At 37.3% G+C, this 576,716-nt stretch overlaps 7 protein-coding genes and 1 long non-coding RNA gene across 43 annotated transcripts in view; 4 read left to right on the top strand and 4 right to left on the bottom strand.

Moving 5' to 3' along the window:
• The window catches only part of MAP9 (microtubule associated protein 9), a 23,882-nt gene extending 14,446 nt beyond the window's left edge, over positions 1-9,436 (bottom strand). The window contains exons 1-5 of one of the 3 annotated variants that reach the window (XM_083836411.1): positions 8,023-9,436; positions 7,404-7,500; positions 5,692-6,129; positions 3,320-3,522; positions 2,824-2,935 (exon numbers count right to left, since the gene is read on the bottom strand). In XM_083836411.1, the coding sequence (XP_083692537.1) occupies positions 2,824-2,935; positions 3,320-3,522; positions 5,692-6,129; positions 7,404-7,500; positions 8,023-8,424 (1,252 nt within the window). In that variant the 5' untranslated portion in view covers positions 8,425-9,436. The remainder of the gene's footprint in view (positions 1-2,823; positions 2,936-3,319; positions 3,523-5,691; positions 6,130-7,403; positions 7,501-8,022) is intronic. The other 2 variants (XM_083836410.1, XM_083836412.1) reach the window with 2 other exon arrangements.
• Positions 9,437-30,093: 20,657 nt separating this feature from the next.
• Positions 30,094-58,559, bottom strand: LOC310899649. Of its 2 annotated transcripts, XR_014584449.1 has the most exons (4): positions 58,265-58,559; positions 57,289-57,325; positions 34,554-34,712; positions 30,094-30,673 (listed from the first exon to the last, which is right to left on the bottom strand). It is a non-coding gene; the product is annotated as an uncharacterized lncRNA (long non-coding RNA). The 2 variants fall into 2 exon arrangements; XR_014584450.1 differs by lacking the exon at positions 57,289-57,325.
• Positions 58,560-122,842: 64,283 nt separating this feature from the next.
• GUCY1A1 (guanylate cyclase 1 soluble subunit alpha 1) lies at positions 122,843-160,136 on the top strand. Of its 8 annotated transcripts, none has more exons than XM_083833192.1 (10): positions 122,897-122,998; positions 124,638-124,778; positions 143,781-144,192; positions 146,886-146,947; positions 148,174-148,232; positions 149,302-150,011; positions 151,211-151,696; positions 152,207-152,350; positions 154,402-154,556; positions 156,793-160,136. In XM_083833192.1, the coding sequence occupies exons 3-10, from the start codon at positions 143,944-143,946 to the stop codon at positions 156,992-156,994; spliced, it is 2,067 nt and encodes a 688-aa protein (XP_083689318.1). In that variant the 5' UTR covers positions 122,897-122,998; positions 124,638-124,778; positions 143,781-143,943; the 3' UTR covers positions 156,995-160,136. The 8 variants fall into 8 exon arrangements, with proteins under 8 accessions (XP_083689316.1, XP_083689318.1, XP_083689322.1 ...); XM_083833191.1 differs by lacking the exon at positions 124,638-124,778 and adding an exon at positions 141,656-141,731 and having other exon boundaries at positions 122,927-122,998; XM_083833190.1 differs by lacking the exon at positions 124,638-124,778 and having other exon boundaries at positions 122,843-122,998.
• Positions 160,137-165,130: 4,994 nt separating this feature from the next.
• Positions 165,131-207,439, top strand: GUCY1B1 (guanylate cyclase 1 soluble subunit beta 1). Of its 3 annotated transcripts, XR_014583775.1 has the most exons (15): positions 165,131-165,576; positions 165,821-165,894; positions 180,032-180,132; positions 180,910-181,028; positions 185,950-186,147; positions 195,203-195,433; positions 196,910-197,026; positions 197,862-197,995; positions 198,806-199,003; positions 199,596-199,833; positions 200,701-200,841; positions 202,015-202,169; positions 202,761-202,887; positions 206,111-206,199; positions 206,518-207,439. XR_014583775.1 is itself a non-coding variant. In XM_083834413.1 (14 exons), exons 1-14 carry the CDS (start codon positions 165,574-165,576, stop codon positions 206,539-206,541), a joined length of 1,860 nt encoding a protein of 619 aa, XP_083690539.1. In that variant the 5' UTR covers positions 165,131-165,573; the 3' UTR covers positions 206,542-207,439. The 3 variants fall into 3 exon arrangements, 2 of the variants coding, with proteins under 2 accessions (XP_083690539.1, XP_083690538.1); XM_083834413.1 differs by lacking the exon at positions 206,111-206,199; XM_083834412.1 differs by having other exon boundaries at positions 165,134-165,576; positions 206,111-207,439.
• Positions 207,440-218,877: 11,438 nt separating this feature from the next.
• TDO2 (tryptophan 2,3-dioxygenase) lies at positions 218,878-263,120 on the top strand. Of its 5 annotated transcripts, none has more exons than XM_083834415.1 (13): positions 218,878-219,048; positions 225,618-225,728; positions 250,609-250,714; positions 251,837-251,927; positions 252,781-252,851; positions 254,666-254,793; positions 256,482-256,668; positions 257,930-258,037; positions 258,990-259,101; positions 259,225-259,282; positions 259,784-259,863; positions 260,988-261,078; positions 262,310-263,120. In XM_083834415.1, the coding sequence occupies exons 3-13, from the start codon at positions 250,667-250,669 to the stop codon at positions 262,461-262,463; spliced, it is 1,128 nt and encodes a 375-aa protein (XP_083690541.1). In that variant the 5' UTR covers positions 218,878-219,048; positions 225,618-225,728; positions 250,609-250,666; the 3' UTR covers positions 262,464-263,120. The 5 variants fall into 5 exon arrangements, with proteins under 5 accessions (XP_083690541.1, XP_083690542.1, XP_083690543.1 ...); XM_083834416.1 differs by lacking the exon at positions 218,878-219,048 and adding an exon at positions 223,627-223,995; XM_083834417.1 differs by lacking the exon at positions 218,878-219,048 and having other exon boundaries at positions 225,600-225,728.
• Positions 226,050-241,365, bottom strand: ASIC5 (acid sensing ion channel subunit family member 5; the record flags this gene model as incomplete). The annotated part of the gene is made up of 10 exons (XM_083835803.1): positions 226,050-228,172; positions 228,796-228,887; positions 231,331-231,499; positions 232,888-232,944; positions 233,613-233,760; positions 234,326-234,475; positions 235,417-235,536; positions 236,206-236,437; positions 238,374-238,680; positions 241,326-241,365. 10 exons carry the CDS (start codon positions 241,363-241,365, stop codon positions 227,973-227,975), a joined length of 1,515 nt encoding a protein of 504 aa, XP_083691929.1. The 3' UTR covers positions 226,050-227,972.
• Positions 263,121-263,180: 60 nt separating the features above from the next.
• CTSO (cathepsin O) lies at positions 263,181-274,914 on the bottom strand. Its single transcript, XM_083834419.1, has 8 exons — positions 274,620-274,914; positions 273,521-273,626; positions 272,380-272,513; positions 271,035-271,202; positions 269,452-269,573; positions 266,177-266,340; positions 265,639-265,731; positions 263,181-265,113 (listed from the first exon to the last, which is right to left on the bottom strand). Exons 1-8 carry the CDS (start codon positions 274,770-274,772, stop codon positions 265,079-265,081), a joined length of 975 nt encoding a protein of 324 aa, XP_083690545.1. The 5' UTR covers positions 274,773-274,914; the 3' UTR covers positions 263,181-265,078.
• A 187-nt stretch (positions 274,915-275,101) lies between these two features.
• Positions 275,102-558,876, top strand: LOC310898849 (uncharacterized protein). Of its 20 annotated transcripts, none has more exons than XR_014583776.1 (10): positions 275,102-275,651; positions 289,869-290,061; positions 470,088-470,180; positions 530,217-530,299; positions 531,043-531,194; positions 531,481-531,573; positions 532,644-532,714; positions 532,932-533,109; positions 536,081-540,999; positions 551,859-558,876. XR_014583776.1 is itself a non-coding variant. In XM_083834420.1 (6 exons), the coding sequence occupies exons 2-6, from the start codon at positions 289,962-289,964 to the stop codon at positions 480,662-480,664; spliced, it is 339 nt and encodes a 112-aa protein (XP_083690546.1). In that variant the 5' UTR covers positions 275,514-275,651; positions 289,869-289,961; the 3' UTR covers positions 480,665-481,561. The 20 variants fall into 20 exon arrangements, 1 of the variants encoding a protein (XP_083690546.1); XR_014583779.1 differs by lacking the exons at positions 275,102-275,651; positions 289,869-290,061; positions 470,088-470,180 and adding an exon at positions 476,516-477,344 and having other exon boundaries at positions 536,081-536,580; positions 538,657-538,744; positions 540,152-540,999; XR_014583777.1 differs by lacking the exons at positions 275,102-275,651; positions 289,869-290,061; positions 470,088-470,180 and adding exons at positions 476,516-477,199; positions 477,280-477,344.
• Positions 558,877-576,716: the final 17,840 nt, after the last annotated feature.

Genomic DNA, 576,716 nt, shown 5'->3' with positions numbered 1-576,716 from the left:
ATTTGTTTATGAAACATATTACTGAATTTCACATAGGATAATGTGTTTACTATATACAACCAAAGTTTTAACAAGTATAAGAGCATGATAACAGCAAAACTTCCCAGCTGCCTCTCCACGTGAACTTGGCTATAGAGCAGAAACCAAAAGCAAGAGCCATTCCGATCACAGCAGGAACTCTTCACATCTAGAGAAGTCTACACTACTACTAAAGTCTGTATGACAATCTGCATAAAGAAAAAAAGAATCTGTGTGTTGTTTTATGGGAGTGTGGGATGCACAAGGAAATAATGGAAAGATTATTTCTCACCTCAGTGGTGAGGATTTAAGCAAAATGTCACATCAATTTAAATGCATGCCTAAATGGTGAAATTGCCAGTTAGGAAGCACTTTTTCAATAATACTTAAAAACGTTTTTATCAGATCTGAACAGACATTAACAGAGATCTAAACTTTTCAAATAATTAAGATACAAACCAGGAATATCTATGATAAATTCTAAGTTACAGTCTTCTGATGAAAAGAAGTAAGTTTTGGATGACAGTAACTCCAAGTTAACTGAAGAAAGAACTACTGACGCTGACAATGTAAGAAATTTAATCACAGTGATGAAGGTAGGTTCCAGGTGACAAAGAAAATTCTGAATTCGTATGAACCATTTTCTATCTTCTGTTGATATGTAACCTTTCATTTTTGACTTTAAGCTTATTACTAAGCTAGTATAACAACCGTATACAAGCTGTAGACATCAGAAACTATACAAGTGTAGTTAAGTTGCAGCAGTTGGTGTGCAGGACACTGTAGACAGCTGATTTACTTTAGATTTCTGACTATTTTGTAGCATGAGCTTCATCACTGAATTTCATGTATAAGTCAGTTTAGCTCTGTTTGCAAAACAGATACAGAATATTAACTGTAATGAAAAAAGCCACGTAAAACCCATAAGCATTGTTGTAGTTTCCTCCTTAATAGTTCTAGCTATACAAATTTTATTGGTCTGCTTGGAATCTTTACACTTGCACACTTTAGCATCAAATTGAAACACTTATTTTCCAGTCCCTTTTCCACCACTTGACACCAGCACCTTATCATTCTTCTCCATTTATGCTGTCCCTCCTCATGGAGAATCTACACATTCCAGTACACTGATGCTCATATCCTTTTCCCCATACAAATTTCTCCTTAAATATTGTTCTAGTAACAATGCTCAATGTACCAGCAAAACAAAAAAGAACTAAAATTAAACACAGTATCACAGTATCACAGTATCACAGATTTCTAGGTTGGAAGAGACCTCAAGATCATCGAGTCCAACCTCCGACCTAACACTAAGTACTCCACTAAACCATATCGCTAAGCTCTACATCTAAACGTCTTTTAAAGACCTCCAGGGATGGTGACTCCACCACCTCCCTGGGCAGCCCATTCCAATGCTTAATAGCCCTTTCGGTAAAGAAGTACTTCCTAACATCCAACCTAAAACTCCCCTGTCGCAACTTTCGCCCATTCCCCCTCGTCCTGTCACCATGCACGTGGGAGAACAGACCAACCCCCACCTCTCTACAGCCTCCTTTAAGGTAACTGTAGAGAGCGATAAGGTCGCCCCTGAGCCTCCTCTTCTCCAGGCTGAACAAGCCCAGCTCCCTCAGCCGCTCCTCGTAAGACTTGTTCTCCAGACCCCTCACCAGCTTGGTTGCCCTTCTCTGGACTCGCTCGAGCACGTCCATGTCCTTCCTGTAGCGAGGGGCCCAAAACTGAACACAGTACTCAAGGTGCGGCCTCACCAGAGCCGAGTACAGGGGCACAATCACTTCCCTAGACCTGCTGGCCACACTGCTTCTTATGCAGGCCAGGATGCTGTTGGCCTTCTTGGCCACCTGGGCACACTGCTGGCTCATATTCAGCCGACTATCAACCAATACTCCCAGGTCCTTCTCGGCCAGGCAGCTTTCCAGCCACTCATCTCCCAGCCTGTAGCTCTGCTTGGGGTTGTTGCGCCCCAGGTGCAGGACCCGGCACTTGGCCTTGTTGAACTTCAGATCTAAGTATATTTGCTATTCACTACCCAGTATGCTGTGCCTGATTTTTCAACTTCTGTTCACCTTCCTATACTCAGTTCTTCAAGCCAAGTCCTAACTTTGATCTCATTAGGCTGCAGCCCAGTGCACAGACATAACATAGGCCATGCCAACAGCATTTCCCTCACTGCATCCAACAGGCTATGTTACCTACCCGCTGGAGTCTTACAAAGTACTCCCAAGCATGATAACCTTAACCAATATGAAAGGTGTTTAACAGCCCATTCCAGTGCTTTTCAACTTGGGTCCATTCATTTTTTGTAACACAGATTTTTTGTCTAACAAAGGAGACTAAGAAATGCCCCCAAAATTGAAAAACAATACCAGCCTGAAGAAGAGAAAGGCTCATCCTGGTCACGTTGATGGCAAAGAGGAAATGAAATTAAAATGACTTGTTTTAAGTCTCAAGGATGCTTAGGCAATGATGCCGACACTTGACTCAAGTCAAAAGTGCAAATTCACTTCTCAGACTTCGATCTGTTCCTCTCCAATCCTAGGACATTTCCAGGACCCAATTTCTAACTACTTGGGTTGATACTGCACTTAGACATAATGGCAAGAATGAGGCTGGGCCTTTCTTAGAAGCAGAATACAAGGAGACATGAGGGCAAGAGAAAGATACTAAGAGAATGTAAAGGAGGAAATTAAGAAAACCATTGATTTTAAGAAGACTTGAACTGGAACCTTAGATGTTACCAAGGTGTAAATTATGACATTTATCTGGCTGTACATATCTAAGTTCTACCTTGTGAAAGTGGTGTTTCTCCACACATCAGTAAATTGGAGTCTCCAGATCTTTCATTGTGGGACGTAAAATTAATGGTAAATGGTGGTGAAATACTTTCTAGCCATGGACCCTTAGATCAGAAAGTGGCAAATAAACAAGTGAGCAATTCATAACAAATCAGAACTATTTAACTTGAGTTTATAATACACTGACAAAATGTTTCTTCAGAACTCTCCAAGTATAATTACTGTCTCACATTCAGAGAAATAAAACCCATGAACCCATTTCTGAACAGCTGCAAAACATAACAAAATCCTGTTTCTAGTTAGAAAGAAAATGAGTAATATTCTCTTATATGCCCCTCAATAGCATTTCTAGAATGCTATTGGAAATTGTATTTTCCCCCACTCCTATATTTCCTACAAAAAATTTTGACAGCTAGTAAGTTACTTTTTAAAGTTTCCAATGTAAATGGTAAAAAATAAACACATATACTCTTCATTCTCGGTCTTACTTCAGGACCACGGCTTTCGGCAAGCACTTTTTTCTCAGATGAGGCTCTGGTATTCAGAGAAGTTAGGGATGATGGTGCTGAAAACGAAGACAATCCACTTCTACGAGTTATTTTTTCTTCTGACCTACTAAACTCACTGTCTTTCATGGGGCCGCTTTTTCTCCAGACACTTCTTGGTTGAGGTGATGCTTTGTAACAGCCACCTAATGAAGGAATGCTGATATTCTCAGATGAAAATGAGTATTATAGTTTAGGTTATGTCTAATTAAAGACATTTTAGTCTGGAACACTATTTTGTCAAGTTAGATTCAACTATTTTCAGTTAAACAAGCTATTTAAATAGTATATCTGTCTTAACACGGGACTAAATACAAGCAGCTATATAAGGAATTACTGACATTTCAGAAAGTTTAATGGAAGTTATAAAGCTTCTAACAATTTCGTAGACAGACAATCTAGAAACTTATTTTTTCCATTTATCATTCTCTCTATGTATATATTGAAACTACATGCAAGAACTTATCTGCAGTCAGAGACAATTTAAAAGTTTTCATAAACATAAAAGAGAGCATGTATCTAACAGCACTGTTGTAAGAAACTTTTTGTTATTCTGCTTAACTCTCTTTATCTACTAGAGAAGATATGAAGGGAAGACTGCTTCTCTCCATATGGTGCAGAGCAGAAAAACCCTGGGTAGAAGAAGACATCATGAGAAATGTGGTCAGAGGAGGGCCCACAGTATACATCCACCTTCTTCAGTGATGTCTCCGATCCTTTCCTAAGTCAGTCACTGAGCAGCAGATCTACTTTGCAATGGTTTCTCAGAGATTTCTATCCTTTGGCTCCTAAACTTCCTCCAATTTTCCTCGCATTTTCTCCCCCCTACCCTGCCACTGACAAGATCAACAGCTTTCTACCTGCCTTTTGCTTGATGTATGTTGAGACACATGGAAATACATATCTAATTCTGCAGACTGACATGGAAGTATTACCTATTAAGTCCTTGTTCATATACATCACAGGAAATGAGAGAATCACCATGGCCATTCAGCACATTCAGCAGTGTAAAGCCTAATTGTACAGTTACTGTGAAGTTCAGAGAGCTGAGAGGTCACAACAATATTCTTACAAGTGACTTATGGCATGCAAAAACCGTCAGTGCACACTAACATCAAACGAGCAGACAAAGCTGGTAAGTCTTTGGTTGGTGGACTCCTCTGTTGGCTAGGGATCTATTTATCTAATATGAGTAAGTTCACAACAGTTGACTGTTGAAGACAATGTACTAGCATTTACATGAGGAAAATGTTTTTTCTCCAACGTTTTTTCTGCCCATGTAAAAACTACACAGGCTTTCTGGCCATGAAAGAAAAACATCTAGAGTGCCTAGCTGCACATTCAAGTATCTGGCACTTCGGTGCCATCATGTGGAAAGAAAAAAAGTAGCAGATACCACTAATTATGCTTTACCAATTTCAAAGTTGTCATCTTCCATCACAGGTAATGACCAGCCATAAATTCCTCTTGAAATAAAACCAAAAAACTAATAATGGAAACAGAGCACAGGAAAAATTCTTCCCATACTGGCAAGTAGGTAAAAAACATGAAGTCTTTCAACTTTTAAAATTTTTAAAAGTACATACAGCCAACTAGCAGAATTCTAAGTTTCGCTTTGCATGTTATAAAATAAATTAGCTCTTATAATGAAACACTGAAGTCCTCTTTATGTCACTAAACTTTTTTTTTGAATATGCATCCAAAGTAGCTCAGTATCTACAAAGCAAAGAACATTTTAAGTCCTAGCTTTGTGATGATAAGAAGTCTACCATCCATAACATTTTGGTTATGGCTCATTCTGACATTCTATTACACAACAGCAGCATGAAGTCTCAGCATCATGACTTCAACACTGTATTTGCGAACACTGTGTTCTAACTTCATTGACCGTGGAGAGGGAAGGCCTGTTTAATGACCTTTCCATTAATGGATGGGTGGATGCCGTGGACATTGTGTAAATATGGCTCTCTGTGTTATGCATACATGGAGGAGACGAAGCTTTAGCCCTCCCACACCTTCCATGCAGATGTACTGATGGAAAAGTAAACTTTAAGCACCCAAACAGTTGGTTTCCAGCTCCTGAAAGGAAAAGACAGATAGGAACCTCTTGATACTTGACCCACAGTGGTTCAGATTCCCATCCAAGCAGGTTATCAAAACATGTATTATTAGAAGAACATTAAATAAATACATCAAAAGTCAAAACAACTGAAAATATACTTAACACAGAAAATAACCCTAACAACAACACATTTAAAATAATATAATATGGCTAAGCAAGCAACAGCAACAATATTCAAGTACTTTCTTTTCACCTGATGCTGACGTATTTCTTGTTTTGTGCACCCTTGGCTTTGGTATTGGCTTCTTTTCCTTTTGATCCAGCGTAACAGCCTTTCTTTCTTTCTTTAGTTCAGGCATAGGCAAATCATTGCAGTGGTCAATCTCACTCATAGGACATTGTAATTCAGCAGCTGAATGCTCTTCATTATTTTTTCTGTCATTGTCTTCATTTTTACTTTCCAAACAGCACACTTCATTTATTCTGTCATCTTGTATGTTTTCACTTTCTGAAAGTGTTTTTTGCTGAAGCTTCCTTTCATGAAAGGATAAAGTCAAGTCATCAGCACCTTCATTTTCTAAGTCAGCTGCTTTTTGTGATGTACCGTCATCTGAGAGAGGACTCTCAAAAGCAACAGATTTCTTAGTGCTGTCAGCATCTGAACTGCTTTTACGACATTCCTCCACAATACCTGAAAACCGTATATTTCAGTATATTAGCAGCTTTTGAGACAAATGGAAAAATACAGGACACAGAAACTATATCTTCTATGATTTAAATGTGTTTTTCATATAACTCTCTTCCGACTTAAATCTCTAAGCAGTTCCCTTTCTGCACCTCTGATCTCCCCAAACCACCAAACTGGATCCTTTTTCTATATCCTTTCCTGTCATCTGTTTTTGTGGGCCCAATCTGAAGAAAAAACTTCAAATCTTCAATGGTTAATTCTTATCTGTCACGCAATTTAAATCCCTTCCAAAAAACGGCATCTCCAATGTTGTAAGAAGCAGAAGCAAGTCAACACAATAAAGCTATACATGTGCAGTTACTAGACCCCATCATCCACTTCTTTTCTCTGTACTTCAGTCCCATCTGAAATCAACTAGAAGATACTTAAATGAATATACTTTCCGCTCCAAAGTTAAGGTTCACACTTTTTTAAAAATGTTTATCTTTCTGTAGACTGTTATTACTAATTTACTTTACTTCAGATTCAAATACTCAAGACAGATGACAAAAAATGCCATGATAGTTGAGTACAATATTTAATCCACGAGGAGCTTCTTTATAAAGCTTGTCTCCACAGGGAAATCAAAGCATCCCACCAACTTTTAAAAGATGCTTCAGAAGTGAATGAAAACACAAGTATTACACATAGGTAGTCCTTTTAGAAACAGATTACAATATTTAAGATTCATATTTCTCTTAATATGCAGCACCATATCAGGAATTCACCACATCAGTCACTAGGTCAGCCTAATTAATCTAAACATAAACATTACCAAATATCAAATGCATCCCGGCCCTGGAAAAATTGCCAGACCAAACCTGTTGCTGGCTTGCCTACACTGCCAGGCAAGCATGCTCTGCAGCGCATCTTGCATCTCTGATTGTCCTGTCTGGTAAAACAATAAAGCAGCATTATGGCTTTCTCTCTGACCATGTCAACTTTTATTCACGGTAGTGTGCACTGTCTCATCCAGGTGCAGATCTAAAAACTTGGCTTAGGTGTTTCACAGCTATAAGAAACAGCACATACTGTGTCTAGTGTAGCATGTCGGCAACACCCCTAATTTTGCTGGGAACACAGCTCCTAATTTTGTAGGGGAGGACTAAGTGATTTAGAAGTTGACACAACATGAATCTTGGAACATTCATGCACATTGACTCACAAAGATTCCTTGTGATCTTCTAATGAGTTAAGAACAGAAAAGACGCAGGCAAAATTTTTTAATTCTGTCTTACCGTTTAATATGGCAACTTCTTCACTCTCAAAGTCATCTGAGTAAACAGCTGTTTGTTCCCTTGCTGCATTAGCAGAAATTGCTTCTTGTAGCTCACCCTGAAATGGTATTGCAAATAACTTTCATACAGAAGTTTCACTTCTTCAAATTCAGCACTAATCCCCTCCTCCAACACATGCATAAGTAAAACTGTGCAACAGAGATTACCCCATTTAACTTTAAATTCCTAAGAAGGGTAAGTAAAACACTGTTTTCACTCTATCCTCATTCTCCCCATTTTTAAGTGCTCGATACGTGGAGGTATTTTTAACAATGTGGCCAGCTGAGGGCAGCCTTTGTACATGAACTACATCTCCCATTTTCACTCGCGAATTTCACCTGCAAAACCCCTCGGCAAGACGGGGCAGTGCTATGGCCACTCCTCCGCGGCAGGGGAACGGAGGCGCGGAGAGACCCCCCCCCCCGACTTGCCTAAAACCCTAACTGTGGCTTGGGGGAGGGGAAATCAGAGGAGACGGCAGCAGAAGAAGGAGCCGATCCCGAGCTTTGCGGTACCCCCCGATGCCCAAACAGCCGCCTTCTTCTGCAGACCCGACCTGCTCCCGGGGCCTGCCGCTCACCTGCGCCGCGCCTCTCCGCGCCCCCGCCCGCCTGCCGCCGCCTTGTCCCGGCATGGCGGCCGCCTGCCGCCCCTGCGCCTTGCAGCGTCCCGCCTGGCTGCGGGCCCGGGCCGCGGGCTGCCTTCGGCCGCCCCGCACGGCCGGCTGCTCCCGCACGGCCGGCCCCGCCGCCCGTATTGCCCGTCGCTTGGCGACGCCGCCGCGCAACCACGAGCGGACAAAGGGCGGGCGGGGTGCCCGGGTGGGACCGCGGGGCCGCCGCCCCGCTGCAGGCCGCGGGCTCCGGCTGAGGAGGGCGGCAGGCCCCGGAGGTTGTTTACACCGCCGAGCGCCCTCCTTGCCCGAGGCCCTGCCTTCATTTGCTGGTGCCCTTCTGCTTGGGATTTTTATTTTCCCCATCATCGTACTCTCACTTCTGTACCACAAGAATAAAATACTGTAAAAAGACCCTTAATGCTTTTCCTGAAGGAGTTTCTCTAGTGCTGGCCACCCCGCATGGTGTCCCTGCAGTTAAAAAAAGAGAAACGTTTCCCAGTTTTGTGCTGCCTTTCCCTCAGCGTGTATGTATCCGTGTACAAGGTCAGACGCTTCAGTACCTAGGTGTTTAAACATCAGTTTTCCATAACTACTTAGGCTGGAGATAGGGCACAGCAGTGGATACATCTATGCATCAAAATTTGGGCTGAAAACTGACTTCATCTGTGCTTTGCAGAATATATTAGGGTTTGAGAACCCATGCCTATACCCTACGTGTAACCCACATACCTGTTACTATGAGGTGGATACACGTACTCCACTCGGTTCATGCCACCACAGTAAGACTGGAGGGACACATTTTCATCCACCCCATTCTCAGAGGCAGGTGGCTGTCCAAAATTTTCCAGCATGGATTCAAGTGGACAGCTCTTTCTGTAAGGAACAAACTCACTGTAGCGCTTTCTGAAAAAAATAAAATCATAGAACCCATGCATTAGTTTGAATGAAACCCTAGAGATGAAGGAACAATAGTGACATCAAAGTAAATTACCTGGTGCTCACGTCTCCCGATACTCTGATTCTTATTTCCCAAAAGGTGCTTGTGCAACACACCAACAAATAGCAACCTGCAGCTGACCAGGTGCTTTGCCAAGCAGCACATGTCCTGCTGAGCCGACCGTCGTCTGTAATCTGTATGAGCAATTCAGGGATGCAGGCAATCAAACGCCAGGATGCTCTGGGAATATTGATCTCATGCATCAAAAGAAAATTGCCAGCTTCAGGACCACATACGGATATGGAATATTCTTCCTTCAGTTTAAATGGGTTGTGTTATCTGCCTTTCTAAAATAAGTGGAGTTTTTGTCTTTCCAGTGTTTCAGTTGTCTTAGCAATAATAAAGGACTTTTGACATGCTCTGTGCACTTGTATTATATTTGCATATATTAATCTTCCCCAAAATGCACTGCACTTTCCAATGTTGTACAGAGGAAAATATCTCTGACAGAAACCATGAGAGAGTATGTAGGGCAGACTAAAGCTTTAGGACTTCTTTTACCTCCTGTTTATTTTTGAGAATTACATTTTAAAAGCAGTGCAGATATGCGAAGGCCACAACACATTGAGGGGAAAGAGGCCCCACATTCTAAAGAGCAACCTTAGCTTTAAACTAGCAAATAATTATGGATCATTATTTGAATTTGTGTACCATCTGTGAGCAGCAGTTTATTTTTATTTCTTTATGACCAGCTAATGCTTGGTCTGCTGACTGACTATTCATGTATTTCATTGAGACTTACTTGATGCGCAATATTTTTTTCTTCTTAAATTTGAGTCTGTGCTGTGCTATCTCTCCATGGAAGTTGAAATTGGACATGTTTAGAATGTAAAAGTAATAAAGAAGAAATGTATATATTCTTTCTCTGTAATAATGTTAGCAGTTGGTGTTGAAGGCTGAATTATGTAATATTACAAACATCTGAGATGGTGATTTTATTAGACTCCAGAAGGTGGCAGCAAAATGTTTTAAGATTAAAAAAAAAGGTTTATTTTTGACATGCCCACTTTATTATAGTTTCTTTTACTTTACTGTTGATGTGTATGGGATTTTTAGAAAGGCATTGCATTCATTTAGATCATTTTTCCAGCCTTGCACACTCTATATAGAAGGAAGATTTGGTTTAATTATGTTATTTATATAAGTGAGACAATGGAGCCTAATATCAACAGTATTATTAAATATTAAATGCATGGAGTTGGTAGGATGTGAAAACAAAGATCAATGCTGTCAGCAATAAAGAACTCAAAATGCATGAAGATGTTTTTGTCAGAACACACGAACATCAGGTCTGCATCTTACATCTTACAGTCTTATCTCGGGCAAAAAGCCCATTGACACCTACTGAAGGCTTATTGAAAACAAAAATCATAAGATTTTATGGGCTGAAAATTATCAGTCTTTTTTTTTTAATTAATAATTGCTGAATAAATCACAAATATAAATTTGACAAAGAAATGCACACTTGAAGGTGAAGTTGCTCTTTCTCTCACACATGTACATGGAGCACTGAGAAAAACACTCTAAATAATCCCTGCAATTATATTAATTTCACTAAAATAAATGTAGAAGTAGCATTTAATTCTGTTGCCCAAATATATGTTAGTCTCTGCGCTGTCCAGAAGGTTGAAAAATAACCATTTTAAGACAAACAATCAAAAAATGTTACAGTGGCAAGCATCACAATACAATGTAATTCTAGTCTGAAAAAAAAAAAAGAACTTTATGTACAGAAAGCATTTGGGTATGGTGAATTTTTCAGATGGTTAGCTCATATGCACATCTATTGCTGTATGCCATATTTTGAAGAGCTATGTCTGTCTGGCCAAAATACACCATCCTTTTTCTGGTTGTCTGAAAGTAAAACCAGAAGTATAACCAACCTTATCTTATGCCTTTAGGCTAGGTCTGCTGGAGAAGAAGATCTGCAAGTCACCAAGCATTGACATAGCAGAGCTGGGTTTGACCTTTGCTACCTCAGAAGATGAGAGCAGAGTCACTGGGTTGGGAAAACATTCTGCATAGTTTGAGCTCAGAAAAAGCTGCATAATTTCATAGGCAAGTTTGCAGCACATGCTATCACAGCCACTCTGAGGCCCAAAGTTGCCCAAAACAGCTTAAAACAGTTCTGGAGTAACTGCAAAAGCAGTCAGCAGAGCAGAGGAATGTGCAACGGCACTTCAGCCTTTTGTTCTCTTCATCAGTATTATTTTGAGTAAATGTCATTCTTTCTCAGGGAACAGTCTATTCAAAACATGACATTACCAATCTAACTGGAAAGTATTTGACAACTCACCTTAATTAACTTAACTCATACTGGCAGTCTTTTACAAGTATCCCTGGATTATTGCACAGTTACTTCTGCCAGAGTGGAAGGACTTGGGCTGTTCTTATAAAAACACTTTTTTGTACCTCTCAGACACTTCTGGGAAGACAGACTCAGATATATTCCATAGCTGTCTGATTCCTTCCTTCCTTCCTTCCTTCCTTCCTTCCTTCCTTCCTTCCTTCCTTCCTTCCTTCCTTCCTTCCTTCCTTCCTTCCTTCCTTTCTTCCTTGCTTTCAACTGCTTAAACTAATGCTCAGTTTGAAGAGCTAAGCTGATACAAGTCAGGAAATACCATAAGTGACAATCTTAATGTCCCCAACCTTCCTTTTGAATTTGTACAATGATATAGTCTTTAATTATGTAATGGAAAATAAATATTGACTTTTTATGGTAAATTTTTATGGTAAAACCTTATTTCATGGTAAAAATATACATTTATTCTTTTTTATTATTATTATTTTTCTTAAAAGAAACTGTCATTCTTTACTTATTAGCACAGCAGCTTGGTCCCCCACAACATAAATGAAAAGAGTTGTATTCCAATAGATTACAAAATACTATGGTTTTCATCACATCTGGGACCATGAGAAAGAAGAGCTATCAGATTGAAACATCAGCTTAAAATTTAGCTTGACCTTTTCTTCATCATTTATTATTTTACTGGAACTGTATTCAATGATTTCCTACTATGTTTCCAGAAGAGAACAGCTAAAGTTTGTAATGCATTCTTAATGCATTGAACGTAGTAATATCTGTAAAATGCGCTGCTATGGAAATCAGGTAGGAAATCCACTTTGTCATCAAATTCATGCTCTCACTTTTATATCTTGATCCTGATTTGCAAGTAGTTAAAGAAAATTCTGTCAGGATAAGGAGGTATGCCAGCTTCACTTGGTAGATTATTGGTCTCAGGCATATTATCTTCAAACCTGAATTTGATAAATTTGATATATATAGGAGTAAGCATAGATGTCTTCAAAACTGGGGCAAAAGAAAGGTGGTTAAAGCAAATAAATTCAGGACAAATTAATTTATATAGCAGTATGTAGAGGCACAAGTTTTTTTGAGTGGTTAATTTAGTCCTGAGCATTAGACTTAGAAGCAGCAGATGGAGGCAGACATCAAGAGAAAAAAAAAAACACAAACAAAATAAAACAAAAAGTGTCCTTTCTCTTTTAAAGTTATTTTAAGCTTTTTTTTTTTTTTTTTTTTTAATAGTACTTGATGTGATTTTAAGGAAACACAAACGGAACACAGAGAAATGAGACACAGCTGTCTTGCTGTCTTCTTGTTGGGCTTGGTCATGCTAACAGACAGTGAACTTTTCAAACAGACAAAGCTCGTATGTGTTACTGACAGCAGATCAGACTTCCTGTAAGGGGAGTCAGAACATGCAAACCTTTTCACGTCAAGTGGAGTCATTTTGTGTGCAAATGACTCAAGCTACTGTTATCTTTTGTATCTAGATAAATTCTCCTTTTAAAGCCTTGCAGATGTGAGCTCTGGTTAAATAAACACCTTTGATAGCAACCTCACAGGCTTGTAGTTTCACTAAACATCTCTCACTCCTGAAGCATCTCGATGTCTAATGCTGTATTAATGCTGACAAGAAAATCCAACAGCTGTTAAGTGCTGAGCAGCAACTCGGGCCTTTAATGTTATGGCACATTTCACAGTGAGAGGAAGAAGGTTTGTCAGATTATCACCTGCACATTTGAGAAGTGTCAGGACTCCAGCTGTTTCCACCCGCAGGGTCACCAGAGATGGGTACACAGGACCTTGGGTTAAAGACTTGGACAATGTTCCGCAGCCTTGCAGCCCCAAGGGACGAGAAGTCTGACATCATTAAAATTAATCAGAGACAATAGATGCAGTAAAAGGCCAAATTTAATTGCTTTGTGGTCAGAAGGATCGACCGACTAATTCTCACTGACAATAATAATGTCTGCTCCTGCTCTTTATGTCTATAGTCCTCACTTGATGCCTTTTAGTTTGCAGTGCTGTTATGGTTCACTAGGGCAGGAAGATTTAAAGGAAAATAATGCTGCCAGGTCTGACTTTGCTACCATTCCCTAATGACGACAGAGCTTCACAGTGCAAGTAGTTTGGGCAAGTAAAGTTGTGTGATTAATATACTTGAGGAAGTGTAGGAAAGCTAAGGCCCATTAGGAGCACAATGACTGTATTACCTTGCTTATGCTTTTTAAATTTGTAACCAATATAGGGGAATAACTTTTTATCTTTGGAACACCTTGGTTTGTCTTTCAGTATGCTTATATGAACCTCATTGGTACAGTGTCTGAGGACTTCTTAGTTTTAAAGGGAGTTACTGATTCTCCCTGCTAGATTGCTGAGAGAAGGGATTATTATTCCCATTTTATGTATGTAGAGATAAGATTCAGGAGCTACACTAGCGACCCAAAGGAATGCAAAAATTTTATGGCGTTGCAATTTTGACAGGTTTCTATCATCTTGTTTTTTCACTCAGTTAGGCCCCTAATCAGGGAAGAAAATTCAGACATTGTAGGTGATGGCTTGTACCTACCAGAGGCAGTGCTGTACAAGAAGCAGAAGGATCTGCAGAGCTTCAGTGGTGTGTTTCACTGCTTGATAGAAGATTGAAGCACTTGCAAACAGCCTCCTTTTGTGTGTGTGTGGTTTTGTTTGTTTGTTTTGTTTGTTTGTTTGTTTAGTAAAGGAGCTGTTGAAAGACATTTTTTCTGCATATACTACAGACAACATATGTATTTATGAAAATGTAGTAGAGAAAGCTACTTCAGCCCCTCTCCTGAAGAAATACTACAGACAAATGTAGTGTCTTGTTGGACATTTCCTATTTTCTATTTAGCACATAAATGGGTCGATCATGGAACATCTTGTAGATTGGACCCCTGGCTTCCTTAGCTGCAGGTGCACTGTCCTCAGTTGCACCTTTAGAGGAGAGCCATTTGAAGGGAGGGCTCTCACATACCCTTTCCCTTTTCTAGGCCAGCCAACACATGCACGATGTTAGCCTCAGGGACTGCAGGCTGAGCTCTGCAATGGTGACACCAGAGAGACCTGCAAAATAGAAGCTTCAGATTTTGTGTAGTTCCTATGAAGACCATGATACTTTATGATATTTCTCTTGCAGATTAAGAATTATATCGACTTCCCCTATCATTAATATTGTTGTGTACTTTTATGTCATTTCTACAAGGGTTATGGAAAGAACATTTCATTCAGACTTGTTAAAGGAAAGCGTTGATTATCCCTAGCACTTGGAAACAAACAATCCAAGTCAGTAATCTGGAACATTAAATTAAACCCTGTATTTGCAAAAGAAGCTTAACAGTTCATCTTTTCTTGTTCTCCATGTTTCCTTCCTTCCGTCTGGTGAGTTATTTTATAGTCCCTGTAACCGATTTGAAATTTTGCAGCTGCTGAGATTAGTCAGCTTCAGTTTAACAGCAGACGTCCTCAGTACTAATCTGTCCTTCAAGTGAGCTTTCTTTCCATTTCCTATTTATTTTCCAAATTGGTTAGCCATCACTTGGGGGGATTATCAAAAGCTGCTGTAAGACTGGTTGGGTCTCCATGCTAGGGCTCTGCAGCCTGCTAAGTCAGAGGAGAAAGCTGAACAGGAGTCAGGAATAGGTATGCCAAGAAGATCTGTTCTATATGTCTGAGGTACGTGGAAATGTTTCTGGGTACAAATCCAGCACACTGAAGCATTACAGATAAAGATTATTACTTTAAAATGATATTCTAAAACTGAATGCTGTATCTGGAAGACCATTTGTAATGTGAGCTTATTCACCATTTTTAATATCTTGGTTTCCGTGCTTGTGCTTTTAAAGTGACAGTGGCTGATGCTGAAGCTACATTTTCCTGAGGATAAAATTTACTCCTTAAAACAAGTGGTTTAAAAACTACTTGCTACCTGTCAGTAAGCCCATACATACACACACACATTCATGCTACAGCATCTATCTAACTGACTGACTGCCCACCTATTTACTTAATCGTTGGGCTCTCTGTGTTGACAATAGACCCTGGGATACTTCAAGAAAAGAACCAGCATGATCCTTTTCATTTTTTGCCTATGAATTATCCATAGGATGGCAACTGCACTTCACACCAATGATATTTTCTGAAGCTTTATAGCTCTATAACCTTGACAAGCTTCAGATGCAATATTAACAGGCAGCATCAACGAAACAGAAATTATTTACCCAGCTGCTGAGAATCTATCCCTGATAGTAGAGCTGTGAACTGTGAAAGCCATTTAATGACAAAATACAGCTGGGAACTGCATTTTGGCTTGTATCAAAACATTATTTTTCCTGTAGAAGAAGAATAATGGTAAGCAGATCAAGACGAGGTAGTAATCGCATGCTGATCTTTTTATGCAATGTTTCATAAAAAAAATCTTTTTGCTAATGATGTGAGAGACCCATTTGCACTGCATTGAGTTGCTAAATGGATTGTGCAGTGCTTTTCCTAGACAAGATTGTTGCCTCTTTCTCTTTGGGTTTTCTACTGCTGATTTTGTTCAAATACAGTTATTTACCCCATAATTCAAATGAAACATGCCAGCTGTACCACCAGATCATCTGGGGAAATGCTGTGCAACTCAGGCACTGCCAGTAAGAAACACAACTCACTTCACACTGTCTTTTGAGCAGCGGCAGCACTGACAGATGCTGTTGGCTTACTGCACCAGAGTACCTATTACAGGTCTAATGGGATTTCCTCTAATACTATCTGCTTACTTTTCATGTCTCATTTTCTCTCCAAAATCACCAAGGGACCCTTGGAAATCAGTGGGGACCTATCAAAAACAAGCTTTTTCCTTCTGACTTCTTTTTCTAATTTGTGTGGCCAGCCACTGGAAGAAGGCTCTTAGGAAAGTCCTGTTTTTTTTCTCTTTTTCCTCATAATCCAGCCAACACCCAGCTCATTCAAAACAGGAAAAATCTCCAGCAATATTATGTCCATTATACGTGCTTAAACAAACTGAATTCAATGCAATAAAAGGCAGTGGTTTTAATATATGTTAATCCATGCATTTGAGATATATAAAGCATTCAGTGGTGGCCTAATTCTGCACTACTGGTTTTAGCAGCAAGACTATAATGATCTGTAAAGGGGTAGAGCTTGGGTACTGAGGATTTTTTTAATTCTTTACCACTGTATTAATCTCAGTGAGGACATAATCATCAGGTATCAAGTTCCAGTCTTTTATCTGTGGTTTAGTACGGTGTAATGAGGGGCTTTAGCCAGGTTTGGATGTAGCACAGCAAAGCTGCTAAGTGAGCTCAGACAGGTGCTCCACAGTCAAATGGCACAGTTACACAATTCAGTGCCTCCTCTGCCGTCTTAGCTAGCTTTAATCTTACCTAATACGGGTAAAAAGACTGATGAAATCAGGACTGCAGAGACTTCTCTATGCATTGTATAAATCCTGTTGATAACTGCATATGTATTTAGCAGCTGACCTCTGCTATGTTGGAAGCTAAGCTGGCTAGAGAAATTTATCCTGTGTAGCAGTCAAATGCAACATGTAGAAAAAAATCCAGCTCGAGAAAATTTTTTAGATTCACATTTAAATCGGTGGAGTAAAGCTCCTGAGTATGATTGAGAGTAGGGCCAGTGGGATGGGGTGATTGTTTTGTATTTTTTTTGGCTTGGAGCTAACTGCATTAGTTTGAGAAAAGCTGGAGTAATTCTGCAATGTCTTGTAATGAGAATTATTCCTCAACGGTACTATACCACTCTACTTACTCCTCAGAGATAATATCCAAGAAGGCAGAAATAAAGCTAAAGAACAAAGTAGGAAGAATTAGGATTATAGGTGAGCTCCAGTTCTTCAAACTGACAAGAAGAAAAGTAACCGACCCCAATTTCATTTTCATGTGGTGTCTTTCCTTCCCTGTAATAACAGTGGTGTAATGTAGAACATTATGTAGAATTTCATGAGTTCAAAGTCATTGGTGAATGATATTTACAAACAACCAGTTTATTGTTTGTTGTTACAACAGCAAGTAAATTCTACCTTCCTTTTAAAATAGGGAAAGTGAGCATTATAGTCCTGCATAAAGCAAAGTGAGCATAAAGTCCTGCATTAAAAAAATTGAAAAAATTTAAATTTATATCTCACAATAAAGTATTTAGTCTCCACAGAGATCTGGATGGTTTTGGATGTTAGGGTGGATTTCCATTTCTGCCTGAAAATGCTTGCTGCTGGCAAACAGGAAAAAAAAAATTACACTATTTTTTCCAAGTGGATTAAACATGCAAGATGGTAGCCAATGTGACTGCTTAAATTAATCCATCAGTTTGAATGTTTAAATAGTCTGCTAATCAACGTGGCTTGGGCATAAGTAGGTAACTGCACCATTTCTCAGTTCTTGGGTGTGCAGTGGGAATACAGGCTTTTTTCATAGTTTCAATCACATGGAAACTTTAGTGTTATCTTCTGGGAAAGTTCTGTTTGGAAGTCTGTTTGCATGCCTTTTTCTCTGTCTTTGTTTTTCTCTCTTACATACACACACACACACACATAATCATGCATATATTTATATATTATTTCTATCTGTGATGTTAATGTGTACAGATTACTGAATGAACATTATACTATACATATAATATACATGATATAATAATATGTATTAGTCTCTGTATTTGAGTTCATATATCCAGTGCCGAAATTATATGCCATATTGACAGGTTTTACACAGATGCAGTGAGTGGGATTTCACATAGCATTATGTACTGAACAAATGCTCTCCTTGAAGTTTGTAAGAGTTTTACCACTGACTTCTACATGTGGAGATTTAGCCCACGGCTATGAATTCTTGTGAAGTGTATATTCCTTCTGGATTACATCTCATTATCCTAAGTTAAGCAACTGTACTTCCATTTGGTACAGTTTCTTTATGAAACAAGAGGCTATGCTAACAGACCTATAGATGTTAATTTGCAGATGTGAAAATTTAGAAGTGCAAAGTTTGATTTATTTCCTTGCTTAGTGCTATGTTCTATAATTAGCTTTGGCTTGCTTTCACATGGGACAAAAAACATAACATGGTCCACAGGGAATCATCCAAGTGTGCCGAACTTGGATGTAGTACATAAATCCCTTTAAATTTCATTTTTTTCTTCCATGCTCTTTATTACTTTGTAACTCTCACTTACTTGAAAAGATTTGCAATGTTAGAATATATTTTTGAAGGGTAGAAACTTATACTTAGAATCTAGGTTTCAGATATCTGGATTCTTTCTTATTTCTTTTAATGGAGTGAGAAAAGATATAATGATGTGCGAAAGGCTCTTGTGATGTCTGCAGTGTCTAAAGTCATATTGAGGCCATGATGAATACACACAGTATATTAAGGAGGGCAGATGGAATACACACACTTCTAAGGGTCAACATTTTGGCAGACATAAACACTGTCATATGCTGAGGAGAATCAAGTTTAAGTTGTGTGTATTCTTCTATCCGTAATTTTTGTGGCAACTGCCTATGTAAACATTCTTCCAGGATCTGGGATGAAGTGTTTGAATAAAGTATAATACCTTTTTCTTTTTTTTCTTTTTTTTTTTTTTTTTTCCCTGTAGGTCTCTAGGTATGAATCTGGATGATAATCCAGATTAAGAAAGGAATCAAATTGTAGAACCTCAGTCCTGCACATGAAAGGGACCACTAAGTGTCATAAAACTGCTATAAAAACATATGCAGGGTCCAACCAAACATTCCTGTTTTTATTAACTATGCTAACAGTGTATTTCCAAAGTTGTCCCTAGAAAACAGAGATCCCAGTTACTGGAATAACCTGTAAGCACTGAACAGTGTTCTGATTTTTTTCTGATATTTAGCAAAGGTTTTGGAACTAAAAACATAACTGAAGGATCTTTTCATCAGTTTTCCAAATAGCTTATAATAAAGGAAGGTACTGACAGGTACATCCTCTCTGCTGACTATCACGGTACTAATTGGCTGTGGTCCACAGAAAAACCGTGTTTATTCAGTTCCTAATTGCTTCGATGTTTTCTGTTTTAAATAGGGACTGTGGATCAGAACTGCATTCCTTCTGGAAGACAAGGTGCAGCTGATGCACAGGAACTGCATCTGCATTAAATAATAGGACCTTTGTACTAATCAGTAAACTCCGGAAACATGCTGTTTTAGTGGCTTTTAGCAAGTTTGGGCATCTGCTCCTACAACGCAGGATGTCAGAGTGTATTACTGAGCTCACGTGACCCTAAGGATGGAGAATTTGCCTTTACAAACAACTTTTTCCACTGTTGCTTTGTTGTTCCATGCAGGGTTTTAGGTCTTTCAGCCAGCCATATCCTTCCCAAGATTTTTTTCTTATGAAGAGTTTGTCATGAGGCTTTGCTTTTCATCTGGGAACTGAACTTCAGAGAGAGCTTGAAGAGGTCATGCCATAGTAGAATTAATCAGAGACATTTGACTAGATGCTGTTGCCTTTCCAAATTCGTGATAAGTTTGTAACATTTTTTTTTCAAATCAAATCCCTTGACACTCTTTAGAGCTCTTTCATTAGTGAAACATCCACAAAAAGCCCTCCTCAAATTTTAAAGGTAAATATTTTTGGTAATCAACTTTCTTGCCACACAAGGTAATCACCGTGCAGTATATTTATAAGTTGTATTTCTCTCCAGAATGCCATTCTCAGAAATACATGCTGGGTACGAGGAGTGGAAAAACCCACAATGCAAGGTTTAGGAAAGCAGTCACACTTCTTGCTGACCACCCACAGAAAGCAAAGAGAAGCTTAGTCCTTAAAATTTTTATTGAAAGCAAGGTGATTCAGGCACATCTCCCATTAATTTTCTGCTACCTCAGAAAGTAATTTAACTATTGCAATTTTAACAATGCATAGCTGGATTTCAACATCTCTCCAGCAAACTGGTTGCAAACAGAAGACAGAAATGCCTGACAGGGCTGAAAACTCAGGAGAAAAAAAAAAAAAAAAACAAAACACTTTTTTTGAACCTCTTTGAAACTTTTCTTGTGAAGAAATGTTATATTAATGTGACCATGAACAGAGCTGCAGTGTAAAATTACATATGAATATGGGAAACAGATTTTTTTTCTCTTTCAAGATATAAATTCTTCTACGTACTGCAGATACAGGAAATTGCATATTTCTCTTCCTCAGTTGTGATCTATCCTAGTTTATTTTGCTTTAATCCAAGAATAATAGCATCTAAACCATTTCACATGGAATGCAAGGAGGTGAAGCTCTAATGGCTGTGAGATACTTACCGAGCATTTCTAATCCCTGATTGGAAGCAAATCACTAAATCATGGCAGTGAAAAATGCTGATATTTTATTTTTATGCTTTGAAAACACTTCCACCCTTAGCATATATATATTTTTGGCATGTGGTAAACAGCTATTTTGTGTACCCTGAACACAAAATATTTAAAGACATACTACTAAGCTTTGTTTTCATTCATACTGCTGAAACAACCTTTGTAACTTCATATGAACAACTTGTCATCTGGTCCCAAATTCTTTTCTAAGAGCTAAATGCTATTCCTTATCAACACAGTCATCCGGACTGCTATTGATCAACTTGCAATTAATCATAGAATATCCCGAGTTGGAAGAGACCCACAAGGATCATTGAGTCCAACACTATTAAGCAGTAATGTGTTGCTCTGCTGTCCTCAGGACAGCCTGAGAAATCCCTTCCTGTCTTCCAGCCGCTCCAGGAAGGAAAGCTTACCAGCTGGACTGTACCTGTCCTGTGAGTTATCATCCAACCTCAGAGGGACAGCTGGGAGGAAAAGAGTGCTGGCAGGAGTTTGGACTATGACCTACTGAGGTCCTTTCTACTCTAAATTATTGGATTATGCTACCTGTTTCGATGTTGCATGAATATGATGACATTGATCACCTTGAGGCTTTTTGCAATGCAGCATAGTGTGAGATCAAAGTTGGAGCCAGAAACAATTATTATTTCTACAACAAAAGATGTCTCCTTTTTCTCCACTAACTCTCCACTAATGCCACTAAAAAGTAAGGCTGTTTCTGCTATCCGTTCACTTTGAAGGTGATCCCATTGAAGTGAGCAGAAAAATTGTGGAAGAAATGAACACTGGCATAAGCAAGAATGACTATGGAATCTGGCCCAACAGCTTTTTGAAACTGTGGTTCTTTTTCATATATAAATATATGCAAATGATTCCTATTTTCTACGTGTGTATTCAACATTCATAAGTATTTGTTGAATAACTTTTTCAGAAAAAATCAGACTGTAGATGGCTAGCAAACTAGTCATATCAGTTGCTTGCTATTTATAGCATATGAGTGGTCAGTCATATAAGAAGGGACAGATTCTGCTCCACAGAAGAATGTGTTTATATTTGCTCTGGTACTATTGCTGATGGTGGAAGTTAGGTAACTACAGGTAACTCCATACTTCCAGAATTAACATTACCCTGATAATATATATATAAAATCTGAGTATGTAACATTTTTAGAAATATCTCACCAACAACAAATAATGGCATCTTCTGAAATAATGGCCAATTAATCTCTTTGATTATATTAACAGAGTGTGTCTTGATTACTTTTCGATTTATATAACCAGCTCTTTTAAGCATTTCCAATGCCATTTCACAGAAAATAAGATCAACATTTCCTTGTGCATTTAGACACTGCCCCATAAACTCAACATCTGGAACTCTTTATAATAAAACTATTTAATACCGTTGTCCTCCAAAAAGACACACAATTTATGTCATAACTGCAATGGGTGTTGTTACTGTAATCTTCTTACTGCGTTTATGGATCACAGAATAAGTAGTGGACAATTCTAAGTACGTCAGCTTCTTCAGCCAACAAATTTATGAGAAACTCAAAACAATTAAGGACACTGTAATCTCTTGGGAGAACATTAAAAAAAAAAGCCAGTAGATAGAATACTGTTAATATAATTGCAAAATGTTTAAAGCCCATTCAACTGCCAGTTTCCAAGATCTGTTTATATCAACAGTATCTCTGTGGTTGCTTTTTTTTTTTTTTTTTTTTTGACTGGTACCATGGCTTTCTTATGGTTTTTGCTACTTGCTGTAGATTACACTATGAAGGCAATCAGGGACAAAGTTTAAAACCCCTCTTGTCTGTTTTTCACTCCTAACATTTCACTATTTCACACATAACATGATTGTGAAGATCGATGCAACCTTTCAGTACTTGAAGGGGATTTGTAAAAAATTTAGATTAGAGGTTAGGAGGAAATTCTTCACTCAGAGAGTGGTGAGGCACTGGCACAGGTTGCCCAGAGAAGCTGTGGATGCCCCATCCCCAGAGGTGTTCAAGGCCAGGTTCAAGGCAACCTGATCTAGTGGGTGGTGTCCCTGTCCGTGGTACGGGGGTTGGAACTAGATGATCTCTGAGGTCCCTTCCAGCCCAAGCCGTTCTATGATTCTGTGATGTTGTCTCTTCCTTCCTTCCTTCCTTCCTCCCTTCCTCCCTCCCTTCCTCTCTCCCTCCCTCCCTCCCTCCCTCCCTCCCTCCCTCCCTCCCTCCCTCCCTCCCTCCCTCCCTTCCTTCCTTCCTTCCTTCCTTCCTTCCTTCCTTCCTTCCTTCCTTCCTTCCTTCCTTCCTTCCTTCCTTCCTTCCCTCCTTCCTTCTTTCCTTCCTTCCTGTCTTTCTAATCTTCTGCTCTTTCTCTGTTTTTCAGGCTACTCTTTACAATTCTCTCTTACGCAGAAAATGTAAGAGAGGAGTTAGATATATAAATACCAGTTACGAAAAAGTAGACAGGAGTCTTTCTGAATATAGAAGTAATGTGGAAGTTAAGCCTGTCCCTTCCACCAAAGCTAAGAGTGAATCAAACTCTCAAAGTGTGAGTGAGACTATGTATCTGTGTGGGTTTTGTAGGGGAAAAGAAGAATTTTGGGGAGGGGACCAGGGTTGAAGATGGTGTCTTTTTTCTCTCCTGACAAAATAATGCAGCAAGGGCATGTGCAAGCATGGAAGTGGTGTTTGCTCCCATGCTACACATATAGCCTTTGTGAATGAAACTCATTAAAAGCTCAGTTCTGTTCCTCAGTGGACAAATAGCATGCTACATTTCATTGTTGGATTCTCACCTGCTGATGGACGTGTTTGTTAATAACCTTGAGAGTGGGTCTAAAACCCACATGTGTATAGATTACAGCCCGTGGAATCACAGAACCATTTTTGCAGAGCTGATGGATGTATGTAGCTATTTCTGCAGCCCATTGGATGTAAAAAACATTAAGTCTACTTAGTTACTTGCTTCAATAAATAAAAAGTGTGCTTGACTTTTAATAGTTCCACAATAAATTAAATAGTGTTATCTGATTTGGAATAGCTCCTGGTTTGTGACAGGCAGCATATAGGTGCTTGGGCCATTTATTTGTATTGTTTTTTTGTTTTATGTTTTTTAATGCCAAAAGGCTATTGGAGACATGTTGGGAAAAATAGGGAAGAAAATCTATTTATTTCCAGTAAAAAAAAAAAAATGAGATCACAGGTGTGTAATGGCTGGTTTCATTGCAAAACTATCAGTTTCACTGTATTTGTATCAGCTTAAGTAAAAATGTACCAGTTGGAAAAAATTAAATCAGCATGAATCATACATCCAAAAGATCACTGATCTAAAAATATATAAACCAAGAAAAAGATAAAAATGATGTATGCAAACTAAAATTACCAAATAAAAATTAAAATCCTTCTAAACATTCTAAACTACATTAATAAATTTGAAAGTAATGTGGAAAGAGGCAAAAAGCTACCCTGTGATGTCGCTTTCATTACATGGAACAGAGCTAAGGAGATAAAAGAAATTCATGCAGAGCCCAGAAGAAGATTAAGCTTCTTTATCTCGCTGTGGGAGGAGGGGGGGAGCATACATACAGGTAGTATTTTGTATAAGGAGAAGAGGGAAGAACTCCAAATGACTACGTTTTAATGGTGCACTTCTATCTTTTAATGTACTGATGCATAACAGAAGATACCCATGTGAATACTAAGGATCATAAAGTTCCCCATTGTCAGTCCAAATTACAAAGCTAGCAAGTAAAACCAAGTCCCTCTTCTTAACAAAGTTCCAAATATAAATTTTGAAAGGAAATAAAAACAAGCTCTGCTGGTACCTTGTTGTCATAGCATGATACTTAACATGAATGAAAAGATAAAGCATAAGTGGTAAGAATGAAAATAGAGTGCAGCTACTTTTGAAGTCAGAGCTCTGTTAGAAAAGCCTAGAGCTGATTTGATTCAAAAGTAGATTGTACAATGATTTGTCAAAATTGTTTTGTGTGTGTGTGTATGCCAGAAGGTTTGAAAGGATACTAATTAGCCTTTCCTTGTCCGGTGATAAAATCTCAGTGCAACATCATACACTGGTAGAAGCACCTTTGCAGACTGGTGTGCCACTTGCTGGCCAGGGAAAGGTTGGATGCATTGCCACACAGGGAAATGACATGTGTATTGTCTCATATGACTTTTCCTAGGGAATATGGCTCATATTTAATTTTACCAGCAAACAGCCCCCTCATTCTTTTCTTAGCTATTCAATTACAGTAAAAGGGCCAGATGGGCTCACACTAAGCTGTTGTAAATAATATAGTTCCACTAAATTCAGGGGAATAAGACCGACTTGCACTCATAGAGGATCTGGCCCAAAATATTCACAGAAAGCTTTGAAATGTTTTCTTCTGTCTGCCAGGTATCTTGGTTCTGCTTTAAAATTTCATGTATGTACCCCTCTCTCTGCCTATCTCTTAGGATTTTGTAATTCCATGGTGTGGGGGCACCTCTTTTGAAAAATCCCTTCTTAAATGCAAAGTTCCCAATGAGCTTAATGTGTTTTTCTTCTTTCCTGGAGTATCCATTTCTGCTTAAAGTCAGGTGGTATCCTTCTTTTTCTGGTAAGTTTATTAACTTTATGATTTTGCTTATGTTTATTTTTACAGGTTTTCCAAAGAGAGCTAGGAGGGCAAATAGAAGGAGGAGCCATTGCCATAAATGCTCTTTGGAGTGATAGAGATGAAGAAAGTTTGCACTGTTTTGTAAAGATGGACAAACTCCAAGTTTATTTAATTTCCCTGGACAGTGCTTTTCACTGCCTCATCTCCCTGACTGTGGGCTATCTAACACACTTGTAAATCAAGATAAGACCAGGTGGTGAATCACTGCACCAGCAAGCAAGAAGAAAATAGGAGCAGAAGGCCAAGCAGTGGATGACTGCATTAGAAGGAGGCACAAGCATTGTGTTGTTACATCAGGAAATGGAATGGAGAAGCTATAGGAGGGCATAAGCAGAATAGAATAGTACTGTGAGATTATCAAAGGCTCGGTTCAGCATATGCTTCAGTGAGGTTGTGGCAGACACATATTTGGTAAAGACTGGTACATTCAGAATAACAAGGGCTGTGTAATTTAAGGGAACATGAATGTCAATTAATCAATCAGAATAGTCCAAACTGTTTTAAGAAACAAAGCCAATTATCCTAATTATGTAAAAACTTATGTGTTATTGTTGCTGTTTGTTGATACAGCTATCATTGGCAGGATTCCTCCCTCAAGTGTTTTTCTGAACAACATTCCCAAACTGACACATTTTATTGTGGGCACTATCATGTAAAACAAATAAAAATGTTGATGTGCTAACTATTTCCAGTATTTATTGCACTGTTTCTAAACCGTGGGAGACCAGTGTTGACGTGATTGTTTTTCTACTATATCTAGCTTTTGCAAAAATAAAATAAAGAAATACTTGAAATATTCAGGTTTTTATGTCACAAAATGTCTTCCTAATACAAAGAACAGCATTAGAGGATCAGTCGTAATCTGCAGCATGGCAAATAAACACATTTTGTGTTTGTACTTTAGGATTGTGACTTTCTGCAATGATTTTTTTTTTTTTTTTGTAACAATGTCTCAGGCTTTGATTGCACAGAAAAGTTTTTTGGCTAAGGTTTTTGCTGGTTAAACCAGCTTCCTGTCTTCAAAATAGAATGACCTTCACAAGCAAGATAATTCTTCAGCCAGCAAAGACAAGAAACAACATTTTCAGTTGCACAGTTGGATGAAGGACAAAAGATAATCTTATGCTTCCCTCCAAAACTAACCATTCTGGCTACCAAAACACTTTCAGACATGTTTGGATGGCACTAGGGAGAGAAGACAGTCTTTCTGACTGGAAATGATTAGATCATCTGAGAGAGGAAAGGGGACATGAACCCTTCAGAAAACCAGGATGACTTCAAAACATGTATCTGGGCTGGGCAATGCTGTCCAGGATCCATGGTAAGAATACTTTCATGTTACATTCAGGTCATGAAAAGTGTAACCATAAGCACCAGTCAGTGGTCATATCCATCTAAATCTGTTTTAATAGCCTGGTGCCAGTATTTTTACCGTGACCCCAGGAGTCCTCTTTCCTGCCACAAACACCTCTCAGAAAGGCTCTCGGGAGTTCCTTCAGGTTTATTGTGGCTTGACCTGTGGAAACAGCTCTAAAAAATTCTAGAAATTTGACCTATTCCAAATTTTCACCAAAGTGTTTTGCATTTTTTTCTCCCACACTTGACATTTTATTCAATGTGCATAAGTGCTTTTTTAAGAAAAGCTGAAAGTACAAAAAAAGATATATTAGAAGAATGATGAAAATTGCAGGAGGTCTAGGAAGTGTATAGCAGGACTTCCATGGATGAGAAAAATTGCTGGAAGGCCTGTGGGGAAACAAAATTGGATGTGCCAGAAGAAACTTCACACCCATCTTAGTGTAGCTAAGTTTAAGCAAATAAAGTATTACAGTCCAAGTTCATAAACTGTAAAGTGTATGTCTGTTTTCACATTGCTTATCATGATTTGATATAACTTTGTTTTCAAATCATGATCTAGGTAATGAGTATGAAAATCATATTTATACATATTTCCAGGTTCTAACAGTCCCTCTACCATTTTCATAAAAGGCATTTACATGTTATGAAAAATCAAATTAAAGCCAACTATGCAAACAACTACACAAAGGCAGCATGCTGTGCAGTTCTGACTGACTGTTAAAGGGAACTTTACAGCCTTGTTTAGCTCTTCTGATTGTGCCAGGTTATTCAAAATCAGCAGCCCTTAAACTTCGTTCCTCCATCCAGCTAATTCTTGATCCTCAAATAAAGAAAATATAGCGCACAGTAGCAATAACAAGAATACTTACTCATTACATCTTAGGCTAGCCATGAGTTGCTATCAGGATTTTTCAGTCTGTTTGGTACACATTCAACAGCTTTGTTGTCCCTGTTCAGTAAAAAGGCAAATTGTTCTCTACTGCTACTCATGGTATAGTTTAATTAACCAAGGAAACAGATGGCCATCTAAGATAAGCACTGTCTCTTTAAATGCAAAAATCATGCAAAAATGCATATCCTGGAGTTGTATTCCTATTGGTTTTGTTGGAAAAGATTTTTAAGGCTACAGCATCATACGCCTTCTCCACCTACTGAACACTGTTCATGAAGCATTTGCATTGCACAAATGCGGCTGCTATGGTAGAAGACTATGAAGTCCCAAGCAGACAAGACACTGAGTAATAGTGAGCAACGTTTTGTTGTCTCCTTCAGTATAAAATATAATGAACATCAAATGAAATTAATTACCTGTTCAAAGCAAACTCAGTAATGTAGTTCCATAGGCAACTTCTCAAAAAAAGTTGTTGAACATCTTACCACAGGTTGTTGTGGATACTAAAATTTTAGAGGGTTTCAAAAAGCAACTGGAGAAATTACTGGAAAAGGGATGAATCAAAACATATGAAATACAATATGAAAGCTTAAGACCTGGGAAGTCCTGAGGGTGGGAGGATATTCTGGAGTGGGGCTACCAGATGCCCAGTCTGCTCTTTTCTCTCAGATTCTGTTGCTGGTCACTGTCAGAGAAAAAGTATGAGGCTAGTTAGACCTCTTGTCTGCGGCAGTGTAGCTGTTGCTATGTTCCTATGTACTCAAAGGCATGATGTTGCGAATCAGACTGGATTATGCACCACACTTTTTGTGCCTTCCAAAACGTCCCATCATTTCAAATCTGCCTGTTCCTGTTTGTTGCCACAGTTCCAGCATACCTGACTGGCAATCTCTTTCTATGCTGGGCTATCCAGCCCCAAACTCATTAACCTTTGGGTAATAATCTTGGCCAGGTAGAGAAAAATTTTGGATATGAAAAAAGAGGAAGGCTGTGCATCCATACATCTGAGAGCATATTTTGCTATGCTGGAGCACTCTGAGCCCATGTACCAGGGCTAAAGGAGGGATTATAATCCCTGTAAAATCTCTGGCCCCTCTTGTCCCTAGTGAATCAGCATCTGGGCCATGGGCTAGCAAGGGAACAATCTCTACAGTGTCTCAGTGCCGGAGGACTTTTCAAGCTTCATGAATTTGGGTGCCACTGGTGATTTTCCTGGATTTGTACCATGGTATAATGTGGCATACTTTTCAGTGTTTTCTTCCTTCCTTTTTGTTGTGCACAGTTGGTCAGAAAATGTCTAGGACACCCAGACTTTTTCATGCACTACTATCATCAGCCAGTTCACCTGGTGTCAATGGCAGCTCCATGGGCTACCTCTGGCAGTAGAGACTCTGTGGGGAGTTTTTGTCTGTAAGCAGACTCTATTATGCTACTTATCTCTCTGGGGCCCCATTTCTGATTGAGTGATTGAACAGGGAGATGAAAAGGCATTATGAAGAATCTAAAACAGTAATGTGAATGTCAAAGCATGGGAGAAACATTGTGGGCTGGAAGAAAATTAATTAAGAGATTTCAAACCTGAGCTCCTTGATGATATCTCACAATGCACTTCAAGGTGTTCCCAAGAAACTGTGCTGAGAAAAGTTGTAGGGGTCAATAGAAAGTGTGCATACCATATATTTTGCCAAAACAGATTTTCAAGGGGAGGACACTTGGCACTAGCAAAGGCAGTTCAGCAAGTACGTATCTGTCCTTCCAAAGCAGTGCGAACAAGCTGCAATCACACGAAAGTACTGCCAGCAGAACTTTCTGATGTAAGCATGACCTCAGCCCTCTGCAGAAAGAAACCCAGGCTAATATTTGTGTGCCAAAATGTAATGTCTCTCTTGTAACCATGCAGCCATGATTGCTGTGAGTTAGATGTTGACTTGACTTTTCATACAATCCTGAGAACAGTGCATACAAGTCAGCTATAATTAAGCTATACAAGCTATAATCATGGCTTCTTGCACATAATATTTTGATATTTTGGAGGAAGTTACCTCGACCTTTTTATTCCTCCTCATTTGCCTCCTCAAGAAAGGGATAGTTTTTGTTTGACTTCAGTAATGCTCTGGTCATTTATTAAAAAGTTGTCATATGTTCATACGACTTCTATTACATTTGATAAAAATGTACAATATTTCATTGTGCAGTTTATTGTGAACCTTGCTGTTTTTCAAGAATCATTGTAGTTATAAACATAATTTCCTCCTTTCTGTGTGAGAAGAACCGTAGTCTGCATTCTTTCCATTAAGCAACAGTTTACCATGAGTCACAGATACTGTACAATACACATGGCACCAAGTCTTTTTGTCTGATTAGGTAAGATTAAGGTGGAAAACCTTTTAATCAAGATGAGTACTAAATTTGTACTGAGATAGTATTTTGTGATCAGTGGAGATCTCATGTACCCTCTCCTGTGGATAGGGGCAGTGACACGTCTTTGCCACTAGCTGACGTGCATGTCACTTGTGTTGCCAGCAGCAACATTCATGTGTTGATCCTAATGAATTGCAACATGTATTGTTAATTATTCTGACATGCATTCTTTCTGCCGTTTTTCTTTCGGACAGATGTTGTGTGTAGCATTAGGAAAGTACCAGCCAAATACATTGCTGTGTTGCTGTTTTCAAAGAAAGTTGTTCCACTGGATATATACTGAAAAGCAGTTTTGAGTTAGGAACGCAGCTTCAGCTCTATATTAGGATAAGCATCCCATCACAATTCTTTTGGGGTAACTTTGGAATGTACAATATGGTAACGTGGAAATGACACACTGAAAATCAATTTATGAAAACAGAGGGCTGGTATCACAGTGATGCAAATACATACCAGACAAATTACTTCATTTTTATTAAACAAGGCTACAGATGAAGTCAAAATAGTAAAGACACACATTTGAAAAAGTGAGGGAGCAGTTACCGCAGGCAGTGGGAGGTCATCAGTCTGTTGGTGTGTGATCAAACAAATTTAATCAGCAACCCATCTCCTTTGGCAAGTAGAACTGAAATTCTGCTTAAAAAAATACATAAAAATATAATCAGCATGGCTGATTAGGGAATTTCATGTAAAATGATGACTTTCCATTTTCCCACTAAATGGAACACATATGATAATATTAGGCCTGACTTTCGTACTGTATCTCTTTCAGAGTGTCACTGGGAATTGGTTTTCCTGACTGGAACAAGAGACAGTTCTACCGAAATTCAGAAGCCACTGCCTTTGACAGGCTTCGGTCTTCCTGGTCAATACCCATAAAGTACATGGCTCTGCAGGCTAGCTAAAAGATGAACTGAAACTGAGAACATTTGTGTTTTATGTAAATTATAGCAACAGATAATATCCTCTTCAGCATATACTGTTGCCTGGTGGGTAGGAAGTGTACATCTTTGAATAATAATAAAAAAAAAATCAGAACATTACAACAGAAAGCAAACTGTAGTCTTTTTTTTTTTTGTCACATTTCCTCTATTTTTTTCTGCAAACCTAGAAATACTGCACAAAAGAATAGTCTGTCTTTTTTTTTCAGCTGCTGCTTTTGCTAAAATTGATGTTATTTTTCACAGTTGTTTCAAGTCACTCTGTACTTTAAAGGTTTTCTCTTGCTGTCCTGTGCAACAACATATGGAATTATAGCCTCACAGAGAATATTTAGCAAAGAAAGGTACCATGACTATAAATCCCAACAATCAGATTTCTGCACAGATGGATATCTAGCTTTGTATATCATCTTTGAAACCAGGATCAGCTCTTCTCTGATATACTGTTCATGACATGAATAGCTAATACATGAATAATAGATTCCAAAGGATAGCATAAGTAAATCTCCTCCCCAAGCAGACATAAAAACAAACCCAAAATTGAGCTGCAATATTCCTGATTAAAATTAGTTCTCTAAATCCTTTTAGAAATCTTTTAAATACACCAGCTATTTGCTGGATATACTTTTATTTAAAGAGATACATGAGTACGTAACTCAACCACTGAAATCAGATGGAAAATAAGAGCTACTACTTTTTTTCTCCTTCACTTGCCTGCTGTGGTTCATAGTGTTTTAGAAAAATACAAAGCCTGTCAGTAGGGAAATTAATATTGGACACCACTAATCCCAACAATGCAGGGACATTCTATTGTTGCCTGCTATAGTACCTGTGTTTTCAGTGTCTGTTAATTATTTTTACATCAAAGTAGCAAAAACATTGGTGAAACTTTGGTGAAACTATGCTAGCAGTTTACTTGTGGTATTCAAGCCCATGACTTATAGTAGCAATGGGTTTGCTTAGAAAATAACAATTATGTCATGGAAAAATTCTGAAGTTATAAAATTGTGGAGGGTTCTCCATTATGGAGGTCATGGAGTAAGAGGGGAGATACCCAACTCAGTGTAACCAAGAGATGGGTAGGACAATCAGCTGAGAAATAAGACAGTCTCAAGCCACTCTTTTGCCTGACACAAAGAAACAATTTAAAGCTTTTAGGAACATTCTTGATTAGTCAAAGGATGGATACATACTCTGGTCAAAATTTGAACCTGGATGTGAGAGTGTCCAAGTGAAATTTTAATCAGACCAATAATTATCATAAAATGCTTTGATGCTGCTGAAACAGTAATTTTTACACATTTTGTGTGTGTGTGTGTGTGTGCATTTTCCAGAGTAGCCATACTACAGAAAATTTGAACTGCCTGTTGTAGATTGTAAAAGTCTGTGATACTCTTCCAAACTGTGAGCATTTTTTGCTAAGGAAAGCCTTTAGCTTATTTAAAATGTAAGTAATGTCTCTTGGCTAGACTTTTCTCTTTGATGCTTTTAGGCTTATAGCATTAGACAAAATGAATCAGATTATTTCTCACAGCTCTGTACCTCTTTATAAAGGTCAGTGTTTTGTTATTGAAAATGCTGGAAAAAAGATATATGTGACATTTTATGCTATTGATTTGTTTATAATGGTGTTGTACCATAGTGGCCTCCAGTGCTTTAATTTCCTTACTAGCCTGTTTGTAGTGCTCCTGTCAAGGTGGGAAAGAATGTTTTTTATGTCTTCTTGTGTTTCTCTGTCCTTCTGTCTGTTTTTTACCACTTTTTATCTCTGGACTTGGGTTTTCTGCATGCAGGACAGACCATCGGGTACGCAGTTAGTAGGTCTATAGCCCTTTTTACTTTCTCTCTTGTGCCTCAGAGACTTTAGCACCACATCAGCTATATTATTATCCAGTGCACGCTTACTGTGGAGAGATAAGAAGCTGAAAATAATTTTGAAATTAAATATTCATTGACTTGAAGGTTAATTTGACTAGGAGTGCATGTGTGTAGGAGTAGTATGCTTGCAAGCTCTATAGTAAGTAGGTTTCAAATTATATAAGTGACAGGCTCATTTCAGAGTTATAACATTTCATCTTGGGGACCGACAATGGAAATGGAAATGAGTATATGAAAAAACTGTCCTTGTGTCTCTCTTATACTAGTTATAATGAAGCTAATCTGTATTTACATAATGTACCTAGGATCAGGGAGAGGCTTTTCTTGATTTGGTCCTTAGCACCTAAGGTGTTCCTAAGCACATGGAATAAATGGCTGAATTTTGGGCTGTTTAACTTGCATGGTAAAGCTAAAAGTTCTGTCAGCAAGAAAGCAGGATGGTGCATTCATGAGTTATTCACATTGCTTATCATTTAGAATTTTCACTGCAGGATAGAAAGCTGCCTTCATGGGAAATCTAGAACAATATTCTGAATGCAAGTTAGGAATGAAAAACATTTTTAACAGTATGTGGAGGTTCTAGACTCAGAAATGGGAAAGAAAAGCAAAAATGTCAAAAACCCAATACCACGTGTTTCTGGATGAACAAAAAGAGGAAAACTTCCATGAGGAAAAAGCTAAAAAAAAAAATCAAAACAAACAAACAAACAAAAACAAAAAAACAGAGTTCCAAAAGGCCTAAATAAACCTCAAAATTTTTATCTCAGCCCTGCTGGAGACCCTTGTGAGTTAGAGATTGAGACACAGTTAGTAGTTTTCCCAGCCTGTTCTTGGGCTGGAAGACCATTCAGAATCTTTTTTAATTAGATCACTACTGCTGGTCTAAGGGTGTTGGAATTTTTTTTCCATTCCTCTGCACTATCTTTTAGCATATTTACAAACTGTGGGCAGAAGGAAAATTAAAAATAGATCTAACACTGAAATATGTTGGTTACTTTCAGCTTGGAGCTGTCTTTTTTGTTTATAATTTCATTTTATAGGCTATGCAATCTTGTGTTCATCTTGCAAACTTGTATTTTCACGACTGACACATCTGACACACAATGCACTCATCCCTAGAAGTCATTGCTTACTTTAAAATACTGCTTTTATAAGTGTGTATGGTGTTGTCTCCATTTCTTCCCAGAACCTACCTAAGGCTGCTAAATGCATGCTTTGTACATTGCCCTGTTATGTGGTGCTTGGATCAATTAAAGGCTGATGTTCTTTCAGTAGATAGTTCTCATATATTTCTCATGTTGAAGGTTCTTTTACACATTTCTGAGGTTTCTTTTTTTTTTTAAAAAAAATTGAGCAAAATATCAGCCTTTTGAAAATTATTTCTCATGTATTATATAAATTGAGCATTTGTAGTATGTCCTCTGAAATAAATATTTGAACTGAGCTTCATAAAATCTTAAGTTTCTGCCAAGATGTTAACAGTGAAGTCTGCTTCTGACTTCCTCACAGTGACTGAGTCTGTTTTCTTGTACACAGATACATGCATAAAACTTTTCCCCAATTTATTAATTAAACATGCACGGCACTCTTTTATAAGTGAATCTTTAATAAGAATTCATAAAGTATAAAGGAATTAAAATTACAATTAACTTGAAGAATGTAAATTAAAATGAAAGTTAACAAGCTACACTTACACTGGAGAAGAACTGTGCCCTTCCATTTGCCTTGGTGGTATTGCTCTCAGGATTAAGTATGATAACATGACTTTTTCCCATTCTTCTTAACTCTGGTTTTACCACTATTCAGTGCAGGATCAGGCCCAGTATGAATTTCAGATCGTCACCTTCCTAGTTCTGAGGAAAACACAAAGTTGAGGACAACAAATAAATGAAAACTATTCTCCAGAGCAAAAGTCAAGAGAATAATCACTGTTTTAAGAAACTAAAAATAAAGCAAAATGGAGACTGTCTCTGTTTAAAATGCAAAGACACAAGGCTTGTTTTAAGAAGATCACTGAATAGTGACCAGTTTATGCTGTAGTACAGAAATACAAGAGAAAAGTGATTTTGTAGGCTAGCAAGCACCAATTAGTATCAATTTTTGTCTTTCAGACAAATAGTTCATTATATTAAAGAATTTTGTAGAATAAGGGCCAAGAAGGGAGAGAGCTTAGAACGTAGTAGACAAAGTTTGTCTAAACGGTTTATTGCTACCAGGCAGAAGTGAACATTCCCCACGCCCTAATCAGACACATTTTGTTCTGCCTCCATCCCAAAAATAAATAAATAAAAATTAGGAAACCTATATGACCACATGAGAGCATGTGATTGTAATTCTGAGTTGAAGCTAATAAATGCAGAGGAGCTTGACAGACTGGACATGCTAACACACACACTGCCACAGTGTTCCCTGTTGCAGAAGTAAGGCTGCTGGCAGCTGCGTCGAGCTCCATTGCAAGAATGTGCCCATTTATCACTGTGCAAATGGCACACCCAGGAGAAGGCAGTTCTCACTCCATGGGAAGTTCAAGTAATGTCTAAAATTAATACACAAAGCTGATAGAATACTACCACCATTACTACTTGCACTTTGAATTCATACTCAAACCAAGTACAGAATGCAATGAAAGCATTCTGAAAGAACAAAGGTAGTGAAGGAAACACATCATCATTTGCTGCTTTCAGACAGCACCAGGTGGCTTGAAGAACAGTACTAGAATTCAAAGAAAGTTTAAAACTAACACAGATACGAACGATGTGTTAGTCTGAGTTTCTGTATAGTCCAGTTCTTGCTCTGCTTGGAATGAGAATGAATAAGCCAGATGCAGAGAATAAATCACAGAACCATAGAATATGCAAGTTGGAAGGGACCCACAAGGATCATCGAGTCCAATTCCTGGGTCCTGAAAAGACCACGCCCCTCCCCCCCCCCCCCCCCCCCATCACTTCTTGTGTCTGAGAGCGTTGTCCAAATACTTCTTGAACCAGCAGGCTCGGACCCTGTCCCAGTGCCCGACCATCTTCTTGGTGCAGAACCTTTTCCTAACACCCAGCCTGACCCTCCCCTGTCCCAGCTCCATGCTGTTCCCTCGGGTCCTGTTGCTGGTCACCAGAGAGAAGAGATCAGCAAATGGTGTGCAAACAAACAAAAGGACAAGAGATCATGTTTTTATGTTGGGTAACAATGGAGTGAAAGATCTTTATGTTTTTATGTCTGGTCCTTTATTTTTTGCATATTTTTTTTCCAACTTGCTCCAGCATCATTTGAAAACACGATGTTTTTGTCTCTTTGCTGCTTGCTTTGCATCTCTGGGTCAGAGATGCTATTTGAAAAGGTCAATTAGTTTCCTTCTATCATTGTTGTTTACAGTGAGAGAACCACTCTGTGATAAATTCTCTTTCATTGCTGCAGAATCTGCAGCCAGAATATTCTACTGTCTCTGTTCCACTGAATGAAGAGGTTAAAAAATTGTTAGCCTCATCTCTTCCACAGCAAATTATCTCACTATCAATTTAAAGCAGATTCTTTGTCTCCATTATGAAATATTTATTTAGAATAGTACATTGATATTGCATTGAAAGAGTATGCTTTTTATTTTTTTTCCAAGTGGTAGAAGTGAACAGAATATTTATCTTTATCCCTTAGATGAAGATGAAGGACTTAATAGTTCTGGCTATTGCAAAGAATGCTCCTACCCGTCGTATGTATAAATAGACCTACACCCCCCAAATCCCTTGTGAGAGTGAAAAAACTCCACCCAAACCCAGGAACCTTAATGTGCCTTTTCTCTCACTCGACTATTACTGATGAAAATAGAACCTTTTAAACCTGTAATGAAAATACATTTCCTATCCACGAGTTTCAAAAGTTCTGTTCCATATCAGAAACAAACGCTCTTTAGATGTGAAAGGATACTTTTAGGTTAAGATTCCAAGTTACATGCAGAAAATATTGTAATATGAAAATGAATAGACCTAAAAAAATCACAACTTTTCTCCTCCCAACCACCCATTAGAAAAGCAGAAACAAGTTTGCGAAGTTCTTAAACAAGTACTTTGTGTTTATATTTGGCACTGAAAAACCAATCTAGACATGCTTTCACAGACACATACCTGCAAACAGATACCTAAATCTGAAGAGATCTGCTTGTTAAATGGTGAAAATTCATGCTTTATAAAACCTTTGATAGGCATTCGGCACTTTTACTCAGTACTTTTTAATTACATGCCCTTTTCTATTAAAATTTTAGTTAAAATTGCAAGGTTTACACGCAAAGTGTATGAAACTTAACAAGAAAGGATATCCTTGATGTTCAGAAAGTGTAGAATATAGTCTGCAGAATATAGTCTATTTGGTTTGATTAGACTCCAGAGATCTTCATATGCAATTTCAAAGCTACGAGGATGGATTTTCAAAGAAAATGTATGCTAAATGACATTAAAGAAAGTGAAGGAACCACTGGTGAGTGAGGATAAAGAAGAAATAGATGGAAAAGTTTTCATTGAGAGTGAGATTAAAAGGCGTTTTTGGATGAGTCTGGGTGAGAGAAATCGTGTGTATGTCAGAGGAGGGAGAACTAAAGCAGAGCATGTTCTTTTCTTGCAAATCCCTTTATAAATTTGCAAACTGGTTAAAGAAATATGCCTTCTAAGAAGTAATTAATATCTTTTATTAACATCACATCTCAGAACGAGACAGTAATTTTGTTTGAAACTCTCTGCCAGAAGATAAATTAGCATGATTGAACTGGGAAATGTGAAAGCCATAATTCACATGCTTTATTCAGGTAATTATTTAAATTATAGAAAAGCCAAAAAGGAGGGACTTACATTTTAATATACCACAGAACAATCAGGTGTCAGAAAAGTATGCAAAACCCGAAAAGAAAAGAAAGGAAAAGAAATATCTACAAATTAACAATTTTGAGCTCTTTCCCTGAAGATAAAAAGTGCTATATATAATCTGTAGGCTACTAGTGATGCAGACTGTTAAATGCTGGCAAAAGGTGGTGGAAAATTTCAGCCCTTATAATCTTTTCTATTTTCTTGTCACGTTCAAGACAATTTTTAACAGAGATGATTAAAAGTCATCACTGAAATTAATTTAAAAAGCCTTTTTGATTTAGAATGCAAAGAGAGGAAACTTTCAAAGTATCTAAACAAACTGTAATCTACAAAAACACATTTCTTTAGAAATTATGAAGTTGTACCTGAAAAAAAAAAAAAAAAAAAGGTGGAAATTAAATTGAGTGTGGAATTCCAAAGTTTGTAGCTTGCTATATCCCATTAGACTGATTTATCCATTTTTTACTCTTTAAGTACTGAAATGCTCTTTTAAAGATGTTGCCAAAGTGCTTGGAGAAAGAAAACTCAAATGGAAACTAAAATGGCAATGAAAAATGGAAATACAAAGGGACAGAAAACTCAGAAAATTATGTTACTGAGTTTTACTGAGTTAAATAAGGTTGACATAGAATTTTTCTGTACAAGTTTGTATTATACTTAAAAAGGATAAGACTTTACTTAAAGCCTTAATCTATTGAAGACAGTTATTCATTATTTTTCTTGTTTATTCTTTAAAACATTAATTTTTATTGTTTTTTTTTTCTTTTTACCACTATTGCAATAATAAAAATTAATCAAAACTGCAAGAGTCAATGCAGATGAGTTTCCCTGTGTGCTTGTGGTAGTGTAGTAAATTCAAGTTCTTCAGGGCTGTGGCCAGTAGAACAGTATGGTGAAATCCTCCCAATTTCATTTGCTCCACATGTACAGTGTTACAATTCTACACTTATCCCTGTACAAGAGAAATAAGATTCAGGCCCATAAAAGAGAGCGAGAAGACTTTTATGAAAGCTTTCTTAATCGCTGCAAGTGTATGGAACAATACCTTTATAAGATTACCATTATCCTCATCTTGTTTTACATAGTTAATCATTTCACAGTTGTCAGAGCAGTATTCAGTTGATTTAAAAATCCATTTGCAATATATTTCTATATAATAATAGCAATTTTATGTAATAATAGCAATCTGTGTTAAGGTCTGTCTAATATGATATGAATTTAGTGCTATCATATGTATACTGAGTTTTAAAATATTGTAAATGTTTAATGGAGTTCAGACTTCATCTCCAGCTAAAGTTTCCAGACATAGGGCACGAACAAAGAGAGGGAAGGTTGGGCAATCATTCCTGCGAGTTCTCTCTCAAGTGGCATTATGGTCAAAGCAAGGTCTGGGGCAAGAGCCCTATCCTGGGCAAGATGTCAAAGACAAATGAAGCATTTCTTCACCCCTCCCTTCCTCCCTCCTTCCCAAGGGCTCTTGTTGGAACCTTCTTTTTTTCTGTACCCGTTTTGGTACCCAAAGCCCAGCTAATAGATTCAACTGAATGACTGGCTCCTGCTTTCTATGGCTGCAACTCTCAGCCAGTTTTAAAGGACACTGTTGAATTGCCCACTCTGGTTAGGCTTAACAGCTGGCTCTAAACAAATACATTTACGCACTGCATCTGATGTGCTTCTTTTTGGCAGACATCTCAAACATGCATAAACGTAACTGCAGTAAATGTTTTGATAAGCTTAGTAGCTTCGGTAGCTATTTGATTTTTGAATGTATAAATGAGCACAATGAATGCAGCGATCACAAGAATATTATGGAAGCAGAGTCCATCTAGTTGCTAAACAAGCACATACAGGGATGAGGTTGTTTACAGTTTGGAACCCCTACTTGCCACAACAGTGTCCAGTGCCGAAATCCTATTATTTAATTATCTCTTCTGAGATACACAGTTTCATACTGTTACGTGTGAGTGTGTGTAATGGCTGTTGGTCTGCTCACAAGGTTACAAGAAGGCTCTCTATTCTAAAAAGGCTCAAAATCTATATTAAAGAAAATTTATAGAACAACGTCATGGAACATAAAAACATTTGCTTTCTCAGTAATGTCCAGAATGTTTGCCAATTTACCAGCTAAAGTGAAAACTAACAGACAATATATGTAACAGTAAAGATGAAGAAATTGTTGGATTACATGTAGAAGTGTCTTTACATATAATTCTATATTGAGTCAAACATTATTATTATTATTATTATTATTATTATTATTATTACTACTACTACTACTATTACTACCACCAGGCTTTTTTTTACCAGTTGTAATTTTGATTCTGAATGCTAAAAAAAAATCTCTAAGTTAAAGGCACAGATTGAATGCTGCAGACATCGGTAAAAAAATAAAAGTAATCTCTTTACTTGTACAGTGGGAGAGGAGAGAGAAAGGACTATGAGAATAAAGTATATGGTGATGGAGATGAATCAAGATTTACTTTCTGAAATTTTTATGGAAATGAAAGAATAGGCTTGCAGTAGAAGCTAAATGAAAACTCAATTAGTAATTAGTCTTTTGTACAGAAAATAAATAGGAGACAATGGTGACAGCCACAATAAAAAAAAAAAAAAGAATAATTTTGAGGACACCTGACAATAGTCTGGTGCTTTCAAAGCCCTGCCTTAGACAGGAACACAATTTGGTGCATGAGGAGTTTGAAAATCATACACAAAAATTATACTGCTAGCAAAAAATGGACTAGTGAGTCTCCGTCATTCTAAAGTCATATGCCATTAAAAAGAATAGGAAAAAATGATGTAAAAAGATTTATGCTAGGGATGTGTCTGTGTTGTGCCTGGCAGCATCATGCAGAACTGCTTAGGCTGGGAACCAGCACAGTCACATTAGGGGGGCTTTTTGCTCCAGCTCTTGCATCGGAGCATAGCTGGTTAGCTCAGACCCCTGGCTGATGATGTCCAGAGCTTCCAGGACTGGATCCTTTTGGATGGCACTGCATAATGTCCCATGGATGTAATCAGCATTTTCATAATATTCTGCCATGGACAGCAAAAATGTTAGAGATATATAACAAAATTTGTGCAAGTACTTTGCATTGCCGTGAAGCCTTGGTTGAAGATACGTAATTGAAGCGAGACTAAAAAGGTATTTCTGTGCTGGTCAGTCTGTGAAATGGAAGTGGGGTAACTCTATCACTTAGGAATTTCACTCACATGACTAGATAGCATGTAACCTGCCAGAGGGATAACAGAGAATATTTTTGCTTTGAATGAGGGTTGGCTTCCCTTTGTGTTCTAACTTTGCATCCCATCTGCCAGAGATGTCTTTCAGGTTCTTTAATTTAGCTAGAATCACATGAAATAATCTCACTGCATTCAGATGGATTTTTTTTTTCCAGTAGGCAAATGTACAATTTTTAGTTAGTCAAAAAAATCTTTTTTTTTCTTTTTTTCTTTTTTTTTTTTTTCTTTTCCAAAATTCTAGACCAAACCAAAAGACAAGGAAGCTGATAGGCAAATAATTTCATGACAAATAAACAGCTTCAACATTTTTTTTGGTGACATTTAAAAAGCATAAATAAAACTGAAAAAAGGGAGTGTTACTTATCTAACCCTGGAGCAGAAAGGGAACCAAAATGACTAAGGGGTTATCAATGAATTCATGTGTGTGTGTGTGCACATATATTGAATTTGCTCTTAAGAGAGCTTTTGCATTTCACTGACAAGTGCCACCAAGGTGATGGCACCATGGTAGCTTTGGCAGAGCGAGGCAACGTGGAGATTAGCACTGTCGAATATAGAGAGAGTACATCAATCACACCTCCTTTCTATTGAAAATGAGGATGCCAGTTCAAAAGAAAGGCAGAGTGTGCTTTAGCACCTTTCCCCCTTTAATCCCCTCAGAATACAGCTCCTAACATAGCCAGCAGCCTCACCAGTGGGTGGTTATTTCACTGCCTGCAGCTACAGGCTGTGCTGTGACTGTATGGGCCACAGGACACATCTTGCTGGAGTTGAGCGAGCTGTAATCCAGATACCAGAGCAGGGGGCTACAGCATGTGAGGGATCTGAAGGGAGCTAGATTTGAAGGGAGCCCACCAGAAGCCCCATGGAATTGCTCATGTAGCTAAAACGGTACGATTTAAGTGGGCTATGCCTATATGAGTAACTAGAACAAGCCGTGCCTGCTTGTGGGCCCTGGGGGTGAGTGTCAGAGCATAGCTCATGTCCTTGCAGCCATGCTCTCTTCATTTCCCAAAATAGAGAGACCAGGACTACAGCACCAACTGGGAGCCTTTGCTGGCCTTTGCTGCCCCCAGGCTATTCCCAGGAAGAGCACTAATTGGCATTGACCAGAACTGGGCTAGGGGGCACGACAGAAACAGGAACACACTGGGCAGTCACATGCCAGCTTGTGGGTCCATGGATTTAACTCCTTTAAGTAACTTCCGTGCACGCGGCCGTGCATACTAGTAACTGAATTTGCTAAACTAAAGCTGTCCTGTATGTTCTTCACTCAACCTTTCCTAGTAGGCTGAATAAGGTACAATCTAGTGTATAAGCAAGACACTAGCTGAGATTAAAATAGTATTCACATAATTGGATCCCAGCTGTAAACACCATAATATCAGGTTTTGCACTTCTCTGTCCTGCTGTGTTTGTTATAAGGGAAGGGAAATCTAAATCATTTCTCTGTGTTTATGAATTCCCAATGTGTATTAACATTCAGTGCAATAAACTGGAAAATGCCAAGTGCTATTTTAAAGCTTCTTTTTCCAGACACGCTGTGCTTCATATTTGGTCCTTTTTCTTGCAGGCTCTATAGCCACAGAAAGAATAGTGAAGACATCAGGATGAATAATGCACTTAATTTAGAGTGATTTTGTAATCTTTTGCAAGGAGATTTCTAAAATCTTATTATGTTAAAGAGAGTTATTTCAGTTTTTTACTTTAGGGTAAAAAAATGCGTTTCCCTATCTTTTAAAATGTTTTCTCTATCTTTTTTTTTTTTTCCCTACAAACTAATGGTAATGTGCAATGTTTTTAGTTTCTGGGGCTGGGGTGGGGAAGAGCAAAACTTTTTATTTATAGAGGCTTATAAGAGGATCCGATTCACTCTCCAGAAATCAATTATTTGGTACAAATAATAGTGTGTTCTTTACCTGCGTCACTGAGAATCATTGCACTGCTCACATGGGAACAGATCCAAGTTTATACTAAAAATCGCCCAGAACCCTGGGATAAACAGAGGTCTGGATGTGGTGACCAGTAATACAACAATGCTGGTTGGAGACTTAGTGGGAAGAATGTAGAAAGAGGAAAGTTGAATGCCACCAATTCTTTGGAGATGACAAAATGATAGGGAAAAGAACCTGGCATTACTCCTCAGGATCTCTTTGAATGCAGGCAATCACCACTGCCAGTGGCAAATTCCCAGATTCACACACTCCAGTGTTGGCTGATTAGGAGTGGAAATAGCATGCTCAGAAATATCATCTATTTGAGGAAAGAGTGGTTAATAATACTACAGCTAAGATATGAACTTTACAGGCAGGGGTAGGGACAATTCTCCAGCTGTACAGAAATTAGTTGTACCATGGGATCAAGGTGCCAATGGGCTTGTCAGCTTGTATTTGCTTTGTTTTGCTATATATAGTATTAAAACTCTAGTTCAAGGGGATGAACTAGTGGTCAAAGCATCAGGCTGGAGTGGGTTTGCACGTCTCTCCTTTTTCCCTGTTACCCAAGTTATATGCAGTCCTATTTGCTGGTTCCTGTTCTCAGCCATGCTGCCAAATTCTCCTTCTACAGTTACACCCGCCCAAGCACAGTTAGTGCAGTCAGTGCAGTTTCTCAGGCTTTACAACAGGGTAACTGACTCAGTCTGAATTATCTCAAAAATAACATGCGAGAGTCAAGGAAAAGCAAAGGCTCAGAAACCGCACTGCTGTTTTCTATTAGAGACTTATGGAAAAGTTGAGGAGGAGAAGCAGAAACTATTCGTTCTTTGTTAAATAACATAGGATAACTTCCTCCACCAGTCCTCTATGTCTTTACTTCTGTATCACTCAAATAGCAAAGATTTGGGTTAGGAATAGAGAGTGAGTTGGGATACACAGCCAAAGTGGGTTTTGTCTCATCAGCATAGCTTAATAAAGCAAGTTTTAATTTCTCCATTTATTTTCCTAGCACTTTGCAGAATCCAAATCTTCACACACACACACAGGCATATATATGTATGAACTGCCACCCAAGACACTTGTGAACTGCCAATTCTTTTGAATTACTGGGAAGGATTACATCCCATGGACAGAAATAGATAGGACAACCACAAAGTGTTTCTAAAGCATTAGAACAGTATTCCATGGCTTCTGCTAATGGCAGAGCATGATGTCCACTAGAATGCGAGGGAGAAGCATAAGATGCACAGATACTCAGGGTCTAGCCACAGATGTGCAAAAATCATAGTCTGATGCATACTGTTTCGCAAAGACATTCATTTTGCACATTAGCAACTCTGACTAACCCAGTAGACAAGTCCCAGAGAGCTATTTACACTACAGCTAGCACAGTTACTAAAAACATTTGGAAATGTACTACAGTACATTACAATTACATCCTAATGTAAGTAAATCCTTGAGAACAGCTGACCCAGATATCTAAGATAATTTGAGCATGTCACCCACTTACTAGTCCACACAAGTATGCCAGAAGCCAAACACCTTTGAAAGTTTTCAACTTAGAGGATTTAAATGTATCCAATGCAAACACTCTTTAAACTATACTGAAATTGAAAAACCAATAATAATGCCCTGGAAAAAAAAAAAAAAAAAAGAGCTTCGTATGACTAAAGGAAAGAATTACCCAATGGAGCCAGGTCAATCTAAACTTTAACTTATAGTTCAAATGCTGATTGTTCACCATAATAGGAAAGCTGTGCCAAAGAAACAACTGACTAAAGGAAAAAATCTGGTAGCTTTTATAAGTGAATTAAGAGTGCATGTGTAATATGAAGTGACAGGAATTTATGATTAATAACAAAATGATCCTTGTGAAATTTGTAGGCTGTCCAAACACACTGTGCTCTAAAAACATATGGACAGTGAATAACTTAAAGGACAAAAAAATGCATTATCAATATTCTGAGGCAAAAAAATATTTCTTCTTACTTCTTTTCCCATAGTCAGAAACATAACTATTGAAAACATCCTCCTTTTTTTTTTAAAAAAAAAAAAGGGGGGGGGATGGGGGCGGGGGGAGTAGCTGAGACTTGTAAAATGTATTTAAACCTTAGGCAGGCTTATCAACAGAGCTCTGCTAGTTGATAGAACTATCTGCACATACCATCAGTAAAGACTGAGGCTTATATCCCTATTGCTGGAAATGACTACAAGAATGATTGAGAGGGTATCAAGCATGCATAACGTATATATATAGATGGTCAAGCAGCTTAGCTACCGACTTCACTATGAGCCCTGTTCTTGGCTCTTCCACACTACATAAATATTACAATGTTTTTATTGTTATTATTATTTTTATTAATAAACCAGCTAGCTTTCTTGAAACCAAAACAAATCCACCGAACACCACCACAGAAGGTTTTGTACCTTTATATGTCCTCCTAATATATATCTATATATGTATATATATACACGCACTCAGTTTCATGATAGAAAAATATTAGTGTGATGGACTGAGCAGTCATATTACAAACATGGAAGTGAAAAAAAATAAAATAAAACAAAAACTACAAAAAGTTAGAATTATGCCCTAGAACACGAGGAGCAGCACATGCAGGGTCAGGGGACCCAGGGCCTAGTGCTGCAGGACCAAGCCACATGACAAATTCAAGGTATGGATTGTACAGGCTTCCAGTTTCCATATTCTCACCTTCTCATAAATAATTTTACAGCTGCTGAGTCTTGAAACCATAACTTGAAAGAGGCCTATTCCCACTTTTTTTGATCACAGTAAGATTGACTTGAAAAGAGATGTGCTTGGGTCCAATATTTTCTTGAATACATGATGTCTGTTGGAATGGTTTATAAGAAAAGATACTTCAGTGAAAACATAACTAACAATCTCTTCTGAGTTCTGGGAGAATTTGGAAGTTTATCCAACCCTCTGATTTGGGTGTCTGCTATGAAGTTGTATTTTTCTGCTGAAGGAAATGATGTTTATTTTATATTGTTACAGCCAGGAAAACCACTAAGCATGGTTTGTACATTTTCAAAGAGTGCCACAGATTTTTAACACCACAGCATAAATATTCTTTGAAATATAACAGAGTATGCCTAACAAAGGGAGACAAAACAGAAAGGAGGAAAACTCGGAAGTCATTCTTTATACAAACTAAATTCTTTGTAGGAAAATATGCTCTTTCTCACTCTTCTCTAGAGTAAATATTTCAGAGGCAAAAAAGCTTTCAATAATGAATTTCTTGTGCTGCTGAATATCTTTCTGGGGAGTTGGGAAGGAAAGAAGAAAAATTATAATTTGGTGAATTCATTCTCTGTTGATTATGATTAAAATTCCAGACTTTTAATGAAGTTGAAAACCCACAAAAGAGAAGGGAAAACTGATGTCACATTTATGCATAGGAAGGCTGGATAGAAAACAACAAGAAAAATGCAACTGCAAGAATTCTTCAAAAGAGTAAGAGACTTGCTTTTCCTTTGTTAATACGTAAATATCCCTGGGATATACTCCCTTGCTCCAACAACAACTGCAATAATTGCTACATCTTCTCTAGGCTTTTCATTGGTGCTCTGAGAATTCTGCAGATTCTGCCTTTAATGTATTTTTTTTTTCTGAGCATTGTGAATAGGGACATCCTGCTGCAGTAACACTTCCTTGCACTGTTTTCAGTACTAGGACCAGAGATAACCATTTTAATTGAGTCTGTACCTCATTGTCTCTGCACGCACACAAAAAGTGGGATTTCAGATGTGCTTATAGGACTTTACAGCATCCGTTCCGTTATTATTTTTTATTTTGTTGTGGTGGAAATTTCCGCCCATACTTAGAAGTGTTACCCTTACTTCTTCATCTTGAGCACTTCTACAGAGCAGGTGCCATCCAGGCAGCAGTCACTGATGCCCCTGTGGTAGACCTTAGAAGCCATTTCACATCACACTGCAACACTGTGCAACACTACAGGACCAGATCATGTGGAGAATGCTTCATCTATCACTCATCACTTAACTGCAGCAGTTGTTGGAAATATCAACAAAGCAATGAAAAGAGTATGATTTATAGATTATACTGGAGTGGCTTTGAATTCTGTACTGTCTGAACTGTAACAGGCAGAATTCAGTAGGCATCTGTTAAAAGAATACACTTGAATCTTAAACTCATTATCAACATACTTTTTTTTTTTTTTCAATAAAGTAAATAGAAAGATTTAGCAAGTAGTGAAAACCAAAGACATTCCTAGGAAATCACCAAAAAGTTCTTACAGATGGAGTTTAAATAATTATCAGTGCACAGAACTCGAAGCTGTTTTATGAAACACTCAATTTGGTAGGTAATTGCACATTCTTCTCAGCATTCAGAAACATAAATGGAATTTGCAGGTAGGTAGTGCAGGAGAGCAAATGAATGATAAAAGACAACCAGTTCATCTGCAAAAACACAAGCAGATAAATGGTCCTTACAGAAGAAGACAAATGTTCTTTAGTCTTTATAGCCTAGCATGTTAAGCATCATTTGCTGCTGTCAGTATAAAGCTCGTTTCTGAAGCAGCGATATCTATTGTAAGCTGTTCTCATTTGCAGTTGAAGCAAAGAACTCACAATGGCATTTCAGGTTCTTTTCCCATCCTTTCTCATCCTACACCTTCTAAAATGAGTTTATCTCACCATATTTTCTCCAAGACATCTCAGAAACTGTTTATTCAGATTTATTTATTTTTAGTATCTGAAGGTGGTTTTAAATCTGAAAATGCAGAAGGCCACCAGAACAAAATTATAAAAATAACTACAGGTTTCAGGCTATGACACACTTCAAAACCATTGGCCTGTTCACTGTAGGTTTTGAAGCCTTCCTAAGGTTGCTGCTGAAAAAAAAAAAAAAAAAAAAGTGCTTTTGAATACCATCTGAAGACCCGGGATCAGTATGCATTGAAAGGGCTCTTTGTGGGAGGGTTGGCCTCAGCCAGAAGACAAGCACCCACCAGGCTTCTTGCTCACTCAGGGATGAGAAAACTCACGTGTTAAAATAAACACAGGGAAGTCACTTACCAAGTACTGCCATAGGTATAACAGACTGGAGATGAGGAATTGAACTTAATGTATTGCCAGTTAGCATAAACATTGAATTACTGATTCAAGTAATGAGAGGGAAAAAAAAAAAAAAAAGAAAAAAAATAGTATAATATTTTAATTTAATATATAATATATAATATTCTCCAAAATAAGAATGACTCCAGAGAAGAGTTGCAAGGATGATCAGAGGGCTGGAGTACCTCTCCTATGAAGACAGGCTGAGGGAATTTGGGTTGTTCAACCTGGAGAAGAGAAGGCTTTGAGGAAACCTTATTGCAGCCTTCCAGTGCCTAACGGGGGCCTACAGGAAGGCTGGGGAGGGACTCTTGGTCAGGGACTGTAGTGATAGAACAAGGCGTAATGGCCTTAATCTAAAAGAGGGTAGATTTAGATCAGATATTCAGAAGAAGTCCTCTACTATGAGGGTGGTGAGGCACTGGCACAGGTTGCCCAGAGAAGCTGTGGATGCTCCATCCCTGGAGGTGTTCAAGGCCAGGCTGGATGGGGCTTTGAGCAACCTGGTCTGGTGGGAGGTGTCCCTGCCCATGGCAGGAGGGGTTGGAACCAAATGGTCTTTAAGGTCGCTTCCAACCCAAACCATTCTATGATTTTATGATTTTTTTTTTTAATACTGCACACTGTAATTCAATTTGAGATAAGGACAAAATTAATTATGAGTATAGAACAGACTTCTAAAACTATTTTTCATATGATCAATATTCTTGAGAAAGAGGTGATGGCTTAAGAGGAGGAAAATATGAAGGCAATAGAAATCTCTGTAGTCTTGCCATGTTCAGCCACTGCTGAAAGTTACATATCTTTTGGGTTATGAGAACATCCATACACTGTTTTGCATGCCAACTATTTGAAGTGCTGAACTAAAGTGATGGCAATTTTAATAATAATAATGTAATTGCACTTTGAGTAATTGTACATATTGTATTGAATTCAAAAGCTTTGACTTTGACTTACAGCAGCATCAGAAAATGTTTTGATTCTACTAAGCACAGTATGAAGACTTTCATCAGCCTACAGCCTTCAGGCACATAGGTCTCTATCCAAAAATAGATTAGCTACTTCTACTAAATGGAGAACACCTAAATCAAAACTCTAAAGTTTATTTGCCTGCTACGTATATTGTACAGCATACTGAGTACTGTAATTAGTCATCCCTTCCCAGTGGTAATTGATGGAAAAAAAGTTTAGACTTCAGGAATGGTGTGTCTCTCTTCAAAACCTATCAATCATTTTTAAAATTTGCATATTATATAAAACATTTTGCATGCTTAGAGTCTGTTAAATCTTATTGCTACATCTAGCCTGAGGACCAGAATTCACTGGCATTTTAGTTATCTAAGAGGATTTAAAGTTTATATGTGAAGTTGCTAACTTTATTAACAGCTATATCATTCTTACTATGCTTGTGCTGTTTCCTTCATTTAAGGAACTGACCATCAGAGTTAAGTGAGTCAGTACCATCTGTGTTAAGTAACATTTGATAAGGCAGATTTCCCCAGGCAAACATGTTGATTTTGTGCTCATTATTTTATACAGTTCTAAATCTTTATACAGGTAAATTTCATAAAAGATATGCTATATGAAAACCTAAAGCAAACAACTGGCTTACAGTTTTATTTCTGCAGATACAAACACTTTTACTGCTGCTTTGCAACTGTTGATTAGTAATGTATTCATGTTTGCTTTTGAACAGTGCAAAGCATAAGTATAGTTTAGGGCTGTCATGATCATATAGGTAGCATTGGCTTCTGGTGACTGCAGCAAATTAGAAAGGATGCTATGGCAAAAAACAAAGACTGTGTTAACTTTAATCCTAGAAGTGTGGAAAAGTTGAAGGTAAGGTTTTCCTGTAATGGTACAGTTCAAATCAGTGGACTAATAAGTGCTTTCATATGAAATTTTGGCCTTTATCAATCTGTCCATATACGTGTTACTATAAGAACACACACACAAAAGGTGCCTGGAATGAAACAGCCTGAAAATGTCTTTGTTTCTATTTATCTGGGAACTTGAAAGGGCTGGTTAATGAACAACAAAGAGCCTTGTTAATTATTGATCACAACATTAGTAATGTGTGTGCATGATGGCAAAAACAATATACAACATAGTGCAATACTAAAAGGGGAATTTTTAAAAAACAAAATAAACAATCTTTAACTTTCTCAGAGAAGTTGCTGTTGACAATTTATTGGTTTTACAATAAGCCCCTGCACATAATGGGCAAAAATTACACGTAATGTAACACAAACAAAAAGCTGTGCCACATGGATTATTTGTGCAGAATGATGTTGAAACCACTGAGATTAACTAGCAAAATTAACAGTCTATTTTTCAACTTCTGTCAGTGTTGGGAGTCTCAAACTAGAGCACCAGTCTCATAATATTCCAGTATCAGGAGATTACCTCATATCAGGAGACTGCCTCAATACCCTTCCTTTTTCACCACCACGGCCAGCATTCTGCAGCTGCATTAGACATACTGTATGAACTTCGTGGATATGTGTGGCATAGCAAAAGGAAAGTCTGTCCCACACAGGACAGGAAATCCCACTGACAACCTCAACGAATTGTACTGTTATGTTGTGCCACAGGACAGGTGTATAAAAGAAAATGCAGTGTGTCATGTAGATCTCATGCACTTTCCCTAAATGAGACTTGGGAGCCATCATCACAGGAAACTTTGGAGCTGGTATAGTGCACCACCCTTTCTGGGTTATCAGGACTTGGTATTTGTCTTTCTCGTACCCTTTCCAGGCATCTGTTTAGACACTACCTTATGTCATGAAGATCTACACAGAAAATTATACCATAGTGCTAGCAAGAAGATATCCTAAATAGCTAGTCATAAAACAAGGTCTATGCAGTGAAGGCTTTCTCATTGCATTCAAAATAAATCCAGCAATATGTTTGCAGCCATACAAGATGCAGTCTTCTTCCAGAAGGAAGATTTTAAATGGGGCAGCGATGTTTCCACTATTTTGCTATAAAAAACAGTAAGCCAGAGGGGAGATGGCTTGAACCTGACACTGAGCAACTTGCAGTAAATATTGAGAATATTATTTCATATCTTTCATTAAAGAAATATTTCTAGTCTTACTGTAGATATTGTTGCTATGGTTTCCTTTGTTGAAATACGTCTGTCTCCATGTTGCCTATTGCTGAGGCTACCTCATATGATAGGGAAATGAAAGGAGATGCAGGTTTGAAATCTTCATCCTCCAGAACAGGAGAAACTATGGTCTCCTTCTATAAGCTTCTACAGAATAACGGCCTCAAATATACTACCAGGTAGTCTGAAAGGGTGATGCAGGGCATATGCCAGATTTGCAATGGAATGTCTTGTAAGTACACAAGCTTAGCTCTGAACAAGTTGGTTCATTTATATAGCACAAAAAGTGCATCTCTGTAATAAAATGTGGTACTACACAGAGACTTTTCAGCATGGTTCATGCCAGTTAGCACACATTCCAGGAACAGTATTGTCTGTTGTTCTGCTTGGGCAGTCTCTTTGTCCTAATCCAAAGTAGCTTTCAGTAATCTAATGCATTCTGTGATACTGGCTTCTGTCCTGGAAGGAGCAGGACTGTGTCACTATGGCTCTGCACCATCACAAGTAAACTCAGCCCCAGACTACTCTTGCTTTACTGCTTTCAGCACACAAATCAGTTTCTGTGGAGTCCCTTGGGTAGCCTCACTGTAATCCTTGGAGCAGTTTTGAATGTGCCCATTGACCATAAATTACGAGAGCAAAACAAAGCCTGCACTGGGACTGTCCTTCATTAAAATGATAGTTGTAGAGAACAGAACATTGTTCAAGATTCAGGATTTCAGTGTCTCTTCCAAAAAGGTACAAGGCTGCTTCTGTCTTTGTTGCACATTTGCATGCTGCAGGAACAGAGATACTTGATACCAAGACACAAGGGCTTACAGGTCTGAGGGATGCTATCCCTAAATGAGCAACACTCCTGAAAGAGGATAGAATGGCTGTGAACACACTTCAGCTGAGCGAGACTCACTTGCAAAATAAGTTCAAGCTGTGGGGAAAAAAAAAATGAGAGAAGAGAAAGAAGACCAACCAATGTATTTAATTCCCAGTGACTCTCCTGCTCACCTCCTCTGTTGTCACACTCACTGCTGAGAACAATGCAAGAGGCAGGTCTCCCTCACAGAGCTCCACAAGGACTGACCTTAGCATTTACTCTGTTATCCTCACCGTGAACGCTGCATAACAGTCCAGCATAGCACATAAAGTGCAACTCTCCGATTCAGCTTAACCCTTTGAGGAGATGCTCTTTGTACTCTTTCTGCCTTGTATAGTCAAATAGACCTATCTTTTGCAATATGTGAGAGTTTTCATTTCAATCTCTTGCTCTTTATTTTCCATGCAGCACTGACCTAGGGATGTTCCATGCAGCAGAGTCACACAGATCAAACAATTCAGCCATGTTTATTTATACAGCCAGACTAATCATTACAACCTTCTGATGGTCACCATGTGTCTGGCAAGCTTCAGTTGCGGTGTTCTGGGAAGCTGCAGCCTTGCTTTCTCCCATGTATTCCCCTATGCAGCACTGAATGAGAGAGGCAGCACTGGGAGACAATGAAAATTGAGCTTTGCTACCTACATATTATAACAGCTGAACTTTTGCTCCTTCCTTATCCTTCCTGTCCACATCCTGCAAATCCAGCAACTGCTTGAGAATGTTCTTTATACAGAGTATAAACTGAGGTGAAACATTTGTAAGAGCTAGTGCTGCATGCATTTTCACATGAACTATCGCACTTAGAAACAAATGCTATTTAAAGTGAATTGTCCCAGGAGTCTCCCTCAGTTAGCACAATGCACTTTCCCAGAAGGGGTTCAATTTCAGGTCTTGAACTTGTCCCACGCTCCCAGACCTTCTGGGCCAAAGAGTGTGGCAGAGTCATTAAACCCAAGCCCTAGATGGGAGCTGGTGCTCTGATAGCTCGGTTTTGAGCCATTCAAAAAACAAAGTTTGTATATCCAAGAGGGAAATCAGACTTGGCCTTCCTCAACCAAAAGCCATCCCCCTGCCACACCAACAAGGGGAAGTGGTGCTCTGATCACTCCTGGGAATGAGAACAACAGTCCTTTTCACTTGTTTCTTCCCCAAAGAAAGCCCCCAAGTAGCGCCATAATTACAAAATGGGAGAGATTTTAAAGTGTAAACTGAAATCCACGAGGATTTTTTATATCTATATTGATGTTTACATGAGAGATATTTCCTTGCTATGATGCCATAAAACAAGCTAAAACCTGAAGGACTTCAATAGGAACCTGGCTTAAATTTTGTGATACTAAAACTCTGCCTTTTGTGAAGAGTGCCCATTGACTTTGTCCTGTCATTGATAGGGGCTGAAGTCAATAGGGAATATGAGGGACATAAAGGGGTTAATCAATACCTTGCAGGAGAAGTTTCTTTATTTTGCATATTCTCTTCTTTTCTCCTGATTTCTAAAGTTATTTGGCAAAAAAAGCAGATGACTTAACAGCAGTCTGTTTCCTCTCCAATCAATGAGGCTGTGCTGATTTACAGCATTTCTGGGGGAACCCATGATGGTAGCAACAGTCTAACATCTGTAATTATCTGCTGCAATCTCAAGAAAACTTCTTCTGAAAGATTTTCATTCTGGCTTTAAAAGCATTGTTACAATTTTTCTATATTCAGGAATGTCATGCATTAGCTATTAATGAGGGTTAAGAAGATGTACAGTTAAGGAAGAAGATCTTACAGTAGCTCAGTTTTGATATTATCAGCTTCAACATATGAGTTTTCAACATGTAAGACAGCAGTCATGGTTTCTCAGGAAAAACTTTTGTTGATGTTCTGGAGGAAGAGGACATAATCACCTTCAACATCAGCTTTCCCATATCATCTCCACCATAGAGACCTTATTTGTCTCCACCATAGATAATATTATTGTCTCCACTGGAGTTTCTTAAACATCCACTAAAAAAGAATGGAATCTGGATGTTTAACACCATCTGGGAATCTCAGAACACGAACCAGGGTAAAACTTGATATAATGGGGCTTTCAGATAATTTAAGATAATTGATATGGAAAAGGGCATGGCATACTTTTCTAAATACTCTTGATGGTCAAGAATAAGTAAAGACAGAGAAAATAAATTGGAACATGCTTTTGAACTCACCAGTGGCACTTTAGGGACTTAGCAAAAGCATACAAAGCCACCATATTGTTTGGGGAATCAAGCATCAAGCTGAGCAAGAGGGAGAGAAGGGTAGGAGGGAGGGAGGAACAAGAAGGGTGGAAAAGAGGCAAGCACCACAACATGGATTTTGCTTAAGGACTCAGTGTGCTACTGGCATTTCCTCACTGAGGCTGCAAAGATGCTATGCAGAGATGTTAACACAGAGGCTTTGCTTAAGCAAAAGAGGTACAGCAATACAGCAATAAAATGAACCGTATCATGGATTTGAGTATAAATCAGCAGCTGTAGCACAGAAATGGCTTGACCTGACTGATGATTACCATCAGAAGATAACCAGGGAGTGCTCATCTTTGGGCTGCAGAAAGGCCCACTGATGCTCACCTCAACCACCAGGCTGTCAGGATGATGTGCTCAAGGGAAGAAGTCCTGTATTGAAGGAGATGTATGCTCTATGGTAGGACAGAACTTTGTGAAAGGTCATTGCCCAATAATATGCAGAGTGTGGATATTTCACCATCCACTTATTTCTATTGATACTACCCTGTTTTAAGCTTCCTAAAAAGGCTTTTCTGGTTTCACATTCATAGTGGATGGCTGTGGTTGAGGACTGTACTGCTCAATGAGGATACCCAGAGAACAGCTAATTATTACCATGCACACCTAGCAGAATTTCCATTTCATTTGTTCCATTTTTTCATGTATGTTACAAGCACTTGAATAAGGAAAAGATTTAATTTTAAGCTCAGCCAGACAGACTCCTGAAAAATCAACTTTAAGACTAGAAGGCACCTTAATACTCTCAGAGGCTGATCTGCATGCAAGTGGTAGGCTTGATAGACAGTAGATATCTGTATTTTCTGCTTCTAGCAGATATTCAAGGTTAATACAAGAAATACTTCAAGAAAAGGAGAATCATTACTTAAGATCTTTTGGAAGATAAATGCAATAGCCACATTAACATCTCTTTAGGAGAATTCCTATGTATTTTGTCTAGAGTGTCTGTTGCAGCAGACAGCTACTGATTGCAATCGTTCGTGTATTAGCGCATATAGACTGGCAATTTAATTTGTGCACAGCACTGGGCATTTCAGTAGCTAGTTATTTGCATTTAGTAAACTGAGGAGTAGTTTGTGAATAAATGAGTGATTATTATTTTTTAAGTCTGGGAGTAATACTCCCTACTTATAAATTTACCCATGAATTCCAACATTTTTACACAGTGCTAGAGTTTGCAATGTCATTGTTAGTAATTTTGAAGTTAATGTCAAAGACTTGATCTCTGGTGGAAGGCCTCATGTATATGTCTCATCTTATAACGGAGAATGGCCCTGAGACCCTGGTACCAGCCCTGACAGTGAGAGCAGAACTGCTACATGCAACTAAGCAAAGGCTGTTTAGCTTTACTGAGACAGAGAGTATAGCTACTGTGCTTCAAGTTCCTGGATCATGCTTCAAGGCAGTGCATTTCTTTGTGGAGAAACTGTCATGAGCAAGCATATTTAATGCTTACTTAATGCTTTTTTTTTTTCTTTTCTTTTTTATTGTCCTGTTGACGTGTACCCTGAAGTTTATGTTCTCCAGAGGAAGACAATCCTCAGGGTATAAGACAACCCTCAAGGTATAGGCAGGCTGGAATTAGATTGAAATGGTAGGGTGGGTGGGGTGGGTAGAACTGTGTTTTATAATCTTTCAGCAGATTGAGAAGTTTCCACAATACTATTTTAAACAATTAAATTTCATTCAAATATTCACTTAACAGAGACTTTGTGGGCTAACACTCAGACAAAACCTTAGTTGGTACATGAAGACAGAAGAACGTGCAAAAAAGGTTGTGCCTTTTCAGATTTCTCAAAGGTTAGCAATAGTCAACAGTAACTTATGCTGCTCAGAACTTCATTTCACAGCCTCTAGTCGAGTTATTTTAATCTCTTCAAATCTTTGATAACATTTAACGCTAAAAATGCTTACATTCTTAATATAGTGTATCTTCAGAATATGAAATTAGATAGGAGTTAAACTGGGCTCTTGGTATAAGAAATCGGTTCTTTCTGATTTCACTGGTACTTAAACTTCAGGAGACAGATCTCAGGGTGTATATTCCAGTATTTAATTCATCCCTTGGGTCCCAGTTATGCCGTGATGTACATGCAACATAATTCTACTGAATCAGTATTCCTACTCTGCTCCCCATCTCTAGCTACCAGTTAATGCTGTGCATGTTCTTACAACACATCTACCACAAGGCTATGCAAACCCTCCTGTTAATCATACTAGAGATGGTGTATGATCCTGGTGGGCAAGAGAAATGAAGCAATGAACACAAATCCTAACACCAAGATCTTGCTTACAACTTAAGGCCCCATTTTTACACATAGCTGCTGACAGCATATGTATATGCTGAAGGGCACAATGCAATTCTCACTACATAAAAGCAAGCAGGAGAGATTGGTGTAAGAGTAATTGTGTTTTCCACAGCCATCTCCCTAGTGGCCCCTTTGTTTTGAAAGTATTCACATAAGAGATTCAGTTAAGTTTAAAGTGCTTTCAATTGAGATGTTTAAAATTAAATGTTTCACCTTCTCGCAGACAAGTGACACTTATCAGCACTATGCCATCTGAAAGATGCCAGCTGCCCTTTTAGTAAAGCAGCAAGATTGGAATAGCAAACAAACCAGTTCTCCTGCCAAATTCCTTTTACTCTTACTTTATCACTAGGAGACATAGCAGAGAGTGAACGGTATTTTTTCTGTTTCAGGAGAACCTTGATTTTTATCCACATATTTAAATTAAGAAAAATAATTTAAAAAATGAGAAAAAAAAAAAGCTTTGTATCTCTGCCAACATGTGACACTATTGCTGCAGAGTCATGAAAAAATTATGCATTATGTATTGGTTAAGAAAGTCATCCTTTCCTAAGACCCAAAAGGCAAAATTTCACTTAAACATTGATTCAAAATAAAAATATCACAGAGACTTGTCCCCAGGATGGTACATTACACAAGCATGTAGAATGACGGAAGGAAGAAAGGTCACATTAAAGAGAATGCAAGATGTATTTAATCTGGTCAAACAGCTGAGCTCTTCAGGGCAGTAACTGTCTACTTACGTGTCTATGTAGTGCCTTACACAGCAAAGCTCTTACCCTAGAAGAGCAACAATACTCAGGATTATGGGAGTTACAAGAAAGACCGAGGTCCATATTTGATTTTCATTGGTACAGCTGATTCTCTCTGACCTTCACGTACAGCCTAGTAGGACAATTGCCAGCCTTATTCGCATTTTTCTACTGATAACTCCAGCTTCATATTTGAGAGCTGGCACTGTCATTTTTTCATCACCAGATTGAACCTAAATAAAATTTCATAGATTCCATCTGTTAGTGTATCTTTAGGCTTTAATATCTTATATCTAGCATAGTCCAACTATGTTGAAATATTCACCTCATAACTGTTGGCAGCTCTAAGCAAGTCAGGTGTTGGAGTTTATTTGATTAAACAGAGAGAAAAAAACACAACTTCTAATGAGAAGCTTAACTGAGCTTTCTTCACCTCTTTCTTATTTCACTATTAAGCTCAAAGACAAAGAACGTCTCTGCAAAGTACTCTGTATTTCCTTGTCTAAATTGCACATGATATGGTGGCTTAATATTTGATCCTTAAAGACAGTTTTCCTACTCTTATGTCACTCAGCATGCAGGTGTTTTAGAAAGAAATACACAGAGAACATTAGCCTTTTAATATTAACCTCTCTCACAGAGAAGTAATTCAGGAATAGCTTCACATGTACATGTCTCACCAGTGAAGAATTCGTGTTAGTAAGATAAGAAAATGACTGCAATGCCAAATCTGTCCAAATTGTTGTCCTTGCCTTTAATAGGCTGTATGAGGTAGGTCATGCAAAATTCAACCCAGAATCCTTACATGATTATCTGTACAGAGCCAGTGATACTCCAGAGGCTTTATCATAATCCACGTATGGTTTCAAATGCATTTCTTTCTGACAAACTTCAAACAGATTTAATTATAACAATGAGAACAGTACAAGACTTGTAAGGAGACAGTGTCAGTAAAGGTTTTACTCACCAAACATACTAGATATTTTTCTGTGTTTTCTGCCAGAATAGCTCAATACTTTGTAATGTTATTTGGCTTTCAGTTTAAAACCAAACAAAAAGGCTGCTTGTAATTCTCTTCAAAACGCATGCAAATACTGCTTTGCCCTTCTGTTTTGCCTCTCAGATCAAGAGCATCTGCAAACATTTTATAAGTATTTTTCCAACCCCCTTGGAGGCTAGCTAATTAAATTGCATGTCTTTGGAGACACATGTGGAAACAGACTACAAGATTAAATAATGTGCATCATTTAGAAATGTTGGTTGCTGTAAGCCTAGTCCAACATTCTTGTCTGCTGTTTGACACCCTGGCTGTTCGCTGGGTGCAGTACCTAACAGTGCTTTTTGGAAAAAGCAGCCCTTTTTTTTTCAGAAAATGTAATCTCCAAACTGAGTTCCAGTGACTGAATTATATTATATATATCTTATAACTAAAGCATATCCAATTTTACTCCAACTTTACAAGTCTGTCATCTTATAGGAACCTGCTTTGGATTTACAAAATGGAATGAATTTGGTCCAGCAAAATCCCTTCTCTGCCAAGCACAGGGAGCAGCAGTGTCAAACTAGTCTCTGCTGGCAGGGAGCAGCTCACACTGCCTCAGGTGCCTTCCCCAGCACTGTGGGGAAGCCAAAGTCCTGTACCACTGGTGGCATTCAGTGGAGGAAGCCCCTTGTGTTTCCTGTTGCAGTGACGTTTAGATGGCTTTTGGCTTGTGCTAGCTCGCTCACAGCCCCTGACGGAGCAATTGGTGTCTCTGTTCTGCTAACAGAGATGAACCCAGGACCCTGGTAACAAAATAGTCCTTGCCAGTTTTGCTACACATGGAGGAAAGCAGAATCATCCTGCACAGAGATAGCAACCCTGTATTTTTTTGTGGCAACCAGAACTATTCTAAGCACAGAAGCTGTCAGATTGCAAATATTTGGATGAGGCATTACAAGAAATATGATGTGAAAGAATTCTACTGCCTTCTGATTAACACAGTATCTATCACCATCCAAACTCTAGCGTGAGGCCAGGCACCAGTTTGTCATTGTATTAATCATTTTTATGTCTCAGCTCCAGTCAGAGAAAAAGGAGTTAAATAACTCAGTTTACAACTACTAAAAATAAACTTGCAGACTTGCTGGATTCCTACACATTAAAATGTAAACAACTGTCAGCTCTTTTGAAAAAGCTAGTTTTGCCCTGCCTCTGACTTCCCCGGGAGAATTTCTGTGTTGTTTTTTTTTTTAAAGTTTTATGCTGAGGATTTGTTTCCATAATTGGGACTGGCCAGTTTTCTCTACAGCAAAATGAAAACTAAACTCTTTCCAATTTAAACAATTGCTACTAGAACCACGGCACACAGACCATGTAGAGAATGGTGTGAGCTGCTTCAGCAGGGATTGCAGCCAATCGTTTTTAAATTTGGGTGCCTCAAGAGGGGCAGCTAAATCCATATTTAGACACCTAGTTTAGAATTGTCTGGTCTGGCTTCACTACCCAGCACCCACAGATCCTAGGGATGTCTTCAGCTGTCTGTCAAATCGAGGTTATTTGAAAGTAAAGTATTTTGCATCTTGTTTAGGGGCCTAAATTAAGAACCATTTCTGGCATTAAAAATAAATAAAAATCTCAGGCCAACAGTTTAAATGCTTTGTTCAAAATGTTCTTCTTATGTTACTTGCTTTCTGAAACTACATTAGACTTAGTGCATTAAAGCACGTGCTCTTTGCTTTAGGGCATATTTGTGGTGTTCTGGAGCTTCAGAGCTGTAGGTGTTTTAGAGCACTTTCATGGTGCAAGTCTCCTGAAAGCTCTGAGACTGCTTGGTGCAAAGGTAGAAGACCTGGGGTAAGTAGACAGATAAAATGTAATCCAAAGTTTTATTGATATATTGCACTTCACTTTGGGCTCGGACCATTTAATCAGAGCGTGCCCAAATCATTGTGTAATAATAATACCACAGTTAGCTAGTCAAAATGCTCGTTTGACTAATATATACATCCTCATTATTTAAGTTGGTTTGGAGGACCCCTTTCTTAGTACAGCCTTTCTGCATGGCTTAGATTGCAGAAATTGCATCTTTCTGTCATGGATAAAAGTTATGTTATAGAATGTTCATACGCCTACTTTTTCAGGTCTGGGAAGTAATGGGTTACAGTGTACTGCACTGACTTAGATAAATGGATTGGATGCGTGAAAGAATAGTGCTAAATAGCCAAAGTAAAGGGAGAAATTATTTTTCTTCCCTTACTTTAAGGAGAGGAAAAAAGCAACAGAATGGATTGATATAAGGTTAGATTATGCCTTAATAAGCAACATAGACCATCCTCATATCCTAATGTAACATCAGCTGAGACGACTGTCGGTTCTGTGAAAGCCTTCCAGTAGTGGCTCTATCAGGTCCCCAGGGAATCTCTTCTAGAGCTTCCTTGCCCTTAGAAAGATATTACTGCTATTAACCAGCTTGCAGACAGAAGCGTATTTATTTTTGGCCTACGAAGACATGGATAACAAGTGTTCCCTACCTCTATATGACAGACTCATTTGAAAACTTATGTCCCCACTAAGCAATCTTTTTATTTAAAACAGTATGACTTCGATCTTTTCCTGTAAATCATATCTCCTGACTTCTGATCTTTCTTCTTGCTCTCACCTGAGGACTTTTCAATCAGTATGCAAGTTTGCTCCCAAGCTGTCTTCTGGAGTAAATCAAATTATTCCCCTGAGATGTAACTGGGTATGGCTGGTGGGACAGTTCCCCCTTAGAACCGCTTCCTAAAGGCAGATTAGACGAGACATGAGACTTCATCAACTTCAGCTCCTGCACCTTCCTTGCAGTTCCCCAGCACTACTCACCAGTCCCAGTCAAACAGTAATACCTTAGTGTAGGCAATGTGTACCTCTAATGCTGTCATAAAAACATGGTTCTGCAAGGCTTCAGAACAACCCCTTAGTTATTTCAGGCATTGTGAGCTGAAATTAATTCAAACACTAACAAAATGAAGGTTTCCCAACACAGAAAGATTATAATGCAATATACATATGTATATGTATATACATACATATATATACACGTAAGTTAATTGAGGAAAAACTAGGGCAAAATAATAATTATTATTATGTCCTCCATTTTCAAGACTTCCAAAATCCAGACTGTGGTTCAAACACCATGTTTCATCTCTGACTGTTAATTTTCTCAGGATCCTCAGTGTCCTTGGTATCCACTTTCCTTAATGCTACTCTGGGAGAAAATGAGGCTATCAGTTCTTGCACCTTCTGCACTTGTCTTTAAAGAATTCATAATTCTCATCTGTTTCACTTGCACTTCGTCTTCTGAGATAGGGATGATAATAGGTCTTTAGTCCAAAAGAATATTATGCCATCGTGATTGAGGGAAAGGGTTAACCTGAACCTGTACATAGTTTGGGAATGGCCTCACAAGAATTACCGATTCTCTCATTCAATGTCTCCTCATTCAAGCCTTAGAAAAGATGGTGAGCAACTTTTGACGCTTTTGTAATGTGCTCTTCTCTGCACAGTGGTATGACAGTTGTCTCTTTTCCCAGCAGGGTGGATGTGATCATCATACTGAATCTTTATTAAAGCTTAGATCCTTTTCTGTACTTCTGTGACATCCACTGGATCCTCTTCTAAAAAGTTGTCTTGCCCTTACCAACACCATCTAATACTGAGGAGGCTTCAAGTGAGAAGTTAGCAACTGTGGCTAGAAGTTCAGCCATTTCACATTCATGCTCCTGCAGAGCTTGGGCACACGCCAGCCACTCCTGGTGGTTTGAGTATCCTGTCACTTTGTCCTATAATCCAGTCCATTGACATTTCAGTTTGCTACAGATTCTCTAAATACCTCGTCCAACAAGAGTGTGGAAACTTCACTTTAAGTTTGTCCATGGCAAATGCCTTAATGCTTTGCTTATCTGTTGGCTCTAATGCTTCTCTGGCAAGCTTTCTGCTCCTGATGTGTTTGAAAAAGAATTTATCATTGCTTTTTACATCTTTGCAAGTTTTTTTCCTCAAAATCTGCTTTAGCATACTTCCCACATTTAACCTACCAATACTTGTGGCTTTTTCAGATAATCTCAGCTGGACAGGACTTCAGCTTTATGAAGGCATCCTTCTTGCTCTTAATAACTTCCCTTTATCTCCAGTTTAGCTATGTTATTTTTTTTCTTTTAGGATAGACAGCATGCATCTGATGAGAGCTTCCGATATTCTGTCTTCAAATAGCCTCTATGATACCTACAAAAATTTCATGCTTTGGACTACCCCTATAACTAAAAGCTAGAATAATTCTGATTTAATCCCAAGAGAGTCCATCATCCCAAATGGTAGTTTCTTTCATGTTTGATGCTTTTCTTCCCCTTTATTTTTTTCTCTAAAAAAAGCTTCCCATAACATTTTTGATCTTAAGTATTAGCAGCTGGCTTCCACTTTGGTTTATATGAAGTTTGTATTCCCTTCTTGTACAGCATATCTTTGCTTCTGAAGTTTTTTCTTTCTTTTTATTTTTATTTTTTCTAGTTCCCAGTAAACCCGACCCCCCTACTTCATTTTCTCAGCCATGCATTGAAGCTTTTTTTTTCTGCCTTCATGTGGCCCTGAGGCAGGAAGATTTCAGAAACCACTACTCTGAACATCTTGGCCTCTGTAAGCAAGCTTAATAATGTTAACTTCTGTTCCAGAATCTCTCTCCTATCCCACTGCTTGTCTGAAAATGCAGAGATTAAATCTTCCAGTTTACATACAATTTCACTTAACTGCAAGCCAGGATATATGTGTTGAGGAGATTAAAGAAATGTGCTTGCAGGCTTCTTCAATTCTTTTTATTTGCTGAGCATATTTTGATAAATAAATTGCTTCAGCTCAAGGGAATTAGCTAAGGAATCCATCTCCACTTTTTAAGCAGGATATTGCATTTTATAGATTATAGTGTTTCTGTATGTGTCATTATTTTGCTAGAATTGGGTTTTAAATCTAAGACAATTTAGAGAAAATAGCACAGTAGCACTTATATGGGGTTACATCCGCACAAACAAATGATTGAAGCAAAAATTGTTCTTACAGCCAAACACAATTCTGTCATATTGTACAAAATACTGTTGGACAATGTTCATTTCCATTAAAATTATTTTGCAGTAACTACATCTATTTTTTTATTTTGGAATTAGAAGCAAGGTCATTATAAATTATCTTGGTGTTCTATGTCTCAGTCATAGTTATGTAGGTATAGTTTAAAGTTATTAATTCAATGTTTTTCCTTTTATTTTTATATTTTCTTTGAAGTTTTAATTTATTTTTCTTCCGTTTAGTACTAACTGCTTTCACTTCTGAAGCTTAGGTAAGATGTAAAAATAATACTACAGGTAAACAGCCCTAAACATTTTTTTAGAAGAGGGAAAATGATGAGATCAAATATACTTTTCATATATACTTACAGTTGATATGGACACAAACATGTTTTTTAAATGTATATAGATAGAACAATACACTGGTGATGAGTATTCCAGAAATTTCCAGCAGTTTTGCTTTACTATGCTCTTACTATTTATTCCAGGCAATGTTTCTCATTCTGAGCTTTTCATATAAGTTTCATGCTCTTTCAAATTTCCATTGAGTTTGTCATCTTTATGGTTCACAGGCTCCAGGAAAAAGAGAGAGAAAACCTAAAAAAAATAGTTCTATCTGAAAAAAGGAGAAAAGACATACCAAGAATCACTAAACAATTACATGCTTTCTGTCAAAATCCTCCCACTATGCCAAGGAGTAAAGCCCCTTAGATACATCTCAAAAGATTATAATTTTGAAAAATGCCTTGGTTCAGGCTAGTCATCCACAAACTTTTTTTTTTTTTTTTAAGATGAAGATCTATTAAACTTCCAAATTTGTTTAGGAAATCCTCTTTGATGATTTTGGTAATATACAGTTCTATATTTGGCTCCAAAATAAATAGCTTGATCAAATCTTCTTTTCTAGAGAGCATAAACAGGAAGAGAGGGAAGGGAAAATTCCTTGCAGATTTCTTTGTTGTGTTTCTTCCAAGTTCTCCAAGGAGCTGGACAAAGCTTTGATCCAGTTCACTGTTTCAACAAGACATACGGCATATGCATCCCCAAATCCACAGATCCTGGAAAATGTCCAAAGTTAGCATCATATTCACACAGGTCATGCAGCAATGCCCCGTTTCATTGCTGCTTCCTAGCACCACAGCTGTGACAGAATCTTAGCTCGGAGGCACCTCCCAGTTCTTCTTGTTCATGAGAATTTACCAGCAAAGAGGGATCAATGTCAGCTCCAGTGAAAATCAGCATCTTTATCACAAGCACCAGTTTCACCTAAACCTGTTAGGATCAAGCAATGGGAACTCTTCCTGGCAACAACAAACCCTTGTTAAGGTGCATAAGGCTTCTCTTGTCAATTAGAGTTGATTCAGTGGATGCAGACAGCAATGATAAACATCCATCTGTGCTTCTAAATGAGGTTTCCCAGGTTCAAATGCTCATCAACATAAGTAATTGTATCCACCCAAGAAATCAACAAGAAAATCAGTTGAATGCACTCAAGAGAATAGGTTCATATCTGGCATAAACTCGGGACTGAAGCTCTACCTGCTCATTTTTTGTCAGTTCAGGTTTTGTCCCTCCACAAAAGAAGAGTTAACCCCAATACTTTGCAAGTACTTTTTATGAGCATTCGGTCCCTTACAATATTAAGGAAAAAGATATTTACAGATGTTTTATTGCTTTTGGTATGCTGCAAATGTTTCGATCATCCTGTTTTCTGCAAAATTTAAATGCTCTGTAGAGGAGGAATCAAAGCGCTTTCTTGAAAAATAATGATTTTGTGAAGCAGTTTTTCTATTTGTGTTTTCTTTTGTGCAGCTGCTACAGACAACCTCAAATTTATGCCATTTTTAAAATTCAAAATGAAACTCGAAGCTCCAACATGTTAAACTTTTGAATCTCAAACAAAAAAAACCACAAACCAACCAACCAAAAAAAATCCAACAAGGCAATCTTAACAGAAATTGTTTAGACTAACTGAGAGCAGCCCAGAGGGCACAATGAGTCTCCAGTTGGCTGGACATCTCTGGAAAGAGAAAGGAGAAAAGTTGTTTGTCTCTTTGAAATTTACTGCCAGAACAGACCAAGTAGACTTAAGAACAGAATTCAGAATTTTCGGAGAGATTTTGGCAGGCTGCTCTGAACCACTTTATTATGCTACTGTAGTCAAGTATAGCGCTATCATTTCTGCGGAGCAGGCTTTTTCTTCCACTCTCCTTGGGTTTTTCCACCCAAACATGACAAAGATAATAGCAGTAAAATAGGGTAATTATTCATGTAGGTAATATCCTAGTAAAGCAGGATAGACCACAGAAAGCATGAACAGAAAGTATAGAACATTGGAAATAATCATAACACAAGTTCATAATGAAAAGCTACTTCTGGACAAAGAATGGCTAGCGCATTTATGATAATGCAGCATTAGCAAGGAATGCACTCCAACAAAAATTAACTCTGAAGAAAAATAAAGTATTCTAAAGCCATTAATCCACCCAACTTCTCAGTGACACTACAGTTTTCCTCTCATTTCTTGGAATTCTACTTCTGACATTAGAAATGAAAAGTCAAATGGCTTCCACCTGAAGCACAAGTACTGAGCTTCTATGAACAGTTGCAGATTATAGAACTACAGAAAGGGCCCTAACCTCATGCTAGTCTACTGCACCCTCTCTGGGGAGGTTCAAATTCCCAAACTTACAAGGAACATTTAATTGTAAGAAGGTAGAGAAGAATTTGTATTTCTACTTCAAAATGTCCTTGAATTACCCTAAGCAATTTTGCACATGCTTGTCTATTTATTTCCAATCATGGAAATTAGTTAACAGATTGTATAGCCATGTAAATATATATATATTCTGGATTTTTAAATACTTTTGTTCCACAAAATGACACCGTGAATTGTGATTTATGCTTGTATTGAAGTTAAGCTGGATCAGGCTTTGGGAAAAGTAAAAAAAAATAGTTCCTCTAAAATCTGCATAAATTACATGAACGTTATACTAATGCAATAATATAAATAGGTGATATTTTGTCCGATTCTACATAAACACATCCCTCTCATATTTTTACCTAGATAAAATGACTTTACAACTCTAATATTATCAGAGTAAGTATCTAATTTTATTTTAGAAATGACTGCAGTCAATGAAGCTATAATATTTTCTACTAAATAATCAGACAAAAATGTCTATATGCAAGCCAAACCCCATAATATTTCATAATTATCTTAAGAGATAATTGAGACAAATTTAAAACAGAATGTAACCTTCCTGTCTTCTCCACCTGCTGCAGAAGTTTGTGGAATGCTTTTTTCTTTTTTTAATACTCAGGTGTAACTTCCACTTAATGGTTTTCCTTATTTGTTCAGAAAACATGCAAATATATGCTATCATTAGATTCTTATCTATCTGAAATTAAATATTTGAGGGACAATTAGAAATTCAATAAAACTAACAAATAACATACTTATTTATATCTTAATCATCAACTAGTTTGCATCACTTTGGTTGACTGTATATATTCAAACTTTCAGCAGCTATAACGGTATTACCTTTGCAGGACGCATAATGAAACCATGTATCATCTGCAAGCCACAGTCATTTCTGTATGCATGCCAAAAAAGAACTGTCCATGGAAAACAGTGAGAAAATCCTGGCTATCTTTTCCTTTCAAGACAAATTCATCAGGATGACTGTCCCATAAGCAGACCAAAGAGTAGCAGAAGAGAATGAGAATCACGTCAATTCAGTATATACAGTGGGATCAACCATGATTGTTGGCAGGTCTTTCAGGGAAATGAGCAGCAAGCAGCCCTCACTCAAAATACAGTCTGTCGTAAAGTCATTAGGGAGCCTCAGGAGAAACTGATGAGCAAGACAAGTATGAGACAAGTGCAAAAGTCTTATATACAGTTAAAAGATGGGCTTGTTTTGAGAGAAAATGATCTTTTTGGAGAAGCTGAAAATAAAGTTACTTCTATTTTTATGACTTTGAGTAGCCTCATTGCTTTAAATGAGAGCAAAATACATGTTCTGAAACATTACATTCTCCATCTTAATCTAGTTTGTACCTGGAAAGTCACTCTGTATTTAATCTTCCTAATAACATTTTATGTAGGAGTTTATATTTGACTTAAAATTCGCTGCCTGTACTACCCACACAAAATGAGTTACTGATGATCATTTTAGTCTTTAGATAAGGTTTGGAAAAGTAAGAGAAAAGTTTCATAATGTATTAACCTTCACATCTTGACTGAAGTAGGAGTCCCATGGAAATGAATAATTTGCAGTTCCTGGCTCTTTCAGATGCACAAAAATACCCCGTATTCCAGAGCTTCAAAAATCTCTATTTGATATAAACTAATACTCATTTTTCTTCCAAAGCCCATTTGCCAGTAAGGTAAGGGAGTTAAAGTATGGCTATACTTATTTGCATGCATATGTCAGGAAGAGTAATATGTCAAAAACAGGTCTACGTTCTGAGAACAACAAAGGACGAAGAAACTAAAATGAAAGGGAGACAGACCTCAGAGAGCACAAGCAATATCTAAAACATTTTTACATTCCACTTTACTCTAGTCCTCTAAAGCTGAAAGCACGCACCCGCATTTCACATAAGACACTGTTTCAGTGGTCAGAGATTTGTTGGTTTTTGTTGGTTTCAAATAAAAATGATGAAGATTCACATGCAGATGCTGATTTTTCAGTTAGTTACATCAAGACCCAGATAACCCATATGTTTGGATCTATCCATTTATGTGAGCAGGAGTACTGTGCTCTAACCAGAGGCCAGAATTTGACTTCTACTCTTCATAGAGTTTTGACAACTCAGATTTTTCTTGGCTTTCAAATAAGCAAAAACTGATTTGCCTTTCCAACTTCTCCTTGCTGCTTTAGAAACACACAGAAGATATGTCTGTATTTTAAAGCACAAATAAAAATGAGAGCACAGAATTTGAAGTGGCCCTTTGGCACATCAATAAATCCTGTCTAACCAAAATAGTTCATCTGTCCCTTCACTCCCATTCAGTGAAAAAAGCCAGTGTGATCTTTGCAGCTGCTACTTTTCAAGACAGCATCTCAGAGTAAAACATCCATCAATATGTCCTGCAACTTTTAAGTGTTCTGAAGCATTGTAAAAGAACAAATCACACAGTAATAAATATGTCATACCTTATTTGGAGCAGAGGTTTGTGAATACACATGGCTATTGTTTTTTAAGGAATCCTGAAACCACTTTCTACTGCTGCTTTTCTTTCCTATGGTTTGAAAATTAGTACACAGACCTCAAGCAGAATTTGCTTTTTTCTTCTTTATTACCATCAGAAAAACTAAGAAAAAAGCTCCCTTTTGTCATCATATGCAAATGGCAGAGACATATAATCTTGATAGCAATAACTTTAAGAAAAAAGATTCAGATATTTAATAGTTAATTGAAACAAATTCTTATTCAGTTGCATATTTTCAGCAAGAAAAAATAATGCAAGTCTACGAAGCTTCCTAATCCCTGTGGCCTCACATTAAAAAAATACAAAATCCAGAAACCAACAGAAATTTTATTTTAAAACAATGGAAAATTTTAAGTAATAATGTTGCTAGTTTCCTTTTTACCTCAGTACTGAATCATATCATAGACAGTGACTTCAAGTGTCCTGAATGACAGACACTAAGTGCGATATTGAACAAGTCACATTTTCTTTATGCCCCAGTTCCTTCTCCACAATAATGTGATAGAAACACGCCTTTTTTCTCACAGGGAGGTTATCAAAGAAATATGTTAAAAACTGAGTGATTCCCAAAATGACCACTCTCATTATGTGACCAAATATGACACTTGGCAATATAAATATATTTGCCTCTGTTATAGGCAAGTTTATTTGCTCTAATGGAAGGTTTTCTCTTGAACATGTTTCTTATTCTCCTGTCTGTTTAATATTCTGTTTGAGTTCTCATGAGACAGTTATTACAATGCTACATTAATACCATCCAAAAGTATAGTCTTTAGCATCCTATCAGAGGTGTAATTTTCCCTATTGTGGTAGTTTGGGTGGGAAGGTTCGGATAATTTCATGAGCCTCCCATTTGGTGTGCTCATCTAGGGAACAGCCCCAGAAATCCTAGTTCCATATACCAGTTCCATACTCAACATAAGTAAACAGATCCTGTGAAAAGTCACTGCTGCGAATGACCAAAAGGTGAAGTTTGTCACATCAGTTGGGGCAGTGTATTGAGGACAATTGCTTACAGCTGAGCTAGACAGCTATCACACAGGGGCAGCAAAGGGAGAAAGTGCTTATAAGGTTTGCTCGCATATTGTTCTGTCATTGACTGAACTAACTATAAATTGCTAGGTTTTTCTCTCTCTTTGTTTTAAAAGGAGTAAACCAAAGCAAAACAGCACAGAATCTCAGTTAAATTCTGCAAGTCACTGTAGCTAAACTTGAATCCTGCATATATGAGAAATAGCCTTTCTTTCAGGAATAGGTGAAGAAATATAGCTATTTCATCAATGGCTGTATCAGCAGGCAGAAACAACAGAACAGTACTGGAGCAGAGACCCTTAAGTGGTCTGGGAAAAAATATTTTCTGTTTTCATGCCTTTTTAAAAAGTAGTTCTACTTTAGCCTTTGTCCATTTTCTGACATCAGCTAATTACTGGCACAGCCTTGAGATAGTACTGCTTATGCCTGATATGACAGTGAAAGCTTTTCTCTAAGCATCTAAAGATTATGTGCCACGCTATTCACAGTCTCTTGACCTCATCACAGAAATACCAAGTAGATTGCTGGAAGAAAAGGATTCACTAGGGATGAGAGTTTATAAAAAACTAGCTTTCCTACTATTGCAGACGCAGAGGGGCTACAATCCAAACAGAGTTGATGAAGACATCTCTGTAGGATCCCACCTTCCTCTCATTTCTCCAATAGTCCTCAATTCTTGAATTAGGGTATTCTGTAAAGACTTCAGAAAACAACAGGTACAAGAAGTTTAAAGCTCTTTTCATGTTTCCACTTATAAAAATTTTACACAGCTGGAAGATAATCCCACATTTTTCCCTGTGGAAATTTTTCCCTGTGGACATTTTTCCATAGTAAAAGGAAGAGTGAATTTCATCTGAGATTCTCCAACATACTGATCATGTGCAAATCAGGCAAGTGTGGCTAATAGGAGTGCACCTGAAGAATCTCTTCAAAATTATGGTGTAAGAATTTACAGTTATTCCACTCCCAAATTCCATGCTGCCAAATGACAAGAAAAAATCAGGTCAACTATCAATCATTCTGCCTACTCCTTCTTCCAGCTAACCAACCAGTGCTACAGAATTATACTACTTATATTGGTGTATACCTTTTTTTTTTTTTTTTTTCCTTTTTTTCTTTTCGGTCTGCATTTAAACAGCTGAAATAGCAGAGAAATGTGATATCCCTCCTCTGTCCTTGTATTTATGTAGGAAAGGTAAAATTCCCTCATCTGCTAAAATAACGTTCTATACACATCCATACTGTGGGTAGACACATGACAGTCTTTCCCCATCAGACACACTGTATAATGAGTTTACTCAGTTCAAACCGAGTGAAAAGTTTTCTGAAAATAGAAAAAGTAGTAATGAGGACAGGGTTTAGTTAGAAAAATGAATCCCTGATCATAAAGCTCACTAGTTACTATTGCTTTGAATCAGCAAGTAAAGGTTGCACAGTTGGTGTCTCTGCTAGCATGTACCAGGGTAACTAATAAAAAAGGAATAATAGCTGTTCTTAACACTAGAAATTTGGATATATGAAAGAAATTATTGGGTTATAAACACGATTGAAATGCAAGAGCTAAATTCTGGTCACACTCCAATTAGTAGAACTGGAAAACTGAGAATCAAAGCTCATGAGAGTCATTTAATTTTTATTTGAAAACCTAGAGGCTCTTATCTCTAACAGGTTTACTAGTAAAAGAGAATGCATTATGTTTTGTGTAAAAGAACAGAATGAGCCCATTACTTTTTAAATCTATATTTTTAAATTATTTTAAAATAGGAAAAAATCAATCTCTAATTTGTCAGCCCTTTTAATATTAACATGTGCTAGGCAGTGACATTGTTTCTATGGCAGTGTTTCTTGGGTTTTGAGTGTTGCTTTTTAAATTATTTTTAATGAACCTTCCTGTGCAAGTTTAATCTAGATAACTATTACTACTTTAATGGGATGCTTCTGCCAGACAAAGCATACTCTTTGTTGAACCTGCAATATACAATTTAGAAAGAGCACAAATTACAAGAAGCAGATGTATGGCACAGCCAATGACAGTTTTGACAAAAGTAATCTAATATCACACTTTATAGTTAGATAACAGATAAATGTTCAAATATCACAGAAAAATAAGAAGAAATATTTACATCCTTTAAATCATTTGGTTGCTCAACCAGTTAGAAATTAAAATTAGAAACTGATGGCTAAAAAGAAATCCTAAAGGAAAAGACTAGGAGAAATTCCTGTTTGAATGGAGATTAGGGAATAACCCCCTGACATTGCAGCAGTAATTATGGCTTCCATCATATAGGCTGAAGAGAGATTAAAAGTCACCTCTGTTGATATAAAATAGTCAAGAGCAGAAGCAGACCCTCCATGCAATATTATGAAACAGTTTATTATCCTTAACTGGGGTGTACAATGTCAGGATGACCTATTGATTGCTTGTTATGGGTTTTTGAGGATAAGCTCTTATCAGAGCTAATATTTTTTGTCTTATCAAAACCTTCTCAATGACATACATCCACCATAATTTCTACAACTTCTGATTGTGAACACAGAGCCAAGCATGGTGTTCTCCTCACTCCTGCAATATACATGGAAATCTAGTCAGGTACTTTTCTACATTACCCTGCTGTAGAAGTCTGGTTCTGAAGCAGAGCTGTCAGCAATGTCACTTTATTCCTGACTACATTAAGATGCAAGTTCAGGACACATCCATGGGAGGATGCTGCATTATAAATATGAGCATAGATTTTTATTGTTCACAGCTGCCTTCCACTCCTTTAAAAAATTATCTCACTGCCCTAAATGTTCAACGTAATAGCTAAGAAATGGAGACCAAATTGGTCTTCGGTTTAATAATGAATCTGCAAGTGGAGGAAATAGATTGTCTGCAGTTTCTGATTATTATTTTTTAAATAGAAAAAAATCTTGTAATTCATTTGTGTAAATATCCCCATGGAGTCACTGCATCAAACTTCTTGACTACTTAAAGCTGCTATTCTTTTATTACTGTAAAGCATCCTGATGTTGTCTGCCTGATGTTTTTTGGCAGAAATCTGGTAAACAGCTGTAGCTCAATTAAATGAGTTTTAATAGAAAGCTGAGTTATTTTATTCATAATATTAGTGTTCTGTGCATTTATTAAACTGTCCTGCTTTCTTTCTTTGTGTTGATTAAATAGAAGTCAAACTGTTAAAAGAATCATTTAAGGATATTAGGGTGAATTCTCTGTTGACACAAACTGGCATAGTACCAGGTTTGGCCCAATGTTTTCAGTACAGCAGCAGAAATAGAGTAATCAGACCTTGTAGCCTAGGTAGCTTATAATCATCAAGCATAAACATGAACAACTAATCAGCAGACTGAGGAACTGAAGTGTCTTTGGTCTGTTTCTTTTGCTTTTTGCAATTCTACTGAGTTTAATTTATTTCTGAAAGCACATGGCTACTGGAGAAGAAATTCTAGGAAAAGGCATTTATAAACAGTGTATTGTGGCCAAAAATATCCTTAGAATGAAGAAATATTTGAGCTCTAGCAATAGAAAAGCTGTCAACAAATAAAAAATATTAGGTTTATCCTGTCAATGGCAATATGGCTTAGATCTGATTGACCTGTGCTGTCAGATGTCAAAGATGTTGGTGGCATTTGTGCATTTAATAAAAGCACCTATTCCCTTGTCCTTTGAAAGTCTGATTTTATCCTTGCGTATTGTGGACATCTCACTGGAAATTACACACTCCTGCAGGTTCAGATCAGTCTAGGCTTTCACTGAAGGCAAGAAAAATCACCCTGGAAATTTTTGAGCAGCCAAGGGAGTTTATGAAAGCTCATAACGGGCAAAAAACAAGACAAGTTTCTGGCAATCTTCTCTCTTCCCATGTTATATAGCCCCTGCTACATCTTAAGCATCTAAAAGGGAGACACCACCTTTCAGACTGAATATTCTGCCAGTGCTATTTTTGAATGCAAAATGATCACTCTCAAGCACAGGAGCACAGAGAGAGGTGCTGCCTTCCACAGAAACAACCAAATGCCCCATGAGGTTCTTCAAGCACTGTGGGCCAGGCTGACTGAGCAGCTTCTGGCCCCTGTGAGTCAGCAGCTCCTGAATGCTGAGGAACCATGGTCCTACTCAAGGACAAGGTAACATCTTGCTCCCATGCAGGACTAAGAAAATATGAAAGCTTGTTGTCATTTTCCAGGGAACATTTCCAAACTCTGGATTCTACTTATGTTGGAGCTGTTGGCAGCTAGAGCTGGTGAAGCTGTTAGCACCTAAGGCAATGGCTACAGAAACAGGGAACCTCTAAAAAGCAGATGAGTAGAAACATCCTGTAATGCTGCTAAGACTCCGTCTGTGCTTTGGGAATTTTTGATAAAATGAACAAGATAATAATTAAGGATAATAATTAAGGTAATCTCCAAGTACTCGGACACTTCCAACACAATGATGTTAAAGTCTTTTTTATGTTAGAAAGCTTTTAAATTTTTTTTTTGCTTTTTAACTTGAAACCAAGTGAAACATTTTAAAATGATGAAACCAGTTTGCTTTTAAAAAGTAAATGGGAAGAATTTCCCAGCTATATCTAAGGCAACCTTCTACGCTTTTTGTTATGTGATCGTACTCTTGCATGCAATGTGAAAGTAGGGACTAAGCCTTTGGAGCAAGAAATGGAACAAGACTTTTCATGGTTTCTGCTATGCATATCCCTCTGATATCCCTCTGAGCAGAATAAAGCAACTGAGTTTTCAGCACAAGGCACTTGCTCTTCTAGCTGGAGTCAAACTCCTAAGCACAAGCAGGAAATGGGAACAAGGAATACATTATGAGAAGAAATTTAACAGCTTTAGGCCCTTGCACTGAAACTGTTTAGAGATGTACAAAAAGGGTGGGAAATTGAAACTATGTTATGGGGGATTTCTTTACTGAAAGGGCAAGCAAAAGGTAGTGTAACTCCCAAGACTGGTTAGGTATAAATTTATGTGGCTGCTTTCCATAGTTTATTAGCTTCAGCAATGGATGCAGACATTTTGCTCTGCCTTTCATACAGAAATGAAATATATTGACTGTATATTTTGAAGCAGAGGAGGTAAAGGAATGGAGCCAGATAGGAGTTTGCCTGACCTAACAAAGAAACAACCTTGCAATTTTGCAGCTTCGCTGATGGGTGGTTGGTGCATAGCATGACATGCATCAAGACTAGGAAGCTTCGTCTTGCTATTAGGAGACGAATCAATTGACCAGACTGGGCTGAAGGTCAGCTCTACCATGCATCCCGGGGTCCTTTACCATTATTTGTCTGCAAAAGCAGTAGGCTGACCTGCACTGTGGCATCCTTCCAGTCTGCATGCTTTTTCACAGAAAGCAGGGCATACAGAACTGGGAAGAAAAAGATGGCTCCCCCATGACAGAATGCCACTTTCGATATGGGGTTGAAACACAAATGAAGTATGTATCAGAGAAAAAAGTAAAATACTCCTAGGTCCTGAAAGTTTGGTATAACTGTAGGAAAGTTCAGATTAAAAAATAAAAAGAAAAAAAAGGGAGGGCAAACTAAAGGGGGAAGGAAAGTTGCATACTGTTCCACCTGCTGTCTTTTGATGAATCATAAAAATCTCGTTCAGTGAGGAGGGGGAAGTCTGAGAGGGTCGTAGTGACAGGGAAAGTAATAAGTCTAAGACTGTCACAGAAGATATCTATTACCCTTGAAACCCAAGACTGTTTTGCATGAATAATGGACATGAAAACAAGCATAGAGTTAAAAAAAGTCTGTTTACGGGTTTCCAAAATGCTCTGAATTATGAAAGACTAAAAGAACTGTACGTGAACACAAAGGCATCACAATATATTTGTTTTGGTGAGCTGACATATTTAGTTGAACTTGTGTTTTTACCACTTTTTTTCTTCACTGTGAGCATCTGTATGATTCTATGGTTGTTCCATAGATGGATCTACTGACAATACAAAATGGAATAGCTTTGGAGTAGTAAAGACAAGGAATTGTCTTTGAACTGCCTTTGTATGGTCTGCCTGCAATCTAATTTTTAGCACTGACTCCCAAATTTTCTTTGGACATTATTGTAAGAGATCAGACTAATAGGCATGCTAGATCTAAGAAATTTTTATTTGTTGTTAGTTCATATTTTTATCAGTATGCTCTTATACACAAACTGTATCCCAATTTTTGAAATGTTTTTCTCTTTCAAAGCTAGGGCTGTCATTGTTAAAGAATCTAGCCAGAAAAATAGCATTATAATAGTGATTAAAACTCTATTGGTAATATATTTTCTGTTACTACTACCAGGACCATCAAAGCACTTACACAGTACGTGAACAATTCCAAGAATAACCTAGATGCCACTGGAAACAGGATATGGGACTATGGTGAAGTAGCTGTGGCCCTGCCTTATGGCCCTACCGGAAACAATATGACTTTGTTGCTGTACATTTGAAATACAATGACTATATAATTTGCATGGAACAAACTTCATTAGCTTAGGTGATGCTCTTATAACTCTTCATCTCAGCGTTCATATAAATCGGATCTCCCCTAGGTTTTTAGAGACTTTGAACGAGTACTATTGACATACTTCTAAATAGTTCACATACTTGCTTAATTATTGATGCCTGTCCACTTGGTGTTTATTTGCAAGAAGAATATTGGCATCATGGAATTAAACTCAAAATCAGATTAGGTTTGATGTCTGTGTCAACAAAACACAACTAATAAAAAAACAAGTCAAACATAACTGGCTTCTAAGGGTGACCAGGACCATAGCCTGAACAAAGACTGAATGAAACAGAACAACTTAGGACTTTAAAGGAAATGAATATTTGCTGCATGGTTCACATTGTTTTGAAAGCCACCGATTTTTCAAGTTCTCTAAGAACTGTTTTTTTTTGAGATCATTTCAGAATATGTTTACAAAGATAAAATACCTCCCAATTTTTCCTTAGATGAAATAGTATTTGTTTCACAGGGCAACCTGATCACAATAATGGCTTGCTCTTACTTCTCAAGAGCATGTTTATAAGGAAAAGTGAAGAGAATTAATTTTGCAGTTAACCTTCAGTTTCCCACAAATACCTGACTAGGAATTTGTATACAGAGCAGATGCAGTTAATTAATGAAAAATGTAATGTTAAGGCAGTTTATTTTAGCTGGTGCAAGTTTGTCTGTAAACATTTATTAGTTTTGTTGCATCTCTCTTTACAAAAATGCTAACAAACTTCTCTTGCATCCCAGAGACAAACAACATCACACCATGTACTTACTAATTGTGTACAAACACAGAAGATCCAATTACAAACAGTCTGCTCTTGTGACTGGTTTCTGGCAGCTCACAAAACACAGAACATACTGAAATCCACTACCACTCCCAAAAACTATTTAAAAGTTGAGCATTTAACCCTAATGTTTAAATATCTAAGTTTATTTTAGCTTTAGCTTGCAGCTCTCCTAGGCACCTAGCTCTTCTCCTTGTGTCTGGAGCTAAATGAGGCCCTCTGGTTCCCCTATACAGCATGCGGGGCACTAGTTATCCGAGAAAGATGCAATTATGTACACTCACCTTCAGCAGTCTTTCTGGCTAGAATGAGAGTCCCAGATTCCACCCCCTCCATCCCAAAGGCTGTGAGGACAGTTTACTTGGAGGTGGTACTGCAGGTCTCTCACCTAGCTGTTACCCTTTGAAAGGCCTCACCAGGCCCTCCATACTGCAGAAATAAAAGAGCCTTCCCACAACGTGCCAGAAGAACTCCTCAGTTAATGTAGTAGATTATTCACAGATGAAACTCTACTTTTCCTTCTAAATTTTAGCTTGCTAGAGTTAGATATATTAGATATTATTTATAAAGTTACAAATTTTAGGAAGCGACAACTGGTAGAACCTTTTCTACCCTCAGGCATTCAGAGGGCAGGAAATGCCCAAAATTATCGCATATGTCAGAATGGAGGCCTACCTACCCTCTTCTTGTTCACAGCCCTTCAAAGTTCATTAAAAAAATAAAATAAAATCAAGACTTATAGGTCAATCAAACATTCTTGATAATCAAGCATTTTGTTGCAGATTTTACAAGGTGTCTGGCTCCTGCATGTGCAAAGAGATGCCTTGCACTTTCATTAGAATCACAGAAGTTATGAGTAAACCTGGGTGCTCCATCAAGCACCAGATGCAGGGCCCACATGCATGCCTTGAGATGCACAGGGTGTGGGAGATGTGAGATTGGGTTTGTGCTACTACTCCTTTCCTTTACTTGACCCTCTTTCATGTCTGGGTTTTCTCAAGAAAAAGACAAGCCACAATGGGTGCTAAAGGTTCAATCTACAATTAAAGTCACTGAAGTCAGGGAAATTCTGGTAGTACTGCATTTTTTGGAGAACCTCTGTTTGCTTCTGAAAGATGTAAAGCATTTAGAAACTGCATATTGTTATCCTGATAATGTAAGAGTATCTAGAAAAGGAGATTAGTGTCTATAAAAAATATCTAATAATCTCCTATTTCTATAATGATTTGCAAACATCTGGTCCATGTATGTACCTAATGGATTTGATCAGCAGTGAGATCCACATGAGTAGCAGCTTTCAGCAAGTCCTCCTTCATTCAGGTGTACTTTTACTTGCCCTTTGTCCTGGTTCCAGTTAGGACAGAGTTAATTTTTCCTCATAGTAGCTGGTAGGGTGCTATGTTTTGGATTAGGATGAGAAGAGCGCTGATAACATGCTGATGTTTTAATTGTTGCAGAGCAGTGTTTACACCAGGCCAAGGACTTTTCGGCTTCTCGCTCTGTCCTGCCAGCGAGCAGGCTGGGGGTGCAGCAGGAGCTGGGAGGGGACAGACCCAGGACAGCTGACCCAAACTGGCCAAAGGGGTATTCCATACCATCTGACGTCATGCTAAACAAGATATAGGGGTGGCTGGCCGGGGTGGGGGGCCGGCTGCTCGGGGATAGGCTGGGCATCGGTCAGCGGGTGGTGAGCAATTGCATTGTGCATCACTTGTTTCTTACACATTATTATTATTAATACTATTATCATTATCACTATTATTATTATTGTTATTATTATATTCCTGTCTTAATAAACTGTCTTTATCTCAACTCACAGGCTTCACTTTCCCGTTTCTCTCCCCCATCCCAGAGAGGGAGAGGGGAGGGTGAGCGAACAACTGTGTGGTGTTTAGCTGCCAGCCGGGTTAAACCACAACACCCTTGCAAGATGGGTGTACATATTCAAGTATTTTCAGTCAATGAGCATATGCTCCCGGTTATTCCCACTTGTCTTGGTTTGGTTTCTTCCCCTTATGAGGCTGGACCTGAAGGCATACTCAAGAAGAGCACCTAACCCACTTCAGCCACCAATCAGAGTTCAATCCAAAGGGCCAAAATGTAATAAGATCAAAATAAAGTCCCTTGAAATTTCTCTAGCATAAGAGTTGGGTTTCCAGCAACAACTCTTTCACCCTTTCTTCCTTCTGGACCCACATTACTTGATAATATGGACATTAACTTTAGGTTCACTGAAGAATGTAAGGGGCTAACACCCATTAAAAACAAACTCACTTTTATTTGACAAATGTTTTGCTGAAGAAATCAAAGTAACTACTCTGCAGAGAAGTATTAAGCAACATTTATGTAGTGGATCAAATTTGAGAGTCAATTGTACTATTCTATCATCTCCTTAATTGCTCTTTACAGTATCACAGTATCACAGATTTCTCTAGGTTGGAAGAGACCTCAAGATCATCGAGTCCAACCTCCGACCTAACACTAAGTACTCCACTAAACCATATCGCTAAGCTCTACATCTAAACGTCTTTTAAAGACCTCCAGGGATGGTGACTCCACCACCTCCCTGGGCAGCCCATTCCAATGCTTAATAACCCTTTCGGTAAAGAAGTACTTCCTAACATCCAACCTAAAACTCCCCTGTCGCAACTTTCGCCCATTCCCCCTCGTCCTGTCACCAGGCATGTAGGAGAACAGACCAACCCCCACCTCTTTACAGCCTCCTTTAAGGTAACTGTAGAGAGCGATAAGGTCGCCCCTGAGCCTCCTCTTCTCCAGGCTGAACAAGCCCAGCTCCCTCAGCCGCTCCTCGTAAGACTTGTACTCCAGACCCCTCACCAGTTTGGTCGCCCTTCTCTGGACTCGCTCGAGCACGTCCATGTGCTTCCTGCAGCGAGGGGCCCAAAACTGAACACAGTACTCGAGGTGCGGCCTCACCAGAGCCGAGTACAGGGGCACAATCACTTCCCTAGACCTGCTGGCCACACTGCTTCTTAGGCAGGCCAGGATGCTGTTGGCCTTCTTGGCCACCTGGGCACACTGCTGGCTCATATTCAGCCAACTATCAACCAATACTCCCAGGTCCCTCTCGGCCAGGCAGCTTTCCAGCCACTCATCTCCCAGCCTGTAGCTCTGCTTGGGGTTGTTGCGCCCCAGGTGCAGGACCCGGCACTTGGCCTTGTTGAACTTCAGTTGACCTCAGTTGACAATACAGTTGACCTCAGCCCATCGGTACAGCCTATCCAGATCCTCCTGCAGAGCCTTCCTGCCCTCGAGCAGATCGACACACGCACTTAGCTTGGTGTCATCTGCAAACTTACTGAGGGTGCACTGGACGCCCTCATCCAGATCATCGATAAAGATATTAAAGAGGACCGGCCCCAGTACCGAGCCCTGGGGGACACCACTAGTGACCGGCCTCCAACCAGATTTGACTCCATTCACCACAACTCTCTGGGCCCGGCTATCCAGCCAGTTTCTAACCCAGCGAAGCGTACGCCAGTCCAAGCCCCGAGCAGCCAGTTTCTTGAGGAGAATGTTGTGGGGAACTGTGTCAAAAGCCTTACTGAGGTCAAGGTAAACCACATCCACAGCCTTTCCCTCATCCACCAAGCGCGTCACTTGGTCATAGAAGGAGATCAGGTTCGTCAAGCAGGACCTGCCTTTCATAAACCCATGCTGACTGGGCCTGATCGCCTGCTTGCCCTGCAAGTGCCGCGTGATGACCCTCAAGATAATCTGCTCCATGAGCTTTCCTGGCACTGAGGTCAAACTGACAGGCCTATAGTTCCCCGGGTCTGCCCTGCGGCCCTTCTTATAGATGGGCGTCACATTGGCTAGCCGCCAGTCAACTGGGACCTCCCCCGATAGCCAGGACTGCCGATAAATGATGGAAAGCGGCTCGGCCAGCTCCTCCGCCAGTTCTTTCAGTACCCTCGGGTGCATCCCATCCGGCCCCATCGACTTGCGCACATCCAAGCTCCGTAGCAGGTCACCAACCATTTCCTCATGGATAGCGAAGGCCACATCCTGCTCCCCATCCCCTTCCACCAGCTCAAGGCACTGGGTATCCAGAGAACAACCGGTATTGCCGCTAAAGACTGAGGCAAAGGTGGCATTAAGCACCTCAGCCTTTTCCTCATCCTTAGTAACTAGGTTTCCCCTCGCATCCAGTAAAGGATGGAGATTCTCCTTAGTCCTCCGTTTCGCCTTTGAAGGTAGTTACACTAAAACTCATATCTGTACTCCTCTGTGGAGAGACTGTACTTCCCTATAGCACATGAATGGTAAATATGGGTTTCATTCAAAGTCAAATAAAGGAATGTATAAGCAGATGTGGAATAAAGTGATTTTCCTATTTTGCCATTGATCTCAGATGCTAAACAAAAACTCAGAGTTACTATCCAAGACGAATTACACAAGGATTTGTAGTTTCACTTGAGAGGAAGCACACAACACGGGCCTCATGCCTTTGTCCTCCTCCACCTCCTCCAGGACAACTCATTATGACACAGAAGCAGCCTTGTGGCTGCATCGCCTCCGCATCACATTGCAATAGCCTCTGCATTCATTCTCTGTAAAAGGATTAATAAACATACCTGTTAACTACACAGAAGGAATTTACTTCTCAGATTAATTTGGTACATGAAGGAAACACTTTCTGAAAGATTTGAAGCAAAACTAATGCCTATCACCAATTTACAGAGAAACAGGGTGCTGCAGCTAAAATGCAGCAGCAACAAATCAGTCCATCACTACTACCTTTGTGACAGCCCTAAAATGCAAGACATTCATGGCATGGTGACACCAGGGATGGCACAGTTGACCTCAGTGTGCCTGAAAGTCATCATATCCTCATGCTGTGTAAGAAAAAAAATATTTGCAACATATGCTATCAGAAGTGCTGGCTAACTTCAGGAGAGCAATACAAATCTTCACCCAGCTTAAGGAATCTGAGTTCAAGGAAACATTTTAGCTCTACATGTAACAGCTTGCCCACACCACAGCAGTTTCTGAAATGCTCCAGAGATAAAATGCTATTTATTCAAAGTCATGGAAAAGTTCAGCTCCATGCTATATCTTGTTTATACTTTTTCACTTACAAAGTGTTCTCAAATGAAAAATGTACTTCCTAATCAAAGACACATACTTAAAAATGTATCTCCTAAACTACCAAAGCCTGGACTAGAAGTCCTCATGCTTCCTATATAGCAAAGGTCAAATGATCCACACCTGGCAGATTTCACTTAACAAGGGTGGAGCCAAGAGACCTTGTGGAATAGGCTCATCTACTTGGCTTCAGTCTTTTAAGGTCAATCGCTCCGTATCACTAATAGAAATAACCCAACAAGGGGCTTAGTGGTTAGAGTTGACCTAATGAATTAACTACAAAAGGTGCACAAGGGTCATATTTCTGTTAGTCATTCTGTGAGGAAAATTAGTACAGAGCCTGTTAAAATAAACAAATGAAAGAAAGAAAGAAAGAAAGAAAGAACGAAAGAAGGAAAGAAAGAAAGAAAGAAAGAAAGAAAGATAATGACCTTAAAGGCAAAATTGCTATCATAGATTTTTATCTGTCTAGTCAGGACAGATAAAGAATATAGCAATCAGAATTACTTTTCCTGACATTCATGTTGTTTAAATTTGCTTTTCTGAGATCTCTTCTTTATGTAGGACTTTTCAAAATCTAGCCCCGTGACCTCTGACTACACTATTTACTTTGGCTGTGTATAAACTACCATGTATAAATGCCAGGATCTGGATCCTCACTCACTATTCAGGTCAAGGACTGGGCTGAAGGTTTGGGCTTTAATTTGGTTACATGCCTACATTGCTGTTTCCTGGCAGGTCGTGGGAAGAAGATTGGCTGGCTTGGGGGAGCTTATGTACACGTGGCTTTTAGGCTGCAGCCAAAGTGTTCCTCTAGATCTGGAAGTCTGAAGAGGGTTGCAGTCTCCAAGCTCAGATACAACCACATATGAGTCTGGCGCAACTGATTTTTGTGTTCCTTGCACTAGCTGCTTCTTCACCTCCTCTTCAGAGACAAGGAGACGTGTCTCTTTCATGCTCCTTCATTAGTAAACAAACCAGGATAGATTAAAGCCTCTTTCTTCAAGTCAGTAAGATACTGGGCTACAAAGATGGTGAAGGGCCTAGAGGGGAAGACGTATGAGGAGCGGCTGAGGTCACTTGGCCTGTTCAGCCTGGAAAAGAGGAAGCTGAGGGGAGAGGGAGACCTCATCGTGGTCTACAACTTCCTCACGAGGGGGAGTGGAGGGGCAGGCACCGATCTATTCTCTTTAGACACCAGTGATAGGACCCACAGGAATGGTGTCAAGCTGAGGCAGGGGAGGTTTAGGCTAGACATCAGGAAGAGGTTCTTCACTGAGGAGGTGGTCGCACACTGGAACAGGCTCCCCAGGGAAGTAGTCACTGCACCAAGCCTGTCGAAGTTTAAGAAGCGTTTGTACTGTGCACTTAGTCACATGGTCTGAATTTTTGGGTGGACCTGTGTGGTGCCAGAAGTTGGACTCAATGATCCTTATGGGTCCCTTTCAACTCGGGATATTCTGTGATTCTATGATTCTATGAAGAACTAATTGAAAATACATCCATTTTAGTTCTCCATACTGAAAGTACCTCTAAATCCCATAGTGTTTATAAACTCACTTTTGAGCTCCTGAATTCACCTTATGTGTCCTTCTACTATGGGCCACTACCCTAAAAAAAATAGTTTGATTTTGTAAAGCCTCAGATGACAACATTCTTTGACATATGAATAATTGGGTCAATGTAGATGAAAGCTCCTCTTGAGTACGACATTGAAGATCATCTCTTGATCTCTTTATATTCCAATTTACCATATTAGAGAATGATTTTTTCCTGCCCAGACAGCAGCAAAGCAATTAACTGAAAAACAAATGTGCTATCAAATTAATATAAATGTCAACTTGGGAAATCTGAGTTAGTGGTTGCTCTAGACTAGACTAGACCTTTCATAAATAAATAAATATAAAAGACTTTTTCAGGATATTCTCTTTGGAAAAAAAAAATCATTTTCAAATGCCCTGTGCAAGTGCTTGTGCTTTGTTTACAGTGTCAATCTGAGAACAATATAACAATAGCCCTAATAAACTGCATTGATCCAAAGCCTATCACACGAAGGTGAAGACTTGCCTGAGGCTTGTGTGCCAGGCCTAGCTGAAAGTAGTTCTAAACTCAATATTTTATTTCCATATCCTTATCTGTAGTTTTTTCCAAATGTGAGATTGTATCGATTTGTCTTTTCTTTTTTTTTCCTTAAAAAGTTCCTATTGTTTGTATATAAGGTTGCTAGTATTTGGAAAGGGTTTAAACTATTTAAAACACCATGTTGTTGGCCACACAAAACATTCTGGCTGTCCTATAGCAAGCTACAAGAAAGAACAACTAGTGCAAGTTTCCCTTTTTATAGAGCAGCCAGTGGTATTTTGTTGCACAGAATAGAAGGTGCTCAGATCTGGGATAGAAAAAATTCCTGTCTGCCAAGATTATCTCCTATCCTTCATTAAATGTCATGTAGTCCACAATGGCAGCAATAAAAACAAGAGTTCATATTTAACATACCTAGCTAAAATGTCTTTATAAATGAATATAATATGCTTACTAACACTGTACATGCTCTTCTACTACATTATTTATTCTCTGTGCAAACTTACTACTTTCGTCAGTTTGAATAAGGTATGCTATAGGTCAGCTATTAATACTTGGATATGGTGACTTGGGTACAGAAAAGTAACTTTAAGTAGGAATAAGAAAATTGTTGTTTATAACAATGTCTTAAACAGAATTCTGACTGCCAAAGGAACAGATACTTCATCATGTATTCTGGAGATTCTGGAGATGACAGTAAGAATTCCACAGTACAGGGTCCTCTCTAGCAAAAGAGAAATACATGACCACATCCAATATTCATCTTAATGTACACTGCAATTATTCTCCTCTCTTTTCTGTCTCAACTTCCTCCATGTTTCTGCAGAGACTTTGTTCTATTCATGTAGCAAGAATAGTAGGATTTTTTTTCGTATTGATGGAACGTCATCTCCATTCACCTCTACATTTTTCTTTCTTCCTGAATATTATTTTATTTCTAGTATCTATAAAAGAGCATTGGTATCTATGAAAGAGTGTTGGTATTTTCTATAATTTTCATTTCAGATCTTGAGACAGAAGTTTACGACTCTCCAATAAGAAATCAGAAGCAGAAAAGTTGGTGATTTAGTCAGATAAGATTCAGCCTTTTCATCAGTTTCACTAGCAATCATTTTTTCCATCAGCCTCGACTTTACAACTTTCCTGTGGATTTCTGCATTTACCATGAGCTACAATAAAAGTGTGAAAGAAACATGGGAACATAGGTCCATAAGCATTTGTGTGTTTAACTGATTAAAAAAAAAAAATCAGGCAAATAAATCCTTTTCACATTGCTCACATTGCTCTGCCCAAATTTTTAAGCTAGCATTGACAAGAATCAAGGCTTTCACATTAAATCTGCTTTTCATAAGCTTCGAATACCTTCCATCCTGTCAAAGACAGCAACTTGCATTTTTCAATGAATTTCATTATGCTGAATATATAACTTGTTAAAATGCCAATATTCTGCTCAAGTTTGGCAGCAATACAGTGCAATTACTTTTGTAAAGGAAGTATAGACTGAACTCCCTTCATGTTAGTACAAAGATGTGCACATGCTGTGCCTGCATAACATTTACGAGGTGATAGTCTACTGAACTCAGGGGATATTGGACCAAATCTAAAAGGATTCATTCAATCTGAAGACAAGTTGTAGCTTTCCCATTTTAGACTCTTTAAGATTTGTCCATGAAGCAGATTGACTGCTGATAAAGTGTTTTGTAAAGACCATGTTCTCTCATGGTGGTCACGGGCATGCTTGTTTCTATTGACAGATAAAATTGACATCTATTTTTACTTACATGTAAAGATAAAAGATACTTCCTTGCCTTCTTTTCAGTGTAAAACCCCCACAAAGTACAGTTGTAAAGTGTGAGTTTTCTATTGATAATCATTTTAGAACAGGTACCCCTCGAAGACAGTAAAATGATGCCATTTTTGAAACACATTTTCAGTTACATTCTCCAATATTGACACCTTCTTCACCCCTTTTTCCTTTCCTTTCCTTTCCTTTCCTTTCCTTTCCTTTCCTTTCCTTTCCTTTCCTTTCCTTTCCTTTCCTTTCCTTTCCTTTCCTTTCCTTTCCTTTCCTTTCCTTTCCTTTCCTTTCCTTTCCTTTCCTTTCCTTTCCTTTCCTTTCCTTTCCTTTCCTTTCCTTTCCTTTCCTTTCCTTTCCTTTCCTTTCCTTTCCTTTCCTTTCCTTTCCTTTCCTTTCCTTTCCTTTCCTTTCCTTTCCTTCCCATCTCCCATCTCCCATCTCCCATCTCCCATCTCCCATCTCCCATCTCCCATCTCCCATCTCCCACTGAATATGAATGGAAAGGAATACTAAGGTGATAAGTAAGGAGAAGATTCATGGAGTGAGACAAAATCTGAAGACTTTCTTAAAGAAACAGGTATATCAAATGATCATGCAGGCACCCTGGGAGTAAATCAATAGACTCAGACTGAAATTCAGTAACATAGGAGGATGCTTTAGCAGGGATCTGAAGAGTGAGAAGTGCATTGTCATATCTGTAGCCAAGCCTCACTCAGGAGAATCAGAGTTACTATCAAAACTACCTGCACCTGTAACACACCTTCCTCATATCTGATTGCTGGTCTCAGACACCACAGAATAAAAGAAATGTGGAAGCCTAGATCCCAGTTCTGTTTTCAGAGCAATTATTGCTGTTGGCAACTCTGACAGAGAAGGAATGACTCAGAGTGAATCAATATGTCCACAAGCAAAAGCAGAGTGTTTACAGCTAAAACAGGACACAGTTACAGTTGCATAAGTACATCTATGGTACAGTCATAATACAGAAACCTGAATATACACCAAACTGTTTCCTTCTCCCTGTCCTCCATATCATCTCTATGTACTTGTGACATGAGGAATTATATCTGGATTGCTGTTAATGAAAGTGCCTGAGCCACTTGCATGTATTTGGACTCAAACTGACAGCTTGTATCTTTTCTTCATTTAGATCTTTGCATAGAGACCATGTGCACTGTCAGCAGGCTATTTTGTCCAAATAATATTCAAATAACATTCAAAAGACTTGGGTGTACACCAGATAAGTATCTGTGGAACATAAGCAAATGTGACTTTATATGCAGGTCAACTCTAATCTTCATTTGCCGGGCAAAGGACCTGTGTTTAATTCATCTCTGGAAGGACTCTTCCGATGAAGAGATGACACTTCATGTGTCACACATCTCTGTCCTGTGGCTTCTTTGTTGTTACCATATAAAATGGCCGAATATTTCCAGAGTATATTAAAACAAATGAGTTCTGAATTAAAGGAGCCCTAGAAGTCAGGTTCAATGTCCTCTAACAGGAGCTTTGTCTTTAAGACCTGTTGTGCAAAGCACTTACATCTCTTCATCCATGTGGTAAGGACGCAGCTTGTTCACTGATCCCCCCACTTTGATTTATAGCTGAATTCTTCCATACAGACAAAACAGTAGAGTCATTCCTGTCCAGATTAATTGGACAGAGACCTTGATTTAGAAGGATTTTGTTTGTTTGTTTGTTAAAATTTAAACAAGATTATTAGTTAATTTTGCCAGTGGACAAAAAGTTGCAGAACTATGGAATGGAAGGCTTATTTTGTATTTTCATATATTTATATTTTGCTATAGCATAATTTTATTTCCTATAGCAGGGAGAGGTTTCAAAAGACCATTGAATTTATCTCTAGCTGTCCAGAAAATTCAGAAAAAGTCTCAAAACAAAGGTTTATTGAAAAAAACTAAAAGTTAAAATAGAATATAGAGCACATTTTTTAATTAGTATGATAAATTTTTGATGATATGAAACAAAATAGCCCTGTGTTTTCATCCAGCTATTTTCATCATCTGGCAGCAATTTGTAATATAAAATTTACAGCATAACTCATACACTTTTGAAAGGGGACATTTTTTGATACTCAAAGGTGCTTCATACATATTTAGTTCATACAGGAGTGCACTTTTAAAGTAAATCTCCTAATTGCTTCCCCTTACTGTTCATATCACAGAAGAGGCTTGGAGGACCTGACTGGGTTCCTGCTAGATGAAACCAAAGCAGAAGATGTACCCTAGAAACCACCTACTGGGCTCTCACCACATCTGGCCATTCAGGCCACAGAATCTTGTCTGAAGCAAACCCCCTTGAGAGTTGTATTGTATGGTCACTAAGGGCTTGATGCCAGGAAGTCCTGTTACACCACAAGATTAGCTAATGTGAGTGTAGTCTAGGTGCATTCCCCACTTAAATACAAATGTTTTTACAGGTGTTTTTTCTCCTGCAGTGGACAAAAGAATTCGTTGTCCATATTTAGACACCAAAAATTCCACAATGAGTACATGTGTGATCCAGCATCAAAAACAAAGGAGCTGCTACTTGAGATACTATAGGACTGCATTAGCGCACCATTGTGCCCAGACTAATTAATCTTGCTTTTCAGAGGACTGCCCAGCCTAAGTAGCACACACTACTGACACCACTTCCTTCCTTCCAGGACCTACCAGCTTAGCATCATGTTTAGCAGCAGAAATGCAGCTTCCGCAAAGCCCTGTGTGACTGAATGTGATCACAAAGATTCACCAAAACAGGGGATAAGAAAGCACCTGGCAACTCTGGAGATGGTCACATCACATTGTAAAATAAATAAATAAATAAAAATCGTTGCAGACTGTTCCACAGACAACCTCTTCAAAGTGTATTATTTATACCTGCTTTTTCAGTTCTTTGAGGTGAACCTGCATAACTCAATCACCACAAGTCTGATGTGACAAAAAGACTAGTCCCACCCAGCAATAGAAATGCTAAATAACGCTTCCCTAAAGGCACCAGATAAGGAGAGCCAGACCTCCTTCCAGCCACTGTAAGATGCGTTGACACTCCTCCTCTGCAATAACGTTCATGAATAAATTAGGACAGGGCTAAATTAGTCTACAGCAGCCTGTTAATCATTCCATGGCCAATGTGGGGTTTGTATTCCCCATCAGAGAATGTTTTCCACTTGAGTTTCATGCCTTTATTATGATGCTGCCAAACTCTGGACAACCTACTTTGTAAAGACACCGTCAGTCTTTTCTGCAGTTAGTTGCAGCCCTCTCTATACACCCTCAATGAATCAACACCTAGCAAATTCAGGATAAAAGAAAACATATATATTTTTAATCTGCTTCCTAGATCAGATAATCATTTCTCATTTCTCATTGTGAGATGGACTGTTATCAAGATCTGTGAACAGGTACTTTCTTACTAGAAAACCTGTTTCTTCCATGTAGAGTATTCCATATTTTAAACTTTGAATTATATTACTGAGTTTAGTTTAAAAATAAGGAAAAAGAATTCCAGATATTTCTTCCACCTTGTCTTTGTAATTCTGGTGACTTAACGTCTAAGTAACAATGGGGACACTTTAAAATGTTATGTTTTGTCCTCATTACAGAAGTACAAGTATGAACCTCTTTTTCTGCAATGCACAGTTTCCACAGTGACCGTGTAGTATCATCTGTTGTTTGTCATATGATGGTGCAAGACACCCACTTCTTGCTGATGTCAAAACAAAAAATGAAAATTGAGAAATCCTGGCATGCATTGGTAGATATTTTTAAATATAGATATGAAAATACATATCACTGACACTGATTTGGTTATGTGTAATTCTTTGATACTCTGACAAAAAATGTCACAGATAGATGTATAGCCTGTTCATCAGAGTCAAGAGTCATAGGAGAAGTATATGCCTTCTCCTATGAACTTCATTAAGAATGTTTGCACAAGCAATGGAAGAAGTACTAGGCATATTCCCATTACCCCATTTCCAAGCTGTGTCCTCAGGAAATATTATCACCGTAATCCTGGCAGGAGATAATAACCCCATGCAGATGGAGGTCAATCTGTCCTACCCTGTAGCAAAGAGTCACTAATGAGCTCCATCACCCCAAAGTTCCCAGATATACTTCAGTAACTTTCTTTGCAAATCTATCCTCAACTTCTTTCTCTGTAAATAAAAATCATTTATTTTGCCCAAAACAAAGAAAAATGAATGTTAGTATGGGTGAAATCTGCTTAATTTTTTTCCACACAGCCTGGCAACATGGCATGCTCATAGCCAATGCAACTTACTATATCTGCCTCTCTTCTTTCTCACTGAGAACTGTTACTCTGCTTGTGTGTACATGCAACTTTTCCTATCTATTGTGTTCAGAACCTGTTTTTTTGAGTGGAACCAATACCATTCCTTTATACATTTAAAGAGAATCTCCTGCCTCTGGCTAACAGTTTTGCTTGACTGAAAACATTACATTTTAACTAGCAAATACTCATGGGATTCATATTTCCAGATATATTTGATTAATAACCAAGAGAATAAGTCTCATATTTGATCCTTGTTCACAGGAACTATACACAGGGGCAGACAGTGTCAGTCTTACATGAAAGAGTTGACAGCTGTTGCTAGGGGGCTGGATTTAGTCGTGACTCTCTTTGACCCAGTGCCTCACATTGTAGTTCAAACAATGCACTAGGAGTGCAGCAGTCTAACCAACTTGTGCATGTAAAATAGCCAATTTTGTATTCTTGCCTCAGAAGAGGCATACTATTTGCTTTTGGATCTATTATCTGCTAGGTTGGGGGGGCAGTTAAGTCAAAAATAACTGTAAGGAAATTAAAATGCTATGTTGCTCTGCCAGCAACTTCTATTATTACATCTAATTATCGTGAGAACCTTTCTCGGTTCTCAACAGTATTTTTTTTTCACTTAAATACCTTGTCATAATAGCTGCCATCAACACTCTTCTTTGATTCAACTACAGTTATTTTAAATTTCCCAAATGACACTTGCAACTTTCTTGAGGCAAGTTTTACAGTGATATATCCATTGCACTGCTCTGTCAAAGTCAGAGCAAAATCTGACTCCCTCTTTTTCTTTTTCTTTTTTTTTTCTTTCTTTTTTTTTTTTCCTGAAACTGATTGTATGGAAATGTTTTGTGCTTTTGTTATGGTAGGACATTCATATTCTAACACTAGACTTAGATATGAAATCAGCAAAGGAAATGCATGTCTTAACACATAATTACTTAATTGCTAGTGCTGTATATTCGTTATTGCATATTACCCTGTCTTTTTGAGTTCCTTGTATAGTAAAATGAAAGTTATGAAATAATGGAGAATTATGTCACAGAAAATGTAGGTATAAATTATGGGTGCTCTGTGCTGTTTTAATAAAGAATATTTTCTTTTACCTATTGAGTTCTGTTAATGAGGCAGTACCCTTCAAAGAAATTATAAATATTTTCCATAAGTGCCCCAATGAATCATAAGATTAAACTTTTTCTTTTTATATATAAGCATGAATCTCACTTCATGCATAACAAATCACTGTGTTGTTTTCTTTTGTTCTATTAATAATTCATTTGATATGTTCGTTTCCAAATATAAAGCTACATGAATTTTCACATATATAGTTAACAGTCATCCTGAAATCCCAGCGCTAAACAATAGGAACAAGGAGAAATGCATGGACGTTAGCTAGTTAAATCTGAGTCTTGGTAAGCCGTTTCATTTATATACCTGGTTTACTGTAATATAGAATCTTTTTACTTGGTCACCTGAATAGCAAATGCTTGTAATCAGTCAACAGCACAGCTGTAGTAAATTTTGGTTGAGGCTAAGTAGATGTCAAATGAAGGCTTTAAGGGTTCAAGCGTCAGATAAATATATTAGATTTCATTCCTGAGCTAAGCTTAGCTAAAAGAAGAACCTGACTGTATAAACAATATTAATCAACCACTCCTACACTGGTAAAAGAGAAGTATCTCGACACCTCATATATGAGCAGACTTTTAGAAATACTCGGATGATTTCTAGTTGGTTTTGGATGATCTACATTGCTTTTTACTGTAGCCTCAGTGAACAGGATCTTTGTTTGAAAATCCATGCTCCAGAAAGAAACAGAAGAAAATTTCAGAAAATTTTCATTTGTATTTTCCATAAGGACTGAAAAGAGTTATACACATGTCTGATATCCTCAAGTGTGATCACCAGTTCTGGGTTTCTCTGGTGATACATCTCTGGATTTGCCTAACTAGCTCAGCAGGTTGATTACATGTATGGTTCTTTGTTTTATCCTCAGCTCTTGCACATATACTGATTACCACAGTCTCCCAGGAGCTTATGGAAGTAAATAGTTCTTAATATAACTGAGTCTTGATACTTTAATTAAGAAATGGACGGTCATAAAAGCAGCACATCAGACATGTTGCAGATCAACTCCAGAAGGAGCTTTGAGCTTTTTTACTTTGAGAAGTTCCTATATTTTCTTCCATATGATTTCAATAGAGTTGCTCAGACTATTGCCGGAAAAAAAAATGTTTACAGTAAGAGAGATAACAACAGGTAATAAATAATATGTTCTTTATGTGTCAGTGCACTGTTGTTGAAGGAGGAGTGTCCCATCTTCACAGTGCTTCCAGGAAGACTAAATGCTGTCACAATGGGCCCCTCATGTCTCTGGTCTGTAGATTCTTCCCCCCCTAGCTAGTCCTCAAGTTTTCAGATATAATAACAAATTAGCTACAAAATATGCAGACCAATAATGACAGCTGTACTGCGTAAGTAATTGGATTTTATATTTCCATAATTTCTTTCTAGTCATGTCTGTAAGAACTGTTTAAGCCTGACTCTTTCCAGAAACATCCTAAAATACAGATTTTAGTATTTAGAGTGGTTTTTTTTTTTTAAGACATAATTTTTTACCTTTTCATGATACAGAGTACAACCAGTACTTGAAACTAAATTCACTGTCTGCCATTATTTTCAGGTTTGTTCCATTGCAGATGCTAACAAAGGACCAAAATGATGACACCAGTTTCAGAAAATGGCAGTTCATGTACTGTAAAACTAACAAAAAAAAATGCAGTGTATATTAACCTCCCAGGTACTTACTGAATTTGTCAGGTGATGTCAACACATACTGAGTTATTTGCTGTCACTAGTCAAATGTTGTCATTACCTAACTAAGCCACAACCCCATAAGCAGACAAGGTGAAGTCAAAGCATGGTCTTCTTCCATGGTTCATAGTCATCTGTGCTGACTCTCCTATGCACCCTGACACTCAAAGGAAAAAGGAAACTGCCTTGGATTTATGGAAGAAAGACATAGTTCAGCCAGGGATGTCAGCCTAGAGGGAAAAAACAACAACAACAACAACAACAACAACCACCAGAACAAAACAAAACAAAACAAAACAAAACAAACAAACAACCAAACAGGGACATTGCCTTCCAAAATACAAAATCTGTGGGCACCATTGCAGACCTCCTCCCCCCTTCACCACTAAAAGTACTGAAATGACACTTGAAATACAGTATACCAATTCAAGTCAAACAACATGATAGGAAATGCATTATTTTGATATTTCTCATGAAAAAAAAATGAAAGATGTCAGAAAAAATCAGTCTTTCTGAAGACATTTTCAATGTTGTGCTCTCTGGGTCCTCTTAAGAAGTATTACATAGAACTGCTCAACTTTATTTTAAATGAACAGGAGTTAGATTTTGACTTACATTGTTTATGTACCTGATTGAACAGGAATGTATACAAACATACTTAGCCTGTCAGAGGTGACAATGTTCACCTCAGCCAAACGAGCCTCTCCTGTCAAAGGTAATTCCCTTTCAATAACCAGTTTATGGGTGATTCATTTTTCTTTCTGAGTCGTGTATACTTAGAACAGTCAGAAGAAGGGATCAGGAACAGAAATGTGGCAAGTCAAGAGTGCTGCTGAATTTTATGTTAATATTTTTAAATTTCCCGTGTTTAAGTAAACTCTTAACAGGTAAATTTTAAAATACTTGATGAAAATGAAAATCATTGACTTGATACCAGAAAAGAAGCTAATTTTCTGGGGTCACTGTGGAGAAGTCATTACAACATTAATAATTACTGAACATGGATTTGAGGATTCTTAAGGTCAGCCATATCTGTTAGTATAAGTAAAGATAAACAAGTAACTGGGCCTGGGGTCTTCTGACACAAGCCAGATGTTGACAAAAGTTAAGAATAAGCCCCAAGTATTGCCCTTGTTCTTGCAACCCTAAGTTGCCCCCTAACCTGGATAGTGGCAGATTCTGGATTCCTTGCCCAGCTATACCTTGCCAGCTGTATTTTCTTGTTTATGGTACAAGCAAATTACATTAATCATAGAAGTCCTATTTCTTAGTGCCAACACAGTATTCATTAACAATATTCCCAGAAGATCTGCCAATATATCTATTTTTTTTTTCATTTCTGTCCCTCAAGTCTGCTATGCAATTAGTCAATGTAATTAAAGACTGCAAATCATAGGAAAAATGTTTGGAAAGTATATCATTAATTAAGTTCAAATGATTTGAACACATTGCCACTAATGTGCTACAGTGTTTCTGTCACAGATTTTTAGTAATCTATAGCAAATTTTCTATTAATCTATTAAGTATCATAGCTTGTCTCAGACCCGTAGTGTATGCATTCCACTTAAGCTGGGAGGTACTCCATAGCTGTACTCAGGCTTTGTCAGGAGTTCCTGTGTGGGCACAGGAACACACCTGGGGATATTAAAATGTTCAAAATATGCATACATTATGCATGGAAATGAGTAAATGCACTGGTTTCTCTACCAGGTCATGTTAGGTTTTTTAAAACAATAAAAATAAAAATCATTGTATGGGTAAATTCTTTCTTGTAATCTTGTAATCTCCTAAAATGCAGGAGAATTGTTGAATTAAAAAAAAAAAAGTCTTAAGCTCACTGGTATTTTTAGATATTTGTCACACAGCATGAAGGATTTCAAAAGTTTGACCCTTCAGAGCCCCCACCATCTACGCAAACGTGCAACCCAGTTTTTCAGTTCACAGAAAACAACATTTTTCTCCTCTGTTTTACTTGGCTTGAATTTTAATTGGAACTTCTCTTTCCCACAGTGTACTTTGAAATGACAAAGAAAAAGATCAAGAGTTTTCTTAATGGATGACGGAGTTAGCAGTAAAGGTCTGTGACTTGCTAATTTTCAGTCAGTAACCTCTTCAATAGCGAATATGCTAACTCATTATTTTGCTCTTCACATTTGAAAATGCATTTGCAACGTGCCCTCAGGAAGTATGGCCTGGCCTATCTGCTCGCCATGCATTAAAGGAGGCGCAAGCACAGCCACCTAAGCTTTAGTGCAGCACATCCAGTCAGCCCCTGCAGAAGAGGACGGGGGCACGCACTGTATCACAGCAACTTGCAAAATCTATTTGTCATCAGCTACATGGATTTCAAAACAAACCAGAAAAATGTTCTAAACACATAATGAAAAAGCAGGCTTTGCACAGTTACTTGAATGTCTTATATGTGAAGCTATGATTAGTTTATAAAATAAACTATTCTGATGGAAAGTAGTGACATAGTTCATGTTTAAAGCTTGCAGTAAGAGTAGCAAGTAGTAAGACAGCATGAAAGACCTCATGTTTAGTTTAACTAATCTGTTAGGGTTTGATGCAAAGTGGTGCATCTCCTAAGGGGAGGAAAAAAAAAAAAAGGCAAAATAAGGGAAAGACAACTTGCAAAGAAGAATCTGACTGTATCTTCACTGAGCAGCGCTCCCCACTCTTCAACGTTGGGAAAGGATTCAACCACAACTTCTGTTTTCTAGCACTGCTCTGGATATCATGTACTTCTAGCACTGTAGCTGCAGCACAATTAAAATACTTTATCCTTCTCATCATAACTAAATGGACTTGGACTATCAGCTAGCTATTATCCTACAGGAAATGTTCTCTGACTTGATCATTGCTGAATGAATCTACAATGCAGATAATTGATTATGCCTGTACATCAGTATCAATTGTGGTTATGACCATTTTAATTTACTTAGCAAACAGTAATATAAAATCTTGGCAGGTACTATAATCTGTATTTTCCAAGCTGCTGTCAGACAGTCTGATAAGAGTAACACTATGGTTTGCTAGAGTTAGCAGCCAAGTTGATACTTATGCACATGAGATAGAAAGCCAGTCTTGTGGGAATATATGTGCTGTACCCAGAGAAGCATTTTAGTATGTGTTTATCTTTGAATACAAGAGCAACCTCATTACTTCTGTGAGCTGACTCAGATGTTTAATAACAAGTACATGTTGAACAAGTTGGCAGAACTGAAATCATAATGCTTTGCACTTCGCAAGGCTGATCCCAAAGGGCCTTTCATTTCAGAAAATCTGATTACTGATCATACTGCAAGGTCAGCCATTCACTACTGTCGCACGTTCAGTACCAGTCAGCTGTACAGAATATATCAAAAAGTCCTTAGCATAAAGCTTTGCATTTAGATTATTGAATAATTTGTTGAAACAGACTAGACAGAAGTACTATAAACTTTGAGCCAAATTGTACCATTATAAGTTTACATACAGCTTCCAATGACTTCATATCTGCTGACTGCAGGGTAGCCACATGCTTCTGTCTGAAAACAGAATTTGGCTCTATGACAACTTAAAAACAGAAAGAAGCCTTTCAAACCAGTTGGTAGATAAATACTTTGTACCAAAGGCCTTTGTATTTCAACCAAAATGAATCACCACTCTCTCTTTTTAGACAATACCTTTTCAAATCAAGTCAGAATTACGAAAACCACAAAATCACACATTTGTATTATTATTTTTTTTCCCAAAATGAGACCAATTCTGTGACCTAAAAATCTATTTTCAGCTAGATAGGAATTAATTATATTTATAGGGCACATAGCTAATTCATCCCTTCTGGTAGCAGAAGGTCTGTCAATGGAATTGAGACATTATAGCAACTGTTTAAATGTTTCATATATTACAGATGGGAAGAGCTCATTTAGAATATCACATCTGATTACTAACTACACTATTTACACTAATTAGTATAATTATACACAAACTAATAACTAAAGAGGGGCCAGTCAGAATTTCCCTTCTTGCAGTTTGTGTCTGTTATCTCACCTCCTTTGGCTATGCACGCTGTGAAGATTCTGGTTCCATATTCTCTATAGTCTTCCATGAGATACTAAAACACCAGCAAACCTCCCTTGATCATCTCATTCACCAGCTGCACATCAATGTACTTTTTAAATGTCCTGGACAGTTTGCACCCTGCTATGCTGCCCTTCCATCACACCTTGTGGTTCCTGAGAACCAGAGCCTGCAGCCATTATGCTTCTTTCAGTAGCTTAAAGAAGGCCTTTGCCACAGTTTGTTTGGGTAGTCTGTAGCAGAAGCCTACCATGGCATGCACAAGTTGGAGACCTCACTGATCCTGACAGGTATACTCCCAGCTGTCCCCTTGCTCAGTCCATTGCAGAGCTCTTGCATGCACAAACTGCTCCTGTGTGCAGCAGGAGCCCTCTTCCTGCTCCCCCAGCTTGGCTTTCCTAAGGGCACTGTATCATTCCCTGCAGTACTGCTGTGATGTGAGCTATTCCACCACTGTGACCTCAACGGCACACATCAGCAAAAGTGCATGAACCTCTAACTTGTCATGTTTGCTTCCCATGAAGTATGGGCCTGTGTATAGGCACTTGAGATGGGCCACGGTCATAAAAGCCAAACCCCTGCATTTGACACCCGCCATGAAAGTATGTCCAATCTTATTCAACTTTCTCCTCTCTGGTGGCAGGACAAAAAACACCAGTGGGACTCCAAAGCCCCACAGTCACTCCCGATATGTCTGTTATCTTCCTTAGCAGGTTGTTGGTGATCACATGGGTAATTGTCCCCATGAGATGGCCTTGGCAATTTCTGTGCAACATCCTCACTCTGGGCCTGTGGCAAGCAACAGACTTCTTGGGATTACTAGCATAGGGGTAAATCGACTCATATAAAAGGAGCAGCATGTATTCAAGATAAGGGTCTATATTAGTTTTATCTACAAATTCTGGTTTAGGATATCCTAGCTCTTTTATACAACGTCACACTGGCACTAGATTAGATACCAGCAGCAATAGTAGCAGCATTTGCATTGAGGCTAATCCAATTGGCTTTTAATGCACAAATCCTATGATGAAAAGCAGTACGTATGAATCCCAGCAGAATTCTTCTCTAATGTGGTTTTATTACTCCCAGTATTCAATCTTCTCCATTTATTCATAACTCTGGCAATTCTGCATTGTACTGCAATGTGCAGTATAGACATAATCATCAGCTAAGCCAACTGTATTCCCTGTGACTAGAACCTGAAGAGCTTCCTTCTGTTACCAGATGGCATAGTTTCTGTCTCATGACACTGAAGTGAACTTACAGTGTTTAATGCTAAGGAAAAAAGCATGCTACTTCCATTTTGAAAACTGTTTGCTATCTGTTTTCTTAGCACAGATAGTACTTCTGACAGCCCATTTTATAATTAATCCTGACATCTTTGACGGTCTGTCTCTACATGGGGAAACGGTGTTTTCTTGCTATACTGACATTTCACATCCCACTGAGTTCAGAACAAAGGTGGTTCTGCTGCGTTGCTTGAATGCTAAGCTTTGAGTAAGAGATGACAAGGTGAATGTGTCTTTGATTAGGTGGATCCATTTTTAAGACATGATTGATATATAATATTTGCATCAGATTCATACTGAAGAAGTCCTGTCCCATTAAAATGTGCAGTATTTCTCGGAGAGATACATTTAAAAGTAAGTATGCTCTGCCATTGGTAAGCTAACATTCTGTTCTAGGTAACAGTGTTAGCTTTCTTATAAACAGTACAAGACAAATAGAATTTTTTCTACTTTACCCGTATCCAGAGCATGTTATTTTGCTTCAAACTATCAAAAATCAATCTCAGAACCTTTACCACAGGGGAGGCTACAGCCTGAAATATAATAATACCTGAAAATCGGAGGCTTTATTTGTGCCCTCTTCTACTTCTGCATGCTTCCTCTACATGAGGGCATCAGAAGAGTGTAGAATATAGCTACCTGTACTTGTTTGGGACAGAGGACTGAGTAAGATGCAGAACCAGTTCTTTGGCTTTACTCCAGCCAAGGGCAATTCAACACAAGCTGACCTGAAGCTTTAAAGTTTCTGTGCTTTATCATATAATACAAAATGAAAGTTACGTTGTCTGTACCACAACACAGATAACTAAATTAATTTATAATCCTTTTTCCACAGTTCTGCTGGAATAGTCAAAGGGTTTTGGTAGATGATAGAGGTTTAATTTTATTCCTTTGAAGCCATGCTTATTTGTTGATGTTGTACAGTAATCAGCTAGAGTAGGTGTTTGGAATTCAGCTTTAATTATATTTTTGGTTCATTTAAATGATACTGCAGCAGACATTGTGTAGCTTGTAGGATCAGCTTAATTACAGAAACTCAGTACCTTTTTTAAAGTTAGGAAATCTAATAGCTTAATATGAAACACAAAATGTTCCTAAATGATATTAAAGATCATGCTCCATATATTTTACATTTTAGGGCAAAATTTGCACATGCAAAACCTGCACCACAGCAATAACAGACACCAGTGTATCTGCCTTGAAAACTATAATCAGGCTTTTTGATCTATTTATTTAATGTTATGTCACAGCATAAATAGAAAGTGGGATCATCAAGTTGTAAAGGGGCAATCTTAATTTCAAGTCGTTGAATAAAGAGTCCTGCATATTCTGATTATTGCTATCATGTCACTTATTAGTAAGGCATATTAGTGTATGGCAGTATTAAGCAGATCTGCTGAAAGTATCTGTAAGCAAAACAGATTGGACATGTCCATTTGCACTGTGTTGAATAAATTTAGTTTTGTATATAGTTTTTTTTTTTAGATTTTCAAGAGATTTTCTTATATTGCAGCACTATATCAACTAGCAGACTGAAAGAGCTATGTAAGGATAGAGACTCCAGAAAAAGACCTTGCTGCAAATATTTTTGTAACTTTTTGAGATGCATGTCTCATACTGATGGTCCAAAAATACATGGCAAGAGTGCACCACCCACACTGCAGCACTTCTCATGTGCCAGGGAGTGGAAAAGAGAAGCATTAACTTTCTTCATTCTGCCCATTTTGAGTAACTGGCATCTTGTTTGTGCAATTGTAAACAGCAGGAGCTTTACCCTGCTATGGGATATTGGATTCTTTCATTTGGTAATACAGGGTTTATTTATAACCTGGAATACATCGATTAGATGATTTTCCACACACAAATGCATATTCGCACACATTCATAAATTACTTATGGTATAAATAAATAAGAAAAATGGGTAAACTTTATGAATCAACTGACTGTATTGATCCTGTAGTACAGTACAAAGCAAGAACAACAGCTGCTAGACTTGCATGGTTGTTTTAATTTACTTTTGAAAGTAAAGACAAGAAAGTTTTGCTTTATGAGTTCTCTCATTAATGAATAAGCTGGTTGCCATACAAAGGTAAGATTCAATTTTGGGAGGAAGGACCTCTGCAAATCACGTGCCAAATAGATCTATGTACATAGTGAGTCACACTATGAATGATCAACACTGAAACTGCATGTTGTCACTGCAAGAAACCTTTCCAGTACTGTTTAGTGAATAATGATTTGAATGCACTACAGCATGAAGAATAATAGTGTATGTGTCCTCCTGCTGTAACCATGAAGGGATACAAAAACTCATCTTTAATATGGTGAAGACAGGAAGCTACAATCAAGCATTTTTCCATTCATATTACACTGATTGTCATTCATAACCTGCCATTTTCCAGTCCTGTTAAAAACTTTGCTTAAAAGAAGACAATTTCCATTTAGAAACAAGATGCCCAGAAACCCCCAACCTCTGTTTGTATGAAAAATACTCAACACTTCAAAGAGCCCGGCCTAATGCTTCCCATGTTCTCTAAAAGCTGAAGAAGAGTGAAGCAACATGCTTTCTGTTCTCCAGATTTGCTGGTTTATCTTGCTTTATATTATTGTCTGAGAGATACAGAATAATCTAGACATACTAAACTAGTTGCTTTAAAAATACAGCATATATAAAGCCTACACATAAGTATCTCTCTCTCTCTATATATATAGTAAGTATACCTACTATAATGACACACTTTTGCTGAACACTTAAAAAAATTTTTGGAAACAGACTTAAGTATGTATTTCTGAAGCGTGAAGGGCTAGAAACCTAATTATATTTAGCAGCTATCATGCAAAATAAATAAATAAACAAAAAAAATATAAATTAATCCAAACAGTATGTTCATGGAGATTTTGATCATCCTATGTACTGATAGTAGCCCAATCATGGGTTACTTATCCTCCACATGTTTTCCGAAAATAAGTAAGTACATTAAAATTCTGAAGTGCTCAAACGTGGTAAAAGAAACAGCAGAGAATCAAAGGGAGGGAAACAAAGAAAAGCACAAAAGAGTACCAGGAGAAATAGAGAGAGAAAAAGAGAGAAAGAGATAAAATTATCAAATACAGCTAGCAATAAATTAATTGCACCTGTCAATGGTAGGAAATGATCAGAAATAAGAATTCACCTGAGGAGGTCAATAAAGGAGAACAGTAGCTAAAAGGTTTCTTCCAATGTGCTACAACCCAGAAACTTACCCTAATCTTTCCCTTACACAGGGAAGTCTACCCCATTAAATAAATCGTTCAGTATATTTTTCACAATAAATCTAGGTACTAGGTCTAAATGGCATAGAGGATCTTTTCTAAGGCAGATAGCTCTTAAGCTGAGATTTAACACACTTCAGTAATTTTCTGAAATTCCAGACTGTGCTCTCTAGTTTTGTGAACCCTGATAAAAATCAGATGCTTACATATAGATTTTTTTATAAATTCCTATATATCAGTTTTTATCATAAGTTTGCTGTTCTGCAGTTTCTACTACCGTTTTTCTTTGTTATCCAGCTTTAATCAACAAGGCTCAGTTTGTAGATATATCACATTTTGTTAAAATGGTTGATTCCTAAATTATGGCAAATGGTTTCTGCAACATCTTTCAAATCTGTACTAAGCTGCTGAAGATTCACGTGTTAATGAAAAAAGCATGAACATTCATGACAGGTTTTCAGACTGAAGCAAATATTACCAAAATAAACAAAACACAATGTGCTCACAATTAATTAGTTAAACCAGTGCAATTTTGTTTCTCATGAACAGAAATTTGAATGAATACAAAGAAAAATAATTTAATTATAAATATACTTGCAGTTGAACATAATGGTGCCATCAATTTTTTAGCAGACTCCACATTACAGTCCATGGGGGATCTGTTAAAATATTGATAGCAGGATATGGCCCATTATGAGGACACACAATGTGTTCTATTTTAAACAGAGAATTAATGAAGATTTGTTTGAGGAGGATGTAAGAAGAATAACTGTAAGCTTTATTTCAGTATATTGCTGGAGCATATAAGGATATCTGAACTATTGTCTTTTTTCCTCATACATACACATTATTTATAGAAAAAAAAAAGAAAAAAGGAACAGTGTGAGCTAGAATATTTCTATTGTGTAATATATATCATAATTTTCTTATGTAATAAAAATGAGACTCCCTAAATCAACTGGAGTACTCAAAGGTGCGGAATATTTTCTTAATTTTCTGCTGTCATCTCATCCAGATTTACCACAATGGCAAATGTTTCCATTGTTCTGAAGGAAAACAAACAAACAAACAAAAAACACAAAACCCCTTCACAGGCACAGCCACTAATATAATATTTCATATATTTGTCCTTCTCTTCCTGCTTTCTTAGAAAGAATTGTGGTACCTTTTATGAATGTTTTCTAGCTAATGCTTTCCAAATGCTCAAAAGAGGAGGACAATATTACACTGGTGGCATGTCAGTCTTTGGGATTTTTATGTGATTATCTTCGCTCATTTTACAATTTGTTCCCACATAAAAAAAAATCATTTTCTCTCTATTTTTTTCTTCTGCTGGGGTGAAGGGAAAGAAGCACAAGTATAAAGAGGAACTGGAGGGTAATGAAGCCCGTCGAGCCAGCACATTCCTCAGGATCCAATAGTTCAGACTGACAATCTCCAACTCTGTTTCCTGTACACTGTATTTTGGAAACAAGGGGAATTTATCACCACCTAGACAGGGATCTTGAAAACTGATGATCAAATCCTTTATCTTCAGGTTTCGCAGATTAAATAAAGTGTTAGTTTACGTAACTTATCGTTACTTATTTTAGCTAACACAATGATATATGAAGATAAGCTATGTGAAGACAGCTGGCTGATAATGACAAGATTTTGACTGAAGCAGGCTTTTGGCTTTCCCAGTTGGTGAGGCTGGGATATCTCTCAGAGCAGTGATTAGGAGTTCATAGCTCCCCTGGCCCCCCTGAAGGGATAGAAATCTGGCATGTCTGTCACAGCCGCCAAGCCCGATTTGATGCTGGGAATAATTTACATCTGGTCCACTATGCATATAAAATTAGAATTGATAGATCTTGGAAACACATGTGGCACCTGTACAAATGCCAAACCAGTTCATTAAAATTGGTGGGATAATGCTTAAATAATCATCAAACTAATCAGATCTGACTGAGCTTTCAAAGAAATGTTCCTGAATCCCTAAAATCTAAAGTTATCTCTGCTTGTGTCTCCTTTTCCTCCATCTTTTACCTGTGTTGTCTAAGTCTAAGTAGTATGTAGAGGTTTGATCCTGGTCTGATCCCCAGCAAGGCTAGGGTTACAACCTTGAATTACAAAGGTGGAAAATGAATAAGCTCCAGTTGAATGTAAATTTGTACCAAACTGAAACCAGCAAACTCAAACAGACAGTGTCATCCAGTGGGGCCAACAGTCATTCACACTGATGGCATTATATTAGTATCTGGTGGTGGCAGGATGTCCCTTCCTTTTACAAAAGAGGTCAAGAAGTCAAGCATTAGATCCTGAGGATTTTTTCTTCAGCAGCTGCATCAATGAATGCAGTTTTCTAAATCTATACTTCTGTGTCTTTTTTCACTATTCTTTTTTAAAGCCTTAATAAAATTTCTTAGTCCTCGTTTGTATGGGATGTTACACATAGAAGCTTCTTGAAAACTGAAACAAAGACCAAGCTTCTGTGAGGGAAAAAGTCATACCTGCTCTGGTGTGGCCACATAAAGAAATGGGCAGAGAAAGCATCTTTTTGATTTGTCTGAGACCCTATGACTGCATCTAAAATGTGGGTAGAATCACCCTGAAGTGTGCCTTGTTTCCCGTCATGTAGATCAGGGATGTGTTGGAGCATACTACAACCTCCCTTGCCAACAGTGAAAGCAGCAGGTGATGAAGGAAATAGTGAATCCTAAGTCTCAACTTGGAGTGTTTTCATGACATAAGAAGGATGCTTCTTTGATGTGGGGGTCCACAGATGTGCCATTTGTCACCTGTCAGACTGAAAGCAAGTTTGGCAGTACACATGAGACTAATCTGCAGGAGAGAGTACATAACCAGGGAATGTATGTACAGATGTATCAAATACGCAAATGAAAATAATAATCATGATATATGAAAGAAATGGATGACAGCATTTTGGCTGCAGAAAACTCTCCATTCTTTGACAACAGGGTTGCTAAGTTGCTAAGTTTTCTCCAGGTTCAGATAGCTTCACTGATGAAGTGGATTTCCACCAGTGTAACAGCTGTCACATAAATACTAGCCAGACAAGCCATATTTTACTTACTCACAACGGTGAGTCCATTGACATGGAATCATAGAATCACAGAATGGCTCGGGTTGGAAGGGACCTCAAAGGTGATCTAGTTCCAACCCCCCTGCCATAGGTAGGGACGCCACCCACCAGACCAGGTTGCTCAGGGCCTCATCTAACCTGTCTTGAACACCTCCAGGGATGGGGCATCCACAATCACTCTGGGGAACCTGTTCCATTGCCTCACCACCCTCTGAGTGAAGAATTTACTCCTAACCTCTAATCCAAATCTCCCCTCTTTTAGTTTAAAACCATTCACCATCACAGAGTCATAGAATATCCTGAGTTGGAAGGGACCCACAAGGATCATCAAAGCCAACTCCTGGCTCCACACAATACCACGCCAAAATCAAAGCATACTTTTAAGAGCTTTGTCCAAACGCTTCTTGAACTCCATCAGGCTTGGTGCCATGACCAGTTCCCTGGGGAACCCATCCCAGTGCCCGACCACCCTCTGGGTGCAGAACCTTTCCCTAGCACCCAGCCTGACCCTCCCCTGTCCCAGCTCCATGCCGTTCCCTCGGGTCCTGTCACTGTCCCCAGAGAGCAGAGCTCAGCGCCTGCCCCTCTGCTCCCCTCATGAGGAAGCTGCAGGCAGCCATGAGGCCTCCCCTCAGCCTGCTCTTGTTCAGCCTTTGGGCTAGACAAACCAAGTGACCTCAGCCCCTCCTCATACACCTTCCCCTCTAGACTCTCTGCCATCCTTGTAGCCCTGACCAAAGCATTGTTCACCTCTTGAACTCTGACCATACACACAGCTTTGCTCATGCACTAAGCAGGAAAAGCAATAAAGGTATTGAAACCTGTGGCATGCAGAGAGCCAGAACAAGAATTGCAACCAGCTTAAAGGAGAGCTGATTATTGTAGTGCAGTTTAATGCCAGGATGTTTTTGGTGCAAGTGTTTCAGCCCTCTGAATCAGAATATAAATTCGGTATCAGTAAATCACTAGTGAATTTATTATCCAGGTAAATCTCAAAAACCTACAGGACAGAAACTACACAGCCTCCCTGGACAACCTTGATGATTACCCTTATGGTGAAACTGTTCCTTTGTCATTGTTCTGCTTACGAAGTTGTCTTCTCATACTGTCCTGGTTCCAGTTAGGACAGAGTTAATTTTCCTCATAGTAGCTGGTAGGGTGCTATGTTTTGGATTAGGATGAGAAGAGCGCTGATAACATGCTGATGTTTTAATTGTTGCAGAGCAGTGTTTACACCAGGCCAAGGACTTTTCGGCTTCTCGCTCTGTCCTGCCAGCGAGCAGGCTGGGGGTGCAGCAGGAGCTGGGAGGGGACAGACCCAGGACAGCTGACCCAAACTGGCCAAAGGGGTATTCCATACCATCTGACGTCATGCTAAACAAGATATAGGGGTGGCTGGCCGGGGTGGGGGGCCGGCTGCTCGGGGATAGGCTGGGCATCGGTCAGCGGGTGGTGAGCAATTGCGTTGTGCATCACTTGTTTTCTTACACATTATTATTATTAATACTATTATCATTATCACTATTATTATTATTATTGTTATTATTATATTCCTGTCTTAATAAACTGTCTTTATCTCAACTCACCGGCTTCACTTTCCCATTTCTCTCCCCCATCCCAGAGAGGGAGAGGGGAGGGTGAGCGAACGGCTGTGTGGTGTTTAGCTGCCAGCCGGATTAAACCACAACACATACTTAGGGAGAAAGTTCTAGCACATTAGCCATTCCTCACGAAGGTTCTTTGGCTTCAGAAAATACACATTGCCACATCTTGTATTTAAGGAGATGGTATAAAGACTGTATTTCCCCTTAGATTTTCTGTGAGCAATTTTATCCTTAAATTGAATAAAATCAAGAAGACATGAACTAGCTACATTTTAGCTACAATAGAACTATGTATTTTATATTTATTTAGAACTGTGTATTTTAGCTACAGTGCAATCATTTAGTATCTGTAAGTTGTGAATGCTTTACAGAAGTGCCCTTCTTTGGCTGAAGAGGCATACAAACATAATCACACTGTGTGTTAAAAACAGGCCTCCTGCAGCTCTGCATCAAGCAACGTGATGAGGATATTCTCTATGTGTTATGTCCCGTTTTGTGTTAGAGCAACATGAAAGGGGGATTTTATGAATTCTGAGGGAATTCAGGGAGGGAAGAACAAACAAAGACCGGTAGAAAGAGGAAAGGTAAATTTCATAAAGCCTTGTCTTCGACACCTAATCAGATCTACAGGATTTATAGGCTCATGTTTCTATACCCCTCAACATTCCTACAATCATCAAAATGCAAATTAAATACTTTAACAATAAATCAGAAAGGACGAAATGAATATAATGAAGTTTTGATTGCACAAATATAACTAATTGCACAAGTCAGCATAACAGAACATATCAAACAGACAAAATCACTCATTTTCAATTGCGCTGTGAAAGAAAGCTAATTTCTCTATCATTTGCAGACCTTTTTTTTTTTTTCTTACACAACATTTGAGGCAAAAGGCTAGAAAGACCTATTGCATAAACACATATGCACTGTTTAAAATAAAAATGCCAAGGGTTTGCTATGAAATTAGATACTAGCTGGGTTTTAGAAAGAAACGCCATGTACTACGGCTTGCCACGTTAGACTGGCAGTTCCTTCCTGTTAGCACACAGTCTAGGTGTTTTATTAGAATTGCTGTAACAACTGTGAAAATACTTCTTCGATGACGTGAAGTTAGAAATAAAATTGAAAACTGCAATTGTTAAAGAAAGGTACCGGGATCAAAGGGAGATAAAGTATCAAGCTTTTTTTTTTTATTATTTTTAACAAGTTGTCTTTTTAAGGAAAGTATGTGATAGAAGAGCTGTGGTGCTAATAGATACACAGAAAAAAAATAATTCTAATTTGTCTTACAACTTTAATTCCTGCCAGCAACAGAATTACGCAGAAATGCAATACAGTGGTTTTGGTTGGATGCTCTCTAATTAGGGTGAGATATATTGAAGTACAGAGGTTCCCAAATTGCAGATCCAGAGGCTTTCTTTCCCTTTCAGGAAAATGCAGACAGTTTATGAGTCCCACCCCTGCAGAACTGGATGCATGCCTAACAGGGTGTTACAAGTTAGTCTTGTCTACAAGAGCAGGTACAGAGATCATGGGCCTTTGGCAGTCTGTGCTTCTCATTTCAGTAGTTAAATTTTAAAAACATAAAACCAGTGAATGAATCTTTTATGTATGTCAACCATCTATCACAGGAGTAGTGCTGCTGAAGTCAGTGAAGAATAGCATTCATTAAGGATAAAACAACAATAGCAGATGTTGAATTTACAGGTTGATATCTTTGCTTTAACTGTACATGTCATGACTGTTCTTTAACCTAATATTTCAATACCGTAAAGAGAAATTTTTACTTTAATTTCTTAGGCTAGTCCCTTTTGGACATAATGATAATATTAGGTGAGCTGTGGAACTAGTCCATGAGCATTATCCCTTTCTATCTACCAGAAATTTATCTTTTTTCCAAAAGTCTGATGAATAGTGCTCAGATGTCCTCCCTGGTATGAGAACTAACTGGTAGGAAAGTGGCCTGAACATTTCTGAACTGGAGCTTTACTGTCTTCCATGACATAAAACTAACCAGCCAAGATTAGCATCTAGTTATGACATGTTATGACTCAGCAAGTACTATAGCTGTAAATACCCAGAAATGCACCTCAGGAATATCAAAGTACTTCACATATACAATCCACGTAACAAAATATTGAGCAATCCAAACACAAGTACTTAAAATACAGTTCAAATAATTACCACTACACATGATAAACTCAGTGGTTTGTCGTATAAACATTAGGGACTGCAGAAGTAAAAATATTTCCCTCAAGAAAACAAATAAATTAATTGTTCTGTTATCATTGAGGGAAAGGAAAGCTAAATAGCTTTAGCTGGTGCCTGTTAAACCCTTGTGTAAATAAAGTTATGTTCAATCTTGTGAAATACTCCTTTAAATAAATAAGTAAATAAATAAATAAAATAAAAAAACAGCTCACTCATTATGATCATTACAGTTTGCATATTCATTCTCATCCATAAAAGAAATGCAAATATTGCTCCAGGTCTATGCATATCAAACTAGGGCACAATGAATCACCTTTCAGAATACAGAAATATTATGGAAACAATTGTTTAATTCAAAACCTGAGGTACAGTATGCTGTATTGTGGTGCAATATCATACAATGCCATCATGTTGTATCTTACTTCTTTAGGGGAAACAATAGAGAAGAACAACAGTCTTTCACTCAAATGAAGCAATGAAGTAATCATAGCAAGAAATGCCAGGACTCTTCAATGTCTTTCTTATACTTACAGTTTACTTTTGGCACAATCTTCAGCAAGGATTCCTCTAATCATCACAGTAAGGAATAGCTTCTCCCAGAACAAAGGTAGACTTCCCATTGAATGTAATCGAATATTCCCCAAATTGTCCCTTGTGTGCAGACTGCAAGTTTTTGCATGGATCAGAATATCACAAACTATAATGTAGGAACCACTGTGGCTCCACAGAGTACTTGCTGTTGTTTGCAGAAATTCAGCTGACTTAATGATTTTACCTACACCTTTTTTTTCTAATGGCTGAGTTGCATCACAAGACATCCGGAAATGCACAGAGTACTTTCCTAAAGCTGATCTGCTATGGAGACAACTGCTGTTTTTGCCACATGATCCTAAAGCAGATGCAATGGGAAAAAAAGATATCTGTTGGAGGAGCAGCATGCGGAATTTATAAAGTAAGGACTGGTTCATCCACATAAAAGGCCAATAATGAACATCTGGTGACATTTCCTCTGGTGGAAAGCCTTGGTGGAAAGCCTTCCTCTGAAGGAGGAAGCCTTGAGAGGTCTAAAGCATGGGAGGGCAGGACAGGAAGAGACTAGTCATGAATAAGGTATTAAGATCAAACTGATCTGCTGCAAAGATAGGATTTGCCCCAGATTCACAACTGCATTTCCTAAACTTTCATAACACCATTGAGTGTATTTCCCTAATTGTGTTTAAAAAGTAGCTTAACCATGCTCTCTCTGTTCAGAAGGTTACAGCTAGAGCTGTTTGAACAAACAAGAAGTTCAGTGGCCATAAAACTGTATTGATGATCCATTTTTCAAAACCATTTCAAAAGAGATGTCTACCTATGTGTTTAACTACACCAGAAAGTACAAATAGGAAAAATTCCCTCTGCACATAGTTTTTATTTTTAACCTATGTTTGCTTTCCTCTTTCTGTGAAATTTTGTACGACTTTTCTGCCAGTAATATTTTACAGGGTCATTGGAGGAGACCAAAGAGCAGAACTAATAATATTCATAAATATTTCTTACTTTCCCTCCCTTTCACATTCTCCATTTTCTGTCTGTTTGATTTCTCCTTCTGCTGCTTTTAATAAGTCTGTGTCCTTTTAACTTCAGTCAAGGCTCTGACACTGTATTTTACTGGTATACCACTAATAATAAAGATTATACAGGTCAAAAACATCTATTATTTGCACAAACATAAGTCATGACATTAGGTGATCAGTAATCTCAATAAAACTTAATGTTCGTTATAAGCAACACACAGAAATTATCTTAAATTTCAGACATTGGCAGGCACATGCCCTTTAAACCATAACTTGTTAAACTTTCAGTGTGTTTTGATGATTGTTTTTCTTTTAGCCTGCAGTTCTGGATTCAAAAGGTTACATCTAGATTCTCACTTTTTATTTGAAAACCAAAAGGCAATATGAGTAATTTAAGAAAATTTAACATGCTATTTAAAATATTTTTCTTGCTAAGCTAACATAATAATTATTTGAAATTTAAATCCCATGTATTAATGCATGGGGTCAGAAATACTAAAAGACAATAATGTACATGATGGTTACAGGAATTAGCTCTTCTAATTCTTTAGAAGCTTCAAGGAAGGGCACAAAATTTGGACTTTACTGAAGTCTTCATTGGTGATAATCTTGTGTTGAATACCTTTACCAACACATTCTATAAATAGCGCGTTAAATTCCATATTTGTGAATAGACCTAGTAATTCAGTGGCTAAATATTCAGGGCCACAAGTCATAAAACAGTTCAACACCGAATACGTATCACTTAAAGAAGTTGCAGAGGGTTCCTCCCAGTTGTGTGCTCTGTTCATCTTGATGTGCCTTTTGTTAATATTCATGAAAAATCCTTCTTCATTGTGCTAAGCTGAATATTTTGTGCAGTGCTCTCCTAAACACAGATGTGAATATGTGAGGCACAAAAGAGTACTGCCACCCTAGATACTGAAGAAAAAAAATCTTTTTTTTTTTTTTTGTTCATGACTAAAAGCCTTTATCTCTCTTTCAATAGTCTTTTTGAAATTGCATAACAAGTTTTCGAATAGGCCCCATCAATTCTTCAATTCAATTAATATATTAAATTGTCTATCTCAAAAAGTCATATATTTCCCATAGAAGAGGAAAATTACATTTTTAAAATGTACTTTTCTGCTGGACTTATTTTTTTAAAGTAGGAAAAATAATCCAATCCCAACTGTACAATTTATGCCAACAGAGCATGGAAAAATATATTCACTGAACCACAACCAAAGTTAATAAACTAATTCATCATTCCAAGACTCAGGTGAGAGATTTTTTAGACAAGAGGCATGGAAGCTGCATGTGAACAGAGTAAGCCTGCAAGCTTTGTGGATGCTGACCTCATCTGCCTTTTGCCCTGAAATACATTTTTGTGTAGTTTCAAAAATATCTGTAGAAATTGATATATTCCTACTAAAATATGCTATGCGCCCTTGAGAATTTAATTCCATGTTGTCCCTTTTTTGCTTGAAAGCCTGTTGAAAGCATACTATTTGTATAAGTATATATGTCACATTTGATATGTTTCAATTATATACTTTGAGAAATTTATTTGCATTTATTTTAGTCCTTCTCCCACTGGCTACAGTGAACTGCTTCAAGTTCTGTCCCTACTTTGATCTTATCAGATCAAAGACAACAAAATACTATTCTTCTAAGTTTCTGATGGGTTTCATTCAGAGCATAGATAAAACTGACTGCTTGATTTAAAACATAAAAAACATTTTACAAACAATCAAAAAATCCACACAACACATACATACTAATATGGTGTTTATGCTGAATATCAGTTTATGACACATCCTGTAGTAATCACTGCAAAAATAGTGTTGGCAACCTTGTTTAGTATCTAAAACAGCACAGGATAACATAGAAAACTGTGCTTACAAAGCAAGTCTGCACAGACAGGGATGAACAGGTTTTTACTTTTTACTTTTGAGAACTGGTTGGTTTCTTCATTTGCCATTTGTTTGTGAAGTCTCCCCTGTAATATGAGGAATGGAAGCCCTGTAATATTTCTCACACACAGGGCTACCCATTTTCCCTTCCCCTTGGTCAGGGGCTCTCCTGATATTTTATAAAATTGGAAATAAGAAGACGAGGGAAATTTTTTAAGTCTTCTGTGAGCTAGGATTTTTAGTGGTTTCTTTTCTTTTCTTTGTTTCTTTTTTTTTCCATTGTACCTTAGAATCAATTTTTTTTAGTTCTTTCTGAATTTAAAGTAACAAGTAAACAAGCAAGTAGCAAGGAATTCCATAATATAAACCTTGGCTATTTGGTGTCCTCTGACTGATACTCTTCAGGTATAGCAAGAAGTACAATAGAAAACACAACAGTCTGTTGTATCTTGCTGCATACCTATACATCACTTAGGAAACTATTATTGATAAGACTCTTTCCATACTCCGTAAACACAGAAAGTTCACAGTGATGGACAAAGATCCTCTTGTATGCTCCTACTATATTGTATCCTACTGAACATGGGATCCTACACTAAGTCACTCTTAAAGTTGACAAAACTCCCTGGGTAAAAAAACAAAAACAAAAACAAAACAAAACAACATGTTAATACAACGGTCAGTTTAATGCAAACTGACAGTTTAACAGAAACATGGGAGACTGGATATCTTTTATTATTATTATTATTTTCCCCCAATCAGCCTTTTCCAGAATGATGCTGTTTAAAAGTAAATAAATAAAAATAGAACTTTTATATTTTGACTCAAACACAGCACACTGTTTCATCCAATTTAGTTCATCACCAATGGCTATTGACTTTTTCATTTCAATGTCTCAAGTGCTCAGTCCTTCCAGGAGTAATATAGTCCAGAAGTCATAGGATAATTCAGAATATATATATTTTTCTCCCCATATTCATTAAGATCTAAATTTAAAATATAGCTAGTTTCTTACTTCCTTCCACTTTTTTTTTTTTTTTTTTCTGGGCATCTACCATCTTTTACACCTTTACCTTAAATTCATTCAGCTGTGATTTTTTTCTTTCAACTATGCTCTTATGTGATTACCACCTGGTATTCTGTACATGAATAAGTCAGTGTCATGCCTGGACCCAAGGCAGGAAGTCCATTTGTGTGCTTTCAGATTCCTGCTTAGACCATCAGTCATTTCAGCTGCTGCTTTACAGACCCATACCCTCACAGAGAAGTAGATAAAAAACTGCACACCATAGTCTCATCAAGTCATCTATTTCAGAAGATTCCCTTACAAGGATTTCTGCAACAGGACACCATCAGCTGTTATCTAGAACTGTTAGAGAGATATTAAAAAGAGACTGTTTTGCATAGTAAATGTCAAAACCACCTGGGACAGCAGCAGGTTATACGCTGAGGTGATAAATGTAACTGAAAAAGAATTAAAGCAGATGGATGAAACTTGACCCCTGCTTAGAATGTCTTAAGCACATCAATTGTCTTATCTTGAGATCTCTATAATACTATGAGCTCCACGATAACAATCTGATTTACAGAATCACAGAATCACAGAATCGTCTAGGTTGGAAGAGACCTCCAAGATCACTGAGTCCAACCTCTGACCTAACACTAACAAGTCCTCCACTAAACCATATCACTAAGCTCAACATCTAAACGTCTTTTAAAGACCTCCAGGGATGGTGACTCAACCACTTCCCTTGGCAGCCCATTCCAATGTCTAACAACCCTTTCAGTAAAGAATTTCTTCCTAATATCCAACCTAAACCTCCCCTGGCACAACTTTAGCCCATTCCCCCTCGTCCTGTCACCAGGCACCTGGGAGAATAGACCAACCCCCACCTCACTACAGCCTCCTTTAAGGTATCTATAGAGAACGATAAGGTCACCCCTGAGCCTCCTCTTCTCCAGGCTGAACAATCCCAGCTCCCTCAGCCTCTCCTCGTAAGACTTGTTCTCCAGACCCCTCACCAGCTTCGTTGCCCCTCTCTGGACTCACTTGAGCACCTCCATGTCCTTCTTGTAGCGAGAGGCCCAAAACTGAACACAGTACTCGAGGTGCGGCCACACCAGAGCTGAGTACAGGGGGACAATCACTTCCCTAGACTTGCTGGCCACACTGCTTCTTATACAAGCCAGGATGCTAAAGAAAGGAAAAATGCAATAACATCTCAGTTTTGATAAATACAAAATTGAGGCTACTAAGAAAAAAAATGGTTATAGTAAATTTTCTGGGTTTTAGCTCATTCCTGAAAGCAGCATGCAGATAATTTTTAACCCATGAACATTTCGAAGTAGTTATATAATCCATTCACTGTGGACTTGCTCAAAAATTGGATTGACTATCTGTACAGGTGAGCAAAGGAACAAAACAGACTACTGGAATTTTACACAATATGAAAGGGAGAGCAGACTTTGTCAGGCTTTTTCTTAGAGTAGGAAAGGATTGGAAATATATTATTTAAATGATAATCTGATTCTAGATGTGTTTCCACCACAGACAAGTAAGTACCATCTAGTAGGCTGGTTTGTAAAGTTACCAAGTTCAATCTTACATTAAGTAGGAAAACTCAGACAGTAATTACAAAGAACTTAAAAATGCAAGCAAATAGATACCAGACCAGATAGTCTATGCTTAGTTTGTACTATTACTATAATGGTATTTAGATAGTGCCTTGCTAGATGAAAAATCCATAACTTTGTAAACAACTTAGTCCATGGTGGTGCTGCGTATGATAGCTATACCGTGGGCTCATTTCCTTAGTAGGAGGATCAGCAATCTTTCCAGCCTTGGCTGCCTATTCAGACTTCTAAACCCACCATAAACATAACAAACTCTTACATAAGACCTGAAAGAAAGTCTTTTCATCCTCCACATTTTTAATTTAAAAAAAAAATCAAAAAAAAAAATTTAAATTCAGCTTTGAGGTAAAAGAGCTGCAGTTCTGTTACAAGAACTGGCACAAGGTGATCCTGTTGGCAACATTTGGGTGTACAAGAGGAAAGTGAACTTTGGTGCATGTGCATTTGTAAGACTATTTATGTGCTTTGGATTTTCCTGCTTGCTAATGTGCAGTATATAATTTGAAAATACTGCAAATATAATAAAATGTACTTTTCACCCTGCTTCATAAATATTTTAACCTAAAGAGCTACTTCAAGAAAATCAAGTTAAACCTCATGATATCAAATCAGTACAAGGGAGGTGATGAGGCTAAGCACAGGTGTATATGATCTTTACTAGTTGAAGAATAACTTTCAGTCTGCTGACTGAAGGTTTTCTGTTTATTTTTTTTTCTTTTACTTCAGTTCTAAGGATGCATGATTCAGTTGTGCAAAATTGCTCTAACATACAGCTCTAACTTTCAGGACTTTTTCTATATCAAGCCAGTTATCATAAGACTGACAACATCAAAATGCACTTTTGAAGCTTTATCATGTGGAATTACCTTGCTCAGCTATGTATCTGCTTCACTTGATTAGAAGCAAACATCTTTGTTCACTCAACCCTTCACTATGAGGATTTCAAAACTGCTTGAGATGTACAGACTGTAGTTTAAACTGAGCTATTTGTTTCATCTTTATTTACCTGAATTTTAATATCAAATTAAATTATGCTTATATAGTACTACTTTACTGCTCTATTTTCTCTTTCTGGGCATTACAGAGATGTTATTACTGTGTGAAGAGCATGATCTTTACTTGTTTCCTCACTCCAGCACATCACTGCACTCACCAATACACCATGGCCCATATTTCTCCCACAAAACTTCTTAAAGTTGACCAGCTAGTCCTACTCTCCATACTCTTATCATTTCTATTCGAAACCGTTGAAACTTCTGAAAAAGACTTTTTACCTGAAGAAATTTCAGTCTTGAACCTATTCAGATAACAAAAAGCTGAACAAGAGAATAGGTTATAAAGTCTATTCTACCTTTGAAAAACTAGCATGCACCCTTCTCTGTGCTTTAAGCCTTGTCTTAGAGCAGTGCCTACACTGCAGATCTCATCTTCACCCTGCATGTTTTGGAGGTAATCATACTGCAGAACTGTTTAGCCTCTGAAAATGATGAAATATTCTGCCATCAAAATCCAAGATCAGTCAAGGAAATTAGAAATATTATCTGAGTTTGATGAAAATGAGATGTATGAGAGATATATACTATCCGCATACTGATGCAGCTTAGATCAGTCACATAAGTCCTCCATAAGAGGACTCCATAGATCCTCCATAAGTCTATAGACAGCATAGTTAAGGCAATGAAACCCGAGGGTCAGTAGAACACTCATTAAGGCTGAATATCAAAGGATAAATTAAAATGTGTGGGTCTTTCAGATCATGTCTTTTATTTTCTTCTTACTGGAATTTCTCTACATTGCCTTTGTAAGCAGCACTTTGGAGAGTGCACACTTAGGCAGGGCAGGGACATGTTTTTGCTGCTGACCATCTTGTAGCAAGTGCACTGGTACCTGGTGTAAAGTAGAAGTGGAAATTTTTGTGGAACAGCTAATGTGTATTGCGTTTGAAATTCAGAGGCAAAAGTATGAAATCATCCAAGTGATTCTGCTCTTTTGTTACTATTCACATTATTTTATTCTTCTTACCTATACTTTTATCTGTTACCAGGTAGTTCTGGCTTTTCAGAATGTGTTTTTTTCTCTCTTCCTTATTCTGGTTCTAGTCATTATATTAAGTCAATTTCAGATTTCCTTCTTTTGTTGTCTTATTATCATATTTAATTATTCAAAACTGAGAGCATAAGTGTTACTTTGTACTGATTTACACAAAGAATCTACTCACAGACTTATTCCATGGAAAGGTCTGCAGAACAAAAGGAGTGTCAGGCTCATTATAGGACAATGTGCACTGCAAAGAACTAATTCTTTTGATGAATACAACTGTGAGGTGAAGGGAAAATGACAAATTTTCATGCCTAACATAAAAAGGAAGGTTTCTGCAGAGATGTGGGACATGTTAAAAATGATTTTATGAAGTTTTAGAATGAAGGAAAGAATCACATTTGAAAAAAAAAAAAAAGTTCATTTTATTTTGTAGAAAATCAAAGCTCAGCATACTTAATGTGCCAAATTCAGGTGATAATATGCTTTCATCTGTAGTCAGTCTTGAAGTAATTAGTATGTGCTTGTCTGAAGAGCAGCCTTGTTCTTACCCTTTCAGTGCTCAGCCGCACAATGCACTGGGCTTCAGAAAGAATATTGGAATACCTTTTTCCTGGTGTCATTTCATAGGAAGTGTTCTGCTGCTGCGTTAGCAGGAGGCAGTTTCTTTGTCAGCTCTCTTAGCCACTCTAAAACTAAACCACTCTGTTTAACTGGGCAGGTGGGAACTTTTCTTGATGAATTAGAAAGACAACTGCAATCAGTTCCTTGCAGTACGATAAGCCTATTCAAACATTTCTAGCATTCAGTATCAAGTGCTGAGAGATGGATTCTGCTGATGATAATACCTTTGTTCTATAAGTAGTCCATTCATTTTAACTCCATGTGAACCAAGCTAAGAGGATTCAAACTAAAATGAGGAAATTCAGGAGCAAAATCAGAAAACAAGAAACACTGCCTTTTTTACAGTGGGTCAGTAGGAGTTTTGCCATGATACATAATTGGAATAAGAGAGAAACCTTTACCTATACAAACCAGTGTTTGCAAAACTGAGATCAACCAAATTTTATCCCTTTCTCAATGAAGATTATTCAGTACTGTGTTCCATTTTCTTTTGACACAAAAGGATCTCTGGAATGAAATCTCTGTAACTACTCATGATAGTTTGCTACAAAAGCAAAAGTGGATCCAGATGTTTGCAAAACAGTATCCAGAACAGAAGCTTCATGACTTTGCTTGAGAATGTTTTCATGAGTGATTTTAGCTGTAGAAAAATGAGATATTGTGCATATAGGAGGTTGGATCTTAGCATATATTTGTAACCTCACAGCAGCCAAACATATAAAAAATGACTGGAACCCATTGTACTTGGCACAATGCAAACAGACTCTCCTTAAAAAAGAGCGAATGAGTAATTTTTATAACAATGTAATTATGCAACTTTATCTAATTTAGAAGATTAGAGATTGAAATACTGAATGAGAACTACTGTTGTGCACAAGAATAATACTTGATCTGATTTTCAATAATGCTAAGACAGCAGATAAAACAAGCACCTCAGATGTGATTGCCAACTTGTGCACAGGATTTTCTTCTTACATCAGTTCGACAGCTGAATTAAATTGATATTCAGAATTCCTGTTACCTACGAGAATCAATTCACTAACCTGAAGATAAAATGTGAGACAGGCTAAAACTTATTGCAGCATAAATGCACTTTATGGCATTTGATCTCTGCAGTCCTAACTCCCGGAGCTCTGTGCTCCCTATGGGAACACCCTGCAGCTCTTTTCCTGCCTGCCTGCCTAAGCTTTCTTTTCATGTAAATCAAGGCACAACAGAAAAAAAATGCATCTGCAGAGCTCCTTCAAGACAAAGTCGGGGTGTTATCAGGGCATGCACCTGGAACTGGGAGCTGAAGAATGATTTTGGATCACACAGCATAGGCATAGCCAGTGTTTAGTACAATGCATGACAAAGATTTCATAACAAGTCACTTGGGACAGGAAGGATTCAATAACAATTTAAATAAGAGGAGGATGCAAAGAGTTTGCAACTACCCAAGCTGGAACTTGTATTTTAAGTTGAAATCTTCTTAAGTATGACTTCAGAAGTGAAAGAAACTTATCCTCTGGCCAAGTGTCACAGCTTCCCTGCCTAAAAGGAGATATTAATAATTGATCAGTACAAAGCATTACATTCATCTTCTGAATGAAAATAAGAATATTGGGCAAGAAAGCAAATCTGTCTGGCAGGGTAACTTCCAATGAAGAAGGCTGGGAATCCTATTTCTCTGTTGCTACTGTTAGAGCCATTTTAGTATTTCTGTGACTCTTTGTGCTAAGTCATCTTAAGAACGTCACAAAATTGTATTTCTACACAGTATACAGGCATATTGTCAGAGGACACACAGTAAGTCTAGCCAGTCCTTCAGGAAACAGTTTACCAAGAAAACTTGCAACAGTAACAAAAAATCCTTTCTGTCCTGGAAATCATATGTTCCAGGACAGCTTGCTTGCATGTGTACAGTCTATGAAAGAATGTGGAACCTATGCTTTTATTTGTTCATTGACACAAAACCTTTCTTTATGGAAGAATTGAAGCTCTCTTTGCAACAAACTTCCTTTGGTGAAAAAGTAGACGTTACTCCTAATAAATACTCAGATCTGACTGACCAAAGCTGTGTAACAGTAAGAATATGACACGTAGTCTTTGAAAAGAACAAAAATAAGTGGGAGTCTTTCAGGGGAAAAGGGCGAAGGAAAAGACATTTTAACATTGGTGCCATTTTGAAATGCAGTGTACATTCAGACAGCAAGACACATGTTCCTGGTAAAGGTATTTATGAGCCTTAAGGATAAGTAATTTCTAACTGAGATGAATTAACATTGTCCAAAAAGGGATAAATTGAACTACATGTGTATAAATCACTGGAATCTCCTCTGAATTTGATATAATTTCAGTAAGAGGTCTGGTAGACCCCTTCAGGCCCATCACAGGTAGTATGTTTCCCACAGTGTTTTCAACTCACTATAGCAAGAACTAGAAAGGAATAAAAGAATTCTAACCAGGTGGCAGAGGTGTCCAACACCCATAGTTAATCTGAGTTTGGATGTATTTTAGGTAGTGCAAAACTATAACTCTCCAATTTACAGCACACCTTTTGGCACTTGGGTTGATTTTAGAAGGGTCTTAAAAAGATACAGCGCATGAGCTTTTTTTTTTTTTGCCTTTTTTTTTTTTAAGATTTTTGTACTCTCATCTGCCTTGAGGAATAATTGAATAATTGTCATTTCTTGATCTGTAAAACTTAATGTGATTACAAGTGCCATGGATCAAGTGACTGTCACCTTTCTGTGTCATGTGCACCTCCTCTGCACTAGAATGAAAAGCTATTATGTTCCTTGTGTGAGTCTCCAATATTTGTCACTGAATGGCAATGCTGGAAATGTGGGGGGTGGAGCATAAATTGCAGTTGCAAACTAGAAACACTTTGGGGGGGGGAAAAAGTTACAATGGTAAACGCTATAGTTTAGGAACAATTAAGTTTGCCCATGCCTTGAAAAAAGACACAGAGTATAGCCATATCACTCTCAAGTTCAGTAATTTAGAAAGTAGAGGTGAACTGAGCCAGGGAGCCCATGAAGAACCTGATCAACCAATTTGGATTCAAAAGCTGAAAACCAAAGTGTTCTTAGTAGTGTATCCACATTAATAAAATTTTTGGATAAATAATGGACCACTGACTGAAATGGACATCTGAAATATAATTTGGGCTGCAATAAACTTTGTATGGGCTGCATTAGGAAGAGCACTGCCATCAGCTGGGGGGAGGTGATGCTTCCTCTCTACTCAGCACTGGTGAAACACATCTGGAGCACTGGATCCACTCCAGAGGTGCCTTCCGACCCAAGCCTTTCTGCAGTTCTGTAATCTGCCAGTATCTCCAGTCCCACAGGGCTGCTGCCTGAAGCCATCAAGGCTGAGCCATCAGTTGCTCAGCATCCAGCTCTGGGCTGCAGCTTTCTGTATGTGCACTCAATCAGTGTCAGAAATTGCAGTTGCCATGGGGGAGATGATAAATTTGAGAGGCACTTCTTCGAAGACATATGATTTTGAGAACTTGATTTAAATACAGCAGATGCCAGTAAATGGCAGTTTAGGAGTGCTAATTATGCTCTGAATTATGATTCCCTTATATTTGATTTTACATACGTCTTAGCATCATTACAGCAAATCTTGACATTTTATTGGTTGAAAACAGACCTTTAATTTAAAGAAACTGAAGAAAATGCAGCCATTTTAAAGTATAACATAAACGTTTCTTGATGGAAGCTTTTTTTTTTTGAGATCTTATGAAATAAATTTATCTAATCTAATTTTGCTTGAAGAACTAATTTTCAATGGTTAAAGAAAAAAGAATACTGCCGTATATGAATATTTCAATTAATGTAATTTGAAATATCATTTTCTTCTTCCAAATCCTCACTGCAAAGGTCTTACTCATAAGCCTTCTCTTTGTCTTTTAGTGCAAGTTTGCAAATCATTACTAGTGCACATATAGCGAATGATGTGACAGGGATGAGTAGCCTCTTTTCGAGAGCTCTGGGAGACCTCTGAGTGCTGACGATCCAGTTATTTGGAACCAATGCCCAAATCCACCCTTGTCCCCTAGCATTAGTCTGTTACTCTGGGCACAACAGGTTCACACTGTAGTGATCATCAGCTCTAAATTTTTGTTGCACATGCTGGAATAGGCATTCTCTGTGCAACAGAAGCTCTTGCTCCTTTTTGGTAGAGAATCCTTACAACAGAATCAATCATATCAGGGCTTACAGAAAAAGCTGGTTCCCCGAGGTCAGAAAAATGAGACTGAACAGGAAGAGTGAGGGTAGTTTGTAAATGAGGGCAAACATTGGCAAGACCACACCTTGCTGTGAGACTAGTCTTTGTTTCTGGAGGCAAGAGACTCTATCAATGCACTATTTATTAATTCAGTAATTTTATCAGGTACAGTATGTCCCAGTCTATTTAGCACTCAATTAAGCTTCACATTGCCCATCAATAACTGCAGAAATGGCAACAAAATGGGCTTTGGCAGATTATTTTCAGCTGAGTGACTGGTGGTTGGAGGAATTCATCAGTTGCTTTACTCTAGCTGTCAGGTTTGTCTTCTGTCAACACAGCAGGGAGGGAGGAATGGTGTGAAGCAGACATTTATGAAAACATTTTTCAGTTCTGATAGTCAAGAAGGCAACAAATCACAAATCACTCACACTCTGCGATTTGATATCTCTCTCGTGTAAAGTTGATCTGTTCAAAACCACTCAGATATGCTGGTTTTCTTTTGGTTGGTTTCAACTCTGTCTTCAGTACTAGCTTGTTAAGTTACAAGACATTATACCCTTTCTTTTCATATCATGTATGCGAACACTATACGGTGTATGGTGCTCCCACAAACTCATCCTTGAGCACACAACAGCTGTATTTCTTGGTGAAATCTTCTGTTTGCTTCCATGTGACTTCACAGGGCAACTAATCCTACTGTGAGGTCTGTCAGTGTTAATTGCCCAAGTCCAGCAAAATAACTATTTCTGACCTAGGGCTTCCAAAAGCAATCCGGTGTTTTCACAGAGAAAATACTCCATTTACGAAGATTTAAAAATTGTAGAGACGTCATTCTGTTTCGTTGATGATATTCAAGAATTAAGATTGTTCAAAAACGGTCTTAATGATTTGGGTAGCTCTATAAAAAGTATTTTCTGAATTTGAAGTGTATCTCGAGATTAACTTGGCACTCCAATGTTGTGAAATCGTTTGAATTCTTCTTCTTTCCTGTGCTTATTTTTGTTTGGAAAGGTATTGTTTCCCTTCCGTCATTGCTGAGCTACTGGCTGTAGTAGTCAGATAGCTACAGTAAAAACGTATGTATCATGGAACGCATAACGATGTAGGGTATCCCCAGCACCAAGTAAATGAAGGCTGTGGTGGCAAAAGTGCAAAGGGAACAAACACGGTAGCACCCGAGTGCCACGCTGGGGAGCGTTCAGAAAGATTCTGGTCTGGGAAAGGCACCAACAGCCTGGTCGCTGCCCACGCGGGACCGGCAGCCGGGAGCCGCGGCCCGGAGCAAGCCGTGCTCCTGCGCCCGGGCGGCTCGGGGCGGCGGGGGCCGCGCACCCCCTCCCCGGTCCCCCGCCGCGGCTCGGGGCCCGGGGCTCGGGGCCGCCCGTGCGGGCCCTGATTGGGTCTGCGGGGAGGCCCCTCCCGCCCGGCCTCCGCCCGCCCGCCCGGGCGGCCCCGCCGCCGCGCCGCGCCCGCTCCCCAAATACACCTTGGCGGCGCCGGGGAGCGGCAGCGGCCCCGCGGCATGGTGAGTGAGGGAGCGGTGAGTGCCCGCGGGGACCCTGGACAGCGCTGGGACGGGGCGAGCAGCGGGGAGCTGGGGCAGCGGGGGCTGAGCGCCGGGAGCCAGGGGGCGCGGGGTGCCCCCGCTCAGCACCCGCTCAGCACCCGCTCAGCACCCCCGGCCCCGCGGCGCTGCGGTGCTGGCGGCTCGGGTGGCGGTGCGGGGCGGTGCGGGGCGGGGGGCTTGCCGGGGGCTGGAGCCGCCAGGGGCACTCGGGCGGCCTTTGTGCGTGGTGAGGCTCTCCAAGAATTTGCCAGCTGATAGTGCCCGTCGAGCTACTTGAAACCATTCAGGCTACTTTCGTTGCCTTACAATTAGGCAAGGTTTCTTATCTTGTTCTCAGAGTAATTCATGTCGCTGCACTTCATGAATTAGCCACAAGCCTCATACTTAATCACATGCTTAATGCTCTAACAATAACTTCACTTTTGCATTTATTTCATTTTCTGGCATTGCATTCCTTATGATTGGCAATTCATTTTTGCAGTCGATTTTCACAGCTTAACTCTTTTTTCAGATTTTTTTCTCTTTTTCTTTTCTTTTTTTCTTCTTTCCTTCTCAAAACTGTAGGCTCGTAATTCCTTGTCTGCATGGCTAGAGCTAGCTGTGTCTGTGGCTCAAATCCAGGGAACATTATTAGCCTAGGCCTAGTGGAGTTCCTTTATAAAATCATCTCTGTGTATAAACATTTGAGACACTTGAAAAGTTTTTGTTTCTAATGTAAAGGAGCACTTTTATACATCTTATGTACTCTATCAAGCTTGATCCAATGCTACTCCTAAAATGGCTGTATTTTTAGAGCTGGTCGCTTACTCTGTGTGTGTAGTGAAATGGCTTATTTATGCATGAAGGATGAATTAAGAGGAAAAGGAAAAAGTCCTAAGCAAAGATGTAGCATTGGTAAAATGAGTACTGCAGTGCAATGAAGTGGTTTATAATGCTGTATTGAGCCCATCCAGTTTCACTGGGCTGCAGTTTACAATATGCTGCATATGAGATGGTCTAAAAAGAAACAGTAAGACTTTTGATAGTTGAGATACTAGTAGGGGAAAATAAATTTTTATTCACTTTTTTTCATGGTGAAGTCTCTAGTCAGACTCTAGTAACAGAAAAAATGTAATGAGCAGTTTCTCATAAATGTGAATTGTAACAAAACAAGTGCAAATGTTCAACTGTCTTTGTTAGTAGAATAAAGTGTTTTACTTGTTTGGAAATGGCCTAATTGTATAGCTTTTCCTAAAGCAAAAATCCCAGTAGAGCCACTCCCTTTTCTTGTAGTTATGCTAAGATGATTTGTTTCCAAATTACAGAAAGTAGGAGCAAGGAAACATGCACTTTAAATCACATAAATAGGTCTATTGCTTTTCTAGCGTTAAGAACAAAAGGTGATGACAGTCCATGCTAGAAAGAGATTCCAGTAACAGACTATTTTGTGTAATTAATCAGAGAACAGGTGATTGAAGCAACCAGAGAATATGTGCAAATGTGTTAGAAATGCATGGGATGTTCTCTTCATTGTAGGGAAGTTTCTTGCTTGGATTGCATTGCTTTGGAGAACTACGTATGGCCATACATTCATAGCTCTTATGACTTTTCTCTTTAGTTTGCCAACAGCAAGACCCTTAAATGAACTAGATGATTTTAAGGAAGCATGAGGAATACTGTAACAGTGACTTTACACTCCACGTTCTCAGAAGAGAAAAGCAATTGCTGATATCATGCTGACCCAAAGCATCCAGGAAAAGTAAGGAAGGAGAAAGGAAATCACATCTTGAGATCTCTTGTTTTTGTTTGTTTTGTGGAATTATGTAGCCTACAGCTACTATGAGTCATGACAGTGCAAGATCATGAGGCAAACATTGCAGGAGAAACAAAGGAATGTAGTTCTACAGTGGTTTTTATCCTTTTTTTTTTTTTGGATGTAATCAATAAAATCGCTCACCATCCTTTCTCCCACTGGTTCAGTTGCTGTCTGACTATTCAGATAGATTATTCAATTGAGGTTTTGATGCAAAAAAACTTTAAAAATGAGAAGTCAAGGTTAGTATTTGTATTGTGTCCATAGAAATAAGTACTAAAATGTTATATATTTATCTTATTCTGATTGATGTTTATTTAAAAATGTCTTTAACCATTATATGACAGTCTGTTTCAAAACAGATCCCATAGTGAAATCAAAACATAAATAAGAGTTTATAATAAAATATAATACTCAAAATATCGGTAATAGTCAAAACCTGGCTATGCCATGTACTAAAAGGTAAAATATCACAGCCATTATGAAGATGAATGCTATGTTTGAAATTTTAAAATAATGATGAGAAGCAAAGCAAGCAATCCAAGCACTCAAGGTAGATTTTGTACCAAATACAGCTATTTTCCTTTTAACTGAAATGAGTTGTTACACCAAGAGATGTTGTAAATTAAATATTTTTTTTAAAAAACAATATCAAGCTCCTCTGTAATCCAGAGAAACAGATACAAAATTCTAAGTTTTCAGAAAGGAAATATGTATTGGAAGGTATTTAGTCATATTTTCTTTCTACTCTGTAGACAAGCATCAGGTTTGCATTTTTTATAAAAGCTTATTTATTGAAGAAAACTTCTATGTAGGTTTTAAAGAGTGTTTTAAAATAGCTATTGGAAATGACAGGATATGTTTTAAGGATTTATTTATTTAATGATATCTAGAGATTGTTATATTTGACCTTGCCTGTTGTATTAGCAAATGGAAATTAAGCTATTCAGGACTTTAATTAGACTTTCTTTGCTGGAGTTCCTTGTGCATTCTGTACAATTTCATTTTTTAAGATCTTTATGTGTTTATTGCAATTCATTGCATTTATTTAGAGGTCGTGGTCTTCTATGACCAGTGGTACCAGTGGTAGAGAATCAAGTCTCTCATTGGATAGGTACGATATTTTAAAATCAGTATTCAAGTATAAGCCTTTGTTCAAGAAAGCAACACTGTTCAGGACAGGGTACTAATATATATTTGAATTTAAAATTCCAATAGTACTTACGTGCATGCATCAATGAGCTAAGGCTAGGGCTTTCAGTTAGGGGTAAAACCACTGATTTTTTTTTTTTATTTTGTAATAAAGACAGGAAAATTTGCTAAGGACAACAGGGTTTTTTATTATTATTAGGGTTTTGCTTATTGATTACTATAAACGAAATGAAAAGACCACGTTAATATACCTAATGAAGCCTTTTACTTGTAACACAAGTATAGATTGCCACTCATTTGGTAACATGTTCTTCCAGTTTTTAGGTTGTCTTACTCAGGTGATGCCACTCTTAGATCGGTGCTAGTGTATCCTAGTTATTTTAACTCCTCATTTATGCCCTATGTCTCATACTGTATCCTTTGTTTTTGTAGATGTGGAGTTTAGATCAATCTGATGTCTACTATTTTAGTTTAGTTTAGTTTAGTTTGTTAAGGAGGGCAAGTTCCACTGCTGTCAGTTGTTATGCTGCTTCATGACATTAAATCAGAGCACAGATATTCTATAGGGATTAGTTTTGCTTCACTATGGAGAGATTTCATCAAGTCCTGTTCATTGTGGCAGACCCCAAGTAGATTTGAGGTTTAGGGCTTCCACAGACAGACCTTTGACCTTTAGAATAATCTCACCCTACCAGAGAACAGTGTTTTGTGACATTCACTTGCATTTATTTTTCATTCATATTTCTTATGATATGATATGATAGTTTTGTTAGGTGGAATTAATGCTTCTGCTAAGATTACAGCTTTCACATCTAACTGCAGAGTATTCTAACTAACATTCTTATTTTATTGAAATGTCCCCTTCCATAGTTCAGAGTCTGTTAGGCACCTTCCCTGCTTCTTGAACCTGGCAGTATTACCATTATTTTTGATTTCATGATTCTTAATTTCACTGCTCTAACTAAATTAGTTCAGTTGTGTTACTTAGAGCTAAGCTGTGAATTGATTTTTCTCCTTGCATATTCATTCTAGAAGTAGCTCTTTCAAGAGAATGGTGCCCTGCTAGTAGTATTCAAACAAGCCAGCGCCTGATGCAAGCCAGCACCAGTAGGGTGATTTCCCACAGGCAACTCACTGAGCCTAGATAATAAGCAAGTAGTGACCTTATCTATTATTTCTGAGAGGGCACTTTTTTCATGAGACCCCCTATGACTGTATCTTGCGCTTGTGTGTTTCTGCCTGAATGTGTAGCAAATGCTACAAATACTGTCCCTGCTTGAGTGCCAAAGAGACTTTTTCCTCTGCCATAAGACAAGGCGAAAAATGCCTGAAGAATTGCACCCCAGCATGGGCCTATGGTGCCCAGAGCTCTCTGAAACTCTCTTTAGGGACTGTTTGCCTATGACTTGCACTTTACGCATGGCTATGCCCATTGATTGTTTCAGCTAAGTCCATATAGAAAATAGGTCAGCCATGCAGTGGCTCAGGAAGAGAGCTTTAATTGTGTGGATTGTAATCTAGAAAGCAGGGTGTGCTCATCATCATGGAAGAGGCTGGAGACAGTTCCAAAGATTTTATCAAGCATTGTGGAATCTAGCCCTTAGACAGCTATTTGTATTACAGTTACAGGGAATATCCCATGCAAGTCATCCAGCTGTTTCAGTGTGAGTAAAATTTTCTTGCTATAAGGCAATGTGCTCAAATCATTTAATTTTTTCCACAAATGGAAATTGAAACAAACGTGTATTAATGAATTAAATCTCTTCCTTAGCCCCGTTCTAAGGTATTCAGAATGAAAATAAAACATTCTTTTCAGAAACTGTATTTTGTGGGAATCCTCCTGGTAGTCTTAGTGCAGCATAATTCTAGAATGTCACAGATTCCAGAGGATGCGATAAAACATGGTTTCTGCAATGACGCATACAGGGGTTGCTGCTAAACTTTCCACTTTTAATCAACAACAGCATGGTAGTTTTTGAGATCCCAAGAACGTTTTTTTCTATGGTATATTAAATGGGAATATGTTGTACAGTGGCAACTGCCTTTCTAATGCTCACCAAAGTAAACGTGTTTAATTTCATTTTAACCTTGCATTTCACTTGGCGCTTGATACAGATGGAAACTGACAAAAGCTGTTCAGGGAGAGCTGATTTCCCTCTTCGGCAAATGCAGAAACCCTTCACACACGAAAGAGCATTAGTAAAAGGCAATTGCAGAACACCTCAGCAAGATTTCCAGTTTGTTGCTTGGAAAAATTGGGTTTTTGCATTTCCTGGTAATTACTTGTATGATTTGAAGACAGAAGACAATACACTCAGTTGCTTTCTTGTTGATAGGGAGGGGTATCTGCTTATACTAATAGCTGTGTGGCTCCGTAGTCTTGACTGCAGGCACTCTGGAGCCTAAAATACTTATTACAGTTGCTGTTTTAAATAGCACTGCTAAAAATGGCAAAATTTCCATGTCTTCGGAGAAAGCATGCATCAATCTAACTTTTAATTCCCCCCCTTTTTTTTTATTTTTGCCTAAATTGTCTTCATAGTTACCCATTTGCACTAGTAAGCTGAGAGTACGAAACCATTGGCCTCTTGTTGAGGAAAAAATATTCAGGGAACTGAAAACCTGTTCAGATTGTGGTGCAAATAACCATTAATCCACAAAGCATGTTTAAAGGTAGGATTTTAGACATTCACAAGGGAAGAATGGTATGAAGAGAAGGATAGTCTTGGGGCTTAAGAAACTTAACAAGGCTTTTGGTGAATATGGTACCAAATTTTCCCCTCAAAATGTCCAGGAAATCAAGACAGGAATAATTACAATTAATTGTAGATTGAATTAAATGCTTATTTTGATGCAGTTGAAGTTAAAGCTTCCCAAATGTGTTGCATGATATTAATAAAACCAGCCAAGAGGAAATGCCTTTCTTATAAGCAATTGCAAGGCCTTCTGAAATGAGAAAATGAAGTTAACCCTGGTGTGTGTTAGGCACAAAGTTATACGATGAGGATACATTCCTTGTTCTGCTTTTATATATAGCACCTGCATGCTTCTATGAATCTATCTGCAAAAACTATTTGAATTTCACTTGTAGGAATGTGCAAGTGTTTCTTTCCCATATTTATTCTAAAATCTGTATGCAAATAGAAGTAAGGTCAAATCTTACCAATGATTTTTGCAAATCACTCAGATCTAATGATCTTCTATCCCAAAAAACTTGTGCAACTCTGTTCAAGAGATCTGGATTTACTTCTTAGTTCAGCTGCAGTCTTTCTTTTGTGATCTGCAGCATGCCTCATTTCCCACTTCTAAAAGAGGCATAGTAACACTTCCTTTCATATCCAGTTTTTCTGTCTTAGCTATTCAGAGGGCAACCCCTTCAAGTCAAATATCATCTTTTACTATATATCTGTATATGGTCCTGATCTTAATTTGGGCCTTCTGGGAAGTTAAAATAAACAAATAATACACCTAGCAACAGTGATAGAGAAAAAACAGCAACTCCAGCAGGACACAAGATGACATTGGCATAATTTCTCAGTTGAGAAACCTGCCCAAAGATAAACTCATCAGACAGAAGGTTAAATAACGGTATTTCAGTGTAAGCAAAGGCTCCATAAAAATTTTCATATGTTGATCAAGCATCAGTCTCACTAACTGAATGGTATTCTACTTGATTGCTGAAATGTAATGCAGTAGTTCCTTTCCCAGACAAAACAATGTTTGGTTGTGTGGTGGAAATGAAATACTATAGAGTAGATGCATCTTTGAGTCATGGGTTAGGTATGGCTTTCAAAACGTTTTAATAGGCTCATGAGGCAGAGACTATGTATATAGTTTGACACTGAAAATCTACAGCTGATCTGAAAATTAGCATTAGCTTAGATCAGCTCTGCACTTACTCTGTATGTCATGTGCTCCAGATCCGCAAGAGATGCGGCATGATAGTCAAGTATATGTGGGAAAAGGTTGTTGACCATATCAATGGTAAATTTTAGAACCAATGGAGTCACAGCTTAGAGTTTAAAATATGCAAGTATACCATGCTTGAGATAATGGTGGGCATCGTGACAGAAAAAATATTATTCTCATAGAAGAGTAGAGTCTGGCACTAGGAAGCAAGAGTAAAAACTGTTTTATCTGTTGATTAATATAGTATATGAAATATGATTTAATAATATCTTCCAGTTTCTCTTTGAAAATGATTTCCAGTTCTACACAATAAGTTTTAAGCAAAAATATATTTAAACGATAAAGAGGAATTAAAAGGTAGAAGTATCTTTTCAAGTAGGATTTGAATTGGTGAAAAGGGAGGAGTACTGAAGGAATACAGGATTATGATCTACATGTAGCAAAAGCTAGAAAAGAACATCCATCTTTGCCCATGCTTTGGGAACATTTTCATTAGCAAAAATTGAAATAGGGAAAAAATGAGATAAACTAAAATGAGAACAGTACTGCCAGAAAAGCAGCAAAAGGGCTTGATATATTAAAAAAAATACAGTTAGACTTTATTGCAGTTGCTGCAATGTACTGTGTTCTAAATGGCCGGTCTATCTAACAGTGGAATAAATATACAGGAATTTTTATGCTCGCTGGTTTGTCTCCCTACTGTCACTCTACAAACATGGAAAACACTCATAATCTTTAGTCAAATATTAATAAATTAATTCAGATATTTATTCCTAACTTAGATTTGGTAATCTAGCTTTTAGCAAAGAAGCTACATTAGTTAGCAATGTGCTTCTTTTGTCAGTTTGAAATATAACGGGCAGTACAGTATTTAGATGCTAGTTACAAACAGAGTTGAAAGCTCAGAGCAAAGGTTTACAACATAAATATGTTGCAAGAACTTCAATCCTTTATTGCCACTGGATACTTGGAAAGTTAGTGTGTTTGTCTCATTGGAAACTACCTGGCACAAATATTTAAAACATATATTTTGAATTTTCAGCATCACCTAAGTTGTAAAGAGAAATACCAAAAGTTTCTGACTTCATGGAAAGGAAGACTATATATATACAGTGGAGAAAACTTTCTTTCCTCCCCATTTTTTACCTGCTGAGAGCACAAACTCTGCAAGATTCATGGTGTTTCCAGGTGCTCCAAAATACCAAGATAGTTGATCTTGGCAGGAAATTCTTCATGAATTCTTCACAAAAGGTGTACTACCTCTCTTCATCCTTAACCTTAGGTCTCTGGTTATGTCCTCTAGAAACTCATGCCTATCATTCCCTCCCTTTGCCCGAACTATACACATGGTCTCTCTTTTCATTGTGAAATATCATATCCCTAGAAAAATAGGGAACTTCCTGTGTAGCATCATCTTTCTGTACATATAGACAAACACCTAGGTGGAAATTATTACTTGTTATGGGATTTCAGTTATCAAGAACTCAGTTAACAATAAATTTAACCTTCCAGTCACAGGAGCATTTATTTTCAATATAATAATAATTCAAAATCTATTTGAAGTACTAATCTGAGTACATATGGACTTGCTAGGGCTAGAATTTGATTTTTGGTTTATTTTTATGTTTTTATCCCACAGTTCACTGTCCCCTCTCCCTGTCCTTACACGTCTGAAACAACTGAATTGTTTTCTCTGCTGTCTTAGAGCTACTATTCAGAGTACCAGTATGCAACATTGCAAGTTGGAGACATCCTATTATCTGGCCCCTGCATAACCCTCATAAAAGTTTATTTTAAAATTGTTTTTGCCTTGAACTTCAGCTTACACCTGACCTTGTATAAAAACTTAGGAGAGTCTGTGACAGCTTGCTGAACCACTTAAGCAGATCTTTGTATAGAGATGTGCTTATTATTCCAATCTCCCCTGTGGTAAGATTTTTGAAATTAATGTGGTTCCTTAATATAATGAAAAAGCAGGTGTTTGGGGGTGGCGTGCCTATTTTAAAGGTTTAGAAAATAGTAAATACTGAGTGGGTGTTCTTTAACATTTTAGTGAGAAATAGTACTCGAAAGACTTTTGATGTGGGACTTCAAGTGTTTCTTACAATATCTATGTAGTTTATCTATCATTGCAGAAGCTGAAGTGCTGAGACAAAGGTGTTTAACAATTACACTTGATATTAGTATTGGTTCATAATTAAATAAATCTGAGATGACCCTGTTACCTCAGTAAAGGCAATGCAGCCCAGGTCCTCTATAGTCCTTGCCTGCTACTTCAGGGTTCAGATTAAGGCCTTCAAGAATGACTGGCACATTGTATCTGTTGGTCAGTTGTCATTTCCACATTCCTATGTGGTGCTACTTCTCTTTACCTGACGCTCTCATTTGGAGCATTAGCCTCTAAAGCAAGACTCTGTTCCTTGTTTATTTTGCCTGAGGACTGAAACCCAAAGACTCCCAGCACCGAAGCATAAATTACCATACTTTAAACTATGAACTGGGTGAAGTTACAGTTTCCTACCTTCTGTGGTGCCACAGTGGGAGGAAGGTGTGGCTTGCAATTATTGGTAATTGCTAACAGTAGCGCAGTCTCATGCTGCCTCACTAGGTTGGAGGTCTCAGCCTTTAAGGAAGCCAGGTAAGTAGTATTTCTGTCTTGGTGTCTCAGATGTGTGTGCAGCACTAAATGGTGTCTCAGAAGGCCTGATGGAGAAAAGAAAGATTCCTTATAGACATACAAAAGAAAAGTGAAATAAATACCTTTACAAAATAAAATGTAAAACTATGAAATCTTAAATCAGCTAAAATGTGTAACTTGCCTTTAACTCACAAACCAATGCCATTTAAAACAAAATACTAGAAAATAACATATGAAATGTCAAGTCTAGAAAATTCTTCCTTCTTTTTAACACCAGGTTACCACATTAAGCAGTGCAGGAAAACAAGGTATGTCACTCCCTGCCTCCCATTAGACGATAGTGAGACAAAACACTGAAAGTAGAACTTCAATCTTTGGAGCCAAATCAGGGTGATAAACTTGTATCCTTCTGTATATGATTCTGCATCTGAGAATAATATACAACCAACAAAGTTGGTTGAAACACAAACTGTAACAACAACAACATCCCCTAAAATCTAAAATATTGCGGAAAAGTTCATTGATATTATCATTTCAACATTTTCTAATGGCTTTACTGAAGACTACAGACAAATGATTTGCATAAATACCCAGTGTACTTCAGTGAATTTGTAGTGCAGAAAAAGCAATATATCAGTAAGAGAACAGTCTATGCCTTTGCAAATTGTTCTGTTCTGTCGCCTATGTTTTCCTTCTTTCTTACAGATTTTTAATCCTCATGTCCTTCTATAGGCTCCCTTCTCTACTTTCTTGAGTTTTTTTCTTCCTTGTTCCTTTTCCTGTTTTTATCTCCCTTCTCTCCTTTTTCTCCTTCACATAATAAAGAATGGCAGATATTGTAAAATAATGTTATGATAAATGAAAAAGACTATGCTATCTGAGAAATGGAGCAGAGCTTTGATCTTTCAGACTTCAGTAAGTATGCAGTGAAGTTAATATTGCAGATAATGCAGTTAAACAGGTTGTGAGATCAGGAACCATGGTCTGTTGTAGGTGCTCTTCATAGAATAACTCTAGGAAACTTACGCTATGGTTCATACTGTGCACAATGCTCAGGTTCTGCATCACAGAAGCTGTTTTGTTTGGATAACAAACATATTGTTTGGTAAGAGTTCTTCATGTGATTCTTGCCTATGAAAAATCTATGTCCTCTGGTGAAATCATCTCCCTTGATTTATAGAAAAATTATCTGCATTTTCCAAATGGGAGAAAGACCTAAGAACCTTGCCCAGAAAGTCATGAGAGTTTGTGGGAAAAGTAGCATGAGAATCCTTATGGTTAAAATACGTTTAATTTATTTCCAAAATTAAATGTTGAATTTGTATACGAATTTAAAAGCCAGTGATTGGTACATCCTGACCAGAGATTCTCCACTGTATTCTTTGTTAACCCTTTCTTGGATTTCCATTCCTACAAATCTCTTAATCTGCTTTGTTTCCCTTGGCAGCACCCTTTTCTCTGTATTTCTCCAGGTCTGGTTCGGGGAAACATACTTGCTCAGGACAGAGTCTTGCCACAGATACCAGTCAATTTCAGTGGAACATTTTAAGCCAAGCATATTTTTCTGTGCTATTTCAAAAATGCTGGAAGGTAGATACTATTTGTATTTTTGTGGGATTAAATACTCAAATTTGATATTGCTACAAGAAGCTGAATTTCAATGGCTAATGTACTTGAATTGGTATATTGCATGGTTTGGGACATGCTAAATGTTTCTAAATGCATCTGTTATAACTGGGAGAGCAACACTGACTGAGGTTTCTCTCATTTGACAGCACTTTGGATATAAGGAGAGATCTTTTCTCTGTTCTTTAGAGCTACTGAACATTTAGAAATTAACGTACCATGTGTGGAAGCCCAATATTTCACAAAACATCTCACTTTTACTTTGTTTTATTATTTTAATGAAAAAAGAAGCCATTTTATATAAAATATAAATTCACGTTTATCACATATTTATATATTCACTTATCTATCTTTCCCTGCTTTAAATGTGTATCTGCTGCATTTTCCAAAGGAGTATTAGAAACCAACTAAGCAACTCAACAGTGAAATTGGTATTGTAATGTATTCCTAGAGGATTCAGTCTCACAAGATGTGCTGATATCCTTTGGAACTGTGCTTTACAAAGGTAAGATTCACTGCCTTTGTGCACTCAAATCTTTTCTAAAAATAGCACATTGTCTGAAAAGTGACAGACCAATCAGTGAAATAAAAAATGAAGGTACTCATCTGCAGTGTGCATGGCCAAATCAGCTATTTAAAATATTTTAATCGCATTTTGTAGCAGAAAACATCTGTAACCATTTAACTGAAAAGGAAGGTGCCTTCTGGTCCAGCCCTGCAGGTACCATGAAAGAGAACAATTAGGGAAGTGGCTGATTTTTCCTCTTCTTCAGAGCTGCTTTCTTTGCCTCGGGCTCTAGCTAAAGCAGTGTCAGTAGTTGCATGATGGCTGTGAAAAAACGTGGTTGAATACAGTTCTTCACTTGAAGAGCTATATTTTATTTTATTTTTTTGGTTTCCTATCTGAAAAATTACAAGGCCATGACTTTGCTGCTGCAGAAAAAAACATCTTCACTAATTAGAAGTTTCCACTGTTAGCTTCCCAGGTATAGTATTTAACTTTTCCAGAATCTTAAATGAGATCAGTTCTGCATTTACTATCACATCCACACATCTACATGCAAATCAGTATTTCTGTGACAATAGTGGCAGAACTGGTAGGGTCTAATCCTATTCCTACTATATACAGAAGTTGTTATTGACTTCAGTGCGAGCTGGCATGAGTGCTTAACTATGAATAAGTATGAAAGGCATTTGTCAGTGATTTTCAGTGTGAAAATGATCTTGCAGATGTTGTAAGCACAAGTTGCAGGTGGCAAATATTAAGTTTAAAAACTCTGTGCTTGAAATCTACTGATGAAGCACTTTGCTTTCCACAGATCTAATTTTCAAACAATTCTCCAAGATCTGTAGAGTAGAGAGAAATCTTACATACTCCAAAATCTCTAAAATTTAATTTAAAACCGTGAACACATAGGGAATGTTTGCACTGTCATAAGACACAATAGTCAGTGTTTTATATTCCTCTATGACAATTCCAGTATCTTTGGGAAAAGAGTAACAATAATGGTGTTATATGTGCCAGTTGTGTAAACAGTTATGCATCTTCAACTTCAATTGGATGAATACAATCATGTAAAGTCTTGGCAAGATAAGTATCTCTGAAGAAGCAGTAGAATTATTTTGTCATCTCTAGAGATGCTTTACAGTTAATACAGACCATGGTTCTCAAAGGAGAAGTAACTTCATGCATTAGAAATTTGGCACTTCTAATAAGTTTGTTTCATTTATTATGGAAGATGTAGCAGTCCTGGATAAATCATGAATACTAGCTAAAGATTTCAGTGAAAAACACCCAAATTTATTAGATTTCATTTTTATTGCAGAAGATTACAATTGTTTCCTTTTTATTTATTTTCTTTGCTCCTAAAAAGTCTTTCCAATCTATGAGCTAAACAAAAAAAACAGAGTTTGGAGACACTCAAAGTTACAGGTCTACTAAAATGAGTAAATCTATATGTATTGGTGAGTTTGAGAGATTCATCTCTAAGTATGTGTTTCAAAAGAATTTGTAGCCACAACAATTGCCAACTACTTCATGTTCTAGAGCCACGGTGCTTCACCTTTTGTAAATTCTAATTTACATTCCACTGACTATGGGCAAGACTTTGATCTTTGCATTTAATTTAACTCCTCCTAATTGCCATGAACACTGTATGTCTGCAGGACAAGCTTTAATTCTTGAAGTGACAGAAAGAGTTCTGAAGACACAAATTTGATTATTTGCTTTCTTATGACACTCATTAAAATTTTGTGCTTTCATGGACTGCAAGTGAAGATTAAAGGGAAATGCCATATTTAAAATATACTCCTTTAGAAGTGTGAGAACAATTTTTGGAAATTCAGATATTTTTGGTATTGCTTGTCCTCACTGCAGCACTTCTGTTTCATTTGCTTCCCTCTTTGCATACTTCTGGTGTAATCAATTATGTCAGTCCAATATTGGGAGTACTCAGAAAAATTAAATAATCTGTTGCGGATACACACAACAGGTTGTACTGTTTGTGAATTATATCTAGCTCTGCCTCAGAACTAACGCGTGACTAACATGAGCAAAGTTAGGAGTTCCCCCAGAGTAAGGCGGCGGTGGTTTCCATGGGTAGTATAGTATCTCCACTCCAAGCCACTTAGCTGGTGGTACTACCCATGCCTCAGACCAGCAGTGAGGTTGAGAGGACATGCCACAACCAGGAACTGCTGTTTCTGCCTGAGAGCGTGATGGGGGAGCTGAGAATCAGGTGCACAGAGACTGCCTGCTGGGCTTGCTGTGGAGTGTTTTCACAGATAGGCTTTGACTAACAGGAAGAGAATATTTTTCCCACGCTATCTTCTCAGCATGCCTCCCTGTAATTTGGTCCTAGCATAGGAAAAATATTTATGAATGAATGTGCATGTGATACTTAAAATGACAAATATACATTTTATAAGCAACATTTGGGAATCAGTCCTTCCTTTAGTTACATGCCAAAACATGGGGGCAGTAATTAGGGTTCCCCCTGTGCCTTTAATTGAAACCAGAGATGTAGCTGCAACATAACTTTCACATCTGGAGTCTGGGCCTCTCCCAGGACTATATTTGGATCCAGGGATTTGCTGCAAACCACTGGAGGGAAATGAGTCAGTCTCAAAATCAGTATCAGAAATCCAGTGATACTTTAAAACTAGGGGTTTTGCCTGTCTCCAGGAATACTGGTTTCTATGCCAAGGTACAGAGCTTGATGTTCTCCTACAAATGTTAATATTTTAAACTAGAATAAATGTATGTCTCATGATGACCTTAACGTGAGATGCATTAAGAGTTTTGAGGTTTACTTTTGTATTTCCTGAACGTTATTTTCTGCTGATTAAAATGGGGACAAAGGGATGATTCAACATTCTTACTTCATTCATCTCCTAGCTTGGTACCTGTCTAGTTTTGCAGCAGATCACGCTCTGCAAGACATGTAGCACAGAGAAAACACTTGATAGCATTTTTCTGTTTCTTAAAACATTCCATGAAGAAAAAAGGTGAATAAATTCCACATGATATGGGGAGAAAGTCTTCCTTGTAAACAAGGTATAGATTTTTTTAGTTTGTCCTAAACAGTTATACAGGACAGAGACTGTGATAAGTTACCACACTGAATTTGGATTTAGCAAAATGTTTGGGTTGTTAAACCAAAAGTTGATGACTATAACTTGTCTAATCTTATCATAACTGCATTACTACTTTGTACATAGCTTAGTAATCACTGGGATTCCACTAGATAGTTTGGTATGTGCAGTGGTATCTCCTTCCTATCAAAATCAAGCATGCTATGATTTATAGAAGAGTTGTGAGTATATGTCTCTTAGAAATAGCCCCAAAGAGAGCTAAATCTGGCAATCAGGCTACTGGAACTAGGCTTGCATAGCACACAAAGGCAATCAGTGCTTTGGAGTGAAAAATAACACTTCTCTAAAGTGGTCTGTGGTACAGATAGATCAGAATTGGGATGACTTGTCAGAAAGAAGAGTGAATGTTTAGGGGAAGAAGCAGAAAAATTAATGACTGACAAAGCATCTTTCTTGCTACAGATAGAGCAGAATTTGAGATCACTGGTATCCAAGAAATTACTAGATTCAGCAAAGTATTGTGGAGTCCAGTTTCAAATACCATGTCTCATCTCACCTGATCTACTCAGAGGAAAACAATCTTGTCATCAGTTATTGCCTTTGTTGAAGTAGCCAAACTGTGCCTAGAACAAGCCTAGAATTCTGCTGAATAAAAAGGTTACTACTTTGTAGTCCAAGTGAAGCCTGGGCAATAGTATCTAAACAAGGGTGTTAATGATTTAGGACTGAATAATCACCTACATTTGGAGTTCCCTAGAGCTCAAGGCCTTGGTTTTGCAGTTTTCTTTTTACAGTTACATTCTTTATGTAACCTGTTCTTATTGACATTTTAATTGTGTTGTTACTGCAAATTTAGAAATCCTATCCCTGCTATGCACTTCACCTAATATGCACGCATGATACGTTTTTTTAATTATTCTTGCGTAATGTCACAGTTGTCCTCAGGTAGGTTAGCAAATGTTAGCAAAACCCTGTTAAAGGACCAAGTTACTGGAAAGGAGTAAATGAGGCATCCTCAAATTTCAGTGGAAGGGTTAGTCTCTTACTGGGGAGATGCAGGAAAACATCTCACTCCTCTTTATGAGGATAAACCTCTTCCAAGATGTCCTCTACCTAGGTAATCAACTGGCAGTTTTCTGTTTGGTATGACTTACTACTGCTCAGAAATTCGAAAACAGATTTGCCTGTCTCCTCTGGTTACTTAGATATTATGCTCCCTAAAGCAGCAATATCGAAACAAATTAATGATTTGAAGGTGTGTGCTCTCTGAATGTGTTCAAGTTTAGTGAAGCAGCCAGAGTAAGTTAGCTTATTTACTTGTAAAGGATTTAACAAGATTAATGAATACTTACTTTGACTTCTTAAAATATTAACTTATATTTTGATGCAGACTTGATCAATTTTCTCTGAGGATTTTAGAAGCCTCCTTAAAATCTTTGGAAATGGACAAATCACCAAGGCTTTGATTCCGCTGCTACACACCACTTTAGATAGAAAAAGTAAAGTGCATATATTGCGCTTCAGATTTGTAAGACTAAATGACAGCATTTAGTTTTTTTTCCCCTGAGTTTGTTTGCTGACAAGAGCTGAATCCACAATGAGGTATTTCTGATAGGGTAATGGGTACTACTAACCTGTCTTGCTAGGAGCTGACTGTGTTTTGCCTGTGCATAAAGTAACAGATCCTGCCTTGCTTTGTGCAGAGTCCTACTGGCAAGGTGTAAAAGGCAGTGATTTCTGAATCCCACAGGAATTAGAGCTCAGTAGGAATTGCAAGTCTAGATTTTACATAAAGGCAAGATAGAAGTTAACAACTATTTCTGTTGAGGCAATAACTTCCAGACCACACTAAGCTCCTTCAAGCGCTGCAATCACTCTTGTGCTGCAGAAAGTTAGATCCAGTTAGTAATATATTTTGACTGATGCAAAGCAAACTAGAAGTTGGTTTTTTTTTTTAATTGTTGCTTAACATGTAGCAGTTCACCTAAAGTATGTCTGATTAAAAAAAGTAACACAATAGCACATAACAGATTCTGCCCTACTCTAAGCAAAGGACTCAGCTTACATGAAGAAAAAAGTATGTAATGTTACTTCTAATTTTTCACCCACGTCTGCAAGTTAAGATTTTAAAACAACTTTAGCTACTGTTAGCAAGTGGCATTGCTTAATTCTTATAAATGGCTATGTTAATATTAGGGAGTTTTACTGTATGATTGATTCATTGCACTTTATTTCATGCTATTGTCAAGGAAATGCTTCTGAATATTTTCCTCTGCTAAAACAACTAGTACAAACAAGCATACAGGAAGGCATTTTGGCTGTAAGACAAGTACAGATGTAAATATACAATGAAATGTTTGCACAGAGCATTTTGAGAACTGTTAAATTATTCTACTGCTATGACTATACTATGTAAAGTCATCTTAGTTTTTCTGAGTGGCACAATGCCATGTTCTATTCAGTCAGACATTAAATAAATTCATTGCTTGTAGTTTAATCTCACCACAGATTATTTAATTTTAATTTTCAGTTTGTTTCCAAAGGTAAATAAGACAGCAATTAATACAGCAGAGATGGAGAATTCACACTAAACACTGCAGCTCCCCTGGGATAAGCTCTCACAAAGCATGTTTGGAGAGAAATCAAAACCAGAAACTTTTTCCATGTTTCCTCAATTTTCTTTTTTTTCTTTTTTTTTTTTTTTTTTTTGTTATGGTCAGAAAGTGTCCTTAAATATTATCAACAATGGAAAGGCTGGAGTTCATTATTGTTGAAACACATCTGCAAATGTTTGATTTAACCTGTGATATGTGCCCCATCTCATCTTTCTCATAGTTTTTTAAAGTTCATTATACTGCTGGAATTCCTTCTGTAAACTCTACAGTGGTGATTCACTGCCCTTCTCCTTTCAGACACTTAAACCCCCTGTCCAATTACTGTTTGAGTGAGGCAGGTTTTCCTAGAACTTAACAGACTTTCCTTTTCTGAATTTTAGTTATATTAAGTGCATGGTACACTTAAGATACCAAATGGAAACTCGATGTTTCAATTAAGAAAGACTTAGTATATGTATGGTTTTTATTTTCAGTACCTGAATCCTCTGAAGTTGTGATGTAATTAGGTTTCCACTCTGTTTCTTTAAAGATGTGATTTAGGGGGTCTTGTCATTGCAGGTACAGAATCTTAACGTAATCACTGCTTTAAACTTGCTATGCCTAATAAGCTGATATTGGTTTGAACTGGGGTACATGCTATCAAAGGTTCATCCCCCTTGTTCCTAGGAAAATAAGGATAGTTACAAAGTATTTCTGCAGAAGCATTCTTTAGGAACTGTGTCATAATTATTTGGAATTTAAAGATCTGCACATGAAAAATATTATTTTTGTACAACAGTGTTATTACTAGAAACGTCACAGATCTCATTTTACATTCTTGCAAATGCATGATAGTTTTGATATAAACAGCACTTGGCAGGAGCACAACTTCACGTTCAGAGGAAGGGCACAGATTCTAGCGCCCACCGGGGAAGAGGAGGCTAAGAGTGTGGGTGTCCTGCAGCACCAAGGACGGTAGACTGCATCCCAGAAAGAAGCTGTGGATACAGCAGACACATGCCCAGCAGCTCTGCCAACTCAGGGATTTTTTTGCCAGTGCCCACTTTGCCCTTGAGTAAGTTCTGGCCTGCGATCATCTTCTGACCTGACAGGGTGGGACCTGATTCCCACTGTGCAGCTTCTGGCCGCTCCAGGTTTTCCAGGTGTAAAATAATGGCAATAAGTTCCTTCACTGAGCTGATTCTACCTGCCCGGATATTTTTTGTACTGCATTGAATGTAACTTAATTAAAATACAATATCCTACAATGGAAGTGAACCCCAATGTGATTCCAGATTACTGTCTTCTAGAAACAAAGGAATAATTCTGCCAGCTGGGGGAGGGGAAGGGTTGGACACAACTGAAAACTACTGATCATTGCTGAAGGTCAGTCACTACCTTTGTTCTTAGTTTAGTGCAAACGTGCTAAAGATTTGTTGGTATCTAATTTAACCATTAACTCAGTCTCACGTTCTCCACAGACAGAGAACCTTTCTCTTTTTTTAATAGCAACACATAAATGAAGTATGGCATTAACTGGGAGATGCTTTAGTGTTTCATTATACTTAAACATATTTCAACAAAAAATATATTTCAGAAATTTTCTTCCAAAATTTTACTACACTTGATTTAAGAAAAGTTTTAGTAGTTATTTTGTAAATTCAAGATTTATCTTGACATTTAAGGCCCAAATTCAGTAAAGCATGTATGTATGTAAGATCCATCACAGCCATAAATCTATCTTTGACAATGCTTCACATATATACTTACATTACTATTTTTCTTAACAGTTTTAGTACACAGATTCAGTACACAGTCCAATTAAGTACAAAAAAGATGCATTTTTTTCTGCTTTCCTTTTTTACTAAAGCAATGAGGTTATATAATGGCTCCTGAAGAAAAATATTTACATATATATGTAAATACTTATAAAGAAAACTAACACGTAAACACGCATACAGACAGTGTGATTCTTGCTTAGAATTTTTCAGTGTCTCATCTGCTACACAAAAGTATGCAGCAATAAAAAATAAAGTATTACTGATACCCATGCAGTAAAAACAAATAATTTTCTGTATAAAAACTGAAATCAGAAATACAGAATCTTACTTAAACATTCTTTAGCCTCTTGTTCTTAGCATTGCGTTTACCGATTCTTAAACTAATAGTTTAATAATTTTGATAGATATCCCCTAGAAGCTGACCTGACACCATCAGTATTAAAGCATACTTTAAAAGGCCTTTTCTGCCAATGCTTTTTTTTTTTTTTTTTTCCTCTCTCTATTCCAGCAGGAGGTCCAGCCAAAGTGGCTTCTGCCTGTTTCTCCTCTTATCCCTGCCACTTGTGCTGGCTCTGCAGCATACCCCTGCTGTGCCATTCATACCCCTGTTTCAAAAGAAGCAGTTGATAACCTGGATCAGAGAACTAGTTATTTTTAAACCCTGGTGCAATTGTTATGTGACCCTAAAAGCCCTTTGGGTGTCTCAGAGGGAGGAAAAAGCAATGTGGTGCATAGGCTGATTAAAGCCACAGTGCCTCTGAAAGAAAGCGTTATTGTACTACATCTCTAGAGAGAGAAATGTAACACTTCAGCTGCTTCAAGAGTTGCCGGAAGGTCTCAAGGATTACCTTGTTAGAGTATTACATGAAGATGAGGGGATCTGATTCAATGAGATACAGTCAATAGAAAATGTAGCCCTTTAGGGAAGAGCCTTTTCAGATTAAGTCTTACTGAAATATATGTAACAAAAAGGGAACGATTACTAAAATGAAATGTTCAATTCTGTTCTTAATGTGATGTTTGAAAGACATCACCTGTAAAAGCATAAAATCCCTTGGTGTTTTCCAAGTAACTACATCAGTTATGTGGTCAAGTTCCCATGATGTCAGCTGTCACCAGTCAGTGGCTTTTACAAGAGGCATTAATCCGTGGTCTTGGATGGTCTTCAGTTCCAGCAGTGAAAGTGTCAACTTTATTCACGCAGTTCTCTGTTACAAAAAGGATACCTTGAGCATCAATTAAATTGAGATTTAAGTGTCCATTACAAATCAGTTCCGTTGTGCCACATCAGGTAGTTTTAATAGCTGCTTGTGAAGAACTAAGAAGGTTTTCTTATTAAAATTCAGCTCTTTACTCTTTCAGGAGCCTCATCCATCACTATGACCCAAGTTGTATCATTTCCTCTGCCTTAATCACCAGAGCCTCAGTTCAGCCAAGCACTTAACCACGCACACCACTTGAAGCATTATCCGAAGCATTCAAATCAGTAGAGATTACATGCTTAAAATGTCACATGAGCAAAGCTTAAGTGCTCTCCTGAGCAAGGCCCTAGAAAAGCCATTATTTTAAATGGTAAAAATGGAACATTATGAGAATTTAAAGGAGAAAATGAAATAACGTTTTGTTGTGTGCTTTTATTTTTCTTGTTTTGTAGGGGCGCATATTTGTTCCCGTGATGATTTTTAACTACCAATAATCTTCCACAGTGGTTGCCTCATCTAATATTCTGGCATCTTCTTCTCTTGTTAGTAAACAAAAGAGATCTATTAAACACAAAGCCAAGTACTCTTAATCTCCAGAGAGAGACTTTGTACAGTATGTTCTGTACAAAACTGAAAGACTTGAAGATCACAGGGGAATGTCCTTTCTCCTTACTGACTCAAACTCACATTACTGATGAACATGAGAAGGACTGCACAGAAAATAGCTCTAGAGCAGCTCTGCCCATCTGCAAAGAAGTCCATGAAAAAGATGCTCAGGGAGACCTTCCACAGAGGAAAACGAGCAGAAGTAGAGTGTACCTGCACACATTAACTGAAAGCATCTGCAAACTAATCTTTCCTGAGGTAAACAGATAATATGTATTAATACTAGCATTTCATTATACATATTAAAAATGCATTTGATGTAAGCCTTTTGAAAGCTGTTTTGACTTCAGAGTTTGTATTCTTATTTAGCTCAGCATAGTTTAAACCCTCATTTCATCCTTTTCCACTCCTTTTGTATACAATTTTGTCACAATGAGTTTTGTCCACTCTTACAACATCTCTTCCATTGTATTTCCCTGTATTTTTAGCCTTGCATTTGCAACCTTCCACTGATCATTTCTTCTTATAAACATGCATTTCCATAGCATTTTATTTTACTTAGCGATACAGTTGGAGAAACTCTGCCATGTCACCTAATTACATGAATTACATGAATTATAGGAATTACATGGTTACCTCGTCAATTCACCTAATTGAATCCATACTAAGTACATTATTCATTATCACAAAAAAAACAACAACACTGTTTTCATCTGCTATGATACTGACCTCTGCTATATTATTTTTAAAAATATTACTGTCTGTGTTTCATGCAAAGGAAAATCCTAAAGCATGTATTCAAACAAATAATTCAAACAAAGCAAACAGAACTCGTCTTAAGTGAGCTGTACCATAGCTAACTGATATAAATGTATGATGACTACAGAACTTGACACCTAGTTCCAGTGTCCCCACAGCAGAAACCATGTCTTACTCCCTGCCCTGGAGAGACTGAACAGAATAGCTGTGCAACTGGGAAATGCAATGATCATATTGAAACACTGAACTAATTAATATCTATTAGTTAAAATGAAGAAAATCCTGCAGCAGTTCTACAGAGGAATTCTTACATCTCTTCTCAACTCTACTGAAAACAGGCACAGTACATTCACAGCAGTTTGCTTGAGTGAAGATGAATACCAGGGCTTATTTCTGTATAAAGAATCACAACTTTAAAGTGCAGCTGTGTAACATTCTGTACTTGGGCTTGCCTCAAATTCGGAGGAAGGCGTGAATGAACTGACTGATATATATTGGGACTATACAGTGAATGGCCTTCTCTGGATGCTCATTAATTACAATCCAGTTAGGGACAATCAGTGTACCTTAATAAATGTGCTGGAGTTTTTTGAATCTATTTGCACATCTATTTTTGCAACTTATCCATCTCTTATTCTTTTGCTAAAACTCTACATTATCCATTTTTTATAGATGACTTTTTTCTTCTGCTGCACTTACATAGAAGAAATTCATCTGTTTAAACTGATCTTTACTTTAAATGTGTAGAGGAAAGGACTTCCAAGGCAAAAATGAACTGACAAAGTACCCTTCATATAGTGTCATGATTGCTGTTTTAAGTCAGATTGGCTGTAGTCTTCTATTTCATCGAATTTTATTTTTAATATAGTTGTTGATGGGATTTTTAATGAAATTTTTCTTTTCTTTAAAGAGTGGTATATGTGTATGCACCTGCCTATTATATAAATATGATAGGCTAGTTCCTCAGCTATGACAAAAGGCTGGCAAAGTTCAATTTAGATTTTTGCTTGGAAACAGTCTCCAGAAGATACTGCCACTCTTTTATTGGATATTTTATTCTGGAGTGAAAACTTTCCTTTTAAAAAACAAACAAACAAACAAAGTAAAAGATACAGTGGAAAAACTAATTTCCCCAGGGAATGAAAACCAAAGAAAAGCCAGACCAAATCAAGCATAACATACAAATTCTAACATGGCAGTGCAGTACTATTCTATGACCCTGTCTCTGTTGAAGATTGGGTTTCAAATGATTGGAGACTACATACAGAAGACAGCTCCTCAGGTCACAAAGCAGTTGTAATACGCATTTGGGAAGTATTGTATCTGCTTCAATTAGAAACTACAGAAAGGATACGGAAGGAAAGGATTGATGGAAAATGAGGTAAATCTTCATGGTACTCTAAAGGTTCTTTATTACGAAAAATCTTTACAAAGGTTATCTACAGTGAATAGATTTTCATCTGGGGGATACTTGGGCTTGCAGAATACCTAGCCAAAATCCTTCTTTTTCTACAAATATATATCATATAACATCATCTTGAAATGTTATAGTCTTGAAAACAGAAAAGGAGGTAATCTGAAACACAGAATGTTATATTGATCTTTAATGTCTGCTTTGAAACTGTTACCTCTAGCAATTTCAATGTTGACACTTTTGAAAATTGCCCTGAAAAAAAAATCTACTATTCCAAGAAAAGTTAATATTTAGAAGAACCACTTTTTAATATCTTTTGCTGGGGATATAATGCAGAATGTGGTAGTGTTTTGTTTTGTTTTTCTTTTTCTTTTTCTTTTGTCAGGAGAATAAATTTTATATTTAACAAAGTAGTTCTGAATTGAGGGGTAATTCTCTTTTGGGGGTGGTGGGTTATGATAGAAAGTTGGGTTAGTTATTTCTCAGTAGCACTGTCTTTATTATCCTCTGACAACTTGGAGGTAAAGTACATCACTATTTTAAATGCCCAACTACAGGTACACATCAGCTAAGGGGGCTTAATTACAGTGGTACTGGAGCTGAAGACATCAACATAAACTAAACCCCAAACACAGAAATAGCATGGTCTTTCTAATGATACCACCTTGAAAAAAGATGTTCAAGGACAGCAAAGTAATTCTCCTTATAAAAATGTTATTCTTCTGATTAAATTTTCAGCAATGATATTTTAATCAATGTAGATTTTTTTCTTCCCCAGTTTGAAAGGCTAAATCTTGCACTTCAAAGAACACTAGCAAAACACAGAATAAAAGAAACCAGGTATGTATGCGTAATGGGTTTGCAACTGCATTGTGCACCAGAAATGTTTTGCTGAGAATTCTTAACAACTAGGGTGGTGACTGGGAGTCAGGAATTCTGGAATCTGTGTTCTATTACCTTGTTAAATTGGTGTGTGACATTTCATGCAATGTAAGTTAGCTTGATGGGCAAAATAAGCCATTTGTGCGGGGAAATATTGCTTAAAATAAGCAGGTGTTTTGGAGGAACTTGGAGACTACTCAGACATAGATGGACAGGTGAATATGGTTGCCTTATTTCACAACAATCGTATGGCCTTCTAATAGTAAATAAAACACTGATATTTCTATGACCCTGGGGAAAGAATTTTAAATGGAAGTGATTAGTATTACACAAAAAAAAGTTGGCTTTTGATACAGTGAATGATCATAGTCTAGATAGCTGAACAGATGTGTATTGCAAATGCGAACTGAAATGAATAATTACGTATTGTTTCATGCAGTATTAGTTTGAAACAAAAAAATAGTATTCTATTCTGAATGGTGTACTAAGACAAATCTAAAGCAAATCTAAACATCTGTATTGCTGCTTTTGCATATATATTTATTTAAAATATTTCAATTAAGGAAATTCAGAAAATCTCTATCAATGGCTAACTGTTTATGTAGAAGTTCATCTAAGCTACATCTCATCATTTTGCATCTGACATTCAGGGTGATATTTTTTGACCTCACAGAACTCAGAGAGCTGCCATCCTGTATCACAGAAACCTGGATTACTACCTATGAATAAGTAATTCTAAAGTAATGAATTATTCTATAAAAACAGAAATACCTTCTCACATCTTTTCTATTTAATGGAACGTAAAATGCTTGAATGTATATTCCAGTTATATTATACATGAATATGAAATATAGTTACAACTTCAAGTAACAAAATATAAACCAAACTAAAAATAGGGTTGTTGCAACGTAAGAGATTTTAATCAATGACAGCCTACAACATTTGGCCTCAATCCATAATCTGAGCTCAGACCACTAAAACTTTAATTTATCTCAAATGCACAGGATAATCTAAGATCCCACCAAAACCCTATTTTGAATGAAAGAAAAACTGCCTATTTGATCAGCAAAACTTGGTCTTTACTGAGTAAAGACAGGCTAGATATAACTTCTGTTGCCTATTATTTTTACCGTGTTTATCTTGATTTTTCAGGGGTTTTATTTATATTTTTATGATCTTTACAGAAAAACTGGGGATAGAGAAGATTTTGAAAAAATAATCAGTGATCATGCTGATGCAGCAGGTAATGTAAGCTTGTTTAATAACACATCTATATTGCACATACATAGATTATATAAAGCTGATGTAACTATAAAGTAATGCATGAATATATAAAATAGTCTTGCTACTAAGAAATAATTTCCTCGTCATCATGGCTTGGGTGATGCTGACATCACAGATACTAAACTGCATCTGTGCAACTAACAGCTCGAGTCAAGATTTGAGTTAAAGAGTTTCTCAAGTCTGAGATGTCATAGATTCATACACTGCTAAGATAACAACATATAGGGAGTTGTAAGATATGTTCAGTAATACATGACAGTGTTATACTGAAAAAATGTTTGATCCTTTACATCTTCTGGAGGATTCTAGTCTGTGGGAAGAGAACTGCTTTAATTTGCAATAGGAGAACTCTATGGCCACATCTATAGTAGTAAATTAACATTTCCAGAAACTGAAACTTGGTCTTCTGTACACTTAAGCTGTTAAGCTGGTCCTGGCACACGGTTGGCCTGTGACAGATAACGGTTTTCCAAATGATTCCCAGTAACAGTTGGGGAGTTGGGACATACTCAACAATCAGTTTGCGTGCAGCTATCCCATTAAAATGAATTTGCTACAAAGATGTGAGCCGTTCTGTGCCAGTTGGTCTCAGTGCCCTGGAATATTCCTAAGGTCATTTAATTTATTGGATCAAGCATAGTACTTATATCTGCATGTGTGCACAGAGACGATTTTATTTTGACTCTTATTTTGTTTTATAAAATTATTTTAGTTCTTTATATCAAGCTAAGGGAACTGGGTTAAGTCCTGTGCCAAAATGTGCATTCATTCTGTCTACACCCCCTACCGCACAGCACTGAATCTTGGATCATTCCAAACTACAGCCTATTGTCTCCATGTTTTCCAGGCACCAGGCAGTACAACTTTAAATGGTCACAACAGGACCTAAGAGAGAAAGTCCTCAGTTGTCTGTGATGGGTCAAGGAAGGAAATTGCTAATTTGATTTGATCTAGGATGAAAAAAGTGGAGATCAGCCTGAGATTCAGCATGATGAATGCAGTTCTGACTAAAATGTGATTGCATGCAGGTGTGCCTGTGGAGTCTCTACGGGAATCTCTTGGTGAAGAGCTATTCAAAATATGCTATGAAGAGGATGAACACATACTAGGAGTTATTGGAGGAACCCTGAAGGACTTCTTGAACAGTTTCACTACTCTGCTGAAGCAAAGTGGCCACAACCAAGAAGCAGGAAAAAAGGACAGACTTGAAGAAGCCTCCATATTATGCCTGGAGAAAGATCAGGACTTCTTAAATGTGTATTACTTCTTTCCCAAGAAAGTCACAAGTCTTATTTTATCTGGCATTATTAAAGCAGCAGCTCATATTTTGTATGAAACTGAGGTGGAAATCATGCTCATGCCTCCTTGTTTCCATAATGACTGCACTGAGTTTGTTAATCAGCCTTATTTGCTTTACTCTATACAAGTCAAAAGTGCAAAACCTTCTTTATCTCCATGTAAACCACAGTCTTCACTTGTGATTCCTGCCTCTGTGTTCTGTAAGATTTTTCCGTTTCATTTTATGTTTGACAAGGACATGTCTGTTCTACAAGTTGGAAATGGGATAAGAAGACTTTTGACCAGGAGAGAATTTCAAGCTAAGCCTAATTTTGAAGAGTATTTTGAAATTCTTACCCCTAAAATAAGCTGCACTTTTAGTGGAATAATGACAATGCTAAATATGCAGTTTACTGTACGAGTGAGAAGATGGGATAATACTGATATGAAATCATCCATGGTAAGAGACTTTTTAATACAATGGCTTCAGTGAGGAATTTGTTTTCTTCTTTTGGGAGATGCAAGACAGTTAAAATAGCCACCAAACAAAATTATGTTGTATTTTTCATTGTCTACCTTTCAACATCTAATACACATAAATAATAATGATCTATGGTGAGGGCACTGTAATGTAATTCAGATTCTGAAACCAATATTCAGTCAAAATTCTCCATTAAAACTTTTTTTACAAGAGTAAAATCTGACTGTTGACATGATTTTATTAAAAAATGAGTAATTTGAAATATGGAGATAAACTCGGTGAATTGAGATAAAATCAGCGGCATGTCCTGCTGCTGAGAATAAGAGCATCACCAATACAGAGACAGTGGCAGGGGAAGCTTAACCTAAGTGCAATTGAGTCACCTAGAAACAACAATTCTAGGATTTGGGGAAAGGAATAGACATTTCCTGTGCTCATTGAGCCTTTGCTTTCTTCAGGATTTTGTATCTTTGATATTCAGATATCTGAACTGATGCAGTCACTACCATGAAATATCCTTTTTTTTTTTTTTTTTTCAAAAAAAATGGTGATTCAAAGCAATGTTAGGGAGAGCTCTGCAGCACCTTGCACATTACACAACTGAATATGGAAGAGACATAAAAACAGCACTTCACACAAAATACTGTGCTTTTTCAGGTCATTAAAGTGGGATATTTCTGGCATTTTTGCTTTTTAATTTTAAATTGCAGTGAGTACTGAACATCCTCTAATAAAACTGAAACAGTTGTTCTCGCTTTATCTTACAGAGAATGAAGTGCATGAACCAAACATGGTTTTGCTAACCAATTGTTAGCAGAAATTCATTGACCACTGTAATCAATAACATCTTAACCAGTAGATAAAAATGCACAAAGTTCTTCTTTTGATTTTCTTTTCTCCCTAAGATAAAATTGATACTTACTAATACCCAAACATAATTAGCGGTTTGGCCTTAAGCTGTGGTTTAACTTTTGCACCAGAAGGCTTAAGTAAAATAAGCTGAACTTATGATTTAGCTCTATGATTTTGTATTCCATGTTTTCTCTTTAGCAACTGAATGAAAATGTGAGGACTGTGGGCCACTCTGATTCGCCTGTGGTTCAGCAAAATGTATGTCTTGTTTCTAAGCACTTGCCATGCAAGTTGTGCATGAATCCTTGTTTCTTTAACTGTTTCAGGTAATGGATCTTAAAGGCCAAATGATCTATATTCTTGAATCCAGTGCCATCCTATTCTTGGGATCCCCATGTGTGGATAGGCTAGAAGATTTTACAGGACGTGGATTATACCTCTCAGATATTCCTATTCACAATGCACTGAGAGATGTTGTTCTGATTGGAGAACAAGCCAGAGCTCAGGATGGACTGAAAAAGAGGTTAGGAAAGCTAAAAGCAACCCTTGAGCAGGCCCATCAAGCACTTGAAGAGGAAAAGAAGAAGACCGTAGATCTTCTGTTTTCTATTTTTCCTGGAGAGGTTGCTCAGCAGCTGTGGCAGGGACAAGTTGTGCAAGCCAAGAAATTTAATAATGTCACAATGCTTTTCTCTGACATTGTTGGATTCACTGCCATCTGTTCTCAGTGCTCACCTATGCAGGTTATCACCATGCTTAATGAGCTTTATACTCGCTTTGATTACCAATGTGGAGAGCTAGATGTCTATAAGGTACACAATTTATTGTTCTTCTGTGGGGTTCTGTGGCAGGAAAGGAAATTATTAGTAAATGGGACAGAGGATAATGGAAGTCCAAAAAATATTTTGTCCTACACCTTCATTTTATGAAAGATTTAAAATCAATCACAAAACAATGAAAAGTATATCAACAGCATCAGCCATGCATGCAGCCAAGTGAGAAACCCATCAAAACCTAAGCGGTCATTTTAAAAATTAATTTCAGCTACAGTGCTGTGAATCTGGGGTAAATAGGTCTGTAATGTAGCTACAAGTGCCTGACAACAGCTGAGTAAGGAAAGGTATTCTAGCATTGTGCCTAGCAATAAATACAAGTTGTATATTTTTTTTCCTTTTGAATGACACTGCAGGATTTGCCCAGAACCATTTAGCAGGACAAATAAATCTCAGTCAAACTGTTAGGTAAAATTCCTGCTGAAACCACAGGCTATTCTTTTATATGTCAAGCAGTATAACACTAAGGAACAAATATACCTGTTTCAGGTTGAGACTATTGGAGATGCCTACTGTGTTGCTGGAGGTTTACACAAAGAAAGTGAAACCCATGCTGTTCAAATAGCATTGATGGCCCTGAAGATGATGGAGCTGTCAGATGAGGTGGTGTCTCCCCATGGAGAGCCTATCAAGGTCATATATTTTATTGTATTTTATATGGTAAAAATGGAAATTTTTGGTTGTCTAGTTGGTTTCAGGGTTTTTGTGTCAAGGAAATTTCACATTAACTCAAACAAGGTGTGGGATCAAGGGTGCATGGCTGGAGAAACTGATCGTTTTAGTTCTATGAATGAGAGTTTTGTGGAGAGTTAAAGATGAAACGGAAATCTGAAAATTAACCCCAAAAGCTTAAATGCAGTGAAATCAATAGGTGCACACTGATAAGCTGCTGGTTTTGTCTCAGTAGCAATAGATTTGTAAGTGGCGTGAAATATTCTGTTATCATTTTCTAATTAGGAGACGAATCCCTCAGAATTAGAACCAATGAGAACATCAAAGTCTTTTGAGGCAACAGGTATAAACATGAATAATCAAATACATGTTCTAAATGCAGCAATCCACATATCTTTAATGGATTCTGTTGCTGTTTGTGTTTTACAGTCAGATACTGAACCAATACCATAAGAATGGCAAGACAACTGTCCGATTCAGTGGTAGTTACATTTATGGCCTCCTTTCAATGAGGACATAAGCATGTACTGAACTTTCCACATAGGTTCACCTCTCACTGGGAAAAAAAAAAAAAAAAGAAAAAAAGGAGAAAGATCAGTGCACATGACAAATGATGTGGGCCTTCTCCATTAAGTTCAAACGTCCTGGAATGTGGTCTATTATTTTTAATACTGGTGTCTCAATTCATTATGTCTTTCATTTGCTCATTTTTAACATTTGTCTGTTCATTTATTACTTTAGAAAACTTCAAACTTCTTTGATTATAGATTAAGGAATGTTTGTATTCCAAAAGCAAGAAAGTGATTATTAAGAGGATAACATGTTCCACATTTATCATACATTTATATAACAGCAGTGTTATAAATACCATTCTTTTTGTATTTCACAATATCAAATTAAACTAGGGTTAAAAATATAGAAACATCTTGTCAATATTATCACGTTTATAATTTCCACACAATTGCTACTTCTATGGTTTTGAATGAGCAATGTTGTTACATTCAAAAAGTAATTTTAAAATAGAGAGAAAAAATGTATAAAAATTCGAGAAGCTTCTTAGAAGAAAACAGAATCTTTCTATTTCTAATGAAAGCATGCATCTATTTTAATGAAATGCTTCATGACTGTTTTGCAAAGCAACAAGTATGTCATGGTATACTGTCATTTTCTATATGAATTGTCAAAGAAAAGACGTGACTGCAAACTGCTTATTTTAAATCAGACTTCTGTGTCAATGTACATATATGAGCCATCTTTGCTGTGGGGGTGGATTTTGCTTTTGTTGCCAGATTTTTTGCTTTCTCACTCAAAACTAGAAATTGTAACTTCTTCATAAATGATATGGTATTCGGTGGGTATATAAAGAATAGCACACATAGTAGATATGCAAGTTTCCCAACATCAGCCATTGCTGTGTTAGAGTGCTATGCTGAAGAAAACATGTCTACATATGTATAATGACCATAAAATACACTTAAAAAAAAAAAAAAGGAACATAGAAATCAGTACCAGCTAAGCAAAACTCAAAAATCTGAGTACAAGTTGTAAAGAAGAGGTATCAAAATGTTTCCACTGCTGTATAATTTCATTAATTAGCCGAATTATGTACTCTGAGATTGGGATTTACTCTAAGTGGTACATTGTAAATACAATTCAACTGAAACTACAGCATATACATATTTTCTTCACTGTTCCCTAAGTCTTATCTTCCGACCATAACAGAAAAGTAAGTGTGATTCAGTAACTGTCACCAGTCTAACACTGTGCCATGCAGTCCCTCCCAGGAAAATATTCAAGTGTCGTAGCGTCTCCTGATGATGTTTATACATTGAGGTAAACTTGGGCTAGCACAGGCAGTAATGAACAGAATACAGACATCTTAAGGAGGCTTTACCAACTGAATTTGTATTACCAGCTCATAATCTATTTATTTAAAAGGAAAAATGTATAAAACTGACTTTAACCATTTCATTAATTTTATTTAATGCTGTTTTCTATCTTTTTATTTGAAGATGCGTATTGGCCTTCATTCTGGATCTGTCTTTGCTGGAGTTGTGGGGGTTAAAATGCCTCGTTATTGTCTCTTTGGAAATAATGTAACTCTTGCCAACAAGTTTGAATCTTGCAGTGTACCTAGAAAAATAAATGTCAGCCCAACAACTTACAGGTACAGTGCCTTACAATGTACATCTGTAAAATGTCCACCTGAAGTAGTTAATGTGAAATTTATTCATTATCTTGCTGATCTTTTTTTTTTTTCCCTCTGAAGTGCTGCTGTTTATTTTCTTTTTTTTTTTTCCTTTTTATCTGACTGCTCATGATCGCACCGTGGTTATTTTTATTCCGAATGCAACCAGCAGCAAGAAAAAGGGTGAAACAGAACAGCTGATATTTATTTTTCAGTTGTTACATTTAAAATAAATGGAGGATCAGGGCCAATTTTGCTTCTTGCCCTGAAGCTAAAGAAAAATCTCTTGAATTTTTACTTCTCTCAAATAGTTGTCTCCTCCTTGAGCTATGTATCTTTCAGTGTAAACTGGATGCCAAGTTTATGCAGGTGCCCTTGAAAATAACCACTTAGCTGAACAATTGTTAAGCATCACCTTATGCATCTCCATTCTCTTTTGATTAGGGTAGTTGAATGAATAGATTGCAATGAATCAACCAAGCCAGTGTTTAGTTTATACCTGTCTTAATCCCAGCTAAGTTTGAACCTTAGTATGTAATCTAGCCTGTACTATTTATTATCCATTCAAATCAGACATTTTTAGGGTATTTGTTGTCATGCAGTTAGCAAGCTCTGCCATGGAAAATACAGCATCTTTCCTTTGTACCCTTCATACTCCCAACCTCTCTTTGTATTACTGTTTGTAATACTTCGTATTATCTGTTTAGTTGTATTTTAAAATTACCTTACAAATATGTTTGTGGCCAAGTAATAGTGTTTTATAAGTTTGAATTTGGTGGTAGTAACAGTTCAGACCGTTACTCACTCCAGGTCCAGGTCTGAATTTTATGCCACTTAAATTGATACACATTATTGTTTCTTCCAGAGCGGCCAAAAATTTTAAAAAGTGAACTACACAGAGTGAATTCAGTAATAGGAAGTAATATTGCTGGATGGGTAAAATAACCAGAAATATGGATATAAAATCTTTTTTTCCTTTTAAGGAAGCACTACTGCCTTCACTGCAGCCTGGACAGTCAGCTATTCCTACTCAGCTTGTACCCACTGCTGCACATCTGATCTTGTGGCAAGGTCCTGCAGCCAGTGTTAGAGAATTTGGCATGTGATACTCTGACATCCCCTGCAGCACCTGCTATGTGACTTACAGGGTGCCAAACTATAGATTATCTTTTATAGGTGATTTTGATACATGTGTTAGAGGCATCTGAGTACACAGCATGTAACCTGCTTTTGGATCACGTACTCTAAAGAGCTATAGTGTATGTTAGAAGAACAGTGGTGGCCAACAGTGATTTCTTCCATGTGCATATGGCATAACATTTTGAATCATACTAGCTATAGCCTTCTCTTAAATCATTAGACAGTTTTTCCACACAAGATTTGTTTATATTCTGAGGCATACTCTGCATGGCTGTGTATTCATTTCAAGAGAATATCTGAAATGAGTACACTGTTGAAAAAAATAAATAATTGTTTGGATGCCTAGAAAACAGGCAATTTAGTTAAAGGATAAACTATTGTTATTATTCTCATGGTATGTTTTTTCTTTCGCCTGCATGAATGATGTGTTAACATATTTTGTGTTCAATGTTTTTACTTTCTGATTTGTACATGAATTATAAACACATATTGATAACATTATGGCACCTTGCACAGCTCCTATATGTAAAAGCATTTGTCTAGAACATGAGGAACCAGTTTACAATATTTATCTCTAAAAAGTAGTGATCTGTATTTCAGATATAAAAGACTACTATGTTTAGTGGACCTATGTGTGAAAAAGCAAAATTCTTAGAAATAGTAAGAGGATCTGAATAGTTTAGTTAATAAGCTTTTCAGTATTTCATTAGCTGTAACTAATTATGCTACCAGTCTCATGCTAAGGTGAGCTAGCTCTCAGTACTAGACCATTTTTGCAAATACAACAAATATATCACCTACATTCAAAGCACTGACAGGACAAAAAAAAAAAAAAAAAAAAAAAAAAAAAAAAAAAAAAAGAGGCAATGTTCCTGTTTGCAGTGGTGCATGAATTAACAGGTTATCAACGTTACCAAACAGTTTTTTTAATATTTTCAGTAAATAACATTTAAATATAAAATTAAATTCTGCCCTGCTTTATAAAGAATACACAAAGAATTATTGAATGTCTATGCATGTAGTAACAATTTGTGACTAATTCATTTTTAACCAAGATGATTCATTTTTGTTATAGGTTGTTAAAGGAATATCCAGGTTTTGTGTTCACACCTCGCTCAAGAGAAGAACTTCCTCCAAATTTTCCCAGTGATATCCCTGGAATTTGCTATTTTCTGGATGCTTATATTCAAGGAACAAGCTCACTGACTTGGTTTCAAAAGAGAGATTTGGGAGATGGCAATGCCAATTTTTTGGGTGAGGAAACAGGAATAGACTAAATTGTCTACGACATTCACAAGTGTATAGAATAAATTTATAAATATTCTTTTTTTTTTTTTTGTATAAATTGAAGATTTTAAAAAAATGTATGAAACATGAAAGCACTTTAGATTGTTAACACCTGAAAGCCAGTATTAAAATTTCAGGAAGTATGTCACTGAGTACTTTTTACTTTTCCTTTGGATAGGGAACATAGTCACTAAAGTAATATTGCAATTTTACTGTTCAAAATGCTACTAAAAATACATTTTCCTTGTGGTGGTTTGTAAGTGCTACATAACAACCCTCTCAGTTCTATCTGTGCTGAGAATTCTAGACGTATTGTATATGCAGTGTGCCAGGAAACATAATGTGCAAGTGATGCAGCCACATGCCGTGTTGTGAGCTGGTGCTTATCAATGACTATTAAAAATATATTTTCTTAGTGATTCCATAAGAAAATTATCCATAAAAATGCTGTCACTGCTATCACATACTCCTTCCAGTGCATCCTTTGGGCCCCATCCTAGTAGCTGCTGACCATCTTCTAACACTTGCTGGAGTCAATGTGTTGAGTGTGCTCAGCATCTTCTGGATCAGGCTGTTAATTGTAGCTAATACACATATAAATAGCAGAGTTTGCTGCTTACTGTTTCCTGAACTTTATTTTGTGTATAAAATGAACATAGATTAAAACACTGTATAATCACATACTAAGTCTCTGTAATCATCAAACAGTATTTTAGTTCTTGGGGTTTTTAAAATACTTTATAAAAAATATCAACTTGCTATTATGTATTAGAGCAATAAATGTTTTTTTTTGTTGTTGTCATTTAAATTTGAAAAGTTTTAAAAGGAGTGTAATAAAATGTGCTCTGGAGTGTTTACTTAGAAAGGAAATTTCTAGTCAGACTGTATAACATGGAACAGAAACACACCGTTTTAAAGCCATGATCCTTGTTCAAGGAGAGCAGTATAGATATGACATGTTACCTGGAACGCCTATGCTACACTCGCTTTATAGTTGTCAGGGGGATCTACAGATGAACAGAAGTGCTTTAAAACATATCAACACATATATTAGTATTTCTACGGTACAAGCTTTTCTATAGTGGATGGTGGAGCATGAGTGGAGAACTCACAAGGGTCTGCCTCTGGAACTGGCAGAATAGAGTTAGTTACTGAGTCCTGAGTTTGGGATTCTGCCTTTGTAACTATCAGATTCATCTGCGCAGAAATTTCTCTGTGTTGTACAGATTGGTCCCAACTGCAGGCTGGAGAACTGCATTGTTTACACACATAAAAGTATTCCCAGTAGTACCAAATACTATTTGTTATTACTCTAACCTCTTAAACTCTTGGGTTTTGGCATATCAAACCATAAAAGTCTTTCTCCAAGATACGTGCTGCTGAATCAAGATTTTGCTCTCTGAATATTTACAGGACACAATTTTATTAGGCAAAGGTGCCATGCTGTTATTTTTCTGAATGTGACTGTTTCATTCTGAAGCTATTGTTCTTATCCTACTCCTTTGCAGTAGAAACTTGTACAGAACAGGTACCATCAGAACTTTGAGAAAAGTCATTATAAGAGACTAGCTTTATGAACATTTAAGAAGTGTATTTTAATTCATGTTTCCTGTGAGCATCATTTGAACAAAACTTGAAACATGGAATCCTGCTATTCCTTGAGATGTCCTATATCCATCCAAGATGTTCAGAAACTCTGACTCAAAAAAGGAACCTGAAAAGCTATATGTACATGATACACACACACACACACACATATATGCACATTTGTAATATTTTTAACAGCAGTGTTTCAAGAAAACAAGAACTCTGCAAATCTTGGTGACTGATCTTTGCAATATTATTTTCTTAGGAAAATTCTATTCTATTGACATAAATACCCCAAGACTAGTAGCAGTCCCATAAGGATTCTCCTAGATATAAAAATGATGAGAATTATACTACTGACTCATGATATTGACCCAGTAATAACCGAAGTCAGTAAGAATCTATCCATCTCTATGTCATTTACTGAAGATTAAAAACCACATAGACTTTTAAACAAAAAGGATTTCTTTTCTTTTTTTTTTTAAAAAAAAGGAATGGGAGGGGGATGCAGTTATATAGGATGTTCATCCTGGAAGTTCCTGACCCCTTCCTATGCGTCTCTCTGTAAAATAAAATGTGCCCTAGGCCAAAGTTTTTACTACAGATCAAATTCACCCTCCAGTGTTACTTTTTATAACTCTCTCTTTTGTAACACACAGTAGGCTACATTATCAGCTAAGATAAAATTGCTGTAGAACTCCTTTTTATTTCACTGACTTTTTTTTGCTGATGAAGTCAAAACATTCTTTTGTCTACTTCAGCCCTAATTCAGAGAAGTATCCTGATTAGTTGCTTAAGCATAGACATAAAGCTATATGCTTTCATGTCAGTGAGATAAACAGGATTTGTGCACATATTTAAGAAAATGATCTGGGAAGGTACTTTAATATGTACTTGTGTCCATACCTGCTCTGAAAAAAACAACAACAACAACAACAAAAAACAACACAAGTCTACGTTTATTTTTAAGTGTAACTGTTAAGAATTTAGGTCTCACTGAAGCTGTTCTTCTGTTTAAGTTTTTTGTTGAATGAATATATTTTTAATAAGGGACAATTATTTTCAGCTAGTCTTTTCACTTAAATTAAATCTAATGGAATTAAAAGAATCAGAAAATCGATAAGCAAATTGTTGAGATAATTAAAAGGAAGGCAATTTAATTGATACAATACTGGGAGATTTTGCAAGGAAATCAAACAATTGTTTTTAAGCTGATGTCTTGTATACTATTACGTTGTCTGAAACTGTGAAGTCTTCAGAGACTATACAATGCTTTTGATATAAAAATGCACATTTTAGTATTATGTACAGAAACTGATGTGATGTCATTCTGATTCTGATGTGATTTTTTATTTTGCTAGTACATCAGATGTGGGACTGATTCCTGTTCACATTTACGCTGTGTGATGGAAGATACGGTTTTGTCACACTGTAATTCCTTAGGCAAAAAGTTGTAAATAGTCCTTGGAATAAATAAGAAATAGTTCCTCTGAATCTAACAGTGATATAGCTAAAGTAAAAGATAGAACAAAATATATATATATATATATAAATCCACTACTCTTCTTTCATTCAGGCAAGACCTGATCTGATATCAGGGAAATGTTGGAAATTTTTTTCTCATTGCTGGTGTCAGAGGAAGTGCAATTAGCGTAGAGTGGTGTTTTCTTTCTCTGTGAACTACTGTACAAAAACAAACCAAATGAATTCACAGAAACTGACAAAACATTGCAGTGCACAGATAACTGAGCCCCAGGCCAGATCTACTTCTTCCTGTGAACTCATACTAAGGAAAAATTCAGACCTCCTCAAACCCAGTTTACTTCTCCCATCACTTTCTTTTGCATTCTCTGCAGAAAGAGAGTATTTCCAGCTGTAAGCTGAAAGCCATTAGAATTAAGGGAAATTTCTCTTGAATCTTGGCAAAGGGACCTTCTTTCAAACCCCACCCATCCTATAACCCAGCAGCTACTCTAACTGCTACCATTTTTTTGTGTGTCTGGTCATTGTTCTGAAAAACCAGTGGAAGGGCAGTTTTTGTTTCCTGGAATAGCAATAATTTTTGTGGCTATTTGCCATACAGCATACAAGAGACTATGTTGCTTTCAAAGGCATGCTTCAGTTCATCCGAATTCAGTTCAGCATGAACCAAAATGAACTTCTCTGAAATGAAAGCTAGGACTTTCTTTTCTACTTCTGAAGTCTGCAAGATATGTGCTACAACAGACTTTAGAGGCCTCTTAAATCATGTCTGGTGGTATGGCTGCTCACAACTGCATAGGAAGGAAATGAATCAGATATAAACCTTTTCCTTTTTTTTTTTTTTTCCTTAAATTATTTTCCCAGTCCAAATTGCATGAGTTCACTGGCAGTCCTTTTCTGTAAAGGGAGAGAGTAAAACCCAGAGTCCTACATTACTCAGCAGCACTCTGATACAGAAGCACCAATAAAAGGCAGGAGAAAATCAGTGGTTCTGAAACCTCTGCTTCATCCAGATGCAATAGTTTAAAGATATGTTTTCTCCTGAGCACAAGCAGTAGGATCTGAATGTTAAATATGCAGCTAGGCTGGAATATGAACCTGGAGAGCCACTCAAAAAAATAGTAAACTGGAAGAATCTAAAACCAAGTAAACAACCTTATAAAATTGCATGTCTTGAGCTTCAGTGGATTTTTGATGCTGACAGTAAAGTCGAGCCAGCTGTTTCCTAACCTAAATGGAAATGAGGACATACATTTAGTAATGTCCCAAGTATGCGCAAAGGGGCAGATCAAGTAATAGAGAGTTCCACTCTTCTATATTTTTTACCCCAAACTAAACCTGCAAAGAAATATCAAGGACTGTAACTTCCCAGGAACTTCGGACTACAAGTCTATGAAAATAAGCAGGAGTCTTTCCACTGATTGTAGGAGGTGTTAGGAAAGAATTGGTTAAATATGATTACTTTGCTCTGCATTGCTAACATGATATTCCTCTTACAGGAGGATGGAACAGAGCCTGCAAAGTTTCTCAAATCTACACAGATTATTGTATTGACATATTGAGGGTAGTTTCAGTTATAGCTTGTAAATACCAGAATTAGAAAACAAACAAAATGGTGTATTGCTACATTAAAAATAACTAGTCTTGTTGAAGGGATCTTAAAAAAATGCATGCCTGTTTCTGCACCTTAAAAGCATATTATGACAATCCCAAATTTCAAGTCTCAGACCATTATGATTTGAAATAGAAAAATAAAAAATACCCATAATTCAGTTTGATGTTAGTAAAATAGCTTCGCTAAATGAAATCCAACAATACCATATAAAGCACCATTTTTATTAGGGTTTATATTAACAATATAAACTTTAAGAGCAAAGTCCAAAATTAAAAAATGTAACTTATTAAAATGCTTTGTTTTATAGTGGTTGTGTATTAATACAAACCACACTGAACTGAGTGTAAAAGTTCTTGGCTTTTTATCCCAAGTAGTTATCCCAAAATTATTGTCTCAGCAGTTGTCCTCTCATACAGCATAAAAGGATCTTATGTTACTTTTTCCTTCCACAGACCTCAGCAATTCCCAGATGAAGTTAGTATCTCACATCAGGAAAAACCACGCATATCAACACTTAAAAAGTACAGCAGTTGTTTTTTCTCCTGTAATCTGAGACTGCAACTCTTTTGGCTTTCTGATGGCCAATGCAGGAAACTCCTGAGAAGTATGCAAGGGTTCAGGGGGACACAAAGGGGAGAAGTTGCCTTGTGGGATTTCAGTTATAGGAAACTTTCTAGAAAGCATTTCACGCCATCATTCCATCCCACGCACATCCCCGCTGTGGCTAGTTCCACAGCTACTCTCCTGCTCTTGAACACTAAAAAGCAGCTGGGCAGCAAGTCATGAACCCAGTGCATGATGGTACCCAAATTGGAATGAGACTGCATGCTATAGAGAATGAGCTGCAGGCTTTATGGAAGTGCAGCTGATACAGCCTAAATGGTTGTGTGAAATGCCAAACTCCGGTGACCAAATGCCTAGTGACTGACGGGGCTGGGCTTTGAAACACAGCCTGGGGTTAACAGCTTAGAGTCTGACATGTACATAGTGTGTCTTGTTGACTTAAAGCCTGTCTGTCCTTCCACCGAAACCAAATGTTGTCTAAGACCTACCAGATAATCTTGATTCAGCTAACACCTCAAAGGAAGGTTGGCCCCTCTCAGCAAATCACGTGGTTGAATTCTTTAATTCAGCATTGTCCAAACCTTTAAAATGGGAACCCTGTTTTAGAAAAGAAAATTAATCACTGTGTGCTTCAACACTGCCTATGCTGTTGAGTCTACCACTTTTCAGTTTACATTTAACAAATCTACATCACCTCTGATGCCAGAACACTTGCATGTAAAGCTTAATCCCAAGAACAGCCTGCAATGCAACCTACAAGCCTGAACCAAACCAAAAGAATTGTATAGAGCGATTTTGAATTTTGCTGATATCAGCACTTTTAAAAAAGTGTCATGCTTGTATGCAAAATTGCCAGGATAATCTACATTCTGAAAACCATATTCAAAAAGAATTTGATGTAATTTCTCTAGTACCTTTTTATAAGCATAGGGGCTTACCCCATATACAGAATAAAGAAGTGAATTTCCTTGAAAGTTTAAAAGAATTGGGATGTTGTTATTACTGATTCTTAATCCACTCTTGTCCCTGCCTTATCCTATTCCAGTACACATCCATCCCCTGCCCAGGACTTCAGAAAAGCAAAGCTTATAAAGATAGAGCAGGATGTGTTTTCCTGTTTTCCCCAAACTTAGTTCCTACCAAACAGGAAAAGTAGACAGCAATCAGAAGTACCCAAATCCTAGTTAACTGGTAAGAAGCTGACCCCTCCTAAGCCTTTTACCCAATTACAGCAGCATGATTTATCACATGATGTCTAATGCAAAAAGAGATTTACATGCCTTCAGATTTTGCTTGTTTTCTACAAAGATATCTTCAACCAATAGTTTGCTTGTTTTTTTTCCGACAATTTTCTTTCCTCCTTTCAAAATTAGCATATTCTGTGCATGGTTTTAACTGGTTATATTGAAACATTCATTCTTGGTCATCATTCAAAATAAAAGCAACCAGAAGTGGCTTTCGCAGTAGACGTGGACTGTGTTAAACTAAGTAGAATTGATTATGCCTGCTTGATGCAAATGCAGGGTGTCCCTCTACTGTTCTTGGAATGCCAACTGAAAAAAGGTTTGCCAACTTTCTGATGTCCATCCATCCATAATTTCTCTCCTCACTTACTAAGAATTTTAACAGATCTTAACACAGATTCAGAAGTTCACCAAGCACTACATGAGATTTCAGAAGATTTTCAATGTTATAATTTTTTTACTTATGTGGCAATTCAAACACATACTCCATTTTTTCATAAAGTATGTCAAGAGCTTAATCAATTTTTAAAGTTACTTTGCTTTATCTTACTAAGGTCTAAACTTTTACAATTTTACTTACATCTAGAATCCATACAGATCCTTACAGCTGGATCTATGAGCATCTGTGGCCCTTCTGGCTTCATGTAGCAAGGTCTCTGCCCAAGAGTTACTACAGCAGTAGCCCATCAAGTATTCGTCCTATAGTCCTCCCAGAAATCTTATTATGTCCTGAATATTCTTTCATTCTTTTTAAATAAGCAAAAAGAATTATAAGTCTCCTTAGGATTTTTATTCCATACACCAATTCTTTAGATGGTATAAAGGGCTTTAAATGTTTTTTACAAGTGCTGCACTACCTCTCTTGTTCCACATAGATTATCACATGTGATGACTGTGTTATTTCTGAAGTCTCCTTGGCATGTTGTCAGCAATCCTCTATTCAAATTTCAGTTGTAAGGGTCATAACTTACTTGGAGATCCCTTTGAAAATCTCTGTTTAGTAGGTTATAACATTGTAACAACACTGTACAGTAATGTCTCTTTCACATTAGCTACTGACAAGGACTTGTCAACGCACACCAAAATGTATTGAAAGCACTTATTACTGTGTTTTTAATTTCATTAACCTTTGAAAATTAACACACAGAAACAGAAGTATCTGCAATCGTCTTGCTCTTCTGGTTTTCCACTCTTCAGGGGGCATTTATCTGGCCAAAAGCTGTGATTGCATGTGGATATGAAACAATTCAGGAACCATTTCTATTCCTGCAAAAGCAACCACTGCAAAGGGCATTGACACCAAAGCATACACTGCCCTCCGTGTACCTGCCTAATCACTGTGATTTTGCCAGGCACTTTGACAATCTTCAGACTGTCAGGTGAGTCCTAACAACTCCAGTTGGAGAAAAGCATTTGGAAAATCCCTTTTGATGTGCAGGAAACTCTAGGGCAGTTGTTTGGATGCTTCTCTGCTGGGAAGAGCAATGGGGAAAAAATTAAATGGATGCACGTATTTCACAGGCATCACGTCAGCAACAACGCGGTTTTCCTCTCACGCAACGCACCCCGAACAGAAGGGGGACGTGGCACAAAAACTCCCCTGCCCTCTGCAGGGGTACTCTGGCCATTCTGCCTTCCGTGGCCGAGGCTTTTCGGGGCCCGTCCCTCCATCCCCGTCCCACAGAGGCCGGCCGGGAGCGGAGGAGGAGGAGGAGGAGCCGCCGAGCTGTCGGGCAGCGGGCCGCCTCACGCCGCGAGCCCCGCAGCTCCCCGCTGGAGAAGGCGGCCGCGCCTCCAACCCCCTCGCGGCGGCCGTTAGCCGTGAGGCGACCGTTTGCACGGGGCGGCCGTTAGGCGCGAGGCGACCGTCAGCCGAGGCCCTCGCGCCCAGCCCCCTCCTCCCCGCCGCATCCCCCCTTCCCTCCACGGCCCGTAGTCCCGCCTCCGCCTCCCATTGGCGGACAGCGCGCCGGCCGCGCTCCCCATTGGCTATGGCGGCTGCCACTCGGGGCGGTGGCGGCCGGGGGAGGCGGTGAGGGCACCGGGGCCGCTCTTCGGCAGCGGCAGCGGCGGCACCATGGTGAGCTCCGGCGGCTGCGCTCCCTGCCCGGCGCTGACGGGGCCGGGCCGGGCCGGCGGCGGGGAGGGGAGAGGCTGGAGCAGCTTGGCAGGGGAGTCAGGCCTCCGCCTTTTATATTTTGGGGGGGTTTTGGGGTGGGGGCGATGAGGGGAGGGGGGCGGTGAGGAGGGGGGGGCGGCGGGGGGCTCCCGGGGGCTCCCCAGGCCGCCTCCTGACCGTGCCGCCACCTCGCCCTGCCCCGCAGTACGGCTTCGTCAATCACGCCCTGGAGCTGCTGGTCATCCGCAACTACGGCCCCGCCGTCTGGGAGGACATCAAGTAAGTGTGTGGATGGGGGGCGTGGGGTGTGTACATGGGGTGTGGATGGGGGTGTGGGCGTGTGTCCGGCTCTGGGCCCTCCGTCCCGGGGGCCTGGGCCCGGCAGCGCCCGCTGTGCCGCCCGGTGCGGCGCTCCGGTAGCGGCAGGTGAGGGTTAGCCTCCTGCTGCCGGGAGGCAGCTGCCCGCAGCGCCGAGAGCAGTCCGCATCTCTCCACCTCTCGTCCCGCTCGGGGCCTTTCTCAGCGCTGCAAAGACCCGCCTCGTTGCACCTTTACTACTCTCCAAGAGCCGCAGCGGAGATGAAACTGATCCCTGCGCTTCTCTCGAATGTGTAAAGTCTGGGATAGAAGTAAAGAGCAGGCGAAACATCCCAGAAACCACGGAAACCCTTCCTTGAGTCAGCTGAATCATTTAACACTTATTTTTCTTTGCGTTTGTGGAGGGATTGAAATACATTTTTTGTCTAATAAACTCTATCTACAATTAATGTGAGATTTTGATAACATACTACACTTGAATTAGAAATGTCACTGCATACAGGAACTGTAACTTCATGTACACATAAGAGTGATTTTTGTGTTTCTTCTCTTGAACCTGCTTTCTTGTATCCAACCCTTGCATGTCTGGCAATGACTGTCTCCATTTAAAACTTCTGATGAATTGTGGGATTGCAAGAAATATATGAAATGCATAGTGCCAACAACATTCTGTTTGCCATAAATATGGTAGTTCTGATACATAGCCACAAGTATAAGAAATGTATTAAAAAAAGACATAAATGCTTACAGAGTTGTAAGCTTTGTAAGGCTTCAGGCTGCTCTGTAGTTAGAAGAGATGGTTTAATATGGTCTCTTGATATTGTATGTTTTAAGGGAGAAGGAGATTATCCAACTTAGAGAAAGCAGTCTTCTTTCAACAGGCCAGCTTCTATACTACCCTATCCCATTTATTTTGGGTCAGTTTTAATAATTGCTCTAATACAATTTTTTGAGTTAAAGGGCTGCCCTTGAATGTGAAGTTATTGTGACCATGATGCTTTTTTTCTTGAATTCATTCATTAAAAATGGGGTAATCTTACCAGAGAATCACAGAAATGTTGACTTGAAGGGACCTCTGGAGGTCATCTAGTCCAGCCTGTGTTCTAGCCAGGACTGTTACCAGCACTGTATCAGGGCTCGGCTGTGACTTTGTCTAGCTGAGTCTTTAACATCACCAGAGATGGATAGTCCACAGTTCCAGTTCAGCAATCACTGTTCCAGTGATCCAAGACAGTTAATCTCTAAATTACACGTTGCAAATACAGTTCTATGGATTGCATAGATGAGTCTTCAGTGAATACCATACAGTTTTGGGCTGCAAGTTAAGTAAGCTATGTAAGTTTATTTTTCTTGCACACCTTAACTAAACACAACGATCTATTTTGAATTCTTATGCCTTGATACTGAGTTTATATGACATGTGCAAGTTAAGAGACTTAGTAAGAAAAAGAAACATGTTAGTGGTACATCAATTGTTTTCCATGAAAATTATAATAAAATAAGTATAAAATGTACTAAAGAATGTTCACTTTTTCCTGGCATATCATCTTTAGCAACATGCCTTTGAGTCCCCTTTTGTCCAGATCACCCGCTCAGCAGAACTTGTACAGGAAAGGAATCCATCATAGAAGATAAAAAGTCTTCTCCTCTAATAAGGATCGTGCTGCAGACTGTCAGGACCCCCAGCCATAATTCCTGATGCAGCCTACCTATAAGATTTTTGTACATACCTACTAGAGTACCAGAGATCAACTGAAGCCTATGATCAGTAATACTCATTTAACGTTTTGGAAAAAATTAATAAAAAGATATGAAATGTTTGGCTAAAGGTCAGCTGTGAAAATTCAGGAAGCTGCTACATCCTGTTTCTGTCTTTCAGCTGGGAAACATTTTTGTACTGTTGCAGCCCAACAGCTAGGCTCTGCTATTAACTCCCAGAGAAGATGGCTTTCTGGAAGGAAACAATACCATAACACCACCCAAACAGAAGAGTGGAACATGATCTGCAAGAAAGAGCCAATATATTTTTATATGCAACAACTGCTGTAGCTCCTTATGCAAAAGGAGTTTGCAACTGGATTTTTATTCATCAGGATTTGTCTTAAGAGTTAGTATATTCTAGAGTTGATAAACCAGCGAAGAAACCCTTATAAATCTCCTGGAACAGGTTATAGTGGTTGCGCTGCTTTAGGGGATGGTACAGGGTCCTCTGCTAGCCATTGAAAGGTCCACTGAAAGGATCTGCTATTTTAGGACCTTTCAGTTCCTCTGTTACACTGACGGAGATGTTTTTAGGTTAGACGTTTGATGCTCTTGTGAAAGTGTTTTTTTTGTTGCCATCATTTGTTGTTAATTGAATCAGAATGATGATTTCATTGTACTTCAGTCCTTGGAAGGAGAGACCTGGAATACATGTAGAAATGCTCTGATCAGCACTCCACCAGTCCTGCAGTCATTTTCTTAGCAAATAAACTGTTACTTAGAATGATTAACCACATTCTTGCTGAGAAGACACTTCTGATTTGTCCCTTCCCTGCTTGAGAACCTGTCTCAAACTCCTTATTTTGTCATTGTCACATCTAGAGAGCTATTTCAGATTGTTTGGCAATTACAGTGTCCCTAAAAGATAGTTTTCAAGATTCCTTTGGCATTAGATATCTTTATTTCTCCTGCAGCCAACACAAATGCTAGCTAACGTAAAATTGTCAGGCCTGACCACTCTCACATACATGCAGTTTTGTGCTCATGTCTGATCAAGGCCAAATTTGTGCTGCTGGGCAATCCTGCAGTGTGTGAATGTGATGGTAAGTAGTGGGCACAGAATTACTGTCTATATACCTGTCCAAAACAAAATAGATTACCACATCAAAACCAAAACAGCAATAACTACAACAACAACAAAAAACACAAAGGAAAGCAAAGCAAACCAACCAAACAGAAACACACAAAAAGGCTTTTTTGTTTGTTTGTTTTGTTTTGTTTTTGGTGGATATATTTAAACAATTGTGTGGTAACATTTTTAAAAGGGACTTATGCTATGATAAAATGTGAGCTCCTTTGCAACAGATGCTACATGTAGCTGAGCAGCACAGCCAGTACATGTGAAAATCTGAGCACTCTGTTCAGCAGCTCTAAAGGCTTAAGTGTGTAAAAAACTGAAGTATTAACAGTGATGTCTTCTTGAAACAGCTCCAGGGTGGTATGTGGGAGCTAGGGCACTGCTGTCTGCTGGGAATATGTACATAGTAGCTTTTCCTGTGTTTCCCTGTGTATCACTTCACTCTGTGTTTGATTAAATGAATACAGGATTTTCCCACAGGCTCCTAAATCTAAATTTAGGCCAGGTTAGATGCTCAAACTGTGACAATTTCAGATATATTGCCAAGAATAGGAACGAGAACTTGAATGTCATATTAAGAAACACATTCAAACGCTTCATCGCAACAGTGTAAAATAAATCAGTGTTTTTCCCATAGAGGTACATGAAAGGTCTAACAGATAGTTTTTGAGAAATGAAATGGTACAGTCACTCAACTGTAGTCTCCATCTTCCTTCTGTTTCTCTGTTAGAAGTCCCCGCAAAACGTGTAGCCTGCGAGCATAGAAAAACTAGAGCAGAAGTTAAAAACTCTGTTGCAAAAACTAAACATCTAGAGGTAAAACCATTTTTAATTGATTCTAGAAAAGAACATCTGTGTTGAAACTTTCACAGTAGCAAAATACTCATGTTGTGCCCCGAGAGCCACGTATTCTTTGCCAGATGAACCTTAGTCCGGGATGTAGAAAGCAAGAAGTAGTATTATTTTCCTGGTGCTCAGTGCTTAGTGTGGGACCAAAGCATCATCCTGCCCTTTTGCCTCATCCTGCCTCATTTGCCCTTTTGTGGATCAGTCTGGCATGTGCTGTCCACACCTGCTCTTAAATGCCAATGCTCAAGGTCTGAGTAGCCTGCTGGGTAACACTAACTTCCCATGGATTCAGGGGCTGGAAGTGTGCACCAAGGAAGATCTAAAGGCAATCACTTTTCCTTTGAGGAAGGAAAGCTTTGTTGTCCTCCCCCAGACTTTATCCATTATCAGCTACCAAGCATCTAGCCTAGTTCACTCATCAGAATTTGTTTTCCGTAACTATCCTGTTATGGTTAAAACAGTGAAACACAGGGGGCTGGGTAATTATCATGCTATAATTATCCTGGTATAACGTAAGCAGAGAGCTTCTCTCCTCAGATTCAACTTGGGTTCAGCTTAGTGTGGTAGAAAAAACTGATCAATTTAAGGGAGTGAAATAGATGGTAGGGCTGGCATTTTCCTTTAGGAAAGGGTACGGACACAGCTTGATGTCAGTAAGGGGTAGCATAGATCAGACTAGTTACTGTAGGCTTTGCAGTAAAAAGTAGATGATTTAAGAATACATGTTTATTGGATAAATTTTCAATGGCATTCCTAGCAGGTGTAATGGTGTTGTTACAAGTTGGCTAATTAAGTCAAGAGAGGTAGATGGTTTTGTTTATTTATACATGTAAAATTGCCCTCCAGTAACTTTCATTAGAGTTTGGGTACTTATGAACTTATGAACTCATTGACAGAATGTGATATTCTCATTAAGTTTATGTGCAGTTATATTCCAGTATAGTAAATAATAAAAAGTCAAATAATATAAAAAGAGAAAATCTACTCAACTGTGCCTTTAAGAATTTGTATTACTTTTTTTTTTTTTTAACAGGGGAGAGAATTGGATTTGGTTTAAACTCACATTGTTCCCTGGGAATTTCTAGTATAACAAAAACTAGATTTTTATGTTTCCTATACAAACAAACAAACTAAAAGAACTTCTTTTGCAGCTGGAAAATAAAGTGACTATACTTCAGTATATAGACTAATGTCTTTATACTGAATTTAGAATGTTACCTTGCCAAAGATAATTTTCTCTGCTTATGTCTATGGCAAAATACAGTTTTTGTTTGTGGCAAATCCTGTAAAAATCGAAGTTTTTGCCTATTACTGTTGCTTAGCAAAATGTTTAGATGTAATAATAGTTTATAGTGTACCAGTTTGCCTTTTCAGATATTATTGACAAAAGCTACAATGAAAGACTTGTGACAAGTTACAACAGTAAGCTCTTAAGAGGTGCTGGAATTGAGATGGATTGCGGATCTGATGCTGGTGACGTGTGAAGTCCATGAAAGCTGTGCTTTGACCATAAAAAGTACAGAGTATCGTGAAAAAACAGGTTCACCTGTCTCAAACTGGGCATTCAAGATTAATGAAACCTTTTGTTCATTTATTGTTACCATTACATGTATTTTTTGATCTGTGGTTTTGTCATCCATTTAAAACAGAAATTATATAATTGGTCTCACTAACCTGTTCATTAATACTTCTCCATGCAAGTATAGGGATATATAGAAAGACAGGCTTCTTGGGAAGGAACAATTCTGTCTTCAGAGCTGGATTATAAAACTATGCTGTATATCAAGCCTGATGTTATATATTGACCAATGGGATAAAATATTGAATAGTTGTGTACTGTCTGTGTAGAGCCTGTCCTCAATACTGAAAGATTCAGTAGCCTTGGGGAAAAGATTTTAGGTGTGATGGGTAGGTTGCATCATGTAGGCTCGGGGAGAGACAGGGAAATGTAGTAAGGAGCAAACTTCACCAAGGTTGCTATAAGCAGTACTTGAGCTCATCTTTCCAGCTTGCGCAAAGCAACAAAAAGAAGCTCATCACATGCTTCTGGCTCTTTATGAGACATTTGTTTTATTTCTTATAGTAATTTCAGAAAATGTTGTGTTCTCTAAGATTTCAGCTAATTTCCATATATAGGCCAATATAAATAGAAAAAAAAAGGCATGTAAATGTACTAGAAATAATGTAAAACTGTACCATAGTCTGTATCAATCTGTACTGTGTTAACAGCATCACTTCTGCTAGGGGAGAAGGTAGGTTAATCATCAGCTTAGAATGTAAAGTTTCTGGAGAAACTATACTTCCCTTTATAGATACATAGGCATAGAAATACTTATGTGTACAGGTATATACGCGCGTGCGTGTGTGCATATCACATCTACATAACCACAATGTGGCCTGGGCAATAAAAATGCAGATTAAATAGGCAAAATCAAAGACCTGTACAAAGTATGAGATATGGTATTTCAGTTAGGTATCATGTTGTTGAAGCATGGGATAGTCGTTCCATTTTTTTTTTTTGTGGTATTTCTCAACAAGAGCTGATTTGCATAAGAAGCTTGGTGCCAAACTCCTTTTAGACATCTGAGTGTAGATTTGGATGTGCCTAGGACTTCAATTATTTTATTTTATTTTATTTTATTTTATTTTATTTTATTTTATTTTATTTTATTTTAATCTTAATGCCTTTGGGATCACTCCCAGGTTGCTGGCTTTTCTGTTCCTTTCCTATGTACTTCTCTTGGCAGGAACTGTAGAAGAAGTCCAGGTGCCTATCAAGCCGGTTTTGGATTTTACCACATAGACATGTAGAACTATATTGCAGCGCTGATAATCAGTCCTGTGTGAATCAACTCTCTTGCTTTGTTGAGCTGCAGGACCTTGCTCAGTATTTGCCCTTCCCAGCCCACAACTAATTTATTACAAGGAATGTTTGCTTTACACTTTACCCAAAGTTACTGATTCCTTCATGCTTAAAGACATTACAGGCATACTGTGTTAATTATCTTAAGTGCCTTTTCACCATGAACACTAATGAAAAAATAGACTCTTCACTAGAGCTTTATATATGGGAGTCCATACTTTTTCTGGGTTGCGTAGAACCGAGTTATAATTAATTGCAGTGGTCTGTGAAAAGCCAGGAAAATCGATTTTTTCCTGCCTCCATTAGCATTGTGTCTACCCAGTACTGAAGATGGAGTGTTCCCTTTGATCAATCTCATAATAATTAAAAAAAAAATACAGGTTAAGTATAAATAGAGGTCAGAAAGACAATTTGGAAAGCCATTAGTGGTGAAAGGAAAATAGATTGATTATTTTAATCCATTACACCTCTTAATGTTAGTAAGTGTTTATCCAGAAAGTGGCTGCTCCTTCAGTTCCTCACAGCAGAAGGACCTGTTTGGAGGTCAGGATTTTAAACTGTGTGGATGACAAATTCTTTAATTCATTTGAGAAAGACCTGGCTAAAAAGAAATAGTGCCATGGTTTGCAGCATGGTGTGACTGTGCTTGCAGTATCTCTCAGGTACTTTTTAGATTTCCCAGAACTGGGAAGTACTTTTAGATCTGTCAGGATACCAGGTGTTATAAACATATCAGTCACTCTTATAAACGAAATGATTAAAAGAAATACCATTCCTTGGTATGGTAAATACCATTCCTTTTAGTCCACTTATGTAAAAGGAAGCAAAATAATACTAGCTTTGTGTTTTTAATAATATTTTTAGTATTTGGATTAGTAACAAAGAACTTGCTCATTTGTTAACTGTATCTTCTAGGATAATCTTGTTTTGAAAACCTACATTAAACACTCTCATCTCCAGCTTGTAAAACTGGGAAATAGCTCAGAGCACTGAAGTCTATAAATACACCTATTTACTTTACCCAGAATGTCATTTTCCTGGACAGATTCCCATTTTTTTCTAATCTTGTAACTTAATATAATTTATGTTTTTCCCAGCTGGGTGTTTAAAATATCTCTAGACCATCCATAGCACGTACAAGTCTTCTTTTTTTACAAGTTTTCTTTTTTTTTTTTTTTTTCTGTGAGGAGTGGGAAGCTTGGATCAATATTTTAAATACTTTTAGTAAAGCATCTTTGTGAAATACATGAAAAAAGATTAATAGTGTTTTGAAAACACAAACCATGTGTGAAGGAATACAATAAGCAGTGATTTTGCCATCCTAATGTAAGAGGGATGCAAGGATGATGATTCGGATTTCACTGATATCATCTTTAGTTCTGACACGTAATTCTGCTTAATAATGTTGCTGTTGGAACTGAATTAAGCTTGACATGCTCCTATCAGTGAGATCAGAATCATGCTGGGTTTCTAAGTGCAGTAGTGTTATTTTGTCAAGAAGATTGTTTTGACTGGTTTCTTCAATTTAACAAGCACTTTTTCCATCCTTGGTACACCAAGAATAGTTAAGCACAATGGTGGCAAAAGTCCCAACAGAAACAACGCCTAGCATGGAAGGAGTCATAGAGGTGGTCTTGGAAGTCGCTGTTGTGGCGTGTTCAAGGTGACACACCCATGGCATGCACTTAAGACCACAGTTTTGATAGGAAGAGGTCCAGTTGTACTTTTGGTACACTAGATGATCTGTTAAAGTGATACCAACAGCTTCTAAATAGTATAGCTGTCACGGATAAGCTTGTGTATCTTGAGGATACAAAGAATTGTTCCACCTAGTCTCCAATCATCTAATTTTCCTGTTTGTAACCATTACATTTTCTCAACATTTACTGCGTGCAAAGTTCTATGACGAGAAGGGTTCTTCTGTAGAAAAAAATGTTTTTTTTTATTGTTGTTGTGTTTTTTGTTGTTACTGTTGTTTTTTAATTCCAGCCTTACGACTGACTACAGAGATAAAATAACCAAGTGCTACATAACCAAAAATAATAAAGTTCTGAAAGCTGCAACCTTCTACTTGATTATGATTTATTACAATTGCTTTTAAATGCTACAATCTGACCGCAAAACTACATTAAAATCCACTTTGTGGAGGATGTACTACATAAGTAAGAAAAACATGTATACAGGACCAACCTGTCATGGCATCTTGTCCAACTGTGTTGCCTGTAAAATCTCTTAAGATGGCAAAAGGAAATCCTTGAAACATCAAAAGAGAGAAAGTATTTCCCATATGTTTCCAGGACCTTAAAGATCAACATTCATAGCAAGCCTTTTCCCATGCATACAAATTAGGAATCTCTGTGCTAAGAAAAAATGGGTCTTTTCCAGACCACATTTCATTGAGGTTTACAGTGTGAAGTCTGAGGGTGAAATAAAAATGTGTGCAACCTGTGGTCTAAAAATCCATAGTACAAGATCTGTTATCATTTTAAGAGTGGTTTTTGTCTGAATGTTTGTTAGCACTTAAGATTTCATTCATCTTTGTGAATTATTAACACTACCTTTGAACGTGAGTAGTGTGTTTTCAAATACTAAACTAGCTTCACAATGGAAAAGATTTTCAAAGGGCCCATTGTACACCTTTAACACTATTTTGTGCTTCTAGACCAACGGCAATTTGGGGGTGTTAGCATGACCAATAGCGGAAGGGCTGCTTTTAGGACTTGATCCTGCTTTGATCACCTTGGTAGGAATTTTTCCATTGATTTGGATGATGTCAAGGTCAAACCCGTACGTGAGAAATGTCCTCTGTGTTACTGTTATTTTCCATGGTGCAATGGTTAAGGTTATTTTTCCCCAAGTAAACTTCCACAGATTAACCTGGATAATTTAAACATTCGGGAGGAAAACATTTTAGAAAAAGTCCTGGCTGGAATCTTTGTTTGCCACAGTTGGGATAGCTCTGTGTAATCATTCAAAATTAGCCTAGAGTGAATAAAAAGGACTGCCAGACCACAGCAGTTAGGACAGGCATAACAAAGGATGCAAGTTTTGAACCATGAAATAGCACATCCTGTGTGCTGACAGCAGGAGTCTGTTCAGGCAAGAGCATCAGTCTCCTGGGATTTTTTTAAATTTTTAAACATAAACTTACTGGGGAGCAAAACACACCCTTCTTTTGTTTCTAGAAATGTAAATGAGAAATTAATTGTAAATCATGTTCTATTTGTCTTAGAAGTTGTTTTGAAAGCAAGGGCATATGAAAGTTAAAAGTTTGCTACTGTAGTGCTGCTGCTTCACTAAAGAATTAACCAGAGCTGGAACTGGGAATTTGCCAGAACTTGTTGCTTTTGGTTCATTTCCAGTCAAGCCCTTAAGAAAGTCACCACATGTTATTGCTGTTAATACCTTTGTGATCAAACACCAGGGTCTGCAGAAAACATCTGTTAAAAAAAATGAGAATAATGATTGCAGCAAAACATTTCAAGAGAAGTGCCACAGTTTTTCATAAAGCTGTGGATGATGACGTTTTTTATGAAATATAGTCAGCCAAATGTAAATTCTGTGCATTGAAGGAGGCCATGTTATATTCCAGTTCTAATCCCAGCTCAGGAACCATCTGTCAGCCAGGAGAGAGAAGCTGTTCAGATGAGAGCAGTTGCAGCCTTCTGGTATTTTAAGGTTCAGACACCCAGGCTTATATAGTCACATCTTGTTCCACACAGGCAGGTTTGTTTTCATACATGATACTCATAGGTCGTGGAGTAAAAACAGTTAAAACTGGAAGAATTGCTGGTTTCTTCATATCACCCGTCTTGTAGAAGCAGCTCCTTACTGTAAATGCAGACAGGTTTGATAGAGCAGGTAGGGGTCAGGCAATTAGGTGAGAAAACTGCAGCCGTGAGGAAATAACTTGGGCATTGCCCATTCACCTAAATGATTCACCTGTTTCCTGGGCTGCTGGTGTTAACATTGTGGTCAGCCTCTGGTGCTCATACCTCTGACGCTCTGCTCTCAAAGAAGTTTACTAGAGGACCTGCAATTCGATACATTTGCTGAAGGACAAATGCCTCGGTGGAAATAAAAGTGTTTTCACATTGCATTGGTCATTTTGGATAAACTTACAGCAGCATTTCCTCATCACCTGTAGCCTTAAGGATAATCATGTGTTTCAGAGAGAAGGGTTTCCCAAAGTTCTCATTGATGTCAGATTACCAAGAGAAACAGAAAGGCTTCAGAAACCGCAGTTTGTTTCACTGGAGGCAGGGGAAAAGGCTTCAGCCAACTTCACTGAACTGCCTGTCGTGTCCTCAGCAGCTCTGTCTACCTACATGTTGTTCGGTATGCACAGCAGCTTCTGTGACCAGGGGAGGAAGAGACTGGGAAATCCATCCAGCAGAAAAATAACCCAGTAAAACAAATACTTAGCTGAATTACAAGTCAGTTCTGCATTGAGCTAAATGATTGGGATGTACCAGCACAGCAGGGCTGAGAAGTATGGAGAAGGAATCATAGCGGGAAAAAAAAAAAAAACTTGATTCTATTATTTTTCAAGCACTGGTTTTAGAAAAAAGCTGTTTGTCTTTTGACAGAGGTTTACATCAGACATTGTCAGGGGATTTACCATAACTGTAGGACAAACAAAGATTTTTTGACCACACAGTTTTGAGTGAGGAATGTAGTCCCCTGCTAGAGCAAATATTTACTTCAGCAAATTCTCTAGAAAGAAAAAATTTCCCAAAAGGAGGTTGGCTTTTTTATGGGCCACAATTTTTTAATATCTTTCTGTGTCTTTTTAAAATAAAAATTACTAAAAAGCAGGGCATTATTTTTTCTCTTGGATGATTAGACTGCAGTACAAACAGCAGTTTCTTTGCCTGTACTGCTGGAATGCCCATCAAGACTGCTGATACTGAGGGAGAGTGAAGCCTTGGAACTTGCAGTTTCTTCCCAGAAAATTATGTCCAATGCAGACATAATTGCTAATGAACTTTTTTTGTTTAACTTTACCAATAACGTTATTTTAATAGGAAATACATACTAAGGCTACAAAGAAGATGGCTGCTGAGTGATGCAAAGCATGTAGAGAAGAGTGGAGAAAACCCAAAGTAGCTGAATAATATAAATGGGGTATGCATTTAAATAACCAGTGCTAATTTTAAAAAGAGATGGCTCAGAGAAGCTGTAGGCATTGAAGACAAACTTTGATGAAATACAGTGAAGCTAATTAAGAAAGTAAGCATGGCTTGGCACTGAGAAAGAAGCAGGAAAAGTTCCAGTCAATGTAATTGGAAGGAACTAACCATTTTGAAAGAGATACCAGAGTGATCAAACTCGTTCAATTTTTTTTAATACAGAAAATTCTCACACACAAAAGCTGTGTCTAGTGGCTTGTGCAAGTATGCAGTATTTCTGAGGATGTTCATTGCTTTTCCAGATGTGTGTGTAATCCTTTGTGGTTTGGCTGAGAACTGAGAGACTAAGAGAAAGCACAGCGTGTATCAGGGATGTGGGAAAGTTTGTGCACCCTTTGCAAACTTCCTTCTAAACCATATTTGACTTCCAGTTACATACCATTTTATGAGAATCAAAGAATCAAGATGATTTTCTTTTCTCATGTGATTTCAGTTCAGTTCTTAGGAAGTGTAAACACCTTCTTGTCACTGACGGACCTCATATGCTTCAGGATGTTTACCATTAAAAAAACTAGTTATTCTGCTGCTTAGGAAAAGATGGAATATATGGCATAGGAGCTGTTTTCAGGAATCAGTGAGACTTGATATCCTGCAGGCTGATCTGAAGTTTTCAGAGAATGACTGGGGAGGAGGACCAGAAGTACTTTTTTGGAGTATGAAAAAAAGAGTTGTAGGGGACTGTGTGTACACAAACAATTTCTGCTTGATTTTTATAAAAACACTATTTCTTAACGAATAAATTATTGCAATTGGTTACTCATAAAAAATAATACTGTGCTTTTTATTTTTACATATTGTGACAAAACTCTTGCAGCCAGTTTTGCTCTGCTTAATGCTGTCTATTCTTTCATTCCATTTGGGAAGCTCCCAGAGAGTGTAATAAAATAAATAAATAAATAAATAAAAAACACGTTAAGTTTATTAATGTTTTCCATGTCATTTAATAACAAGTGATGTTCCTTTTATATCTATTCCATAGGATGTTTACTTTCATCTAAAGGCTATATAGCCTTGTGAAACTTGTAAAACTTGTGAAACTTGAGAACTTGGGAAAGTTGCTTAGCTTGTTTTTAGCTCATTATGCCTATTCATAGAATGGGTATAAAAAGGCGTATGTCATGTAGATGGTATGAGAGCTCATTAATTAATAAAAAAAAGTCAACATATTTTAAATATAATACCAGTGTAGTATAATTTTTGGTCAGTGGTAAGAATATGATGAGCGTGATTAAAGAAAGTGGAAGAGGAAGAAGAAAATAAAGGATTCCAGACTTCCATTGATAAGTGGGCAGATGGTCAAAGACTGATGATTACTAACTGGAGGGTTAAATGACAAGTAATTTCATTTAGGTCAATAGAATAATATCACATGAGATTGGAATCAGGCCTTATCAACAGTACCATTTGTCATCTAGCAGTTTTAACATGAAACAGAGTACTTAATCCTCAGGCCTCTCTTCCCATTGAGTAACACAGAGAATGTTTCTGTATTTGTATGGATGGATATTTCCAGTACAACTGTAAATACTTGAATTGTTGTATAGGCATTATTAGTTTGTATTATTTTATTTTAAAAAGAAAATATGCTAGCTTTAGAAAATCAGAAGCTAAATGTCAAAGAGTTTTGTTCTAATGATGCATGAAATATGGTGGTAGAGATGGAAGATTTTGTTGTAAAAGGGGATACAGAATTTTAGATAGTAGGTTTAGAATCTAGTTTTTAAAGGTTTATAATCCTAATGATTGTTAGAAGTTTTGAGCCATTAGAATATTTGCTCTTATGCAGTATGTTTCAACCTTATCTCAAGACAAGTTTCTGTCCTTCTCTGGTAGGAGCCCTTCATTACTACAGTACTAGTAAGTAATTTTTCCCCATGGTTGTCTTTCATTTTTCTATTAGAGAAATAATTAGGGTACAGTGGTGAGTTGATGATTGTCTTAAATTCATATGACATATACCTTGTTTTTATTAAAAAAAAAATTAATCATCTGTCTTTTTGAAAATTTTTCTAATTCTGGTTTATTAGATATTTCCCTTTTTAAACTACAAATTCTATCTTTAATTAGTTCAGCAGCTTCTTTGTGAGGCTCTGTGCTGAAAAATCTTATTTATTTTCTTCCAGCTAATTATTATTTTCAGAGTACAAATGATCATAAGAGAATGGTGTTGTACTTATCCTGTATTTATCCTGAGGTATGGATCAGATGTATTTCTAATTTTCTACAAGTAATTTCTTAAAGGTATAACCTACGGACTTACCTTATTTAAAGACTAATACCAAACAATATGTAATTGATTTATAGATTTGGTGCTTCTCCCTCAACCAAAAATATTTTGTTATATTTTCTTTTTAGGAAGGAGGCACAGCTAGATGAGGAAGGACAGTTTCTTGTCAGAATAATATATGATGATTCCAAAACCTATGACCTGGTTGCAGCTGCAAGCAAGGTCCTTAGTAAGTAATATGGAAATGTTCTTTGCACACTTATCACATGTATGATTAAAAATAAATAAATCCATGTAGCAGAGAGACACAGGATTTAACAAAGAAGAAATGGAAACATGGTAATGGTCAGAGAGAAAACTAAAAAATCTCGGAAGAAAGGATTTGATCTCTGCATCTTTGATCTCTCTGCTGAACTAGCATGCCCAGTTACAGAAGTGTTTATGGCATGTCATATTTCATATCTATCATTAACTGGGGTAGCATGTTTTCAATCATTCCAACAATGGTCTGTAGTTTAAAAGGCAGAATTATGCCCATCATTTTTATTTTATCTGCAGACCCAAATGCAGTATGAATTTGTTCTGAAAGAGTAATTAGCCAAGAACTCAAAAGACAACGATGACTAGTAGTCATGTTGAATTGGAGCAGCTGATGTGGTTTCACACTATTGTAACCCAGAAGTAACTCCCCTGAGGCGAACATTGACGATTATTTGCAAACAGTGTTTCCTTATCTGTATCAAAATCTAAAACACTACAGATACACGGAATGCACAATGCCCCAAAACCATAAAGGTAATCAGTAAATTGTACTGAAATTCCCGTACTGAATACACATTCCTGGGTATGTGGACCCTGAATCTTGTTGTCCCCATATTCTTGGCCTGCTGGGTCTGGGTAGAGTTTAGGTACTGTCTTTCTTATTTACGAATATGAGACTAAAGTAGTAAGCAAAGTGCATGAAATGCAATATTTGAACTAAGTCACATCTTCTTGTTTTAACTAGATCTAAACGCTGGGGAAATTCTTCAAATGTTTGGGAAGATGTTTTTTGTGTTTTGTCAAGAATCTGGTTATGATACAATTCTACGTGTCCTGGGCTCAAATGTCAGAGAATTTTTGCAGGTAAGATTTTTACACCTAATTATTTCAAATACATTGGACCAGGCAGAAGTATGGTCTAGCCAACAGGTTAGAATAGGATTTGGAGATAAAATGCCATAATCTGGTATTATCTTCCAGTTACTTGTGGAGAGGTATATGACAAATGTTGGTATTTGTGTTCTATAGATCTTTTCACTACTCAGAAGTTCTGGCATTGCTGTTCTGTTTCCCTCTTGGTTAATATATTCTTCGGTTACCTGATATTTCAGTCCTATTTCAGTACCTGATTTCAGAGTACTATTTTTCTCTTTAAACAATCATCTTTGACTGTTTAGTTACATGAAAAGGGAATGAGAAGGCAGGTAAGCTGGATTTGCAGAGGCATTCATAAATCTAAAAATTAATTTGAAACTGCAAGTAAAAGTTTTGAACAGGAGTTTTCTAGGTAACAGAAGTATGGAGTACAAGAGGCATGAAAACCCCGCACCAAATTGTCTGTGCATATTAATTAAAAAGGCTTTACGTTGTTTATATTAACAGAGAATGTGGTCTTCAGATTTGCAGGATATTTCTTATCCCAAGTGCTCTTTGACTAATTACAGATACTTGTTATTTCTAATTGTACACTATGTACAGAGTGAAGATCATACACAGCTTATCTCTTAAGACAGAGATTTTATTTTCTCCGTGAACTGAGGGTGGGATAGAGTAGCAGTGTTTAAGCCCATTTTTGTGCTTCCCTAACTTAGGAACAGTTTGAAAGTGTGCTATAAAATAAAACAAACTGAACGTAATTTTTCAGTAGCACGGAAGAAGTGTAATGACTTCTCTAAAGTGTGATTTCCAAGCGTAGAAAAAAGGGGTTTCCCTTTCTTGTCACTTCAACATTGTTCATTTCAAAAACAGTTTGAATTTATGGTTTGTGATATATGTCACTCTTGCGGAGAGGTGCATGCTGTATCGGGTTTAAAAACACTGAACTGATTAAGGTTTCACGGGAGATTGTCCAATTGTTGTGTCAAACCTTTATCAATTTTCACTAGAAATTTAGCAGCTTCTTGTCATCTTTGTCCTTAAAAATCTCTCCAGTAATAACAAGTGAAAAGAGCAGAAAGCACGTTTTGCTGAATTACTGGAATGTTTACTTGTATACCTCAGTACCTGCCCTACAATCTGGATTATTGCAGAGCATCCTAAATTTATTCAACCCAGAATTCTGTTGCAAATCCCATGGACTGTAATTGCTGGGCAGACAGTCAGGTTATATGTATGCTCCCACTGATGCCTACCAAGTGTGTGGTCTGTGTACCATTGTCTGTCTGTGGGAAAGGATATCCTTTATATTTTATAGCCTCATTCACAGGCTTCCCTCAAAGCAAGCATTCAGATCAATGTAATTTTTAAAGATGTACTGAAGCTGTGATTAGGGTTGAGAAAGAATAGGAGAGGATAAAAAAAAAAGATGTAGCTGGTCTATTCCTCCATCACTTTGGGTACACACTGGTGGGCTAGTCCTTTCGTCTTCCTCTCATCCCCTTTTCCATCCAGTATACTTCTGTTTCTATTCCTTACTGTGAATAATGGTGGACATGTTTGTAGGACACACCAAACCTCTGTAAAAGTGTGAACAGCATACATTTATATTCTTCTAATGACAGTATTTTAGGCCTTTCTGTTTGCATTTCAATGCTAAAAGATGACATTAGCTATTATGTACTTCTGTAAATTCTATCAAGACTAATATATTAATAGCTGTGCCAACAATGTACTTTTTAGCTTTTAATTATGATGGAAAATCAACATTATCTGTGATTTATTGTTTTTGCAGCTTCCAGCAGTCAGATTAGGTCAGGAAGCTCATTTATATGCTTACAAAAATAGGTTTGATTGGACTTGATGTGCCGAGATTTTGTCAGATTCTTAAAATACATAATACAGTTCCAAAAGGTGCTTCTTGAGACCTGTACAGAGCCCAGGAATGTGTGAAATAATAGAGAGCTGCTGGTTTTTTAAGCGTGTGAAAATAAATCTCATATTTATATTCTATTTCCCTTGACATCTCTGAGAGAATTTAGTTTATTCGTAGATGAAACACAGATACTTCAGGCTTCAAGAAAGAGGAAGAAGACAGCACAACCAAATCTAATATTTATACTTCCTATGAAAAACACAGGGCTGGAAAAATTGCAAATCATATTGAAAGGAGACACTGTGCCAAAGAGAAGTGGTGTGAAAAGAGATACCTCCTAAGAAACCCAAAGTGTGCTTTTGTTATGTTCAGTAGCTTTCTGCTGAAAGAAAATGAAACACTGGAGTAGTGGTTAGTTCTGTCTCATTTAGGAGATCATTTACTTGGCTATTTAATTGTTCATAATTGCAGTGCAATAAATTTAACGGGACTAATTGCTCTTTTAAAACACTTTCCAGATGCTCTGTACAGCACAGAGCTGAACAGTGTATCTTTGTATTTCAGGTGCCAGTCGTAACTTTGCTGTTTTCAGACAGGCCAGGGCCTGCCTTAGTGTTGCTGGTCCGTGTTCATTCCTGCTTGGAGATCACTTTGTGTTTCACCATGGAGATGATCACTGCTCTCTAGAGCTCTAGAATTAGTGTCTCTGGTCGCAGCACAAGCTCTGGCATAAATCTGAGTAACCTGGGAGCCAAGATTTCAGGGAGAGTACTTAACCTGTTATTATGTGTACCTGACCACTCCTCTGGCCCACAGCAGGTGAACAAACTAGAAAAAAGATGCATTTGTTCTTCTAGAAGCTGCAATGTCAATTTAGAATTGCTCAAACAGAAGAAAGGAGTAGTTGTTAGAGGTGACAATGATAAGATGTCTAAATGACAGGATCTGGGAGCAATTTCAGCTCCTGGGTCTTGATGCACATCTCTACTGAGTCTTGACTCCGGTGGAGCAAAGATCTGGATGCAATAAGCTCTTTGCTCAGCCCATAATCTGCATGCACAGGGAGAAAACACACTGGGGACTCAAAAGCAGCTGCAGCGCGTTCTGGGCAAGTCCTGTACTCCAGCTGTTTTGACAGTCGAGACTAAAGGGCAAATCATGTGGATTCACCTCTGATGTTGCTTGGACAAAGCCAGTAATGAGGTATTAGGGAAACAAAGTGGTCTTTCACAATTAGGCCACTGCCATTTGTTAGCAACACTTGTGCCAGACTTAAATGTTAATCATTAGACAACCATATTATAAAAATTCTCTGCTTTACTCCTTTTGAGATTCTTCAGGTGTTGATGACTGTATAACTGGATAGTGCACCCTCTGTTTCCGTATATCTCCGTAAGAATCTTTTTTCTAAAAGGTCAGTATATCCCAGCTGTTTCTGAGGCATGTATACTGAAAGAACAGTTCTGCACACAATTAAGGAGATTCAGGAGCACTCCCTTGAAGTCAGCTCTCTCATGTTTTCATCCACGCTCTTTCAAAGCAGTCTCTTCCAATTTCATTGTCTTGAACTCTGTGAAGATCTTAACAGCATTTGCCTTCAAGCCCATTGCAGCTTTTTGCAATTGAATGCCCACTAACAGCTGGAATGAATTGACTCTCAGAATGTTGCCTTTTCAAGGTTTAATTTGGAGGTGTTGATAGAGCAACAAAAACATGAATTTGAAACAAATTAAAAAAACGAAGGAGGAAGTTCCAGGCTGAGTGCCTGCTATGGAATTCATTTCTAAGAGCCTCATTTCCTCTGGAGGCCTCCCAGGAGAAGAGGCAGATGCTTGAGCGCTTCACAGCTCACATGAAATCAAGTTCAGTATGCTTCCACAAATCTAATGATTGACAGATGGTCATGAAAGGTAGAGAATGGCCCAGCCAGCACACGGAAAGTATTTTCACCTCACTTCTTGTGCAAAACAACATGCAAAACCTGATGATAGCAGTTGCTTGTGGTGTGGGGGGAAGTACATTTTAAATATACGGTAATGTTCTGGACTTAGGATGTATACATTGCATACATTTTACAAGAGGTAAATAATTATGTGGGTAGCAACATTAATCAGCACTCCAGATTGCTCTTTCTGTATTAAACATTATACAGTAAACAGCAAGCTGGAGCCTTGATAATTGCTTCCTAATCAAAGTCAGAGCTAGCATTGTATTCTTAGTGTGATTTTGATCTTGTTCTCTTTTTTATTATCTCATTAGATATGCCTGTCAATTTCTCATTTTAACTTTCCTGCCCAGATAACAATTTCTCTTGTGAAAATTTAAAGTTAAGTACATAAGATGTCCAGGGTATCAGCTAAAAATATAAAAGACCTTTTCTCTTTCTTGAATAGTGTTTTCTGAAACATTTTTGTAGTAGCTATGTGTTCTGTGTTGTTTTTTTTTTCCCCCCCTTATTCCCAAAGTCTGTATTTGAGATCAGTCTTTTTAATCATTTAAAACTTTACTTTGAAGTTTGAGACTTTGTCAGGTCCTGTAAGCTTGGGTTGACTGTTATGATGATAGAGCTAGCATGTTGTTTCATTGACAATATGGAGAAAGATTCATGCTTATTCAGACACACTTATTTGTATTTGACACCTGAATCTGAAGGGGAGATTATAGAGACAAGAATCTGGAAGGGATGCAAATGGATGAGCTACAGGTTTGAGAAACATATACAAGGTCTTTAATCACCAAATGTTTTGAAATACAGCATAACTGAGCATAAATTCTTACTACCTAGAGTAATTTTTATAGTGCTAGTTTTGATGTCATTCATGTCCAAACATTTCCACAGTAGATGGAAAGAACTTTGCAAGCTACCTGAAAAGCCTGCTGAGGGCTGTTTTAGAAATAGTAAGGCAAATGTGCAGGGAGTGTGACCAGTATGAGAAAGGGAATCATGGAATAGATTAGACAAGATATGTATTTATTTTCTTTAAAACTAAGAAGTATATGCCTTATAATTATGTTTTTAATTTCTTCTTCTAGAACCTGGATGCTCTGCATGACCATCTTGCTACTATTTACCCAGGTATGCGAGCCCCTTCCTTCAGATGCACTGATGCAGAGAAGGGGAAAGGACTCATTCTGCATTACTATTCAGAAAGAGAAGGTCTACAGGATATTGTCATTGGAATCATCAAAACAGTAGCTCAGCAGATCCATGGCACAGAAATAGATATGAAGGTAATGTTTGAAGGGTTGTACACATTGAATGTTTATGTCATTAGGATGCAATCAAGACAAGTGAAGTGATGGCAAACAATCGTTGTTGCTGTCCTTTGTTAGATTATGGCTTTACTACTGACTCAGGAAGAGCCACTGTCATTTGGGTTGCTTTAAGGATGGGTCGGTCACATGCTGAGAAGGCCAGCATTTAATGTGCAAGCAGACCTACTCGAGAACAGTTCAGAACAAATTCCCATTGTTCAAAGAAGAAGGTGATGTACAGAAACTTGGTACTGGTTTATTAGGGTTGCTCTTTCCACATTCCTAAATTCTTTATCTGTATGTAAACTGTGAGGCTGATGTGCATTGGTGATACCTGGCTGGAGAGCAGTCTTCTTCTCGGCATTCATGCCAGGTCCTTAGCAGAACCAAGATACGTTTGTGTGTCTGGGTTTGTGGGTTCCATTGAATGGGAATGTGACTGGATATGCACCTACAGCCCCAGAAGAGGAAAAATGTTCCTTAGTCATAGTAAACTGTATAGTTTACATAATATTATGCATGCTAAGTTACTTGTGAAATGGAAAAAGAAACTTCTGCTTTGAGTCCGTACAGAGTAACAGAAAAATTTAACTGATCAGTCTAACAGTGTAAAATCAGGGTTTGATCTAACATGCAGTTAGCCTCAGATACATCAGGGGGAAAATGGCAACATAAAAACTTGTTGGTGTTAGCAATACTGCAGTTCATACCAAATATTTTACATCAAGTACAGAAGAATATAAGCAGGTACAGCAAGCTTTTTTCTTTTTTTTTTTTATTAAAAAAACTATTCCCTAACCATACTACCTTTCTAGCACGGTTTCACTACTCTAGCTGAAGTAATACTTTATTTTAGCATTAATTTGGCTAAAGTCTAAAAACAAAAACTTCAGTGTAACGTTCATTCAGTCATTGCTATAAAATATGATTGATTGTTTGCTTGCTTTCATAAGAGATTTAAAAATGACCCAGTGACAAAGGTAATTACTGCTCCTATATTGGAGTATAAACTCCAATATGAACTCCAATATAAAGAGTAAACTCTTAGGTTTCCTGTTATAAGCTATCTCAGGTTTATAATGAATGGCTTTTTCCATATTGCAGTGGTGATATACTTGATGTCCTTTGTTTAAATTCTGCTTGGTAGAAATCCATATTTAAAACTTTTACAGCAAGTGTTAGTACTCAGATAGGTAAGGGTGCAACAGATCACAAAAGTCCTCCTCTTTGGTCCCTGTTTATTCAGTGTTAAGACAGACTAGGAGGACCATGTTGGAAAGTTGGCTGCAAGAATGCTGAAGCTGTTGCTTGACAAACATTTCTTTTGGTGGCGCAGGCAACTTACACAGTCCCCCCTTTTCTTCCTGCTCGAGCTTGTCCTAGGACAGCTTTTTCTGATGTGTCTCTCCAGCTGTTGTGGAGCTATAAAATAAACTAGATGGAGGAAGTGAGCTAGGTTCAAAATAACATTTGTTTTTCTGGGTTATTTTTACCCATATCTGTTCACTTATGTTGTTTGGTGTTCTATCACAGAGAGTTCTGCCAGCATAGTCAAAGGGTTATGCAGAGACAAAAGTGATCACTGGGAAAGAGGAGAAATCCAGGTTGTGCAAAGCAGCTACCAGAACAAAAGTCTGATAAATTGTGTCCTCAGTCTGAATGTTACTTTATTGAGAAGATTGTATTGGACAATACCAATATCCATATAGGACTTCTCACAAGTAATAAATGTCCCAAAGAAGTTTAAATATTGTTTCTAAATTTTACTTTTCATTTTTATTTGTTTTTGTTAGGCTTTTCTGGAGATCTTATTGTTGTGCTGTAATTAAATAGAATTGTGACAATATTGGTCAAATCCATTGTAAGTGAACACAAAGTTTCATTTAAATCCAAACTGTTCTTCCAGACTCTCTGAGCCAAAGGCATATAGGCCCATAAAATTGGTATTACCTCTTAACTGAAAAAGTGCACATTGTCTCGTATTTTATTATGTCAGTTACCCTGATTTTTCTCATTGCTGTTAAAAAATTATGTCCCTGTTAGAATATTATCTCAGCCCTGAACTTTTCATCTTTGCCAGTTAATAAAACCTAGCTTTTGACACCTTTAATGACACCAAATAGTGCTTTAATCTGCAGGTAATCACAAACTTCAGTGGTACCTAAGCAGAGAATAAACAGGTACTATGTTTCTGCGGGGTGACAGCACCAAAATTTGCAATTAATCCACACAGACAATAAAAGTCTCTCCCTGTTACACCACAGGTCAGCTATTAATCATTAATGTTACCGAATGAGGATTTTAAACTAAAGTTTGTCATTGTGGTACCTGGCTAGTTTTACACCATTCTAAAAATGGGAACAGGAGAAAAAAAAACATTTTCTTTCATCTCAATCCCTTGCTCCATAATTTAGTAATTATGCATTTCTGACTGTTAGTAACACATTGTTTAAATAGCACAGCACAGAGGAACAATGCAGTTGCTTTTTATCCCCTCAGTTTTTATAGACCAACCAGTGCCACCTTTTCTGTAAATTATTTCAGTTTGGACTTTAGCTAGATTTTTGCATGAAGAAGAATGTATTTTGGCATCTATTTATTTATTTATTTATTTTGAACTGATTCAGCCTTAATACTCAGCCCTAAGTTTCTGATTTTGTTATGGGAGTTACCTTCCTACTTGCAAGAACAGAGCTGAGATTCCCAAGTTATCCTTCCAAATCTCTTTATTCAAACATTTATATTACAATCCAATATGCGACTGTTTTAGTAAGATCTGTAGTTCTCTTTATATTAGTATAAAGTCCATATCTGCGACATGATGTTTAATACTTTGTTATCCACTTTTATCCTCCAACTGTTCAGAACAATTGCTCACGTAAATCTTCTTGAGATAGTGCAGGCTTCTAAGTTTACGTTTACATAAAATTTTGCTTGAAGTTGTCTTTCATGTTACAGTTGCTGTGAAGTTGGCAGAAAATCTTAATTGTTTACAATATTTTTTTTTTATTTCATTAAGCGTTTAGATTTTGTTTCATGCATTGCACAGAATCACAAAATGGCTGAGGTTGGAAGAGACCTCTGGATTTCATCTTGTCCAACCCTTGCTCAAGCAGGACCACCCAGAGCAGGGTGCCCAGGACCACATCCAGGTAGCTTTTGAAGATCTCCAAGGAGGAGACTCCACCACCTCTTTGGGCAGCCTGTGCCAGTGCTCAGTCACATTTATATGTATGTTCTTGTGGTATACAGTAGGGCTTTCTTTTTCCAGAACAGCGTCCTTCAGGAAAAATGCCTTTTAACACCTGAGACGTGTATGATGAAGGCAAGGAAAAAAGAAAGGTCTGAGTTTGTCTCTGTTAAACTCTGTTAGCCCTGAAAGGGATTTTTTTTTTTTAATTTGAATTCACAATTCCAGCTGAATAGTTCAGGAAAGCCTTGGTTGACATTAATCAACTGATTAGTTCAAATCCAATTTGCCTTATCTTCCCTGATGTTGTAATCCATTTTAGCTAAATAGAATTAAGATTATTTTTTTTTCAGCAAATACTGTCCTAAGAATTGTTCCTGACTTTGAGAACACACTAAAAATATTTAACTTCTGCCAGTCTCAGTATGAGAACTAAAAATCGTCATGCTGCTGGTTACTAGCTTTGGCATAAGATCTCTGTAAGCAGCCTTCTGGCTGTGCCTTCTCTTGCTTTGCTTGTCAGAGGTTGTTTGTATATAAATGAGGGTGACCTATAAAGGTGAAGTCAGGACAGAGATTCTCTCAGGGCTACAAATGGTACAGGACAATGAAGTGTTGTAAAATCCTACAAAGCCAAAAAAATCTGTTGGGAAAACAGCATGCTGCAGCTCTGTTAGTATCTGAGAGTGGATTATCAAAATCTGTCTTTCGGACTGTCAGGGAAGATGGTTTACAGTATCAAATGAAAAAGTGCCGGAGGAGATCCTTGACAAGATCCCAGGAGGGCCAACTGTACCCTGCATCAGGGGAGCATCAGGCACGACATGGCTAGCTGGTTGAGGGAAGGGGTTGTCCTGCTCTGCTCTGTGCTGGTGCAGCCTCACCTCGAGCACTGTGCAGTTTTGGGCACCACAGTATAAAAAGAACATAAAGCTATTACAGAGCATCCAAAGGAGGGCAACAAGGATGGTGAAGTGTCTAGAGAGCAAAATGTATGAGGAGCAGCTGAGGCGACACTGCTTGTTCAGCCCAGAGCAGAGCAGGCTGAGGGGAGGCCTCATGGCGGCCTGCAGCTCCCTCACGAGGGGAGCGGAGGGGCAGGCGCTGAGCTCTGCTGTCTGGGGACAGCGACAGGACCCGAGGGAACGGCATGGAGCTGGGACAGGGGAGGGTCAGGCTGGGGGTTAGGAAAAGGTTCTTCACCAAGAGGGTGGTTGGGCACTGGAATAAGCTCTGCAGGGCTGTTGTCACGGCACTGAGCCTGAGGGAGTTCAGGAAGCATTTGCACAATGCTCTCAGACACAGGGTCTGATTTTTTATTTTATTTTTTTTGTGTGGTCCTTTGGGAACCCAGGAGTTGGACTTGATGATCCTTGTGGGTTTCTTCCAACTCGGAAATTCTATGATTCTAAGATGGTAATTTCTGACTGTCTTATATAATGGCAATCCAAAAAACAAAGCCAGAGTGTGACCAGCTGGGGATCTGGCCTAAAAAACTACTTAGGAACTTGTCACGGAGGACAGTCAGTACTGAGCTTGTACATTAAAAGGTTAGCTGTGTATGAAGATGAGGTGATCATGGAGCACAATCGGCCTCTGACCCAAGGACAGCTGGAAACTTCAGGAGCTTCATACTCAGAGGTTCAGTGCAGTGAGACAGTCTCCGCCTTGAAACCAGCTGCCAGACATCCCTTCAGTTTTAGCCGTGGGTGTGCAAAGCTAACGATGGTACCACTTGGACACTGAACCACCCTGGAAGAGCTGCAGTGAAATTTGTCAAGTAGCATTGCACGGTCAGTTTTGATCAAAAGAGATCAAGAATGTCATCCTGTATTCAGTTTTAAATGGCAAAAAAAAAAAAATGACTATATATTCATCTTCACAATGCAAAGGAAAAAGATCCTTGTCTAAGGACATTCTTGTTTGTCACTGATGCTGAGATCTGAGTATATCTCGGGGACCCGCTTTTACCTATAGAAATGAGTCTTGTCTTGCAGGTACATTAGAGAAGGCTTAACAGACAGCATGTGTTTGTTATACATGCTGTATCACAGTGATACTGTTTGATTTAATATCTTGTGTGAAGCTCACCGAATATATTAAACCATAGAGGCATGTTTAAAATAATTGTTCTCTAAATTGTTCCTCCCTGAATATTGGTCTGACTTTTCACTTGGCTAAGTAAGAGCAAATGTTGAAAATATATTTTCTGAAAAGCACAGGTGGGTAACCAGTTAGATGTTATATATTCTCTTTGAAACCAAGAGAGTGATTTTCCCTTCAGTTTTTAACTGCAGTTACTATGGTGATTGAGCTCTTAGACGTGGTGAGCTGATGTCACTTCAGCTAAGACCACAGAGGGAGGCAAAAGAATTAGACTTAATTCCTGTCTTTGTCACTTCTGTCACTGAACTTTCATTTGTCAAGCATTTAATTGAGGCTTCCTCAACAATATTAAAATGATGTTGAAATTCTGTGGCTTGCAAACTTTGCTTGCAGAATGAGACAATAGAAGAGTTCTATCCTCGTTAAGCTTACTTCAGAGTAGCTAGAGCAGGTCTTTATGCCAAGTAGGTATCTGGCCAATTAGGTTGGACCCGTATGTACAAGGGTGAAAAGACAGACTGTAACATATTATGTTAATTGCCAGAAGTGCTGATTTTAAATTTGCTGACAAGTAAAAGCTCAGGGCATTGTAGGAAAATTGAGTAGGACTTAGTTACTGTGAATGTCACTGTAATTCAAGAATGCACTTGGACAATGTGGTCTCTCTAAGCAGACAGCCCATGTTATTCAGTGTTACCTTCATTACTTTCTTTAGGATGGATTTCATCTCTAGGACAGGAAATATATATATATGTATATATATAATGATATATCAATATATATCATTTTGAAGATTGATTTTTTTCTGTATCTGAAATGCCTCAGAAAAAGGGAAGTTGCAAGTTGTTTGAGGTGGGTGAGATCACACGACAGGAAGATTAGCTAGTGCATAAATTAAATGAGCAGGAAAGACATCATGAAATTACATATCCAATAGGGAGTTATTTGAGGATGATTCAGTAGCTTTCTTAGCCTGTAGAGGAATATGACTGTAGCTTCTGTTAATAAGGATCTGTGCATGGAGGATCAGAACCAAATTCAATAAATCCGCCATGTCCACAGCGTATCAGGCTTACCACTAGTGTGCAGCTGGTGCTCTGGCTGTTTTGTAGGTCTGACACATTTCCATGTGTTTTGCCTGTAGTGCATCTGCTGCACTATCATGATGCGCTAGTACAGCCAGCATTTCTAGATGCCCTGGAGTCTAGTCAAAAATAGTGTTGCAAATGAAGTTGAAGATGCTGGGGAAATTTGCAGCTTTATACTGTTACTGACACAGTTCTTATCTATAAAGATAAGGAAAATAGCACAATGTGCATGATGACTGACTTAATCACCGTGAAAGTCTGTAGTAACCGCAGAGGATCATAGCTCAAACATACCTAGACATGTCTTGAAGCATGTAGCAGGTCTAGTTTAATGCTGTTTCTTTTTTAAATAACACTTGAGTTTTGTTTATTGATGCATCATTCATTCTAATAAAAAATGGGAAGCTATGATAAACCCTTACAGTGCTGCATGGTAGCAGGAAAAAACCTGTAAGTACAGGTGTAGCATGGTAACAGAGTATGCAGTGACTAAGATGGTCATTAGGTGGTAATATTAATATCTCTGAATATTATCTGCTGTTATTATGAACATTTCCTTAAAAATATTCAATCTTTAAAAATGAATTTTATGACTGCTTTGGTGAATGAAGAAGCTTTTCATCCAAAGTACTGTTTTGTTTTGTTTTGTTTTGTTTTGTTTTATTTTGTTTTATTCACCTCTGTTAAGAGCAACTCTTTGAAGTAAGATCCAAGACTGGAAATCATATGGAAGCATAGATGAATTCTAGTGATAATTCTACATAATTTGAAAAAGGTTACTGTGTATAATCTCAGCTATCCTTTGGCCACAATAATAGTAAAGGTTAATAATACAACAAAACCTGTGGGAGCGTACATGAGTGAACATGGAATATAAGAACTGAGACACTAACTGCATTTTATCAATCCTCAGTATGGCCACAGTCCCTCACAATTATTTGAATAAGGATTTATATGAAGAGGAATACATGGAAGACCTTTAAACCATAAATTCAAAAGAAAACTAGGTTTCCATCTCCTGTGTTCCGTTTTACTAGATGAATCCACATAATTTGTTTTCCTCAAATGACCACCACATACTTTTCCTGTGTGGTTCACCTCTTATTAACTAGTAATTTCCCACTTCTCTTTGCTATGCATTGTCACATGGATTACCAACAGTTTTTAAAGGAAATTGGGTTTTATCATCATTAGCATTTGAACTTGTTCTTACATCCAGCTTTAGGTACCTACCTGAGCCAGTAAATTCTGATCTTTTCTAAGTTGTATACACAATAGAAAGAGAAGACTAATGCACCAGATTATATAGAGCACCTCCATCAGACTCCTGCTCCAAACTGTCCTCAAGAAAAGCCTCTCTTTCCTTTAAATGTATAGTCAAATAGGAGATCTAGGAGCACCACCTTCTTAAATTAAGCATCATTTAGAAATAAAATACTATTATGTTGTTTTATGCTGCTGCGTGCAAATAGGAACAAATAAAGTATCATCACACCCCAAACCACCAACTAACCAGTTGTGGAGGGGAAATGTTTTAATAGTCTAAACATCACTGTTTGCACAATCTGTGTTTTGTTTTCATATTTTAACTGTTAGTCTCTGTGGCTAGATATGTAAAGGGCAAAATCAGGATGCATTAGAGATTTTAAGAAGCCTTTTTTTGCTTCAGTGGCTGTTAGGATCAGGCTCTGTGAAAACAGAACCAAGAGCAACATGTTCCAAAAAGTTGCTGCTGAACAATACTGTGTAAATAGAGTTGTTCTGTTCCAGTCATTAAATCTAATTAGGCTTGAGAAGAGGTGAATTTGGCCTCTCAGGGTAAATTATGTTATTCTATTAATTATTAGCTTTAATGATACTATAACATATGACTCTCCCTGCAAACAAAATAATCCCTATTAATTTTGTATTTTTCACCAACTTTCAGTAAAATTACTAAAGTATTACTGCTGTATTCAAGACATTTATTTGACATTTCACTGATGCAGAATAACCAGTCATCTATGATTTCATTTAATACGGAATACGACTCTGAGAAGATTGTAATTGCTTTTCGTTTTATCTGTTGGGTGTGATCTTGAACTCATCACCGTTTGCTTGGATAAGAACTGCACGTTCAAACCTTTGCTCCATTTACCTCTCTTCTGGCTGACTGTGACATGCCCACCCTCTGATCAAGCACTGTTTGCTGTTGTTTTATAGGCCTTGCAAGCAGCTTTCATTAAAATAAGGATTCGAGTGGTTTGTGTAATTCAAGACTTCACACAGATCCACTCAAGGAGAGGGGAGAGTCCTGTTGTGAGGCACATACCAATAAAAGCAAGCATAACCTGAGCCTGAATCCCTGATTTCAAGATGTAAATTTCACTCATCACATATATATTATATTTGAAGGATCGTCAGTATGTTGTTCATGTGAAGAACAACTGTTGCTAAGCAAAGACACAATTCCTCCCCTGGAATTATAAATACTTCTTGAAATCAGAAATACTTACTAGAACACAGAATTTTTAAAGACACAGTTACCATTCTTGAATTTGTCTTTCTGGTCTAAACGTATCCCTGTCTTCATAGTAGCATTCCAGTTAATAATGAATAGAAGGGTTTTCAGTTTTTCATCTTTTCCTTCATTACTTTTTTTTTCTAGGTTATTCAACAGAGAAATGAGGAATGTGACCACATTCAATTTTTAATTGAAGAGAAAGAGTCTAAAGAAGAGGACTACTATGAAGACCTTGACAGATTTGAAGAAAATGGTACCCAAGAATCTCGCATCAGTCCCTATACTTTCTGCAAGGCCTTTCCTTTCCACATAATATTTGACAGAGATCTGGTGGTCACACAGTGTGGCAATGCTATATACAGAGTCCTTCCACAGGTTAGATGATTCTGTTACATAGTCATAGAGATGCCTTATGATAGATGTTACACAGCTGTTGTTTATTTATTTATTTATTTTAAAAGATGAATAAAACAGGTTTAGGATTCTCTGTCTAAACAGCATTTCCATTTAAGCGTATAACACTTACTGCACTGTGCTCCTGTTGTTTGAAAAAAGAATATGAAATAGCCCTTAACCTGCAACAATTCTGTTCCTTAAAGATCATGTCTATAGTGTGCAGTAACAGACCAGAGAGTAAGCTCAAACAGAGAATACCTGATCACCCACACAGCTCAGGTGTTAGCTTGATACCTTCTTTTTTTTAATTTTATTTTTATTTTTTACTTTTCACTAGCCTGCTCCAAGATATATTTGTTACATAAGTGTTAGATTAACGGGTGGACTTAAGACAGCATGACTTGTTGGCCTGTGGTTTAGGAAATAGTCTTGCACATACTTCTCTATAATGTAGCAGCAGGTACATAGTCTGTATATATTACTTCACAAAAATGCCTTGATATATACTTGAGGTGTGTGATGCACAAAAATGGAAGAGCTTAATAACAAAGTTATATACTTTCTTAGCTTGTGCATTATAAGCATCAATATTAGCTGAGGTGTGCCAAACTATGATTGTGATATAAATCTGTGTTCTGAACTGAATGCAGCTGCTGCGATTTCCTCTGGTTATTTGAAATAGAGGAGCATTCAAAGGCCCATTTAATATTATGTATTCTGTATATGAATAGGATAACTCAGTTCTTGCCTGAAAGGACAGAGCTTCTAAAAATAAGCAGTAGGAAAAAATAGGAAGAAATGATATGATAGAAAGAAACAAAAGGAAAAGAATGAAAAAAACAAATGGCCTTTATAGTTATGTGGACATACTATGTTGTATATGAATCATAGCCATATTTTTTAAATGTAATTTTACATTATTTACTTTTTCCTGCTATTGGCTTGTGGTGATGTCTTCCTGGATTTTGTGGAATGATTTGAAAGAAGAGCTTTGAAAATTTTTCTAAAGGTTGTTCATGGAACAGCTATAACTATTTAGCCTGCTGAGGATGGCCATTGGAATCCTTGCTACCAGATGACACTCTAGAGAATATGGATTATCATTGAAAAAGGAGTTACAGGGAGGATACTTAAGAGGAAAACACTGAAGAGGTTTTTTTATACTTTACTGTAGAATGGGGGCAGTTTGTCACATAATTAATGTGAAATAGCGTAACACAAATTTACACGGTTATCTTGCAGGCTAGAGTTGTACTTTGAATTCTAACATACTTTTGTTGTAAAATCCTTAATTTGAAAACCTTGTGTTCTAATGGAGAAATATATAAAGTACATATTCTCTTCTGTTCAGTATTGTCATCTAAGCTAATTGAATATAATTACTCCATGTATACTTTTATTGTAAAACATTTCATTTTTTCTTTCTTTTTTTTTTTTTTCCCCTTTACGTTTTAGCTGCAGCCAGGAAATTGCAGTCTGTTGTCAGTTTTCTCCTTGGTCCGGCCTCATATTGATATTAGTTTTCATGGGATTCTCTCACATATCAATACAGTCTTTGTACTGAGGACCAAGGTAATTAGAGAATATTCACCTGGCTTTTATATAAGTAAGTATGCTTTGGAGAGATAAGAAGTGCTGAAAAAGCAGAAGCGTTCAGAAAATATTCTTTGAACAGTAGTAAGCTCAATCCCTTTTGAGTCTTGAGACAAGAAAAAGTGTCAGGTCTGAATTCATGTTTAGTAGTTAGGTTAAATGCTTTATAGGAATGGTGAAGTACACTTACTTCATGCCTGATGCTTTCTTTGCAAGGGGCCAACCCCACATACGGCATTGTACGAAAGTAAATGTAGAAAGGTAATTACATGCACTTTTGCTTCTTAACAATATGGGAGACAAATATGAAATATGTTATTGCTTGAGCCCATACATTCCTATACATTTCTGTACCCTTTTCTCTAGGGAGGGGAGGAGAGGAGGCAGCAATGTGAAGCAATGCAGCATGTAGAGTAGAGCCTACTATGCTAAAGAGCCTGTTTATTTATAGAAAACTGTACCTGAGAGAAACCAACAAGATTTCTTAAGAGATTCTCCCAGGCACAATTAGAACTTCACAGAATAGGCAATTCTTGTTTCAAACCATTGTGAAGAAATCACACAGAAGAAAACAAGAAGTTACAAACATGAAGATAAAGATACCATGTTTTATAACTTAGAAGTAGAAAATCATAGTATTAAAGTAAGGATAGTGTATTGTGCTCAAATGATAATTGGGTTTTAACGTTGGGTGTAACTTTTTTAGACATTCTGACAGCCTTCCTTGTGAAAGCACTTACATATATGTTGTGATAAGTAACACACGTGCCAATGCCGTTATATAATAATTGTGACTTTTTTTTTTTATCACCAGGAGGGGCTGTTAGATGTAGAGAAATTGGAGTGTGAAGATGAGTTGACTGGCACAGAAATCAGTTGCTTACGCCTGAAAGGGCAAATGATCTACTTGCCTGAAGCAGACAGCATTCTCTTTCTTTGTTCACCAAGGTACTTTAAACCATAAGAGTTCTGTAATATTGATTTTCATTTTACAATTACTAATTTTATGAGCACTTATGAGAGTAGTTCTACGGAGATGAATTGGCTCAAGTATTGATTTAATTGAATTTGGTTTATACTGAAAGAGGAGGGAGCATTTAAACATCAGAAGTTAGCTGATTATTAAATAATTCAATATAAACATTGGGATGCTCTGTCTTAGTTTGAACAAGTGAGAATATCTCATGATTCAGTGATTTTTGGCAAGTCTTGCCCTTTATTTCTTATTCTGGGAAAGCTGAGATGTCACTATGATTTAGTTTCCTATGAGGATTCTTTTTTTTTTTTTTTTTCAGAAGCTTTAATTTAAAAGAGCAGTGATGTTTATAAAAAGAGTGGTTGGGACTGGGAATTGAATGGAGGGCTTTATCTAAAAGTTTATTGACGTAGTATGCCAGATTACCTCATTAATCTCACGTGTAAAAGTGAAACAGAGAGTGGATGAAGACAGGAAGAGTAGAGGCTACCTTAACATAATCTCACTTTTATTTGTTCACTGAAGACTGTGCATTTCATATGTTCATGGAACTCCTCAGTAAGAATTCTATATTTAAATTAAAAAATCAAGAGACATGTTTTAACACAAGTGAACACAAGGTAATTTGTAGATGGAATAATTTATACATTTCATCAGAATTTTAGAAACATAATCTTTTTTTTTTCTATTATTCCACAATCTCTGCTGTTCATCTGAAGTTTAAATGCTCCTTTGGCAAACTTAATTGTACCCATATTATTATCTGTTTTTCCACATTGCAGTGTGATGAACTTGGATGATTTAACCAGAAGAGGGTTGTATCTGAGTGATATTCCATTGCATGATGCTACCCGTGATCTGGTTCTTTTGGGAGAGCAGTTCAGAGAGGAATATAAGCTGACTCAAGAGCTTGAGATCCTCACTGACAGACTGCAGCACACACTGCGTGCACTGGAAGATGAAAAGAAAAAGACAGACACGTAAGAACAAAATCCTGATTTTGATCTGAAACAGTCACAGCAATGTATTATTTATAGGTACCTTCTTCACAAAATAAAAGAATCTGGGAAGGAATGTAAAAGATATGCAGCGCCAGTAATTTTGGAGTCAAGAAAGAGCATTTCATTTTAATTCCTGATGGGGTTTTCCTTAATTCAGATTGTCAGATGTCTTCTGCAACGTAGGCTGTAGCTCACACAGGTTTTTTGATGGCTCCTTCCTTTATATGGACAGTTATGAGAAGTGAACTGGCAATCCTTTTGGCTTTACTAATTAACCTAAAATAGCAGTTTTGCAAGCTTTCTTACCTGCCATTGCTGTAGCGAGGTGAATCTGATGAATGCCCAAAATGTTACTATTTGACAGAGTTCTGTAGACCACTTACTTTATCTTTCTGTACCACCACGCTGACGGGTTAGTAGATATAGCAGAAATGCTTAAGCAGTAAGTAGAAATGATCCAAGACACTACTAATGGATCATGTCAGAAGAATTAATAATGTCTGCAATATGTAAAGTCCTTTCTTAAATTTCTTTCTTTTTTGCTTTTGCCTTTCTTTCCTTACTCATTTAGGTTACTGTACTCTGTTCTACCACCATCAGTGGCAAATGAACTGAGACACAAACGTCCTGTTCCAGCTAAGCGGTATGACAATGTCACCATTCTCTTTAGTGGCATTGTTGGATTCAATGCTTTCTGTAGTAAACATGCCTCTGGAGAGGGAGCCATGAAGATTGTTAATCTTTTAAATGATCTTTACACAAGATTTGATATTCTAACTGATTCACGAAGGAATCCATTTGTTTACAAGGTAAGCGGAAAATTTTCAAGTAATTTAAACTGCGACTTTTCAATAATTTACTGTAATGTCTCTCTTTTCCATCCTTTGGACTTCAGGCTTTTGAAAAAAGTAGTTTTATTTGAACGGTGTTGCCTGATACTACATAGCTAAAGAAGAGTATGTTGTTTATCTCTAATTGTGTGAAGGAACATAAAGGGCATGGTTTCGAGCAGTGTTTCTGCACAGTCACCCATTGGGTGGATATATCATTTTCCTTCCACATTTAGCAAATATAAACACTTAAGTAAGCAGTTTGTTGTTCTGCTGACCCCGTGCTTTAAGTCATATACCTGGGTCTCCTGGTTGTAAATTATAACCTATTACTTGGTTATTCAATGTGAATTTCATTCCTTTGGTAGCAATGAGGTATAGTTGCAGATATAGCTGTTACGAGATAGAAAAGTAGATATGTACGTCTCATATATGTATGTACGTGTGTATGCTTGTGTGTTATATTTATAAAATCCATCGCTAGTTTTTTCTAGAAATAAGTTTTATGTCCTATACCAAGTAAATCGAGTGTGTGAGTCAAAATAAACATGGCACTCAGTTTCTACACAAATTCTAGAAGACCCGAAAAGAGAGGCTGAAGTTCACATAATCGGTGTTATTTTAATTTGTTAATACACTAAATGTTTATCAATACAATAAATGCTTATCAATAACAAGAAGAGGTCATTAGAATTAGGATGATTTGAGTGAATTCGAAGGGAAAATATTTGAAAGGACAAGCCGCCTTGAAGGAAGTACTACATCCATTCTAGTACTCTAAAGTCCACAGTAAGTATTTTGAACTCAAGTAATTGAACAATGCATGTCTTCCCTATTGCACAATAGGTGGAAACAGTTGGGGACAAGTATATGACAGTGAGTGGTCTACCAGAGCCTTGCATTCATCATGCACGATCTATCTGTCACCTGGCATTGGATATGATGGAAATAGCAGGCCAAGTTCAAGTAGATGGTGAGCCTGTACAGGTTAGTAAATGTGTGGGCTTGAATGAAGAGCCTGTTCTTTGATACGATGATAATGCTTTGAAATATCATAATGCTAAAGTCTGTGTCTAATAAAGTCTAATATCATAATGCTAAAGTCTGTGTAAACTTTATTCTGAGACAGATTTCTACAAATAATATGAAGAGTCACATGTAGATGTAGTATGTATAGTTCCTCAGACCTTAAAATTACACTTAGCCATTTAAAGAACTAAATTAGGTCCACGTCATGTGTGTTTGTTTTCTGATCTTTTTAATCTAATCAACAAATTTGCATCAAATACAATTAGTTGAGTCTTCTTCATCTCAATGAACAGAACAATAGTATCCCTTGTTGACATTTTCAGTTGTGCTTGAGATTCTCTTGTCAGCATGGGAAAATAATTGCATTATAAATAGAAAAGTATGGTTCCATAGGCAGTTACAGCTATGATTCTAACAATAATGTATATTAGTGGAAGTTCAGTCATTATGGGACTTTTAAAGGTGTTGGTGCATTAATATAGGATTGATGAGGGTGCATTGACCAGTTAATGACCTGTCCTCATCAAAAAGCTCTGAGGGCAAAATAAATAATGAGTTTGATAGATATTTCTATTTATATGAAGCCTGATGCTCTAACACTTAGCTTAGGTTTGTGTTTTTCACTTTTTCAGTGGGCAAGGAAGTGAGAAGGTTTGATTTGGGGGCTTTACAGTAACCATAATGTGCTATAAGAATGAGTTTCTTCAAACCCCTGTCCTTGAGCTTTTAAGTGCAAAATACCATATTTCCTCTGAGAAACAGTCTTTTTCTTGGCCTAAACCATCCATTTCTGCATCTTTGAGAGCTCATTAAACACACACCTGCAGAGTATGCCACTCTCTCCACTTATTTTTATTTCACAGTATGTAATAGCAATATGGCATGGTGCATGTTGGAAAAATATGATGTTTGTTCTTTCTTGTGGAAGGCAGAGACATAACAATACAATAATAAAATAATAAATAAGAGACAAAATGACACAAAATACAAAACTTTGAAGAAGCTGGAATTGTCCACTGGGGAAAAAAAAAAGCTAGTTAATAGAAATGGCATAATACCTGTATTTAGTTGGAAGCAGCAGATTAGCCACACTGATTTTAAATATTCAACCATTATTTTTTCTCTCTAAAGATAACAATAGGAATCCATACTGGTGAGGTAGTCACAGGTGTCATAGGCCAAAGGATGCCACGTTACTGCCTCTTTGGAAATACAGTCAATCTAACAAGCAGAACAGAAACTACTGGAGAAAAAGGAAAGATCAATGTCTCTGAGTATACATACAGGTAAGTGAGTAACCATTTTTACTGTTGTTGACATTTTAAAGCACTTTTTCCATGTAACATCAAACTGTCTTCAGAATTGATAGTGATGGGAACCTATCAAAACATTAGAATCACAGAATCATAGAATGGGTTGGGTTGGAAGGGATCTTAAAGATCACCTACCTAATTCCAACCCCCTGCCATGGGCAGGGACATGTCCCACCAGGCCAAGTTGCTCAGAGCCCCCATCCAATCTGTCGTTAAACTCCTCCTGGGATGGGGAATCCACAGCTTCTCTGGGCAACCTGTTCTAGTGCCTCACCACCCTCATAGTAGAGGACTTCTTCTTAATATCTAATCTAAATCCATCCTTTCTTAGTTTAAAATTATTCCTCCTTATCATCTTGCATTATTTAAGTGCATGAGTTCATATGAAACCACTGCAGAGTGTATTATGATACAACATTATTTGTATGCAAATATAATAATGATCTGAAGATAGACTTAACTGTTTTGTTAAGTTGCTCACGTATCTGTATGTGTAATATTTTATATAGTGCATGGCATGTGTGCATAGTACATAGATTTACATATTTTCTCTTTCAATTTCAGGTGTCTTATGTCACCAGAAAATTCAGATCCTCAGTTCCACCTGGAATATAGGGGTCCAGTTTCTATGAAGGGTAAAAAAGAACCAATGCAGGTTTGGTTTTTGTCCAGAAAGAGTACAGAGACAGAGGTATGACTAACCAAAGTGTATTTTTTTTTTTAAACAAGGTATAAATATGAAAAATTTAATCTAAACCACTGAGATCCATTTGCATTTGCAAAATAAATGTTCCCTGGAAGAAATGAACAGTTTTGTACACACTTTCATTAATGCATTTATTATCTTGACAGCAGATTAAAGGCCGTGATTATTTGCCTTCGGAGTTTGTGCAATCCCTGAAAGAATACTTTCATATTTTAAAAAGTCCTTGAGGGAATGCCAAGCGTTTAAATATTTATCTCTCTCTCTCTTACGGATTTCTCCACTGTACTAGATTTTGCAATATAATGTCCGTTTCTGTTTAGCTGACATGTCTGGTTATCAGCACTTCAAAATTTACCATTTTATTTCTTACAGTGAGTGAATAAATGTGCCTTCAAATATTTAGGCAACAGTACAGCAACTACTTGCAGGCAAATTTGCACCTGATGTGTGTGGTGTTCTGTTAATCTCAGATGGATCTGCTTGCTTGGACAGAGACTGTTGTGTAATAGAGGTCTTACTTTAAAAATATACAGGGTGAAAAATATGTCTTCTGAATGACATATGAAACTAAATCCTGCTGTCAAAATGACATAGTGTAAAGCTCTTCAAGCACTAAGTGGTCTTTGAGCTTATATGTCTAGTTCAGAAGTTTGGGCACATAGTAACCAAAATCTTATTAAAGGACAATGAGATTTAGACTCATAAGTGGGCTACAAACTTAGACACGTAATCAGGTTACTGTGGGCCAGTTGATTTGCCATAGCTGAGCAGGTGCATACATTCCACCCATTGCAAACGGGGAAAAGTGGGTAAAAGTAATACACATAGCTTGAAATTTGTCCTGAAGTAATACAAAAAGAAAGGGTTCTAAGCTAATGTATTTAATCTTAAAAATACCAGACTAAAATAATGCAAGTCATCAGTTACCTTTACTGAACTGAAAAGTCACAGAGAATTAATTGTACTTTTGAATTCTCATGTGCTTCTGAAAATGAAATTTAGGCTGCTAAACCATTTGGGATCTTTAGGAAATCGGCTCTAACTTTAATACCACTGCAACCCAAGTATATGTATATTGACTTTTTAATGATAACTCCCAATATTAACCCCTCAGTATTAAAATTCAGGGGAAAGCCTGTACTTTAACTCCACTGAATTCTGTATTTTAGTAAATATTACTTGTAATAATATTCTGGGCACCACTTTTGATAGTACTTTTATGATTTTGTTCTATATCAAGGTTAACTGTAATTTCACATGGCTACCATTTTTCAAATCCATACTTGTATATGCAATATATTTTAATTAAACACCTTAGACTTTTTTCTGCATTAAAAAAATATGTCCTATCATTTGTATCAGGGAATATTGTAATTTGAAATGTAAAACTTCAGATGAGTACTGAGTCAAGGTTGTGTTTTCTATGTTTCAATCTCACATGACTTTAAGTTTAGGTTCAGGAAGTTTATAATTTTAAATATTGCCATTTCCTTTTAGAGATCTTGTATAATATCTGACAGCAGCCCTGCGAGGTACCTGCTGTTACCATTATCTAATAATTCAGCTTTGTAGAGGGGGATATAGGGGCAGAAATAAACCTGACAGAAAACTGCTGTCAGGAGCACTTAAGAGTCACAGCTTAAGCACACTTGAAAAGTCTCTCTTGATTTTTGTTAGTTTCAGTTATACATATAATTATCATACACAGAAGGACTTCCCCCATCACAGGTATCTCTTTTATGTTGTAGTAAGTTTCAGAGAATACGAAAGTAGAAAGATAATTCATGTGGTGAATGAAACTGATAATCATTTTGTCAGAGGTGACTTTGAAAGAAGATCATTCTCTAATGGTCTTTTCATTCTTTTTCACTCCCTGCACCATTTCATCTGTCCACACACAAAAAGATGCTCTAAGATTTCCTACTTTAAGATTTCCAAACTGTTGTTATTTCTGGCACTTTATAGTCTGTATATAATAGTTGTAATCCAAAAGCAGAAATCAGATAACCAACTTTTTATGTGGTATTACCTTAGAGTAATTGCTTTGCAAAGGTACAGTTTTGATTTTCTTTTCTGATACTCCATCTGACGTTTCAAACATATACACATGCTTATGTTTATTATCATGTGTAGTGTGATTAATTTCAGCGGGGGCCATTCATAACGATTAATACTGCATATTAACATATATTTGGGATCTACATGTTATATATATTTCTTGAATGGTCACTCCAGAATATTGCAGGAACTGATTTAAAGAAGTAAACCTGAAAATATTTTTAAGTCATCCTGAAGATATTTCTGCTGATAATTCTTTTACTGTGAAGTTTTCTACCTCCAATATCTTTAAATCTAGGTTTGAGTCATATTAGTGATGTGTTCCCCTCTTCATTATATACCTAAGGGATTGATTAGCTCAGCATTCACAAATCTGTTAGCATATTTTACCCGGAAGCCTAGTAATTGATATATGGTGGGGGAAGAGGACAAAATGGTTACAGCTGGCATAGAGGTATGAAACCAAGGTCTAAAATATGCCATATCTTCACTGAGCCTGTAGAACATGATAGGGTTGGAGCAACTCATCATACTTCAGACTTGATTACCAAGTTGGCATCTCTATAGTGAATGAGCAGCATTTATTTCTGGGAAAGATCTGTTTTACAAGAATCACTGTCTGTTCGGAATGCTGCTCCTTTACATTATTCCCAGTTAAGTTATCTCTTCCATAATACCATTCCAGCAAAATTTAGAATTGTATCAGAAATGTACATAGAACCAAAGCAACTCTGACTACTTACTTGTCTGCTTGCTTGCATGAACAGAGGTTCAACTGCAGCTTCTCTCATGAGAAATTGACTTATAAAACATAAAGCTTGCAGAGAACCTCAGATGTCTGACTGCAATTTCCATCATTCCCCTCTTCCAAATATGTTTTTCTCCCACGTCCCCACATTACTAATTGGAACAAGTTAAAGTATCTCAGAGCTAGTAGTTCATCAGGGAATGTAGGAACTACTACGTTCTTACATACAACAAACATGTACGAAAGAAACGCTTTTGTTAACTATGCTCTGTTCTATTATTTTTATTATTTACTAATACTGGTTGCAAGTTGTCAAACATATTTTGTCACTGCATTGATCCACTATGTTGTTGCTTCAAAGAAAATCCCTTACTTTTCAAATTCTACTTGCATGCACTCAAGGAAACAAAGCAAGATGCTTTCTGAGCTGAGGGAAGAGGAAAAGGATGCTGAACAGGGTGCAATACTGTCTCCAAATAGAGGGCCAGGCAGTAAGGATGAGTTTATGGATGTTACTTCACTTTGTATCTCCCATTGCCATGTGCAGTAACATTGTCTTTTGCCCTAGTCCTGAAATCATATTCATCATTTTCCTCCAGGCTTGCTTGCTACTTTTTCCTTAGTGTTTGGTATTGTTATATCTCTGCTATGGGCATGTATTTCAAGCTTTCTTTTTTCTTTTTAATATGCGTTTTTGCATGTCAGTTATGTGGCCCTTCCTATCACCGAATAAAAATTTCATAATATGCACGCCACAAATAACCACTTCAGTCTGATGCTTCATACCATCTTCATCTCCATCTTTGCAGTACAGTGGTTGCAAAAATCAGTGACATTTCTGGAAAGATGGGAAGCATTTCAATTGTTTGGCAGAACGAAGAACCTAAAGAACTATTTGTAAAACTAATACATAAAGCACCATTATGAAAACTATTCTATAAAACTTGTTTATCAGATTTACTTCTGCTATTACCATGCTTCCTGTTCATTTTGTGAATAACACTTGATGCACTGTTAAAACTTGGTTAGAAAAAGGTACCTCTTTTGATGTCATCCTGCATTTTGGCTTTGTAGACACTAAGTAAACATTGTCTATGTTGAAAGGAGGCAGTTGTTTGTCTGACACTGCCATTTGAAGCATGTGCTGATGTACTTTTACTGAAACGCTGTTCTCTTGCAATGTATTTTGCATTGTTTTATATTAACTAAATTAAGTTGTCATGTTAATAATAGTTTGCTGGACAATTTTAGGCCACTGATAGTGCTCTAATTCTTTTCTGATAGAGCTCCCAGAATTGACAGGCATACTGCTAGGACATGATTGTCATGGTTGCCTTTTGTTTTGGTCTCTAATTTTTAGAAAAAAATTTATATTACTCCTTGGGAGAACCTGATGGTATTCTTGGCATCATGGCATAATTAAAAGATATATAGCTTGTAAGGGGACATAGTATCTTTTATTTTACCAGCTGATACATTTGGTAAAATTGGACAAGGTTTCAGATGTGTTAGACCTTCCGTAACTTCAATGTATGGTGCATTTTTGCGTGAATAATATCCATTCTTATCTGTTTGACATTTCTGAATATTTGCATTATAAAATAGGATAGTGCAATTACTTTGTGTATAAAAATTGTCTATCTACTATACTTTATGAGCACAGAATATATATGTATAAATGTTTCATGTTAATGTGCAAAATAAATTGCAATAAATTATTTTTTCCACTGATTTTAGAAATCTTGGGGTTTTCTTTTTAATGAAAATTGCTTTTTAGTGTTGCAGTTGATACAGAACAAGCATGTTCTCCATTCTGTAATTCCAAGTTCATGTTTAAGTAATTTCTCAAGTCATTGTTCCAATGTGTACATATGTTTAAGAGTCTCCCATGTTCAGGTTTGTGGATAACATCCTCAGGTTAAAGTGGTGTTAAAAATGTGTAGATTAGTGCTCCAAAAATAGTAGAAGAGATCACAGAAATACCTACATGGTATTTCCTTTGCAAAGTCTTCAGGTAAATGCTGCACTCAACAGCTAAAAATAAAATTGCTTAAACATTTATCTCAGATAACTTTGGGTATTTAGTTCCTTAGTGTGTGCTCTCTTGCCTCTTTGATTTAAATATAGTGATTTGCTTTTTCAATAGAGGCTCTCTAATTGAAACGTGAGGTAAAATAATTTAAAGTCTGTTTCAAAATCTGTTTCATTTACAAATACATCTGCTTTATCTTAGTATTGTTTTGTTAAAAAAAAAGTTGAAACAAGAAGAAAAGTGAAAGCAGCAATGAAACTACAAATTACAGAATGCTTAGCTGTTTCTAATCTTCTGGATCAAATGCTTTTCTTTGAATTCATATATGCAAAAGAATTTGGTTTTCTGTGGTTTTACTAACTAAGGCTGGCTGTGCAGAGGACTCTGCTAATATGTCTTAAAGTTGGTGCTGCAGTTGACTTGAGAAGTCTGACTGTTGCTAGTGTTTCTTGGATAATGTATGCACTTTTATCTATTATGGGGCTTGAAAACAGCGAAAGGACTCTCACTGGCTTTAGTAAATTTTGAAGCAATCTTATTAAGCACATACTCTCAATCCTTGGAAGCTATATTATAAAGGCTCACAATGAATGAAGCCATTTGATAACATGGCCTATATTTGCTGATCTTTTCATTGACCTTCCCCATGCAGAGTTCCATCAAAACTAGATTTTTATTATTATTATTTACAGGGCTAGGCAAATATATCTCTGTACTTTTTAGCAAAAATATTAACAATTCTAACATATTAAGAGGAATGTCTTATTATCATATATTACTTTTTAATCACCATTACACTTCTCTCAGGCTGTGTTTGGATTGAGATGTTACAGCTCATGAGCCTTATGCAGTTGATTTTTATTTATATTTACATGCCATAAAATAGAATCTGTAAATTTTCAGTGGGAACAAATTCTGGAAACATAACTTTGTGTTTGTTAACTTAGGGGGAAAACAGAATAATAAGCAATGATTAAGATACTCGTTTGAATATATGTTCTTATCACAACATTTATTCTTGTATTTTTTACTTACAAAAATAAATCATACCACTGTGTACAAGGAACTAAAAAGACTTTATAAATAAGCATAGTTTGAAAATTAGCTTGAACCTTTAATTGACAGGAGGGGTGGCATACTGCTGTTTTTAACTCTTAGGTATGTTTCTGAAAAGTTAGACAGACCAAGTAATAATAAGCTACATAAGCAGAACTCCAGCTTCTTGAGCATGGGTCTTTCAAATTTTGCCTTCTTGGCAAACACATCTACAGATGCCATAATCAGGCTATTGATGGCAAGAGTGAACAAGTCAGCAGATAGAGCAGAAGACAACGTTAGGATGGCAGCTCTCATTTTTCTGACTGATTGGTATCAAAAGCTATTACGCAGCTCATACACAGTTCTTTTTCTTCACGTATGCAACAGCAGCTTCGCTATAATGATCCCAGAGATACAAAGTCTCTGCCTTGCACCAGAATTAAATGATATAAAAAAAGGATGCATTATTCATGAAAGTGGTGGCCTTTTCATTATTACTGTGATTTCTGTTGGGACCATTCGCTACCTTCAGCTGAGTGCACACTTAAATTTTGCAGGATCTAGGCAGTTTTTGTTCACTAAGTCACTAGACAGCAATATGTCTTAGAGTTGGGTACAGTAATAAAAACTATTGCCCAAAGGAGTTTTAATTCACCCTTCCCTATCTGCTGCTATTGGGCTGCTATTTTTTGTGGGTTTATTTTTAGAGGAACCTCACATTTTTATTACCTCACAAAGGCATCATTGGCAGCAATGGTTTACTAGCACCCAATATGTTCATTTAGCTCTTTTTTATATACGTGTACACACGCGCACACACACACACACACAAAATCCCTCAGGAAGGAGACCTGAAGACAAAAGTACAAAAAAACAGTTAGGGTATGTGAGTTTTTTTTCATGACTTGTTTACAGTGTTTAATGTAGGTTGGAGTACATCTGACAAGTTCATGTTTAAAAGACAATCATCTACATACGAAGGAAATAGGAAACAATAAGGTAGCATTTGATATGAATAGGGGCTGGCTGGAGCTGAAGACCCCAGAGCATTTTCTATTAACAAAACTCCTGTAAAATCTAAAGCTAGTAAACATTTGAGTGTGCTGCAGCCAAGCTGTACACTGCATTAGACACTTTTGTACTCTGAAACCTTGATAGCCTTATCAATAACACCCATCTCCGTGGAGCCAGAGCATGGTCTGAGGCATCCGTATCCTGATGTGTTTTTAATTCACCATGGTGACAGGTCAACAGTAGACATACGTTGTCACAAAATCAGGGCATTTTCAGAGCCATCATGAAAAAAAAGGAAAGGAAAAGGAATAGGAAAGGGAAAGGGAAAAGGCTTATGGACTATAGTAAGATAATTTTGCCACTGTGTTGGCTCCAAGCAAAGGGATGTTCCTAGACTTTCAGTCCTTATTTACCGGAGTGCCATGGTCACACAGAGGAACCGTGTTACTGTTTTTCAATAAATGTTCCTCTTCACTGCTTGCTGACATGATCCTCTCTTTTCTGTGGGAGAGGCTGAAACTGTTGTCATTTCATGCACCTACCTGACGATGAGAGGCGGACAAGGAATAAGCCAGTAAACAGAGCAGTGCTGATCTAACTGTAAAAACAAATGAACAAACAAACAAGCAAAAGTCGTTCCATTCCACAATCTATAACCACACATACAAGGCACTATTTTTTTCTCTATTGTTCTTAAGAGCTCTGGCCAGCTTTGGGTGACAATTGTGGAAAAACAGCAACAATACATGCTGTCTCCACCAAATCACTCATTGTTTATTATTAGCAGGAAAAGGGTAATGTTCATTATCATCATAATGGTCAATGGGTCCTTCTGCCAATGTGACTGGTTTGGAGATAAAGATGACTAGGAATATAAGAACAATTTTTTGATTATTATTCTGGGATAAAAAGAAAACAAGCTCTCTGTTACAGAGGTTTGTTCCGGATGTAAACTCTGCAGTGGTTACCAGATACCAGTCAGATTGACATGACCTTTGTTATTTTTTTTCCCCAGAAATTATTAGGGAGATTTCAATCTAGATAAAGGACCTAGTGCGAGTTTTAGGCTACAGTACAGTTATATTCTTTGGGGAAGTGATTTTGTGTCATGAGTGTATATGAATTCACAGCAGTTAGCCAATGCTAGCACACATTTATTTTTATCTGTTTACGTGCAGGACACCACTGGCATGAAACCTGTACATTTTTTATATTGCAGATTCTCAGGATCATTCTAGCCTTCCAAAACTGATTTTACACTTTGATAAATATGGTATTCTGTCTGGAGCTCAAGCAAGGGACTTGTGATTGAAATGACAGAATTTAGCTGAGTGCAGACAAAAGACTGAAAATATACATAGTTCCTCACAGCTGTTAATCGTAATCCCAAACTGGAAAACAATTAATAGTCCTCGAGGCTTTGTTTAAAAATAAACAAACAAACAACAACAACAAAACCCACACAAACTACACAGCCATAGTTTCCAGATGAAAAATAAAACCAAGTTCAGCGTTACGGGCTTCAGCCCTTACGTCAAAACATGCATAATGAAAAATGAATTGTGAAACTAGCTTCATAAATCTCACTGATATGTGATGTACTAAATGTGAAGAAACACACATTTCTAACAAGTCCTGAACACTGGGTGTAAGCCTCCTAGAAAGAAAAGAAAGGTTATGTCGTGTTATTTTCAGATATTTTGTGCAAATCAACTTAATGAATGGCAGTTTTCATAGGGAAAGAGTTCAGAAGCAATCTCATTCTCAACAAAAAGCTTGTATAAAGAGGTCCAAGGGTAAGTACTCTTTTTTCTTCAGAGGGTATAGTGAATCATTCAGAGATTTAACAGCCTGTACAAGAAACCAAAGCCTTGCCTTCTGTCACATATAGCAGAAATTGTGGGCATTTATGTAAAGATAAGGTAAAAGACTTGCCCCAAAAGAGAGGATACATGCCATTTCACAGAGCCTTCCTTTGCCGTATCATCCTATCCCTCAGGTTATATATCAACAGATAGATAGACGGACAGACAGATAGATAGATAGATAGATAGGTAGATATAGCTTTAACTTCTGCAGAGGCTATCTTGCATCTATATAGCTTTAACTTCTGCAGAGGCTATCTTGCATCTTTCCTTGCTGCTTGGCCTGTGTAAGGGAGAAAGACAATACTCATGAGACCTGTAAAACAAGTACTGCAGTACTACAGTAACCCAGCGAAGGCATTTAAGTGGGGTCTGGGACTGCCCCTGCAGGCCCTCTTTTCTGGTTAATGTAAAATGTATGAGTAATCTTGGGAGCACAATTATTGACAGGAAAGGATACCACTAGGGACAGGAGGGGAACAACTGAACTCCAACTAGAATTCCAAAAGAAGGCTCTTGGATTACGAAGAAACATTTTTTTTTGTCACCTATGGCTCATACCACAGATATCCCAACCAAATTTAAGGTTCAGTGTACATACATTGCGAATCTGGAGATCATAGTATTTTCTTAAGCTTTAATTAATTGATGTTTTATCATGGAAATGCCAAGAAAAAGGCAGCATTTATTTATGTAAAACTTGTCCAAGGACAAGTTTCTTGCTTACTCGAATTACTGGGCATGAGTCATTTTCCCAGTGTGGTATCTGTGGGTAAATGTTGACTTGTATTTTCAGTTGGAAAACACAGCACTACAGCTGGAGGCAGTCTCCTCTGTCTCTTGCATTCCCAGGTATGTCCCATTTTAACTATGACACTTCCTTATCTTTGGATGACATTTTTGCTGGCACTACCAGCACTGCAAAACATTGCTCTCTCACAGAGTACTGTAGCCTGTGAAAAATATCCAGACTGAACCCAACACTTTAAAAAGCCACTGATTCCTTTTCTCATTGCACTTTCTTCCTTTCTGGCTAAAAACTCTTTAGTTTTAGTTTTAAAAACTCACCAGGCTAAAAACTCTTTAACAAATTGTTCAGAAAGAAGCTGCAAAATGACGAGCTGCTGCCCCATCGGGAGACCAGGCCGCAGTCAGCCAGTCAGCCTGACTGGTAGCTCCTCACTGGCACGGCTGCTGGTCCCCAGGTTTTTGTTCCTTCCTGCCTAATGGCAGAGCCTGTTCTCTGTCAGGTGACGTCATGGTTAATTGAATGCTGCAGAGCACTAATATTTTCTCCCCCTGTTGCTACAATAATACTAGGCAATCTATACAGAACACTGTGACCCTCTCGAAGGAAACAAAAAGCATGCCGTGCTAGACTGCACTGTCCAGTTTTAAGGGCTCTTTGTAGCTGGGAGGACAAAGCCACAGCTGCCGCTCCGCACGTGATGCTGCTCGTAGCCCTCAGGTCTAGACCCCCAGACACAGTGGCAGAGACACACTGTAGGGGCATTTGTGTCCTCCGGTGTGAGAGCAAGGACTTACTTCTCCTCCTTCCCTAATATATTTTTAGACATAACAAGATGGTGCCCTGGACAAAAAACAACAGAAGAAGTGCACCTGTATGTCCCACTATAGTACCACCCGAGTAAAGTACTCTCCATCTGAAAACCTCTTGTCATCCTTTGTAAAAGGATGACAAGAAGTTGGAGGAACACACTTTACAAAAGGAAATTGTACTTTTTCTAAATAGAAACATAAATGGTGGGCAATGAGATGGGCTGCTGAACAGGAATTCATGCTTGTCTCACTAACACTGTCAGGGACATTTTGGTAAGACATTTGCTCAACTCACCTGGTATCACTGCATGTATAATGTCTTTAGTGATTTGACAAGAGTGGAAGGAATGATGTGCAGTTCTCCAGTTTTTACCATAGACTGTAGTAGTAGCGCTGACATGTCAGTGTTGAAGAGCTCACTGAAGGAAAAAAAAAAGTGGGTGAGTTGCAAGATCCCATTCATCAGGTATGGCACCACAATTAAGACTAACAAAATTCTAACTACATTTATCTCAGTCTACAAAAATATGTAGGCAGAGCTGACCTTAGGATCCCACACCTGGCCTGTGACTCCAACAAGGGAAACAGCCGGGTATAGGCCTCTGTTCACAGATCTGTGAACCAGCTGCTCCTTTTTTGTTCCCTAACATTTACCTAGAAGTGTCATTTTTGTTGGGCAGCAACTCAAAACTGATTAAAGTATAACAGGCTGTAAACATTGGGAAAAATTAACAGTAGGCCTCGCTCTGCCCAGCACAAGAGGAGTTAACAGCCTCAAACAAGTGGTCCTGGAACAGCAGCAGGCCCAGGGTGGAAAGGGAGCTGTCTGAAAAAGAAATGTGTTTGTCTGGTGTTTTTTTAAATTGAAGTCTGTAAGAGAAGATGCTGTGAACTGGATAGTTTGATCCTATTGTGTTTTAATGTTTATCATCTGCTTATACGTGATTGGGAGATAAAGCTTTCCCTGGAAACGAGGAGCTCACTGAGTGGGGCTGTGTGTTAGGCCCTGAGTCACTTTGTGCTCACTAGGTCGTGTTGTGAACACACAAACATTTCACACTGCGAGGGGGTTTCTTTCTGCGTCCTTCTTGGCTGGTGGCCATAGTCTGAGGCCGTCACCTCTGCCGAGAGCAGGGCCTGCAGTCCCATTTAGCTTTCCTCCATAAAGCCTCTCTTGGAAAAAGGAGAAAGGAGGTGCTGGATCATGCCAACCTACCAAGTGCTTATCTTCGAGCTGTTGACCTCCGTGGGAGTCGATGACGTGCACAGATGCCACACCGTGTCACTTCCCTTTTTGAAGGAGGACAAGGACCCTGGAGGCTTGGTGAGCAGGTGGTGAGTGAGGCCCTTGGGAGGTGGCCTGATGCTGGCGGGCATTTCCATCCCATCCGTGGGATGCCTGATTTGCAATCATGAGCAGAGACTCTGCTGCCAAACGGGGAAGGGCAAAGATCTCTCTGGCAGCAGGACTGTGCAGCTCCAGGCTTTAGTCAAACCCTCACGTTGTCACCATGCTGGCAAAAGGGTCTAGAGAAGCCGCTAGGGGGCCAAGGGGCTTACAGCGGGTACCGCTGTAGTGAAGGCTTGCTTTTGTAGTAGTCTTGCTTTTGGTTGGAGGCAGCAGGATTTTGCAGATACTTGTTAGGGAAGAAGACCAAGGTCCTGGTCACCTTGCCAGTTCTTATTGTTTTTATGCTAGACTAGGGATAATACTGAGGAAAGCAAATCTGAGATGGATGGAGGTTCTCCATCTCCATGAGCGTACAGAGGGAGAAAGAGGGGCGTTAGGTGTTTGGTCAGCTTTACCCTTCCCCACAATTGCAGAGGGGTGTCCCTTCCTAGGAGGGCTCAGGAGAAGGCCCAGATAAGACTTTTAGTCAAATAACTCTTCTCAAAAGGAAGTTTTCCTCTGAAAATAGGTTGTGCATTATTGCCCAAGGGATAGCGAAGCCCTTTGTGAAGACTAAGAAAATGCTATGTACTGGGGCCTGATTTAATACTGGCAAAAGTCAGTAAATCTAGAGGCATAACTAGCAGGCAGGCAGCACTCCTGCCTAAAAGGTGAGGAATTAATCACTGACTAAACAGGCACCTTTCTGCACCCGTTTGTGTACTGTACAATTTTGCGTGTGGTCTAAGCATCTGACATGACAAACATGGAAGTGCTCCAAATATCAGAGGTGGTAAAAGCGCTGGTTAGAAGTGAACTCCTGATTGTTTTTCAATAGCTTGTGGTCCAATGGTTATGATACGCCAATGTATAAGGGCGAGCTGTAGTGCTATTTTTGGCAGTAGAGCACATTAAAAAAAGAAAGCCTCAGAGGTGTTTAAAAAAGAAGAATGTAACGCACTCCAGAACGTTGTTGTGTTCCTTCTCAAGAAGGATAGCTTCTCACTGTGGTATGTTCTTAAAACAGAATCTGTAAGGCTCCTCTGGGCTTGATGTAACCAAGGCTGTGATTATCAGCAGTAAGAGCTGATTTCTGATTTAAGGAGATCACTGTAGACATTGCCTTGGGCTCTTGCCTAGAAATGCGCTGGTGTTTAAAGGCCTGTTTTTCCTCAAATGCAAATGTGAATCAAATGGCTAGTATTATCTTTATTATTAGAAGAAAAGAGAACTCCAACAGGGTAAATAAATAGGATAACACAAATAACTCCTAACCTAGAATGAAAATGCTGTTTCATCTTACCCTCCAGAGGAGTAACAGTGAGTCCATCTTTTTCCTTATTTTCTGGTAATCTTTTCTCACAATTTAGGATTCCTGTCTGGTTGATTGAGGTGAGACTTGCAAACAGAAGAGGTAGTATGGAATAGTTTGATTTCTTTAGCTGTGCCATGGTCAGGGTGCTGTTGGCTCTGCTTCATTCTGCTCCCTACATTGCTCAGGGAGCTGCTCTGTCTACTGCCAACAGCTTGGCTAAACACCTTTCATGCCTGCTGCTTGATCCTTTTTGTTTATTCACCTTTTCACAATCAGAAGATACCATAATGCCCTCACTCCCTCTTAGTGTTCCCTTTTCCTTAAAAACCTGGGACAGGGAACACGGGGATTTGTAGTACAAAATGAACTTACTGATGGGGCATTTTCCAGAAACGCTTCTGAGATGTTCTTCCTGACAGAAAGATAAAATCTATTGCATTGGGAGTTACGATGAGGAGAAAGCTACTCAAAAGCTAACAGTCAGAATTAATTATGTTCATGACAATACTGAACAGTTACAAAATGATTGTCCTATGGCATACAGACTGTAAAATCTAAAGTCAACACCTGTTGGAAAAACTTGCATTCCTGAGATACTGAACTCTCCTCCTAAGCAAGACCATGAAAATAATTGCCTCTTCGTTTGTTCAATGGAGGAAGAGAAAAACCAGTTTTGTTAAACAGGGAAATATTTATATTCAAAAGCATTTTCTTCCTTCAATGCATAATAATCTGTCACGGTACAGAATTACATATATTATTTTCCATTTCTCAATTTACAAGGCTGAAAAGAGAGGCTATCTGGACAAAAGTGCTGGTTTAATCATCAGATCTCTACCTCTGTAAGAGGTTTTACTTCAACTTTCGCCTGAACCATATTTCCTAGGGAAATGGTCCCTAAGCCGTGCTGCATACCTGTTGAAGAACACTCTCCATCCTTTTAGTTAAAAGTTGTTCTGCTTCCTCTGAGGTACTGGTTGAAACAGAAGACAGAAGACTAGACTGGCTGGCTAGACCCATTTTGGACACTAGCCACCTCAGAGGGGGCTTGATTCCCATGATCGTTCACTCCTGGGCCTCTTGTCCAACTCCTGTGCCCAAGAGAGTCTCTCCCAGCAACCACTCTCTGAATCCAGGCCTTAAAAGTGCTTTTCAGCTGAAATCAACAAATACCTTGGGGTCAACTGAATTGCTTCTTTGGCTTTACTTTTACTAAGTTGTGAATTCCCTTCTTACCCCTGCCTGCCCCTGCAACCCCCAAGAAAATCACAAACATTTCCATTCCTGACTTCTAACCTTCCTTTGGACTTTGGGTGTCAGTTAAATGTTTGTGGTTGGTGTTCAAGGCATTGAATACTGGCAGTATTCATGTTATTTGAAAACCATACATCTTGTAGTTCATTACATTTTAGTTTAGGAAAACACAAAACAGATGTTTTATCTCTGATGGATATGCTGATACTTTGCATTGTAGCAGCTGTCTCGTGTGAAAGGATGTGACATAACCTAGCATTTTAAATGAGCATAACATATTCCAGTATCTAAATATGAAATGAGTAAAAGGTCATTGATCTTTAACTTTTTTTTTTTTTTTTTTTGGTGAGGATTCTGTAATAGTACTGTTATGTAGTAATGTCAATTCAAGGTAAATGAGTTAAACTTTTCCTGAGCAGCAGCATAAATTATTCCTTTAACTACCTTTACAGGAAGCTTAGCTTCCAGCTCAATAAAATAAAATAAAATAAAATGCCATAGATGAAACGAAAACATGTTACAAAGCAATTGCTTAAAGAGAAGACTTGTAAGCCAAAGTTAATATGCTAGCACAAGTTACTAAACATTTCATTTGATGTATATTTTTTTACAGATTTTTTGTGTAATTTCTGCTTGCATACTGGCCAGTTTATTGCCCTTATGAACCTGGAGAATTCTTTTAGCAACCACATTGCTGCAAGACAATGTGATATTAAGGCATTACCATGATGAGTTTTATCTGTTCTGTTAATGCAATTAGTTGACTGAAATAGCTCGTTAGCACTTCAAGAATGGCTTCTTTTGTGAAGTGCTCACTTTTCTGGTAGGACTTTCCAGCTTCTGCTGAAAATATTCATCCACAGCATCACTCCCAGTGCAGAGTAGTCCATTTTACAGTTCTGTGCCTCATTTTCATTTTGAACACTGTACTCAAAGTGAAGTTTTGACCTCTAGTGAAAGTACAGAAAAAGTTCTAGTAAGACAATTGGTACTGAAGTTGTCTCTGAATTGGAGACAGGATTGAAAATACTTAAAACAAACAAACAAACAAAAGTAAAAACTAATATTCTTTGTATCCAGGCTGTTTCTTGTACTTGGAATGTGCTAAAAGCCCCTAAGTCTATTGTTTCTGTTGTATTCTACAGTTCTTACATCTTAAAAATACTTCATAATCTTTAACGATGAGGATTTGCATAAACTGGCTGGAGTGATGCTATGGAGTCTTAACTTCTTTCCCCCTTCTGTTTCTGTAAAAATTCCCTTTCCCTTCCATTCATCTCAACAACACAGATTTGAACTTTTGGTCACTTTTATCAAAATTGTTTTACTTGCTCCCTGTACTTGAAAACATCCATAAGTCATCAGTAGCAGGGTCAGCTTGGAACATCTCCTGCTCCTAAAGAAAAAACACATGCTGGAAAACTCCTTGCCTGTGAAAAGATACCAAAAAGCAGCTTTCTTCTGGCTGCCATGCAAACAGTTAATTCTATCGCCACATAAATTGGTGCAACAAAATGTAGAAGCAATCAGGAAATAAGGACCTAAGCTGGAAATTGCTCAGAGAGGAGGAACAGACATGATGGTTTCTGACTGTTAGGGTCTCTTTCACATCCTTTTTATTGTCTGGGCACTTCCGTGAACGGCAGCTTGTGGGATGCATCTGCCTTGCCCTGCAACAGAGTGAGTGTGGCTTTTTGTATGCAGAGGACCTGGGCGAGGGAGGTGTAAGGGGGCATGGAAGGTGCTGGAAGGTCTGGTCCTTGCTGAGAACTTTCTCCCCTTTGGCACCCAGAGAAACAGCACAAAACAACATCGCTGAATTTTCATTTCAGTAAGAAAAGGAGGGACAGAAATCAGGCACTAGCTGATTCTGTAAGTGTGGCCATTTTGTGTTGTGTCTGCAAGTCACCTTGCATCTGTTGTCTGTTCTGCTGTCCTTCATGTTCCTTAGGCCAAATATTTCTCTGTTTATAGGTTTTCATTTTAATTAGCAGGTGCTGAATGTGCTTTATTTCATTAATCTGCTGTTAGTAATACAGTTAGAATATGTGCTGTAAATCCCTTCCTCTTGAAGCTTTCTCAGCAGGACAACAGTTCTGTCCTGCTGGCTGGCTGCTGCAGAATCTTGAAAACTAACCCTTGCCCTTTTTCAGCTGATTATTTGAAGGACAAGACCCTTTGCATAAGCTAATGTTTATAAATCCAGCTAGGAAGACTGAAAAAGTAGTCAGATTTTATCCTTGATGTAATGTGTAGAATTCGGCCAGCTTTAGCCACTATTTTTTTGTTAATGAAATCTATGTTGATAGATGACTTCTACATATTTTCTTTATAGGGCACCTTAGAGCTGGTATTGAATTAATATAAATGACTGATCAATTTGTGGAGGATTTTATGTGCTTTGTTCTAGCGAGGGGCCAATGTCAGAATTATGCAGTTGAATATTTGTCAACTTGAAGCTGTGAGAGTGTGATGAAAACTCCCATACGGGTAAATTCACTGAGCCTAGCTCCAGTGCTGAGTGCACACACACTAGCAGGTTCTGGGTTTAGAAGGTGTCTTTCCAAGTTGGTGTTATGAAAGACACAGAAGTTAAGAAAGAAGCCAGATGTTTAGGGAACTCTTTACCAAGGATCTGCTTGGATCCTTAGCCCTCTCATTGGAAATATCACAATAAGTACTCTATCCCTCTGTTGAAAGCTACCCTTTTCCCCAAAGAGATCGTTTCCCATATTTATCACATCTTTGGTATTAAAAGAAGTGATTAATTTGTTTACAGTATTCGTGACTTCCAGATAGAACTTTTTGCTGTAATTTTCTTATCCGCTTATTGTACTGAAAACCTTTTATGGGATGTGCACGAACTGGCAATGACACCTAGAGAGAATTTGGTTATGTATCAGCAGTAAAGAATGAATAGATCGTCTCTGGATTTAGGTATAAATCTCATATTAGATATTAGATTTAGGTGTAAATCTCATAGCCTGGTGTTTGCATAGCCTGGTCTGCTCATTGGTTGGGCCATTTATTTTGTATTAAAACACCTGAGCTTTCTTTGCACGCAGGCGGGAATAGGTAATATGAAAGTGGGGCTACATAGGGAAGGGCTGTCTGACCATCTAAGGTGACATCCCAAAATATTTTGACACTTTGGATTCAGTGCTTTGAGTTGAGAGACAGAGCAGATATTTTATCTTTTTCTAAGAGTGCAGGACCTTTTGAGCAGGGTCCGCATCTTTTGAAGTACTTTAGAAAATGAATCATAGAATCATAGTATGTCCTGACTTGGAAGGGACCCACAAGAATCACCAAGTCCAGCTCCTGGCTCCTCAAAGGACCAGCCAAAAATCATACCATATGTCTGAGAGCGTTGTCCAAATGATTCTTGAACACCCAACCACAGTCTGGGTGCAGAACCTTTCCCTAGCACCCAGCCAGACCCTCCCATGTCCCAGCTCCATGCCGTTTCCTCGGGTCCTTTCGCTGTCCCCAGAGAGCAGAGCTCAGCGCCTGCCCCTCTGCTCCCCTCGTGAGGGAGCTGCAGGCCGCCATGAGGCCTCCCCTTGGCCTGCTCTGCTCTGGGCTGAACAAACCAAGGGACCTCAGCTGCTCCTCATACGTCTTGTCTTCTAGAACCTTTGCCATCTTTGTAGCCCTCCTTTGGAAACTCTCTGATAGTTTTACACCCTTCTTGTATGGTGGTATCCAAAACTGCACACAGTGCTGGAAGTGAGGCTGCACCAGCACAGAGCAGAGCAGGACAACCCCTTCCCTCAACCAGCTAGCCATGTCGTGCCTGATGCACCCCACGGTACGGTTGGCCCTCCTGGGCCGCTGCTGACTCCTACTCAACTTGCCATCAACCAGAACTCCCAGATCCCTTTCCACAGGGCTGCTCTCCAGCCTCTCTTGCCCCTGTCTATACATATAGCCACGGTTGCCCTGTCACAGGTGCAGAACCTGGCACTTGCTCTTGTTAAATTTCACGTAGTTGATGACTGCCCAGCCCTCTAATTTGTCAAGATCTCTCTGCAAGGCCTCACTCCTCGTCAGAGTCAACAGCTCCTTCCAATTTAGTGTCATCTGCAAACTCACTTACGCATTTTTGTCCTGCATCTGGATAATTTATAAAAACACTAAAAAGAACTGGCTCCCGAATGGAGCCCTGGGGAGCGCAACTAGTGACTGGCCACCAGCCAGATGTAACCCCATTTACTATAAATATGGTGCTGTGCTTCATGATGTTGCTTTGTTTCCTTCTGTTTTTTGTTTTTTTTTTTTTATTTATTTCCCCCTTTTTTTTGAATTATGGAGGCCTCTTTACTGTTTGCTAGATTTTCTTGTTTCAACAGTGAACAGCTTCTTACAATTAGTCTTAAAGCAGACATTTTGTGATGTTTCTTTAGTTGAATATTTTTGTTTTCTCATATCTGGTTTGTTTCAGGTGAGGCACTGTTTGCTATTTTCTTCATACTTTTCTGAGAAGTTTGAACTAAAATAACCTAAAAAGCTTCAAATGGAAGCTTTCAGACTGCAGGAAAGGATCAAGATGCAGTGCAGCCCTTCCAGACTAAAGCATGCACAATCTATAAGTGAACTGTAGTTCACATGGGCATGACCTGAAGTTGTTTGTTGTTTTTAGGGTGGAAAATTTCCACTGAGCTAACCAGATCAAGTCTATAACAATTTCTGTGGCTAGAAAAGTTAAGGGTCTATAAAAGGTTGCAAGCACAGCAGACAAGTTGACCAATAGCCAAATCTTCCAGGGCACATTCTCTTAGCCTGGAGTAGTAGTAGGCTTTCTAAGCGTGTTCTTTGGCAGCCTCTGCACACAAAGACCTGTTGGTTACACCAAGAAAAGAGGTTACATTAAAATTCTTAACTGAAGATATTGGGAGTGTCAGTTATAGAAATTGCACTAAGAATTGAGTCATTGTTGTGGGAGGCATATGGGTTGGGTTGAACAAAACCAAAAGGTTTTTTTTTTTTTTTTTTTAGGAATGCTTGTTTACACTTTATGGCACATGTGTAACCCCAAGAAGACCATGTATTTCACAACTTATTTACAAAATTTTTCTTCATGTAACTGTTCCTACTTTTTATCTCTAATTGATTCACCATTTAAAACGAAGCCTTTAAGGATGTGGTGGATACATCAGTAATGGTCAAATAGGTAATCAACAAGTATAATCAACAATCCCTTCCTGAATGCCTATTTTCTAAGCCCTCGGTAAGGGAACCTGTTGCTGTACTTACATTGAGACCTACAGGGGACATGTCCACCATATGTTAATCTAGGTGTCCATGACTTCAAACAACTGGCCAGGTTGAAAGTGGTTTTGAAAGTGTAATGGTTTGTTACTGTTTTTGCTTACTTTGACAGTGTGGGCTACAAACCTTTTTCATCAAGGACCCTGAAGTGTACTGGAAGTATACTGAATCTTCCAAGGCCCAGGGACATTTCTTTGAAGGGAAACCCCACAATTAGCAAGGCAAAAATAGACACATTTGATCAGGCTTAATGAAGCAAAATGACACATTTTTTCTAGAGGTAGAAGGGCTTCAGTATATGAGACTGGAAAGATCCACATGTGAATCCCTTTACCTCCTACGGCTTGTAAAAGCACTTCTTCAAAGCACTTAGCCAAAAAGAGGTTTTAAAAATCACCATGACTGTTCCTGTACTGGGACAGGGGGTGGGTATGGAGCCCCTACTACTATGTTGGTTGTGTGTGCGGTGGGAAGGGCCATGCAGGAGTTTTTTCTCCTCAGAAGAAGCTGCCCATTGTTGTGTGAGGACTTTGCTGCCAGTGAGGACTCAGCAAAGGTGAGCTTCTCCAGGTGGATGAAGGCACTTACAGAGCAAGAGAGTAACAGGACCAGGATGATCATAAGCAGCATCAACAAGATGTGATGCTAGTCCTAGATCCACGGCAGTATCCTGTTCATGTAGAGTTTATTGTTTATAACCAATTCATGTTTCAACATCGCAGTAAGTAATTGCTACAATACAAGCTTGAAGATGCTTCCTGTATCCTGAGGTTTAATAAACACAGCAGCTGTTAGCCTGAGAACATGTTTAACTCAGGATAGAATTACAGCAACTCGATGTACTAAAGTTTATAGTATAATAAGGGATATTCTTCTAAAATACTGTGTAATTTGGCAGGCAGTATGAGTGAACCATTGTGGTTTATCTTGGCCTGGGCTTTTTAAAATTGCATGATGATCCTTGGATTTCTTATATACAGAGTAACCCCAGAGCATTTCTAAACTGGAAAGGATCTATAAGAAACCAAGAGGCTGTATCATGCTGCCACGGTGCATTACTTAGGTGGGGAGGGCTGCCCTCCTGGAGTTCTGCCAGCACCCGATCCACACACAGTGCAAAAAGTTGTGTTAGGGCTAGTGGGTAGACACAGCTTCAAACTTCAGTGATTTTACAGGGAAATTCAGCTCAGAATCAGTGAGGATTGAGGAGATTCTTCTTTGAACTTAACCAACAGTAGATCAGCTGGCTTGTATAAGCTCATTAAGAGATCCAATAATCAGCTTACTCTGATGCAGAGGGGAGTTGGTTATATTTTTGCTTTGTTTACCTCAGAAATTAACTTAAACATTGGGCTGCAAATACACTATCACTCAGTTCAGGTTGAGTAACATCAAGTTTGTCAGCAAATCCTTTGAAATACTTCTCAAGCTCATATATCATTAAGGAGAGGGAAATAAACGGACTCAAGTTATACTGAGTAATTCTGTAATGGATGCTGAGAAACTGACTCCATGCACAAGAAGCCTGCTGAACAGGAGAAGCCTAAGGTAAGTGGGGCATCTACTGGTGAGACACTGCAATGAACTAACCTACTGTGTGAATGTCTGATCCAAAACCTGTACAGGCCATTCTGTGCTCATTTTGCTTTGCCAGATAAGCAAGTGCCAGGCCTGCCTGCTGAGCTCTTTTGCCAAAATCATGCAGCTTCTCCTTGCATAAATCCTTACTTTACTGGCACTCCTTTAGAGATGTCTGCCACATACATTGCAAGAGTAGTTATGAATACAGTTAGAAGAAGAAAAGTGAGATAATGAAACTTTTCAGAAGACGTAATGCAAGTCCCTAAGCATCTCCAACCATCCCCCATCCCAATCTGTCACTGCAGAGTCTCTGTCTGTTAGATTATAAAGCTTCCTTCCTTGTACCAGGAGATACTTTGATACCCTGGTCTGCTGCCCAAGGGTGTGAAAACCCATATGGAGCATAAGAAAACGCAACAATGCTCTAGGGAGATAAAATCCAGATCAACCAAACACAGGTTGTTATCCACACCACCCAATTTTCCTTCCTCCATTGTTCAGAAAATGTTATATGCAACAGCATGATATTCTCTACAGTGTTAAATACCCCTTAATGACTTCTTCAGAAGTCATTTAAAAATGTTCCATTTTTAACATGCAACATTTTGGGCCAGGTGGAGGGTGTCATCTTCAGGCTGACAAGTTTATAGCTATAAATTTCTATGTTGCATCCCATTGTGCACATGAGGCATTGATTTGAAGGGAACTCAAGTGGGCTTGCCCAGTCATGTCATTAATTTCATTGTTAGGATTTAACATTTTAGATTCAAACAGTCAGCATGTGAAAAGCTTGCTTCTCTGCACTGAGAGCATGGAGGTGCATTTGCAAAAAGGAAACATGAACAAATAAGCAGCAAAGTAATGCTAAATTAAGAGAGAATTTGATCATGCTGTTAAATTACCTTGCTTATGTTGCCTTTGTAGAGTTATCACCTTTACTTATCCAGTAAAGTCACATCTTTTCCTAAGCCAACTTTAGATTCTTTTGTCTTTCTAGACCCACAGTCACAAGTTGAAATACAAAAGCACCCTTACTTCTGCTCTGCTGCACAGCACACATTTGCTATATTTAGCTGTGCTGAGGAATCAATTGCTTTATATAATCTCATCACAAGCCATTGTTGAAAAAGCATCCAAGTCTGTCACTTGATCCTGGGGAAAACACTGGTCTTTGTGCTTTCTTCAGGGCTTCTTCTGCCACGTATGTCAGAAGAATATGTAACCAAGAAGTGCTTTCAGCCATTCTTGTCCAAAAGTCAGTGGAGTAAGCAAAAGTCATCTTACTCCGGTACTTAGATCTTTGCTTAGTTAAACAGTTAAACCTTCCCTTTCTGAGAACTGGCCTTTTTTTTTTTTTCTGATTCTGTAGCATGTTCTGTGGTTCATTTAATTTGAAATTTGGCACAGCAGAAACAATTCCAGTTTTCTTTTGTTTACTGTTTACAATACCAATTTTCTTTTATTTAGCCCTTATTTGCAGAAGCAAGCAAGAAAAAGCATTGTGATTGAAAGCTGCAAAACACTTTGGTCTCTACACAAAGTATGTTAGATCACTGTTTAATCTGTCCCTTGCTTTTCTTTTTATCCAGATGCCAGATAATATCTGATTCCTACTCCTAAAAAGAGAATTTCTTCTGGCTCAGGAGTTCCACAGCTACAAACTGTTTAAGGCTGGGAGAAGTCTTTAGAGAACTATCATGGTACGTTCGCTCTGTTCCTTCCACATTGACCAATATACACCTCGGACAGTGGGGTTAGGTAGACCTGCCCTTATGGCTGCTGCTACACGTGTGCGTGCACTGGATAACAGGGAGCAGGGAAGTCCCAGCAGAAATGACAAATAAAAAATAACTGAGCAACAATCTGTATGTTAACCTTAAGGTGTCTCAAACCTGTGGTTACTGAGGAGTAAAATCAAGGCATCTCTTTCTAGGAAAGCAGAAACATTTGTTTCCTGAATTGCTTTTCCAGAGCTTACGTTCAAGGGAAGCTGTTGATGGCCAAATGGTAACATTTTCATTACTTTATAATTAACTGTAAGAACTTAGATGCTGAGCACGTCCATTTACTACTTTCTTTACAGAAAACGATCTATTGTTAGTTGCTGAAGTTGCGTGGATGGTATGGAAGAATAGCACAGTTTATAGAGCATGGCTATGGCTGACTGTACCTGGCTTTTCAGGCACTGTGTTGGTGTTATCTAAGAGCCTGGGGAGTGGTGGTTCAGAAGATACGGTGTTGTAGTCAGTGTGAGCTTTCTAATTGGACTTCAAATGCTTTGATCAGCAAAGTTAATTAAGTCTGTACGGTGCTACTCTGAAGTATAGGCAACTATCAGTAGGCTTTTAAATAAAGCTACCTATTGCTCTTACATATAGCTAATTGAACAGAAGTCAGTGCTTCAAATCAGGATAAACCTTTATCACATATTCTTAAATTCAGTCCTGGGTGCATTTTATAAAAGACAGTTCTGTGTCTACATCTCCTAAAGGGTCTCCACCCAGGCTCTGGCACCTCCAAAAGCTCTGAGTGTCTGGCAAGACACTTAGGCAAGTGTGGATTTGTTCAGAGCTGTGTCCAGACACCATCTAGATAAATTCACTTTATACAATATCTTCAATACATTTCTTTATCCTATTAACTTTCACAGTTTTTAATGACTCTGAAGTTTACTAAAATGTACTTTAAAAGAAAAATAAGTCCTCTCCCCCTTCCCCCCCCCCCCCCCCAATAACCAACAACAACCCAGTGCACACTCCTGTTCTATGATCTTTAGTGTGTTTGTGTGGGAACGGTATCTATTTACTCTACATTATTGTACATCTTTGGAAGTTTATTTACTCACCAATGTCTTCTTTAAAAACATGAGACTCTAAAGCACTGCTCCAAGGGCCCACACAGATGTAGGAAAGTACAGCAGCTTTTCTGGGCACTTTTAAAGAAATAAACTTTCAGGAAGCCTGACTCAGCACTAAAGCCACTGAATTCTTACTGTCACTGATTTTAGTAAGACATAGATTAAGCCTTTAGTCTTAATTATCCTCTTTTATGACATTAAACATTAAAATTTTGTTGTTCAGTCCTACTGAGCCTTCCTGAAGTTTTATTGCTTCCAGCAATGATAAACTCAGTCAATAGAGTCTATAAAATGTGGGGTCAGTAGTTTCATTGACATAATGAAGCAATCTTTTTGGCAATTAAATTAGAACTCTGCCATATATCATACAATTTTATGTCTATTAAAAATAATAGAAGGAAAACAGGTCTGTTTTCAGTCTCTAGGGTCCAACAACATGAACTTGGCCTATGTTTGCCCTCTTGCCATCTACCCAGATGCTCTAGGTTTCTCAGCTTTGTATTAATAGTAGTTGACGGATTCATGAGATTTTTAAAAATATTTTTGATGCATTTCTGACAGACAATGTACTGTAGCAGTTATTGTTATTAGGTGTCCTCTTAATTTTGATAGGCAGATCTACAATATCCTTCTCTGGAACATGTAAACCTAGGAGCAAAGACTGTCGTTAATACAGAATCTGCTTTTTCAGCTTAGCAGTGCTACACCTTTATGGTGGTTAAGAAACTTCTTGTGTGTTAATTTGGCATGTGTATTATTTCTCCTCACTCAGAATACAGAAGATAAACTGGGTCAGAAATGCAAAATTGCATGGAATGTCAGTAACACTTGCTGTGCTATTAATAAAAATTGGTAATTTAAAATAAAATTTTAGGTAAAAATTACATTTTTCAGTACATGACAAAGAAAGTAAGTCTTTCCAAAGTTCATTCTTTGAAAAATTTTCTATCACAGTGAAATGGCTCTAGGTGCTAAAAAAAGCAGGAAGAATAAAGGAAGGGAGCCTTGGAAGATATTACTGTCTCCTTTGCATCTTAAAAAGGCAGGAAAGTAGCAGAAACAATTAGTTTTGTGAGTCTACAAGCCACTAACATTCTTGTATTCCTGTATTTTTCTCCTTGTTTGTTGGTTGGTTCTGGGATGTATTATTCCACTGAGGCATTTCAGGAGCTTTCAGTAGAAGAAAGATGCACATCCAACAGAAATTAGTAAAAATATACTCAAGCAGTTCTATGAGTGTAATCATACTGGCACCACAAAACAATCCAAGCTGGCCACCTACATCAGCTGTAATAGAAAGAAATAAACATACGTCATCCTAAGTATTTGGTTTAGTCTAGCAGGCAAACAAAACTCTGCTAGTACTCAAGCACTAAATAAATTCAAAATACATAATCCATCACTTTAAGAAAACAGAATTAATATTCTTAAGAATGTTTGTGGGAAAAAGATGAATGTGTTTCTTAAAATTTTAAATAAAGCAAGTACAGCACAACACATCCTACGGTGGAACATGTGCTTAAAATATCTCCTGCTTCTGTTCCTGTTAAGCCATTTTCTTGCCTCTCCTCCCTATGTTCTCCCTCTCCCCTTTAAATCCCAGAAGCTTCCCTATGCTTACAGTTCAGCATGTAGTGTAGCTGTAAATTAGTGCAGAATTTAATTATTACTCTCTGTTGTTGTCTCTACTGCAGGTCATTCAATGGTATGGCAGGAGACCATATCAAAAATGAGCATGAAGCAAACATGATCATTACCATTATAATATAAAAGGCATTGCTTTTTGTTTATAAACCCAGATAGCCTATGACTTTGGAGAGGAGAAAATAATACCTATTTATATATATTTAGTATTATCATTTTAGATTAAATATTGATGAGCAATAAATAAACGTCAAGCATTCACTTACCAAGCAACTCAGATACAGACAAGGCCTTCTGCTGCTGAGTTATTTTGTAGCTCAGATCATGGTACTTAATGTCAATAAGCACAAGGTTCTGCCTAATGACAAGCACATACAGTATTACATAACACAGCCAGGAGTCAGGCTGTTCTTTTTTACCAACATCCATCAGTATGAACTGCCTTCGTGGAGAGTGATGTATCTTTAAAAGAGCAATCCACTAAGAGGTATAAAAATTAGTTAGATGACTGAAAAACAATGTTTTCTAATAGCAATAGTTATAAAAGGAGCTAATTAGAGGAGCTGATCTCCAGGCTATGTTAAAAGAACAACTCAGCACTATTGAGATAAAATCCTAAAGGGTTGCAGAGATAAGCTTAAGTGGAAGTGTCAAGCATCCTGAACTACAGCAGATACACTGCTTGGAAATGTAGTCTAATATAGCCTGTCGTTTATGTGCAAATGCATATTTAATCCTGATGATCTCAGTGACAGTATTTGTGCAGAAAAGCCCTTGTCCTATACTCAGATGCTTAGTTCTACCCTCTGCTAATAGCTTCTCTTACTTGCCTGCTGCAAAAGTGGAAGAGCAGGCAAATCTTTGGTGGAGCAGGATCTGTGGAATGATTCAGCGAGAATAAAGAGCTCATCTTTGTGATATCGTGACTACTGAAAGAGTCAGCGTAGCTGCTAAATAGAAGATAAACATAACAGTAGAGGAATAAAACAGACGCAAAAACTGATTGCATAAATAATGTCATATCATTTAAGAATAAAAGTAGTGTTTATTATTCAGAAGTGTAAACAGCTACAGTTTTTGAGGTTGAAAATGATAATGAGCTTATTAATTTGATATTCACTGAAAATACAGTATTGGTTATATAAAATGACTTCCATTTCTTTAGGTGATAATTCTAAAATGTAGGTAACATTGGGTAATAAAAATAATCCTACTTTCATGGCTTTTACTGTAAGACCTACAATTGTCATAGAGTTCCTAGTGGTTCTATCCAATAAGGTAGTAAATAGTTAACTTTTCCCTTCCTAAATTTTCAGCAATTAATCAGTGTCTATGTTTTACTGTTCAGAATATGTACTTTTTAATACATGGGCAGGATTCCTATTGGTTAAGGCTTGGTAACAGGAGAATGTTCTCTATTTTCGCTTGCCTAATTAAATAATTGCTGGGCTGTGCATGATGTTTACATACAATAAAATAATCAATAAAGATAAAATGTTCTCAAAGGATTATTATCTTTTGCATATAATAATAGATTTAATTTTCATAATACTCATATAGTTCCTGTTCATGTATAAATATATGGAAGCATTTGCAGATTGATGGTTTCAAGAGTGAGAAAACTAAAGTCACTGAAACAATGAAATACTCAGAGATAGTTCATTAGCCAGATTTTCTACGGTTCTTTATAAATATGTTTGAATCCATGAATATTATTGGTTCATGTAGAATTTGTGTTAATACTTATGTGTACAAGTAACATCTACCTCCGTGAGTAAGAGGTAATTTGGACTACAAAACTGTATTGAATGCTCTTTGAGAAGTATCTTTCTAGCAGAAAATTATGGAAATCATTCTACTGGGTATATAATGCATGCATTTTCAAGGAAATTCAGCATCAATTTATTATATTGCAAGTGTAAGGTATGTATGTTTTATTAAATCATAAGTATATTTGATATTTCTTCCACAAACTTAAAAGTATTCAGATCGTGTTAGCTCAGTGCTACTACTGAATAACACAGCTCTGTGCATAACTTAATTTCTAACATAATTTACCAGATAAAATGTGTAGTCAGTACCATAGAGACATATTTTTACACCAGAAGGTCTCTTCTTTGGGTATAGTCCTACTTTGTTGTTGTTGTTGGGTAGATAGCATTTTCAATCACACAGATAGAACCATCTTATTTTGCTACCTTATGAGAATATTTCATCAAATATTTTCTAAATATATTTCATAATGTAAACAGTATCAATAGATTTTACTAACAATAGAAAAGAATTTTAAACTTGTAACATTTTTGTCACAATAAAACCTAGCTCTTCAGTGCTTTTGAAGCTTTTTTTGGTAATGCACTGAGAGAAAGAAGGACTTTATCTAGCATCTATTTAGGTTGTTCACTGAATTCAGGTGTGAAAAATCTGTCTTCTTCGTTGGGTGGATTGCTCATGTGGGTTGTGAATAGGTTTGATAACCCTGCTCTTTCTTTATACCTAATTGCAAAGAATGATTAAAAATAATGCAAAAGGTAGCATAGAACATTACTTTTCAACTGAGGTATCTATTTTATGTTATCCACAGGTCTTAGATGTATCTAAGTATAGTTTAGACCTCCATGAACATGTATAAATCCTAAACTAATCTCTTAGACAAGATTGGTTACATCGCAGACAACATGTTAAATACCACACACTTCAGAGTATATTTTTAAAAGGTCACATTTACGTCATACACTCTGTTCACACACTTGGATGTAATGGATTATTTCCTTGTTAGACAAAGTGTTAAGCGAGATTACCTGATGTATTCTGGGCTTTTCTTCAGCTTTGCAGAAATGTATTTTATGGCTTTTTCTCCTCCAAAACTTGAATAGGTGACAGTAGTAGGATATTCCATTTCTTCACAAGGGGCAGGGCAAGTGGAATTGTGAGTTCCTACTGTACACAATCCTTTTATCTCTATATCATCTGAAATTTCAGGAGAAAGAACTTGCATGTTTCTAAAACAACACACAGTGTTAGGACTTTTTTTAACCTTACAAAATGACTTTAATAAAGACTTTGGTTAATTATCCCTAGAAAGGTTGGTACATACTAGTTTGAAGGAAGAAACACGTATTTGTAAAAGGCACTTAGGTAGCTGGAGCACAGTATTAAGGGTTGAAATTTTTGGTTTTGATTTATTCCCCCTTTCTATGCCCCCCTACAGAAATTCAGCACTTGCAAGTCTTTTCACCTTCATTAGGACTTTATGCACTTACTCTTTCTCATCCATGATTTATCAGTAGAACAACAGAAGGGTGCCCATGTTCTGTGCTAGCCTTCTGGTTACATACTTAGGCTTATAATCCTTGGTCTTGATGTTTGCCTAGCTCCTTTCAACGCACAGGAGTAGGTTCTAGAGCAGTGGCAGTGGTAATTTATTGTCATCTGATAACTTCATAAAAGTTTTGCTAAACTGAGCTCACTTAACACCCCTGTCCTTTTACTTTTGGGCTTAAGTCAGCTGAGGGGGATCCTTCTGTTTCCTCAAATACCAAACAGATGTGACAAAATTCTGCAGGTGTGACTGCTCTGGGAGGCCATTCCTCTGACAAGGCTTTAACAGAAAGAAATCACTGAGTAAATCTGGAAAAGCTGCAGAAAATCAATGTAGAAAAAAATGGTAAGACATAAATACTTCCTGAAGCATAAACCCTAACCTAAAGGCCTCCACTCTGAGGTGAGTAGTGTAACCTCCTGCCTGTGGTGCTCTGTTTGCCCTGGTGTAGTGGCAGCTGCTGCACCTTCCCTCTGTATGTGGGCTTCTCATGCTAGCATGCTGGGGAAGAGGAAGTATCTCAGCCTGTTAGGTGACAATTTGAAGCACTCTCTTCCTCCAGAAATAAACTTGTTAATCTACGTGGTTTCCTAATTGTTCTTTCCTCTGGGAAGAGAGAGTCACATCACATAGCTGAATCCATAAGAATTAAAAAGGAGGATTTCCAAAACTCATGAGAAGTTACTTCTGAGATTATCACTCACAGTGTTTTCCAGGAAGTCTGCTGTAGTGACTTAAGAATTTCATATCTACTGTGTGTAGATTATTTGCTCATAAAAAAGAATTATATTTGAAGCATTTTGAAAATATGATTCATTTCATTTTTTTTAACTATAGAATCTTGAACTCCAGTGATTTAGTGTTATTTTTTCATCAGTTACCAAACTTCTCATTACTGTGTCTGATCTCTGTTTTCAGAGTCTTAAATGAACTGGGATGTACTTCATTTCAGTACTACTTTCAGTATTTTAACTGATAGATATTTTCTACTATTTGGAATGGGCTTAGGAAATATGAATATGAAATTAATACTTACAGACTGCAGGATAAACGCAATTGTAAAACTTCAGCAAATCACATTCGGTTCCATTGCCTTAAAAATAAAGAAGTAACTTTAGGAACTTAAATCAACAATCTAGCCATTAGCTCTATTTGTGCTAAACTTAAAAATAATGTTGTCAAAGCCTAGACACCACTTTGTGCTTCTCTTTGTACAACTGAGAAAACAATTCAGTAGGGCACAGTGCATTTACGCCACAAGGGGTACATAGCAATAGAAAACAATAGACCAAGCCAAGAGGCTCACTGGAGGACTGAATATTATTATTAGGTTTGCCAGCTAGAACTGCCTTTAAGGCTATGGCTCACTCTTTGTATTAGCTTGCTAAGGAATTTCTGTCTTAGTGGTGAAAATACAAAACAAAATGGGTAGATGTAAGTTATGATTACATCCCACATGTTTCAGCAAAGGTTTCAAATTTCATGGAAGATTACTCAGACACCAACTTATCTTTTTCAAGATTTTTGATGTGTATCCTAAAAATAGTTGATGGACAGATGCTAAGTCTAGAGTTGACCAAATATCTTGCTGCTTTTCTCTGAATTAAAAAAAAAAAAAAAAAAGAGATTTAAGAAAATTAAACAATCCAAGTTATAAATATCCCACAAAGATGTACCCTGTCTCCTTTGCCATTCAATATTGAGTTAGTTCTCCTAGCAAGATAGTCATTAATTAGAGCATATGGTAGTCCTAAAAAATACCTGGGAGAATGAAAGGCAAACAGCCACACCAGTCCTGTATGTACCGGGCCTTGCATTCCTGCAAACAGCCATTAGTACTATAAATATTCTGGTACTGAAGCTTTATATCAGGCTTGCACTCTCCCCATGGGTATTCTTGGATAATTGACTGTAAAGTAATAATAACAGAATACATAAATTTCTCTTTTAATTTAGATATTGCTTTATCACATTTTACAGTGCTAAAAGAAGCCTGTTTAAGACATGAGCAGTAATATCGTGATTTAATTGGAGGAGATTACAGTTTATGCTTTTAGGATTATAAAATCATCGTCACTCTCACACAGCAAAACCAGGACCTGATCGGACAGCCCAGTGCAGCGGGGTAGTTTTCTCTGGTTGTATTAGGAGAGGACTATCAGGAATCTGATACAAAATTAGTTGTGATGGAACATATTGATGCTACTGCACTATCTTTGTATTGTTGTGTCAGTGAGACTGTGAGAGGTTAACTTGAGTACAAACAGATTAGGCAGACCATTAATATCTTGGAAAAAAATAACAGGTTTGTTGGTGGGTTTTTTTTATATAGCTGGTTGAAATGTTATTCTTAGGACTCACTGTGGCATGATAAATATTAAATAACTGCAAAAGTTTGTAATTTATTGCCATGCCTCAGAAAAGATTAGCAATGGTATAGACTAATATTTCCACCTGATGGACAAGGTGCTTACCTTCAGCTGGCGGATTGCGACCTGTGCATGCATGCCGACTGGTGTTAATAGACCTAAACCATCAAAGCGTGGAACCTCTTTGGGTGAATGGATAACAAAAGTGATGCCAGCATCAGTATAACCAAGGGAGGGATCATCAGTGAATTGCTCCTGATACAAAAAGAAGTATTTTAAATAGTTTTGGCTTTGCTTATGCTCTGAAGTTTAAGCTATATTTAAAATGGTGCTGCTTTTATTATTATTATTATTTGGTCTTATTTCTCTTGTTACCTCTTTAGCAATTTACAGGAAAATGTAGAAGTAAGCTGACTCGAATTTTCTTTATTAACTTTGTAGGTTTCCTTCCAGTTACTCTAAATTTTAGTGTTTTTTCCTTCCTTCTGTGCTCTCCCACTTTCAAAAGCAAGAAGGCATAGATGAACCTTTTTCATAAGTTGGAAATACACTTCTTCTTGCAACTACTCCATGTTTCAGCAAGCTTTCCATTACTCTCTTGAGAACCTGTCACTCCTCTCCCCTATAGCTGCTAGGGAACAAAAGTGAATGTCTAACTCTTATCGTTCTAGGTTTTAGTTTTCTTCCCTGATCTCATAAGGTGATACTCCCTGAGCTTTCTGTATTTTGCGACCAAAGACAATCCTAATAAAGTCTTTACAGTGCAAAGACCAGATCTTAGCTGACAAGAGACACTTAAGATGCTGCTGAAACAAAAATTCAGTACTACTTAGAAATTGGCATCATGTGACCTCCCCTAGTGGGTCTTTTACTGAGATAGAGATGTTATCCTGAGTTGCTTGTATAAAATTATATTATTTGTCTGCTGATATTTTTCAGCTGTAGGTGAATCGTGTATATATACGTATATATGCTCACTTGCAACTTTCTACACCATTTGGTTTGGGGACACAGTCAATAGTTATTCAGAATTTTTAAACTAGTTTTGGATCTTTCCTTTAAAATATGCTTTTACTCAGGAATAGTCTTGAAAAATAATTTTGTGCATGGAATTCTGAAGGTCTGTGTAAAACGAAAAATCTACTGATCTATGAATTATTACATGATTTTGTATATAATCATTGGTATCTCTGTACCTGCTGGACATCAAAAAGTAAACGTAAGCCTCTTCCAGACAAACTCACGCTTCTTGCTGGAAGACCATTGTAATTAAAAGTAAAGCAGTTTCCATATTCAGTGAAAATATGTTCAAAATCCTTCAATAAAGAAAAATAGGGAAGTGTAAAATAAAAGAAAAAATCACTTAAAATTTCATTAGTAAATCACTATGTAAGAGATGGACTAGTGTTTTTTTGGTTTAGTCTCCCCCCGCCCCTCCCCCATGGCAGTGCTAAGAATAAGGCTAACCTGCAAGAATATGGGACTGATTTTTCTGTTCACATATTTTATTGAAGTTGGGAGTTGTTGTATGGCAGAACTGAGACACAAATGAGAGGATCATATTCGTTTGTTGCTGTTGCAGAACTAATTACATCAGCTGAGTGCAACAATGCAACCATGTCGTGCAAAAAAACTCCACACTGATGTTGGTTATAGGCCATTGATGGGAAAGGTTGCTGCATGAAGCCTGGAGGCATGACAGTTTTCAAAGGCTGCTATCTATGCAGACGTGGGACTAGGCGGAGAGCAATTTAAACTGAAATTCCATGTTATAGCTCAGGTAGGCCAGCGGGCTGCCTCTGTGGTCACTGGGAGAGCTGGGGTGCTCCTCAGGGTGGTTTAGAGCAGGATGTTTTCTCTCAATTGACCAACTGTGAAGGGAAGGCAGGGGAGTAGCTGGCAAAACCAGGTGTCTGAAGTTGAGTGGTAAGAATACATCCCCTTCCTCTCCATGCTTCTGATGTAATAAAAGGAAAAATATTTACCTCTGGGTGACATGTCTTTCCAAAGAATTCACATTCTAGCAATGTGCTGTGGTTTAGATAAAACCCATTTTTCCTTGTAAACTCTTTAATGCTGAAGTTCTGGTTTCCAAGAAGAAAATCATTTATCTCTTGAGAATATTTGTCTTCCATAGCAAATTTCTGGACAACTCCAGACACGATGTTCCAAAGGAGAAAAATGACTTGGAGGTTGCTCACTGCATGAGCTTGAAACCTGTCAGTGGGAAGGAAAAAGAATGGCTTGGAGTTCTGTAGAGTTACAGGACTGATCTCAGTGCTCTCACCAAACCCATGACGTGGTTTGTTGCCTGCTTGTTAACTCTATCTGTTTCTTGCCCACTATGCCTGCACTTGCACTTTGATCTCTCTAACATGGATAAACAATATAGTCTCCATTTCTAGGAAAAGGTTATTTTCCAAACAAGAAAGCAGGAAAGGGACCCCTTTCCAGGGTTATTCTAGAAACATTTCTGTTGTGTGTGGTTATTTAATAAATAAGAACAGTCATCTGCATAAGGCAACCTCCAGATTTCTAGAGCTGAAGAAAAGCAGGACAATTGCATTTACATGAGGAAAATAGCTGGAAGGAGCTGTTCCTTAAAAAAAGGGGGGGGGGGGGGGGGGGCAAGAAAAAAGAAAGCTGTGTTCCATCCTTTAGAAAATTGATTACTAAGTACATCTCATGTACCTGTGTTGCTAAGGCACTACCTTCTCATGAACCCTGTAGTTGGTGACAGTGGCATGAACCAAGGGTGACCCTTACTCCTAGAATCCACTTGAAAACTGAAAAAATATGGTAAGGTTTTGGAGGTGCTTTCCTGATGTACAGGATCTTGCATTGAAGACCTTTGCTGAAGTAAATTAAGGGTTCAGAGAACTGTTATGGTAAGTTTAATCTCAAAATACTAAAATGAGAATAAGACCTAAGAAAACAGCAATACTGTGTTCTTCAGAATCACTATCTTATATAATCCTATTTTACAAAACATATCAATGTATTTGTATAATAGATCTTAATGCACAAGCTTAAGAAAGATCAGTAGGAACAGCTCTTCAACTGAATTTGAGTCAAAAAATAAAGGCAGAGGTAGAGCTATGCCTCTTTGTTCCACCAGCAAAGAAAACAGTCACTAAAAACAGGAGGAAAGAATAAGCATGACATGAACAACAGATGGCATGAACAACTGCCTCTTAGGCAGATAGCTGCTGTGCTGAGGAGCTGTTTGCTCACAAGGTGTTGCCGCTATAGATGCAAGAAGTGAGACGTTTTTATAATACACACTGTACTCTACTCCCAGTGTATGTTCTACAGAATAACCCAAAATGGCTTTACAAAGGGCAATGGGAAGGAAAAATAGTGAGGTGGAAAGGCTTCAGATATTTGAGACTTGGACTTCTGGTTGATTCTGCCAACAAGAGGTAGAAGTTCTTAAAACTTACATTGTTTTCCCAAGAATGCTAAGATTTCTCCATTACTAAAACAGTTGTTAAATTACATATTTGCTCTAAAACTCAGGCAGTAGTTTTACTGCATTATTTTTAAAGTTGTTGCATCTGAATCCTGGCCAGTATCTTCAACTGTAGAAACCTGTAGTGAAGTTTCTGCTTAGATATGACTTTCAAACATGCCAAATGCTTTCCTCCTACAACTCCCACTGACATCATCTCGAACCATAAAGGCATTGAGCACCTCTGAGGAAAAATAACTGCTTCGACTAAGGTTTCTACATTTGCATGAGGTTTTATTTGAACCTCTCTATTTGCAAATGTTGTTTTATTTTTAGCTTGGGTATGACTGACTGTGCCTTAGTTACACTATAGAAGGAACACTCGAGGTTTATGATTATACATAGAAGAATAATGCCAGAGAGGATTTTATACCCCCCCTTACTTTTTGAATCTTAGAAATCTGTGGTGCCGTTCCTCATTTGAAGAAGGGGAAAGATTAAAGACAACCTCCCCTGATTCTCATGTTTTCCTCCTCAGTGGAATCTCATGTGGTGGTGTGGAAGACAGACCCCTTGGAGACATGTTTTTTTTGGCTTTGTTTTATGTAATTTGTTAAATCAAGCTGTGGGTCCCAGCTGCTTTATGTTAGCCAGAAAAAGAGGTGTTGCCTCTCAAGAGCGAACAACAAACCCAACTTTTACCTGTTCAAGTTGCAAAAAGTCACAGCAGGGAATTTGACGTTTTCCACATACTGAACTACCACCGTGGTTGTGGTTGGCCAGCTGAAGTAATATATAAAGCGACTGCAGATTTGCCAAATGACAATGCCAAGACAGCCTGTGACCACTAAGAGCCACAGCCCTCTATGTGTCCTGCTCCGCCTTCGGACAATATTTTGCACTCCATGAAATGAAGTGGATGAGGCGAACTCCTGGTGATACCTCCTTCTGTCTTCCAAGCACGGCTGCAGTTTCTTTATTAAGTACAATCGTATCTTTTCCAATTTTCCTTAATATTGAACAAAATGAAAACACGTTTTTTAAAATTAGCATTTAAATGGCACTTTGGAAAGGAAACTGTAACTCTGGTACTCAAACGCATCTTGTAAGAGTTGTAAATTCTCTTTTTGATTAGCGAGCTTCCTTCCAAGGATGGTCTAGAGCCCTGGAAGTCTTGTGTGCTAGATTAGCTCAGTTCTCTCTTCTCTGCCTGAGAACAGACTATGCCTTGCAATATTTTATGTATACATATTCTTAAACATATTAATATAAATGAGGAGCTCCACCTCTGTGGAAAAGAATGTTTTTGACATACCTCAGTAATCTAAAACCACAGGATGCTGTGAAACTACTGTAAAAAGCTAAGCATCTGATTATTACAGTAACATCCTATCGAAGTCCTGGTCCCTCCTGCTTGCTCTAATAAATAAGGTAAAAAAGGAATTACATATTTTTCAGGCTTTTACTATTTCATTATTGAAACTCTGGGTAAAATTTGAAAGGTTACAGATTCAAAGGGAAATCTACTCTCTTCCTTGGGTTTATATGAGTAAACTTTAGGGTATGGCATGTTTTGTAGGATGAACATATACACTTTATCAGACTGATTTACTAGAGGCTGTTACAGTTGGGCAGAGGAACGAAGGGATGTGAGATTCATCTGCTATTGCAATCATGAACACATCAACACTCTGGGATTTTTTTTTGTCTTATGTGCAGACTGTGATAATTAAATCCCAGTTTTGGATTTCAAAATATTTCCAAAAGAAAATATATATATATATTTAATGCTTCATATGAGAACTTTGATCAATACTAGTATGATTTACTCTAACTCCTTTTAATCATCAAACAGCTACTTCTGCTGGAAAACTGCTCAGAAGTTTTTCTTCTAGCTCTAATGACTGTTAGATCCCTTTGCAAAGCTGTTCAGCCGTGGGTGCTTTTGCACTTCACATTGTAATAAAGGGGAAATGATTAGGAACTATGTCTTCTGTGCAGACTATAATGTTGGTCCAAGAAGTACAGGTAGAACATAAATTTTATATTCCGCCATTGCCAGATATAGATGCTGGCAACTGTTTTCAGGTTCTGAAGATGCAATTTTTCTTTAATCATTCATCTTTGGTCTCAGTCTGGTTCTTGTAAAACGAGCTATGACTTCATTGACTTTAAATGATTTCATAATGTCACTAAACTTTGACTTCAGCCATGGCTTCTCAGATTCTTTCTGTTGCAAGCTAGATATTTCTTTCTAACATCTTTTCTTATTGTTATAATAGAATGGTTATTCCAGGTTTCAATTAATGAATGGTAGAGTAATACACCAATATAATGTCAATGAGTGCGATATTATAAATGATTAACCCTTCATCTTATGCTCTATAAAATTAGGTTGTGTGTATCTGGGCTAAGGCTGTGTATCCAACACAGTTGAACTAGCTGTGACTAGGTGAGTTAGAGTATCCAAGCTGGTGCTAGATAGACGGTAAGACCTTAGCCATACATTAGACCTCAGATATATCATTCTTTTGGTAGCAATACAAAGTACATTTAATGCAGCTACTATGATAAAAAAAAGTCAAATGTGGATAAAAACAATTTTAATAAAGGATCCAAGGGTTAAAGGGTGGATAAGAAAGGAAATAAGAGAGGAATCCAGGTTCAGGAGAAAACCACATTTCAGGGTAGGCAAGTATGGAACATGCATCTAAGAACAAGCAGGGTAGACTATACATTCAGGATGGGCTGTAGGTGCTTTGCCTCAGAAAATTCTGATTGCTGAAGAAGCCCCAAGAACCGTGATGGTTAGTCAGATGAACCTGATTTCCCAGTCCAATGTTTTTAAAGGAGAAATGAGTTCCCTGTATGTATAACCCAGGGATACATGTCCAGGGGCATGCTATTTTAAGTTTGCCTAAAGACTTCAGAAATTCACCGTATCTTTACATCCAACTTAGTGTTAACATAAAGAAGGTTTTTTAAAGTTCAATAAGTAAGTAATTGATCACTACTTGTATAGGAAACTGATAGGTAATAATAATAAGCTCTTTTGACCCAGTGGGGAAAAAAGATATAAAAGGTCCCATTGGAAAGAACTGGAAGCTAAGCTCTTGCACAACAGAAATTAAGTACAACATATTTATTTCTGCATTCCCAGTGGTAAATTTTGATTGGATTTTCATTAATGAACTTGTCAAAAAGGAACAGCTTTGTGAAAGACAGCTCAACTTCAGCCAGAACTCTTACCTGGAAGGAGTGATTTCAGGGAGGTTACATGTGACTTCTGCCTATGCAAAGGTTAGTTAGTCCAGATAGTTTCAGGATTTCCTTTTTGCCTTAATCTAAAAATCATTAAAGTATGGCATCACTCAGAAAAGTCATTGCCTAGTTAAAGCTCTGTTAGTTTTATTCTAAATGCAGGACCAATAACTAGAGAGTTTCCCTCGTGTCCTAAGTGTAACATTATCTCTGCAAGCTCTTTTTCATCTCTCCCTTCTTCTTTATATCTTGAAAAATGTACATTACTGCTATTTTTGGACAAGGTTACAACAGAAGAGAGAGAACTTTTCTCATTCTGTTTGTCGACCCTGAAAAAAACTACTGAAATGCAACACTTTTGGTAAGGCACTCTAATATGTCTAAGTTACATACCTTTAGCATCCAATTGAGTGAATCTCCCCAGTTGGTCCATGAGGCTCTGCTTATTTCAGTAAGGAAAGAAAGGATACAGTAAGCTGGTTTATCACTGTGATCATTGCTAGCTAATGGCTTTTATAGAAAACTAAATGGGAGGTGATACTTGATGACACATAGCACTGGGCAATTTACCTGCCGGGGTTGCTATGTTTTGCCTTTAAATAACTTGGTCTGCAAAGTACAAGAGAAGATTAGTTTTATGACAGGATCAGATGTTTAAGTACTTATTATACCAATAATAATAGAAGTGCAGACTTCTGTCCTGTTGCATCAGCGTGCAAATTATTTTTTCATAATTTTTCCTTTTATTTCAGAAAGATCGGTCATCTTCACTAAAGTACTGTGCTGTTCAGAACTGAATAAATTATCTTTAAGTAGGTAAGGAAACCTTTCCCTGGAGGGCGATGAATGTCTGCCAGTGGGTTCCCACCAGCTGTAGGATGGAGTTCACCCTTGCTTTGAATAACTGTCCTCATAACCACCTCCAGATTTCACGTTCGTGTGGGCTTTAGCAAGAAATGGGCTGTTATTCCTGAGAACTAACTCTGAGGGTGAGGAAGAAAATACATGGAGAGTCAATCATTCCATTAACTCCTTATGGAAAAAAAAAAAAAAAAGAAAAAAGAAAAAAAAAGAAACTGGTGGATGTGTGGTATCAGCTTGTTTGAAATTCGTTTCAAGTAAAGAACTGAGCATCTAATTAAAGGCAATAGAAAGCACTCAAAAGCTCAGACCTGGGATGTACTTGATGAATCATCTAGGAAGATCTAAAAAACTGTCACAGTCCCTCTCTGATTTGCAGGGGGTGGAGATTTTGGGACTGCTTCATCTCTCATTTTTCTCTTAGTAAAGCTCCTAAAGTTAATGCCCACAGTGTCCTTGGGTTTCTAGGTGCACTAGCTCAGCCCCTTGGTACCTCACTGGCCGGTTGTTCGCTGACTGCTTTCTGGCCGTGTTGGTCAAGCGATGAGCTGCAAGATGAAGCACTGAGCTCCATTTAGTCATTCCAGTGTGGCAAGCAGATTTCTGTACCCGGCTTCTTGGAAATCCCTCTTCCTTTTGTTACTCTTGCCTCACAGACGAGGCTCTCTGCCAGGGCAAGCTTTGAGCAGCACTTGCATTCACTCGAGCAGTAAAGTACTTAACAGTGAACCGTTTTTCAACATCTATACATAACTCAACCACACCTAATGTACTGCTGAGCAGTTATTTGCAGATCCACTGATTCCTATTAATGCAAAACACTCTAATTCACAGTACCCAGACAACGCTTCTACCTCACGTAAAATTTGCTTGAGTTCTTAAAACAAAATTATATTGGTCTTTTATACTGCTATGTGCATAGGATTTAAGAGGTACAAACTGTAAGTTGCTCTTTACACAGCAAATATGCTTCATCTTACTATCTTAAACATATATTACAAAGAGTCTGTATTCGGGATATATTAGATGAACATGGGTTATGTTCTTTGGTTGTTTTACAAAAGAAATTGAATTTTCAAATGTTCTTTCTTTTATGGTTGTTTTACATTAATTCTTATGCAAACAGCAGGGGGCGAAGATCAACCATCTTGTATTTGTTCAACTTTCCAGATGGCTTCTAGAAGTAGCTTTCATGTCATAAATTGGTCACAGATTTGTCCATTCACTCCTTGTGGTGTGTATCTGGTTACCTAAACCACACAGTCCCTAATTCTTAATGCAGTAAAGGTTAGGAAAACCAGGCGATGACAGAGGTGATCTCAATTTTCTATATTCACGTATATTGTAAATTTTGTGTTTCCAATGTGTTTAGAAGTCAGTCGTCGTCAGTGCTTTTCAATTCCTTTCTTGTGGTTCCAACTTTAAAAAGATGCTGCAGCCAGCGTAACCACATAGCTATTTGTTGAGACAAATAGATGAGGTGTTTCAGACAAAGTTCTGCTTTTATGGCCTAGTTGCCAGAAAATATCTTGTAGAAATAGTTACGGGCTGCTGAGAGAAAGTACATGCATACATATGTACACACAGACATACATGTTCAGCGCATTTAGATTTTATTGGACTTTTTTCATAAAATGTCAAAATGTTTCCTTTCAACTTCTGTCTCATTGTATGAAGCTCTGTGACTGCTTTATGGACAATAATGCTTTTAAAAATGTTTTTCCAGGATCTCTTTTCTGTCTCTGGACAGAATCTCTGTCTTTCTCTGCGTGTCTCCACATCCCCTCTCTCTCTCCTCCCCCCCCCGCCCCCCTTCTTTCAAGAAGTTGCTCAAATATTATTTCCTTTTAAGACAGAATAAGTAAGGCATTTAGTTATACGGAGGGCTGCAAATACTCATACTCATTTTGTACAGAAAATATTAGTAAAAAAGAATAATGGAGAAGAAGAAAAGGAATTGACTACCATTTGGACTTTTATAATACAGTGTCAGTGTGATTTGATGGCAAATGCTGGGACGTGCAAAATGGTAGCTAACTGTAAATGCAAGTAGGTATGCCAGTGGATTCAGCAATGGGGGGTCGGCTGCAAGAAAGAGGGCTCGAAGAGACTTGAAAGACTCATTGGGCCTATCTCTATCCATCAATGCAGAATCAGCTATGCGAGAAGAAATTATAAGCTCTCATTTGTGTTTTTTAGTGCTCTACAGACAGTAGAAATTTCTCTATTTCTCTATTTGTTTGTTTATTTTGATCCCTCTTATTTGGCCATAAAATAAACTGGTTACTCCTTCTCTTGTCCCTCTGTATATGAGGGACTGTTTATTACTCTTCCCTTTGAAGGAAAAGTATTTATCCCCACAATCTTCTCTTGGCTATAGTAAAATTTGTCATCTCTCTTAATGGGCCATATTTTCTATGCCAAATGCTCATTTTTCTTGCCATTTTCTTCTGAGCTCTTTCCAAGTAGTCTTCATCTTTCTAGAAGAGTGGTGCCGAGGACATAGTACAACAGACATCCCTTCTGATGCTGGAAGAAAAAGAAGCTTTCCATGCCACGTGGAAAGCTTCCATGTAAAATTTCCAGTATGAAATTCACTCTTTCCAACAGCTTTGACTTTTGTTGCTTAATATATTATTTTTGACTATCTGGAGTATCCAGCTCATTTCTTAAAAAAAAATTAAAAAAATCTTATTTGCTGGTTCGGTTATCACTGCTGAAGTTCAAAAGTACTGCTCTTTGCTTCACTGAAACTCCACATTGTTTATTTCAGTGCATTAAGATCACTTTGATTTCTAGCCCCCATCTGCCAACATGCTATTATACGTTCCAGGCTGTTCTCATTTGTCAATTTAAAAAGTGTACAAGCTATTCCATCATCCAGGACATTTATGATAATACTGAATAGCATCAGATTAGCAAATTGTTACTGGAGTTTGTCCTGAAGCAGCCCTTTGCTCTTACTAGGCAGCTCTACCATGGAATAAACAGCAGCACAGACTGAGCCACGTGGAGGCACGGCATGGCAGCAGCTTACGGCTCTAGATTTTGACTTTTCTGTACCTAACTAGTAGCCAAGATTCATGTCTTTAGGAGAGAAAAATAACAGTTTTCCTGTAGGAAAAAATTGAAACTTGTAATGTGTGATTGTGAGGCATTAAAAGAGGATAGATTAGCCTTGGGAAAACTCAGTGGCAGCCTACGTGTTCTTATCTGTGTTCAAGCTTTGTTGTTTTTCATAAATTTATAGCTTTGGTTGATATTGATGCATTTCTCAAATGAAAGGAGAAAGGTTTGGTATTAAGAGAGAAAGAACATCTTCCTCTGTGATTTGGAAGTTAGTTGTCAGTTGGAATATGAGGAAGATAAAATGTTCTTCTGGGACAATTGTGAGAGCAGGCACTTCAGACAGCGTCCGAGAACAACTAGAAGACAGCAAGTGAAAGCAGAATCGCTGTCAGAGCTCTATATTAAGAAAATAGAGGTGTTGGGGGAACCGGTGGTAATCTAAGCAAAGTACCCTTTTAATCACAGTTTGGGGCAGGATATTTGATGTCGGCACTTCTGACTGTGTGATGTGAAAGAAATTCTGCAGGGATGTAAATGATAGGCACTGAGGAGTGTGTAGGGATTGTGCTGGGACATGTGAAACGTAAACGGAAGTTAAAGGTATGTTGAGAAGTGACGACATGGTTCTTTGTGTTTAAGTAGAACAAATACAATATTAAAAAAAAAAAAAATAAATTCTTGCAGCACTATCTGTTCGCTTTGTTTGTAGTTTGCAAGACCTTGAGCTCTGTTCCTCCCCCAGATACAAATGTCTGATTGGATTATTAATCTTGCATCAACTTTAAGCTAGTTTGTTTAAGCCTTGAGTCACTGAATTTTATTTTTCTTAAACCAGACTGCAAATTTCAAATGTTGCTTAAATACCAATGCCAGTTTTGGAAATCACAAAATGCTCAATTGAGAGGGGAACATGTTTTGGTGCCAAACCTATTATCTCCTCCTCATCTTCCCTTCTTGTGTCTTTACTCATGTCTCTCTCATTATATGTTTATTATTAAATTGACTGGGGATGTAGGTTTCGTTCAGTGGTTGTATAGCAGCTAGCACAGTGAGGTTCTGGCGTAGGCTACTAGGTGCTTCAGCTGTGCAGTAGGCACTAGAAGGAAGTCAAACAAGGATACACAAATGTAGTGTGCTGGACTGAGCTTTATGGTAAAAAAAATTAACTGTCAAATGCAGTTTGACCAATGTAATTGCCAACTTATTAAAAAAAAAAAAAGAGAGAGAAAACAACACATACTTAAAGTTTTGTAAAGCCTTTTTGAGACAGCATTTCTGTTCCAGACATTAAGTAATGTATAACAATTTCAGTTACCTTCTCAACCAAAAGCCTACCAGTAGTTGCCATCCTGCTTGCTTTTGGCATTTCACTATTACATTTGCAGTTTTGTTGTCCAAGAGACCAACTCTTTCATTGCTCTTATTTTGTGGACCTAGCAATGCTCCCATCTGAACATCAGTAAGATATTTTTCCTTTTAAGTGCTTCAGCTTAGAAACAGAATTTGAGCAATTGCAGATAAGGGGGACTGGGACTATAAAGCAGTTATTTCTAGCAAGCTCATAAGCCATGACTTAATACCACGTGGTAATTAAAATTACTTGATTACTTGGCAGGAAGTTTGAAACAAGCACAGGGAAACACTCTTTCATGTGATATGAACGTCGGTTATGGAAGTTGTGGCAGGCTGTGGATTCACAGGAGGGTTATTAAATGGCAGGGACAGATGTATCTCAGGCAGTCCTCAACTATCAGGATTCAGAAGTTAGATGGAGAAGTTATTTCACTGTAAGCGTGCTTTTTGTTGTTTGTTTGATTGATTGATTTTTCTAATAGCTCTTCCCAAGAAATTTTCTACTTTCTAGTAGAAACTCTTAAGCGTGGCGTGACCTATTTGGATCTTGTATCCAACCCACTACAGCCATTGTTATGTAGGTAGAAACTATTTGTGCTGGATAACTCCTAGTTTGTGTTTCTAGGATAACAGTGTTGGGAAGCTTCAAGCGTCACTTGTTTATTGCAGGAAGGTCTCCAAGCTCTTTGTTCAAGTTAATGAACTTCAGAAAAACAAATTGATCCGTGATGATTTTGAAATCAGATTGAGACTATGAGCAGGAGAATGGGTAACACTGTCCAAACTATTTGTACGTGCATTTTTTCTCCATCATCACTTTTATGTAGGGTAACTTTAGATTCTGTTTAGGTGAAGGCAGCACTTCTAAGTTCATAGGAGAGAGGGCTCTTGCTGGGTTCATGACATTACACAGGCAGGCAGTCATTCATACTTGCCTCTCCTCATCAAGCTAATGGTTTGGACATAGAGCCCTACGCAGTAAGAACAAGTGGACTCTCGGCTCCATCTGTATCTACAAAATAAGGCACAGGATGCCTCTGACTTGCACCAAACCTGCCATTGGCCAGGCTGGAGGGAAGCTCCTTTTTTGCCCTTACAATTCCCTTCTTTCAGTCCCAGTGAGCTCAGTTTGTCTCCTCTCTGCAACCTTGTTGCAGGTGAGACAACCCAAATTAGTCCATCCACCCCATGTCTACAGCTGGGGATGGGGAGGCAAACAGGGGATGAGGGTGGGTTAAGAAAGGGTTTTAATGATTTCCGTGCTTGGTCATTAAGACCAGGACAGCTTGAAGGCCACAAAGTGCAGTTCCTGGAATCAGCGATTTTTTTTTTTCTGCTGTGTTTAATTGTTTGTCTTGTGTTCAGCCCAATCACAAAACAGAACATTCTCCCTGCTGAAGGTTAGAGTCCTGTGATATGTTTCTGGGATGAACAGAAGCTTTTCTGTCTGACTATCATGCTATAAAAATAAGTAAGCAAGGAAACAGAGAGAGAGAGAGAGAAAGAAAAGCTCAAGGGCATGCGCATGCTTCTGGCTCTCATAGACTTGCTCAGTCATCCGTGGCATGAACAGCAAGTTGTGTGCATGGTTACATCTGCTTTTACATGGCTCTGAGTGTTCAGCAGGGAAAAGATGGAGCATTTTGAGAAAAAGGTAATACCATCAGTTAAAATCAGGGTTATGTTTTGCTTCATATCTATTCACATGGAGGAGCTTTTTCCATCAAGATACCTTTATGAAGGATTATACTAGAAAAAAGTGATGGCAAAGAATCAGAGCATAAAGGCCACTCAAAGAAGAATTAGGTCCCTACGGTGAGCCCCAAGTTTGAGCAGCATGGCAGATGCACAAAGAGACATTTACTTCCCCATCAGTTGTAAGGGTGTCTGCAGCCAAGCCAGAGTTGAAGGCTCAGAGCTGAGCCAAGCCTTAGGACTCTCAGTCTGTGCTGTTGTCCGTATTGCCAGTGGAAAATTTCATAATCAGGTAGTACAAGTCAGGCTTTTTTTTTTTTCTTTTTTCTTCTCTGTTTATCATTACACCCTTGTGAGGCCTTGCTGAGCTCACATTAAGGCAGCCAGTAAGATGAATGAGTGACGGGACCAATCAGTTGTGAGGGCCTCAAACAGAGTCTGGACATGTTGGAAATACTGGAGGTACTTCCTAAATTGTGGCAGTCTGGCGGATTTGTTTCACTGACTGAAACTTGTCTGCTGCTGAATCAGAATGGGAGTTTGTATAGCTCTTGATTCAGACAGTATCCTCAGCTAGATTTCGAGGGAGATTAGTAACCCTGAAGTAATTAAGGGTAGCATTACTTCCCAAATAGGGAGTTAATGTTTTGTTAAGCACAGAGTTTAAAAGGGCTCTGAGACTTCAAAGTCCTTCCCCTACAGGGCAGGCAATGTAAAGGTTGCAAGTCAGAGCATTGCTCTGGTAGTTTATTATTCTCTGGGCTCCACAGTAGAAACTAAAGCTGCACAAGAAAACAGACAGTAACTTCTTTGAAATTAAGGGTCCAATATTTTTCATCTATCCTTGTTGTTTTTTGTTTCTTTGTTTTTTTTACTACGTTCACACTCTTTCTTTGCATGTGCCTTGAGAAAAGTTAAGTTTGATTTCACTGTGGAGGTTCAGGCTGGATGTTTCAGCTAAAGGTATACAGAAATGACAACCTAAGCCTTCCTTGCCCATGCCTTTGAGATCTGCAAAGGGGGCAGGTTATATTATGATGTTCGTAATAATGCTGTTTCATGGGAACAGCACATTTTTCGGTGCTGAATTTCCGATGTATACACAGTCTTCACCTTCATCTCTACTTGCCTGCATCCAGAGCAGATGTACAGATAGATGTGTGTGGTGAGGATTATTTTACTCTATCAGCTTTTACATCAGGAAGGAAGAACACCTTGACCTTCCTGATGGGGGCACCTCCGTGGTGTCCCACTTTCCTTGTGGCCCAGCTGTATGAGAATACAGTTCTAAACTAATATTTGTATAGCCTGACTTACAGTGTCTGACTTAGCAGGGTATACATCCCATCACCCACGTGCCACATCACATGTAACTTTTTTTTTACATGTTTTTTTTGGTGATGCCACTGCTCTGAGTGACTGGAACAGCTGAAGCCAGCACACAGGCACCGCTGCCCAGTGCAGGTCTTGCAGAGAGTGGATTAACTTTTTTTTTTTTTTGGGAACAGGCTGGCAGGCACAGAAGTGCACACTAGTTACACATTACTTCATAGTGTGTTCGGCTGATGATTTACCAGAATTGAGTAACATTTGTCAACAAATGAGAGTGAAACATCCGCAGGAGGAAATAAAATCAAGAAATTGTCATGAATTAAACCACTGGAAAAATAACAGGAGATGTATATGGCTATTTTTACTTGTTTTACTTAATGTGTGCACATTTTGAAAATAAGTGTATTACTTGAAAGCCTTTAACAAACTTTGTTCAGTCTGCCTTAGAGATATGTTCTCTTTCCCATCCCCTCCCCTTTCCTTTCCTTTTCCGTATGTTTCACTTTTTTAAGGTTCAAAGTATCTTGATGTTTTGATACAAGGGGTTGCAGGTTACAAACCTACTTAAACAATTCCCGATTTACATATTGAATATTGCTTTTATTCACACGCAAGCATCTCATTGACTAACTCCTGACACCAGCCTGAGTCCCCAAACAGCAACTGGTCGAAACCTTGAAGGAAAAAGCACAAATGTTGTGTGATATGGGACAAAGCAGGTATCCCAGTCATTCTTCTTTTGATTGAAAAAATAATTTAAAAAAAAGAAAAAAAAGGGAGAGCCAAACCCACATGAACTTACTGACCTTTGTGCCAAGGTAGTTGCTGTAATTATGGAATAGCAGGGATGGGCTGAGGGCTAAGGAGGAGAATTTGGGGGTTGGCCTATGCAGTGAGGTGAGGTTATATATAAGGTGGCTGCAGCGGATTTGGGCAAACTAACGGAGCATATTCCCCAGAGTGCTGCTCAGCGAGTTTGGACATTGGAACTATGAGTGGGTGCCCCTTTGCAGGGAGCAAATACCTGTGAGTCCATCTTCTCTCTATTTTGCTTTAAAATATATAACTTTATATTAAAGTTCGGAGGGGTTATCAGCAAATAGACTGCTGCACTTCTTGCTAAGGGAGAAGATGTTGTGCGAGGACTTTTCAGAGCATGGATTATTTGATGAACTACATTTAATGCTACCAGTTGTTACCGCGGCAAGATGCATGCTTGGTGCGCTGTTTTTCTCACAAGACTGCTTTAGTGGTTCATTTTGCTCAAAACAAGGCATTGTTTGAATTTTAGTTGCATCTCAATAAAAAGGCAGGCGTAGTCATAGATGCCTAATTAAATAGTTTATTTGCTTACTTTTCTTCTTAGATTTAATTTTAGCAAGCTATCTTTGGAAGATGAAAAAGAAGACAAATCACAAGAAGGGATGAATAAAGCCAGCAAAGGTGGACTTATCTATGGAGACTACCTACAAGTAAGTACAAGGATTTGATTTTTACTGCACCAGTTGCTCTGAAGGCTTGAGTCAGGACTCGTGATTGACAATTCTCCCTGTTATACACTGACAGCAGTCAGGCAGTCACCGAGGTAGGTCTCAAAGTGTCCTTTCTCTGCCTGAGCTCCCCAGGTGTACTCGCAGCACCAGAATCAGCGGAGATGGTTGCAGGCAGACTGTGGGATGGCTTCTCAAATTGCAGGGAAGCTGGGTATTTGAGGGGGTTGGTAGGGAAATTGTTTGTACTGCCAAACCTCAGCTGTGACGTGGTGCACCACAGAAGGCTTTCTCTGGCCTGACAATTGCCAGTTGGCAGTTTCTCTGCATGCCAGCAGGCCATGTGTAACTTCCCCAGATTATGGCATGAAAGCCCAGACTATTTGGCTGGAAAAATACATTGCAGTAATCTGGGGTGTGATACAGAAAACAATCAATCAAACAAACAAACAAACAAACAAAAATCACTAGAAGTAATCAAGAAATATGCAAAAATAAAATGGCATAAGTAATAATATAATTCAGACATTTTCTTTTTTTTTTTGTGACAGCAAGAACTGAAGTGAATGCCCAAAAGATTAATTTGTTGATGTATGATACAGAATCTTGTAAAGATTTCTTTTAAAGCAAGTGAGATTGCGAGTTTGACTGAGTAAAAAATCAGTAACACCAGAACTGAAGTAACTAGTACAGCCTCAAATCAGAGCTCTTGCATGGTTATGCTATTATGTGATTACACAGAATCTTACTATAGGACTTCTGTTGCACTGAACATGACAGTATCGATATAAGATCTGGAGAACGCACTGGATATTTGGTTTTCTCTCTCTTTTTTTTTTTTTTAATAATTAAAAACCCTTAAGATAGTTTCCAAACTTTACTACTTGAAGTACCAAAATGTTAATTTCAGGCAAGATTTTTTTTTTTTAATTAAAAAATAATGCCTGAGACCGCTTCGTCTAACTTCTCATATAACCTGGAATATTTTTTTTAAATATTAAAATATTTTTTCTTAAATATTAGCTCTACACAGTGGGACTACAGTACACTGTGTCTAATAGCAGAATTGAGAACTTTACAAATAGCCTTATTTTCATTTTTAAGCTGAACAAAATACTGAATGCTCAAGAGCTTCAGAGTGAAAAGAAAGGAAACAAAATCCATGATGAGCATCTTTTCATTGTGACACATCAAGGTAAGTGGTTGGGAGGACTAAAGTGATGTTTTCTGACATTCTTGCCACAGGGAGTAATTTAATGCTGAAACACTCTATGCATAATTTGTTTTCACTTTAGACATAGTCACTACAATCACTGTCTTTTTATCTGCATTTGTTGTATCCCTGTATCTTTTGTAAGGCATTAATCCACTCTATGCTTATGAAGCCATAAATATAAAATTTGGATTTGGAAAACCAAGAGTTCAACGGTTCTTTTTCTAGAGAAATTAAGGTGGGGAAATTCATTCTTGGCTTGAGTAACAGGCTGCTATGCAGATTATCGTAGGCAAGGTTTGTGTGTTGGCTTGTGCTTTCTCTGAAACTTCAATCCAACTTTTTAACCATCATGAGGCTCTCTAGAAGCCAGCACAATGGTTAGGTGCACCCCTAACTGCTTGCAGACACTGGTCTGATAATATTTTCCTGTTGATGGGAGATATTTAGATGGCATTAAGGTTGTAAGCAGCTCTGGGGAATGTTGTAAGCAGAGGGGAACGCCATAATGCTTTTAATGAAGTATTGGAGCTGGATTTTCTCTTAACCTCTTTTGTAATCTGCATTCAGTACATCTAATAACTGACATGAAAAACATGCCTTAAAAATCTGTTTACATTCTGGATGCTAGATAGTTTCACGTAATAGTTTTGGTAACAGACAGCATACTTGAACAGGCAATACATTTGTGTATCAGTGCTTTTTTATACAGTGGCATTGTAAACATAGGCTATTCATTTAACATCAAAATCTGAGAATTTTACTTCATCAATGCTATCAAGAAAAAAACACAGTAATGTTGAAGATAATGCTAACAATAACTTTCTTGTTGTAGCTTATGAACTTTGGTTTAAGCAGATTCTGTGGGAATTGGATTCTGTTCGGGTGATCTTTCAAAATGGCCATGTAAGTCAAGAGCAAATATTCATTTTGGGAAAATCCAGTCCCCTATTTCTCTTGTCTCTTTCTTCCCAGACTGATATATATTGTATTTTCTAAATCAACATGTGCTGTATTTGTATATAAAAACAGCGCACACCCCCTCCATCTCACACCTCCACCCCCACCCAAAAAAAAGAAAGAAAAAAAAAGGAAAGAAATCTTGCTGTGTGGCTCTTGTATCTTGATAGTATGTACAGATGTTTGATCTGTAAAATCCTATGTCCTCCTGATGTCTGCCTTTTACATAGATCACTCTCCAAGACCAGTTTCATTGGCTAAAATTCTCTCATACTTTCCTGCTAATAGTGGGTAATTGCAGGAGCTAACTCGGGTATATTATACCGCAGAAAAGCCATGCTCAGAGGCAAAACTGAAAACAGAGCTAACAGGTATCTTAACATTGAAATGTCACTTCCGTATTTCTTCAAGTTTTTGAGGTCTACATACCATTTTCTTCTATCCAATAAATACTATATGAAAGCAAAACTGTTTTTGATAGTTGAATTGTATTAAATCCAACAGAAGGGCAATAATCAAAATCACAATGTACAATTGCCTGAGAATTTCTTAAAATATAAAAGGAATATTTTTAAAGCTCTAAACATTTATCCAACATTAAACACACCTCATAACTAGATAACAAAGGAAGACTCCTCACTGAGTATTGTACTCACAGAAAAAGGCTGACTACATTTATTTTGAGAAATGCCTTGAATACCTTGAATAACAACCCAAGTACCTGTATATGAAGAAAATCTAGAAGTAGATCAGACCTTCTTTCAGAAAGAAGTAGCCTTTTCCTTATAACGCTCAATGAGAATGATCTTTCTTGTCCTCTGCAGTCATAATTTTGTTGGCTTTTTAGTTGAAAATTGTATCAAAATATAACTGACCATAATCAGCTCTTAATAGAATCATTTCTCATTATTTATTTTTGTGATAAATGAAAGCTACCTTATAATCAGAATCTGAAATGTCAATGTTAAAGTTGAGAACACAGCAGGATGATTAAGGAAATAGTTTTCATTTTTCATTTTTGTAGTTTGATATTTCCTTGTTGTGTGCCCTGGTCTTAGAGGTAAACTTGATCCCATTAAAGTTAATAGGAATTTTAGCAGATTTCTCTGGAGGCAAAGCATTCAACTTATCCTTAAGAGAGTTCCCTTGTTTTCCATTTCATATTTTCTATTTCCCACTAGACACTGTCTTTTCTGTTTTCTTCTGCTTGCTAGTGCAAGTCTTTGACAAGCATCTGTTCAGATGTTCTGTCCTGATATATCTCAGATTGTTCTGCTTCTCAACTTTAAGTACTTTCTGCACTTGCCTTATGGCTTGTTCTTTCACAGTATAGATTATAGGAATGATTATAATAGAAAACATAATATAATTATCATGTTGTAATTTATGTCATTAAGATCATATTGTAATAATTATAAATGTTTATTCTAGAAATGATTTTGGTCTAGAATTTAATTTCTTGCAGTGACTTTTATTTTGGTCAAAATACATGAAAGAAAAAAAAACATTGTCCAAGTTGCAATGTGTCATCATTGAGAGAAAAAAAGCTGTTGATCTTTGAAAATCATACTTTCAGTTTTCAGTTAAAAACAGGGCTTTATATTCAATATAAGATTCTGCTGCTATGGATTTCACGTGGAATGGACTTGAAACTTGAAGGACTATAGTGATACACAACAGTGGAAAGACCTGAAATAAATTGGTAGAAGTTAAAGAGAACACCATTCTCTCTCTGCTTACAGTCTTTATTTTTTGTTAAGGTAAGAGATGAGAGAAACATGCTGAAGGTTATCACTCGAATGAACAGAATTTCAATGATTCTGAAATTACTTGTGGAACAGTTCTCCGTTTTGGAAACTATGACCGCATTGGACTTCTTTGATTTCAGGTAAATACTTACTATTGCTCCACAGTAATCCATGAGCTAGTAATTCTCATCCTTAGAGTAGGCTGTGAAGTTAAGCAAGGTCTTTAATGTGCCCTGGCAGCTTTCAGTATCTGGATTGTTCAGCAAGGTGAGAACATATCTGAGAAGTAGCTGTAATATTACAGTACAAGAGTCAACTAAGAACCTGAGCTTGAATACTAGTCCAGCATACCCTGTAATGAAGTACAAGTTAACTGTTGGTGATTATGTGTGCTGCTGATAAATGTCTTCAGATAAAAATAAAGAATAGCAGAAACAGTAGAAATAGCTCTTGGTTCTGTTAACACTTTACTAGAAACTTACCACTGCACAGTTGCAGTCATGTCATAAAAGAGTCAAGTTCATAAGTCACAAGTCATAAAAGAGTTTGGGTGACAGAAATGCACTCTCTATGTATTATCAAACAGACATTTAAACTGTCTTGCTTGGGACAGTGTTTCATTGCTTCCCAATGTGGGCATGCACTGCTGGAGGCTTCAAGTGGCTGAAGGAAACGTTGCTCTCTTCTTATTTCTACCCTAGAATTTCTGCTCTCCAGTAGCTGCCCAAAATATTGTTGCACCAGCTGGTTGGTAGCTCATCTGCCTTCTGCTCAGGCTTTATTTGGGATCAATTGGTTTGTTTCATTTCTCACTTGGCATTTCCTCTTGCTTCCCTCACCACAACTAGCTCCTTCCACTGCCATGCATGACAGCTTCATCCACAATCCACCATCTGCTTTTCTGCTTCCATTCTGCTTGCGTCCCTGACCCGTCTGACTCATGAACATAGTGCTGTCCAGCATCCCACCCACTTCTGCATTGCTTTAGTACCATTTTCCGTCTGTTTTTTAATGGTCCCTAACTAAAAAGCATGTGAAACTACAATTTGGCTTCCTGTGGAAGTTTGAAATATCTGTCTTCTACAGAAAGGGAAATACATGGGTTAATCATTTCTTTTGAGGAGTTCTTTCTTCTGATTTTCAGTGACATACTGTATGTAATATGATAAGCAAATATAAAATCAGATCAATTACTTGTTTTTTCCAAATCTTATATTTGCAATTCTAAGTGCATTATGATTATCTAGCGATGTGGGATTTCAGATTACTTTTATATATCGGTTCTTCTAAAGTGGTCACACAATTTAAACCAGAAAGAGTCCTATTAATGAATCCTTCAGAATTATGTTCAGAAAAAAATTTAGTAGATTTTTATTTATTTCATACATAACAATTATTCTGAAGTATAACAAGCCTACTTAAAGGCCATTTACTGGTACTTGAGTGATGTGGAAATTTCCCTGATACCTATTTGGGGTGAAGCTGCTTATGGTATGTGGAAAGAAAATTATATTCACTGATGTTTTCTCTTTTACAACATGTGTACACACACACACACAGCTGCAACTTTAAAACACAATATAAACATAAGTGAGTATATGTCTGTGTATATAATTTTCTAATTAGAACATATTATACATATGTTATAGTTGCACTAAAATACCATTTTTTTTTCTTAATTGGAAGCATACCATAAATGTTTGGCCACATATTTGATATTATTCAAATGTGAAATATGTCATTCATTCTTTAGGTGAGAACCAGAGAACCCCATTATTGTAAAATAATATCCCACATTTTTGTATGTTTTCCTCTTCTATTCCCAAAGAGACTACCTAAGCCCAGCCTCAGGTTTTCAGAGCCTGCAGTTTCGCTTGCTAGAGAACAAGATTGGTGTTCCCCAAAGCCTGAGAGTCCCCTATAACAGAAGGCATTATCGTGATAACTTCAAGGGACAGGATTATGAACTACTGCTTAAATCAGAGCAAGAACCAACACTTCTGCAACTTGTGGAGGTAAGAAAGTCTGTCTGAGAACTTGCTTAAATGTTTTCCCCTGTTCTCCAAGAATGTCCTTCATTGGTATCAGTGACAAATTCTTCTCCCTGGATAGAAGCAAACATGCTGGCAGCTTCCCAATGAATCACATTTTGGATGCTTATCAAATTTAGTATGAGAGTTGGTCATTAGTAAGCCAACTGATTTTTTCACAGCTTCTGTCTGAAAAAACTGCTAAACTAGTAAATGGCATTGCAGAAATTTGAGTTGTTCAAGACTATAAATGTACTGGTTTGTTTGTGTTTTTCATGACCACAAACCCTTTTCAGAAGAAAACTTTAAAAATACTTTCACTGTTAGTGAGGTGTAGTAAAGAGGCTAAAAAACAGAACGTGAAAAATGCCAATCCAAAATGGAAAGGAGAAAAGATGTTTAAACAAGTGTTTCTTTCTCACTTACCTTGATTTAATGGTGTTGTCTCAAAGTTATGAATCACTCAAACATGGTGATTTCTTTAACTTCCTTTTCCTTTTCACACGCAAACTTAACTTGCTAAAGAATAATGCAATATAAACCTCAGTAAAGACATCTGCCTCTATGTGACAAAATTATTCTCTTATTGGAATGATATGGAGTTATATGGAATCATTCCATTCATCTACTGACACCTGAATATATAAGAAACCCATGCAACTTTTCTTCATTAAGACTTCATGCTATTAGATAAGGAGTAGCTAAATTAAATTATCTCTAAAGGGAGTTTGACCATAAAGATTCCTTGTCTTTTTTCTACTATGTTATTTCCCATTATTAAACGGAAATCAAAGAGGAGGCTTTGCTAACTGCTACATAAATTTGTCTTGTATTATTGCATATTTTGGTGTAAGTTAATGGCAGATGGTGTGATCAGCATTCAGCCTGACCTGATAAAAAATGGTTGTATTAGCAGATGGTTCTACATCTTCCTTCTGAGATTTATCTTTATGTTTATCATAAATATGTGGAATAAGATTGTATTCCTGTGTCTACAAGGGAATTGATTTTAACAAGACAGCTTTTGTCTTCCAACAGTCATCTTTTAATTTGGAACCTGTGGGTGTGTTTGCATGGCATCATTGTACAGGTATAAATCTTCCATGTAGACATGCTTATTCCAGTGATTAGCACCTATATACAGGTTATTATATTATCCTGCTACAGTTGTTCTGGTTTATGTTGTAATTTTAGGGTAATGTATTTGCATTATTAATACTTGAACACATTATTATTACTATTAAAGGCATGGCTGGAAAGAACTCCAGGACTCGAGGCAGAAGGATTTGATTTCTGGGGACAATTTGAAGTGAATGTTTTAAAAGGTTTAGAAGAGGAATTTGCCATAGTGCAGGTTAGTAGTGTTCTGTTGATCCAATTATAAGGAAAGACAGCTGGAAAATCACATATTTTTGACTGGCATTTTGGCCCAGTCATGGTTTCTCACTCATTTTACTTAATCTTCAGCAGCCTGTGTTTGCAAGAAACAGGAAAATTACAAACTTTTCCTGGATATCTGAATACATTTATAATTTGACATCTAAGAACTCTTACAGTATCTAATACATGAAATGATTGCAAAAGAAAAGGGAAAGTATGAATGGAAGGTCTGAAGTTCATTTTACTTAAACCATGTCACCTTGAGTGCTTGTATTTGCAGTTCAGAGTAAAACTCCACAAAGTTTGGGTCCATGACCTGTGAGTATAGAGTGTCACTATAAAGTGGCTATTTTTATTTAACAGTATATGGCACTTTGCTGCTATGTGATCATTTGAATTACACTGGCAAATAAGCATGAGAAAATACCGAGATACTGTAAAGTAGGTATAAGTACATTTTTAATGGAAAAACACCATAACATAAGAATTCATTAAGTTCTTGGGAATATGTTTACACCTTTCTAATTTACACACCCTTTCTATATACAATTTTCTAACCCATAGCTGTGCAAAGGTGTCTTTTGCCTTGAAAATGAAGAACTAAAATAATTAGGCCTAAAAGAAATTAAGATTAGGTATTCCAAGGCCTCTAGACCTAAAGAAAATTGATAAACTGCCAGTTTGTTTGCACATTCATTCATCTGAATTGTTTTGACAGCTTATTAATTGCACATTTTGTGGCAATTGTTTTTTTTAAAGGACAGTGACTCAGTGACTTTCTATCTCCTTTGAAAATACAGTTCATACATTTAAAGTGTAAACTTGACGGGTGTTTATAGTAAAAATAGAAGTTATATTAAGGCTCACTAAAGAGCGTAATTTTCCCTACTGAATTCTAAAAACTCCGTTTGCTTTAAATATGAAAGGCCAAACCAGAATCAGAAGAAAAAGAAGACTTCTTATCTGAATTCCAAAAACAGAAAGATGTATTACTTTCACTATTTGATGAAAAACGGCATGAACACCTGCTTAGTAAAGGTACAGTATATTCATATATGCTTTGGGTTGACATTTTTTGTATTCGACACTTATAGAATAATCACGATAACATTATATTTGCAGGAGAATCAGCATCAAACTAAAGATGCTTGTATTTTACAGGAGAAAGAAGACTGTCTTACAAAGCACTGAAGGGTGCCCTGATGATCTACTTCTACAGGTAATGTTAGAAGATTTGTCTTCAGTGCTTACGGGCAACAGGAGAGGTGAAGGTTAAGTACAACAGCATAGGCTCATTTAGGTTGGAATGGACCTTGGAAAGTCATCTGGTCCAACCCGACACTAAAACCCAGGGCCATATAGTAGATTCAACCTGAAAGTCAAATCAGGCTGCACAGGACTGCATCCTGTTGAGTTTTGAATACCTTCAAGGATGGGGGTTCCACTGTCTCAACAGGTGTTGCTCCTCGGGCCAAAACTAGCAAATGCCCTATTCAGGCTGTTATACAAAGTGTCCTAGAAAGTTTTAGATTATTTTTCCAATGAAGGAAAAAGGACAGATTGAGACTTACATGTCAGAAGTATTTGTTAGAATATCTACTGGTATTTCAATACCAATTTAGGAAAAACATACATCGAGTGTTTTGCATTGCTGAAGTGATACTTTGAAAAATAAAGCACACTATAAGAGATCTTACTATCTCCTCTTTCATTTTCCAAGAGAGGAGCCTCGTTTTCAGGTTCCCTTTCAGCTTCTTACCTCTCTTATGGATATCGATGTTCTCATGACCAAATGGAGATGTAAGTTGCACTTTTTTTACTCTGATATTCTTTTAGATGCAAGTAAACTGTTCTATTTTATACTTCTTAGACTAGTTATACCCAGAGTTTTAGAACCAAGCTTGTGAGTTCTTCCTTTAAGAATACATATATATATATACATATACATATATATATATACACATATATATATATATATAATTTTGGCCAAGAGGAAAGATGAACAGCTTCCTCTGTGGTCATTAGACACATAGGTAGAGCTATCAATTCCATTACATGCTTTAAATTAGGTGGACAATTTTATTTAAGGTGCAGCAATGTATTTTCCAATGCCTTCCAAACCCTCATCATGACAACTCTTCACATGCAAACATTCCTTCTGTTCTTTCTCTACTTAGACAACTATAATTGAATGTATTAATTCTGTACAAACAGAGCACAATCACAGTATCACAGTATCACAGATTTCTAGGTTGGAAGAGACCTCAAGATCATCGAGTCCAACCTCCGACCTAACACTAAGTACTCCAGTAAACCATATTGCTAAGCTCTACATCTAAACGTCTTTTAAAGACCTCCAGGGATGGTGACTCCACCACCTCCCTGGGCAGCCCGTTCCAATGCTTAATAACCCTTTCGGTAAAGAAGTACTTCCTAACATCCAACCTAAAACTCCCCTGTCGCAACTTTCGCCCATTCCCCCTCATCCTGTCACCAGGCACATGGGAGAACAGACCAACCCCCACCTCTTTACAGCCTCCTTTAAGGTAACTGTAGAGAGCGATAAGGTCGCCCCTGAGCCTCCTCTTCTCCAGGCTGAACAAGCCCAGCTCCCTCAGCCGCTCCTCGTAAGACTTGTTCTCCAGACCCCTCACCAGCTTGGTCGCCCTTCTCTGGACTCGCTCGAGCACGTCCATGTCCTTCCTGTAGCGAGGGGCTATGATGTATAATAGTGTGTTAATTCTGTATTAACTATCATTTTATGTTAGTTGACTGAAGAGTGGCATAATTTACCCCTGTATTGCTGAAAACCTAGTAGCTCATCTCTCTGTTATCTTTAATATTTCAATGATTCACCTTGATGTGACCTTTTGTTTCAATCTTAACACTGGCTATTTGCCATGCCCTTGGTTTGTGTGACTTAGATAACCATGTCTGCATGGTGCACAGAATGATTGGCAGTAAGGCTGGCACAGGAGGGTCATCAGGCTACCACTATTTGCGCTCAACAGTGAGGTAAGAATAACGCATTTCCCCCATTACTTACAATAATGCAGTTTGTAGGCATTGTACTGCCAGGAGACAGATTTCAGACAGCTCACTGGAGGTTAGGGGGCTGTTGTTTCTCTTTTGGGACTCTGTCATTTCCTCCTCTTTCTGCCCGTTGTACATTTACTTATCAGGTTGACATACGTAAATTCAAAACCTTTTGGGGCAAAGGGCTTTGATCACTCATGCAAAATGCCATTTATAAGTCTCAAGCAAGGGATCTAGGCATTACCGTAATAGAAATAATATTAATTCTGCATCGTTTAGCTTGTGTGCTATCCAGCCCAAGTTAATTAGGTGATACAGGCTGGAAATGAGTCCCGTCTGCTGTGCAGCTAATGACAGTTGCTTTAATCCTTAGAATGACTCTAAGTATATAACCTAAGGTACTGAAATTTAGTGTTGAGTATATTTTGAAAGCTGATATTTATTGATACCCTCTAGCTGCGCAGGCAAAAAATCAGAAACCTGTTTCCTTCTGTTGGATAAAGCAGAGAGAAAATTTAAAATTCGTCTTTTAATGGATGGTTTGGGCCTGAGTGCAGAATTCTCTGAATGAGCAGAGAGAGACTTACTTACACAAAATTTGAGAATTCAGCTAGTTTGGTTTGAACTTTTTAGGCTCAACTGCGTCCTCACTATGTCCCAAACCACATTATGTCAAAAAGCAAAAGAACACTTGAAATATTTTCTAAGAGGACCTTCTTTTAGGATTGTTTTCAAAGAGACAGTACGCAGCCAGTGACTGGCATCTATAGCTGCAGGCAATGATTCCTATCTAAAACATTATAATACAGCGGGGGAAAGAAAGCAGGCAGGTTATATTGAATTCAGTGAAGATGGCTTAAAATTCAAGGTTCATTATCTTTTCAGCAATCCTTCTCACTTTTTCTTAATTTCAGATTAACATTCTTCCCAGATACATTCCCCTTCATACCTACTACAAGAGCGGAGGTCTGGAGGTTAGAGCCCCTGTAGTCTGCAATTTTAGGAGAAGGATGTGGCTACTTCCCTTTAAATATAATTTAATCTGCTATGCCCTAGAAACAGTTAGTATGGGACTTTTATTCTGAAATATTAAGGAGAAGGATGGTTAGTGCAGAAATCTTCAATAAATGAGAGGGAACAATTCCTGAGGTTTTGGAAATTACTCCTATGCCAACACAGCAAAATTAATTGTTCCAATTATCTTTTTCAGTGACAGATACAAGGTGTTCGTGGATTTGTTCAATCTTTCAACATTTCTAGTGCCAAGACCCTGGATACCAAAAATGAATCCAACTATTCATAAATTCCTTTATACAGCAGAATACTGTGACAGCTCCTACTTTAGCAGCGACGACTCTGATTGAACTACCACCTTTCTAGACTGATTGCTGTAAAGAACTTCAGAACTTCCATCTTGATGGGTGCTATCCCTCAAGTATAGCAACTGTTCTCATGCAGCATGGGTGTGTAAATATTTATTTATGTATGACAATTATGTGAATAGTATGATCGACTAATGGAAGAAATTTAACCATTTGTAGAAAAAATAATCTGTATTGAATTATGCTATATTAAAGCTAAAATGATAACCCAATTCAAATCAGTGGCCAGTTTAACTTAGCAGAAGTGTTGAAAATTGTTGAAAATAAAGCCCACACTTATGGAAAGAGAGCAAATTATAATGAATTATCACAATCATGTCTTATTTGTACATATTGTTGTGTGTTAGTTTGCCTAATGGCTTTTAGTAATGTAATTCTTCGAGTCAAAGATATAATTATTCTCATCAGCTTCAAAAGAAAATTAATTTCTGAGCAGTAGTGGAATTTCAAAAGTAATTTTGGGTTAAGATTTTCAAAAGCTCCACTTTGAAAAAATATTAAGTCTTCAATCTGTGGAAACCCAAACCTCCTGAATTGTATTACACATGAATGTAAATCCCTTCAGCAGAAATACTTAGCATTAAGAATAGTAGATATAAGTAAGTACTTTGCACTTTAAATAAAGCAGTATTAAAGCTCTTCTTTTGTTAAGTCTTCTTCTAAAGCAAGCACAGTGTTCAAACAACAGTATAGCAGAAATTTAAAGTGTTTTTTTTTTTATTTAAAATATCATTAAAATAAGGATAAAATTGTTATATCATAAAAGTGAAGTGACTTTGGCCATAAGGTATTGATAGAGCTGGGTCGTCAACTCATGACTGGACTCTCATCTGCATAAATGCTTTCCCTGGAAATACACATACACCGCAGGCCTTAATTTCTGTTGTTTGGTCTAATAATGCTTTTTAGGTACTTAGGCTTGGCTGTACGGCTTCAAAAGCACAGATGAAACTTCTGTGTTTGATACTACTATAACAACATTACTCTTATTAATGTCAATTTAGAACTTTAGCTGGTTTTGTTCCGGTTAGGGAAATGTGCTATTTGTTGTTTGTAATCTGCTAAGGCAATACTACAGAAGACTTCTCCTTTTGGTTAATATGAAGTTTTCAGACAGTAAAACTTGGTAAGTAGCAGAACCTGAAGTAGTGAAACACAGTACTTGGTCTTTTTTTTTTTCCACTGAAAATATTAGAAGTCCTTCGAAGTAGAAGTACTAAAACGACAATATTTACACAGACAATTATGAACATTCATGGCATCTGTTACAAAAGGATTATACTACAGAGACCTATTAACATGGTACTATGAGTGCAAAAATTACAGAATTGCTTCAATACTTTTCCTAGTAGCACTTCATCAGTGATACAGGTAAAGAGTTCCAGATGACAGAACACTTTGAAAGTGCATGTTTAGTTGTCAATTCTAGTTACATTTTTCTCCAACTGCAGTTATACAGGTCAGCAAATCTAGAACCACTCTTTGGTTCCCAGCAAGTCTCCTGTGAGTTCAATAAAGTTCAATAATTTTGTAGGGTAATTCAGCATCTACCCTACTTGGAGTATTCTGTAATTGCTGATTTCTAAAAGGTGGCAAATATATCAACAGCACTCTACTGCCATCATTTTTTCTATAATAGACAATTTTTTTGCATTTATGCTTTGCCACTGGTTTCGCTGTTAGTTATGAAGTAGAGAAGATTTGTGGAACTGACACAGCTATCAAAAGGCAGAATTAGTTGATTTGCAAACACTTATGTCCTGTCAAGGCATGGGATGTTAAGCCACTAGACGTGTCTTGGGTTTGTCTAAATATAGTTTCTGCTTGCTTTTCTATCCATCTAACAAATTAATTCAGAAGACTGTGACATTCCAGGCACTTTCTAAAACACTCCCTACTCTAAAGAGCTCTGAATTTGTATCTATACAAGAAAGGTGTCAGACTGAAATGGAAGGACTGCAGCACTACACTGACCCTGGGTGCTAAGGAGACAACTTTAACTACCCATTCCCCTCCTCTATTCTTCTAGCTTTAGAGAAAATGTAGAATTTCACAAAAAGGAGGAAGACAAAACGTCTGAGGCGCTACAAAAGACAAGATGGGTATAAAAGCATAACAGAGAGAATGTTTTCTTCCAACCTCCCCTTTCCCCACCCAATAAAACCAGACATAATCATAGTTCATCTCATGTTCTATGTTCATGGATTATACTCCATCACACTGTTGATTAGTGGATTCAGGTTCCTTATTTGTCATCAATTTTTTCCTAGCAAGATTTTTATGGAGTGTATTCTTTAGTATACAGCACCTTGATAGGGTTTCACATTCACAGTCCAATCCATTTTTTTAACCTCTTTCTGCACACTCTGTGGTTGATTTTAAGTCTTCTTATTCCATGAGAGGTTTGATACACAATACACATTCCAAATAAAAACACTTTTAAAAACTCCAGCCAAACCAATTCCTGTAAAGCCTAAAATCAGGGCTTCCTCATACAGTTGTTTCTTACTTTAGAAAAGGTTGCTTTGGAGTAAAGTCTTCACATACAGTGTATGTCAAATGATTATGCAAATAACAGTCGTGGTCTTTGGCCAGTGTCAAACAAATACTGATGAAACTGTATCTGCTATACCTGCAAGTGAAATGAAAAAAAAAAGAAAGAATGAGTAAGTCTTAGAAACAGAGACTTACCAGAAATAAGTTACCAGAATTGATACTCATGTTACGTCCCCTCTCTTCCATATGTTGACAATAGGTAAATTGTTGGGGTGGGGACAGAAAAAAAAACAAACAAAAAAACGCTGCAACTCTTATTTCTTCATTGCCTGATGCTATTTATAGTTGAGCTCTACCCTCCTCCCTCCTCTGCTTTCATGTTCAAAATTTCACTCTTTTTTGAGGATTCAGCATTAGTGATATTTGGGTGCTGAAAATCAATCTAAACCTTGATATCCTCTTCCCTTTCAATCATACGCGTTAGTTATGGACATTATGTTATATGGTTTGGTTAACTAGCAGTGACTATTTTTCTACCTGAACTCATCTACCCTTTTTTAAAGCATACCAATGATTTGTATTTCCTCTGTGAGGATCCCAATATATCACTTTTCTTACATATATGGCCTTTACCACTTGCATTATTTTTCATCAGACTTACCACAGACATTGCTGCCTATCTTAACACGAACATAACCGTCTATTCCCCATGTACGTCCCCAGGAGTTCTGTACAATCCAGTAAGGGATGCTACCTGCAAAAGATATTTTCATAAAGAAAAGGCAACATGAGATTTGGGAAGCATAAAAAAATAATAATATAACACTCTTTGATTAGCATTTTAGTGTCTCATAGGATGCTGATTGGATGACAGTACAGACAAACCTACTGTTGTTCACAGAGAAGGCAGCTAATACACCAGCGTTGAACAGACTGGATATATCCTCTGCTAGGGTAAAGACATAGATGCTCATGTTCTTGTCTTTACAAGGACATGAAGTCCCACAGAACCAAAGGAAAAGAAGAGGTTCTTTCCTGGGATCAGACCTCACTTCCAGAACTGAGGTGACACCAAATCAAACAGTTCTCAAAAGCACAACCAGTTGAAGCATTATGCATTGTAATCACTTGCACTACAGGGGGCCAAGTTGCAAGTAAGAGAATGCAAAAACCTAAAAACTCAGTTGATGGAAACATACCTGTTCTGTCAAAACCCGTGATAAGTACAGCATGATTTGCTCGTCCACTAGAGCAGTGATACTGTATGATCCCACCAAGATAATCCTGCCAGCTAACTGCATCTACTGTTACTACCAAAGGACCCCAGTTAACAAGCATCCTCATCATTTCCTCTTCTTGGCCACTGCAAAAGAAGTGAGTGATAACGCAGTTAAAGTTAGCATAATAATGCAATTTGAGAGGTAGTAGTCGACTTAAGTATGATCTAATAATCAAATAATTACACTTTTCCCTGTGAGTGCTACACATTACATAACATACATCAATAAATATGAATTTTATTTACAATGCAGTAACATAAAAGTAGGGCACACAGACTATGGAAAAGGTGCTGATCAAAAGATATGCTATTAAAAAACTCTGGGTCAAATTGGTGGGCAACACTAAACACCACATACCTTTTATGCACTGCTCCTCTCAATTAAAAATCAGCTTTGGACAAACCATTAGTCTACATTGTTATTGCCTGTTAATTTTCAAACATACAGAAGTACCTCTTCCATATTTTATTGCATTGTTATGTATGATGTATCTCAAACACATCAAAACACAGGACATTACCAGTAACAGATATTTGCCATTAGCATCTGCATATAATTTTACTTATGTAATGTATTGTAGGAGGAAATATTTATCATTGCATGGCATCTGTAATATCTAAATTTGGCATACACAGAGTGGCAAAGCTATAATTGGTTTTAGTTCCTTATATCCGGCAGTAATTCGCTTCCTGGATAAATTATATTTCTTGTCTTGAAGTTCAGTATGCAGCTGTATTGTACTGATAAAAATTAGAAACAATGTTTCTCAGTACAAAAGCCTAAAAAGCTATCAGTTGCATTTACAAAATTCAGTTGACAATACTGTTTGCTAAGTCACAGACTGGAGGAGGATGTGGGTATGTAAGCAGATAAATACTGAACTAACTGAATACTTCCTAAGTTTTTCAACAAATTCTGATTAAAGTCATAGGATCATACTGTTACTGACTCACGGTTCCAATTTAAAGATAGCCAATTTAAAAGACCTAATTTAAAGACACTGACTTAAGCTTTCTAACTTGAACATGATCAGTGCCTACAAATTATTAGTTGCTGTAGTACTTGCCCCATCCAGCCACACTCAAAAGTAAGATACATTTAAGAAAATAACTCATGTTTATTGCTAAACCCTTACCTAAATCCTGAAACAAACCTAGTGCATGCCTCCATATTAAGGGGAAAGGTTTAAACATTAACTGTTTACAGAGTCTCTGAATAAGTACTCCTACCATCAAGACTCCAACAACAAATGTGAGTGCCTTCACAGAAAAGCAGGTTTCATCTCCTCCAACTGACTACATGGAAAGTCAAAGCTTTCAATTTTGTTATTTTGGCACGCAATTAGTCCACAAAATTCTCCATTTAAAGATCTCCTTGGGGTGCATTTTCCTTAAGAATACAGGAGTTTTTATTAAGCTTTGTTCACTTCAGCATGATGCAAGTCTGACCTTATATATTCCCCTGCCTTCAAAAGAAAGGACAGTTTTGAAGGTCTGCTTATACATATGAAAGTACAACAGTGGTAATAATTAAAACAAAACTACTGTTATCACTATTTTAAGACAGAATCAAAGTCCCTCTTATGTAGGTGTAAAAACGCACAAAGGCATCTTCCACCCCTGGGCAAAATCACCATTATCCAAATAGAGACGATCTTAATAGAGATGATATACAATTACTGAACCTGAATGAACAATGACAAAAAGCAAACGACTTCAAATGTGTGAGTTTCAAAAACATCCTTAAACACATACACAAACATACTCACTCACTCATTCCTGTCTTGTCTGTAGAAAGAGATTAGAATGTTCCAAAATGTGGGGAAGAAACGAAACAATCCACAGAAAACTCTGCAATGAGCCCCCACATCTGACTAAATAAGAGGAATTTGCCTCAAAATATATTAATAAATAAATCTACCAACCAACCAAATCAGTACTGTCTCGTTTGTATCTTCTCTGATTTTAATCACCTACATGAAACCTAGCAGACAGAAGGAACAGATACCAGTCATTAGCAGGGATCAGTTTTCAACACACTGCCATAGATGCTGAGGATGGTTAACAGCTATAAATTGCAGGTATTTGTGAAGAGTGGGGATTTCCTTGGGAAGCTTGTACACAGATAAAGGGTAGACAAAGAATAACCATTACTTATCCTCCACACTCCCCCCTCCCCCCCGCCCCCCAGAAGCAGCAGTAGGGGAATGAAATGAAACTAAGAGACAGGTTCAGAACTAACAGAAATAGTTTTTCCTCCTGTGCTTGTTTAGGTTGTGACACCTAACCTCTTTGCCATCAGATGCTGTGTGCGCTACAAGTTTATATAGAACCAAGAGGCATCTGGAAAAGTTTGGAAAATACACGGAGGGTTATGGAAGAAAGACGAGGCTGGCTCAGAGAGCCTTAGAGCCACTGATGCTTTGAGAAAGTATGGTAGCTACTCGCGCCCTGTTCATTTCTGTCTGGTTCTTAAGTACTTTTGTCTACTCCTGGAAATAAGATGCTAGGCTGAATAGAGCCTTGGTCGGACAGCGCAGCTGCTGTTCCACCTCCGACCCTTACCACTCTTGGTGGAAAGACCTAGCAGTAGAACTACAAAACAGCAAGAGGTTTTCAAACTGTGCCATTAAAATTACTTATTAAATTGCCTCCTGTATTTTTTTTTAAGTGACCCAACTCACAAAATTGGAAATACTAGTGGAGAAAACATGGGGGGAGGGGAAAATAAACTGCTTATGCCGTCCCCGGAGCTATTTAAGAGGTGTGTGTATGTGGCACTGGTTTAGCTGTGGACATGTAGTGTTAGGTGGATAGCTGCACTTGACAATCTTGAAGGTCTTTTTCAAACTAAATGATTCTATGTTTTTATGATTTAGATGTTTTTATGCAACCGGGTTCAAGCAGTTTTTCCATGTTTTCAAAATCATCAGCTGAAATTTCAAAACTTTAATTAGAAAGAATATAAACATCTTAAAACTAACAATGGCCTGGATTCTAGGGTTACAGTTCCGCAGAGAAGAACATTTATGACTGTTGATAGTTTATTGCAAAGAGACTAGTACCTCTGTTTTAATCTCATCTGAAAAGTCCAGTGCTAGTAACAACTTGCACAATACCACATTAATCAAAATCAAATTAAGTATCCCAATAAAGAAACTAGCAAATAATAAAAAAAAAAAAGCTAGCAGTTACCTGAAGTTATATGCAGCAAATCCTGTTATTGAAACTCCAAAATCTGAGTGACCAAAATAATGGCACAGTCCTGTCTGAGCTTTAAAAGTGTATTCTGAATCTCTCACAAGTTTTACTTTTGTCTGCAAGAAGAGAAATGAATGAGAATTTAATGTGTTTGAGTTCAGCTCTATGCAGATCACACCAGGCATTGAAACCAACCACAGAACTGACTCAAAATACAGTATGTTCTTAGTGACATTACAAATAAGAATATGATGTTGGGAGATAAAATATTTACTATCTGTAGTTTCTCTGTTTGCAGAGACAGTTCCAGAAGGGATTCAGCTGTTCCTTCATTCTCTCCAAATGACATCCACACACAAAATTATCCTTTCTTTGGAACAGTTCACGAACCACAAATATCCCATGTACAGTTATACAAAAAATCTGAAATTAAGTCCAATTCTGCCATTGACTTCAAATATTTATGCCACTATATAACTGCATTACGGATGCCATCGTTCAAAGTCCAGCTGCAAAGCTATTGTATCAACCTTTTGTACTTGTCTTCTGCAATACGGTATTTTGAGATAGTGTCTTCTCCAGTCTAATTCACTTGTAGGCCCTCTGCTGTCAGCCAAGAGGTAATTTTGCTTTGGAGGAATCCAGGTGAATATCCTCTATCTTTCTCGAAATGCAAACATAAACAAGTCATCTAGACTACTACTAGTAGGGATTATATGAATCTTTATGGGTAGAATTATAGAGTTCCTTAAAAAGGAGAATCAGCCTTTTAAAAAAAAATAAAATAAAAAACTGAGGGATTCTTTTTATATTCTTGTAACTCAAACTGTCTTCCTAGAGAGTACTTTTTATTTCAAAATATATTAAAACGTTTCTGCTTACACATATTATAAACACGTTTTGCATTTTTAGAATGGAATGTACCAGCTATAGGTAAAGTAGAATTAATTTTTGAAATTATGGCTGCATTTTGATTGTTTCAGGTTGCAAGTGATACAAAGATAAATGAGGTCAATTTTATTCTGAGATCCCCAAACTTCTGCATGATTTTACAGTGTTTGCAACAAAACCACAGAAATTTGAAAACAGAAAATCTCCACATCCCTCCTTTTCCCCAGATGTTGGTGCCTAAATCAGACACTCAGATCCACATAATGACACTTGAATAAATGGCTCCTTCTACACTGGTACTGTACGTCTGTTATTTCAATTGAGTTCAGTGGCAATACTGCACCTCTCGAAGAACATTATTCTCAGACCTGTAGGTTGAATTATTATATTCACAAGCAACATATATAGATGCTAAAATTCAAATTTCAATTCTGCTTGAAGCAATGCTTAATTCCAGACTAAATACATACATGTATACATACAAATACATACATGTGTATATGCATACACACGTATACATACACATAGCTCATCCTTTTTTTTATATAAAAGTATATGTATTTTATATATGCGTGTGCGTAAAGCATACACTCACCCTTCCCCATCATTTTTCCCCAGTAAAAAAAAAAAAAAAAAGCCAATATGAAAACTAAGGAAGGGTTCAAGATGTATGAAAAGTTTCAAACCTGATTCAGCCAGTTCAGAGCACTTATAGTGGATCCCCCGCTGCAACCGTAGTTATTGTATGAACAATCAATAACCTGCTGTACACTGAGTTCTTCCAGGTTATTTCCTTTAATTGCATAGGCAGACTCTATACCACCCACAACACTGAAGGCCCAGCAGCCTCCACACTGGTACAAAGAGAAGGAAAATGGGAGAAAAAAATTAAAAAGTCAGCTTTGTTTTTCAAGTCTGATATGGAGAAAAAAAAAGTTAAAAGGGTTTTCCAAGGCTCTTCATTTCCTACATCATCTTAAATCAATATTTTTAAAGTCTTGTTAAATTTCTTTCCTACTGCCTTAAATTTTTTATTTTTTTTTCCCCTCCTGTAGTACACTGTGAAAAATATAAATGCATTATCAGTATCTTATTTTAAGGATTCCTTCCTGACTCATTTTTGCTATGATAAAAAACAGCCCTTTAAAATAGGTCTGAAGATGCTTTTTACTGTGAGATATGTATTTCCTTAGAGACCAAGGCTCAGGAAGAAATTATTTTTTAATCATCTTAGTAAGTTTTTGAAAGGGAGGCACTTAAGGAGACAGTCAATGGCTTTCTTTAGACTACAGATTTTTCCAAAACTATATTAGATTACAGCTTAAGAGACAGTAAATTCAAATTCAATGCAAGAGAAAAAATCTTAGCTCGTAACAGAATCTATATTATAGTTCTCAGCTCCTTAAATTGTGATGTTTCAAATAGAGAGTACAGGTTATTCCTAGGCATGGTCTAGGTGAAGCACAGGCAGGAAATATATTGGGGATTTAAAAGCTGAGTTGTTTCTTACCCTACTAACAAGTTACCAGTCCTATAGTCAATTTGGGATAAACTGTAATCAGTTGGGTTCCATTATTTTCCTGTCATGTGTACATCTCCTGAGGTATTTCATGGTAAAGATATTGGTCTTGACCAGTCATGGGCACTCCAAGCAAGGGATCTGTACCCAGGTGTACAGGGGACAAGAGGTCAAGTACTGAATCTACCTCAGTCTCTCCAGAAAAATACAAGATACTTAGAGTGCAAAATATTTGCAGACTTAGTTAACTAGATCCAAAAACATATTACATAAAATTCACAATTGCACAATTCCTAAATACACAACAACTTTTACATCTTATGCTTTTAAGTCTAATCCTACTCTGTATATGCCCAACTAGCCATACTTGTGTCAGTGCTCCAAGAGTCTTGAGGTAGTGCTTATCCTTTCCTTTCCTTCATTGCGCTTGCTGTACATGTACTTGCTGGAACTTGCTGGAACTGCCTCTGAGCAGTGCTTGAGAATCAGGAAAGGAAAACACCAGGACTTACTGTTTGCTGATTTCTCACTTCTGCAATGACCTTCTTGTCCCTCCAGTCAAACTTCTTTGGCAAAGGTTTTTCCTTTCCCTTTGGCACTTTAATGTATCTGGGAAGTTTGTGAGGTATGCTTCTTAAGTAAATAGCTAAACACAGAATACAAACATTTATAAATCTAGTAATTTAGTAACTCAAAAAAAAAAAACAAAACACTTTTTTTTTTTAGAAGCCATAAAGGTAACTTTTAGCTGTAGTTACAATCGTGCGATTATATCTCATTCTCAAGTCCACAGAGAAATTAATGTCTTTTAAAATACTGATTATACTCCAGAATGAATTTAAGTATACCTACATTTCTAGAAAGAAGAGAAATACTCCATGTGGGGAATGTGAGTACAGAGTATGAAGACTTACTGAAGCTAATCAATAATAAATAAGTTTTGTTAGAATGTTCACAATATTTTACTTACTGAAAATATTACTTTATTTTAGTCAGAAAAAAAAGGAAAAAATAGATGAAAATTTAAAGATTTTGAAACACACTCAACTTTAAGTTTTTCACTTAAGAAAAAAGCTCTTTAGTTATTTAAAATCAAAAAGAGGTTTGAAATCACTCCAATTAATAGTATGGTATCTAACAGCAGACTTGAACTGTAGAGTGAAAAATCAGGTTAGGTAACAGACAAATCTCAGTAAAAAAGGAAAAAAAAAAAAAAAGAAGCTTGCCATATTGCTCCTGATAGTCATAGCTATAATTGCACAGCCTTTGACTGATGTGCACTGTTTGGATTGTAGCCCATTTTGCCTTAGGATTGGGAAAAGGAACTTAAGACTACTCAAGAACATTGACTATTTTTCGCTTTTAAAACCGTTGTAACTGAAAAAGATCTGAAGGCCCTGTGAGAAGAAAGAAAGAAGAACAAGTCTGCATGCTAAATCAAACTCAGGCTCTAAGCTATTCAATCTTGCAAGACCAGAGAAACATGATGAGGATTGTTGTATCCTTCAGAAGTACTTACAGTTTGGTACCAGACATTGTAAACTAGCTGATTAGCAGCACTGGAAGAATCTGTAAATGTGAAAAATACAAGGTTCTGGAAAAGAGTAAGAAAAAAACAACAGGAAAGACATTAGCAGCAGCCAAAAACTGTACCTTTGAACTCTTCAGGAAACAGGTGAGAAAACTGGTTTATTCCATAGAAAGCAGATGCGTTATCATTTGATGATGAATTCAGAAATCTAACTCTTTTAGCGCTTTCCTAAAGAAAAAACAAAAGTATTGTGGACATTATTAAGTTACCAGTAGTGACAAAACCGTAAAAGCAGAAAAAGGTTACAAACAGTAAACATGAACTTGGATAACAAGACAGCTGTTCACCTCAGATTCAACCCAGATTCATCCTGTATTCCTATCAAACCAAAGCAATGACTAATTTCAACTCCAAGAAAGATACCAAGAAACATTTGTAAAAGCATACAGAAGGAAGGAACGTGATTCAAGGCAAGCCAAACAAATAAGCTGAGAACAAATTGTGTCAAACTCATCTGATGCCCTTCTTTGACAGCACAACTAACCTTGTAGTTCAGAGATACGTAAAAACCTCTTGTCTTTAGATTAGATTTAATCCTGCCTTGTTTTATGTTTGTATAAAACAAAAGGGCTGTACAATGGCCAAAAGACTTTCAGAAACCTAAACTTATCAGGAAACTAGATCTCTGAAAAAAAAACAAGTTTCTGAAATATGAAAGCAAGATGATCTGACTCCCCTGCAACTTCTGCTGACAAAGCTCAACATGCAACATGAAAAACTTAACACCATCTCCTCTGCGTACATAACCCAGCCTTCATCACGTACCCTTCAGTAGAAGGCATCGGTTGGCCCGTGCTGGTTTATGGCACAAGGGAGGCAGGAACACACCCCAAGCCCAAAGGTGCCTGTGGGTTACCTTTAGTCCCACCAGCACGAACAGTCACCGAACCCGGCGGGGGCTGCCACCAGGCTGGCCCTCAGTCTCCCTGCCCTGTCAGAGCGGGCACCCCAGCACGGTGGGCAAGGGGGGCACCCGGGGGGAGGCTGACACCTCGTGTCCGAAACGGAGAAGGAAGAACAGCAACAACTGCTCCCTCCTCTTCTTCTTCCTCCTCCTCCTCCTCCTCCTCCTCCTCCTCCTCCTCCTCCTCCTCCTTCTCCTCCAGCGGTAGCCGCTACCAAGCGCGGATCGCGAGGGTAGGGGCATGCAGGGACACCTACCCGCAGGGCCGCCGCCACCGCTTCCCTCTCCCGGCCGCCTCCATCCCACGGAGGGTGTCCCGGCCCACCGTCGCCCTCCTCCCCACGCCAGGTGCTAGCAGGCACTTGGGCAGCGGCACTAGCCAGCCACAGCAGGGAGCACAAGAGCACCATCGCTGAGGACCTCCCAGGCCTCGGCGGACAGCGGAACACCGCTCCCTGCCAGCTTCCCCGCCGCCGCCCCGCCCCCGGCGGTCATGTCATGGCGGGGTGGAGCCGAGGGGGAACACCCCCTGCTCCCCGCAGGGCTTGCAGTCGGGCTATTTTTGTGGGAAGATGGGGGTCTGAAGACTTTTTTTTTTTTCAAGCCTCTACCCAAACGCAGCCCCCATTTCGTCCCGCAGCGGGACCCTACAAGCCCACAGGGCTCCAGCCGCCGTGAGGCGGGGCAGAGCGGGCGGGGCATAAGATGGTTGCCGCCCCCAAGGGGCCGGGCGTACTGCTTCAGCTGGTTCTGGGCTGGCACTGCTGCACTGGCTCGGGTTTTGTCGAGTTTCGGGCACTTGGCAGCTCCTGGAAAAAAACTCGTGTTTCAAACAGTGTTTTTCAGTGTGGGAGATGAGCCGTGAGGCTGCATGAGAGCTGTGCGGTGCAGCAGGCAGGCCGTGCCGGTGTGTGAAACAACAGCTGCAGGCTTCAGGGACAAAAACTAGGGGAAAAGAGGCGTTGAGCGTTCAATTAAGTATGAGGTTGAAAACCAATGCAAGGCTTTCCCTGACAGGAAAATGAGTTGATACATGCAAACTGGACTCTTATTAGGAAGGAGGGGTAGTTACTTCCTTGAGGCAGCTTAGTTCGTGGCCTTTAGCATGGGAAGGCTTTATTGGCATGTGAAGAGCTACAATGTACTACAAAGCCAATCTCCACAGCCTTTGGTATCCAGTACACCTGTTACAGTAGAAGAAAATCCTTGAAAGAAACTAACTGCATATGCTCATGGCAGCTCATCTGTTTCTTTAGAGACTATTCAAGTGCTGATATTAAAGAAAGCAGGTTAGTGTTTGGCATCTAAAGCTTTTTGTTATGCAGGTGTAAATTAACAAAATTCTATTTTGTTTATTTCCATTGTCAAGTGCTTTATATATTCAATGTTTGTAAATAGAGTAGTTCTGTGTTTAAACTTAATGTATTACTTTTCAGTTACCTCTGTTACTTTTTCTCCCACCATCTTGCTACAACAAAATGAAAACACACGCCCTGTCCCAGGGTAGCAGCAGCAAAACCTGCTGCTCTGAGTTTACTGAATGCTGAAAGTTTAAGTTACGGAGTGGGAAGTTTTGCAGTTTTGCTGTCACAACTGTGCTGTATAACACTAAACTTTGTGTCAGCATTCACTCTGTAAAGCATTGCACCAATACCTATTTTTTGTAGCATGTAGCATTTTACTTGATAATACAAATTTGAAAGAGAAATTATAGCGTATGAAACATAAGAGGCCCAGATATTTAATTTCTATATGGGTAGGTATATACAGTCGTGGCAAGTAAAACACAAAAAACTAATGGTTTCAAACTAACAGCTCCAGTGTGTGGAGCGTGCCTGCTGGGTGCAGGGTTGGCTGGGGAGGGCCCACAGCCCAGCTGCTGGGCTCTGAGGCGATGGAGCTGCACCACTCCCTGTCCTGTCAGTCATGGCTCAAATACCTGAAATACCTGGGTTTGCTGGCTTCTGAGATTTTATTTTATTTTATTTTATTTTATTTTATTTTATTTTATTTTATTTTATATTTTGAAGTGTTTCTCATTAAAATTTTAACTCCTGTTTGAGGAGATGCTGGGTGACTTCAATATGAGTGCTTTACTGATGTCTGCCACCTCACCATGTGTGACTGGAAAATTTAAAATTTAAATTTTAAATAGCTTTTATCAGAAGCACTATGGAGTCCTCCATGTTGCATAATAATTTTAATTTCCTCCTCCCTCTCATAAAATGGACTTTGCTGTTTTCTGTGACTAGAATGGTAGAAGTATTTTGATGTTGGCTGTATCTTCTTGGACATCAAGAAATGATGATATATGAATGGCACTTGAAAAGCTTTTGTGAATATCACTGTGGTTTTCCAAAGCAGGACTAAGAATGATAAATTTGGGATAACAAAGGAAGGGTTTCAGATCACATTTTCTATTTGATTTTTGTTTTATTTTGATTTGCTTTATTCCATCTTATTCTGCCATCCTAAGATTTTTATGCGTGTACCAAAACCAGTGCAGGTCTTGAATAGCTTCTCCTTTAGATGCTGTGTTTGCTAGCTTAAAGTGAGCAACTAAACAGCATTTTTTTTTTCCTGGAATGAGACTACATTAACAGAATTATTATCTGTCAGGGGAAGTGAGAACAAAAACCACTACTTCATTCATGAGAGGACAGCAGTTCCTTCCAGTTTACCCTGCTGATAAAGGAGCACTTGTATTTATTTGCACACTTACAGACCAAGTATTTTTTTTTAATGATAAAAATAAAAAAAAAATCGTTATTCTTCTCCGTAGCCTGGAGTTCTGCATACTCTTGTAGTAAAGAGAAAAGTTAACATACTGTCATTACTGAGAAGCTGAAACAGTCTAAGGAACTCATACGTTGGCAGATCGATTAATGATAAAACAATCATGGCAGTTCAGGAACCTCCTGGCAGTATAAGTAAAACTCTGATATGATCCCACCACATAGCTCATGTCCAGGGCTGAATAAACCTGTAGCTAATCATGATCCAGCTCTGCCTTCCCCCTCCCATCAAGTTGCTGTTGAGTTTCAGCTGAACTGTTGCAAGCTTTGATGCATAAGCACTACTTATGCCTTATATCCAGAGTATGAAAGAGTATCTTAACAAAACAGATGTTACCGAGTGCTCTGATATGTTTTATCACTGCAAACTCAGGACTGGCATAAGAGATACTGTAGTATTATAAATTTGTGCTGACATAATGAGCATAGGAACTCAATAAGACAAAGATAGCAACATGGGAAGTGAATGGCGAAACCGTTTTAACAAGAGCCTGAACCACAGTAGCCAAATTCTGAGTGCAAAACTGAGTTTGGGCATCTACTAATAGTGTCTGTTGGGTTGCAGTACCAGATGGACCCTTTTGTCCGGGTCTTCATCTTGGGAGAGACCCTTGGGAGGAGCGCAGGGCAGTGGCTCACAAGGAATGTCAAAAGAAAGCTTGATTTGTGAACCATTGCTTTGGATGTAGTGGTCATAAGAATACAGGAGGGTTTACTACTGCAATGGTCACATGATTTTATTTTGCATAGGATGGTGTAATGGAACAGGAAAGAAGTTAAATGTGATAAAGGATGAGTAAAGCATGATTACCTTAAACTGAAGATATTTTCTTATTTTTAATATATAATCATTCTTGTAAATCAGTTGGCTTGTTCAGAATTCAACAAACTTTAGTTATTTTTCAGTTTTTATTTCCATCGACTGTGTATTGTTCGTAACAGGAGAAGCTGTTGTCTCAGTCAGAAAAGCTTTCTTTTTCTGCGTAGAGACGTTGAGCTGTTTTTTCCTGAGAAACACATGAGGGCAGCAAAGGACCTTTGGAAAGGTGTTTGCAAACCATGCGGTTATTTGAAAAACAAAAGCAAAACGAGAAACAAACAAACAAAAAAAACTCATATTTTGGGAAAATAGATTTATCCTAGATTGATCACATTAAAAAAAAAAAAAGCATATGAGCAGGAAAAAGTATTTTGTTTTGTTTCTGAATTTACCCTCTCAGTGCCTCAATAGATGCCTCAATTTACCTTGTTCGTGAGGAAAGGGAGAGTGTGCCAGAAAAATCAGTGTCTCCTCTGATGACAAGCTCAGGGAGAATAGAAGTGTAACAAACAGTTAAAGGTAGGTGACTGACAGCCAAAGTGTTTCAGAATATTTCATTTTTCCACTAAACTACTGTACGACAAAGCACTTTGTTTTTGGGCTTAGATGAACAAAACCTCACACAAGTACATGGAGAGCTCTGCCTCCAGGTACACAGTCTCTGCTCTATTTTGAATTACTCCAGTGTAAATCCATTTCTGCTTCATAAAGATAAAAGGAAACAGACATGTAAAAATATCATAATCAGGCCTGTGAAAAAGGAATAACATGTAAAGTTTTTTTAAAGGCCTTGTTGATTTATTTATGTTGATTACAATTCCTCCAGTGACACAAAAAAGTCATATGTTAAGTTACACAAGTCACCATAGGCAGGTGATTAAAATCTTTTGTACATAAGTGTATGTTTTGTTTATATTGCAGGACTTTTTTTTTTTTTTTCCAAAAAGTCTAACACTGAATGTTATAACTGTAAATGTTTATATTTAATTATATTTTAATAGCATTTACATATCTCTTTACTCTTCTGGCTGTTCACTAGAAATATTTCACTAGTCCAAACAATGCATACTAAAGGAAGAAACAGTAATGATTATATATTTTGGAACTTCTAAATTAATTTTAAAATACTTTCTTTAAATGAATACATTCCTGTATTAACAGAATATAGTTCTCATCTAGTGCAAAATACTCACCCTAAAGTGATCCATAGCTTCCAGCAATGTAATTAGTGGGTGGATTTTCGTAGTATTACAGGGTCAGAATTACCATATTAATATTTAGTAGACTAGCTTCCCCCTCACCTCTGGTGACTTTTAATAGCTATTTGAAATGGTTAATTGAATCTTGTAAGACAGTTTAACTTCAGTGCACTTTGGCTTCTGTGTTTATAATTATAATAGCAAACAAGGAAAAAGTACAACAAATTACTTCTGAGTTGAAGATGGGTCTTCCAGGATGGGAAGTGCGACTGCTAAGGTCAGTAATGAGATGTGGTAATCAAGTGTTAATGAATACGTGGGGAAGATGTACGGTTTCCACTTTGATAGTTATCTACCTAGCTATCTGAATAGTTTGGACTATTGCCTTTTGCACGTGTATAAGATGTTTAAAGAATGGAAGATAAATCCCTTTCTATTGTGCAGTCCTCAGCCTGTTAGAAATAATCTAAATCTAGCAGCAGATGGAGCTGAGCAACTTTTCTTAAGAAAGCTTGTTGGGAAATATGCTTTCAGGATAAGTCTAAGGCTCTGTCTATTTTAAGACCTTGCTATGGTGTTGTTGAATAATATAGTTGCACTGGTAACAATTACTAAATGTAAACAAAGCAAGTGTGAATTGCAGTTTTGGAATGAAATCTGGCCCCATTTAAGCCAATGCAAGGGTAAATAAGCAGCATTGCTGCAGCTAACGTTCAGAGGTCTTCTTTTTTTGCGTCGTGGATTAGACTTTGAATATTGTAAACAGGGAGAAAATTATTCATGGTAATAGTTGGATTTATGAGAATAACCAAGATGTATAAGGAGTAGCCCTAGCTAGATTGTGAGAAATATCTTTGTTGACCAGGAACTTTTTCCTGTTAGAGCTCTCTTCCTTTGCAAATAATGAAAGAACTGTAGGACCTGCTTCTCAAGCCTGGCTCTTCTGTATTTCAGCTAAATATCCAAGCCACTAGTAAGTCTCTGACCTTTTTTCCTTTTCTTTTTTTTTATTTTTTTTTTCCTTTCTCTCTCTCTCTTCAGTCTTGTCAGTAGGGGTTGAATTATGAACGAAGAAGGCTGGCAGTGGAGTTAATAATTCAAACCAAATGATGAACAAATATTTGAAAATGCACAAAAATGCAGCTAGGTGTTACACTGTCATAAGAGGAGCAACAGCCATTCTGGGTGAGACTGAAGTAAAAACTCATGAGAGTGCGAGAGCTGGCTTTTAAGTTAGGGACTGCAGTCTCTTATTTTCTCTATCCTTGTTGTCAGTCCTACTTTCTTGTGTGTATAACACCTTGACGTTAAGTGTTAACAGCAAACTTCTCAGATCCAGAGCACTAAAGCTTATTTTCCTTTTGACTTTTTTTTTCCTTCTTTAATATTTAATTATCCCCTGAGACTGAGATAAATAGTCAAGTTTCAGGAAGAAATTTGTGCAGTGCTGGGTGCAGCCTGGTTCAAGGACACAAGGTATTGATAAATATTTATTCACTTAAATCATTTTTATTTCTTCCAGTAAAGAGTTTCATTATGGGAGGTGGGCAGAGTGCTCATGAGTAGGAGTAGTAACTGTTTTGCAGAATCACCTCTGGCAATTTTTGCAAATTCCCCAATTAACTCATTTATATATCCTTCATGAATCCATCAGTGGCTTTGTTGGTAGAGGGATTTATCAAGAGAGCAGGAGGACTTGACATATTCAAGTAGAAGGAGAAAGAAGTACTGTTCAGAAGTCTGGTTATTTCTTACCCTACATAGATATTTTTTTTCCCCCACTTCCCCATATTTGAAGAATCTGGTCACTTACACTGGAGACTGTAGCTCAAAAATGCTATTTAACCACCCCTGCCTTATATTCCTTCTGTTCCATGTAAGATAACTTCCCCTTTTGTTTTACCATGGAACTTAAAAGGACTGATTTTCCACTCGCATCGAGGTGAATCAGTTATGACTATTGCTGCTATGATTATAATACTCAAGAAATTATAAATTGTCCCTATGGTGCTTTATATGTGTAGATTTCCAGTGCTCTTTGTGGGAAGGTCAAAAATGCAAAAACAATTGCAAATTTGCACCACAGGTATGAAGTCTGTGTCTGTGACCAGCCTGTGCACAGAAATAGAGGGTCTGTTTTGCATCAGTGGCTGACATCAGCCTTCCTCAGATTTTGTTGTTTGTATGTCACATGCTGTTAAGGTCTGACATAATGTCCTTGCAATAAGGCATACTATTTTGGTCTGTAAAATTTTGGTGGAAGGTTTATGCACGTGTTCTTTGTTTTTTTTTTTTGTTGTTTGTTTGTTTGTTTCTCTCCTCCAGTCTTTGTTCTAACTATAGGCTTTTATGCAAGAGAAGTGACTGTACTGTCTTCCCTACTGCTGCTTATGCAAAATTTGCCCCCACGTTGTCCCTATTTCCATACAGGCTGCTAAAGGTGCTGAGCTTTTCTGAAGTCTTGCAGTTCCTCTAAGCTAGGAGGGTAGCATCCAGCTGCTTGTTTTGAATGGGAGGATTTATGTGAGGAAAATAGGGGAGAGGCAAGAATTACGACTGTGCCCTTGATTTCCTCTTCTCCTGCTATGGGGAACACATAACCGGGAATGGTTGTCAGTGTCTTCAGTCAGCATCTACACCCAGTAGTATATTTGTGCTGTGCCCTTGTCACGGTATTTTAATCCTCTGATCCTGAGTGGTGGTGCAGATACACATAGGGAATTTCCATCTTTGTCTCTGTATAGTTTGCCTTTGTATGCACTGTCTCACTGCAAAAGCAGAGCTATTAACATTTTGTATCTGTTTTACTTCTCTACATTTTAACCTTTTACTGTGTGTTCTAATCTTTTGTTATTTTATTTATTTTATTATTATTTTTTCCCCACTCCCTTTTGTTTATGAAACTTTCTGCAGGCTTTGGTTAGTATGTGTGTGCACATGTTCAGATAGGACAGTAAATAATCAATTTTGAAGACTTCACAAATATTTTAAGCTAAACTGAATGCATTTAAACTTGGAGCTACTAATGGAGAAAGTACCTATTGGATATTTATAAAGGAGATGCTGGAGAAAGTTCACTACTGTATGCTGCTGAAGGGCAAAGAAATGAACTGGGTGTCAGATAGGGACCTTCAGCTTTGATTTCTCTGATTGAATGATTGTATTTACACTGGAATCCCTTCCTTATTTTGGAATGTTTCCTATTCAGTTGCAAGAACTGAATTTGCTATTTAGAAAGAAAAAGGTGCAGTAGGAATGTATGATTTAAAGGGGACTTGGAAGTTATTACACTGATTAAAAATTTGGATCCAAAGTAAAAGGTTAAAATGTTTTTATTATGTAGAAAGACAAAATGGCTTAGGGTTCAGATAGCTTTCCTTTCACTGAGATTAATATAATCATTTTAAGAATCAGAATTTGAGCATATTTAGAAGCTAGGGTGTCATGTGGAAAATAAACTATGCATATGTAAATTGTGTCAGTCAACCAAATCAATTCTGGGATTATTATTTGTACTTGACGTAGTTCTTGGATTTAACATTTATTGTTAAAATAACATTCTGATTATTCTGTTAAGCTGATTCTTCTTTAAGGCTGTAAACAAAAGTACAGTTCCACAGTTATTGTGTGGTCCTAGTAGTGACTTTCAGTATCACAGTATCACAGATTTCTAGGTTGGAAGAGACCTCAAGATCATCGAGTCCAACCTCCGACCTAACACTAAGTACTCCACTAAACCATATCGCTAAGCTCTACATCTAAACGTCTTTTAAAGACCTCCAGGGATGGTGACTCCACCACCTCCCTGGGCAGCCCGTTCCAATGCTTAATAACCCTTTCGGTAAAGAAGTACTTCCTAACATCCAACCTAAAACTCCCCTGTCGCAACTTTCGCCCATTCCCCCTCGTCCTGTCACCAGGCACGTAGGAGAACAGACCAACCCCCACCTCTTTACAGCCTCCTTTAAGGTAACTGTAGAGAGCGATAAGGTCGCCCCTGAGCCTCCTCTTCTCCAGGCTGAACAAGCCCAGCTCCCTCAGCCGCTCCTCGTAAGACTTGTTCTCCAGACCCCTCACCAGCTTGGTCACCCTTCTCTGGACTCGCTCGAGCACCTCCATGTCCTTCCTGTAGCAAGGGGCCCAAAACTGAACACAGTACTCAAGGTGCGGCCTCACCAGAGCCGAGTACAGGGGCACAATCACTTCCCTAGACCTGCTGGCCACACTGCTTCTTATACAGGCCAGGATGCTGTTGGCCTTCTTGGCCACCTGGGCACACTGCTGGCTCATATTCAGCCGACTGTCAACCAATACTCCCAGGTCCTTCTCGGCTAGGCAGCTTTCCAGCCACTCATCTCCCAGCCTGTAGCTCTGCTTGGGGTTGTTGCGCCCCAGGTGCAGGACCCGGCACTTTAGGGTCTACTACTTTAGGTAGTGCAAAGCAGGAAGAGTTCCATTTAAGGGAGTGTGGAATTTTCCTGATGTAAAATTAAAGCCATGGTGAGCACAGCTGAGCCTTGTATATTTATCTTAGTTATGGACCTTGAACTTGAGTCTAGCTGTCAGGCGGAAGGGAGAAATCCTATTACAGCTTCTCACTTTTGTCTTACCAAACAGTACTGCAGCCTTCTCTGGGAGACCATACATGGCAGTGCAAGTAATTTCCCAGATGATTAAATTACATTGCTCTGAAAATTTGAGATGATGTCAGGAATGGTTGCACAAAGAAACAAATTTCCATTAATTACTCAAATATTTATTGTATTTGGGATAATCAAAATACAATGACAGCTTATTTCACCCTTTCTCTACTAGCAATACTTAATCCTAGTTTTAAAAGGATATTGGGATATTGCCAAGTTTTTGCAGCTTGTGGTCTGTCTGGCTTTGGTTCATGTGGATACTACATTTCTGTTCTGATTTGCCCAGGAAGTAGAAACCTTATAGGTTATCTTATTGTAAAGCAGTTATGACTTAGTTTTCTTCATGATGCAGTTAGTTTTTCATGTTCTATACCTTAGAGGTTCTCATGCATAGCTGGCCATAAAGGAGAACTGGAAAGGCACTTTCTTTTGAAAATCCTGATCATGGCAAGTGTTACACACTACCCTCTAAAGAGGAAAAGTTTCTTGTAGCTCTTCTTTTCCTTGGAACATTAAGAATTTATTGAAATTTGAAGCTGTTCATCCTAGTAGGCACAGAGATAATTGAAAAGATCATCCTTTAAAACAGATTCCAGAATAGTCTGCTTTTACAAAAGGCATTGAGTTCTTTTGTATTTTTTTCATGCATTTTAATTAACAGGTTAGCCATAACCATGGTACCTAGGGTGCATTTGTTGTCATAACTGGATATTCAGAGTACAAGATCACAGCCTGCTAGAATTCAAGGGAAAATATTCTGTAGTTATTATAGATGTAAAGAATTTAACATCTAATTAAACATCTACATTTGTTCTGAGTTAAAATGAAAACACTTTTTTCACATGTTTAACTGAATAGATTGAGGTAATTCTTAAGGGAACATATAGTCTGAAGAAATACGTACGTAAAGGATGTTCAAGCTGAAACTTCTATGAAAGCTATATTGTAGCTTACTTTGAGCCTGTTAGCTTTGTCAAAACATCTATGTTAAGTTACTAGGGTATAACATTGCTGGTGAAATGTAGTGTCTTAATTTTTTTTTTTTTTTTGTGGTTATTTCTGGGGACTATAGGCATGATATTCATGGACAGGTGTTAATGTGTCTGTGATCAGCATACGCTCTGGCCTGTCTGATGAAGAGTTCTGCTAGCTGTGCATGGCGTGCTGCCATCTGCTCTGGAGTAGAGCACTGCTTTTTGTTGACATGTTTCTATGTAGGGATGCACACAGCATTTTTATTTTGAGATGCCTGTGCTTCCTTTTAAGTTGAACACAATTTATTTTTGGGGTAGTTAAAGGAGTTGTAGTAACTTTGTTACCAGGTTACAGCCAACAATAGGCACACTTCTTTATTTGGTTAACTGTGAACATACAACAACAATTTTTATATTTTCTGTGCTTGGTCTAACAGTTTGTCTCGTTGGAAATATTAAGTATTTTGAGACATCTGAAAGTTAAATTACATTACTCTATAGTTTTATCAGAGGAGAACAGTATATATGTTTGGAGGATATTTCTTAAACAATGTACTTTTTTGATGATAGAAAGACAGGATATTTAGGTTAACATTATTTCCAGACAAAATGAATGCAAAGTGAGTATAAAATGCTACCAAATTAGATGTTAGATGTTTGCAGACTGCACGTAGGTTATTACAGGAGGAAATCAGGAATAATGAGTGCTTAAGAGTTTGTTATTAAGCACCTTTGTGTTCTTATATTAGGAGGAATATGCATTACCTGAAACTTGTTTCATATTTAAAACACAGACTGCCTGGTCTTGGCTATTAAATAACTGAGATCTTATTTGCCTTAAAAAATTATTGTAATTTGTAGCAAATGTTATGGTGAAGTATATGCAATTAAAATGGGAAACTAACTGTTGCGGCAAGAGGCCCTTACCTCAGCTTCACAAGTAGAGAACTGTTTCCAGGAACTCCTTTTCCCCAGCAGGTCTGCCAGATCCCACTCTGCCCTCACTAATTAGACAGGCACTCTGCCTTAAATTGTGCTGGGTAGGGTTCAGTGCCGAGCTTGAATTACCAGAGGACTCTTCCTTTCTCTATCAAGAGGAGTATATTGGGCTGGAACCTGCAACCCAAGTGCCCTGGCTGTAAGCCATGAGCTCCTCCTTACCATGTCATAGGTGGGCTACAAAGCAGGAACATGCTTATCAGCAAAGCAACGTGTAGGAGCGTGCAGTTCTTTCAGGTTGCTCTGTCTCATAGCTGTGGGAGAACTTTATTCAGAGATCCTTGTTTTCAAGTCTATATAGACTTGTGTTAATTTTGCGTCTTTGGCTGAATTTTATCCACAGGAATTTAGTATTTCTCATTCTTCTGTTTTGAGTGTGATTCTCCACAGTCGAAGGTATCCTCTGGGTCATGCAGCAGGTGGTGAGCACCAGAGGTAGCATGCTGGGCAGGTGCAAGGAGGCACACTGGCAAGCATGGCTGGGGAAATGGGCACAAAGCCTGGCTCTTTCTTCAGTGCATTGCAGGAAAGGAAGTAAACTCATGAGGTGAGGTGAATTTGTTCCTTTCTATGCATTAAAAAGAATCCTTTATTTATGGATCCAAATGCATAGAGCAGGATTTCTGCCTGCCCTGACAGGGTATGGCCCCAGTACAGACTCCCAGTTATGTCCTCCAGCTGACTGCAGACTTGGCAGCCTTCTATGTCCCTGGTGAGCAGCTGGTGCAGCTGTCCTGCGCTCAGGAGATACCAGCTGACATGCAGACAAAAATGAAGACTTTGGTTGTGTTATTGTGATGCTGAGAAAAATGACTGTTGATATTTTGTCACTTTCATTTTTATCAGCGTTGACCTCTTTTTAGGACCACAAGGTTAAGTGTTAGGCTTAATTCCATCTCACTTAAAAACCAAGTATGCAGCGTGCTATAATTTTCTTTCTAATTAAAAGAATATCTCATCAGTCTGTAGTATTTTGATCACCTGTTTTTCTAATCATCTTGGAAAGGGAAGGTGTTATTTCAACCTCTAATGCAAATCCAAATATGAAGACAAAAAGATCAGCATCTGGTGTGCTTGCTGTAAATCCCCAAATAGCTCTTTCCTAAGTGTGGATATAATGCCTAGCTAGAATAGCAAGAACTACTGCAACATGAAAGCTTGATAAGTCATTGATGAGTTGCAGACCCCTCTGGCTTGCCTGGTTTGCCTTCCTTAAATTCATTAAAAAAGCCTCAAGTGGATTGTAGCCTCTGACCACTTTCTTCTGTATTAATCCTGCAGTTTCTGAATGACTACCTCTGGGGAATAAGAAGAGAATCTAACAAGATAACAGAAATCTAAAAATATCTCCATTGCTTGCCATATGAAGTATCCTTACAAATGCATTTGGTTCATTGAAACATTAAACTCATTAAACATTAAACTCCAGACTGTTGAAGTAGTTGTCAGTGTTTATAAGGAAGAAATACAGAGTGGTTTAAATACAAGCTTAGCACTTGAATACTGATTAGTCATCAGAGACGACACAAATTTTGACTTCACTACTTAGTCTTAGTTCAGTTTGATTTTTTCAGTGGACATCACTGAGCAGTCATATATTTTACTACCAGGAGTAAAATCTTGAAGGTAAGCAGTCCCACTGAATAGAGGAGGTAATAATTGAAAAGGATGATTAATTTGTGATTTAAAAAATAAAAATAAAACCAGTTTTAAATCAATTACTCTGTAGGTAATTAAGAAGTTGTGAATGTGAATAAATTAACTTGATGAATTGTGGTCGTCCATGAATGGCTTAGATGTATTTTGGGTAAGGGGAGTCTATCAAATTAAAGTTAGTAGTATGTTTTCTGATAGCCTCTCAACAGACAAAGAAGCCTCACTGGGACTAGTTTTAGAAACACTGTTTGTAAATGAATTATCTTCACCTCACTCTTTGAGGGTTCTGCCCAAGAATTAACTGCAACTTTTAGCAGTATGAATCCACAAGATATGGACAAAATACATTCCTCTGAATACTTTTAATGTGATTAACAGCTTTTTAATGAAGTATTCATAATATTCCAGTTACACTCCTGAAAGTACTACAAGCAATTTTACTTTTCTGAACCAAATGTACATTGCAATAGTTATGTGGTATACTAGAAGAATGTAGGAGGATATAAAGCATTATAATAGCTTAATTGTGTTAAGAATTAGTTAATAGGTGAAAATCACAACATTTTTTCATGGAGGATTGTTTGAGTAGGACATTAGAGTGCGGACTGCAGAACAAAATTTGACCTTTCCTAAACATCAAATTCATAGCTATTTGATTGGCACCTGTGGAAATCATAATTTAAAGCTTGTGGAGAGTATTTCTTATCACCAACCTCTAGACCTGAAGACTTTTGCATCTTCTAAATGCAGGACTGACTAATGGTTTACTATGGAATTGATTTACTGTAGATTAATGGAACTATAAACCAAGAAGAATCACAAGCAAGGTTCTTACAAGAGGACTTGGACAGTATATTATTCCATAAACCAGCTTTCAGATATCATTGTCCAGCAGCTAAAGGAGGAGTGAGGAGCACTAGCTGACAGCAGAATATCTTGGCTCTTATGGAGTCATTCAGGTGTACTCCTGCTGTAAGAAAGAAGAGAAGTCCTCCAGAAAAGCTGGCAGCCCAGGAGAGGACAGTGCAGAGATGCTGCCATTCTTCAGGGATCCTCTTGCCTCTGAGCACTCCAAGTTACCAAGATAGGGAGGGCATGTTCAGTTTTTACTCAGTACCCAATAATATAATATCTGAATAAACACTTGTATTTAGTGTTTAAAAGAGCGAAAAATATTTGAGGGTACATGGCTTCCCCCCATCATATTTCCATCGGTGAAATCCTGTAGGTCTATTGGAAGGACAGTTCATTCTTAGAAAACTCTCAGTGCAGCATAATCAAGCAATATGCTAAATCTGAGCAAAATCTGTACTAGTCTGTAGTGAGAATATATCATCACATTTAACATTACCAAAATTAATGGGTGTAAAGGTGATCTGAACTTTTAAAATCTGCTTATCTGGAAACCATCTTTAAGTATACCTTGTAGTAAGAGTAAAGCGGGCTCTTTGTACACAGTAAGAAGCTGGACACAAAATACTTCAGTAGACGGTATTCAGTCAAATAAACTGCACAAAAGTGGCATATATTTGTCCTTAAACTTTCAAGGGTTGATTTAATAGTTAATCTTGTATACCATATTAATTCTTTAAACTGTCAGGTATGATGTATGTCCCACTCACAGAGCAGCTGGGATGAAAATGGTATTCTGCAACTGCATATGTATGATAGAGACACTAGTTAAATAGATTTCCGCAACTGCTCTGCAGTGAATTGTTTTGCATTCAAACATAGCTTAATATCAGGGAACCATGGTGTGATATGTTATTTTCTTGTACTTTTTCTTCAATTATATTCTGCTACACCATGTAAGAATGCAGCCGTTTAAAGGGAGGTTCAAATGGGTAGCTGTGGAAATGTCTACAGAAAGGTTACAGTGTTCTTATGCCACTCCAGGTTAGTTTTCCTGAAACAGTTACATAACTAGAGAGTTAAAGCAGGCAGGATCCTCCGGTGTTATGTAACACTTTTTCACATATAACTCAATGTTCACGGTCAAACTAGAATGCATTTTAAGGTCAGGAGTGATTAAATGATGGAAGCACCTACTATGTCGAGGATTTATTGTAGATCAGCTGTTTAAACAAGACTGATAATCAAGTTGTCAACCTCTTCTGGCTGATATGACTTATATCTTGGTTATGGGAGTTTTACAGTAAAGAATAAAAAAAATGCCTGCACTAATGATCAGCAGTTGTGAAACTCTGGTTTGATTGCTTTCCAGTGAACTACCTCCATGAGGCAAACATTTTACTTTTTTCACAAATGTCTCTGTTTTAAAAGAGTTGCTTGATCAACCAGGAAAAAAAAAATAAATCAAAGCCACAAGTGAGCTTTGTGACAGTGTTTCTAATACAGTGTGAAGCTTAATATCCAAATTTCAGGTTTAACTAAAATTGACTTTTTCTTTCCTATCATAGGTCTATGTTTTATTTATTTCCAGAAGAAAATCTCAAGTTCAGAGCAGCAAGTCAGACAAGGGTTTGTCATCTTTGAGATTTCCCCCTTAAGAAATGGGATTAGATTTCCAAGAAACTGTTGCACCTACAAATATGTACAGACTAAGAACTGACAGAAGGCACTATTTCCAGTTCCATTTCCTCAGTCTCGCAGGTAAGTATGATTATTGGGGAGATTTCTCTAACTGCAACTTCTTAACAAGTCATGTCCAAAGAACTATACTACTTTTGTTATTCCCCGTGCTGTTTTCTGACACAGAGTTCTGTGTGAATTAGGACCAGGAAGACTGTTCTAATTTAGCAGTCTGGTGTGCCACATTTCAGGTGCTGCCCCATTATTCTTTTCCATATTTCCTTCTGGTTTCTTTTATCCTTGTTTTGCTGTTACACTAATGAGGCTGTGAATAGTTTTCCTAAGTCTGTACCTCCCTCCATAAGGGCTGCTATTTGAGCCAAGCTGGCAGTACTGCACAAATAAATGTTTTGCATTATCTTTTCAGTACTGCAGTTCTTAAAATGGATTCTTTTTATTAAATCAACACCTATAAATGACTGCCTTAACCATTTCTGTAATCTCATTAACTTTCTTTGCCTGTTGGAATAGAAATATGTATTTATAGTGTTCTGAAGTAGATAAGCAAGTTAACAGAAGGTGAAAGTAACAAGAATGACACACAGATTATTAGTATTTAACTTCCTTGAAGTGTGATTAGTTGTAGGAACATGCTAGCTAAAGCAGATTTTGAAACAGACATTAAATAGGTGCTTTACTATGAAATAGGTATAGTGATTTTGTTTGTAAAAATGCTATGTGCGTATTGTTGAATTTTCTTCTGGAATGTTTGTCTTCTCATATCCTTACGTTATATCCCTATTCTGTAATGTATTTCAGAGTGTTCAATGCAGGGATTGTCTGCCATCCTGTCTGTGAATCTTTAATGTAAACACAGAATTTATATAAGCTTATATACTTAACGTATAAAATGGCAATTCAGGAATTAACATATTTTTTCCCTTTTTAAATGCATTATTGAAAGAGGAGAGGTATGAACTAGGAGTCAGCACCATGTGACCATTCTGCTGAATTTGAATAGTTGGTATGCTCCATAGATTATTCTTGGAAATGCTGTCTTGGGATCATTTTACTAAATCTTCACAGAAATTCAATTCTGGTCAAAGAAGTTCTATTTTAGTGCTAAAAATCAGTTTCAAGACTAATGCCTAGAATGAATAGATCAAGATTTCAGTAAGCTGTCCTTGGGACATTTGACAGATTTCTCTCTGTAAAGTGAATAAGAAACATATCCTACCACAATGGTAGTGTTTCACTCTCATTCTTTACAGGTGTATGGGAACACACAAGATGTAAAAAGTGGAGAATTAGGCATTCATTTATGGTACCAGGCTAATATGATCAATGTATTACTGTCTAGCAACATCAGCAAATTACAGTATTAAGCTCTGTGGTTTTTATTTAATTTCTAAAATGATATTTCCAGTATATTAATAAATCATTATGATTTCTGCCTGCAGATATGAGGATATCAGTATTGAGCTAAGCAGTACAAAGTAAATAAAACAGAGATTTTGTATCTATTTATGGCCAAATACTTCTTTCAGCTCTTCTCTCTACAGAGTAACCTCACTTTACTTGTCCAGATATTTACTAGCGTGAAAGAACGTGATATTTTTTGAGCCAAATGAGGAATAAGAGATATCAATTTCTGTGCATCACATGCCAAAGAACAAGAAGAATTAAAAAATGAAGTAAATGGTAGAATGTGTTTTTTGTTGTTGCTGCTTTTCCTGTTTGTTTGTTTTGTTGTAACAAACAACAACAAATGCTGCTAATGTTATCTCCTGGCTGTATGGTGACGATACCAAGTTTCTCAGGTTGGTATAACATTACAGCATTCTAGAGTTGACCCATAGCAATCTTCCACAGATGCATACCAGAGTAATCAAGGATTTACAAGGTGGTACATGGTTACCTGGCCTTCTGCCAGCACTGTCTCATCCTTGGTTGAAAATCCTGGTTCTTCCCTGGATGATTGAAAGGTTCAGCTGGCCTTCTGTACTTTCATTTCATGCAAAAGTAGAGCAATAAGCCGAACTAAGCTTGATATACTGTGAAGATGAGTGACGGTATGAAGTGCTCAGGTGTGAGAGATTGTTGCAGCCCAGATATTCATAGAAACATCCACTGTGAAGATGAATTTATCTACAAGAATCAAACTAGAAGAGTACAGTCTGTGGAGACCTGAAACTTTGCAGAAAATGGTCCTTGTGTTCCAGTAGATAGGCCGAACATCTGAAAGTGGTGTGCCTTCTCAGTAAAGGTACCAGCTTACATATTAGGCTGTAGTAGCAAGGGCATAGAGAGCAGGTTGAGGGAAGTGATTGTTCCCCTCTATTTGGCACTTGTAAAACTGCATTTGGAGTACTGTATTCAGCTCTGGGCTCCCCAGTACAAGAAATACATTGATATATTGGAGTGAGTCCAGACAAAGACAATCAGGATGCTAGAGCGTGTTATACAGGAAAGGCTGAGAGCTGGGTTTGTATAGCCTGAAGAGAAGAAGGCCAAGTGAAGGTGTTACTGCTGTCCTAAATTATCTGACGATCTGATGCTAAAGGAAGATGAAACTCAACTCTTTTGGTAGGTGCACAGTGACAGGACAAGGCATCAAATCCAAGTTGTAACAGGGTAAATCCAAACTAATATTAGGAAAAGTACTTTATATTGAGCGTGGTTAGACAACAGAACTGGTTATCCAGAGAGGCTGTGCAAGCTTCGTGTTTGAAGATACTCAAAACTCAAGCAGGGAGCCTCACCTAACTGTAAACATTTTAAACTCTGCGATCTTCAGAGATCTTCCCAATCTGTATTACTCTATGAGTTAAATTTCATAGTTTGCCAGAAATGGTTTTAAAAAAAATATTAAAATCTGCTATTTTGCAAGAGGTTAGTCTTAAGGGGGTTATTTAAAAGATTTTTAAGACATTTCATTGTTGTCTACTTTTATAGCACTGAGTTTGTGTGAGTATTTATTGCATATGTGTAGTATGAGCACTGGATTTCCTGTACGTGATCTGCAGTTAGCGTTACATATTCTGGTATACAAACAACATGATTTTCATGCCAAGGTAGCATTCAGAAAGGAAGTTGTGTCCTTTCGGGACTAAAGGAATAAGGGATGAAAAGGATGACAAGTAGATTGTTTATCTAGGATATCTAGGACTGGAATACTCTTAAAATTTTCAGTGTCCTTGCTTCTAAGCTATCAGAAATCCGTATTATTTTCATTCACTTTCATGTTATAAAGTAATCTTGTGTGGATATGTAACTAAGTGTTGTTTCCCAGAGCTTCAGTCTTCTGTTGCAAAGAAAATTGGCAAAATGAGTTCTTCTTGCAAAATCAAGCTCCTGGCTATATTTATTTATTTGGAAATGTAAAGTCATTCAAAATATGATTGCATTTAATTGTTAGTGTAGAACAACATGAACAAAATCTATGCTGTTGTACTAAAATTTGTGCAAATACACGTACACTAGAGAAGAATTTGACTTTCAAGACAAATTTATATGAAAGGAGTATAAGGCAGTCAGGTTACTTACAGTAAATACAGTTCCCATAATATTTTTCCAGATATTAGTAATTAATTTTACTAATTTCTACAGTATTCATTGTACACAGAGGTAAAGTTTAGATCACAGCTTCGCAATCTTAGCTGCAGTTTTGTAATTTTTCATGTTCCTACATTTATTTGCCTTAAGTTCCTCATAAATATGAGGTCTTTAGAATGAATTGTGTTAAATTAAAAAGATTTCATAGTGAATAAAGCAGTAAACTCTTTGGAGTTTTTATACTACCTGCACTAGATTATTTTCAGATTATTATCTACCTTAATTGCTGTATATCATCCATTGGGTGTGATGACTTTACAGTGCTATTTACTAAGTAGCTGTGAGTAGGTGGTCTGAATGTTTCATTATTTTCTTGAGATATTTGTCTAATACTTTCAGATTATATATTGTATCTTCATCCATGCCCTTTAAACTGCAATGAGCATATTAGATTAGATGGAATAAAATGTCACAATCTGTCTTCTTTATTCAAAAATAAACTTTGGGAACAAAGTAAAACAAACCATACGGAGTGTAATTGTGAAAACGGTGGTGCTTGCGTGCGGCTGTGTGGGTGGGTTCACAGTGGCTAACAGCTCAGAACCCACCCAGTCGCTTGCTCACTCCCCCCCACAGTGGGATGGGGAGAGGATCAAAAAGACAAAATCTGAAATCTCATGGTTCTTTAAGTTCTTTACATTTTTAACAAGTTTAATAAGTGAAGCAAAGCCATGTTGCAAGCAGAGCAAAATTAATGAATGTATTTGCTATTTGTCACCGCTAGGTAGATGGTTACCTGCTTCTTGGAAAGAAGGGCTTCTGCATGGGTAATGGTTACATGGGAAGATGAAAAGCATGAACACAAATGTTCCTCCTTCTTTCCCTGAGTTTTTATTGCTGAGCACAGTGTCACGTGGTATGGAATATCCCCTGGGTCAGTTCGAGTCAGCTGTCCCAGCTATGCCACCTCCCAGCTTCCGGCACACCTTCCCTACTCACTGAGAGGGGCAGAGTAAGTAAGGAAAAAAAAGCGTGATGCTGTGCAAGCACTCCTCAGCAATGTCCAAAACACTGGTGTTTTCAACAGTGTTATCAACACTGGTTTAATCACAAGTTCAAAATACAGCACTATACAGGCAGCTATGAAGAAAATTAACTCTATCCCAGCAAGGCCCAGTACAGCTGAGAAGGGCAGTATTCATTCAGAATAACAGTTTGCCTGTTCCCTGCAACAGTTATTAGCAAACAAATTGTGAAGTACACTAGGTTATAAATATAACATCTGCTTAGAACTCTACCTTCCTGTTAAAAATGCTTTAGATTAAAAGGAGGAAACTGTACAACCAAGTATAAACTTTTTTTTTTTTTTTTTAATATATATAATTTTATGGATTGCTTTTAACTTTGTGGCTGTGATACCATTAGGGAACTTAGATTGTGTTTTCAACCTTGCTGCTGTTTACCTCTTTACATCAATTGCTATTAGTTATTGCTGTTTAGTTAGCATGCTTTGTAAACATGCATTTCACATTGTGACAGCCTTCAGTTAATTTCAGTAGTGAGCCTGTGTAATATTATATTAATTTGTATAGAATCTCACAAAACAACAGATGCTGTACGTTAAAACAAATTTGGAGAAAAAAAAGATTTATTAATAAATATTTTCCTAAAACCACCCCCCTGAAGAATTTCTGGCTAGAACTTGTGGCTTTGTGTTACTACTAGCAACAAGGAGGAAAGGGGAGAAAAATAATGGATCAAATGCTGGGATTCTGTGCATTAAAATATTTCTCTTATCTTAATATCCCCAGTAAAATGATGTTTTGCTTTGTTTGAAAGAGCAGGATATATGTGTGTGTGTGTATATATATATATTTATACATATGTATAAGTTCAAAGATATATATAGATCTGATTTTGGACTCTACTAGTTATTACATCATGGCAGGACATTGCCATGTATGACTTCTGTTGCCTTCCATGCCTGTAGATGTTTCCTGTTGTCTAAAAGGGGTGAAACCAGATATTTCTAGAAATGCTTGGTAAAAATGGTCATCTTCATGATGTAAAGGTCAGAATGTAGAGGATAGATTCTCAGCCTGCTTTAGGTCTTTCTGCTCCCACAAATACATTTCCCTATGTCACTAAACCATTGTGTGGTTTGGACAGTGAGTTTTGCTAACTGTTAGTAGCATGAATGTACAGGGAACTGATTTTCTACATCTATTACTGTGACTTTGCCCTACTACTAGACCCCTTGGACAGAGTGCATGTGGTCTGGTATTGTTGACTTTGGTCTTCATATTTCAGTGTTCGCATTTTTTCTTGGTTTTGCTTATTTGCTGATTTTCTCTGTGCTGCAGTTTTTCGTCTCCATGAACGGGATGTAGTTCAAGACTAACTCATACTATCCATTTCCAGATTGTCTAGAAAACATAAAATACAAAAATCTTATATCAGTTAAAAGTCTCATTTTGCTAATGAGATTCCTAATTAGGTTCCATCAAAAGTAGTGCAGTATTTGCTCAAGATTAAAAACTTTTTAATAGTAACTTAAGTGATTCCCCCAAGATGGTGAAAAGTAATGACAGAACCATCCAAATGACCATTACATTACACCATAGCTTGCTATTTCAGTGGTAGATTATGATTAATGTTACAGAACCATAAAAAAAAATAAAGCCCCCAGACACTTTTTTCCAGCCTCAAAAGACTTGTTGCATAAGAAATACGATGGTGAAGCAACACAGTGTGATATTAAGATGAGTCCAAGCAGATGTTTTATTTTTAGCATGATTATTCTCCAAAATTGATGCTGTCTGTAATTTCAGTTCAATGAAGTGCTTAAATCGACCTTTCTTCATTCAGGCACTTGGGTCAGTGTTGGAGGATGGCTTGCAGGATCTGGGCCCCTGTTTGGAATAATAGTTTGGAAAAAAAAGAGTTTCTGTGAGATTGGATTGCTACAAACTCATGTCTAAACCTTTTGTCATGTCTGCATTATGGCAAGAAAAATATTTTTAAAGGCTTAAATTACAGGGAAATTCAATATTACATACTGTGCAGCCTGACAATCTCTGCTAGTGCTGTTAAAGCACTGGTATATGGAAGGATCTTCCTATGTTACTTTTTTTTTTTTTATTTTTGAATAGTTACAATCTGTCTTAGATTTCTCTTAGCATTATCAGGGCCATTATCAGGTCAGGCAAATAAAATGTGCTATTGCACGTTATCACAAAGAGATGAAGTGGTCATTAAGCTTTGCTGAATGCATTTTTCCCAGGGAAGAGGATTTACAGTGAAATGAACCATATCTGAGAGATGCTGGTTACGCTGCTCACTGTATTTTTCAAAAAGTACTCTGAATGATGATAGTTCGAGAACTGTGTAAAACCTGTATAGCTTTTAACAGATGATCAGAGAACAAGCTTATAAGTGGCTTGCTATTGTTTTTAACAACTCTTAACCTTCTAAATTTTAGATAAACATTGTCCTCTGAAAAGGACCATATGCAACATCCCACGCATACGGAACTCAATGTGTCATGTTTCTTTAACCTATAACTAAAAAATTGTTTTAGACGGAAACCTGAAAATTTTCACAAAAACACTGAGAACCTGTCTTCCTGAAGTTTACTTATGAGATGTTATTGTATATTCTATTTTGAGTTCCATTAGATCAAGCAAGTGTAATGGATGAATAAGCTATTGCCTGAGTTGAGGAATTGTGCTTTACTAACTCTCTGCATTTGTTCTGTGTTTGTATGACTATTGATAGATGTAACAGGAAATATAATAATCATTGTAGTTTTATTTTATTTTCCAACAAAAACATTTTTTGTGTTATATTTTTCTTCTGTTTTCAGCAAAATTGTGAAGCTGCTACAATCTTGAATGAAATGCTGGTATCTCATTTTAAGTCTGCTAGAGCTGTGTGCTGCTGAAATTATTTATATTCTTTCCTCTTTCTGCTTATTGTATAACAGAAAGGACACATTTCAGGTGGTCATGCTTAATTGAAACTTCATTATTTAGGCAGGGAGCTGATTTACATACTTGAATATTTTTATATCTTCTGTAATCACTAAGTAATGACTGCATACAGATGGCAATCAGGTTTCTGATCTAAATACAAAAATAGTAGATTTTGAATGCAAGCAAGGGCTATCTGAAGGTTGTGACCTCTACTCTGTCAGAATTAAAGATTATGAATGTGATGTGTCTCCTGTGATTATGAAAGTGGAGGAAGTAAGGGCTTTTTCATTAGTACTTTCTAAGGATTATTGCTAATTTACTCAAAAAGGTGATATCTTCTGGAGGAGCAGGTAAGTGGAATGAGTACTTTTTTCTTTTCTTTTCTTTTCTTTTTTTTTTTTTTTTTTAACCTGAAACAAAATTTTCTCCTTTCTCAGTCTTCTGGCTCCATATGGAAAGGGGACGCTCCATGAAGGTGCACAAAAAGTCCTCCTGTATGTCCCATAGAAGATCATTGACCCTGTAATTGATTCTTGCTTCCTAGTTGCCCTAAATTTTCTTAGCACTTTAGATCCATCCATATAGATTGTTTTAAGTCCATCTTCAGACAAAACTCCCACTGATTGCAGTTACTATTTTCCTGTCTTCCAGTTTTTGACTCAAAAGGCACAGTGGTAATTGTAACTGAACAGCATGCCACTTTTTCGCAAAGAGAACTCTGTCGTGCTATGTATTCATTTATTCATGTTCAGTCTTTTAAGACAATTAGCAAGCCGAATGGTCTTTGTATTTCCAAATTTGAGTATGTAGAGCAGCTATAGTGCTGTGTAATATATGCAAGTTCAAAATGGAGAGGTTCTTGAAAATACATAGATCCAAATTATTTGTCATGTATGTTTAGTGACACCTAGTTTTTCAGGTTTTGTTCCATTGCCAACCAGAAGTGAAGAGTCCACTTTACTGCTCTGATTAATTGCACAGTCAGGAATATCTATAAAAAAAAAAAAAAATCATTTTTTTTTTTATATGATCTTAATTGAAGGTTTAGAACCATATGAAGGTTAACTTTTATGGTGGAAGCTCTACAAGCTCTATGGCCAAGCTCTACACTGTTATGCACTGTAACATTAACGTTTCTTTATTTGGGGAAAACTTATATTTCTTCATTTCATATTGTTAGCCATCATTGAAATGCTATAAAGGATTATGCGCTTTGGGGGTACTAAGGAATGTGATTTAGGTATGATGGAGAAGCCCAACCATGGGCATGAGAACAGCATTTATGAGTGGGTATTTTATATCCAGATACCTCGTCCAGTCACTTAAAATACTATTTTGAAGGGGCAGAAGAAGTTTTAGTCATTCTGCAAATGGAACGAAATTGAACTTTTAGATCACTATTACTGTCGTTATTTTTTAAGCACTTCATAAATCTCTTGTAAAACATTGTATTTTTGTTGTGTATTACAGCAGCCTAAGACAGTGAGATGCATTAGCCTGCTTTATTTATCAGTGATGCAAGCAGTATTTTTTTTTTTTATTTCTAAATGGTGAGCCTAAAAATATGTTTTGACGTCTATAGTTACTTTTTTTTTTCATCTTGTTGTTCAGTGGTCCATAGCCACTTCAGCCTTGGAAATGACTTCTTTCCTTGAGTGTTGTCAGCTATAAAATTCACTGTTGACCTATCAGCAGAGTTGTTCCTGAAAACAATTAAACTTCAGAACTGCGATCTTTCAAGGAACTTGACCTCTAACAGGCTTGACCTTCGATTGACTCCCCAGCCTGCTTTGCACTCAATGGAAATTTCTTTGATGGAACACCATTAAGGATGCAATTTCCTTTTCCTCTTAAGTATTAGCTACATTGGCAAAATCCCTCCTAAAGCATATAAAAATGTGAAAAAACAAAAACAAAACTGTTTGTTCAAGGAGAAACACTGATACTGCATGTTGCATTAGAGTATTCATTAGGTATGTTGCAGTGATAAAATGAAATGAGCTCTGCATTAGGTGAATCTGCTGGCATCTCTCTTATAACTAGTGAGGCCATTAGCCAGAAACCTCTTTTTTCAGATGTTCCAGAGTGTTGACATTTACGCCTATTACCTACCAGTTTCATAAGATCCTTCAAGATCTCCAAATGCCTTAAATAGAACAGAAGATGAATAGCATTTTTTTCTTCTTTTTTTTCCTGCCCAACATTTCAATACTTGCGTTAACAGTGTACTCTAAAGCTTACTTTTATATGCAAGTTATGTTTTCATAATCCTTTACGTTACAAAACAAGCTGCTATTGATTTTAGCTGAAACTACTGCATAACTGTTTCATTGCTTGTAGTATAGTTAAGAGCAGCCAATAACATTATAACACAGGATCGTTTTAACACAAGGTTGTTTTTCATGTAAGAATACTAAGATAAATGGGTTTTATACAGTATATTATTCAATTTAACTTTTTATTAAATGGAGTAATCAAGTTGAATAAGGCAGCTTTTCAAAATAATGAGATTTTCTTTCATCAGAATAGATGTTTGCTTTAAATAAGTCATTAATCATGTAGTTAAAGCACTGATTAAAATATTTTGTTTGATCTGCTTTCCTCTGTCTAAATTTGATCTAGGAGAGGGACTATGATAAGCGGCTGATAAAGTTATTTATTATAAAGAAATTAATACTGCTAGTATCTTGTATAACCTTTGCTATTCGATGTCTATGCTCGATTTTACTTACTGGGCCTAATTTTCCAAGCTCTAGAATAGAATGGTTTAATATTTTTCTTTTCAAAAAAACTCATGTACTATGGAATTAGTCAAATTCATTTAAAATACTTCTGCATCTTCACTATAAGTGAGTGCCTGGGGCTTCAAGTGTCTGGGGCTTTCCAAAGTCCTTTGCTGCATCGCCATGAGTTTTTCTTTGGTGCCTGCATTCTGCCCAGTCTCCAAGTGCCCAGGTACTAGCAGTGCCTGTATGTGCCCTCAGTCTGCCTGCAAGTTAGACTCCACGTTGGTTTTTGGGGTGGAGGGGGAAGACCTGCTGCATGTGAGCCTCCTGCTGCCTGGCAGCACAGCTCAGCAGTGCTAGGACCTGCTAAGCCACAGAGTGAGAGCCTTGAAAATCAGAGATGTGAGTCTTGAAAGTTATGGTAACATTGTAGAAAACAGTCTAAAAATAAAAGTAGTTAAGAAATTTCTGTTGACATTTTTTATAGGCTAGGAGAATGGCATCAATACACATTTTTATACCCTGCTCTTTGAACTCCCATTCTGTCACTCAAGTTTGTGTGTGGAAGAGTTGGGGAAGAAGTGCAGTGAAAGTCACCACTACAGCACACAAGCTCGAAGCAAGCACCCTGCACTGTGCTGTGACTGGTCAGTAATTCTCCATCACTGTCTGTCTCCCAGCCTTCTGTAACTGATGCTGGGATAAAACAGTGTCCTGGTTACTGAACCCGTTTTAGGATTGAGACTTCTGCTTAAATGCAAAATTGTATGACATGTCAGGTTTGCCCTTTTGTTTCTAACTTGCAAGGAAACCTCTTTATTTTTCTCTTTGCTTGAATAAAATAAAAAGTGAAATAGTGCACTCCACCTTTGTACTTCTGGGGACAGATACAAACCAGAAGTTTGCAAATTATCTTCATCACTTCCACACATGCTTCAGAGCTGAAGCTTTGCTTTCATAAATTTTAGAAAACTTAACTTTTTTTCCCCCTGAAAATTAAAGGCTCAAAATATAACAAATAGTTCCCATGAGAACTCTTGCAAAGATACTGCAAGAGTATAGGGCAAGAGGGCTTATACATTACTGTACGCATATCTTACTTTTCCACGGCTGAGCAGCCAAGTGGTATAAAATATTTATTTTATCTCTTAACCAGTTATCAGGTGTAACAAAAAAGAAATCTTTGTTCCATAGTAGTTTTTCAGAATTTAATTGTATTTCAGAAACACAAATGTTAGTTGGAGTTCTTGTGCAAGAGTCTTAAGCTCAATATTTTAAAATCTAAATGTAAACTAACACTTCATAGATGTAAATTGTGAAAGGGCTTTTTGTTACTTTCTTCCTTTCCCTCCTTTGAAACCTTACCTCAAGGTCAGGTTAGAAAAAGGCTATGCATGGCCAGGAGCAAGTTACTGGAATTCAGTGTAAATTTAAAACAGCCCCTGCACAATTAAGTGCTGTTTACAGTCAGGGTTACTAATATCATTTTCCAAAAGCTTTGGATAAAAAGAATGTGCACTCTGATGCTACAGACCAAAGGAGGATACAGAACAGAAATGTGTCTGAAAGAGAAAACAGCTCCTTGTTGAAAAATTGTATGAGTACTGTAAGTCAGCATGTTGCAGGTGTTCACACTCCATCTTCTCTCTTTGATAAATGGAGAGACCAGTTAACAATAACCACAGATAATACTCTGTGTAGGGTTATGTAGTTGTAGGTTGTTCTTTTTCTTCTTTTTTCTTTACATATCCCTGGTATTTGTTGTCACAATTTTGTTAAATTACATTGATAGGTCTGACAGCGACATATGTTTCATGTGGCTGTTTTAATTCAGCAGGTGTACTAGGCTGAAATATGTTTCATGATGAGTTATTGAGATTCAAAAAGCAGTAAAAATGTGGTTCCAAGTCAAATGATCAATAAACATTTGCTAACCTAATCTTAATCCTTTTTAAGATTAGCCTGCTCTGTAGTAAAGGTGACGCTTTTGAAAATTGATGGTAATATTTATTCAAATCACTTTCTGAGCTACAGAGGAAGCTCTAATACCGTATTGAAGTAGTCAGGGGATTTTTACCTCCCCTGCTGTTATGATACCTTCTTGGTAGCAAGAGGTGGTTGCTGGCCTCATCCAAAATTGGGATACTACTCGCCTTCCCAAGGGAAGCCTCCCACAGGAATCCCTGGATCCCTGTCCAGAACCATCCACTGGACTGGGGCAATTGTGCACCTTGACCATAAGTTTGGCTTTGGCCTATGTACAGGTCATTAATTCTGATTGGACTTGGTGATTAAGTAATATTTTTTGTCTATTATGTTGTTCTGCTTTTATTGGTATTAGCCAGCATTGCCATTGAGGCTTAGAATTAGACTCCTTTTTTTTGTTAGGTGAGATTTTTCCAAACAATTCACTGTTGGTCTCTATTTTCATGTTGGCTACCAATCCTTGCTGGTACTTGAAAGGAGAGTGGAAGAGACGGCAGTGCTTAAGGCCACTTTCTGGTACTATCTGTTGGAAGTGAAAGCTGTGTGATGTGTCTATAAATCTGAGAACTCTCTTGGAAACACAGAAACAGAAAGGAACAGGCTGCTGTTGGGTCTGCACGTGTTATTGCAGAGGGCTGCCGTAAAGAAACACGACGAGGCCACAGAGTCTCTTAACTAGGAGGGTGAGACTCCCCCTTAGCTGCATAAAGGCACACTGTGACAATTCCTCTGAATTAATACGTGTAGTGATACACTGGTTTCCAGCTGTTTATGCCACTACTGTTGCCCTCACAGTGAAGTGTTTGCTCTCCAGCCACAAACCTGTCATATTAACTTAATTTTAGATTTCAGTTTACAGCACTCTCATCTGCAAAGATGGCAGTAAATTCTGTTGATGGAGCGCACAGAATGGTGCCAGAGACTTAGCTTGTATCTAACCTCTCAAGTCTTAAGGCACCTAAACTTGCCTTACTCTGGCTCAGAAGTTCATGCAAATGCAAGACAGTCTAACATATGTTTTAAAAATGTTTGTTACTGCTGTGCTGAAACAAATCAACTAGTTTAAAAAGGAAAAAAAAAAAAAAAGAAAAAGAAATCTACAGCCAGCATTTTAAAGTAGCAGGGGGAAAAATGGTCTAAAAATATGAGGACTTGTATTTCTTTTATGTAGGATATTTTTTTTGTGGTCACATCCATACACTCACTGGGAATTATTTTTGCCTACAGCTGTTTCATGATATAGACACCTTCTTTTTTTTTGTATCAGTATCTTTATACTTTCCCGCAAAATAGTTATAAGCAATATTTTTGTACTTTCCTTCATAAGCTAGATATGATTACGATGCATTGTGGATTTCTTGTAAGAGTGACCTTTAGAAAAACGATAGTTGTATCTCAAATTTCAGGCAAAAAAGCAAAACTGGCAGCAGTGGTGGCAGCTGCCACCCTTTTTAAAGGGTTCTCTAATCTTTAAATCTGGTTGGAGGAAAAGGGAGTGTGTAAAATCAAGTAAAAAGACTATAAAATCAAGAAAAAGACTATAGATATTCCTACTAGCAGATACTTGCAGGAATATTGGGGATCTTGGATGAAATAGGTTGTGTCTTAGGTTGGAGGAAGAAAGGGTGTCACTGAAATGGGAATACTTCGTTGGCAGAGAAGAATGAGAAGAAATAGGGGCTAGAACAAGAAGGTGAGTTGTGAAAAGTAATAGGGTGTTTAAGGCCATAGTTTTCGGTCTAGAATAGGCTGGGGAGGGTGGATGAAAGAAGAGAGGAAACATTTAAACTGGAGGGAAATCTGAGGCTTTAGTGCACTTGGTGCCACCAAGGAACACTGTCTGGGTACCTGTAAATAAAATTTTGGTGTTCTGATCCCTAAAGGGAAGTTCCTAGGTCAAACGTGTGAAAATACAGGGATAGCAGCAAGAAATGCCCCATAAACTGCCTATAAAGTTTCTAATGGTTAGGTTTAAACTATGCTGGAAAGAGATGGTCTCCTGAAGAACCCGTGGACAGAGCATCATTCTGATGGGGAGAAAAGAAAACAAACAAAAATAACTAACACCCTACTGTGGCCATCTTGCTGCAGTCTTGGATGCTACTGTGATCCTTTTAAAGTTTTTTCCTTTTTTTTTTTTTTTTTTTCCTGATTGCTGGTTCCTTTTGTCAAAATAATAGTAATAATAAAAATCATTGAATTGAAAGACATTTACATTGGAATGTGTAAAATATGTTTCCCATTTTTTTGGGGGGGAAAAGAGGTTAAAGAGAAAAAAGATATAATTTACATTGTTATTTCATACTTTACTAAACTGCTTGTAGTGTACACATCCTTTTTTCTTGCAGTAAGTGTTGTAGAATAGTAATGGTTCATTAAGATTCTGGGCAATGCCTTCCACAGACTAATGCTACCATACTGATTATTATTCTAAAAATCATTCACAGTGCTTGATTTCCTTCAGTGTACTTGTCAGAGGATGTAATTGCAGTATATATCTGCATTTCTAACAGTGTTTTGAGTATAAACCAAACATTATAACTCCTCTTACGTTATCTGTAAATTGGGTAGGTTTCATGTGTTACTTAAATCTCATGGCTGTATCTATCACAGAATGTCTTAAATTTACTCTAGTTGTGAGATTAGAAGGCTGTTTAGGATCTCTGTATTCATGTTCCTTTAAGCTCTCTTTCTTACCTAGCTGTCCAAGCAGGAGTGTAAAGAGTACTCTTCTGCACTGATGCAGTACTCATCTCCTCACACGACAAATATAGCAATTCTCTTACTGATGAAGAACTTGTTGAGAATAAATTCAGTCTTACTGAAAGACTATTCAGGATACTTGGTTTAATAAACCCCACCTTAGAGCATTACTTACCTAATGTGTAATTTAATTTTCTGTATTTATTCAAAATTGTTTTTTTTTTTCTTATTAGAAAAATCCTTTCTTTCCTCCTAAAAAAAAAAAAAACCAACCAACCCTCCCCCCCCCAACAAACAAACAAAACCACAAACAACACCAGCACCAGCAAAACACTGCGAACTAGGGGATAACCTGAGACTGTTTTACAATAAAAAGCAGCTTAACTATCTGTTCTTTATAACTTAAGAAACCACCCTGATTGTATTCAGAAAACATTTGTTTGAAAATTAGTGCAGGTAGAATGAAAGTTCTGTGATTGTGCTGAATATTATAATTATGAAACTTAACCTGCAAATATTTTGCTTTCAACTGGCCTAGAGCTGCTGTTTCCAACATATCCCTATGATATGTTTCATATGTTTGTGGGGCAAGGAAAGGAAATGTACTGTAAAACAAACTGTTATGAAAGCTCCAGCTGAGCATGTGTTTTAAATGCCAGTCACTCGAGCAGGTGGGTGTCTGCTAAAGCTAAGTTGAACCTTTACTCACTGCTGAGAAAGAGAAGTGTGATGGCTTTCTACTTTGATGCTACCAAGTCAGATTTCAAAACCATCATATGTTTCTCCCTCAAGGGATTAATGAAGGAAAACTTAGGAAATCTGATATTTTAGATATTTAGATATTTTCTAGTGCATTACTCTGTATGCTTTTCAAGATCACAGTCCCCTATTCTGCCCTTTTTATGAAACCAGAACTTGGCCCTTCTGTTTTCATTTTTTCTTGAAATTGTTTTTAACTTTAGCTTGTGGAACAATAGCATATGTATGTAGTTCTCCTTTTTTAAAGCTGCCTCTTAGTATTTAGATATCATTTACTACAAAATTGCTCAATGGCACAATTAATTTTACTTTTTATCAGGTAGAAATGCTAAAAGAAAAATGTTTATTGTCTGTGCGAAGTTTAAAAAATGGTACCATTGTCTAAGCTTGTCATTATTTTGCTGACTTCCCTGCTATATATTCATGGTCAGGCACCCAGGATCACACAGGCTTTGAGCTTTACTTTGCTGTGCTCATTTAAGTCCTTTATGCTGTCCCTCAGTGGCAAACCTAGAATGATCCTTTGCATTCTGGTACTAGTATTTGCTGGAGTTACTTAATTTGAACCTATATAATTTTCTCTGATGGAAGTTAAGAATTCTGCTTTATTAACCAGAGAAATATATGAAATAAAATGTAATTGTTTCATGTGTCTTAGAAAAAAACAGTCTCTGGTGTTTCTACCTGCTAGATCCAGACTTTAATGTGTGTAGCAAAAGATGGTATCTGATCTAGATGCACGTTGCATGACATAAAATGGCATGTCATAGGCTGTATGGAAAGTAATGACTTTTTTTAGTCTAAATATAGTAATATATTAGTACTTACTAGCTGTATCTATCAGCGTGTGTATATATATACACACTATGTATGTATAGTTCTGTAGTGAAATAGCACAGTCCAATCCTGTTCAGATAGGACAATCATAGCAGTGTAGCTAATTTAAAAGAAAATGTGGATTAAATCAAAGGGGGAAGAATTGCTCCCTTTTGTTCATGTTATAACTGAGAAGAGTCGGACTGCTTATGCATTGATCTCCTTGTTTCCATGGTTTCAGATTTACACAGGCTCAAGATCATTGGTTCTCTTATGTTATATTTGGACAGGACACTTTTCAGTGTAGATGCTGACACTTCATCCTCTGACCCTACACCAAGCCTAAGTCCCTGACTGTGGTTAAGTTTTGTGTCTGTGAGACAATACTGGTTTATGGAACTGCTGTGGAAATGAGTAAAGGGTAGGGAACTGGAGGAATTTGTTTTGTTTTTAAGCTCACTGCAAAGAAAAGCCTGTTTGACTTCTGAAATAAATGAAATGAGCATTCAAAAAACACCTATGTTTTGTTTCTGCTCACTCCATTATTTTTAACAAATATGGCAATGCATCATAACTATGTTAAATTGTTATTTTGACTTATATAGCCATAGTTAAATTAAAAAAAAAATTAAGGGTGAAAATCAAAGGTGGAACAGTATTCAGTTTGGTTTTTTAGCGGTCAACAGTGGCTCAGTAGTTAAATTCTGCAGCTACGAGGAACAGGTTCACACAAGCTTGTTTGTTCTATGAACATAAGGATTTGATTTCTCAGGCAGCCTCCTGGGAGATTAGACTTGGCCACAACAGTAGCCTCAGAGTGTTCTGTTGATCTCCTTGCATCTGGTACATATTAATGTGGATCAAAATAAAGACTTGTTTACACTGTATATGTGTATTTGTATCTTACCTTAAAAATGAAAGCAAAGGTTAGAACAGCTTTAGCTACTCCCACGTTCCTAAAGCACAAGCTAGCCTAATGCCTTTCTGTAGTGCATTTTCTTTACTCATTCATGTCTTTCACCCTGAAGGAAAACCTAGTGCAGATGCGTATGCCTATATCGAGTGCAAAGATCACATGAAGTGTAAATGCAAAGCTTAGAGTAAATCTGTAAAATCCCCTCTTTGCATTTTAAAACACTGTCATAAGTACATGTCTGTAACTTCCCTGACAAATCTGTTAATGTCTGTTACAAGCGACACGTCTTCCTCTTTGCACCACGTGTGTGCACAAACGTTAGCTCCACTCCTTGTGTCACCTGCCACTCCAGTCTGTTCCTATCAGCACTTTTGTGCGGTACTCTACTTATTCCCCATGCTTTAACTTCACTTAAAGACATGTCAAATGGTGATGTTTGTGTGAGATGTGGCCATAGTACTTTTAATAGCAGGACTGTAGATTGAATGAGTTACTGATTATTGGGACTATGTTCACAAAATTACAAATTATTTGGGAAAAAGCTCAGTGCTCTTTGAGAGGCGTTCTATCTTGTTTGCAGTCCAAAGTTCAAGATCAGTGAGGTGCTCAGCATATTTAAATATTGTTTTCAGAGGCAGCTCTGTACACTGAACATGTGGTTATTTCCTATGTATGAATAATCTCATCACTTTCAATCTTTCAATTAGATTTTAAACATATAAAGTAAATGCCTGAATACTTCACTGAATTGAGCACCATATTTCTAACAATTAGTGATGCATCTGTCAAAAACCAATGTGTTTTCCCTTAATCTGAGACAGTAAGGATGACTATTTCATTATTGTGCTTAAGCACTGGCAGAATTAGGTTGTATTTTTAAGATGTGTTTTGTGACCTATTCACTTTACCTTAACGAAGTCCCCCCCCCCCCCCTTTTTTTTTTTAACCTGTAAGGATTGAAAGTAATGCCTTACTGTTGTGGGTAAACGATAAATTTTATTGTTGTTCAGAATATCAGGGAGGAGAAACTAATGCATGTTTAACCCACGTACCCCTCCTTGTACTGCTTTGCTGCAATACTGAACTGTTGTTTTGTGTAGCAAGCAAAACAAATGATTGATATCTATAAAACAGTATTCCTCCAAAGTGTTCCATAGCTCATATTCACACTCCTTGCTATAATTACAGATTAAAGGCAAGTTGCACCTCCCTTTTCACGGATTTCTAAAACACTTCCTTATAATACTTGTAATTGTTAATGGAATTACGTCTGATGGCTTTTATACCTAAGGGAATGATTTAAGGAGGCAGTGAATGGTAATGAGCTGATAGCTCCACCAGGTATAAAGTGAGAACATATGCATCTACTTCCAGTAACAAGAGCCTTTATTAAAACAAAATGTCAGTGGTGATACCATGAGTAACATGCTTTGAGATGCTGTTAACTGTTAAAGATATAGTACATCTCCAAAATATCCTCTTCATTCATTTAGTGACAAAGGGTAGTTTTACTTTTATTTGTAACTTTTTAAAGCAATACTAAACAAGAAAAGTATTTAAAAAAAGATTTGAAGGCAATTAGTGATAATTTCACAGGTGTTGGAGAGGAAATTTGGTAATTTTATATGCATTCCAATAGGTTGTGCATCCTTCTCTTGTGATTTGCCTTTTTTTCTTAAACTTTCTCCATTATGATATCACATTGGATCATTTTGAATACTGGTGTTTAAATTATGCAGAATTTATTGCTTTAATTTACAGTATCATTCTCAGAGTACCATTCCCAGTTTTCAGGTAATGAGTACTGTCTGGTTACAACAGCTTTTAATTGCAAATGGTGTTAAATATAAAGAAGCTCTTTTTTTTTTTTTCTTTTTTTTAAACCAAGATATTATTTTCACTAATTATAGATTCCTTTATCATTCAGTAGGAGAAATGACATCTGTAGAATAATCACACTTTTTAAAAAAACATTTCTCTAGAGAATGTACACATATTATCCACATATTTTTAGAGAAATGGGAGCATATAAGAATATATAAATAAGTCGTGCTGAACTTCTACTTGTTTTTAACTGATGTCAGTGGAGCTGGGAGCAGACTTGCAGTCAAAATGATGACCACACTATTAGTTAAGTAAATGCTGCTGAATGTAAATGTATGAGATCTGATTCCTTTTATTTTCTGGAGATGTTATTATTTGTCAGTTGAGTTACAAAAATATTTCCCCTGAAAAATAAGCTTTATTGTCCTGTTGGACTATGCCAACTTGTTTTATATGTCTAGTAAAGTGCCATTTTACATCATTCTGTCAGTAGAATGAAGTCTTAGAGAAAATGTTAAGGATAAAATTCAGTTTACAATACTAAAATGATGTAAAACTGCTATCATAGAAATGCCAATTAGGATTTTTTGTTGTTGTTCTGTGCTAATATTTAGATACATGTTTGTTGTTGCTTTTCCACATTTGATGAGATTATCATTATATGTTAATGTATTGTTAATCTTAAAATATTTAGGAATCTTTCTTAAAATGAGTTTATAACAACCTTAATACTTTGCATGTATTTTGTGATTTTTTTCCTATTTCTTAAATTATTACATATATTATGCAATAGTAGTTCATAGTTATTTTGCACTAATTGCTTTTTTAAATATACTTTTTGTTCTTGGTAAATATCTTTGTATTGTCAAAGAGGTGTTGGCAAACTTCTTGTTTTACTCCTTTGAGACTGACTTGTTATTGCATCTTTTTCATCTTGTTTTTCTTCATGTAGTGTTCAGCAGCATTAGTACCTTTATTTTACCTCAGTTGGCATTCTTTTGCTATGCCTTGAGAATGATGAACTATTTCATGATTTTATCAAAAAAACAAACAAAAGTTTTCCAACTGATTCTACCATTCCAGGCTTTTGGGGGTTTGATTTATTTTTTGAAAATGTCAGAATTTTTGGTGGACTAATGTATGGGAGAAAATACCATACAGGGATTCCTGTTATCACTTATGCTTAGTGGATGTTCATTCCTTAAATATGATGTGGAATACTAAGCATGCAGTAATTTATGAAAAATTATGATGATGAAAAAAAAGTGCCAGTGAGAAAAGACAAATAGGAAGTTTAAGGTCTGAGTCAATACTGCTGAGGCCAATAGGACAATTTAAGTCAATCTATACTGGTCTTAATGGAAATGCACCACTTGAGTAGTGGCTATTTTGACAACTCAGATGACATGTGGGAACATATCACACATTTCCATAGTTATACACAGGCTTGCAAAAGCAAATCAGGTATTGGGAAACTCCTTATGTGAGTTATTAAGGGCGTGGTTGCTTTTGTTCTGTATATGCTCTGTCCACGTCAGAGGTTGCATATGGACCACAGGGAAAATTTCTTGCAATTTTCTGGGAGATGAGATGGATTTTGCTCACTAAAATGCTATTCAGTATTTTTCTTATATACTTAATTGGATGAGGATTTATTACAATCCTTTTATGACTCAAGATGGTTATTTTTGTAGTTATTTTTTCTAAATTTTCAAAGAAAAAAATAGTCAAGTGATATACAAAACATAAAAATGTATTAAAATTGCAATGATTTGTGTGGTATTATACTTCAAAGGCAGTGGTGAAGCACAGAAAAGAAAAAAAAAAAAAGATTTGCCAAACATCATGCAAGATCTTTGGATTAACAGTAGAATACAGTTTTCCAAGTTGGTATTCAAAGACCATTTCCATTTGGCCATTCTTTACTTTTTCTTTTATGTTTTCAGATAATGGAGTCCATTGCATTCTCAACCCTTGCAGAAAAATGAAGCAAGGTCTCTAGATTTTTGTTCATTATGCATCCCCCTTTCATTCCTTAATCACTACTTGCCCTTTCTTTGCATTGCATATTTTATTATCATAAGAACACTGTTTATCTGAGCTGCTCAAGAGGTTGTGGTGGTGTTTTTGTTCATTTGATTTTGTTTTTTGACTTAATCATAGAGATTTGTGGAGAATCTTTTGCGTTTTTCTGTACGGGTTACACTGGGTAACACTGCTTTTTCAGAGAAAAGAAAAGGCATCAGACTGTTGAACAGCTTGGTTTCATGGCCTTTTCCTAAGGAAGGCTCCTGCACATGTCCTGCTGTCTCTGCCTGAAGCATGACAACCATTGAGCTCCCATGTCAGGCATTTTTGCAAGTAGAGCCAAGATGTGAGTTTCTTGTACTGTTACTGCTGCCCTCGATATCCTTTATTTAGGAAACCATTGCAATTAATCGCTCAGAGAACCCTTCAGCAATGTACGGAGAATGACTTGGCAGGGAAGTGGGGAGGAGGGACAAGTGACCTGTAATTGTTTCAGTATGTTGGAAAGTCTTTTACTTCCCAGCAGGCTTTTAGTGTGTTATAGTTATGGTTAGATTACAGAACTGAGTTTTTATAGGAGCTATCAACCTTTATTTTCTGTTTAAGAAGGGGAAAAATCATTTAATTAAACAGTAGAAAGTAGAACTCAGGATATAAACTTTAAACTTTATGCACCTTTTTGATTTTTCATGGTGACTCATTAAAAACGAGTGGGTACAGAAAGACTGGACTTGAAAAATTGCCTCCTCTTCCACCTCCTTCCCCCCCATCATTCTTCTGTCTTCTCTTATTCTGCTTTATAGTGGATTCTGTGATATCTAAAATGCTCTGGGATCTGTTTTGTCTGTTTTGGTCCTCTTCTCACAGTATATTGATACGTGGAGTGTTAATGTTATGGTGGATCATATTCATCAGTAGGGCATTTTGTAAGCTGTTATCTGTAGTGGAAAATATTTAAAGTGATCCACAGAATATTGATTTTATGAAAACCATAGAGCAATTCAGTTTGAAAGGGATCTTAGGAGGTTTCTTGTCCAACCTGCTGCTCAAAGCAGGGGCAGTCCTGAGGTCAGCCCAGGCTGCTCGATGCTTGATCCAGTCGGACTTTAAAAGCCTCCAAGGCTGGAGACTGCACAGCCTCCCTGGACAGCCTGCTCCAGTGCTCAACTGTCCTAACAGTGAAAAAACATTTCTAGTTCTTTCTATGCTTCAGTGTATGTCTCTTGTCTGCCACCCTCCTGCTGTGTGCTGCTTGTGGCTCTGTCTTCTTGGTAAACTTGCCGTTGGTACTGGGGGGCTACTGTTGGCTCTCCCCAAAGCCATCCCTTCTCCCAGGTGAAAAAGCCCTGGACCCTCAGCCTCTTCTCACAGGATAGCTGCTCCCCCCCAGCTTGGTGGCCCTCTGTTGAACTTGTTCCACTTTATCCCTCTTTTTTGGGGGGAGGGAGCAAACTGCAGTACATAGTTGCAGTTAGTGAGCAGTAGTGAGTGTTGAGTAAAGGTGGGGCTAATGCAGCCCACAATGCTGTTGGTGTCCCTTTCTGCCAGGACACACTACTGCCTTGTATTCACCTTTTTCCCTTTTGTAAAAACAAAAGAAAGAAAGAAACAAACAAAAGGACCCAAATGTCCTTTTCCAAAGAGTCACTCCCCAGACAGTCATCCCCAGCTTATATTATTACAAGGAGCTGTTTCTTCCCAGAAGCAATATTTTGCATTTTTCTTGGTGGAATTCCATGTGTTTACCTCTGGCCCATTCTTCCAGCCTGTCTAATTCTCTCTGGATGGCAGCTCTGTCCTCCTGTGTAACAGCTGAGGGTGTCCCCGCAATTTTGTGCCATCTGAAAGCTTGATGAGTAGGAATCCTGCATTCTCCAGGCTATTGGGGAAGATGTTAAACACAACAGGTCCCAGGAGAGAACAAGATGGGAAGGAGCACTGAAAGACTTGTTGAAGTCAGAATAAAGACAGGCCATCCAGTGCTCTCCCCTCATCTACAAATCCAGTCATTTTATCATAAAAGGCAGGCAGATTGGTCAGGCGTGATTTACCCTTGGTAAGTCTGTGCTGTCTGTTTCCAGTCACCATCTTGGCACGTACGAAGCAATATGAAAGCTGAATAACTTCTCAAATGAATGAAATGTGACAGTTTTGTAAAGCTATTGCACTAGGGAGTAATTTCAGTGGAACTGTGATGTGTATGTTGGAAACACAAATGAGAGTGTTTTGAAGGTCTGGAGGGTACTGTTGACCTTGTACTCTTTTCCTTAAATTTGTAGTTTTTTCATGTCTTTGCATTTAATTTCTATTCTTGGTGTAAGGTCCTAGGCACAAGGGAAAATGAGAAAATGTGCTATAGATGTGTTCACTTCAGAATGTGAGTACTGATTTTTGTAGTTAAATATAAAATTTCTGACAGCGTCTTGTCAATCTTGTTAAAGCTAAACTGTCGCAGTTCTGAAATGTCTCTGAGCCACAAAAAATCTTTTCCTTAGCATTGCAGTAAAAATAATGGATATTTTAGGAAAGTCGTGGTCACGCAACTGATAAACCTATCTAAAAGAGTGAAACTTTCTTGCTGTTAACTAAGAAGCAGTTGCCTATAAAAGCAGCAATACTTTTAGAAGTGAAATCTGACATTTTGCATTTACCTTTTTAACTGTGTTTTAGCTATATGGCTGACCTAAAACCAATTTGTATGTTCTGTTACCATGTTTGTACGTGCAGTGTTCCTTTCCCCTACTCTTTTGGCAGCATTCTGAATAGAAGAACTTGAACTGCATTTTGCAGCATGATGTAACTGAAGTCAAGGTGGTAATATAAATGATTAAGCACACACTACCAGAAGGGATTGTGAGTAAAGGAAATTATGTACTAATAATTCAATTGGAAAAAATTGCACTCTAGTGGATTATTACATATTAATTATCCAGAGGCGGTTTAATTTATTCGGATTATACTAGTACTTCATGAGGCCTCCATGTATGAAATCCCTAGAGCATGCACTGCAAGAACAGCATGATTATTTCTTTTAAAGCCTATGTATATTTAGAGTCTCCAATGAGAATATTTAAGTTTAACCAACTTTCAATGAGGTTTTATTGGAAGAAATACCCTGCATTTTCTTATTTTTAATGTTTTAATGTTTTCTTTCTATTCCTTTTAGTTTTATGACATAGCCCAATAGGACATGACTAGGCTCAAGCTCCAAGGGAATGACATATTCTGTTTTCTAGTCAAAATGTTTAAATGTCATGTCTCAGTTGGGACGGAAACCAAAAGATTGCATATAGATGTACTTTACAGCCTGGCTGTCAGAGATATATGGCCCATAGGTAGATGTAATATATTTTTTAATGTCTAAGGAGAGAATTAATGAAATAATTTTTAAAACCTGTTTGGCAATGGATTATTTTAGATATGGACAGAAATGAGAAAGTCAAGGAATGGTCTGTGGGAATTGTTGGAGGCATATAGAGAGAAGTGGTTAGGAACTTAATTATTAGGAAGTGATTGAATTAAGTAACATCTGAACGAAGGTGTAGCATGTAACTTTTAAAACATAATAGAACAACTGTAGCTAGTAAATCAGTTATACATGTAGTAGCCTTTCCTTTGAGCCTTTCTTTGTCAGTTTAACTCTCAAGTATGTTTAACTTTGTTGGATGCATTACAGAGCAGCTAACTAAAACATCCTCAATATTTCTAAGGGAGTATAACCTAGTGCAGGACGCGGGTTCCTGAACTAGTGACAAACAAATGGTTCATGAAGTCAATCTTCATTCATTAGCATGGAGCTAATGAGCTAAGTTTTATACTCCAATGTAAATATTACTAGTTTAACGAACAATTTCTGTTTTGTATGAAATACAGCAAGTGAACCATATGTCGTATATGCTTAATGAACAAAATTTAGATTTTGATAAGAAATGACTTTTTTTTTTCCTTCCTTTTTGGGCAGAGCTGTTGGCAGACCCTTGCAGTCACATTCTGGGTTAGTGAGTCATTCTGTTGCTTAATGTGCAGTGAAATGAAATAAATGAAGAACACAGGAGTTACAGGCTGGTGACAGTGCTTTAACTGTGCCTAGTATATCTTACAACGCACTGACTATGGGGGTTATTCCTTAGAACACACTTTCACAACTGTAATTGCAGCTCCCTTTCTTATGTCTGTCCTGTTCATCTTAGCTTTAAAATCTATAGTAGGGTTTTAATTTCATTTGCTCATTTCAAAAGTGCAATAAATCTACAGCTAATACAGAGGAAAAAAACAAAACAACAAAAAAAAGTGTTTTTACTCGGGTGGGTGGATGAGCTCCACCACAACCGCTCTCTCACTCCCCCTCCTCAAAGAGGAACGGGGAGAAAATACAATGAAAAGGGCTCAAGGGTTGAGATAAGGATGAGGAGATTGCACAGTAATTATCGTGACGGGCAAAAAAGACTCAGAATAGGGAGATAGTAAGATTTATTACCTATTGCTAACAAGGTAGAGAAGTGAGAAACAAAGGAAAGAAACCAAAAGCACCTTCCCCCCCGGCCACCCTCTTCCACCTCCCCCCCGAGTGCCGCAGGGGAACAGGGGAATGGGGGTTATGGTCAGTCTGTAGCGCTTCCTCTCTGCCGCTCCTTCTTGGTCAATCTCATCCCCTGTGCTGTGGGGTCCCTCCCACGGGATGCAGTCCTTGGTGAACTAATCCAACATGGGCTTCCCACAGGCAGCAGCTCTTCAAGAACTGCTACAGGTACGGGTCCGTACCATGGGGTCCATCCCTCAGGAGCAAACTGCTCCAACCTGGATCCCCCACAGGCAGCAGCTCCTGCCAGACCCCCTGCTCCTGCGTGGTCTCCTCTCCACGGGCTACAGGTCCGGCCCGGAATCTGCTCCGGCAGGGGTCTTCCACAGGCCGCAGCCTCCGTCAGCGCAGGTCCACCTGCTCCACCGTGGTCTCCTAAACGGGCTGCAGCGTGGAACCCTGCTCCACCGTGGCACTCCATGGGCTGCAGGGGGACAGCCTGCTTCACCATGGTCCTCACCACAGGCCGCAGGGGACTTCTGCTCCGGTGCCTGGAGCACCTCTCCCCCTCCTTCTTCACTGACCTTGGCACCTGCAAGGCTGTTCCTCACTCCTCTCACTCTCCCAGCTGCGGTGTGGCGCAGCATTTTCCCCCCCCCCCCCCCCCCGTCTTAAATATGCTCTCACAGAGGCACAAAACAACATCGCTTCTTGGCTCAGCTCTGGTCACCAGTGGGGCCCTTACCAAACATGGGGCAGCTTCTAGATCCTTCTCACAGAAGCCATCCCTATGGCCCCCTGCTACCAAAACCTTGCCATGTAAACCCACTACAAGCACAAAGGTGGTGCTAATGACAAGAAACAAAACTAGATAAATTCCAAAGACAGCAGTAGTTGAAAGTCACCAAGCTGTTTGGAAATGGGAGAATATGTAATTGTAATGGACATGTCTAGTTAGAGGCTTATCCTGTGACTCTTATTCCTACTAATTGTTTTTATTTGCAACTCAACTTCTAGTTCTGCAAATCTTGCAGAGTTGGAAATTTAAGTGATTTGCTTTATTTGGTGTTTGGAATTCCTTGGTTTCAGAGTAAAATCACCAAAATTGGAGGTAAGGTGAAAAAAGTTGAGAGCTTGTAGGATATTTTCTTTATGTGAATAAAAATATTTGGACACAAGGGAAAAAAGAAATTATGGTTTAAATAACATCCATCACGTGGATGTCACAATGCAAAAGAATATCTGATGTTCCTTAACTTTTTTTAGAACTAAAGTGATAAATTTCTCCTAGAAAGTGTAAAACACCTTGCAGGGTGATGTCTAATGGTCCATCATTAGTAATAAGTATTTAAAGCAGAGAAATAAACTTATAGGCTTGACTTTAAATTCTGGTGAAAATAAACTGTTAAGAGAGAAACTATAAAAAATTTAATTCAATTCTTATTGATTTGAGAAGAATTTTAGATATAGTACTTTTATTCTGGTCTTTTTAATGTTTGATTTGCATATTACATCACATCTCTTTAAAGGTGCCTGACAAAGGAACCAGAAAGAATGTTGATATTTGACTGTCTTCTTAATTATGAATGTTATCATTCATTCAATTTCATGCAGCAGCAAACTTTTAATTTATATTTTGGCATTCTGGTTCTTACCAAATTGTGATCCATTTTTAAGCTTATAAATACATTGTTTTAACAATAGGAGAAAGTCTTATCAGTGAGCTGGTAAAACACATTGGAAATGCAAATTTTCTTACATATTTGTGAATTGGGTTAGGGAAAAAAGATTATCTGTAGCAGGACTCTACATGCAGCAGTTTTGAATACAAATACATATACCAACTTTTATTCTTTCTTATGAAGTAAGAAATCACCATCAAAAACAAATAAACCCAAAGTCTTTAGTGATGTAATTACTGGCACTTCTTTAGGTCTTTCCCTTTGTACTGCCAGTGTCTTTTCTCAGTGCATGGTTGTTCTCATGGTGAATCTTTTTCTAGAGAAATAGGTAGAACACTGAAAAGAAAACAAGGCTATTGTCTCATTTGCTTGTACTCTTTAAGAGAAATATGTTGAGAAAGATCAAGGGTGCCTATTACCTGGCCAGTCAGAAATTAAGTTTATACAAGTTCTTTTGTGGAGTAGCTGAATGGTAGAGACACAGCCCCAAGCTGTGTAGGACCAGTACTTCTTTTATGTGCCAATAATTTTCCCTCCCTATAACATAAACAATTATATAAAGCCCATAGGAAAGTTTTTTTCAAAAGGTAGAAGACTGGCAAGCTTCAGTAGGAAGGAATCATAAGAACAGAGATAGATGTAAGAAGAATTACTGTCTGTGAAGAATGATGAGTCAGTCTACCTAAAAACAGATGATTTTGAAATACATGAGACATGCTGCACACTTACATCGTAGGTCTTCAACATAAGATACGTAACTTGTGTTGAAGCAATTTAATCCAGATATGATTTAAATGTTCCAAATCCAAGCCTCGTGTGTGAAATTATAGCTAATAGCATTTTTTGCTAAAATTCAAAATTAAACTCCTGTGAATAAGGGTTTGCAATATAAACTCTGACAGACTGCGGAAATGTAAGCAAGCCTTACTATAATTAGAACTTTATTGTGATTAGGAAGAAATTTCAGCTAGATTGAGGAGAGAGGGTTTTTTGTTGTTGCTGCTGTTTTTGATTCTTTCTGATGAGAAACTGAAACTATGCAAAGCTGATCCAAAAGCTGATCCATTTTGAATAATCAGTCTTGAATACCAGCAGTCTTTTGTCATTGATAGTTGATTGGTGCTGTTCTTATGAGAAATTTTCATTAGGAATCAAAAGCTTCCCCCCCCCCCCCATTTAGAATCAGGTGTTTTTGTTTATTGTGAGAATGTGATCTTACTCCTGGTCATGATTCTTTTTTTTTCTTTAATCTTATTTTTTTTTTTTTTTGGGGGGGGGGGGGGAGGAGTTGCTTTTTTGTTGTTGTTATTAAAGAATAAAGGACAATATGCAATAGATCACAATGTAAACAAGGTTATTTTCTTGAAGATTTTTTGCTGTGATTTTTCAGTAGTACTCTGACGCAGAATCTTTATGCTTTCAGTTAACCCTGAATACAGGATTATTTTATCCTTCCTGACCTGCTGAAAGACATTTTCATGACAAAAGCCTTCTGCCAGGAGAAGGTAGAAATTTCTGCTGTTAGCAAATATTTAAAGGGTTTATAAACTCTAAAACTAAGACAGTTTAAATGTTATATTTATTGCTATAATTTGTGTAATTTATTGAGAATCTGTAGAGGTTGATGGACAACTTATTTCTCATCTGTTTTGCATGGTTCCTGAATCTGTCCTTGCAGACCTATGCATTGAGGTCTGAAGTGAAATCCTGTGTGTTCAGGTAAGCAGGTTTAAGAGAATCAATGCTCTTGTCTGAAAACCATATATTTCAGGAACCCCATGTTAAACTTCAAGACTCTAGGTCTATTTATGCACATATATTTAAATATGGCATAAGTGTAGGAACATTGCTTTAATGTGTATGTTTTGTGCCTGTTTTTTCTGATTTATCTTCATAATTTTTTTAGCATCTAAGACTTGCACAAGAATTTGAAGCTTTTTAGTATGCTGAATATGTGCTAGAAAAATGAATGTAAAGCAATGACTTTATGAAGGTCAGATGTTAATTATGGCAGATGACTTCAGGATTTTGAGAGCTGAAAAATACAAAAATCTGTCTTAAAGAAAGACTTAAAGACATGGTTCAATGGGTGATAGTGGTGGCAGGGGGATGGTTGGACCAGGTGATCTTGGAGATCTTTTCCAACCTTAATGATTCTATGATTCTAAATGGATTACAGATGACTATTGGGAAAGAACTGAGGAAGTAGTCCATGCACCTATGAAGAGAATAAAAATGAGTTCATATAACTATATACTGAAATATATATATATAATATAAATAATATGTAAATACAAATTGAAATATATATATACACATATATATGAGTACTTATATATTATATATATTATACATATTAGTTTTCTAGGCATACATTTGTAAGTGTCTTTTGTTAGACGTCCTTCACACCACTTACTGAAATAATAATTCTAGGAATCTATTTTGCTCCACCAGAATCAGCATTTCCTCAAGCATAAGAGGTATTTTTGATAATAAACAGGAAATCTGTTAGAAAAATAAAAAACGTGAGCTAAGCTTTTTTTTTTTTTTTTTTTTTAAACCATATTGGCAACCCAGATGTTAAAGGAAATAAAAAGAGAAACTTTATTGTTTTCATTGGTCGGCTATGATCCATCAAAATCTGCATAGAGGAAATTTATGTTGATTAGAAGTCTAATTATGAATCTTATTTTGAAATCTAATTGCTTATAAAAGGTACGAGAATGAACAGATAGGTTGTTACCCTCTGTACAGGTTTGGTAAAATGCCAGCTGGCAGGGCATTGCTTTCCCTAACTAATTTATTCTCCATGCTTCAACCTTGATGAGGTTATTAGGTTGAACATAAGACAAGAGACAAGATTCTACTATTTGGATTTCCCCATTCGCTGGGAATTATTCCTGGTCTACAGAAGTGTAAGGGAGGTAAAACTGTAAGAACCTTAAAAGAGAATTGGGATTTGGAAGTTTAAAAAAACAAAAAAAACAAAAAAAACTGGCAGCAGTTCAGATTCATCTGAGTTTTTTTTTTTTTTTTTTTTTCCTTCTGATCTTAGGTCATTCATTAGTAGGACAATATCTCTACTGAGATGTAAATGTCTAGGAAAAAAAAATGTCAGATTACAAGAGTGCTTAAGTATATAGCGGGAGAGAGTTTAAGTTATTAATCCCTCAGGTGTGTAAATGTGAATGATCTTGTTTGTATTTATGTGTAAAGGTTGTTTAGCAAAATTTCAGATGTTATTGAAGATTTGAGGGCAAAACCAGAAAAGTCTTGTGAATTCTGTCAGAATTAATTAGTACAATAACACACAACCACATTATGACACTCGCAGTGTAGATCGGGATCTATGTCCCTTTTCAAAACCTGTCACCAGTCCTAATCAGAGGCTGCACCCAAAATGAAGAACCATGTCCTGGAGGAGGAAGTTCTCAGGGAAGCCTGAGAACTGGCGCTGGTGGCCAGTACCTCCTTGTCGGCCGCACTGCAAATCCTGGCATTGTCTCTCTTCCAGGCCTGACACTAACTCTAACCCTTTTGAGCCTAAACCCAAAACTAACAGGCATGGTAGAGAGGAAGAAGCTGTCAGGAAAGATTTCCTTTGGCAGCCTCCCTGTGCGCTGACAGCCCCTTTCTGGCCCTACTAATGCTGGATCTCTGGAATCTCTCTGCCAGCTCTAACCCTCTACCCAAGACCAACAGCCATGACCCAGAGAAGGTTTGCAGGGGAAATTAATTTTGGCAGCCTTCCCTTGTTTGGGGCCCTTTTAGACCTACACATGCTGCAGCATACAATCTACCATTCAACGCTAAGCCTAGGCCCTCAGCTGAGCCTTAACCCAAAACTAAGAGCTATCAGAATGTCTTGCAGCCTACGTCTTCTTTTGGAAGCCCCTTTCCAGCCTAACATACACAACAGCATTAGGCTTGCTTTCTTTCTGAAGCCAGTCAGACTAAGATTAATCGGAGGCCTTAAGGATATTTTATGTGAGTGTACTGGGCAACTTTTACTCTTTTAGGAAACTGTATCAGTCTTTCATCTTTGTACTGAATGTTCTGTAAATTTATATTTCTGTACTCTGGAAGGGCAAACAGTTAATACTAGTCTTCTCAGATACCTGTTCTTACATATTAGAGTTTATACTAAAATTTGTGCTGGGGGTGTAGTTATTTTATGGTATGAAACAAATGGAAAGATCTGTCTAAAGCCTGTGTTTCAGATGAAAAAACGTTTAATCTACAAGTGTGTGTAAATGCTGTGTAAAGAGTATTGTCATATACTCTCCAACTGTTATATTCTCTCCATCCTCCAAAGTAATTGAAATACCTAATTTTGTAGATGTTGCATTAATGATGCATACAGAGCTGTTGTGTATTCCAAGGGTGTAAATGGTTCTACATTTCACTTCAAGGAAGAAGCAGTTTTGTGATTCCAGTGGTATCACAATTACAAGTATTTTAAAAAATAACCACAACTTTAACTTGTAGATGAAGCTTTAACATTTCATAATATATTTCACTATAGTATCTGTCAAGAAACAAGCTTAATTTCTTCTCTATGGCTAGGAATAAAAATAGTATTTGCATATTTATCAAAAGCAGAAAGTAACTTTATATAGTGTGTCTCATTTGTTGGCAGATTATGTAATATGGCTGGAGTGTCTAAGCTCAGGACAAAGTGTGCAAGAGTTTAACTATCTGTGTTTTATTGCTTAAAACACAACTTGATGTGTTTTTTTCTGAAATTCAGGATGATGTTTTCAAGTCATGGGAAAAACAACAGCAGAAAGTATGATTAGGCTACTTCATATGGAAATCTCTAGCAGAGGTGGAGTACTAACTTTTATGAGGGTAACTCCAGTTAGGTAAAAAAAGGCTGAGAGTGTTTATGATCAAGGCCTACAAAAGCACAAATATGGCAATTTAGGAAGGTGATGACAAGTGGGTGATTACTCCCCAAATTCCACAGATTCCACAAATTCTGGAACTTAGGGACAGTCCCTGAAACCACCAGGAAAGACAGTTTAAAACAGATAAAAGAAAATACTCTTTAACACAGTAGGTAAAAATTCAGGAATTTTTCACTCCAGGAAGTTGAGTTTTTCTTTTTTTTTTTTTTTTTTGAGAACATATTTTGATTGGAAAAAATACTTTTTACTTGCACTAAAAGTTTAGAGACGATTTTCTTTTTTTAATTTCCCAGAGGAAACATTTCCCTCAGAGTGGCATTAGTTTTCTCTGAGAGCAGCAGTAGCAAATTGCAGGAGCAGTATTTTCAGCAGAACCAACAATCAACTTATTTGTACTTCTATCTCTAATCACTTTTTTATACTTTGGCTAGGAGAAAATAATTTCCTACTTAAATACACACATAGGGTCTCTGCAGAGGGTGCAGTAGGCTCCAGCTGTCTATTTAAAGTTCCATTAAAACACAAAAGCAATATCAACAATGAAAGGGAAATATATTTGGCAAGACCATAGAGCTTTATTGCTAGCTGCAGGTAATGAGATAATATTTCTTCGATAAGATTTGAAGATAAGATTTCTTAAGTTGCAAATTTGATGTCTGTTTGCATCCAGCCTCCCGTTTTGATTTTATTATTTGTGTGTTATGTTTTGCTCTGTCCATTGTATTGACTTTTTATTTATTTATTTATTTATTTATTTTTACTTTATTTGCATTATGATAACTTCAGGACACTATCTTTTAGTTGATCAGATGGAGTGTTGCATGATACATTTTACTTAAATTTTATAAAATATTTGGGTCTTCTCACTTCCCCAAAGTTCTTGTCAGTAACCTTCTGGTTAATACACTCCTAGTCTGAGCTTGACATATCTGTTGTGGAAGCTTCTCATGAATGGCTGAGGTATAAAACAACAGAGAATATTGTCTTTCATCTCTAGTAATGTGTCCACTAAATAAATGGACACTTATGTATGACATTAAAGTGGATTTCTAGCTATAAAATAGAACAGTCATTTAAGAGAAAACTAAGCAAAATAATTAGATGTAAATTAGATATGTTCTCTATGTGCTTAATTTATAAGTAGACTTCTCTATTTCATTTTGCTTTAGAAAACATGAGACTAAACGTACTTGGAAACCATCTGTACTGTTTTTGTTTTTTAATCTCTGCAAGCTGTAAAGTCCTAATGCTTTATTGTAGGCATGCAATTTGACAACCATGAAATGAAACTGGCGAAGTGTGAATTACTATAAGATAGCAAAACCCAAAATATTTATGTTAATAGAAATATATATATGTATAACTGCACAGAGTTTACTTTAATATAGCACTTGACTGTGCATATTTTTTCCTCTGAAGGCAGGATGAGAGAATCAATCTATCTTAATTTAGTCCTTTAATGAACTGATGAAAGACATCTTGATATTGGAGTGCTAGGTGTGAGACAGGCCTATGAGAATGTCAGAAAACTTTGCACTGTGCTCTTCAGAACTGTGAGGTGCTCAGCTTCCTTTACTTTTCTGAGAGTGAGACATGTATGGCTAAATGGAGAGTACTGTGACTGTATGCTAGAGCGAATAGCATATACTAGCTTTATTGTTAAGGTCCATTGTTGTCTGCTCAAAAATAACTTTTCCCAATAGGATGTCTCTTGAAGAAATGAGAAAACAACAAAGAAAAAGATCGAGAGAAACTGTTGCTATTTAATGAAAGACAACTGAGTCTTGATTATTCCTCAAATTAATTATGTATCTTGACGATCAAGCAAAATGTTTTGCTGTAACTACAGTCATTTCTTGTTACTGTTAATGTAACAGGCACCAGTAGGTCGCCAACACATTTGTTGTTCAAGTCTGGTCTTGTACATATTCAGTTGGACTAGATGATCTTTGAAGGTCCCTACCAACTGTCCTGTCCTGTTCTATATCTACATTCGCTAAATCCAGAAAGAAGAAAAAGGAAAGGTGAAAAGAACAACATATTTTCAATACTTGTTTCTCTATGGGCAGATGGTCTAGGTTGTAATTAAACATGGTGCAAAAGGGTGCAAAGATGCTGGCACTGCCTTCACATTAAGTAACAGTCCCAGGAGACCTATAGGCACTTTTTGCTGAAAGCTGCGGTGAGACGATTTAATGGACTATGTTGCTATTATCTCAGGCATCTCCCCCTCTTAGGTGCTTGTCATAAGCTGGTATTATTTTTGGTTGGTTAATTATCTGTTTGTCATCAGTCATCGTTTTGCTTCATTCGTTCTCTCCATCATTCCCTGGTATAACTGGTAATGAGCTGTGGCTGATGACACATTGCCCTCTGACATGGTGCATAAGACTTGTCCCATATGCTTCCTGCTACCACAGGGATGCACCAAGCAGAATTCTGCTTATGCATGCTGCACTGCCAGTGTAGTGGAGACACACTGATGTTTCATTTAGAAAGCGTATACCGCAGAAAAATTGTTTTAAGACAAATAAGGAAAATTCACTTTCTCAGTGTTTTTCCTTTTTTAATATTCCCCTTGCAAAAGGGGCTATAAGGCAATAAGAGATGTGGCTAGAGATCTTCAATAGTATTGTCTCTTCAGCTTAGTTCTAAGGAAATGACTAATATTGAGTCAAGTATATCTTATAGAAGCATGCTAATTTCTGAGTGATGACCCTTTGTGATGAGGACATACTGACGTGTCATCTTTTTGTAGGCTTACATTAAAAGCTTGTATCAGAAAAGTTCATGCTTGCTATTTAATTGTGAATTATTAGAAATACCCCAGCTTTAGCTTACATGCTAGTAAATAGGATATAATACAAATTTGTCTCCTCAAACTGAGATGCATTTTAAGGTTCTTTCATTTTTTGTACAGTAATTGTTTTCAGACTGTCTGTTTTCCAGAGAATCGTCCCTGGTGATAACTTTCAGATTCTTTTACACAAAATGTCTTCCTTTGAATGAAAATACACCACTTACTTTTAATAATGCTTACATCTCTAGCAAATAGACAATATTTCAGGTTGACCCATAAAGTGAGAATTTTAACTTACTTCTTAATATTTGGGCTTTGACCAGTTCTCCTTGAAATACGAGGGAATAAGGGTTTATTCCTTGCAGACATTTGTATTTGATCCCAAGTAGGTTTTAAGTAGTCTATCCCTATAGAACATAAATTACATTCCTATTCTCTGAATGTTACATGGTCTAACTTAGTATATTAACCTTTGCGTGCCATGGAAAGTTTAATTTTGTGTAACCAGTTTGTATACAAAGGAATAGCATACTTTCTCCAAAGGACTCAGGTCCCAGCTATGGGGTGGTGTGCCTGACTAATTACTGCTCAAATTCTGGTGCTAACTTGCCTTCGGTAAAAGTTTTCTAGGCATCCAAGCACATACAGAAAGCTAGTCATGGTATCATGGTTAAAGGTCTTGGCACCTGTTTGCCAAATACTTTCATTTTTAGACTGAGATATTCAATAAAAGCAATAAACGTAAGCCTAGAATAGCTTTAGTCTTGCCATCAAAAAAAAAAAAAAAAGGCTGTCTTCAAAGTATGTGTGTGTGCAGAGTGGTGTTTTTAGAGAATGTACCTCAAGGGGTCTGGCTCATCTAAAGTTAATTTATTTTCTTATGCAACTTGATTCCTTTTCACTGAGGCTGAAAAAAAAATTAATTTCTATGATACGTTACCCCTTCAAAGTCATAACCAACCCTGCTGATTCATGACAAGATTACCATGCCTTCAAAAGTTCAATTAGCTCAATCTGAAATAGAATTTCCAAAAGCGGTGTTGTCCTTTGAGGTAATATAAATGTCAGAAAAAATGTACTAGCTGAATAAATATCATCCACTTATAGTTAAATACTAAGGCTGCAGATGGATTCTACCTATGGCACTTAAATAAATAGAACCATATTGCAGAAAAGATTGCAAATAAGCTTTTTAACCCTGAGCAGTCTTTTCAAGAAGAATTGATTATAATAAAATAAGCTTGCAGATTCCTAAACTAGGGTACTTCTGAATTAAGTATTTCTTTGTGAAACTTTTTCTGCTTTGATTGAAATTAAAAGCACTAGACTCCATTACTTGCTGGCAATGGCTTTTGTGTGTTGGACACATTTTAAGCTTAAGTTTAACTGAATTCTGACTAGAGCTTCACATAGAGTTAAAGTGAGAGAAACAAGAGCTTTTCAGTTTCGTAAGAATTTAGTTAGCTGTTTTGGTGCTTAGAAGTTTTAGTGTCCAGCAGCACAGAATCACCAGACCTGGGCTGGGCTCTTCACTTTTGCACATCATGGATACACCTCTGGCTATTCTTTGGAAAGGGTGTTAACTGCATGGTTTGTACAGACTTCCTATCTGTTAATCTGTTAATGAAAAAAAAAAAATTACCCCTGCTTTCTGGAGGATAGCTGTAATTCTGTGCCCTAAATGGAGCTGAGACACTCTCCACTTAAACTGTGCAAAAAACGAGTGCAGTGTGTATAGGGTCAGGAGGAGAGCAGCAGGTGGTGGGGAAGTCTATGGCTCTAACTTGGAGTGCTTGCTTGAGGTGAATCATGTACTCTCTCACTGCTTTGAGCATTGGACAGTAGGTGATAAAAGTAGTCACTGGAAAGGGAGACTGAGGCACAGCGGGCCTAACTGTGGTGTGTGTGGTTTTTTTTTTTTTTTTGTGTGTGTGTGTGTGCTTGTGTTTTAATTTTATTTTATTCTTAAGAAAAAAAAAAGTTATGGCAATGGGGGCAACCATAATAAGCTGACGTGGTAGTGTTCAATCAATAGGTTTGTTTGAATGGTGTAGTAAAGTATTTTATTGCATAGTAACTACAATGTAACAACTCTTGGATTAATGGCTTTCCTAGATGGTCTTGAAGACTTTCAGTTGGTTGTCCCAACAGTTGTGTTTCAGCATTTTTTTTGTACTGCTCCTCTTCACAGTGCTGGGAAAATTATATGTGTTATGCAGTATATACACTTACTGTTACAGATCTAAGTATCATACATAAGCACCATAGCAGTGAAAAAGTGGGGGAAAAGTGGAAATCCTTACACCATGTTGCAGAAACAATGTACTAATTGGCACTTGGATTTATGGGGGGTTGAATCACACAATGTTCCCCAGACTGCATATGCTTCATAGAATATTCTTCTGAGTGCTGTGTAGACACACAACAGTATGCTATGTTGCCAACATCTTGGCATCCTTTCTATATAATACCTCATTTTAAGAAAACATAGAAAGGAGACACGAAGTGAGGAAAAGCACTGTATTTTGTAAACTAAATTGCTTTTGAGAACGCCTTGTTCCAACAGCAGCTTGAAAAAACATGTATTTTGAAAAATACACAGAAAATGATTAATGGTGCATTTTTGCTTCTGCTAGACTGCGATACGAGGAAACATTTTGGGATTCCAGTGTTACAGATGCACAGCTGAAATGCATGGGGCAAAGAGGAATAATTTTGTAGGGATGCTTCTTTTTCTTGCATTAAAGCAATTAAAACAGGTTCAGCATTCTGATGAGCAGTAATTTCTCAAAGAGCCAAAATGGAGAACAGGACAACCTCTCTGTTTTCTAATCCTGTGCAGTGAAAATGGGGACATTATTAACCAATTACTGAAAATTGCTAGAACAATCAGGCACAATCTGAGTGCTGCAATCTGTTTTGAAACATTGTTCTTAATGGCAGATTTTAATATCAGTTGCCATCTTTCCTTCTACTGATGGTTGTTAATGTTTCCATGGTGCAGAACTGTGATAATGATGCACAGAATAAGGCATAAGACCACAAGTATTTTTCCAAGGAATAATGGAGGGATTGTTCATATGAACAATTTGATTTTAGGTTTAGCGTTGAAAGAAGTTACTACAAGGTAACTTGTAGCTGCTGCTGTTTTCATTTTGAACGTTAAGTGATTATTCCAGAACAATTTAGGATGAAATCTGGTTAGATTTTGATAAAATCCTGAATAAAGATTCACCTGTGAGAATCAAGCTTTATCTTAAGAATCCAGGAAAAAGTTCTGGATCTGTAGGACAATAGAAATAATTAGTGATAAAAGAAAACAAACAACACTTCATATTTCTTACATTCATAAAAATGACCGTATTGCTGCAGAAGATTTAGGAATCAAAGGAAATGAGCTAGGTGCTGGTTCAAAGTTTAATTTTTTTTTCCATGATACATTAGCTTTAAAGGTCATGCGATATTAGTCCTAATACATATTGGCTTTTTCTTGCTTGAAAAATTAAAATATTATCTTAAAAAGAAAATAAAAAATGACTATTGTATTTTGTTCTTTCCTCAGTGACACCAGTTTTTCCTTATGTTTTAAACTTGAGTGAGAATCGTATTAGGCTAGTGCACAATCAGAATAAATCAGAACTAGTGGTAGAGTTCTCAAATATCTTAGATCTGTAGAGAACCCAGGTTCATTAGTGCGGGTAAGAAAATTCTCAGTTGATCTGCAACGAGCCTAGTGATACTAACTCAGTTAACAGTGTTAGTGTTAGAAACCTGGAAATTTCCTTTGATCCCATCTATGCAATATGATGTAGGAACCGGCTTTGATTTTTTTTTTCTCTTTTGTATTATCAGAAATATTAAAATGAGAACAGCACTGCAGGAGGTCAGATTGACAGCTTTGTTATTCACAAAAACCTACAACTTTGTGATATCCTAATTTTGTCTGCTGTGGAAATGGTTCCAGTCTTATACAAAGAATTGTGACTTCAAGTGTTGCATAAGAGAAGAAACAGTTTAACACTTCAGTGGAAAAGTTTCTAATTTTTGAATGATCTCAGTAAGAGAAATAACTATCTTATATTTTTCCTACAGGAATATTTTCCAAGTTTCTGAAAACTGTCAAATTTAGAGTAAGCCCTTTGTTCTTGACAGGAGATCCACTTAATTATGTCACATGACTTTCTGCAGAATATAAGCTGTACAACAATAAATATTGTGAAGAGCATGTGAGATGGAAACAAAAAGAATTTGGAGAGGAAACATAGTGCATCAAATATCAGAAGTATTTATATAAATTAGATTAATAGGAAATTGGAGCAATGATATTTTTCTTAAAGCTTCAAATAGCCTGAAAACAATAAACTTCTTTCAAACCAGTCAAAAATATTCATAATTTTGTTTCTGGTTTGGAAGTATACTTTTCTTCAGCTTAGATACATGTTCTGATTATGAGTTGTGACGTCAGAATCGTAACACAAATCCCTACATAAGAGAGTAAAATCAGAGCATGTTGTAAAACTGGCTGAAGTTTAAAACAGTTCTAATTTAAATTAATATGTTTATCCAGAAATGGCTAACTTCTATAGGGAAAGACAGCTTTTTTTTTTCTTTTTTTTTTTTCTGTTGACAATGTTGAAGCACTGCTACCACCAAACCTGTGAACTACTTGATAGGACAATGCTATTTAAGGAGAACACACAAAGCTATCAAAGAAAATACATAAAGAAAGGGCAGATAGCTTACTTTTTTTTTTTCCTTTACAAGAGATGACCACTAACAAACATAGTTTATCTGAAGCTTGTAAGGAATGTGATAGTTTAGGAGATCAAACATGGAAAAGGAAAGTTATATCACCTGAACCTGGTAACTTTGCTGTTTACTGCATAATAAACATTGTTTTGCTTTATGAAAGTCATATTCTGAAGCCTTTGACTTAAGCTATTTAGATGGGAATTGCAGAGTCAAAGTTACATGATTTAGGAATAAAAATAAATGCCACAGCAGAGGTCGACTGTGGGCTTTAGGATAAGTATGCTGTGAAATGTATGCTGAGTTTGATCAGTTTTATAAATAACATAAATTGGTAGAATTTGGTACCAGCTGATGAAAACTTACTAAATATAGGTGCTACATGTGTCATTGCTTGCTAAAATCACTTGAGAATTTCTTGAAAGTATTCAGGACTGAATGCTGCTGGAGGTTCCATGTACTCTTAATGATGTTCTTTCAGTCTTCAACACTCACATTTTAGTTAATTTCATGAATTATTGCATACTTTTTAATTCTGCAGTCTTGCATTTCAGTGTTTTTAACTATGTGAGTACCAGATAATTTATCCCTCATTAACTGCATTAATGTAGCAGCAGTCCTAAGGTTGGGTTTCCAATTATTTCGTGCATTTTCTGAAGCTGAAACACATCAGAGTGGATGGTTCCAGTTGTCAGGTATTTTTTTACTTTAATGAAGTTAAAATTGAGTTCTGTGGTATAACTTCTATATAATGACTTTTGATTTGATTTTGAATCCTCTGTCATCAGTGATTGCGTGAAAAGGCACTTCTAATAATATTCCAATCAGCGAAGTATATGGCTTAGCAATGTATCAGACTGGAATAAGGGGGGGGTATCTGGGTTCTCTTCACTGCTCTGTCATTCAGCTAAAGTAATGAAAGAGGTGCTTCATCTCCCTGTGCTGTAGTTAACTGCCTGTAAAATAGCTGTAACAATGCTAATGCACATGAAATGTTAGACAGCTGTAGGTGAAAAGTAGTATTAAAGGCAAGATTCCTCTATTATTCTCTCATCGGTGCGAATCAACAATCTGTCTGTTATAGAACTGTGGTGTTTTGGATAAACTAAATTACTTGATACTCCTGTGCACAAGGTTCTTCATTTATTTCAAAAGCAAGAAGTAGGTGCATTCTTTTAAAGGAAGCCAAAGCACAAACTGTAAAAATATAAAAAATAAAATAATGTGTTTAAAACACCCTGTGAAATTGGTCAGATCAGTAATCTAAATTTGGTATGGAAATAAGCAGTCCTCTTTCATCTAAAAATATAGAAAGATATAAAATATACAAAATTTAATTCACATGCCTAATTTATTTTTTTTTGTGAGGGTAATTCTCTTTGTCTGAATTTCTGTCTATACTTGAGGAATATGCTTCTGGAGTTAGGAGTTAGGAGGATTGTGCAACTAGAAATTAGTGAAATATTGATAATATACAGTTCTGAGTAAAAGTATGAATATGAGCTGTGATATGCCCCTAGCAAATAGAAGTAACATGGAAATAATATGTTAATGAAAATGTCAACTATATCTCCGCTCTTACAAGTAGTGAAAAGTTCTTGATCTTCCTACTTTGTCACATGAAGAACATTCTTAGAACAATTCAAACAACAACAACAAAAATTTGCTTTTGACCTCACTTCATTATGGCTTGGTTTCCAGGGCTAGCTGCTAGTACACTAAGGCTCCAGCAAAGACTGACAGGACAGTAAAAGAGATACTAAACTCTATCACCACACCAAAAAACAAGGCTATAGGATGAGAAATAATACTGTAGAGAGAAACTAGAGATTATTTTTGTTCACTGACTATAAATTTTTTTGTTTCATGTCTCACCAAGTTGGATAGGGGACTCCCAGGACTCCGATCTACGTTACTGGGTGGCAGCATTGTAAAACAGGGTGGCTGCTATTTCCAGTGGCTTACCTAATGAAAACAAAAGAATACAACCAGTGTAAGAGTAATAATAAAAGTAGTATGTAATTACACTAAGAGTTTCCCTCCCATTCACGTCATGCAGTGGTATGAATCATAAATTTCTTTATCCACAGAGTAGAAGAAGAAAACAAACCAATACAAAAACAGCACTGACAATAAAAAATAACAAAGATAATGAAGAGTTCTTTTCTGAATAAAAACACAATATTTTGAGCAGTGTTATTTATATAAAGTAGAACAAGGCTAAAGTCAGGAAAAGAGCAAAATCTTAAATTTTGCATGTACAAAAAGTAGGTCAGTAACTGTTTTCCTATTTCAAATAAGCAATAATAATAAAAACTGTTACATTTCTGACATTTAGATAAGATCCTAAAAATTAATGCTAGAATGACTTGTAAGAGTTTCCTGAAAAATTTTGTTTCTGACTCTATTTAACATGCAGTGTGGTGGTCAGATAATGAGAATGTGAGGCACAGTGCAATGGTCAATTAGGAAATTAAGAGAAACTTTACTGCAGGTTATGTATGATTTCAAAGAACCTTAGGTTGTTGTTACACTGTGTAAGTGGAAAATAATAGTTTAAATCTGTAGATCTAAAGTTCTCTAAATCTAAACCGTGTACGTATGCAAGAAGGAAAATATGGTGTCTAAACCAAAACAAAACCATTCAAATTCACCTACTAGTTTTGCTTCTAACCATTTGTATGGTGAAAGGGTAGAGGGAGATTAGGGGTTTCTTTTCTTTTATCTATTTACTTATTTATTTTAAGAATAATTTAAATTGTTTCAGGTAATATTTTCATTAGCTCTAGGAAAACATTGGGATGAAATAACTTAATAGTACCCATGTAACCTGTGAAATGAGTAGGTCCACAGCCACAATTACTGAAGAGCTTTCATGTGCGAAGTGCATCCAAAAACCTTAAACAGAAAATGTGTTCCAAGTCATGCCCATCTGATAACAATTCAGTTGTCTCAGCTGAAAACATCGATAGGTACGAAAGCTATTTTCTGTGTTGTCAACAAATGGGAAATCAGTGACATTCAGTGGAAGAATGACTATACAAAAATTTGTCTAGATAACTTTGTATCCTGTAGTATAATTCTTGATATACCACATTCTCATTGTCTAAACAATTCATTGCTAAATAACCTGTACCTGTAAAACTTCATGCAGGTATTTTTCCCCTCTTTTTCTCTTTAAAAAGGTCAATGTATAAACACATTTATTTATGTAGAAATGGAAGCAGCAGCTGTTCCCCATATGTTTTAGGAACTTATTTAAATTAATTTTTTAACCTCTGACAAGATTGGATTGGAAATTCTAATTAGGCTTCTGGATATGAGTGTTACAATATAATACATAATGTACATAGCAACAGTGGCAGAAGTAAGAGGTTCCCCATTGCATAAATTTAATTTTTTGTTGTTGTTGTTAATTGTTACCTTTTTGGTTTTAAAATGAGCTTCACAGTTTCTTAATTTTCTGTCAGACTCTATAAAAACTATTTTATTCTTCCTTGGGAAAAGTAAATTAGTGATAAAACAAATATATTTCATAAAACTCCTAAAAATCTCAGCAGTTCTCAGCTGATGTGATATGTATGTATGATGCAGTCAGTAGATGGTGACAGTCAGTATCCTGTAGTACATTCTATACAACTCTGTAGAAACTGTAAAATATGTAGTAACCATCTATTTTTGATAAAATATGGTGTTACTATAGAATCTTCAGGGAAACCTGATTAAATAGTTTTTCCTCATGTAAATTAAATTTGAGAGGCATTACTCTGCTACAATCAGGGAAAAGGAGCTTAAATGATTCGAGCTAACTGGAGTTGGGATTATGTTTCAAACATTATATCTGGTCATGTAGATAGTGATAGAAAAACGTCTGTAAATGTATCAGGAAAAAAATATTAAGCCAAGGTATTTGAGTTCAGACTAGTCTTTTCCCCGCTCATTTTAGAAGCACAAGTACTTCAACTCATTTCTGTATTTCAAGTGCATATGCTAAAATGGCTTCTGTCAAAAATGGTGTGTATAGTTGAGAAAGTGGAAATTTTCATATAAGTGCCTACAAATGTATGTCTGAGAGTATTATTGCCCTGTCTCCAAACACTTGTTGTGCAAAAGAGCTAGAATGCTCTAATGTGATCTGAAAGCTGTTACGTGATCTGGTTGCTGTAGGTAAGTGGGATGTGAGCACAGCAGGGAGCAGCGGGTAGGAGAATTATGAGCTGGCCGAGGCTCCCTGTACACACCTGGGAACACATCAGGAAAGTGCTGGCTGCAGGAAGGGCAGAGCTTGGTTAGGCTTTGGTTTGCAGCTAGGAAAATGCACTGGGAGACCCTGTAGCTACAGGGCAGGCAAAGAAGTGACTCTTCTGCTTATGTCTGAATAATGCCAACAGCATCTTTGGTCCCAGGGACATTCCAGAGTGTGAACGGCACACATTCTGCTGTCACCAATCTCCTTCTCTTCTTCCCTTGTCTATGGAATGTTTTGGGTATCTAATGCATGGTTTAATTGTATATTTTTACTGCTAAGGAAAAAAAATCCTCCCTACATATATTAACAAAGATGGAGAATATGCCTAGATGTCATTTCATTTAATACTATGAAAATGCATTAATTTTATATGTAATTGAAAATTAGGATAGCCTCATTTATAAGTTGGCCATGAGGTCTTTAAGGACATTGCCAATGAAAATGTAAAATTTGCATGGCCTCAGCAACCTAATCTGAAGATTTTCTGGAGATTTTTTCTTTTTGACTTTTGTCTTGGAAATAACACAGTAATATGAGAGACTGTGGTTGCCAAGGTAACTGTTCTTTTTTAGTTTAATGGCAGCAGGTGAATGATTGCCTGGATATCCACAGTAATTTGCTGGGGCACTAGTAATTCAGTAAGTAAGTACACATTTCTCTTTAGATTACTTTTTCTCTTACAAAGGCTTTAACTCAGATTCATGATACACAATAATTATTAAAGATTTTCAATACTATTAAATTATTATTCTTCCTATACTGTTACTAATATTAACCTTATTAATGTTCGAAATGCAGAATGTTAGAGCGAGGTCATCTTATATTACGACACTTCTTTTCAAAGAAACCTCTGTATTTTTATTTTTTTAAACTTGCTTCCCTGTTACAAGGCCCTTCAAAAGCTTAACAAATAGGCTCGATGTTTAAATCTGAAACCAATGAGACAAAAGCTGCAAGCAGAATTTGTTTTGTTTTTCTTGTACCGCCCTTTAGTGAAATTCATAAGGTGTTTGAAAATAACTGATCTCTCATTATAATTCTGCTGCAGCATTTTCATGGATTTAAAAGAAAATGTGGTCAACAAAGAGTTGTTCAGATCTTACAGGCTTTCAAGATGCATGGAAAAGTTCTCATGAAATGTTTATATATTTTATTTTTAAGTTGCTGTTGGTCTGCATTGCGACTGTACAATGAATTATTCCTGTTTAGAAGATCCACCCTGTTCTGTGTTCTATATTCTACTTCATTGTGCTGATTAGTTTTGTACAAAAAGAGCCAAATTTTCTGGGTTTAGAACTTAAGTGTTCAGTGTACATAATAAGGTTTTAGATTTAATATAGTAATGAGATTTATAACTTTATTCTGTTCAGTCTGTTGGCAGACCTGGAAAATGAATATATTAGACAGTGGTTTTCTGTGAAGAAAATCTTAAATTTTGGACAACCTACGTAAGTTTAAAAGGTTTAATCTACATATATAATAGGTCAAATACAAGCCTCTGAACACGTGATATATTTGTGGCCTGAATTCCAGCTGTTTAAATACTTCAGAATTGAGCAATTCTCTTCTAATAATCTCTGAATTTAGCTCTATATGTGAAATAGCATTTCTTAAAGGAAGAAGACTTTCTTCCTGAATCTGTTACCAGTATGACTAATACCAATTTCCCAACAATATTTTTACAAGTAAGCTTGCAGTATGTACATAACATTGCTAAGTAAAACCATCAACCATCTTTATGAAGAAAGGGACAAGGCTGGGTCAAAGTTATGCCTCCTGAGAACCAAAGGCAGTTTTTCAGTGGAATTATTCTGTAAATTGTAATGACAATACTCCGAAATCTGGATTTTTTTTTTTTTCCTGTAAATATTTTCTGAACACTTGATTTCTGAAAGGGAGGATTTGTGCTGAAAAAAAATATTTCAGAGCTAACAGTGAAATTGTTTTATAACAAAAGTGTAGTTAGCTCTCTCTTGATCACTGAAATAAAATGTGAGGTATGATATTGTATGGGATAGGCTATTCTTGGCTCATGAGTACATTATTTTGCTCCCCCAAAGAAGGGCTGGAGACAAGTAAATTTGTTTAAAGCATCTATCTTAGCCAAGACTACTATCTGACAGGTAGACTCAACATCTTGACACTACTGTAAATGTTAATGTTAGCTCTGCTTCTGTTTTGATAGCCTTGTCAGACGTTTATTCACCAGTAGTACTTATTTAAGTAGATCAGACTCCTAGAATTAACAAAACTACTGTAATTTCCTGTTCAAGGACACATTTCTTTAAGATGTGTAACTCCAAAAAGAAGTGATAGTTGTTTTCTTCTCCCTTTATGACTTGATGCTCAACATGGCACATGCAATAAACCGGTTAAACAACCCGTGTGCAAGAGTAATGGTAAAATTATATACATCACATTTTCTTAGATGAGTTTTCTTCCTTACAATATAAATAAAACAGCTTTCAGTCTACTTCAGACGAGTTCTGTCTCTTGCTCAGTAACAAATCACTATCAGATCATTTTAAAAAAGTCTGAATATTCATAAAATTCTGTATACGAATAAAGGGGGAAAAATAAGTTTTTTGTATGGACCATGTGTTGTATGCATTGTCCATATGTTGCATTGTTCATATGTATTTTTCTTTATGGAAACTAGATTTTAGTTCATTTTTCACTTTGAACAGCAAGAAAACTCTAAAAAACAATATGTTGGCCAACAGATTTAAGGTATTTGACAGCTAACATGAAGAGTGAGCCTGACTATATCTTGTGCCACATAGACCAATTACAGAAAATCTGGATAACCATTTTTTTAACACTTTTAAAATATGGGGCCAGCTTCTTTACCACTGTGAATCACTCTTGCCTTACAGAATTCATATAATATGATCTGTGTGAGAAACATCATTTGGCAAAAAGTGAATTTATATGTTGTCATGTGTCAAAGCTGCCTAATCGTTAGAAGATGAGGCTGAATCCTCCAGAAAAAAAAAAAAAAGACCATAAAATTAGAGCTTCCTATGAGATATAAAAACATACGTATGTATTAAAAAATAAAATCATTAATAATTTAATAAATACATGCATATATGTATATTGTAGTATATAATAGTAGTGTATAATATAGTAGTAGTATACATTATGTATATACATATTTATTCAATAAAAGTATTAAGTACTTAGCAATCTACATGCTGATTACCTTTGCTTCCATGAAAGAGAAGATGTAAATGATGCCCAGTGTAATCATGAACTAGGACACTTACCAAAGTTCTTTGGTAAAGAGAAGAATTTCAGTGCATTTCTGCAGTGTTTTAACCAAACTGATCTCCATTTTATTAGTGTGTGCTCTAACCACGACTTTCCTTTACAATTACAAAAATTAAATTTAGCTGACTTCCAGCTTGTGTTCAGAAATACTGAAGCCTAAGTGGATTTCATTGCCATATGGGTAGTTATCTTTCTCAAGCATTCTTGAAGAAACTTTCAGAGTTAAAAGCCTTAAACATAAATGCTGACTGCAGAAACAGTAGGAAACCTTTGGATTCACATGGCAGCTTACTGGAACTAACCTGGGACTTTCGAGGTCTGGCTAGTCCAGAATCTTCCTTATGGATTATTCTCTTAACGGATTATTTACAGTGCCCTTTATGTTGGAAGGAGAGGTCACTGTTCCTTAATTGGTTGAGTTCTTTGGAAAACCTATGACTGAATGAATTTTGTTCAGGTCCATCAGGCAGTAATGGTCTATCTGTGCCTAGAATGCCTCCTGACTTAGCATGGTAAAGGCACAGTGGCTTTTCAGGATATGACTGATGTGTCTGGCATTTGTGTTCATCTACTGCTCTGTCTACAACATCGACAGTCAGTATGAAGTAAAGTTTGAATCAAAAATCTTGGTTCAACAGCAAGACCCCAGTCCATTTTGTCACCAAAACCTAACACCAGAGTATATTAGTGTGTGAGATATGCAAAGCATCAGAGATTTCAGTTCTTGAAGTATAATAATTAAAAGGGTATTTTTGCCTGTGCAGGCCTGCTAATAAGAGCAAGAAATCATATAATATTTGCAAGAACTGCAAATAGCAGGTAAAAGTGAGGATCTGAGGGAAGCATGCAAAGGCTTTTCATTGCATTCCAAAAGATAGACGGAAGTATATTCATAGACAAAAGACTTTCAGTCTCAGTGATTTTATTTTAAAGATTCCAGTGGGAGAAAGAAACAGCATTTCAGAGAAAAAGGAGTGGGTATAATTCACAGTATTACAGAAGCTTTATAGATACTTTTTCAGTCCGCAGTCTGACTTTTTCAGTCTATTGTTGTCTGCTTGTTTTTATTTTCAAAAGTTACATAACCACAAATGATAGGGATGTGCCGTCTTTCAGATTTATCTCAACTATGTGCACTTTCTTTATAGGTATGAAAAAAAAAGAATGAAAAAGTATGAAAAGTATGTTTTGAACTGCAGATTTGCTGCAGACTGTCATAATTCTCTGTTAGAGGTGGTCAGTATTTCATTACAGAGGAGAGTATTATGTAACTTGAATATGGAGCAAAATTTAATGTTTTGAACTTCTGGAAGTTTCTGCACAAGTTTAAATTGCATTTAAAAGTATACTTCTTTAGGTGTAGTGGATTAGAGAGGTTTGGATTCTAACTTTCGTGGGAAGCTTCATATGAGACTAGAACTGACCAAACGCTAAAAAGTTATCCTAAGTATTTGCAGTATTTGTAAAAGTGCTTCAGTACAACTGCTTTTATATGTGCTTTTTCCTTATTCAAATGATAGAAAAACAAATTTAAAAGCTATAATGCTTGCAAAAGTAACTTGTTTTTGAGGAGGACAAAAAAAGTATGCGAAAAGTGGGAAAGCAGGTGTTTAGGCTCAAACAGTCAAGGAGCAGAAATGTATAATTTCATCTTTTAGTTAGGGGAGTTGGAGTAGTCAACAGAAGTGAGTACAGTGGGCAGAGAGGTAAGTTGCGGTAGATTTTAACCTGTTTTGGCTAACTGGTGCTACTGCTTAATGTTTAAGAGTGGAGTTAATTGAGCCTCACAAGGGTCAGAGCTCCTAAAACACAAAAGGGGACAACCAATTTTTTGCCTGGCAGTGGGAACCCAGTTGTGTCGGTTAGGGCTCCATTGCACTGTAGCAATAGAAAGAAAGTTATAGACTTTATGTGTGAATTACTGCACTCTAATTTAACCAATGGTGTAGGATTTTTTAATGTAACTTTTTTTTTCTTTTTTCAGAAAAGAAAAAAAAATTAAGAGGGCAGGCTTCCTCCTTTTGCTTACAACCAGTACAGTGATGTGCCATTTAGTAAAGGCAAGCTACAATGATTAGAGAGGAGAAAAAATAAAGGTTAAATCACAGGTTGAACATATATCAGTCCAAATGGCCACCACAGAACAAATGCTGGTAGAATCCTACTTTGACTTATTTTGAGTATTAAGCAGCCGATAGTCTGTCACTTAACTGTTGGATGTGTGCAGATGTCATCCAGTATCACGTAAGGGCCTATCTCCAGCTTTCAGTAGGTATTCTCAAGTTCTGAGTAGTGTGGCTAAATACAATCCAGGCATTTATGAGTGCAGATGGTGTTTTTAACCAGCTGTACCACTGTGATGTAAAAGGAATTCCTTGTAACATAGAAGGGCACCTCATCAGCTGAGGGGAATGTAAGGAGAAGCAGTCTAAATGAGCCAGCAGAAACATCTGTTGCACTCAAATTTATATGAGGCTGTTCAGCTGTATAGAATTAAAATTATGTTTCACTAACACTTATTTTAATAAACCATAAAAGGGATTGCATTGCAAATTATGGATGCTGACTGAATTTTAAAATCAACCTAAATGTTTTTTTTTTTTGTACTGCATTTTCATATCATGATAATATTGTGTTTCCCGTAATAAAATTAGAAATCAAGCAATTTGGCACACAAAGTTAGTAGGTTTACTGTACAACTTTTGAGAAGAGTCATGGTTTGGACTATCATTGATTAAGAGATTTGAAATACATTTAAAAAAAAAAAAGAACAGTTTTTGACGTGTCAATAACTCCTGTTTATCCAACTTGAGAGTTTCATTTGTATTGCTGTCATCTTGGGACTAGTCATACGGCTTTTTATATAAAGCTTCTCATTGGCTTCAAAGGTTATTAGATGCAAATAATTTATAAAATGGGTCAATTATTTTACAGTACTTACAATTTACAGTCCTAGAGGACTCCTGTTAAAGCTGATAAGGTCATGACAAGAGTTGCTACATACTTGAGAATAAAGACAAGAGTCATACATTTATCCCAAGGGTGAAATTTTTCCCTTAAATCTTAATGACAGAATTCTTGTTCACTTAAATAACACAAAATTTCAGCCTCTTTTATCTCTTTTCTTTCACATCTGCAGTTTCCTTTTCATTGAAAGCATGTTCACAAAGTTGTCCAGCTGTCAGTCCCCGGTAAATTTTCTATTTTTTTCAGAACAGTAAACTCCACTCTTTACTCAAATCAACTACTAATGGGCCATCTTTGCTTTATAGCTGTTAGCTGAACTGATTATTAATCTCTTTCATTCTTCTGTCATCGATTTCTTCTACATGTATAGCTCATTCTGATTTCCTACTACAAATGCTGTTTCCAGTTATTGCTACTCTTCAACCAAATCTATCACTAGTGCTGTAATAAATCTATCTCACTATCATAATGATCATCCAGTTAAATGTGATGGAGGTTCTGTTATGTCTGCCTTGACTTACTCATGTAATTTGGATTAACTAGAAAGGTTCTGAATGTTTATACATAGTTATTCAAAAATAAAACTGCTGAAGTAGACTGAAGAATTTGATATTTTTGATATTTTGCATTGAAGTTTTTAAAATAACCACTTTAAAACTAAACAATTTCAGCAATCCTTGATGAACAAATTACTTACTGGCAATGCTTTTCCACATGTTGAAAATTAACTCAAAATATTTGAATATTGATTCGAATGAAACATTGAAATGTGTTCATCTTTTTACTGTTCATTTAGGAAGAATGAAATAATGAAATTAATGGTCTGAAACTTTCTTGTGTACTCTAATAAAAGAGAAACTTGAATGCTTACCACTCCTGAAGGAGTAGTTCTGTCAGGCTGTGTTTTATTTGAATTATATTATCCTTGGGAGCTGTTCTTTAAACTTTGTATTTAATTGATATAAATTTAATTTTGGCATTAAATTTGTCCTAAAACATGTACATGGGGGATGCTCTTATGCTAAGAAAATACGAGTGAAGGGACATTTGGAAGATGTTGCTTTATGTTTAGGTTGTTGTGGCAGTCTACTCTCGAATACTGCACCTTGTACTTCACTGGTTTCTGCCTCAAGGTGGAGCTGTTATATTTTCAATGGCGATGAAGGCATGAAAGCATTTTTCTTTTTCGTCCCACCAAGTGCTGTTTCTGATTTGAATAGATGTATGGGTTCTGTTGGTAAAGACAAATGGCAAGCAGTCTTCCTCCCCCTCTTTTCAAGATGAAAAGTTCAGCAAAAGCTGAAGTCAGCAATGTGTCACATAGGCGGCTGAGCCTAAGATACTGATTTTTATTCAATCTAACATTACCTTTCATAGACTGAGGAAGATGCATACCTTCCATTTACAGTAGGTATCCCACAGAATTATAACAATATGTGTGTAACGGCTGTCAAAAGCATTTTGTCAGAAGCAATTTTTGTTGTGGCTTTTTGTAATCGGTTATGTTTTCCCAGAAGGTTGTGTGTGTTTGTGTATTGTGTTCTAATTAGGACTATACGAGACAGTTATGGCAGCCTGTCAAATCAATGGGATGCTAGATATATTTTAGTCTCTGCGCTATAGTCTAAATAACCTTTTAAGGACTCTGTTCTCTGAATGTGGTAAATAAATGCTGAATGTTTTATACTTAATAGGCCTTTGAGTAATGCATTCCACATGGCATTACTGCTGGAATGAGACCTTCTTATCACTAAATACACAATAGTGACATGAGGTCATTTCAGCACGAAGAAATGCATGCATCTCATAAATGAACAAAGTCTATCCTGAAGCTGACTTAAACAGGAATACTCTAAAGTAAACGCTGGTTGCAATTCTAAGGAAAATGGGGAAAACCTACAAGTACTCTTATTCCAGTTGTCTTTCACCTCTCAGTTTAAATACTTTGAAAGTCAGTCATATGTCAATCATAGCTGAATTTGCAAACATAACACTAATTTCCCACTTTTTTTTTTTAATTATTTTTTTTTTCCTAGTTGATTTATAGAGAAAAATATTTATTCTGGTCACTTTAAAAGTTAACTGTATCACACATTTCAAAAGCTTCTTGTTCTAGACTGAGAGGGGTCTGGCCAAGTCTCTCTGAACAGGTGTAACAAATTACCTGTTGTAGTTCATTCTGCATACTGCATACAAAAAAAAAAAAAAAAAGCCAGGTGGTCTCAATTTCAATTATGGATGACATTTACCAGAAGTGAGAATAAATTATATTGGACCCTAAACAGCATGTAAGCCCTGAACTGGGAGCAACGTCAGGTGACTGTCTAATGGGCTGGACATATCGTATTGGTGCTCGGTGTGCCATGGAAGAAAGTCCACATTTTGAAACTAATATTTTATGCAGAGCTGGGTAATATTTGCTTTGGGAAGACATATGTTCACCTAAAAGTCCAGCTTCTAACTGCTATCAGTATTTGCAAAATTGGATCAAATTAGCTTCGGCTGCACGAAAAAATGGAAAAAGAAACATTCTTGAATGGTGAAGCAATTCAGCATTCTAAAACAGCATAGTGATCATTTGAGGATAGATCAAGGATGGGGAACTTGGAGGTCATGTACAAAACTGACAAAAAAGAAATTTCCTTTTGGAGTCCATGTCCTAGGTTCTAAGGTTCAATGGATGTTTTAATTTCATGTAGAATATAAAGTAGGATGATTTAACCAGGGATGACTGGTCCCTATAATCCCATTGTCTCCAGGTTGTTGACAACTTCAAAGGATGTGCTTCCAACATATGTATCATTTAAAGATGGAGAAAATTCACTTCAGGCAAGTACCTTTAGCCATTGGAATATATGGGTAAAAACCACTACTGATAAAAATTCTTCTCTTAGCGATGTAAGTGATACTTCAGTTTAATTCCAGATCTAGTTCTTATTGTTAAAAATTACTAGAATAAAAGTATTTCCAGGTGGATTAAATCCCTTGGATTTTGCTAGGCCTATATTAGATATTATTTACAAAATCTGAAAGATTCTTACAGATTTTTTTGGAAAAAAAATCTTATTCTCTTTGGTCTCAAACAATTTCTTCTACTTCTTCCCAGATTTCTCCTGGGCTATTTGAGCACTGGTTAAACATACCAAATACCTAGCTAATTCAGAAGATCTAATCCTTAGAACAAAAGGAAATAATGAAAATTCTGTACCCTGTACTCTTGTCATTATCAAAAACTAAGCCTTAGATGTCATAAAAACTAATGATCTCTAACTTCTGCTTTCTCAGCATTTAGAAGAAATAATTTGATTGCATGATAGAGTTTTATAGGTTTGTCTATAAAGAAATTGAAGAAATTCTAAATTAAACTTGCTTTGTACTGAAGGTTTGTGTTTGTTATTATGTCTTTGAAGTAAAATTCACCCATCTGAGTCCAGCTTCTTGAATGGGGAGGTAAATTTCACAGTCCTGTATTACCGCCTAATAAAAAATGGTTGTAGAATGATGTAACGAAAGTCACGTCTGGTCTTGAAACCTGAATGGGAAGAGATTAAAATTGTCATAGCTTGGCCTTTTTTATTCATTTTTTTGCAACTAGCTTGCTAATAGGAGGACTACTAATTCTACAACCTTAGGTTGTAGAATTAGTCTTGTTAATATTAGTCATTGTTGGTTGTTTTACCAAGTGTTTTTCAGAGTATTTATGGCTATGGTTAATATCCTTGATGAAAACAGATGTTGAAATTCTCTGCTAACTGGAGTCCCAGGTGTTTTCTGTTTGGTTGTGCTGATGGGCAGCAGTCAATACTGCAGCTGTGGCCTTGTTTGCCTCTGAGTTTTCTATGGCTTGAAGGCTGTCTGAGTCCACTTTTTGAGGGGTATTTTGGGTTCTGTTCTCACAGATCTTTTGATGGTTCAGGTCTGTTCTGAGAAAGTGGAGGGCAATTCCTTATAGAAGGTAGAATCACAGAATCATTTAGGTTGTAAAAGACCTCCAAGATCATCTGGTCCAACCATCCCCCTACTACCAATGTCGCCCACTAAACCATGTCCCTAAGCACCAGGTCCAACCTTCCCTTAAACACCCACAGGGTGACTGACTACTCTTATAGCAGTATATCAAATTGTCTGGAACTGATTGGAGGCTGCTTGGAACTCAGGCTCACTGAGTTTAGTGAGTTGTTTTGTCAGCTTGTCTGAAGTTGGCTAGAATGAGCATGGGCTCACCATCAGACTGAGAAATGGCTTGATGAGGCCTTGCTAATCATCAGGGGACTAGGCTGTGTGGAGCTTGCTTGTGGGACCACTTATGAAACTTGTATCAGTCTTTGTTTTATAGCTCAGCTCCTAACTTTCAGGGCTTGAAGTAGAAGTAGTAAAATTAGAACAAAACAGACGCTATATCTGTCCCATCTTTCTGCTCAGTTTGTGCTGCAGAACTGTACTTTCTGTCTTTCTGCGCAGCTTTTTATAAGTACCACAGATAGCAGCATTGAAAAATTAAGCTGCCAGTTTCAGTGCACACTGTTGCTTCTCTACACCAGTACTAGCTGGCAGCATCAGCTCAACTCAGATTAGAGTGGCCAGTGTTGTCAGAAGCAGCTTTTGTTATCCTCTCAGCAGAAGTCATCAGAAAACCACAGCAGAAGGTAAATGAGCTGAATAAGCTTCAAACAGACTAATAAGGGTGAGTTCATAAATCCAGGAGGATTTGAATATCTAAAAAGCATACTAATGTTCACATTTCCTGAGATGGGCTTGCTGTACTTCTCAGTCTTTCTGCCAGAATTATGTAGGTGGATAACCCATTTTCACAAAGATATTTCTCCCCTTCTGTCAGGCAAAGATATGCCATCAGGAAAGAATCCCTAAAATTTACGAGCTGCAGACTCATGTGTATTTTTCTGTCTTTACTGATCTTTTATACATACAGATAAAGTAACAAGTAGAATATTCAAAACATACCTGTATTTTTAGTAATTTGTGTGTGACAGATTTTAGCTTATTAAAGCAGCATTTGTTTCAAGCAATGTTGTACTGTTGTCTTGGTGAAGACATGTTAATCTAAAGAAATCTGCAAGAGAATAATTTAATTATGTTAACAGAGTGACTTAATTAGGGAATTGAAATATAAATGGCAGACATTTTTTCCTGGACTTATCCTATTCTTCTCTTTCAGTCCTGTGGTCTCCATTCCCCCTCCCCACCATCACTAGCCTTCTCTGAATACTTTTCAGACTGAATGAACTTGGAACATTTCCTTGGGATTTCAACATGTTGTGACAATCTACAAATATTAACAGAAGTTATTCAACACAGATTCATCTAAGCAATTATGATTATTGCAGAAAGCACAGTATCTAAAAGTATTGGACTCATAGAGTGGGAGTACAGTTAAATTTGACACATGGTGAACAGATACTGCCTGCATAGAATAAGTCCTACACAGAATATTGTTCTGTGAACTGATTTTGCAGAATAAATGTCTTTACCATAGCAGTATGAAGGAAGGAGGATCTGTGGAAAAACAAACAAAACATAAAATGGATTCTTTAGTAAAAACATTTTAAAATGTCTGTAATTGTTTGTGTATCATACACATCAGAAATTTGTAAAATAAAAAAAGAAATAAAGTCTGAAAAAAACAAATGAAACTCATAAGTTAATTTTGCTATAAGTCAGGCTCTTGTCATCATACCTTCACAGTATTTAAAAGTTCTGGAAACCTTTCCCTTATAACCGAGATAACATTTATTAAACATTGAGTTACCCAGTTTTGTTCATATTCTTTCTCTGTGCCCATCACCAAACTATCTGTTTGTCTGATCTGTTCCTATGGGAACCATGTGGTTTTAATTACATGCTATGATGTGGGATTATCTTTTCTCCTTGGCAAGATAGCATAGTGTCATTCCATCCATTCAGTGAAAAAAAATCTTGTTTTTCAGTTGGCACGAAATTAAAGATTGTCAGAGGATGAACTAAGGGTGATGCATTCCTTAAGTTCTGTTAGAGTGGTATTTTGGAGCTTCTTATTTGTTCTTTGGGATTTGTTGTTGTTTTTCTTTTTTTTTTTCTTTTTTCTTTTCTTTTTTTTTAATTTCTAAATATATATATATTAATTTCAAATATTTATATTTGAAATTGTGTTGCTGAACTTGGCTCATGGGGTGGACTGAAGCATAATTGTAGTCATTGCAGATGTGAGCAGGAGTAGAACTAGATTTACTCTCAACAGAACAGGAATCAGGTGAAGCAGAGCATCATGTGGGATTTGAATGGCATATGACAATAGCTTTCATATTCAGAAGTTCTGGATTTTCCTTAAAAACTAATTTGTTTATCACAGTGTACTCTCAGGTTGTAGAAATAGCACTGCTCCATCTCTTTATGTATCAGTGCTAATCTATGCAGCAGTAATATCTTTAAAGGAAAAAAAAAAAAAGGCCTGCTAGCAGCCTATTTTTCTATGAGGCATTTGTTTGACAGATAAGCCTTTGGAACAGCTGGCAAGAAGCCTGATGCATCCGTGGAGGTCATACACTGTCAGGAGTAGGCCTAGAGGTGGTGACAGTATCTATTGTCTGTCTTTTTTTTTTTTTTTTTGACTTATATTTCATTTTGTCTTGCAATTTCTTGAGCTTTTATAGATGAGCAGACAAAGGAGCTAGACGACAAATACATCAGTGGGACTTAAATACATTTGTATTTCACAGATACGCCAAATACAGTTGTACAGTAGTGGTGTTGAAGGGAGTGTGGAAATTAAAGCGTTTTTGCCCAGGTGTTTTTCTCTCAGCTTTAGTCATGTACGCTGTCACAGGCAATGTCAAAGCAAGAGTTCTGTGAGTGCAGTACTTGAAAGCTAGTCATGACTGACATTCTGGAATGTGCTGAGAAAAACATTAAAAAAGTGTGCATAATCTGAAATCCGTAATGGAACTTGTCTGAGCCTTTTAGAAATGAATAATTTTCAAGGTACAACACAATGTAATAAACTGAAAGGTGATATAATTTCAGGACTATTTCTCTGTTTCTTAAACTGCTGAGTAAATTCTATAAATTACTGCAGGTTCTGAAAGGATCGTCTTTTTTTTTTTTCTTTTCTTCTTTCCTCTCTTGTTTGAAAGTATAGGATTTCAGCATGAACTTCTTACAGTAAAAGCTAAGCACTTATATTCACTTTCTAAAGTTTAACTCCTTGGATTAAGAAAGATGTCATGCATTTTTGGTTTGTGTTATGAAATTGCTATAGTGTTTCTGTCAAAGCAGCAAGCCTACTTCTTTTCTGTAAGTTTTTAACACAGCTTCCAGTAAAATCAACATTACTTGAAAAAAACACAGTAGATAGTAGAGAAAGGGGGAAAAATCCTATTTCTAGTACATTCCCTTATGCTAACCATTATTCAAACCTGACATAAACAGAAAAATGTAACAATTACTAACATAGTGCCAATACACGCATTCTCTTCTTATTGATGAGAAAAGGACCTCTTGGTTACCATTTTGTGAGATAAAAACTTCTTTAATTTAATTTAATATGTAGATACATATTTCTGAGTGTTCACTTAGCTTGTAGAATGGAAAACGTTAACGTTATATCCAGGTTTTAGCCAATAGTCTCATGTTTTTGTGTCAATTTTCAGTGTTCTCATTTAAAATATAGACCGAAAAGTCAGTATTTTCTTACATATTATTTGCAATAGGATGAAATGGTTTCTTTTAAAATTCTGTTCGTCATGTTGGATCTAATTACAAAACATCATGGATAATGACATAAAATGACTTGTGTCTTTGCATGGTGGCTTTTCAGGATCAAAATGTTTCCATTTAGGCTTGTCATGTGTTTTCAGAATAATCTGTTATTTGGAATACGGGGACTTCTGTGCTATCAGTCACTATTGATTTCTTATCACTACTGATCTATAAGTTTTAAAACTTTTGGACAAAAGTCTGCAGTTAACAGAGATGAATCTTGTTTATGAATGAAGTGGGATTATTTTCTGTTGCTGAATAATATTGGACTCCACTGACATTAGTTGTGATTATAGAAGTTCACAGTCTCTAAAATCAGATGCATTGTCATTTGTGTTCCAGTACTCTTCATTGATTTTAAAAGTAAGCAATAGCAAAAGCTGACCTAACAGGTTCAGGACAATAATTTTCATACTATTAATCATCTAATAATCTTATAATAGAAATTCAACAATTGCTCTTGCTGATACAAATGTTACGTAGAGAACTCATTTCACTCTTGACCTCATCTTTGCCACACAGTACGTACAAAAACTTATGCCCCTGTTGTTAGCTGATATTTCAAATCATATTCAAAGAGAAAATGTTCAAAGGAAAATAACTGTGTATCCGAAACCTCTCATTCATCTTTGATAGTAAGGCCAATGGAAGCTGTTCGTATTGCACAACAAGGAGAAGTAGGCTGCTTTCATGCATGACTGGTACCTTTCCTTTGGCTTTCCTAACGTAATTCATTGTAGTAGAGTGATACAAATCAGCAAACAACCATATTTTTAATTAAATATCTGTGGTTATAGGAATAGTGTTCCTCCATTTCCTTTCATTGTTTTAGCGTGTCTTCGTAAGTACAGTGATTTTCAAACAGCTTGGATTTCATCAGTTTACATGCATTCTTTTCAATAAGACAGCATTAATGTCATTACAAACTTTACATGAAATAGTCTTCTGTGTTAGGCCTTTTTGGATGTCTTTTGGTGATCTGTCTTGGTTTTGCTAATTGCATTTGTTTTTTGATGATTGCTTTTTTTGGACGATTTTTCGAAGTATTGCAACTGTTATAACAACCTGTTGTACATGTAAGCACAGGTTCTGTGGTTATCATTTTATGTTTTTTTGTTTGTTTGTTTTAATTGCAGTTTCAATTTTAAAAATCAACTTTAAATACAGTGTTGTTCACACTGAAATATTTTTTTTCTGGATCATGTCATTTTGCTGTGTTACTGTCTCACTTTTCCTAAAGCAATTGAACAGCTGTCCTTAGTTCAATGACTTCATTGCCCAAGTATCTGCTGTATTTGATTTTAAATTTCCATGCAAAGGATAATCTTCCTTTGTTTTAATGCTTAAGAGTTTAAATGTAGCTGAACTGGATCAGTATTTTAATTCTACTTTGATGTTTCTCTAAGCAGTATCCTACCATATGGGAGTAACATTTTTTGTTGACCCATTTTTGGATAACATTTATACAGTATTAATTGAAAAAGCTTCAGAAAACTACAAGCTGCAAGCTACCAGACTTGTTAGAAACAAACTAACCTTTTAATTACAAGTCATGATAAAAAGGGATTAAGTAAAACATTGAAAACTTGTTGATAGATGCCTTATTGTCAAATGACAGTGGCTTTCTTTTGTCAGGTTAATTTTTGAAAACCCTGAAGCAAAGCTTTTTCGCTGTACTAATATTAAATATTGATTTCTTTTTTCTTTCCTCTTCCTCTTCCTTTTTCTTTTTTTTTTCCTCCCCTTTCCAGGAGTAGTCTAGTTGATTATTTGTCTACAATAATCATGTAAATATCACTCCCACTATTGTAAATTATTTAGTTATGCATTAATTCTCTCTATTCTTTCTTGATTTTAGTAGGGTTATGTCTAGGTTATCCAAATCCAGGACTACACTGCACTGTCATCTCTTGAACATACAACTTTAGTTTAGTCTTAGAAAAGGAATATAGGAAAACAAAAGCATTAACAAAGGAAGCAACTTGTTAAGGTGTTTTGCATTCCTATGAAATGAATCATGATGGTGCCTCTTTAAACCTTCAGCATTTATTTTCCACAGCACTTCTTAAACACTCCCTGTTCTGTTTCGTTCTGTTTTAGATGGGTAGATTGCTTTCTTGTATGATTAAAATATTGTCTTATACCTGTATGCAGAAATAATTCAAGCAGTTTCAGTGCTGTACAGGTTAACTAGTCTACTTTTAGTTTTCATTTCTATCTTTAATGTAGATAGAACTTTTGTTTTGTTTCCTGGATTAATTGCCCACCTTTTCTCTCTCCAAAATATCCAGCAGTCATACTCTTAACTGTGTGAAATTTTAGCTAATATATTTTTGCATATTCAGGGTTTTATGTCTTGGCTTAAATAGTACTGTGTTTTGTCCTATTTCATCACAGCTGTAAATACTATATTCTACATATAGTATTTATATCCTTATATATCTTATATATCCTTATACATCTTATATATCCTTATCTTTGTTAACAGTGAGTAGCAGTAACAGTGAGTAAGATGGGTGGTGTTTTGAAAATAAATTGTTGAGAGAATTTTGACCCTTCTAGTGTTTTTAGATTAAATTTTTGTTTCAGTTATTGTTAAAGAAAAGTCCTGTTTGGTGTTTCTTCATTTCACAATTGTTTTTTGTTTCTACAAAACAAACAATTGCAAAAAACAACTTCTAGTTAGAAATACTGCAGTCATTCATATAGGTGTATGTTTGTTCAGATATATAAATGTATCATGTTTGTGTTTTATATATATATGTGATGTTACGTTCATAGCAGTTTGGCATTGTGTACCTTTCTTGGTATTGTTTTCCATCTTTTGTTTACAAAAGGGCCAAAATGATAGCCATCAGAAAAGCTTGCATTGAATTACACAGTGATTCATCTTACAGAAAAGTAATCAGATTGTTGATATGGCTTTTAATGAAAAAATGTTCTAAGATATGTGTATAGCTGTAGGAATGAGAAGCAACTTCACCAAAATCTTAAGATATAGGCATGGTCACCTATAGAAAACCTTTAAAACTTCTAAATATAATGCATGCAATTCTAGCATGGTTAACTATTTTAGTAATTTGCCTGTAAAAATTCTCTTTCTGAAACAGAAAATGGGCAAATTTTCGATACAAAGCTCTCCTGTGGGTAAATTCAGCATCCAAGATATTAAAGTTCATATTAAAGTTAACAATCAATTAATATTTAATGTTGTTAAGTATTTTTAGTCCAGATAGAGAATCTAGTCTGGTAAAGGTTTTATTTTCAATTTTTTCTCTCATGTAGTTTAAATCAATTGTCATGATTCAGGGCCTGAACAATCCTTATTTACCATCTCTTAACTTCAGATCTGATTGAATATGATTTTATACGACTGGAAATGAAAGAGACTGCATGAAAAAGCAAGTAATAGTAGGGTTACAGATTATTTCTGTCAGTGTTCTTTAGATTTTATTATATTCAGAGACACAACATTCATATAAACACAGAGGCAGAAATATCAGTTGGTGGATTGATGCCTAAGGGGATGTGGGGAGGGGATAGAAAGAAAGAAGAAAAAGGTAGGTAGAAAGTGAAATGATCCCAGTTTAGACTCCTACTGTTCTGAATCTGTGTAGTGCCTGTTTTATTTCAAGTGTAAATATTTTTTCTTCAGAATCAAGTTAATTAAATAGGTGTTTCCTGCAGGGCTGTATATTCTCTGAAAGTTGTGTGGCATGACACTTCAGGCTGCTCTCAGCTCTTCAGAACATCGTATTTGCTTTTTGTCTCATGTAAAAGTTTCTTACTCTTACACTCTGAATGCTCTTCTTGAGCTTTCGTTGTTGAGTTTGAAAATTGTAATAAAAAGGTAAAGCGGTACACACTTTTCACCAGTCTTAGGCATTCTCTGGACATTTAAATAATATATGTGCAAATTCATCCCTTCACCACTTCTAAGAAGCTTGTTACTTTCTTGTGACAGTAGGAGGAGGAGGGAGAAAAGAATATTGATTTCTACCTGACTGAATTAAACATATAGTTAGATTTAAGGTTTGGAAGCAAGTTTGTAGTATTTGCTGATAGAGCTTAAGAACAGTTGATGAAAATGACTGTCCTATATGGGGATGAATTGGAGCTGTGGATTTCAGCAGTAATCACACAAAGTAATTGTTACATAGTATATGTGTGTGAGGGGGGAGCAGGAATAAAGGAATTGAAGATTACTTGTAATGAATAGAAATGCTGTGGATGAAGTTGTAGAAGTGCTGTTGAAATAGCTTTGGAAGACATCTATATTTATTTGCTAGAAATATTCAACATTGAATCCTCATTCAGAAGTGGAACCACAATTAACATGACGGGTTACAGGTATTTTTTCAGATTTCAGATTAAAAAGAAGCTGTCAGAAATCAAGCCACAGGAATTAAATGTTCTCTAGATGTAGTTTATAATTATCCTTTTATGGCACCCAAGTAGTTTTTGCTTTGTTTGCTTTGCTTAATTATTTTTTAATTACCAAGATACCAGAGTTGAAAGGAATCCTCAAGAACTCATCTTTGCAAGTTTGTTTGCATAAACGTTTGGGGGGAGGTAATCTTTCCTATCTTTTCTATGTAGGTACTCAAAATCTAGATATAAAAAGAAAAAAAAAATATCTTTTAATTAGTTACTCAGAAACATGAAGACCAGCGTTTAAGGGACGGGGAAAGGGAAAAAAATCTCACATACCTCTTCAAATATTATACAAAGAAATGTGATCAGAAGGAGTAGTTCAGTTTCAAAATCCAGCTTTCAGTTGGTGGTACTTACAAAGCTGATGATCATTCCCTCTATCTTTTCTTTGAGGTGTAAAGTTGCTTACATCTCTGACTACTGTGGCTGTGTCTCAGCAGCAGTTCCTGGAAACATTTCTCTGACACAAATGTGCGCCACGTTTGCATCCCTCTTCTGTGTAAGGGAGAATCTAAACATGCACCACTTTTTCTGTTGCAACACTCCACTCCAAATCCTGATACCACATGGAGGGGTTGAGGATATTGCTGGAAGGAAGCATGGCACATCCCAGGCTGGTTTCCTGCCTGGGAATTAGGGGACCAAGGATGTCCCACAGCAGACTTCCCTGAAGACAAGGTGTAGTGATGACTTCGGGGTTTCTTAGACATGGCTGTTGGTTTTGCTTTTTATTTCGGTGTGTGTAGGCAAATCCAGTAAGTTTTGATAGTTTGACCCTGGAGTTACTTCTGCTATTTCATGTAGCTAACTCATGGCCACAGAGTCACAAGTTAGGGTATGTTTATCTTTGATCCTTGCTTGACAAAAAAGGCAGGGTCCTGTGGTTTTAGTTAATGTTCTGTGGATTGTTTCTATTTTCATCTGTATATAATTCTACTCTTATCTATTTCTATTTTATATTTTTAGTTATTGTGCAACACAAAAGCAAGCAAGGGAATGTGGAACTTGAGCTGAGTTTTCTGCTATTTCTTGACGAGCAGGCAATGGTGTGGAGAGTCCCTCTTACCTGCTCTTCTGTTCTCACAAGTTTTATACTGCTGTGTGTCCGGGAGACCAGTTTCAAGTGGAGGAAATACCCATAGTCTCACAGGTGGGTCGTTATTTGGGATTAGGAGAAAAGTTGGTTTATGTCCGTGTGCTGAAGAAGCCTATAATTTAACACTTGGTACTTTTGGGCCAGAGTTAGTAGAACATGGTTACAATGCCATTTTCCAGCATGTTTTAGTTTGAACTTTATATGTTAGGTAAGCTCAGAAAATGCATAGAAAATTAGGCCCTTCAGGAGATGTCAATAAGGACTGCCAAATTTCTGGATACCGAATGGTATGGGGTAGAAAATAGTAGCTGCCAGAACCACCAAACATTGTACCTGGTGCTGATGGAAGGGTAATTTTTTAAAAGGGTGAAAAGGATTTCAGACATCTCAGATGTGTGGGGGTTAAGTGTTTATGTGTGCATGTAAGGCATGGAAATTACAGGGTGTTCCACTGCTTTTATGGACTTACCTGTGACTGCCCGGCTACTTTGTTATAACCATGAGATTTCAAATATGTATGTGGGAATGGGGGGGGGGGGGGGGAAGAAAGAAAAAAGAGGAGGGGAGGTGTCTAAATAAAACCAAACTGAGAATCTGGCTCATAAAACGTCAACTGGACACTTCCCCAAAGTGTAATTAAGTAAACAGTTCCCTGCTGTCACCCATCCATAGCATGACATAGTTTCCATCAATTTACTGGCTGGCATGTGCTTCTGTTTCATCCTAGGTGTGATCAAGTGCTGTGACATTCAGGCAGCTGCTGGCTTGGCTCGGTGCAGTAGTGGGTGGTCTTGTACGGCTTGTAGTTAGCCTGGTGATCCCATCCTGTACTTTGTCACCTCTTGCTGGCAATTGCAGTGAGGATGTGAAGAAGTGGCTTGGAGAGGAGAAAAAAAAAAAAAAAAAAAGCTATTCTTGCTCCTGGCTCTTAAACAGAGCTGAGGTGCCCTCACAGCACAGTGAAAGGCTGGGCTACCTTTATTGCTGCCTGTTCTGTGGAAAAATAAGCTTGGGAGTTAATACCGATAGTTTGACACTGTTCCTGATGAGTGAATTTGTAAACCTGAAGGAAACTCATATCAATTTGTTTCTATGAATTTGCTCATATTGATTTGGTTTTGGACTACCTAAGTAAAGAGTATAACTGGATAATATGTCAGAGTATTGCACAATAGCCTGCTTTTTTGTTTGTTTTTTTTTTGTCTTTTTAGTAGATTCTCTCATATTTGCTTGTTTGCTTGATTTTATATGTCATGCATGCTTTAGAAGACTTCTAATACAGCCTCACATCCAAAGAGAACACATACGTTTTTATTCCTAGTTCTGTTTGCATTAGGGTGTTTTTTCAAGACTATAGCTGATGTCTTAACTTTCTGTTAATACAGTGGTCTAAACAATGGGAAAAAATCCTTTTCTAAGTCATTAGCTATTGCCTTGTTGTTAATCATATCTTATAAACCATGAAAAGGTATTTATGATTGAATGTAGAAACCTTAACATGCCTTTCAAACTGCATATAAAGTACCATTTATTACTTCGGGGCAATTTTTATTTGTGTGCTAGGTGAGGACTAGTTCTTGAGGATACTCATTACCAGTGACATGGTTGAAATGGAATTTCTATTTTTTTGGTGCATGCACCTGATACTCCTGATGGGTGTCTTGAGCATTTGGCAGATCTGAGCCTGGAAGCAGTGTTTCCCTTTTCTCAGGGAGGAATAAAATTTCAACTTTTAATTTTTGTTCCTGTGAAATATTGTGTATGCTTTTAGCTAGACCACTTGATTATATGGCTGTGGATAAGAGACCTAGTCCAATTGTCCTTTGGTGCTAGAGACAGAAATTGAAAAAGACCTTGTACTCATTTTGGAAGAGCTAGTTATCACATTGACTACAAGAGTAACTTTTACAGTACTTTGTTCTTTTTCCACTGTACTCCTATTTTTTTTCCATTTATACATCTTCAGATTTATGTCTATAAAAACATCTGCTTAACAGATGCGGCTTTAATCTAATGTAAAATTACATTTTAATATAACATAATTTACTGTCATGAAGTAAATATCAATAGTAAATAGAAAGCAGTTTCAAACACATTCAGAAATGGCTGAAAAATCTTTCTCCATAATGCTTTTCTATAGAAAGTTGGTCTTTTAGCTGAACTAAATAGATTTTTATTTTTTTAAGTGACTATTTCCCATTTGAAAACTTTTGACTTCTCAAGAAAACAAACAAACAAAACCAACGTATACAGAAATTTCTGTACTTCAGCTGGTCAGTAAACCAACTGACAAATAAACTGCTGTATTTTAGGGTCACTGCAAGAATACTTATCAGCAAAATGCATATCTGTATTACGGTACTGGCAGCTGAAACAGCAGTCCCTAAACTCATTTGAGAACAAAAGTAATCATTCTATATATTTGTGCCAGGTAATACTAAGGACTAAATTTTTAACTGAAAAAAGCTTATTTCATATTTCAAATTAATTCATTCAAAAATACCCACATCTCATTCATGCTGTTCTTAAATTTAAAAAGCACTGTAGAATGGAATGTGTTCAAAGCATTAGGTTCACATCTGAAAGATCTTGCTACTGATAAGAGATGCTGAAGTTATACATGTTTTTTAAAATTTTTGAAATTGCATTTAAAATTTGTCCACCAAAGTGTGAAACACTATTTACATGAGAAAATAATTCCTTCTTGTGCAGTTTATATTTATATAGGTAGCTCTGTTCCTATTCCACGTTTTATTCTTAAAAAATATGGTAATAGCTTGAATCAAAACTTTAAACATAAAAGTACTCTCTGCGGTGATTTTTTTCCCTCATTCATATTTGTTCTGCTCAGAAGGAATTATAACTGAATGTGAGAGGGAAAATATTGAAGGTCTTATCAAGTTTCAGGTCCTGTGAGCCCATATTAGTAAAGGTCATCTATATATTATTTCTGGAGGTATCCATAAATTCTTAACAAATAAAACACTTTACACTGCAGGTGCCTATGCTAAAGGGTAGTTCCAGTGTTTCACTTCTGGAAATAACTTTAAACTTGTAACTCAAAGGAGACGAACATGAGGTACAAGCAGTTACACGTTGGGAAGGAGAGCAAAGCCTGGAACTGTTTTATCGACTACTTCCCACTTCAATTGCACCTGATGCCTCTATCTGGTGAGTAACCACATGGCTAATGGGAACATTATCTTCTGAAAAGTACCCAGAAACAGAAATATAACCTTGATATTTCTGGTCACAACTCAGTGAGGAGGAAGAATGTTGCAAATTGGAAAATATGGCAGATATTGGAAGTATCTGACCAGGAATATTATTCAAGCATAACATTTTTGCCGTTGCAAAAAATATCAATTCCGATTTCACTATAGCTAATGAAACCAGATTTTTCCTTCTATTAAAGCCAGTGGCAACTTCCTGAAAACTGAAAGCACGCTAAAACAAAATTAATCTTTAAAATGAAATTACTTGCAGATAAAATAAAGCAAGAGGGTTGTTGATGGTTAAGCACAAAAGAGAGAATGATGTTAAAGCTGAGGGAAAGGAGCAGGAAATTAGAATAGGATCCCTGGATCTGTAAAATTGAAGTAGAATATTTGCTTCCAGTTTTACAATTTTACACAACAATGTACAAGAGACATTGTTATGGATTACTTTTTTTTTTTTTTTTTTTCATCACATCACTTCTTATACAATTTATTGCATTTGGAAAGAAAAGAATTCTTCCAGTTTAAAAAAAAAAAAAAAAAAGCAGGGTTTGGGGTAGGGTGTTACTAGAGTTCTAGTATGAGCTAAATACGATTTCCCTTTCCCTTTAATTTGGAAGATTAAAGCTTATTTATTTATTTATGTATTACTTTTTGCCAGACCCATGCAAGGGTATATGTGAAATAGGCTTGCAAAGCCTAAAATGTAGGTCTCCAAAGTACTTGTTTAGTTCCTGTCTAACTTTAGATGCACCAAAATGTCACATTCTCTGAAGTTATTAAGACTTAATATCTCTGGGTGCCTCACAGAAGCTGGTAAGTTTGTGAACACTTAACTTGATACTGTAACAGGAAACTTCACTGAGGCTTTATATTCAGGCATTTTGTTAAATTGAATTTATGCCTGTTTTAAGGCCTTCTTACCTTGTTAAAGAGCAAATGAAAATCAGACTTAAAGGCTTTACTGTTCTGAGCTATCAATAACTTGAAACTTTTTTTTTTTTTTAACTTCTCCACAAAGGGGATGAAAATATTTTGCATAATATAAAAGATTAAATTCTGACATATGAATTCCTTAGTATGCTGAGGGGTATTTCAAAATAGATCTCAGCAAAAATAAATTATTCCTACTGATACAACTCAGTTCATCTGATTTCCTTTTAGTTAGGAGGTGTTTTTGAGGACTTAGTGTTCCTGTGGCTCATAACATAAACATGGCAGAATGGGAACAGAAAAAAGAGTTCTATTAGCCAATGCAGTGTGGAGGTCAGATTTATTCTAGGTTATTTAGATACTACAGCAGAATGACATTAATAACCTAGCTTATTCAGAACATGTCTTGTGCTCCACTTTGGTTCTGAACCTTAGCCAAGACAGGGAGTGCAATGAGTAAGGTGAGGTTGTTCACTCAGCTGCAATCTGGCTGTATGATCAAGAGGTGACCTTTTAGTTTTCATTCACCAGCCACCCTTTCAGAAATGTCCAATAATACTTAAAAGCAAGTAGATGGAAGATCCCAGTGCTTGCTGAAAATAAAAGAAAAGCAAATCCAGCTATATTGGCCTCCTTATAATAATTAGAAAAGTTAATTCTGCTTGAAGTTTGAAAAATTCAGAAGGCCTGTGCTGAGGGTCATTTGAAACCCAGAAACATGAAGAATCATGATGGCACTTTTTGAAAAGTAGTCTCATAAATGAAAACAGAAAATGAGTGAAGTTTTACTTTGTTTTTCTCCCCTCTCTCCTGTGAATTACTTTCCCTTTCTGGCATTCTGAGAGCATAATCGTTTTTCTTTAGCAATAAGTTAGTTATAAATCTTGGAACCCAAATTATTCTAGTTACTTTGCATTATCACAGTTTGAAGTTTCAGTGGAATGTGTTAGAACATTGCTAATATGGAAACATCTATAGAGAATCAGAGACTGTCTGGTTTTTTGACGCTAACTAGGTGGGGTTTATTTACATTTTGAATTATTTTAGAGGGTATTAAATGCCATATTTAAATATGTCATTCTACAGAGGACATGTGGTTATCTTCTGTGCTATTTTCCATTGGCTTGAAAAGAGAACCTACATAAACATCATTTAGTTAGTTTATAAATACATGTGTAAGATTGTTGATTTGTACTCTTTGTTGTTCTAGTTATTGAAACATATATTTCACTTATGCTTAGGGCTGACTGATGATTAACAAATGTACCTCATAGCAGTTGTCAAGATTTGTAAGTTCTTCATTCTGAATTGTCCCAAAGAGCAAACATAGAGAACGCTTCCGAGGCTTTGTTGTACATAGTTCAGAGTGTTGCCCTGTGGTATGGAAGAATACATTTCAAGTCTCTGATCTGCAGTAATGTTTTTCATCCTAGGTTTCTTCAGGTAGTCCATGTGAATGTTGGATTTGAACCTTATCTCCATTTCAGGCACAGGGTTGAGTCATCAGTTATAAAGAGTGTGTTATGAAAGAAGTTTCAGATTGTCTTATGAAGTTTTGTTGTGGTTTAACCCGGCTGGCAGCTAAACACCACACAGCCGTTCGCTCACCCTCCCCCCTCCCTCTCTGGGATGGGGGAGAGAAACGGGAAAGTGAAGCCGGTGAGTTGAGATAAAGACAGTTTATTAAGACAGGAATATAATAATAATAACAATAATAATAATAGTGATAATGATAATAGTATTAATAATAATAATGTGTAAGAAAACAAGTGATGCACAATGCAATTGCTCACCACCCGCTGACCGATGTCCAGCCTATCCCCGAGCAGCCGGCCCCCCCACCCCGGCCAGCCACCCCTATATATTGTTTAGCATGACGTCAGATGGTATGGAATACCCCTCTGGCCAGTTTGGGTCAGCTGTCCTGGGTCTGTCCCCTCCCAGCTCCTGCTGCACCCCCAGCCTGCTCGCTGGCAGGACAGAGCGAGAAGCCGAAAAGTCCTTGGCCTGGTGTAAACACTGCTCTGCAACAATTAAAACATCAGCATGTTATCAGCGCTCTTCTCATCCTAATCCAAAACATAGCACCCTACCAGCTACTATGAGGAAAAATTAACTCTGTCCTAACTGGAACCGGGACAAGTTTTTATACATTACCTGAACTTTCATCCTTAGAACTTATCTGATTAATCAACAAAAGATTAGAGAGATCAACGTTAAAGTTACTTTGCTATCTAGAGAAGAAAACAGAATTGTTAGCAAAACACAAAACTAACAACCATGGTACCAGCCATGGTACTGATGGCCTACAGAACTAAAGAGGGACTTGTGCTTCTAGATGTAGCCCTTCAATTCTGTTAGACTTGACAAGGAGCAAGGGATTTGATCCTTATAGAAAAACAAAACCCATTGTAAAATATTGGAATGCTATTACATTCAAGGCAACTACAGTAATCATTTATGTTTTTTCTCTACCACACAGTGTTTCACCTACTTTATTTCAGTAGCAGTTAACCATAGCCTCTTAGTATTTTGAAATGAAACAAACAAAACCTACTAGGTTTGATTACAACCCTATTAGTGTATTAGTTATGAATACAACATAGTTTTCTAATTGGACTAGAAAAATGGAACTACATCTTTAGAAGTTCTAGAAGATGAACTGTAGATGTGCTTATAAAGTAGGGGAAGACCAAGAAAGAGGAGAGCTAAAAGATTCCCAAAGCTCATATGGGTTCTAACTTTCAATATGTATTTATGGATACTTTAAGTTTCTTTTTATATTCATATGCTATCAGGTATGCTACAAAGAAAAAAGTAGAGTGGCAACTTCCTTTAAAAAATATTTTTTCATTTCCTTAAAAGCGAGACCTATTGTGTTGCCAACCTCATTATTTTCTATTGTGAAATTGCTTCTGTGATATATAAGAAACAAAAGAAACATTTTACAGCCAAGGAAACCTCACTTTTTCTTTTATGGCATGGTGCTATTGCATTGAGAATAATTTATGTGGGCCTTTTGGACTTTCATGAAAATTTAATAGCTGTGCTGCTGCATATGCATGGAATGTCTCTATCATTCTAGGCTAATCTAAATTGGAAGTCTACACTTAACAGGCGTATTGATAAGCAAAAACTGAATCAGTTTTAATATGAAAAAATATCACAACAGTCTGCAATTAGCTATTTCTGCTAAACCAATTAATAGTATTGGTATTTTATCATATTTAAAAAAATACACAATTCTGTTGTGTGTGATAATAAAGGAGATAAAACCAGTGGTTATTCACATAACTTCTAAACTTGACAGGGCATTCTCAAATAATATTTTCAACAGGTTTTTATTTTGTGAGTTCATCTATGTAGTGCTTGCAGTAAGTGTGTAAATTTATAGCCTTACTACTAGCGGAACATTGTCTTCCAGAGCGTACAACTTCATGCATTGTATTGAAGAAAAAAAAAAGACAAATTATGTTGAAACTAGTGTACGCTGCTAACTGTGCCAATATATGGTCCTGATTGTAACTGACATCAACAAGGCAAGACCCTGGGCTGGGGACACTAGCCCGTTCCCATTTGCAATGATGGCATGCCATCCCTCATGAAGACATGTTAGCATCTGTACATCCTAGAATGCAGCTTGATCACAACTCTTGGTTTTACTCCAGGGCTTCCTACTATGTATCTCACAGTTACTATAACAATAGAAAATAACAAAGGAAAGAACTGAGAATATGTTAATGGGAAGGTTGAAGAATACATGGGTTCAAAATCATAAAATAGATATCACGAGTTCCTCCAGATCCTTCAGGTATTGCTTATGTTCCTGTTCTGTAGTTGCTATATCAATGTGAGGGAAAAATATTAATAGGGCAGATGATATCTTAACAGCTTTCTTTTCCATTGAAGACTATAGAGCACTGACTGTGTCATTTCAAAGAACAGAGAAGATTTTGATCTTGATGGCTGAATTTGGAACATTCACCAAGTGTTTTTTTTTTAATGGAAAAAAATGGTTAGTTGTGAGTTACCTGTTTAATTTCATCTACTTAATCTGTAGCAAAATGTTGTACTTTAACTCAGGTGACCTCTGTGACCGTTGAAATATATATATATTTCTAAAAATTGTAAAGCAGCTATAATTTGATTAATTGTTTTGAAGGAATTAATGAGGAAGTTAGATATCCGCATTCAGCACCTGTTTTTACTGAGTTGTCCTGTCATCTTTGCTTAAACTGGATTTCCACTCATTCTCTCTAAAAGAAATGGCTGCTGCATCAGTGGTACAATCTACATGTGTAAGCATTATGGTAAAGCAAGGAGTACCTGGCAATGTCAGTGGGTTCTGAAGTCCTATTCATATTGAGTGAAATCTTTGAGAAAAAGGTGAAGGGTATTCTGTTTGTTAATCGATGTATACTTAGTGCATGCCCATAGGCACAGCTGCAGCAGGTCAAAAGGATTTAATCTATGTGTGGATTGTCCCCCTGTACTCAGCTCTGGTGTGGCCGCACCTCGAGTACTGTTTTCAGTTTTGGGCCCCTTGCTACAAGAAGGACATGGAGGTGCTTGAGAGGGTCCAGAGAAGGGCAACGAAGCTGGTGAGGGGTCTGGAGAACAAGTCTTATGAGGAGAGGCTGAGGGAGCTGCAATTGTTCAGCCTGGAAAAGAGAAGGTGCAGGGGCAACCTTATCTCACTCTACAGGTACCCTAAAGGAGGCTGTAGCGAGGTGGGGGTTGGTCTATTCTCCCATGTGTCTGGTGACAGGACGAGGGGGAAGGGGCTAAAGTTGTGCCAGGGGAGGTTTAGGTTGGATATTAGGAAGAACTTCTTTACTGAAAGGGTTGTTAGGCATTGGAATGGGCTGCCCAGGGAACTGGTTGAGTCACCATCCCTGGAGGTCTTTAAAAGACATTTAGATGTAGCCCTTAGTGATATGGTTTAGTGGAGGACTTGTTAGTGTTAAGTCAGAGGTTGGACTCGGTGATCTTGGAGGTGTCTTCCAACCTAGATGATTCTGTGATTCTGTGAATTGCGTTTGCTGTGAGAAATGATCCTTCCATGTGTGATAATATTTTATTCCCTAACTAGTTGTGCTATAGGGTCTGAAAAGAAAGTCATCTCTTCCTAAAGAAAAAGACAACTCGTAAATTAAACAGATTTGTGATCTTAATTGGTTTCATCTAAGAATTAGTCTAGATTTAGTTCCAATCTATGTTTAGCCTAAATCTAAACTAAAAAAAAAAAAAAACCAACAACAAAAATCCAAACACATTTTGATTCTGCATTGACCAAAATGTCCCCATTTTTTCAGAACTATGCAATAATTACTTTTTTTTTTTCTTTTTTACACTTCAGGTGACATTTCCCCCCCTAATTTCTTATTAAAAATGTAAGGACTTTCTCATCCTTTCTAATTAGCACAATGGTTTATGCTTAAATTGTGTTAATCAGGAACATCGTTTTAGTCACAGACTCAATAAGTATATAGACCAAAACGTTCTTCTCCTACTACTGCTCTTTTCCCTCTGTATATTAAAAGCACAGTAACAGTGGAATATAAAGGAAACATAATACTTATTGTCAGTTAGATACCTGTCATATAACACTAAATTGAGTTTTAAAGGAGGAAAATAATATGTGAGAAGTTTTGCTGACAAAACCTAACCTTTTCACCTTCATTTTTGAAATTTCTTCCCATTTTGAAACTTAATAGTTTTTACAAAAAAAAAAAAGACAAATTGCTGCTGTAGAAAGAAAAGTGTGACCTTCTAATGAAGAGTGCATATGAACAAAAAGAAATCAGTAGAAATTTAAGATGTTCTAGCATATATTTCCTTGTATTCCTCATACCATTCACCGCTTAACCTTTTTCTGCTTTGATTTTGAGCAATAACTTTTACAAATTAAAATACCCAGTCTAACTATTTCTGCTTCAAGTCAGTGTGCTAAAAAACTATTAGTAGAAAAGGGCAATGATGCATAAAAGGTTTGAATTGGAAATGCAATGGGAATTTTTTTTTTTTTATAGATACAGAACAGCTACAAAATATGGATAAGATTTTGTTTGCTATTAAATACGACATCAGTGAGTGCTTCAGAGTAGAAAGCTTCAGTGTCATTCATTTCAATATTGACGACATGGAAGTGCTGTAAGAGCTCTCTCCCAGAGACCAAGGGTTTCAGACCTATTGTATCTATTCTATAGTTCCTGAGAAATCAGTCTCCTGTAATGTTGTGATTCTTAGTAGTATCCATTTTTAAAATAACATTGTATAGATCTCTTAACATATCCATCATATTTAACATGGGGAAATGGGAGGAGGGATAAAACTACTAGCTTATAACAACTTCAGAAAAAATTTTGAATGCTTAAGGTAGTGACTTTTCGACTGCTTTCAGAGAAATGCAAATAATTTCATGAAAAGCAGATGAATATTTTTACCATAGCTCTGTAACATGAAACAACAGGTCATTTACACCTAAAAAGCCCAGAAGATGAGAATAAGACAAGCAGTTTTTAAGCAGAGAGATCAAATGTGTGCTGCTTTATTGACAAGTATGCATAATACAGAAAACCTTCTAAGGGAGAGTGATATCGTGGTGAAGACCCTAATAGTTTTAATGCATTTTCTTGCACGTCTCCTTTTTTTAAGTTGATAGCTCTTCGGATTTGAAGTTTTGATATGTCTTTTGTTTGAGGTACTGAAGATTTGTTAATGAGTTGGAAATAATATAAAATCACACTAAAAATATAGAGAAGGCATCCAGATTAAAAAACCAACTGAACAAAATAAATAAAACAAAAATAAACCATATATGTGGTTTATGGATGATATAGGTATATCATATAATGTAAAGGTTATGTGTTGGTTAGCTATACATGCTCATAATATTGTTGCAAAAGTATTCTTTAGGTTTTTTTTTTTTTTAAATCAAGGTAATTTAAAACTTTTAATATCTACTCCATTAACTCACTTCTGCTTCTAAGTTATTTATATAAATTGCAATATTTAAATGTAGTTAGCACATGCCTTTGGTTACATTCTATCTCTGTGCTGTAATGCATATTGCTATTGCTGTTATTAATAACTATTACCAATAAATTCCTGTAAGCAATGCTGTTGAGGCAGGATAAGGAAAGGACTCTGAAGTTTGTTGCCCTATATAGTTTAATTTTTGATTGTGCAGGTAGACAAGTAATTGTAAAGCAAGATGATAAAGGCATTCTGCCCCCTTCCTGTTTCCTGGTGTTCTCTGGACAAAGTCAGGGTAAAGAGAAGCCACAGGGTAACTCACTGTCAGATTATGAGTGGCAGAATTTCCTGATTCACATGAGGAAAATTTAAAATGTGGAGCACAAATATATTTATTTATGTTCTGGGACTACAGTCTGCAGTACAACTTCTTCCATTAGCAGCAGCAGCAACAAAGTACCAGTTAAAGGCACAGAGCCATGTTTTATTTGTCTATTCCAATGGTGAGGGTATTTTATTACTTTACCACTGTGTCATATAGGCAGTGAATATTAACAGTATTGCTCATAGTTACAAAGATGAAGAAGTTCATACTTTTCATTCACATAACCCCATTTTCAGAGTCAGATCTCTCTTTGGACTCAGGCTGCTGTTGAACTTGAGAAGCAATCTAGCATGCTTGTGAATGCCAGGGATGTAATAGTCTATAGCTGTCAGGTCATTAATTGAGTGCAATAAATAATCTTTTATTCATGTAGTTCAGTTAATGACTCCTGCATTGACAGTAAAATCACATAATCTCGGTAAATTTTTGAATAGATAATCTGTAAGAAAGTGACAAGAGTGTCAGTTAAAAAGGGAAAATACAAAGCACCCGTTTGTGGAACACCGCTCTTTGTATTTTCTCATACTCTTGTTTTAAGACTTTGTGCAACCAGGTTGAGCAGTTAGTGTGTCACAGAAGATGAGCTAAATGCTCTAGGATATAGCTGCTAAATAACAGCACTCTTCCCTTTTCCTCATCAGATGGATTAGCCGTTCCAAAATGCAAATAAACTTTGGCAGATCAAGAAACTGCTACATGCATCTTTGTTTAAGACTGACTGTGGAAAAGTCAGAAACAAGTTTTGTGAGTCTGGTGGCAGAATTTTTGTTAATCATGAAGATTTATTAAATATGTTTCCTGATACAGGATATACAGTCTGGTAATCCTAAGGCAGCAAACTGGCTGTGGCGCTATGATCTTGCTGCTGATGTGCACTATATATAGATGACTTAAAATAATCTTCCCCTTCATGTTCTTATATGTGCTTCACAGAGATGGAGTCAGACGCATTTGCCTTTGCCTGCTATATTATTCACTTTGTTAGGCGTCTAACCGGAGTTAATGGTGTAATCATTACAAAGTAAAAATGGAAAAAATATTCAAAGTACAAACAATATAAATACACCACCTAATGAATATCATTCAAGCTGAATTGGATTAAATCACACTTCTGATTATTCTCATTGAACATGACTGTAAATGACACTAAGCTGTCTTCCTTCACATTAATATTTTGGCCCTGTGTAGAGCATCAGGCTATGAGGGTCTTGCTTTCTGAATGTCTGTTTCCACCCACAGTTGGAAAATAATTTTAGTTTCTTCAGGACTTAAAAACCAGTTAACATATATATATATATTTAACCTTTCAAATGGGCACATTCCTCCTTGTGTTATAGAACTATGTAGGAAGAGAAAGGAAGGAAATGGGAAATGTTAGAACCTATGGATTTTCTGTGACAGCTAAGAGCTCGTCTTCATGCAGCAGATTCAGCATTTTTTTTTCTATTATGATGAGATATCAAGTAGGTGCTCTAGTGAGCACCAACAGTTTTATCACCTGCTGCAGAATAAGTTGATAGTTTCTCTGGATCAAGCCAGTAAACTAGTGGCAATTAAATATTGGTAGTTATTATTGGGAAGTCAAAATACTTATTTCAGGTGATTGTCATGTATTAAATATGATGCTCCTCAAAAATGCGAGGAAAATGCTGTATTTTTTTTTTTTTTGGCTCCTGTAGAGATTATGCTGCAATTCCATTTTTTCATACTTTAAACATTGTGTCCTGTGATGATGATTGGTGAGTGATCTCCTTGTCCTTATCTCAACCCTTGAGCCCCTTCCATCTTTTTTTCTCCCTCATTTTCTTTGAGGATAGGAAGTTAAAGAGTGGTTGTGGTGGAGTTCAGCTGCCCAGTTGGGTAAAACAGTCACAGAAATGTGGCTTATGAGTTCTGACTGCTATGCTCAACTCTGGGATGAATGCCAAAGTTTATACGAACCCACATGTAATTCTATTTACACCTCAAGATGTTTAAAAATAAAAAATCCCCTTGTTGTTACTAAGAATTGAGGTTTCTCCATAGTGTTCTGAAGACTAATAAATCACTGTTTTTAAGGTATTCCAAAGATGGATGTTGTTATTGAAAGTTAATGTTCTTACCATTTAACCCTTCACAGGTACTATTGTGAAGTCAGGAAGTCTTTATTTATTTGTTTGTTTTTTATTAAATTGTTGAGAGTACAGTATGCATCTCAGTAATAAGTCTTGCTGTACTACTTTGTCATTTTGCAGCCCAGTGAAATAATTAAATTGAGAGTTTAGGAAAATGTTTAATACTGAGTGACTATATTCCTAGATAATAAGTTTCTTATAGCAGCAAAGACTACTAATTACACAGAAATCACCCCCAAATTGATGCTTTTAGAACTGAATATTACAATATATCTCTAATTTATCATTACAATAACAATATATTTCAAAAAATGTCCTGAAGCATTTACAAACAAAGTTGGTCTCTCCTCCTCTTCCAGTTTAAATACTCTGATTTAGCTTCTGGTAGATACTTTCCGTACTATTACTACCAACAATAATGTCTCAAGTCTAAGAGGAAAAACTATCTTCAACCTATAAGTTGAAAATTAAATAAGATATTTAGCATATCGTAAACAAAAATCAACTTTTAGAGGATTTGGGAACAAGTTCTTTCTAGCCTTGCTTCTATTTCAAAATATTGCAAAGTCAAGAGAAACCAAACATGTATTTACATGTGATTCTCATGACTTTTCTAGTTTCTCTTTAATTTAGCTGGAATTTTCAGGTGGGAGGGAAAATTAACGTTCATTCCTTATTCTGTGTATGTAGCCTATGTAATCCCATGTTATTACTGCTTGACAAGTTACCCTGATGGGCATGTTACACAGACTTTTTCCATGTTTTTGAACAGTTGTTTAGGTGTTTTGTTTCTTTTTTTTTTTTTCGATTGTTTATTTTACTTTCTTATTTCACTCTATGGAGGGGGAACAAAAAAGAATTTGGGGGGGTGAGTTGTTCTACCATGTTCAAAAGAGCATTGGAAAATCCTGTAGAAGAGAGAAGGGTAGATAGTTCAGGAGGCCTCGTCCAATTAGCAGCAGGAAAATATTCAGTGTTCTGGATATGTGTTTCAGAAGGCCCTTTGAAATACAGAAAAAAATATTTAATTTCAGGAAATGCTCTTCTTTCTTCTTAATGGCCACCCCTTAAAATTTAAAAGCCTATAAAATCTGCCATTAGGTGGAAAATTTAGAAAATAGAGTAGCATTGTACTTCTAAATACTGCACTTGTAATTAGATATTGGGTGGCCTAGCTACTACTGTTTATTGAATTCTTTGTTCTTCATCTACTCAAGTGCTTAAAAGATAACAGAAAATGTCACTGCTTTCCCTGAAGAGAATTGGAAAATCTAATTTGTCTTACAATCTTGCAGTGAAGCTAAAGAGAATAAATTAGGAAGTATATTTTTCTACATTTCATGGACTACTACATGGACTCCAGCTGCCTGCAAAAGCAGCTATCAGTGATGGCAGCATATTAAAATGAGCACTGCATGTGCAAAATTGTATGGAATGTTAAACTGGACTTCAAATATACTGTTGAGACAGCTGATTTGAAAAATTAACCAATTATAATTGTATCTTTATCGCAGATATTTCATATATATTGAAAGTTCTTTCTCATTATTGAAACAATCCCACCTCCCCCCCCCAAAAAAAAAAGAAAATCCCACAACAACCACCAGAAATTGAGTATATTTCTTCCAGTATAACATTTTTCTGAGTATTTATACCTATTCAAATTAGCAATCATATGATTTACATATGATGCCTTCTTAATGAGAGATACATAAAGTTTTTCATGTTATATAGCAAAGTTTAATGTCTGAAATGCAGCCATTTCCAGGAAGGAAACATAACCATAATTTGTCAGTAACAATGTAAATACAATACTACCTTATGTAGTGAAAAGTAAAAATAATTGAACTATTAAAGAAAATTTAGAAAACCCTAGGAGAAAAGCAGTTTTGATTTTCAGATCAAAAGATCTAGAGAAAAAGACCTTAAAGAAAAAAAAGAAAATATCATTGAATCTTCTTTAATTTATCTATTCATTTGTCTGAGGATAAAAAAGCAAGCAAACAGACCACAACAAAAATTAGATTTGTGGAAGATAGAAGGCCTCCCACCAAAGCCATAGAAGTTATACTAAAAATTCAAAGTAATCTTTGTAGAGTAAAAGTAAAATTGACTGAAAAACTTTTTTTTTTTTTTAAGCTAATATCATGTTTGTTTTAGTAGGGTTCATTAGTTTTGCTAGGCTGTAGAGTTTTTGCTGAAGTGTGCAGTGAAATGCAGATAGTTTCCCCGCCACTCCCATACACCACCCATTTAAACACTCAAAATTCGACTGAAAAGAAAATCATGACTGATTAAATTAGGGAATGCCAATATATTTTAAGCAGAGAATAACTGAAAGAAAAGCATGCTAAAGAAATTATGCAGTTACAGAATATTTTTCATGACACCTTTGGAAGAATAATGAGTCTGGAATCCAAAGGATAATTCATTGCATTTTCCTGCAACAGTTGTAAGGTGTGGAACAGAGGAGACTAGGAATTTGTGTGTGTAAAATTTGTATTTGCCTTTTCCTGCTTGTTTTCTTTTTCTCATATTTGTCATTTATTTCTTATTCTGCAATTTCAGGATGCTTTGTCCTCCTTAGGGAGCTTAACTGTCCCTTTATGTATACAACCAAGGACTCTGACCTTGTGCATCTCCTCGCTGTCAAATATCAAAGTACAGACTATGCAGATATTACAATTATTTGAAAGGCCACTTATATTCTAGGGTTTGTTTTTCCCTCCCTGTGCTGAGTGAGAGTAATTTTTTATAACTGCTGAAGAAGCATGAGAAGTGTTTTTACTTCCTCTTAATGAAAACATTCGCTCTTAGGGTTATATTATTCATAGTCAAAAATTCTTAAAAAGGCTTGAACACTTAGAAACTACTGAGCACCGGAAAGTTTTCTGAAAATTCATTGCTCGAAAGCAGTTATGTGATTTAAAGGGAAGTTTTGCAATGAAGTTTTCTACATTTTGTAGTATATGCATATATACTTTTCAGTACATAATCAGTAGCTGTGACTATCCACACCCAGAAGTGAGTTCCTAATAAATATGTCATCCCAATAGATCTTGCTGGGCCGTGTTTAAAGAAATGAAAGTAGATCTGAATTTTGAAATTCATTTAAGAAGGAATACAGCATTTAGTGCGTAGTTAATTATTTAATTGTAGGCTGACATAATATATATGCAGAGGACAGCTGAAAGTAAACGGTGATAAGGGAATTCTAACATGACAAAATGTCTTTTAACAGAACTTTGGAAGAGTATCAAGACTGGAATGAAAAGGGCAATGGATTACAGTCTTCTGCAATATTAATGTTTGGTGCAGAAGAGCCCCGCGCTCTGTGTACATGCACTTATGTGTGTATGTAGCTACTGATTTCAAAGTATGCTTATATAATGCGATGGGGATTGAAAGCCAGGAAACAAGGAGCGAGGAGCTCTGGAACCATTCCACTACTTCTTCAGGAGACAGAAGTTGTGGAGAGCTGAGTAAACGGGGAAGATTGGAACAGTCTGTGGGGTATGGCTTGAAAGAAAAGCTAAGATGTGCTATACCAGATTACCCCCAAAATGGGAAGGACACTGACGGAACTCAGCCTAGCTAAAATTCAGGTGAATCATGAGATTAGAAGGAAAGTAACCCCTCCATCCCTGGTCTTGTCTGCATTTCTGTGCTGAGGTGTTTACATGCATAGAAAATGCATGTATGTAAATAGCTGGGGTATTTTGTTACTGAGTTCTGTTAAAATTTGTCATTGAGAACTGTCTGGCTCAGGTGGTGTGTTAGTGTTTACCAGGTTGGTTGTATTCTCTTCTGCCAATGATTTCCCAAGTCAGGACCCCTGCAGTTTCTTCCTCAGTGTGCCAATTCAAAGAATTCACTTAGGATGAGATTATTGCAAAGAACTTTTCTCAGTATTGTCTTTATACTATGAATATCAGTCAGCATTATATGCTCTAGCAGGTTCTTTCTTTCAGAGGCATTTGAAGAAGGATTTAAAGCTAGTTTTGATCCCTGTATCTAGTTGCTCCTCAAACTCTTTTTTGCCTTTCGTAACTACATTTTCAAATTTCATCTGTTGGGGTTTAAGATCCTTTCTTCAATCTGTCTTTGGTTTAAAAAAAAAAAAGTATCTTACAGGCTCAGTTCTTATTTCTATCTGAAGTATAGAATTCTAGCTTTTGAGTATAAATGTTTCTGGGAAAATTGCTTTAAACCTTCTCCAGTTAAATGAAAATTCAGGACTTTAAAATAAAATGAAACCAACCTCTCGAAAGGCACAACCACCTCTTTGAGCATATGAAAATTCATTTTTTAAATTTATGAACAAAACCTCTCCCATAACAAAAGAACTTGTGAAAGTATAAATGTTTTGCAAAGAAAAAACAAACACAATCTAAAAAGCTATGAGCACATAAAATTGTCATGTTATTTAAAATAATTTTTATTAAAAAAAAATCTTGAAGAAAGGTAATCATGCAAAAAACTTATTGTACAATCTATAACCTTTTTACTCGGTTTCTATTCATTGTCTTTTTCCCAGCTTTACCTACTTGAATATTATTTTTTTTTAAATCTCACTTGCTAAAATATCCTAAGCCTATTTTTATTCTTCTAGCAATAATTACACTAAATAAATTACAGCATTGCCCTTTCATAGATAATCAGAGTTGGCATGGACTATTAAATATTTTTCTTCATATACTCTAAATAATTTTTGCAAATGGTCTTTTATATACTGATATACCCTTGCATGTAGCTTCAGGATGCTGAAAATTTTCAAGCTTACTACAGTTTATACTTATATTTGTCATATGACAAATGTAATATTTCCATATCTATTGCCTGCAACATTTTAATGACTCTTTCCAAAAAATGTTTCTATAAAGCAAGACAAAGTAGTGTGTTAAAATTGTATTTCTACCTCTCCAAATTTATCTGTGTATGCCTAGACAGACTGTCAGTTGACCAGATGTCTCTGCAGTACACTGAATTAGTGGTATGAATTATCCAAATTCTTGCAGAACAAGCAAAAATGCAGTGAATAGTCCTTTAATGCAGCAGAAACCGTAACACAGCCTTTACAGATATAGCTGTGTTATTTTTATCATGTTAAAGACTGATTTGAGCAGTGGATACATTTCAATGTATTTGTGATAGTATGCTCCTTATCAGTAGATTTTGGGGCTCAAGTGTTACAAGAGTTTTGTACCGTAATAATGAGCTAGATACTGTCAATATGAATAATGTATTTTATGCTGGAGACAAAGAAAAATTCCCAGTTTTTATAAGACTCTAATTACTAATACTAATCCACTTGTACCAGAATATGGAATTCTGTTTTCTGGAGTTGAACAATTTGAGTTTTCTTGGCTAGGAAATTCCACTAATCAGCTGTGCACAAAGCAAAGACTTGTAATGTTGTCAGCTAGTCATAATTGTGCCTGAATATTTTAAGAAAACGGTAACCAGATTTCATCAAAGAGCATTGCAGGTCCAGGTACTCGTGCAACACAGCATACTGGAAGGCCAACCCTGTGACAATCTTTGACACATGGAGCTGCAGACTGTAGCAATGCAACTGCTGAGAAGCCCAGAAGCCCAGCAAGCAAGCTTGAAAAAAAAAAAAAAAAAAATCAAAGCAGGATTCTGCTGAAATGTTGAACTGGAAAACACTGGTGAAAAGATACCTCCAGATTTTCCAACTGATTCTAAAAATCAGAATTATACTTCAAGTAATATTGTGTTACTTAATAATTGTTTCAATAGCAAGAACTCACTGAAGATAAATGTTGAACAATTTATAAATTAAAGCCAAGGGTGTTTATCTGAACTCTGCAAAGAATCATTTTAATTTTCTTGTCTTTAAAATGTTGATTTTTTGTCAAACGGGAACAAGCACTGGAATAAGTGTGCCCTTTTTCCTCAAGGATATTCTCTGGAGCTGCACTGTCTTCAGATGGTGGCAGTTCACTTGGGATGAATTCATATAAGTGCCTTAGATACTGAGGTTTAAAATATTTGGGGTAAAATAATAATTCCAGTTAGTTAAAGGATATAGGTACAGCTTTATCCGATTTAGTATGTATATACACATAAATATAAATCTAGGTATCTATTAGATACAGTTACAAGTATAGATAGATCTATAGCCTTACAGGAACATCCTAGATCTAAATGAGAATATCAAAAATGCTAGTAAATCTTTCAGTTCGTCTTACCTCTTCTACCTGTTTCATAAAACTACCATGAAATTTCAACACAGGAAAAGCAAAAAGAAGGAACCTTTCACTACTAGCATCTGAAGTCCCTGCTGACACAGAGATTTCCTAGCAGTTGTGGCCCGTATTTTTTCCTGTTTTAACATGCCTTCCTTCACAGAATTGGAGACATTAAGACTAAACTTGCTTTGCTTAAGTACTTTAGAATTCATCATGCTGATCTTCATTCCCATAGACCTTATGAACTTAAATGATACAAGTGTAAAACAATCCTCCCAGGTACTATGCACATAAATTGCAATTGTGAACGTGGTTATCGCAAAACGCATGACACATGAGTGCCACAGGCGAGAGAGCACCAATTAGGCAAACCGTCTTCCAGATGGTGCAGTCTCAGATTTTGGATAATTGCTCAAAATGATAGAGTGAAGTGGGGGTGGAGGGACCTTCCTACAGTCTAGATATATTAAGATATATTATCTAAAAAATAAAATAATAATAATAATAATAATAAATCCTAATCGTTAACCATTCACTTGCACTTAAATTTTAGGAAGGTAGTATTTGAGAGAATTCGTAATATTGAAACACTCATGACAAATGCATAGTAGAACCAATCTCTTTCACAACTGTGTTTAAAAGGAGCAACTTGGCAGCAATTCCGTTCAACTTTCAGATTGCTTGAAGGTGAAAGAAGCATTATTTATCTCTGGTGTGCTTTATTAACATTCCATGATTATGAGAATATAAAGACATGCATCTGTGTTTGTTTCAGTTCTCTGAGAGAGGCTCTTGCTCTTTCTAATTTCTGACTACTCAGAGTTGTGAAGTGAAAATATCTGTAGGTGTGGGTTTGAAAAGTCTCCTGCTGTAATTGCTGTTGTGGAGAGATCTAAAAGCACAATGCCATTTTCCCCCCTCATTTCTCAGTTTATCATCTGTTATAGCGAGGCACATTAAGTGCAAATGTGCATTGTGGTTTATTGCATGAAAATTCTTGCTGCCCTTGGTTACTTAGCCAAAAAATCAAAAAGTGATTAGAACCTGTCAGAAGCAAGCACAGGGAAGAAACCCACTGGGTAAGAAACAATCTGTAACTTATATTGGTGATGCACTGTAATGGGCTAAGAAACAAACTCAATATTTTTCCCCCTTCTCGGTTTCTGTTGAGTAGAAAAGGCATTTGTAGAAGTTATTCAGGGCTATGAGTACAACATCCGTTGTAGCCTGGCTCTGTGTACTCTTTCTGTCTGAAGTGTGCAGAACTTTTCCCAGGGAGAGTTCAAGGGCAGGCAGAATTTCTAATTCAGCAGATATATCCTAATCGTCCCAGTAAAGGGTTTTAATGTCTTTGCATGTTATTGAAGAAGCTGTGCTACTGCTCTGTCTGTTGCAGGAGGGGAAAGATCAGAGTGGCTTTTTGTCTCCACTGACCTCTGCAACATCCAGTTCTTTGGGTTGATAGTAGAATTTGGATTTCCTCCTTCCTCCCTCTGTAAGCAGAAGTAATATGACTTATTTCATCTTACTTGTCCGAGAACTTCAAAGTAAAATAGTAAAAAGAGTAAAAAGTAATTTTGCACAATAATATAGTTCAAAACTACCTGTTCTCATTTTTGTCACTGAAAATATTTTTTCTAATGAACAAATCTTCCCATAATATATACTTGTCAGAATATCTCACATTCTATAGCATTTAGAACTGAATTTTGATTTTCAGGGCATACAGTTCTTAGCAAACTGGTCACCGTGTTTGCCCGGAAATACCTTTCCTACATTCTGCAGAGCTTGCAGAGTACATCCTCTCACCTCATGGATGGCAACAAGAGGTGGTCAGAAAGCCATGTGCTCATTTTTTTCTACCCACTGCCTTCTTTTCAGTTTTGGATTTTTGTTGTTGTTTTGTTTTGATTAAGAAGCAGATGGAATATGATTTTCTCAATGTTCCTGTAAACAAAAATTAATGGGCTAAAATGTTCATAGGCAAATTGCCATGGAAATGTTCTCTAAGAAAGTTGTACAGTTGCTATACAGAAAAGTGCTAGTAATTGGCATCCAGGGTAAAGAGAACTAATCTATAGCAAGCTTGTGTAAATCCTGACTTAAAGCTCGATCATGACATTTTCTAGCATTTTGGAAGGAGATGCAATATAAATGCGGAGCAAAGTGGGGACAGGATTAAGAGTTAGTCTACTCTACCATGCGACACAGGAGTGCATGGCACACTAACCAGTACTAAAAGAGGTGATCTAAAACCAGTATCTTCTTCACACATGTACTATATACAGAAAATTGTTCCCAATTCAGGAAGACCTCAATTTAACTAAGCACTGTGTGGTCACACACATTTGTCACCTCTGAATCTTGTACCAGCTAGCTTTGTATTTGAAGTAGTACTGAAAAATCAGATCCAAACTACCTTCTGCATGCTGTTCACAATTTTGTAGACCTTAGTCATGTATTTTTTGGTCTAAACCTCCTCCAGTCATTAAAAGAGCTCCATATATTATTGTACTTTTCCAATTGTATATCATTTTTTGAGATACTTAGCCTATAATACTTGAGGTAGGACAAACCATGAATTTTATAATGGTGGTCACATTTTATTTTTCCTCACTAACGATAATCTAAATCTTCAGTTTGCCTTTTTGGTTGCTGTTCAGTAAACTGAAATTTTCAGAGAATGGTTAATTATAACCCTGCTATTTAACATCTGTAGGGGCAATGTTCAGCTTAGACCCCATTGTTTTATATGTGGGATTATAACAGTTCAATGCGTATCCAACATTCAGTATAACTTGTCATACAACTATAACAGTATTCTTGGTAACTTTGGCACCTTGCTATTGAGTCTCTTCTGTTTCTAGGACATTTAACAGTATAGTTGTTCTTATTTCCATCACTGTGGCTTTTTATTCCCAATATTTTTTCCCTAAGTTCTAGCCATGTAATTGTCAATGCACAGACCTTCTCTGTTTTTTCATGGATGCTTAGATTCCTTAATATCTATTGATAAGGGAACTTGTCAAAGCTATTTCAAAGACCAAGATAACTCTGTTGGTCAGATCTCTCTTCAACATGCTTGTTATCTCTTTCAGAGAACTGCAGAGGATTTTCAGGGTATTTCTCATTAGAGATTTGTTTCAACTATTCTTCAGTATGTTTATTCATATGACATTATTACTCATATACCTATTAGAACAATCTATTAATTGTTAATATAATGTTAATAAATTATAATGTTATTGTGATCATCTTTTCTGAGTACATGAACGATTGACTTTTTCCATTGAAAACTTCTCAGCGTTAATACCAGGAGCAATGACTGGGGCCGATGTTAAGATACCAGTATTATAACTACATAAATACAATTTATATGTAGTCCAAATATTGTTAAAGATGTCATAACTGTTCTTTAATAACTATATGGACACAGCATGATTTGTTGCTACAATTATTCCCTTTTACTGTGGTTTTGTAATGTTTCAATAAAACATTACGCAAATGACTGAAGCCAGCCGGGCAGGTGGCTATTAAATAGGGACTGCTTATTTCAGGGCTGTTTGACTTGAAATCAGGAAGTGAAGAAGAATTGAATGTTCACATTGACTGAAATACAGTCTTATTTTGGAAGTAACTTATTTTCTAAGTAAATCTTTTCTGATGTAACAAGCTTCTTAAAGCTGACACAAATGGAATGTTTAATTAAGCCAATTGGTCTGTGATTCTTTTTCCTTCCTTTCTCCATTTTGAAAAGTAGATACCACAATGCACCTTTTCCTGTCTACCAAGACTTCTTGGAGAAAACTACTAACGGCTCTGATAATTCGTTGGTTGTTTGATGTAATACTGGAAAATGATGTGTATCATGCCCAGTCACTTTGAAAACATCTAATTTATCTAGATATGATTCAACCTGTTCTTTCCTTCCCCAGTACAGCTGTTATGCCTTAGATACAGGTATGAACAGTCATAGCAAAATTGAAGCAGACTTTTTAATACAGGTTGACTAACATAACACAATAAATGCTTTTGATTTTTAAATGTGGATTATCAGTTCTGTTTTAGAATGGATTAGCAGCATAAATTCAACCTCAGTTAATCCAGAAATTTCTCAAAGCTAAAAACAAGTTAGCAATCAACCTAAATCATACCACCTCTATTCCCCTTATATCACAATGCTCTTAACTTGGAAGAGAAGAACACCCTTTGGTACATATTCAGATTTCATATATAAACTCAGTCTAAGAGTCCCTGTTGTTCTGCAGGGTCAGTAGAACTGCTGTTTTAGATTATTTTTTTTTTTTCCAATCAGTAGGATCAAATCTATTACATTTTTCATTTTGCAAATTAGTATTCCTCTTCCATGTCTATGAAAGTGTTTTACAGTACTTCTTTGTAATATTTCAGAATTTGAAGCATATGACCTTATAAGCACGAAACTGAGGCTTTCCTATCCTGAATCTTGCATTACTCTTATCTACAGGTGAAATTAATGCTGTAAAAGGTCAAAAATATATATTTTTTTTGTTTTATTAAAATTAGAGTGCCGTTTTGCAGTCCTTTCTTAATAGATACAAGTATCCATGAAAGGTACTAAGCACTAGGGAATCAAACTCTGTTGTTTCTTTTTAATCACATTCCTTTCTTGCTGTTCTCTTGTTTTCATGTCTTACTTGCAAGAAAAAGTTATATTAACTATAGAAACTTTTATTTCAGAGAGCATTAACAAATACTCCTAATTAGATGTTAAAATTCTGTATATAATCCAGCTTAAGTTCCTTTTTAAGTAACTTAAGCAAAGTCTATGAAAATAACAGTACAATTTAAGCAGTGTTGCCCACAAAACATGCTTGTACCAGTTTTGACTAAACAGTTTCAGATCTTAATGAACACAGGTTTTTCAAAGACCAGGACTTCTGAACCCTATCCTTGATTTTTGATTATTATTGAATGATCTGAAAAAGAGGTTTCATTCATAGCTGTGCAAAACTTGGTGGTTTTATACATTTTTCAGCTTTAGTCTACTTGTCTTTATGCTTATTGAATTTTACTTTGTGTTTGGATTCAGTTGGATAGATACCAGAGCTCCAAGCAAAATATTGGTTTCACCCAATTTCACACTGAAACCATGCAAAACCCACAAAATCTGAGTGTTCTTGATGTGAAAGTGTGAAGTAGCTTGGCCCAAGTTCACACAAAATGTGTGTGAACCTTTCAGTGAATGTGGGCTGAGTTTCCAGTTTGTAATGAAACACTAAGCCAAGCAGTTTTTTTTTTTTTTTGTGTGTGTGTGTGTGTGGCTTTGTATTTGTTGTAGGAGTTTTGCTTAGAACCCCATATCAACACATTTCTGATACCTTAAAAGTAAGCTTGTACTTCTGTTCATAGCCTTCAATGTACACAGTTCCTTTTTCAGTAGAAATCAGAGGAAATTGTTGGATGCAAGTCCTTTTGTCATTTAACAGAATGTTTTGTATTCAGGAGTTTTTCTCTTTCTTCATCAGTCCATTTCCTTCAACATTAAGCTTTGTTCACAATTTCATAGTAAAGAGAAATGCCTGGGCCTAGATATTCTATTGTGTTTTTGGTTTATCTGTTAGCTGGGGCATGTCCTCAGTCACTGACAGTTCAAGGGGTTCAGTGCAATAGTTATTGTGAATTCCTACCTAATTTGATAACTAAAATCTTCCTTTTACTGTTACAAATTTTATGATTATTATTTCTGGCTGGAGAAATGTTTTGATGGATGATGTAGATGTTTACCTTTGTGGAGAAAATGGGATAAGCTAACCAGTGATAGAAGAATGCTGCCTGTCAGTAATTTTAACAAACAAGGGCAGTTTTGTTCACCAATTGAAAAAAAAAAAAGTCAATTTTAATCTGTTTTAATTATGTTCTAAATTATCAGACAAGTCTAGTGAAAGGAGTAGCTCAGGTGAAAAAAAATATTTATGCATTCAATTTATGCATTCATAGTGGGACTAACAAACTATTTTCTTGGGGCAACTAGTGTTTTAACAATATTTAAAACAAAAAGTGAACGAAGAGCTGGTTATATGTGAGTTATTGATTACTACCCTGATGAATGCTGAAAATCAATATTCTCTTTTTAATGGAAGAGAAATGTAGAGGGATTTAAACTGTTAAATTGTGTCCCAACTGCTTTAATAGGACAGTAACTTAATAACAGGGAATAAATTCTCTCAAATAACTTAATTCAAGGTTAAATTGTGTCAGAAGAGGTATTGCAGCCTGTTTTGGTGAAGTTCTGTTGTTACTGCTTCAGCACTCTAACAAAAGCTAGTTCAGGTGTCTCAGCTATTAAAAGGCAAAAATATGAGAACTGTCAACTGTTGCTATGGAAAAAATAATACAATAAGGAATGTAAATAACTGTATGAGTAATACATTATTTTGATTGCAGTTTTCATGGAGATTCAATGGCAGAAAAGTTTTAATTTAATCGCTGTTTTGTGATCCAGAGAGTGTGAGATCTTGCATACAATTTCTAAGTAAGGCAATAGCTACAGGTATTTTCATCAGTGAAAAAAAGTAAAATAACATAAAAATCCCATTCTAGGTAGAAACAAGAAAGTACTCAATTACAGAATGATTATCTATACGGCCCTCATTTTTGCCTGTGCTGAGATTTGCAAAGATTCAGCTGATGATGGAATATGTTGTCTTCAACGTTTGCTTTTAAATCTGTAGTAGCATTATATTCCAACCTAAATATTTATGTTGGGAGTTCTATAGACAGCTGGGCTAATCAACACAATATACTTATCACACATTTTGTGGCACTTGAATTTCATTAGAGTGGTTTCAAAAATTTATAACTTTATAGAGTTTATAAAACTGGATATTTATCATTTTACCTTGCAATATTGCTATTTTTTCTTAGTCTTAAAAGAGATTACTTTTTTTTTTGTTATTAGGGATTTTTTGCAAGTTTCTATTGAACTGAAAATAAGTGAAAATTACATGCATTTATAATGAAAAAAGATCTTTTATTTAGGAAAAGCTCTTTTCAAAGCTGTCACTAATTTCTGTTGTGGCTGGGTGAAAGCTGTAGGACTTGATACTTTTAGTGCTTTTTCATTCTAGATATCCCCAAATATCTTTTAAGTGTCTCCTGGCTAAGGTTGCTGGATTTTAACTCCCCATGTGTGGAACACAGTTCTTAGCTCAGAGAGAAGGCTCACAGCAATTATACACATTGACTAGTTCCTTCACTTGGAGGACTGTGCTGAGTGAGGCCTGGCTCTGTGCTCTTGTTGTACACCCCTTATTGCACCTGGTTTGGCCCAGATCTCATACAACAATGCTTTCTAATGGTTTGAAGCAAATGACGGTGAACGCTTGCCCCAGCTCAGTGAATTTTCATGTCTTTGTCTCTTAGTCAGCACTGTCCTCTTGTATCTATCCTTTCTTCTGGCCACAATGGAATCTACTTTTAAAATAGTTTTCTGATCCTTGTTGTTCATTTGATCTGAGTAACTTATCTTATAGAACATATAATTGCCAGTGATTTGGGTTACTATAAAACTAATTTACTATTAGTTGTTCTAGAAAAAATATGCTCTTTTTTGAATGATACAGCCAACTATGTCATAACAAAATCACAGTAACTTTGTCAAAGGTTTTACAGAGGTAGAAAAGTTAATTTTAATTGTCACATGGTTTCAGAAAAACACGCTGTGCAACAGAAAATAAATAGCATTCACACTAGCTTCTGGATAAGGTGCCATTCGATGTGTGAAAAATAATATTTAATCTGTCATTAAGCTATTAGACTTGCTAGATCCAAATACACAGATATATGCACTGAGTGATAAAACTGTTTGTCACATGTCAATATGGTTTTGTCATAACTAAACTTAATCTGAAATAGTGTGTGATGTTTGTGTTGGGTCAGGAGAACTGAAGAAATGAGTGGTATCTCTGTCTCTATTTTTGTCATCAAAGTGCTGCGTGACCTGGAGCAAGTCCACCTAATTCGTGTGTAAATTCCCATATTTACAACAAGAGGATCATGTTACTCAAACTTCTTTTTATAAAGGGCTTTGATGAAAAGCATGCTCAGACCTAAATATTAATCATTGTTATTGCTGTTAGAGGTGTGGGTTGCAAATCTGGACTCTATTAACTTAACAACGGAGTTCACAGTAGCATGTAATCGGACAACTGTAAAGAGTATTTAGCAGATTGCTTTCCTTCTCTCTACCAGAAGGACAGACTTTGCCTTTTTCGACGAATGCCAAGTTTACTCTTCAATGCCATTCAGGAAGATGATTTACAAAGTTTTCAGTTGTTGAAAGTAATTCTTTGAATGATACTGGAGTGTTTTTGTTTGTTTGTTTGTTTTTGTTATTGTTTTACTAAATTTTTCAGTGTTACCGGTAAGTCTCTCTATTGTTCTAAATGAACTCAAATTCCTATATATACCACTTACATATATTTAGGTCTTCACCGGAGTTGGTGGTTGCTTTTCTTTCTGTACATCAGAATGCCGACCCTGTTTCAGGTTCTGTTTTCTACAGGTTGCTCTACAGCACTTTATTTTTTTTATTTTTTTTTTATTTTTTCCTGAACTCTTTCTAGTTTATCTGCTTAAATGTAATACATGCAATTCTCCAGTAGGGGCCTCATCAGTAGCATGTATAGAGGGTTTAAATGCTGTTTTTAGTGAGTGAGGTCTGATCTTATAATGTTTACAGTGGGCTAAATCACACATCGCTATTAGTACTATGGTAAACATTTGCAACAGAAATCAAGGGTGTGATCCTTGGACTTTGTTTTGCTTCTGCAGAGGGAAGGAACGTAAACATTTTTTTCAATGCCTAAAGTTAAATACTAGCTCCACTGTATCAAAAAAAAAATGTTGTTTTGGCAGGGTTAAGATTAAATTCCAGGAATTTCCTATGCCTTTGACCTGGGTTTTGGAAGGGGAAGACAAAGAAGGACAAAAATAGCAAGGTACTCATTTGTCTTCATCATCAAAATACAGATATAAAACAGAATCTTTTCCTTCTGCTGACTTGCTCCTCTAGCTCTTGCTCGGGCCCATGGGAACCATGGTTCCGTATCCTTCCCCTGTGAGTGCATCAATACTCTATGTAGCATTTGCTGCATGAAGATATGTATGTTGTTCCAACATGCATTCTCTTGTGCTGCTCAAGTGATATTTTTGAGGGCAGATCTAAAGCAGCCACATTCCTCAGTATCTTAGGAAAGTAGAGACTGTCCTACAGAATGCAGTGGGTGATTTCTGTAAGAGGGTAGAGACAGATAAATTGGATCCATTCCAAAAGTACATTTTTCCTTGCCCTTGCTGGCACAAAAAGATGCATGCACATGCAGTATTCACCCTTTAGATGTTGTGGAGAACTGTTATCCCATACTCCCAGCATCCCTGTTTGCTGTATTTGTGTTTCTCAGATGAATATTCGTTTTGTTTGTTTTTCCCTTTGTGAACTACTATGGAACTGCCATGAGCTTAGGTGCTTGCTTTGTACACTACAATACAGCAGTTACACTCATTGTTGAAGGAAGATAAAATACAAAATTCTCTAGTAAGCAGAATTAGGTGGAGTTCCAGTTAGGGTACGCAAATATGTAGGACTGGTGTTTGCTTGAGAGAGAGAGAGAGAGAGGTGTTAATCTGCCTGGTTAATTTTATTAAAACCAAAAATTTGAATGCTATAATCTTTATTCATCCACTATCTCCTGTGCAGCTACTAGCACCTAAAATTTAAGTCTAAAAATTTAAGATTATTAAAAGTAGATCACCTAGAAATTTACTCACAGCTAGGTAAAGTCATTGAAAAATACCATGCAAATTTCCCACTGTTTATAATCAGAGGCACTTGATCCTAACAACCAAATGAGCAGGTGGGTCCTCCTTAAATAGTTTTAGGTGAAGTTAAATGAAGGTGCTAAATGAAGGTTAAATGAAGGTTCCCATTTCTTCCTTTTCAGGTTTGGGTCCTTGGTATTTATGTGTGTTCTCTTGCTCTGTTCTACATCTGTATCTCCATACAATAAAAGAACATAATATGGGATATAAGCAGTGAACTGGATAATGTACTGCTTTGATCTTTTTTCCTATGAAACCTTAATCTATCTGAACAATAGGCTTTTCACATTACATTAATTAGTTCACTATAGTAATTAACATTAGTTAGTGAATATTTAACATTAGTCATGATTTTAACATGAAACTGAAGATCTTTCATCTTTTGTTATCTTATTTATTCTTAGTAATGTTAAATTTAATTAACAGTTCTGCTTGTTAAGAAAATTATGACTCTTAGGGACAATGGCTATGAGAGAAAAACAAGCAATAACATTTTGCTTTATGTAACAGATCTCTACTACTACTACCTAGTCAGAGCTAGTATACATATATTTGCTGTTATAACTTTGCACCTGTGTTGCAAAGTTTGTCTTTCAGCTGCACACATACAAATTGTGAACAAATTGAAGCCACATTTACTTAACTAAATTCTCTCTAGAACTTTTAATTCTTTATTGAATTCTTTTTCCATCCATCACTTCCTATAGCTACATTTTTTAAAAGGCAACCTGACTGTTCCGCTCTATTTAGTATATGAACAAACTGAAAGCAACTAAAACATTAGTAATAATTATGCCATTCATCTTTAGTAGTTCTTAATAGTTATTATTCTATTTTTCTTTATTTAATGGGAACTATTCAGTTAGACTCACAATGTATGATATGATTTTGACAGTAATAAAAAAAAATCAGAAAAATCACAGCACACCTTCAATATGTACTTTAATGTAACACAACCATAATATGATGATTAGTTCTCTTGAGATTGCTACTTGCTGGAGCAATGTGCTGTAATTAACTAAATTATAACAAATCTGAAGGAGGTAGTAGTGAGTTATCTTGAAACACTATAAACCAGTCATGCTGAGAAACAAATAGGCCAAACCAAAAATGATTATCTGCAACTAATTAAGATGATATGGAGACATGCATTTACAAACTAAATGCTAATGGACTTTCTTTTTCTTTAATGAAAGTCTTGATGCAGTTCATTAGGACAGTGATTTTGTTGTTAAATGTTTGCTTGTACTTTTTAATACCTAGTGTTTAAAACTAGTGTTTAAAAAAGGGAATATAAAACTTTAAATCTGGCACACCGTAAAATTTTGTTTATTTCATGCTAAATCTAATTGCACATACTGTGTATGTCAGTGGTAGGACAGAAGTATTGTTAATGAGTTGGCCAGTATGTTGAATTCACTCACTTATTTAAAGTGATAAATTAAGTTTCAAGTTCGCTTTGCCAGCTTTGCTCAGAACAGTAGCTAATTAAAACTTGGCAGTAGAGCTATGATTGAAACATTGGCATGATATCCCTCCAAAAGCAATTCAGGAGTATACCACATAATAAAATGTGACGTTGTATGTATTGGCAATTAAGTCTTAACTTTCTGTCAATTTTGATTATTGTGTTGAATTTGTACTCTTAGTGACATTAGTTATCATTCTTTTCTTCTACAGAAATCATTCTGTATTTTGCTATAAAATACAGATTTTCCAACTTGTTCTTTTGTCATTTTACAATTTTTCAATGCATTTATTGTGGCAAAGGAACAGACTTCATGTCCCATGGATGTTTATGCAAGAAGATGAAATATCTCCCAAATGATATAGGCCATTTCATACTTTTATTTATTTTTTTATTTTTTAAAAATCTTTTGGAGGGATAGGGAGATTTTGATTCAGTCAGCTTCAGCTGAATAATTTTTGAAAAAATAAAAGTCTCCTTTCTTCATGTGCATAGGCTGCTTTAAATATCTAAACATTTAAATATCTAAATATCTAAATTTTTCCAGGATTAGAGAAGTCCTCAAATACTGGTACAATCACACAGCATTACCTGAACTTGACTGAAATTAAGCAGAGGTTTTCTCTCCACATAAACAGACAGCAGATATAGCCCCAGAAAGTCTATCAGCAGTGTTATCTTTTGTGGTGCAGAGATTCCAGGGTGACCGTGTTTACAGAGTTTGAGCAGATTCTTGGTATTTATGCAAAAAAAAACACATTTGTGAGTTTTTATTTTTTTATCATAAAAGAGAGCCAAACTAGCACATATTTACTGTAGCTCAAAAATGACAAGGCTGTCTGAAAGGAGTGTGTCTCTCAATTTTATTAAAAATCAAATAATCATAAATTAGAAATTAATAATTTAGATTATTTAATTAATTTCATCTTTCTTACTGTTTTAACATAGAAAATTGAAACTTATTCCAAAAATAATTAAAAATTGTAGGAAAGGAGAACATACTCCCTCTCATTTTATTGCCATGAACATCATATTTCAATAGAATAAAATCTTTGTCTGCTTTCAGACTAGACTTAATTTACTGTAGAGGTGACCAAAATCAATGATGCTTTGCATCTTTTGTTGCTCACTGTTCTGTTTGTCTCTGCTTGATTGCTTCATACTTTCTATCCTAAGAAACACTTTTGACCTTCCTCTGAATGTCCAATATTTTATAGGGAGTTTCAAAGAAAGAAGCGTACATTTGCCAATCATAAATTATTCAAATATAGCTTTATTAGTTACCAGCATTGGTTGGTATGGAATATTGATCTGTACATTTCACTTCTTGACTGTTTCCTGACGTGTTTCATTCACACCAGTCTGCTTCAGAAGAATAGTTCTGATTCTCCAGTAGATGTAATTCTCCCAAGTTTCCAGTGTAAGCCTATTCTCTATCCTCAAATTTTACTTGTCCATAGTCCTGAGCTTGGTTTACTAGTGAACTAACAAAGGATGATAGATATCCTAGCCCATTTGGGGGGGGGGGCAGGGGGAAGAAAGCGGATTATCATGTGTATCCCCAGTGATCACTGCAATTGAGGACTTTCCAGGATTGTATATATGTATGTGCATTTTTATTGACATAGTGATAGAATTCATCTTGATCAAACATGATAAACCACTGTTCTGACATCAAGAAGCTAAGACTTGAAGTTTAAGATTTGGAATCATGTATGAGTATTTGGAAGTGGGGCAAGGATGTTCCTGCATGGGCTTTGAAAGACTAAGTACTTGGTAGGGGAATTCAAAACAGTCAATACACTGAGCGATTGAAAGTTTTTATTTCCACATCTATAGCTAAACAAAAGGAAACACAGAGAAAAATCCACATCAAATCCTTTTTTAGAGGTGCAGGAAAACCCCTCCCTCTAGTCAGGCTCAGCTATTGCAATCCTTTTTTCAGAAAACTGAACAAGATTTATTGCTTTATTTTTGAAAAAATAAATACACAAATTCTGCGTTTTTTCCCGATTAAAAAATAATCTAATGGCAGGCTTGCCCTAATTTGCTTTTTCTGTACAAAATTGTGATCTCTGCTGTTTTCCTGTCTTACTTTACAAAAAAGAACCACCATATCAAATGGAGAACTGAACCTTCAGAGCAAGAGTTACTGCACAGTTAAATGTCCTAGCCACCAAGGTACAGAATCTCTCTTGAGCTTGGCTGTGTTGATTTCTTTCTCATGTAATGTGACAGGTTCAACTTGATGAATGACCATTGGTTTTTAATTAAAATAGATGCAAATTGAATGGATTTGTATAGCAACTAGTCTTGAAGCTACTCAACCCTACCAAAGTTGTGGCAGTTTGGGGTGTGCTCAGAAGCATTTCTGTAGACTGGGAAGGTTTGAAGGGAAGCATATAACACAATCTAAAGAGCACAAGCACAGTTTTGTGGGGAATGTGCCCAAGTTCCACTGAAGTATGTGCTTTTAAAAGTTATTTACCTACTGAAGGTCATTTATTCAGAACCTCATATAATTTTTAAAGTTAAAGAAGAAAAATAGTTATTGAGAAGAGTAACTATAAAGAAACTGGAGAACAAACTAGCCACAAAAGCTGGTGAACTTTATCATTTCTGAAGTCTGATGTGGCTGAATTAAGCATCAGTATTAGGGCTACAGTTATGCTCTACAGAATGTGTTGAATCAGACTAAGAAAAAAACTGCTGGTATTTTCTTGCTCTACAGCTGTCGAACCCTGTGGCTTTTCCTTGAATTTTCCTGTCTGTGACATCAACCCATTTGTCATTGCTACTTCTACTTATTTTTCTTGTCATCATTTGTGAATGTCCTTACAGAACCAGTCTTCAGTATTACATCGTTTTTAACCCTTTCCTTGTGCCTTTCCTTATGACATTCAATTCTCCAGATGGTGTGTAATTATCTTTAATATTATGTTAATATTATTTTTTTCTGTCATCTGAAGTAGCAAGTGTTGCCATCCTCAATGATATTTATGTACTTGATGAGCTTCCATGACACACACATATGACATTGCATTTCAAAAGCTTCAATCATTTCCCCATCTTCTGCCATCTGGATTCATTTTACTGACCTAACTTGATATAGTGTGTTGTAATCCCTCAGTCTCAAGTGCTTTTTTATCATATGAACATAAAGCAGATTTTGCCATTATTTTCTAAATGATATTCCTGCCCTCAGACATAGAAAATTAAGTAGCAGGATGAACTGTGTCCTCCTCTATTTATAAATAAATTGGAAAATGCCTATTTTTAAGTGATTAGGTTTTTAGTTTCTTTTACTTAGTATCTAGTTGAAAATTGAGTATGAATAATACCTCTTAAAACTAACTTGCTTTTCTAACAAGTGAAATAAGTAGATCTTGATTTCTTCTTTTTTTTTTTTATTTTTTACAACTCATTAATGAGGCTATTATGAAACATTTATATTCATAGATTTTTTTTTTTTAATCAGTGCGAGTAGGGGAAACGGTAGAGTGTGTGTGATATTACACAATGTTTCCATTTAGAGAGAAAATTGTGAATGATATCAATGACATGCTTTACCTGCACCTACATTTGTAGGTGTATATTACTATCTTGTATTCATTTTGGCTTTATTTTGCTGCATTGCTGTAACTGTAATTACCTGTTAAAGTGAGATTGCTTTGAACCACATGCCCGGATCCAAATTCCTCTGGTCATTAAATGGATTGAGAGTCTGAATCTGGGTACAAAGCAAACAGTTTTCCTATGAATACCCATAAAGGTGTTCATATAACTGCATGTTTAATTGGCCTACTTGAAAAAAGTAATCTCTTTTCATCCGTCATTTAGCAAACAGCTCAAATGACACAGCAGAAATAAACCTCTGCTTGTTAATACAGGCAAGACTTCTGAACTTTAAGCACGGTTCTCTTCCATGTGATGTTGCTAACAGCAGTCGTTTCTGAAACTGTACTGATTCTGATCCAGAGAATCAGTACTGCACAGTGGGAATGCAAGAAAGAGAGAGATGGCAGTTATTTTCAGATCAACAATCTAATAGTGCCATTGAAACATTTAAGAAGCTTGGATATTCTTTGCAGAACTTGATCATGATTGGAAAAAAAACAGTTTGACAACAATTTTTTTTAGCAATCACTTACTTTCTGATGGCTAATCACTTTGATAGCTTCCAGTTACTCTTCATGAAAAAGGACTAAGGAGGGGAAGAAATTTAATGAAATTTGATGTGCCAGGATGAATACTTTTTTTTTTCTTTCTTTCTTCAGGTTCCCTTTGAAAACTTTTTTCCCCTCTTCTCACTGTCATTTCAGCTAAGAGTACTCTAAGCTTCATGAGCATTTGGTCTGTGGTTAAAACTGAAAGGAAGCTTTCTTTTTTCTTTAGTGGAGATCATACAGAAAATTCTTACCTTAGACATGAGCACACTTTTTGACATAATCATTATAGAATGAACCAAAATGCAGAGCAAGCCTTAGGGTTTGGGGCTAGGGTTTGTCTGTTTTCAAAAATTGTTAAGAATTTGCTGGGATTTTTACCAACTCCTTCCAACAGAAGTGCTCTGATATCTTTTATTTTTTGTTTTTAAATATTTTGAATATTTGAAATATTCAAATTGATAGTTTTTATACTTGTAATGAATTCCTCTGCTGCAGGTTGAAATGAGGAAATACAAGAAGTGGATGGTCAGAGACTGAACAGAATCCTATTTGAATCAGGAATAATCTTTATTATTCTTTATTATGTATTCTTTATTCTTCAGCTATGCCATATGATGAAAGATTGAATCTTGACATTTTCCTCATACTGATCTCACTTAAAGAGGGATTGATCATGTAACACTATGTATCCCAGCAGCCTGCAGTAAAATACTAAGCAGAGCACTGTTGCCCTAAAGATGAGAGATCTAGTACTGACAAAAAGCAGAGGTGAAGAGGAAAGAGACAGACAGAAAATGTAGATCTGAAGGAAGGTCTGGGCTTTCTGGTTTCATAGTAAGGATGAGGAACACATCTACTATTTCTGGGAGGATTCCATCGAACTATGAATATTCCTCCTTATTAGTATTAATTCTCACTTTCCAGACATCTGATGTGAGAAAAGTATTTAAGAAAGCCAAACAGTGCTTCATTCTACTTTCTTGGTCCTCTTTCTCATTAATCTTGTCTTATTCTTTGCCAATGGTTCTAGGAAACACCATTTTAAATTCTCATGTTAATTATTATTAAAACAACAACAACAAAAAACCCCCAAAACAAATGAACAAACAAAAAACATTACTAGCCAACGCATTGCTATTAAATCATTTGAACAAGTGACTGGGACTTGGAAACACACGAGTGACAACAAGCCTCTTCCTTTCTTTTACTGTGTCTATATTTTGGCTATTGTTATAACTTTGCAAAACCAGTACCTAAAGTTGCATACAATGTATAGAAAAAAATAGTCTGATAGTCATGATGCAAAGTGCTTGAAATATCATAAGAAAAGTTATCTTTATAATTTTAACTGTAACAAAAATGCAGAAATCTAGCTCAGATGCTCAGGTTGTAGCTCATGAAAAAGCCATGGAAGTGGCACAAAGTATCCCCTAGTGAAAGTAGGGTATTTATTATGCATGCCCAGGGAGACATAAGATGTTTTAATTCCATATCTTAGTTTACCAGTAAACAATGTTCTTGTGTAGCTATACCTTTTGATTCAATTGGTCCCAAATCATAGCCAAAGACTACAAACCTCTGGAACCATTTTTATTTATTTATTTATTTATTTTTAGAGGGTCTCTGTAACTTCTATAACTTTGAGTGCTGAACAGTAACAGATTGAACATTGTACTGGCAACCCTCCAGTTGCCCAAGGGCTGCAATCGATCTCCATATGCATTTGCATTATTTTACATTGCTTGTATGTCTCTTTGAAATCTCTGTTGGATGATAATGAAAATTTTACCACTAATGCATTAAGAGCTTTCACTGTGTAACAGTGGATGACAAAAGAGAAGAAAGTACTTTAACATACCTGGCAGTATGTTTATCATCTTTGAAGGTTATCCTGTATAATTTTACCCTTTACTGCACAGCAGGTAAATTCAAAAACAAAAAAGCATAACCATGAGTGCTAGAAAAAGCTAGATGTGGTGGTGGTTATGATGATGTTCCAAATCTTCCATAATTTTTCTCATTGTATTTTTTTTTCTTTCATTTACCTTGTTTTCTCTCTCTCTAGAGTAGAGCTGTCTTCCTTACTTCTTTTAATGAGTTTCTTCCTCCTTATTCTTTTTTGATTTTCTTAATTCCTTTCCCCTTTCATCTTTCTGTTCTGGATTTCCCTCAAAGACATACTCTTAGAACTGTTCAGGAGTTTCCTAGCAATAACAGGCGATCTTTAAGACATTTTTAATTAATTGAAAAGAAAGCTGATTGCCGGAAGTCATGAGTTTCAGCTGGGTTTTGAGGAAAGTCCTTGAATGTCTTGGATAAAGTATTCAAAATGAGAGGAATCTGGATTATAATGATGTGTTGTGACTTAATGTGATACTGAATAGCTGTGAACAGCCTCCAAGAAAAGAAATACTGCTTATTTTAAAGAGATGTTTCCAAAACAGTACTAGCTTCAGCTTTACTGCAATTATAACCAGTATGCTTCAGTACTGACTTCAATAAAAACAAAGTTAGGCAAGCATTGAACTTATATTAAAATTATAATGTACATATGACCCTCATTTTTTATTGATGGAAGTGCAAGAGAGTATAAGATAAAGAGGAAAATGGATCAATTTTAAAGGAGAAAGAAGAAGTGTAAATCAGATGACAATAGCGCATAAGTGGAGCCAGAGATGTGACACTGTATGAAATGAATTGCTTAAAGCAACTCAGATGAAAGAATGCTTCATAGTAAAGATATTCATGTTGGTTTACTATTGAATTTTCAATGAGACATTTTGAAGTCATGTGCTTTATAGTTATAATCGTTTGTTCAAAGCCAAAAATGTTATAAACCTAATTTTAAAATTTCATTAAAAATATCTCCCCCCTTCCCCCCCCCCCCCCAGCCCAGTATATCTAAAATCAAGTTTTTCAAAACTTTTCAAATAGGAAAGAGTGCTGATGTTTCACTTATCCTACCATTCTTAAAAGTACAGCAATTTACAAGTATCAGAAGTCTTTCTTTCTGTATGGCTGTAGCAGAAATATTTCCAATGTATGGTATATTAGACCAAGTTGAGACTTCTTCCCAGACTAGGCCTGCTGATCATATAAACAAAGGACGCTAAACCATCTATGGACTCAGAAGTCTGAAAGCCCTACAAGTTTCATAAGCCTTCTCGCAGCCTTGATGACTTGAATGTCTCCTGAAAGCAAGAAAACATATATATAACCCAATGATTTTTTGATCGCAAATTAGTATTTTATAAAGAGTTTGAAAATGGAGATTATGTATGTGATAGGAATTGTATGTACACAGAGAAATATATATGTATTTTTAAATAACTGTTTAAGAAGTTTTGCTTTTTACTAAATTGCTGTTAAGCCAAACATCAGCTTTGCCACATCTGAAAACAGATATTGCTGTTTTGGGTTAAAAGTTAAATACTGCTGCAAAGAAAGTTCAAGTAGTTTTTAAATAAGAAGTTCTATTTTTCTTCTCTCACCTCATATATCTCATTACGGGGAGACAGAGATGTAAGTACACGTTTGGGTATGGTTATTAACTTGACAGTGGCCCTTTAAGTCATGAGGATGTGCAGAGTAGTTAGGAATGTGAGATACTGTAGGGTACCAAATATGTGATGTGATGTTGCTAAGCGACTCCCTTATTGTTTTAAACAAACCACCCAGAGCTGGCAACAGCTGTCAGAGCTCTTGGCTCTTGACAGTAACACAGACCTCAAAAGGATCTAGAACAAAGATCTACCAAAATGAGCTGTAATATGAAACGCAACCCAACAGTGCTAGTAAATGTAAGAACCTATTTGTTAAGTTAGCAGATAGTTGTCTGTTAGAAGTCTCTAGCAAAATACTTTTGTGACAATTGTTCCATTTGTTTAATTAAACAAAAAAAATCTGTAAATATATGTATTTCAAATTCATTTTTGGCAAGAATGCCTTTCGTAACTGTCAATGGTAGCAAATCTGTTTGTGTATTAGATGATATGTCTGCAATCAAGAAAGGAAAAATGTTACCTAGAGGATAGCTGTGTCCATGTGTGTGTGTTTTCAGATTAATTTTTGATCTGCTGTTGTGTGTGCATATTTTGGCATCTCAGAAACAGAGGTGAGCTCCTCCTTGTGGGTATGACAGTCCATAAAAAAGGTGTAGGTGTAGCACATTACCACCTATTATAACGGCAAAACTTCTAAACAGGAACCAGTCGCCAAAGCTTTAAAGGAAAACCCAGATCTGTACTGAAATAACCCAAGACCTGTCAAAATTTTTCACACTAGAGTGATAAGTGAGATAGATAAGTGAGTCTGTAAACAGTCTAGTAGTCTTGAAATACATCTGGAATGTGAAAAATTCCGAGTACCTCCATGCCAGTTTTATCCCTGTCTCCTGAGTGCTTGAATGCAACCCAACATAAATCCAGCAGCCAGGCAGTGCTGTGCTGCTGCTAATATACGTCTCAGTGCAGCAAAGTATTTCAGATGCAGCATCGCATTAGCTCATCTGCCTAGCTCTTGCATTATTCACACCCCACCAAAACACAGGTGATGTCAGCGTCTAAATCTCAGCTAATATTCTCTTGGCTCCTGTTTGAGTGCTCTGACCATCAAATGTCTGGCAGGTGTCTTGCTGTATCTCTTGGGGTAATTGCTTGGTTTTTATCTGTACTCATCACCAAAAGGCAGACTTGTCTGTGTAGCTAGTTAAAACTGTCACTGGAAACTTCTGAGATCTTGAGTCACTCTCCCTGGTGAAAGGAATGTTTAAGCACACAAAATAGATAATTTTCTACTTGCTGCTTGCCCTATAAATGACAAGACAGCAGAGATGAGGCTTGACTGTACTAGGCACCAGGATATATATTTTTCTATTTTATTATGTCTTCTCCTATCTCCTAGTTTAGTTTTATAATTCCACCTTGTAGGGAGAATCTTTTCCAATATAAATTTAATCAAAACTGGCCCCTGAACATGAAAACAGCTTTACTGGTTCAGACCAGGGGTATAAGTAGCATGACATCCTGACCTAAAGTGGTCATATGCTGATGCCTGAAGAGGAATACAATCAGTATAAGAAGATATGATACTTTCTCAAGGTATTCTTCTGTTCTTTGACTATACCGTGGTTCACAAGATTTCTTAAGCTTGATACAGTTTTTGTATTTATGAGTCTAGTATCAATATAGTTTTCTGTTTTATAACCTTTAATATTTCTCCTTGCATGTTCTTCCCTATAAACTGCAAAACTTTCTGCATCCACTATGTCTTCTGACTAGGAGCTGCGCAGTGTAGTGTAGCTCTATACGTTGAAGCCCATCCTTTGGTTTGTTTCAACCTGTTTGAGTTGTGCGTTCTCTGTACTTGTGCAGACAGAAGCAGTGGATAATCTAGTTACCTCTGTACCATTTCCATGCAATTTGTGATTTTGTAAACTTCTAACCACTCTTTTTCTTTAAGCTGAACAGTCTCATCCTACTCAGTGGTTCTTATGGAAAGCATTACTTATCTTTGCTTGAATTTTACAGTTCTTTTGTATCCATTTTGAGATTAGGAGATAAGAGTTTTGTACAATTTTCAAGCAGTTAGAAGCAGCGTTGTTTTTTTTTTAAATTATATATGATGGATTATTTTGTTTTCTTTCTTAATAACTCCTAGCATTTGAGTTTGACTACTGCCTCACACAGGTCTGCTGTTGACCTTAACAAATCATTGTTTTCCATCAACAAGCCATTTCATTAAAGCAACAATGATTAGTACCTCACAGGACAGTTTTATCACCTTTTCAGCTTATCTAGATGTTGATATTTATTTATTTTTAACCCCTTGTATTTTCATTATCAGAGAATTAAAAAATAGAGTAAGATTCAGTATTGATTGAGGGAAGAGGAGAAGAGGTAGTACAAATGTTTTTAACCGTCAGTTGTTACATGTGAAGTAGGACTTTCCCTTAGTGGGCTCAAATGGAAGGCACCAATTCAACCTGCAGTCTCTGTGGGAACACTGCAGATTATTTGAACATCTGCTTTGAGAACTCACTTGAAAAATAAACATGCACAATATAAGAGGAGCATCTGTGCTGTGTGCTGGAGACCACTGGTAATATTGCTGGCACAAGCAAAGGTAGCAAAAAGCTCAAATAGGTTACATAGAGGCATTCTGTTGAATAACATGTCATTTTGCATTTGTGTAGTGGCGCCGTATTTTTGTTGTATGCTAAGTTGTATACTATATTATTGTTATATACTAAGTTACAGGTGGGCTAACAAACACTCCAACCTGATAGCGGAAATTTAAGTGCCCAGAAAATTAAGCAAAAAAATATCCATATATAATAATTTTGTCTCCCTTGTTTTTGTGGGACTAATACTCCGTCTACATTTAGTTTCTACAGAAAGATAAGTAAGCAAATAATAATAATAATAATAATAAATTATGGTGAGGACGCTGCAATTGTTATATAACAAAAAGCTCTGATCAGATGCTCTCTCCATGCAAAACATTATTTGGGCTTCCTGAGTGTTCTGTTTGCTTTCTCACTTTACTTTGAGTCTTCATCATGGACAGAAGTATAGTGAGTACTGACATATTAGCAGAGTCTGTCTATTTTACTTTTGCATTCATAAGTTAGCTGATGGCCAAGAAAGTGCATTTATGATTTTAATCCTATATGTATAGTATGGTACTATCTGTGCTAATCCTGCAGAGGTGAAGGTCACCAGATGATTTTGGATCTCCTCTTTTTGAAATTCCCTTCACATTTAACAGGTCTGTCTTCTAATATATATGTATTTTAATGTTTTGTCTTTCAAAAGACAAATGAAGAGATAAGTCTCACAGAGTACTCAACACATGATCACCACCTCTCCCAATCAAATTACAGAAGTTTGCATACAAGTGAACGAGAAGGAAATACAGCTCCGTTTAGTTCAGTTTTAGCATAGAGAAAAGAATACAGAAATTCTTGGCAGATAAAAAATGATGGCAAAGATACTTGCTCACTCATCTTTGTAGTCAGGGCTGCAGTACACAGGAAAAAGCACTTTGCCTTGTCTCATCTCCTAGGTGCGCTCTCCAGGCTCTGGTGGGAGGATGCTGACATCCTGACTTTAGATACAAAACTGAAGCACTGGTCCTGCAGTCAGTTTGACCTGTGTTATTTGGAGGATTTCAAAACCTATTTGGAGGATTTCTTGTTTTGTTTAACTTTTCTTAAATTTGTTATAGGGTGGAAGGAGAAATAGATGTTAAGTTGCTTCCCAGGCTTGTGTTATGAGAGGGTCCAGATATTTCCTATGCTAAATGAGACTGCCTCTGGATGTGGTAGATTGGACTTTATTTATGATATTTCCCGTAGTCAGATTTTTCTAATTGACAGCAGATCTAGTGTGTCCTGTAAATATTAACTCTAATTCAAAACTGGTTTAAGATGGCTTCAGGAAAGAAAATATATATATATATATATATATATATATTTAATGACATTAGCACAGATGGACAGGGAGTGTAAAATTATGTGGTTCTAGATATTTCATATACATAAAGTTATATACATATATTGAAAATTCAGTGTCTAGTGTCTCCTTTTACAGAAGTTAGGATTTTTTTATTTTTTATTTTTTTGTATTTTATTCTGTGTTTCAGACATAGTTATATAGGGCATAAGACCTAGGCTGCTGACTTTGAAGGACTGCTTGCATAAATGGTAGATTTGGCAAGGATCACAGCCTAATATTCTGTCTAACTGAGAAACTTTTAAGACCATCCTGTTTACAATTAGTAAGAAAAAGGTAGTGTACTAAAAAAAAATCTTACATTTATGTCTTCAGCCTTACATGCAGTTTTCTATACCCTGGCGTGAGTAAGAATCAACTTTTAACACAGCCACGTCAAAATAAGATGTTCAAGAAGACACTTCAGCCCTGTTGTCCTAGACTATTTGCCAGATTCTTTGTTTTAACACTTTTTATTCTTCTTTTGCTTTGCACTTGAAAAAGGAAAGACTGGCGACACTACAGCTGTGAAAAGCCTATCATTTCGCTTAAAGCACATAAAACGTTACACATTTAATTGTAAATTTTCATGAAAAGAAGAAAGGAAAAGAATGAATTCACATATCTTTTTATCAGGTGATCAAATAATTACTTTTTTTTTTTTAGTAAATTCTTTTTGAAAATGTCTAGACTCCCTTTCAATATATTAAATCTTCTCTGTGGGTTTACCTACTGTATGCATGCAAATCCTGCTTAATGTGGCAGTAATCATATTAATAAATTATCCTGTTTCCTCAAGTCATATGAGCTATTAGTATAAATGTCTAAACCTAAGATTTAATTTATGACTTCGGAAAAAACATCTGTAGCACATGCATGATACTGTGCTTTGTAGAATCAAGTTAATTAGGAAAAAATGAGTAACGTGTAATTAACTTCTAGCAAACTGTAATTCCATACACTTGGATACTTGCTTTTTGTATCATAATACTGGAAAGAAAACATGGATGTTCACCCTTATGTATTTTGTTTGTACATTGCAATGAAAACTTTAAAAAGTTAATCCTAGTCATAGTCATATTATAGGAAATAAGGAACAAACCAAAACATACTCATGTTTCAACACTCTTTTTAAAGCCTGAGGGTTACAACAGCTTAAGGTAGTTTTCCCATAAACATTGTTAATACCCAGCCCCCAAAGGATTTAATTTAACATCATACGCTAGAACCATATTTGGCTCAGTTATGTTCCATTCCTCAAGATGCCATCCCGGAGGGAACTGCTTTTTCAAAGTAGCCAGTTACGTCAACAAGGAAACTTCAAAGGAACAAAGTTGTAGTTACAGCAAAACTGTAGAAGCAATGTTATTTTAAAATGCTGCTGTTTACAAGCATACAACAAAAGTGTGAGGAAATCTACCCATCTCTGCAGTGCTAGAGTTGAGCAGAGTATAGGTTTTGCTTTCCACATTTTCTCAGTTCATTTTACTTCTCATTTTCCTTCTACTTTACTGGAATCTGGGCTATTGGAGCTCTCAGTGCTCTGAGAGCTTGCTGTGAACACAGAACGGTACAGCAGACTAATTGCACCATCTCCTGTACCCATCAGTGGTAAAGAGGGTAGCTAAATGCCACTTGACCACATCAGCACTTCAGAGGGAAGTGGAATTTTCCATGGATGAGAAATGGGATCAAGTACAAGCATATTAGATCTTTTTTCCTCTATTGGTTTTTCTGAAGGATCATTTGGGTCCTTTGGGTCCAAGTCCAATTGACTTTATCTGTGCCGTGTTTAGGAGGTGTGATTGCTCATCAATTTTAGTTAAACTACAGCAGCATGGGATGTCACCTATTCTTCAAAAGCTCATTCATCTCCCTGGATGCCTGTGCAGGCAGCTGTCTAAAATGCTGACCCTCTGTTTCAAAGCTGAGCTCTTTAGATTAAAGTTGGCTTAGGTGTGTTAATTACATACCCATCTGCAAATATGCAGTTCGCTGAGGAAGAGCAGGGAAGGAGAAAGCAGGACCCTTCATTAAGCAAGGGGCAGAAATGGCCTCGGGTTGTGCTACAGGAGATTTAATTTGGATATCAGGAATAATTTCTTACATCACTGTCTTATATTATATTTGGAGGTCTCCAAAAGCAGTATGAAGGCACTGCCTCCTGGTTTCATTTACACTTAGTCTAGCCAACATATGTATTGACTCACATCAAATATATCATCATTTGCACACATGCAAGTTAAAGTAAACCAAAGCCCTCTATTTCTAGTGTTAATTGACGTTACTGGGTGACAGTGAAAAAGGGTGGGTGAAATAAAACCTCTTAACTACTTGAAAATGCCAGAGTATGCAGTGATGTGGGATGATTTGGTTATGTTTTGCTGCCCAAAAGGTTATAGCTAAACATGGAAATCATTCTGGGCAGTTATCAGACTCTGTTGTGATGGTACTTCTCTGAAGAAAAATGAAACAGATTACACTCTTCTAAAACAACCTCTTAAAAATATGAAACTTACAAGACTGACTATTAATAACCCTGGATATATATTTTTGAAATGAATCTTTATGCACAGCTAAAAGGATATTGGTTACCCTTTCTGCCATATGTTTATACATTCTTGATCCACATCCATCTGGCTCAGAAATCTGTCAGAGTGAGTTGAAAAGGGATTCAAACTATCTTAGAAGCTAAAAGAAAATTTGTACTCTGGCTTATGTAGGTTATGGGAAAAATGCCTTTTTAAAAATTGAGTATAGTATTTGATATTAAGTAGATTACGCATTTACAGAAATTTTCATTAAACAACTTTCTTGCATCCTTAAGGGGAACATATGTATTTATACATATGTATGTATATATATATATAATTAAATAAATCTATTAGAAGGGTTTATCAGTTGGAATTTATACCAAGAGGTGGTGATAAAGTGTCAGCATTTGCTATTTGCTGCCAAATGTGCAACTACCAGAGCTACGTTCAGGTGCTAAATGGTAATCACTACAGCTGCCTGAAAGGTTCAAAAATGTGCATATTCTAGGTAGTGTTAAAGATTATTGGAAGGATTCCTCTCCAGCATTTTCAATAGCATTTTTATTTTTCAAATGGTTTTAAAATGAAATGCTTAAAAACCAAAATACTGGAGAGGTCTTATGTTATAGAGCTTGCAAATCTTGTTTCAGCACTAGTGAATCCAAAGTAAATGACATGAAGTGGTTTTAATACATATAATTTTTATTAATTGTGTTAAGAATTTTTTTTCCTACAACAGTACATTTTTTGTTTCTTCTTCACTTACACTTAATTTCTACATCAGTAGAAACTTAATAGTAAGTTGAAGTGATTAACTAGCTATATTATTTAAATCATGGTTTGAAAAGTGAATAACAGGATCTCTGAAAGTGTCCCTGGCCATCTCCCAGGCCAGCGTAGCCTTGTTTTTATTTTTAATTAATATACACAAATATTATTTCATACTGAGTTTTAAATATTCTTTTTTTCTTCTTCTTAGCAGAGGAGTATCAGGATGTCAAGTTGCACATGGTCATGATTTTTTCATTTGTCCATTAAATTGAAAATAGAATCAGATAATTTATATATGCTCTCATATTTTAATATATTCTAGTATTAAATCTTTTCCTCTGTTGGAGTTATAAAGAATACTTTTTGCGGTCACTTCAAGCGTGTCAGAAATTCATAGAGAAAGAGGTAATACATTAATTTTGCATTTTATTTTTATATTTACCAGTCTTCACAAAGAGTAGTTATAGCACTAAGTATATTAAGATTACATGGGTGAAATGTGCTTATAGGATCCAAATCACACCTGGCATTCACTGCGAAAATATTACAAGTAATTACTGGATGAAATCAATGTGAGACAGGCATTATTAAAAATAATAAAATTTAAACAAAATTTTAGTTCTCCACAAAGTCTGAGAGCTAGAATGTAATATTGTCTGTTTAGTGGCATAATGGTTCCAGCCTGAAAAAAAGAAATTCAGATGTCTGTTCTGCTAGCGCACTACATATTAACTTACAGGATGGCCAGACCATAGGACAGTAGCAATTGTAGGTCTTTTTTTTTTCCCCAGGGACTGCCTGCTTCTGGTGTCTGTCATGGTCAGACTTCAAATTCCAGTCAGTAAGACAGTGAGGCTACATTCCCTTCTGAGTTAACAAACAACTAAAAACTATGTGATGCCTCTGTTCTTCTGAGAAACCAAAATACCCTCAGAATTCCTTTGTGAATTTTAAAACCAGTGTTATGAGCATATGGCCAGCTTCAGACCAGCAATGACAAAACCTCACTAGTAAGTTGCAAGTGTCACCATTTGCATTATTCTATCACTCTGAAATGCTTTCAATTGTATTTGTTGTGAATGCAGTCTATTGTGGAAAGACGTGTGAAGGGTATATAATTATAAGGATCTCTGCCATTGATATGCAACTCAGAATTCAGTCTCCTCAATTAAATATGGATAATTAAAATACTCTCTATTAGCATCCTGTAATTATGAGTCTTAGCAATTCCATCATTATCAACTCCTTCGTCTACATATTAGTACCCTTCTGGTGAGAACTTTGTATCTAGAGTCTTCACTAAGCAGCAGAATTTTGTTTTATTTATTTATTTGTTTTTAAAAAGGGAAAAAAAAAGTTAATAATCTTTCAGACATACCTTCTGTCTCAATTTCAGCAACTGTATCACATGTAAGAAAACATGGGTTTTGATCTGAACTTAATATATTTAGTGAGTTTTAAGTCATGTTACATATGATTTAATAGATTCCCATTTTAATAAATCACCATCCATCTTTACATGTGCATTTTCAGTAGTACAAGAGGATTCTTATACTGATAAGAGGCTGGTTTTTACTGTTATATTGTACAATTTAAAAATACTAACTATATTGTGTCTAGTTCTATCCATATAAATATTATACTGCAGTCAATGTAAATGTTTGGAATAACCTAGAAATAATACAGCTTTTTTTTTTTTTTTTTTTTTTCCACTTAGAAAATTGATATTTAGGGTTTGATTAATTTTGCATGACTGTTTGGTGTATAGACAATCTTAATTCTGGAATCTGAGAATTTCTCAGCTGAGGTTACTTTCTTATCTGATTTCAAGAGTTCATGTCCTCTTGTGGAGCGTGATGGGTTACTGATCAAGGTCTTCTGACCTGGGAAATATAGCATTGCCTGTATATAAAGTTACATGGCTCATCTGCCTAATGTTCCATTGAAAATGGTGAGCAACAATCCTAGCTTCAAACTCTTATTTTCTGGATTTAAACAAGAGACTGCAGTGAAGAGGGCACGGCCTTATTAACTGTATTTGTCTTCAGGGAATCAAACAACAGTTGCCTTGTTTCCTTCTGCTTACACTGTGCATTCCCAAGGGTTTACTTGGGTAGTGCTCTAATGTCATATCTATTCTCTATTAGTAATAAAGTGTCACACCTGCTATGCCAAAAGTGAGACCCTGAAGAAGTCTTTCTCCCCAGTATCTTATTATCCAGGGTAACCCCACATTCAGCTGTGATGGCTCAAGTCTGGAAGCAAATGAGTCCCTCGCTGTCCTGCACAGCATAGCCCACATCGTGACATCCTCATGCCACCTTCAACTTTGATCAGGTTGCACCTGCTTCCAAGTTGTAGCATTTTCCAGGATATCTTAGATGGTAGCCCACTGATAATATGTCAGACACTACATAAATTCTCAAATTTCCAGTACAAAGATAATGTATTGACATAGGACTCAGAAATTGCTCTTGAAGTCAGTGAGAGAAAACAAAATGGAGATCCTTTAGGGCTGGTATCAGCAGAGATCTTTCTCAGAGGAAATGTCAGGTCATATCCATAATTAACAATTGTACCATGTGAAAATTATGTAACATAATTGTACCACATACAAATTATTAGTGATCCCACCAGGGGATACTACAGAAGTACACCTAGAACTGCCAATGGTGGGGTGGGTTAAAGCTTACTGGGATTCTTTCATTGGAGATGGCTGTAGTAGAGACTGTAATAGAGACTGCCTTCCAGGGGCAGGGGACAGAGCACTTGGCACAAGACGCATGGCTATCCTCACCAGCATGCTGAGGCTTGTGCTTCTCATGCTGCCCACCCATTGTTCAGCCTCCGGTTTTCATCCTACCCAGCTCTGCAAGTAGCACTCCTTCCCGTCATGGCCTGCGCTTGTACTGAGTGACCCCGATGGATACAGAAGAAAAGTGGTAAGGGGTGTCCCTAGAGGAGGTCTGAAAAGAAGGTTATGTTGGGGGTAGACAGGTGAACAAACCATAAATCTTTAGGGGCCTTGCTAGGAGTACTGCATATGCTTACGGGCTAACTTGTTTCACTGCTCAGCATTTTGGAAAGAGGGTCTTTAACACTGTACTTTAGTTGGATTTGGGATAGTGCAGCTTGTGACTGCTCTCAGAAGAGATCTAGCACAGTTTCTCTGTGCCACAGCTGTACTTTGGGTGTTCCTACCTTCACCTTTCTTGACAGCCGTGTGTGTGGATGTATATATATATACCCTTCAATTTTTCATAAGTCAAAATAAGAACTTGCTGTGAGAAAAGGGAGTTGGGGTCTGTTTTATAATAGGAAAGTTAGACGGTTACTTGACCTTTTCTGAAAGAGTTGTAAGGGAAAGGAAGAAGCTTCACATACAAAGATGCTATAATTTATAAATAGATTCAATGAGCTTGTACTTCTTTCTTTCAGTCTTTGTTTCTTTCTGTCACTCTTTTTCTTTCGATTTCTCTCTGAGGTTTTTTTTTTTTTTGTTACTCTTATTCTTACTTTCCTCTCTAGATGGTGCATTTGAAGCAATTGCAAATGCTGAAATATGCTAAAAAGATGACTTGTTGAATTCTGGGGAATAGTAATAAACATTTCACTAAACTGTAGCTGGACATGTGATTGTATAAAGCTTTAGTGTCAGAAAACATACTTTTCAATAGTACCAAATTGTATAATTGTATATGGGTGCCACACTTTCCTAAGTATCTCAGAAAGCATTAATCAGCACAGCCTGAATAGGATTTATTTTATTATTTTTTTTTTGGCAGCACTGCTTTATCTGCTTTAATTTGCTCTGCACATGTTTCTATGACAACTAACAGAAAATAAAGTCTTAACCAAAATTCAGTAAAAGCAAGATGAAACAACCTGCTTTGATTCATGCTGCTCTGATAAATGTGAGTTTGGCAATCAGCTGTGAATCACAGATATTTTCTGGAACAGACAGAACTTCTATTTGCATATATTTATTCTCTCAGCTTAAGGAAACAAAAGGAGGTGGTTTATCTAAATTATTTTTTTCTCTTACTCCACAAAAGAGTCTTGTTTGAAAGACTTCACATATACAGATTTTTTTCCTTTTAATGCAAATGGTCTTTGTCTTGGCTTTTAATTCGTTCCTGCTATTTCTATTTTCTTAAAGATTATTTCAAAGATATTTTCAAAAATGACTTAGCTGAAAAGATGAGACAAAAATTATATAGTTTTGTGCCATGATGTTTTATTTCCTCGAAGGGATATATATTGTGTTTGCCTGTGATTGCTCACCTTTCTCCCAAATGGTAGATAGACACTATCTGGAAACAATGGTGACACTTCTGACTGGGAGCATCAGGTCTCACAACTCATCAGTAGGCCCTGATTGCCTATACGGTGCCTTCAGACAAGCTAATAATACACATGAATCATTGCAGTATTTCATGTTTGATTCTCTGTGATTTTTCTCTCTTTATCAAGTTTATAAGTACATCCTTTGTAAAACAGATGTCTTAATAGATTTGCTTTTGAGAAATATTTTCATGTTTAAAAAATGTGCATTGCTACCTTCTCAAATACAGTTATTAAAATCTACTGAACACATATTTTGGAAGGTAATTTTCTTTCCTCACATAAATATAACTACAAATGGCTTGCTCTGAAAATGAAATATTGCATATTTGTCATCCTCGTTATGCTTGTTAGTTCTGACTTCTTCGTCTAAATCATGTGGTACTCCTTCTGCTCTTTAGTTACCTGATGATGGCAAAAACTAGCTTTAAGTAGGCAGCATGACTTTAGATCTTTAAGAAATGAAATGGAGACGATCATGGAATTTCTTGTACTGTTTCTCATTTTTTGACCACACAAGTATTAAAATTAAGCTATTACATAATTTGTGAGCACGGGGATTTGCATGTATGGCTATGTTTTTGTAGAGTCTGAGGTCACATTATTTTCTAGCTTATTGAGTCATGTGTGAAGACATAGCATCTTCCTCCACTGATTTACTTTTATGTGCAAGTACCTCTTAGCTGCACCTGCCTTACTCATGTGTAGACATATATCTGGGACAAAGAATTTGCTTCCAAATGTAAGAAGCAGTGCTTTCTGTAGAGATAGTAGTGCTCAGTGCAGGAGGAGACAAAGTTCCCAAGTTGTTCTTCAACATTTAGAAATTTGTATCCTAGAAGTAGGTCTTGACTTGCATTTTGTTTTCAGAAATTAAACACAGGAGGGCAAAGGCCAAAGTGAATTCATTTTAAGTTCAGTAAATAATTATTCTATGAGGTTGTTCACTGAGCTCCACAAATGAATTTGGCAGAGTTGAAATGGGCTTGGAAAATATTTCTCAAGAGCATATTTCTGCCATGCTTTCTTGTGCCAAATGTAACTTTTCAGAATAGTTCAATTTAATCCATGTGACAAGTCAGAAAATGTAGTTTAAGGGTAGCAAAAAGTAGTTGCAGACCTACATTTGCCCTATGTTTGAAGGGCAAAGGGCTGCTATTGCTTAAACCTGAAAGATGCTGAGCGTACTTGCCTAATGCAGCAAGGTTGGCATTCGCTTTGAGCATGTAGGCAGTCTGACTCTGGTGGGATTTCTCCAGTGTTCCCTCAATGGATCACAGTGCTACGCTTGGCTCCACTGTAAGACCAAGTCAATTTAGCCATGACTGGTTATTAGTTCTGGGTGATGAGAACAGGCCTTTGGCTGTGTGCTGGATGTACTAAGGGGATGTTGCTGGGTGCAGACTGAGTTGCAGTCCCTGTACCCTGTGCACTGCTTGTTTCAGTTCTCACTCACCAAAGTAAAATAAATTGGAAGATACTAAAGACTATAAATCCCTCTTCCCAGTCCATACAACTTAATGCCTCTTAGGGCAATATGACTATCCGATGTCTTTTAAAGTGCATTATGCATTATCTGCAGAATTGAGCTGGGCCTAATTAGAAGGTCAGAAGGTTTTTTTTTTTTTTTTCTTTGTTGAAGGCACTTGGATGGCAACCAAAGTATCATAACCCTTTGCTGCTTTTGAATCGTCCTGGAATTTTATTTATAGTCACCCTTGGAGTGTTTAATTGTTCATTTAAATTCAGAGTATAAAACCCCACAATTAAATGATTATTTTGGAAAATAAGTCTCTATGACTGTTTATAAAATTGGGTTTCAATTGCATATTCTTTTGCGCTTCGATAGCACTTTAGATTTTTTTAAAGTAAAACAGATACAAGAGAGATACCAATATACTTAAATTTTAAGATGTATTTTGCTTTCGTTGGCAGCATCTATAGACAGATTATGGACCAACAAGAGGTTAGGCAAGACATACCCGACAGTCATATTTCATTGCTACTTCTGCTAGTCCTAGATTGTAAGTTTTCATTAACAGTTTTCCTATTAGTAAAAGCAGAATTTGAAAGGGGAAGAAAAAAAAGAGAAGAAAAAATAGGAAATAATAAAAAAAAAAGGCACTGGTACTGACTCTCCTTCATAACACCCACAGGACCTGAATCGCAGACCACACAATTCCTACTCCTGCTTCACAGCTCAAACCCGAAGGGAAACTGCCTACACTTCCGTAGTTGAAACTAGACAGGGAGTAATCTATGGCACATCCGCGGAACGCCTATTAGTTCTTGTTACTTCTACTGCAGTGAGTGTTCTTAAAACAGCCCATCGCATTCAGCCCCAGCATTTGTGTGCTTGGATTTTAGCTTGAGCAGCATGCTGTGTCTCAGAGCATCTTGTTTTGATTAGGTGTTTTGCTGTGCTTAAAGGAAAAGGCAACAGCCAAGACAGCATCTTGTCTTGTTGTTTAAACTGTGGTTAAGAGTCAGGCGATGTGTAATCACACTCTACTTATGGTGATTGCTTTGGCTTTAACGTGATTTATTGAAGATACAAATTGCACCTTCTACATGATTATGGTACAGTTGTGGGGTTTTTATTACAAATAGCAAGGCTGGTTATATACTACTCTTACCCTGTCATTGCTGTGATTCCTGGGATGTATTTCATTAAGAACAAATAAATTGTACTCCTAAGAAAAAGCCAAAACTTAACATGTTTTATATATGAAAATAACAGACTGAGATAAGCAACTGTCTTGGCCCTCTCTGCAGGTGTTAGGAAGCAGGATTTCAGCCACAATCTAGTCCATAGGGAGGGATAGAAATAGGAAGGAAGCTGAAAGCAATCTAACAGACAACTTGTCTTTCACAAGGTTTTCCATGAAGTATGAGAAGTTTCCCCTAAACCAGAACTAGTTTGTCTACTTATATCTGATCCAAAAAAAAAAAATGGGATTTTTTTTATTTTATTTTTTAGTGGTTTGGACTGTCGCCCTCTAATGACTTATTTGTGTAAAATAAATTTAGATTTGGAAAATCATGAGTTGAAATATCAGAAGGGAATGGTAGGGAATGAAACATGCATGGCCTAGAAAGACAAAGGATTGGAAAAAAAAGACATTCTGAATGGAGTGAATTCTGTGAAGGTTTAAGGCTTAGTTGCAATTTTTCTTTAATGCCATTAAAAGGCCAAATGATTCTGGCCTCTTTTTATTTTTTTTTCCCCTGCCATAAGGCAAAGTTGGCAAAGTGACATGCAAGATATTTTATATGTGCAAAACAGTATTTAGAATTTCCTGCGCTGCAGCAACGTATGGACCTTTATTTGGAAAAAGAGGTAGAGACCAGCACTGATATTCTCTACAATTGTTAAAGTTATGATAGCTAAAAATACAAGCAGTTGCTATAGCAACTGGAATTCGAAGGCTCAGATATTGCTGCTTCTTTTATCCCCTTTCAAAGATTTATCCCAAAAAAACATTTCTTGCCCATAAGTAACAATCCTTAGCTGTCATATTAGCTGTTTTACATAATTTGTCTCCTGTCTGCTTATTTATGAATTACTTTAGCAAGAAAGCGCAAGAGAATATATTTAGTAAACTGTAAGTATATACTTCATATATGTTGATGATATACATTAGGGTTAAGGGCTAACTAATTCCAACTATCCAAAAAATTTAAGCACCGTAACAGGTATATACAAATGGCTTAATGCTGTTATAATATATTTAAAAATGTTTGAATATTAAAGTCATGATATAGAATAAGTGTAAATGCATGTTATAATGATGAAATTCTAATATTTTTAATCCAAAATATATTTTCTGATTTCTACATCTGGACATTTTTTTTTTGTATTTTTTATTTTTTTTGAGCTCCATAGATTCATCCAAATTACTTCTTTGACACTCTTCAGCAGCAAAATCTGATCTTTTGGTTTATGTCTGCCTTTTTCTAACTCTGTTCCGGGGTTGCTGTTGTTTTTGTTTGTTTGCTTGTTTGTTTTCATTTCTCTCTTATGGCTTGGCAATATTTTATTAGTATCTTTGGCAGTTTCATTCTGTGTTTTTTTTTTTTTTTTTTTTTTCCTGAGCTATGCTGTGGTATAGTAAACTAAACAAAATCTCACTGAAGGGCAAAGCCATCTTTATCAATTAATAGCTTTGATTTCTGTAGTATACCTGCATATCTGTTATGTCAATTTGTAGAAAAACAATGCTCACTAAAATATTTCAAAATTTCCTATTAATCACTTTTCCCTCTGCCCCCTGTTTCACACTAGTAGTGTCTGCATGCAGTTTCAATCAACTTTATCAGATGATTGGTGGTAGTAGAACTTCATAGCTTGAGGCAGGCTCTAGAGACATAAAGTCTTGGAAGGGCCAGTGACTAAATGAGAAGATGAGTAGTCCTAACAAAACAAAACACTCTCCTGCATGGAAGGTACTGTTCAGTCTTTTGATGCAAGATCACATTTTAGGATGTGAATCCTAACAAGGATATTGTGAGTCCAGGTAACAGAGTTAGAGGTGTCAGAATAGTTTTCAGAAATGTTTCCACAGATTTGGATAAGCTAATGAATTGAGTTATTTTTGTAGCTAATTTATTGACAACCACCCGGTTTATTTCATCCTAGGAGGATTAACCATAAAACTAAGAATTTGAAAAATGTCAATCACTTTCAAACTTGGACAGAATTCCTGGTATATTTTTTTTTTTTAAATACACAATCTTTCAATTTGTTTCTATGTACAAAAGAAAATAATGAATATGGTGTTTAAGCTTTAAGGGGATTAAGCTCATCTCATACATGTATAAGAAAAAATCAAGCCCTTTGTCTATATAAAATTCAGAAATATTCTGCGTGCCTTCTGCTTACATCCAGGTTACTTGGTACATCAGAGTGACATTCTCCCAAGAGCTTAGGACTGACCTAATGCTGCTCTTAATGAAGTCAGAGATACTCTTACCACTGAAAGATTTAGGAGTAGGTATTATTGAATACTAAGCACTTGAGAAGCCATCACAAACACCTGTTTCTGATTTTTGAGTACACATTAAAATGAAGGTGTGATTGGTAGTAAGAGTAAGCTTATCAAGGCTGCTAATGTGGATTCTGCTACGTGTCATTCATTCTGCTCTCTTGGTTGAAGCAGCAGTGAGCACCACAGAGAAGCAAGCAGGCAGTGCTGGTACACATTGCCTTACTGCAATCACTCCTGCATTGCAGCCAGCACTGCTATGTCTTCCCTCTTACTGTTTCCTAGGCCAAATACTATCAGTTAAATTCCTGTGTTAAAACTAATAAGTTCTTCTCTGTAGTACAGGAACATCATGATTTTGCTGGGTAGACGTAAATTACTGCTAAAAGTATTTTAAGATTACTTTGGGTATAATAAAGAGGAGAAAGCAGCAAGAATAAAGACTTTCAATATCTTCATTCACTGCTGGCTATTTATATAAGTTGAAAGTAAGCATGACACATTGGAATGGTGCATACAATGTGCTCTGGTTTTAGGACTGGCACAAAAAAAGATATGAAATATTTTAATTATTTTTTTTCTCTTATCCTTGAAATAAAATACTTATTAGAGCTAAAGGTATGTGGGGACTTTATTCTATCAGTGAGTAGGAGTGTATTCAGTTTATGTTGTTTTAACCTACTCATCTACATGGGTAATTATCTGCAAACTTTAATCTTTATTCTTGTCCTTTGTATTTTGTGACTGATCAATACTGTAGTGCTTGCTTACCAATAGTCATTAGCATATTATTCACCTTTCTTTATGAAAAGCTTAACTGCAATGGAACAAATCCCAACCAGGCTCAGAATTTAAACCACCTTTCCTCAAGCAAAAAATCTCTTATAACTTTAAAAGGAATTTCATAAATTACTATTTTGTTAACAATCAGGAACTAATGGAAACATTTTTTATCCCTTAAAATGAAGTGAATATGGTGAATATGTAATTTACTAACTGTGGATCTAATTGGATGCAATAATTTTTTTAATGCTTTCTAACAGATTTGTGTATCATCTGGTAAGTATTTTGGATTAGCTGATTACGCGGTTTAGAATTGTGTTCAGACATTGAGTCCGAATCCCTCCACTGTTGTGGAAGGAGATTTGGAGGTTAGCCTAGCGAAAGCCAGGGGAGACTTGCATTTCAGCTTCACCAAAGCCAGAGGAGACTTAATCTTCAGCTTCCCTCTCAACTATTTCTACAAGATTTTGCCCCAAGATAACAGTGATCTAATGGAGATTTCAGACACTAAGTCTGAAAAGTTCCTCTTGTAAAACAAATAGATGCATAGAAGCCTAAAAAATACTTCAGGAAGAAATTCCAAAACATTAAGTCATTGGTGAAATATCTATAATCTCTTTTCTCCAGATAATTTCTATCAACAAATGCAATGCCTTAGCATTCAATACAATGTATTATTTCCCTTTCTCAAAATGATCATTCTCATTGTCATGGTTTTGACTGAGACAAAGTTAATTTTCTTCATAGAGGCTTACACAACGCTGCGTTTTGGTTTTGTTGAAAATAGTGGTGACAGCACGCAGATGTTTAAGCTGTTGCAGAGCAACACTCGCACAGAGGTGAGGCCTTCCCAACTCCTTGCGCTGCCCTGCCAGCGAGGGGCTGGGAGTGCCCCAGAAACTGGAGGGGACCCAGCCAGGACAGCTGGCCCAGGCTGCCCAAAGGGATGTCCCACACTGCCCGGCCTCACGCTCAGCGGTGACAGCTGGGGCTGAGGAGGAGGAAGGGGAACGTTGAGAGTGATGCCATTTGTCTCCCCGATAAACCACTGAGCGTGAGGAGCCCCACTGGCATGGAGCAGCTGGCACCTGTCTGCCGGTGGGAAGCAGCCAGTGGGGCCCGGTCAGGCTTTTCTTCGCGTAGCTTCTGTCTTCCCCACCGAGCTGTCCTTGCCCCAGCCCCTGAGCTCTCACGCTTTTACCTCCCTTTCTCTCCCCATCCCACCTGGGGAGGGTGGGCAAATGGCTGGGTGGTGCCTGCTGGGGCTACACCACAATACTCATGTATATCGATTTATTTTGGATTTAATATACATTATTGCACATATGAACTTAATTTTGTTTGAGGTTTAGTTTTCATGTTCCTGCTAGTACAAACCAAATAAAATGTTAAATGTTATCTGATGGAAGAATGAAGTGCCTTGTCTATTCTGAGTACCAGCCTGGTTGTCAAGGTAACAGAAGAGGAACCTATAAGCATGCAGAGCCTAATTTTCCTTTCTATTCCTGTGTTTTTAAGTTTAGTATTTGTTTAATACAACTTAAGAGCAGCACTCCATTTCAAATTTTCTATTAAGATAAGTCAAACCCCATACTTCCAGAATTGCAAATTAGATTTTCTCCATACTGCAAGGCGATACTGAAACTCAGAATCACAAATAGAAATTTATATATTTGTTTAAGGAAATAGTTAATGCCCTAAAAATGTGTTTTTTCATTATTCTAGGAATGTTTTAAAATCAGTCAAAATTCTGCAGATAGTGAGATAGTAAAGACAGGATCTAGAGCCACAAAATGAATGATGGTCATATCTTTAGGGCCATATATAACCCTCGGGACCTGGAATACTTCCTGCCTTTCCAGGACAATTATGCTGCTCCACAATTTCCACGAGATGAAATCTGGGAACAGGGCAGTGGGGGATGTTAATTAGATCTACAGTATGGACAGGATGATCACAGAAGCAGATCATACTGTCCTACTGTCTAAAAATTACTGTATTTAGTTTGCCACATCTTCCTGGTAGTCCAGTTATTGGTAGTCCCCTCAAGGACATGATATGTTTCATCTCAATTCTTTTTACTACTTGAGCAGACTAGAAACCTAAATCATTCCTCTGTTAGCAGATTGCGCAAACATCAGCAACAACATTCAGGATGGATGCTTTCAGTCTGTAATGTTTTCTCTCTTCTGTTTCTGAATAAGTAACTTAAGATCTCCATTCTGAAAACTGCATTATCTGTTTTAAGATTTGTTGCATTCAATGTCTTGGAAATCTGTGACAGACTAGGTCAAGGATTGCCTGGCATAGAATTAATAGGTTCCACAACTTCCAGAAAACGACGTAACCAATGATCCAGACTAAAAGTGTGGTAATTATTTTGAAAGAAAACAAAAAGAACAGTTCTAGTAATTAATATATGGTACAACATATTTTTGTATGAAATAAATAGAGATGAAAAGTATATATTTCTATTATGTGTTTTTTTTATAATATATTTATCATTAACTTATTTCAATTTAAGGAAAGAAATCCCTTTTTTCAGTGTAAAACAAATACCTATTAAGCTATATTTTAGTCTGGTAACACATGAACTTTTTTTTTTCCCCATTACCTCTTTCTCCACTGTGTTATTATATGTCTTTTTCCTAATTGACTCTCTGAGTCCCTTTAAGGCAAGTCCGTTCCCTCACTTTATTTTTTATTTATTAATTCAGGATAACTCAAAGTAATTGAGTCAAGCTTTTACCACTCATTAGTTTATTATTTCACTTGCAGTTTATTACTTTTTTGCTGTCTACCAAACACTGTTGAAAACTCACACACCTTTGGATCAATGTCTGTTGAAGACTAAGGGTATCTACTCCAAGGATGAGCTTCCTTACAGCCGAATGCAGCACTGAGCAACAGCTAGTCTTCAAAATGAGATTTTGCCATAGGAAACGTCTGTAATTATGCATTAAAATATGTAAATTTGCAATTAAAATATTTTACCATATTTTAAGTTGAGATTCATCTGGAAATACCACCAATTTTATCTTTCGTTTACCTATAGTTTATTTGCACTACATTTTTTATGCCACTTTGAATATTGCTTATATGGACATACAACATTTTTCAAGAATTTTATGAAGGAAAATCCAAACCCTGTAATGCATACTTACACTTTTCTTCTCCTACTTACTTTCAAAGTACTAGACCTGTTGATTACCATCACTTTTGTAATTAGCGATGTTGGATAAGACTAATGATAAAGAGTGAATTAGTGCAGTCCCTAGCCAATGCTGGAAAGATTTAAGAGTCATTACCTGTCTAATAGAACTTAAAATCCCTAGTTTGAAAATCCCTAAATTGAGATACAGATATATTTTCTGCAATATAACTATTAAATCCCAAAACTATGACTGAGAGGAAAGTAAAATTTTATCTCGAGTCCTATGATGCCTCAATATATTACTAAAACAATCCCAAATCACCAAATTTTTAATAGATTTATTATCTGCCCCATAATTCAAAGGAAGGGACATTAAAGGGATCCATTTTTATGTCAGGAATTCTCGATATTTTTTTTTTAGCATAAAATTTTGCAATTGTTAGTATACTATTTTTTTGTTATTCTTTTTTTTTTTTTTTCTTGTGGTAGTGAGTTGTAAGTTGGTTTTCTTATTTATTTGTTTTTATTTTTATTTTTTTTAATTTTATTTTTAGGGGGGAGAGTTAGCACAAAGAAGAAAGCTTGAAGTATTTTCTAATTTTTGTCAAAATATATAGATGTTTTGTGCTAATCTAATTTTATTTACCACTTTTATTTGCTTGCTGTATATTTCTGTGAAGACATATTTTTCTCAGTATTAATTTAGTCAGGCAATCTCATTACTTGGCCTAGATGAATTCTTTCATAAACCAGCTTGCTTCAGTCATGAGGCTGAGAGAACGACATCAGGTACTGAACGAATTATTAGAATCTTTTTGCAGAGCTCTCTTTATGCCAGGCATATTTTTAGGATGCCTGTTTGGTGTTTAATAGATAGATAGCCTTTAAAACTATTTGACTCATGCTAGTCCAATTTACCATGTTATTTCATTCTATGCCAGTATGATACATGCATGTTACAAGGGGTACGTAATAAGAAGTTTGGGTGAATTAATCCATATTATGTCCTAGTATTTCATACATTTTAATTGTTAAAACTTGAAGCTTCAACAGAGAAGGAAATTTCAACTTTGGGTTTGGAAAAAAACAACCGTTTCCTAAGGTGTTCCTTGCTCATTTCTGCAGGACTTGCCTATTAGATTTGCTAAGTAGTTAATTATCTATTTCTTTTGATAATAACTGTTGGTAAAATGCTTTAAGATAAGTTAAACCACAGCTGTATGTTCCGTTTTTTATTTGTTTTTGGTTTTGTTGTTGTTTATATTAAGATACATAAAACTTGTAAAAACTATGTGGAATTATTAAGTTGAAGTGACAACTTCAGGAAAAGACTATGAGTCTTTAGAATCTATGTTTATCTGTATTAAAAAAAATGATTGACAGAAATGTAGGTTGTCTAATTGTTTTTATAGCTTTCCATATCTGTGATATAATTTGCTTTACCTGTAATCATTTAATCGGATAAGTAGGATGTAATATTACTGGTAGCTATGTAAAATATAGACATCAAACTGCTTGTATTTGCACTTGTTATTACCAAAATAACTGGAACTATGCCTGCAAATTGCAGATCAAATTGACAGTCCTTAATATATCGATAGCTAAGCCACAGTATTTGACATTTTTTACTGTATTTTATGACACCTCAATTTTAATGTAAGAAGATGGTCTTGTACATATCAACTTAAACTATAATTTTAGCAATGCCATTCAGTCACTTAAAGCCTGTAAGACTACTTTCAGCATCAACAGGCACATATGCACAGTATTTTAGATTTTATTGCACAAAATTAGGCATCAGGGGAATTTCATTTGATGAGATAACCTCTCTCCAAACTGACCAGTGATACAAAATATACTACATCAATACCCTACACCTTGAAAAATGTAGAAGTTGAAATGAAAAAGGACCAAAATTATCAAAGTTCTTTCTAGAAAGAAAAATTGAGTGACCTGGTTTTATTCGGCCTAAAGAGAAAAGACTCTCAGATAACGTTATTTTTTTTAAATAGATAAAAGGCAGCAACAAAATTAAAGTGAATTGTTCATCATGTAACATAGATGAACGATTGAGTAAGATTGCAGCAGGGAAGTCTACTACATATTACTGGAAACTTTCTAAGGATGAAGATAATAAAGAACTGAAATAACCTGCCTATAAGGAATTTCCACTTTAGAAGTCTTTAAGAAATGATTGCACGTAGATCATCCAAGTTGATTTTTGCCTTCAGGCAGGACAAAATAACTACTTTCATTCTCATCTTCTATGATTCCTGTATCATTTTCACTGATCAGGCAATGTACATACATACATACATCAAACATCAACCTTTCCTTCTTCCATCCTAAACTTCATTAGCTGTTTGTTATCTAATTGCTTTAGTCACCATTTTGCTTTGCTAGCTACTGATTTTCCATATTTTGATCTGCTTTAACCAGTTTCTCTTGTTTGCCTTCTATGTATGTAATAAACAGTCCTTCCACACCATGGTTTTTGAAGCTGTGGGAAAGTAAAGACACATCCAACAGAAAGAGCAAGAAAAAAATGAGAAAGGTGAAATAACCCAAATATACTACCATAACTGGGGTAAAGATCTCCATTCTTGATCTATCCCAGTGTGTGTTCAGAGATATGTCAAGAAAAGTAAAGTGTGCAATGGAAAAATGAAATGGAAGCTTGAGTCTTAATTCAGGAGTGAATGATTCTGATTTTATGGTGCTTTTATGAGAAGGGTTGCAAGAAGGATTCTGGGTTTGAGAACAGGAAGGTCTTTGTTACCAACACCCTTCAAAAGTGATTTAAAAGCTATTTTAGACTTTGATTGTTTTGCTTACTTGTGTTAAATCAATTTTACAGCTTATTTTGCTAAGTCAGTTCTGAGGACTAAATTTATGGCTGTAACATATGGATCTTGACTTTGTCTCAAGTAATGCTGTCTGCAGAGTACTGAAAAAATGTTGTTCTAACTTATGCATTATTGGACTGTTAAGCAAAAAAGAGCATGCAAAATTTGCACATCATTTTCTCTGCTATCCTTGTAATGTCAAAACAGAAAAGGATAGATAGGAACTAAATAACCCAAGTTTATAGCATCAGTTAGTGATAGAGAAGCATAATCACCTGATCATGTTCAAATATACATATTGAAAGGACATGTGAGTTTCAAGATATAAGAGCTGATTTTTTTTAAGTCAAAAGCTATTCATATGTATTTATCTTTTAATTGTTGAATTACAGTGCATAGCATACAATATGAACTAGGAACGATACCAGAACACAGTACATAAAAAGATTTCTTGAATTAATGTCAAACAGAGACAATCTAATTTGTACAGTAGCAGTTCCTGCACTCTGTATTTTCTCTTCAATAAGTACAGCCTCATATAATGAAATGAATTCTAGCAAATAACTGTGAAAATGTGCTGTATTGGGTTGGATTTCTTTCTTGACAAGTGTAGTTTCTGGTCCTCCAATTGTGCAGTTTTAGAATTTTGTCAGATAATCCCATTTTCATTTGACAATGAAAAATGTGCATTTTTTTCTTTATCACAAACACCTATGTAGAGTGCACAAGTACCCTGAATATATTTTGCTCCAGCTTTAATTTGTTTGTGATAGCAGTAACTGTTTACCACACATCTCAAGCTTTTGTTCTTTGAATTTAGATATAACTAGACATGCATGTTGCTAACATTACAGTACAGTATCTGTAATGTAAGCTTGCTGTGTACAAGCAGCCTAAAATAGAAAACACTAAAATGAATGTGGTTCATTTTATTTATTTATTTATTTATTTTCTCTGACTGAAATTCTTGAGTGGATTTTCTGTGCTGCACAACACCAAACAGACAGAGTAGTGTCCTTCTGACGTAAAAAATGATTTGCAACTCTGAAAGTGAATTCTTCTTTTGCTAAAGCATACTAGATAACAGATTTTGTGACTTTGTATCATGAGCTGCTTTGAGGCAGAAAGTAATGATGCCATTCAGTGCTAGACAGGTTTACATTCAGGCAATGATGTGCTTATGGTATTAGCACAGTATTGTACATGACTTTATCTACTGTCACTTAGTTGCCAAGATGGCCAGTTACTGTAAAGGAAAATGCACGACTTCTTGCAATTATTCTTTGTCTTGACTACCTTAAATAACTTTGCATCATTGGCTACTTTCTCATTTTGAGAGTGAATTAATTAATGAATATTCATTAATAAATATGCTGAACCATATAGACCCCTTCTGGTTTCCATTACTTCTCTCCACTAGAGAAAATTATTCTTAATTTCCATCTCCTCTTTTCCCCATTTATTTATTCAAGTGAGAAACACTGACCTGGTTTGACACAAATCACTGAGGCAAGTAAAATACTTCATAGTGTAGAAGCATTGCTACTGAGGTAGATTTTATGAGAACTACTCACCCTGACTTCAGATGATCCAGAGAAAGGATTAGTATAGATTTGCCTATTATGAAATTTTCATGCCAAGACTGTACAGGGAGACAAAGAAAATTCCCCATTAATGTCTTGACTGCAGTGCTACTCAGAGTGATCCCAATAACATGAAAAAGATCACAAAATAGTTGAGAAATATAAGTAGATTGCAGTAGTTATTTGCTGAACTGAAATCAAAAGATTTATTGTGTTGGTGGAGCAGCAACAGTTCTCCCTAGAACAATACAAGTCTGGACAATTAAAGTACTTGTTCTTCTCCAGTCTGCAAGAATAGCTAGAATATATAGATGTGTCTGTAAGGAATGCTACTTTGTCAAAGATGTACTGTTATGTCTTTTGACTACTGCTAAAAATGAAATGAAACAAGAAACCTCCAAGACTGAGACAAGTACTGGTATTGCCACATTCATTTAAAGTGAGATGATGGCACAAGAGTATTGTGGGAAATACAGTAATGCATCATTAATGAAAGAAAATCAAATGTGAGCTAAAATAGGATGAAACTGTTTTCTTCAGTTTGATAGGTTTTTTTGTTTGTTTGTTTGTTTTTTCTTCTAAAACCAGTAAGATGGTGATTCTAATGGATTCTAATAGTTTCTGAAACTGTTTGAAATATATTAGTTTCATTGTGGAGTAAATTTGCTGTTTTTTTTTTTTTTTCTTGTCTGTGCTTGAGGGTTAAGGGTGAACAATAATGCTCCAACTCTATGAGGTTACATGCTTAGTTGCAAGTATAGGCAGAATATTTAGAAACACAAAGCAAGAGGGAAAAAATCCTTGAAAGCTTACTTTTGCAAACATACAGGTAAAACTTTTGGTGTAAAGAACTGTGGATATGAAGAAGCTTCAAGGTCCCTTCCAACCCAAACCATTCTGTGATTGTGGGATTCTGTGGGAATCATTCACAGAGCAGCAGGCAAGACTCCCAATAGTAGGAGGTAGATAATTGTAACAATCTGTCCAAATATTTCACTATAAATTAACTAAAAAGAAGTATGATGAAGAAAGAGTAGTATCACAATTCATTGAACAGTTTAACTCAATTGTGCTTCTGATGTGGTATGACATGAATTAAGGGCTCAAATTTCCTGGGTCAAGGGAGTGATTGTGCTTTCAAGGTGAAATTTCATAAGGTGGTTGAGCCAATCTAACAGTAGGGTGGGGGAATGACTACCAAATTTAGCAACGATTGCTTGTTGTCTTGTTACATCTCCCCTTTCTAAAACTTTAGCTATAATGCCATACATCTTCCTGAGAGAAACTGTGTAAGTAAAAAAAAAAAAATAAAATTCCATGGAGGTAGAACAGGAAGGAAGGAAGGAAAATTAAAAAGATTTTTCCTAAGTGGACACCACAGCATTTAAAAACTTCATATACACATTCCTTAATTATTTAGGGTGATATTAAAACTCAAGCATATGTATTGTATATATATCTATACACATAAGCATAACAAGTACTTTCATTATGCAGAAAAAATGATGACTAGTATCTTAAAGGATTGCTTTATGACATTTATAAGAAGCATAACACACTCTGAGGTTCTTTAATATTTTAACGTCCTTTAACCATTGGCTATAAGTTAGAGAAGAGGATTCAAAATTTGTCTGACTGTACATTTATGCAGAATTTCCATGTAAATTACACAGCATGTACAGTATGATTATCTATAAATGGTGCTCAGAAAAATACCAGTGGAAGCTTTCTCCACACCATGCTTTCTGTTTCCAGCAGAGTAACTAATTGTGGAATGTTTTTAAATTTCCTACTTATCACCTTGTTGAAATGTCAGTTCAAACCAAAAGCTGGTGAATTGTTATTGGTGTCAAATGACTACTTCTTCTTTGCAGGAAGAGTTGTATTTTGGTGCTTTTTTGTTTGTGTTTTTTTTTTTCCCTGTAATTTTGCAGTGAAATTGCTTTTTGACTATGAAATCCATTTAATTCTTCACATTCTTCACATAAATATAGTCAGCATATTTGAGAAAAAAACAGTCAGCCTCAATCGACTGCTGTCCAGCTGCCATGAAAGTTGTCAGCTTTAGAAAAATCCTTTTACTTCACTCAAAAGAGGTTTGGTGTACACCATTGATTTATAAGGTACACCACACAATTGTCATACAGATGATGAAAACTTAAGTCTTCTAACTGTCAGCCAAGTGCTATATCCCTACCTTAATTTGCTTTAGGTAAATTTAGTAGAACTAGTCCTGTCAGTATGACTGATGCAGCAGTTACAGAATTCTGCTTTTTTAAAGAAAAATATAGCCTGACAATAATAATGCAATTGTTGGTAAGTGGAACAACAAAAGCTTAAAAATGTGAATTGCAGTTTTTAGCATTATAAAATACATATCCAGATGGCGCTTTGAAATGTCAGTGGTGTTCCAGGAAGACTTTATTTCCTCCTCTCTTTTTTAGGAAGCTCATCTTGTTTAGTTACATATATCTTGTGGGTCAGAAGATTCTCTAAACAGCGTATGATGTTTTTCAGATCTCCAAGAACATGGAATGCATTTTAAGACAAGCTGAAGTTATATTTCAATTCAGTATTTGAACCAAAGTGCATTATATGTGTTTTTTCATATGATTATAAACACATAAAGTAACAGCCACACCATTAGTATTCAAATCAGTCCCCAAAGTTTGGCACCAGAGCCATTTTTCTTCTTGTGACTGTCTAATGTTTTAATTAGACTTAGAATATTCTTCAGAAATTCTTTAGACTTTTGTATAAAATTTTAAGAGAATGATTTTAAACCAGTATCATTTCAATTATGCATTAATTTTCCATGACTACATGCTGTTGACTTCTTTGCAAACATTTCTGTCTATAAAGTAAAGCTGAATTGTACTAGTGGTGATACCATGTTTTCTACCCACCACGCAAGCAGGAACATTTGTAGTAAATGCACTGTATTTATATATTTGTATGTCCACTAAGGAAACAAACCTAAGACTTTACCCTTTATCTGGCTGGACACAGTTGAAGAACACAGATGGAACAGTCAGTGTTCACAAAGAGCTGCCTGCTACCAATATACAAATTAGTTGGAAGACTTTCCTCTATAAAAACCTTGTTCCATAAAAACAACTTCAGTATTTGTAGTGAGGATTCCAAGAATGTCATTTCATATCTGTTTCTAGGTAAGAATTATGTTTTTTTTTTTGTGTGTGTGGATTTTTTTTTTGCTTTGTTGGATTTGTTTTGTTTGTTTTATGGTGTGCGTTTACTTTACAGTGTAATAATATTAGGAGAAAAAATAATTTTAAAGCTCTAATTTGCCTGTGTGAAGCCTATGCCATATAAACAATTCATTTTGACCCAACATCTGCTTAGTGTTTTCACCTTTTGAAAATACGTTATTAGAGTAGCTGCAGCATACAAATTCCTTTTATGGAGTAACAAGGGAAAATACCAGATGGTATTTTGCCATAACAGTGTGGTTACTTCAAAGCTAGTGACACTACTGCTACTGTGCAGTAACGTGGTCATGCAGCTAATGACAATACAGATCCCTGCTGTGCTTAGTTTTTCTGAGGTTCTTATAAATGGTGTAAAATCTCATTAGAATCATAATGCTTTGAGCAGACTTGAAACTTGCATATGTTTTTCTATTTCCTGATAGTGTCTTTGTGGAAAGATTTTTAATACTACATTTGCACAACATTTTTTTACTGTGTATACTTTCTAGTGTGGTTACAATATACAGTTTCCAAGGCTACTAGATGAGACTGCAGATCAATTAATAGCAATACACATTTCTTCTTTTTTTTTTTTACTTTATTGCATTGGAATATATACACACAGAATCTTCTAACGTGATGTGATTGAGAAAATCCTTTATTTGTCTAAGAAAACAAAAAATATTGACAAAATGGAGGTAGTGAGAGAGGTAGTAGGGTGTGAAAGGACCTACAAAAATATTTCAAAGGTTGGAAAATCAGCCATACAAGGAGAGGCCAAACGAGCTCCATTTCTCAAGGACATATTTAAAAGGTGATTTGTTCACCTAGGATTTCATGCTTTCAGTCGCTATTTCATGTCATTATGCTCTGTAAGCTATATACTATTCTCTGCGGTCAGTTGTTAAGGGACATGCAATTATTTTGAGTACTTCAAAAAGTGTCTATTTGTAGTAATATATAAAATTATTTTAGCACTAGAAATATCAAATATTGTCAGCCAATATGGTGGAAATCGTATTCCAGCACCTACTATGATTGTAATCAGATTTGAAAAATGACACCCAATAATCTCTTTTCTAGAATGCAGGTGCTTTACAGCTTATAAAAGATCTCTGACTGTGGCTGTAGTAACAGAAGTGTTTTAGAGAAAGGCCCAAATATTCAAGGGGCTCCAAAAAACAGTGAAGTGTTCAATGTGCATCTCTTCAGAAGCTATATACACAACTCCTAATTTTAAATATAATTATCCATATCATTTTATGGCCATTGTTCCAAATGCTAGTTAGAAGTAGAAGAAAAAGTGTGTGAAACCAGTGTGTACTTGTGCTTATTGGTAGCTTGAACGAAGATGCTAGCATTTGAATTGAACTACATCTCCAGGAGGCAATGTCTCTTTGACTTGCACTTATTTTTTCCTTGAAAGTAATTTGAAATAGGCAAATAAACAATCACAAAATTTCAGTTAATTACTGTACTTAATTTTAACATTTCCTGGTAATTATATTTAATAGCACATAAAGGGTTTCCATTTGTTTCATTATACTTAATTTGATAAACTTCATTGGAGAGGTTTCTGAATGGAGCACTGAATCCTAAATGTTTGAGAATGACAAATTACACACATTATATTTGTTTTTCTCACTCATTATAAATTATATTTTCTGGCTCATTAACATTATATAAGCACCAGATCTCATCATTTTAACCATAAAATAATTACATAAGTAGTTGGTTGAGCATGAGCATGTTATTCCTGATGTAACATTTCTAATCCAAAGCCTATTTAAGTCAAAAGAAAGACTCGATTTGACAGGCTACTTTGGATTCAAGCTAAAGTAAGCCTGTATCATTCTTCACCAAGTGTTAGCATTCAGGTGAGGGAAGAATTAGTCAGTGTTGCTCATTTTCAAAAGCGAAGTATAGTTCTACTCAGTCTTGAGAACCTGAACATCATGAAGTTCTTCAACGAATAAGATTCCATCCTGCTGGATTTTAATGATCTGAAAGTTAGCTGTCAATGTTTAATAAGTCCTTAGACTCCTTCTTGTAGTAGAAAAATATGCATCTTCTCCCTGAGACAGGAATGTAAAACAGATGGGCTGATTTGAAGGTATGTAGTTACTGAATGATTGTTGGTAAGACTGAATCTGATTTTTAATTTAAATTGTCATAGCTTCAAACCCAAATGGATCTTTGACTATTTCTATAAGTTGTGTGTTAAAGTAAACAGCCTATTATAGATCTATCAGTGAAGAATTCCCCAGTACAAGTGAGACCTAGACATACCAGAAAGAGTCCAAGAGAGGGCTACTGAGGTATCAGTAGGACTGGAGCATCTCTCTTGTGAAGAAAGTCTGAGAGAGCTGGGATTGTTCAGCCAGGAGAAGACAAAGCTCAGAGGGGATCTTATCAATGTCTATAAATACCTGAAAAGAGGGCACAAAGAGAACAGAGCAGGGCTCTTTTCAGTGCCCAACACCCGCAGAAGAGGCAATGGCCACAAACAAACACAAGAAACTCCCCCTGAACAGCACTTCCGTATAGTGCAGGTGACAGAGCACCGGCACAGGCTGCCCAGAGAGGCTGTGGAATCTCCTTCTTGGAGATCTTCAAAAGCTGCCTGGATGTGGTCCTAGGCACCCTACTCTGGGTGGCCCTGCTTGAGCCTGGAGCAGATGCCTCCAGAGGTCCTTTCCAACCTTAACCATTCTGTGAATTCTTGGGATAAAATGGATTATAATTATTAGCCATCATAGAGATTTGAATTCAGGTCTCTACTTTCCCTATTGGGAAAGATGCCATCCTGGAGAGAGATTTTTGTCTTTTCTTTATTTCATCTGTAATTATTCTGTACATCAAGATACAATTTTTGTAAGGAAAGCACCTCATTCCAAAATAGATCATAGCCTGGTGTTCAAGGTCCTCTTTGTGAGATAGATATATATTTCCTTAGTCAAAAAATGTATTGAACTTTACTGTCTTCTGTATAAAAGGAACACTGTCTAAATGATGCAAAGTAAAAGAGAATCATCACTTCCTGGTTGTATGTACATCAGAGCCTCAGGGAAAAGTGGGATCTGAGCAGTGGCTTTTAAGATCTAAGTTATATACTTGGGAACTACACTGAAACTAAGTTCTTGGTCTCTTTGTTGGCATTGTTTTTCAGGCTTAGTCACCTGTTTCTGCTTTAAGATTTTTTTTTTCCAAAGATATTTCTTACACAGTGGAAGTTCCTAAGGGAAAGTTGTTTCAATATTTCGATTTAAATTCAGCAGAGATTCATTACTAATAATGGTATTTCAAAGAGGTGACACTGTTTCTATGTATCTCACAACTGATGGGCAATTCTCACTTTATATTTTGTCAAAGTCTTATTTCCTTCCTGAAAATGCATTTAGGATTTAAAAGACAATGACAAACAACAACAAGAAAATAGCCTATTTCCATGCTTGATGTTCAGACATTAACAAAATCTATTTGTTTCTCAGCACAAACCTTTGGTAATATTGTATTGAGCATATATGTATTTCCATTCTATTGCTTATGAATAAATGGAGATAAATAGTGGTAAAACAAACTGGGATCTTGTGTGAGAAGACTCTGAATAACAATGATACCACAAGCTAACTGTTCATCTTAACTTCCCATCTTGTTATTGCAGTCTAGAATTATCCTCTGGAAGAATTATGATAAGGGAATTTAGAACACGTAATTAATAGAACACAGTGGTTGATCATGTGCTTTTTGATGCTACTAAAAGTTGTCTATCCATTGAGGGTGAGGCTTAGAACTGGAATTCTCTTTTTCAGATATATTTAAAGACTGTAACTTTTATAATAGATTTCTTATGTAGAGGTTTTGTTCCCTGTTCTTAAGGTTTCCTAAATGACTTTACCATTTTTTAAAACAGCACTTTTGTCATCTGGTGATATTTGTACCCATATGTTTGTGTGACTGGGTGTATTCATGTACTAATTTAATTTCCACTTGTCTCAAGGTCTAGCAAATAGAAAAACCTGTGTTAGTTTTGAATACATATGTCATATATGTGTATATATATATGTAGTTGTGTGTGTATCATTTCTTTCTCTGAAACCCATCATGGAAAGCTTGAATAAGTGTAACAAATTATTTCTACAAAGGACTATAACTATGTGTTTGGACTAATTCCCATTTCTCTGCTAAATGCAAAGAATAATTGGGCAATTGGATAAAGTATTATTTACCACTGAGTCCAACATTTTTCCTCTCTGGGGTAAACAAATTATTTGGCAGATTTCAAAAACCTCTTACACTTGTAAAACCTGAATAGTGGTCTCCCATATACATAAATTTATGGACTTTCCGAACCAAGCATCCATCAGCAAGTTGTGTCAAAAGTCAAGTGTGTGTTGCGTCAATGTCTCTCATTTATAGATGGATATAAGATGATGGAGAGTTAATAGCTGACTTTGTGTTATGTCACTTTTCAGTATGAGGTTACTGATTCACATTAATTGAAAGAAACATTAATTTAGCAAATCCAGATTTATAGATTTGCTATTTTTTCCATGAATTGCAGAGCTTTTTCCAAGATCTCAGCTTTCCACTTTCTCAGTCTGCCTGGTGATCTGATACTCACCTGCAGGTCTCCCATTTGTCTTGGTCTCTTTCTGCATTAAATTCTACTGAACACTTTTTAAAAAATGTGGTGACCAAGGGTATACACAGACTGTTATTGTGCTCAGCTGGTGCATGGCTACTTGTTAAGCTGCAGCAACTTCATGGTGTACCTGAATTTTAAGTTCCTTTAACAATTATGTTTTAATTAATCCCTTGTTCTGGGTTTCTAAAAGTGAGGTGCTTATTTTGGGGATGGGGAGCAGAGAAGTGGTATTGCTATATTTTTGTTATGTGTCTAGTTTAAGGGGACTTTTCTCCAGAGTAAGGGGACTGTTTCCTGGGTACTGACAGATACAACTGAAAACAGTAATTCCTTCTGAATCACACACATTTAGTTCTTTCTTACATGACCCATACTACAGAAATGAGTGTATTGAACCCATAATGTAAAGACAGAGATTGTTCAGGAGGGAAGATGTGTGCTATCAAGTTCTAGGAGCAAAAAGTGAAAGTTACTTAATAAATATTGAAGTATGCTGGTACAATTTAAAGCAGGAAATAAGGTTAGTGTGATTGTTCTTTTGCAATCATTTTAGATAAACATAATAACATTTTATTCCACTGGATCCCTAAATTTGGCTTCTGGTAAATCTGAGCTTTTTAATGTCAACAGATATTTTTGATATTTTAGGCAAACTGCCATATATAATTTCACATCACCAGTGTCTTAAAAGCCAAAAGAAAGATGGGCAAACTGATACAAGATGCAGAGTAGGTTTTTTTTTGTTTTTTTGTTTTTCCCAAACCACCTGATTTCCTGATATAGAACAGTAATTTGAGGTCATAATAGAAAACTTATGAGGAGGAATTTTCTGTGAAATTATTATCTAAATTATAGTAACATTTCCAGTGTTTTCCAATAATAACTTTATGGTGATACATGAGAAGAAGGAAGACACTTAGGAATATCACCTCAAGCCAAACTGACGTACAAAAAGAATAGTTAATCTTCTCTGGACATTGTGGACAAAGAAGCTTACAAATAAATAAATAAAAGGATCACATTTGATCTCTAAAAGGATTTGACAAGGCACGCAGGAACCAAATATTATTAGTAATTGAAAAAAAAAAACACAACATCATTTATAACCTTTAAATCTTGAACACATGATCAACTCAGATAATAATCCTGAGAGAACAAGTCTTTTTATTGTTTGTTTCTGACATGCAGCTGTGAGACTGGACCAAAAATGCAATTTAACAGACATGAAAATACTATTCTGAGAACTAATGAATAAGATGTACACTGGAAATGGCATATTAAATGTTAAAATGAAAATTCTTTTTCCTTCTGTGACAGAGGAAAACAGAAGATGTGAATGGAAATGTCATGCTTCCATAATTTCCATAATTGTCTAGGATAATTATGCTTTTGAATATCTATATTCCTCAGAACTTTTTAAAGTGTAGACAAGTGAAAACAGATTTTAAAGGATCTTGTGATGTTCAGAATATTTAGTTTATATTGCATGCTGTTTTTATAATGTTATGTTGTGCTATGATACTGTTACACAGTATGATATTGAATTTCCAGTTAAAAATTCTTTTCAAACTTTGCTAAAAGAGGACTTGGTAGTTACTTATCTTGAGTTCCTCAAAATTATAAAAGTAGTCAGCCTTACCGTGATCACTCTTAATATCTGTGCAAAAAGCAAGCTCTGGGTTTTAATTCATTCATTATCACAACTAGTGGGATCAGAATCATAGAAACATTAAGGTTGGAAAAGACCTTTAAGATCATCTGGTCCAACCATCACTCTACTACCAATGTCACCCACTAAACCAAGTCCCTAAGCACCATGTCCAACCTTTCCTTAAACACCCCCATGGATGGTGATGCCACCACTTCCCTGGGCAACGCATGCCAATGCCTGACTACTCTTTCTGAGAAGAAATGTCTCCTAATTTCCAACCTAAACCTCCCCTGGCAAAACTTGAGGCTATTTCCTGTAGTCCTATCACTAGTTACCTGTGAGAAGAGGCTGACCCCCAGCTCCCCATAACTTCCTTTCAGGTAGTGGATAATGCAATTCATTCAAAAGGCAAAACTGTTACATTCTTAATAAGGTTCCCCTTCAATGTCTACATATATCTATACATTCCAAGTGTGAGAGAAGTAGATATTTAGATTTAAAAATGCTGCAAAAATGAATATGAATCATATGCCAATAAATTGGGACTTCAGGTCTTGAGGGTCTCCACAATGGTCAGCACTCAAGTTTTGTGACTGAATATTTGGTGTCTCTTTGATTGAATTTGCAGTCACTGTAAGTTACTAGTTCGTGTTGGAGAGTCACATCAGTTTATTCATCTGCTGACGTGTATGTCTGGCATTATAGACTACTACAGATTGGATGAATCTGGAATTTTTGATTTAGCATGAGTTAGAGCAGTTCCCTTTTACGACTTGAATATCTTCTTAGCATTCACCTTTCCAGACAAATTTTCTCTTAGGTCATATAATGATGCTGCCTGGTCTTTCTAAGTCACAGAGGCCTACTGATCCTTCTTCTTGAGGTTTGTAGAAATTTTCCATTCAGTGTGGGGGTGAAACTTAATCCATGCTTTCTGATTATATGCCTCATGAAAGTAAAGTAGTGATTTGTCACATAAGGCCTGACTCCTTAGAAAAGCAATACAGTCCTTTATGCTCCTACCAGATGTTCCTCACATATTTTCTGGAAACTAATGAAGTAACGTAAATATAAAAAAGTTATCTTCCGTCCTAAAACCCATGTTAAATCATTTGCTGGTCTCTTAATATATGAATCTGAAAGATCCTTGTGATGACACTAAATTCTTTTCTCCTGATCTTCAGATGCTGGTCCAAAAATTCTAGTTGCTCAGCCAAAAAAAAATTAAAATATTTAGATCTGAAGTGTCTTCTCTAATTGGGCACAGCTTGTACTGTCCACAAGAGTATGAAATGTCCTGCAGTTACTACTTACCTTAAAGTTCTGTTGCTCAGATTTACTTCAGATGCTAGTTCATTTGTCATTGAATTCAAAGATGCGGGTTGTAATGATATCCCAAGGAATTTTCCATGCAAACTGCACTAACACTCTTTGCTAGCAGTTTACATTGCATCACAAGCAAATAGTTACTGAAGTTGAGGCTTTTTGCTTGATGATGAATTCCACTGCAATAACCTCTGCCTTTACACTACCTACATGTATACTAGTGTCTGGGATTCATTCAGAATCCATTCTTCTGTTGCCTGCAAGATAAGAGAAGCATGCTTGTGTGACGGAGGCTGCCACCCCCTCCAAGAGGTAGCAAGAAGCTGGCAGAATGATTGTTCACTTTGCATCCTGCCTGTGACTAAAGTACTTTAAGTGTTGACAAGTGCAATGTCATAAACTATGTGATGTATTTTGTAGATTTAGCCAGTTTTCAGTTAGAAAGTTGCACAGCCCTTCTTTTGTGCAATCCTAGCATCTGTCTGACCACCATAATACGTATTATAGTTATAATACATATGTCTGCCCAATATAATTGAGCTGTAACCTGGTCTTTGATTTTTTTCTGTCATTACTTTGCTCTGGAGCAGATTGGGAAGTTCCCATGTTAGATGATCTTAAAAGACTATTCATTTCAAATTCCTTCATTATTCACACCTTCATAAGCTTTATTCTCATTGCTATCTATGTTATGCTACTTTTTCTCTCATTATATGATGTTGCAAAAATACCTTTCTCTTCCTAATATGGATAACGTCACAAGTACCCAGAGGTAAGATATCTCTGTGTGGCAGTAGAAAATGTAGATGTGAAATAAAGTGTTTTTCTACATTAATATCCACAGGGGGAATAAAGTCTGAACTAGGAAACCTGTTGTGACTTGTAGCCAAAATCAAATTGTTCATGTACATTTAAACCAACTTCAGCCTTTTAGCAATGAAAACATCTGTGACTGTGATTGTACATACTATAACCTGCTGTATGTGTTATGTGCTGTGTGTATGTATACTTCAGCCGTTATGAACACATTTCCATTTATTCTCCAGAACGTAAGCTGCTTTTTTCATTGAAAGTTTTCAGGTTCGTGGTATGAATCTTCTTGTGCCTTCAGCTGATGACTGGATAGCAGGCAATAACATTTCTTTTAATATGATCTATGTACTCTTTACATATTTGTCTGGGATTTTGTATCCTTGGTGTATTCTGAAACTGTGAATTCTTTCCAGAACACCTCTTCTGGGAGGTGTGTAATATAATTATGTGGACAAGGTACATGAAGACACAAGTAGTCTTTTTCTCACATGAGCATATATTGTAAAATCTCTAAATGACTTAGCAGGTGGTAGTATTTGAAGTCAGGGAGACAGTGGCCTCCAGTCCATGCTGCCATCTGCATGTGTTGTTATTCCACACACTGGTCCCTGCAGCAACAATCAGCCAAACCCATACAGCCATTGTGGATCAAATTCTTTCTCATGCAGGGTGCCATATAAGATTTATCTGGCATCTTGGGTGCCACACAGCTTCACAATGAGAAACTTAACGATAGGTGACCTTATACACAGATGTGGTTGATCATGGCTTCATATTATACTTTTTAATTAATTTAAGTGAAAGTGTTACTGTTCCTTGATCTTTTAAAATGTCATTGATATATCAAACTGTACCAAATTTTCCTCTAAAAGAAAATAACTTTGCTCATGGACACATTACTCCCGTAAAAGAACAAATAACTGTCTAAGGATTGGCAGCCAATTCTTAGAAGAATTCCAAGATGAGCCAGCTTTCTCTCCCTTTCCATGCATTATTACATTTAATGGAATGAATTTTGAATAAAAAGACGTACTCAACATTGTCTAGTAGTAGACTTGTGGCAAAAGTTTAAGCTATTCATTTTATGGCACTTTCAATTGACAGAGTTAAGATACGTCTATAAAGTCAAAAGCAAAGTGGCTTCATATATTTTTCAAGGTACCAGGATGCAAGCCAGTTTTCATCTGGCAGCCATGTAGGACTGCACAGAGCCTGAGCTAAGTAATTCATCTTTTGCATCGTGACCACGTAGGCATGCCCACAAAGGGATTGGTTTGTTTACAGGGGAATAGACTCCACAAAGAGTAATAACTAACCCCAACTAGGGTCATAGGAATTTCATATGACACTGAGAATCGTATGTGGCAAAGAGTTAGTGCTCTAGTGTAATGAATCTCTTCAATTAAGGGGCAGTTCATCATTGCAAAACTGTTCCTGTGTGGTTTTGGACAGCTGCATATTTAACCACTACTCTAGGAATTTGGTATATCATTAATCAGATTTAGATTTTTTCTTGGAGCCTTGACTGTCTTAAAGTCATTAAAATACCTGGCAAGATATGAACACATCATCCATTACTGTCCTAATATAAATGATTTTGATAAGTTTGGAAGGAAGATGAGCCAAATAAAATGTTTTCTTCTGCAAAAGTGCAGTTTTCAGGTAACTCTGAAAAGAATGCCTAAAGCTTGCATAGGAAAACAAATGGCCTTTGTCAGCTTTCTAAAACATCCATGCAATTTTGTTAAATGTGACAAGCTCCTTCCCAAGTCAACAAAGTCATTTTGTGTATGAACAAATTGTTCAGATTCCTTTATGCACAGCAGTGTTTATCTAAAATTAGGATAATATGAGCCTGGGGCAAAATGTCTACAGGGAAGTGGTCTCTCAGTTAAACTTTCATCCTAGAGAGTGGCAAAAGATATTTGTGTTAGTTTTTGCAAGTTCAATCAATTATACATGTTCTCCAATATTTGGAGTAGGGGCACGTTCTACCAAAGAAGCTCAGATTCGATACAAACAAGCAATAAATAATTTGTTCTCTCATTTGCTGTGTTTATTTGAACAGATTTTTTTGAAATATTCATCTGAGCTCAGATGCCTGTGAAATGTTACATCTCTGGACTTTTCATTTCAGGTAAAATCTGACAGATCAATACACTCTTTTTTTTTTTTTTTTTAAATTTCATTTCAGAGTACAACTATAAAGACCCTTAAAAATGGGAACTAGAAGTGAGTGTGACTAAAAAATGGCAATGAGGAGATAGGAGATTATCTTCAAAACATTTTCAAAAACCAAAATCATTTCCCTGCAAAATTATTTGTGCATTTGCCAAGACAAATTACAAATATATCAGCAAAAACACAGTCACTGATATTTTCTATCACTTATCTCCTATCTGAGGAGAATGTTCAGTGAATCATCAGTGTTTTCTGCAATAACACTGGTTTTAACAGATTTTAAAAAATAATCTACTTACTTTCAGGGTTATCTTTTCTTAATGGGATTTTCAGAGATCAAGTTAATATGAAGGAAAATGATTCCTTACATGTCTTCCATTCCCCCCCCCCACTTTTCTTTTTTTTTTTACCTCCATTAAGTTGCAAACTAACTGTATCATCATGTTGCTTTTGCTTCCTTTTGTATTGTCATAGCCACTTTTGGTTCATGCCCTTTCCTTTGCATTCAGATCCTATCTTTGTTTCTCATTTTCTTTGCCTTATGTAGTGATGGGTGGAAAAATTATGTTAAAAATATTCTCCCTAAAAAATTAGTAACAGGGTAATACTTCATTTAAAAAGGTAAATTCCAGCATATAGGGTATAAAAATTTTCCCATCAGAGACCAGTTTATTCACATTGGTGCTAGAAGTATAAATCATAATGGAACCTAAATCTAAGGTTTCTCTAGAGCCCCTATACTGTGATCAGGAAATAGGCAAACCTTTACATTTAAAGCAATAATATAGTCTTTCTCTATATACTATACTAATGAAATACCTTAAAGCTCAAGTCTGTATTAATAGCTAATTCAAAAAAAAAAAATCTCACAGTAAAAAACATATGCTAAGTCTCTTCCACCATTACATTGGAAGTACTGGTACAAAGTGAAATATATGTAAAGGAAATAAGAATAGGGAAATGAATTTTTGCTCCATGAGAATGCCATTTAATTTTATATGCCTCACATATCCAATCTCAGAGATAGTTAAAACGTGAAAGAATTTGGCTTATTTTCTGGCAGTGATATAAAGCTTACAAAAACAGATGTGATGCCATTTGTCAAAAAACTGGAGACACTGATATTTCAGATAGAAGTAAGTGCAAGTGAAATAGATTTAGCTACCTGAAAAAAACAAAGATGTCATTTTCTTCATGAGGGATGTCAGCATTTCCTGCTAATATAAATAGGACTCAAAGGCATTCTTTCCACAATTCCTAGTGAGAATGTGTATCTTCTGCCTACTGCCAGCATCCTTGAGTGTGTTACCTTAGACTGTTCTGACTGATGTCCTGCATGCTAACACATGTACTCATTTGTTAACATATCTGAATATGATTTTGATATTTCCTTCTGGAACCTCTGATGGGCTCCAGATGGGTGCTAATGCCTAAGTGTATCTGCCTGTCTGTCCTGACGTGAAGGAAGTGAAAATTAATTTGACATTATTGTATCCCAGGAATTATTGTATCCCAAAGAAAAAATCTGGGTCCATGGACTCAAATCTTCACTTCTGAAATCAGCTGAAGAATTGGGTGCGGTATAATGATACGATAGAGACATTTTGACCAGTTGACTAATGGAGACAAGATTTCAAATGTCTTTTATGAAACAGTGATTAATGCAGTTTCATTTTCACTGTAATAGACTTGTTTCCTTATTCTGTGTGGATTTGAAACAAATCAAAATAGATGCTCTAGTCAAGCTTTTAGTATAAATTACCATTAAAAGCTTGGAAGAGTAAAATAAGGCACAAGTGACAGAAGATCCCTGCCCAGGAATAAGCAATTAGGGAAATTAGTTAATAATCAGATGACTGTTTAAAATTAATAGCTGTCATCAAAGTCAGAGTGGCTTAGGACAGAATATATAATTTCATTTCAATCTCATATAAAGCAAATCTCTTAAGTTTTCATGCTTTTATTTTAATTTTGAGACTTTAACATGAGAGTTTGTCCAGAAGTTGACTCACCACTGCCTTGCCATGTTTAACAATCTACAACTCATTAGATAAACCATATGTGTTTATGCATGACTAATGTAAAATGAAACACATTGGCTTAATCCACTCTGAAAGTGATTACTACTAATCCATTTTTTAGGTTGCAGTTTAACAGGCTAATCATGTCTGCAGTCAGTTTTGGTGACTCACCTGGTTAAATATGGTCCAACATCATCATTATTTGCTATTTTTTATCCAAGCCTTAAAAGTCATAAAAGTAAGAAGTTTAGAAACAGAATGATGATACATTGGTTTTCCCTGTTTTCATCTTCTCCTTTTGATTTGAAGATTAAGTAAAAAGTTTGTTTGAATTTGATGCCAAATTTATACAACAAATACCTTTCAGTGACTTAATAAGTCTTTTTGACAGCTCACGTCATAATACATAGTTCTTTGTTCTGGTAGTAAATTAGTGCTCTTAACTACTAGTGCATCATGATTCAATGCAATATTCACAGCAACTTTTAGGACTAAGCAATCAGTTGTCTAGATCACCAGGGTATGGATGGACTTCATTTGGTGAAGTAAGGCATTAATGCAAGTCATGTGGTATGTGAGGAAAAAGGAGAGGCTAACTTTTGATCTCTGTAGCCCTTATAAATCTAAAGCTGGTTCTCAGAGCAAAATTTAACATAAATTATTCTTATGGAAAGTATTAAAAACTGTTGGGAGAAGAATGAGAATCACTGTCAAGCCAGCCAAAAAGGTATGTGTACTTATCTAAAGAGTTAGTATTTTCCTGAAGAATGTTTCACCTTGGTGGTGTTTTTACATTCATAATAATATGTTTTAACTCTTTGTATCACTAAATATTATTAAATGATATAAAACTTATTTCTTATTGAAATGAGCTGAGCTTTTGGTTTTCAAAACCGGTCTAGTTTACTATCAGTATTTTATAAATCAGGTGACTAAGAAATGAAGGTTGTCAGATCACTTAGTAAATCAGTGGCTTAGCTAGGACTTAAATGCTGAATTCTGATTTTTTTGATTATTTCAGAGTTCCCCACTTCAAGTAAAATATAGTTAATATTACGTATATTCTCAATTTATCTAGAGAAACTTTGGATCATTGGAAGAATCTTCTCAGAAATCTGGCTTTGGAAATTTTAGTCATATAATAAGGATTATTTTTAGTCATATCATAAGGATGCATTTATTCATCATAAGGATGTATATTCAATCTGATGATTCAACGCTGTAAAAACTAGAAATATGCTATTGTACAAAATGCAGCAGTAATTTAAAAATGTGAAAATCTGATAAATTTGGAGTTTGCACCTACTTACAGTAGGACAAAATTTGGAGCTTTTTTTTTTCTTTTTTTTTTTTTTTTTCTGTACTGATTAAGGCATATAGTAATTCACTTTTAGCTGCGGTTAGGTCCAAACTTTTCAGCACTGTAAGCCTAAAATTAGGCAGCCTATTTACCAGGCCTCACTTCAAATGTGTTCAGCCAATGGATGTTCTGTATTTTTTATATAGGGAGATTTCATACATACTCAGAAATTTAATGTCGGGTTCTAAGAGCTTTCTTTATTAGAGTCAAATATTTTTTCAACTTGGAATTTGAATTCATTGCAATGTCATTATCACAGTAACATTATACAGGCCTAAATATAGGCAATTCCTTCTTAGAATCCTCTGGAAAGCAGTTTGCTCTGTGTTCAGAAACTGTCTTACAGAGTTGTACAACCTTGTGTGTACTGTTGTCCCTACACAGTGTCTCCAATAGCCTCTGTAGAAGGAGTTTAAGTCATAGGCAACACAGAGGTGGAAAAGGGTATGTATTTCCCACCCCCTGCCCCAAAGGCTGCTTCCATCCAGCTATAAGAACCATGCACCTCTGTAAGTAGCTCCAAGCTGGTGGGATTGATGCAGGAGCATAGAGGTCTCGTACCTAATGGCTTAGCTGATTTACAGAAATATGCTTGGCAGGTGGAACTGTAGGGGAGCTGGATCATTGTACTGTACCTAAGTTAGAAGACAATGTAGGGATTTATTGACCTGAGAGAGTTTTAGAAAGAAGAAGAGAAAGACTGTAACTATTTTTTTATTTTTATTATTATTATTCTTATTATTTTAAGTAGATTGTATCATGTTTAATTCCTGTTTTAAAAGTGAAGATCATCTCAGATTTCCAGGTAGTTTATAACTGGGTTGGTATGGTAGGCAAAATATGTTGCTTTTTACCTATGGTTTGTTTGAAGAGTGCCTTAGTGCTCACAAAAAATTGGGTAAGGGGCAAGAGTAAGTAATGAGCAGTGCAGAGGTATAGTTTTCAAAGTAAACAGACAGCATGGTGATAAAGGAAACAATTTCAGTGTTGCTTAAGTGAGACTAATGCTACCCCTTGAAATGCATATTTATAGCTAATATGCAAATGAAACAGACATAACTGGCTCTGATTAGGTACAGGACACTGAACAAATGGAAAATTAAAAAAGAAGGCAAATAGTCTTTATGTTACATAATGTCTATTAAAAAAAAAATCTGGCAAAACTACAGTACTTTTGAATGGAAACATCAAGAGAAATACTATTTTCGTAGTGATTTACTGGAAAAATCCTTGAAGAAAAACAATTCCTTTGCATAGAACATTTGATGCTAATGCCATAAGAATTTTCTTAGTGATGGAGTTTCCAGTTAGGTAACTCTCTAAAATGTTTCCTTTCAGTTACATTGCAGACAACCCAAATATGGCTAAAGATTATTTGAATTTTATTAATAGCTCTGGATAATACTCAGAGGAGAGGAATGATAAACCTCAAGACTAAGCAATCATTATTGTAGTGAAGGATGTCACAAGGCAGAAAATAATGTGAGGCAGGATGCAGAAGATAAATACTTCACAGGATGATTATTGTTCTTTAAGCAGATGATGCATGGAGGGCTATCCTGATTTTTGTGGTAGGGTAAGTATTATACAGCACAGTAATGTTACTTTAAGAGTAATGAAGACATTTGCCATCCCCCAAATTAAGGGAAAAATGTATTGTGCTATAACTAATGAGCTGTCTGAGTTATTTTTAACTCAGTTTATTAAGAAAAGATTGGAGCAAACCGCAGTAATAAATCTTTAGGATACATGCATCCCAGATTGATTTGCATTCAAGGTCATGACAAAGTTCAGCAAAAATGCAGATCTCAGCAGAATAGCTCTCCACATACCATTGATTACTGTGCTTCTTTCCTTTTTAGGTAGCACTAAAGTATAACAATATTTTTTATATCATGCTAGATATGATGTTAGGAACAATATATGCTTATGCTTGTTTGTCTTCCAGTATTTCTCAGATGTCCACTTGCAGCTTTCTAGTTTAAGTGGAAAACATGCAATACTGCACTTTACAATAAATCTCTAAAAATCAAAGTAACCGCTAAGTTATAAAGAGTATTCCTTCTGGGGATTCATTCACACCTCTTGATTTTATACATCCCACTAAAATGCCTCATACAGAACCTTTTCTACCTGTGTCATGAATGGAAAAAAAAAAAAAAATTTTGGGGGGTAGTTTAGGGCCTGTCTCTGACTCTGGTGCACATCTTCACTACATTCAAACAGCATCAGTGATCCAATTTCTGTGACTAAAAGTGCATAAAATGGGTTCCCACTTGTGCAGAATCTTAAGTTTCTCCATTAATTTTATGTGGAGAAAAGCATCCCACCTTATTTATTTAATTTAGGCTTTGAAGTTAGATATTTAGATACCCTCTGAACAGTAGTTATCCATAGCACAAATCTGGATAGTTTAATTAACATGATTTTTGATGGCTTAATTATATATCTTTCTATACTTCCATCAGAGGACAAATGGCAGTAATTTAGATATATCAAAAAGTAAAATCTGAGCTATATCAAGTCATCGATGAAATCTAGAGTGAGTATCAAGATTTACTGAAGCAGAATTGTCTTATTTTTAGCACTACACTATACCACTCATTTAAAACATTTAAAATATTGTGTATTTTTATATAAATATCTTCTCTGTGAAGGAACCTCAGGATGTATCCTTATCAATGTTACTACTACTAAAACTCTGGGAGTAGAACCAAATCATTAAAACATCCATTGACAACGAAATCACTCATAATCTAGTCTCCACAATAGATAACACTGACTAAAGAACACAGGCCTCTGTACAAGGCTACTTCAAAAATACTGCTACAAAAATGTAATAAAACAGAAAAAAGCAAAGCAAAAAGCAAGATATGAAAGATTGGTAGGCATTTGTAAAACATCTTCATAAAAGACATTGAACTGTTAGGAAAAATAAATTTAAAAAAATAGTAATAATAATAATAATAAAATAATAAAGACAAACAAACCACCAGAATCTAATAGTGGTCAGTTAAAAAGAATGGAAAGATTTTTCATTTATTTCTTTTGTTTTTATTCAGTAAAGCCCTCACATATGACATGTAAAGCAAATGCTAATCACAAACTATTTCATTTAATTCCTTCCAACAATTCTACCTTAAGAGAAAATTCTCATAAATCTCTCAGCGAGTCTCCCTCACTGCAGTGCCAAAAACCTATAATGTATGTAACATGGATGAAGAAAGATGAGGATGTGGTGTGTCAAATGAATCTATTTCTTAAGTATATGCGTGCATCTGTAAATTGCTTTTTTCTTACAAAGGCTGATGATACACTTTGCATATGAAACATTTTCCTGCCAGACAGTGCCGTTTTGCTGAACTTAGAATTCCCCAGGAAAAAATTATACTTTTTGCAGGAAATTTCCATTTAGTTCTAGGTCAGGTCAACCTTAATCTCCATATTGTCTGAGTTCACTTTCTTTGGTCTTCTTCACTTCTTTCATTACATGGAAACCACAGAACTCTGAGACATCACAAAGAATGTGCCCACTTAGGTTCTACCTCTGTATTTGGATAAGTATGGATGATTACTAGCCACCTGCATGTTTTGGCTTCCTTGGAATACACATGAAGAATCAAAGAGAAACACAAATTGGATCCTCAAATTGGATCCCTAATGAACTAGACATGTGACCAAAAAAAAAGAAAAAAAAAAGGCACCTTTTCTCTAAACAGACTTTTAATCTCCCCTTTTCATCTGTACATTTAAAAAGGGGCAGAACAGGCACTAAGAATTAGTTTGTCACCCTATATAAGCATGACCTTGCTCGGTTTTTATATTACTTATTTGGGTAGAAATAGCAGTGAAGATAGCCTCATTTGTGTAAGCTAGAGAAGGTAGGGTTCCTGGGGAGCAGTGTTGCCACTCTGTCTTCATCGCTGTTCTCTCTTCTGTCTAGATGGAAGCTACCTTGAGTATGTCTTTGTGTTTTGTAGTTATGGCCCCAGTTTCTCTATAGCCAAACATTAATTTCATCTGTATTTGGCACCTTATTTTAGTCTAGGGTGTCTTAGTCTTCCATCTCCCTTTCTTCCTTCCTTCTCTACTGGTGGTGTAAATGACTTTCCCATGGAAAGGAGGAAACTTGGGCTGGCTTATGTGTATTTGCACTGCACTACACTCTTGCTAATAAATCTGGAAACACTACCAACAACCTTATGAGCTAATAAACTAAACTGGACTTAAGGTGGCACTGTACAGAGCCAAGTTGGAAGTCTTAACGTGCAATTTGGATAAACTAGTCAGGGATAATTCAGAACTGACTGTATTTTGAATTATTGCAGCTGTAACAACCTAACCACTTAGTATAAGTCATAATGCTGCAACACTCACCACACTACGTGGACTAAAACAAGCCCTTGTTGCGTAGTAAGAGTGAACAATACCCTTTGGAGGTGTGAATTTGAAGCAGTATTTGATGAAGTCATTTCATTTCCCCTTGTTTTACAACTTAACTATTACTCATGAGCTGAAGTCAGGGTATATTTAATTTTTTTTATCACTTTTTCTATGTCAGCTTAAATATAAAGTGTATGGAGGTAAATGCATTGACAGAAGACTAGGAGACTTACTGATACATTCATTCATTCTTCATTGTTCTCTGTTTTAGCAGGCAGAAGGGAAGTGTCATAATGATTGGATTTATTTAATAATTTAAGCACCTCACAGAGCTAAGGAGGAATAAAGGTGAATAAACTGAAGACACAAAAGAAAAAAAAAAAAAAAGAATCATAGAATCATTACGGTTGGAAACGACCTCCAAGATCATCTGGTCCAACCATCCCCGTACCACCAATATCACCCACTAAACCATGTTCCTAAGCACCAAGTCCAACCTTTCCTTAAACACCCCCATGGATGGTGATGCCACCACCTCCTTGGGCAACCCATTCCAATGCCTGACTACACACTGTGAAAAGAAATGTCTCCTAATTTCAAACCTGAACCTCCCCGGTGCAACTTGAGGCCATTCCCTCTTGTCCTATCACTAGTTACCTGTGAGAAGAGGCCGACCCCCAGCTCCCCATAACTTCCTTTCAGGTAGTTGTAGAAAGCAATGAGGTCTCCCCTGAGCCTACTCTTCCCCAGACTAAACAACCCCAGCTGCCTCAGCCACTTCTCATAGGACTTGTGTTCTAGACCCTTCACCTGCTTCATAGCCTTTTTCTGGACATGCTCCAGGGTCTCAATGTCTTTCTTGTAGTGAGAGGTACAAAACTGAACACAGTACTCAAGGTGCAGCCTCACCAGAGCTGAGTACAGGCAGACGATTGCCTCCATGGTCCTCCTGGCTACACTATTCCTGATACAAGCCAGGATTCTGTTGGCCTTCTTGGCCACCTGGGTACACTGCTGGCTCATGTTCAGGCAAGAAACCAAGCACTCTATCTGCAGGTACTTCTCTGAAGTGACTGAACACTTGAATGTGTATCATTTTAAGTAGTAAAAGTCTCTAGACATCTCACTAGCTGCTTTTGTTCAACTTACTAAGTGCCTGAGGCAATTCTCATTTGTCTCCTAACTAAAACCACTCAGAATTCAGATGCTACTGGTTTCATAGTTATACATATATATATTGAATATATTAAACATTCATTATATAAAACAAGGAAATAGTCCTTGTAGCAGAGACTGAATACAGGGCTCTTTCCCCACAGCTGAGATTGCCACATCCAGTATATACTCAAGTTCAATCTTGCTATAGCATTGCATTATAGCAAATCTTGAACTCTGCTTTATCAAGAGGTGTGATGAACACGCCCCAGAGGCTCACTGCTAGGCTATCGATATAAAAAAGGTGTAAATTATCTGATGCTAAAAAAAAAAAAAAGGAGTCTGAACTCATGTCTCCTACTCATTGTGCAGGTGTTCAAACATGAAAGACTGAAAGAAATACCATCTCTTCCCCTTCCTCTTTCAATGGCCGGAGCTGCTAAAAAACTAATGATGTCTAAATAATATTTCTATTGTTTGTTTATCTGAAAGAATTATTGGAAGATGGTTTCACTTTGTGTTTTGTCTTGTTGTTTTTTGTTTGTTTGTCTGTTTGTGTTTTCCTCAAGTGGGTGCAGAAATATGGTTGCAGTGCTAAGTAGGACTGAGATTTCAGAGAGACATCTAGGGTTTGATCAGCTAGCCCAGCACTTAGGAAAAGCAGAAGCAATGCATAAAACTTAATTTGGTCAATCAGAGATTATAAAGAGCCAGTGATTTGTGAGACAGCACTTTTTTATATTATTTTTTTTTTGGTTTAAAGGCAGTGAACATATTAGATGTGGTATAACTGATAGCCATACTCTAAACATAAGCATTTTTGCTTGTATTTACAATCTACTATTATGAAGTTTTAAATAAGTTTACAATTTGCTTGCCTCTGTCAAATCATTGCTTTACTTATTAATAAATAATTAGAACAAGAGTTATGTGTTACATACATATGTATGTGCATGTTCTTAGACTTCAATGCATAAAGAAAAGATTCAGGTTGTAAAGTCAAGTACTCAGAGGTTAGGAAAGGTATATGTATTGTGGTTAGAAATCCTGAAGTTTTTTTTTTTACTTGACTTAAAGTGTTTCAGAAAATGACCAGTTTCAATGGCATTTTTATTCTCAGTTATCCTTGCAAGTGAATAAAGGATCAAGGATCTCTCGAGTAATTCCATTTTCTTTTCAAAATAAAAGAACTCCATTTGAGATTTGAAATTATTTAAAATTTAATATTTAATCAAAACATCAAAATGGAAAAAAAAACCCTCTGAATTGTAGCTCTTTGTAGGTGTTTACTTAAATTATACCAATCAGTTAATTCCCTTTTATATTTTTAGCCTTGCAAGAATATTTACTAATTTGACTTTTGTTTTTGCTTAAGAATAAGACGAAATGCCAACAACAAAAAAAAATGCAATTTTTCTCAGTTCTGACTATGATACAACCTAATGATACAGAACGATGACTTTCTTTTTGCAAAAGATAATTTCTTCACTCTGCTGTTGGGGTGCCTGGGACTTTGCAGGTCATTAAATTTTCAGACCCGAGACATAAAAAATATAGAATGTAAAATTAGTGGTTACATATGAAAAGCTGGACTTGAGTGACTGGCCGAGACTGGATGACATTAAAACTTTGTGACAGACTCAGAAGTAAAATCTGATTTTGTAGGGCGGTTATCATTTCCTTGACTCTTCAGACTTTCCTTTTGATATTTATAAGATTCTGTGTGTATTTATAAGATTCTGTGTGACTCAGGACACTATAACAAAAAAAAAAAAAAAAAAGCATACAATAAATAACAATGAGGTCCGCAGAAGAAAGTCTTCTGTTCTGTACTTTTTGTACTATTTCATACCTAGCTGTAGGTGGGGTGGCACTGAGTAAACAAACATAAATCAAAGAGTTAGTCCTCAAACATCTTGTGATCTAGAGCATAATTTAGGACCAGGTGTATGAGGAAATAGGTAGGATATTATTCAGCTTGTTAGACAACAGTCTCAGCAAACCAGCTTCCCATTCCTCAGCCTACCATTGTCAAGTTCACTACAGGAATGGTGAAAAAAGTGTTGGAAAAAAGTTTATGAAATAGAATGGTAGATACTAAGGAATTCTAGGTGCTAATGAGAAGCAGGGTAGGGCAAACTTGTTTTAAAATTTACCAAATTCATGCTGAAGGTTAGCGTGATGAGCTGTTGGGAGATGGGAGTCACCGATAGGTATTAGATGAAAGCTGATAAGCAGGGTGATGGGGCTGAAAAGAGCTTTTAAAGTGCAAGTGTTTGTGCCATTTCTGTAGGGAGACCAGAGCCCACATAATAACCAGCTGCAAGATACTGGCTAAGCAGGTTTGAATATGCTCCTGAAAGAGGTATTAGAAACTAAAGAAGCATAGATGTTGGTGGTTTTGCTGCACTTCTCAGTCATTTATCAGCTATTAGGAAAGGGTTGGTTAATGCATGGGCCACCAAAGGTGTATGGAATTTCAATCTCCAAAATGACAGATGCCCAAATCAATGGTATTGGCGTGGTCTTAAATGACAAGGCTGCACAGCAAACCTTGTCATTGCTGTCAACAGCAATTGAGAGGAAGGAGCAAGGAGGGCTTCTGGAAAAAACACTGTTTGCCTCTGTCTGGGATGGTGACTAGACAACTACAGGGAGATACCAGAAAAAAAAGATAGTTGTGTTTGCAAAGAAAGAAAGAGGTCTGGCTACAGCTGCCAATAGCTGCGAGTTGTTTCTTTGTTTGTGGGATTATCTAGATAAGTCTATGGAAAGCAAAGAGGGATCTGCGCAGAGGCTTATGTAGTATTCGCAAGATATTGAAGGAATGCATTTTTGTGGAAGAGGAATCTGAAGAGGGTACTCTCATGGGAAACACTGGAAAACAAAACTTCAAGATAGTAATTGACTGATTGAAGCAAAGGCACTTCAGGAGCATTGTCTGCATTAGAGGTAGCATTAGCTAGGAAGAGATAATTAACAACTTGGATTTGAACAGCTTTTTTTTTTTTTCTGTGAAATCTAAGAGACAGAAGTTGAACTGGAGAAATAGTAGAAGAAATAAGGAAGCTTCTGGAGGTAGCTGTAAGGTGGACATTGAAGGGTTTCAGAATTACATAGAAGGTCAGTTGGTAACTGCAAGGGAAATAGGCAAGAAGTGAGATTTGTAAAGATAAGAGATTTCTTTGCATCCTTGATGTGACAAGAAAGAGTCAGAAAGAAGGAGAAGGCCAAAAAGAAATACAGAGGGAAGAGACATGACTGAGAGAAAAGTAGGGAAATGCAAGAGATTGGAGAGGAGGAGAGGATTTGGAGGTGGAGAAGAGGAGATAAGCTTTCACATGGTTTATGGGAGAATTTGGGGATAATTCTTCGAGGAATAGGAAGAAAGCAAGTCGTGTAGAGCTGGAAAGTGTTCACATCATTTTATCACTATTCTCTTAAAACAAATTGGCTATATTCAGTTTGATGGTATAAAAGGAAACATGAGAAAGGGATGGTTTGAACAGTGAATTGAAGGTGACAATATTAGAATTATTCCATTTATTGCCTCAGTGCTCTTTGTTAAGCTATTCTTTTTTTTTCTTTTTTTTTCTTTCCTTTTTTTTTCCATTTTATTTTTATAATGGGATAGTGGTAATGTGTAGCTAATGGTTAAAACTCAGAAAATTTGCATGTATGGCATCATGTCATATCTCATACTCATCATATCCAAATCTAGTCTACTCTTCATTCAGGTTAGTAAACTTTCTTCTTGGATAATGGTGAGAGAATAAAAATGAGACCTCAGTAGAGTCCTGGTTTCAGTTTTTAGCTCTGACTGCCAGCTCTGGTGTCTGCCATTGTAGAGAACTTGGCAGAAAGGAAGAAAAGTCAGAATATTGTAACGAAGAGTTTCTACTTTTCTGAGATTTTATGTTCAGTATATTCCTGATTAGCATATCCCTTCCCTTCCCTTCCCTTCCCTTCCCTTCCCTTCCCTTCCCTTCCCTTCCCTTCCCTTCCCTTCCCTTCCCTTCCCTTCCCTTCCCTTCCCTTCCCTTCCCTTCCCTTCCCTTCCCTTCCCTTCCCTTCCCTTCCCTTCCCTTCCCTTCCCTTCCCTTCCCTTCCCTTCCCTTCCCTTCCCTTCCCTTCCCTTCCCTTCCCTTCCCTTCCCTTCCCTTCCCCGTCCTTCTCTTCCCTTCCCCGTCCTTCTCTTTTTAAATTTATTTCTGTAACAAGTAGTATTTATAGATTACAGGGAACATTTTACTCTTATGAATTAAATTAGAGTCCTTTATAAGAGTTTGTACAAAGCCACCAAAGGACTCACATTTGTAGCCTTATCTGGGCTGATCTAATGCCTGTTGTTTCTGTGTGTGTTTTGTTTTGTTTTGTTTTACTCTTCAGTGCTCTGAATATGGCTTAGCCTACATTCTGGATGGTCCCTTAAATTGTGGTCTACGAGGAACACTTTATCTAGATTTCTCCCTAAGAAAGGGTCAATATTTGAGCCAAGATTTACCTTTTCAAGTTAATATCAATATATAAAATCATTACACATTAATAAATACTTTAGCAAAACATAAGTATGAAAAATAGAAGAATAGCATGCTGTGACTGTTGCCACAACTGAGACTAAAAAGATCCATGTCTCTCTCAATAGCAAACATATAGTAGATATATTGAGGTATTGTGCAATACATGATATACATTTATTCTGTATCAAGGGAAACTGTTATGATTAATACATAATGTATATGGTCCTTTAAGGCGAAGAGATATGTACTGAGTGAATAAGCTAGATTTATAATTTAATAGTTCTTTTTAGAACTTATAGTCAGATATATTTGAAAAATGTACACTATACTATCTCCAATCGCTAACAAAAAGAAACTGAAGAGATGTTTCAGTTCAGAGGACATTTCTGTTACTTATTTATGACTTCAGCTGCAATGGTGGAAAATGCTTTCAGTGCAGAAATCTTCAGTAAATTAATAACATTTCACAAGTTAGCAGGTGAATAGAATGTTTAATCTTCTGTGAAGTACATATGTCTGCACTAAGAAAAAAAAATCACACAAAAATTACCTTGCTTTTAACAAAAATTAAAAAAGGTCAGAATGCAAAATAAATATATGACTTTGAGGCTGTAGTATGAGGAATATGGAGCTGCTAAAGTGCATCCACAAATTTTGATAAGAAATTGGATGTATACTTAAGCAATTCTTGAGGCTGAATTGTAGTTTTTTTGTGTTTTACATCTAAATATTTTATATTTTTTTGTTCTGCATTGATATTATTAATATTCTTACTTAAACTGAAGTCCCTGGAATGCTAGAGCTCTGATGTGCAGAGATTTTTGCCGTGTTAGAATGGGTTTGTTGCAGCTGTGAGTTTACAGCATTCAGGTTCAGTTTGGCAAAAGCTGTGCAAAAAATAATGTTTAACTTCTGAGTAGTTTCATTGACTGCAAAGCATGAGTATTTGTAAGACCAAGAGCTAAATATGTGTGTGATATGGCAATGCTGGGAATTAAGGGAAAACAGGTATTATTGCCAACCAAAGATCATTTTCCAGGAAACAAAAAATTCATTGAAAAAGGGGGAGGGTGGGAGGAAGGAGAATATGACTTTTAAGCTTTTTGAGTTTGAGCCATATTTCCAGTTTATTTGCACATTTATGGAATCTTTGTTATCATGGTTATTATGAATTATCAGAAATACAAGCTTATTAAGTCATACTATTGTGTTGGCCGGGCCTTTCGGTTGGGATTTAGTGTTCTCTTTACCAGACTGCACATTTGGAATCATAACAGACATTGTATTTCAAATATTCCAGAGGGTATGCCACCTTCTGATCATTTCCCTAGTTGACATGATAAGTAGAAATTGATTTTGCTCTTGGAGTGGCTTAGGCAAGTCTCCGCTGCAGTGGGGAACTTTAATTACATCTTTAATCTAACCAGCAGGGATAGGTAATAGTAGTGTCAGCCCAAATTTCAACAAGAGCTGGAAATAGGAATGCGTGTTTCCATTTTCTTCTCTTCACTCCCTCTGCTAGCCATTCTAGAATGAGGCTGGGATAGGTAAACCTATTCTTGCTAACCTTACATCCCCTAACCAGAGTGAAGTCGTACCTTGACAGCAGTATCGCACTCGCTATAAATTCTGATGGTAGATAAAATGCCCACAGGGTCTACTCTGCTATCTGCAAATCACAGCAGTCTCTAATTGCCATCCTATTAAACTATATCATGTTATTGCAGGTCCTGAGACTCCTAACAGGAAAAATAACAAAGTGATGTTTTTCATCAGAATGTACACTTATAAACATTTTTATATGCTTTTCTTTATGCCTAGTTTAAGCGTAATCAATGCTAAATGACAGTGAAATTCTTCCTAGTATATTTGAAATTGTATGTTTTTATGGGGATATATCTCAAAGTGCTCTATTTAATTAAAGCCCAAAGAGTCTTTGTTCAGGATGCATTTATTTTACAGTTGTGTGGGTGTGCATACATCTATTTTATGAAATTGTATTTGTGCAATCCCATTTTTTCTGTGAGAGATTTTGCAGCAATAAAATGTTGCAAGTGTTACCATAGCAATGATGATCTCAGAGTAGCAAAAAATGTTCCTGTTGAATCCCACTATCAGGTTGTGGTTCCATCATCACTGTCTTTTGCTCAGTAAATTTTCCCATCTTTTTCTTGAAATATGAAATGAGAGTGACATCATATGATAGTCATATATGAAAGAAAACTGTTATTTTTGTTCTTATGACAGCAAATCCACTGGCTTAAAGAGTATGTACATCAGTAAACATACTTCACGTGAGAATGAACTGTGAGACTGCACATGAAAATAACAAAAACATCATTCCAAGTTCCAGGAAAGGCGTAGGATGTTACAGTTTTCCAATTTGTACCCCAGTAAGCCAAGAATCATATATTAAGACTAAAATGGTTATACAGGCCTTAAATGAGTATGAGAGAAAGGAGAATATTGGCAAAATCTTATCATCTCTACGTGCCACTTGTCAGTGTATTTTGTACAGATGGAATTCTTATAATATTTAATAAAAATCTATGCACAATGAATATACTCATGTTCTGGCAAGTAGTCTGGCAAGTTTGGAAGCTTTGGACAGAACCATTCAAGCATTCAGCCATTAATATTAGGGTTTTGCCATGCTGCAGAGGTAACATGCATGCATGTATGTGACGTCCTTAGCATAATGAGTGATGAGACAATGCAGTGAGCCAATATTTCATTGTGCAAAATGGTATGATGGGACTTCTTTTCATAAATAAGCCCCTTGTCTCAGCAACTTATGCCCTGAACTTGCTAGGTATTTAAACTTATGGACCAAATTTTGTATCAGAAGATACTTAAAGGACTATTAGTGCTCCAGCTCAAGATGCATATTCTCAAGCTTGATTTTAAGTCTGTAGTATTTTACGGAAATCACCGGACGCAAGATGGATGTTGTGCCATAATGAAAAAATATATAATCAGGGTAGGAAGAAAAAATTTGTCTGATCAATTGACTTTCTGATTTCAGATTTATTTTTTTCAAATGTTATATATTGACAGTTATTCAGAGCTTCCTCAGTAGATTTTTAACATCTGCATAAGTCTCTAAATAGTGACGTTTCTGAGACTCTGTGTTGGCTCTCTTTCCTTGCAAGCCACATGCCTTATTTTACAACCAAAGAAGTGTAAATATACTTATATTTGACATTAGGCTAAGGAAAAAACAGCTCCCTCAAATCTCGTCTGTTCAGGACCTTTCCTGCAGTAGACCTAATCTGAATTTAAATCCCATGCCTTTCTATCTCTGAGTGGCCTTTGAAAGTCAACCTCTTTTCATGTTTCTTCAGGTGCTCAGTAACACGACTGTGAAAGCAATGTTGTGGTTTCATACTTAATTCAGGCCTCAACTATTTCAGTCTTTTCCTGTGGACAACATTAGGATAAAAGGTGTTGGATTCTGTGACAAGACTTGGCATGTATTACAAAACTATTTCATTTAATCTTCAGGTGTTTGCTTTGGAAGGCAGCAAGGCATCTCTATTCTTCTGAAGTTTCCCATATTTTGATATTCCTGTCTGTCTCCTTTCTGATCGTTGTTTTTTCCGTGTTCCATAATATAAAAATCAATATTGAAAAGGCAGTGGCTTCTCACATTCATTCCTCTGTGGATTTGAGATGATTTATAAAATATGGCTAATTAACTAAGTAAAGTCTGAGAGTTATGCTAAACACTTCCCAAACTCCATGCTCTATTTTTATGTATGCAGTTTTTATTAGTATTTAATATTTCGTTGAAGGGCAGGTGTTTGTAGGATTTCTCAAATGATTTACTGTATTAGCCTTTATAAAATGATCATAATATTGGCATATTTTTCCTTAAAATAACTTTACTGAATTGTGTATGCCACAGTTCCTTCCACTGTGACAATGGAATATGCTTTAAAGCTCTGCTGCAGCACCACTATTTAATCTGCAGTACATCTGAAGGTAACTATTGAAACAAAAATATTTTTTTCTGGGATAATATTTCAGGAATTATACATCTATAGTTGTATACCATGCCGGTACAGCTCACCTCAATAGCAGCTCAGGAATGAGCATTTATTATCCAGTAAAAATATCTTAATAGATTAAATACCACACAATGCCTACCAAACAGATCAATTGCCAGATATCTGGGGTTGCAATCGTGAGCTATTCCATTAATCAGTAATAACATGTCTTTTGCAAGCTTGTGCTAGCTTCTTACTCAACACAGGCACACCATAATGATGGTAAATTTATGGAAATATATAGAAGAATTAGTAAAGTACAGCAATTTATTATCTGTGTAATTACATCAGGAACATTTTTCCAATTGAAATAAATTTTATATAGATTAGGAGAGTTTTCTATAAATATTAGAGCTGATCATTTATCATTAACTGCAATTAAATGTATCAAGTATATCTTTTTTCTTTGCTTCTCTACAAACTGTTCAGAGAAGTGATAGAATTTTGCAAAGAATTCCGTGAGTACTTGGTGAAAAAAAATCATTTTCTGTGTTGCTGATGAACTGTATGCTTTTTGTTATACATCATATCACATGGTATTATTTCCCATTTAATTGTTTAAATAAGCACAATGAGAAAAAAATAATTTTAATAGCAAATACATTTCAATTTTGAATAATGTATTCTAACATTAGTGAAACTTTAAAGATTATTTTTTCCTAATAAATTGGTATTCATCTTTATACTAAAAACTGATAATAAGAATAGGACTGAGATCATGCATACTTACTATTCTACGCATGCACATCTTCACTGCTTTCTTGTGTCACCCATCTGGTTAATGTCCCTAGTTTCCCTATGCCTTCTCTGGCACCCATGTATTAGCTTGACAAGCTAGGCATTGAGGCATGTTTAAGGTGTTCTAGTATTTCTTTTGAAACCCATGTTGACTAAGCCTGCTGAGTTTTTCTGAGTTTTAAAGTGTATGTCTTGCTGATGGGTTATGGGAATGCCTGCTGGAAAAGAGACTTAATGACATTGCATAGATTGATTTCTCTAAATTACATGGGGCATGCAAGGTTTGTTTACAAACTCTCAGAAGGAAGATACCATAGTTTTCTCATTGCAGACTGATATCAAAAGAGCTCTGTGGTGCTCCTATTGTGCTGTGGGATATGACTTGGATATAATATTGGTTCATTTAGTGTGTTTGATGAGAAGTGAAAATGAAAAGATGTGAACATGCAAATAATGTTATACTTGTAGTGGTTTTTTAATTCTTGTTTAATTAGCTGCAGGTCAGAAGCACTCTGCTTCTGAAAAAAATACCAGAGGATTTTAATTTTACTGAGATGATATCTAAACAATGATTATGAGAATGATACAGGAACTGGGGAGTTTAGTTTGTTCCCTTGAAACAGCCTCATTTCTTATGAATTTTTAAAGAGGGATCTTTATTCAATTGTTGTTTTTTCATAAGACTTCAAAATATGTCCAAGTGTTATGAACTTTAATATCCAGTATATTGCACTCCAAAGATCCCTGTGCAATCTAAAAGGAAATATTCTATTTTTTTAAAGAACTCATGCTTTCATTAAGTCCTTTTCTAAAATTCTCCAATAAGCTTCCCCCCGAAACAATATATTTTTCCATTAAGAACTAAAAATATTTTTGGCAAGAAAAATAGTAAGTTGAGAATTACAGGGACACTAGACATTGAAAATCTACAGTTCTTCATGGATACTCGATTATCATTTTCCATTCATTGCACTTACTTTCAGAAAAAAATAATGAATTTTCAATATCTCCTCTAGAAAGACATTCAATTTATGTGCCTATTCTTGTATTGATAGAAGAGCTAAAGATTTCCTTCTGAAAAGACTTTTTGTTCATTGTAAGAGATGCACTAGGAAAGTAGGTTAAAATTATGTTGCTAGGGAACAGAAATGGATCCTAGCAACTGCTACAGAAAATGAAAATTGTATGCATGCTTTAAAGACTGTTTCAACCCACAGCAATTTTGTTGGCTAATATTGTTTTCTCAAAGATGATTAATTTTGTGATTTTTTAAAAATTTTGTTTAAATGATCTATTTGTGCTATTTTATTAGCAAAATAGTATTTCTTATTTATAGTTGTGTTCTTAGAAATGGAAAAACATTTTTTTACCCATTATAGTATATCACAGTGTGCTGATAGCATGCTTGGTGTTTGGTTGGCCCAGAACTGTAACCCTTAGAGATCCACATTCCTCATTTACATGCAGGACTCGCCTGTTAGAGAGACCCTCATTAACCTGTGGCTACTGGTAAGGTAACCAGTGCTGTAACGGAGTATTTGTTTTAATGAATCGTTATTGTTATGTTCAGGGACTGAACATCTGAGGGATGATGTATGCAGGTGTGATTCCAAAATACTTTTAGGAAAAGAAAAACTAAAAGTTTAAAAAAAAAAAAAAAAAAAGAAGAAGTAAAAGAAAAAGTAGCCCGATATTCATTTGGCAGTAGTTTTATTTCCTTCCTGGACTTACATTCTTTCATATTCTTTTCTGTGCTCTTTTTCATCTCATATCCCTAGTGCCTTTGCTCTTCTTTCAAGCTTTTTTTTTCTTTCTCTTCCACTTCTTACTTGATCATCCGTCCTCTTATTTTGCCAGATTAGGTCTTGTTGTAACTTCTCTCTCTTACTGTCCTTTCTTCCCTGAATGGCATATTTATATCCATTTCCCTCAGTGAACCTTTGCATTGGAAAATAGGGCATTAGTTACATGAAATAGCACTTCATGATTCATTTTAGCATTGCTGACTACCTTCAAAGCTCGTAGGCTTGTATTAGTGACAGCTGAATGGTAAAGAAAGATCTTTTATATTTTCAGTGTGTAGGCTGATACTATGTAAGCTCAGTACCACTTGATCTACACCCATATGTATTCTCTATCAAATATGTATGTATATATAGACACACAAATATATTCATTTACCATACCATGTCATCCCAAATGTATGTGTATATTCTAATGTGCATTTGTGTAAAATTGTCTTACTCCTTCCCTAAATGCCAAGATAAATACCACTATAGGAATAATATAAAATAGGCCAACACACACAGCTGAAATAGGTTCCAGCTTGTGTTATCTTTCTGTATTATATACTTGAGTGAATCTTGGAGCAACAGAAAAGAGTTAAGCATGTAAAACAGGCCCTGCAGTTATTATGATATGAAGTGCTATTTCCTGCTAAGGAGTAGGAACTCTGACGGAGTTTAGATATCAAAAATTAAATTAGACACAACAGGTGAAGAGAAACCAATGAGACATGATAGATTTTACTTTCTGTAACAATCTCAGGTAAACTACCTGTGTCTACAGGTGAATATTGCTAAGTAGGAGCTTCTGAGCAATTGTGACTTGGGACTTCTGGAGGAAAACATGAAAGAGTCAGGAAATTGTGAAGTATCCATCTGTTCTTATAGGTGTATCATGAGGAAGACTTTAGAAATTGAAAATGAAGGAACCTTTAAGTTTGCTTTGGTTTAGTATGGGCATGTAAGTGTCATCCTAGGAAGCGTTGTGAAGCAGTTGAGCAGCTCTTCTCTCACTCAGTAGTCAGAAAGTAGCCAGTCAAAACCAGGACATTTCTTCCTGTCTGTCTGCTGGATATTTTTATGCCCTTCCTGCTCCAGAACCTTTGGGAAATTACTTTTAGGCTTTATTGTTTGCAAACTGAGGGAAAATATTGGACTATCTGTGTCCATATGGACAGAAGATGGGTCCAAATATGGGATTCCCCTCTTTTGTGTCGTTAACAGTTCCACAACCTGGATGTTTGTAGATACATCTCAGATACACAGGTCTTGGCCATTTAAAAGATTCTAGATCAGAACCACAGTTTGAAATTAATCTGTAAAATCAGTAGATAAAAGATCCTGAAGTTCCACCTCTGTAGTTCAATTCACGTTTGGAATATCACATATACAAAATGAGCTTCTATGTCCTGTAAAACATCCACCAGTGAATTCACTTGAGCTATAGTCTTGTAAAAAATATGTCATTTATTTGTTCTTGCCTGTTCTTCAAAGGACACAAATACACAAGTCATAAAAATACACACTTGCTCATGTGTATGTACACTTATAAATGAGCCCACAAGCAATAAACTCATTTGGCTGTTACAACATTATTTTTATTGCAACTAATGGTTAAAAAGGCTATTCAAATCTATTTGCCCAAACATAGAATTAAATAGAATTTGGAAGACTCCTTGCTGTAGTGTTGGCTTCACACTCCCACTAATATTGAAGAGTATTTTTGATGTTATTTCAGTTTAATCAAATAACTGTGTAAAAGCTGATTTCAGGATGCATTTTTTCTTCTCTGTGTCTTTAAATTGGACCAGAGATTTTATGTGTTGTTTAATATTTTTGTAGAAGCTCCTGCTTCATAGAGATCAAATTTGTTTGTCCCCTTTGTAACGGGAGGGCAATTGTGTCACCATGGTTGCAGGTTAAGTATGAGAAAAGGTTTTGTGGGAGGATATCTAAGTGACATATTTGTAAGTGAAGCAGCAGCAGAAGAAGATTATGGATAAAATGAATGAAGTTATTCCTGGCAGTGATAACATTTTAGAGTTTTCTTCTGTGTGAAAGTTTTCTTAAACTGCATGATCTCCTGAACCTTTCTTAAACATGCCATACTTAAAATTGAACAGATTTTGACATGATGTACAACTGTGTTTTAACAATAAAGCATATGCTCATCCATTTAAGGAGGAATAGAAGTGTATCCCTCACACCTTCTTATGATGAAATACGATAAAAAGATCAAGTTCCCAGAAAGTAAAGGACTAGAAAATGCTGAATATAGTTTTTGGGGTATGGAAGCTTACCCAAATGTAGACTACTAAAGCTTCTACTAATCTTTAATCAGACTCATTAATCGGGTAGTTGTTTAAATGACCTCTACTGTTTCTAGATTAGCAAACAGGCAGAAATGGTGGAATAAAAATAATATTAACTACTTGTACATGCTTGTATAGCCTAAGGATTGATATTAAGGAGTTACGTATATACTTACAAAGGAAGACCTGTGGGAAAATAAGGTTTCAGCTGTAAATTTCAGACAATAACGTGAATGTTTGACCTCAGGTTCTTATTTATGCAAGTTCTGTAGCATTATAGTCTAAATACTTCTAAATACAGCTGTAGTTGAAAAAGAAAGTGTATAATACATAATTGTGTTCAACTGAAAAACCATAGGTTATATGTTTTCAAAGATGCAATGCAGCATATACTGGGTTTTTGAAAATTAAATTCTTCACATGTTTTATCTGCTAAGAAACTTAAAGATTCCTGACTGGCTGTTAGAAATCCAAATATCACAATAGTTTACAAATTGTTTCCCACTTAAGTAACATTATATAAAACCAACACTCACAGTTATGTGCAAAACTAGTAAATTGCATGCTCTTTTTTATTGTAGCTTATGGTCTGGAATTGTTTAAGTAAGGTCACACTCAAACCAATGTGTGTGATAAAGCTTATTTCATCTTAATAAGAGAGAACTGTTTTTTTTTTTTTTTTTTAGGGGATGTGAGGTGGTAGAAGTCACTCGAGAGACAATAGCTATCCCCGAACCTGGGGTCATGTCACAGGTTACTTTAGCATTCTGAGGATTTACTTTCAGAAGCATGAGTTGCTCTTTCATGTTAGGTTCATGGGCCATTGAAATAACATATCCACCTTATCCCTGCATTTTTTTTAAGCCTTTCTTCAACACTCCCTTGAACTACAGCAGAACTAAAGCTGGTATGCACGTTCTAACCATGAGGTATCTACCTAGCTTGAGTGTGTGCCAGCTTCATCAATTGCCAACCATGTGCAGTCTTGCAGTATGGAGATTTTGCATGGGCTCCCTTAATCAAGGTAAACTCTGCCTAGAAATAATTATGTACAGTAGATGCTAAATTAATAAAGGGGCGTTGTCCTTTTAAGGGAACAAAGACATGATAAAGTAATAGTATAATCCTTGTAAACACAGCTAAAACCTCAATAAGCTAAGAAATAATGAAAAGTAATCAGCACTGTGTCAGGATTCTTGATTAATAAATAACTAAAACTCACAACCTGTTCAATAAGGGTGTTAAGTTTAATGAAATTAGATCTCAGCAATGTGAACTGGTCTCCCATTTAAAATAAAATCACCATTGCAGGAATTAGTTTGGCAATCTTACTCTGGTCCTCAAAACATTTTACTTTGCATAACCAAAGCACTTAATAGTTTGGTAAAAGTTGGTAAAAGTGGTGATTTACAATATATCAGCACAATCTGTAGGTCAGGATAAAAGTGAAACAGCTCTACTGAAAAAAACTGCTTGCACTAAGTTCCATCTATGATATTCTGGTTGTCTTTTGCTTCATTAACCACAAGGACTGATCTCATATTAGTTTTCTCTTTTTACGTGTTTGAGAGGATGGGGGATGCAGTAAGGGAGGTGGATTAATTGGAAATGCAGGATCAATTAGAGATGATTTGTCCATTTTCCACTACATTTATTTCCACATCTTGTTATTTCCTGCAGTACTGTCACTTATCTTATTTTTGTTTAAAAGAAATGTCTTGCATTTCATACATCCAAAGCTATGTTGTTCAAGGAGTTTGACAGAAAATTGTCAGTTATAAATAATTGCTTTGTGAAAGTTAGACAGCATCACCTAAATCTCAAAGCACAGCTGAACAGGCAGCATATTTAATGAAACTTTAACAGATCCAGAAATGCGGTTGACATGAACAAACTTTTATGATTAAATTAAAGATTATTTCTAGTCCAAAACCCCAAATTAACTACAGCAAAAACAATCCTAATGGCTCCAGCATGCTAAACAGGATTAAAGAAAATGTGTCCTAAAGCTGACAGTGATCATTGATCAAAACTTCAGTCTTTTTAGCCCTAAGGTAACCGAGTCAGATTTCATCACTGTAATCCTTAAGGTATAAAATAGGAATTGAACTTGCATGGTAATGCAAGCTGGCTATGAAATTAGAAGGTCTTGGCTCACAAAACATGAAAAGTTGGCATACTCAATGGAAATGATGTTCAAAGTAGCTCACAGTAAGAATGAGAAAAGCAGCTTGTACTGCTCTGGAAGAATAAATGGCATTTCTCTTTTTGCAGCACTCACACTCCATGCACTAATAAGTATTAGGGAAAAGAAAGTAAAGTATATGCTAAAATAGTAGTAAAAATAGTGATCATTTGAAGTTTCTAAATGTTAAGAAAATGTCTGTTATGAAATATGTGTGTGAAATATATTTCTGTGAAGAAATAAGTACGTAGGAAATAAAATGTTATGCCATATTTTGCATCATCTTTGCAAGGGAAGATCTAAGTATCTTAAAAAAATAGTTTTCCTAAAAAAAAAAAAAAAAAAAAAACTAGTAAGAAACCTAACACTTGAAAAGGATTTGAGTAAATGAATAAAAAAAACCACAATTTATTTTTGATAAGGATTTTTATTGTTGCATTCTTACAATAAAAGTGAAAGTTCTTCAGCTGAATTTCAAAACAGGGAGAAATTCTGTCTTACAAGCACCATAATTGATGCAATAATTCTTTATATTGATTGTAAATCCTAGATTTCTTACTCAGCAAGAGGATGAGAATTCAAAATGCATGTCCAGAGGAAGGATTACTGACTGAGAAGGTCTGAGCCATGAGCTCACTGTGTCAGTTCTAATTGTACTTTGCTTTTCAAAATAGAAGCAGAGCATTGTTTCAATAGGACTCTTCCTTGATTATCAGCTAGGATCTCTAAATAAAGTATGGGATAAGAAAGAAGTCCTAAATACCTGAAATAATGCTGAAGTATAGCTTTTCCTTACCCTGTCCACAGCTTCCCACAAGAAGGGTGTAGGAAAAGCCCATATAGTATAATGACTGTAGCTACTTTGTCTTTTACAAGATCTCTGCCAGTGAAGCAGATGGGGCACAAGCACTATGACTTTGCATCCACAGGCACATCCAAGGGTGTGATCACAACTGTGGTGGTTTGCCCCAGCTGTCCTACCTGCTCTCTCATGCTCTCAGTGTCATCCCAGTGCTTGTCAGAAGCTGCAGCATGATCGGCTGTCACAGTTCAACAAAGTTTACATCCTCATTTAGTATGTTTCAGCATATGTTCAGGAATATTATGACCCCAAAAGCCATCACTTAATCATCCGTATGGCCAGATAAAACTCTGAGAGATACACACTGAAAGAATATGGCCTTCTCCAGCTATTTGTCTGATTATGATCTTTTTCTTTTTGAGCTACTTCATTGTATGCAGTCAGATGCCCTTGAAATACAGAAAGGTCAACGGGTACACAATGTACTGTTGAAAGCTGGCTGAATAGCCAGACCCAAAGGGTAGTGATCAGTGGTATGAAGACTATTTGGAGGCCAGTAACTAGTGGTGTACCCTAAAGGTCAGTACTGGGTCCAATTCTGTTCAATATCTTCATTAACTCTCTAGGTGATGGGACAGTGTACCCTCTTACTCTTGACAGAGTACTGGCATGGGCTGCCCAGAGAGGTGGTGGAGTCTCCTTCCTTGGAGATCTTCAGAAACTGCCTGGATGTGTCCTGGGCACCCTGCTCTGGGTGGCCCTGCTTGAGCTGAAGGTTGGACCAGATTGATCCAGAAGCCCCTGCCAACCTCAACCATTCTGAGATTCTGGGAATAGTTGGGCTGTGATCCCCTTATGTTTCTTCTAAACTGTTTGAATATGATGTGGACTTCTGTCAGCTATCTTCACCCTCTGTGTTTTTGCCTGTTGAAGTTTCCAGTTTAATAATAATAATAATAATAAATGTTATGTATCTCTAAAGGGGAAAAAAGGGTAACAAAGGTCTTTAAATTAGAATGGCACAATAAAGAAGTGATGATGAGAAACTGACTCAAAACAAGTATGAGATAAGATATGCATTAAAAGTGGCAATTAAACATTACGATAAACTACCATCCAACACATCTTGAGAATAGGTTGGATAACTGGGGGAGTGGAGGGTTAATATACTACAGTCATGGTTACTGCAGAGGCTGGAGCCTGGTTTGGGCTGCTGTGGTGCATATGCAAGAGCCTTATACCAGCCCTAAGTAATTACTTCCCTTTCCTATATACTCGGTGCTTTTCCACCAATCCACAGTTGGCATGTGCAGCAGGCATGTGTATTTAGCAGCTAAAGCATGAATGCATTATGTCTTGCCTTGTGATCAGACGTGTATTTAGCTGCTAATGATTCCACATGGGAAAGAGGCGTCAAAATGTAAATAGCAAGGAGGGCTGTGTGAAAACAGCCCCTTATGGGGGGGCTGTGAGGTTAAGATGTGTGAGCAGCTGACACCTGAGCTGGGATGAAAGGAATGGAGTAAAGTTGGCCTCTGGAAAGTGAAGGTAGCAGGCCAGATTCACTGAACAAATAGATTCCTGACCAAGAATTAATTTAACACCCTGGACTTGCAATTCTGAACCTTGATGGTCTGTGTATACTTACTATTAAAATGTCATTACTGCTGGTTAGGCTTCTTCGCTGCCATCTATTTTGGAAAACAATCTCCAAAGTGTTCCTTTTCTTGAAATAAATTTAGTAAATTTCCAGTGCTGGAAATTTGCTCATTTATGGGCACTTTTGCCTAAAGAAATATTAGTATGGAATTGGAAGAACAGACCTTCCAGGAGAGGCGAAATTGTAGTAATGGATTTTATTTGCATAGGCTGCCTGCTTGCAGTTCCTGAAGTCCTGTGAATAATTGCAGCCCAACCTGGATGATGCCATTTGCTAGAGAATAAAGGGAAGGAGTAGATTAAGTGGTGGGGTTTAGTGCCAACCTGGGATTCTGTTCAGTTGTCCTAGGTTCCTTTTTGTTCCCCAGCTGAGGATTCATTTGAGGACAGAAAACAAAGATGCCATGAGATAATACTGGGAGCTATATACAGCTGGAAGGCACTAAAAAGAGACGTATGTTTCATGGGCCCTACCTCCATACCTATCTCTGTCATAAAGTTAATTCAGTAGGAAGAGAATGATGCTTCTAGCTGGGATTTAGCAAGAAGCACTTTGGAAAATAGAAGCAGACCTTAACAGAGGTACTACAAGTTCTGTTGTGTGCTGGACCAATTTAGAAATGGACATTAGAGGCTAGATGAATTAATATCAGGAAACTGTTACCTGTGGGATATTCTCACTGGTGTCTGGGAAGAGAGTGCCATCGCCAGAGTCCTCAGCAGAGGTAAATAAGTCTCTAACTATTTAGTTGCCCATGTTACTGTGTGTATGCATATTTTATTCTTATTCTGAAAAATTCTTAAACATATTCAGTTCCCACTCTCCTAGTTTGTGCCTATCTCAGAGATTCTATATGTGGAAGCCATATAAAGAAGGTGCATATAAAGATGGTGCATAGTTTTTCCACAGTTTAGAGTGGACTTCAGCTAGGTTTATTTATTTGTTGAGAGGGGCCTTTGATATATTGTATCCGGCCCATTTTTGCTGCCATTAGCCACCTGGCAAAGGAATTGCAAAGGGTTCATCTGAAGTTGAAGTAGTAGAACCAATATACACAGTAGTTAATTAAATTGGCCAAAATACTTTTGGCTGAAGCTTTCAGGGCTTTAAGAAAAGGTCTTATTAATTTTTTTCCAATTTACTTTCAACGATCTGAAAATGATAACCAGCACACTATTCCACTGCCTACTAAAATATTTTATCTGAAAATTTAAAAGTGACCTCTGTAAGCAACTACCAGATTATCTGCCTGTGAAAATAAAATATGGGGATCTATTTTCAGTGTGCTCTAATATAAAAAAAGACTGTTAAACAATAGTTTATTTAATGTTTTTTTTTTTAAGATTGCCTGCTTTTTTACTGTACATTTGCAAAATTACAACAGTGTACTTCTTAAAAGAATCATAAGGCCAAATTGCAGTTGCACTGGGTTTTTGTGGAACAGTAAACTTCACTGTGGAAGAAATTAAGACTATAAATTGTGATAATATCACATAAACACATATGAAAAATATTCAGGTCTCAACAAAAAGAAGAATCCTCTAGGGAAAGGTGACCAAAGCCACAATTATTTGTCTTCACAGATCTGTGCCTGTTGCTACTTTGCTTTCATTTGTTTTCAATATTTTGTTCCCATCTCAAGGAATTACTGGAGATTGCATTTATATTTCAAGAAAATGTGTTTTCTGAGAAATTCGAGGAAACTATTCAAATATTATCCATAAGTAGGATTAATTTAAAAGTGGAGGAGGAACCTCTGCTCCAGTACACACACATAGAGAGGTGTGTATATGCTTTGATGATTTTTTTCCCCAAACATACTCTAGTGCACCATTCCAAGTTGTTCTGGTAGGAAATTCAACTTCCCCATAAATTTGTATTTGAAAATAAACACCAGAGATTGATTTTTATTTTTATTTTTTCTTTATTTTTCCTAAGAACTCAATCCAGCAAAAGCATGTGGACTGGGCTAGACTAGTTCTTTAAAACACTGTTTTATTACTGTTTCATTTAGGGTGGTAAATTTGGTGGCACTAAATGTAGCTTTTCAGTGTAATTCTGGACAGAAACTTTCTGCATTAGCTCTCTTTTCTTTGCTGAATAACTGAAAGAGTTCAATTCTGTATGTAGTCTGTAGGGTAAAGTACTTAAACTTGCACTTAAATCTATGTTTTTGTTGTTGTTGTTGTTTGTTTGTTTGTTTGTTTCTGATACAGAGCTAATGTTCATTGACATAATTCAGGCCATCCCTAGCCATTTTCTGCTTCATACTTTTATAATGAATTTTAAACTAAATTATTTCACTTTCTAATTTTCCTTAAAATACTATGATATTGTACAATAAGTAGGGATCAGAAATATGAAGCTTGCCAATGGATGATGTTTTGGACAAGATTTTACTGACAGTAATACTACCTGTTATTATAAGAACTTTTGCTTTTTTGGGCATTACCCTCTATCTTTACCCTATTTGTTTACATGAAATTAACCATTGTAGGTTATTTTAAAGAATTAATTAAATTGAGGGGATAGGCAAAAGACGATCTAAAAATACTTAAGAATGAAAATATTAAATGCAAAAGAATAACAACAGATACAGAGCAGGGAAAAGAGAAAGCCTCAATGTTATGCAATCGCTGTTCAATAGCCAAAACACTTGTGTGTTGTCAACATTGTTTCAGTCACAAATCCAAAACACATCACCATGGGGGCTGCTATGAAGAAAGTGAACTCCATCCTGGCCATACCCAGTGCAGTTAGATAGTTTGTTGTTAGCTGTTTTCATATCGTTTCTTTCTTTGTTTTCATTATTCTTTTCATGTTTATAAATTAATTGCTTTTTTTCTCCAACATCTTTCTAGGAACTGACATTAGAATTAGCTTGTAAATTCAAAGGGGAAAATTTTTCACTTGTTACTGTTGCTATTTTTAACCTGAAAAAGACTGTCAATTGTAATATGTGAGTCCAGATCTTAAATCTCTGTTCAATCTGATACAAAAACAGAGATGGTTCAGATGCTGGCTGACTAAATCCCAGATGAAAACTGTAGTTAATTGGTTCCATGATTATCTAAGATTTTAGGTCTTCTTTGCTTTCAGCCGTACACTTGACTCTCAATCTGAACTATCTTTTTGAGAATTTTCTATTTCAAAATTAGTGTGCTTCCATGAAAAGGCTCTGTTTTGAAGAATCAGAATTTCTTGATGTTTAACCAAAAATTCCAGACAAGTTCTAACCTTTTTCCAGCACCACCCATTTTCTACTGATTATAACTTGCCTAAAATCACAGTACAAATATGTGAAGGAGGGCATGCCTACACTGGCAGTTACAGGCAGGTCTGAGCACACTTTGGCTGTGCTAGCTGAAGAAGGGCAGAGACACCCAGTACAGGGCAGAAATTCCAGCTACCGTAGTGCCATCCTTCACACAGCCTAAAACGACAGCTCAGAGATCACTGTTAAGGACCACCAGACTAATTCACCAGTAGGAAGAATTTTTCTTACTGTTAATCCTTGAAGAAGACAGAAGCACTGCTTTTCAAACCCAGACTTGGAAGTTCTGCCCTTGTGTTCAAAAATGGGAAGACCTGATTGTATCCAGAGGTGCAGGAGCAGCTGCAGTCAGCTGAAAGGATCAAAGTGGTTATACTACTGTATGTAATATACTTGTTTCAGTGCCTCAGATTCAGTTGCATAAATGGCAAAAAATTGAAACGTTTTGTAAGGTGAATAGAAATTTTACTTTCCCTTAGCTGTCAGCTTGCTTCCTAATCTCCCTATTCACTATATATTATATATTAATTTCTGTTACCTAAGTCACAATACTACTTAGAACAAGGTAGTTGTACATGCATTCTCCACCATCCCCTGTTTGCAAAATGCACCATTACTCCTTCTCCCAATGAATACAACACCTTCAAATAGCATTTTTTTTACATCCATTCCAAATAGTCACTGAACTGGGGAAAATGACGTTACCTCTTGTCTGCTTAATGTGTACGTAGAACATTGGAAATGAGTGATTGTTTTTATTACTTAAATTTTTGCTTAAACTAATTCCACCCCCACTGATCTTATCTGGTAGACAAAGACAGGTATGCTGCTATACACGGTAATTGCACAAAATTTCTATCCATAGTAGACCCATAGTATGGGACTTTTTTTTGTGCAGATGCACCATGAGAGTCAATTGTTCAGATACTGGTCATGGCTTCCGGACATCAGGCAACTGGGCTGGAGCTCAGATCTCAGAAATCCCGGACAGATGCACAGCACTTTATTGTGTGAAGAAGGAAGGCTGATTTCTTAAGCACCTCCCTCCCCCTTCCCCATAAATTCATGTCTGACTAACAAAGAAGTCATATAATTAACAAGTGGTATGTAGAGCTGCAGAATCAATGAAGCCCCATTTCCGGTGGACTGTTGCCTTGTGGTTGGTTGGCCTTGATGTCTGAGGTACTAAAACCTTGAAGCTTTTCCTATGACATGAATATTTATAAGTGCTGGCATGCAGGTTTTTGGGGGTCATAAAAAAAATGTGAACTCCTTCTGCAGCCCTTCCCTCAGCCAGAAGCTTATATGGTCTCAATCCTCAGTTTGAACATCTATTTCTGCAAAATATATGGAAACAAAATATTCTTTGAGATCAATGTCTTTTTGTTTAATTTCAGTTGAAATCAGACTGTAAGTGCCAAAGCTATTTATGAAACACATGCATATGTGCTGTGTGTAATCAGAGAGCCTCTGACAGTGTAGCAAACAATACTGCATTTTTCATAAATGTACTTAGTGAAAAGTTAGAGTATATTTTTCATAATTCTAGATGTCATCACAGGGAAAATTGTTGACTTAATTTGTGTTTTGACAAGTTCGGATGGAATCATGATTTGTGTCTTAGGAAATAATGCCAGATGAACTAACTGTCATGGAACTTCCAAGACACAGAAATAGGGTGACAGGTAATAAAGCAAGAGGTTACATGATTATGGAGTTGTGAAATTTAGATTAATTTTGAAAACGTTCTGAAGCACACTCTGACACTTACCTACAAACTAAATATCTGAAGAACATAGGAAATGCTTTGCATTTCTTTGATAGCAACTTAGTCTCTTCAAAAAATAAAAAATAATAATAAATATTTTTGAAAGTAATTTCTTATTATTTCACAATTTTTGTGAGTTTCAACCTTACAAAGGAAATTCAGATACTTTGACTAACAGTTTGAAGATCAAAGAAACAGCTTTTTACTGAAAAGCAATAAATAATTCTGATCGTATACATAATACTGATTTAGTACTGATTAAAGCAGAAAACCTAGTTTTTCTGAGACAATATACCTCTGTGATGCATATAAATTATGGTTGTATTACATGCTTTATCAGAGGCTTTAGAACCTGTAAAATATTATTCTTGGCAGACATCAGTTTCAATGAAATTTGAACCAGAGTTTACAAAAGTTCTCATAAGAAAGTCATGCTTTCATCCATGGAAAGCTAGAAATAAGACCAGCAATGACCCATTCAAAAAATATGGAATAGCCAGGAGAATGAGCCCCTGGAAGTGGCACTGCTTACCTGCAACATAGTCTCCAGTCACAGAAGGTCATATCTAGTACAGCTTGCATTGTGCTTAGCTTTAAAATGTGATAACACTGCAACAGCCCCTACTCCCTGCTGATGCTGCCTTGTGAGACTACTCTTTTGCAGGTTTCTGAGAATTTATGGAGAGATCTACTGAGACAGAACTGAGTTACGTGGCTTCTGCTTCCAGGGCAATTATCTCATTTAGAACCCTCTTTGTATTTGCCACTTCAATGTGTGCTCAGAGTGACTGCAAACAGGCACATATGCATGTACACAGAGGAAGAGGAGCTCTGAGACTGCATCCTAGGAAGGAAAAGATCATATTTTAAACTGACAGATACATTTTCTAAATTTTATCCATCCATAGCCTCTGTATTTGTGAATGAAAAGGTTGTTTTGATAGCTGAACTGAATCCTGAGGGATTCAATACATTTATTTCACTCTGAAGTTAAAGAGCAGAGCAGTGGGAGCTTATGAATGGAGTAAGGGAATACGCACTCTGGTTGGCAGCAATAGAAGAGAATGAGTATTTAGGAGAAGAAAGAGTCATTAATTATGTACTTTTTATATATACATATAATTTTATGTTGCAGTATGTATTCTGTCCAATTTACTTTCTGACATCCTTGCTCTTTTCATTTGATCTTGCAGTTCAGCTGAGCTGTATTCCAGAGTTTACAGTCTAGTTATTATTAGAATTCAGGAGTAAAAGGGAAGTGTTGCAGAAGTGCTCATAATCAGGAGCCAGCATTTTCCAGATTGGTATGCCACATCTGTTCTAACTTCTAGTTATGAATAGTAATATCTTGTGATTGTATGAACAGTAGGGAATACTAAGGAACATGTGGAAATGCATTTGCTATGCCATAGGGTACTTTAATAAGCTGCACAAATATGTGCAACTGATGCATCCACAAACGTATCAGTAACATTTTTTTTCCTTTTGCAGTTTTGAGGAAGTCTTGCTGTAATATTTGAAATGAATCTTGTTAGATTTTCATAATCAAAGGCACTATGCTTTGTAGTATAATATAATATTTGTATAGTAATGTATAATATATGTTCTGTGCTAAATCAGGTTCCTGTTGCTTTTATCTAAAATCCAACTCAACATGCAAATTACTTTTTATTCTGAATAACATTTTCAAAAATCTGAGTTAGATTGTTAATCCATTTAAATACATCTAAAAATACCTTCAGTTTCCTAAAGATGTATGTAAGAAAGACCTGTAGAAACAATCAAACAAATTTCCAATAAATGAGCCTGCTAATCCTGAATACATTAAAAATGCACTTAGTCTCATGTGACATATCATTTAGTTTGCCAAAAATAACGATCCAGTTTATAATAAGGTACTATTGAAATATTCCTGCCCAAGAAATGTCAGAAAGGCATTAGCATTATTAGGCAGCCACACGGTCTTAAAATTAGCATAGTGCAGATATACCTCATTTAACAGAGTCCTTTAGTCTGACTGTTTCATTAATCAACACCTGAAATTTAGCCTGAATAAGAACTTGTGTTGTGGAATTCCTATATCAGGTATGACTCTGCAATATGCTTGTTTGGAAAACACTGAGTTGTCCTACTCTATATCTTTGTTTTCCTTGATAGTTTTCCATTCAAGCTATTGCAGCTATTTGCATATTACATTGACCAGGCAGATGTTTCCATGCTTACTTGCAGCAAAACGGAACCCTTTAAACACTTCAGAGCTTACTGAAAATTTCGGAAAAAAAAAAAAAAGAGTGGACTACAAAACATATTTGCTGTGTGTGCATATATAAAGTCTTAGAAAAGTGAAAATTAATTATTTAATACCTTTGAATATTTTTATTCCCTCTTGAATACTTGAATATTTAAGTATTTTCTAACTTAAAATTTCAAAATAAGAGATTTACTTGTGTCAGCTCTTTCTAATCATCAGATTCATGTTAACTAGCATGAAGTTAATCATAGTTCCCGAGTCCAACAGACTATTTTTCCTAGATGTGGTGAGCATGGAACATTGTCACTAATATCTCTAGGAATCTGACTCTCACTAACATCTTTAGGAATCTGACCTAATAGTTTGATACATCTTTGGCAGTTTATCAGGTGAAGTGTGTAAAAATTAAAAATATACACACTAAAAATAATCCCTTAAGTTATTTTTCAAAATGATTTCAGAGCCTGATAACTATGAGAAGAAATAGCCAACTTTTTTCATTCCTTTCACAACAAAAGTAATAGAATGATAATTAATGTTAGGCCCTACTTTTCAAGGAAAAAAGTAATACATCTTAAGTAAACAGCATAGAGATGAGCAAATAATGGTGCAGTTTTGCCAGAAAAGGGTTAATCTGAACAAAAGGTATGGCACAACCCAGTGTATATTAATGAAATTTTCTGCTTAGTTCATATAGAACTTAGGAGAACCTCAATTGAGTAAAAATGTCCCCAGATTAATAATTAGATTATTATGGATAGTAAAGTCTCTCCTGTGAGGAAAGGCTGAGAGAGCTGGGACTTTTTAGCATGGAGAAGAGAAAGCTTGGGGGGGTTGGGGGGGGATCTTATCAGTGTCTATAAATACCTAAAGGGAGGGTGCAAAGAAGATGGAGCCAGGCTCTTTTCAGTGGTGCCCAGTGCCAGAACAAGAGGCACTGGGCACAAGCTGGAACAGAAGAGGTTCTCTCTGAACACCAGACAGCACTTCTGTACTGTGTGGGTGATGGAGCACTGGCACAAGTTGCCCAGAGACATGGTGGAGTCTCCTTCTTGGAGATCCTCAAAAGCCACCTGGAAGTGGTTCTGGGCACCCTACTCTGCAGGGCCTTGCTTGAGCAGGGGTTGGACCAGATGAACCCAGAGCACCCTGCCAACATCAGCCATTCGGTAGTTTTTCCACTTTTGATCACTGTCAGTGACAGAATATAGACTAAATAGACCTTTGGTGTGACTCTTGTTTTTATGGTATTTTCTACTATCTTTTCTGTAATTGGAATTGTATTCCATTGCAGTATTGAAGACTATATGCTGAGGGTACTGTGCATGTGTTTTCCAAATGCCTAGCATAAAGGGGCATCAGTCTTTGGTAACTCATAGGTGCTGCCCTGTAAAAATAACAATAACATGATTAATAACATACACTATGTGTTTTTCCACTTCTAAAGTAAACCTGTGGGTTTTTTATTTATCAATGCAAGGAAATAAAAAAGAACTCCATGCAAGCAATGGGATTGGAATTCAAGGGTAAATTTGGACATTAAATCAATATTCATGTAAGCATGTGATCTTCTGCAAGTTTATTGAATCTAATATAAACTAGGCGATTTGGGCTCTGCCCCAATACCTCGATCTACATACAACTTTTAGTATTGTAATTTTAGCAGGCCCAGGACCTTCAACCAGATCACAACGTACTAATGTTCTCTGTGCAATCTTCAATTAATATGGTTTTGGTGTATTTTTTTTGTTTGTTTCTTTGAAAAATTACAAAATTACCCAAAAGTTAAATGAGATATGTGCTTCAGTAACATGACTGTGAATTTGGATTTCAGTTTAAGCATGTTTCGATAACATTATTATATGATAAAGTAGTCTATTTCCGACTCAGGGAAATTCCTGTGCAGTTGGAAAGATATGCCAGTGAAATGTTTCTCACACCTTTCTTATGCCTCAGGTAGTGGTTGAAGGTGCAGGACATCTAGGTCATGCTAGACATCTTCTAGGACTCAGAAAAGCTGCTCCTTTGGTACACTGTTATGTAACACTGACGTGTTCATAAGAAATTTGCTCTTTTTCCCATCAACTAAATCAAGGTTTCAGATGACATGGCCCCTTAAACTTATGATACATGATGACGTTACTTAAATAATTCAATATTGTTGACATGAGATGAGATGAATTGTTTTATGGATTAATAGATGGGTGACCTTAATGTTTATCATAATGAAGTAGAAATGAATTGCCATTTTGTTTGATCATCTTGACCATTCTTCTAGAATATGTTCTATCTGTTTTTGTGCCATAACTCTTAATCGACCCATATCCTCCCTTTCAAAATCTTCTTGCTTAAGAAAATAGATGTAAGATTTCTCTCACCAGGCTAGCAAATGAAGTGTAATAGCCTGTAGTAATTTTTAAAATTAATTTCAGTCATTTTCTAGCTGCCTGCTTTTAAAAGTTATGTGGCATATCAACATATATGGCACATCAGTGTCTAAATTTCAGTCTTTACCAAGGACTCTTATAACAGATGTCAGTACTGTCACTAATACCCTTCATACTTGTGATAGCTAATAAATAGTGGAATTTCTTCTTTAAGGACTTATAACATTATGTCTATGCCTACATTGTAGAGCATATTTCTATTAAAGTCAAAGAGGCCATCTATCAAAAAGGAATTTAAGTATTTCCTGTGTTCTTTACCTTACCATAATTATATGAAAACATATTTTAAAGTGTGTTGGTTAATTTTGCTTCATGTTTGAATGGGTATAAAGAACTTCACCAATAATTTTTAGATACTCCTGACTTACTGAGTTAAATGAAAACAAAATTTTTGTATCATCTTCTGGTAATAGTCATGCTGCAGAACAAAATATATCCCAAAGTTACAGGGCTTATATCTGGGCTTTTATACATTATGTTTTGAATTCTCACATTTATTTAATATTTTACAGTTCTTTGAGGCAAAATAATTATTCCAAAATATTTACTTGCTAGCAAACTTTCTTTCAGACTTCTGTCGCAAATGCAAGATCAGAACTTCCTGCAATCTGATGGCACTGGACACTGTTTTTATTCTCCTCCTTAAGGCCAGAAGCTTGTGTTTTGGCATTCAATTAAAAATAAAACAGAACAAAGTGGACTGCTCTGAAGAACTGCAGCCAGTGTCTGCTATTTGCCTAAGCAATGTTAGCTCTTGGCAGTGAATAAAAGCTCCAGGAATGGCACAGCTCTTTGAAACAAAAAAAGATCTCTCAGCACACTAAAAACAGTGGGGTTTTCCCGCCTGGCATTCCTGCTAGACCTGCACAGTCACTGGACAGACATTGCAACCTGTGAAGCAAAGCAGTCTTAAACACAGCAGTTAAAAATCCTGCCTCCTCTGATATCCATGGCAAAAATCCCAATGGAGACAGGATTTCACCATGTTTATTCAGGCTCCAAGATACTCCTTGATGTTTATAGGATCCCACTATGGAAAGGACTGCTGTAAAAGTTCCTTTGACAGCAATTTCCCATCTACCAGCATAAAAGCTGATCCTGGCTTGTTTTGGCACAAATGTTAGCAGCCGGAAAAAGCCAGGGTTGCACCCACCAGACCCAAGACTAGAGAGGCATGAACATATATAATAACACCATTTAACCACCTCTCCTAGCACTGGCTTTCATAAAATATATCTCAGCTTATCCAGAGATCTGGACAATTTCTTCTAAAAATCACTTAAGAATTGAGAAATTACTTCTCCAATATGCTATGTGTTAGAGAATTCATTCAAGTGCGGGGTGATATAAATGTTTTGTTAGCACTCATTTAGGATTACCTTACATTACTCAGAATTGGCAAAAACACAGGCAAGTCACATGGTCATCCTAAATGCACACCAAGAGAGCGTTCATGCTACTATGTACCAGTAAGGCCGGCAGGTCATCAGCGAGGCAAATATGAAATAGTTGACAAGAATGACTAGCCTCTGGAATGTAACTCTGGCTTCTAATATCTGTTAATTTCTGTGCTCTGCAAGGGTTGGCACGTTTCTGAAGCAGACTGGCATACCACAGGAATAAAATGACACTTGCTTTTGTTTGTATGGTGTGAAGACGAAAATTTGATTTGAGGCTATGTAAGTCTAATCAGCAAGTAAATACGACAGGCAGGCTTAGCAAACTTCTGAGCGTAGGAAAAAGGAAAAACAAGATGCACAATTCTGTAACCTAATGGTATGCTTATGCGTCTCAGCCAAAAGCCTCAACAAAGCCTCAAGTCACAGAAAAACAATTTTAATAAAACTGTTCATTCTAGACTGTTGAATTAACTAGGACATAGTAAGCAAATCTAGTATGTGAAGTTATGAGGCTTGTGATACAGCTCCTTTATGTTTGAAAGAACCCGATGGTAAACGTGAATCTGTACACAATTATGGAGAGGAGGAGTGCTCTAACAAATCTTTTCCTTTCTACAGCCCTTCTAAACTCCACACCCGCCCCTTCTGCTGACATGCTGACCACCTGTGTGAGAGATGGTGCTTTTGAAAATGGGTACCAGAATAGTTTCGGTATGTTGATCTTCTTTCTTTAGTGACCCCCTTTTTTGCTGCATACTTACCTTTCTTGGTACATTTGGATGTCCTGCTTTGAGTCATGAGTATATTTTTTCTGAATAATCTCATGCACAGTTGCACAGATTTTTTATGAGCCTGCCACAATTTTGTCCCAAACAGCATAACTGCTAATGTGTGAAAGAGAGGCTGAAATGGATAGACCTGCAATTTTTTTGTGGCTGAAAGGAAAATAAAAATTGAAATAGATCATAGCAGCTTATTGTTTTACCATGGCCAGACGATTAATCCTGCAAGAAAGGGGAATAAACTGAATGTCATAAATGCAACTGTGACTAGATGTTGGAAAATGAGAACATCCTGTGACAAAAAGCTAAAACATTAATTCTCAGGAATGATATTGCTTGTGATTTTCTCTTGTTCTCACCTCACATACATAGGATTCCTTTCCTGCTTTTTCATTCTCGGTTATTTATGATTTTCTCACTTTTATAATCTTGCCTATAATTATTTCATATGAAGATCATCTTCTGACTGGTAGGTTCTGTAACAATGACATTGGCAACACTTCATGAAAGTAAAATAGTTCCATCCAGAATACTTCATTTTACAGAAATGTAACACCTTTGAAATTCAGACACTGCTGGGGGTGAAGACAAGAGTCAGGATAATGATCAAAATTCTAGACAGAGCCAAAGGGCAAACCATTATTGTTACTAAAGATGCCATTGCATCATTAATGCTCATGCAAAAATTAGAAAGTAGATTTTTTTTTTATGCTCTCATTGTGCAAGATTAGGCACAATTGCATTGAAAACATTCAGTTTGTTCCCTTTGATGAAGATTTGGAGTGGCTGAATCAGCAAGAACATTTGAACCTGTGGTGCCAGACAGTCTAAGCTTGCTGTATTAAGATACCTCTTTCCTGATTATTTTTACCTTTGTTATAAAATAGTTTTATTTCATAAACATGCAAAACTAGCTGTGCTCTATGACCTGTCCCAAGCTGTAGTATACAAGACGCATAAACAGACTGACTGAAGAACTCAGATTAGTTTGTGCAAACAGGAATTCACATGTTTTATGATTACAGGATTAAAGGAAAGCAAACGAAAGCTACCATGTATTGCAATCTTATTATATATTTACCATATTTATAGGTAACTTGATTTCCAAAATGTATTGGTTCGGTAGAAGTTTAAACATCTAGGGAGTTAATATTTATTTAGATTCACTTAAGCAGACTGGGACACATTTCCTATAACACTGAACCTCAACTATGTAGACACCTGCATTTGAATTAATTATATTCATCAACAGTTGTAGGAGAGAGGAGGAAACTTTCTAGGCATAATTTCTCTCACCTATTTTAAATGCCTGTTTTAAGAGGAGAAGAATCGTGCTCTGCTGATGATAGAGGTGAATCAGTCAGAATCAGGTTTATATAGATGAATGATTCCTTCTGCAGAATGTCAGAGACACAAAGTGAGTATCTAATTGCTCAAGGGAAGAAGCACAAGACTTAAAAATGGAGCATCCTCTCCCTTAAGAAAATCTTCAGTATTTTAACACAACCTTTAGCAATAAGTATTTAGCATCTATCTTGGGGTACTAAATAGTTATAAAGACATTTTTTAAGTGTGTTTTTGTTGCTGTCATAGAAACTAGCATCATGGATTAATCAATTTCTTCTAGTATTCAGGGTGGAGGAACTCTAGATGGAGCTGTAAACAAACTTTCTTATGGAGCTTATATCATATTTATTTAGCAAATTGGACATGTAATGCAACTGTTAAAGTACTAGGATTTAGCGGTTCAGTTCATGATAATTTTGCAAGACTTTCTTACCCTGACAAAGTTACTAAAGGAACTTAGGAATTATAGTGATTAATTTTCAGATGCTTTTCTCTCTCTTTCACTTTCTTGTAAAATTAATTGCCTCAGAATGACATCTGTAGAAATCAGCAGGTTGAAGGGATGGATGGAAGCTAGTAGCTAAACTGGCAGTAATACAAGATTTCAGCAAATGGCCAAACTCCTGCCACCCAGTTAGTTTGGTGCATAGCTGTTGACTATGAAGAAAATGCTAATCTACTGCACTGCCTTGGTGACATGCACTTAAGTGGATAGATTTGTTTTCACAAATGTTCAGTGATGGGAATACTTACTGGCATGAGAGAGGGATCCAATTTCAATTTACATTCTGTCTGAGTTAGAATAAGGGTTTGATGATATGTCTTTCGTGTCCTAAGAAATGGCAGAGACAGAGGGCAGTCTGGCAGGATTATTTCTCAGTCTCTCAGATTGGAACTGTTGAGTTTTATAGAAATAAATTCTAATTTCAGGAGTGGTTTAAGCCTCTCTTTTCCATGGTCTTATACAGCATCATGATCATGGGACCAAAAAATCAATTTCTCATATTTTAATGGTGTGTGTGTTTGTGCATGTCTGTCTCTATCTCCTTTCCTAATCATTCAATGTCTGATTTAGCTTGGACAAGGCAGGGACAATAAGGGCTGGATGAATGGCTAAAACAATGAGTTTTTGAGTAAAATAATAAAGTCTCTTCTAAATCTAGTTTCAGCACAAACTTTTTTTATGAAGGTCTTGTTAGCGAGTGTGCTTTCAGAGCATCTTCAGGACACAACAGGACAGATGAGTACAGAAATCTGTTGGGGTGAAACTCATCTCAGCATGACCAGAATTTGAGAGGAATTGAAAATGCACAATAGCATATAAAGCAAATGCTATTTTAGACCAATACACACATTCTGGATCACAGGGAATCTGAGTATTTATTCTTCAGATTTCCTGTTCTCCAAACCTTCCACTAGCATGATTACAATTTTCCGTGTGTCAGAGGAGGCAGTTTTCTCATTGCCTTCTTCACGGATACATTGGTGTTAGATTACTGATAGCTGTTTTAATCACAGTAGGTGACTAACTGTGAGTTGCCTTATATAGAATTCAACTATTCTGTTTTATTTTCTCCAATATAACTGCATAAATCAGTAAAATATGCTAATTATAAGGGAAAATCATGTGGTACATATATTACAAGAAGTGGCAATTTTGTTGTATGAAAATCAATGACAAAGTAATATGGATTTTACTGGGAAAAGAAACAAGCCAAAATGATAATTCATCACTTTTAAAACTGATTTCTGAAGATCAGATCTGGAAGACTAATATGTTACTTAATACGTTCATTAGTAGTAAAATTGTCGTTTCACTTTGAGGAGCCTTGTGATAGTAAGTGGTTAACCCAGAACATTGGAAACAATCATAACAGAGAATGGACTGGAGAATGGACAGGTCTTCACAAGCCTTGTTATTGAGAGCTGACATTACAAGAATCCTGTAATATTTTACTTCAGCTTTAGGTGGTGTGACTGATAAGAGATAAGATGTAATTTAGAAAATATGGAAACAGTAACATTTTCATACTTTTTGTTAACATCAAGAGGGTGTTTTAGGATTAGCATCAGCCTATTGAAATTCATCAGAATAATTATTATATTTTTTTAGTAGAGCTCTTATCATTATTGCAATTAATTTTAGTTTTGTTTTACTCTTTGAAGGAGAAATATGATTATTATCCAGTATCCAGAACAACCCAATTTGCAAACTAATCAGAGTCAAGAGTCCTTTAATGAGTGCATATACATTCTAGTTAGGTGGTGAGAGTGACACCTCTTTCTATAATCCAGATTTAACTTCATTTATTTTTGAATCCTTGCTTTTCTGTAGTTAAGGCAAAGTTGTGGCAAAGTTTGTGTCTTCAAGGAAGCCTCTTTGATTTTGAAGTTCAGTGAATTGAGAAATGAATGACAAATTACTGATTTAAAGGCAAAGTTTCAGTTTTTAGAATAAGCAGCTTTTCTTTCTAAACACAAGCTCTTTTGGTGTGCTCAGAAAAGTAAAAATCTCTCAGATAATTACCACTTTTCATTTCCCCCTTTTCTATTGTGGTGTCCTTAGACATTACATTATTTCAGTTCTTCTTAGAGAACTTTATAGTGAAAAACAACCCTGGCGGAGGGCAGTGCAACACTGGCATAGCTGCATGCCATATTTTTTCCACTTTGCACCGCAAGAGAATGAATATAATTTAAAAGGTTTATCAGGCACTGGGTAAAGTGCCAAATCCCAGACAAGCCTTTTCTGAAGTCTGCACGTGCCAGGAAGGTAATGGATAATGGATTGGTAGTAAACTGTCATGCCAGGGGAAAATACTGGCTTGACACAGAAGTCCCAAAAGGAAAAAGAAAAGCTGTAGCTTAGGAAGGCTATTGCCAACAAGCAATGAGATCAAGTAAATGAGTGCAGCTGCCAAGCAGTAATGTTTGTGACATTTTTATGGGTGTGAGTCTGTTTTTCTAATTCTGACTTTCCTAACTGAATAATATACCAAAGCTAATTTCTCCAATCAGGTATCCTGAGGTGCCTTCTCAGTGATCCTGTGATCACTAAATAGAAGTCATAGGAAAGGCAAGGATGAGATTTCATTGATGTGATTTCTCACAGGGCTGGATAAAACGCAGAGGTCTTACACAGAAGGAAAAATTCATTTTCCTCCCCTCCAGCATATTTTTTTCACAGAGAGCTATAGTTACATTCATGTTCATTCTTTATGTAACACAATCCATATTTTTATATTTCAGGTATGAAATATATTTCATATTTCAGGTATGTTTACCGTGTCACAAAACAGTGCTGATCTTTCTGCTGAAGTAGAATTAACTGCCTTGTTAGGTTGCTGTGCCATGATCAGAGAGAAATTACATAGGTTTTTGGCTGATGCGTTACAGCCCTACATTAAAATGCTAAAAAAAAATATTTAAAAAAAAATGGAAAGACACAGACACATAAACACTTAATATGGCAGTAATCTTTTTATTTATTTATTAGGGATTGGGACACTATGATATGGTAGTGTATAATGTGTGAAATTCAGTTCTCCCCAACTGAAGAGAGTCAGTATGTAATACAGAAAGTTTTCAAACTGCACTCAGAACCAAATTTATAGAAAATGAAAAAGCCGTGAAAACTAAGAGAAAGATTTTGGTAAAATACTACCTTTATCTTTTTCTAAGACTTTTGTAGGTCTTCTAATACAAGTCATTAATATGCTTTAACTTCATTAAAAAAAAATTGATTTAAAATCTTACTTAAAAATTACTCTCTGTTGCTTTCTACATATATTGTAGGCACAGAAGCAGCCATTTTTTTTTTCCCCCCACCAGCCAAAGAAATCCAAGGAGAAAAAGAATAATCTAGACTCTACCTAGAACTTGAGATATGAACTAGATTTTCCATTCTACCAAATATTTCCAGGCAATTCCAGAATATATAACTTAGTTTCTGTCACACTTCAGCTTGGCTCAGCAGGGTTCACATACCTTACAAGACAGTAGTGAGGAAAACTGCAGAAAATGCTGTGGAGAGCTCAACTCTACAGTCACACACATGGTATAGACATCTTGTATAAAATCTTACAGAACTCATGGTATGGTATGGAGAGCCATATTTAAGAGGTGCTTGTGGGTTGGTTTTAATGATAAGTGGTAACACAGTTCCTAAATTAGCAGAGTATAATGGGTCCCACATAAAAGATATTAGTTTATTTATATTTAACCAGAAAATGCAGTTACTATTTTCTGTGATAAAAACTTGCTACATAATAACGAAGATGCTGAGTTTAACTTTCAGTGATTAGATGTGTAAGGGGCAATCTTACATATATTCATAACAGCTGAAGGACTTCAACTCTACCTCTGGAAGAGAGAAATTGGTACAGGTGAAGGGTTATTTTGCACATATTCCTAACAGCTGAAGACCTTCAGCTGTGCCAATTTCTCTCTTGCAGAAGCAGAGAAAAAGCAAATTTTCTCACACACTAGCCTGTCTTCCTTTGTATGCCTGTGCAGATGATAATTTGAAAGCTGAAAGTTAGTTTACCAGATCAAGCTAGTTTTTAAAAACTCTCCTGGAACTGGTGTTGCTGTACCTTATTCTGAGATTTCCAATTAATAAATATTTTAATTTGCTTCTCTGAAAAGTAATTTTTCTGCTGAGGGGAGTGTGTTGCAGACACTTCTGTGATCTGCCTATATTGATTCCTTATTAAGCCACAGTAGTTAGTAAAGATTTCCAATGTGTGTTTTTGTCTAAATATCATGATAAAATCTCTACTATATGTAACTGTTTTTGTTGCCTTTAATTACAGACTTGCTTCCTTTTCACTTTTAGTAGAGACTATTGTTCTCCTGTTCTCTTGTTTCATCTTAAAACAAAAAGTTGTGAATATGAGGGTAACGTAACTTGCAATGTAATGTATTTACAAAATATTAGTGATATAATTTACTCCTAAGTAAGAAACAATGAATCAAACTTGTTTTTAGAATGCATGATAGCTCATTCTAAAAATTTTGAAGGGTAGGGATATATTTTTCTCAATTAGTTTTTATCTTGGCCTGACCATAGCCTTAGCCATACCTTGAACTTTTGCCTTACCTTAGCTATTTCCTTTGCACAAACATATCGCTTCAGACTCTATTTTTATTTTTAAAACAACAAAATACAAAAAAAAAATCTTTGTATTTGCTATAAACCCCAATAAAATTAATATCTGGCACTCAATAAATGAACTGTCTTTCTCACAAAACTCAGTATGTTAAAAACATTGTGTTGTGCAACTTCACAAAGGAAAGTGTGTGAGAGTTATTTTTAAAGAGTTTATCTGCCTAAAGTGAATTTTTTTGTACACCTAGAAATGAGCAATAGTGTAATAAAAAGTACCACAGTTTAAAAAGATGTGAAGGGTTAAATAATGTTCCTTCTACCATTTTCTGCAAGCCCAGGTGTGAGAGGTTAATGGTGATTACTGCAGTTTTAGGCTGCAGGCTGGAGTTAGTTTGTTTCAGCCTAAAGCTGGGAAAGGCTTTCCTCCTCTCAGTCTCTTCTTTTATGCAACATCTTGAGTTTTCTGGAATGAAGAGTTGCAGTATCAAAATGTTTGCATTTGGAAAACTGAAGGTTTGATTTATTTACTTTTAGTGGTGGTGTTGGTAGCAGCAGCCTGTGTTTTGTTTAGGGGGCAATGGAAAAAGGAGCCAGTGTTGGAGAGACATCTCAGGACTTTTATTAAAAATGCCAGAGGTAAGAAGAAAGGTAAATCTAGGTTATACTTGGCAGGTGTGTTCTGAGGAGAGCAACTTTTTATTTACATGGGCTTAGTGCTCAAGCATTGGCAGTACTGTAAATAGTTGGAGCAGTGGAGCTTGACTGGGACATAGGAATCCTGGGTTTTGCACTTGTGTCTTGTTCTGGCTTAAAAAAACTTTCATATACTTCTGGATTTGTGAAACTCAATTCTTATGATCCGAGGTCTGCTTTCAGTCAAAATCATCAAGGGTAAAGAATGCAAATTGTGAAGGTCTATCCAAGTGCTAGGTGCAACTTGTTTTAATACAAAGCAATTTCTCAGTTCCTGTGTAAGCTACATCTGTATTTACCACTTTATAACGGCTTAATTATCAAAGGTTTTGCCTGGTTTTTCCTGTAGAATACTCTAAACCTTCCATTTCCACTTCCACTATCGGTTGCATTAAAATGTATACAGTCAGCTAGCATCCCTGGTGACTTCCTTGCTGTACAGTAAAGCAATTGCTTTCCTCCTGCTTGTATGCACACAACTTTAAAAACTACTAATAAAAATGAGGGGTTCAACAGACAATTATTTCAGTGCTACTGTAACAATCTCTATGTGCAAAAGTTTATTTATTTATTTATGCCATTGGCACTGTTGTTAAAGAAAAGCTGTCAGGTGCTGCGCTATGTTTTTACCAAGTCAAAGAGAAATGATCCTTGGAAGGTGCATTGCTCTTTATTAGACACCTACCATATAGCCTGAAGAATGAGAATTAGATTAAATGCTCACAAAAACTGATAGTGTAGTCTGTTGTATATAACTGTATTGTCCAAGATTCTGCTTTTCTTTTTTTTGCCTTCAGACCTTTAGAAACAGTATTATATTGCTAGGGATTGACCATCTAGTGGTGGCATTGTATTTAGAAAATGAAATTGCATTAGCTCTAGCTGCAGTTTGATTATGCTCTTTGCATCTAGATGCAGCAGTTTGCCTATAATGAAATTTTCTCAGGTCCCTCCTCCACCTCCCCAGTCTCAAACTTTCAGGACTTCTGCGCTGCTCTTAGCGTTTTCTCAATGGTTTTTGTGTTTAAGATGGCCAAGAGGGAAAAACTCTTAAATGCAAGAGGAGAGCCATCTGACCACTGTTCTGTGCGTGTACCTAAACATCTGGTGGGAAGTCTTCTGATGAGACTGAACTGTTGGATGTGGGGAGCAAATGTTGTCTCTTCTAGTAGCTTGCCTACATTTTTTTATAGCACAGATGCTACACTACTAAGCTTATCCTCCTTTGCTTAATATTGAGCTTTCTGGATCCATTTGCCACACTAATGGAACTGTGCATGTAATCTTATAAAAGAATTAGCCCTGCTTTCTTTTCACCTGCAAAACTTAGAAATGATGAAGTAATAGGGAAAGTTGTGGAGACAAAAAAAAAATCTGTTCAGACTGAAAACTCAGTAGCAGAAGATCATTCTCTTATTCTTATTTTCCTCCCTTCTGTAGTTTAAATCATATGCTTCATTGTGAGTTTTGTGATCTGGTAACCCTTTTTTTTTTTCACCCAATAAATCCTTACCAACAGTAAAAACTCAAGATGGAGAATACCCTTCCGAATCTATGAATCTCTGAAATCAAGGAGAAGTCTGCTTGTTAGATTATATATTTCACAGATGAAAACTGTCTAATTTGTGGCTCAGTACATCTTGCCAAAAACACTGTAACACTTCTCCCCAAGACATAATCCCAGTTTTCTTAAGCTTTTTCAAATAAATAGGATTCCTTTAATGTCTTTAGAGGCATTGAAAAAATAGAGCAATTGTATTCATAGGGAAGCAGTGTGAGGTTTCAAATACCACAGGGACTGGTGTTTTCTAGTTTCTTTCTGTGTGCCATGGTGATCTGACAGAATGTGAGTAGCTGGTAAGTGAAGGCACCTGCTAGAAATTCGCCCCCCCCCCCCCAAAAAAAATAAATTGGATTTCTTTTCCAAAGCTACTCTTTGGTTCTCTGCCAGGGAGCTTTCTCAGTCAGTCTGGTTTTGTTCAATTGAAATCAGACATGTTTATTTCATGCATTTTCCATGTTGAGGTGATATGGCTTACAGATGGCTCACTGGAAAAACAAAGAATGAGGCCCTGGTCATTAATACTTGCTGAGGGGAGAGTACATTGTTGCCTAAGAATTTGGGATGCAGTTTGAAATTGGTTTCAGACATCGTTCATGGTTTTATGATTGGTTGTGCAAAGTAATCAGAGGGTTCTGTGGTGGATATGTATTGTACTTAGAGATGGGATTTGCTGTGTCATTTTGAGAGAAAGGGTGGTGAGTCACCTCGAGGTCACTGGAATTGGGCAAATGTTGTATATACAATTCTTGTGGTCATCCAGATGATATTTTAGACTAACCAGACTGTTCTTGAATGCCTGACTACTTGATCTGGGTATCTGATGAAAGAATGAAGAATTGAGGTCTGTAATCATTTTATGAGGCACTATATGTTAACTAGTGTTAATGGTGCGGAGGGAAAACGATAACCAGTATCTGGTTGCTAAGAATGATAATGAAGTTATAGACTACAGGGAATGTTATTAAAGATCAGGTTGGACTTGGACTTAATTACTCTGTTCTTTTAAGCATATTATACTTAAAATAAAACTTATCAAGACTGTTTTGAGCTGTTCTAACTTGGAGAACAAAAAGAAAACTTATAAAGGGACAGTAGTCTGTCAATAGATGAAAAAATGGGAAAAGCTTATTATTTTGGTGGTTTTTTTTTTTGCTTGCTAGAGTATACAAGCCTGCTAGAAAAGTAGAAGAATATTATATTTATGTATCTCCATATACACATATGTACAAGTGTTTAGATTTCTAGCAGTAATGGATTTTTCTCAGATTAGCTGGGGTAGATGATACTTTTTGCCATTTATTGGAAAGACCAAATAAAATAGTAAGGTTATAAATAAATATATATAAAATAAATATAATATATATTATAAATATATGATAGGGCCTATTCAGAACCTTATAAGAACTTTCTCAAATGGTAATTGTTCATCAAACACAGCATATGTAGGCTTTGGTATGAAACAGCCTTTCAAAAAAAAAAAAAAAAAAAAACTCATGCTGCCTAAATTTTTGTGAGAATCAATCAGTTGTATCTTTTCTTAAGCTTTTAAAAGAATTTCAACAGCATGATTCAAACTGTCACAACAGTGGTAGATGTCCTTTATAGGATTGCACTCTACAATAATTTTCCCTCTGTGCAATTAGGATGTTGGGCATTGTTAGTCTCAGTGGGCTTGGTGAGTGAAAATGGAACATCGTGAAAAATGAATTCCAGAGCTGTCAAATCAAGTCAGTATTAACTCTTGTTTGATTCTGCGTTATAAAAGTCTTGTGTCATGCCAAAGATAGCAACAGCTTTCTTGATTGCTCCATGAAACCATGTCATAGTTTGTGCCACCAAAAAACTAAGCAGACAAGCAACCTAAGCAGAAAGAGAGAGGACTGTCTGTGGGGATTTTTAGCACTTCATTACTTCATTTCAAAATTACTAGTTATTATATCAACCTTGGCTGAGAATTTCATTAAAGCAATGCAGAGAGCTTGGAAGCTGAACTAAGCCTGACTGATATAACTGCCAAGTACATTGTAACCTTCTGTTTTGTAAAGAATAGCTTACTGTGATCTATTACACATTTTTAAACCAGGAGAAACTTCTAAGCACCTTGCTGCATGCAGGCTTTATTGATCTGAACCCTTGTAACTTCTGTGCAGAATTGAGAATGGATTTAATGCTGAAAACCATTCAGAGTTGAACTCTCAGGACCAGACTAGGCTTCCAGATGGATGTAGTGGTGGCCCACACTTAACAGCAAGAAAAATTCATCTTGCATCTGGAGATACTATAACAGGCCTCTGGATTTCAATAAGAACATAGAGGTTAACAGGGTAAAAGAACTGATGATAAAGAAAAACAATAGCACTCAACTGAATGTTCAGAGAGGCACTTGGTATCATGGACAGTAAGGCATTTCATAGTCCTTTTATTGTGTTTGTCAAGTTCAAATCTGTGTAGTCAAAGTACATCTAGCCTGTTTTTCAGAATGGCTTGCAAATGGGTATGTTTTTCAAGCGGGACTTTTTAAAGAATTTCAGACTTGCAAACCAAACACCAAAGAACCTTGCAGTTGCTATAAAATATCTCAGAAGTGTTAATGTGGGAGAAAAAATAACATAATTATGGATCAATGGAAGATGTTGAAAACTATTTTTCATATACAGTTTTAAAGGATAAATATAACCAAAACTAATAAAACATCCATACAGACATATATGTATATATATATATATTTATTTTTTTTTCAGTGGAACATCTACAAGCTATACGAGAAGCAAAGCCAATAATTGTCTGGCAAAATTCCATTTACTAGTCATTGAAAACTAAAGATCTTTCACTGAAAGGTGAGGTAAGCGCACAGTCTGAGAAGAGTATCGTAGGAGGGTAAGCAAAAATTGCTGAGGGGAGACCAAGAAATGTGTTACACTGGTTTAGTCATTGGTCTTTCTTATTTGAAGTGCTTTAGTTTCCACAGAGCCTATAAATTCTTTCTTGAAGATTCAATAAAATTATGTAGCCCTATAAACATCTGAGCAGCACATCAGACTGTGGTCAGAAGTTTGGGTCTATGAAAGAAAGAAAATAATTAAAATGATTTCTTGAGAAGGAAGAGTAGACTGAATACTTTTGCAGAACCTTAGACGCTTTCATTACTGGTATTATGGGATGAAGGTCCTCTTGTGGTGGGATAACTTTCCCTCTCCAGCAGAAGCAACTGACAATAAATGAAACTTCTGAGGAAATGGGACTGCCAAAAAAAAAAAAGGCAATAGAAAACACTTGAAATGCAACTCTCATTTAATATCCACAAGGAAGGTCAGTAGTGGATATAGGATCCTCATTACATCTGAATCCATTTGCATGGGAAGGGATGGTGAGAAGCCATTCTTCTTGTTGGTCTCAGAACTCTCTGACTGGTGTCACTGCTCTGTCCCCACAGTCTAATGATGTTTCACCTAAGTTGATTTGGAACCTATTGAGTTCTTTGACAATAATGTTAAAAGGAATTCAGCTGTGCCGTATGTGGGTTTGGTGGTTTATTTTAAATGATGGAGAGTAAAGGTGGCTGCCGTGTGGAGGGTTCTTTTCAGTGACTTCATTGTATAAAAAAACAGAGCTGGCATTGCATTACTGTTAGCAGCAACAGGAGAGGAAAGAGCAAAATGGTGTAATTAGCCATCGAAGAAAGCTTGAGAAACTTTCTAGCTGAGTATGTTAACAGACCTAATGTGAAGTTTAAGATTTAAAAAGTGTGTGTGTATATATATATATATATACTTGCCACAGGAGAAGTATTCTACTTACTGTTGTACTGAAGAAGCATCCCTGTCAGTTGTTCTTAGCTCTTTGGTGAAGACCTTAAGCTCAGTCATCCAGTACACTTAGATCACCTTTGATGTAAAACTTTTGATGAAGTAAAGTAAAATAGAAATTACTGACAGATCCTTTTGTCTGATCCTCAGTGCTGATACTGGTAGCTGTATTTGCTCCAACTCATTCCAAGTTGTCGCCTTTGTCCCTCTCCTCTTCCCTCCAGTCTATTCAAGACAATGACTAAGAGCTAGAAAGACTTTGCATTTTGGAGAGCCATGTGCAAGTGGGAGGGAAAAGGGATTTATGATTTCATCCAAGTCGTTCCTAATGCAGAGTTCTCAAACATCATGAAGAACAACAACAAGACAAAAGAGCAACTATGGGTTTTAAAATTGGTGCTTTTGAAGGTATCACAATCTAAAACCTGCTATTCATGAGTCTCAAATTATCCAGTATGGAATGTGTCTTAAATGACATGGTCTCAAGTATAGTGTGTTCAGGCTCATGACATTTGGACCAAGTATCAGATGGAAAACATATCTTCAAAAACAGTAACCCTTCTACATCCAACGCAGAAATTCCATTAAATTGGCATCTCTACACATACACTGCATTGGTGAATTGTACTATGTCCAGGAGCTTGGAGGATCTGAAGAGGTATAATTTGCTTTGTACCACAAGCTCATTAATTTATTTAAAAAGATAAAATAATTTTAATTAAAAACTAGCCCAGTGCTGATTCTGTAAAAATCTGTAAGTCTATACATGTCATGTATGTCTTCATTTTAGACTGTGATACAGAGGTGCCTGACCTGGAGAACAAGGTAGCCAGGTATTAGAAGACTATCTCAATATTTTACATTGTGAATATGGTCATATAAATTCATTTTGCTCAGAGCAATACTTATGTGCTACCTGATTTTTTTTTTTTCCCTAAACCATTGGAAAACCCCATGTTTTTCAATCAGGGCAAAAAAGCGAAGCGTTGTTTAAGGAAAATCACTTCACTTAAGGACAAAACATTTCAATAAATATGTTGGCATTAGGATAAAAATTAGAGCATGGTTCTCTGTCTCCTATGAAGTTGTCTTCCCCTCTTGCTTCCTCTTCCTCCTCCTCTTTACATTCTCCGTTGTCCTGGATCTTGAACTGATCTGAACTGTGGTAATACAGGACACTTTGGGCAGGGTTGGTGTCATGGGCTGAGCTCTTTCAGTAAAAGAACATCAGTGGTCTGTGCAGTAGTCAGCTCAACAAATCCGTAAGTAGGGCAGTGTATTTGTTTTCTAGGTTATAATAAATCAAATATGCTGTGTGTATTTCATTATATTCTGTGGATTGATTTCTCAACCTCCCAGGTTAGGTCTGATCTAGTCTCCCCAAACACACCACCAGTGGAATTGATTTTAAAAGATCAAATATATTATGTTAGCATTGTAAGTACCTCTTGATATGACTTTAGAAAAATCTATGTGACCTACAAGCACAAAATAAGAAGTCTGTTTCCAACTGGAAGTCTTTTACCTGTATGGGCTGAGAAGGAAAGTGATACTGAATGCTTTTGTTCAGCACCTCTCTGAAATCTTTCTTATGTAGTATCCATGGAGATCTTTGCTCAGAGGGGCAAGCATTCAGCAGCTTCCACAGAGAAAATTGCAGTGCTTCTCTTCAGAGAAATTGGATAAGATACTCCTCCCTTTCCATGCTCTCAGATTGCCTCATTGGGAGCCTGCAGTTTTTATACTGCTACTCAATAAATGTGATTCCTGTACAAGACATTCAACTCCAGAGGGTATTAATAATCAATAGAATCTATAGATACAAGACCGAAAAATGTTTATTTTTTGTCTGTGTTCATTTCCTTCTTATTTCAAAAGAGAGTTGAGTGGATCATTTAGGACTAAGCTGTCTCCCCCTGAGGACATTTACTGCAGATATTTATGCAAATACTTTTTTTTTCCTTCACAAAAAATGAAAAGGGCACCAGATGCCAGCAGCTGTGATCTTTTCTGTGACACTGGTAAAAGGCAAGGTGGTATATAGGTCAGGCTGACAGTTGGAATTGATGATCTCGAAGGTCTTTTCCAACCTATATGATTCTTTGATTGTATGTCCTGATTTTTCATTATATGCATATAGGCATTTTTCTTTGGGTGAGTACATCTATAAAATCTCATTCAGATCTGTTATCATCAGTTACACCTGGATCATGCAGGTCAACCAAAGCGCCTAGGACCTTAGGTATGTGCAGTGAAGAAGAAACACGTGACCTAGCAATTGCAGAGACCAGAGATAACGGGATCTTAACATTTGCTGGGAAGTAGTTTTTAGAGGGAATAGTTCGAAGGATTTATCTTGTAGTTTTTAGAGTTATTCTGTAAGGTGTGGAGCTCTGTTTACAATGCAGTGCTGATGAATTCCCAACTACAATGCTTACCCATGAAGTGATGTAGAGTGGTTTAGCGGAGGAGAGGTCTGGCAGAGCACTAAGCTTTCCAGAGGAATCGGTCTCATGCCGCAGCTCTGTGTGAAGTGTGCTTTTCTTTGCAAAGTGCAGTTGCTACAAACAAGATGTGGGTTGCTTGCGAGGCAGCTCCCAGAACTGACGGGTGTGTGTATGATGGGGCTGTTGCTGTGGGAACTAATGAAGTTCTAAAGTCAGCAGTAAGATTTCTTTCTGCTTTGATCCCCTGGAGAGGATGAGCAAGTCCTTTTCAAATGCAAATCTTCAATGCGTAGCCTGTGTAGAGGGAATAAAGATGGGAAGGAGAATAAATCTTTATAAAGCTCCAGGCATTTTCATATTGGTTGTGCTACTGGTGCACTTCTTTAACCTTTATTTTTTCCTACTTCTGCACAGGGTTACATTGAGTAAGCTCTGCTATGCTAAAATCACTCTGGAAGTGATTTTTCTATTCTGTGTGCAGGAAGTTTGTGGTTTTGGCGGGAGTCTGCGTTCTTCTTTCCTCAAAGAAGGGGAAGTGAAAAGCTTCCTGCTACCCCAGAATGAACAAGGGAGATTTTTATCTCTTTGGGAGGAACTTTGCCTGTGCTAATACGGAGCTATCTTCTGGGTTTGGGGGAGTTACACTTGTCCATATTGCTTCTCTTCCTCTGCCTATGAAAACTCATACCTTATGGTTTCATCACAACCTAACATTGAATTGCAGACATTCCACTTTAGAAAGTTTTTTCTGAACTTTCTGAAAGTTTTTTTTCTGCAGAAGTATCTTGTTCTGCAGCTTTTCATCTGTGCTAAACTACTGATTGCAAACTACATTCTTGCAACATTTCTGAAATTGTTATTTCTGTGCAAAAGCATGTAAAATGCCAAGCACCTTTCCTGCAAAGAGGTACAGCAGCCTAGGATTTAGGCGCCAAACTGTTTTCAATAAGACGATGCCTGCCTGATGTTCTAAAAGCTGCCTTCTATACAAAAGGCTTACAATTTACATATTTTTAGGGAAAATAAAAGTCTTAACAGCCAGGTCAAGATTGCAGTGGAAGAAGGGATAAGTCAAATGTTGCTTCTGTTTTCCCCTAACCTGGTAGTGGCTGTCCCATGAGCTCTTTAGAGTCCATCAGCCTGTAGGTCTCTATTTCACTTGCCAGTTACTGTTCCTTGAACCAGATTTCTGGAAACGGGCGGTAGTGAGTAAATGCGGAAGAGAGCAGAGTTAGTGGAGGTGTGATGCCATTGAGTGCTGCAGCCTAGAGCCTTAATTCAGACACAGTTTTATAACCTCTCCTTGAATTGCTTAAAACCTCTGTGGCTTGGATCTGTGAAGAGGGAGCAAATATTGTCTGGCTTGCAGATGGAGTAATTGTGAGGGGTCTATTTGCGTGAACTCTCACTGGATGAAAATGTGTGTTTTGCATGTTTGGCTGTCGCAAGCACAGCTGTGCAGCGTTCTTGATTTTGGGGGTTAACATCAGGATTTCACTGCTGTAGTTCCACTGACTTCAGTGGCATGACTTCTGCTTCTCAAGGGAATTGAGAAAGGAGCAGGACCAACTAGTTTTAAAGTTGCTTTTCACTCTAGCTACTAAGTAGGTCGTGACTTTCTCTTACCATCTGTTTCCCATAAAAGCCCTGGCTGCCTTGAGTGCTATATGATAGGCTGTCTGGAAGCTGGAGACAAAGTGCATGCACTCTGCTAGAAAGACTTTCTGAAATATCTTGTATACAGTAGCTAAAGTTGCCACATGCTGCTTATGCTACAGTGTCTGTATGCGGTCACATTTACAGTGTTCACACTGCAGCATTCACAAGAAAGCCACGTAATGATGAAAGGGCTTCAGTGCATACAGAATGATGTAAAAACAAGTTAAAAATAAACTTATGCAACATCTAAGGAGTGGAAAAATCCAAAGGGCTGTGCAGGACAATGCAAGCCTGTATTCTCGTGGATGGAGGTGGGGAAAGGAGAACTAAACACATGTCAAAACAAACACACTGAGGGATATGAAAAATGTTCTCTCCTACCACATTTATTTTCTGTAACAGAAACCAAGGCTGAGAATTGAAAGAAAACAAGTCTAAGTGTTTCATCAATGTAAAAGTTTTCAGCATGTAGAAAGTAATAGTTAAAGAGTAATCATCCAAAGCCAGCATTTTACTAAGTCATTTCATTAAATTTCATGTTTATTTTACATTTGACCACAATAAACTACCAGGTATGTTGCTATGGGTTCTGCTTGTTTCTGTGTGTTTTCCCCTGTTGTCTTTTTGCTAATGGTTATAAAAGCACAAGTCTGGAAGATGATCACTTGTACCTGAAAATCACTTTCAGCAAAGAACAAATACATTTATTAGGTTTCTTAGTTGTGTTTTTTTTTTCTTTTAAACTATACCTTTTTCTTTTTTTTAAATTTTTTTTCCCCACCCACCCCTGCTGAATTCAAGGCAAAATGTATGAGTTTCTGTTATCAGTGGGTGCTATTTAGCATTCATATTTAGTATTCAGATCATCTTCCAGTCTTTCAGTGTAGGTGCCTTGTAGCAACTGTTGTGGTTTCCCCTTTACGGGGCTGAAAAGGTTTTGTGCTGCATGCAGAGTGTGCGTCACTGGGACAGCATAGCTCTCATCAGTGGCTTTCCAGAAAGGACATCCTGCTAATATCTCCAGGAAGAGAGGGAGGAAAGTTTGCAGAAACTATTGCCACCATGTAGTTGAGCTGCAGACCAGACAGACGAGCTGCTGGGTGTCTGACGCGTTCTCTCCCAGCCAAGGCGTGGGGCCAAGGTATCTGACAGCACATCCTTCATTCGCTACCCTAGGCCTGATGGATCAGCCTGCTGGTCAGGCGTCAGGACTACCACTTCTGTCTTATGAAGTGGTTTCCTGCAAGGTGCAGAGGTAAACTGAAATGAAGGACAAGGTCTAGGCACCAGGAGTTCAGGCTAAATCCTGCAATGTGTTTAGTTACCTTTATAAAAAAGCAACTAAATAGCCAAGAATTCTGGGCTTGACCCAATACCAGTTAAAATCAGTGGACTTTCTGATCAACAAAAATCATCAGGCCTAATGGAATTTGTAATGGCTTTGAAATACAGAGATTTAGAAATCCACGTTCTTGCAATTTACCCAAAACAAACAACAACAACAACAGATTTGAAAACTACAGAGATAATTTCACATACATAGGTGGTGGTTTGTTTGTTCGTTTTAACCTGTGTGTAAACTTTAATAAATTGCTTTATCTAACTTCAGGGTGGGCAGCAATAATCTCTGGCGTGGAAGAATGAATTTTTGAAGAAAGAGGATGAGCATAAAATCCTTTCATCTATGCTCTTGCATGGCTTCCACCATCTGACATATAGATATTGTAGCTGGGGGGACTACATGATGTTTGAAGTTTTCTGTGGTTTGTTTGTTTGTGTTTGTCTGTTTGTTTTGCATACAAAGCCCTTTCTAAACAGACAGAGCCTTGCGTGGATGGATCAGAAAAAGGCAAACATCTTGCTGAAAAAAACTGTCCTCTCTGCATCTCAGTGATGTTGAGACTGCAAGGCTTTTATAAAGAAAAGCTGATGAGTAGAACTTTTGAGTACACATAAGCACATAATAAATCTAAATGTGAACTCTGCAATATGACCCACTGTATAGCAGGGTGGATCTGAAAGCTTATAACTTTGCGATCTGTGGAAGGATTTTGCAATCCATTCTCCAGTTCTGCATCTTGAATTAATTGGCTGTAGTTTATACTTACATTTTGATTATGGAGCACTTGAGTAACTTACATAGCAGCACAGGAGCTAGATTTATAGTGGAGATGCATTAATCCTTGTGAGATAAATATCTAAAATCCTATTTGTAGTCCCAGTGGAAGAAAAATAAGTGGGAAGGTGAGAGGGGTCTGGCTGTATATTTAGTCTTTAACAGCTGCATGATAGATGAATGGGAGCAACTTGGTAAGGAGGAAAACTCTAACTAGATTATATGAATTTCTATGTTCCCCAGATTTGTTCTGTGGAATTATTCTGAATATTTCATTGACAAATATACACTGAAGTAAATAAGATCTGCCTTTTGTTTTCTGTAATAATCATCCTTTTTTTTTACCCAGAGATATTTGATCTGAACCCATCATGTTAACAAAATGCATTTAGCAACTATTATAAAACTAAGCAAATTATTTGAGGGCATAAATGTCATTTTATTTTTTAATTAAGCAAATCTGAATTTCAGTTAAATATCATGCAAAACTTAGGGTAAATAAATCTGAAGAAGCTCCTTTGGACATGGCAGGGAGGTGGTGAATGACAAGGAAATATCAGGGTCCTCTGCTGTCAATGAGATTTATGAGGCTTCACACAAAAGCCTCAGTAAGGGTGAGGGGGGAATCATTTTTTTGCAGTGTCCTGTAGCTTTTCATTAGATATAGAATTATTTTCCAAGCATGCAGGGGGAGAGTTAAGGATCTGTCACAAAGTGATGTTATTGGCAACTGGGGAATAAATGCCTCTGCAAGCAGGTGTGGTGGTTTAATTTGGGGGCAATGCATTCTACCTGTTGGATGTGGCCAATTCATGAAGCTGTAACTGTCCTGTTTATCAGATCTGCAAATCAAGATGGTATTCATGCTAATTGGCGCTTCCTCCTAGAGCATATGTGTTGTGAGAATTGTAAGTATTTCGGTGCAAGGCTGCAGTCTCTGTCACAGGTGCAACAGGGAGTTTGGTTTCAAGGAGTCTGTAATGGTACCACAAAACATATTTGGTTTTAAGAAATGATGGCTTTCTGGCTAAGCCTTGATTAAAGTGAAAATACTAATTATTCCTAAATTAAAATTTCTTTTCTGGGATTTTCTAGAGGCACAAGATAGATGTGCTCTTCTTAACTGCTATGGAGCTGTTCTTCTCTTCCTGTGGTCCAGTTCAACTACAGTTACATACACTGAGCAGCACCTCCTTTTTGTTGTTATTAACTTTCCATTGATCTACCATCTCTGTCCTTCTAGAAACATTGATTTATCAGTAGAAATATGGGTTATTTTTGACAAAAACATGTCATGATATGTGGGGTGATTTGATCATGCCTTTCCCTGTACTAAATTTCTTGTTACAGCTGTGCCTATGATTCTTACATTTTACCAAGTTTCTCACTAATATTCCATGTTTAAATAGAGGTCCTTCCACACTCCTTTAAACTCTTAAGGCTGACCCCAGGGCTCTCTCCCAAGTGACTAGCAAAAATGACAGATTTGTTGTTTAGAAAACAGTGAATGGAGGAGACAGAGAGGATAGAGTATTCCTTCCCACCTAAATAATAGTAAATTCTGCTAAGAAAATGTTTTGTTTTGTTTTGTTTTTTTCCAGGCCCCATTTAGGCAAAATAACTGTTCATGTTGCATAACCATCTCCCTGTTCCTTTTCTCAGTAGATAGAAAACAGAAGGGCCACATTTGGTATACTGGCAAGAGATGTTTTACAGCAAAATCATTAACTGTCAATAAATGTTATTTAGAGTGGTTGTAGATGCTATATTTACCTGAAAATAACTGTATAGCAAAGGTGAAAAATCATTTATTTTACGATAGAAGCTGTATCAGTCTTGAGTTAACCTATTGGATTTATGTAAGCATGCACATGTATGGTTGATTATGGAGTTAGGATATATGTTGTGCTGCATCTTGTTTATCTGTTTGCCAGAATGAATTCTTTATGATTATATTTATGTACTAAATTACAGCTGGTTTTCAGGACTTGATATCTATCCTGAATGTATCTGCTAGTGTTCCTCTTTTTTTTTTTTTTTTTTTTTTTTTTTAATTCTGCAATTTGATATGCTTTGCCATGGAAAGAGGTTATACTTTAGGCAGAAATATTAATGTGTCTTATTTTCAGTACAGGGAGCAGGCTGATTCAGTTTTATTTGTTCTTAATGACTTTAAAGGCCATTGTAAAACAGTGAATTCAGTACTTGCAGGAAAAAAATTAGTCTGGCCTTAGGTGGGGTTTCTCTCTCTCCCCCTCAGCTACTCATACAGTGAAGTACTCTATTTTTCTCTTTGGTAATGGATTTCACAAAAAATAGTTTGGATACTGAGAACACACTGAACTCTTCCCCCAGTGTCTGGCTACATAAACAGATGACCTACCTGTTTATCACAGGCTCGTTCTCCAGATGTGACAAATTTCAATGAATCAGTGCTTCCTATTAAGCAATATCATCAATATTTAGAAGAGCTTGGTGGAATTTTCCATTGCTGTCTGTGGCAAAATGTTTATTTCCAGCATGTCTGGCAGACTTACTGCAGATGCCTTTCTGATAATGCTTTCTTTAAGAAATTGAAGGAATATTTTTGATATCTCAGGACAAGGTAATATTTGAGTATTTATGCATTAAGTTGTTGTTGTTGGTTTTTTTACTCTAAATAGCAATTATTATTGCCCCAAATATAAAAGGAATGGAACACTTACAGGTAGATTCTTCCAACAGCATATCAGGTTAAATATTGAAAAGCCCAAGTTGGAGGTCTTGTATTATGACCTTGATAATTTCTCCATTCCTGTCAGCAAAAAGTGTTCTTTTGCACAGTGTATCCTTTTCTTGTTAATTGGTGTACTCTGTTTTAGTCTGTGGTGGTATTTCTTGATCCTTTGTTCCTGTCCTATGTCCTATCTGAACCTTTATCTCTGCAACTAGAATGAGGAAAAAGCGTGAAACCAGCACTGTTTCAGGGATCTCCTTTCTTCTGTCATGGTGTTCAAATGTCTTAAAGTATCCACTGATTTGATATTGAAGGATCAATCACAACCTTTCAAGCAGTAATTGGCAGAAAATGTTCATGTCCACTTTTAGGTCTTAACAGAATTTTTAGGTCTTAGACTGAAATGAAATGGTTGCATAACATGACAGCGGTTATCGGATTGGTGTTAGTGTCTCCTCGCTTTTATCATGTCAGATACAACAGATTTCTGCATCAATTACTGTTTTCCATACATGAGTATCAGCATTTCTATCACAATATTTGTTCCCTGAATCTCAATTCTTTTTGCTATCAGATATCTTAAAAAGAAGTGTGAACAGCTTTTTCCATTTGCACTGTGGTAGGCTACTATTATCTAAAACAATTCTGGTTTTCAAGGTACAATGTTGTTTTATTTGCAATCTCCTATAGCCCCGTTCAGAAGTTACAGAAGTGATCCTGCAGTTATTTGTAAGGGAGGATCCTTATTGTGTAGATCCCCGTGGTATTGTTTCCATAGTATTGCTGTATCTATATTAGGTTATTTAGATGACAGAAGTTGTCCTAGGTAGATGAGGAATCTTGTTACTGGCAAATGTACCTTTGTTTTAAAGATTCAGGAATGGTTCCTACTGTAGTGTCTTCACTGTGTTTGCATGTTTGGCTGGTTACTACAGTGTCTTTGTCAACTTAACAAAAAGGTCAAGAGCTCAGTAGGCAAGAAAACTGCTTTGAGATTCCATTGCCAGGAGAAGGGGTAGAGGGAAGCGGGAACATCGTATTTTTGTGATCTCCATTGATTAAACTCCTGCAGGAGTGTTTCCTAGGACATGTTAAACAGTGGGAAGGGAAAGGGGTTGGGGGGAGGGAATGTGTATGTTTGTGCATAAATATGCATATTGTGGGATATTGGAAGCTACTTCTTATCTGTTTTTATCTCTTGATGTTTAAATGTACAGAAATTAATAGTGACTGGTTACTTTCAAAATGGGTCTTTGAACGTAGTAAGTCTGCATGCAGAAAAAATTTATAAATGGCTGAAAGTAATGTCAGGGTAGAAAGAGAAATGCTAGATAACCTACTTAGTTAAAAGAGCTTACTTCTTACTTCGTAGAAAAATATTTTGTATCAACCCGAACCACCTATTCTACGGTTTCTTTTGTGTGAGTTTGAATTTACCAACCCGTAAGCTGCAAACCAGTGAAGCTGCATGAATTTACCCTAGCTAGAATATCAGAACAACACAGGTTGCATGATGCTTACGGTCTCGTCATAAGTGTCAGTATTATGCATTGTTTTTCAGCTGATGTCAGAGGTGCCCTAATGTAGCTGTCCTTCTCTCCTTCAGTTTGGTTTTCATAGCTCAGATCAACCATAAAAGCCAAGTCTCTTGCATGATATTCAGTGTAACTTTGATTTACACAGTTGACTCATTGATCTTACTTAAAGTTACTTGTATAACAATGAACTGAGAATAATTGAACTGAAGGCAGAGGAACCAGTGGATTTGGATGACTAATGAAGTCTATGAAACCAGAATGGATTGATACTTGAAAAAAAAGTTGTAATAAGACTGAACAAATTTTCTTGGGAAAGAATTTGATTAAATTAGTAAATTAGAGGTGTTCCTCTAAAACTCTTGTGTAACCAAGCACAAAGAAATGGGAACTTATGTCTTGGTCATAAGTTTATAAAGTGATAATTTTTTATATTTATATATATTTTTTTATATTTATATATATATATCATTTATTGATGATAGTGTATACTATTTATACTTAAATGTTGCTTTATTAACGTGTTGTTTTATTATAGAAGGCTGTTTAACCCTGACCAGGACTGGCAAATTCAAAGATCAATTCACAATCAATTTTTTCCCCCTCTAATAATTTTGTTTGACTGTCAAATTGCTTTTTTAGATTGCCTCTTATTCAGTAACAAAGCACTTTGATAATTTAAAATTTGAAAAACAAGCCAGGGCTGTCAAAACATGATTTTGGTAAAGGTGTGCAAGATTCTTAACAACTGTATAAGATGTTACTTTTTTTTTTCCCCCTCATGTGTTTCATATCCATAAATTTACCTGATCATCACCATATTTTAATCTGTAGTTTTATAGACATCGTCTGGATTTTAATTAAGGGATTGGATGAATATGAAAGACTCTCCTCTGGAATATTTCCAATTTTTATTTCATCAGAAAGTATATAGGCATAGTGTTTCCATATGTTTTGTAACATTTTGCGATAATCTGAATGATGGTCATTGCCATGATATCATTGCTTCATGACATCAAATTGTGATCAGGTGGTAATTTAATTAAAGGGAAATACTGTAAATTCTTAATTCAGTCATGTACTGAGAATGCATGAAATGTCTTAAGCATAATGTGTCCTTAAATCATACCTGATTTTTGTAGTTTACATTACAATTTTCTCGCATCTATAGCTTTTTAATTCCATAGTCTCTGATAATTAGTGGGTTACATGGATTGCTACTTAGAGAACAGTCTTTTATTTATTTACTTGAATTGCCACAAGACCTAAATTTAGAAGAAAACACAATGAATTTATTTTTACCTCTGAATGATTGCAATTTCTTCTGAGCCACTGCAGTCAGTTGCTTTATTTCTAGGAAGCTGAGTGTCAAATGTAGAATGTCATGACATATAATGATACTGGTGCAGCAAAGCTTTTTGCCATATTGGCCTTAGATCATTGTCACCAGACCCCCTTCCAAAGTGGTATCGGCTGGACGCCATGCCTAATTCTTCTCAGTAGTGTGTTAGGATAAATGAAGACTGAAATGATCAGTGTTGTACCTATAACTGTACTGGTGTTGCCCTTACTGGAGGAAAGAGGCTTTTGCCTGAAAATTGTGATAGTTCAGCATTGGGTACTTCCTTGCTCTGCAAGTGGTTTCTTTGGTTGGTTGGGCTTTTGTTGTTTGTTTTCTTTTCTTGGAGTATGCTTTGTTTGTTTGTTTGTTTTTGATGGTGTTTTGTTAAATTTTTTTGCCTTTGTTTGGGGGGGGGGGGGGGGATTGGATTGTGTAGGTTTTTGTTGTTTGAGTAGCCTGTGCTGTACTGATACATCTAGGATAGGAGTCAGAATAATCTTTCTGTGTAGTTCCTGCATGTTAATTGATCTTAAGTACAAACTTTAACTAGAGCACTACTAAGCCATATATTAGTGGTTTGCATGTGTGCAAGAAAGATTCAGTAGTTTTCATAATGGACTGTCCTGGTTCCAGTTAGGACAGAGTTAATTTTCCCTCATAGTAGCTGGTAGGGTGCTATGTTTTGGATTAGGATGAGAAGAGCGCTGATAACATGCTGATGTTTTAATTGTTGCAGAGCAGTGTTTACACCAGGCCAAGGACTTTTCGGCTTCTCGCTCTGTCCTGCCAGCGAGCAGGCTGGGGGTGCAGCAGGAGCTGGGAGGGGACAGACCCAGGACAGCTGACCCAAACTGGCCAAAGGGGTATTCCATACCATCTGACGTCATGCTAAACAATATATAGGGGTGGCTGGCCGGGGTGGGGGGGGCCGGCTGCTCGGGAATAGGCTGGGCATCGGTCAGCGGGTGGTGAGCAATTGCATTGTGCATCACTTGTTTTCTTACACATTATTATTGTTAATACTATTATCATTATCACTATTATTATTATTATTGTTATTATTATATTCCTTATATTCCTTATATTATTATATTCCTGTCTTAATAAATTGTCTTTATCTCAACTCACCGGCTTCACTTTCCCGTTTCTCTCCCCCATCCCAGAGAGGGAGGGGGGAGGGTGAGCGAACGGCTGTGTGGTGTTTATCTGCCGGCCGGGTTAAACCACAACAGTCCTTTTGGCGCCCAACGTGGGGCCCGAAGGGTTGAGATATTGACAAATCTGACCAGAGTGTGTTAAACTAAAATTGGTATAAGTATTGGACCTGCTTAATAGTTGCTAGTCACGATGTTGATTGCCTTAATCTCCAGTCTGCTGTACCTGTATTCCAAATTGAGTTTTATGGTGCGTTACTTTCTGTATGTGCTCCCTGTTGCACTGTTTATCCTTTCCGGGCCCTGGTTTAAGATTGTTATGGTACTGTGCGGTGTAGCAATGGCTTATGAAATGATGAAATATCTGGTCATGACTTTAACCTGGTATTTGTACTCAGCACTGACGGGTCCTGTCGTATTGTGGGAAAGCATCGGAGATGGAAAGCTGCTGTATGGAGTCCTACACGACGAGTTGCAGAAGCTGCTGAGGGAGAAGGTGAATCGAGTCAGTTTGCAGAAGTAAAAGCCATTCAGCTGGCTTTAGATATTGCTGAACGAGAAAAGTGGCCAGTTCTCTATCTCTATACTGATTCATGGATGGTAGCAAATGCCCTGTGGGGGTGGTTACAGCAATGGAAGCAGAACAACTGGCAGCGCAGGGGCAAGCCCATCTGGGCTGCGGCATTGTGGCAAGATATTGCTGCCCGGGTAGAGAACCTGGTTGTAAAGGTACGCCATGTAGATGCTCATGTGCCCAAGAATCGGGCTACTGAAGAACATCAAAACAACCAGCAGGTGGATCAGGCTGCTAAGATTGAAGTGGCTCAGGTGGACCTGGACTGGCAACATAAAGGTGAATTATTTATAGCCCGATGGGCCCATGACACCTCAGGCCATCAAGGTAGAGATGCAACCTACAGATGGGCTCGTGATCGAGGGGTGGACCTGACCATGGACACTATAGCACAGGTTATTCATGACTGTGAAACATGTGCTGCAATCAAGCAAGCCAAACGGTCAAAACCTCTTTGGTATGGAGGACGATGGCTGAAATATAAATATGGAGAGGCCTGGCAGATTGATTACATCACACTCCCTCAAACCCGCAACGGCAAGCGCCACGTACTTACAATGGTGGAAGCAACCACCGGATGGCTGGAAACATATCCTGTGCCCCATGCCACCGCCCGGAACACTATCCTGGGCCTTGAAAAGCAAGTCCTATGGCGACATGGCACCCCAGAGAGAATTGAGTCAGACAACGGGACTCATTTCCGAAACAATCTTATAGACACTTGGGCCAAAGAACATGGTATTGAGTGGGTGTATCACATCCCCTATCATGCACCAGCCTCTGGAAAAGTTGAACGATATAATGGACTGTTGAAGACTACACTGAAAGCAATGGGTGCTGGGACATTCAAAAATTGGGATACACATTTGGCAAAGGCCACCTGGTTAGTCAATACCAGGGGATCTGCCAACCGAGCTGGACCTGCCCAATCAAACCTGTTACGCACTGTAGAAGGGGATAAAGTTCCTGTAGTGCACGTAAGAAACATGCTGGGTAAAACAGTCTGGGCTACTCCTGCCTCAGGAAAAGGCAAACCCATTCGTGGAATTGCTTTTGCTCAGGGACCTGGATGCGCTTGGTGGGTAATGCAAAAGAATGGGGAAGTCCGGTGTGTACCTCAAGGGGATTTGATACTGGGTGAGAATAGCCCATGAGTTGAATTGTAGTATGTTAATTATTATATAATACTGTATGTCATCACTACCATAATTGCTATATATCATAGATGAAAATGGTGATTAATTAGAATATATTGGAAAGAGTGTAACCTGAGCATGACATAAATGGTATGGAATAAGGGGTGGATATCTGTCCTGGTTCCAGTTAGGACAGAGTTAATTTTCCCTCATAGTAGCTGGTAGGGTGCTATGTTTTGGATTAGGATGAGAAGAGCGCTGATAACATGCTGATGTTTTAATTGTTGCAGAGCAGTGTTTACACCAGGCCAAGGACTTTTCGGCTTCTCGCTCTGTCCTGCCAGCGAGCAGGCTGGGGGTGCAGCAGGAGCTGGGAGGGGACAGACCCAGGACAGCTGACCCAAACTGGCCAAAGGGGTATTCCATACCATCTGACGTCATGCTAAACAATATATAGGGGTGGCTGGCCGGGGTGGGGGGGGCCGGCTGCTCGGGAATAGGCTGGGCATCGGTCAGCAGGTGGTGAGCAATTGCATTGTGCATCACTTGTTTTCTTACACATTATTATTGTTAATACTATTATCATTATCACTATTATTATTGTTATTGTTATTATTATATTCCTTATATTCCTTATATTATTATATTCCTGTCTTAATAAACTGTCTTTATCTCAACTCACCGGCTTCACTTTCCCGTTTCTCCTCCCCAGAGAGGGAGGGGGGAGGGTGAGCGAACGGCTGTGTGGTGTTTAGCTGCCAGCCGGGTTAAACCACAACAGGACATTATTGGGACATAAATAGTGTTGCATTTTTGAATAGAATTTTCAATTCAGGATACTTCATGCTTGTTGCAATGACTCTTCTATCACGCGTTGGCCATCCTCGGCATATTAAAAACTTGTAGAGGCACTGTGGTGATACATCCAGTTGATATTGTTTAGTGTAATGCCAGCTTATTTTGAAATGAGTCCTAAAAAATAAATTTCAATGAAAATTATGACTTCTAAAAGTCTCATTTTGAAAAACTCACTTTCCCATACTAGAAAAATTGTCATTAAAAATATGTTTTAATGGCAGAATTTGTGTCAGGTAAATGTCCTTTATTGTCAAGTCATAAGACTTTCTTACCAGGAGAAAATGTTTCTTTCCAGTTCATAAGTGAAGTGAGACAGGTATTCTTATATCTTCTTTCATGGAATATTCATGGGGAATAAAGCCCAGTCTATCCAGTGTAACACAGAACATTCTAGGGCCTGCAAGATCTGCCCATTTCTTATGTTTTCTTTTTCTTCCAGGGAACTCATCTTGGCTTTAGTAAATGGTCAAAGCACTGTGCTAAAGTTATTAATATCCTAAGGAATTAAAATTTTTGTTTTATTTAGAAATATTAAGTTTTTTTTTTTTAAGTGATAAAACTTAAATGATTAAAATATCACAAAATTTGTGCAGAAGTTCATGATGTGTAAGCAAGCCGTTTCACATTTTTAAAGACCAACACTGATCTTCATGGTAAAATGAAAGAATAGGTAAGAATCTAACTTCAATTTCATATTTTGTCTCCATTGAAATGGAAACATAATGACTATCACTCTGTGTCAGGGTTTGACAGAATGTTTCTAAACATGTTCTAAATATATTTGGAAACTTTTAGTGAGAATTTGTAACAAGACTGAAGCAAGCTTTTCTTTTTGTATATTTATTTTTAATTAAGTCAACCTTGACGTAGAGTTGGCACATCTTATTAGAGATAATATATCAGAATTCTGGATTAGTCATTTTCTGCAGAGAAAAGGTAGATTTAAGGTTTCAGAGATCCATCTTTGAACTGGATCAAGCATTTTCGTATTAATTCAGTCTGATTAAAGTGATCAGTATGCAGAAGCTTAACTTAGATAAGAACATGGTGTTATTTCATGAGGGAAAGTATTTGTGGAGGCCGTGTGTTTTACTCAGTAAGAATCATCTTTCCTACTTCTAATCATGTCAACAACTATGAGTTCCTTTGATCCCTATGTATTCAACATGCCATTCCCTTTTGGGAATGGGAACGTTGTGCCTTCTTGAAAATATATTGAAGTCCAGCATCAGTCACTTACAATAAGCCTCAGTGGTTTGCCAGACAAAAGCAACACGCATGTAGACCATGTTTACTCAGCGTGTATAAAGTTGTATACAAATGACTTAACCAAAGGGTCAGTTTGATCACTGAAGAGTCATCAGAGGAACTTGAATGACTACAGCCACTACTTAGATGTCACCAATTGCCTCAAAACGATTGCAGAGATGTCCATATGGTTCAGCTGTGCATGAATCTTGGTGCCTTCACTGTGGCCTGCCACTTGATCCAAGAAGAGGTAAAGAGGGAGGTTGTCCTTCTGCAGACGGCCTGGTAGAATATTTGCTGGTATTCTGGGATATCAATGTCCCTCTCAGAGCTATTCTGACAATAAAGGTATTGCCTTTTCTTGGGGCAGGCTGTAGAAAAGAATAAATATAGGTATATTTTAGCTTATGTATAGCAGGACTACTATCTTACTTTGTGACATGTGGGTGTTCCCAGTGCATCTCTTTCAGGGACTTATATTTATTTTATTTATATATGTAGACAATTTCCTCCATTAATTTCATGGGCAGCTGCAGCACTTCTCTAATGGCAGAAAAGTTTTTAATGTATCTAAGACACCAAAGAACTGGATGCTGCAGTATGGGGTATTGTATTACTTAGGGCTATAGACACCCATAAAAAGCATCTAATGCCCATCTCAGGAAGACAATCATTTGATTTCAGTAGGGCTTTCAAGAAAGTTGAGTTCTTATTGTAATTCTGCCTTCGCGGTTGTGTTTCTAGCCTATCTGCAGCTGGCACAGATACCACCTGTCTTCTACTGTGGGGAGAACAAGCATAACAAAAGATTGGCTTTCCTGACCTTCCTAATCAAAATCTCACTTGAACTTTCCCCTTTATAGTCACTATGGAAACACTGATCTCTGTAAGTTATAGTTTCATTTCCAATAGTTGCTATTTATACTGTCGTTTGAGCTGCTAGTACAAGGAAAACAAGTACATTCACTGAAGAACACCTTATTTGCACTATCCACATGCTCTATAGAACATTATTTCCTGTATTACTAACACTTCTCAACTCTTGTAATTTTCCATTTGGCTTGTTCTGCTAATTTGTTAAAAGCAAAATTATTCAACTTTTTTAAATGCTTGTTTCCAGAGCACTAGCAGTTCTAATAGCTGTATAAAGAGTTTTTGTTTCTGCCACACAAGACATACAGTCCATTTCACCTTTTCTTTTATAATTGGATTTGCAAATGAGTATAACTTTGAAGGACTTGCTTGCAATGCAGTATCAAGCATGTGCTTACCAAGTAGTAAAACTTTGATAAAGCTTACAACTCAAATAATTAACTGTGTGAAAAACAACAATTACAATGTCTTATGCCTTGAGTTCTGTTCAACAAACGCAAGATACAGCATTCATTTCTAGTTTACCTGTGGGAATGGAATACTGGAAAATGATCTAGAAAAGGATAGTACAATGAATTGATATTCGATGTTCTTGTAATCCCCACATATTGTGAGGTTTTCAAATTGTATAATGGTAGAGAGATCTTACTTCTTGATATCTATTTGTTTGGGGGTCAGCCTTGCACAACTTAGCTCTCTCTTGTCCTTGGGATTTTTCAGAGAAATGCATATAAGCACTGCCACAGTGCTTGCAGTAACTGTGTAAGGCAGCTATGTTAATGTGAAGTAAGGGAGGGCTTCCTACTTCAGATTTAATACAACTGTTTCTCACACCTTGAGAACTCCTTTGTTATCCTTACTTCACCACTTTGTCTTTTTTTCATTTGAGGTTTCTTTTTTGTTAGTTTTAATCAAGTGTTAGAAATGCAGTGTCATCAGCTCAGTATGGAATAGAAAGAAAATTATATCCTGGTGGGCAAAATAGAGGCAGATCTCCATTGTACACTGTGAATGATGGTGAGGGGTTATACACTTCTTGGAATTACAAATGAGCTTATGGATGTGCTAATAAAAATATTTTTAAAGGGCAAGAGATACTGAATGTACAAATCAGAGAAGGGATTACAAGCAAACGTGATTATATAAGAAAGGGCATTAACTGAATGTAAGGGCAAATTACAGGAAAACGAAGCGGGGGGAAACTCTCTTTCAGTATTCATGAATCTGAAGAGCTGATACTGAATTATCCTATGAGGTAAATACATTGGTCTACACATCTGCAATAAAATATTCTTCCACAGATACAGGCAAAGGTAGTAAACAGTACTTAAAAGAAGAGTCCTGCTGAAAAGCACTAACAGCCAGAAGGAATTCTTTAAAACAGAGTAGATGAATGAACACATGAGCCAGAGTCATTTAACAGTGAATGCCAAGACCAACTATTACCGCATCTGTCAAGTTTGGGAATGTAAATGTCATGCCAAAAATGAAAGAAATCTTCGCTAAGGAATAAGAAACTTCACTATTGTCAGATTCATAGAGGTTTGTCAAGATACTGCATAAAGTTGCACCAGAATAAGTTATTTTGAGCATTTATAAAATGTGGGACTTGAGTGTTAAAACTGTTTTAGGAAAAATAAATGATCACCTGAAAATAAGCATTTTGTTGAAGGTGATTTACTGAGCAAGCAACTGAACGTCAGTAGACATCATATCTTGTTGTTTGATGTGAAGCAACATTTCCTGGTTATCTGGAAGTTAAGAATGGGTTCAGAAGGCATCAGGGATGTGACGAGCTTGAGGTTTGCATTTTTCCTGCCTCTGACAGGTTTGAGGATGATGCTTACCTCTGCTTACACAACTTTACTTTTGGAACCTTCAGGTCTGTCTTAGGATTCGGGTAGAGGTTGTGCATGCACATGTTTATAATTTTCTCTTCTAAAATACAGACCTAACTTGGATGGAGCTGTATAAATATGGTAGCACATGCATAAAGGTAGTATATGTGGGTGTAAATACAGTAGTCTGAAACACCGTGCTGTGTGATTTAATCTTTTGGTACCTTTTATCTGGTTTGCATTGATCTATGAAGACATTGTTTTCCCACACCTGGACCTAGTGCATTTAAATCATGATTTGGTTTAACACAGCAGTCTGTAGAGACAGGGGAACAGGTGAAAGAGGGAGTACAAAAATCTAGTAGTACTTTGGCAATTAATGTTGACACTTCCCAGCTGATCACAAGTTGGTCTTTCTTTTTCAGTGAACAAAAGGCAAGCAAACGAAAAGCATTTAAAACTTTCCTACTGTTGCATCATGACAGCAGGGATAAGACGAAAGGAGGTGCTCGGACTATCCTCTGAAGGCTGCTCAGCCTGAGCCCTGCTTGCTGCAACACAGAGGTCTGCATCCTGACCCAGCTCTGGCAGCTGGCAGCAGTTTGCATGGCTGTGTTTTAACCCACCTTCTGCCTTCTCGTTGCTATCTTTGGTCTGGCTCCATGGTATCTTAAGGATTAGCTCTGTGCATACTCCAGCAGCTTTGCATGTCTCTTGGCAATATCCAGCTTTAAACTTAATACAGTGGGAGGTCATTCTTCCCATTGCTATGCTTCTTATTTGTTTAGATTTCATTCATTTGTTGGATCTGCCACAAGCTTTACATTCTTGCATACTTGGTTGGCCAGTAAGTACACGTGTATAACTTACTGATAAGTGACACATTTTTGTCATTGTTTCCAGACTAGTGCAGTTTGTTACGCTTGCCATGTGTGTGCCATTTTCTGTGCAGTGGTAATCTCTTTCAGATGTTGTATGCTAATGTATCTTAATAAACCATTACTTCAGACAAAGTACCTGAATAATTTCATTATGCTTATATAAGCAAACATCTTTTGGTATTTTAACCCTTATCTTTCTAAGCAGGGATGTTGAGGCACAGGTGAGATGAGAAGACAGTAAAGCAAAAGCAGTTTGCAGGGTTATGGCTCGATACCTACCAGCCATCTCTGTTATACTGGTGCCCAGTGAGGGTAATGGTGCAAGGATTGCCAAATGAAGCACAGAATTGCCCTTGCCTTAAGAATTTCTGTTGTGCAAGGATGTCTGTGAAGCTTTATGTATTTGGCTTTGTACCTACTGGAGAAAAATTAGATATTTCTCAACAAGAAAAAAGGACAATGGTCTTCTGTAATATCCCTAGCTACTATAAAGAAGCTTATGGTATCAGCAGGAATTTTGACTCTGAAGTGAGAAATAAAATGAGACAAAGGAAAACTGACAAGCAATAAATATTCCCTTTCCATTTAACTTGCCAAAAGGTCTAAGAATGTAACACCAAAAATCTGTGCTGAAGTTCTCTTGCTTATTTCACTTAAAGCAGTACATTTCTTATTATCTACAAAATATTATCACATCATTTTGTCTAGGATGTTGCTTAAGAAAAGCTCTGCTGTGACTCATGGTAGTTAAGCTGGATAAAATAAGTGGCAAGAAACTCAATTCTCACTGATGTTCAATTGCCAATTAATTTTCTAGAGCATGATGCCTTGTTTAATACAATGATTTACTTAAACACAGTTTATTGTTTCACTTGGTTTGAAGGTATTTTAACCACAGTGATGGATGTGTCTAATTTAGATATCTTCATCCTAAAGCTTAAAGCTGAATAAGTGCGGTTTAGTCTTATAACTTCAAATAAATAGATAAACTGCTTTTCCAAGGTGGGGAAGATAAGTTTATGGCTGAATCCTACATCTGGATCATTATAATTTGGAAATGCCACTCACCCACTTCTAGATGTTTCCAAAATGAAAGTATGGAATAAAATAAGAAATTTCACTTCGGTAATTCTGAAACCACTAGCTATTACTCTTATACAACTTTAACAAGAACAAAAAGTACATGGTTGTCCAAAACACCATGCATTACGTAGTAAGCCTGTGCATGTATGGTAATACGGATGTTGCACAGGATTTTCGTGTGTTTTGCAGATTCCTGTGAAGAATTTCCAGTGATGGCCCCTATTCTTCAGAGCAGGGAGTGATACTGAAGGGCAAGGGAATGTCTTGCTGTTCATTTTTATGGCCACCGGGTGTCATTCTAGGAGCAGACTTTGGCCAGACTGGGTGCATTACTATGGCAGCAAGTACTGGAGGCTTCACAGAAGCCTCTTTTCTTGCTTTGCAGAAAATCAGCCTCTAAAGCAATGATTATTTACCTTTTGTGTCTATTTCCGTTATTCCAAGGGATAAACATTGTTGCTTTCCATTTTTGCATCCAGAGTGTGACACGCCAGGATGTAGCATAAAATACTGAGGCGATTAAAGGCATTTGCGTTAAGATGTCCTGTAAATTCTACATAGTCATCTGGGGAAACTTCTGTATCTACACATCAAATTTGCATGGGTTTAAGTACAGTGTTTCTGAAGATGTTAATAGCTATTTTCAATAATTACCTTATTAGCAACTGTTTTGAATTTGTCCATAACTAACATCTTACGATGAAAGAATGGGGAGGCAGAAAAAAATTCTAGGCAGAATCAAGTAAATGCTACTTCACCCCCCACCCCCCCACCCCACCCCCCCAGCTCGTGTCCCGGAAAGAGAAAGCCCTTTAAAAGAGCCACGGCACCATGTTCAGGCACCAGTATAGGCTTAGGTTGGTGTTACGCTGAAGAAAGCTTGCTGGATTCAGTGTTTGACATATCTTGCTGGTCTTGTTTCAAATAATTCTTAGGAGGAGTTTAAGTGGGAGAATGAGCCAATAAGAGCACTGGATATCTTCAGGAACAGGAATAGTAGCATGAAGAAACATGTGAAGAAAAGGAGATGAAAGATTTAATGAAGGGGAGCAAGGTACATGAGGCAATGAGAACAGATTTTGGTAGGGCAGAGATTTATGGAGCTTTAAAAGTGGAGATGTGGAGCCTGGACTTAAAAGTGGAAGGGGTCTGGAAGAAAACCAAGATGCAAGCAGGAGTAACAGTTGAAGTATTAGAGACTGTTTCTAACACTCTGAAGTGGAAGAGGAACAAGGAATTTTTGTCTTGTGTACCTATGTTTATCTTCATCCCAGCATATCTGCCTCTTTAAGTGACTAAAATGCCTCTAAATTGAAAGCATCATTGTCAATCCAGACAAATTAATCTGGAGACCTATGTATCATTCTACTAAATTGCTGAGAAATTATTCAAGAGACCTGAGAAGTGGCTGATAGCAAAGCTTCACAAGTAATATATATCAGAATTGAAGTTGGTTCTGGAATTCTTGTTCCATGTTGCCTGTGATGTTTTCAAAATAAAATATATTTAAAAAAAAAAAAAAGATGCACCTTTTGTAATGTTAGTTTCCATTTACTCTGCCTGCCACCTAACTCTCAACAAAGATCAAAGATGTCTGGAGTTTAGATTTAAAATATCTGTGTGTGTGTTAATGGTGTTTTTTCGTTGTTGGTTTTTTGTTTGTTTTTAATATGGAACACAAAGATCAGTCAACTCTGGCTTGACCTGAAACTGTCTGGAGCAGGTACAATTTGAGGGGTGGAAATAGCTGTGTCTTCTATGAAATCTGATGCCCCTCCTGCCATATTAGAGCTGGAATATTTCTCATCTCTGCAATTACTAAATGAAGGATGTTCATTAACAAAGATGGGTTGCAAAAGCTGGCAGCAAAAATAGTGAAGAAATCCTTTATGTTTCTTGTTTTCTATGCTTCTGATCAGTCTCAGCCTGTCTTATGTATAACTTGAGAATCTTTTTGTTGATTATATGGGAATGCTGTTATGAATGTCATGCTTGCAACTGAATAGTTTTAAAGATTTTCTAAAGCAGTTGGACAACTTTAATTATCTGATAAGTGAAATGCAAAGTATTGTTTTTATTGGATCAGACACAGAAGCATTTAATATTTCGTTGTTCCACTATGGTTGCATTTCTAGTAGTGTCAGAACTTGAAAATTTGCCTCTTGTCCTACTAATAATGGTTTTAAAGGCTATCACGCATTGCCAGTAAATTTCCTTCTGAAGATACTTCTATGATGAAGAGAATCAGGCCTCTCAAAGAACTGGGTTTCATCTGAGCTTTTTTTTTTACATCCACATTTCAGGAAGGAAGTTGTGTTCCTATTATACTTTGTCTCTGCCGTGCTGTCTGAGCATCTGCTAGTATTATGTTAAGGAAGGTGACTACAATCTCTCACATGATGCTTTCCTTCCTCTCCTTCCACCCCTCAAATTTCTCTCCAGGAATTGAATTATGTGTTTCATGTTCTGTATGTATGGGCGAAAGAGCTGGCGTACACGTGCTGCTGTGCATGAGACAGCAAAGCCAAAAGTACCCGAGTTCAGTGCAGAAGAGACGTTCCTTGCAGTAGCTGCTGACATGAGGAAATGCTGATATTTCTTTGGGCTTGAACCTGCTTCCTGGAGGCCGAGGCTATCTTCTTTGTCAGGCTTCTGACAACTTGGAAGAAAAACTGAGGGGATTTGCATCCAGCTGCATGAATTAGTATTTCCTAACAACTGAAAATTGTTAGTGGCTAGACATAGGCATTGGAGGTGGATTTCAGATTTTAAAATGAATGCTGTTGTGCCCATTCCTTTTAGGGTCCTTAACATTTTAATGCATTTTCCTGGATGTGTGCCACCCATTTGGGAGTGCAAGTGATATCATTTGTCAGCTTTGTATTGCCTAAGGTTATAATAATACTCAGTTCATCTAGAACTGCTGGTATGTCTCTCAACCACCTTTACTTTGCAATAGAGTATTTATTGATTTATACCTGCCTGAGGGAGCTCCTTCCCAAAAGCTGTCACCGACGGTACAAGTCCCACCCGGGCTCTTTGCAGACTGATTCTTGACAGGGAACACTCCTTAGCCCCTGCAGGCTGTGAAGATTCCCAGTGCTTTTCTGATCCATCTCCCATCCTCCTCCCTACCCCAGCTCTACCCAGGCTTAACAGTGGAACAAAAAGATTTATTTAGCAAGCGCTTACAAACAGGATTTTAGGGAAAAGATTGAAAAAAAGCTTTAAGCTACAACTGTTTTATAGCTTAGACCTATAGCTGCCTAGCCAGCCTGGACTACTTCCTACCCCAGCATCAGTGCTAGGAATTTGGTGTGACACAACACGCTATTTCCAGAATTTTGCAATCATTTCCTCCAGTGCCTTTTCTTGCCTTGGAGGTAAATTTTATGATAGAGATGAACTGCAATGAAGAAAAATGACAGCTAGAAGTAGAAAAGCTGTGGGATTTCTGCTCTCTCAACTGATAAGCGGTTTACTGGCATTTAAGTGAAGCACTTCTTTTGACAGGATAGTTTGATTCCTTAAAAGTCACTCACATTAGCCAGCTTGAGACATTGTATGGTGCCCATTCACTTCAACTTTTGAGGCTTAGTTTTTTTCTTTAATATTAAATGTTGCTACACGCATTTTACAAAGTTTGTGGTTTCTAAACAATCACCAATTTCTTTTATGAGTACTAAACATCCTCCCATTACTACAGGTAACTGATCTACTCAAATACTGTTTGGCTTGGATGTATCTGTGAGATCAGCTCTTGATTTGTGCAAGTATATTCTCGATACGTTTCCTTAATCCTCTATCAGAGACAAAGTTTTTGTTGTTATTTTTATATCTTTTATAACAAGTTATGATAAACAGTTTTGGGCTTTGCATATCTAATTATACTATTGGGTTCTTAACGAGACAGAAAAATGGTACGTTGCATACAGCTAGTAATTACTGGGAAGATCAGAAGATATATTTGAAAAAGATGTAGTGGTAACTGCTTAAAATATTGCAGCTGCTGCAGAGTTTGCTTTTAATGTTAGGTTGGGTATATTTTCAAACATAGTACATCTAGTTACCAAGTCTGACTTAACTAGTAGTTGTCTTGCTTATGATGTTGGGCAATAAAAAGGAGGGAAAATACCATGATTTTTTTTTTTTAAAGTTTGTATCTTGGGTTGCTGTTTGTTTCTTTCTTCTTCTTTTTTAAAAGAACAATGTTGTTGAATAGCTAAGGAACTGTAGAGGTTGAAGGCTAATTTATTGTCCTGAGTTGGGTGCTAGTGAGTAGAGTTTCACTGCCTCTCTGCACTGTTCTTTCAATGTGGAACACATTTAGAAGGGGGAAAAAGAAAAATCAGTTTTGCAAGAGAATAATACTCTACAAATGTCTGCCTATACAGAGGCACAGAAGGACACATTAGCTGCTTCCACTGTGATATCATCCTCCCCTTGGATATTTAAGTACCACAAAGACCACAGAATAAGGGAGGGAGTCTAGGCATGCTCTGTTATGACTAACTGCCAGGTTTAGACGTGGCTTTTTTTATTATTATTTTTTGATTTGTTTTTTTTTCCTCAGGAATACTGGTAAGTCTTACCTTCTAGTTCCAAAAACTCTCTTTCATTCTGGTAATGTGCTTCTGTATCGTCACCTGTCAGCTGGGCTTGCGTGGCCTGATCTCTTACAAAGGCAGGATTTGTCTGCTTTCCTCAGTCAGGGAAAATGCTGTTTGCTGTTGTATGGTGTTGTATGTTGTGAGGTGTTCTTGGTGATCCGGCATGGTGTGGTGCTTCAAGTATTAGCCGTATTTAACTCTACTCAGATACATGTAAAAAAGAACATGTGACTTGAAGCAGGAGCGTGCTTGAATCCAGCACTCACCACCTGTGCTTATTTGGAAAATGGGAATAATAAATAACAGGAGGAGATTTGTTCTGTCCTTCTTTCTGCCCTTCTTTAGGGTGTAAATGAGAAAATCTTGTAACTGCTATAGTTACAGATGGAACTTGAGAGAAGTTAACTTTCTTTTCTTTAGCTCAGAAGACAATATTCAATCCATGTAATCTATCACTAAAGCACAGAGATCTTACTTTTTGGGGAAAACATTGTGGTGAAAGTGACTGACTCCCTTCCTTCAGGTATAAATTAACTAAGAGTTAACTAATGAACCCATGCAACGAGGTTCTATTCAGATAGTGTATGAAATAGCTACATTTAGTAATAATTAATACTGTGCAATCCCCAATAACTAACCAAGATATGAAACTCCCTCAACTCCAGTTTAAATATTACTTTGCATGGTCTTAGTTCACTCCAGCTCTCCCCAGGGCTTTCACTTCTATCTCCAGCAAACAGCCAGAGTCAATATGCAGTGTAATATCATCAGATATGCACTTCCAACACAGAAATTTAATGGTCACCTGTTATGATTAAAGCCATAAGAGATTAGAATGCTTCATAGTCGCACAATTCATGTCTTTTATGATTTATTTTGCCCGAATCCCACTGAGTGCTACACAATATTTGTAGAGAGTTACCGAGTGACTGAGAGGCAACGAGTTATATCTAAGTCCCATCTTGGAAATAACTTAGTTCTCTAGGGATGTTAAGTGAAACTTTATTAAAGGTAGGTACAAACATCCTCTGACTTAAGGGTTAATTATCTGGCAACACTGAAATTCTGAGTTGTACGTGTTTAATTTTTTTCTTTGCAAGAATTAGAGATGCTTAATTATTTTGTAACGTCACCTTTTTTGTTGTCACTTTATTGCAATAGCTACTCTATTGTATTGTCCTCATAAGCTTCAGATGAACAGTTTCTCTGACTGACTTTTCTCAAGAATCTGTAAAAATCCTACTAGTTCTCTCAGCTCTGACAGGCCATGCAACAATCACGGCACACCAACAAGGTCAGCTATAATTCTTCAGAAACAAGGCCAGGAGCTTTTCTTTAAAATGCTTTCTAGCAGCCTACAGAGGAACATTATGTCCCCATACTAAATGTTTCAATTAGACAGGCCTTCATTTCTGAGGCTTTGGTAGCAAATCATCACAATTTCTGTGGCTGATGTGGAGAGCCTAAATCTGATTCCAGAACCAGATGTTTTTTCCACATTGGTTTAGCAAGCCACTGATTTTAAACTCTAGATGCAAACTAATAATGCAATACGTATGCAAGTGAGGGTGGAGGAGGAGATCTCCCTCAAAACCTTATAGAAGGTAGCCAGAACTGATGACATTGGACTAGTGTAACCAAATATACAACCCAATACGATTGATCAAGATTTCTCAAAGTCACCACAGGTATATTAGGAATGAATTTGGGCCTGTAGGTTCTTATATGTGCTGCCACTTTGGGAAGCTCTCCGAGACTTGAGGTGTATCGACGTGTATTTCAGATTCTTTTTTTTTCCTGCTGTGATTGCTTGTGATTGAGACAAAATGTGATTTTTAATCTCATTGATTATCTTATGAAAATGATAATAAGCTAGTTTTTGTTTTCTTCAGTATTTTTTATCTGTGTATAACATGCTGTTTCTGGTTCAGGACTAGGTCATACGGCTGCTAAAATTCTAAAAAGTCTTTCCTGAGTAAACCCCAAATCAATCTTTTGGGTCAAGAATTGGGTTGACTTGAAACAGTTTGTCAGGGGAGAGGGTAGAATCAGGGAAGGAATAGAACTATTGCAGTTTCTCTCTAGAAAGCTATTAATTTTTCAAAAAGCATGTTGTGTGCTTTGAATTCCTACATGTGAGTACTAGTAAAGCAGAAAAGAAACCCACACCATTGCCTTATGCAATACAGAATTAATCTTCGGGACTTCCCAATGGGGCCAAGAACTTAGTTCCCTCTTAAAATAAATAAATAAATAAATAGATCTGTGGACGAAGCATCTGTGAGTATAGTGAAGTAACAACTAGTTTTGCTTAGATGGATGTATCCTCCAGCCAGCGTGGGCTTGAACGTTGCTATAAGTAATGTAATTTCCATGACTGGTTAAAGAAACCTGTGACAAAATTAATCAAGTATAGGCACCTGCAGTTCAGTGATTTAGAGCACTCAGAGTAAAATGCAACTTTCTATAATGGTGACATTTCCTCATAGTAAAATGCGCGTGGAACACCAGGTTTGTCTACACTTATTGCAGACATGACCAATGGGATGGGTAGCTTGTTCGTGCAAACCGTGATATCAGCTGGAGGCTGCAGAGAATGACACCGATGTTTGTGTAGAGACAGGTAAAAACATTTATTACAGTATGCATTCATACCTAAATACCACATCACATATTTCAAAAAAAAAAAAAAAGAAAAAGCTAAAACTCTCCTAGGTCAAGTCCCTTTCTCTGTTAGTACAGCTGTGTCTTTTTACAAGCCCGTCTTTAGTGCTTTGGTTGTATTCTCAAAAGGCAAACACCACTCCCTTTGGAGGCAGTTTCATAATCAATAGACTTCATTACAGGCAATGTTTTCTCCTTCCTTTGTTCGTTTTATTAACCCTAGATGACTCTTGCTATCTCTCAGGAATCTAATCCCTGACTCTCTTTGGATCACTCCCCTCTCAGCCTGCCCTTACCCCACATATTTTGGAGATAGTATATAATGCCTCCTAGCAAAATTTTCCAGGAACTAACTTCTCTTTGCACTGTTGAGCAGAGCATGCTTAATTATATATATACCTGCCAAAACTAGTGGTGGTGTTTTGTTTTGTTTTTGGCTTTGCTTCCTATTCTCTTACCACCTGGCCCCATTAAGAACAAAAATAGAACTAATTTTATTTTAAGTAGTTTAGAAAATCAGACTGGTGCACAGAACTACGTTTGGAGAATGCAATGAACATACAATTGTAAAGGATCTGTTAGACTTCCAATCATCTTCCTAACCAAAACTTAAGAGCTCTTTGAGAGGAGAGGGATATACAGGTTAAACTGATAAAATATAGTGGAATACTAACAAACCTCTGTGTGTGTGTGTGTTTAACATTCTCTATTTGCATAAATCAATGGAATGAGTCCTTTCACAAGGACAAGATTAACAAGAGGTGATTCCATATCAGTATGAAGTTAGATATTTTAATTTTTCCTCCAGAGTGCAGTGAGCATAGCATGGTATGTAAGGATTAGCTCAAACTGATATGGTTCCATTTATGAAAGGTCCTTCAAAGGAAATTCCTGATACAGTCTGACACAAAAATTCTGTCAGGAAGAAGCACGTTAAGCAACCTGCTTTCCAGTTAGGGTATATTTATTAGTTACACGAGCCAAAGTATGTGCAGAAACGTGTTGAAACTCTTGCTCTTTTTCTAACCTGCCTTAAAATTATGTCATAGCAAAATTTTATTTATGGCTTCTTTTCTTTAATAGTATTTTTTCTTGTCAGTTAAACCAGAAACTATTATACCTTTTCTGATGGTGGAAGAAGAGTTGTATGTACAGCACAGCTAAAAACAGAAACTGAAATGTCTGAATATTTGCCAAGATGGAACAAAGTATTGGTGTTTTTTTCTTTTATAATTAGTATGCAAATTTTGAACTCTCTGAGAGATAAGAGAATAAGAAAATTAAAAAGCAGATTTTTTTTCATTCTGGTTGCTTCTGATCAGGTCAGAAAATGGCCTTAGTTGTCCAGCAAGGAAGGAGGGCAAATACCAGGGAACGCACCTGAGCAGTTCTCGGTGATGTCCGAAGCAGCGCGTAAGCACTGCAGGCCCACCGTGGTGCCATTGCTGGAGGCCAGCAGTTGTCTGCTCTGCAGAGCCATGGCTTGTAAACTGTGCCCCTCCTGAAAGCAGTTTTTACAGAGTTTTGGACACAAAAGTAGCAGTAACCTGTGGCTCTTGTAACTCTGTATGGTCACAAAAGCAAAACTTACTCCTAGAGAGGAATTAAAATAAACTTCCTGTGCTTATCCTGCCCCACTCGTATCCCCAGGCCTGAAGGGATGAGCAGCACAGGATCCTGCCTGTGCTGTGCCGTGCCCCCAGGTTATGATTATGTAGGAAGAACCCTGCCTGTTTCATATTTACTGCTTTCTCAATGAAAAAGATAAAATTCTATGAGCATAACCATAGCGGTGTGATAAGAAGGAAAATACTATGGCTATCAAAGTCCCTACTGCATAACAAGCTCAATATTTCCTGCTAATTTTAAAGTGAAAGGGCCTAGCTTCCCTCTCACTTAATATGGATAAACCTCATCTTGCTCAACTATTTGCTGATTGTTTCATTGGGCAGGAAAGTGAAGGTTAAAATATGCCCTTCTTGAGGGATTTCATATTTAGGCCATTATTCAAAAAAGTCATTGGTAAATTGTCCTTCAAAGACCAAACTGCCTCTCAGTAACTGAAACCAAACAAAAATCAATCAACATTCTGTAGTAAACTGGGTGCATCGATCCTGTTCATAAACTTGTATGAAATATGATTCAGTATATATGCTCCCATGATTAATTGTGTGGAAAGCCTTCACCCTAAAACCTGAATGCTGCTGCGTGGTGCAGGAAAGAGCATTTTATCTCACTGCAGGCTAATGATTTGTTTAGAGCTTAGTGAAACATCTGTTTGAGGGTGGCAGATGACCACACCTCATACAGCCATGGGACACGAGTATTTCTGAGGAGGTGGAATCAGGCTGCACTTCCAAGGATGAATTCAGACTGCTCTGTGAATAAATGAGCTGGAGTCAGGTCTCCCTCTCTTCCAGTGGAGCCCCCAGGAGAGCTGGGGCTTGTAAAAGGAGTGGGAAACAAAACAAGTGGGAAGACTGGGAGGGAGAAGTGCTTGTGCCCCAAACTGGGATTCTGCTTGCTGATGGCAGGTGTGAGTACAAAGATCTTAAAATGCAGGGGATTCCATTATGATTTTAGTTGAAATGTATCATGGCACCTTTACAGCTCACAAGATGTAAAGGAAGTCCCGGGGACATCCTTCACATTGTGGTACCGTACACAACACCTCCCACCCTCCCCTTTTTGGTTTACCTGCCATATTGAGTATGTTTGGGATTACTGAGTTCCAGAAGGGACAATTATAATTTCTTGGCATAGGGGTTGGGTTGTCATGCAAGCCTCCAAGAGGTTGCTGCTGAGATGACGTCTAGGCTGCTTTTTTTTTTTTTTTTTAACATCCGAAGGGAGTAAGATGCTCAACTGCAAGCTGCTTCTATGGTATATATCTCCTCCAGACCACTTAGAAAACATGGCTTTCAGCCCTTTCTTTATAGCCCACCATTATGACTGGATGCTTCATCTTTCAAAGAGAGATGAGAAATATCCGAGTTTTAATATTATAGCATTTCTGGTTGCTCTGCTTGTCAGCAGTGTGTTCTAGTTCAGAAAAGGAAAAAAAAGCAACTTTGAGCAGCTGTGCTTGCTGTCCAGTGCTTTCGCATTAAATAGCTCCTGGTTTGAAGATAATTTATTAATTGTCATCATCACTGATGGCACTAGAAATGCAAACAAGTGCTCTGAGAAAGCTGATAAAAGAGTTGTCATTGGAGCAGTTTATTAGTTTTGGGTAGTTGTTTTTTTTTTTTTTTGGTTTGTTTGTTTGTTTTTGTTCTGTGTACCTTAAGTTGTTCATATATTTGTGTAATCATACAAAATAGATTTTTTTAATTCTCTGTGAATGCCAAGTATTCCTACTGTCCTGCCATCTTATTATCTCTGTAAAGTCTGAATCACTGCTAAACTGCTAGGCTGAATGTTCAAAATCTGTACTATAAAGAACCAAGTGGATCTACATATTGGATTTCTGTACACCAGTATCTCACCTCTACCTGTGTGCCATTTTCACATAATTATGGTTACATACATTTCCCCTCCTTGCATCAAAAGGTATGTGCACAGCGGGTGTTCTCCTCAGGAAAATCTCTCTCAGTGATTATGTAGCTGCAGCCCGTGACTGTGCAATCCACTCTCTCCACCTTCTCTGTGTGTTACATTCTACTTTTCCCTGGGTTGCCCCAATCTCCTCTGTTGTCACTATAAGCAGTGCGCTCCTCCTCTCCCTTTAGGTCAGTTATTACACCACGGTAAAAAGGGGAGGATATGAGTGTGTGTGCATCCACCAGGAGCTGGTGAGTCCAAGTTTTAAATCGATACAGGACAGAGGTGGGTATATTTCTGTGAGAGGGCAGAGCAGTGGGAGCTGCTATAAAGGTTTAAAAAAGAAGTAAATTATGCACTCCTCCCAGTGCTAGCCGCAGCAGGCAAGCCAATAAAAAGCTGAGCCCTCTCCCTGGACACAGCAGACGTGCGTGCACCTGATACAGGAATTTCTGCCAGCAGTGCAATTTGGTTTTCCTTGTGGTCAGGAAGTGCAGGCAGCTGCGTTATGATTACCTCGAGCACACGCTCTCAGGGAGCAGCTACTGCTGGTTCCTACTATCAGGTGCATCCAAGTAGGAGAAGTCAGTGTTTGAGCCTCTGTGTAGCCAAACTGTAGATTTGCCATGACTTACTGTACATTTTCTACTTTTAAGATATATGCTGAACCCCAGGGCAGTGTACATGCTTTGAACACTACTTGCATAATGATTTAGTGCTCACTAGTAAATCTTCTGTGGGCCTATACAGTACTGTAACTATTCCCGACTTTCATTTTTCCAGACTTGTAGTGAGATTTTTTTTATTATATTTTGGTGTGGGGGGTGCCAGTTTCTTATGTTCAAAACATTAGGAAGGCCAGTGATTGCTTCAGCAGCCAGGCTGTTTGCCCCTGGTAGATATGAATGCAAAGCCACTGAACTTCATAGATGCAGCTGCATCACAGGATCTCTCAGTGTGACAAGTTATATAAAACAGTTTTAAATATCACACATTAACAAATATATCATGCTGTTATTCTTTCTTCTCTCAATTTTTAGTTTTGTCTGGTTTTATCAAGGATTAGCAAAACATGGGATTGGAAAGTATTGAATATTGTTTACTGTTAGGCTTTGAAAAGACTCCCTCTCAGGAGAGTACCTCAGAATTTCTCTACAGCCTATAAAACCTACATAAAATCATAAATTTTCTTTGGCAATCTTTTATTTTAACTGAAAGAAAGTAAAATAAAGACAATTGTTAAAAAAAAAAAAATGGTGGTGTGGTGGGATTTAATGGAGAAAGCAGACTATAAAGCTTGCTTTGGATCAGCTAAAATAGACTTCCTGACTACTCCTAAGCAGTTGCCTACTTGCATTCCTTTGGAGAAATTTTTGTCTTGTTCCAGATTGGATATTGCATATTCATAGGACTATTTTAAAAAGTGGAGCTGATTTAGAAATTCTTGCCTTGAAAAAAATAGTCATAATTCATTCCTTTCCCCCTCAGTTTCTTGCTACCTTTTTGTCTTCTTTAATTCTTACATGAACAAGCTGCCAAGAGTATTCATAATGCACAGTCTGATTCTGTTTCTTGATGGCTAAATTATACATGATAAATATTCTGGCAAATATTAGGTTTTAAAAAATCCTGCATATATCTAATACATGAGTTAAGTGTACTAATAAAAGAACTGGGATGCATGGAATAAAACCCCTCTCCTTTTCTAAGAATATTTCACATGCAAAAGCTGCACATTGCTATCTGGACCTGTGGCCTAGCAACTAAGCCACATTTTTCTTTATTATTTTTATTTTGGCTTATGCTAGATGTTCAGTACTTCTGTGCATTAGCATATATGATAGATTTTGAGTTGTATTCCTTCCTATCTTATAGTTTTTTTCTTGAAGGCATGCTTTGGGCCTTAGAAGGCATGAGTTACATTTCAGGGTTTAGGGTAATAATGCTTTTTTTATTCCAAGTATTGCTTTCATCATTATCCTCTGCAATGAGGCTATTAGAAGGGGATGGAGGGAGGAGGGGAAGGGAGAAAGGGGGAAAAAAAATCTGTGGTAAACTCTTTCAGGTAAACAGATGACTGTTAAAAAGTTTGCACACCCATCTCTTCAGGGTGACCCTAAACTGCTACAGTAGAAAGAACATTTTACAATAGTGTCTGACAGTGTTACTTTCCTTATCAAAACAGCTCATCAAGGTTAGTGTATAACTACAAGTCTGAGTAAAAACTTGGTTTAAAGGCATGAGGTCACTGGAAAGAAATACTTGCATTTATTTGTATTGAAACTAAGCTAAACACATAAACAGCTAAGTTTTGTGTTGTCCTTTGTGATTACATCCTCACAGAAAGTAGGGCTCACAGAATCAATACAAACAGGAAAAGTCTTCTGTTTCTATATTTCTTAGATAGAAGAGAATCAGCAGGAAGAAACTGGGTTTCTGATAGAAGCTGTAGCTGTGCAGACCTCTCCCTGTCAAAGTTCGGGGAACTATAGGCCTGTCAGTTTGACCTCAGTGCCAGGGAAGCTCATGGAGCAGATTATCTTGAGGGTCATCACGCGGCACTTGCAGGGCAAGCAGGCGATCAGGCCCAGTCAGCATGGGTTTATGAAAGGCAGGTCCTGCTTGACGAACCTGATCTCCTTCTATGACCAAGTGACGCGCTTGGTGGATGAGGGAAAGGCTGTGGATGTGGTTTACCTTGACCTCAGTAAGGCTTTTGACACCGTTCCCCACAACATTCTCCTCAAGAAACTGGCTGCTCGGGGCTTGGACTGGCGTACGCTTCGCTGGGTTAGAAACTGGCTGGATAGCCGGGCCCAGAGAGTTGTGGTGAATGGAGTCAAATCTGGTTGGAGGCCGGTCACTAGTGGTGTCCCCCAGGGCTCGGTACTGGGGCCGGTCCTCTTCAATATCTTTATCGATGATCTGGATGAGGGCATCCAGTGCACCCTCAGTAAGTTTGCAGATGACACCAAGCTAAGTGCGTGTGTTGATCTGCTCGAGGGCAGGAAGGCTCTGCAGGAGGATCTGGATAGGCTGGAGCGATGGGCTGAGGTCAACTGTATGAAGTTCAACAAGGCCAAGTGCCGGGTCCTGCACCTGGGGCGCAACAACCCCAAGCAGAGCTACAGGCTGGGAGATGAGTGGCTGGAAAGCTGCCTGGCCGAGAGGGACCTGGGAGTATTGGTTGATAGTCGGCTGACTATGAGCCAGCAGTGTGCCCAGGTGGCCAAGAAGGCCAACAGCATCCTGGCCTGCATAAGAAGCAGTGTGGCCAGCAGGTCTAGGGAAGTGATTGTGCCCCTGTACTCGGCTCTGGTGAGGCCGCACCTTGAGTACTGTGTTCAGTTTTGGGCCCCTCGCTACAGGAAGGACATGGACGTGCTCGAGCGAGTCCAGAGAAGGGCGACCAAGCTGGTGAGGGGTCTGGAGAACAAGTCTTACGAGGAGCGGCTGAGGGAGCTGGGCTTGTTCAGCCTGGAGAAGAGGAGGCTCAGGGGCGACCTTATCGCTCTCTACAGTTACCTTAAAGGAGGCTGTAAAGAGGTGGGGGTTGGTCTGTTCTCCTACATGCCTGGTGACAGGACGAGGGGGAATGGGCGAAAGTTGCGACAGGGGAGTTTTAGGTTGGATGTTAGGAAGTACTTCTTTACCGAAAGGGTTATTAAGCATTGGAACGGGCTGCCCAGGGAGGTGGTGGAGTTACCACCCCTGGAGGTCTTTAAAAGACGTTTAGATGTAGAGCTTAGCGATATGGTTCAGTGGAGTACTTAGTGTTAGGTCGGAGGTTGGACTCGATGATCTTGAGGTCTCTTCCAACCTAGAAATCTGTGAAAGAAAGAGGGAGCACAGAGTGGGGTGGCCAGAGTAAATGTTTTCTGCATTTTAAACTGGCTCAGAGTTACATTTGTCCAGAGGGAAGAGGGCACAATACTGCACCAGAATTGTTATCTTCACTCACCATCAGAAATGTTAAGTGAGATGCCCTTTTGCCTGGAGGAGGTCTGACCAACTGGGTGGTTAAGTTTCTAGGAAACTTGGAAAGGTCTTACAGGCTGCTCCACGCAACCCAGCTGAAATGCTCCCCTTGCTTCTTGGAGGGAAAGAAAACATTTCTACACTGGAGGGGGGGGGGGGAAAAAAGCTTGAAAGTTTTGGATTCTGAATTTGTAGACACATGGAAATAGCTCCAATTTTATGGGTGTATATAGATGTTCTGATTTTGCTGCAGTTATGTTCTCTTTATTTAAAGGACTTTATATACTATGACAACTTGAGACTCCATAGTTCAATCACATAAGCGCAGAACTGTGTCAAGATGATTTGGCAAGTCCTTGGATACATCCAAGTATATAATCTTGCTATTGATCTATGTTTACTTTAGTCTGATAACTATGCTGATAAAAGCGAGACAGCTCTGCTGGTAGTACAGGTAAGTACTGCACTGAAATCCATAGAGCTGTACTGCTGTGCCAGTAAATGAGAATCATATCCCATAGGAACAATGCCTGAAATAATAACTTGATAGCTTTTCATTCATCCTGAAGGTACTGGAGCAAATTTTATAGGCAGTCTAAGGAATTGCTCTGTTATGTTTTATGGGGATGCAAGATTTTTCTGCTTAGAAATAGCTTGCTGGACACCAAGGTCATACACATGAAAAAATTGTATTTAATGCCAGGCCTTCTGAACATCAGGGACTAGGAATTAAGAAGTGTCAAAATTAAGGGGTGTGTTTGTGTGTGTGTGTAAGATCAAGATTTTACAGCTACCTTTGTATATAAGAGGTATTGTCTACAGCTACATAAGAGCGTGGTACCAGGGGAAGTCTTAAGACCATGCACATGGTGAAAGATGCATCTCTTTCCTTTACGTATCCTTTGCTTTTTCCAAAGGTTCTTCTGCTTCTAAGTCTGTGAACATAGTGATATTCATTGCACCAGTTTTTATGTTGCCTGTGCCAAAGCTAAATGAGTCAAAATCATTTTATTTTGATGGGGAGGGGGGGGAGAGGTATAAATCTATTCTCTGCAGTGATCTATATGGAACAGGGAATTGAGCCTAGGTTTATATTCCAGGCTGTGTCTTAACGTATGTAGCCTGCTGCTTCTTTGTTACCAATCTCTTCATGGGGGGAGGGAGGGAAGTACAGCCAGCTTTGATATGTCTGGGTGCAAGAAATAACCCCAGTAAGATAGCAGAGGAGCACCTCCCTTGCATAAGCCCTTCCAAACCTTAAGAGATGCAGCATGAAGGGGTCTTGAGGTAGCAGGAGCTGTGGGACACTAGCAGTACCTGATCAGCTCCTTCATGGTTAGATGGCATCTTGGAAGGGCACTGGTTTTCCTGAAGGTCTGTGATGCCTGTGTGGCAGAGTTAAATTTCATAAGACAGCATCTTCTGAGCCTTGACTTTTATTTAAGGAACAATATTTGTGGCACAGAAAGCCATGTGGGCAATCTGATACAGATTAAGCAATAATGTATATTGAAAGCTCCTGATAGACACGTCATGGTCTTTCAATATGTGCTTCAATCCTATTGGAAAATGTTAGTGGATTTTGTCAAGAAATGCATCACTTTGGTTCCCTCCCTCTTCTGAAGTTTTTAATTATGCATGTTACCGCAGTCTGGATTTCCACTGATGTCACCTAGTAAAGAAATAATTGCCAAAAGGTAAACTGCAAGAGTGTATGAATATTGCTGAGTCTATGTAAATGTGAACTCTTCAGGAAGCAGATGACATAGTAAAATTCAAACCTGGTTCTTAATCTGAGTTGAGACCTCTTTCTGTTGAAGCCAACGGGGACTGTTACCATGTTCTCTATTGCTAAATTTGGGAAGAATCACCAGTGTGAGGTGGTTTCATAAATCTGTAGGTAGGATATTGCTATAAATCAAGATACTACAGTTCAATTAGTGTTTATGACATAGTATTTGGTATGTTGAGCTTTGAACTGCTCTGACTAGGTAGTTTATTTTTGACCAGCAGGACGATACAGAGAAATCCATACATCTTGGTGTGGGTTCCTGAGACAGAGCTTGTGAGGGACTTCCTCAGGTGAAAGATCAGCCAGAAGCAGACTTTGTGTTACTGACCTGTATAATGACCAACCAGTATAAGAATATAATAACTCTTAATCTCTTTTTTGTTGTTGTTTGTTTTTTTTTGTTAGGTGACAGTAAAATAGTACAATAGTGGTGCTTGTTTCTACTGTTATACCATCTAGGTTTTCTAATACTTTGTCAATGACTGATGTTGTACAGCTATCCTCTGGGCCCCTTACTTATTCCTGGTGCTCTGCTAGAATACATCTTTCATTTAAAAATGGTGTTGGTCTGCTGATAATAGACTATTCTAAATCTGCCAGTACTGCATTAGTACTTTAAACTCTGTAGTCTCACAGTTCAATCCTTCTCTGTTTTTCTTTTACACTTTTTTATCTCCAAATACACCTCATTATTTCTTTTCTGGAGTGTTTTTTTATACGTAGAGTCCTCAACCTTACTTTGTAAGAACTGAATCACTTGCTGAAGACTATATACTAAACTTGGGTATTAGAGATGGGAACATCTAGAAGCAAAAGGGCGCTGTAAGCTCTGTGCAGTACAGGAAAGCTGAAGACAGTCAGCTTTTACAGTCAGCAAACTTGGTAGTGAAGCTTTGGAAATCCCCAAAACGAATGTAACAGTGAGATTGACGGGAAACAGAGGAGAGAAAGAAGTTGACAGGAGAGGGTGGAAGTCCCCTGCATCGAAAAGATTAGACCAAAAGTATAAAAACAAGAACATGGATTGCAAGTAATAAGGGAAATTCGTTGTCAGTTTGCTGTGCAATTCTGGGCTTAATTATTTATTTATTTTTCACATGATAAATCTGCACCATTCAACTTTACCAAGTTGAATTTTTATTTTTTTAATAAATTTCCCAGAAAATGAAACTATGCTGTAGATTTCACAACAGTTCTGAAGTTGTTAATATGATTCTCAAAATGGAAAACTGGTTAGATTTTGCTTCAGAAAGGAGCATAGGAAAAAGGACATCCTTAAAATGTTATCTGCTACAAGCTCTTCTTAAAACTGTAAAGAGTTGGACAGACTCAGTAACCAAGAACGGAAAAGGCAATTTTGAAAAGTAGAAGATTCCTGTTCTCTACCTCTCCAGTGGATGGGCCATGCTTCATGGTCCTGTGGAGTTGCTGTTTTTGGCGGGAGGTATGAGACACAGAGGAACAGAGCAGGCAAAGTGGCCCCTTGGAAAATAAGGCTCAGGAGTGAAGGATAAACAGCTGGTATCATTGTTGTGCTTTGAAAAAGCCAACAAGCTTGGAAGCTATTGTGTAAAAACTTCCAGGATTATGGTAAAAAATGTGTTGCCCCTCATCTGACATCTCACTGAAAGCCAAAAATGTCTCTAATCCCTGAAAAATGACTGGCTACATCAGCTTATTCTCTCTCCTCTCCTTCTAGCCCTGGGAAGAGTATTCAAAAATGGGGCGTGTATCGACCTGCTGAAGTAGCAACTGAAAGGGGCAGGAGAGAGAGGGCTGTTTGGTTTTATATGCTCCTAAGGCAATTTTCTGTGAATGAAAAAGATTATTTTTGAAAATGCTCTTTCTCAATTATAACAGCTTCATGTTTACTTTGGGGGGTGGGGGGGAATCACATGCCTAGAGCACGGAAACTTCCCTGTGGGATAAGAGAGTGGAAAGGACTTAAGCAATATTCAGTGTTCCAGATAACATTGTACAGTAAAGCTCAAAATGTTAGTAGTAATGACAGCTGGCAAAATCCTTGCTTTGGATCACAGATCATATTCTGTGCTACCAACCAAATTTGCATAGGGTTAGCTAAATCATCATCCTATCCTGCACCCATGTTATTAAGTAGCAGATGCAGTGCTAGAAATGAAAGAGAAAGGATTTAAGGTTATGTGAGGGTGAGAAATGCAGGCCCGATGCATGCAGCAGCTGCTAATTGTTGCTGTCATGTAGCACAGGACTGGGAGGGATGCTGTGTAGCCATTTCTGCATTAGGTCACCCTTGGAAGAGTATGTTTTGGATGGATTAGTATGTGCTATATCATATCGTTGGATCTGTTGCATGACAAGCTCTAAAGTGAACATAGACACTATGGAAGAACTAATTTTTTTACATATCTTTATAACATACTTTAAGATGCTGATTTTTATCAATGAAGACAGCCCTACTAGTATTCAAGATTCTGAGTACAAACAAGGAGAACTAATTTACCAGGCATTTTGAAAACAGGGAAAATGAAGGTGGTGATACTGTGTCAGTTCTCATGGTTCGTTCAAAAGCCCAAACACAGAGCAACGCTCCGCTTTCTTTGGTATCCCTAATATTGAAAGATTTAAAGTAAAATTAAAGTTGGTGGATAGCAATACTACCACAGTTTGCTCTAGAACAGAAAATACAATTTCTTAAGGCCAATATGCAAACCCAGAATTTTTAATCTTGTCTTTAGGCCTTTTATCAGAAGAGAAGCTGGCAGAGTCAGTTTTTCCAAGTCTGACTCAACATCTTCATTTGGAAAATCTGCCTCATTCATATTCTGAGTGAAGTATGGTTTTATCATGGATTGTCCCAGTACCCATTTTTGTTGGTTCAGTTACAGAACGTACCAGCACCAGTGTTTATAAGTGAGGATAAGGCCCTGAAAGAAGGTAGAGGTTTATGAAGTAGACTATTCTGCATCTTGTTGCAATAGCCTTGATTTGTGCCAGGGGAGATTTAGAATGGTATCAGGAAGAATTTTTTCACAGAAAGAGTGGCTAGGCATTGGAACAGGCTGCCCAGAGAGGTGGTGGAGTTGCCACCCATGGAGTTATTTAATAGACATGTGGATGTGGTGCTTAGGGACTTTCTTTAGCACTGGACTTATAATGTTGGGTGGATGGAGCTGATCATTTTGAAGGTCTTTTCCAACCTAAATGATTCTATGATTCTATATGCCAGACCCTTTCCTACAACCTGCATGATTATATTCTTTCTGGAAATAGTAGTAATAAAAGAAATTGTCTAAATCTGTGTTTTTACAACTCCATAAAATACACATATCAAATACCTTTATTAGCAGTAGCCAATAACTTTTAAATAAGCTCTGTGATCTCTGAAGTCAAGTTGCTAGTATGCCCCTTTCCCTCCTGGAAGCCTGTCCAGAATTGCTCAGGACAGCTTTTGTTGTAGGAGCTGCAACTTTAACTGCTGCCACTGAGCCTGGACATAGCAGGAAGTTTGGGTTGTTTGGGGTTTGTTTATTGGTTGGTTTTCCTCCAGAGTCCTTGTGCTTTCCATTTTGTAGAGTGCACTTTGTATTTGCAGTGGATCAGAAAAAGTGTAGTACTTGGCTGCTGAATGTGTAACCAAAGGAATTTGCTGGTAATAGTGCTTAAAATCTGCTAATTGAAGAGAATGAATGGAAATTAAGAAACCAGGAAAGTAAGAGATTGTTGAAGCTTGTTATTGTGTAGGAAATAACAAGTACTGTAAAATACTGTGACACTGAGGGAAAGGCCTTAAGGGCAGCGGTCATTTTAGAAGCTTTAAGCCTTCAGCTACACACAGGAAAAAGAACAAATTTATGTAAAGTACAAAAACTGCCCTAGATTTCTGCACTTACACACTGTGATTCAGTCCCACCTGAAGTCTGCTTAATGTGGCTCAGTCATGGTGACCTAATGCTTAGTAAGTCACAAAGCATTATTGCAGATCGGTAGAGGAACAGGCATTTAGCAAAAAGAAATATGTAGATAACACAAGTCTGGAAAAGTGTTTTATTCTCTTCTGAATATACGTGAGATCATCAGATAACAGGCTTTTTAGTCAGAAACATTAGATTGTACTGCTTTTATCTATTTTAAAATGAAGAGAAAACAAATAACAGAATAACCTGTTGCTATGCAACATCATGCAAGTAAGTTAAAAGTTGGCAAAAGTAATTAATACAAAAGATGTGACTAAGCATACTACGTATGAGGCCTGTCCTGAACCACTTTAGCTGACTCTCATAGAACACAAATTTAACAGTGGAATTGATTGTTTAATGCACATTTGGGCAATACTTACACAATAATTGCTCCTGGAAATTCCTTTTGCTAATGAGTTTTATGCCAGTGGATGTAGTTGTCTCTGTATTTTAATAATCACTGTGCTTTAGGACATCCTGTGTGTACCAAAGTAATGCTGACAAATCAGATTATTCAACCGCTAAGTTCTCTTTGTGATCCCTGCTTCTCCATTATAGCTTACATTATCACAGTATGTCTAATTTGAGGTCTTACATTTGTTTAGAGGGGAATAAGAGAGGGGAACTATTGCAGTCTTAAATGATGTGGCCAAGAGGCATTGGAAATAAGCATCCAATAAAGCAGGATCTATAGTGTAAAACCACTGCCGGTAATTGTTTCTGTACAAACAACAGAAGGTGGACCTGGGTTAATGGAGGGATCACAAGGTAACTGCGAGGACAGCTGCTTAACTGTTGGTAAATACATTGAAGAATCTAAGGTACAGAAAGGTTTGAAGATGTTTAACATCTTTTTTTTTTTTTTGAAGGTAAGACAAGTAAGAACGGTATCATCCAAGTAAAATACTCCAACCATATGCGTGGAATAAAGAGAGAAAAGGGGATTTTATAGTTTCCCATTTAAAAGCAGTATTACAGATTAGACTACCAGAGCTCTTGCACTGACTAAGTGTTTGGGACAAAACGCAGTTAGCCAAGTAACTATCAGGATGTAATTTCAGTATGTGTTATTTAATGTAAGTATGCCTGAGGGCAGCTGAAAACTCATTTTTCAGTAGTATTAATAATAGGTTATGGAATATAGTAATACAAACATCACTAGAAAAAGGGTCAGTTTCCTAGGACAAGAAGGTTTCCAAGGAGTCAGTGCTGGAAATGCAGCACTTCCTCTCCTCCTCTTGCCCTCCTGTTTGGCTGGCGGGCTTTGCCAAAACTATTAGGTCAGTAACAGCAAGTTACAGGGAACTCTTTACCAGCCCAGTGAAAAGTTTATCTTATGGGTCTTGCAGTCAACTACAGTGGTAGTTGACCTTAGCATCTCTATCAGTCTCATATTCCTATGATTATTCTCCCTGGTAGTCATGTACTGTCTCAGCTTACAAGCTAAACCATTGCACCCAGTGAAAATGGCTAAAATATGCAAAAGAAAAAAAAAAAAGAGAGAGAAGCAAACACAAACAAACAAGCAACCCTTTCTGTAAAGCCTGACTATAAATGACTATAGTGAAAGTAGCAGAGGATCCCATGCAGGGTCAGCACTAGCTAGCATAGTAGTGCAAATTTGTACTGATACACAAGCAGGAGCAACAGACAGACTGACAGCTGATATTAATCCTATCAAAGCTCAAGTAGGTTCATTCTGAGTATTAGCGTTTCTCTTCCATTATCAGTACTGACAGCTCTGAAGGTGGTCTTTCATGTTACGAAATCACTGAATTCAGGAGGAGAAATTAGGCCTACTTTGTATACTCCATAATTACAGTATTTCTACCACAGCATGTGCTAGATGTGAAAAAGTCTCATAAGAAAATGGATAATGAAAAGCTGTGGGTAGGTAACATTGTACGTGACATTCATGCAGAGATTGTTCTCTACTTAGCTTGGAAGGCTGGGACATCCTCAACTTGAGTTCCCTTTTCATTTTGAATGGGGAAGAGATAAATAAAAATAAAAATTGTCAGCAATAAAAATTGTCAATCTTCATCACTTGATCCATTTTATCATGTTTGAATAGGCAGACATTTGTGCAGTTGGAAAAAGTCAATAAAAAGAAGGAAAAAAAAACAACGCAGTCAGTCCTTCAGTTATATGTAACTTTGTATACAGGTAGAGACCTCAAATAACAAAAAGCTAGAACAGAGAATGTTAGCAGCTGCTCAGAAAAGGATTCCCTGCAAAAGTCCAGCATTCACTGAAATTTCGCTAGCTAAAGAGCAATTGCCTACAGTTTAGTGCCCAGTATACCATACTGCAGACATAGAACCTGCATCCCAGTAAAAGTCAGTCATGTTACAGGTAATCTTTCCATCACACGTGTGGCTAAACAACACCTTCTTCCATGCAGATTTCTCCAATGAGGAACACTGGCTTATTGCAGTGCGTGGTGCTGCATGAAGTAGGTGGCTGAGTAGTTGTTTATCCATATCTTTCCTCACAGCACTACAAAAACACAACAGTAAGAAACTTAAGTGACACTTGTATTTGGGTTACTGATCTGCTTAACAGCTGCCTCAGACTGTTTCTAGAAGATGCCCTTAAGCACTGTGCAAAAGATACAAAGCAGTGGTAGAGGCTGGTTATGGAAAATGTCTGGATTCATGCCATGGGGGGCTGTGAATATGCTGATAGCTGCTGTGTCAGCATTTGAGAGATGCTTTCAGCAGCAACCATCAGGAAAGACCGCTAAACTATGTGAAACTGGATGTCGTGAGTCACCAAACCCTTAGCTTTGTGCATAAGAAAGAACAAGGACAATGTCATGACAATGATGAGGTTACTTTAACTTCTGCTTTTGTTGAAATTTGTGTCTGAATCTACAAGCTGACTTATCCTACCCGGTTAATTTGTAGATTTGCTGTTAAACCAAATCACGTTATATCAGATGGAAGAGCTATGATAGAGTATCAAACCCAGAGGCATTTGCTGCTGATCGCTGTGTTTTATATCAGGCTCCAGATGATCTCTGAGGGATGCAGTGCCCTACCAGGTGCAATGTTGTAAATATTTGCTTAATGTGAGCACTGCAGTCAACAAAAGCATGCTGGTACCTTCTCAAGGAACCCTAGATGAGTTAATCATAGGTGTGATACAAAAGGTAGAGTGACAATCAGAAAGGATAAAGAGCATCCAGCCTAGACAGCAACAGGATAGATCCTCACTAAGTAGCCTAGGCCCACAGTTTGGTTTCTGCACACTGCAGAAAGCAAAACTCCAGCATCTTAGTGCAGGTTGGATGCAAACTATTGGAAAAGGGAACAATCTGGTCCAGTCCTTTACAAGGCAAATAGCACAAGCTGAGAGTTTGCTAGGTTTGGCTCGTCTGGCAAAACCACTGGCTGTGGTAAGCTGATGTGGACTTTGCAGCCTCACAGAAATAACAAGATCCTCAACTTTGAGGATTTTGTTCTAATGACATCAAGAGTTACGTCAAGTATTGTAATATTGTCCTTACCTTTAAATTTACATCTCAAGGTGAATAATAAACTGATGACTACAAGGTAGGTCTGTCAGAGGCAAAAAAAAAAAAAAAAAAAAAAAAACACCACACTTTTGCTTACAATCTAAACAGGATTAAAATGTTTGCTCCCTCATTTGAAACAACAGAGAAAATTGTTGAAATTTCAGAGGTAGAAATGAAATGTGAAAATGAGATGAAGTTACACTAGGTTCTCTGGTTAATGTGGGTGTGGCTGTTTGGAGAGTTTTATGACCTGATTTGTCCATTTTTTTTCCTCAGGTAACTAATCTTACAGTAGAGTCAGTAGAACAATATGTATGTTTATTTTAATGTTGTAATAGGCAGCATGAATAATTAACTGATGCTAGCAGTGAATATACATGTGTGCTACAACTATACTACGTAAGGCAGATGCAGGAGCACAGTCATTTTGTGTGGGCAGTTGTCTTCAGCAAAAGGACGGTATGAGGTGACTCAACAGCACTAGCCTTTTGAAGTGCCACAGCCAAATCTGCCAAAGATTGTCTATCTGAGACCTAAGTCTCATAAAGAAATTATAGTTTGCCTCCCCAGCTGTGTTTCTTTATAGCAGCGTAAGAGCTGAGAAAGTCATTCAATACCTTAGACTTTTTTTTCCTGTGCTTACAGCTAAAAACAGCTGAAGTTTTGTATAGCCCTCCACATCTAGTAGAATGAGATATTAAGGTTGTCCTACTAATTCTAATATTATTGGTTTGTGCCTATTTTATTTTCTTTAATAACTCGTAATGTGAATGTGAAAAGATACAACTATTGCGCAATTGGGAGAAAAAGTTATGGGCCATAGATTTAGGCACTTACAATGTATGGGCTTCTTCCCTACTGAAATAAAGAGGAGTTCTACAATTGTCTGTAAAAGATGCAGGACTAGGTTTTAAATCATCCTACAAAGCATTAAAGCTCTATTAAAGAAATATACTTTCAGAAGGAGCTGAAGAAAAAGCTGCCAGTCTAACTTATTCCATATAACCAAGAGAGTGATTAAATGTTCCAAATATGCAGAAGTCAAATGTCCCATTTCTGCTTTAAATCTTTTCCTTTTATAGGCTGTGGGTTATACTCCCTGCTTTGAAAACCTGTGCTGTTTAGGAACAAGAATTTATTTACAGTTTTAAAAACTTGCAACTAATCTTGGATGAATAGTCTAAATTAACCTTTGGCAGAGAAGTTGTAATTTCTAAGCCAACACACAACTGCATTTTGCATTAGTTCAGGAATATTGGGTACTTTGAGGGGTTAAGAATGAAATATTTTCCATGATTCATATCTCTTTTAGCTTGAAAAGTCAACAACTCGATTCTAATGTAGCCAAAAGGGGTTTTCAGTCCAAAATGTCTCGTTGCTTGCAATTAATTTGGGTTCTTGCAGTTAGGGTTTTGTATCACAATGCATTAATGCATGAAAGCAGCTGCACAATGAGTAGTGCCACATGTTTCAACTAAAAATAATCTGTGTATATTGTTGCTGCGCAAACAGTTGTACATTTTGGTCACTGAAGATAATCTCTCTGTTAAAACAGCAGACAGATGGTAAAATCAGATGTGTATTGGTAGAACTGAGGGGAATGCTCGCGTGTGCCTGCTCATGCCACCTAACCATGAGCCATTCCTTTCTGTCTTGGCAAGGATGCTGAGTCCTATTATTTAAACCCACAAAAATCGCAACTAAACTTTTTATGATAAATGTACTTAGGCAAATGGAAACAACTTTTATTTTCCCTGAAACAAGGAGTTTGGAACTCAGACAACTGACATGGAGCTTGGGGGGGTGGGAAGCTATTCTAATTTAGAATTAATTCTGTCTTCTTGCAGACATATCTATGGGAGAGGGAAAAAAAAAAAAAAAAAAAAGAAAATGGTATGCTTTCCAACTTGCTGAGATCCAAATCTTTCTTCCATTTGCAGGCCAATGTTTTGTGGCCCCACTGAAGAGCCTGTGCCTTTCAAGAAACTCCAGAGAAATTGATTCTGATCCCCATCCTGCTAAGGTACATACAGTGGTTTGTCAGTGGATGACTTCTTCATCTTTGGGTCTTAAAAGCACTTGCCTCTACTTCCAGCTTTGCACTTGAAGCTCTGCTTTCAGTCCTAAAGTAAGCTATACAGAGAAAAGCTTAAAGACTGTCTTTTCATCTATTCCTTACATGAAACCAGTTCTGGCCTACATCTCCGACTACGCACAGTGCTAGCTCTCCAGTACAATACTGTGGTACACTAGTGCCGGGGGTCTTAATACATGCTGGAAAACCTAGAGCCTGGCTTTCCAGCCCATAGGCAACTGGAGTACTTTAGAAAGCTGTTCCTTCCTGTCCTTCTTCTCTTTGTCTGTCCCTCCCTTTTTGGGGTCTGGCTGGGATGGAGTTAACTTTTTCACTTCCCAGGTTAGACTTCAGTGGACAGCAGGAGTGCTCCTCATCCATCTAGAGCCCTGGGGGCAGCAAAACACAGGTCTCAGCTGCAGTACAATGTTGTTATGCTCAGGAGGAGTAAAGGATAAGTGTTCCTGCTCCCACTGCAATTGGACTCATTTTTGCTGGGAAGTGTGTTCCAACTTTTCATCTTCCCGTCTGTGCTATCCTGTTAAGTCTGCAGCTTAACGTAAACTGCTAGCGAAGTGTAACATAATGGAGGAGATAACACTAATTTCCATTCAAAGATAGCAGGACTGCCACCTATCACCGCTCAATAGGCACTAACATCTAAGGCAAGCTGTCTGTTTTTATTTTCCAAGCCTCAGTACAGTGCAATGTACTTTAACTCCAAGAGCCGTGACTGACAAGCCTTGGTTGCTGCCACTTGCTGCCTTTCGTCTGGGTCCAATGTTTCCAGTCAGCCAGCTTGAATTAATTTACCATTGGAAACGAAGAGGCCCCATTCCTGCAGGTAAGTCTGATCTCATTTGACAGGGTGCAGGTGGCTGTTGATTACCAAGTGAAACCTGTACAATAAGTGCCCTATCTGAACATAGTAACAGACTGGCAATATGGTTGAAAGTTAAAGTAGTAGCAGATAATTTATAATAGTGTGTTATAATTATGGATCTATTTGTAAACCAGCCATTTATAACCATTTACCTATCACTAGGCAAAGGTCTAGGGACGTTCTCTATACTGGTCTGCTCTTACATCTGCTAAGTTCTGCAGGTTAATGATAATGTATTATCATGCAGATATATCCCTCTTCCAAAGCGAAGCAGCAATCACCTACTGATAATGGAGAAAGAGAGGCTGGGACCCTGCAGCTGTGAGACCGTGCAGAAATGGTAGGAGAGACTCAGAGAAGTGTTTAGTTCCCCATTAAGAAGCTGAGAGAGGGAGTTTTCCAGTCCAGAGTGTTAGCTACAAAGAGACTTTGATCTGTGATTAGAGAAACGGACCGGTCTTGTATCTGTTCTTTGTAAAATAAGCAATGAAAAGGGGTGTATTCTTGCTATTTAGGATTATAACCAAACTTGCTTATTAACTACTCCAAGAGGTGAAGAACTTAACTATTGACTAATTACTTGAGCCAGAAAGCGCAGTGGTATTTGAGTACTTTTTTTTTTTTTTCCTTATTTCAAACATGTTCTCTGCTTTTCATTGTGTGGGGTTTTTTTTGTTTGTTTTGAGAGAGAGACAATAGCAATACATGCCCATGGAAGAACTTAGTGTATAGCCTTGTACGTTGCATCTTGGCAGACAAGTAGGTGCAGCTCTGGCATCTCATTTTTTGTTCTCTAGACTGATACTGACAGTAAACAAAAGAAATACTGTGTGCTAGAATTTTTTTATTCCTACTTTTGCCAAGACCATCTTGCTTAATGCTATTGTTACTGAAAATTTTGGCACACAGAGAGCACAGAAGATGTACCCTCTTCACCTTGTATTTTAACTAATAAGCTCACTTATTCCTCTTTAAAATGGCTATTTTGGAAATGCTGTTATTGTTTAAAACATCTTCCCTTTTCTAGAATAAGGGAATAGCCGTTTGTGTGAACAAAAAGCTCAGAACACAAAAAGCTGTTATCATGTGAAGCTAGAGAAAAATATGCTAATTTCATACAGTAGCAAAGATTGCTGAGTTTTTCTATTATAGCAATTTGTTTGGTCTGATTTCAATGTACTGTTTGCCTTAGAACTTTCAAGACTCTAGTTTCTCTTAGATTTTTTTGAGAGAGAGAGAGAGACTAAAAGACACCCTGTACCTAAGATTTCATTCTTAAGCTTTATTTTATAGCACGTGAGAAAGCGAACATGGGAAATGGATTAGAATTGTTCAAGAATATCTAAGATTGTACCTTACATGGCTTCAAAGAAACTAAGAGGTAATTTAAGAATTTCTCTGTTGCTCTAGATAGAAATTTTGATGTGATAACACTGTCCTTCAAAGACTAACTTCAGACCTGTACGCCATGGGGAGTATAGGTAAGATTTGGTAATCCAAAACTTTAGTTTTCAATACAGTCAGTTAATAAGCTGTCCCCATTATTTCTTTGCATGTAATCCTTCTGTTCTCCTGGGCTTAGGCATCTCTTTTCACTTAGAATCCACAATCTAGAACACTCTTTTTGTAAATTATTCTCAAACTTATTTCTGAAGGAAGAATGAAAATCTGTTCTGTATCTAACTGCCATCTGCTTAGGCTGCCTGTCCAGCAGGTGAGCAAATTTTCTCCTAAACCTGAAGAATGGTGGAGTCAGAAGACTACAAGCTGTCCTGGAAAGTAGGAATTCAGCCCCTTTTTACTCATGTGGAAGCTGTGCCAGCCTGCAGGGTGGAAAAAATCATTAATCGGTAAACCCAAGAGAGATCATCAGAAGGTATGTGACAATTTACTAGCTTAGTGGTTGTCATCTGTCTGGAATGGAGAATAGCTGTCTCTGATTCCTATATCCCATGCTATGTCAGCATCTTAGTTTAAACAGTAGCTGAAGTAATATATTTAGTGTTGAGAGCAGGAACTGAAAACTAGAACTTTCAGTACTGCTGGTCCTGGATGACAATTTATCACTGTTTCCAATACTTGTTTTTTCTCAGACTGTATACATCTAACATTCACTGTTGCAAAGACACTGTCTCAAAAGCAGAAACAGAGAATATCCTCCCCCGGCCTGATTTCTTGCACAACACTATCTGTGGTCTGACCACAGGCACCAAATCAAACTTTCAGGGTTTTAGATTCAGGGAAAACTTATTTGTGAATCCCAAATCATATGTGGAATAATCAAAAAGGTGAGTAGCAAAGTATATCAGTGTTTTTGGCAGTACTCAATTATGGAATAATTTTAGTCATCATTTTTGCTTTGCTAGTAAAAATACAGGTGTGTGTTGACTTCTGGTTGCTTAAACACATAGAAGATTAGTTACTGTTTTTACATTTCTGCTGGTTTTACTGCCTTGAACTTCAATATCTACATGCTATATAATTCACAATTTACCGTCTGTTCTTTTTCCCCCCCTCTATTGGGAAACTCAGTCCTTAGCAAAATGAGATGCATGTGGAAACATTCAAAGGCCAAAATTCAGACAAGAACTTTGAAGGGGAGAGCTAAGGACTGCAGCATTTCAGGTTCCAGGATAAAGCGCAGTTATTACGGTTTTTGAAAAGTTTCAGTTTTGGATTCAAACACCTAAATTCCATTTCACTCTGACATTAGGCATCTAAGTCTTGCATTTTACTTTTCTTTTAAACAAAAGGTTTTTTTTTAACAAGTATTTTCATTCAAGTTTTCAATCCAAATTCCTACTATTGCAACTACCTGTGAAATTGAACACATTTAATAACAGTGTAAAGACACTCCCGAGGAATAAAAAATTCTTTCTTAGACAAAATCTCAGAATGTCATAACCAAGGCTAGATCCAAAAAATGTGTTAATATTTATAATTCCTGGGGCACAAAGAAATTATACCTTCCAAACTGTCTCAGCTGCTATTTTGTAGACTTTCAAGTCTTCATAGTAAAGGCTATCTTGCCTCGATTAACAGGACTGAAGGAGAAAATAGATCTTATCCTTTATTTTCAGTGTTCATGGACATCAGACTGGTGGCTTCAGAGGTGGGATTACTTACTGTAGTGACAATTTTCCTCTCTCAGATTTTCCTTACTGAAGGCCGAGCTCATCTTGCTTCTTTTCTTCATTGGGGTGGAGAGGGAACAAAACAGCAAGAAAACAAGCACAACCCTTCATCCCCCATTAAGAATCCAGAGTTAAGTGCACTATCTCCTGAGATCAAGAATTTAACTATTGGCTAAATTAGGTATCTTGTCTCCTTACCCTGATATTTTTTTCTCTCTTAAGAAGAAAAAGTTGCTTTTCTTACGTGATGCAAGTGTTTGTTGTTGTGTGTGGTTTTTTTTTTAATATTAAATTAGTATTAAGTTAAGATACCTACATATTAAGAAAAGAGTTTTGATTATTGATATGTTAATAGTGAGCCTACTGAATCCACACACTGCACACTTAATGATTTTCAGTGTGCTTGAAAATTGTTTAGGAATGGTTATCTTGTCCAGTTGAGAAAAGACTAGAATGCATTCCCCACACAACTAGATGTGTAGTCCTGCAGGCCAACTCTGCTGTGCAAAATATAAGGAATATTAAAGTATAAGCATAAGGAATGATAATGAACAAATGGTGAAAAGGGGTCTCTGGGCCTTTATATTCTCTGTTTAACCTTAAGGTGACAAAATTAGTATTTGTGTCATTTATTCATTGAGGTTAGGTTTGTTTTTCAGTTTTATAAATATCATCTAAAGAAGTACAATTTATAAGGACAACTGTTTGGTTTTTTTTTTGTAACTGCTTGTGGAAAAATCAGAATGGCAATGAAATGTGAGAAATAATTAGTAGCCTATCAAATGAAAACAAACCCCCCAAAAAAGTAACTGAACCAGCAGTTCAGAGCTCCACTTAAAAAAAAAAAAAAAACAGAAAAAAAACAAACAAAACCATAGCTTTCTACTAAAAATACGCATACTATTTATATAGATTTCCACTAAGATGTTCATTAATTTGTACGCCATCTGCTGTGTGAGATCTGTCTCCCATAAGAAAATGTTGATACGTAAATCCAGAAATGAGCTCTTGCTGCACTCACTGCTTAAATCATACCTCAACAGGCACTACCTGTTCAAAGTGTCTCACAATTCCAACTTTGCTTCTCTCACACTTCTGGTAGATAGAAAAAGAATACTAATTCCTTGTTAAATCTGAAAGCATTCAATCTAGGTAAGCATCATTTGAGATGTTGCATATTAATGTAGCTCGCATGCATCATCTGTGTAACCTAGATACTAGTTTTCTATTTAAAAAAAAAAAAAAAGTCAAAGAGCCAAAAAGAGAAGCTACTCCTCTCTCTTCTTCTGTTTCTTGGCTTTTTGTAGAGCATCTTGTTTAGGCTGAGAGAGCTATGCATTCAATTTCCCAAAGCAAACTTCATATGCATGTGTTAAAGTTCCAACTCACAGCAATTTGTTTAGCTAGTACTGTTTTCTTAAAGATGATTAATTTCATGTTTATGAACTTAGCTGTCATATTAGAGAAATGGTATTTCCTATTTATAACCTTGCTTTTAGAAATATAAAATCATACTTTGTCCACTATATTATCTCACAATGTACCAGTAACATGCTCACTATTCAGTTGGACCAGAACTGGAAACTTTTGAGACACAGGTTCTTCGTTTATATGCAGGACTCACCTGTTAGAAAGACTCATTAACCTACGGCTGTAGGCAACCAGCACTCTAACAGAGTATTTGTTTTAATGAATTGCCATTGTTATGTTCAGGGACTGAACATCTGAAGAATGAAGGGAGCAGCCAAAACCCACCAGAAGAGAATGGACTGAATGATCGGAGAGTCTCCCAGAAAACTGAGAGTACAGTCCAATATCCTGTGCTGAAAGAGAGCGCTTCTGAAGGGCACTACGGGCTCCTGGTGGATTAGAACAAGTGGTACTGGAACAAGAGAGATGAATAATGCAGATATCAAAAGAAGCAATTACACAATATACTGAAGTATTAAGATATGATGCCAAGAGTAAGACATGGAAGACAATTCAAACCAGTCTGTCAGTACCAGAAATTACCTACTTGTATCACACTTCAGGAAAACAGGAGAGAAAAGAACAGAAAGCAGCATATGTAAGGAAAGAAGAAGGGGGTAAAGCTTGGGTTTTAAAGGCCAGAACATTTCCCTCCCCCCAAAGTTCAAAGAGCTTAATAAGCAACGGAGTACTGTGATCCACTTATGAATAGGAGCTTCAGTTCCTATTTACACTTAGATAAGGTATGCTTTAGAAAAACAAACGAACAAAAGAAAAAAAACTGAACATAATGCCTCTGACCATCTAGAAATGCTACTTGGGGATGTGAATTTGACCAGGAAGTAAGAAAGCTAGGCTTCTAAAACAGGAGCAAATCATAGAATAGAATCAAAGAATGGCTTGGGTTGGAAGGGACATTAAAGATCATATAACCCCAAGTCCATTTGTAGAAACATGACTAGGTGAAATAATAGGGCACTGAGGATCAGTCTCAATTTCATGATGGTATAACTGTGTAACCAGCAGCACATAAGGCCGTTAATTCTTTTATTTATTCAAGTAAAATAAATTACTTTCAGGTAATGTGTTTGCAACAAACAAGTTTGTTTATATGCACAAACACATTCCTTGCAGTAGCTTTTTACAGAGGATTTTTTTTCCTGCTTTTCTTTTTCTGTAAACAGGAAAACCCAAAGGAATTTATATAGAGATGTGTGAATACGAATCAAAAATGGACTCCTATTGGTTTGGTGAATTATCAAGCTGTGAACAGTTTGCAAAAAAGTCAATTTAGATGTAACTATAAAATGTAAACTAGTCAATCTAGTGAGGCCTAGTTCATGAATGAGGGATGAAGAATGGTGTGGAGTTCCATTAGGAACAGTAACGCATTCTTATATGTGGAAGAACAGGGTAGTGCGAGGCTGATTAGAAAACAAGAAACTGAAAATGCATTATAGTGGTAGTAGAGCATGAGGGGTTTTCTTCTGTACAAAGTATTGATCTTTGCTAGTTTAAGTAAAAAAGCCCTAATGGCTTGCTCAACTGCTTTTTCCTGAGATACCTTGTTACCTGAGCGTGGTGTCAGACAGTGCAGCCCTGGAACTGCTTCACGGAGGCAGGCAGCACATACTGCTCTCTTTTCCTTCCACGCCTTCTCTGCAAATTGTACTCCCGAACTCCTAACAGCAGTTCAAATACTGTGTCAAAAGGCTAGCAGGATAAAGGGACTGTTAGTTTCACTCTGTATTCAAAAAGCACTTGAAATAGTAAAATGAAGTCGATAGCTAGATAGTCTTATTAAAATGGCAAAAATAAATGACCCTTTACTGAGCAAGGCAAAGTAATGATATTGAGTTGGCCTCAACAGCAGGAGCTGGAAAAGAATCCTTTCCCCGTTTGGCTAGCCTTCTCACATTTGAGTGCTTTCCATAATGAAACGTTGCTGGATTTCTCCATTTTTTCCATTCCTAGAGAATCCAATTCACAGCAAAGTGTCCTGCTCTATGCATTACAATGTCAGGACTCAAGTGCATTGTAACTTATGGTTCAGGGTGTGCCAGTATGGGACGATTTTGATGGAGAAAATCCTACATAAATCCTCTCCTACACACAGGAGACTTATTACTAGCTACCTTATCAAATCCAGCCTCAGTAATGGGCCACACAGGAAACATAATCTCTGTGACTGTGCAGAGGAAGCTAGACTAGCCCCTTTACAAAAATGAAGCATTATTTTCAGGAAATAATTGCTCAGACTTGCTTGTTAAATCAGCTATGTACTATTTGACTTTTATACTATTTATTTTAGGTTTGTTTGTTTGTTTAAAACCTCTGACCAGAACAATAAGATAGGTTTACATCCTCTGCAGAAGTTATCTGGGTATGAACAGTGACATATGGCCTAAAGGAACCTGATAATCATTCAAAAAGCAATAAATGGCTGACATTTCCAACTTCTGTTGATTTGGGAGGGGAGGGAAAGAGAGAGGACTAGGGGGAGGAAGAGTGTCTAGATGCAATGCTAAACCTTAGCCTTCTAGAATTTGACAACTTTATTACGAATTGAGGCATGAAGGCTGCTGCCAACACTTGTTCTTCAAATTTCCAGTGAACACTCATTCTCCAGTGTGCTTTTTTCCTCCCAGATTTGTTAACATCACTTCTGTCTTACCCTTGTAGCTGGTCTTCACTCATATACTTTCTGGTACCTATGGGCTAGCTGAGAAGCATGATAGTATGAGTATGTATTTGCAACATTAAATATTCAGTGCTGAGCCAGTTTTTTTTCTTTTCTCTTTTAACTGTACTAACTGTAGAGGCAAGAACAAGGTATATACTGGCTAAACCCTCTAATTTTTAAAAGGTTGCAAGGAAGACTTGTACCATCTGACAAGGAAAATCAAAGTGAGTTCCTCTGTTCAGTTACCTGTCTTTAGAGTGAGTACTGCATCATTTGGCTAATTCTCAAACTTAACTACATTTGGCAAGTCACTGGCTGTGAGAGCATTATCTAGGGCTTGCCCATAGAGCAGCATTATACAGTTGGTCACTGATCTTAAAGATGAGTAGCATGATTATTTAGAATGACAAACACGTACACAGATGATGTGGCACAGATTTACTTCTAAATATAGATCTAGACAACAACTGCGAATGGAACAAAGGTTTCCCAGAGAAGAATATTAGTGTACTTCCCAGTGAAACTTTTTCATGTATTTTTTATGCTGGTGAGTATAGTAAATAAGATTATGCCACTTCTGATCCTTCACCTACCACCTCATTTCTTAACAACAGCTTCTCTTTTGAATCACATTGGAAATGACCCACAACTTATTAATAGCTGATCTAAACGCAAATAATTGTGATGTATTAGAGGGAGCCTGTAGTTATTTTTTTTAACCAAATACTCTTCCTCTTTTCTGTTCCAGTGGTATGTAATAAATAAATAAATGAACAACAACCACCCCAACAACAAAAAACACAACCAAGAAAGTCAAATTTAACCACGCTTCTAGAATTACTACTGATTCAATTTCCTAGAAGACTCATTGCACACTCGAAGAACATCTGGAAATTCTATTTTATGTTTAACGTGGCTTCTGTCGTTCTTAGAACATAAGTAGCCATATCTGATAAGAACATTGTACTTATAATGTAGATAAGTTTATTCCAATTCTTTTTCCAGTTAGTGTAATCTGCGAAGCTGGGAAAAAATAAATAGGACTAAGTTAACCAATTGAAAAAAAAAAATACTTAGCTGGCAGGAATTAAGACTTTTGTCAGGTCAGGTCACTGTTGCTTTGAACCACTGGCAGGAACTGGTGTCTTCAAAGATGATGCAAATGAGTCCTCCTCCATATTTAGACATCACTATAATAATGTAGGTAAGGTGTGGATTCCTGCCTGTTTCCTTAGAGACCTGCAAAGAGAAGGGCAACGCTTTGAATAAGCCTGTAAAGATTATTCTGTTAGCCAAAACACCAAATATGATGCTATGCGTTCCTCCAGATAACTGTATCTAATAAATAACATCAAAGCCAGTTACTTCAAAGTCAACATCTTCTCTGGTTTTTGGGGTATGCGCCTATGAAGAAAGTGATGCTACAGATTTTAAAATATCAATTTCTAATTTGCTTATGCAAAAATATATGGCTCAGAAATGCAGTTTTGGTGTAAAAAAAACTGGGTGAGCCTGGAATAATTATTCTTTGTCATAAGCACAGTCTTTCTGAATATCACTGTATTAAATTCTTAGTGAAATAGTTTAATCAAACATAAATATCACAAATGCTTTTTGCTTTACAACTTTAGGTCTGGTAAACAATTTTCAAGTGAGAAGGCAAAATGCACCTTAAGAAGCCTGGGCACTGAGTTTGGTGATAGAGACTGTTACATCCCAGGCTTCCCTGCAGCCCCCTGTGGCATGGTAAGCTTACTGGGGTAGGTGCTCTTTCTATTCTGAATTGCTGTTGACAGAGTACAAAAGAAATAGATCTAACATTTTATCTGAAATCCTTTATGTAAATATAGGTCACCAATTCTTAATATGAAATAGTATGTATATTCGCAGTATATTTATGTATCCATCACTACACTAACACCATTCTCATTATTTTACTTTGTGTAAAATCTTACTATTTTAACTTCGTGTAGGAAGAGGCAAGCTGAAAGTAGGTCTCAATTCCTAATTCCTTCTGCAGAAGTACACGTCAGCAGCTGGAGCTACTTTACATAGGATTTAAACAACAGTAAACAAAAACAGATTAGAAAGGCTGCTAAAGCCTCAACCACAATGGGAACTCAGTTTAGCCTCAGTTTTACAATCTGCCTACCACTGTCTAAGCTTTCAGAAGACCCGAAGGGGAAGGATTTGGGATTGAAAAACTGGCTAACTGCAACGCCTGAAGAATCTGAAGATTTCACAGTCACGGGGAAGTATAATCCTTAATCTGTAAATGAAGAAATACCATCCCAAAATTCACTGCGAATTGAATACAGCTTTCAGGGAGTAGGGCCTCCTTCTTGCCAGCATTGTTCACAGTTTAAATAACAACTTGCTTGCAGGTGCTTAATGAAGAGTTTAAGTCACTCAGAACAGAGGCATCCACTAGACCCAGAACAGGACCAACATACTAGGCTGTGGCTGCTCAGGCCATTTGGTAAGTATATTCTTATAAGTAGCTGAATATATGTACCAACACATCGAAATCCTTTTGTATATATAACTATATTCTGCAGCCTGCAAACATAAGAAATTGCATGTCCATGTGTGCTCAAATGATTTCTCAGATTTGTTTGCTTCACTATAATGGAAGCCTCAGAATTCAATTAGTACAACATGGAAATCAAGTGTCATTTTCAAGTTTAAACACTATTAATCCTCTCATCTTTTTCCTATTGAGAGAAGACTATTAAACACATTTCATACTTGAGCAGTATTTTAGGAAACTGCATTCATCCACATGCCCTAGTTCGTTTTATTAAGCATGTGAGTATTATGGCTTAGAATCATTAGCGAGAGGAAAAAAAAAATCAGGATAAAGTGATTTACATTTACTTTAGTTACTGTAAGACAACTTGTTAATGGAAAGCTTTTGTGTTCAGCTGAGAAGGTTAAAACCTTTTCAGTATAAAAAGCAGTGGAACTGCAGAATGAAATAGACAATTACTTTCAAAAAGAAAAATCTAAGCAACCCAACATTTCGAGCTTCCAAAAAAAAAAGCTACTACAGACATACTTACTGTAGACCTTGCATGAAAACTACCACGCACCAGCTAACACTGCATGCAGCATTTCCTTCATCATTTAATTATGGCTGTTGGTTACATGCATACACGACTCTGGGCAATGGTACAAAGCACAAAGCTAACTTTCTCCTTTTTTTTTTTTAAACAAAGCCAAGTTAGTCAGCAGAACCTAGGAGTGTTTTAGATATTGAAATGCAAGCAAGTTCTTGGCTTTGGCTTAAGTAGGCTTCTCTTCCCAAAGGACAGCTAGAACATGGAAAAAGAGAGGATGAACAACTTGTGAGTAATAGTCACTCATTTGGGAGTGTATTTTATGCCATGCCACTTTAACAGGATGAACCGAGAGCAGGATCCATAGCCTTAGCTCCTACTTGTATCTCCCCTCACTGGCTATACATCTGTGTGTGTTTCCTGGTGAGTGCTCTGGCCCTGTATGCTATAACTTCAGTCTGAAGTCTTACTCCTTTCTTAAGACTAACCTCTAAAATAAGTTTTGCTCATCTACTGTGTAAAGTGGGAGACATTAAAAAGCTCGAGCCTTAAGCTATTCATTTGGAGGATGAAAACAGACAATTGCAACTGGATGATCATTATAATTAAACTAACAGTATTTCCTTTTTTTTTTAATATACGCATTATTGAAATAAAAAGCCAAAGTTAGTTAACTTAGACTAAAGGTAGAAGATTTACCTTTAGAAACGGTACTTAAAATGAAGTACCAGAAAAATATGATTGCATAGAAATGTAGTTCTTAAGTGTTGTTACAGACTGATATTTATTTCAGTACTTTGTGAGTCCCATCCTTTCAAATGATATTTGTGTTGGCTCCTGGTTGTCCTTTCCCACTAAGCCCCACTAGGAATGCTGGGATGTGATGTCATTTGGGAAGGCTTATTTCTTAAAATATCCCCCTCTATAATAAAGCTCATAACATAAGGGAAGGCCAAACTGAGACAACAACTGTTGTTAGCAAAGACAGCAGGGTAGGGCAAGTCATAGCCAGTATGCACTGGCTGCGGTAAGCAAGATGCTTCCCTTTGAGAGGTTCTGTGGCTTTTTGCAGGTCAAGTGGCACACCTCACTGTTACGGAATTATGGAAAAATGTAGAAATCCATCTGCGTGTACCTTTCTTGACACTAGGTGCCTGTACAAACAAGCAGTGTAAGCCAGTGTTAGAAAGGATTATTTTGACTATAAACATTATGCAAGCAGAAAGAGTATTAGACTAGAGGAAAACTCAGAAAAACATGTAAACCACCAAATAATGCATCCAACGTATCCTCCAAGTGGAGGTGTATTCTACATCTACTTTCTGCATTCAGGACTTTTTTTTTTTTTGTATCAATCAAATCTTTTTTCTCTTGCTTCCAGAATAAGAATGAATTAATTTAAAGTTTTCCCATCAAAACATTGTCAGGGGCATCACCACTCATTGTTAACAGAATTATATTCGTGATGTTCTTTGCAAGCATGGGGAACAAATTCATGAGAAGCCCACCAGTTACTGTGTAGTACTGCACCTGCTTAGCTGCCTTCTACTGTCCAATATACATTATTAAAAAAAAGAGTCACCACTGCTATTACAACCAGCACAGGAAAAACAGCAGAAAGATTGAAATGAAAGTTTGCAGTGAAGCTCTAATTTACACACAAAACATAAAACTGATGAAGAACGTTTCCCTTAGCTGGAGACTTCAGGTCTGGCTCTGAACCCTCTGGCCCTTCAAGCAACTGTTGCTCTGGTGGCCTGTAGGTTAGTTCTTTGTAGTGCTGTAGAATAAATGGTTATGAGTTCAATTTTAATGTTTTTGTTGTTTAAAATGACTGGAAGGGTTTAGGTTTGATGGTTTGTAAAACCAGCAGAGGTCTGTGTTGTATGGAAGCTGTGACCTCCAGCTCAGGATCCATTTGATACCACCACCAGTCTACTTAGGAGCTTCAGCCTGGCAGGAAAGCGGGTCCATAATTGCATCATCGAAACTGAACTGTTTTGATAAATTATTTACTGCCAAATAGTATATTCTACGAGGGGAAAAACCTTGTCTCTCCATGTCAAAACAAGAACCTCCTCAATGCTCTAAGTGTGCTCCATTACAGGTGGAGACCGAGAGATCAAGTACATAGGAAAATAATTAGAGTGGGAAAAGAATGAGCTCTCTGAGGGAGCATGCCAATAAAGAGCAAATGTCTGTAATCCCTCAGAAATCAATAACATAATAAATTAGGCATATGCCACAATGGTTTCCGATTTTCTTTCTATCAACCCACCACCAAATAACATTAAGAAGAGTTGTATAAGATCAAAAAATTTCATCACAGGCATTTGTTTTGTAATACTGAGACATATGGACTGTGCTTCTCTCACCTCTCATTAGAGCACACAGTCACAGAACTGGTTTTCATGCAAGCAGATAGATAAAAAGAATTGAACCTACTCACTGTATATGCTTTTTATAAGTATTACACATTTCTCTCTCTCCTCTCACCTTCTTCATCCCCTTAGAAAAATACTGTCCCATTATGTGAACGTGTGTCAGATAGTATTACAAATATTTCACTACTCTTCTCATAGTGAAAGATTACATTAACTTTTTACAGAAAAATAAAATAAATTCTGGTTTTCCTGTTATTTCCTGTTTCATTTGCTGTTTTTGGCTAGAGCTGCAGACCCTGACCTTTCACTTCACAGCATATAACAGGACACGTTTTGGTGACAGGAGCCTGCATGCCCAAACTGAAATTGCAAACTTCATTTGATAAGAAGCACAAAACTTGCTGTAGAGCTGGCTAAAGCTACAACACACAAGGAAGGATGTCAGTTTAGTGCCTTCCTTCCCTGTCCTCCTCACTGGCAGAAGAGAAGGCAGGATGCGCTATCAGCAGCCTTAGGGGCTTCCTCTTATGCAGCAGCTGCTGGCCAGGCGGGCGTGAGCAGGCAAGTAGCAGTGACTTCCAGGGCTGGAAAAAGAGATTGAAGTGTGGCATAGAAAGCATGTTCAGTGCCAGACGCATCCAGGCAGGGAAGATGGAAAGGCATCAAACAAAGACTCCTGCCTCACCCACACAAGCTGTTTCTGCTCAGATCCTTATGATTTTGAATTACTGGATTCTTACTCAGTCTTTGAATTCACAGTTAATTTTCTGAAAGGCTGAATTAGTTCCATGGGAAGTCGTACACGTTTCCAGGAGGTATAGGCATAGGCTAGAACAGACCAGTTCACTGATCCTGAGGCACTGAGTGCACTTGGTTAGTAGTTACCACATGCACACACAAATCCCAGGATCTATTTCCCTCACCACCACAAGATACTGGGGGGGTGGGGGTGGAGAAAAAGGCTCTCGTTTAGAGTGTCATACAGCACAATTCTTAAGCTGTCCCTGATATGTGAAAGGTCTCATGACAAAGTAAGTGAGGACGCACCTACCACATCTTGCAGAATGTCTTAAATGGTATGTCCTTCAGTATTACTGAACAGGAAGAAGACGCATCCTTTTAAACACGTACCAGCCCTATTGCCATATGCTTTCTCTAAAACTAGAATCAGAAGTTAAAAAATCCATTTAGGTTTTATTCTGCTATGTTTGAAACTATCAGAACAGTCAGCTTTCAGCTGAGCTTCTGCAATCACCTGTGGCTCCAGCCCAAAGGAATATCTTAGTTTGCAAAAGTCTTAATTTCAGCAGAATTTCTTCCCTATTACAAAACCAGCTAAACAACAGACAGCTAAGCCAAGCTACTGCATGCTGAGGAGACTCTCACTATAGATTTTCAAATGCTGTTAAACTGTAATTTCAGCTCACGATTAATCCCGAGAATTTAGTGAGGTACATTGCTGATATTCTGATAGAGGATGGGGAGTGCTACAGTCCCTTGCTCAATGTCCATGAAGGGCCTTTACACCGTGGCTGGAAAACAAAGTCACAGAAGCCTTTGATATGCTTCCAATAAGCCTTCACCACATTCAAAGCCTCATAAATTCTGTTACTTGAAAAGCAACAGAACATACCCACATTGCTTTCAGTAGAGGAGGTGCTGGAAAGGGCTTTCTTGTTTCAAGAATTTTTGTAGAGGGAGTTATAAAAACAATGGTAAATCTTCCCTTCTCATCCATTAAATACCAGAGAACAAAACACTCTTATCTGATTTCTGTCCATGCAACAGTATTGCATTTCCAAAAAAGCTAGTGAAAGCAACCAAGTAGCAGGGGAAAATAAGTTAAAAAACACTCTTCTGAACAGCCCTGGGTCCAGAAATGAGCAAGAATTGGAGGTTTCATCTCAGATTAGTGAAAGCAGAAATCAAAACTCTTGCAGAGATTTTATTCTGAACAAGATATAACGACAAGAAATGGTTGCGTGCAACATGCTGATCACATCTTATTACCCCCTCTAGTAGAGAACATAGATGACTAAATGAAAAAAGGACTCTAATCCACCGAACAAGAACTGAGAAACGGATCTCTCTCCACTACTACCTGTTACCTTATCCTCAGGGAGCCTATTACAGTTTTCCCCCCAACTGTCTTTTGTATTTACTGAAAAAAAATGCTACATCCTGTGGGGTCTGGGCAACTTGCAAAAGTAGACACTTCTCCAAATTACTGAAAATAAAACTTTATAAAACAGCAATTAACCAACCAAAACAACTTCACAAGCATAGAAACATTCTGAGTTTTCTTCGATAATTTCACATGTACTTCTTTTGATACAGCCAATGTACAAAGCTAGTCCATCGGTACCTGTGATACGTTCTGACTATGAAATCAGTATTCCTATCATTTATGAGATGCTTGTTTCTAACCATCAGTATCAGAAGCCTTTGTAGCTAGATTAATGGTATGAAAAGCAGTTCAGAAGATGTCTTGTGCAGCTTTAAATACCAAACACAAATAGGCAGCTAGATTTAGCTTCTGACCCAACAAGAAAAAGGTGTGACACAGAGCTGAGAGTAGAAGGATCTCCAAGAAGTCATGAGCAGAAATTGTTCTTCTTCCCTGTGCCCTTGACAGGACATTTTCTCTATGTCTTTCACCACTTTCTTTTCTGGACAGCCAGACTTCCAGTCTCATGGACTTGCCGGTATAGCATAACTACATCTGAGGTAATTTGAAAGCTTTCATTCAAGAAGTTAATCCTTAGGAATACACATTGGCTTTTGCTAATAACCCCTATAGATCAAGGTTCATCTATATGCTGAAATAAATCTTTTAACATTACAAAAATTATCTATGCTTGATACTTCTGTGCACACGTGTAGGTGTACATGATGCTAAATGGAGTCTGGTGCTTTTAGCAATTTTTAATTTTGGAGTAGGCACCAAGAAGTCTGTTCCCATGACATATTTTTAAAACATTTCAAAATAGTAGCCACTTCATTCTTTTCAGAAGGAAAAAAAGTTTTCTGAGATTTAACTATACATTTACTCAACTCAACTTGGGGAAATATTTAAGGATTTCATATGGGCAGGCAGTGTCTTAATACAGAAATATACAGTAACACGTCACCTACAGCTGAGTGTATGTCCTACAGCTCAAGGGCAGCACCTCCATGATTAGAATATCTGTTTGCAACCTACTGCTCATCTAACTTATACCTCTGGGAATACAAGACAAGCCTTTAAAAATCACTGTTTAAAAAAAGGTGCAAGATTAAAAGGAAAAAAAAAAAAAGGATGGGAGTTAAATCTTTCAGGCTTTTATTGCCCTTTATTGCTGTTTGGGGTGACTTGATATCTATCTTCACAAGTGGCACGGCGATGTCTGTAAGATGGCAAGGACTGTACACCACCAGTTATGTTTTCAGAGCCCAACCAGTGTTTGTGGCTCTGTGTACCAGAAGCACAGACGGAAACCAAAGCTCCAGTTCTGACGTGCAGTTTCAGATGATTGATGGCACCCTGACTGCTAACTTGATGCTTGTCTGAGGTAAAAATCACTTCTCGTCCCCACCCTGCTCTTTGGCTCTGCATACCTCGTGTGTCCCTGTAGAGCGCGTGTTATACAGTAGGCCTTTATGCCATTTCATGTAAGGCTCCAAGGAGATAGTTGTACGCGTTTGGGTGGTTCCCCCCCACACACTTTTCTTTTTAAATTTAGTGTGGTCAAGTCAATCTTTAAAGTTCAGTTTGTTCCAAAGGGTCTGTAAGGATGGATGTTTGATTACAATGCCTGAAAGCTCTTTCCCATTTCTTTATTTGCACACGGAAAAATATATTCTTTTAATGAGACGTTCCGAGTGATGAGAATATTTTGAAGAGCTGCACACATCAAGCCATACCCCAAATGTTTCACAATTTGTAGTTTCCTTCTCTAAGCGTAAGGATCATCTTTGAGCATAATACCTTATTCTGTTTGGAGTTCAAAACACTTTTCTAATACGTTAAACCGCTTCCCACAAACTTCACTCTCAGGAAGTTTGAATTGGCTGCTTTTCCAAAGAAGTCTGAAGGATGCCAGTGTTCTCAGCTTTGTAAACTCAAAATGAACTCGTATTCATGCTTCAGATCAGATGAAAGGCTCAGGTTTTGTATTTTCATTTTAATCGACACGGTAGCATTTTTGGAGTGCAGATATCTAGTTCCTATTTCTTGCCTTTATAAGTGCTTGCTCACTCTTGTGTTTTGCCTAGCCCATCTGCCCGAACCACTAGCTTGAAACTTTTCACAGCAAGAAAACAGCAAACACAGAGTTGCATTTCTACGTTGGAGGCTGGGACAGAACTCAGGCCCCGTAACACTAAGTGAAACAAATATTACTGATCAGCCAAAATAGCTGATACAGAGCTGTCTCTCTAAACACCTGAACAGATCCACTGAAATGTCTCATTTAAACTTATTTTTCTTTTTAGATGATGTTTAGTAAATATATAAGCCTTAATCATTTTGAGTTTAATAGTAGACTAAGTAGTGGTAATAACAGCACTAGCAGCAAACAACAACAAAATAAACAACCAACCAACAGAGCAAAAACCACTAACAAAACAAAACCTAAGACCATGAAAACGTTAAAAAAAATCCCAACCAATTCATTATTCTAAGAAATTTTAGAGCTCTATCAGTTCAGAAGTAACTTGTGAAATACAGCCGAACATGGATATAACAGAACAATTTGTACAAGTACCCTATGAAGGCCAAGAGCCAAAAGAAAGTAATAATAGAAGAGGAAACACATTTGACAAGTGACTTCTCTCATAGCCCTACCAACCACGCATTCAGGCTGCAGATTTGAGCCTGGTGGTGGCCCCACCAAGGACAGAGCCCAGCACCACCTGCAGGTGGCTCTGCCCTGAGGATGCCACTGACATTTGTCTCCATGCTTTAATCTGTGCTCGCTGCCACCTGATCGGAGAGCACCTCCTAGAAGAGATCTTATCCCTAGTCCTATAGAAAACCGCAGGGTTCTGACCGTTAACGTCAAACAAGCATCAAACCCTGGAGATGCGCCGGACTTGTCAGCCAAGGGGTCACAGCCTATGCAGAAATACCATGAAGCAGAAATAGTTCCTATTTTTAGCCCTGGACTAGATGAAGCCACAAGGGTGGCTACTGCCTATAACCATTTGCTCTGTGATTTGCATTCCAACAGTTGACTCTCTGCAAGAGCTGGGAGTCCTGAATCTCATCCTCCTGCCAAATCTTCTCCTGTTTTCACCTTCTAAAACAAAAGTCAGTGTGACCCAACATCAGATGTGGATTTAAGAGAACATTGGATTTCAGTTCAGTCCCTAGACAGGATTCCTTAAAAAAAAAGGAGGTGGAAAAATGTTCAGAATAAAAAAAAAAAGTACACCGAGCCAATGCTACCGCCTGCTGATTGTCAGCTGGCGTACACAGCCCATTAAACCGCTGCAGATAGCGTAACAGCTTGTCTCAGCGACTGGAAGGCTGAAGAGCTAGCTGAATATATTGCTTCTGCCTTCACATCTCACACGCACCAGACACCATCGTGACACAGCCAAAGACTGGGCCCTCCTGAAATATATTTTAAGATTTATCTAAGTAATTACAACATATTGCAACAAATGTCTGTATCTCAAAATCGTACAAGAAAACCTTTTGAAAGCATCTCACAAATTACCACATTATTGAGAGAACCATAGGGAATAATCTTCTATGTGTTTTCTGTGTTTATTCACTTGAAGGGTTGGATGTTTGGGTGCTTTGAAAAATACAAAAAAAAAAAACCTTTAGGAGAATGAAAAGGAAACCTTAGAAATATTCAAAGAAATACTGCTACTACCAAACGTAAAACAGCACTATAAAACAGTCACAGTTACATCATTTAAAAGTTGTTTTTCACATAACTGAGCTGCATTACAATAAATATTCTGGACAGTAGATGTCCTAATTGTCATTTGGCAAAAATGCTTTGGCTGCACCAACCTAGTTAAATAAAGTGTCAGGGAGTTATTGAGCAAAATCTACCTTATAAGGCAAAGACAATACTTGGATTTGAGACATCCAGTAAGCAACAAACATACTCTATTAGCTTTTGCTTTTGAGATAAAGTAAACATAACAATTGTGTTTCTGTTAGAAGTTCAGCAATTCTCTTAAACAGTTTGTGAGGTTTTGCTTGGCCTAATGACATGGACAGTTAACACAATCCCCAGAATGTGTTAGTGGGACATTCCCAGTCAGAAATTTATCAATAAAGCTGGCAAATTCATTCACAGGATAAAAACCATGATAAAATTAGGGAGATCAAAGATAACCTCCATTGCTGATCAGTGTTTGAAAGGCAAATCCATTATGCTATGTAAACACAAAGGTCAGATAAGCCTTTTTGTGTAAACACTGGGCCAAAAGTGCTTTAGGACACCAAGAGCCTATAAACTTGAGACAACATATATAAATGGATTCAAATCGTCTCCATGTACGCGCAGCCAACCAGTCCCACCCCTCAGATTTGAGCTTTGTTGGCCAAATAAATGCAAATAGTGCTTCTACTTACTCTATGGTACAGGAGAAAAAGGTAAAGCAGGCAAGAATGCTACAGCTCAGAGTCCAAACTATAAATAGGTTTAGGTTTTAGAAAATACAAACCAGAGAACTGAGCATTTCTGGACAGCAAACACAAGGACTGTTTTCAGACAGATGCCTACAGTAGGTCTTAAAATAACTGACAGTTTTACTCTGTAGTTTTTCTTCACTGTTTTTCCAAGCTATTTTGGAAACTTTGAAATCTGTCCTCTCTGTAGAGAAGGAATTTCAATCACAAGAAAAAACTTTTTCAGCGCTGCATAGATCTTTTCAATAACAACAGACAAGCATCAGCATATTCAGAGCATCAGCTTATCATTGTCTAAAATTATCTAACATATCCAAGCGGGTTAAAAATGTCACAGAAATAAACAAGCTCTGTAGAGGTTGAGAACAACTTGCTCCTAGAAAATGCCAGAGATGCCAAAACAGCTTACACAGGTCAGAAGTAAAAATTCAACGAATTTATGCTTGTTGTAGAAACAATGTTACAAAAGAAGAGTCAGATTTCTTGTCTGACAGATACCAGAAATATGATGAAAAAGGTATTTAAATACATGCTGTCAAATTATGTCAAAAGTCTATTCATATGCATATCTCAGAGTAGGAATTACATTTCAGACAAAGTTTTGGGGCTCAGCAAGAACAAGACATACTGTGTGTTTATCCAGACTGAGTACTCAGAGCAGATTCATGTCTAAATAGTTGTCTTTTGTTACCAATATATCTAAAGCTCACAGCAAACTCAGTATAGCTGGCACATGTTAAATGCAAAGTTCCTGCTCCGTCCTGCTGAACTGTTTGAATACATCCATCCACCTAAACACCTGCAAGTGTTGTTACTAAAGCAAAACATGTTCAGAAAGAGGAATTGCTGTTATTAGACCTGAGCAAGGTTACTTGGATCTTTTGGTTTTAATCCAGCCCAAATGAAACCATATAAACGGTTCGTGTCATGATGTCTGTTTTGAATACCTACAGGGCCTGGGTGGTAATTTGGAAGAAAACCCATTTTGAAAGAAAATAACAAAATGTAGGCCGCAGCTCCTGGGCCTCACTTTGCTTGTCAGGCCACACTCAGTATTTCAGGCTGGTAAACCTCACCAGCTGAGATGAGCAGATCCAGCAATGGGGGCTGGTGGACAAAAAGGGCAACACACTGCTATGAGAGTTTCCCTTACTGCCCCTTCCAGTCATGTCCTTACCACTAAACAATTCTCTCTTTCAGTAAGTCACATGATAGACGTTAGCTGTTAACCCAGTTTAAGCTATTTTTGTTTCTTTTCCAGTATGCTCTGATCAGCAGCACGAACCACAAATAGTGCCCAGCAATTGGCGAGCAGCAGATGCCCGAATCCCATGTTTTTCATCTCAGTTCAATATCCTTGACTCATGCATCCTGTCTACGCTAATGTTAGTTTCCTGATTGCAGTGTGTCTGCAGCTTTGGAGTGTCAACAAGTGCCTGAGCCATCCCAGAAAGCTCGCTCCTCCTCTCTGGTCTTCAGTTTTGCTTGGTTTTAATGACTCTCTCTCAAAGCTACCTTGTTTTGCCAATTTACATCTGGAATCTTTGGATTTACACTGGAATTGCAGTACACTTTCTCCTCTAATTTTAAAATAATTATTTTGATAGTCTAGAATATTCTGCTTTGACATGTCAGAAGAATATGAGCTACTAACCACTAACAGTTACACTTACCTGCTATATTAATTACACTACATTCTCATACATACATATTACAACATTCTCCCACTTGAATGAAACACCCCAAACAGGAAGATCTGACCTAGAATAGACCATTGCTTGTTTGGGAGGTGCTTGTGTCTTTGTTTTCCAGATAATCTGAAATTCTCCTGTCCCAATTGCTGTCACGTTCTAGATAGTGTAGCAGTGACTTCCGATTGCTTAAGACCATTTATGATTTGCATTTTTCTTGCAAACTCATTAACAGCATTGACTAGGGATACAAAATAGTTGTCTTTTTCTTATATATGAAATATACAGCTAATACAATATATACAGCTAATACAAAACTCAAATTAGGATCACTACTACTTATAAAACAAAAACCAAAAACCGTACCACAGCAACAGGCAAAGTAAAAGTACATGACAAAAATGGACAAATGCGTTATTAAACTACTCATCAGAACTTTAGATGCATTCCCTTCCACCTTCAGCTATTTACTATAGAGACCTTTTCCTTACCATTATTTCAAATATTTGCCCCCAAACCTTTTGACGCAGCACTATTCTCACCTGCATTTTACAAAAGAAGGAACCAACAAGTTCCATGCAGCCAAGACTCCCGACTCCCAGCACGACGCTTTGACCACAACACCACTTTCTGCTCTGGATCCTTTTGATGTTTTCTTTCAGTAAGCTTATGTGGAACTATGAACCTAAAGTTGCAATTATGCTCAAAGGTTTTTAAACAAATCAGAGCTCAGGTCCCAGGAACTCTGCTCAAACAGCCCACAAAGAAACACATTACCCAGCCACCATTATTTGGGCAATGGGATTATATATACAAGGCCAAAAGTCTACAGAGTCCCAATTCAGATATATTTCCTTAAGTAATGGACTATTCATCTAATCAATTATTAGCTGAATAATAATTAGCTGAAGCGGATGGAAGACTGTCTCACCTTAAACCATGACAGCAAGGGAAAAAAATAGTAACGATCGCAGCAGCTGCATACACTAACACTTTGGGTAGAAACTTTAACTTGAGGCTCATATAAAGGGTTTTCTTTGTTTTAAATTACAAGTGGCGCCATTATCCAAAGGTGCAGTCCTCCCAAGAGAAACAAACTGAAACAATGAGAAACCTGAAGGCAGGAAGTACTGAAGCAGGACGGTGGGTTCAAATATCAAAGGCCTTATTTAGTAAGGTGTAAGTCATACCTTACTACATCATAAACTACTGTCCTCCTACTTGGAAATGAAGTTGCCATCTTTTCCTCCTTCCATGAGCTACTTCTGATGATTACTCAGTGTTTACTTGACCTAGCAATAAGCTCTAAAGCCCTCAGCCACTCTAACACAGACAGAGTGGTCGCACACACAGCTCTGAGTCCCGCTGCACAGCTCTGGTTGAGCAAGAATTGTCCTCCTGCACCGAGCTAACCCTGCAGAGGTGCTACCACCAGGACGTTCGAAACCTCTACCTTTTAGGGGTACTGGGGTGACCATGGCATGCAGATCTTCCTCTGCTCTGTTTTTAAACACTGTGCACTCTCCTTTATTTGTGAAGCATTTCAAAATAATATCATTTGTTTGTGATTGTAATCCTTTTATAAATAAATTATATATATATATATAAAGTTACTGATGAAGCAGTTTAGTTTACAATAATGCAGTTCAACACAAGAAAAGCTGAGCAAGTTAAGGTATCACACTTCTGTTCACCCCATGAAACTGCTTAGGGTGTGCAACACCCAGCTGATTTCTGCTGTGATATTCACACTCTACTGTTGCAAAGTTACAGTGAGCAAAAGAAATTAATGTCTTTCATTCTGATTTGAAATTGCTCTGAGCAGTCTATGCAGGAATCCATGCTGCGCATCTGAATTGTTCAGATAGAGTTTAATCGTCCACTTACTCTGTGAAAGGAAGGGATAGCTCATAGCACCCTTCATAGCTGAAAGGAAGCTATCAAAGTTGTAGGAGAAAGAATTCATTATATTCCTACCAGTATTTTTTAAACTCCCCTATTCTTGAACCGAAACATTGACTTCTCTTGATTATCTGTTCAGGCCATTTATAATGAATGTGTGTAGATTAAACAAGAAATCTCTCCTTCCCGGCTGTGCAAGCACTGATCACAATAAGCAGTCCCTGAGACCCATGATTTTCAGCTTTGCAAAACTTTTGCAATGAAGCTATGTTTAACAGATCTCATAGTTACACAGCTGAAGGCAATCCTTGCTCCTCTAAAATGAACACAGCATTAGAAAAAATAAACAAATACTGTGCCAGAAGAGGTAAGAAACAGCACTTCTCAGTTAAACTAAGAAATCGGAGCTTAAAAGAGGTAACTATAATGCTAGGCTTTATATAAAACTGGATTAGCATAGGTTTGACTACCTATATGCCTTATTGTATAGGTTTAGCATGACAGGTGTGCTATCAAACTGGATATGAATCCGTAGAAATAGAATATTTTACCTACCATGTTGGATCATTATTTATTTTTGCCTCTATAGACAGTTGTCTTTGAAAAAACACTGCTACACAACCTTGATAATTATTAGCTAAATCTTTGCTAAAATATCTCTTTAAAAATGCCCTTTGACTGTAGAAGTTTTTTGAATTATCCATTGAGGAAGAAGCAGTGATAAAGAACGTAGTTTCTTCTCAGAAATTATTCATCATCTGTGGTAGAAGTTTGCAGCAACTGAGTTATGGTGTTGTTATATGGATATTTCCCTTATAAAATTATAATATTTAAACTATCTAAAAATCTGATGCAAATCTGTTGTTGCAAGTGAATCCAAAATTATTCTGAATCTGTCTGAATATTAGAACTGATTGCCATTATTTGTATTACCACTAGCTTTCATAAGTATATTTCACATTGCACTTACAGGAAGCGCTTCTTTACAAAGATGGATGGTGCCCACATTTATCATATTGATAGCGCTTACCGTATCTATTTCTGTGGGTGGTTATTAAATATTTTATTTATTGCTGCACACAGCTGATCTGATTGCCATTAGTGAGACATATTGATAAAGTTATTGTGGGAGACTGATGCCAGTAATATATTTAAGACCGAGAACTACTTTATGTATACAAGTGATAATGTATGCAACTCCTGTTTCATCAGTAAAAACCCAAACAGGCCTGAATATAAAATGCTGTTTTGAACTTAGTCACAAGAATGTTAAGAATTTCTTTTTTTTAAGATTTATGTGTCTTCCTTGTCCACAGGGAGCAGCAGCCCTAGCAGTCTATTACTAAATTCGAAGATTGCTCTCATATCATCTTATGAATAAAACTGTCAGTCACAACACTGGTCTTACATTTTGCTATAGATTTTCTCTTTATTTTCAAACAGACTTTTAACCAGTCATCTACTATATTCAGAACAAAGCCATATCAGTCTAAATAGGACACCACGTGGTCTCCTCTGGATGCTCCAAACCACCTGGCCTTGCCTACTTTCCATGACACAGCCCACGTTTCACAGCTCGGCCCCAGTTGTGCTTTGCATGCAAGCAAGCCAAGGTTCATGACTTCAAGTCAAGACATCCCCTGAGTAGCCTAAAAGCCAGAAGTAATTGCATTTTTCATTTAGTTACTGGAAAGAAGAGACAAAAGATTCAATTCACATCGCAAGACTTTTTCAAGACAGCACAGCAGAAATACATATACAACTTGGACTGATTTTCAGAAGGGATGAATGTTGAACTTCCTTAGACAGGGGTAAAGAAAGTCATGGGAATTGGGAAGTGCCTGCTATCTTAACCTTTCACAGGTGCAGGACTATTCTTTCAAGGAGAAAAGCATTAGTTTTGTTTTGTACAGGGAGGTGAGCACAAAAACCTAACCTCTTCTAGAAGCTTATCTACAATAATCGAAGTAATACTGGGAACATTCTTAGCACTGCTTATCTATATGATAGGTAGTTTCTGTAGGAGAAGAAACAGGAAGATGAGGGAAAACCTACTTCCCTTAGAACAGTTCTTAACCAAATACATACATGAAAGTACTCTGTAAACATCACTAGAAAACTCATATTCCATATGTTATTTATCACTGCTGGAATTAAGTCATGCTTTTTCTTTTCACACCCCAAAGACTGTCAACACCAAAACATGTTTGTTGCTTAAGTGAGAATTATTCACTTTATAATTCATTACTACTAATATGAAGAAATTTATTTTTAATTTGAAGACAAGCATGGAAGCTACCTTTTTATTTTTTTCCTCCTCCAGTTTAGTGCTGACACAAGCAATTCATGTTTCTGCTCTTTCTCATTTCCGTTCTCATCTAACCACCTCAGTTTGTGGTTGTGGACCCAAGGTTTCTTATTGAAGGCCTGTTCCTCATGTGCTGTGCCTGTGACTTGTGTGAGGAAGCCACGTCAATAATTTCTGGGCAAGAACTTACCTGAGGTGAAGCGTCTGTTCTCAAAGTCGCTGCACTGGGCTGCTTTGTCAGATTCTGTCTGACCATGAAGTCTAAACAAGCTCTCCGACAGTCCAAAGAAACAAGAGGCATCAAGTGAATAATGTAGTTTTACCAACTGTCTACAACATTTTCTGTGAAGCCAAATTACTATGAATTTCAATGAAGCAATCCCCATTAAAAAGGATCCTGTCCCTGTCCTCTGAGTTCAGCCAACAACTGTATATGAACCTAGTGTAATGCATTTTAAAGAAATCAAATCTCTTACAATGTTGCCAGCTCCAGATATTCCTTACAAATAAATACAATGATTCCTATGACATTTTCAAAACCTCTGTAAGTTTGATTTTGAACTCCGAGAATCAACGTTGTCAGCTTTTCTTAACAAGTTCCTTGCTGTTGTTTACCACTTTTAGGGGGGAAGGGCCATAAAGCCTTCAGCATTAACACATCAAACCTAGCAGTACTACTACTGGCCCCACACATCTGGAAACCAGAAATTCTGATTGCTAATTTTATTCATTCATGCCTACTATTTCTTTAGAAGTTATATATAAAGATTCAAAGTGTCTCTTTTAAATGATCTGAAAAAAACAGTTTCTCATCAGAAAAAGTCTCCTTTCTGCGAGCAAAATACTTTAGATAATAATTTTAATTTTTAGTGCTTCCTGGTGGAAGACTTTCCTGTACTTGGCTGTAGCTGCCTGCAGCGCGGCCCCACATCTCTGCTTGACTGACTACAGCCATACGGAGTCAGTGAAGCAGGTGCTGCAGGTGCCTGCCAAGTATTTTGACTGCTCCCCCTCACCACAGCGAGAGGGACGCCTGTCAGGAGCCTGCCAAGTGCAGTGCTGGTCCATAAGTTTCCTGACCAACTGAAAATGTTAAAACTGAGTTCTGATAGAAGCTGCACCCTGGTCTTTCAGAAAATACACGTGTATTCTGCACTAAATAAACTAGTGGTTGACTAGCTTCTGCCACCTGATGCTTGGTAAAAAACCTCTGCCACCAAATGCATATAAAAGTCTATATTTCCAAGACAGAAGACAACAGATGCCTGCATACAGATACATTCCCTACCAGCTGTGATCCAGAGTTATTATCTGGTGCAGAAGCCAACCTCCAAAGCCAGCCAGCATCCCTTTGCTTTATTTATTCAGTAATGTCAGCCCCGTGTTTGAGCTAAGAGCCTCTACCGAGCAGCGACTGTGTCATTGTTAAATAAGTCAGGCAAGGTTAATTACCAGTGTGTTTACATATAAAGATGATCTGCGATGAGAAAGACTTCTCAAGAAAAGTACAGTGCGATTAAATAGAGGTAAAACACCAGATTGTTTGTTTAAGCTTTCCATTGCTCTAGAAGTAATTTTCTCTCTCAAGAGCCGGAGCACAGCTTTTTCTTTCAGTCAAGAAGCTGATTCACTCAGCATCGCTTTATTTAATCAAAATGCAGCATCTCAATAGCACATATTTTTCCCCTCATTGGCGGCTATCTGTGTTGCTAGGTTGGGTAGCGCCTGAATAGCCCTCACATGCAGACGTATTACAGATGTATAAAATGTCAACACAATTTACTGAGCCTGGTGAGGATGCCTTTGTTACAGCTTTTGTTTTAAATCCAGTACTGTGTCTGCCTCCTAGGGACCCGAAGTGAGTCTCTTTAAAAAAGAGCTACAGATTTATTCGTCCACTTTGAATAAGTGAAAAATGTGTTTTGTTGAAACCTCAGGAGAGTAAATGGATTTACTATAGAATCCCCTTTTGTTTATGGGCTTGATGAAAGCATTTGGCACTTAATGATTCCCAGGCTATTCCAAGTTTAAAAAAGAAGAAATCAAGTGTGCTGAGTGTTAAAATGTTTTCCACCAACCTCAAAGCAAATTTAATATAAAGACTTGTTCAGGTGTCAAATTAGTATGGCAGTGGAATGCTTACTAACTCGCCTCCTCAGCATTTACACCCAGTATAATGTCACATTTTGTTCTTAAAACAGAGCCAAAAGCACGGGGGGTGAGGGAGACCTATCCACGTGGCCACCTGAAATCCAAACCTGTTCCTCTCAGTTCTTGCTTCTCCCATCATCTGCTGCTCCTCCCATCTTCATTTTCTTCACAAAACTTTGCAAAAATTCTGAGATTACAGCACGTGCTAACTTACAAAAACCACAAAATAATTTCAAGAACGAAATTTATGTAAGCACAATGAACTTCCATTAAATTATTAAACTCCTCATAAGAGACTGTTTATGTTCTTCTATCAAATTGGTTCAATGTGTAAATTTTCTAACAGAGCGCTACCGACACTATAAGTACAAAGAGGACACAATAAATCACTGTTAAAAGGTTTTATGTAGGGATAGCTTAGTTAGCAGCAGTTGCGGCTTTTGGTGAGTGAACTATTTGCATTGCCGTCGAGAAATATTGCAGTCTACATCAGTTTTTAGGCCAATACTGATCACGACTAATAAAACACAGGAATTAGCAAGCTCTTTAAAACCTAATATTTCACCTAAAAATCTCAGAGCTACACATTCCCATTTGGAATATTCAGGAATTTTTCAGCAGAAATATTTTAAATGTTAAAAATACCTTTTTTTTTTTTGAGAAATAGCGAGCCACCAGTGCATTCCCACTGAGAGACCATCAGTTTCTCTTTAAGAGAATAATCAGGCATAATATGCTTATCTGATCCTGTTCTCTAGCCAATATATTTATCCCTTCAGCTTTTCCTCCTTCTTGTCAGCCTCTTAGGGCTCTGTTCTAAATATCGATCTTTTATAGATATTTACCCACAGAAGCTGCAAGACATGTCCAAGTCCCTGCAAAATACAGTATGTGATGTGCTAGTTCTTACTCAATCAGTTATTCTCAGTCTATGGGTTTTTAAAGGGAGGTTTCTCAGTCTATATTTTTTTTAACCTATATAAAAAAAATATCTCAAAGACCATTCAGAAGTTTGTATCCTTTTTACAAAGGCAGTTCAAAGCCAATTAGGGTCCCTCCTCACCAGAGAACTACATAATATTTTTTCTGTCAGGGAAACAGACTTTGTACTGAAGACATTTATGTAATTTGTTATTTGTATGGATCCCTCAGCATAAAGATGACAAACACCAGATAACGTGACCAGGCGGGTAGAACCACTCTGCTAAAGAAGTTATTTCTCTAAAATAAAAATGATTGAAAAATAAAGAGGGCAGAGGGATAGGAGGGGGATCATGATTGTATCCTAAGATTCTTCCTATCAAGGACAGCTTTGGTTTATTCCCTATAATGAACTGTTGACAACTGACTATTAAGAGAAACGGTGAAGAGTAAACATATATACACTTGTATACTTTACGACTTCATCATAACTTCCCGAAGGGACTACATACCTTTAAAATCCAAGAGCTACTGAATATTAAAGTTGCAGCAGATTTGGCTATTTAAAAAGTTTCCCAGCTCTAAAGGAGGAAAACCACTAGTTAAACTCTCAGGATAACCTTCCCCTGAAACCAAAGCTCTTCCCATCTCGGCCTTTTTGCTTCCGTTTCACACATAAAAGGGGTTTCTAATTAAAAACCTGTGAAGTACCTCAGGATGTTTCCTCCATGCAATCCATTAATTATCCTGAGAAAACCAATCATTATAACCCTAATGCTGACCTTAGCTTGTCTCTCACTTTGTAGCATTTACTATTGTTCTTTTCAAAAGGTATGAAGTGCTCCTGGCAGATCCATCCAGTCTAGCAGACTCCCACCTGGTTCAAACACACATCACGGTCTGATCAGATTGGCCTTTCTCAAAGCCATGGGTTGTACAGCCACCTGCAAGGATGCCACAGGGTTACCATCTCTGGGGTAGGGACTGTCCCCAAACTGCCAGTTACCTCACTCTATGTCCAAGATATCTTTTCCTTTAGTATACTTTGAAATGCAGCAACGTAACTGAGGTCAAAATCATTTCAAAGCTAAAAGAAAGAAGTGAAATAAACACCATTGTTGGTCTGCATAACATCATTTCACCCTCATAACTGCCTCCTTTGGTACAGCTTAAACTTGCTGCCTACAGACCACTGCCAGTCCCTAACTCGCTCGTCAGAGACATGCAAAAGATAATCATGGAGTTTAATGTCTATGAGCCATTAGAGTGGCCCACTTTAGGATAAAAAGGACCTGCTGCCCCCTTCAGACAGCGATTCATGAGGAGCAATGGGAACCAATGCTACATCAGACAGCACAGAGGATCACTCCTCTGTTCTCTCAGCTTAGCTGCCTCCCGTACCAGCGAGCACCAGCATCCCAGAATAAACCCAGGCAAGTGACAACAGCAGTGTTTCTTATTTACAGTGGCAGGGTAGTTAACCCACAGAATAATTTTGTAAGATGCAGTACGAGAAGAAAAACTATAACCTTAAGATGCTGGCTTGTAAGTAATCCTGTGAGGCCATCAGCTCAGTATCAAATAAGCCTTTGTATTTATTTTGAAACAGGAGAGCAAGGGAATCCCGGCAGCAAAGCAGGGAGCAGTAGCACTAGTGTGAGGTGAAGCGAATGCAACAGGGGTTTTTGGAATTGGTGCCACCAGCAGCATGCTGCGCCCTGGCCCTCAGGCGCAGCGGTGTTACTGGGGGAAATGCAGTGAGTGGGCATGCGTGTGGAGCGGGGAGGACATCTCCGAACCTGAAAATTGACAAGCCGAAAGCAGCTGGCTGAAGTGAAGCTTTTAAGGAACAGTAACAATCTGGATCATCTGAACACCCATTTATTACCAGCTTTTCCTTTTTCCTCATTTGATCTCCTCAAGCACTGAAAGAGGGTCCTTGCTACTGGCAGTGGGATACCTGGCAACAAATAATAAGGCAATACCTTGCCTTTTCCAGTGAGACAGCAGGATCCTGGCAATTTTTCTTCTTTCCTATCAGCTTACACATCTCTGCTAACCAACACTAAGTCTAGACTTCTAAAACTGTTTTAAAATTTAGGGTAACATACTTTTTGGCAAATTACATTCCAGGAAGCCTTAATTCACAGGAAATTCACTGAAGCTTTATTACTGACCATCAGTGACTACTGAGGCATATAAAAGCACCTATGCCACAGAAGATATATCCTCTTCGACTTAAGAATTGTTTTGGACTATAATACCTTGTAAGTAGCTGTCTCAAAACCAATAACATTGACCTGCAAATGACACTGTGGTCTGTGGATGTGGTCTACCTTGACTTCAGTAAGGCTTTTGACACTGTTTCCCACAACATTCTCCTTGAGAAACTGGCTGCTTTTGGCTTGGACTGGCGTACACTTCGTTGGGTTAGAAACTGGCTGGGTAGCCGGGCCCAAAGAGTTGTGGTGAATGGAGTTAAATCCAGTTGGAGGCCGGTCACTAGTGGAGTCCCCCAGGGCTCAGTACTGGGGCCAGTTCTCTTTAATATCTCTATCAATGACCTGGATGAGGGGATCGAGTGCACCCTCAGTAAGTTTGCAGATGACACCAAGTTAGGTGCATGTGTTGATGTGCTCGAGGGTAGGAAGGCTCTGCAGGAGGATCTGGATAGGCTGGAGCGATGGGCTGAGGTCAGCTGTATGAAGTTCAACAAGGCCAAGTGCCGGGTCCTGCACCTGGGGCGCAACAACCCCAAGCAGCACTACAGGCTGGGAGATGAGTGGTTGGAAAGCTGCCTGGCTGAGAAGGACCTGGGAGTACTGGTTGATAGTCAGCTGAATATGGGCCAGCAGTGTGCTCAGGTGGCCAAGAAGGCCAACAGCATCCTGGCTTGCATAAGAAGCAGTGTGGCCAGCAGGTCTAGGGAAGTGATTGTCCCCCTGTACTCGGCTCTGGTGAGGCCGCACCTCAAGTACTGTGTTCAGTTTTGGGCCCCTCGCTACAAGAAGGACATGGAGGTGCTCAAGTGAGTCCAGAGAAGGGCAACGAAGCTGGTGAGGGGTCTGGAGAACAAGTCTTATGAGGAGAGGCTGAGGGAGCTGGGATTGTTCAGCCTGGAGAAGAGGAGGCTCAGGGGCGACCTTATCTCACTCTACAGGTACCCTAAAGGAGGCTGTAGAGAGGTGGGGGTTGGTCTATTCTCCCACGTGCCTGGTGACAGGACAAGGGGGAATGGGCTAAAGCTGTGCGAGGGGAGGTTTAGGTTGGATATTAGGAAGAACTTCTTTACTGAAAGGGTTGTTAGGCATTGGAACGGACTGCCCAGGGAAGTGGTTGAGTCACCATCCCTGGAGGTCTTTAAAAGACGTTTAGATGTAGCCCTTAGTGATATGGTTTAGAGGAGGACTTGTTAGTGTTAGGACAGAGGTTGGACTAGGTGATCTTGGAGGTCTCTTCCAATCTAGATGATTCTGTGATTCACCACTGCACCTGAATAGTCACAGTCCTTTGCTGGGACTCTATCTCTGCTGCAGATCCTGAATCTAAACATGGTTCACACAAGGGAAGTCACTTCCATTTTTCCCCAAACAATCCAGAGATTTCTTTCAAAATCACATCCCTGACTTGAGCAATGCAAGGGCAGCCCAACAGGCCCCATCAGCACCAGAGCCATTTTAAGACAGGATCATCAGAAAGCATGGAAAGGAGTTGGAGATTGCAGAGTTATGCTGCTTAAATAACAGCAAACCAGCTCAGACACCCAAGGAACTACAGTCACTGCTGTTGTTACCAAGTTCTTACATTTTACGTTCAGCCACAAAGCATAACCAGGAGCAGGCATATTCAGTGGTATACATTAAAATGTCTCAGCAAACAAAGGCCAGCAGAAAAAGCGTTGCCCTTTCAGGAATGCTGGGTTACATCTGGCAGCAAAAGGCTGGGAGGAGGTCGCTGGCACATAGTCATTTGTTCCAATGCCACAGAGGACAAAGACAAGCAAAAGCAAAAGATGAACTTTTTAGTTAATCTATTCTTTTAGGTTTTGCATTAATGCTAACATTTGAAAGGAAATCGGGTGATATTTTCTTTGCTGCACGTTAAACAACTACTGAATAGTATTTCAGTCCCAGTAACTGCGTAACCATATTCTGAAAGTACCTGGCAGCATCAGTTCAGGCACCTCTTGGTACACGTTATCATCGGGGATCAGGCTCCAAGCCAGTGCCTTTTATGTCCTGATGACTGACACAGGACCATTGCTGAGGAAGGCATAGACCGGATGCTTGCACAGCAGCCTGTTCACAAGGGAGGACTTTCCCTGGGCCCTATTAACATTTCAGCACTTAAAATGTAATCACGCCTGCTCTGTGCCCCTTTGCCAAGTACCTCTGGCACTTTCATACCTGAGTATGAGCTAAAGCAAAGCTATTGGCTACTTTCCAGGTTAATGAGTTTCCAGTCTCTAATGAAAAGACTGGAGAGAAGCTGTAAGACACACTTACAAACAACTCCAGCAGAGCAGCACATCTGCCTGGGGAGCAACAGCAGCCATCAGGCTGCATTTGTCCTTTATGAGAGCCCATCTCCTGCCTCGTTTAAATTTTTTCCCCTTTTTCTATTTTTCCCAATCACTTTTCCCACCTAAGGAGAGTGGAAATATGAAGGTAATGAGTTTTTTGTTGTTTTGTTTTTGTCAGATCAATACCACCACCTCATTACCTTCTTGCCCTTTGCTTGGTTTCTCTCTCCTTTTTCCTCCATTTGGTTCTGGTGATCAACATGAGAACAACAGCTGCAGCTGGCTACATTAGCTGAAAACAGCTCAGCTGTAACTGATCTAACTGAGACATCATAACGCCACTAATGTTCTCATTGCTAATTTGTAGTGCTATCATCGGTGCCACAGACGCAGAAATGGATCTTTGCAATTTTACAGATGAATTCACTCCAATCTTGGTGTAACTTTACAAGTGGTTGCTGAGAAGTCAGTCCCTGGGCACTCCGAGGTAAATCCCAGAGCACAGCGTTGGCCATAAGGAAAGCAGAAATGTCAGAACAAATACAGGGGCAACGAAGCAAAAGTATCTGATACAGCAGGAATTCTCCCTTGCAATACAGTCACAGAAACTCCAAGGTAACCCCAAGTTTTAACAGTCCCACTGTATAAATCAGCTTCCTACATACTGATACAAGGCTTTCCAGGCAGTTCTTAGTTGCTGATCATTGTCCTGCGCCTGCTGTTTATGTAAAACATATTAAAACCATCTTCTCCCAACTGACTTACTAGATTTAATGTATTCTCCATCACATTACACTTACCATTTAGGCATGGCTACTGCTCGTCCTATACTGGTAATAATCTTTTAAAAACATTATACCCACAGACAGATCACCAGGCTATTTCTAGGTCACTCAAGTCTGCTGCCACCACACAGTTGCCATGGCAGTTGTTGAACAAATTCAAGGTACAATACTAGCACTGAACATACCAGTCAAGAAATTCAAGGTGCCTATGAAGAAAGGAATTCTGTGAACAGCATAAGTTCATAACCAACACAAGACCACTTTAGTTTTTGGAGCAGAAAAATACAAACCTATTATTCAGCACCCAGGATCTGCTCCTAGAGCAAGTGGGAAGACAGAATACAAACTTATATTGTGTACAATATCTAACTCTCCTGTGCAATAAAATGCCAAAAACCAGCAGCCACTTCTTCACAGAAGTTTCTGGTAATAGCAGCTGGAATAACAAAAGCAACCTGAGCCTCTCATTTTATGGGTCTGCATCAATCCCACCGAACACGACCTGCTGCATTTGCTAGACATACATACACGAGTGAGCTCATTCTGTTGTTTTGAACCATGAAAAATGGTGAGCCCTTAAATTGATGTAAAGAAGGAACAGCTTTATTGCCTTTTGCTTGTGTGTGCCTGTGCACAAGTTTCAGTGGATCCAGGGCCGTAATGTGCATGACTGTATCACAAAGACAGCGTTATTCACATTTACCTCTGCAGGTTACAGGGTCCAGCCAACAGAAATGACCGCTGTTTGGGGCAAATGTAGGAAGTGGGTAGGAAAAACTCCCCACTTCACCCCAAAGTGGCAGCAGAAGCCCTATTTTAGAGGACTGGGCCCCCTCCCTTTGCCCAGACTTGTCACAATCCCACCTGCACCCAACAGCAGGGCAGTGACAGCCCCGCTGATGGAGACGTTTGCCTCAGCAAAGCTGATTCAGTTCCACCGCCAGGGAAAAGCGACCAGCTTCTCTCTCAGAAAACCTACACCAGTGCTTAGGCCTCCTCATCCAGACATGAAAGAGAAGTGCCACAGCTGGTTAAATAATTCTGCTCAGAAGATTAAGTATGTAGCACAGGCTTCTGAAAGGAAACATAAGAGTGGCTGTCATGCTTTCAGTTGCCCTGATAGCCATGCACTTTGCGAAGGATGCCAAGTGTTATTGCAAACACAGTTTGTACTTCCATGACAGTAAGTGCTTCTCTGCTCCTTTTCATTGCCACAGACCAGTGCTTTTGATCCATCAGCAATGCTCAGCACTCATTCCCAAGGGAAATCCTTTGAAATGTACCTTCATCTTGATCGCTGACCTCAAGCTGGTCCACACTGTAAGCACTAGTGCAAAGAGCTGCAGTTGCTTTGTGCGGGACTTTATCTGATTACCAGATTTCAAAGCAGCTAAACCCAGGCTAATCCACCACATAAAAGAGTCAAACCATTTTTAATGCAGGTTCTTTCTTTTTAAAACCTAACAAGGGGCCTAACATTCAAACTAAAATTTAGCATAGCTTTCTTCTGACCCAGAGCCAGCCTACTACAGTTTATCACTGAAGATTATATTGTATTAAGAATATTATTCTAGAAATAATAGAACATTAAAGCTACTTAGGAAAACCAAACATACATAGAGAGCCAAGAAAAATTTATGAACAAAAAAAAAAAACCCACCACAGAACAGAAGATGAAAACTGAATAGCTTAAGCTATTTGTAAGCAACGGGCAATTATTACTTTATTCTGATACCACTAATATATCCTATGAGAATATTGATGTCCTGTATTTTGCTTAAAATAATGACTAACAAAGAAAGCTGAACATAAAGACTGAGTCATTCATCCACTCCATTTGACACAAAAGTCACTTTGGTGGAAGCTGTGTCAATTCTTTTAAAAAGCACATAACATCTGCAACACTTAAATATATATATAAATGCTTAGGGATTGGGAGCTCCAGCTGCCGTGAGACTGAAGAAATCCTCATGACATCAGAAAGCAGGAATTATATTTCATTCACCCTTTTTGCCATGGTAAAAAAAAAAAAGTAAACATGATCCAGATGTTCCGGGTGTTAAAGAGAGTCTACTTGGTAATTATTGTCCGAGACACAAACTTTTTCTTTATAGTGCTGAAATAATTGACTTAATCCAGAAGTAAAGAACTCAGAAATACAGCAGCCTTCTTCCATTACTCTTCAGGGTGGAGGACACGGTTCAACATTTTTTCACATTTTGATACTTTAAATGAAGTCACACAGTTTGGCCGTTAGATAAACAAGTCAGAAAACATAAACCAATGAGCTGATATAACTAAATAATGAAGTATCAAAATGGTAAGTTATGTTTCCTACCAAGTTATATGAAATAATGTAATTTTTTGTAATAGACGTCACTTAATATAGAAGAATTTATTTGTAATTATTTTCAGTTCTTTATGAGAATGGTTCTGCTTTTCTTTTTAAAGGGGAGGGGAGAACCCCTGAAGTTTTGGGTGCAAAGCGTATTGCAACTGCCTAGAATACATTCACTTTTCCTTTTAAGCTCTCTGCATTTATTTTCATCAAAAATGAAAATGACACTGGCACAAGGAGGCAAGCTATGAAGGCACCTCGCTCCTCTAGGTCAGCTCAGGCTTTGGAAGCGCACTGAGCACGGTCAGAGGTTTACACCGGTGCTCGGTGCAGACACTTAGGGTGCGCTACAGCACTGCATCAGCACTGCTGCTCTCAGAAGCACCAGGGGAAATGGCAGCTATCCGAGCATAACAGTGAGGAGCAGGAAATTGCTCTTAAAAATAAAAGCTCACATACAAGTTTCCATCATTAAATTATAGTGGAATAGCACAGTAAATATTTATGGCACATCCTCTGTCTTAAATCTGTTTTACAATATTACCAGCTGTAGGGAAAGCACGTACCGGCTTTCCTCAGCTTCCCTCACTGGTGAGCACCCTTCGCTAACTTCGCTGACACCAGACAGCCGTCATGACCAAGGAGAGAGGAAACCCAGGGGAAACCTTGGAGGAAACTCAGCCATTGCAGGCAGGTATCTCCCATCTGGGGCCTCGTGCTGGGATCATGCCCAGGACCACAGAAAACAAACTGCAAGAAACGCTCAGAGATCATAACACACCAGCAGGAATGGGCAACACTCCCATCTTGTGCTGATGCTCATGTTTTGGCATTTTGGGCTTTTGCCACTCCAGCTTCACATCAAGCATGGAGCAGGTCAGCAGAGGATACATGCTCATAGGTGTGTGTCAGGGGAAGATCCTCAGTAATGTACAAATCTTCTGGTAAGCCTCCTTCTGAATTGATTTGAATGGATGGAGCCTTGTCCCTTGCCTCAGACACAGTGATGTGATCTCCTACCCCTTACTAGCAAAGAAGAAACATAATGATAAGCAACAGAAGACATCATGTTAGGCTATGTTGCACAACCTATGTAAATTCAACAGCAGCATAACATTGCAAGCATAACAATTTAATCAGAGCAACAGAAAATACAGTATTTTTGCAACATTCAGACTGTTTCCTCATGTGCAAGCTTGGAATAAAACAGTTTATTCAACTGCAGGATGCAGACAGATTGAATAAAAGCATCATGCAAGGAATGCTCTGTCCTTGCCTCTATTTCCTTCAGCCTCCTTGCCATTACCTTAACATCACAGGTATGAATTAAGAGTCTCATGGGTAACTAAGGCCATGCAATTCTCATCTCTGTAGCGGACAATCTGTGGTGATGCCTGGAAAGTCTCCTGAACTCCAGCGTACAGCAACCGATGCAATGGGCCAGGCTGATGCCAGGCTTGCAGGTAATGCCTGACCTTAAAAACTCCATCAGCTTGAAAACAGATGTGAGCCATACAGTGAAGCAACTTATGGCTCCAGTTAACTGAGTCCTTATAGACAAAGAACGTTTGTTTCCTCACACGCCCGCATTATGCACCAAAAAGAGATTACTCAAAAATGCTGGTCTTCTGATACTGCTTAAGTGAACATGCTTGCAATGGGGATATATTTTACAAAGGGTATTTTGACTGCCAAACGCTGCAGATCTACACAAGCTGTGACAGTGTTTGCCCACATCCGACTCGTGGTATTGGAATTAATCGCGTGTTGCTGCAAAGCCTGAAATCTGTGCTACCTCTTTCCAGAGGAATCCAGATATATGGCACAAAACCCAAAAGCCTCTGGAACAGCTCCTAGTGAAACTTCCTTGAGGTGATCAGCAAACTATAAACTACAGTTAGGCTTTTATCTCTATCACCCACCAGGTTTGTGAATTAGCTATGAAAGGAGCTCTTCTAGGTAGGCACACGTTGACTGTCAGAGGGGCTGATGCCACACTGCTCTTTGACTGAGGGCAGAGTAGGAACCAATGAAAAATATGGGTACCAGGTTTATGAAGCTGGCTGGAGGTTCACGCCTTAGCTAAGATACAGGACATTTCAGGAAAAGTAGCTAAAGCACAGATGAAATTCAAGCCAAAGTACTCATGAAGATGTTACAACAAAGACAACCTCTGCTGAATGGTTGAGACCTCTTGAATAAACTTCCAAAAAAAAAACACTAACACACACTTAAGGGAAATCCTATTAATCTGAAAGGGTTTCAAGAATGTGTTGAAGTGTTCTATTGAGTAACGATTTCCTCAGAGCTTTGTAGGTGAGCAAAGTGTTGGTTTAAACCTCCTGTTATTCTCAGTAAAAATAAATAAGTCCAGTCTAAAATAGCCCATGTATAAAGAACGAGAACACAACAAAAACTACACATCTAGAATTATTTAATAAAGTACGTAATTACCCAGATCATTCTAACCATTTCTGACATTTTTTATGAAAGTGGAGTGAGGAAACACCACCACCACCCACCTCCAGTTGGCTGGAAGACTGAAACTTAATTAAACTATTTATGCAAGCACCCTACTTCCAGCGGCAGCAGCAAACATTTCAAGAAATTTTATTTTTTTTTAAATCTTCATTGGTTGTGTAAGCAACACACTTACTAGATTCATATTACCAATAATACCCATGAGTAGCATGTTTAGGATTGACTTGAAAAGAGAAACCCTATTTCTTTCAGAAGTCCCTAATATTTGAATTAATGATGATGTCATCAAATAGAGTTACAGACACAAACACCTAAAAATCAGTAAAAGATTGTCTTATTATTTCTGCATCTAAGGTCACCATTTGCAACTGAGAGACCCTATCGATACCTTTGCTTTGACTACACGGTAATCCATCAGCACAGTCAGTCAGCAACTGTGGTTTAATCAAATTTTTTTTTTTTTTGATGATACTTATTAAATTAAAAACACTAATCTCCTGGGATAGGAAGAAATATTTCTACTACTTATACCACCGTGAAGAAGGCATTTGAAACAGATGGAAAGATTGCATCCTGAAGTTGCCTCCTTCCCTCCCAAGATTTTTAAAGGAAGATTTTTAAAGAGCAGCTAAGGGACAGGCATCTACATCGGGAAACTCCCATGCCCAGTTCCAGGCAAAACCTCTAGGGTTGATGCAATTTTGGCATTTAGGTGCAAGAATCACACCATTATCATTTCAGGATTATCATTATTTTTTCTAAACATGCATACAAGTAATTTTAGTGCCACCACAAACATTTTTTATTCCATTTTTCACTGCAGAAGTGGAGAGGAAAAAATAAACAAAACAAAAAAATAGCTTGACAAGTAGGGTAGGAGAAGTGTATTCTGTTTTTGTTCAGAGCACACTGCAGCTTCCCAGAAAACAGGACTCTCTCCTCTTCTTTCCTCCCCTGTTAACACATCAGTAATAACCTCCGACTATTCTGCCATAAAGGTTATCTGACAGTCTAGAGGACTGTGTGTGTTGCAAAATAGCAATTCCATTTGTTTCAACATATAAAATCTTCTCTGGAATGAGAGAAGTTAAAACATATGCTTAAGTTAATGAAATTCCCACAGTGAATATTTACACAAGTAAAGATAAGTCTTCATATATGTTTAGCTTTGCATCAACCTGGGCAGGCAGGGAGGGAAGAGAGAGAACCATATTTTGTACCAAAGTGAAGACATCTCATTATGTTTTTGTGGAAATCATCACACAAATTCCTCATCCTGACCGGTTATATAGGGCCTGTGCATTTTTGCAGGAAGAAAGAGAAGGCCAGAAGAGACAATAAATGACATCAGGCTGTATAGAAACAACACGATACAGCAAGTTCTGCTTTCACTTCGACAGGATGGAAATGCATCTGGATCATCACTCTTTTGTGTCATGTCTGTGCTGCTACCACCGGACTAACCATACTTTCCTTGTCTAGCCCAGTGGCTCAGCATCTCCTATAGGTGAACAAGACAAGGGAACCACTCGGTCACTCAGCTGAGTCCTTGTGAATCCATAGCTGCTGCTTGTTTGGTGTAGTTGTGAAGGCCACGTACCACAGCCTCATGGTCCTCAGCATGGAAACCACCGCCCTAGCCCTTCATTATAAACACCGCAGTTATCAAATATAGCCAGAGTAGAAGTTCACAACAGACCACAAAATTATACTTGGTGTAAAAGCCAGAGTGGTCCTCCATTTCCACTCACACCTGGTTTTGATCAGTGTATTGGCATGGCATTTTGGCTGCTTGAAGCAACGTACTGGATATGATGCTATACATGGCACACCGTCCTGGAACAGGGGACCACAGAAGCAGCAGTCCCACGTGTAGCACCGTGCTCCTCTCCTGCTCTCCCACACTGGCAGCTTTTTGCTGAAGTACAGGGGATTTTTTCTTTCCCTCATTCACCCAAGTAAAGAACAGGGATTATCTATTTAAAACTCCAGGGAAAACATGGTAATATTAAGTAGTCAGCTACTAAGGAAAGAATAATCCAATTTATTTTTCAAAAGCAAGTATCCAATTAATAAAGGAAATACAGTTTACTATTTTTCACCTGCCTCCAACAAGAAAGTGAAATAAGTCAGGAACATTTTTTTTTCCACTTTTTCATCTTAATAAAAATAGCGACAGCATCACTATGATCACAGACAACTTTTCATACATATTATCATAGTGTTGATGTTGGCTCCAAATGATACATAACCCTATCGCTACTGTATACTTGAGCAACATGGGCATGGAGGTGGAGGGCAAATCACTCCCCATGTCATCTCCTTGATGACTGTTTCAGGAATCAGAAGATTTTTTTTTCAAGACCCCCCCCCCCCCTTTTCTTTTGGCAAAACGGATAGAAGACAAATGTAAAAACATTTACATATCAGAGAAAAGATGCTTGCTTATGAACGAGATTGAACAAAAACTGTCCTTATGGTCTTAGTAAAACACAGACATGTGCACCTACTTTGCAGCTGAGGTAAAAGAAAAAAATAGTTTTGCACCCAGTTTGAACACATTAAAAGGTAATAACATCTCAGGCAATTACAATCATACTAATGTACAGGTGGGTTGAAATGATTGCTAGTAGTAGTAATTCAGCAAAACTCATTTTTCTTTCCATTTACTCAGAAACAGGTATTATCTTAATTATCCTCCATTAAAAATGCCTTATGAATTTATTTATGTGGTTATTAAATATCTAAAGACAGCACTTGAAATCTAAAATGAAGTATTTTTCCAGATTTTGATATTAAAGAATGGAAACATTTTTTTCTTTTGAAACATGATTATACCAAGTTACTTTGTCTCATTTAAATACTATTAAAGTAAGGCTTATAAATTGCTTTTCCTGAAATCCTCCTAACATTACTATGGTGAATGTAATATAATGACATGTTGCACATTCAAAAAGATAGGGGTATATTATGCCTAATATAGCGTAAGGCTCTGGATAAATTTGAAGACAAGGGATCTAGATGAGTAACCTTGAACAAGCACCCATTTGCAGCTGTAGATGGTGATGGATTACTTTCACCTGAAGCACTGTCAGACAGATCACCCTGAGCACACCAAGTGCTGTATATGGCACACAACGACCACAGAGATAGAAGTGCTTTACTTGCACAACAGGAGCAGCTTCGAAATAGCCCTGTATTTATGGGCTCCAATTCACTAAACACTTGCTCCTATGAATAACCAGCAACTAACAAGAAAATCCCTACTGAGCTGTAGGGATTCATTGCTGGCAGGAGAAGCTCCTGGCAATAGTAAAGGAATAACTGCTTGCAGAAACAAACAGTGTTTTACACATCTACTCTTATTATTTGCCTCATTTTAGAAAACCACAGTTTGTGATGACAATTTAAAGTTAACACGAAGGTGTTTAGGCAGTTTGAACTTGTCAGTCTAAAAGTTTTGTTCCCAGAAAACTCATTTGTTTCCCACCTCCCCTCAGAGGTGCCCATATTTTTGAAGGGGTTAAGCAGGTGGCTGGGCCTCATCCTGCACAAAGGCATGGATTCACTTTTAGGCTTGCCCATAACCTTGGCAGAGCTAGGCAAGAGCGCAGGCACGAGCCCTGCCAAGATCTACAAAGCAGATCCCCTTCCTTGCCAGGCTTTCTCAGCCTAGGAAACATTCTTGTGTCCTTATCATTCTTAATGCCTTTTTTCAAGCAGCAGCACCAAAATAACAACGAACTCCCCTACCACCATCACGACACTGTCCATCCACCAGCCCCATCTATTTGGGAGATAAACTGGGGGGTTGTCTCTAGCCCAGGAGTACCCTTACTGGAGCACCTGGCCCAGGGGACAACATGGGGCTTTAAAGTCACATCTGTGCTGAAGGAGATAGGACATGGGAAGTAAATGTCCAGGCTTGGTTACAGGGCTCTCTAGCATCTTTCTCCACAGAAGTGACTTCACTTATGTGGAAAAATTACTCCACAGGCCTCTGAGAGTGAGAGAAATAAAGATCATACACTAGTTTTTACTCCATCTTATAGTAAACGGTAGAAAATTGGGTACAGAAAAATGCAACTTAACTGCGTAACTTAAGAGTTAGAGCACTCATTCAGGATAGGCCAACTGGGCTTTGTATTTGACATTGAGCATGCCATCATCTAATGAAAAATTGAGCAATTCCACAAGCAAAACCAAGAGCACTCCATCTCAGACTGTTTCTCAACTCCCCGGCTTTAAACATTCCCATTAGAAAGTTACATATGGTTCAAACCCTCAGTTAGAGAAGGGATTTGAGCTCTGGCTTCCACAACCTGAGCCACTATTCTCACCTCTAATTACATTTTTATTTTCCTCTTAAGAGGTTATTGTTCCAACAAGGTTTTCTTTCTGAGAAACTTATGAGGGGTACATCATGATGGGATGGCTGCAGTGCAGCCACCTCCTGCAGTAACAGCCGGTTCATACTTCTAAACCAAGCATCTGTGGTTTGCATCTTGGGAGCAGAACTGAATTAAAACACAGCTTAGTATGCCATTAAGTGTCTGATTAACAGTACTCTCCACATTATTACATTCACTGACATTGGATTTATTAAAGTTGTTGAAACCAAACAAAGAGGGTGGGAAAAGGAGTGCCAGCAAACAGTATCTTTTTGTGTCTTACAGTGCTTCTTCCTTAAGGGCAACCAGAGGCTGCTACACTTTCAAAATTGCCATTTCAAAACTTTCTGGAACTTGGCCACAGAACATTCTTTTCAAATTGCCATAGACACAGATCACTCAGATATGGGACACAAAGAGACATAAACAAAACACCAAAAAAAAAAAACCATAGCTGCACACAAGCAGTTGCCAGCAACACATCACAAAAGGACTGTCCACAGGTTTAGCACTAACATTCTTCCTCTTCCCAAACCTCATTAGATGTAAAAGCTACAGAAACAGGAAACCATCTCTTAACCTTCTCAGACTACATAACTATTTTAAAGCATTCACAGTGTACTATGTTTTTTTTCCTAGCCTTCTACACACTTGAGATTTTCGGATTTTAAAGTAAATGCTTACCTTTGTGACGATGAGGATCACAGTTCAGCAACCTGCTTCTCAAAACAAGGCAACACAATTACCACAGGAGTGCTAAGGAGAAGGACGAAGTTCACAACTGTGTGTATGCTGGAAAATCTCTGTACTCATGCAAGCACACTAAACTGCATACTAAGGGTTCAGCTTGCAGAAATTGCACGAACCGAAAGCCCAACAGGTGCTTGCAATAGTCGTCAGCTGGAGAGAAACAGCAAAATGTAATTGCACCCAACTGCGGAATAATTACTTCAGGACTCCCACCTGCCTCAGTCTGGCTGCATTTAAAAGATCAGGACTCCAAAAAATACTCTACTGTGAAGAAGGAAAGGGGGGTAGGTGATAGCAGAAGGAGCGAGTTTAAATGCTTTTGATTTCTGGGTTAGCATGTTCAGTACTATTTTATCAGGTGGGTACCAGTTCTGGCATCGGCTTTGTTTAAAACAACAAAAAAAATGACGCACGCAGAGCAACATGGATCATTTCATAAGAGATTTTTGTCCTGCTAAGACCTTGTCTGTGTATGCAGCAGGCCAACAGGATGCTAGTAGCTGTTGTAGTGAGTGCCCAGGCTCCAGAGAAGCCAAAGACACTGCCTCCTTGTATCCCCCAACAAGGACAATGGCCCGGAGGGACACCTGGGATGGCAGGCAGGTGTGGCAAATCTAGCCTGAGGTGCCACTCAAAGGGGATCTCTTGCTTTCTGATAAAAACTTGAAACGTCTTAAACCCTTCTAAGGCCTCCCCTGGAGTCAGACCCAGTTAGAAAATGTTGACAATTTTTGGCCTTCTCTTGCCAGTCAAAGTTTGGAGTGACTCAATTTATTTGTTTCAAAAGTTACTGACAAAAAGGCAAATGTTTTGTAAAGTTCTGTAACCTTGTATTTTGTAAAACATTTTGAAAAACAGTATAACTATAAACCTCCGTTTGCTGTTGATTTACGTGTTCCTAATCTTTCTGTATGACTGCTAGATATTTCCGTTTTGAGAGTTTATCACAGTCTTGAGCCAATGCCACCTATATAATAGGAAATCCCAATGCCAAACTACCAGCTTTTCAAGAAATTAGTGTAACTATGGCTTAATGTTCCAGTACTTAAAAGAGATACAACTCAAATCCATTATTATTTACACCATATGTTAACTAGTAGTTGAGATGCAAATACTGCATTTCCAGCTTAGGAGCAGTGGAATTTATAACTATTAGATTCATAGGTGCTAGGAAATGCAGAAGATGCATATTTTTGTAAAAATTCCTGGCATTGACTGATGTTTCAATTTTCCATTTGAAAGACATAGCTGTTGAAATATAGTTGAAATAACATTATTCTGCATCTTCCAACTTTGGTAAATTAACCTACTTTGTTATTTTTATGAAAGCTGTAAAGTCATACAATTTTGCAAAGTGAAAAATCTAATACAGAAAATTTCTGCCTCTTGCCGAGGCGACCGGCTCCGGGGCAGACGTGCGCTGCAGCGGAGCGCGGCATCGGGACAGGCAGGGCTATTTTTCGGGCATCGAGCCTACGTGAGGGAGCCGCCAGGCACCGGCAGCCCTCGTGAGGGAGGCTGACGAGGCGTAGGCGGGGCCAGCAGCGTCAGCGACAGCTCCTCCCCCCGGCCGTTCAAAGGCAGCCCTTAGGGAGCGCGAGCGACCAGGAGCGCGGCGACCAGGGCCGGCAAACAGGGAGTGACGCGGCAGTTACCGAGGCAGTGAGCGCGGGCAGGGCGGGCAGGCAGGGCGGAGCGCTCACACCCGCCCATAGGGACAACTCCTCTAACGGCACTCTCCTGTCAGCTGGGCTACAATGGTCTCCACCAGGCACGGTGCCTTCTCTAGGAAGTCAGTGCACACCCAGACCGACTGCCCATCCAAACATGCGGCAGTTCAGGTCTCCGGATGCGGGGAGTGTCTGAGCCTCTTGCTGCC

The sequence above is a fragment of the Anser anser genome (genome assembly GCF_964211835.1).
Source record: "Anser anser genome assembly, chromosome: 4".
Taxonomy (NCBI): Eukaryota; Metazoa; Chordata; class Aves; order Anseriformes; family Anatidae; genus Anser; species Anser anser.
Note: the sequence above shows the minus strand (reverse complement) of the source record. Positions and strands in the feature narration are given on the sequence as shown.

Excerpts from the sequence above, each read along its gene's own strand:
- GUCY1A1 (XM_083833190.1), top strand. The coding sequence starts at position 143,944 with ATGTTCTGTACAAAACTGAAAGACTTGAAGATCACAGGGGAATGTCCT. Across the intron at positions 144,193-146,885 it reads GCAAACTAATCTTTCCTGAG|TTTGAAAGGCTAAATCTTGC; the intron begins GTAAACAGATAA and ends TTTCTTCCCCAG. Across the intron at positions 154,557-156,792 it reads GTCAGCCCAACAACTTACAG|GTTGTTAAAGGAATATCCAG; the intron begins GTACAGTGCCTT and ends TTTTTGTTATAG.
- GUCY1B1 (XM_083834413.1), top strand. Across the intron at positions 195,434-196,909 it reads TATACAGAGTCCTTCCACAG|CTGCAGCCAGGAAATTGCAG; the intron begins GTTAGATGATTC and ends TTTACGTTTTAG. Across the intron at positions 197,996-198,805 it reads CTCTTTCTTTGTTCACCAAG|TGTGATGAACTTGGATGATT; the intron begins GTACTTTAAACC and ends TCCACATTGCAG.
- TDO2 (XM_083834414.1), top strand. The coding sequence starts at position 250,234 with ATGAGTGGGTGCCCCTTTGCAGGGAGCAAATACCT. Across the intron at positions 251,928-252,780 it reads TTTCATTGTGACACATCAAG|CTTATGAACTTTGGTTTAAG; the intron begins GTAAGTGGTTGG and ends TTCTTGTTGTAG. Across the intron at positions 261,079-262,309 it reads TATTTGCGCTCAACAGTGAG|TGACAGATACAAGGTGTTCG; the intron begins GTAAGAATAACG and ends TATCTTTTTCAG.
- CTSO (XM_083834419.1), bottom strand. The coding sequence starts at position 274,772 with ATGGTGCTCTTGTGCTCCCTGCTGTGGCTGGCTAGTGCCGCTGCCCAA. Across the intron at positions 269,574-271,034 it reads CTCTGAACTGGCTGAATCAG|ACAAAAGTAAAACTTGTGAG; the intron begins GTTTGAAACTTT and ends CTCTTCTTGCAG. Across the intron at positions 265,732-266,176 it reads CACGGGTTTTGACAGAACAG|GTAGCATCCCTTACTGGATT; the intron begins GTATGTTTCCAT and ends TATCTTTTGCAG.
- LOC310898849 (XM_083834420.1), top strand. The coding sequence starts at position 289,962 with ATGGGATTAGATTTCCAAGAAACTGTTGCACCTACAAATATGTACAGA. Across the intron at positions 290,062-470,087 it reads CCATTTCCTCAGTCTCGCAG|CCCTTCTAAACTCCACACCC; the intron begins GTAAGTATGATT and ends TCCTTTCTACAG. Across the intron at positions 474,873-477,279 it reads AAATATATTTCATATTTCAG|GGGGCAATGGAAAAAGGAGC; the intron begins GTATGTTTACCG and ends TGTTTTGTTTAG.